General features: G+C 38.0%; 2 protein-coding genes, 1 non-coding gene and 2 pseudogenes across 15 annotated transcripts; 1 reads left to right on the forward strand and 4 right to left on the reverse strand.

Annotated features, from left to right (window-relative positions):
• Positions 1-48,458: 48,458 nt before the first annotated feature.
• On the reverse strand, positions 48,459-140,757 carry Rbbp8 (RB binding protein 8, endonuclease). Of its 11 annotated transcripts, none has more exons than XM_087194096.1 (20): positions 140,571-140,757; positions 119,646-119,852; positions 109,007-109,049; positions 105,339-105,434; positions 100,898-100,981; positions 96,753-96,865; positions 91,355-91,421; positions 81,210-81,385; positions 78,801-78,905; positions 74,896-74,993; positions 71,764-71,876; positions 69,898-70,774; positions 69,696-69,816; positions 67,775-67,863; positions 66,823-66,934; positions 62,629-62,772; positions 58,586-58,655; positions 56,204-56,300; positions 52,726-52,867; positions 48,459-48,847 (listed from the first exon to the last, which is right to left on the reverse strand). In XM_087194096.1, exons 2-20 carry the CDS (start codon positions 119,752-119,754, stop codon positions 48,750-48,752), a joined length of 2,754 nt encoding a protein of 917 aa, XP_087050222.1. In that variant the 5' UTR covers positions 119,755-119,852; positions 140,571-140,757; the 3' UTR covers positions 48,459-48,749. The 11 variants fall into 11 exon arrangements, with proteins under 11 accessions (XP_087050222.1, XP_087050226.1, XP_087050235.1 ...); XM_087194100.1 differs by lacking the exon at positions 140,571-140,757 and adding an exon at positions 122,556-122,722; XM_087194109.1 differs by lacking the exon at positions 140,571-140,757 and adding an exon at positions 122,520-122,706 and having other exon boundaries at positions 74,896-74,942.
• LOC147830147 (uncharacterized) lies at positions 121,142-471,413 on the forward strand. 3 transcript variants are annotated; one of them, XM_087194143.1, is made up of 4 exons: positions 121,142-123,056; positions 235,977-236,129; positions 238,966-239,003; positions 471,359-471,413. In XM_087194143.1, exon 1 carries the CDS (start codon positions 122,086-122,088, stop codon positions 122,560-122,562), a length of 477 nt encoding a protein of 158 aa, XP_087050269.1. In that variant the 5' UTR covers positions 121,142-122,085; the 3' UTR covers positions 122,563-123,056; positions 235,977-236,129; positions 238,966-239,003; positions 471,359-471,413. The 3 variants fall into 3 exon arrangements, with proteins under 3 accessions (XP_087050269.1, XP_087050270.1, XP_087050268.1); XM_087194144.1 differs by lacking the exon at positions 471,359-471,413 and adding an exon at positions 196,990-197,063 and having other exon boundaries at positions 238,966-239,043; XM_087194142.1 differs by lacking the exon at positions 471,359-471,413 and having other exon boundaries at positions 238,966-239,043.
• LOC110350829 (proteasome maturation protein pseudogene) lies at positions 179,610-180,137 on the reverse strand (annotated as a pseudogene).
• Positions 235,974-236,137, reverse strand: LOC147830148 (U1 spliceosomal RNA). Its single transcript, XR_015445010.1, has one exon. It is a non-coding gene; the product is annotated as a U1 spliceosomal RNA (small nuclear RNA).
• Positions 273,225-274,227, reverse strand: LOC101713961 (protein GOLM2 pseudogene; annotated as a pseudogene).
• Positions 471,414-534,459: the final 63,046 nt, after the last annotated feature.

Consider the following 534,459-nt stretch of genomic DNA (forward strand, 5'->3'; position numbering starts at 1 on the left):
CAAAACACTAGGGCCGGGGATTTAGCTCAGTGGTTCTGCTGCCTGCTTCGCAAGCACAAGGTCCCGAGTTCGATCCCCGGTACCAAAAGAAAATTCAAAACACTGACAATACCAAATGCTGGCAAGAACATAGAGCAATGGATCCCTCATTCATTGTTGGTGGGGATGCAAAAATGGCATAGTCGCTTGGAGGACAGTTTAGCAGTTTCTTAGAAAACTAAACATACCCTTGCCATAGGATCCAGAACTTGCACTCCTTGATACTTATCCAAGCAAACTGAAAACTTACATCTACGCAAAAACTTACACCAGGGTTTAGAGTTCAGCTCAGTGGTAGAGCCCTTGACTAGCATGCATGAGGCCAGACACTCAATTCCCAGCACCTGAACAACAACAACAACGTCAACAACAGCAGTAGCAACAGCAACAACCTGCACCCAGATGTTTACGGCAGTTTTATGCCTGGTTACACAACTCCAGAAGCAATCAAGTTGTCCTTCAGTAGGTAAATGGATACATAAACTGGCACATCCAGACAGTGGAATATCATACAGCACTAAAATAAATGAGTTTTCAAGCCATGAAAAACATGGAAGAAACAAATGTACAGTACATCAGGACATAAAAGAAGCTGATTTGAAAAGGCTATATATTGTATGATTCTCATTGCCTGTAGTTTTTTTTTTTTTTTTGGTACTGGGGATCGAACTCAGGACCTTGCGCTTACAAGGCAGATGCTGTGCCACTGAGCTAAATCCCTGGCCCCATTTCCTGCAGTTTTGATGCTCACATTTTCAGTTATCTGTGGTCAACTTTGAAAATATTAAATGGAAAATTTGATAAATAAGTAATTATAAGCTTTAAATTATGCATCATTCTGAGTTGTGTGATGAAATCTTGCTCTACCTGGCCCCAAACTCCTGGTACACAAATCATCCCTTTGACCAGTGTATCTACAATGTATGTTTCATGTTAGTCACTTAACAGCTATCTCAGTTATCAAATTGACTGTCACGGTATCACAGTGTTTATGTAACTCTTATTTTTCTTAATAATGGCTCCAAAATGCAAGAGAAATGACATAGGCAATTCAGATATACCAAAGAGAAACCTTAAAGTGATTCTTTAAGTGAAAAGATGAAAGTTCTCTACTAGATAAGGAAAGCAAAAAGAAATTCATAGTGAAATTGCTAAGATCCACTTGGGGAGCAAATATTCTTTTGGTAAAATTATAAAGAAAAGAAATTCACATTAGTACACTATCACACCTCAAACCATAAAATTATGGCCAGTTAATAGTTATGAGTGCTTTGTGAAGTTGGAAAAGACTTAAAAAGTATGTATGCATGTAATGGGAAAAATAGTTTTTATGGGCTTTTGAACTACGCACGGTTTCAGGTATCTGCTGGAAGCCTTGGAATATATCATCCACAGGAAAGGGGAGATTTGCTGTAGGTCACATTGTGGAAAAGGGAAAACCATGGAGACAGTAAAAAAATCAATGGCTCCAAGAGGTTAGGAGGGAGGGAAAGGTGAATAGGCAGAGCACAGATCTTGGGGGGCTATGGAAACTATTCTGTATGATACTATGGCAATGGAGACATATAATTACACATTTTTCAAGGCCCACAGGATTTATACTTTCAAGAGTGACTCCCCCTATGAACTATAGATGTCAGGTTAGAATATGGTGTTGATGTAGGCTCATGGAGTGTAACTATGCTCCACTTTGGTGAGGGATGTTGATAGAGGAGGATTTTGTGCATGTGTGAGGATATGAGTTATACAAATGTACTTGCAACTCCATTTTGCTGAGAAATGAATTCTTTCTAAAATATATAGTTTGTTAATTTTAAAAAGGCTACTAAATTACTTTTCTTTTTTTGGTACCGGGGATTGAACTTGGGTCCTTGTGCTTGCGCAGCAGGTGTCGAAACCACTGAGCTAAATCCCCGGCCCAACTAAATTACTTTTTTAAAAAAGACAGCCAGGGCTGGGGATTTAGCTCAGTGGTTTCACTGCCTGCCTCAGAAGCACAAGGTCCGAGTTCGATCCCCGGTACCCCCTCCAAAAAGACAACCAGATTGATACATAAGAGATGCATTGCCCTAATCAGTTAATGACTTACATATACTTTCGAAATTGTAAGAATTACAGTTATCTTTCTTTGCAGGATAGCCAAGAGGGGACAGCAACTAAAATATAAACCTTTATCACTTAGGTTTCTCTAGGTTTTCTGCTTGGTAAACAGCAATAAAATAACTAGGCAATAGTGAGAGAACCCAGTGAACTCACAAAGGAATTTAATCTGATACTATTAAGAGAAAAGCAGCCACTGTTATAAGTCTGAAAGTATTTAAAATGGCCAACAGGCAATCTTTCTCCACAAATAACCTTAGACTACGGACTTTGAGGTCATAAAAATGAGGAAACAGGAATGATTTGTAATGAATCAAGGCTTTTTTGAGGGTGGTCATGATGCTATCCCGTCTTTCTTCTTAAAGATGAACAGAGACATCATTTCACTTGGCAACAATACAGTTTCTCCTTCAAAAGAAATCAAAGTATGGGTAGAAATATTAACTGATAGCTTTGTAGGGGAGGAGCAGAAGGGGAAGGGAGTCTAAAAGGGGGAATGAGGTAACTGAAAGCTGCTAAAGATGATATAATTATTTGTTTGTTTGTTTTTTTGGTACCGGGGATCGAACTTGGGTCCTTGAGCTTGCGCAGCAGGCGGCGAAACCACTGAGCTAAATCCCTGGCCAAGATGTTATAATTATGTCCCCCGTTTTGGTGCTGGGGATTCAGCACCTGCTGTACCACTGAGTTACGCCCCAGCCCCTGTTTTTCTGAATCCCCAAGATGTCCACGCCTGTGTCAGTTCAGCAGATAAGTCATCTGTAAACTGCTCTGCTCTCAACCTAATATTTGCTGTATAAATTCTAGGCATTCTAGGGATTTGATGGTGCATATATGATGGCAGTGGTTCTGAGTGTGATCCTAGGGCTAGTTATATCTGTATTACCTGGAAACTTCCAAGAAATGCAAATTCCAAGGCCCTATGCCATGGCTACTGTGTTAGTTGCTTTCCATTACTCTAATGACATACCTGAGGTAATTAAATTGTAAAAAGAAAAGGTTTATTTTGCCTTGTAGTTCTGGAATTTCTGGTCCATGATCAATTGGCCCCATTATTTGGGGCCGGAAGTGAGGTGCACATCATGGCGCAAATGCGTGGCAGAGCAAAACCACTCACCTCCTGGCCAGGAAGCAAAAGACAGCAGAAGAGGGCCGAGGTCCCAGTCCCCTGTGGGAGTGCACTCTCAGGGACCTGAACACTTCCTACGAGGCCCCGCTCTGGAAAGTTTCCACTGCTTCTCAGTAGGGCTGACCCAGGGACCGAGGAAATACTCAAAATTCAAATTATAGCAGCAGGAGAATGGGCAACCTGGGGGCCTGGCCCAGCGATCTGGGTTTTAGTAAGTCTTCTAGGCGACTCAGGTGCACTAAGGCCCCCGAATTACTGTGTTGCAGGGTGATTTTCAATACAGTGCCTCCCCCATAACATCTCAACCAAGTATTAGATAAGTGATGAGTGACAAAACGAAAATTTAAGTTGCTGGTAGAGTTTGGGACAGGATGAAGTCTTAGCATAAGAACATGCTCCCTGTGCTCATGGATGGTTTGTTGGTTTCTTTCCTGGTTTTGTAAGCTTATTAATGATGGCTTACTGCCAATTATGGGAAGAATAAAATGAACAACAAAAGAACATTAATGGCAGAAGGCAAAATCAGAAGCAGCAGGAGATTCTGAGAATTGTAGTGACACCAATGTTGTTTCAACAGATGAACTGGGATACAAGTGAGCCCCGTTTGGCTGTATAGAGGCCTGCAGTTGAGAGAAGACAGGCCTCTCTCTTCTCCCTCTTTCTGGAAGGCTGAACTGGTTGGCAGAGCTTGACTCAGCTTTTTCAGTTAGAACTTGCTTGAGGACACAGGACTTCCTCCACAAAAGGGTTTTTTCATTGAAGGAAGCACTTGCATCTCTTCTAAGACCCAATTGGCCCTCCATAACCCCTCTCTTCCCCCATCTGACGAGCTCTGCGGGGGCCTTCTTGCCATTCAAAACCAGAGAACATTTTGCCCTGCCATGGAGGGAAATCAAAGCCAGTGAGAGGCTCTTGAAGCGGTTTCCACAGAGTCTCAGATGGACGCTCTGGAACGCCTACCCCTCTGTCCCTGAGGAGACTTAAGCTTCCTAAGAGATGAGGACACTGTGGTTGAGTAATGTGACTTTTGTCACAGTTGAGCACACTTCTCTCACTTCCTGTTTTAATTCTACTTGGACAGAAGAAAATCTGCTGAGATTTAGTTTCAAAACAGCTTCTTGAAGAAACCTTCTCTGTTGGCTAGAAAGGTGAATAAGAACAAAGCAGTCGGCATGCACGGGACAGCTGGGGCCATGCTGACTGTGGTCAGCCTTGTTTTGTCGAGACTGAGAGGGCTTCCTACTAGGGAGGACTGTGCATGAGGCCTCCAGAGGGGAGTCCTGTGGGGCAGCATGGGGAGCAGGGGGCTGGAGGGCAGAGGAAGTGGGGTGGAGGCGGCTGTGGAATAGCAAAGGATTCAAAGGCCTAGGAGATTGGGCTGTGAGGTCCCTTGGGCCAGGCTACAGAAATGCGGGCTTGACTCTCTGTGCTAGAAGGATGTGTGGAAGGTTTTTAACCAGAGAAAAAGGGCTGGGTTAATCTTCTTTCCAAAGATTCCTTTTTGTGAAAGAAGGAAGCCCCGGTTCCGGGGCCAATCAGAGATGCGATTAAGTGTGGGCTGAAACCTGGCCTCTGGTGACAGCAGCAGGCTAGGGGTGCAGGTGGGCCGGTACATGGGCTTGGGCGTGTTGCCCTCACTGCCTCCTGGCCGAATGGTCTTTCCCCTACACCAGAGCTGCCTCGGCAGAGCAGAGCACAGTTCCTGCTGAGCGGGAGGCCCTGCTGGAAAGGGAATATGGCATGGCATGACAGGGTTTTGAAGTATCATATTTTGTCTAAAAAAAAGTTCATACCATCGTCTAGATTCTGCTTCAAAAATTGGTGCTCCAGGAAGTGGACCAACTTTTGTCTTCTGGCCCCCAGTGCCCTCCCCTGCCAGGGGCACACATTGTCCTGGCTGGGAAGGAAGGAGCTTGCTCCCATCCAGTCTGTCTGTGGGTCTCCCCACCACTCTGTACAACAAGGGTGTGGGGTTCACTCTGGGGGCCAGGAAGCACCTTTGCCCAAATCATACCTTCCTTTGGGCTGGAGATAAAGGCTTCCTGTCTCTTAGTGAACAGATTTGCCGAATTGGACTTCTGAATGTCACTGTCATTGGTCCTAATACCTTTTCTTTCCCTCCCCTTTATCCTCAGATACAGATACATGGGTAGCTACTTGTGGGTATAGGATCCCAGTATCACTAATGGGAAGTCTCGATTTAAGTCCTTGGTGGAGTATTTTGTACACAGCACCCCCTTTTCCCACTGGGTATGGAGGTGCATGCCTATAATCCCAGCAGTCTGGGAGGCTGAGGCAGGAGAATTGCCAAGTTTGAGCAACACAGACACTTAGCAAGATAAATAAAAAGGAGCTGGGGATGTAGCTCAGTGTGAAGGTCCTGGTTTAATCCTCAGGACTGGAAAAAAGAGCCCCCTCCTTTATCTGCAGAAGATATCTTCCAAGACCACCAATGGATGCCTGAAACTCGAGACTACACCACATCTTATAAATACTATATGTTTTCCATTATGTACATAAACAAATCTAATGCCTTTTCCATCTTGACTAAGCAGTTACCACGCGTGGTGGGCATGACTTCTGCAGTTTGAGGCATGACAACAAAACCAGCATGAATTTCTTTTTTCCTTCTTTATCGTTTCACGAAGAGAAGATTCATTCTCACTGTAGATCTTAGCAACTTCAGCATATGATTAGTTTTTCTTTCCTTAAGTTGAGAACTTCTACCTTCTCATGTAAAGGAATCTCTTTACAGCATATCCAAATTGCCAGCATTGCTACATTTGCATTATGGGACAATTATTAAGTAAATAAAGGTTACTTGAATGTGAGCACTGTGACACTGAGCAGTCAGTCTGATAACCTAGACAGTGGTGGCTAATGGGTGGGTAATGGATACAGCATGGATGCGCAGCACAAAGGGACAATTCAAATCCCACATGGAGTGGGCCAGCGTGAGTTGATCACACTACACAGAACCGAGTGTGACTTAAAACTTATGAATTGTTTACTTCTGCAATTTTCCATGTAATATTTTTGGGCCACAGTTGACAACAGGTTCCTGAAAACATGAAAAGCACAGCCTTGGATAAGGGAGGAGAAATATACTTCAGACCTGACTTTTCTAGGATTAATGATAATAGCTAAGACTAGCCTAATACACTGTATTGAGACACATTATTTCATTTCCTATTTACACCAAGTCCAGGATAAATGCTATTATTACTGTTATTCCCACTTCATAGATGAGAAAACCGGGACTTGGAGATAGTTTATGTTTTTCCTACAGGCAGACGCGGAACAGCCAGGATATGATCTCAGCTGGTCAAACTCCAACTACAGGAGGGACACTGAAATTCTAGTGGACGGCTAGGCCAGTAGCACTTTAGATCTTTACATCGCAACGTCTGGGATTCTGTGAGTTCTTAAGGGAACAGATTAGTTCTGATGAAACAATGAAGAACTATGAAATATCACTCTGGAATCCTATTTTTTCTCCAGGTTCTCATCTTGAGACAAAGGGGAACCCACTGAGCATTTTCAGTTGGAATTGTGTTTTCCTAGTTCTCACCTGGCCCATGGGTAGAAGTTGTAGGGGTTAGTCTTTTTTGAAGAAGACGATTTTTTCACTGTTGTCTCTAACATTTACCCAGGCATCAAGCTCTCTCTACAATGGGGCCACTGCATGGCAACTGCACTCCATTATGAGCGCGCGCGCGCGCACACACACACACACACACACACACGAGTCAGTGCCTCCAGACTGCAGATGTCACCAGTGTCACCAGCCTTGCTTTAGCGATGAATACTCCGCAGCCCCTCTCTGCCACTCTCCGGCAGTGTTGTGCATATGTGTTTGCACAGCTGTATCTCTTGCAGCAGGTTTAAAAATGCAGTAGCCACTCGAAATCCCCCAATGAATCATACTTTTCTTTCTGGTGCATTTTGATGGTAATCATGGCTGTACCTGTTATGCTGGCAAAAGTCTACTTCATACACTCACACATGCCACACATGCACAAACTACAGAAGGGAAATCAGATGTCTGGAGAATTTTGTAGTTTTCAAATTCATCTCATTCACACGATTTCTTCTTTTGATCCCTGGTGAAGATCAAGACCAGTATTAGTACCCCATTTTACAGATGAGGAAGTTAAAACTCAGAGCCATTAACTCACTCCAGGAAGAGCCTGGAAATTCTGCCTGCAAAGGTCTTCTTCCTAAAATGTGCTAGTTCTGTCCTCCACCACCTGCTATTCATTTATGTCCCAATTTCAATGATTACCTATTGACTCTCATGGAAACATTCCTCCCTGGAATTAGATTTTGGATTATGGCAGCTTTGCCACAATCAAGGGCAAAGTTCTAGAAGATTCCACGGAGGGCTTGTCTCTCCTTGTACTAATGCCTCTGGGTGTCCTTAGTTTCAAGGTCGCTCCATAGAGACAGCACCAAGCTCATAGAGTATCTTGGGCTCTACTGGTGATTGGCATCGCCAGCCTGGGCTACAGAGGTGAAGGCACCTGAAGGGTGGGACCAGAGAAGGCGTGGGGACTCTGTGTGCCTCGTGCTGTGCTGTACATCTTCCCCACCTGACTGTCGTCTGTGGTGTCCTTTCTCACACAGGCAAGTCTAATAAGTGTTACTTTGAGCTCTGTGAGCCACTTTAGCAAATTTTAATCAAGCCCAAGGAGGGGGTCATGGGAACCCCCATTTAGCCAGTCAGTCAGAAGTACAGGTAACAACCTGCTGTTTTCAATTGGCACGGAAGTGAGGGGCAGTTCTGCGGGGCCTGTCTGCACTGTATGAACCAGAGGACACCTAGCTGGTGTCTACTGCTGCAGGGTTGCTTGCTTGCTTGGTGTGTGGGCAAAACCCCCATACATTGTACCCAGACGTTGTGAACGTGGAACCATGAGTAGAGCTAGGTTTTCTCTGATCTTCCCTTAGGCTGAGTAAAGTGTAACAGTGTTCAATTCATGGTGTGTCCATCAGTCTGTCTTGGACACCCACAGTTAAAAGAGGCAACGGTATTTTTCAGTTTCCTGTGGACTGGATCAGTCCTTCCTGACCACAGCAGCTAACACTTGCCCTGGTGCCAGAACAGGCAAACCAGGAGAACCCCCCTACTTCTTGGCTGGCCTATACACTTCACCCTGATGACTGATTACACTCTGCTGAGCTGACAATGATACTTCTTTGCATTGGGTTAGAGTCAGGACACTTGGTTTTCATCTGTGTTTTGAAACCAATTTACCCTGCAAATGGGGGTGAGGCACTTTTTTTTTGCAGGGATTTCTGGAGATTGAGCTATATCTTCAGCCCTTTTCTTCATTTTTCATTCTGAGACAGGGTCTAAATTGCTAAATTGCTCAGGCTGGGCTTGAACTTGTAATCCTGTTGCCTCAGCTTCACAGGATGCTCAAATAACAAGAATAAAAGTTTAGCTTCTGTTTCTCCATTTGAAAGTGAGGGGCTAAGCTTACAATATTCCAATGGGTCTCATTCACACCCAACAGTTGGGAGAGATGTCAGATCAAGACCTCTTACTGTGTTAGCTTTCTGTCATTGTGATTAAATACTTGAGATACTTAACTTTTATGGACAGAAGGTTTATTCTGGCTCATAGTTTCAGAGGTTTCGGTCCATGGTTGATTGGCTACTGTTGTGAGGCAGAACATTATGGCAGGGAGTAAGTGGTGGAATAAAGCTGCTTACCTCATGGCAGAGCGAGAGAGAGAGAGAGCGCTGGAGTCTCAATATCCCCTTCCAGGGCATGCCCCCCATGTCCCCAATGACCTAACTTCCTTTGACTAGGCCCCCTCCTAAAAGGTCCAAGGTGATAGCACCAAGGCTAGGGATGAAGCCTTCAATACATGGACTTTTGGGGGACATACAAGATCCAAACTACAAGCCAGGTGTGATGGCACACACCTGTAATCACAGGACTCTGGGAGGCTGAAATAAGAAGACCAAAAGTTTGAGCCCTGCCTGGCAATTTAGCAACTTAGTGAGACCTTGTCTCAAAAATAAAAACTAAAAAGGCTGGGGATGTAGCTTAGTGTGAAAGCCCTGGATTCGATTCCCAATACCACACACACATACAAATCCAAACTATAGCACTTAATAATTATGGTGTTTATCCTTACAATCTCCTAATGGAATAAATGGATTTTTAGTAAAAGTTATTCAACTTCAAAAATTCCTTTTGTGAGATACCATTAAATAATCTCAATCTCTCTGCTCTTTCTGCTTTCTTCCTGGTCCTTCCTTCCCGGGTGGAAGAACTAGAGAAAGAGGAATCGGTGTTAAGTTGGACACAGCTGTGTGTTTAAGAAACCATTAACAACATTACGTATTCAGTTTTAACAGGATTTCTGTTTTCTTCTCTACAAGAGCCAAGAATTTCCACTTGATATCTGTTCAGACACTCCCAAGACAATCCCACCGAATCACTGCAAATTGGTATTGAGAATAAACACCATTAGTTAGAAAGTAGCTATGATTCCCTGCTTTTATGATAAATGAATCAAACATAATTTAGGGATGAAACCATTAATTTCAGCTAGAAGAATACTAGGCAGGTTATAGACAACATCAAAAGTATAAACATAAAATTATCCATTTTGGAAATATGATTTTATAGCCCAAAGAGAACTTAGAAATAAAATAGTTCTACATTATCTTTTTATAGACATGGAAATTTAAGACTAAAAATAGGCAGACTCACCCAAGGTCACAATGATGTTATTTGGTCTTATTTTAGGGAACCATGAAAGTGACAAAAACGGAAGGCCAATTTCCTACAACAGAGTTCAGCAAACTTTCTTTTTTAAGGCCAGATAGTAAGTATTTTAGGTTTGTGGGCCACACAGTCTCTGCCATTGTAGTAAAAGTAGCCATAAACATGTAAACAAAGAGTATGGATATATTACAATAAAACTTTATATACAAAAACAGGCAATGACATTAGGATAGTTTTCAACATTTTTGAAATAAAAAATAATGTGTTGGCAAGGATGCAGAAATGTTGGAACTCTCATCCATTGCTGTAAAATGGCATAGTCACTGTGGAATGTAGCTTAGTACACCCTCAAAAAGTTACACATAGCATTGTCATATGATCCAGCAATTCTGCTCCTAGGTATATACTGAAAAGAAATGAAAAACGGAGACTCAAGCAAGTACACTATATGCATGTTCACAGCAGCACTAGTCACAATAGTTGAAAGGCAGAAATAGGGCAAATGTCCATCAATGGATGAAGGGGTAAACAAATTGTAGATACTTACCATAGAATATTATTTAGCCATCAAAGGGATGCAGTACTGACATGCTGTGGTGGTGATGAACATCTAAACCAGTATGCTAAGTGAAAGAGGCCAGGCACATAAGGCCATACTTTGCATAATTTCATATGAAATATTCAGAAGAGATAACTCCATAGAGACAGAAAACAGACTGGTTGTTGTCAGGTGGTGGGTGGAGGAAGAGATGGCAAGAAATGATTATGGAGAGAAACTTGACTTTGGAATGATGGAAAAGTCTCAGAACTAGGTAGAGGTGGTGGTTACACAATACTGTGAATGCATAAATGCGACTGAATTGTTCACTTTAAAACAATTTTATGCTATGTGAATCTTACCTCACTAAATTATTTTTTAAAAAAGTCACCAGGGCAAATATGGCTGTTACATTTTCTGGTTATAAAAGAGAATGGAATGCCTCAGTGGACCATACATTTTTATTGTCAGAGATGTTTACTGTTATTATAATAATTCATCTCATCAAGGAAAGGAAATGAAGCAATTTTCTAGGAAAAATATTAGGAGAGCCCAGAATATTAATGAGCATGAAGATTTTCAGATAAATCTCAGACTCAATTTGAATCCCTTGAATGTTTTGGTAAAGGCGAAATTCAGTGTTGAAGAATTTTTATTATTTTTAGAATCCATTGGAGATCTCCCATCCCAATTTTGGGAACTAAAATAAATGTTTGGGACTTTTGTCAACTTCCTGTTTCTAAGGAAGAAGAACCTATAAAAAGTCTCATGCAAAATGTTCCAGAAGCTTTTGGGACATCAAAGAATTCCAGAGAAACAGGGAATTAGTTCATTGTAAAGGAATTTGAAAGACCCTAGATAATTCTATTTAATAAACACTTTGAGGAATGACTCTTCCTCAAGACAATTCCAGGGATTTAATCAATTTGGGGTTCAATGACCTCAAAGCCATATCAAAGTCAAATATGAAAACAAACTGTGAAAAGACTGGATGCTTATGAAAAGATGAGGAATTCTCACGTGAAACTTGACATCTTGGCTTGATAGGCTCACTGCTATTTTAAATTAATTTGAATAGTTGGGGAACATGAGAAAAAGGGGCTAATTTCAGAGGAAAAGAAGAAGGTGTCAAAGAAACGATGTTTATAACTTGACTTTTATGTTCTAGGCCAGCAGGCCAGATTTGCTAGGAGACAGTTGCCATTTTTGTTTGTTTGTTTGTTTTTTGGTACCAGGACCTTCTGCTTGCAAGGCAGGCACCAGAACCACTGAGTTAAATCCCCGGCCCCAACAATTGCCATTTTACTGGACAATAAGAGCTTTAGATGGATTTCATTCAAAGAATAACCACATTTAAAGTTAGAATAAGGCTCATTCAGGATTTAAAAGAATCACTAACAAGAGGGGCTGCTTGACATTAGAAACACTTATTCCTGGGGTGGGACTGTTGGCCAGGGCTTGTTGCTTCCTAATCCAGATGCTGGAGCTCTGGGGTGCCCCTCCTTCTTGTAGGAGCCAGTTCTCTTGGGAAATACTGAACAGTCATTACAGGTTAGCATCCCAACTCGAAGTGCTCCAAAATCTGAAATGTTCCAAAATCTAATACTTTTTGAACACTGAAATGAACCACGAACAGAAATTTCCACACCTGATCTAACGAGTCACAGCTGAAGTGGGAGCCCACCAGTAGTGTACTCAGAACCCACAGGAGACAGAAAAGGCTCTCCCAGCCCCTCCTGTTTCAGTGCACAAATTATTGTCTTATGCACAGAATTTTTTTTTTTTTTAGTACCGGGGATCAAACTCGGGACCTTGCGCTTTCAAGGTAGGCGCCAGCACCACTGAGCTAAATCCCCAGCTAGAATTATTAAAAAATATTGTATATAATTACCTTCAGGCTATGTGTATATAGTATATATGAAACAAATGAACTTTGTGTTTAGATTTGGGTCCCATCCTCAAGATACCTGATTATGTATATGTGAATATTCCAGAATCTAGAAGCATCCTAAATCTGAAACACTTCAATTCTGAAGAATTTGGGATAGAAGGACATGACCTATATTTACCTTTTAGCATGAATGAGTTTAAGATAATGACAATTATATTCAGCTGAATTTAACAGTAAAAAAGCTGAGTATGGTGGCACACTCCCAGACCTCCGGGAGGCTGAGGCAAGAGGATTGCAAGTTCAAGCACAGGCTGGGCAACTTACCAAGACCTGTCACAAAATAAAAATATGCTGGGGATACAGCTCAGTGTGAAGGCCATGGGTTCAATACCCACTACCATAAAAACCCAAACTCCCAATTAAAATAAAACAAAACAGTGAACAAACAAGTACTGATCCTTGAGTTCTGGTTCTGGGGAGCAGATTGGCAGAGTCTTACTGAGCAGAAGTTTCCTTCTTGAATGTTCATTTTCCAGACCTACCGATTCTCCCCAGGACAAAGGTTGACCTAGGAAGTATAAATGTTGGCTTTGGAGTTGTGCATGAGAAGCCCTTTGGCTGGAGGACAGACACCAGAACACTTGAGGATGCTTGATTGTGGAAGATTCATTTAGTTTCATTTCTTAGGTTGGAAAAGTTGTTCACAACTGGGCTGGGAGGAGGGCTATTGGTGAGGAGGGTCATTTTTATGCTTTGCTGTATTTTCTGCAATAAGCTACATATTTTACTTAACAATCAGTAAAAAAAAATCTAAGGAATGTAAAATTAAAAAGAAAACGTTCTGCCTACAAGTTATTTTCATTGGTGCATCCAAATTTCCATTCAATTTGTCATCACTACCCTTCTGAAAATGCTTCTTAAAATAATTGCAGTAGGAAAATTCCAAGAATTACTCTGGCTGTAGCTTTATGGTCTGATTGATCAATGTTCTCTGTCAACACAGCACAGAGAGCTCAGAGGATTGGATGTTCTAATCACACTGGGGTGTGGACAGGTTGCCATGCTTGGTTTGATAGAAAGAGACAGACGGACTCATTCTTGGCACTGTTCAGTTCTGGAGACATAGTCTTAGAAAGAACTGTCCTTTGGTCCTATTTCCCACATCCTTCAGACGAAACACCACAAATACTGTGCTCACTGCTTACAGTCTTGTCTGCCCTACTTGACTGTAGAGGGATGGAGGAAGAGGGGATTTTACAAGGCTAGTGGTAAATGGGTGAATGAAGAGGGACCTCAGGATGTGGTATCAATATGGACTTCTGTAAGATCTTGATATGGAGGGGAAGCAGTGTATAAAGTACTATATACATATAAAATGCATAAACATATCACACAAATATACATACTCAAAAATATATTTTAAGCCAGGTGTCGTGATGGATGTCTGTAATACCAGCATTCTGGGAGGCCAAAGCAGGAGGATTGCAAATTTGAGCTCAGCCTGGGCAAAATAACAAGACTGTTGCCAACAAACAAACAAACAAACCAAAATGAGCCTGGAGATGTAGTTCAGTACAAAGGCCCTGTGTTTAGTTTCCAGTACTGCAAAAAAGAAAACACACACACGCACACAGAGTTTAAAAATACTCTTTAACTCCTGTCCATGCCTCACTGAAGTCCATGTTGATTCTGCATTCTGGGCTTCCTGTTCCTTCAGCCCTAGGTAAATATTCAGAGGCAGCCTCACTGTCATTAGCATGCCCAGGTTTAAAGTTGCGGTCCTCCTGCCTCAACCTCCCCACGTGCTGGGCTTACAGTTATGTGCCACCACTCCCAGCTTCCATTTTGTACTTTATTTCCTACAAATACAACTCTTAGATCAGTATTCCTGTCTGCAAGAAGGTAGGAATATTCTATTACCACACAGTTGCTGGTCTTGGCTGTACATTTGAGAGCTATCATAAAGGATCCAATTGCCAAACCAGACCCCCGTTAACCCACACTTTCATCTTCATGTGATAACAGTACCCTGGCCCCCTTGCTGTTCTGGATTATGGGCAGCAATGGATGGGAGTTCCACAAGCCCCAGGGCAGTCAGTTGTCAGGAGTCATGAGCTTAGGCCGAAATAAGGCTGGAAGCCGCACCGTATCAGAATAATTATAATTCTCTCCTTTTGGATATTCATAGGCAGTAATAAGGTTATTATTATGCCAATGCTTCAAATCTTTCATCTAGATGCCCATTTTGGGGAGTGGAAATTCCTATCCCTCCTGGGGCAGCTGGAATCCTTGCCACTGTGTTCTCCACCCCACAGCTGTTTGTCACCCTTCAAGTTGTCCATGTCACCTGCCGTTAGTGTGACACACTCTTGTTTCTGTGTACAAGTCCTTGAAGGTAGAGCCTATAGAGTGGGAGCTATTGGAGTTCTACAGAGCTGAGCCCATTTGAACGCTATCTCATGTCTCTGTTTGGATCCGAGTTCTGCCTATTTGCAGTTTTGCATCCTGCAAGGAAATCATGACTTTGATAAGCTGCCTGGTCACCCAAGGGCTGGAACAGATGAGCTCTGTTGCAATCAAGACCGTTTAGGAGAGTCCAGCCATCTGTTTCTGCCTAGCATCCTTGGGCTGGCTCTTTTGGTGGGGTCACGATTTTCCATGCACTTAGCTGTGCAAGGTCGGAAACTCAATACCATCAGATTCCCTAGAGAATCAGTCTTTGGGTGGCTGATTCCCAGGAGTCAGACTCACAAAAGGCTGACAGCCAGCCCCACCTCAAAATGTTCCTGTCAGGATTAAATGAGAGAGTGGACATAAAGCTTATTTATTGCTAGCCTGGTACATGAAGGAAGTGCTCTGTAGTGTTAGCTTTTATTTTATCCAGTGACCTGTCAAACATAGTTTTGCAGCAGAGGATAAACAGCAACAAATATTTACCACCCTGATCATTTCCACTGGATTCTAGGATCCATACAGAGGACCGTCCATCAGGCAGTCAGCCACGGTGTGATAAAATAGGCACTTTAACGAACCAGCCCAGTCCTGAGGATGCACTGGTCCATACCCTGGAGGGGCTCTGGTTGCTATATCAGCTCGAGAGGTGCTCCTGTCAGCTGACTGTGTTGGGACCATGCCTATGAGGCTGTCTGATGTGCTTGGCTCTGCAGACAGCTGAGCATAGCCATTTCACATTGGTTCTCATTAGCTCCCATTGTGATATTGACCGGGGATGCCCATTTTCCCCATGTGTGGTTTCAGCCACTGTGGAGGCAGAAGCACAGTGCCTGGCTGGACCCCGGGAGTCATCCCAGTGCTGGATTTGGTATGCAGTCAGGAGAGCTTGGTGGAATTTTCTCTCACACTCACACACAGCACAAAGTTAGGCCCATGGTCTGAAGAAAAGCTCTTGTGCACAGAGTGCAATGCACCCTCCTACTGCTACTGAGAAAACTAATCAAACCCTCAAGAAATAAAGAATTGACCCTGATCAGCTGAGATGTGAGGCTGGTTATGTTTCAGCAGGAATACTGGGAGCAGGGAAAACTGTTCTTTTTGCATGTCTTGGGAGACAATATGGAAGCTTTATGAACTGCCCATCTGTTATTTATTGAATAGTGATGTGGTTTCTAAGCTCTTGTCTCTCAGCTAGCCCCCACCCAAACACACACTGCCACAGAGCTGAGACTGGGAGTCTGAGGTCCTCCCCCAATCCAGGGTTTCATTTCTGTGGTTTCAGTTACCTGTGGTCAACCAGGGCCTGCAAGTACAGTACTGCAGTAAGATATTCTGAGAGACACAGAGAGAGATCATAGTCACATAATTTCTTATATTGTTATACTTTTTCTATTTCATTATTATTGTTATTTGTTGGTTCTCTGCCTAATTTATAGACTAAACTTTATCATATATATACATATATAAAATTATATAACATACAGGGCTTTGCACTGTCGCAGCATCCACAGGGGTGAAGGTGGGGGTCTTGTAACTGCAGTGAATAGGGGGTGGGGCCCATGGTATTTTCTCCTTTGTCACCCAGGTCTGTTAGCTTTGCAGGTAGGGGGCACTAGAGTGAGACTTGCTGGGTGGAAAGGAAGAAGGGCTTGCCTTTCCCAAGTGGTTGGCTCTTGCTCTTGTCACCATAGCAATGAGTCTTCACCTTGACAGCAGCAGTTGTTCCCAGCAGCTAGAACTTCCTGTTTTCAGTTTCTCCTACTCTGGCCTACCACAGAGACACCAGCCCCAGCTGGGCCCCTCCAGCCCCAGGTGCTAATAACCCCAGGCTCCTGCTGCTCCCTAGCCCCAGCCTGGTGACTGCTTCATCGGTTACATCCTTTTCAGGTTACTTCATCCTTTTTCTTCACCTTTTCAGTGTTCCAAAACTCTACTGTAAATGTGTAAATGATTTCTGTTAAAATAATTAGTACAAGGGACTCTTTCAAGAATTCAATCCACTAACATTCATGGAAGGCAGAGGCTATAGGCAGTTCCTAAACAAATGTGGTATCTGTCTGTCTCTATCTTTGAGGAAATCCACATGGAATAACAGAAAACATCTGTATAGAACTCTAGTTTGCAAATTATTCTGCACATACAATTTCACTTTATCTTTACATTGTCCTTATCATGTATTATCTCCACATATAAATTAGGGAGGGCCACTAAGAGATGCTAAGTAACTTTCACAAAATCACACAACTAATAAATAGAGAAGTTCCTGGGATCGACTATGGTTCTCAGATGTCAAAAGCAAACAGCAAGTACCGAGGTCACCAGTCACGTAGAAAACACCGAATCAGCCCGCTGCAGACAGGCAGGTCTTTGGACGTGGTCCCGAGGTCGCCAGTCAAGGTGAAAACACTGAATCAGCCCGTGCCCCGGCAACAATCCAATGGACCACCCCCCACGCTCCTTTGGCCTCTTCTCTGTACAGCCACCTGGTTCTACACTACAAAGACACAGAGGACACCAGACCACCAGACCACTGTATTGGAACTAATTAAGGTCTCAGCATTTAAAGAATTTCTGCCCAGAGGTAGGGGCTTCTGAGCCGCCGTCCCACTGTTCCTGGTCCAGAGCAAGGGGCTTTCAGGCCACCATCCCTACCGCTGCTCCCGGCCCCTGGCCCACCTCTCCCAGCTCAGAGGAGGTGAGCCACGTGGATACCAACAACACCCCCCCGCCACGCCCCCCCCAGCCGAAATGAGAAAACACGAAAATAAGTCTCAAAACCAGACTTCCAGATCACCTACAGCAACCCCAAAGAGAAATGAGATGGAACACTCTGATACTCAACCACCTGGACCCACTGAACTGGCAACAAAAGGGGATATGGAAAAAATGAAATCAGAAATAATTTCTCAGATAACAGGAGAAACTGTGCTCCTAGTGCAAGACATGATTAATAAATCTAGAGAGGAACTGAGGAACATGATGGAATCCCAACATAGGAAACAAATGGAATCCATAAAACAGATGCAAATAGATTTCCAGGAGATGAAAAACTCCATTGAAAGTCTACACAGCAGAATGAGCCAATGTAAGGACAGAATTTCAGATATAGAAGATAGGATTGCAATTAATGGCCAAGAAAAGAAAAATTGCTACAAAATTATAAGGGACCATGAGGAATCAATCCAGCAGCTGCTAGACGATGCAAAGAAGAATAACATAAGACTGATTGGAGTCAATGAGGAAAGAGGAGAGAGTGCAGATGACATAAAAAAACTCTTCACAGAAGTAATGGCAGAAAACTTCCCAAGCAGGGGAAAAGAACTTGACATACAGATAAGTGAGGCATATAGGACTCCAAATAACCTTGATCAAAAAAAGTCTACACACAGGCATATAATTGTTAAGATTCCAGAAACTCAACAGAAGAGCAAAGTTCTACAAGCAGTTAGAGAAAAGAAACAAATCACATACAAAGGAAAGCCCATCAGAATGACAGCAGACTTCTCAACACAAACCATCAAGGCAAGAAGAGCTTGGAGTGACATATTCCAAGCCCTAAAAGAAAACAGCCTCCAACCCAGATTGATGTACCCTGCAAAACCATCTTTCAAAATGGATGGAGAAATAAGATACTTTCATGACAAAGAGCACCTTAGGAACTTTGTGAATACCAAACCAGCACTCCAAAGAATTCTACACAATATCCTAGGAACAGACATTGAGGACCACAACCCCAGGAAGCAAAGCAGAATGAACCCATCTGGCATGACAAGAAATTAAATGTAAAGGGGGAGAACCCAACAAAAAGAAAAAGTCATGGCAATGACAAGTCAATAGGTTTCAGTTATAACCATCAATGTTAATGGTCTCAATTCACCAATCAAAAGAAATAGACTGGCAGAATGGGTCAAGAAGCAAAATCCAACAATATGCTGCCTACAAGAAACACACTTAATTCAAAAGGAAACTCATAGACTGAAAGTTAAAGGGTGGAAAACAATACTCCATGTGACAGGAACCTGAAAAAAGCCAGGAGTAGCTATCCTCTTGGCAGATCAAGTAGATTTCAAACTAACACTGATTAAGAGAGATGAAGAAGGACACTACATCCTTGTAAAGGGAACAATCCAAGAGGAAGAGATGACAATCATAAATATCTATGCACCAAACACTAGTGCACCCAACTATATAAAACAAACACTAACGGACATGAAAAGTCATATATGCACTAATACAATTGTAGTGGGGGACCTCAACACCCCACTGTCACAAATAGATAGATCAACTAGAAAAAAAAAAGTAATGAAATACTAGAACTCAATTGAACTCTAGAACAAATGAACTTAGCAGATGTTTACAGAGTCTTCCACCCCACAAAATCAGAATACACATTCTCCTCAGCTGCACATGGGTCATTCTCCACAAGAGATCACATACTCACACACAGAACATGTTTAAGTAAGTGCAAAGGGACTGAAGTTATCCCCTGTATATTATCAGACCATAGTGTGATGAAATTGGAGATCCATAGCAAAAGAAACTAGAAAAATTTTATAAACACGTGGAAATTAAACAACACACTTCTGAATAACCAATGGGTAATAGAGGAAATTAAAGAAGAAATCAGACAGTTCCTTCAATTAAATGACAAAGACAATACAACATATCGGAATCTATGGGACACAATGAAAGCAGTCTTATGAGGGAGACTCATAGCAGTGAATGTGCATATTAGGAAAACAGAATGAGCCCAATTAAACAACCCAATGCTGAACCTCAAGCTTCTAGAAGAAGAAGAGCAGGACAACCCCAAAGCTCATACAAGGGAGGAAATTATAAAGACCAGAGGAGAAATCAATGCAATGGAGACTAAGAGAACAATACAAAAAATCAATGAAGCCAAGAGTTGGTTCTTCAAAAGAATCAACAAAATTGACAAACCCTTAGCCAACCTTATCAGAAAAAGGAAAGAAAAGGCCCAAATCCATGCAATTAGGGATGAAAAGGGTGAAATGACAACAGACCCAGCAGAAATCCAGAGGATCATCAATACCTACTTCCAGAACCTATACACCAATAAGATGGAAAACACAGAATGGACAGATTCCTAGATACATATAAATTACCAAAGTTGAATGAAGAAGACCTAAAAATTCTAAACAACCCAATATCAACCAATGAAATTGAAAACGTAATTCAAAACTTACCAATTAAGAAAAGCCCGGGCCCTGATGGCTTCACTGCTGAATTCTACCAGACATTTAGAGAGGAACTGCTGCCACTACTGTTTAAGCTCTTCAATGAAATTGAAAGGGAAGCAACACTCCCAAATTCATTCCTGGAAGCAACCATCACCTTGATCCCCAAAGCAGAGAAAGACCCAACCGAAAAGGAGAACTACAGGCCAGTCTCACTAATGAACATAGATGCAAAAATCTTTAATAAGATACTGGCAAATAGAATGCAGACGATCATCAAGAAGATCATACACCCTGATCAAGTGGGATTCATCCCAGGGATGCAGGGATGGTTCGACATACGCAAATCAATCAATGTAATACACTATATCAATAGAGCCAAGGACAAAAACCATATGATTATCTCCATAGATGCAGAAAAAGCATTTGACAAAATCCAACATGCATTTATGATAAAAGCCCTACAAAAAATTGGAATAGATGGTCTCTACCTCAAATGATAAAAGCCATCTATGAAAAACCAACAGCCAATATCATACTAAATGGTCAAAAACTGAAATCCTTCACACTAAAATCAGGAACAAGACAGGGATGTCCACTATCACCACTCTTCAATATAGTTTTGGAAACATTAGCCATGGCCATTAGACAAGAGAAAGAAATAAAAGGAATAAAGATAGGAAATGAAGAAGTCAAATTGTCATTATTTGCAGATGACATGGTACTGTATATAGAAGACCCCAAGAACTCCACCAAAAGTCTTCTAGACTTAATAACCAAATTCAGTCAAGGAGCTGGTTACAAGGTCAACACACAAAAATCAATAGCTTTCCTCTACACGAATGACAGACTCACTGAGAGAGAAATAGGGCAAATAATTCCTTTCCCAAGAGCATCCAAAGAACTGAAATACCTAGGAATCAACCTAATGAAAGAAATCAAAGACCTCTTCTCTGAAAACTATAGCACTCTGAAAAGAGAGATTGAAGATGATATCAGAAAATGGACAGACATCCCCTGCTCCTGGATAGGAAGGATTAATATTGTGAAAATGGGCATACTTCCAAAACTGCTATATAGATTTAATGCAATTCCAATTGAGATCCCAGCAGCATACTTCACGGACCTTGAGAAAACAATCCAAAAATTCATTTGGAGCAAGAAGAGACCCAGAATAGCAAAAGCAATTCTAGGTAACACAGACGTGGCAGGGGGTATCACAATCCCCAACCTGCAACTCTACTACAAAGCTACTGTGATAAAAACAGCATGGTACTGGCAAAGAAACAGACTTGAGGACCCGTGGAACAGATTAGAAGATGCAGAAACAATGCCAGACACCCTCAGCCATCTCATCTTCGATAAAGGAGCCAAACACCCTCACTGGAGGAAAGATAGCCTCTTTAATAAATGGTGCTGGAAAACTTGGGCTTCAACTTGCCAAAGATTAAAACTAGACCTATATCTCTCAGCATGCACTAAACTAAAATCAAAATGGATTAAAGATCTAAATATTAAAATAGAAACTCTGAACCAGTTGGAACAGAGGTTAGGTAGAATCCTTGAAGACATCAGTGTAGGAAAAGATTTTATGAACAAAACCTCAGTTCCCCGCGAACTAGCAGAAACAATCAACAAGTGGGATCTCTTCTTATTAAAAAGCTTCTGCACAGCAAGAGAAACCACAGGCAGTGTGAAGAGACAACCCACAATGTGGGAAAAAATCTTCACCTGCTCTTCCTCAGACAAAGGTCTATTATCTCGAATCTATAAAGAACTTAAAAAGATCAGGCCTCCCAAATTTAAAGACCCAATCCAAAAATGGGCATCTGAAATGAACAGACATTTCTCAGACAAAGAAGTAGAAATAGCAAATAAATACATGAAAAAATGTTCAACATCACTGGTCATTCAAGAGATGCAAATGAAAACAACGCTGAGATTCCACCTCACTCCAGAAAGAATGGCTACTATCATGAAATCAACCAATCACAAATGCTGGCGGGGCTGTGGGGAAAGAGGAACCCTGCTCCACTGCTGGTGGGAGTGTAGACTGGGGCAACCACTGTGGAAATCAGTATGGAGAGACCTCAAAGAACTAGGACTGGAAGTCCCATTTGACCCTGCTATTCCACTGCTGGGGATCTTCCCCAAAGAATTAAAAGAATCATACCACAGTGATATATGTGTGCCCATGTTCATAGCAGCGCAGTTTGTGATAGCTGAAACTTGGAAACAGCCCAAATGCCCATCAACTGGAGACTGGATAAAGAAAATGTGGTTTTTTAATAAAATGGAGTACTACTCAGCCATAAAAAATGAGAAATTAGAGACATTTATAGCTAAATGGATGCACATTGAGGTGATACTCTTAAGTGAAATAAATAGGACACACATGTATAAATACCAAATAGTTTCTCTGGTGTGAGAAACTGAAAGTGTAAATAAGGACTAAAATGTATAATAGGTAATGTGAAATAGGAAGAAAAGGGGCAAAGGGGAAGGGGAAGTGGGAGAGGTAAGGGAAAGGAGAGAAGGGTATGGAATTAATATGAGAAAAATGGAAAAATAGGAACAAAATCTTTGTAAATAGGGAGGAATGGAGGGGTTGAAGGGAGGGCTGGGCAAGGGTGAAAAATAAGAACCAAGAGAGATTATGGAAAGGTGCAAATTTCCAACAATTAATGTCATTATATTGTATACCTAAAATGTACCAATGATTAGAATGAATAATTGATAATGCAAAATAGGAAGAAAATGTCCAAAGGGGTAGGGGTAGTGGGAGGGGGAGGGGAAAGGAAAGAAGGGAAAAGAAAAATGATGAGAAATGGAAAAAATGGAAATAAAGTCTTTGTAAATAGGGAAGGGTGGAGGGGGTGAAGGGAGGGCTAGGAATGGGGAAAAAATAAGAACCTAGATGCATCATGTAAGGGTACAATTCCCAATGAGAAATGTAATTGTGTTGTATACCTAAAATGTACCAATAAAAGAATTGAAAAAAAAAAAGCAAACAGCAGCTAGGTTATATTGGAATCTGATATCTGTCATTTTTCACTTTGAATTTATTCTTCTGTTTAAAGTGAAAGACACTTTGAGGTACTTCAGTCTACTGTCTGTGAGAGTAGGAGGAGAGAGGAAAGGAAGTAATTTGCAGATGATCACAGATGGTCCTGATGTTTAAGATTCTGTCACTTTCACGTTTCAGTTTGGGTTCCTGTGTATCTCAGATCCAGAATTCAAAGGACCAGCCCAACTGTACCCTGCCTTCTTACTGCTCAGGTCTCCCACCAGCTTGGAGGTGGCGGTTGGGTACAGAACTCCACCCCTACAATCTCAGGAAAGGCAGGAAGGAAGGTGAGGATGAGGATAAGGAGGGAACATTACAGACATCCACTCCCTCCTGTCTTCCCAGGAGCTGACATAGAAGAGAAAGGAAGGCCCCCCTCTTTAATACTCCAGATCCAGTCTTGTGGCATCTTCAAATGAGGTTAGGCGTTGCTATAGTTTGGCCCACATGTTAAAGGCTTGGCCACCAGTCTATGACACTAGTGGAGTGCGGCAGAACACTTAAGAGGTGAACCAAATTGGAGGGAAAGAGTATGGGGAGTGCCCTTGGAGGAGGTATTGGGGCCCCCACACTCCTTCCCGTCTCTGCTTCCTGACCACCATGAGCAGTTTCCTCACCAGGGACCCATAGCATCAGGACCAAGCAATAGTGGACTGACCCCTCAGTAGCTGGGAGCTAAAATGAACCTTTTCTCTTTGCAAGTTATCTCGGTGACTTTGCCATAAGGATGTGAAGTTCTGTTAAGTGAGGACATGTGCTGAAACCACTGATTCGTGAAATGTGAACAAAATCTGTCATGCTTTTGGTGACCCTGCTTTAGGAATTTCCTTTGTCCTCTTTCATTTTTTTTTTTTTTTTTTTTTTGGTACTGGGCATTGAACTCGGGTCCTTGTGCTTGGGAGGCAAGTGGTGGAACCACTGAGCTAAATCCCCGGCCCTCATTTTGTCTTTTGCATCCCAGCTCCCACCACAGATCTTCATAGCTGGCCTTTTCATTAAGTTCATATGAGTCTAACAGAGTCTCCTTAGTGGAGCTTTTACTGCAGTACAGTTGCTAAACTAAAAGAAATTTGTAAGTGAATGATGAATAATGTTTTGAGGTATTAACTGAGGTTTCTTTTTTTCTTCAAGCATTTTTGTACCCTATAACCTTCTGTCACCTTTGGGGATATAAGGGTAGTGGTTTAAGTGTACTGGCTGCAGAAGAGGGTTGGCAGAGACAAATTCTTGGCTCTGAGTTCTAAAATAGGGTCTTCTGAGGCACAACAGAGAAAAGTTGTGAAATCAAAGGCTGTCCATTGCAAGAGCTGGATTTTTGAGGGAGAGAAGGATTTTAAATTCTTAAATTGAACGTGGCTATCAATAACCAATGCCCCCAACATCCAGCCATGTGTCAGACCTGGCTGATCACAGATTCCTTCCAAATGCCATGTTTAGTGATATCGTGTTGGTAGTCTGAAATGAACTCCACTGAAAGGTTTACACCATGGAAGTTGGCAACCAATCAAGGCTTTTTTCTTCCTGGGCAGTCAAACATTTACTGATGTGTCACTGCTTTAGTCTATGAAACAATTGATTGAAAACAATGGATGGTGATATAAGAGCAATTTCCACCCAGAGAAAGATAGCCCAGGTTGAAGAAGGAGAGGGGATAGGAAAAAAGAACACAGGTGAGCCAGAGGAGTAGACACTTCTGGCCTGAAGCCAAGCAGACCAGTGAGATGAGGCACAGTAAAACCCACACATCAGGGTGGAGAGGAGAGGCCAGGGAGGATTGTGTGCCACTGTCCACCTGTAGCTCTGGGAGATGCAGCACTACCAGTGTGTTAAATGGGCAGAAAGAACAGTAGGGCAGGAGGAGGAGTAGAGGGCACACAGTGTATAGAGACTTCCTGATATTGCAGAGATTGGCTGAGAGGCACGGAATGCACAGTCTAGTGGGAAGGAAGGGCAAGCACTGCCTGGGGGCCGGGTACAGCAGAAATAATGCAGAGGAGCCAATGAACATGAACCAGGGCTCCTCGTCTGCAAGACACAAGTCCCATGTGACTTAGTCACCTTGCAGGACAGGAGCGAGGCAGAGGCTCACAAGTTGACTCTTTTCCCCAGGAGAGACTGGGTTTACTCTGAATTAGTAAGATGACATTTCCCATTGCTAAGCAGAAATGGCAGTTCAAAAGACAAAATCAGCTAAAGGAAAATAGTTAGCATTTTCCCCCAGGCAAGGTTTAAGGTTTAAAATTAAATACCAAAGACATTTATGAACTGTCTGGTAAATATGCCTTGGTTCCTTTCTCTTTGTTTTGTTTTCTTCTCCTCTGGCAAATATGGGAGGACACAGGAAATCCTTCCTTCTTTCTTTCCCCAATGTTTGTACAGCAGAGAAAAGCGGGTGGGTTTGGGGAGAACAGTGATGCCATAATTTGCCAGTTAGTGCTACCAATGAATAAAGGCAAGATTTATCTTTTATTGATTCATAAATTAATTTTTCAACAAACCATTTAACCCACCAATGGTAATTGGCTTTCAAGAACAACATCCATCACATTAAATTAATGTTGTTCATTAAAATGTTATTGATTTTTGTAGATTTTATATCTTAGTGCATTTGTTTTATGATTATATGAAGGTTATGAGCATACAGGCTTTGCGCTGAGTTTATGTTTATACTCTTTAAGTAACCTAATAAAAATTAAAACAACTAGTGTTCATGAGAATGATTTTTTACTAAAAGAGGTCTATAACAACTTCTTTCTTTAAAAGGGCTCATGAATCACTTAATATTTGATGACCAAAAATAATTAAGATTTTAAGAAAAGACATTTTCTTAGCCCTCTAGAAATCTGCACTGTTTTTAATTGCTCATTTCATCATAGGTCTTGTTAACTTTCCCACTACTTCCTTCTGAGCTATGCTTTCCTCATTAACGTAACCCGTACACTGGGCAGTCGCTCCAAGGGCCCAACTTCAGGTGCATCTTGTACAGCACTTGCTCAGCATACATGAGCCCAGGGGCTTGATTCCCAGCACTACAAAAAACAAAAGAAAACAAAAAAAGAAGCCCAGACACCTCCTATAGAATTTCTTTTGATTGTTAAGTTCATTAAATAAAATGTGGCACTGAACATTTGAAAATGAAAGAAAATGCCCGAGTGCCTGTGAGCCTGCTGTCGACTTCTTAGTCCTCTGGTACACATGGATAGATTCCTGTGGTCTCATTTGAAACTTACGCCCTTCTGAGCCAGAAAAAGAAGAGGGATGACTGGGAAAACCAGGTGAAATGGCAACTGAAATGTGTGTCCACTGATGTAAGAAGCAAAGTGAACAAGTGGAGAGAAAGCCAAGACTGGAATGGAAAAAAAAGAAACGAGAAGGAAACGCAAATGACAATAATACCAAAGAGGATCAGACAGGACACACAGAAGAGAAAGCAGAACATGAGGAACAGAGAATGCTGCACAAGACCCAGGGAGGCATGAAGAAAACAGAAAAAGGAGGCGAGAGCACTGCTCTGAATCCATGAGTGGGAACCTCCTGCTCTATCCTTCGTATGGGCTTGGTGCAGGGAGTTGCTCCATGACTCCGTCGTCCCCATGAGGTCGAGTCACAGTTTGGCATCCCTGGTGCACACAGCCTGGGCCAGCCAGTGGTTACATTTTCAGGAATTTTGTGAGCTAGCTATTCAATGTGGCTGTTTAGAGATTAAAATATATAAACTTACTAATGGAATAAATGATATTAAAAACATAATGCTGCAAGAATTGATATTCATAAAGCGCCTGGAAGAGCAGATGGCTTATCATAAGCCCCTATTATGGTAAGAAGTAAAAACTCATCACTGCCTATTTATCTCAGCATAGCTAAAAACTAACAGTAAACAACAGCAAAGCCTCACTTCCTAATTATTTCAGCCTGGCTTCTACCTATGGATCTGTGTCCGGAAGGTGACTCACATCGCTTGGGTGGAAACACTTGGTGACGAGGCATCACTGCATACCCCTCCTAACTGCTGTCAGGCGGGTTCACAAGGATCATAAGAATCAGCCACATAGGAGTAGTCACCCCATGGAAATCAGCAAATGCTATAAACCAGGGCTTAAAATATCATTGGGTTGTCTAAATGTTACAACACGGTGGAGAAATTATTAATAATTCAGATTAAACTTTGAAATGTTTTTTTCTTGGTGCTGGGGATTGAGCCCATGGGCTTGTGTTTGGTAGGCAAGTGCCCACCCTGAGCTACATTCCCAGCCCCTGCTTAAACATGAAAGTGTGTTGAGTATATAGCCGTTACACTGCGAATAACACAAGAAATTAGAGAAATGCTCTTGCAGTATTCAAAAAATATCCAATTCATAAAAAACTGCTTCCATCATTGAAGAAGAGTGACATTCCAGCATATGTCTTTGTTGTTTCACTTTTGTCTTACTCATTAAATGAAAATGTCAACCAACATTCATGTCAGAACTACACTTATTCATCAATTGCCAACCACTGCTGGCTACAGATGTGAAAATTTGGCAAGAGTCAATTAAATCATTCTCTAAAAATCAATTGGCTAAAAAAATTAAAAAGTGCCGTGGGCTGAAAATACTATTTTTAAAAAATTTAGAGTGCTGCATATCATAATATTCATGAATTATGTTACTCACTTCCTTTTAATTAGTAAAATTTATAACAAATTTATATACAAATATTTGCACATAGGTATTTTTTGTTCTTGTCAGAGAGCCAGTTGTTAAATATTTAGCAGGATATCACTGGGAAGTGTGTAAGTATTGCCTCCCTCACCAATGATGAAACCCAGAAGTTTTCCTTTAGAAAGAGCTGGGAAAGCACAAGCATAGTTTCTTTCTGTTAAAAAAGATTGTGGTAGGGCTGGGGATTTAGCTCAGTGGTTCCACCACCTGCCTTGAAAGCGCAAGGTCCCGAGTTTGATCCACCTCCCCCACCACAAAAAAGAAAAATGTGGTAAGATACACTTAACATAAAATTTACCATTTTAACCATTTTTAAGTGCACAGTTCAGTGACATTAAATACATTCTTTTTTTGGTGTAAAGATCATCACCACCCATCTCCAGAAGTGTTTCATCACCCCAAGCTCTGTGCCCATTAAACAATAACTCCCCACTCCCCTCTTCCCTTTGCCCCTAGTAACTGCTAGTCTATTTTGTCTCTGTCAATTACCTAATCTATGTATCTCATATTAGTAGAATCATACTGCATTTGTCTTTTTGTGACTGGCTTATTTCACTTAATGTGAGGTCTTCAAGGTATAACCATGTTGTAGCAGGTCAGACTTCTCTTTCTCTTTAATGCTGAATAGTATTCCATCGATTGGATATACCCACTTTTTGTTTATCCCATCATCCTTTGATGGCCATTTGGTTTGCTTTCACCTTTCAGCTATTGTGAATAATGTTGTATGAATAGGAGTGCAAATATCTTTTCTTTCCTCCCTATGTATACTTTTAAATCTGGATCTCTTATAGGACAAAGGGGAGAGATGGATGGGCCAAAATAGGGCCCTAAGGGCCAGGGATTTAGCTCAGTGGTTCTGCCACCTGCCTCGAAAGCACAAGGTCCCAAGTTTGATCCCTGATACCAAAAAAAAAAAAAAATAGGGCCCTAGGATTTCACACTTTTTTTTTTGGTACCAGGGATCGAACTCGGGACCTTGCGCTTGCGCGGCAGTTGCTGGAACCACTGAGCTAAATCTCAGGCCCTAGCCCTAGGATTTCAATCACTGCTCTCCCTAAATGCACAGTGTGTTTCTGCACCCTCTTCCCCAATAGGAAAGTCTGGGTGCGATGGAACTGCACCCGCAGAAGCCCAGTTCAGCAGATGACACATGATACCACTAACACTTTTGCCAGTGGCTGGGTGAAGTACATTACGAACTACTTTCATGGCACAAACCACAGTGGCCCCACGGGCAGGGTGATGTCTAGAGAGCAAAAGGATCTTGTGACAGAGTGACCTCAAGGGATCAGGAAACAGCCAGGCACTTAGCCCCTTTTAAGGGTCAGGAAATGTAAGCGACTCTGGGGAGCCAGAGTGATGTGAATCTAAATAAAATTTTTTTTTAAAAAAATGCTGGAAATAATTTATCCTGATTTATGTCTACTTGCTGAAAATACGATCAGACTTTCCCAGATGGAACAAATTATTTGCTATTAAAAATTCATTTAAAAATAACATGCCAATCTTCATGTTTCATTGTCAGCTTATCTTTCCTCAAAAAGTGCTGAAAATAAAATGGAACATGGAAAACGTTTCCTTTTTTTCTGGAGGAGAAAAATAGACATTTTGGGCTCCTCTTAGCAAATGGTAGAGCTGTGTTCAGTTGGGCAGTGTCAGTGTGACAAATGTTTTTAGGCGACATCAAAGCTTGGAATGGAATCAAAGACACTGAGATGAAGAGCGGTTTCAGATATATTTTAAAAACCTTTTGTCAGGCTTAGAAAAGCTTCCTAAGTTGTGGAGTGCTGGCCAACACTGATCGTTAGGAACCTGATGAGGTGGAGGTAGAGGACTGGAATGTGGGGATTGCTGGCTAAGGTGAACATTACACAGCAGCCACCTCCACCCTCTCTGCCCTTTCAATTTCTACCTCCTCAGACCTCCATGCAGAGGCATTTGCAGCTCTTGGCCATACCTCCTGGTCACGGGGCCTCTCTGGAAGATCCCAAATCTGAGTATGTTCTGGGCACAGTTACTACAGCGCAAGTCAGCAATAAACCCTCAGCAACCCTCTCGGCTATGCCCAAGTGATTTTCCTAGGTTGTCACTATGGAATAGGGACAGTTACTTTGTAGTGAAACTAGCCACCTTGAGGGAGCTCCTAGAGCCCCAAAGGAGGGGTAAAGCACAACATTTCTCTTCTCATAATACTTCTCACCAAATGTGTGGGTTTTCCAAACAAAACAGGTCTCTGCTGTTCTACAGTGTCATCCAATTCTCATACTGACGTAGCATAGGAAAAAAATAAAGATAGGTGGAAAGGAAGCAAAGCAAATTGTAATTTAAAAATTCTACTTTTAAGAAAAACTGCAACTTCAGGATACAAAAATTACTCAAGTCTTTTTCCCTACCAGGAGACCTACACCAAAAAAACTGCTAAGCCCCCCCCATCCCCCGGTACTGGGGATTGAACTCAGGACCTTGCCCTTGTGAGGCAGGTGCGGTACCACTGAGCTAAATCCCCGGTCCTGCTAAGGGTTTTAAGGACACAATAGGTGCATCCTCAAGGAAGCAGCACTATTAATGGGCAACATGTCTCTACTTCAAACACATGTACAGTGGAGCCTCATGTTACGACCAGTCTGACATAGGAACAACTTGGGTAATTAGGTTAATGGGAGATTGATCTGCCTCTTGTTATCTATTGCATGTACCCAGGTAAACATCCAGATCTCAGCTATATTGACTTATAACCAACTTGAATTACATCCAGCCCTTGGGAACTGATCGAGTTCGTAAATCAAGGGTCCACTGTAAATGGTTTGCATTACAACACAGCCCACCAGGTGGGCTGACAGTATAAATACACATTCTGAATCATCCATCTTGAAGACACCCCAGAAACTACATATACTCAGCTCCAAGTTATAAAGCGCACCCCCCCTCAAGGGCCTGCACTCTATTCTAAGTGCGTTCTTTAAAATTCTGCCTAATAAACCCCTTTATGGCTCTCTCTGATGTGTTTTGAAAATTATTTTTCCTGGGAAAGAAGTCAGTGTACCCATAACCCACCCCGTGGGTGGGGTGAATTGAGGTCCCAATCTCCTCTTTGAGGGACTTCCTTGAACCACAGCTGTTGACAAAACTAGCTTCCCAGAGTTAAGAGCAGATCTCACAGGTTAGGAGCTCGGTGCCACTGCATTGCTCCCCACTTTAGAGGCCAATCGCAATCCTCTGACCTGGCTAAATATCAGGGTTTATCATGATATCACATATGATGTCACAATATCACACAGAAAATCCTAAGAATCTATGAAATTGACTTGATTTATAACCATTTTTTTCTTGCCCTATTTTTAAAAACTAGCTCTTACTACATAGCTATAAACAACCCTTACCTCTTCTGAAATTCTGTGGGATGAAGGTGACTTCCATTCAACATAAAATTTATAAGAAATTCCTACTGAACAAAAGTGAGCACATTTCCACTTAAATATAAACCTATACTCAATGAATGGGAACTTTTAGAGGTTAGTTCCAGTGTAAAATCTAAAACCACAACCTCAAATTTTTTGGTGTTCCTTTTCATTAAAATCCATAGGTCTATCTTACAATTTGGCTCTGTACCTAGGCATGGTTATTCAATATCTTGTGTGGTCATCTGAAAAGTACTGGTTCACTGAGTTAGTTACATCTCCTAGATATCATCATATTTCATTATATAATAAAACATCACATTCATTAATACAATCACCATCTCATCAGAAAAGCCTTGAAGTGGGAAGCTGTGAAGCACATAGTAGCAGATACGAATTTTTGAAAGTTCCAATTTTCACTTAAAGACTCTGATTTGTTGGCAACAAATATTATAAGTTGTTTTCTTTGAAGTGATAGGCTTATTTCATTTGCTTTTGAAAAAATATCTGCCAAGTAAGCAAGTCTAAATCATAAGCCTATTAGTCCTTTCAAAAATGGCATTTTGGGCCAGGGATTTAGCTCAGTGGTTCTGCTGCCTGCCTTGCAAGTGCAAGGACCCGAGTTTGATCCCTGGTACCAAAAAAAAAAAAAAAAAAAAAAAAAAAGGCACTTCATCCAGATTGGCTAGTTTAGCTTGCTACTCAAGGCAACCATCCTTCTACAAAATATTAAAAAGAAACTGAAAGTTAACAAAAATCAACAAACTTTTACTGCTTCAGCAAGGTCATTCTCTTTTAACTTTTAAATTTATAATCATTTTATTTTATAAAAAAGTTTCAGAAATAACAATACTCCTATGCCTGGCACCCAGCATCTTCTAATGGTGACATACACTGTAGTACCTGTAGCAAAACCAGGATCTTGGCATTATAAAACACTATTAAAACTACAGACATTCAAGTTTCACCAGTTTTCTACTAATGTCTTTTGCCTGATCCAGGATCCACCCAAGATCCCACGTTGCATATAATTGTTATATCTCCTTAGCTTTTTCTAATCTATAACAATTTTAGCAAATACATTCTTAAAATTACATTTTCTCCCTTGTCAGCATACGGTAATGAAACATCTAATGACTTTTATTTGGATAAGACAGATTTTACCTACCATTGATTTTGTGCTATCAGTGAAAATGTCAATACAGTGGAAAAGGGAACAATGTCTTAGTATTATTACAAGATGATCTCATGGACCTTCTGAAAGAGTTCAGGGACTCCAATAGAGTTGGAGCATACCACAAAAACACTGTAGAGGTAGAGCTACTTAGATTTTGTTTTTCAACTTCCAACCTGCTAGGCTTTGTGTAGCAACCCTGGAATCTGGGCAGTTATTTGAAGTTCTCTTTAGATGAACAGTAAAACCAGGTGCTCACAGGAATAGCTGTGGGCCTTCCCAAGAACCTTCTCTCCAGTGCCTTCTTCTCAGCATGCTAGGTGCTCAGGGGTTCCCGATGTCCAAGGCTGCATAAGAGGGTACCCCAATGTGCAGAGGAGCTTTACAGAATTCAGAAGGGTAAGCCTGTCACCATAATGACTGTGCTGACCCAGGGGTACAACTATAGGAACCCAAAGAGAAAACCCTAGGGTGGCCTACAGCTCCACCCAGTGGCTGTCCTGGGCAATGACTCGGTCAATTAATACTAATGAAATTTTAAATGATGGTGGCCTAGGAATGACACCTGTTTTGCATCCCTCCTCTAGTCTGAATATTCAGAAAGCAGAGAGGAGCCAGGGCTTAGCAAGGGCATTGGTGCTGTGGAGTTCTCTTGTGCAACTGTAGAGATCCTTGTTGGCCACACATGTGTGGGACTGGCCTCCTGGACTCCCCTGCCCCAGCCAGTCCCGTGTCCTCACAGCCCCCCTTCCGGCCACGCCATCCCTCCTGTTCCACACGTCCAAGCTGTGCTCGCATGCCTGCTCTTGCCTGTGTGAAATCCCCTCTCCTACCTTGCTCCCTGGCTTCCCTTGGTCTTGTCTGCTCTTTAAGGCCCAGCTCCCATTCTGACTTCTCTGAGCATTCTTTCTGATGCATCACTGTCCTCTCTGCAGTACTGACAAGAATGACACCTAGTGATTGCTGAACCATTACTACGCACCAGGTGCTGCAGTAAGAGCCTGTGTCATCTCATCATCATAGTGTTACTTTCAGGGATAAAAAGCTCAGTGCATGAGCGCACTGTCCCAGACTGTAAGTGACAGAGACGGCCCTCCAGCCTGGTTTGCCTGGCTCTGAAGATCATGCTGTTAACCGCTCCAGCCTGCCCTCTTGAAAAGTGCTCATTATTTAAGAGTGGGAAGCTGATGACGCTAAATGAGACCTCAAAGATCCTATTATACCACCCTTTTTTTGCAGATGAGGAACATAAAGCTCCAAAGGGCAAAGGGGCTTGACCCAAGGGAACCTGGTGAAGTGTTGGCAGAGCCTAGACAAGTACTAGTTTTCCTGGCTGTCTGACTCATTAAACATTTATTCACTCAACAAATATACATTTAATATTTAAGGAGCTTTGTTGGGCTGCTGCATTTTCTGTGGGTGTTCCTTTTGCATGTCTGAAATACACCATGCAAACATTCAGATTAATTCAAATTTTATGGCAACTCAGAATAAAGTTTTCCCAACGATTTCTGGGTATGTATTAGAAGTTTATAAATGTGGAAGCAAGTGGAAGGGCTGTGCCTCTGCACAAGTATTTTTAAAAATTTGGCCTAGTTATGTCTTCTCACAGAAAATCACAAATTAATACTCAAGTACACTATATGTACTGAAATAGCAAGCAAGGCTCAATAGAATTTGCATCCGTCAGGATGATCCAAATGAAACTAATGCATAGTTTTGCAAAGTTCTGGCTACTTGTATGATGTCAGACATTGCAAATGATTCAACTTTGACTGAAACTGCTTTTCTCTTTGAGATTCTGGAATAGTTTAATAGGAGAATGTCTTGTGATACAAGATAGATGTTAAACATTTTCCACTGGCAACAATTTACCTGTGTGAATTAAAATAATTTGATGCTCAGCAACTAAAATACTGAAATAACTACTACTAAAATTGGCATAACACTCTATTTTTAATTCCAAATAACAAATTTTCCTGATCATCTGAACCTCCACCCTTAGATTATTTATAATGGGTAGCTGGACTAGATTATTTCTAGCACTAAATTTTAAATTTTTGATACCATGAATCTGCCAACCAGGACATTTTTGCACAGCCTGTTATATGTGATTTTCTTGAGCTTACTGATAATTTCCTATAAAATCTACTCAGTAAAATATCTGATAATAAATACATACATATTATGCACATACGCTTTCTAGTACACTTCTTTTTCTGTAATTTGCTGTTTTTGTTTGGAATCGCTTACTTTTAATTCTAAACATGGGACAGTATTTTCGAACAAGTATGCTGGTGATAAATTCTCTCAGCTTTTCTTTGAAAATATCTTTATTTTGATTTTGAGATACCTTGAGTATAGAATTCTAGGATACTAGTTCTTTTCCTCAACAACAAGATGTCATTCTATTGCTACCTGGATTCTTGTTAAAGAAATCAATCATCTTATTATTTGAAGGTAATGGGTGCTTTTTTTCTCTATGATTTTCAGCATCTATGTGCCCAGAAGTTGTTTTGTATTTCTGGTCGTGGGGTTTGAAGGGCTCCCTGAATTTGTGGGTTGTCTTTTGTATTTTGAAAAAGTCTCAAGATAGCTGTGAATATTGCTTCTGCCCATTCTCTCATCTGAGACTCCAATTACACGTTAGACCTTGTCAGGTTCTCATATACCCACCATGCCCTTTTCCATTTTGTAACTTCTTTGCTTTAGTTTTGGAGTTTTCTTTTGACTGCTATTCCACTTTACTAACCTAGTCTTCTGTGGTGTCTAGCCAATTGTGAAAGTTAACACTTAAGTTCAGGCCTTGTTTCACTTCTATACATTCCTTGGATTTCAGGTCTCTAGTCAAATTCTCCATCTTTTATCTACTTTCTTGAGTATCTTAAGTCCTTCTCTACTAACTCTAGTATCTAGTATTACTTGTATATCTACCTTCCCGTCCCATTTTTTGGTTACATACATGGTTTTCTGGCTTGTCTAACAATATTTTATTTATTTATTTATTTATTTATTTGGTACTGGGGATCGAACTCAGGTCCTTGCACTTATGCAGCAGGCGGTGAAAGCACTGAGCTAAATCCCTGGCCCTAGCAGTATTTTATTGAATGTTGACCATAGTGAGATTCCAGATGACTCGAACTTTCCCCTGTTAAGCAGAGTGAAGGCTGATTGCCTTACTCCAATCACGGGCTGAGGGGGACTTAGCTGAGGTTGGATTGCAGTGTTAGCAGGCATGGGTTGCCTCTATTTAGCCCCTGTTACTAAGTCACAGCCTTCCTGGTCTTTCAGCTAAGAAAATGGTATGTGGACATCCCATGGTAGGTCCTAAACTTTATTATTGTTCTTTTTAAGTTTTTTTGGCTGGTGGTACTGGGGATTGAACCCAGAGCACAGTGAGAATAGTTATTGCTTAAAAATATTTTAAAACTGTAACAAAATACACACAGAAGCTATCTTTTAATAATTTTCTTAAAAATGGGTCTTTACTCTATCTTGTTAGCCTCCCATTCTTCAAAATTTGACAAATATCATGAGGGAAAAATTGTGAATCAAGCTCTCTAATTTAGGTTTCTAATTTAGTCACTCCAGCCTGGACTCCCAATTGCATTGGATTTCCTGCTTCCCAAGTGTGATCCCCTGGCAAGTGAAGCTTGGATCTCTCAGCCTCCTGTTTCCAGGGAAAAACAGCAGAATTCAACCCCTTAGAAGTTTCTCCCGTCTCTGCTCTAGCTATAGTTGCTTTTTTTGGTAATTTATCTGGCTTCTCTAGTTGTTCTTAATGTAAGTACTAGTTTGCAACAACTTTTACCCTACCCAAATACCTGAATACCCTTCTCTAATTTACATGTAGAGGCTTTCACTAATTTGCCTACATTTCCATTTCCCCAAGAATTGTGGACTTAGGTCGTGAAAATACTTGCCAGGTTCACTGGAAATACATCTCTCACAAATTTTCAGTCCATGTTCCACTTTTTCCCCCTGTATCTTATCAAAATAGATTAGTGGTCTATGGCAGTCAAGAGTTTTGCTGGACATGGTGGCAGATGCCTGTAATCCCAGCACTCGGGTGGCTAAGGTAGGAGGATTGCTGAGAGTTTGAGCCCAGCCTGGACTACATAGTGAGTTTAAGGCCAGCCTGAACTACATAGCAAGACCCTGTCTCAAAAAACAAAAAGGTCATCAGAATTTCATGCTTCATTTGTTCCACTTATCTTTGGTGGAAATGTTAATAAACAACAAAAGGGCCCAGAGTCAGTAAACATGAATGGTTAGGATAAACTGGAACAATAACAAAAAAATATCCAAGTGGCTAACAGATACCTCTGAATTTCAGTGGAGAAAGCAACATGTTAAGCAAATATCTACTATGTAATTGTTCTTGAGTCCAAGGTTTTTAAAAAAAATTTCTCTTCAGAATTACGGATACATTCCTATTTTAAAAATTTTTACAATTATAATTAGCATATAGAACAAGAATCCCTCATTTCCAACGGGAGTCCCGGCCCAATGACTCTTACTTTGTAACGAACGTCACTTATTATCACTGAGTTGTTTATGGGCTTATTAAAACACTGTATCACATTGACTTTTGCATCCTCACCTGCCAGTTCTGGTATGCAACACAAGACCATGAAGTGGTTGCAATTTCATTTCATGGGCTCGTGTTTCTTCTTTTCCATTCCATTGCTATCATCTTGGCCTAGGTGCTCTTCACACTTGGAATATAATAGTTACTGAATTATTCTTTTGCATACCTGACCTACCCTTGCATCATTCCCCAAATATAGATCCCATCAATACATGGTTGTTTGAAGTTTTTAACGTTGTGTTAGCTTTCTCTGTTTTGGGGGGGGGTACTGGGGATTGAACTTGGGTCCTTGCACTAGCGAGGCAGGTGGCAGAACCACTGAGCTAAATCTCCGGCTCTTTTGTTAGCTTTTTCTGTTGTCAAGGCAATATAGTGGACCCTCAAGTTACGACTGGCCTGACATACAACTTGGATTAGGTTAATGGAAGATTCATCTGCCTCTTGTTATCTATAGTGTGCATCCAGGTAAACATCCAGGTCTCAGCTGTATTGACTTACAACCAACTTGAGTTACAACCAGCCCTTGGGAACTGATTGAGTTCATAAGTCAAGGGTCCACAATATTTCCCTCTTTTTTTTTGGTACCGGGTATCGAACTTTGGACCTTGTGGTTGCGAGGCAGATGCCGTAACCACTGAGCTAAATCCCTGGCACTGTATTTCTTAATTTGCCTCATACTTGATTTGGAAACTTGCTGAAAATATAAATGCTCAGACTATACCTGAATCAAAATTCCCAAGGGAGGAGGCTGGGCATCTTTTTAAGCACCTGGGTGATTTTTATGATTAGGTACTTGTGGCCCTTGTACCAGTAGCATTAGCATCATCTGGTAATGTGAGGAAAATGTAAATATTAGGGCCCATGGAATCAGAATACCACTGCACTGGGCTGGGAAATGACTGAGTATCCTCCACTTGGCTGCTCATTAGATCACCTAGGAACTTTAAAAAAATACTGGTGCCTGGACCTTACCCTCAAATATTCTGATTTAACTGGGCTGGGGTACAGCAAGCATTTCACTGGGATATTAAATAATGCCATCTGCCATCCATAACTCATTTCAAAATTATTTATCTAGCTTTACCAATTCAATTCTAAAAGGTGACAAATTTGAAGAACTGAAATAAATTTAGGCCATTAAAGTATAATTGTCAGCTGGGGATGCCAACACACCTGTAAATGTAGCACTATTTGAGGCTGAGACAAGAGGACAAACTTGTGCCCAGCCTAGGCAATTTAGAGAGACTCTAAAAAAGTATCATTATCTAATAAAGGTCTTTATAACATTTAACTTATTCTAATTTAGAATGAAAGGATCTGCTACCAATGGGTTTGGAAACCATAGGCCTAAAGACTGAAGTCTAAACTCTTTGTTTTACGTTCAAGACACAAGTTTCCTGTCTCTCTTAAAAATACCGTTGTGGCTCTGTAGACACTTTGGAAAAGAAATCCCCTCACAAAACAAAAGAAACAAAAATACCAAAACCAAACTGTAGGTCCCAGATGCACTACATTACAGCTACACCCGAGACCTTAGCAATCATATTTCTGGCTTCTGTTAACTCATTATGAAGGGGGAGGTGAGAACTAAATTATCACAGGGGTCTTTCCTGACTCTTGGCATTCCCACATTCACATCTCTTTTACATTGCCTTGTTTCTGCTTGTTTTCCTAAGTTAACTAGCTCATCCTTGGTTCTAGTCATCCTTAAGATTCCTTCTGCATGCTGTTTCATTCTTCAGCTTCTTAGGCAACTTTTTCTGTCTCTTATCCCATTAGGTAACAGAACCTCACAAATCTTGAATCGCAAAATGCCCAGCACATGGCAGGTGCACAATGTTTGTTGATTTTTAAAATCCTAAGACCATAAATTCTTGCTTTTTTGCATTTGTTTTATTCCAACAATAGTTATGCTGAAAGTTCTTTTGAGTCCAATGAACTTTCATCATTGTGCCAAAGGTACACAATTCATGTATTATTTATCCCAGAAAACTTTTCATTGTTTTTTTCCAGACTGAATCTCAGTATGTAACCCACACTGGCCTTGAACTTCTGATCCTCCTGCCTCCGCTTCCCAATTGCTGGGACTACAGGAGCATATCATCACAACTGGCCTAGGAATGTCCTTTCAGGGCTGCTCAATCCTGTGGTTTCCATTGATGATTTCCCTAAAAACAGCTCTCTTCTGGCCTCTGCTGGCATGACAGCAGACAACTTTTATTATTTCTTGAGTGCATGCTGAAGAACTCAAGTATAAGGACACTATTGTTTACTAAGGAACTGTTATTATAGCATTAATAAAGAGAAAAGATGTCTCTTAAACTGTTAAGTATGTTGAGAATAGATAACTCAATGGTAGAATTTGAGATATAATGCAAACATTTATTTCTGAAGTAGTATTTTTCAAAATTAAATTCATGTTTGTTGTGTTTAGATGTTAGAGAAAAGGCTGGAAGATCCTCAGGTATGTTTCTTTAAAAGCTTACTCCTCTGCAGAAAATGCTTCAAATTTTGCGTGGTCCAGATGCTGCACTTTAAAGATAAAGCACTTGATAAATATTTGTTACATAAACAAATGATCTGGTACTAGATTTATGTAACACTACTCTTTTTTGGTAAGTGAATTGTGAATTAAAGACAACCTTCTGAGGAATCTTTGTAGTCTTTCAAAGTTATTCGTTTTAGAGGGTCTAAGAATGCCTTGTATGCGTTTTAAAATGCATGTACCAGGTGCAGTTTAAAGTAAGTTACTAATACACTGTGCCTATTAGCAGCGACCTTTCCAGGTGCACTCTGAGAAAAATTTTCACTGCATGTAAAGTATTAGGCATATTCTTGCTTCATTTGGCTTTACTCTCATGTTTTCTACATACATTTGGATACTCACAATTCATTTTAAACTGCTGCCATTGAGAATCTTAGGTTTCAGATGGTTTAATCAGAGTATCTATCAAACGCAGGGAAGGTATTTATTTAAATGTTAAGTGCTGATATATAGGTTCTGTAGGTATTTGAAGTTTATTTTTTTTGTTAAATTCTTTTATTGGTACATTTTAGGTATACAATACAATTACATTTCTCATTGGGAATTGTACCTTTACATAATGCATCTTGGTTCTTATTTTTTCCCCATTCCTAGCCCTCCCTTCAACCCCTCCACCCTTCCCTATTTACAAAGGCTTTATTTCCATTTTTTTCATTTCTTAGCATTTTCCCTTTCCCTTCCCCTCCCACTACCCCTATCCCTTTGGACATTTTCTTCCTATTTTGCATTATCAGTTATTCATTCTAATCATTGGTACATTTTAGGTATACAATATAATGACATTCATCATTGGAAATGTGCACCTTTCCATAATCTCTCTTGGTTCTTATTTTTCACCCTTGCCCAGACCTCCCTTCAACCCCTCCATTCCTCCCTATTTACAAAGATTTTGTTCCTATTTTTCCATTTTCTCATATTAATCCCATTCCCTTCTCTCCTTTCCCCCACCCCTCCCACTCCCTTCCCCTTTGACCCTTTTCTTCCTATTTCACATTACCTATTATACATTTAGTCCTTATTTACACTTTCAGTTTCTCACACCAGAGAAACTATTTGGTATTTATACATGTGTATCCTTTTATTTCACTTAAGAGTATCACCTCAATGTGCATCCACTTAGGTATAAATGTTTCTAATTTCTCTTTTTTATGGCTGAGTAGTACTCCATTTTATTAAAAAACCACATTTTCTTTATCCAGTCTCCAGTTGATGGGCATTTGGGCTGTTTCCAAGTTTCAGCTATCACAAACTGTGCTGCTATGAACATGGGTGCACATATATCACTGTGGTATGAGTCTTTGAATTCTTTGGGGAAGATCCCCAGCAGTGGAATAGCAGGGTCAAATGGGACTTCCAGTCCTAGTTCTTTGAGGTCTCTCCATACTGATTTCCACAGTGGTTGCCCCAGTCTACACTCCCACCAGCAGTGGAGCAGGGTTCCTCTTTCCCCACAGCCCCGCCAGCATTTGTGATTGGTTGATTTCATGATAGTAGCCATTCTTTCTGGAGTGAGGTGGAATCTCAGCGTTGTTTTCATTTGCATCTCTTGAATGACCAGTGATGTTGAACATTTTTTCATGTATTTATTTGCTATTTCTACTTCTTTGTCTGAGAAATGTCTGTTCATTTCAGATGCCCATTTTCAGATTGGGTCTTTAAATTTGGGAGGTCTGATCTTTTTAAGTTCTTTATAGGTTTGAGATAGTAGATCTTTGTCTGAGGAAAAGCAGGTGAAGATTTTTTTCCCACATTGTGGGTTGTCTCTTCACACTGCTGGTGGTTTCTCTTGCTGTGCAGCTTTTTAAGAAGAGATCCCACTTGTTGATTGTTTGTGCTAGTTCGCGGGGAACTGAGGTTTTGTTCATAAAATCTTTTCCTACACTGATGTCTTCAAGAGTTCTACCTAACTTCTGTTGCAACTGGTTCAGAGTTTCTATTTTAATATTTAGATCTTTAATCCATTTTGATTTTAGTTTAGTGCATGGCAAGAGATACAGGTCTAGTTTTAATCTTTGGCAAGTTGAAACCCAATTTTTCCAGCACCATTTATTAAATAGGCTATCTTTCCTCCAGTGAGGGTGTTTGGCTCCTTTATCAAAGATGAGATGGCTGAATGTGTCTGGCATTGTTTCTGCATCTTCTAATCTGTTCCACTGGTCCTCAAGTCTGTTTATTTGCCAGTATCATGCTGTTTTTATCACAGTAGCTTTGTAGTAGAGTTGCAGGTTGGGGATTGTGATACCCCCTGCCATGTCTCTGTTACCTAGAATTGCTTTTGCTATTCTGGGTCTCTTCTTGCTCCAAATGAATTTGTGGATTGTTTTCTCAAGGTCCATGAAGTATGCTGCTGGGATCTCAACTGGAATTGCATTGAATCTATATAGCAGTTTTGGATGTATGGCCATTTTCACTGTATTAATCCTTCCTATCCAGGACCAGGGGATGTCTGTCCATTTTCTGATATCATCTTCAATCTCTCTTTTCAGAGTGCCATAGTTTTCAGAGAAGAGGTCTTTGTTTTCTTTCATTAGGTTGATTCCTAGGTATTTCAGTTCTTTGGATGCTCTTGGGAAAGGAATTATTTGCCCTATTTCTCTCTCAGTGAGTCTGTCATTCGTGTAGAGGAAAGCTATTGATTTTTGTGTGTTGACCTTGTAACCAGCTCCTTGACTGAATTTGGTTATTAAGTCTAGAAGACTTTTGGTGGAGTTCTTGGGGTCTTCTATATACAGTACCATGTCATCTGCAAATAATGACAATTTGACTTCTTCATTTCCTATCTTTATTCCTTTTATTTCTTTCTCTTGTCTAATGGCCATGGCTAATGTTTCCAAAACTATATTGAAGAGTGGTGATAGTGGACATCCCTGTCTTGTTCCTGATTTTAGTGTGAAGGATTTCAGTTTTTGACCATTTAGTATGATATTGGCTGTTGGTTTTTCATAGATGGCTTTTATCATTTGAGGTAGAGACCATCTATTCCAATTTTTTGTAGGGCTTTTATCATAAATGAATGTTGGATTTTGTCAAATGCTTTTTCTGCATCTATGGAGATAATCATATGGTTTTTGTCCTTGGCTCTATTGATATAGTGTATTACATTGATTGATTTGCGTATGTCGAACCATCCCTGCATCCCTGGGATGAATCCCACTTGATCAGGGTGTATGATCTTCTTGATGACCGTCTGCATTCTATTTGCCAGTATCTTATTAAGGATTTTTGCATCTATGTTCATTAGTGAGACTGGCCTGTAGTTCTCCTTTTCAGTTGGGTCTTTCTCTGCTTTGGGGATCAAGGTGATGGTTGCTTGCAGGAATGAATTTGGGAGTGTTGCTTCCCTTTCAATTTCATTGAAGAGCTTAAACAGTAGTGGCAGTAGTTCCTCTCTAAATGTCTTGTAGAATTCAGCAGTGAAGCCATCAGGGCCTGGGCTTTTCTTAATTGGTAAGTTTTGAATTATGTTTTCAATTTCATTGGTTGATATTGGGTTGTTTAGAATTTTTAGGTCTTCTTCATTCAACTTTGGTAATTCATATGTATCTAGGAATCTGTCCATTCTGTGTTTTCCATCTTATTGGTGTATAGGTTCTGGAAGTAGGTATTGATGATCCTCTGGATTTCTGCTGGGTCTGTTGTCATTTCACCCTTTTCATCCCTAATTGCATGGATTTGGGCCTTTTCTTTCCTTTTTCTGATAAGGTTGGCTAAGGGTTTGTCAATTTTGTTGATTCTTTTGAAGAACCAACTCTTGGCTTCATTGATTTTTTGTATTGTTCTCTTAGTCTCCATTGCATTGATTTCTCTTCTGGTCTTTATAATTTCCTCCCTTATATGAGCTCTGGGGTTGTCCTGCTCTTCTTTTTCTAGAAGCTTGAGGTTCAGCATCAGGTTGTTTAATTGGGCTCATTCTGTTTTCCTAATATGCGAATTCACTGCTATGAATGTCCCTCGTAAGACTTTCATTGTGACCCATAGATTCCAATATGTTGTATTGTCTTTGTCATTTAATTGAAGGAACTGTCTGATTTCTTTAATTTCCTCTATTACCCATTGGTTATTCAGAAGTGTGTTGTTTAATTTCCACGTGTTTATGAAATTTTTCTAGTTTCTTTTGTTATGGATCTCCAATTTCATCACACTATGGTCTGATAATATACAGGGGATAACTTCAATTCCTTTGCACTTACTTAAACATGTTCTATGTGTGAGTATGTGGTCTCTTTTGATGAATGACCGATGTACAGCTAAGAAGAATATGTATTCTGATACTGTGGGGTGGAAGACTCTGTAAACATCTGTTAACTTCATTTGTTCCAGAGTTCAATTGAGTTCTAGTATTTCATTACTTATTTTTTGTCTAGTTGATCTATTTGTGACAGTGGGGTGAAGTCCTCCACTACAATTGTATTAGTGCATATATGACTTTTCATGTCCGTTAGTATTTGTTTTATATAGTTGGGCACATTAGTGTTTGGTGCATAGATATTTATGATTGTTATCTCTTCCTCTTGGATTGTTCCCTTTACAAGGATGTACTGTCCTTCTCTGTCTCTCTTCATCAGTGTTGGTTTGAAATCTACTTGATCTGCAAAGAGGAAAGCTACTCCTGCTTTTTTGGGGGGTTCCTGTAACATGGAGTATTGTTTTCCATCCTTTAACTTTCAGTCTATGAGTTTCCTTTTGAATTAAATGTGTTTCTTGTATGCAGCATATTGTTGGATTTTGCTTCTTGACCCATTCTGCCAGTCTACTTCTTTTGATTGGTGAATTGAGACCATTAACATTGATGGTTATAACTGAAATATACTGATTTGTCATTGCCATGACTTTTTCTTTTTTTTTGGGTTCTCCCCCTTTACATTTAATTTCTTGTTATGCCAGATGGGTTCATTCTGCTTTGCTTCCTGGGGTTGTGATCCTCAATGTCTGTTCCTAGGATATTGTGTAAAACTCTTTGGAGGGCTGCTTTGGTATTCATGAAGTTCCTAAGGTGCTCTTTGTCATGAAAGTATCTTATTTCTCCATCAATTTTGAAAGATAGTTTTGCAGGGTACATCAATCTGGGTTGGAGGCTGTTTTCTTTTAGGGCTTGGAATATGTCACTCCAAGCTCTTCTTGCCTTGATGGTTTGTGTTGAGAAGTCTGCTGTCATTCTGATGGGCTTTCCGTTTTATGTGATTTGTTTCTTTTTCTCTAACTGCTTGTAGAGCTTTGCTCTTCTGTTGAGTTTCTGGAATCTTAACAATTATATGCCTGTGTGTAGACTTTTTTTGATCAAGGTTATTTGGAGTCCTATATGCCTCACTTATCTGTATGTCAAGTTCTTTTCCCCTGCTTGGGAAGTTTTCTGCCATTACTTCTGTGAAGAGTTTTTTTATGTCATCTGCACTCTCTCCTCTTTCCTCATTGACTCCAATCAGTCTTATGTTATTCTTCTTTGCATCGTCTAGCAGCTGCTGGATTGATTCCTCATGGTCCCTTATAATTTTGTAGCAATTTTTCTTTTCTTGGCCATTAATTGCAATCCTATCTTCTATATCTGAAATTCTGTCCTTACATTGGCTCATTCTGCTGTGTAGACTTTCAATGGAGTTTTTCATCTCCTGGAAATCTATTTGCATCTGTTTTATGGATTCCATTTGTTTCCTATGTTGGGATTCCATCATGTTCCTCAGTTCCTCTCTAGATTTATTAATCATGTCTTGCACTAGGAGCACAGTTTCTCCTGTTATCTGAGAAATTATTTCTGATTTCATTTTTTCCATATCCCCTTTTGTTGCCAGTTCAGTGGGTCCAGGTGGTTGAGTATCAGAGTGTTCCATCTCATTTCCCTTTGGGGTTGCTGTAGGTGATCTGGAAGTCTGGTTTTGAGACTTATTTTCGTGTTTTCTCATTTCGGCTGGGGGGGGCGGGGCGGGGGGGTGTTGTTGGCATCCACGTGGCTCACCTCCTCTGAGCTGGGAGAGGTGGGCCAGGGGCCGGGAGTGGCAGTAGGGATGGTGGCCCAAAAGCCCCTTCCTCTAGGCCGGGAGCAGCAGGATGGACAGCAGCCCAAAAGCCCTTTCCTCTGGGCTGGGAGAGGTGGGAGGGATGTTGGCCGGGATGCCCCTTCCTCTGGACCAGGAGCAGTGGGATGGTGGCTCAGAAGCCCCTTCCTTTGGGCCGGGAGTGGCGGGATGGATGGCGGCCAGGAAGCCCCTTCCTTTGGGCTGGGAGCGGCAGGATGGATGGCAGCCCCAAAGCCCTTTCCTCTGGGCTGGGAGTGGTGGGAGGGATGGTGGCCAGGATGCCCCTTCCTCTGGACCATGAGCAGTGGGACGGTGGCTCAGAAGCCCCTACCTCTGGGCCGGGAGCGGCGGGATCTGTATTTGAAGTTTAAATCAACGTTCAATTTAAAAACCTCGCAATCTGATGTACATAACTATATAAACTCAGTGACTGACACATGGTAGAGAATACTACCTACCATGTATATTATACAAATATTTTACAAATGTATAAAGCTCTTTTATTTTTTTTTTAAAGAAAAGTTTGAGTACACTGTCATCAACTGCCATTTACATTTAACATGTTCTTGGCAGCATGAATCACTGGTGGAAGGTGTTAGTTATGTGTGTACTCCTGGTGGTTCAAGCCACCTGGCAGTGAGACATATGAATTATAGCCCTGTCATGAACATGTCATAAAATGCACCCTTCTAACTCAAGTGGCTTTTTAAAAGACTGCCTATGTTGGCACTGGGGTACAGGTCAGTGGTACAGTACTTGCCTAGCATGAGTAAGGTCATGGGTATGATACCTGGCACTAGAAAAATAAAATCGTCGATTGTCTATCTCATTACTGTATTTAAAAGTAGAGCTGGTCAACAGCAGATAAAACTGTGGAGACCCCAGCTCACCCAACCTCATAGGTTGAGGATAAAAATGATAGTTACAAATGAATTAGATGGTTGACAAGCTTCTATCAGGTAGACGATCTACTCCCTCTCTGCTTAGGCTGCCCTTTAAAAGGCAAACTCTATTAAAGGTGTACAGATGGAACTGCACATTTTATTGTACCCCATTCAAATACAGGTATCTCTCAAGTTCCTGGCATGCAGAGGCACTGCAAAAGGGGATATGAGCTCTGATTCTGGAAAGTGACAATCATGTAATCTGACTTTATCTGTAGCAGTTATTAGCAGTAACCAAGTGACAATTCTGGCTACTAGAGGTAGGAAAGTGACTGCAGGGAGCATTATAGGGTAAGGCTTTCTAGGAAACTACTTTTTTGCAGTACTGGCAATTAGATTGAGGGCCTTCAAACTGAGCTACACTATCTAGCCCTTTAAAAATTTTTTTATTTTGAGACCAGATCTTGCCAAGTTGCCCAGGCTGGGCTCAAATTTGTAATCCTTCTGCTTCAGCCTCCCACAGTGCTGAGGTTACAGGTGTGTGCCATCCTTCCTGGCTTCTAGGAAACTTTTTTAAGGGCCTAAAACCAAACATTACTTTTTCTCTTTTCCTTTCTTCTTGCATAGAATGTGGGCATGATTCTAGAGGTGGCACAGCTATTTTTTAGCCATAAAGATGGAAGTCATATGCAAAGTATAGAAGAGCAGAAAGCTAGGAGAAACCTAGGTTCGAAAAGGCATCATGGAGCTGCATGAGGATTCGTGGACTGCTGTCTTACAGACTTTTAAGGTGAGAAAAGGTCATCTGTTGTTTAATCTGCTGTTCCATTTCTTGCAGCCTATCATTATTAAGTGATAAACAAGTTCACAGGATTATTTGAGGATTGAAAGAGAAAAATCTATGTGAAAAGTATAACATGTTGGCATATAATAGGTAACCAGTAATTTTCTTTTTTTTAAGATTAGCTGTCAGATGAGAACAAAAATCAAACATGGGATAAACAATTTGAGAGGGAAAGAAAAGTGCTGAGTAGAAGACATAATAGAGTTGTAAAAAGTTTAGAATCATATTGAAAGCCAAACAAGGTGAGTGGTATGACATCTAATAGATACTCAATATATGGAATTGCTACTCTCTTTCTGAGAACACAAACTGATGCCATTTACTCAGAGAACTTTGAGCAATAAGACTAGACTAATTAAGAAACTTTTAAGAACTGAGAAGAGTCTATGTATAAAATTACTTAGATTTAATGAGCCATTCCATTAGTGTTTTTTGTATTCTTGCTTATAAATACTGTCAGGATAAGGATTAAAGGAACAAGGAAAAAAAGCACTGGTAAGCAAAATGCCACTAAAAAGGTGACACACATGGTCAATTATTTGAATGAGTCAGTCACTAGGTCCTAGAGGAACAGAAAGTTGCTAAATCAACAAAGCTATGAATCAATCCAGAGAAATAAAACTGAACTTGAACACATGGGCAGAGAAGAATTCAGCAAATTCAGCTCGAAAATGGCATCAGAAAAAAAAAGGCCTGATGAAAAGAACATGAGAACAGCTGCAATATTATGATCAGATCAGGGGATGATGCTAATTTGCAGTTTTTCTGATACATGTGGTCACCTTAGTAAGTCACTTCAGTTCCATAAAAGAAGATGGACAGGGGAATGGGGAAAAAGTAAGAACCAAGATATATCATGTAAAGGTACAAATTTGCAATGATGAATGTCATTGTACTGTACACCTAAAATGTACCAATAAACTTAAGTAATAGAAAAAAGAAAGAAAGAAGCTCGAGAGTTAAGACTACTGAAATTTAGCATTTCTTTTTAAGACTTAAATATCAGATACTGGTATACCCTACTGAAGAGCAAATGATTAAGAGAATGAAAATCTGTAATGATTAACATGAAATCACTAACTGTAGCTGTCAAAGGAAGATGGAATAGAAATGAAATAATTGCAAAAAACAAATCAGACAACTACCATATTTTCAAAATTGTAATTACCAAAACAGTAAACAAACAACTCTAAAGTTAGAGTGCAAAATTAAAGCACCTTACTGTTTTAAAGATGCAATAGTAAGAAAGTATAAACACATCCACATTTTAAATAGTCATTGGTGTGGTAGGTAAATGCCATTTAAAAACATTTTTAATAGAAAAACTGATTTGTAAGTCAATTTACAGAAGATAAAAAAAATCAATGTTTAATACCAACTACCTATAAATAACTAAAAGGGAGAAAAGTCCCCTTCTGTCCTGTTTGTGCTTCAGTCTCTATATCTTCTGCTCCTTGCCTTTTGGAGAAAACATTGCATTGTAAGGCTGCCGTCTTTTTGGACGAGGACAAAGATCAAGATCCTCCTTAATGTAACCTTTAAAAAAATTAGAAATTTAGAAGACTATATTTGCAACATACATTTCTTTCAGCATATATCCAGTAAAATTTACCTTATTTAATGCCTTATAAATTTACATAGTTCTTCTGATTATTTGCTGTAATGCTGATGAATGATTTCACTACGTAGCGTCAGCTTCCTTTTTTGTGTGGATTGAAGACTGAGTCAAGCAAGGCCTTCTCACTGAGCTATACCCCCCACCCCACCCCATTTTTTACTTTGAAACAGGGTCTTGCTAAGTCAGTAGTTTTCCAGGTTGGGCTTGAACTTGGCATCCTCCCACCTCAGCCTCAAAGGGTGCTGAGATTACAGGCTTGTGCCACCACACCTGGCAGGCTTTGTCATTTATATTAACGGTAGAAACAGCAAATATTTATCAAATGCTTTGTGTACATCACCTCAGGTAACTCACACTTTTCACTGATGAGGTAATGGAGACCTAGAGAAGGTGAATAACTTGCCTAAGTTTACAAAGCTAGGAAGGAGAAGGGGTGGAACCTTGCCCAAGCTCTAATTCCAGACCTAGAGGTCTTAGGCATTTTCATATTCTGGCTCCCGGAGGCTGTACAAACTGCTGCAAATGAACTTTGCTACTAAGAGAAATTTCAGGTACTTATACAGGGTGGGGTGGTGGTGGTGGTGGTGGGGAGAAATGATGTTTTGGAGTAGCTATTTCCTTGGTTGACATGCCTGCCTCACACCTTCTAGATGGTCAGGACTCTTTCCCAAGGTGTCTCCACTCATAGAATTTTGAGGGGAGGATTGTGCCCTGGGCACACTATGGGGCCAACACAGAATCTACTGTCTGACTCTGTGAGACTGTCTGATTCTGTGAGGACTGTTCAGAGAGCTATTATGTCAAAAGGGATTTAATCTGACTTATTAATGGGTTAGTGGAAATATAATAATAGCTGCCAGAGACTTTGAATCTTTTAGAAAAGCTATCATAAAGTTAAATACCTGGAGCTTCTCTGGAAGTGATGAAGGTCCCCCCTTATTTCCCCCAAAATAAGTCTTACCAGGAAAATAAGCCCTAGCATAATTATTTAGGATGCTCAAAATATAAACCCTATCCCAAAATTAATGCAGTTAAGATCATGAGCCAGACAGATGCAGTTAGTACAGCTGTTGCAATACACGACAGATGTACTCATTTAAAAATACTGTATATAGGGCTGGGGATTTAGCTCAGTGGTTTCACCGCCTGCTGCGCAAGCGCAAGGACCCGAGTTCGATCCCTGGTACAAAAAAAAATATATATATATATATAATATATATATATATATATATACACATACACACACACAAAATTAAACATGAATATTATTGATGTTAATATTTAAGTGATAAATTATAATTATTTGTAAATACCTAAACGAGTGCCTTTGGAGAGGTAACCACCTACGTAAACAGATGACTTCGAGACTTATTGCTGAATGAGCAGAGCACAGACACAATGCACAAATAATGTGCACACTTGATAATGAATGGATGTGATTGTCCAATATGAATCTTCATAATTTAGTATGTTGTGTGTTGTGATGGACACACTTCATGCATTCATGTGAAATAAAATGTTTTTAAAATTTTGGTGCCTGAAATTTTTCATTGCTTTTGAATGGACCATCATCCTTAATTAATTATTTTTGGTGCCACTCCTGTGTCGTTAAGTCTTCAATTCACACTAGATTCGACGGAAACTCTGTGAAGCCCAACCTGGAAGAGGCTGTGACTCAGGTGAAGAATTCATGGGCTAAAATCGCTGACAGCGGGATTGCCAGGGCGCCAAGAGCAAGCCACATGGACAAGAAGTGCTCATTCAAGGAGAGGACCACTGGTGGGCAACAGACTGGGGCCAATGGGTCTACAGGAAATGAAGTGGCAAGAAATGCAGGCTGGGATTTGGGGTTTGGAGAGTTATGATGATGTTCCAGATGATGGCAGCACTGTCTCTGAATGAATGTAGATTTTTGTACATGAATAAATGAGTAAGTGTAGATTGTTGTACATGAAAAAATAAGACCTCTCCTGAAAATAAGCCCCACTGCATCTTTTGGAGTAAAATTTAATGTAAGACATGGTCTTATTTTGGGGGAAATATAGTAATCATACAGTTGGGCCATCAGAACTCTTAAATGAGAATAGCATAAAATGACAAATTTGAAAACTTCTAAATGGTAATCTTATTTGATATTTATTCAATGCTTGTGGGTAAACCTTTTGGATGTTTATGACTTAAAACTGTAGGCTTAAGATCCGTAGGCTAGTAATTAAATCTATCATAAACCTAAAAGTCAATTCATATACATATTATGAACATTGCATTTTCCAGTTACATCTCAGAAAACATATCACATTTTCATAAAACTCCGTATTTTATTTCATTTTTTTAACACAGTATTTTAAACCACAAGACAAGACTGGGTGGTCTACAGATCATGGTAAAACTAAGAAGTTCAGGTAAGTCCTTGCTTAGCTGATATATTTCATCTCTTCTCTCATGGCTTTTTTCTAGGCAGCTTCTTCATTGAAGTGTACCCATAAAATTTGATAAATTGCATACATTTAATGTGAATATTTATTCCTGTTTTAGGATGATTTAAAAAATTTCTCTAAAACATGAGTATATTCTGTTATTAAAGGGAATGCCCAACTGAGTATCTATACAAATACTTTTAATATGTGCAAATAATAAAAAGTTCTAAGAATGCAGTAATGTAGGGCGTAAAATTTTGAGCAATTGAGGCCCCATCATAAAAAATAGCTCTTGTGAATTCCCTTGGAATATGTTCATAACAAAAGAATGTGAAATGGATGCTGCTTAGCTGAATAGCTCTTTTAAGATTAAGAGCACTTAAGGCTTTAGAGCATTTCATTTAGTTTAAACTAATGGCTAAGTTTAGATCTTAATTACTATAAGTAATTATGTTGCCCAAATACAGTCATGCTTATGATTGGGGATGGCCTGGTAAATATTATTAAACAGTTTCCTTTACAGATACCACAGTATATATACACAAGTTAAGATGGCTACCATCTCTCTGGGAGATGGAATTCTACAGAATTACCATTGTATATGTGGCCCATTGTTGCCTGAAATATTATGTAGCATATGACTGTACAGACAATGTTCAGACTGACAATCCTAGCCTGAGCTGGGGCAGAATGGAGTATGCTGCCCCAAAGGTAGTTACCGTAACACGAGGACTTCAGAACACACCTAATAACTTTGGGAGAAAATGAATACAAAACTAGGTAAGTGTGTACTTATATTTTTTTAGCATTGTGTTGCTAGTTGAGTAATAGTGGCAGTAATACAGCGAGAACAAAATTCGCTAATCAAGATGTATTAACAGTTTTAAAGTCACACACATTCTTAAATTATATTAAACGTGTCATATTTACAAGTCAACAATCTAACAAACATCTTTTAAAAAATTCAAACAGGGTTTATAAACATCCAGCATTCTAGATGAGTGAGCTCTAAAAGTTCACAGCTCAAAGCAGTGGGTTTTTAAAAGATGCTCTCTTGTTAACAACGTAAGTTTGCCACTAACTTTTGTAGTTACTTAAGACTTTTTGTTAACAGGATGAAAGAGAAATTGCGTTTTGAAATTTGAATGATAAACCATAATACATATGTAAATGTATTAAAGTGATTAAAAACTGTTTGATTTCAATTAAACTAACAGGAGAGGTGAAGGTAAACCTTTTATCTTTAGGAATTTATTTTTATATAACAGAATTAGCACCTAATCCTCAGCAGAATCATGGAGAAAAGGTTAATGCTCAGACTAGGGTATATACAATATTTTAAAGAATTAACTCTAAAATGTTACAATCTATAGTCTTACCTCTTTCCATACAAGTCTGAGTGGAAGGAAAACCAACTTCCCAGAAATTCTCTGGTGTATTGGGTGGAATGTAGCGAAATCGGTGTCTTGAGCAGGAAGTCAACTTCTTTTCTCTTTCTTCGGCTGGCATGTCTGCATAATACTGATAGAGGGATAGTAAATGGAATGTGTACTGATTATAAACTAGGAGCTAAGCAAGTCACTTATGAAAACATTCTGTCTTCTATGGAAACTTAATACTGAGGATAATATTAGTAATTCATACTTAGATACTATTAATTACTAACAGTAATCAGTACTGGTACATGTAATATTTGTTCCATGAATGAGAAAAATCTAAATAAATTTACAATGTGAATTTACATTCATAATGTAAATAACCTGCCTCAGTGTACCCAGTGACACAGTTGATTCATACACTGGTACAAACTTCTCATTCTTGCAAGTCCAGTTACAAAAATTCAGAGGTCTGCAGTTTTTTCAGTTATTATTTGGATATAATGTGAGTGTTTCAAAGTAATTTTCTCATCTCGAGATCCATCCATCCATCCATCTGTACTGGGGACTGAACCCAGGGCCTTGTGTGTGCTAGGTAAGCTCTCTAGCACTGAGTTTCATCCTTGGAATCTTTGACAAATTTTTTTATTTTGAGACAGGATCTTGCTAAATAGCCCAAACTGGCCTGAAACTTGTGATCATCTTGCCTCAGTAGCTGGGATTATAGGAATGTGCTACCATGTTTCTAGAGTTTTTTAAAAGAAAAATTTAGACTTGAATGTTGTAGGATTTATGACTTCCCCTGTAAACTTCATTTTAAAATTAGGATCAAAGGCACACTTTTCTGAACTGTAATCATGACAACCTTGAACTTCATGCAAACACGGATAAAACTTGTACACAAAAACTACACATAAATAGGTCTTCAAGCTCAAGACCTCAAGAAAACAAAGTGGTAGTTCAGTTTAATGGAACACAGATGCCAGAGTTACATAATCCAGCAATTCCTTCATTTTACATTTGAGAAGATGAAAATCGAAGTGATAATTTGCCAAAGATATTGCCTTAGGTAACAGACTTAGGAGTAGAATTGTAAGTTTAAAGAAAAGGTTTTTGATATATTTAAATTTTACATGGGTTAAAGGCTTTCAGAGACTTTCTGAAACACCGGGGGTGGTGGTACATTTTAACCATTCTCACTGCCCAACTATAACCTTGTTACCTTAGTCTGAGCTTTGGAATGGAATAACGTTAGATAATCATGCCTTATTGGAAAAAACACTACCACCAAACTAAGACATCTGGACACAAGAGCAGGGTAGCCCAGCTGCAGCTACAGCACACAGAGCACATGGGAGTGCGGTAGAACACAGAGAGGAAGAAGGGTACCAGTTTGCTGTCTTTGGTAAAAACTTTGGATTCTACTTCTTCGTCAGCAGGGAAGACATGAAAGGTTTTGGGCAGAGAAGTGACACAATTTAACTTTTTATTTTAAAAAGATTATTAGGGGAAAAAGACCATTCACTGCTGTGTTGAAAGCACACTGTGAAGAGACAAGAATGAAACAATGTACTTTCTATTCAAGTGTGTTGTGAACCTAAAACTGCTCTAAAAAATAAAGTTTCTTAAAAAAAAAAAAAAAAGAACAAGAAAATCACTTAGAATCTACTTTTAATACTCCAGACAGAAAAAAATGGTGTCTTGGTCCAGGGCACTGGTGGCAGCAATAAATGGATAGGAATGGCGTGTTTTCAAGGAAGAATCAAAAAGATTTGCTTGACAGATTAGTTATTGACATGCTCAAGAACAGAGTAGTGAAAACCTATCAGATCTTTTATTTCAACAATCAAAAGAATGGACATACAGGAGGCTAAGCAGTAACATCTGGGAATCAGAGGTAGAAACTGTGAATTTGTTTTTGGAACTTGAGGTCACTATCACATATTCACATGTATGCTATACACTGCACATGTGGAACAGACAACGGGATACATTTAGGAACAGTAACTAGTATTTAAGTATATGAGGCCAGCACTTTCACTTATCATGATGGAGTAATGGAATAATTCACTATCGTATCTTTAACCACCAAAGAAAATAACCACATAAAATGTATGAAACCATGGTTTTCAGGGATTAGACAATTGCAAAGAACAGCACTGAGAAAAAAAGCAAATTTAAAAGTGTTTCTAGCACAAGAGCTATTTCTTAACTAGCAGGATTGGTTCCAGATCATAAAGAGTTATGGTTAGAAATAAAAACTGGAGATATACTTATGAAGGCCATATTTTTTAAGAAATCACATTCAAATTGTGTTATAAAACTCATTATACTGGTGACTTTTGCTTGTATTGCCAAACTGCTTTTCAAAACAGTGATCCTCATTTTTATTCCCACTGTGAATATGTATTTTCACCAAATGCCTACCTACATGACAATCTATTCATACTTTCTCATGTAATTTTTAAGGTGTTGGGTTAGCAAATTGTCTAGCCTGTTATGGTTTAGATCTTACACATTCCCCAGAAGCTCATGTGCTGAAGGCTTGGCGCCCAGGGGATGGCACTACTGGGAGGTGGCGGAACTTTTGGGAGGTGTCGCAGGAGGAAGTACATCACTGGGAGATGTCCTACACCCAGCCATCATGAAGGGAGCAGCTGTGCTCTGCTACATGCTCCTTGCTATGATGTTCTGCTTCACCACAGGCCCAAGAAGCCATGGGCTGACACCTCTGAAACCATGAGTCAAAATCAATCTTTCCTCCATGTAACTTGTTTATTCAGGTTTTTGTCACAGCCATGAAAAGCTAGTTGGCGTATAGCCTATAGTTGTTAAAAAAGGACCCTTAAAAGGCAAAGTAAGTTGCTAGAGGCAGGCATCAGAAAACTAATGGGCAAGAAAGGACAAAGAGCAGAATTTAAGCAAAGCCCAGGATGAGTTAGTAACAGCACAACTAAGCATTACACTAACTAGTTCAACATCTAAGACAGCCAGTGTATAAAAGGAAAAATATAAGTGTTCTAAGAATGAAGCAAAACTTACCACATTTTGTTTGGAGAGGAAAAATGGGGGAAAAATAAGAGCTTACCAATTATTATTTCTTAATTATGAGTATATCTAATTTCCTGTGTGTTTGTGAAAAAAAGATATGTAAAGTACCCTACTGAAATATCAAAGGTCTCCTGAAATTGTATGTGTGTATATATACACCTCTGCAAATACAGAAAAGAACAACGGCATGAACGTCTTACCTGATCATATGAATCAGGTAGGGTTTAAGCCTCAGATTTGCTTAATCTAAGAGAAACTGAGGGCTTTCACTTTCACCTCTTTATATCTCTCAGGTCATAGCCAGTATACCTTTTATTCCTTGTTATTTCCAGCTCAGTCAAGGTTTCTGGATACAAGTATGGTTTGTATCATTTTTATGATCTATAAAGCTATACTTTAAAACAAAAACAGCATTTCTATTAGTACTTACAATTTCACATTCCTTACACGTGTGCCCAAGCAATTTTCTTCTCTCTTCTTTTTTCCGAACAACCTCAATATGAGGAAAATTTCGTAAGCTAGTCTCTCTGGTGGGAAAATGAATTTTAAATTAACTTATTTGCTATTACAAAGATCAAGTGGTTTATGATTTGAATTAACAAAGCTGAGAGTTGAGAGGAGAAATAATCCTGAAACATTATTCATTTTATTTAAGATGCTTATTCAGTATATTAGAAAAATATTTCTTCAAATATTTATTAAATACCTACTGTATCCAAGCAAATTTTCATGTGTGTCTGTGTGCATGTGTAACATAACCAAGAAAAAATAATGCCTCAGTTTTCCTAGTACTAAGAACCCAGATTTCCTCTTCAGATGACAGATCGTCTGTTCATATGCTATTTGCCATTTTGTCTAAAAGAGACACTGCCTTTCACTGCCTCTAGCCATTCTGAGTTCTTCAAAGTGTGGGCACAATTATTATTTGTGCTTCTCTTTAAATGCATCAGATCTTACTCTAAACCACTGGAAACCTGGGAAGAGTCAAAGGCACTGGGATATAGGTTAAGGTGTTCTGGAGTAGTCTGAGAAGAAAAAACACACAGAAGTACAAAATTTTAAAAATTTAATATACTTGTACCTGGCTTTAAAAAGCCTCCATACACAAATTAAAGCTTACAAGATGTGTTAAATAAACAGTTACATATATATTCTGTTTATAAAACATTGCCAGTGAGCATCAGGGGTGGTGGGCACATCTGTAACCCCAGCACTCAGAAGGCTCAGGCAGGAGGATAGCCACTGAGTTTGAGGCCAGCTTGAGCTATATAATGAGTTCAAGGCCAACCTGAACTACATAGTGAGACCCTGCCTCATCCCTGCCAATCCCCCTAAAAAAAATTCCCAGGGATCTTAAACTGTCTGATTCACAAAATCTGACTTTTAAAATGACTTGTTTGTAGCACATCTACACCTTTGAGATATTTGGAACATGCTCCTCTACTGGCAAGCACTTTCTTTCACAAGAAGCTTCAAGTGCTCCACTTCCAAGTATATGAACTCATGTACCTATGTTTTCACCCAAGAATTCAACTCTGGAGCCATTTGTGAATTTAAAAAGGGAGACAATAAGAAAGGAGTGATAAAAATATACTGACAAACTGTATTTTCCCCCCAGATAGTTTACGGAATCTTAAGCTTATGCAGAATACATTTTGGCTATATCCTTTCCTCTGAATATTATCTATTCTGTTTCTGAAGTATACTGTAATTTAGTAGGGAATCCACTAGTGGATTGGCATCCACAGCAGACCTCCAAAAATGTGTCACCTAAAAGGTTATGAAGCTTCTTGTCCCTGTTACTAGAATTCTCAGTTTGGAAAAGCAACCAAGTTAACTCTCAGACCTCCACCATCCCTATACTTTTACCTACTTTCTATTTCTCTAGTAGTCTAATAACTTCAGAATAAATAAACTAGTACTTAAATTTTAAAAACAATCAGCATATCTCTAATATGAGACATCTGAGATGACAGTTCTTAATCTGCAATTCTACTTCTAGAAATCTCTCCCAAAGACATACAAGCAAAATTATAAAAAGAGAAAGTGCAGGCTGGTCACTGCAGCACTACATGTGCTGGCATAACTGTCTAGGGCTAGGAAATAAACCATGTTGTAATCACATAACAAAGTACTATGAAGATAAAAAAATGAGAAATATTGTATACAACAAGTGATTTTCAGTAATTTATCCAAAAATTTTTATGCTTTTTTTTGTGATACTGACAAATGAGTTACTCAATAAATTACGTGTCAGTCAATAACAGTCCTCTGTCCTCCTCCCCCATTGGACAAATGTTACATAAACCTTTCCTTATTTTGCTCTTTAACTCTACTGTACTATGCTTGAATTCAGTTAAACAAATAGCACATGATTGAAAGTAACAATTTGTGATGTTTGTATTAGAGGCAGGAAGTAGCACTATGATTTGAAATCAAGATGCTTAAAAGGTGTTTTTGTTGTTTTAAAGATTCAAATATCTTCATAAAATAATCCTGAAGTATGACAATTTCAGATTCAACACCTAATATAATTTAATTCCCAAAGTTCAAAATAAAATAGAATAAAAATACAGTATTTGCTATGATATAAGACAACAGAGAACTATTACCAGTATCTGAAAAGAGCGCTGCTGGTAAAATGTCCTTCTCTGGAAAATGTATCATCTTCATTCTTCAGTCCTTTTGGCTATGATCAGAGTCAGTTATTCTGTTCTTATCAAAGCAGCATTTAATAGCTTAGCGATACTGAGACAAAGACAGTGGTGCTGTAACTTCAGTTACACTGCTGGTATTAATCAAGACCACTTACCTCTCATTATCTTTAAAATATGGCTCCACAAATGCTTTCTGCTTGACTTTATCTTGTTTATCATCATGTGCTGTAAATAAAACAAGCATATCACAAACTAAGTATAGAACTTAATGAGAAATAATTAGCTTGTTTGGAAAAAATATGTAACATGCACCAAACCTTTTTAATGAGTTTCATAGTCTAGTCCCTTGGGCAACTCATTTAAATTTTCAATCACTACTTTTCGTCCTTTTTATTTGTATAATGAAGAGGATGCCTATCTTACCTCGGAGTTACCAAAAAGCCAAAAAGCATTATCTCAGAGAGAAGTTCAGACTTTAACATGTTCACAATGGGGCTATAATTTGTATGCCTCCCTGTTGGGCAGCTTGAAACACCAGTGGTACATGCATGACTGTCTCAATGGGTAGCTTTTTATTAATTTTATTGGTTAAAAAGACCAATAGAAGTGATTAGATCCATTTGTACTGCCAGTGGTACAAGCTATCTGATGGGACAGTCATGCATGTACCACCTGTGGTTCACGCTGGCAGGAATGTATAAAAAGAACCACTCAGATGTCCATTATTGTTTGGCAAAAACCAACACAAGTCAGCTTTTAGTATGTCTCATTTATTTGTTCCATTGATTTTTATGTGTCTTTCAGGAATATAATGACTAGAAAATAAGCAAATTAAAAAATTTTATCAGAATATTGGTGATAAAGCTTAAGAACTAGAGCTCAGAATCTGGGATGTGAATTGCATGATATCTAGACTCAAATAACCAAATGCCATTACAAGATGAAAATCTACTGAGAATTGTACTAAGTTCTGGACATACAATGTAGAACAGGAGAGGCCAGGTCCCTGTCCTCATGGAGCCTGCATTCCAGTGAAGAAAACAGACATTAAGCAAATGGACAGTTAAACATTAAGTAGGTAGAGTTAACACCTCTTTGAGAAAGAAGATGGGAAGATAGAAACTGATGAATGAAAAGCCAGTCATGAGACGAGGTGGAGTGGGGAATATTACAGGTAAGGGTATAGAGACAGAAAAAACTTTGGTATGTTATAGGAACTATGAGAATGCCACTGTGCATGAGATTTAACAAATAATGGAGAGCCAAGGGGAAGATGAAATTAGAGGTGGACAGGCACCAGATCACCATGGCCTTGGATCGATAAGGATATGAATGCTCTCTAGTGTTTCACTTCTGCTCTTTCCCCTCCCCCATAAACACTGATATGATTTCTTTTATGAAATAGCTTAGCTACGGCTGCTTTGGGACTACATAATTATATAGTATGCTTGCTCATTTTTGTCCCAACAAGCTGGACATTCACCCATGTTGCTGGGTCTAGCAGTTCCTTCCCTTTGTTGATGAGTAATACTCCATTAAATAAATGTGTCACAATTTATTTATCTGCCGATGGACATTTGTTCCCAGTTTTGAGTTGCTACTCTTAAATACTGTATGAACCTTCTTAAACATATCTTTTTGTGAGCATATTTTAATTTTTCTTGGGAGATACATACTGGTAACAGGATAGGTATATGTGTAATTTTATATGAAACTGACAAACTTCTATAAAGCTGTTTAGAAGGTAGCTGTTTTAAAAAATAACAGGTAACAATTTTATACTGCCATTTTCAATGTATGGGATTTCCAGCTGCACTTCACTATCTCCAAAGTTAGATACTATCAATCTCTTTAACCATCTCGGTGGATAGAAAGTGCTATTAATGCCTGGATGACTGATGATGCTGAACATCTTTTTGTGGACTCCTTGGCCACTCAAGCATCTTCTTACTGAAGAGTTTTTAAGCAAAAAGGTAACACAATCTAATTTGCATTTAAAATAAATCCCTCTTGATACCCTGTAGAGAAGAGACCAGACAAGAGAAATAATTGGTATAAAAAGACCAGGTGTAAGAGGCCTGCAGAAGAACAGGTGAGACAGCAGTGGTTTAGCAGTGCTAAGAGGGAGACAAGTGAAGTGACATGAAATATACTTGGAGAGAGTACTGCCAGAGGATTAGACTAGTCAGGAAAGTAAGGTGAAAAATGAAGTCATTCAAGAAGTGTTTAGAAGGCAGTTGGCATGTTTTTATTTTGGACAAGAAATCTAAAATAAAGAAATAATTTGGGGGCAGGAGGTAAACAGCAAGTAGATGGTTCTTAAAGGCGTGAAACCGGGTGGGATCACCAAGATGTTGGAAATGAAAGGGGAAGCATTTCAGGTTATAAACTCTGGGGCGCAGCAATTTTATGGCCTCAGAGAAACAAAGGAGAAACAGCAAAGGAAATGGAGAAGAAGCTTTGTCTTGTAATACAGGAGGGAAACAGAGTATGTGTTGTTCTGGAAGCCCAGTGAAAACATTTCTGTGTATTCATTAAACTCAGCTTAGTCCTATCTCTTCTGAATCCCAGATCTGATTCCATCTACCTGTTTAACATCTTATAAACATCTTTAACTTAATATAATTAAATTAGAAATCTACCTAAATTTTACCTTCTCTGACTTTTTGTCTCATTTAAACTCAGTATCTCTTTACCATGTTGCTACAGATGAAAATGTGGGTTCCTTGTCCAAATTCTAAACATATGCCAAGTGCCTTCTAAACACTTCTTGAAGGCCTGGTGAGAACGTGTCAGAACTGAGCTTTTGACACTGTCCTCCAAACTTGCTCTTTCCCATAAAGCAAGACCAGCAGGATTCTGTGAAATGGGGGCGGAGAAAATAAAATAAATGGACAACAAATTCTAAAATATATGTCTGAATGGGAAAAATAAAAATAAATGTAGTAAGAAAAAAATGGGACTTGTCGCAGACATGTTAAATTTAAGCTGAAGGGACACAAAAGTAATCTAGCAATTATTCAGAAATGCAGGAATGGAATTTACTAGAAAAGTAAACTTAGACCTGCAGATTTGGAATCATTTTCAGAGGTATTAATAAAAGTTGAGATAAAATATGTAAGAAAGACAGACTCTTGGAGCCGCCAGTAAATAAAACAGCACACATTTTTTTTTTTTGGTGCTGGGGATCGAACTCGTGACCTTGCGCTTGCGAGGCAGGCGCCAGAACCACTGAGCTAAATCCCTGGCCCCAGTAGCACACATTTTAATAAAAGCAAAACAACAGTGAATTTTGGGACATTGAGTGGCAAATGGGATTCTCAGTATTAAATGTAGCTGGAAAAAAAGGACAGAAATTAAAAAGTACATCTTTGTACGAGAATATCCATTTTCTTTGTTCTTCTTGGGGAGGAAAGTATATAGAACAGCTGTTAAGTTTTTATTACAAAAAATTTATTTGATGATATTTTTGCCATGGATAGAGCAAGCAAAAGCCTGTGATGGAAGAACAACGTAAACAAGACAGATTATGCCACAGCGGGAGGTGTGTTTATTTTGAACCAGCGTAAAACAATCTTTGCTCTACCTTAAAAATTCCAACTACTTACTAACACTAAGATGAGGATTTAGAATTTTAACTTTTAATCCAGATTATCTACTTAGAGTTGCAATTATATAAGCTCATTCTTTCTTGGTTGTTACCCCACATTATAAAATCACTGCTTCTAATGTAACAGATCTTAAGACTAATTATACTTATAACTACATTAGGTGAGTTACTCTGGAAGGATAAAGAAAGCATTCAGAGCAGAAAATGGGTGTAAATTTTCTGCAAGACTGTCCTTTATTGCAATTATTAACAGTCATTTCTCAAAACTTTAAAAAAATTTATGTATATATTATAAAGAAATTTGTAACAATGAACCAAGATTAATTTCTTTGTTTTCATAAATATTTTATGGTTATATAAGATGTTAACATAAAAGGAAGCTGAAGGAACGGTATAGAACACTCAGCACTACTTTTTAGAACTCTTAGTTTGAAATTACTTCAAAATAAGTAGTAATAAACAAATTTACACAAAACCCACAAAACTTTGTTAATAAGCCCTAGTGAACCTCTGTCAATTAGTTAATGTCTTAACTAAGCTGAATTCAGTATAATGGAGAAGCCATAATTAAAGAGAAAAAAGCCTTACCATTTGGTTTCCTTATGGCAGTGGATAATTCCTCCAATTCATTTACCACTTGGGGAAAATTGTCTGCAAAACAGGATTCGTATTCTTCATGTGTTGTCCGATCAAATAAATCTTCCAAGCTATCATTCATCTTTCTTTCTCTATCTGTATAAAAAAGCATGGGCACAGAACAAAAGCAAGATTTTTGTTTTCCTTGTAGACCAATATGAATCTGTAGTAACTGGCAGAGAACAACATAAAAAGGTCTTTTAAAACACTTAAAACATGAGTCTTACATATGGGTTGAAAGTTTTACTTTGAAGGGTGCTCTTTCAAGTGAATAAATGCATTAACATGTGTAAAAGATGATTCTATGAATATCAGTTGTAGCCAGACATAGTGGCACTCCCCTGCAACCTCAGCACTCTGGGAGGCTAAGGCAGGAGGTTCACAAGATCAAGCCCAGCCAGGTAACTCAGTAACTTGGTGAGACACTGGTTTAAAACCAAACCAAACCAAACCAAACCCAGCTGGAGAAAGAGTTCAATGTGAAGGCCCTAGGTTCAATTCTAGTACCACCACCAGAACCAAAAAAAAAAAGGTCAGTTGAAAGCTGTGTTGTTAGAGTATTAATTCAGAGAATATAAGAAGGTAAAAAAAACCCCTATAATATACGTAGTAAAGTGTTTAAAGAAATTCTTTGATTACAGATTTTAGGGTTGTGAAGAGTTTACTTTCGGTAAATACAAGTAGTGATGTGTTGTGGGCATGTTAAAAAAGATGATTCTAAGAAATATTAGTTGTCAGTATTAACTTGGTGACTCAGTAACAAACTAATGTATGTAATGAAGTGATAAAGACAATTCTTAAATCATGATTTTTTAAAAAAGGTTTAATTCTTACAACTGGTGCACGAGGCAAGAATGAACGCTGAAGTTCTGGTAGTTGCTTTATGTTAAGACTTTAACTGGCCTTTACTCATGACTCATGTGAACAGGAGGCTAATTTTTGTTACTGTCATACAACTAAACCCCTTAGAAACATTTTTCTCCTATCAGCTCATGTACAATTCATATAAACCAAAGAAGTCTTACCAAAGTATATGAGAAAAGAAAATACATCATAATAAACGATGACAAAACTAAATTTAAACAAAAAGTAGATTTAAAATGTCTAGAATTTTACTTGTTCTATTTTTTCTAATGAAGAAGCAGAAAGTTTTTCTTGCAGTATCATTAGCACCTGGTAGTTTAAAACTGAAAGACATAATGAATTTGATGCTCTATTTGAGTTAAATTTATCTTTGAAGCTCCAACTACATTTCCCATTACATAATCATGTTTTTAAAAATACCAGAGTTTGGTGGGGTGAGGTGGCACATGCCTGTAATCCCAATACTCTGGGAGCCTGAAGCAGGAGGACTGCAAATTTGAGCCCAGCCTGTACAACTTAGCAAGACTCTGTCTCAAAAACAAACAAACAAACAAACAACAACAACAACAACAAACCAGAGTTTAAGGAAAATCAGAAACAAGTTGAGCTGGCTAACAAACAGCATAGAACAGTGGCCAGAGAAGATTACTGTGTCAAATAACTGCCACCTCTCCCAATCCAGGGAAAATCACAATATTAAAATTGTACTTTTAAGAAAAACTGCAGCTTCAGAATACAAAGTTACCCAAGGTTATAATGTTTTCTTTTCCCTTCCAGGAAACTCACTACAAAAAATTCTCAAGGGTCTTAAAGATAAAATAAGCTCAATTTACAGGTGAAAAAAAAATCTAATTTTTCCATTTTTTATGGGTTTTTCTCATACTCTTGGTTGTGGCCAGGCCAACAAACCCAGAAACCCAGAGAGCTGAGGACTGGATCAAGGCTTCATGGAACCTTGGTAGGAAACACTGGGGTCTTTCACATGCTATGCAAGGGCTCTACAGATGATCTAAACCTTCAGCCCTTTTTAACTTTTTACTTATAGATAAGGTCTTGCTAAGTTGTCCAGGCTGGTCTCAAACTTAGGATTTTTCCCACCTCAGCCTCCCAAGTAGCTGGGAAGATGTTTATGCCACCATGCCTGGCTTCTAGAAAACATTTTCTGAATTAAAATATTAGCAGTAATTGAAAGTTTTCATTGGTGTATTTCATTTTAACCAATTCTAAGCATGAAAAAAGTTTTACTTTATGGGGCAGATTTTTTTAAAAAAATAAGGCCTCAACAATGTCTCCTATCCCACTTGCTGTTTTTACAATGTGATGTTGACAGCCATCTGCCCAATCATATCTAAAGGACAAAGATATAAGGCAAAGACTACTGAAATTTTCTCTGACTTGATCCAAAAGAAGCCAGGCAAGACCTGGCTGTTTGAGTTTTGGGACCTAGGTAGGTAGATTACAGAAAATTCAAGACAGGGAACGGATATCCAGCTGAGCATCCTCAGCTTCTAATAGATGACTGTTGAGAAATGAGAACTATAGGCCAATCTCAGTAATGAACAAAGATGCAAAAATCCTTAATAAGATACTGAGAAATGACTCTGCTTTTAGCACTGCTATCCGAGGGGCAAGCCCTAACCCTTCAATCTATTAGGGTGATAAACTCAACTGTTATCAGTCTAATTCTTAAGTCATGTGATATAGCTAGAAATGCTGTGAAGGCAGTGCTAACCGAAGTCCTTCTATTATTCCCACAATTTTAGGAAAATCAATCATGGTTTTAGGTGAAGAATTAAATTTCTCAGTACATAAGATGTGTTGTGTACATGTACCAACTCTCCACTATGAATGTAATCATTGCATACTAAAAACATGTACAAATAAAAAATAGAACTAAAAAAAGGGAAAGTGAGTATGCAGATGAATAACCATGTTATTTATGCTAAAAAAATACTTCTCACTACAAAGGGCTGTAGACCCTTGATCTGATGAAATCTCCTTTTCTGTAGAGGTGGAATATAGCAGATTAATTCCACATATACAGTATCATTTTCAGCACTATTTTGCAAATCTATACTAATACTTATTAGTAGAACTGCCTTCTTTCCTTATCAAATTGCTTTAAAAATCACAATTCTGACATGGTACCATGGTTTATATCAGATGTCCCCCCAAGAGTCTCATGAGCTCAGAGGTGCCACTTCTGAAGGGTGACTGGATCACCAGGACACTACATTTAAATTTAATGTTAGGAGGCGGAGGTTGGTTGGAGGAGGTGGTCACTGGGGGCATGACCTGGAAGGGTGCATCTGCCTCCCTGGCTCCTCCCTTTGCTCTCTGCTTCCTGGCTGCCATGAGGTGGGCAGCTTTTCCTCCACTATGCCCCTCTGCCACGCTGTCTTGGCTTGGAGCCAGTAGAATATGGACTGAAACATAAGCCAAAACAAACCTCTCTTTTAAATTGTGCATGTCGGGGGATTGTGTCCCTGTGAAGAGTAAATGACTAAGACACATGGAGTCTTCAGATCCTCTTTTCCTCTCTTTATGAAAATTGTCTAAATCTAGTGATTAGCAAGTTTTTCTTAAAAGGTCAAAAAGTAAAATGGGCTTGTGGAGCTATAAGGTTTCTGGATCAAAAACTCATTTCTATCCTTGTTTGGAGCAAGCAACCACAGGCAACACAAACAACAAATGAATGAGGCTGTTCACAATAAAACTGGTAGCTGACTGTAGCCTGCTGACCCTTGGAAACAATCTGAATTCTTTCTGAAATAAAATTATTCTGGCTAAAGATTCTTTTCTGAAACACTGAAAATAAATGTCCTTAAAAGGGATATAAAATTAACAGCAGGGAAAAAAATTCTACTTTATTATTGTCTTAGTTATTTTTCTAGTTGCTTAGACAAAATACCCGACACCCAAAGTTAAAGGAGGAAAAGTTGATTTGGCCCTGTCTGTAGGGGTTTCAGTCCATAGTTGGGTGCTCCAGGGCAGGGTGGCGTGGCTGAAGGGCATCACAGAGCAGAAGGCAAGCAATAGCAACAATAAGTGACGAGCCTCTTTCTGTTCCTTATTCCTAGCATCGCACTATGAATCAATCCATGTCACACACTCTAGATCCAGCCACCTATGAAAAGCCCCACCTATGACCACTTGAGGTTGTGGGGGGGCATCTACACATGAGACATAACAATGATAGAGTTCACTGTCAATCAGTACAATGGTGTAAATACAAACTTCATTCCATGTTTTTATTAAAATTTTTAAAAAAGCAAATCTTACTTGGACTTTTTTCACCTTTTTGCCCTTGTTTCTTCACCTTTAAAAGCAAGCTTTCACTGACCAGCGTACAGTCCATGTCTGTCTCTCCTCCTAATTTTGACTGGCTGCCATCCTAAAATCCAAAATTTAATAATTATTTCTTTTTGGCCTTATATTTGTATTTTTACCAAAATTTCTGGTAAATACACATAAATTTTTCTATCTTTAAGCATTAAACTATTATTTGCTTTCATTCTTTGTGAAAAGAGATTCAGGTTTTACGGATTGTAAAACATATCACTTTAATATGCCAGCATCGCAGCCTAGGAAAAAGGAGGACTCCTGTCCGTGGAAGAGGGACCCACACACCACAGACTGCCCTTGGCTCATCCTGCATCTTTCCCAATCTGCCTCACAGCAATGAACAAAAATGCACAACTAACCATAATGATTTCAGTAATCAAATTTGATTTCTTGATAGGCATAAATTACTTTAGCAACTGTTAAACTCTGTTATTAATATGCTACCAAGTGAAAGAGAACTTCTCAAACTATAGAACCTAAATATAAAGCAAAAAAGTATTTACACTATGACTTATTTTCAAAAAATGCAGTTCCTAAAAAATTAGTCAACTGGGAAAATAAATATTTTCTTGATGGGACATTACTCTAAAGCTAATCACAGCATATGGATTATTTTCATAAAAATAATTTAAAAACATATAACTAGAATTTTGCACTAATCAAAAAAATGGTACCAATGCTTTTTAAGTAAAGGCCTTTAAAGGCAGAAAGTATTATCTTTTCAAAAATACCATAAAGTTTGATAAACAAGTATCTTTCTTTCTTTGGTTTTTGAATAAAACATGTATTTAAGAAGTATGTGAATAAAGGTCACAGAATAAGTCAAGAGAGAAAGTTCACTAACTCACTAGAATAAGCAAATGGGCTTTGGTTTTATTTTTTAATTTACCTTTGTATCTATTACAGTAATATCCATTTTATACTCAGAAAGGTCTGCTCCTGGATCTATACTCCACTGGATATTTTCAAAGGATGCATCTTAGATAAGGAGAAAAATACACAATTAAAAATAGATTTTGAAAATTCTCATCACTTTAAAATGTTAGGAGACCCACAGAATGGAAGAAATTTTTTGCTAATCACAAGTCTACTACAAGACTTGTACCTGGGATATATAAAGAACTCACAATACAAAAACAGGTAAATTTTCCAAATTAAAAACAGGAAATGGCTCTGAATAGAGTTTAAATGACCAATAAGCATATAAAAAGATACTCAATATCATCAGCCCTCAGGAAAATGCAAAATCAAAATGAGATACTATGTCACATCTACAAAGATCAAAATGAAAGATAACAAGTGTTAGTGAAGATGCGGAGAAAGTGCAACCCACACACAATGGTGGTGGGAATGTGAAATGGTATACAGCTACTCTGCAAAACAGGCAGCCCCTCAAAAGTTTAAACACAGAGTTGGCAAAGGGTCTAGTAATTCCACTCCTAAGTATAAAGAAAAAATGAAAACATGCATCCACACAAAAACTTATACACAAATGTTCACAGCAGTATTATTCATAACAGCAAAAAGAAGGAACAATTAAATTTCTATTAATGGATGAAAAATCTGGTATACAATGTTACTCGGCAGTAAAAAGGAATGAAGAAATATCAGTACATGCTATAATATGGATGAAATGGAAGACATTATACCAAATGAAAGAGGTGAATCATGAAAGATTATACACTGAAGCATTCCATCTATATGAAACCTCTAGAATAGCTAAATTATGAACACAAAAGAATCAGTGGTGCCCAGAACTGGGGAAGAGGAAGATCAGCAGAGCGATGCTTGTTCTAAACTTAGGCTACCGTGATGGCTGGAAAATCTCTGTGAATTTACCCAAACCACTGAATCGTAAATTTTAATGGTGGATTTTTATGGTATGTAATTTACATTTTAATAAAAATATTTTTAAAAATGTTGACAATATAACATTGCCTGGAAGGGTTTTCAATGTACTGTATGTAAACATAAGACACAACAAATAAATGAAGTAGAGCTCCAGAACATGAAGTAGTATGCAGTAACTCTAGACTGACCGTGAAAAGCTAAACAGGCATATTATAGCCCTGAAGGCAGTCAAGAAGAAATTAACCAAAGGAAAAAAAAACTAAAAAAAATTAGGAGAATGAGAGTGAAAAAAATGTTTTCACGCTTGAAGAGTAAGAATATATTTCAGGAAAAAAGGAAAATAATCCCAGAATGAAAGAATAAACTGCCAATGAAGAAAAAAAAGAAAAATACTACATATGAATTAGAAAAATGTTTGGTGGCTGAAAAAACAAAATGACTCCTTTAAAATATATACAGTACATTATCAGAAGACTTATATGTATGCCATGGCAAACAAGGTTTACAAGTTTAAAAACTTATATGTATGCCATGGCAAACAAGGTTTACAAGTTTAAAAACTTATATAAATAATTTATACATTCATGCTTATACATAAAAATGCAAATGAAATAAAAAGGACAAATTACCTATAGAATGAGAAATAAGGTTTGGATGCTATTTTTTTAAAAAAAATTCTGTATAGTTTAAATTTTAAAAGCTTCTGTAAAGGAAAACTATAAAACATAAGTCTACAAAATCACCTTTAAAAGCAGATACCAAAATAACTCATTTTTCTACAAAGTACAAAAGCAGAAAAATCAGAGGTAAAATGAAAGCAATGAGAATCATCTTATGAGTACAAATACTCAGGGAGGAAATTTAAAAAATTTTCCATAACAACTGAATCTACTCAAAGTATGTAAATATCTAAATTCAAAGTCACTGAAGAGTAGAAATCCTATTTATACGGTGCATACCTTGGTTGTTAGACTTTGTTTTGGTAATTCTGCAGGGATTTAACTGAAGAACTGATGCAAGTTCACATCCTCCATGAACTGATCTGGTTTTTACTTTTATTGGCTCATTAGAACTAGCACCCTAAATAGAAATGATAATTAGCATCCAGATGAAATCACAGCAAGTGATTTTAATCAAAATCCTTAAACATTTAACACAAACCTTCGTATCATCAAAAAGATTCTCTGTCTCCAAACTTTCACGTGGACGTAGAGGGATCTTGAAGATGGAATTTTCTTCTTTTATAGGTAATGGTGTTTTACTGTCTGGAGGGGATTTACGTAAAGACTGGCGGACACACTCCTGTAGACAGGACTCCTCTGGGGAGTCCATGGAGCCCCCATCCAAGGCCTTATAGTTTGAGGATGAGCCTTTTGGGATGGGCTTAAAAGCTTCATAAAGAGTCACTTGCTTGAATTTGTTTTTGGAAGTCTCATTTCCTTGTCTTTTCTCTTGATGCTGAATAGCTGAAAACCGATCAGACAGATCCAGAGGTTTATCCAAAACATGGTCCCCATTCATGGAGAATTGACTATCCATTGGAAAAGGAAGAGAATTTTCTTTATCAAAAGAGGCTTGGGGGCAGCATACTTCATGTTCGTTTTCTTCCTCAGTTTTCTTCCTTTTGGATGTTCTGCCTCCCAATGATTTCAGGGACACTATATGTTTATCTATCACAGTATCTTTAGTGTGATCAGTAATATCCTGTTCATTTATGGATTCACTTATATTTTTAAGAATCTGCTTACTAGAAGATGACTGGCTAATGGCCTTGTTTAATTCAGACCCAAGACTATGATGAGTGAAAAGGGCACTATCCTCAGATTTTGATCTAGTTTTCTCTGATCTAGAAATAGAAGTGCTGCTGAAAGGGGCTGTTTTGAGATGGCTTTGTTTCCCAGTGTCTAAAAGAGAAGGGGACAAACTTGTATTCAAACCCAAACTACTTTTCACAGTAGACGTAGGTACAAATACAGGAGATGACACCCGAGGAGTCAATTCTTCTTGAGGAGGAGTCTTTGAAGTAGAGTCTGAAAATCTAAATAAAGAATAAGAAAACTTTTTTCATATGGTAAAAATCAAAAGACAAGCACAATGAGAAAAACCTTTGCTTAACACAGAATAGTGAGGTTTTCACTATCTATTAGAGAGGCAGATGATTAACCAAAATTTAAGATATAGTATAACTGGTTAGAGTCTTTTCATTTGGGAGACAAAGAGCTGAGGAAAACGGTTCAGGAAACATGTCTCAATACCCTAATATTCCTATGTAATTTTTCCCTAAGTAACTTAAATAACTTCATTATAAAAAAAATTAATGAACTCTAAGAACAAAATTCTGGGTTTTTTTTTTTCTTCAGTGTTTGAAATCAAGCCAAGGGCCTCCTGGTTACTAAATAAGCAGCCTACCACTGGACTACATCTCTAACCCCAAAACTCTTAAATTAGAAAATCAAACTCAGCTGTCTCTAGTAAAGGAGAAAGCTATAGAAAGAGCCCGAGGTTTAAGTGTGAAGACAGGGAATGGCTATGAGCTCTGGGTCTAGTACTTAACATCTAAGTGACTTTACTAAGACATGTAATCCTCTCAGGGGCTGCATTTTTATTTCAAAAGTACTAAAACCTATCTTAAAGGGTTATTATGACAACAGATGAAATTAGCAAAAAATGAGATGCAATACAATCTTAGAAACTCATCCAGCTTATAGATGTCCTTTGTATAACATACAGGATTTGGCAACAAACACAGAAAGGATGGCTGGGCCTTTAAAGGGGCAGAAGACTGGGAGCTCTTAAATAGTGTACTGACAGGTTGATGATGAGGATTTAAAAATAACACCTACTTCTCCATTGTAATGCAAAGGGCTCTCAATTGCTCATAAACTGAAGGGACATTTTTCACAATAAAAGTATAGCCAGCCAGAATAACAACTCTATCTGAGGAAGAGAAAGAATTTAATGAAATGGTTTAATTCTAATGGGAGCTCAACAGTAGTCACAAGTTTTCACCAAAGTGCCCCAAATTACCTTAAACTATCTTTAGCATTTCTCATGGACTCCTCAAAAGGCTGTTTCTTGTGATCTTCTTCCAGAGAGTGGTACAGCTCATCACCAAGAGGGCTCATGGGACCCTGAGATTCCTTTAATAGTAAAATGTGAAGCACATGCAAACAATGGAATATTACTCATCCTTGAAAAGGTGGTAGTTGCATAATATTATGAATATTCGAAATTGTACACTTTTATTTATTTTTTGCAGTACTTAGTTCATTCTAGAGGGCCTTCCTACTGGGCTACATCCTCAGCCTTTCAAATTAATTTTTTTTATTTTGAGACAGGGTCTTGCCAAGTTACTTAAATTGCCCAGCCTAGGCTCAAACTTGCAATCCTCCTGCCTCAGCCTCCCAGAGTGCTTGGCATTACAGGCTGGTGTCACCATGCCTGCCTTGAATGAACTGCACACTTTAAAATTATTTATTTTATATTATCTGAATTTCATCACAATAAAAATATGAACTATATTAAGTTCTAAGAGAGAAAACCATCAATATTTTACGTAAGTATATTCTATTACTGGTATATAAAACATCAATTCCAAAAACCATTATTAACATGAGGGAAAGAGAATACAAATAAATTTAAAGGATCCTTTAGAAAGCAGTGCTTCTAAAATGTTTTTTTTGGTACCGGGGATCGAACTCGGGTCCTTGAGCTTGTGGGGCAGGCGGCAGAACCACTGAGCTAAATCCCCGGCCCCTAAAACTTTAACATACATACAGCGGGAGATCTTGCTACACGGAAATTCAGTAGGTCTGGATTCTGCACCTCAAACAACTTCAAAAGTGATGCAGATGCTGTTGGCCTATGACTCGCACTACAAGCATCAAGTCTTTAGATTTCAGTTTCCTTAAAATATTTGATGTCTAAATTACTGACCTGATGTCTAAACTGCTAGGTTTCTAAGTAGGAGGGAATCAGAAATCAATAAAATACATTTAAAGTACAAAGATGAAAAAGTACGCATTACCATCTGAGGATGGCTTTTTGTGTGTGTGGTGCTGGGAATCAAACACATGAGAGCTCTACCACTGGGATACATCCTCAGCCTTTAATGTTTTTTTCTTTATTTTGAGACAGGGACTCCCTAAATTGCCTAGACTGCCTCAAAATTGCAATCACCCTGCCTCATCTTCTTGAATAGCTAGAAATACAGGCCTGTGTCACCACACCTGTGAAGATGGATTTAAAAAGGATAAAAACTCAAATAAAAAAGCCAATTTTCAGAAAATTCAACAGCAAGACAACTTTGTAAGAGTACATATACATTTACTAGCTAAAGTGAGGGAATTTTAAAATTTAAAATTTTGTCAAAACAGAAATTAAGATTGAAGAATTCACATTTTCTATTTTCTATGGACCAATCAAGGAAAAAAAAGTAAACATGCCCAATGTAAGTAAGTACTAAAATAATGAAAATATGATGAGGCCAATCTGACTCATTCCTAAGAAGCAGGTCTGTCATGGTTACATGGAGAATGTCCTCAGAGGCCTCGTGTCCTCACAAGCAGGGCTTTCAGAAGAAGACTGAACCATGGTGGGGCTGTGGCTAAACTGCTGTCAGGAGGTGGGGCCTGGTGGTGGCATCTGGAGGCAGATCACTGGGGATGTGACCTGGAAGGGTGTTGTCTCCAGCCTCTGCTCCTCCCCCTTCTCTGCTTTCTGGCTGCCATGATGTGAGCAGCATCCCCCAGGGAATTTTCCTCATCCCCTTTTGGGTTGAAACTGGCTGACCGTGGACTGTAACCACAAGTCAAAATAAACCCCTTCTCAACCTTAAATACCAAATGGTATCCCTCATTTGAGTAAGGCAAAGAACAAATAAAGAGCAAAAGAAAGGACTGATGGAAGGAAACAAGGAGACAGATCTTTTGCAAACTTGGAAGAGTCCAGGAGACCGAGGGTGAGGGGAGAGGGAAGAGGAAGGAATAGAAAGATTTTAAGTTGTGTCATGCACATGTACTAAATACCCACAATGAATGTAAACATTATATATCATAAACATGAACCAAAAATAATAACAGTATGAATAAAAATGGAGAAAGTGGATTTAGAGATGGAGGGAGGGTGGTGGGTGGGAAGGGGAAGGAGATTAAAAAGAATCAAGCTGTGTTATGTATATGCACACACTCCGTAAGATGAATGCACATTTCATGTACTGCAAACATGTACTAATAAAAAAAAAAGAAACCCCCAAAACCTCTCCTTTGAGTTGTAGTTGACAGGTATTTTGTCCCATCAACGTGGAAAGTAAGGCTGGGGGTTTAGCTGAGTGGCAGTGTGTGGCTAGCATGCAAAGGCCTCAGGTTCAATCCCCAGCACCAAAACATAAAATAAAATAAAATAAAACAATAAAGAAAGTATGGTGAGAAAGGATTTTATAAGGACAAAAACTAAATACAGTATAATTTTTAAAAACTCAAATTTCAGAAATTCAACAGCAAGACAACTTTATGGGGCACATACACACTTACTAACTTAAGCAAATGAATACTATTTTGAGATTGTGTCAAACCAGAACTTAAGAATGAAGAAGTTCTCTATTTTCTAGGGCTCAATCAAGAAAAAAACCCAATAAATGTACTGGTCATAAGTAAGGAAGTACTGTACTAAGAAGATGAAAATATGCTGGGGCTAGTCTCTGGCTCAGTCCCCAAGAATTAGGTCTAACTGGATCAGCAGTTCTTGGGAGTAGCAAGAATTCAGCCTGTTTTCCAAGTCAAATTTTCCTTTAATGTACGGCAAAAAGACCCACTACATTCTGAAATCAATCTCAGGGTTTAGGTCTTCTCTTAGCACGAGGCTAGACAGGAAGAAGATGGGGAAGGAAAGAGGACAGGCAGAATATATCCACTCTGCCATAATTCTTCCCCTGCAATTCTGGCTCAATCCTATCTATATCCCAAGAATTCTAAAGATGAGGTTACTGGGCCTGCTTTGGAGTAGACAATAGAAATGGGCCTTTCAAACATTAGTTTTGTTCTAGGTCTTTATTCAATGATCTCTGGATTAAATAATTTTTCTCTTGCTCAATTCTCTAAGGGCAGCTCTAACTGGACATATTGATTAATTCATATTATCATCAAAATAAGTATTACTTACAGATTCCTCTTGAATGCCAAGTCCAAGTGTTTCAGCAACAACTGTAGCTAAATTAAAAGATGACTTATCAGTGGGACAACTTCTTGTTCCATATATTTCTAAGAAAAAAATTATAAATTATGTGTATAAAATTACACTTATAAAAATTACATGTATACAAATTATATAAAAGGAAGCCAAAGGCTCAAAGAACCAATACAAAATGGCACTGGACAAATTTCTAAATTCTGTTAAAAAATCCAAAATATCTACTAAAAACAGCAATAAGCTGCAGGTATTTTACATACACACTTGCTAAACTTTTTCAGTTTTCTATTTTTCCTAAATGAATTGAATGCAATAGGTAATTTTTTATTGACACTGAATATGGATCAGAAAATGATTTATAGCAAACTAAGGTACAGGAGAAATATTAAACCATATTTATTGTATCTTTCATGAATATAAGGGAGAGGTTTTCAGAACTGCACAATTTTTAACTTTTAAGGTAACCTATTTAAACAGAAATCACATACATGAAGGTGTTTCATAAATTTTTGTGTATCAGAGTTTCTATAACTCTAATAACAAGTATGTATAGAGCACCTACTAGTTCCAGGCATTGTGCTATGCACTGTATGAAAAGAAGACATTCTTGTTCTTAAACAGCTATGGATTACAATTTAAGGGTAAAAACAACTGCAGTAGAGCATGATAACATATTAAAGGTAATATAAAGGGGTAATTTAAAGGTAGAAGAATCCCTAAGTTTGCATTGGGAAACCATGGCAAGCTACACAAAGTGATGCCTAAGCTGACACTTAAGAGTGTGAGGAGTAGGGCCGGGGATTTAGCTCAGTGGTTCCGGCACCTGCCTCGAAAGTACAAGGTCCCAAATTCAATCCCCGGTACCAAAAAAAAAAAAAAAAAAAAAAGAGTATGAGGAGTTTGGCAGGTTAACTAGATTGGGATCAGAAAGTAACAGTTTAGATATGTGTAAGGGTCTAGATATGTGAAACAAAATGCTTGTTTAGGGAGAACTACATGTGGTTTTGAATTTCTCCTGTGAACAATGAACGGAAATGCAAGAGGTTTAAATAGATGACAGTCATTCTTGGGTTAAAAAGGTAATTCTGGCTGTAACAGTCTCATAGGCTAGAAGCAATCACAAACATACCAAAGAAACTAATTACTAAAAGTCGTGATGTGAGAGGCTGACGGCCAAAAGTATATCCTTGAGGGTACAGAAGAATATGTAAAACAGACAACGAGAAAGTGGAATCAGAACCAGTGAGACTCAGAAGCTGTTTAGAAATAAGAGATGAGAAAGCAAGAGTCTAGGATGACTTAAAATGTCTTTTGAGTTAGGTAACTCAAAGAGGTACGTACAGTGTCATCCAGAGGTTGTAAATGTAAGGAAGGACAGTAGGTCTGACAGGAAAGCTTCCATTTTGGACATGATGAAGACAAATGATATGCTGGTAGAAATGCTTAACAGCAGGCAAACACCTGGCTTGGAGTCCAGGAGAAAAGTCCTGACACAGATTTTATTAGCATAGCAGGACAATAATTCTAGGTATAATAACTCCAAAAAGAGAGCAAATAAGACAGAAACAGGCCCATACATACTGGGGAACATCAATGCTGATGACTTTTGCTAGAAGTTCTAGTGCAACAAGTGGAAGAGAGGGAGTGCAGATATGCTTGCTTTCTGTCTTCGCTGTCCCTTTCTTCAGCCCCCTTCCCTTGTTCCCTTTATCTGTCTCTCATAAGGGGTGGGGTGGGGGAGTAGAATCTATACTACTAGTGGGTTGGAGGAAATGGAAGTTAGAAAGCAGAAATACTGATTATAGACCACATTTTCAACTTTGAAGAGAAGCTGTAACTAAGGGTAAAGGCAAACAAGAGGGGGATTATTTTTAGAAAACAAAGGAAAAAACATATATGAGTATATATTACCAGTAGAGAATCTGGAGATATAGGAAAATAGAAGAGGACTAATGATGGAGTAAAGTCCTAGCCGCAGAAGAGAATGGGCTCCAGAGCCCTGAGCAGCAAGAATCTGCCACATTCCGTATTCAGCCCTAGTACTCAGTGCTGGACTTAGGGGCTGCCTATACTACACATGCACACATACCGTACTTGCTCACACATACACCATATATGCATATTAATACAGGACGATCTGCAGTTTGCAGAATACCAGTCTTGCACTAATATAAACCAAGTAAGTAATTAACATTGGCCAATCTTCCAAATGGTCTCTGGATCCCATCTCTTTCACCTTTCCAAGGATTTAGCAATTTTTCTCTCTTCCTCTAGAATGACTAAATTTCCCCTTTACTTGATCGTCTCACCAGTATAAAAATGTTATACCTGCCATAATCTTCCTTTGACCCATCTTCCTTGCTAGCCACTGTCCTATTCTCTCCTTTATTGCAAAATACCCTGGAAGACTTTCTCATTCATATACATATATATATGTATATGTGTATGTATTTACGTATATACATGCTTTCTACTTTCTCTGTCTCTAGTTTCTCTTTTGATGGTCTCAGGTGATCACTCTTACACTTTTACAGTTTTTATGCTACTAGTTTAACAACCAATGATCTCCATGCAACCAAATACAGTCAATACTAAGATGTTTGCATCATATTTGACTTATTAGCACTTTTTAACACAGATAAATCATTTCCTCTTTCCTCAAATTTGGGGACATTCTACTCATTTTCAAGTCCTCCAATCTCAGTGGCAGCTCCTTCCCTGTCTACTCTGTCAGTTCTCTCATTTTTACAACCTCTAAATCACATTAACACCTGCAATACTGCCCCAAGGGAGAGAAAGATGGTTTTTATGGGGCAAAAATGTCTCTTTTTATGAATAAAGCATAAGTAATACAGACAGTATATAATCAGATATCCAGTATATCTGCAGTATTAAAATGGCAGTGGGGTGGGTTAGGATAGCTCAGTGTTAGAGCACTTGGCTAGCATAAAAGAGGCTCTGGGATCTATCCCTGGCACCACAAAAGAAAAAACAAATGCGTATGCTCTTCTCGCTGTAACTATAACTAGTATAAAAAAAAATTCCATAGAGAAAATAGGGAAAAATTTAAAAAGGCTTTGGGGGAGCTGGGAAACATAAATGAATTCCTCAGTACTGAACTTCACTCCCCCATTTACACTGCCTTGGTTGGTAATTTCATCCAGTTTCATGGTTTTGGATATTACGCTGACAAGTTCCATATGTATCTCCATCCTAAACTTCTCTAGACTTGAATTCACATCCACACACTCTTCTAACATCTTTACCTGAATATCCTGCTTCCAGTCTCTTCTGTCTCAGTAAACAGCAGCTCTATTCCTCCTATTCTCCAAAGCACTCTCCTCCTCGCTCACTCTGCTCCAGCCACATAGGCTTCCTTATGTCCCTGTCCCTCAAAAAACCAAGGCACACTCCCTCTGTTGTGATGCTGCTCTGCCCCATGTGCTTCCCCCAGTGTGTGCTCTAAGGTCACTTCATGACTGAGGCTTTCTAATACTTCTCTTATCCTGTTTCATTTCTCTTTAGAGCACCTGATTCTACCTGACATATTTCTTTTCTTTATTCCCTAACTAGAGTGTTAACTCCACAAGAGCAAGAGCTTTGTTTTGTTCATTGCCTGGTATATGATTATATGTTGAATGAATGAGTAAACTGCACAAAGCCTTCCTTATCTAAATCAATAGCAATTTGTATTAATATGGATATTAATGTCAATGAATACTAATATTACTTTCCAGTATGAAGACTTCTAAATACCTAGTAATATAAACACAATTATATGAAAAAAATCTCTAAAAGGCAGTCCAATTCTGCTAGTTGCTCTTGTTTATCAATAACCACACATTTTAAACTTATAAAAAGTAATTTTAGTATCTTACCAGCCACTGGAGTGTCACTTTGATCACAAGTGTCAGCAACTAGAATTTCCTTTTCATTAGGGCTATGTTGTGAAAGAGTTGAAGCCTTAGAAACTTTTCTTAATTCTAAGGGGAAAAAAGAGGAAAGATTATATGACAAACAAATAATAATGATAAAAATATTATCAAAATATTATTCGCAAACAACAGAAACCTGTCATTAAAGTATTTCAAAAACTATCTTATTGCCATAATTCTTGTATTTTAAGAAGTTCCTGGGCTGTGGATTTAGCTCAGTGGTTCAGCCACCTGCCCTGCAAGCTCAAGGACCCAAGTTCGATCCCCAGTCCAAAAAAAAAAAAAAAGTTTCTTTAGTTTCACTAAGCAACAAAGTTGCAAGTTAGGACAGCAAGTGACAGAGGACTAGAAAAGACAATTTTTTTCTGATCTAACATGCCTAAACAGTAACACTTTTATGTTATTTTGCCCTTGTGTATCCATTACAAATTAGGTTAATTTAATGTTTACTACTTCTTATATCGCCATAATCTTTATTTTAGGGTTTTTCTTTTCTTTCTTTTTTTTTTTTTTGGTACTGGGGATCGAACTTGGGACCTTGTGCTTGAGAGGCAGGCAGCGGAACCACTGAGCTAAATTCCCAGCTCGGGGAAGGGTTTTTATTTCTGTAAAGAAACCTTGAAACAAGTTTTATCAGAAATATTTCTACTGTTTAAAGATTTAATTCAAAGAAAACTAAAAGGCCAAAGTAAAGGAAAATAGAGTTTCACTTTATGACTTGAAAGTAATATTAAAAAATACTGTAAACTTTAAGATAAGCAAATGTGGTTAGAATAAAAACAAGAATTGGTTATTAAATCATTTAAAACTTTTTTTCAAATAATTTACATAGCCCAACACATATATCTTAAAATGAAAGTTTCAGATTCCAAATAAAAAGTGATGAGAACAATACTAAAATAACAAATCAATTAAGTCTTTAGGTTGGTATATACCGCTCTCATACAGTGAGGAAATAAAACTGAAGCATTTATGCTGGATACAAATGATGACTTTCCTAATGAAGAAAATTGTTGGGCTTTGTTTTTTGGATATTCATATTCATGGACTTAAACATGACCTAAATTATACAGATGATTATCTGTAATGATTCATATCCTATCTGATTATGTCCTGTTCTTTCAAGATCTAGGATCTTATATTTTAATTTAGCTCCTAATTGCATGCAGGATTTTTAACAGTTCTTTTGTTTACCACTAGATGGTGATGTAAACTCATATAAAATAGGGGAACTGTGCCAATTTTCCAAATACGAAAAATAAAGAATATTCTCACAATGTATTTGCATGACACAAGTATCTTTAGAACTTCACACATCCGTTTACCCCACATATTTTCTGTTACAAAACTTTAGTTTAAAAATTAGTCTTTACAAAAAAAATTTAGTCTTTACCATTTACTTTAGATTAATATTAAAAGAATAATGATTGTATCATGTTACATTATACATTTCAGGGCTATATAAAAGGTAGTTTCAAATCATTTAGCAGAAATGTTAAACTGGGCTGAAACTAGAAATAAATCACTGATAATCCAAAGAACACATATTATAAAGTCATTTCTAGATTACCACCAACTGCTACAAATTATAAAAATAAAAATAGCCAGTTAAAGACATCTCCAAATGACAGGAGTACCTGCAGGTAAAACCTTCAGTGTAAAAGTTTAGAGCCAGAAAGATTTATATCTAAATTCTGATTTACCTAAATCTAAATCTACCTACCTTGAGTTTTTAATCTCCTAAGCATTTATCTCCCAATCTCTAAAACAAAGCAACTAATAGCTACTTCATAAGCCTGTTGTAAGAATTGAAATATAATAATAATGTATGTAAATTACTCAGCATATTAATACCTGAAACATAGGAGGTGGAAATTAATGTGAAATTTGTTTCCTTCGATCCCACTCAGATACATACACAAGACTTGTTTCGTTTTGTTCTGAAATTGGAAATCAAATTCAAGGGCACTCTACTAGTGAGCTATATGTCCTACCCTTTTAAAATTTTGACATAGGGTCTTATTAAGTTGCTCATGCCAGCCACAAACTTGAGATCCTTCTGACTTAGCTTTGGAGTACTGGTATTAGAGACATGTACTGCCACTAAGAATATTTTTTAAAACAAAAAAGAAACTACTACATTTATAAAATGCGGAGTATTTATATGTTCATATAAGAAACACATATGTATATATAATACAGGCAGAAAATGACTTCTCACTTTGCTAACAGAAGTTAAACTTACAGGTTACCTGGCCAATGACTAACTTCCTTCTACTAGATCGAATAGCGTAAAAACAATGGATACTTTTTCAAAAAACCAGAAAACTGAAATACAACTCTGAATCTTACCATTTGTACACATAGAATGCTCCAATCTAGTATTTGTTTTTTCTACATATCGGACATGGAGATTCTCCTTTCTTCGTAGCCGGTTAATGCCAGAAAATGAAAAGGCTGTTATTGGTGAATCTGGAATAACATTTTCCTCACATTCAAGTTCAGCTGCTTGATGCTGTTTATCCTTCCTGGAGGAAAATGACAATTGAAATAAAATGAATTAAACAATATTTATTAAACCATCTACTATATAGCGTGAAACCAAATAGGAAGGTGTGAGAAATATAATCTCTACAATCTAGTAGTCCAAATTCAAGGATTAGAAAAGCATGCGAATGATTACAAAACTAAGAGGGGAATGTTACTGTGAAAAGTGAAGTAGAAGGTGCAGTTGGTGGCATGTGAGATAAAACTGAAAGTACTTCGAATGACAAAGAAGATCAGAGAAGCCACATAGTCTAAGTAAAAACATGCAGTACTGTGTGCTTTTGTGCAGAAGGACAGACTAGAATTACAGGAAGGGGAACCTTGAGTAAATGTGAACATATTGAGAAAGCAGGAAGAAAGGAACTGAGGCATAAAAGTAATGTGACAATTTAACAGCAGTGGACAAAGCTGGATGGGAAAGAAAGAAAGGAGGCAAGGCAATTAATTAGACACAGGCTGCAATAGTCTAGCCAAGAGCTTTTGTGCTTTGAACTAGAACACTGTTAAATACACATAGAAAGGAAGAGACCAATGTTAAACACTACAGTGGCATAATCAACATGACTTGGCAAACAACAAACCCTGGATTTAATAATACTGACACTGATAACTACACCAAACTTTGTTGTGTATTTTACATTGTTGGGAACTATTCAAAGTGCTGCCCGCATCACTTTATCTCACTGTGATGATGTAATTATCATTTTACAATTGAGGAAATGAAGACACAAAAGTGCCTTACTACGTTAATACAGAGCCAGGATTCAACTTCTGGCAGACTCTAGGGGCTCTGTCTTTAACCACTAAGTGTATTCTCCTATAGGTCATGTGTCTGATGAATGACACAGTAGGCTTCCAGCACTGGTTTTATCAAGACCTCTTCCAATCTTCTCTTAAGAGAACAGTCAGATACAAGAGGAGGCTTCCGGGCCACCATACCACCCCCGCCAGCCAGAGGAAGTGATCTGCTCCCAGCGCACAAGAGGAGGCTTCCGGGCTGCCGAACCACCCCCGCCAGCACAGAGGAGGTGAACCACTCCCAGCGCACAAGAGGAGGCTTTTGGGCTGCCATATCACCCCCACCAGCACAGAGGAGGTGAGCTGCGCGGGCGCCAGCAGCAAAACCTCCCCTCGTCAAAATGAGAAGACACGTAAACAAGTCTCAAAACCAGACTTCCAGATCACCTAAAGGGAAACCCAAAGGGAAACCCCAAAGGGAAATGAAGTGGAAAAATCTGATACTCAGCCACCTGGACTCCCTGAACTGGCAACAAAAGAGGATCTGGGAAAAATGAAATCAGAAATAATTTCTCAGATAACAGCAGAGATTGTGCTCATAGTACAAGACATGATTAATAAATCTAGAGAGGAGCTCAGGAAGATGATGGAATCCTAACACAGGAAACAAATGGAATCCATAAAACAGATGCAAACGGATTTCCAGGAGATTAAAAACTCCACTGAAAGTCTACGCAGCAGAATGAGCCAATGTGAGGACAGAATTTCTGATATAGAAGATAAGATTGCAATTAGTGACCAGGAAAAGAAAAACTGCTTTGAAATTGTAAAGGAATATGAGAAATCAATCCAGCAGCTGCTAGACAATGCAAAGAATAACATAAGACAGATTAGAGTCAATAAAGAAAAAGGAGAGAGTGCAGATGACATTAAAAAACTGTTCACAGAAGTGATGGCAGAAAACTTCCCAAGGAGGGGAAAAGAACTTGACATAAAGATAAGTGAGGCATATAGGACTCTAACTAGCCTTGATCAAAAAAAAAATCTACACATAGGCATATAATTGTTAAGATTCCGAAACACAACAGAAGAACAAAGTTCTACAAGCAGTGAGAGAAAAGAAACAAATCACATACAAAGGAAAGCCCATCAGAATCACAGCAGACTTCTCAATGCAAACCCTCAAGGCAAGAAGAGCTTGGAGTAATGTATTTCAAGCCCTAAAAGAAAACAGCCTCCAACCCAGATTGATGTACCCTGCAAAACTATCTTTCAAAATGGATGGAGAAATAAGATACTTTCATGACAAAGAGCACCTTAGGAACTTCATGAATACCAAACCAGCACTCCAAAAAATTTTAGACAATATCCTAGGAAAAGACAACGAGGATCACAACCCTAGGAAGCCCAGCAGAATGAATCTATCGGGTGTGACAAGAAATTAAACGTAAAGGGGGAGAATCCAATAAAGAGAAAAAGTCTTGACAATGATAAGTCAATATGTATGAGTTATCACCATCAATGTTAATGGTCTCAATTCACTAATCAAAAGAAATACACTGGCAGAATGGGTCAAGAAGCAAGATCCAACAATATGCTGCATACAAGAAACACATTTAATTCAAAAAGAAACTCATAGTCTGAAAGTTAAAGGGTGGAAAACAATACTCCATGTGACAGGAACCCCCCCCCCCCAAAAGCAGGAGTAGCTATTCTCTTTGCAGATCAAGTGGATTTCAAACGAAGATATGAAACACTCTGGTCCCAAGAATTTCAGATAAGGGATACTCAACTTGTATGTACAAATCTATTGTGAACATGTGTTTTCATTACTCTCAAGTAAAAACTTAAGAACAGGATTGTTGGTTCTTAACAGTAATATAAGAAATTTCTATATTGTTTTCCAAAATGGTTTTATCATTTTACATTCACATTAGCAGTATCAGAAAGTTCTAACTGGTTCACACCTACGCTGACATTTGTTCTTTTAAAACTTTTAACTTCATCTCCCTAATGAGAGTATAATTCCACCTTGTTATTGTAATGATTAGTATTTTTCTGAGTCTAGTGTTGCACTCCTTTCCTTGTGCTGTACTGGCTATTTATCATCTTCTTGTGTCTACTTTTTAATTGGGTTGTCTATTAATGAGCTGTAAGAGTTCTTTATATATTCTGGTCATAGGTTATATGCATTGTAAATATGGTCTGTTTAAGGACTACTTTTCATTTTCGTAATGATGTCATTTAAAGTTCTAAATTTTGATGGAATCTCATTTATCAATTTGTTTCTTTTATACATCATGTCTTTTATGTCCTAGGAAATTCTTGCCTATCCTACATTCATAAACATTTTCTCTTATAATTTCTTCTTAAAGTTTTATAGTTTTAGTCTTTCATACTTACGTTCATAGGTCCCTTCAATTTATTTATATGTATGGAAATAAAGGGCTGAGGTTAACTTTTTATATATGGATACCAGGTGTTCTAGTGTCATTTGCTGAAAACACTATCTTTTCCTTGGCTCTTGAATTGAGTTTATGTTCTATAAAATGTTAATGTTAAATAATCTTTTAAAACTCAGTGGACTATATATGTGTGGTTCTATTTCTAGCTCCTGTTTTATTCCAGTGATCTATATGTCTTTCTTTACACCAACTACCTTGATTACTGTAGCTTTAGAGGAAGTCTTAAAATTAGGTAGGTACTAAAGGTTTTCCAACACTTTTTTTTTTTAAACTTTTCTAGGTCGTTTGTTCTCCTACATAACTTTTAAATTTCAATATCCAATTCTTCATTTATAGGAAGTAGACATAGACCTGAATTTTTATATATACCTTGTGTTTTCTAATCCTGCTAAATTCAAGTACAAGTTCTAGGGGCTCCTAGAGATTTCTTAGTATTTTCTCTGTAGATGATCATTTCATCTACATATAAAGATTTTGCTTCTACCTTGCCAATCCTATCCTAATTGTGTCATTTATTGCCAGACTATTTTGGTTTGGGCCTATGTTTCAAAGTTTAATGGACAGATGAAGAGTAGGCATATCTGCCCTTGTTCCCCACCTTAGGGAGAAAGCATTGTATCTTCTTCATTCATGTAAGGTGTATTTGCTGGAAGTATGGAGTACAGTTCTTTGATCTGTTGAGAAGGTTCTGTTCTACTTCTAGTCTCCTGATAGCTTTCATCATGAACAGCTGTAGAATTTAGTCCAATACTTTTGCTCCAACTAGTGACAGGATCATATGGCTTTTTCCTTTCCTCTGTTTAAATGATGACTTTCGGGGATCTTCCAATGCTGAACTAACACTGCCATCCCTATAATAAAACCACTTTCTACATACTGCCAGATCTGACTTCTAATAGTTTGTTTTGTTAAACAAATTTCTATCTATGTTCATATTTTTTTCTTCTATTATCTTTACCCAGTTTTAGTATTAGCACAATGTTGATTTCCTAAAATGTGGGAAGAAGTGTTCCTTTTTTTCTGCTTTAAATGTTTGATATAATTTATCAGTTAAAATGTATATGAGACTGCTGTTGTCATATAGGTAGGTTTTCAAGCTAGGAATATACTTTCTTTAATAGGTGCTATTCAAATTTTATATTTCCTCCAGAGTTAGTTTCATTAATTTGTCTTCCAAGGTACTTCTTGGAAGTTGTCAAATTTATTTCAAAAAAGAGTTTTGTAATACGCTTTCTATATCCTTTTAAATTCTGTAAAATCTGTGGTAATGTCTTCTAGATCTTGATATTGTAATTTCAAAATGTATAACTGACATTGTGTAATAGGAAGAAAAGGTCTAAAGGAGTAGGGGAAGTGGGAGGGTAGGGAAAAGGAAAGAAGGGAAAAGAAAAAATATGAGAAAAGGAAAAAAATGGAAACAAAGTCTTTGTAAATAGGGAAGGGTGGAGGGGGTGAAGGGAGGGCAGGGGAAGGGGAAAAAAATAAGAACCAAGATACTCATGTAAAGGTGCAAGATCCCAATGATGAATGTAACTGTATTTTATACCTAAAATGTACCAATAAACTTAATGGGGGAAAATAAAAGAGAACAGTCACAACAGTCCTTGAGTCCTGTAACTCAAGTCAATTAAAAATCAATTAAGTTTGATCAAAACCCTGCTGTATGTATTTCATGGAGAAAGCAAGCCAATGTAAAAGACAATGAAGAAAAATCTCCATGATCTTACTGTCCCTCTCCCCTAAAACTCTACTCCTGTCATACTCTCTTCTGCATCCTCCTACTGTAGGTTCTTTGCTCCAGTTGTTCCATCTCCTCTTCCCCAGGTATCCACATGGCTAATTACCTTATATCCTCAACTCTGCTGGAATTTTATTGTTTAAAACTGCAATCCCCATCCCACACCACAGTTTCCTAATCCTTGTCATTCTGCTGTATTTATTTTACCCTAGAAAATGCTTTCCAGACAAGTATGCAATTTATTATGTCCACTGCTCTCCTGTTAGAATATAAGCTCTAAGGTGAGGACCTTCATTTTGCTGATGAATCACAACAGGTGTATAGTAGGCACTGCATAACAATTTGGTGAATGAATCAATGAGATATTCTCAGATCCCACTAAAGAAATACATAGACATATATTTTTACCCAAATCAATTCAGAACCCATGGCACCTAAAGACTGGGTTTGGACTAACTTTAATTACTGAGTAAAATTAAATTAATTGACTTTCCAATGTCAAGCCATTAGTGACCTTATTGGTCAACCAATTCTTATCAGTCTGTCCACCTTTATTCTTTACATGACCAAATTAATCTGTCCTAACCAGTATGTAATATTATTTCAAAGAACTACATAATGAGAATTTCATAAACTATACCAACAAAAATTTTAAAAAATCACTAGAGGACAAAGATTAACATTTCCTAATACAGATATGTACTCTAATTTCCTGATAATATCAGTATTACTGATAATCAAAATTCCTGATAATTTTCCTGATAATATCAATATTACTTCTTGTAGAATCCTATATTATTCCTTAGAATAATCTTTAGAGTTATTTTCTTATTTTTTAAAATTTTATTTTATGTCTGGGGGGCGTAAATTAGTGGTAGAGCACTTACATAGCATGTGTGAGGCCACAGGTTTGATTCCTAGCACTGCTTGGCCCAAATTATTTTAAATGAACAAATAATATCTGTATATATTTAAGAGATTTGAAGTAATGTTCTGATGTATGTTTATAGTGTGGGATGATTATATCAAGCAAATTAATTTATCACTTCATAAACTTATAGGGTAAAAACATTTAAAATCTTTTCTAGTAATTTTGAAATATACAAGGTATTATCTATTAAAGTTACCATTCTGTGCAATAGAGTTAATATCTAATTTTTAATCTCTTCCTGCAATTCTACCCTTATTCTGGAAAAACAGTATGCTGAAGTCATATGAGAAAGCCTTACGAATTAATGGAGTGTGAAATCTATCTGACCTTGCTTTAACTAACCATATCACAGCCTGCTTTCCTAGTAGTCATAAAAAATTCAACCTGAAACATAAATGAGTCATGAGAAAAAAGATTTCCTGGCAGTGTCAATCTAGAGGAAGCTGGGATCACAAAAGGGGAAACAAATCTCCAAAATATAAAACTAAAACTAGCTCTAACTAGAAGTGCCCAAACTATAGTATGTAAACAGGTGAAGGCTTTGTCATCCTCTGTCATAAAAGAAAACAGAAGCAAAAACAACTTTTCTTAACTAAGTTTATTCCTTAAAACATTACAACTCACCCTGATTTTCTGAGAAAAGTTAAGAGCTCATGTCCTAACTTTTGGTTATATTAATTATGCACATTTTTTATCCTTTGTTCACTTTTCAGGCTGATATAGCCTGAGAATAAAATTTTTTGGTAGTTTTATTTGTAAGCCTTCTCTTAAATTCCTGTCAAAAGTGTTTTAGTTGTCTATTCCTCCCAAACCTATAAGGATACAGGGTTTCTAGTCTAAGGAGTCAGCAAAAAAGTATTTTAACATTCAGTTCTCTACCTGAAGAATTTATATTTCTAGTTGAAATATAATTTAAACTTAATGAAGCAATATTATAACCATCAAGTTCACTGAAATGTTCTAATTTAAAAAAAAAAATGATGAATATTCCCTAAAGTACAAACCAGTGAGTCTGATACCCTAATCTCTTAGAACCAATGTAAATTTATTATATAAATAATTCAAGTAAGACTGATTTTTAAAAGCATGGCTATAAGGTCCATTGTTCTGTGGGATGCTTTACCATATACTGGCTCTTGGGAAGGCACCTGATATTTCCCTCAGCATCCTATACGTGTAGTTCTCTGCAATCTTCTGTGACTCTTGTGATCTTCACTGAGACATCACATCTGTTTCCCAGTACAGTCACAACCTCAATACTCAGTTTAATTATTTGCTTTGACTGCTAGAACTGACTCTCTTTTCACTTTAATTTTTAACCTGATAATGGCAATTTTGAAAAACTGAGTAATTTACTGTAGTGTCACTAAATAGTTATCCTACCCTACAAGGCATCTGTAACACAGAAGCCAGCCCCCTTGAGTTAGAATTACTGCACTTAACAAGCAGGAGGATAAGTCAGCATTTTTTCTAAAGTTAAGGGGAATTTCAGGCACTAATCACATAACATTATGGTGGTTTAGGTAGTCAGAGGAAATGAGGTTGCTTTTACAAGCTGATGCTTGCTATTTTAAAAAAAACCTGCCAACAAAAAGAAAATTTTTTTGAAGAGAGCCAAGTCACAAAAGAAGTTGGCTCCGGAGAATCACAACTATCTTAAATTTCAGGAAAGACCTGAAAGATACAATGGATTATTTCCTACACTGTTCTGACTAAGCATGCCCTAAAGAAAACATACATGCTCTGAGTTTGTCTATGTGATTAACCTTTACTTGAATTTTTACTTTTTTCCTGAAAAAATCAATGAGTTTCAATAGGAAAAATCTGAGAACCCTAAAAAGAAATTTTAAACTAGATAGAATTCAATTTTTTCCAAGAGACTATCTAGTTTCAAAATACTTTATCTTGGGTCCCGAAGCAATCATCTACTTAATTCTTTATTAATCTCTACACTTAACATATTATCTGTCTTTGGTATTCATAAATATCAAGGCTGATATATTCAAATTCCGTAAGTTTCATGTGCTAAATCACTTCATATAACATAAACTAATATAGGTCAACAGTCATTGATAGAAATCTTGGTCCTAGGTATAATTCAAATCAGAATTTAGATTTTTTTTAAAAAGTGAAAAGCAGTACAAAGCACATAAAGGTTATTACATAACATTTCCAATGATGTGTAAGGCATCATCCTATAGTCAAACATTTTCATATTAAAACATACAAATATTCATATGAAGTGAGATAAAGACTATAAATAACATCCTGGCAGTTGAGACAAGTTTAAGTTCTGAATAACATTAAAAAAAACAAAACCTTTTGGGTTCTAAAATCATATGTAAAAGACGATGAGCCTGTGTTCTAGCCTCTTTCCATTATAGAGCCTGAGTTTAGAGTGCTGACATTTTCACACAGCCCCAGTCTGATTTCATAATCTCCTTTGCTCATCTATTATCTCTCTTCAGAATTCCGTTTGGCTATCAGTATTCAGTGGCCTGACCAAATGGGAGAAATATCAGAATTCCACTGTAACATCTATTAACTAAAAGTATATTGCTAGAAGTGAAGAATGTTAATTCCACCAGTAAAACATGTTTATACAGATGATAACTATTTTAGGCCAAAATAATATGCTATATCTGCATAGGTTACCAAAGATTTTGTTGATGTCTACACAAATGCAACAGTATTTTCAAGAACCTGTAACACTATCAGGACTATCCAGAATGTTAAATTAAAAAAAAAATACTATAAGCCAGGGATGGTGTCACACTTCTGCAATCTCAGCTATTCTGGAAGCTGAGGCAGTAGGATACCAAGTTCAAGGTCAGCCTGGGCAATTTAAAAGGTGAGGAAAGGGCAAGGGATGTACTTTAGGGCTCCCAATCTCTCTCTCTCTCTCTTTCGTGTGCACGCGCGCGCTACACACACATACACACACACACAGGTACACGCCACCACTGCACCACAGCACACCTATAGCCAGCTACTTGAGAAGTTGAGGAGGAGAATCATTTGAGACAGGGAGTTTGAGGTTAGCCTAGGCAAAATAGTAAGATCCCACTTCAAAAAATATATGAAATACAATTTTAAAACTGCATAATCTTTATATAAATGAGAAGCTAGCCCTATCTCTACCCTTAATCAGACTATTGCAGAAGAGTATTCTTTTCCTTTTGAGACAATACTGCAAAATAGAAAGAACAGGGGCTTTTAAGTCAGAAGACAGGATTTGAGTGATGGTCTAGTTGTGGAATCACAGGCAAGTTACTTAACTATGACCTTTGATCACCCCTTTGTAAATTAAGAATAATAAAAATACTCTGCAGAATTACAGTGAGGGTGAGAAATAATATGAGCAACTGGCACTCAGGATAAAAGTTATTTTTATTCTTAAAGAAAAATGTGGTACTGGAGATGAGAACAGAGGAAGGAGGAAGTTCTGTAGGCCTATATAACTCATTCAATTTGCTTTATGAAGCTTCGGAGACAAGACTGGAAAAAATAACAAAACTCAAATATTTATTTGAAATCTAAGTGATTATAATTTCTATAGTATTTATAATAAATCATCATAAAAATTAAAACACTTTAATGAAGACATTATTTTCTCTGTATACTCAAACACTAACCTATGAGATGCACACATATTCTTCATGTATACCCTAAAACACAAAAATACAGTGATTTTCTTTCTCTTCCTTCCTTTTAAAAAAAAAAAATCTATCTACCTACCTATTTACTTTTGTAGTACTGGGGCTCAAAGCCAGGGATGCTCTGCCACTGGGCTATATTCTCAGCCTTTTTTATTTTGTAATTTTGAGACAGTATCTTGCTAAGATGCTCACACTGGTCTGGACCTTGTGATCCTCCTGCCTTACCCTCCCAAGTAGCTGACATTATAGGCATGTGCTACTATGCCTAGCATTCTTTGTGTTTTTTTTATTGTAGAGAACTTTATAATTTTTAAAAATGAAATCTGTAATTCTTAAGGTATTTTCACAGTATCTTGCATAGCTAAGTAAAATAAATAAAGTTGTAGGAAAATATTTTCTAATTTAGGAAAAATACTTACTCAAGTATCTTCTGCAGTTGTTCAGAAAGCTTTTTATTTCCTTCCTGAAGAGCATTCTTTTCATTCACTTAAAAACAATGCGAAAAAGAAGGCATATAATATCATTATATTAATAGTTACGTCAGGCTTTTTAAATAATGTCAACATTTATGAAGAAATTAGGATTTCTAATTCTAAGTCCTAATGTCATTCAGGGTTAATGCTACTGTGGAGAGATAATTTGTTACTAGGTAGTGATGACTGCAACTCATATTGTGCCAGATCCATGTAACTAATTAACTGATAGTTTTATGTAATGCTCATGGACAAAATACACATACTAGGGAGTACATTTACTTATTCTCTCTGAGGACTAGAAAGAATTCTATCCAGTTACTCAGTCTTCTAATTTCAAATACCATTTTATTGAGTCACTTATTGTAAAACAAATTTGAGGGCTAGGGATTTAGCTCAGCAGTTCCAGGGCCTGCCATGCAAGCGCAAGATCCCAAGTTTGATCCCCAGTACCAAAAAACAAGACAAACAAAATAAAATAAATTTGAACAAAAGTATAACAATATTAGTATCATTTTTACAACATAAGCACATTTATGGTCAATTTTTCTTTAGTTATACTGTTTCACAAATAATTATGGTGTAATTTATCCATTGAAGCAGCGACTATTTGTTTGAAATGATCACCACTAAAATCTATCTATCCTTATTTAATTTATAAGGCAGAAACTCAAATTTGGTCTAAGCCCTCATAAAACTCTTATCAATGCTTAGGATGTTATCGCTAGTTAAGTATGTGCTTCACAAGGAGGAGCACATGTAAGAAATCAATTCACAGCAACAGTTAACCTCTACCAGTGATTAACAAAATCTGTTAATCTGGCTGGGAATTTAGCTCAGTGGTTCTGGTGCCTGCCTCGAAAGTGCAAGGTCCTGAGTTCCATTCCCAGTACCAAAAAAACCAAAAAACAAAAAAACCCAAAACAACAAAATTTGTTAATCTGGTGGTTTAAAAATCTAAAACATACTTTTCCTCACTGAGTAAATAATTTTGGGCTATCTACAGTATATAAGGTTACTTGACTATCTATTGTTTTCTACAACTGAGAGACAAGGGCATTAGAGACAAAAAAAAAAAAATTAAAAAAAAAAAAGAAAAGGAAATTCTAAGGTGAGAAAGGTTACTTTGGGCGGAGATCATAAAAGGATAACTGAGTTGAACATAAAACTATTCCCTCACAGAATTAGTGGAATAAAGAAAAAAACACTGGCTATAGGGCCGGGTATTTAGCTCAGTGGTTTCATCGCCTGCTGCGCAAGCACAAGGACCCGAGTTTGATCTCCGGTACGGAAAAAAAAAACACTGGCTATAATAAATGGTACAAGTCTAAGAAATCAGGATTTAAAGATTACTAGGTAACATATTTTATAGATAAATAATGGGAAGCTAGCCAGATGTGGTGACGCAGAACTGCAATTCCAGCATTCTGGGAAGCTAAGGCAGAGGATCTCAAATATGAGCCCAACTTGGGCATCTTAGGAAAAGACTGTTTCAAAATAAACAAAATCCCGGGGATGTGGCTCAGTGGTGCCATGCCAGCCTGGCAAGGCAGGCTCAGATTAATGGTAAAGAAAAAAACAAAAACAACAACAAAAAGGGGCCTTAAAAAAAAGGCGAGTTTTCCCAGAAGATTCTCATATTAATCCCAGTATCAGAAGCAAAAAGGCCCAGAAATTATTGAATGGTTAAAGCAAGGATAGCCAACACTTACCCTTAAGCTAAAATCATGAAGACAGAGCTCTAGAAGTTTGACACAAAAGAGTACATTAATACCAAGACATGGAAATCAGAATAGTGCTCCCAAGTAACTTAACATCAAGAGAGAAGGCACCCTCACACCTAGAGGACAAATTATATAAAAAGCTCTCCGCGGCATTGGGGATTTAGCTCAGTGGTTCTGCTGCCTGCCTTGCAAGCACAAGGTCCTGAGTTCGATCCCCGGTACCAAAAAATAAAGCTCTCCGGCCAGGGGTCTTAGCCTCCAACTTTCAGTAGGGTGCTTATAAATCAGAGCTAGCTAGCCTGCTTGCTTTTCTTTTTCTTTCTTCCTATCTATCTATCTATCTATCTCTATCCTATCAGCAAGGTTGGGATTCTCTCTTGGGCTACAAAAATAAGACTGCATTTATCAAAACCAGTCAATTTAAGAGACATTTACAATTCTACATCAGAGTCAACACTTGAAATAAAAACTAATACTTGAAACTAGTCCAAAAGAATTCACTTGTATGAAAGTAGTTTTAATATAGGAAAGATATCTTTTATTAAGTAGAGCTGACATTAAAAATATTTTGAAAGCTGATGGATCTCAAAAAAAAACAAAACAGGTTACCATAAAGAGGAAACAAAGACTACAAAAACTTAAAACTTAATAAATGGGATAAAAATGTTACTGAAGACAGAATTATTCTCTCCTAAGTGATCCTTCCAGAATCCGGCACAAAAGAATAAATCTACAAAAAGTAAAAATGAGGCACCATGATGGACCCAATCCTCAGTAAGAGGCAGGGGAAGGGAGGCACTTAAAGATCTAATCCTAACAATAGCATCAAGCCTAGATTATGTGGACTACTTTTACATTATTTCAAATAGAAGATTATTAAAAAGATGAACAGCAACCCATTTAGTTCTCTTAATATAACCTCAAAAGCAGAAAAATCAGAAAACTAGCTATACAACTTAACAATATAAACACACCCAATTAAAACATTCACACATTAAATTTTTCCATTCTAGAAATGAAACACTGGTTCAACTTTAAAAAGCTATCAGAACTCACCACATGAACATATTGAAAAAGAAAAACCTTTTGATCACTTGATAGATACTAAAAAAAGACTGACAAGTTCATACAATCAAAATTCTAAGCATAAGAGAAATGGGAGAAAATATCCTTAATTTGATTTTATGTATTTACCTGGAGCCCACAACACACTTAAAAGTGAAATATTTCTTCTCTCTACTTTCAACTGCTACATATGGCAATATCCTAAAACTCCTAGTGAATGCAGTAAGAACCATCAAAAGAAACTAAAAATAAATGAAAAGACAAAATAAAATTCTTATTCTTTGTAGATGGTATTTTTTACCTAGATATTTACAGCAAGAATGGTAACTTGACATAGGCTTCAAATTCTTAGGCATCTTCCATTGAAGGGGTATGGTTGGGGAGTGGTTGCTGGCTAGTGAGATTTAAGTATAAATTACTGGGCCAGTGTTTCAAGAAAACTTTTTTTTTTTTAAGATTTTCTTGGTGCACCCATGTCAGCCCTTTGCTTCCCCCTTTTTCTTTATCTGATTGTAAACATGAAGCCCGAAAAAGTAGTGTGCTATCATGTGATCATGAGACAAGAAGCTTGAGAATAAATACCTACACACCCTAAAGATGGTAAATCTTCACTTCACACTCCATGTTAAAAATTCCAGATGGATTAAACATGTAAATTAAAAAATGTGTACATGTAGTACAAAAACTGTAGAATATTTTTATATTTCTGGGTAAAGCCTTTCTAAAAATGACAGTGTTATAAAATAAAGTTAACAAACAATGAACTGTGAGATAGAAAACATATGTCCTATATAAATGTATAACAAAAGTTTAATAATCCTCTAACATACAAAGAGCTCTTAATTAAAAAAATAAAGAGTAAGAAAACTTAAAGATAGCTGGCTTTAACAGTAATAGACAATGCCAATTTAAAAGTTTTTAAATGGTCTTATTCTTCACTCACCAGATCAGATATTATTATTTAATATATTTTTACCCAAATCTGAAGAAAATTTAGGAAAATAAAAATTCTCAACCTTTCAAATAAACAAACAAACAAGAGCTGTCCTTGGGCCAGGGATTTAGCTCAGTGGTTCTGTCGCCTGTCTAGAAAGCACAAGTTCCCGAGTTCGATCCCCCGTACCAAAAAATAAATAAATAAATAAAAGAGCTGTCCATTAATATGAGAATAGCTAAATAATGGACATCTACACTATGGAATACAGTTTGGCCATTAAATGAATATTTTCTTATTTCTTAAGGCCTAGACAAATCTTTTTGTTTTTCTGAAGTTTTGAGCTATTTTTTTCAGTTAAAGCTGGTGAAAATCGTATTAGATACATAGACATTACTGGACATTATTCCTAGTCCTATGACTAATATGACTGTAATCTCAACTATATTTGAGATGTAATAGTTTTTCTACTCATTGGTAATATTCTTTTACACACACACACACACACACACACACACACACACACACACACAGAATCTACAGGCCTAAATATATTAACATGTGAAGATTCCCAAGAACAGCTGACTATAAAATCAAAGAACATGTGTCAGAACAAGAAGCGCAGGCCAGGTGTAGTGGTGCACACCATAATCCCAGCACTAGGGAGGCTGAGGCAGGAGAGCTGCCACGAGTCCAAGACCAGCCTGAAATACATAGCTAGGCCCTGTTTCACAAAAACAACAACAAAGAAACAAAAACAAAAACAAAAACAAAAAAACTCAAGTGTAGCATGATCCTATTAACATTCAAAAGAGAAGTGAGGAGGAAGAGGGTAAAATGAGGGACAGAAAAATAAACCTGGACCTGGAAAGATACAAATCAGACCAGGAGTTTACTTTGGATATAGACTAATACTATGTTTTTTCTTATCTTTTTAAAACAACAAGCATGTATCTATATATTATTCCATGACTAACCAGAGGATAGCAATATAATTGACAGGAAAAAAAAAATCAAGTATGAAGATAGAACTGGTTTGGAAAAGCAGCTAACTGATGTGGATATGCTGATTTGGAGTTGCTTATGGGGAATCCAAATACTAGTCACTAGGAGACATAAACAGTTAAAAGACCAGAAAGTTAAGAGGGATATTAGGAGAGAAAACAAGAGTAGAAGGCTAATAATGTAAGAAAATCCTACATTGAGTATGTAAGAGGAAAAAGCTGAAAACAGTACACTCAGTATGGTATGTCATGAAAACCAATATACACACTTTTGTAAAACATTAAACCACTGGCTTTGTAGTTAGCTTTATTACACAAATTACATAAAAATAAAACCAAAGAAGCAAATATAGACACGCCCAGGAATTTGCTTCTTGTCTTAGATCTAGTAATAGTTTTAGGGCACTGTAAACAGTTATTTATACAACCTTTTTAGAATTTATTTCTTACTAAAATAAGCATGAGATTAAGTTTCAAAAAAGGGGGGGAAAAGATATATGACCTTTTACCTAAATAACAAAAAATACATGTAAACAATCTGATTACAATCAATTTACTAATAGGTTGTGAAAATAGTACATTTTACTTTAAATATCACATGAAGAAAGTAAACTCACTAAGCTCTGTAATAAGCTTAAGATTCTGCTGTCGGATATTTTCAAACTCTTGCTGCTTTTTCCGCATATGTTCTTCAGTTACTGCACAGCGATCACATAATCCTGCTCGTAATCTGTGAAACAAAAACAAAACATTTTTCATGTACTAAAAGATATTTCCTTATACAGGTTGAGTATTCCCTATTTGAAATCTTTCCTTCACAGGTGTTTTAGGTTGAGTGTCTTATATATTTATATAGATATTAGCAGATGCAGAGCACTAATCCCAAAATATAAAATTTGAAATGCCCATAAATTTGAAATTTTTGGAGTACTGACACGATGCTAAAAAAATTTGGGATTTCTAAGCATTTTAAGTTTTGAATTTTTTAACAAGGGACAATTATACTGTTTGTGCATTGCAAGATTTTTTTTTTTGGTACTGGGGATCGAACTTGGGTCCTTGTGCTTGCGCAGCAGGTGGTGAAACCACTGAGCTAAATCCCTGGCCCCATTTTAAGATTTTTATACTTTATGCAGAGCTAAAGAATTGATTTGGCAAATACAGTGAAAATCAACTAGTTTAATGATGTCTTAGACCCTTAACATAGTCATATATACATTTAAATCATGGCACAAAGCATTTTCTACAAACTGCAATTCTATAAAACTGCCAATCTAAAACTATCCAAAGAAAGTTTTTTTACTGAAGAAATTAACCTTGATTTTATGTATTACACACAAAATATAAATCCTATCCAGCACTAAGGGGTCAAATTATGTCTTAAGCAACTCTGCATCTTCTTTGCCATGTATACTGTATAAACATAGTGGATATTCAGTACTTTTTTTCTGAAAAATAGTGAAAGTCAAAGAAAACAGGAAAAAGTCACCTCAGATTTTCCTTTCAGCATACAAAACAACCAATATTAGTAAAAATCCACAACATATTATTATATCAAAAATGATTATGAAATAGCTTTGACTAATTATTTGAGAGTACTAACGAGGAAAATATGTGTATTTCAGAGGTGTCACAGGGATGTAGGGAAAAGATATTCTAAAATGTTAATAGTTATTTTGTAGATGACAGTATATTTTCTTCTTAGTGTTTTTTCCATATTTTTCAAAATTTCTCCAATTTCAGAAAACTATGGTTAAAAAGAAGACATGCATCTCACAATAGGAATTCAGGAAAAAAAAAATATATATATATATTTTTTTGGTACTGGGAATCGAACTTGGGACCTTGCACTTGCGAGGCAGGTGCCAGAACAACTGAGCTAAATCCCTGGCCCAGGAAATATATTTTAAAATAACTTCAACTCAATAACCTAAATCAACAGGATATTAAGTATTCCGGTGTCTATGGAAGTCACAGCATGGTAGTGCACGTCACAAATTTTAAGAGAATATGATACAACTAAAAGAAAGCCTAGACCTTTTCATATGAAGTAAAACTCCTATCAACAATACTGATATGGATGTAATAAACAAAAGATTAGAAGTTGGGTGTGGTGTCAATTGCCTATAATCTCAAATACTCAGGAGCCTAAGGCAGGAGGATCCCAAGCTGTAAGCTAGTCTGGGCAACTTAGCAAGATCCTGTCTCAAAATAAAATTTACAAAAGGGCCAGTACCAAGAGAGACTGATTTAAACCACGTTTTAAGAAATTAAAACAGCAACATACATTCTGAGCAGCTGGGAGACTGATTACCTCTTCAACATCCTGACAACAGAATGCAGGCTAGAGTTTAAGTGTCTGGTGTGGGCGACACGAGGAGGAGAGTAATGAATACATATGGAGCCAAAGTCTCAGACCTAGCCTAAGCCTCTATCATCTGCTTAATTCCTGGAACTCTGGTAGCCTGCCCTATTACAGCAGGAAGGAAAGACGAGGAATATTCTCTAGGAAATCTGACCAGCCCAAGAGACAGATGTAAAGATACTGATAACATCAGGGCATCATCAATCAAGCAGACCAGCAAACCTCTGTCATGAAGCTTGAAATTCACAACTCCATCCATGTACTCAGAGCCCCCAAATCAATTTTTATCTCCTTCTCTTTAAGTAAACAGGTGTCAACAAACATCTGAGAAGAGTTTAAGACAGTGAGAGACCAAAACAAACAAGTCACTAAGAAAGGAAAAAGAAAGAAATTTAGAAGATAAGCTAAGGGGGGAGGGAGGGTGGAACCTATAAATACTCTAGAGAATAAGAGATATCAAAACTATGAAATAGAAACATGATTGTTATAAAAGGAAATATTCTAGAACAGAAAAGATTTTAGAAATTAACAATATTAACAGTAAAAACAAAAAACTCTATACAGAGGGTGAGACCATAAAGTTGAGAACATGTCCACAAGAAGCAGTGTAAAAATACAAATACAGGAGAACTAGGGGATTATCTAAGAAGGCTGATCATACTAGATATAATAAGAGTTCCAGAAAAAGAGAATTGGCAAATAATGAAGAAATTCAACACAACTGCCTAGTTGAAAAAAATAAAAACAAAACCCAAGTCTTTGACACAATGGTTATTAACAGTTCCATACAAAAGAATTATCATCATGAAATTTCTAAGTGCTAGGAATAAAGATCTCAAAGCTTTCAGAAGAAAAATAAAATTTTAAAAATTTCATTGAATGGGTCAAAAATGATAATAGTGCAAGGCTGGGGATCTAGCTCAGTGGTTCCGCCACCTGCCTCCCAAGCATAAGGTCCAGAGTTTGATCCCCAGGTCCAAAAAAAAAAAAAAAAAAAAGAGAATAGTGCAGAATTTGAAGAGCAACTTGAAAGCTAAAAAAATGCAACTCAGGATTCTGAAAGAAAATTAATCTAAACTAACTTTAATATTCTCAAACTATCAATTCAGGAAAGAACTTTCAAACACACAAAAATCTCAAAATTTCTTTTTTTTTGGTACCGGGGATGGAACTCAGGACCTTGCGCTTGGGAGGCAGGTATGGTGCTGCTGAGCTAAATCCCTGGCCCCTCAAGATTTCTTAATTAAAAAAAAATATACATTATATACACATATCTGAATCTCAATGTTAGAGATGCATATTGAAATATTAAATGGAAGGATCTGATGAGCATGCACTTCAAAATTAAGAGATTGGTGAGAATATAGGTGAATCAAGATTGGCTGCATTGGCTGCTGAAGCTAGGTGATGGTTATATTGGAGTTAGTTATACTGCTGTATCTACTTTAATATAATAGAAAGTTTTTCTTTTTTTAAATTTTTTCATTTTCTACACTGGTTTGATGTCTCAGAAACCTGACAGAAGAGGTAATCCTCCAAAATACAGGAAACTATGAATAGTGATCTGATCAAAATTATTATAAACTAATTAGAAGAAAGAGGGAACTGGAAAAGGAGTCTGTATAGAGTATAAGAAAAAGACGGAGGAAAAAAAAACCCCACTTGAGCCAAGAAAAAATTATAAGTAGCAATTTTTTTATTAGTACATACTGTTTACATTCCTTGTGTGCAACTGGTATATGTATATAACACATCTTTAAAAAGATATCTTGACCTAGCTACTCAGGAGACTGGAGTTGAAATATACAAGTTTGAGTTCAGCCTAGGCAACATGGCTAAGAAAAAATAATTTAAAAAGCTCTTGAGGTAAAGAGTGAGATACTATACAAAGTACAAAGTGACTGCTTATGCAGAAAGGGGAACTGGTGAAGGGAACAATTGGTTTGTCCTTTCATCTTAACTTTGAAACTGTGAGCTTGTCCAACTTTAAATAAAAATGACTGAAGGCAACAAGGATAATAGAAAAGGTAACCAGGGTACTTGGTAACTTCAAATATCTAAAAAGTCAATCATGTGAAAGAAATTTATAGTATCAGGGCCAAAAATTTAGGTCAAAAAGCACCTGCCTTGCAAGCGCAAGTTCTTGAATTTGATCCTAGGTACCAAGAAACAAACAAACAAAACAAAACAAAACAATGTTTCAACTATTTAACAATGGAATGTTAAGTAAGTAGTCACTGGACATAACCATAAAATAAAAAAGATGATCACTGATAAACTGGAAGGTATTCAAACACATACTGAATAATCAGATCAACAGTCCCCAAACCTGGCTATTTTTCAAAGCCATCTGGGCAGCTTTAAAGGGAAGGGAGGGCCAGGCATAGTGGTACATACCTATGATCCCAGGACTTAGAAGGCTGAGACAGGAGGATCAGAGTTTGAGACCATCTTGGGCTACCTAGTGAGTTCAAGGTCAACCTGGTCTCAAAAAAGTCAAATTAAGTAATTACTTAATTAAAATGAAAGGAAAATTATTTGTAAGTCCCACTCACAACCAACTGAATTAGAATCTGCAGGGATGGAGCCTGAGTAATCTGCTCAGAAGTTCCTCTCCAGATACATCCAAGCTTTAGAACAAGGAACCTCACCACCTCCGTGCTATGTTCTTTCTACATTTTATTTGTAAGCAGTTGTTGTCAACAGTGAAAATCTGTTATGATGGATTATATTCCCCTCTTCTAGAATCTATTTAATGATGTCTTTAAATATTACAGAAAATTTCTGAGGATTGAAAACATTATCCACACGTGCCCAACCACTCACAACAGTGTATGCAAAGGCCTTGATTCTATGAAACTCTCCATGGCTTGTAATAAAACTTTCATCACAGCACTCACAACATGCTTATCTTCTATCTCCTCTGCACTGCCCACCCCCCTACCTCTGTCCTACCTGAACTTGGCTTTTAATTTTGACTTAAACTCACATCTAAGAAAAGCATTAACAATAAGGTTAACACAGGCATCTCTTATTGATGTTTTTCCTCTAGCTATACATTCAAGATTTTCCTTTTTTATTATTTCTTCTTTTTTGGTACCAGGGATTGAACTCGGGTCCTTGCGCTTGCAAGGCAGGTGGCAGAACCACTGAGCTAAATCCCCAGCCTCTTGTCATTTTTTCTTTTACTGGCTGATTATTACATATATAGTGCTTTTTTTAAAAAAAAAAAAAAAACCCTCTGTATGGAGGCACTAGGGATTGAACCCAGGGCCTGATCACTGAGCTATATCCCCAGTATTTTTTCCTTTTTTTTTGAGAGAAGGTCTTGCTAATTTACTAAGTGGCCCAGGACGGGCTCGGAGTTGGCCTCAGCCTCCCAGAGTGCTGGAATTATAGGCGTGAAACACCAGGTCTAGGATAAAGTTCTAAAGTACTAAACATGTGATTATCAAAATAATTTCAATAAGCTGGGGATAAAATAGAAGAAAATTTGCCACATGGAAGAAAAAACAAGATACAGAAAGTAACAGATAGTGATCTTCAAGTTAACAGAATATGTGTCCAGCACAATGAAGGAAACACAAACAAACGCATACACAGAGTACATTATGAAAGTTCAGAACAAGGACTGGAAGTTGTTAAACTACGAAATCAAATCGGACACACATGTTTAAATACCACATTGTTTCTCTGTTGTAAGAAACTGAAAATAGAAATCAGGACTGAAATGTATAACGGATGTTGGGAAATGGGAAGAAAGTGTTCAAATGGGAAGGGATACAAGGGAAGAGGGAGGAAGGAAGGGACAAGAAAAAAAGTGAAACTAGAAGGAAAAAATGGAAACAAAGCTTTTGTACATAGGGAGGGGAGGGGACTTGAAGGGGAGAAAGGGATAAAATAACATTTATCAAAAACCCCACAAAACTCCCAAAATCTATTACCTACAAAGGAAAGAACATTAGAAGGACATCAGACTGCTTATTTAGCATTGGAATGTTAACGATGAGAAAAAGTTTTGATGGAAAACTATTTTGAACCTAGGTATTTTTATCCAGTCAAAATATCAACTATATGTTACAGTAAAATAAACATTTCGGAAATGTAAGAACTCTGAAAATTTACTTCCTGTGCATTCTTTTTCAGTAGATACTTGAGGGTAAGTTTCAATAAAATGAGCTTACCAATAGAAAGCTCTGTTAACAGCTTAAAATGAAAATCAACACAAAGGAAAAACAGGCCTACATTTTTATTAACCATGTTCACTAGTATACCCCTAAGGTCTAAATTGGTGCCTGATACAAAGTAGTTATTCCATGAATATTTGTTGATTGTCTAAGATGAGATTAATGAAATAATGGAATTAATGCAGAGATCCAAAGAAGAGAAATCCAGCATTGCAGCTATACAGTAGCCTAGAAATGAATGATCTAGGAAGTTTTCTCAATACAAGAAGTTTTACCCTCAAGAAAAAACTACAAACTGGCACACTGTTGCACAACTGTGGTTCCAGCACTATGGAAGACTGAGGAAGGATAATCCCAAATTTGAGCCCAGCCTATGGTGACTGAGACACTGTATCAAAAAACAACCCCCCTCCCCAAATATATATATTGTTGTGAGAAACCGAATATGTGCTAGAAACGTAGTTCAGTGCAAAGGACCTAGGTTCAATCCTCAGTAACAATAAACAAATAAAATAAATAAAAAGAACTACAACAAAACAATGAGTAGAATAATAGACATTAAATATTAATGACATGGATAGGAAAACACAGTTCTTGTCTCAATCTGAGAAAAGGTAGCTAGAAATACTGAGAAAAATGAAAATTTACATATAAGTCACTGTTGTAATATAATTGTGGGCTGATTTGGAGGAGCTGACTGGGAATAGAGGAGAAAAAAAACTCATTTGACTTGGAAATTAAAAATACTCTCTTTGTGTGGCCAGAGGTGATGACAGCAGACAGGTAGAGAAGGAAATGTAATCCAAACTCTGTAGTGAATATTTATATAGCCAATAAATAATCAAATACAGTTTACTAGTTTCTAAATTCTATAATCAACTTATATAAACCAAGAACAAAAGACTAAAATCTGACAGAAGGATGTAACTATCAGCCTCAACAACACTTCTATTCTACAGGTTCTATTGTAAAGGGAGAGAGTAGGAAGTGAGGAAAAGTGATGCACAGAAAGAAGGGTTAAGGCAGGCACAACACCAACGTGTTCCTGTGATATAGTGGTAAGGGAAGGGAGGCGTTCCAGAGATGAAGGGATATAAAACACAGACCTGGCAGTGGAGGGAGTTGTGATGGGGAGGGAAAGGAAAAGTAACAAGGATTAAGATATGACATGTGGGCCGAGGATTTAGCTCAATGGTTCTGCTGTCTGCCTCGCAAGCCCAAGGTCCCGAGTTCGATCCCCGGTAGCAAAAACAACAACAAACACCGAAACAGAGCTGCCATCACTTCTTAGTCTTTTGGCTAAGATCAAGTTAAGATGTGACATGTGTGTGTACTATTCCCCAAGATGAATGTAACTATGTATTGCAAAAATATACTAATCAAAAAAAAGGAACTAAAAAGCAAATAAAACAATGATCTAAATATATGTATTAAGGTTCAAAGGTAAAATAGAACTAAAATGATAGCTTCAATTATTAGAGAGGGAGGTTTAAAATGCCATTGGTTACAATTATAAAATGAAGCAATAATATCTTGCTTATTTCTTTTAGTTTTTCTTGTCAACTGCCACTCTTAATAACATCTGTGAAAGAGTTCAACTCTTGATTGCTTGCTGATCCTGGCTTAATTTTAAATGGATGTATTAGAATTTATCAGACTAACAAGTATGTTCAATTTGTTTGCTAGTCTCCAAAAAGAAATCCTTAAATTTGTTTTTATTTGACAGACTTTCTACAAACACAATATACTCTTTATAAAATCTATTTTCTGGTCATTAATTTCATGTAAATACCATTATTCATAGTTGTTTCTCCTCCCAAATGTTCTCTTGCCTTTCTATTAAACTTTATATTCTTCAATGGGTGGGTATAAAATTCATGACATGGTATTAATTTGGTAGTAGGGAGTAGAGGTATATTTTTATACATATGCTTTTTCTCACATTTTGTTCAATACAAGTCCAAGATTTCCTTCTGGGGCCCTTGAAATTTATCCATTGTTTCATGAACCTTAATTTAATTAAATCCAAGGTCATAGTTCTTTTTAATGTGGGAGCTGATATTGGAAGTTCACTCTGTACCTAGGCCTCTAGCACTTAATTTTCATATAAACACTATATGGTAGGTGATAGAGCAATTTTTCATGTAAGGAAACTGAGCCGCCAAAGAATTGAGAATCAACCCAGGATCATAGTTAATAGACAATTAGATTAAATCTGATACCTTCATTAACCCACATGGTTTCTTGTTTCATGATATTTGTCTGTATGTTGTCTTAATTTTATAAATAGTGCTCTAGGTGTTCTCTTTTGTCTTGCTATCTCTTCTTAGGCATACATTTGAATTTTAACATAATATTTTTCAGGAGACCTTCTCTAACTTCTGAGACTAGGTTAAGTTGCTTTGTGCTTAGATAGTAACCTGCATCTACCGTCACAGTGCGAATCATATTTTGTTTTAATTACATTTTATTGCTTGTCTTTCTCTAGTACGTTATAAGTTCTTTAAAAGAAGTGACATTATGTTGATCACTTGAATTTATAGCACTGAGTATGTTAATCACTTTCAATCCAACTGATTACAAATTAAAACCAATGTTCTGTACTTTCTGTTAAGGGGTAAAATCCTCTCTTACTCAAGTATGAGACTCACCGATCTTCTAAAATTTTAATGGTTTCTTGAAGGACTTTCTGTTGCTCTCTCAGTTGTTGATTTTTGGTAAAGAACTCTTCCAGTCTTTGTGCATCTCTACAAGTCAAGAAAGAAATGTGTTTTCAAGGGAAAATACGCTACAAAAAATTTATTACAAATCCAAAGTTTGGTCTTACTACTTACACATTATCATGAACTTTTTATATAAAAACAAAACACCTTTAAAAGGTGAGGTTTGAAAATCTTGTTCATCAGAGTTAAAATCACACTAGAATTTGTTCTCCAGTATTTTTATGTGCTATAGGAATGTTTCCTGAAGTACCATTCACCAACCAATGCTGGAGCACAGAGGGAGGAGTGGAGTCTGACTTGGCCTGTCAAAATGACTATCAAAATACACTAACCAATTTCTATTTGTTAATACAGACATTTGTTAATATCAACAGATATCTCTACTCACATTATCTATGTTCCAATTATGTAGAATATTCTATTTCTGATAAGGAATTCAAAAGTATGAAAAGTCCTGCACAATTGCAGGATTTTTAAACATTTAAAAAAAATTCTTTAATTTAAAAAATACTTAAAAAGAAAATAAAGAATTATTTATAGGCGAGTAGTTTATTTCTCAGTAGCTAGAAAGGTAATTTTCTTAGAAAAATGCCTAATGGATGAATATGGTAGATGTCATTATTTCCTCAGTGAAAAATAACATGTTTTCAAAAAAAAAATAGCTAATAAATAACATTATCAGATTCACTAATTGATCATTAAGACAATCATTTCAGTTTGTAATAATGGACACAAGAAGGTAAACCCTAGTTCCTAGTTCCATGAGCAAAAACCTAACTTACTCTACAGAAGGTATAATAAAGCATACCTTTAATTCTGATTACTGAGGGATTTACCTACTCATCTGTGCTTCCAAAATGTGTAACCCCAACTACCTAAAGTACACAGGTATAGATTAATTATCATATACATTAAAAGTTAGCTAAGAAGATAAACTACACAATGATCTAAGGCACTATGATCAGCTATTGAATAACCAGTTGTGTTTCCATTCTCTGGTCTAGGATTGTACATTTCATTTCACTGTCACGTTTTCTCAAATCTAGACAGTTTCTTCATCCTTTTCTGCCTTTCACAACCTTGACACCTTTGACATCTATCTGGCCAATCCTTCGATTTGTTGACAATTCTTCAATTTGGGTTTGTCCGCTGTTTCTGCATTATAAGATTCAGGCTATGTATTTTCACTAAGAATATAATAGAAATGATGTGCCCTTCTTATTGCATTACATCAAAAGTACATGAGATAGATTTATCTCATTACTAGTGAAGTTAACTTTGACCATTTGATTGAGGTAGAGTCAGCCAGGTTTCTCAGTGGTAATGGTACAATTCTTCCCTTGGTAATTAATAAGTATCTGTGGAATATTATTTCTTACCACACTGTCATCTGCTTATTTTAGCCTCCATTGGTGATTCTTGTCAACAGTTACTGCTATCATGTTTGTCAAATGGTGCGTTTCTAGATCATTCTTTCTACATTTACTAAATGGAATTTCTCTAAAGAAGAGCTGTGCCTTTATTCTATAAGAAGTGTTAATTCATTACCATCATTATTTCTTGGCCTAGTTATTATAGATTTTGCCATTAGGAAATTTTTTCAATTTGCCTTCTACATGCTGCCTTTTGAACATGAGCTTGTTTTCTGGCACCTAAGATATTCCACCTCATCTTGTGTTCTCCACTCCTCCATAAGATTAGTTCTCTCTCCAAGAACAGATTCCTTTCACTGGAGAATACTGTTTAGAAATCAATATCTGAGGTTAAGGTGTGCTCACTACTACTGAGGTGTCATTGCTTCTAGGGCCTGTCAATGGGTCAAGCCTAGGAAATGCATATGTCCTCGCACACATTCACAAATACCTGTATCTATTTCTCTATCTCTATTTATATATTAAAAACCATGAGTGCACCCTGATAACTCCCAACTCCTATCAAGCAAGACAGGGTTTACACTTTTCCATGCTGTTAACTTCATTCTCCTGATAATAAGAATTCTAGCACTCATTATCAACAATATATTTACTTATTTACTTCATCCCAGAATATACAAAAATTACTCTCAAAGTCTATTAGTCTGAACCAAGCATACTAATTCAATTCCTTTCCAGTTACTGTTTAGGAATGACCACACAATTATGGTCAACAAGTTGGAGGAAGTCTGCTGGGGTCTGCTCTGGCAAATTTCTGTAACTAGTAAAAGGGACATAAAGATTTTCAACAAGTAGTGATTAGAATGATGATGGTCATTTTGCCATTTTGCCAAGATTAAGAGGGAAATTTTTCCAACATTAATAATGGTGGAGAAAAAAGAAATAACCTGAGGCTCCAATGATTTTGAGTCACTGGGTAAGCAGTGCTAGAATGTCTTTTTGAGACCTTCTAAGTTGGAGGATATAATTTCCTTACTGTAAAGTCAATTCTGCTTGTTTTTGCGAAAATAAAATATTGACCTAAGAAGATACGTACCCTAAATTTACTGAGGAAAGCCTTTTAATTTCCTTTGTAGGTAAAGAAATACCTCTCAGTTGTGAGAACTACACTGAGCTCTATCACAATAACTGTTAAGGAGGTTTAAAATGACATCTTTTAAATAGGAACATGTGCAATTTCAACAATGTAAAACATTCCAATGTTACTAAGATTACTAATTAAGAATAAACAGGGGCCGGGGATTTAGCTCAGTGGTTCCACCACCTACCTCGCAAGCACAAGGTTCCAAGTTGGATCCCCAGAACCAAAAAAAAAAGAATAAACAGTTCTTTTAAACAAAATTTATTAAAATTTTAAATTTTATATTTCTGAATCTGTGTCCACTTACAAATATGACTACAGTGTGAAAAAAATCCCATTTTTCATTCATATTATAATAAACAACTGGATATGTACTCATGATTAGTAACTCTAGCTTTCAGTTACAGCCTTGGAAGTGTTAAGAACATGAAGTAAGGGAGGTCTACAGGTATATAATATAAAGCAAATGTAAACTCATTTTATATGTACTGATTATGTACTGATAATATACTATCATCTGTTTCACATTCCTGAACATGGCGTTGCTAAAGAACCATGAGTAAAATCTGCTCCTAACTTAGAAAATCAGCTAATTCAGGATTTAATAGCCAAAACAATTCAGGAGTCCTTTGGAAGTTCCAAACTACTAATAAGGGGTCTCCAGGTATCTACTTAGCTTCCATTTCTTATATGAGTTTAGAAAGCCCAGAATGATTCTGTTCCCAATCTTGCAGCACTTTGAATTGCAGGTGTTAATACACCTGAAAAAAGAATGCTGCTGATAGATCAAAATGAGTATGTAGAACAGTTCTCATCTTAACAAATATTCTATGAAAAAAAGATGTTAAATTTACACATGCATATGTTAACTAGGGTTATACTTAAAATCATAAAGTTGTTCTTTTTACTTTAGAACTATAAAAAAAATCACTGTCAATTGTTTAAGCAAGCTAATTTCCTTTTAAATAAGGGGGTTAAGTAAGCTAATTTCTTTTCAAATAAGATACTGAGATCAAACAGAATAATGGTACCAATTACTTTATAAATACTACATCAGTGCTACATACTGTACTGATACTTACAAAATGCGTTCCTTTTTCAGTTTGGATATTTTTACTTGTAAACCTGAAAGGTAAAAAGAAAAATACCCAGAATGTTTTATTTACACATTTTACTATTTCTGAGGCAGTTATCTAAATTCCTTTATGAGTCATATGCTACACTATTAAGTCACTTCAGTCTGGCCTCTGAATAATGAACCAGGTCCCAATGAACCAGAGTATATTCCCCTTACTTTTACCCTGAGGTCACAAAAGTATACAAGCAACATTAATGCATTTAGTCTATATATGACAGGCAAGTAGAATGAAAATTTCCCCACCTAAGGTGAGTTATTTCCTTTCTAACAGCAAGGGCAAACATATAATTAAAAGTTCGCTATAAATGAAGAGCTATGTCCTGACACAGCCTACAAAATGCTACCAATAAGAGTGCTTATGTAAGCTCAAATGTTTCAGGATTAAACGTAGCAAGAAATCCTGGATTAGAAGCAAACTGCTTACAGGAAAGTACAGTGAACCCTTGAGTTACTACTGACCTCACATATCAACAACTTGGGTTACGACTGGAATTTTAGTTTTGATTTCCGACCAAAGTCTTGAGTTACAAGTTAAATGCCATTCTTTCCTGTGTGGAGCTGAGAAATCCTGGGCCAATGTCTCTCTAAGGACACTGAGATCTGCCTGGAAGAAAGTATGGCCTAAAATTTTAGAGGACAGAGACTTTCACGGCTGTGTAGAGAAGCCTGAGCCTTCAGTTGACCCTGTGGTTGATGACACTGTCACTATAGCAGAGTCCACAGGCTTGCAGGTAGACAGTGGTGATGTTGAGGAGGTGGAAGAGCACTCAGGAATTGCCTACACAGGAACTTCAGCAACTTCTGGCTGAGCAACAGAGAATGGCAGCTGAGGAGCTTTCTCAAGAGGAGGGGGAGTAATCAACAATCAGTGCGGCAAAGTTGCTCTTCTGAAATAAAGGAATTTCTGAAAAAATGGACAGAGCTACAAACATTTGTAGAGAAGATCCACCTAGACAGAGAAAAAGTCAATCGTTGCATTCACTTGCTTAATGACAATGTCATACTGTAGAATGGTGTTAAAGAAAAGACAGAAACAGACAACCTTAGACTAGTTTTTTGTTCTGAAAAGGTTGAGACCTAGTGAGCCAGAAGTAGGTCCTAGTGGGTTACATACTCTCCCAAGGAGAAGAAGGGACACCAGGGAGCCAGATTCCTGATGTTCTTATGGAAGGGGACTCTGCTTCCAAACAATAACCACCTTCCATTTCATTCTCTCTTCTTGCAAGCCAAAGATATCAATTTGAATGGTGAGTACAGTATGAAATTTTTGCTTCTGGTAACCTAGGCACATTTTATAACTTTTTGGTGACTACACTAGGAAAATTATTGGTGTTTCTAGTAAATTATGCACATTATACACTCTCTTTTTATTATGAAAAGGTTAGTTAAGGGGTGCTTTGGGAGATTCAGAATGCATTATGGGTATTTCCATTATTATGGGAAAAATAGTCTTGACTTACAACCAATTTGAGTTATAACCAGCCTTGTGAACAAATTGAGTTCATAAGTCAAGAGTTCATTGTAATTAACAAAGGGCAGTGTAGCATTTTTATCTCAAGACATTTGTTGCTTATTTTTTATTTTAATTAAGTCTAACAGAACAAAAGAGATGACCATTTCCTATGGGACTCAGGTAGTTACTGGAAAGAAAGCAGCCTGATGGGCACTGAAATGGATATGGGCACTGGATATGGATAAAGTAGTGTGGCATTTCTAATTTTCCTAGGAACAAAATAAGGAAAACAGTCAATAAACAAACACTAAAATACACCCATTTCAACCAGCAATTAAATTTAAATGCAAATCAAAACAATCACTTGAGGAATTGTAAAAATTATAATAACCAATATTCATAAAAGTATCATAAAGCTATACTTCTATACTGGATATATTTGAAATTGTACAATTCTTTGGAATGCAATTTAGCATTATGTCAAAAGTTGTTATCAGTATCTAATTTTATCTATTGAGCAACAGCAAACAGAAATATAAATGTATTATACAACCTGGACAATCTGATTAATACTTCAAAAACATATGCACTAACAAACTAAAAAGAATCACATCAAAAGTTGGCTACTAGTTGGATTTTTCAAATTGAATACATACATTTCTGTTCCTTATTTTCTGCAAGACGATTAAGATAAAAACAGTGTTTTACTTTTTAATTCTTAAACCAGTGCTTTTACTATTCTACAATTTCCCCAACTATAGATATTTTAACAACTTCTCAAAATAAGTTGCTTATAAAAATGTAAAGTTCTATATCTACTCAAGAATTTCTTTTATTTGGGCAGTATTAGTCCCCAACAAGTAGTTATTAGCTGAATAATTTCTGAAAAATCAGATTTATTATTTGCCTTTAATAGTTTATGGATCTAGTGAGTTATACATTTAGAAAAGCTTTCCATATCATATTTATAAATATTAATATATTTATCATTTCCAGTAACTAGATTTTTCATATTATCTATTTAATTTAGTACAATCTTTTGGATAACGTAATTTAGACAAATAAGAATTTTTTTTTTTTGTACCGGGGATTAAACTCAGGACCTTGCGCTTGCCAGGCAGGTGCAGTGCACAAAAAAGAATTTTAAAAAAAACCCCTACACATTTCCTCACAATTACTCAGATACTGCATGAAGAGGTCATCTCTGCATACTGCCCAAGGGATAATAATTCAATGCCAGGAAATCCAGATGCTGTAGAAAAACAAACGGCCCTGGGGCAATTTTCAAGCACTTTACACTTGTGCCTTATCTCTTGAATTTCATCTCTAGGAAATGTACAACTGGTATGACACATTTTATTCTCAACTCTATACCCTAAAATTTAAGTAAATAAGTGTTATTTGTGAGAGATTTGGAAAATAGTTAAAATATAATACATAACAACAAAGGGTAACTTATCTTTATAAAATGTTGAGTAAAAGCTAATGTGATCTATTTTAAAAATGTTTTTCATTTGACAAATTCCTAGACACTTCCTTCTTTTTTAGATAGTGATGTTAAACTCCTAAGACTTCCAAGGTACTCAGTAAAGCATAAAATCATTCCTGTAAAATTGAGAAAGGTATCAAAAAAGAATGAGGAGGACGAGGAAGAGAATTTGTGACCCTGCTAGGCTGAAAGGCCACAGTCAGCAGTTTGTCTCTCTTCTTCCTTTCCCAAAATGTGGAAAAATATACTTGTGGACAGATATTCTTGTTTTTAGTTTTGGCTGACTTCTAAAACTCAGGTCTGCCTTTCTAAGTGAAAAGTGTAGCCAAAGATGAAATGGAGTCCTGCCATGAATCATTTTAAGCAAAGAAACAATGAGATAGAAAATCCATATAAACTTCAAAAAGAAAATTCTTGGGAAATATGGAAAGACTCTTTTATCTTGTAAGTATTCAACACCTGTGAGGCATTTGTTCTGTCATGTAGATCAGCCCTGAAACAGGTTTATGTGTGTCAGTGCATGTGTGTGTCTCAATTTTAACATTTGCTATTCATCAAGTCAATTAGGCATCTACAATTAGAACCCCTATAAAGTGAGCTTTAATCCTGATCCACACCCATCGGAAGGAATGAGGCTATACAACAATGTAGCTCCTGTACGAACAAGTAGCCTGTTCAGCAAAGTATTCGGGATTGTAACACTAGCAACTTGAGATACCTATTGAGGGAACAGTAGACAAAAGACCACGGACTGTACAATTAACCCTACACCTACTCATATATGAATTCTGGAGAAAATAAGTCAAGGGCTGATATACGTAGCTGCAATACACCGAACAAGTTTAAGTCAGAATTGAGAAATGAGGAAAGAATTCAATTTGTTTTCCACAAATATCATGTTATTTTAGTTCTCTATAGAGAACCAACCAGATAAAATGCATGGACTGTCAGTTTAAGTTACTCATGGTTCTGAATTATAACATGTGTTGAACCCAGGGCCTTTGCATCTAAACAACAGCCCCAGCCCTTTGATTTTGAAACAGGGTGTTGCTAAGTCACAAAGTTGCTGAACCTACTAGGCTAGGGTCAGCCTACTCATCATCCTCCTGCCTCAGCCTCCCAGAGTGTTGAGATTATCAATGTGTGCCACCATCTGGGGCTCAATATCACCTTTCTCAACAAATAGTTATGCATAGTTCAAGTAGTTTAACTTCTACCAAAAAATACTACTACTACTACTTCTGTAACTACCTAATAAATTATTTCAATTCCAAAGTAAGAACTCTTATCTTTATGAAATCAGCATATTTAAAGTGTGCTTTGCTTGGAGATGAGGCTCAGTGGTGGACCACTTGCCTAGCACATGTGAGGTTCTGGCTTCAATCGCCAGCACCCAAAGGATGGGGAACAGTCTGTTAAGGTGTGCTTACTCTGCTTAATATTTTCCTCAAAATGAGTAAATTGCTTTTTGTGGGATTTATTAAATTTTCAGTTGTGAATGCAAATGAAAAAAATAACAGATGTGAATTACTAAGAATATTCTTAACAATGAACAGAATGTTGATGTCCTGGACCAAAATTATATACATGTGTGTTTTAACTGTTCTCATTTAAAAATTTTTGATTGAAACAACAGAGAAAATAAATGGGGTACTCCAAAATTGAATGAAGAACTATTTATCCAGGTTGGAGATATAGCTCAGTGGTAGGGTACTTGCCTAGTGAACCGAAGGCTCTGGGTTCTATTTGTAGCAGCACATACACATTATCATAGTACTGTCTACATCCTTTCACATTTCTTCAAAGGGGTTCCACTCTTGTCCCCAAAATCTGCCTTTCTATGAAACTATTACCGTATTTACCAGATACAGAAGCTGTAATAGTTGAGATAATGACAGAATCTGGCACAGACAAGAAATCATTTACTAAAATTGTGATGCTCTGAAAAATAAATATTCTAAATTCCATTATCTGTGCTTTTATAATATATCCCATCTGCAAGATTTAAAAAGGCAAAAAAAATTCCAATATAGTTGACTTAAAATTTAAAGAATTCTGAATTCAAAGCATAAAGACTGTATATTATTCAAAACAGTTTTGTCATAAGACAAACTTAAGACACTAGAATGAACAATCATGAAAAGAAACAATTATCCTAAAAATAAACGACAGAAAAATGGTCACAAATGTCCCCAGCATTTTTTCCCCAAAAATGATTTGGTTTCCATCCTGCTGTTCTTCAACAGAAGCTGGGAGATTTTGTTTATTCTTTCCTAGTTTTAAAAGAAACACATGTACCTTATTGCATTGCAATCAATGTGCATACTGTGCTATATATGGCATATCTGGTATCATTTTATTATGTTTTGGTCAAATCTCTCCAAAACTAATATAGCAGAGAATTCAGAAGAATGTAAGTTCATAAGTATAGATTTCATTAGTTAGCTAGTATCTCAAGTACTAGCATTCATAATATTTCTCCTTTTTACTAATATGAGGCTTTGAAAGTAATGAATCAATTTTGATTCCTATATATACTTCAAAACCTGCAATGTCCAGACAAGTCCATGTTTGATGTCTTGCAAATAGCCTATTACACTGGTTTTTCCAAATGGATTCCCTACCTTCTTAAAAAAAAAAAAGCAAAATCACTCTCAGGCATATTGATGTTATCACATAGTCAGAGGATCTAATTTTATGAGTCTTTTTTTTTTTTTTTTTTTTTGATACCAGGGATCAAACTCAGGTCTTTGTGCTTGTGAGGCAGGTGGTGGAACCACTGAGCTAAATCTCCAGCCCCAGGGGATCTATTTTTGAATGGAACTATGTGGAACACATTGACCGAAGACTAATATTTAAAAATCCCTGCATTCAGTAAATTTGCAGTGGTTCAAAACCAAATGTTTTAAAAATACATCAATGTTTTTTAAAAACAGTGCTTAATCATTTAATAGCTTCAGAATCTGTAAGCAATTTGGAATTTGCCAAAGTGGTTTGTACCCTCTCTTATCATTTTAAACATATATCCAATATTTACAATTCATAAAACACATAGACAGTAACCATATATACCAACAATATCTTCCACCTTCTACTTTTTTAGAGTACATTAACTTTCCTCAGAGCAGGATAACTATTGTAGTATAACCACAAGGAGGACACAATGTAAAAAAATTATCTACTATGTAATATTTGTCAGATTCTATATCTGATCAATATGGCATACCATTCTTATTAAAGAGTATACTGGCTAGGTTCCTCAGAGGCTAAGGCAACAGGACTATAAGTTCAACAGCACCTTGGACAATTAACAAGATCCTAACTGAAAACAAAATTTTTAAAAACAGGGTTGGAAGTGTGTGCCTGGGTTAAAGTTCAATGGCAGAACACTTGCGTTGGCTTCAGTCCCCTATTGCAAAACAACAAACAGGGCTAGGGATGCAGCTCAGAGATAGATCACTCTCCTAGCAGGCATGAGGCCCTGGGTTCAATCCATGGCATGGGGTAGAACAGAAGAGGGCAACAAAAAAACCCCAGTACATTATTTATTTTCTTGCCACTTCTTCATAAAATATAGAAGTTTTTTTAAGACTCTAACACTGAGGGGGCCAGGGATTTAGCTCAGTGGCCACCATGCCTGCCTCACAAGCGCAAGGTCATGAGTTTGATCCCTGGTAGGCCCCCACCCCCCACAAAAGACTAACACTGAGGAAGAAATCTGTCAAATATTTCAACTGTTACAAACTAAAAATTAGAATTTAACAAAGTACCTGAGACAATTAACTTGCAAGAAAAAGACTGATGCTGCCTCACAGTTTTGGAGGTTCTGGTACAAGATCAAATGGACTCATTGCTCTGGACCTGTGGTGGGCAAGCCAGCAACGGCAAGGAGTACATGGCAGAGCTAACTGCTTACCTCATGGCCAGGAAGCAAAAGAAAAAGAGGAAGGAGCTGAAGTCCCACAATCCACTTTGAGAGCAATCCCTCAATGACCTAAAGATCTTCAACTGCAGCCTACCGCCAAAGGTTCCACCACTTCCCAAGGGAAGCATCCCAAGGACTAAGCCCTTAATCTGTAGACTTTTAGGGGACAGTTAGTTATCCACAACCACAGCAACAGATATGTATAAAATTCTAAAGTGACAGTTACGTATAATATGAAAAAAATTAGCAGTTTAAATAATGAAGTAATAGCAAAATAAGTAAGATATAACTCAGTATGTACAATGACCACAATATAGCAACCTACATGCACTTCTTTTAACACTCAGGAAGTGGGAACTGGGAGTGTAGTTCAGTAATAGAATGCTTGCCTAGTATATGCAAGACCTTGGGTTCCATCCCTAGCAGGGAAAAACAAAAAAAGTCATTTTTTTGTAGAGCAGTGACTTAGCTTGCTTTTCCTAACTTTACAGAATATAATCCAAAAATTTTAAAATTACAGTATGTGTTTCAGGGTTTTGGGTACAAAATTTGATATTTTCATATATTATGAGTCTTTAGAAACTGAACTTCAAGAAAATGTTCTATGGATCCAGCTACAAACTGCGATTCTTTTAAATAGTGACTTTTGAACTATGTGCCAAGCACTTTTACCTAGAGATTTATAAAGATGTGTAAGATAGGGAATATGCATAACAAAGATCTTAAAACCAGTTAGTACAGAAAGTAATGATTTGAAGGATAAAGAATTTAACATTTTGCTTAAAGATGACAGAATGCTAATAGCCCTATATTAAATGTTTAATGAACACTGAAGTACATCTATCCTATTTAATTTTAATTTTATTTTATTTTTGGTATCGAGGATCAAACTCAGGACCTTGCACTTGCCAGGCAGGCAGCGGCACCACTGAGCTAAATCCCCAGCCCCTATCCTATTTAAATTATTGCAAACTATTGTATTTGTTTCATTTCTAGATCACAAAATATTTTTTATAGTAAGTAGAAGTAACTCTTTAATAATTTAAACTTGAAGCTGTTCTTTTTTAGTAAATCTAAATACTGGAATAACAGAGTTAAAATCAAAAGGAAGAAATTGCCACCCTTTAATAGAAGTTGGGAAACTGTTTTTTTCCAGTTCTAAAAAAGTACATGTAGCTTATCGCAGTTATCAAGGAACACTATCTTTATTTATTTTATTTATTTTTTTGGTACCAGGGATTGAACTCGGGTCCTTGCGCTTTATCTTTACTTTTTGTATGTATAAACTTTCCTTTTAAAAAAAAATTAAATGAAAAAGAAAATACTTTCATACTTCAGAAAACTCTGGAATAAACACTCAAAAATAATAAAAGGAGTAACTTGTTTGTGCTGAGGGGGTAATTTTCAGTTTACTTTTCACTTTATCAAATTGTTTATAATTTACTCCTTGCGGGCTGGAGATTTAGCTCAGTGGTTCCAGCACCTGCCATGCAAGCGCAAGGTCCCAAGTTCGATCCCCAGTACCAAAAAAAAAAAAGAACATAATTTACTCCTTCAATAAAATTAGGCTCTATCTCCAAATTTTTGCCTATGCTGTTCTCTTTATTCAGAAAATCCCTTCCTCCTCCCCATCTTTACTCCCTAGCTATTTAAATTCACCCAATTGTAAATGTGGTCTGACAGTCAATCACAGACACTCACACACTTCTGGTTCAAGTTCCCAGTTAATATGGTATTCTGCATTAAAATTCTAGATTAGAAATTCTCAGTGGGGTAAGGTGGTAAAATGCCTGTAATCCTAGCACTTGGGAGGTTGAGGCAGGAGGATCATGACCTGGAGGCCAGCCTGGGCTACAGAGCCTTAGTTTCTTTAAATAAACAAAAAACAAAATAAAAATAAAAAATAGCTCTTAAAACTAGGGTTTATATATGATTCATTTTTATTCTTTTTTTCTTTTTTTGGTACTGGGGATTGAACTCAGGACCTTGTACTTGTGAGGCAGGCACCAGAACCACTGAGCTAAATCCCCGGCCCTATGTGTTTCTTATTTACAAGGTCTGGCACATTTTAAGTGCCCAACATATATTTCTTGAACAAGTGTCTCCAAATACACTGGGATGTGCAAGATTCCTTTTGGGGTTCTTATTTCAGAATCCATTAATTAATGATGAAGATATTATAATAAAGTTCTGCCAGGAACTAAATTTATCATGATAAAATTCCAATGCATGTTGTAATGGTACCCCAGTGTAATGTTAAAGCTATACAGCATTTGTAGTATAAACCATGGGTGTGATCAACAGGTGATCAGGAAACAACTGTAAAATGAAGCATTTCCCATACACAGGAAAAGTATACTAAACATTAAAGTGTCAGAATTAAAGCATATTGAAACTTAGTATCAAACCTTGAGCTTAACTTTAATAGAAAGTTCCTATAAAGGAACAAAGTACATTTTAACACAAATAATACTTACATATTCATTCTAACCACAATTAATCCTCTGTGCACTCTACTTCTAAACCTTTTTAGTTCTCATTTCATTGTACTGTAATTATGTTTCCATAGCTGTCTCTACTAGACTGCAAGATCTTTGAAAGTAAACTGCCACTCACTTTTGCAACTCAGTGCTTAGCAGCAGATTCCCAAAGGTTTGACAAATGACATTTTTATATCTATGAATAATCTTGGAGAGAATTTTACAAATAGAAAATTAAGTTTTGAGATTATGTGACTTACCTGAGATCACACAGCAAGTATGCAAGTAAAATTAGCATTTGAATCCTGTCTTCAGTCAATAAATTCTACTTTTCACCACCCCTTTACGTTAAGTCCCTGACTTACGAACATTTGAGTTGTAAACTTTCACAGTTATGAATGGACAAACAGATCTCTCATTAGGAACTTTCAAAGATGTGAACAAATAGTGAAAGTGGCTAACATGTCTGCTGGACATTGTCAGTTGTGCTGCAGTGTGCTTACTGTACAGTGCAATAGTGTATAGTAGTACAGTACATTTGGGGACACAATGTATTTTTGTGTGTGTTTAGTTTGTTTTACATTGTATATTTGTGTCAAAGGTGTAGTAAGATTCACTTAGGGCCGGGGATTTAGCTCAGTGGTTTTGCCACCTGCTGTGCAAGCGCACGGACCCGAGTTCAATCCCCGGTACCAAAAAAAAAAAGATTCACTTTGTTGCACTTACAAATGAATCCGACTTAAGAATGTCCTCCCAGATTGGAATCAGTTTGTAATTTGGGGACTTATTGTACATGTTACCTCAAATAACTACAAGTTGTAAGAACTATGTCCTGTAATAGGTATGCACAGTTAGAAAGTAAAAATTCATCCATAAAAATTAATCACAAAAAGTTACAATAGTAAAAGTCCCTTTAAAATCAAATATTTATCTGGGTACAGTGGTACACATCTGCAATTACACTATTTGTAAGGATGGAAGATTAAGGGTTTGATGCCAGCCTGGGCAACTTTGAGACCCTATCTCAAAATTTAAAAAGAAAAGGAGTGGAAATGTAGCTTAACGGTGCCATCCCCAAAGTTCAATTTCCAGTAGCACCACAAAAAAATTTTTAAAAGGAAGGGGATATTTGAACCTAAAGATATTCCTTCCTTCTATAAATACATAAAAAATGTCAAAGTTAGTTATTGCTATTGTAGTCTAAACAAAACACTGCTTGCTTTAAGAAGTGTTTACCTTGTACTTCTTTATCATGATATTCTTTCAGTTTTGTCCAAAGTTCCTTAAAATCATTAGATATATCTGCAGAACTAGGGCTTCCACAACCACTTCCAGAGACGTTCATCTTGTTTAATACGCTCCAAACTTCTATTTGCTTAATGTTTTCAGAACTTTTCTGTTACATTATATAAATGTGAAGTTGTTTTTGGATGGCTGAAATACCTGAAATGACAGATTGCAATACAAATAAATTTGCAGTTATTTTTATGTAATTTAACGTGAGGCTGAAACATAGCCCAGCTGTTTCCAAGTTTGATTTACCCACAATCAATCATTTTGAGAATTTGGGAGGGGTTGGGGGAGTGAAGAAAGAGGAAAACAATGGTGAGAAAAGTTCTGATTTCAGTTATTTGGACATAAGGCAAAATTTTCTCTTATTCCATCTACAAAGAACTGTCTAAAATATGTTAAACTGACAGCAGTCTTATATTGAAAAGTCTGTAGTCATTCACAATCAATATTGATTTATCATCAAGAGGATGGGGCAATGAGGAGAGGGGGAGGGGAAATACACAAAAAGAATACATGTAATGTACATGTACCAACTCCCCATGATGAATGTAATCATCATGTACAAATAAAAAAGAATTCACTGCTTTTTTAGCTTTGAAGTAGAGTACAACACTACATTAAATCAGAAACTGAAAAACATTCTGAAATATTCCTTACTTAACAAGTATGCACACTCATCTACATATGTACAGACATTACAGAAGCGCACGACAGATGATTAACATATTACCACATGATGACCTGTGTATCTTTCTGAGAACAGAAAGCAAAAAGATACAAGACACAGCAAAGATCTATCAATACAAAAACATTTTAAAAATAGAAATACAAGTAAGTGATTCAAGTAAAGCTACTTTGTATCTCTTTCAGAATGAAGGTGAATAATTGTACTTATTACTTATATAATCCCTAAAAAGAAGCAACAAGCTATTAAGAAATTCAAGTGGCATGCCTATAATCCTAGAACTCTGGGAGGCTAAGACAGATCCTGTCTGAAAATAAAAAAAGGGCTTAGGATGTAGCCCATTGTGAAGGTGCTATATTCAATCTCCAGTACCACCCCCCAAAAGTAAATGGACCAATGTTTTAATATGTGTTCTTAAACTGAAACCATTAACTACCATTTAAAAAAAGTAAAATGACTAGCAAGTTTACTAAACTCACATCTAGCTCTTTAGCCAGTTCCATACCATTACTAACAAGTACCCAAACTGACTTGTGTCTCCTACTAACCATTTATTGAGGTATATGAAGGATCTAAAATAATAAAATTTCTAAAAGGAGCAACAGTACGTGTAAAATCACTTGGGAATCTGTAAGCTACTACAAAAATAAATATATATTTTATTACGTTTTTCAAAAACTGCATTTAAGACTTAAAAATAATCAGCAAAAACTGAACATCTACTGGACTGCAGATACTAGGGAGTTATCGTTAATTCTGGGTGGCACCTTTTCTTGTTAAGCCTTATGTAGGGCTGGGGATGTAGCTGGGTGGTAAGATGCTTGCCCAGCACACACCCAGGTCCTGGGCTCAAGCCTCAGCAACACCCCCTCCCTATGCACGCGCACGCGCAGAAGAAAAGGTCTTATGTGTTACAGGATCTATACCGAAGTATTTACTGGTAAACCAATATATCCTCTAGGATTGGCCTGAAAACACTCTAGCTGATACAAAAACAACTGGATGCCGCGGAGGGAGATGAAATGAGAACTGATGAACTCTTAACAATTGTTGAGCTGAATGCGAGATGGATATATGACAGGGTTCATAATTGTAAGGTCTCGTGTACAATGAATATCCCATATTAACCAGTAAAAGGGTAAGTAGGCGTACTACATTAATTCAGTTTCATTTCAAAAGAAACCTGTATTCTTTTTGTCTTTTTGGTACCGGGGATCGAACTCGGGACCTTGCGTTTTCGAGGCAGGCAGCAGAACCACTGAGCTAAATTCCTGGCCCCAGAAACCTGTATTCTTTTTAAGCATAAAAGATAAATTAATGACCCCACATCACTGTTAAATCATTTGAGTGTATAAGAGCATAAGAATTATGCTATTTTATATTACTTTACTCCTCAGAACTTTATAAAACAGCTACAATTATTAATTCAATCTTATTATTTTGAGTTGAGGAAACAGGTGTCACAGATTAAGTGACCAAGGTCACAGCCAGGATTTAAGTCGTGGGTCCAAAAAATTTTTCTCTGTAGCAAAAAGAGTAAGCTATTAAGTAAATAAGTTTTACATAGTAACTATTTCCGTGAAAAATTTAGAATGGCACAGCATATTGGTTTAAAACTAAGTAGAGTCCTCTAAGAAACTTCAAATAATTAAAATAAAGTGCTTTTAAAAAACACGTTATCAGTATCAAAACTTGGAAATGCTGGTTCACAAAACCCTTTCCACGTACCCTGCAGGCAGGCCCAGCATTCTGGTCACTGCTGACAAGGGACCGTTACTCACAGCCGACAGCGAGCCTTCATCCCTCAGCCTGCACTTCCTGCTTCTCCGCTGCACCTCGGCCTGCAAGGCTGAGGTGACCCACTGCTGCGCATCCCTCCGCCACAAAGAAGGACGCGAGGTCACCCCCGCACTATCGCGGAGGCAAGGGGAACTGCCCTTTCGCGAGCAGCGACCTCACTACGACCCTGTCTTTCAAGCTGCTAAGACGACCAGAGCGGGAAACGCACAGTACCGGGTGGGCGCATGCGCGAGGAGGCGCGTCCCCAGCCCGCGCGGGAGACCCAGAGGTAGGAACGCCAGCGCGGTGCGCTTCCGCTGGGGGTCTCCCATCCCCACAACCCCGAGCCGTACCCCTCAGCTGAGCGCGAAGCTCCACACCGGAAGTACCCGCTAGGTCCCGCGCTCCGGGCTCGGGAAAGGAGATCCTCTCACAGCTTCCAGGACTGCCTGAAATTCTAGAGCCCCAGCAGGGAAGCGCACACCCGCCGGGGCTGTGAAGGCATGGCAGCTCGCCGTTCTTCTCTTTTGCCCCTTTCCCTCAGCCAAACCTCTCCCGGGGCACCCTGCGCTTTCCGCGGGTGGAGGAAGGGCCGGAGGGCGGCCGGCCGGCGTGGAAGCCCTCGACGCCACGTGACGTCACGTCGGCGCTCCCCGAGCCACGCCCCTTCCGCGGAACCTGAGGGCGCGGAGGATGGAGCTGGGAGACTGGTCTGAGGGGCGCGACCTTGGGAACGTCGCCAGCTGCACGGAGAGCCTGGCGACCACCGCTGCGATTTTGAGGTGTCCTGAAGAAAACTAAAGCTGTTCTGCCCGAGAAGCCTCAAGTCCTTGGTGTTACGTCGGCGTTCACCGTGTCTGCATGAAGCACCCTTCAGGGCAACCGCGTGTGTGAGTGACCTATAAGTACCAAACGGAGTTAAGCAACAACAAGGCGGGCGTGGTAACGCACGCCTGTAAGCACTCAAGAGGCTGAGGTGGAAGGAAAGCGAGTATGAAGCCAGTATAGGCAATTTAGGGAGATTCTGTCAGGAGTTTTAAAAGGATGAGGATGTAGCTCAGTGGTAAAGCGCCCCTGGGTTGTGGCACGGGTCAATGCTTCCTCAAGAAATCAAGGTAAATAGGAAAATGTACCATCAATAGGAATTATCAAACAGTTGCAGGAAAGTTCGACTTAAAAAAAATTGCCCTGACAGCATGTTACCACAAGAAATAATGCTTGTTTCTGATTCCTTCTCATTTCCGGTTTGCCAGTACTTCCCTATTTAACTTGAGCAAAATGTTGAAATACAGTGTTAAAGCCGATCCTGTAAGATCACATCGCTAAACTGTAGATAATAGCTATGAGGCCAAAAGTTACATCAGACTAATCTGTGTCCATTCCCACACCAGCTCATATTTAATGTTCCATTTTTTTGTTTAAATTTTTTTGAGGCAGTGTCTTGCTATGTAGTTGAGGCTGGCCTCGAACTTGCACTGATCCTCCTGCCACAGAACAGTTTGTCAGTTACCCCTATATTAACAGAGTACTTGTGATCCAAAGAAAAACTCAGTAGAATGACATAACCTGTTCCTATGGCCTCTGCCAATGGCTGACCATCTAATCCATTTATTCAAATCAGAATCCAAAGAAACATCCTGGACACTTTCTTCTCCCTTAGCCCCTATATCCAATCCATCACCAAGCCCTATCAGTTTTACTTACCAAACATTCAAATCCATCCCCTTTCTCACCATCTGCATAATCCAAGATGGCATTGTCTTTACCTGATCTACTGCTAGTCTGTTTTCCATTTTTACTCAACCAACCAGCTGACCTACCTAAACCTCTCTCTAATTTGGCATTCAGGGAAATTTTTGAGCATCAATCCCCAAACTGTATATATATTTAATTTCAAATTGTATATGTGTATTGCTGTATATTTTAGTAAGATACGGGATCTGGAGCCGCACCTCCTGGATTTCACCCCTGCTCTAATACTTCTGAGTGACCTTGGACTGTTTATTTAATCTGATTCATTTTTCCTATCTGTAAAATGAGAATAGTAATACCAGTACTAATCTCACAGTATGAAGATTAAGTGAAATAATATATGTAAAGCCCATAATACAGTATTCAGATTATATAGTATATGCTTAATAAAATCTAGCTGTTATTAGTATTTCCAAGAAAATAGACTGAAGACATTTTTAAGATACTTTTTAAAGAATGAGAACAAATGGAACACAATAGTGTGCTTACTTTGAGGCTACTGCCTACAAATACTGTGATCTTCAAAAGTACATCTGACAGTATTACTGTGCTGCTTAAATCCTTCATTGACTAGCTGTCACTCTGAAGCAAACTCCTTTGGCTCTGCTACTTCCAGCTTCATTTTCATTTTCTCGTCTCAGGCCTCACTGGCCTTCAATATCTCTCAAGATGCCTGATATTGACTCTGCCTGGAAATCTCCACAAAACTTACTTCTACCCTTTGCTTATCTTTTTACTGATAATCTTTTTACTTTGTTTCAATAGACTTTTCTATTTTCATTGCACCAGGTCCCTTCCCATTTTATACTTTATTTTTTTTACAGTTTTATTTTGTTGTCTTTCCTCTAAACTGTTAAGTTTCTTTGGTCAACAACCATGTTGTATATACCTCTATCTCTAAAACTTAACCCATTGCTTGCAACAGAATCAGTATTCTTGATGAGTGAATTGGGCATCCTTGATGGATTTCTATTTTTTTATGCAAGTGGACACCTGTGAGTACATTCAAAAATCTTAGATTTACTTTTATGAGATTTTATAATAGACATTTTAACTGTGGAAGTGGTGGACATACTCATGGATAAAAATTTGCTCATAATAAGGAGCTTTAAGACCTACCATGATGGAATAAGTTATGAAGTCTCCACATTACCTACTGAGAAAACATCTTTATCAATGAAGCAGTTACTTTGAACTCTTCATTTGATTAGGATTTTCATATTTTATGACTTAAAACAGTATTTCCCAGACTTTTTCATTTTAATGTACTTAGAAAAATGAGTAGTATCCTCAATTTAGTATTCTTTGACTTTAGAATGTTGTGAAAGTGATAGGCATTCATTAGGAGCTGTACTTCAATTTTTTGGTAACAGGGCTCCAACTCGGGATCTTGCGCTTGCGAGGCAGGCGCCGGAACCACTGAGCTAAATCCCCAGCCCTGTACTTCAAATTTTGATCTTTTCCTGCATTAAGAATATGCAATGTAATCCTCTCGATACTGGGTGTTGGCCCTGAGCATGAGGGGAAGCAACCAACACTGTAGGGATGCTGTGTGGCTAAACTAGGATGCTAGGATGTTTGGTAGGGGAATTTTTTTTTTTTTTTTTTTGGTGTTACTGGGGACCTAACCCAACACCTTCACACTGAACTCTCAACTCTTTTTTTTTTTTGAGACACGTTCTCACTAACTCACAGAGTTTTGTCTAGGCTGGGCTCAGATTTGCCATCCTCCCTGCCTTAGCCTCCAAGAAGGGTGGGATTACCACAGTGCCATGTGTACGTACCACAGTGCCGGGGTTTAAATGCATTTTTATTGAGACGTAAGCTCAACATAAGTCAAGGAGCATCTGTACTTGTGTTACATATTGTGATGAAGGAATAAAGCTGCCTCCATCCAGAGATAACAGAAGTTGGGACATTTGCCACCCCAGGGCCAGTGCTACCATCTTCAGGCCTGGGAGTTTAATGTCTCAGTATTCCCAAAACCGAGTAGAGGCCCTGTTTGGATACCTGATTTAAAAATTGTATGGTGAAATGGTTAAAATAATAAACTCTATATTTTGTATATTTAATCACAGTATTTTTTAAAAAATTGTATAGTAGCAGCAAAACTCCAGGAGTCTCAAAATTAGAATTTTGTAACTCATAGATGCTAACATCATCTAACTGAAGTCATGTTACAAATGAAACTGTTGAATCTAGAGTCTGTGTTTCACTCCTACCACTTAGTAGCTGAGTGTTGTGAAGAGAAAAATCACGTACTGTGTCAGGTTAGGCTGATAAAACTAAAATTACTTTGGTGTTGGTTCCAGGGCTTTAGTTAATGCTGAAAAAAAGCCTTTGCTCAGCTCCTCTTTCCTTTGGTATCTTACAGATCTTTACTATTTTCTCAAGCCTTTCGGTATAGTATTTTCACTTTCAACCAAAAACCTAGTCTAGATTAAACCCAACAATTAATTAGCTGATGATATCCTCCTAAACTTCCTTTTTCCTTTCTCAACCCCATGAATTAGGCAATACTACATAACAGATAAAACTACAACCTGAGCCCAGTGTGGTGGCACACTCCTATAATTCCAGCACTTGGGAGCCTGAGGCAAGAGGATCTCCACTACATAGTGAGTTTAAAGCCAGCCTGAACTAAATAGCAAGATCCTGTCTCAAAAAACCAAAAACAAACCACCTGAATCCAATTGCTGCTCACCACCTCCTTTGCATCCACCTTGGTCTAAGCCACCAGCAACCTCTTCTACAGATAGAGCCCATACAGTCTCTGTTTCTTTAACATTTTAATCAGTTATCTTTTCCCCCCCGACTCTTTCCCCACTACATTATAGGCTTCAGGGGCAGTTAAAGTGGTCCTTTAAAATTTGCCAGAAACATTCCAGAGTCTTTCCTTCACCTTAGAATAGCAGCACAATTCATAACTAAATCTTGGAAGCAGCCCATATGTCCATCAACAGATGAATGAATAAAGAAAATGTGGTATTTATGCACAATGGAATACCACAATGCTATAAGGAAGGATAAATTTGAGTCATTTGTAGGAAAATGGATGTGCCTTGAGACCATAATGTTAAGTGAAATAAATCAGACACTCAATCTTAAATATCGCATGGTTTCACTTATGTGAGAAACCCAAAGTGTAAATAATTTAAATAGCAAAATAAAAAATAGACAATAGGATATGGGGAGATAGATCTTTTGTAAATGGGAAAGGGACCAAGACATGATGGGAGAGGAAGAAAGGGGAGAAGGGAAGTAAAAATAATCAATATGTATTCTGTACACATACCAGCTTCCCACATGAATGTAATCATCATGTCCTGCAATCATGTACTAATTCAAAAAAATTTAAAAAACCCATGGTGGTACATGTCTATAATCCCAACACTCTGGGAGGGTGAAGCAAGATGTTCCCCCCCCAGCAATTTAGCAAGACCCTACCTCAGAATTTTAAAAAAGTGTGAGAATATAGTTCAGTTTGAAGGGCCTGGGTTCAGTCCCCCTGGGAACCCCCCCGCCCCCAGCAGAGTCTACTCTGGACAAGACCATAGTCTACTGATGTTACTTTTTAAATATAATTTTGAATTGTACTTTCTACTCCCATTCTTATTGCCCTAGTTTGAGCCCTATTTGTTCCCTAATTGGCAGCCTTCCTTCTTCTAGTTTTGTTCACTTCTGCTGAGTCTCCTCACAGCTGCTGAGATCTAATCACTTTTTGCTTACCCCTTCAGTGACTGTTGCCTGAAGGTTAAAATTCTGTCCCTTTAAGACATCACAAAAGCCACTGTGCCCAGAATACTTTCCACTACATACTTTGCCCTTTCCCTTTGTCAACAGAAAAATCCTTTTATTCTTCTCTACTCCTCTTTACTAGTTCTTTGTTTTGGCTCATTCATGCCTTTTCCCATGTTTCTACTTCTTAAAGACTCAGTTCATGTAGTACCACTTCATCACTTGCAGTAGACTAACCTAATCTCTTCAGTACCCCTTGCTACCAGCTTCCACAAATGGCCCTCCTCTTCCATACACCTCAGTACATCTTTATCAATGCACTCAATGTCATTATGTTTGAATTATTTTCAGTTTTTCTCTTCTCCACCTGTGGGTTCCTTGATGTCAGAGACTGTACTTTCTATGTTATCAGTTTTCCTAATTCTTACCAGAGAGTCTCAGCATAGTGCTAAGCATAGTGCTATTCTATAAAGCTATACAATTTTAAATTTTCTAGTGACCATATTTTAAAAAGTTAAACTCTCCAGGTGACATTAATAATACATCTTATTCAATCCAACCTTTCTAAAATATTATTTTAGCATTCAATTAAAAGTTATTGAGACTTCTTACATTCTTTGCATACTAAGTCTTTGAAGTCCAAAGTGTATTTTTACCTTTATGGCACATTTCAAGTTGGATTAGCTGTATTTCGAATATTCAAGGCCATATGTGGTTAATAGCTATGTATTGGACAGTAGAGGCTTCAAATGAGTGTTGAGTGAACAAATGAAGGCATGTGGTTTACCTAAAGAACCAAGATGGAACTAGGAGTAGGATACGGTATCTGATTCTCAGACTAACATTTCTGGTATTTGTGTGAGGCATTTCCCATCTCTCTTCATTCCCTGTATCAGCTTCTTTCCTTCCCCAGCATTGAGTGCCTGTATCTCCAGGATCAAAACATAAAATAAGTTAAAAACCATTGTAACTATTTACATAATGTTTTCCAGTCCCTCTAACATGAAAACATAATACTGGTAAATTGAAGTGAGCTGTCATACCTGCAGTCAGAAATATTTTAAGAACACCACAAAAGCATGTTTGTGAGACGAGATAGAAGCTTTAAGGCAAAAGAAAATTATGTTAGCTGTCAATATTTTTGCCAACTTAAGTCAGTGCTTGATTTAATTTTTGAAAAATTGTTTGCAGTAATTAGTACATGGTATTTGTGGGTGGGAATATACAGTGATCTTATTCCAAGTGCCAAAATACTTGGTTTATGCTTTGTTAGTGCCAAGATTCCAGGTAGGTTGAGCAGTTTTACAATTATTTTAAAAGGTGTGGTTAGCATTCATGGAGGGTATGTGATGGTGTCTTAGGTGTTCATTTAAGTGGTTAGTATAAGATTATACATTGCTTTTCAACTAGAAAGAATAGCCTTGTGTAATCTGGCCAGTTTTCAATTTAGATTAAGAAGCTTTAATTATATTGATAAAATATATAGCTATAGCTACACTGGATTTAATTTTCTTCATTTCCCTTTACAAAGTATTAAAGTAGTTTCATTTTTATTAAACAGCTTTCAGTGAGCTACTTCATTTTACATCAGTAATGGGCAGAGGTTTACTGGATATATACTTTACTCAATTTAGGGACTATCTCTTATGTTTGATAAAGAAGGTTCGTATACACAGTTTAATTTGTAGTAGCTGCCAGGCATGGGGCATACCACACTCTGGGTGGGTGAGGCAGGAGGTGTCATAAGTCTGAGTCCAATCTGGTAATTTAGCAAGACCCTGTCTCAAAAGGGCTGAGAATGTAGCTCAATGTGAAGGCCCTGGGTTTAATCTCTCCTACCACAAAACAACTCAAAGTTGCCAAGGTTTAAGTGATAATGGACTAAGAATGTCACTATTCTGTTACTGGCAAAATGACTAGTCATTAATGGATAGGGACAGCTAGTTCTTCCAAGTCATCTATTTACAATGCAAAGCCCGTTTCAGCAGTATTTCATATCTGTGCATACTCTATAGGTTTATGATGGCCCAGGATTTTGTTAGGTAGTCAGTTCAACTTTAGGCCTTTTAACACTAGCACTTAAAAGAACTTTAGAACTTAACTGCCAAAGAGATGTTACAAGAACTTAAGAGTGGTCACTAGGACTATAGAGTGGAAAAGTTAATTTTATTTTGGGAATCTTGAAAAATGAGTCTTTGCCTTTTTATCCAGTAATTAAAGTATTATACTGCATTGTCCTGTGTGCATATGTATAATTCTACCATGATGGAAGCTGTGGAAATAATATTTATTTACAGTAGAGTAATGGCAAATATTATGAAGGGCTAATATTGTTCTGTAGGAACAAGTCACTGACAATAGGAATATAATATTAAAACATTGCTAGATAAGTTCACAAGAGCAACCACATTTGCTATTCATTCGTTTATTTTTTTTTGGTACTGGGGATCGAACTCGGGTCCTTGCGCTTGTGCAGCAGGTGGCGAAACCACTGAGCTAAATCGGCCTATTCATTGCTTTAACACTTAAAACAAAACATTGGTCCGTGGAGTGAGGATATGGCTCAGTGGTAGAGCACTTACCTAGCAAGCGTGAGGCCCTGGGGTCAACAATGGAAAAAAGGAAAAAAAAAATACAGTGATTCATGTCTTAAGAGTTAATTTTTCTGTCTAGGAATTGATGAATTTGTTCACTGCTTACAAATAGTGATCCTTAATATATTTATGTCTCACAAATTATAGGATCTTCAGACACACTCTTTGTTGTTTTTCAGTCTTTCCCTACTCTATGCTTGAGAAAAATAGACATTTTGAAAAATATTGGTTTTTTGCTTTTCCTAATCCATATGTTAGTGTAAGGGTAAGGAAACCCTAACAGTTATTTTTTCCAGTTGTAAATTCAAGAATTTACACCAAAAAACTAGAAGAAAGGAGTTTGAAGGTTCCCAGCATAAAGGACAAATGTTTAAGGAGATGGAAATGCTAATTACTCCAGTTTGATCACTGTAAATTGTATACATGTCTTAAAGCATCACACTGTACCCCATAAATATATACCATTTAAAAAGTAGCCTTAAAAATTTAGCTCGTAAAGGGCTGGGGATTTAGCTCAGTGGCACCGTGCCTGCCTTGCAAGTGCAAGGTCCTAAGTTTGATCCCCGGTACCAAAAAAAAAAAAAAAAAATTAACTCCTCTAAAAGAGACAGCATTTTAGCCAGTACATTTTCAATTTTATTTAAATTATCAGAAGTATCAAAAATTTATAGTGAAATTATGTTTTAATTTATTTCATAGCCTTGGTGAGTGTTTTTGTAGGTTATTTAGCATACTAAGGCTGAAGTAGATAGGTTTTCCACATCTAGAATGCTTCTTAATGTAAGTGACAGGAATCCTGGTTAATGCCTGTTGTTTTAGTTTAATTATTAATAGGGCTTCCCTTTACTCTCAAAAATGTCCTGGTTTAAGTGATGAATCATATGGTTGGAAGCTTTAAGGAATTTGAAATATAAACTAATATAAAAGGGAAGATTTAAATGCTTCTTTGTAGTCACGAGTTTTACTTATGTATATACGGACCTATCTAAATTCTCTTAGATTATTGCATATATGAACCCTAAAAGGGCCGGGGATTTAGCTTAGTGGTTTCGCAGCCTGCTGTGCAAGCGCAAGGACCCGAGTTCGATCTCTGGTACCAAAAAAATTAAAAAAAAAAAAATTACAAAACCCTAAAAGAATTACACTTTTTGATTTATTAATAGTATTCTGAAATTCCTGAGTTGAGAAGTTGTTTGCTTAATCTGATAGGAAATTAATTCAAGACCAGTTAACAATGATAAAATACAAAGTTTTTCCTATTATCTTCTGTTTTGAACCTAAAAACAATTGTCATAAAGGTAGAATGGGTACAGTTTTCAGCTTTTCACAGAAATTGAGAAAGTAGGTGGCTTGACTTCCATGTACTAAGTTTAAAGTTTAATAGATTGAAGGGTCTTGAATTATGGTGTAACTTCAGACTGAACTAGAACAGAACTTCAAGTGCTCCAAAAATTGTGATAATGCTCTATAATCAATGATGCCATATAGCTATATTCTCAGCCTTATGACACTGAGGAAAGGGTTGTAATCTGAGTTTAAATCCTGGCCCTATCTGATTATCTGCATGTTTCCTAGACAAGTCTTATTTCCCTTACTGAAAGATGACAGCATTAATACTTATTGTACACAAAGGATCATTGTAAGAATGAAATAATATATTTGAAATTTCTTAAAGAAGACTTCAAAGGAGTTTAAAGTGCTTGCCTCTTGAGAACAGACTGGCAGAAGGCTTTCCAATGTGAAGAGTTCTGCTGTGTGTGTGTTGGGGTGGATGGGTGAATCATTGTGAGTTCCAAAAACTGCAAATGTATAAAAATGTATTTTTATAGATTGATATAGGGAACAGCATCATCCCCACTTAAAGTTAATTCTGATTCTATTGAGCAAATATTATAACTTCTCTTTGGTTTGGTTGCTTATCAACAAAATGAAGATAATATATATGTTGGGTATTTCATAGAACTGTTGCTGGGAGTGAATGAAATGTATATATGTATCCAAACAGTATAAGAAACTCTTATTTAGTAGTTAGATTTAAGAGCTACAGCTAGTCTCTCTGCTTCCTGTTGGCATGAGGTGAGCAGCTTTCCTCTGCCTAGCCCCTGGCACCTTGCCTCTTCTGCCTGGAGCCAGCCAGCTGTGCAAAGACTGAAACTTCTAAAACCCTTACATTTTTATAAAAGACTGTGAAGGATTCTACCTATATAATGTGTAGACCATATGCCCATGAACTTGAAGTTTGTGCAAAATGTGGAAAGAAAGAAGACATTGTTACTCTGTTAATAAAGAAACAGAAAAGACAGAAAATATTGAAAATAATCTAAGATCCAATCATAGAAGAAGCTGCAGAAGAATTGATGATTTAGATTTTGATGCTGATTTAGGTGACACAGATGATAATCAAGTGGATTAATATAACTAAATTAAAATTCTTCTTGCACCTAGAGGTGGCCAGCCATATGAGGGAACTCTGCTGGGAGATTCTAGGAAAGATTTACCTCACTGACAAAAAGGAAGCACTTTTTCTACGAGTCTCTTCCTGCCTGAGTACGGTTATGAGGTGACATGATGTCTACAACTTGCATCCATGATGGGGAAATAAGTGAGCTGCAGAGACAGTGTTTCAGTGCACTTACAATGAAGTTGCTGGTCTAATAAATCCAGGGCCCACCTACGACTCCAATTCCTGCAAGATAAATGTCTGTTTTCATAAAAAAAAAAAGAGATACAGCTAATCATAGATAACTCTCTAGTCACTAAAGTTGTATAATAGTAGTGAAATTGTTGAATTGCTATGCAAATTGTGACTTAAATTTAATTTAAGTACTTTGATTTATATAATTGAATTTAGATGAGCGAGTAGTAGTACATGGTGGTGGTTAACAATTTCCATTATATTCTCAAGGATTTGAAAAATCTCCTAGCCCAACAGCAAAATTGTATTGAAAGAAGAAACTAATTTATGTATTTATTTCTGGAATTAGTGCTTATTAAAAATCCTTTACTTAATAGTGGTATATGATCTTTCCAGTGTCAAGTCTAAGAAAGTGAATATTGGTTCAGATGTTGGTATATTGTGATTTGACCTGAAGTAGTGAAAAAATGAGTATGTTTTATTCCTCCTTCTGAAAATAGTATTTTGTTGTTATGGGACTTTGTTCAGCAGTGTTTGTCCCTACTATTTCTTATTTACTGTATACTCTTTAGTTCAATTTCTGTATGTCATCCTTATTCAATTCATTGGGTGTTTTAACTACTTAAAAGAGACTTATTTAAAAAAACTCAAATATTTAATGATAATAGAATTCAAGTTAAATGGAAAGATGATATGCTTTGTAAGATTTTTTTTATTTTCACCTATTCACATTCTCTAAACTAAGTTTATGTATTATATAAACTTAATTACTTAATGTGAAATTTACTTAATTAAAGCACATGACTAGCTGTCCTGATTTTCCATTTTTAACCTGTTTGACTAGAACCTGCGTATAAGGTGTTCTTTACAGCTAAACTCCAGAATCACATTATAGGTTATAATGAATTACTTCTTGTAACCAGACCTATTTGGACACAGTCCAAGACAAACTTCTACTATTCAGAATTCTGTGTTTTGCTATAATGAGAAGTGTTCGTTGAGGGTCCAAAGTAGTCAATTTGTTTTACTATTATTTTACCAATGTAAATGTACATGGTAAAGTCTTTGGATCAATGCTGGACATAAAGTATATTTAGAATATATACTAATTATTCTTCTTGCTACTGTTCAGCCCTTTAAAAATTGGCAACCAAATACAGGAAATGAATTGTAATTTATTAGAAAATGCCTTTCTCACAAAAGATTAAGTTTCAGTGCTTCTCAGGTTTTGTGGGAATGGATCAAATACATCAGATGAAAATAGTCTAATCCTTGTTTCCCATTTGAAATTGCTGTACTTATTTTTCAGAAAATTCATTTTAATTGTATTCCATACTACAATTACGTTGGTAAATCTAAAGGAAAAGTAGTTTGACCATATTTGTCCTATAATATGATATATTGTAATTTCTTTGGCCCTGCTTGTCTCATCTGTTTTGGGGACAGGTGAAACCTGAAGCCCATCCCCTGAGTTTCTGACCTAGGGCCTTCTCCGAAGTTGGTGGAAACAAGTGCACAACTTGAAAGTATAGTGGACCCTCAAGTTACGACCGGCCTGACATATGAACAACTTGGGTTAATTAGGTTAATGGAAGATTCATTTGCCTCTTGTTATCTATAGCATGTACCCAGGTAAACATCCAGATCTCAGCTGCATTAACTTATAACCAGTCCTCCCTCAGGAACCAATTGAGTTGATAAGGGGCCACTGTATAAGAAATTAACAATCAGTGAGACAGCCGTTAACTAAGGGACTGATAGATAAATGCTTCTCTCTTGTGTCCTCTAGCAGGGAATTTTGAAGTTTTTTTCAAGGCTCTTAAGAACCTACTTAAGCTTGAACATTATTTGTTTGTAGTGAGCATTAACTCAAGAATGTGCTGGTGGGGTTGAGAGTGAGGCTCAGTGGTAGACTGCTTACCTAGCATATACAAGGCCCTGGATTCAATTCCCAGCACTGCAAAAAACAAAAATAAAAATGCACTCCTGGCGCCAGGGATTTAGCTCAGTGGTTCCACCGCCTGCCTTGAAAGCGCAAGGTCCCGAGTTTGATCCCTGTATTTGGTTTTCTTTCTTCCTTTTTCTCTCTTGTAATCAATTCCCCATTCCTGTTCCTGAGGTGACTTCCTAAATAAAAAGACTGTACATAAACCAAAAGACTCAGACTCTACTTTCCGTGGAGAACTTTGACTAAGAGATAAAGGGGAAACTTAAAATTTCCTCTCACTACTTTTGAGTTGGTAGAAAATTTGTAAGTTTTTGTGCACGGATAGGGCAGTCAGATTAATTGTATGTAGTTGTTTGCAAGGATGGTAATGCTGACCTGAGATTGGTTAGATATGTATTTGGGGTTGTTTCCCTGTTAGTATTAATGGGTTGGATTTGAAGGGACTCATTTGTCAATAGTAATAACTTTCCAGTTATAGTTTTCTGCTTAATTTTAAGTTTGTCTTTAAGACAGTATGTTATAATCTCTATTTCAGTTAGTTTTTGGTTTATAACAAGTTTAGTTTTTAGACCTGGATTATCCAAATTATTTACATAGAAACTTTCTTAAAGCATATGTAAAATTTCTGTTAGTCTTCTGTCTTGTAGTAATATCCACTCTAAATGTATGAAAATAAATGCAAATTAACCACTAATCTAAGACTAGTTATATAGGCTAAATTCCTTATGTGTCTAATAAAATAGCTTCAATAAGGTAGTAATTAATGGGGTATTTTGGTGAAGCGTACCTTTATCTTTGGGTATAATGTTTACATACAAGTTATAGAACTTAGAAAATAATTTACCATGGTTAATAAATTCAAATTTAAATTACAGCATCAACAAATAATTTTCAGAAAATTAAAGTTGATTAGAAGAACTCAGTAATATCAGTTTTATAAATCAATTTATTACTTGATCCTAATACTAACTCTTAACCTACTTCCTGTTTCATTCATTGGAAGATGTATCATTTGACCTTACTGTAGTTAGATAAGCTCTTACAATATTTGTCGCAGTATTGTAAAGTCCCATCTGACCAATATACATATTTCATAGTTTCTGTGTGATCTTTGCTCATTGGCTGTATCCCTAATCAGTTAATTAGTAGATACTAATATATTTAGAAACTATCAAATCTTATTCTTTTGCTTTTTTATACCCTAAACATTATGGATGCTCTCTTCCCATCATTTTTTTTTTTTGCTATCAAGAGAATGCAATAAATTTAATATTAACCTGTAATTTAATTCAGAAAGGAATCTTTCAGAGAGGAAAAACACATTCTAGCATCCTAAAGAAATAATTCAGTTGGTAGTAGAAGGAGCACAATTCTGAGTGTATAGAAATCTTTGGGCAACTTATTTGATGTTATATGAGATAACATATATAGACAGCCTTTGGAAAATTCAGATACTAGGCACACATAAGGTATTTGAATTATCTGTGTCACACTTCCTTCTATTGATATCATGACTGAAATTTGAATTTTATTTTTTAAATTTTATTTTAATTTTACCCCATTTCCCTCCCTCAAGCTCCCTTGAAATTTGAATTTTTTTTTTTTGGTTCCAGGGATCGGGTCCTTACGCTTGCGAGGCAGGCGGTGGAACCACTGAGCTAAATACCCGGCCAGAAATTTGAATTTTTAAAAAGGCCATTGAGGGCTGGGGATTTAGCTCAGTGGTTCCGCCACCTGCCTTGCAAGTGCAAGGACCCGAGTTCGATCCCTGGTACTAAAAAAAAAAGGCCATTGAAACCTTTTTTGGGGGTTAGTACTAGGTATTGAAGGCAAGGCCTTTGCACTGAGTTACATCCTCAGCTCTTTTTTATTTTTTATTTTGAGAAAGGGTCTTGCATGTGTCTAAATTGCCCAGGGTGGGTTAGAATTTGTGATCCTCCTGCCTTAGCCCCCTAGAGTGCACCACTCTGCTGGGCTATATTTAAACCTTTTAATCATCTTGGTATACTGCTCTCAAAATGCTTTTAACAAAGGCTTCTTTGTAGTGAATTTTTAATTGAATTGGATGGGTTTCTGATTTTTAAATTTGAAGGTTAAAATGTTATCCATTATTAAATCTTAATGCCGTCCAAGATTGCTAAGTTAATTTTAATTTCTGACAAAATAAAATGTGTATTTTATTTATTTTTGGTACTGGGGATTGAACTTGGGTCTTTGCGCTTGCACAGCAGGTGGTGAAACCACTGAGCTAAATCCCTGGCCAAAATGCATATTTTAAATTAAGTTTTGTCTTTTACTGAATGTGTTGTTGACATATATATATGTGTGTATATATATATATATATATTTTTTTTTTTTTTCCCCTCATACCACCCAGTACTGGGGATTAAACCTTAGGCCTTTGTACTGAGCTACATCCCCAACCCTTTTTATTTTTTTGTTTTGAAACAGGTCTCACTAAATAGCTAAATTGCTGGGGCTGTGCTCAAACTTGCCATCCTCCTGCCTCAGCCTCCCAGAGTTCTAGGATTGTAGGCATGTACCACCATGCCCAGCAAAATGTATTATATAAAGTGTTAGGTGTTGGGAAAGGAAAAGCATTTACTGAGTACCTACTGTGTTCTGGGATTCACACTGTTTTATGCAAACTAGATCATTTAACCCTACAACTCTGTCATTGTGCACCCCCCCCCCCCGTTTTTTTTCTTTTGTGATGTTGGGGATCTAACCTTGGGTTTGTACAGGTGACTCAAGCACTCTACCAAGGAACTACATCCCCAACCCTAATTTAACAACTCTTAATGAATGATTTTAGTTTCCTTAATTTAAAGATGGAGAAAAGAGAACTTAGAAAGTTAAATAATTCACAATTATAGTTTTTAGCAGAGTCAATATTCAAACACATGTCAGCTTGGCTCAGAAGCCCACATGTTTTTCAATGTACTCTCCTTTCTCTTCATTGTAAAAGTAAAACAATTACAAGTGATTATTTTTCAGAATCCACTTGGACTGGACTAAAATTACTAAATTTAGAAGCATCAGTCAGGTAGGATTTTACCTGTAAAAAGATAAGAGGATTAGGAAAATTAACATTTAGTAACTGGAATCAGAATTTACATTTTTGAACCTCTAGTTCTCAAACTGTTTGTTTATAGTCCCAGTTCCTAAGAATTCCTAAAGTTAAAAATGTTTGAGGAATTTGTTCAGCATCTGTGTGTACAAAGTTCTTTTTAAGAGATTACCCCTTAAATAACAAGTTTTATCACTTCTAAGATGAGTTTTGAATCCTACACTTCTGGTCTTCAATAACCATACTGAAATTTTCCTGTCAGCTCATGCCAAATTTCAGAGTTGTAAATTCTTAGGCAAATGACTATAGCAAAAAATAATACGCATCAGGAAAAAAGTTGAGCTGCTTAAAGCAGTATTGTTAGAAAACAATAGGAGATTCTCATTAGTTTGATCCAGAACTGTATGACCACATTAAGATGTTAAGTTTTGAGGTGGCAATCACCTTTATTACCAATGGCATAATTTAAATTACCTATAAATTCAGCCCCTATACCCAAAATGTTTGGTGGCAGTAATGATATAGATTAAAATATAAAAGTAAATAATTAGCTCACCAGTGATTCATTAATATAACTAAATAATAAAATTTTACCTGTTTTCAAATGCTCTAGAAAACATTGATTGCATGTAGTATTCAGGACAATCATTGTAGGGTAGTGAAAAAACTACTAGTCTGGGCTGGTATTGAAGAAACCTGGATGTTCTTATACCAGTGCTACCCTTGGATTATACAGTAGTGATTTAGTTACATGTTTGGGATTTTCATTCCTCATCTCAAAAATGAAATACTAAGTTTATTAGTTATTATGTAAGAGTCCTTCTACCTAAAAAATGTCATGATTCTCAGTGGTTTTCATAAGAAACACGAATGTAGGAAGGAAGGAAGGAAGTTGTTATGAAAGTTAACATTGTTGACAAAAGCAATTGTGTAAATTGGGTGTCTAGAAATAGTGAGAAGAAATGCATCCTAATTTGGTTAATAAATTCATATATCCTGAATTTTAATAAAAAATAATGTATCAATATTTTAAATGAATCTACTTAAAATGCATAAGAATCATTTAGTAGAACTTAATGTAATTTGAAAATGAAAATCCCATTAAGTGAAAACTGTAGAATCCCCTTCCAAAATGTGGAATACAGCTTGAAGTTTTACCCATAGGTTTAGATGAAATAGATGTTTAACTCCTCTAAGTTGTTTTCCCAAAACAATAAACATAAAAAACTCAATAAATTAAGCTTATCTTTAAACAATAAGCCCTGAAAAAAAAGCCCTATATTTTAAATACAGTATGGTTTAAAATTCAGTTATATATAATATATTCAAGAGAAACATAAACAATGTGCTCAATTAATAGATGTCTGTCTTATCTGAAAACTAATTAAAAAGAAAAATTCAACCTATTGAAAGTTTGATCCCTGTTAACAGAAACTTGTCAGAATACAATGTGTGCTGAATAAAATTAATTTTGGCTTGCCGAATCAGCACATTCCTTTTGCAGATACATAGTTTTACAAAAGTTAAGCTGATTTTCAGAAGTTTTATGCAAAACTGCCTAGAAGTAGGACTAAGAAGCATCCAAAGGTTTCCTCTGCAACAAATGAAATCTCATCTGAACATTTATTTCCATTTTTTCTTTTTACTTTATTAACTTCCTAAAGAAACTTATTACAGCCTTTGAGTTTGAACATAGTGACAAAGTGAGGACACTAGAGACAATGAAAAAGATGCATCATTCTTGCTCATTTCAAAGTAAAGTTCTATCAAGATGACCTACAGATAGCTCTTGACAGAAAACTATTCAGTATCAATCTGTTTAAAATTTTTTAAATTCCCAGATAAATTCATGTCAGCTGTTACATTAAATTAAATGTCCCAGAATGTGTACATTTAATTCATTATAATATTGATAAGTGACGGGGTAATTTGGTATGCCAAAGTAAACCTAAAGAGATTGGTAATTTTCATTTTAAATGACACAAACTGCTATAATAAATTAATTGGATCAATGAAAGGTAAAATAAATATTTAAAAATATAAGTGAAAGGAAGATCTAAGTGTTAAGTTTTTCAGTCCTAATAGGCATGACAAAACCTGTCTTCATTCCTTTCTATTCAGCTCAGCAAGTGCTTTTGAACTCTAATAGTTAATCAGTTACCAGATTCCAGTCTTTGTTTTTCACACTCCTTAATTCTTCCTGTGAATTGGTCCTCTAATGTACTTAGGATCACCAAGCAAGCCAATCCTTTTTTCTTTTGCCTTAAAAAGGCAATTATTCTTTTATCCACAATTAGATTGACCATATAAGATTGTTACAATATAGCAACAGCCTGTAAAATATAATAGTATATTATCAAAGAAATAGAAGGCTTAAGGTGAATCATTATGTGAAATATATTTAGCAAAATTATTCAGCGCAGCTTTTTAAATGACAGTACTCAACCAATTTACAAAAAAGTATAACAGAAGTGTGTTGTATACCAGATAGCTTTACCCAAGCAAATCAATAAACACATGCAATTTTTATAAAACAATTTCTAATCACCTTATAGGAAAGGTATAATGCAGGAATTGCCAGGTTAAAAATTGTTATCTTCTCAAGCATTGAATTAGCCTTCAAAAATGCATAGAAAATTTAGAAAGATATAAAATATATTAACTTACCCTTCAGTTTATTGAGGAAACCTCTGCTCTTGGTCAAAAGCAGATGGTGTTTCACGCCTCACTTTCCCTGAAGCTGTGAATATAAATGTTAAATCAGTGGATGCCACCTCGCTGGACCACACTAGAGTTTGCTAGACACTCCTGCTATGTGGAAGAGTTCTGTTGCATCTAAGCTATGTACTGTGTGCAATGGATAACCTAATATGCCTTTCATTTAACTGGCTGGGCAGGTTTCTACCGTCTGTGGAACATGGAATCAAACCAGAATATGTTGGCATAACAGGCCAGTCAGACCGGTTCTTCTGTGGATCCAGAACCCGTCCGACCAGTCTCCATCAAAGGCTACCCTAACATGCTGCAGCGGCTCAGCTCTGCTAAGTTTGTACTGGATGAGTTATCCTCACCTCCTGTAAACTCCCAACAAACTACTCAGAATGTTGTAGCCTCCAGCAAAATAATTCAGAATTCTAGTGGGAGGAGTAGATCTGTGTCAGGTTTAGTAGGAGTCCATTGTTGTAAGCCTCTCCTGGAAGATACATGTAACTAAGTGGTCTATTCTCAGAGGTAGGTAATCCTTTTTGAAATGTATTTTAGGGCTCTGTGTTGACTAAAGCCTCTAGAAATAGATTATCTACAATGAAGAAGAATCCCATAATGCTTGACCTTTTCCCCTAGTCCATTTGGTTTTGGTTGTTATAACTTAGCCTTAGAGATTAATATTCCCCACAAGGATAGTAGTCATGAGAGCTAGAAGGAAGCGCTTCTAGAGGGAGAGAAACAAGGTATAGGTTGACCAAACATCGCCTGAGTGTGCTATCTTCCTTGTTCTCAAATGATCCTCATACCATTCCAGTCTAACATTGGAAAAACTACTTCTGCATAGCTAGTGACAAATTAGAGATGTCACTAACTTGGACAGTCAACAGTTCAACACAAATTACCGATACCTACTATGTTCCAGGAATGGTACTAAGTTAGGGTTCACAAGGGTTTTGAAAAAGATGAATTTAGTAAGAGATGGGAGTGATATCAAAGTTTCCAGTTAAGCACATATACTAAGGTTTTGGAAGGAAGAAATGAGCAATACAAGATTACATTGGATGGAAATTGGTTTATATTAAGGGTGATCAAGTGAGATATGTTCTTACACTCTCATAATACCTGCACATTTAGAAACAACCTTTCCTGTCTGCATTAGTAGATAGGAAACTGCCTCTTAAGAATCATCTGAAGTGTGAATTAAGAAAACAGATTGTTGGGCCTCCCTTTTAGAGATTTTTTTTTTTTTTTTGGTACCGGAGATCGAACTCAGGTCATTGCGCTTGCGAGGCAGGCAGCAGAACCACTGAGCTAAATCCCTGGCCCCCTTTTAGACATTCTGATTCAGTAGTCCTGGGATGTTGCCCAAACACTTCTAGTTATTCTGATACACTTGCTGCAGAGATCACAGGCCCAGACTCCATGCTCAGTTTTTTTCTTTTTTCTCCTTTCTATTCTATCTATAGCTAAGCAATAGAGCACATGTGAACCAAAAGCTACTGTATTCGTTTTTGGATCTTCAGGATCAAGAATGCCTACTGACACTTAGAAAGTACTTAGTAAAATGTTTGTTCAGTAAATATCTACTTAGAGTCAGCACTTATTAGATCCCTGGGAAACCACAACTGATAACTATTATGTGAATTAAACTGCATTAAATACTATAATTATGAGGTAGAAGCCCAGAAAAGAAGCATGCATGACTATAATATGGGGGAAACTTCACAAAGACTTCTTTTTTGACTATGACCAAAGATTGCTATCTTTTTCTTTTTTTGCGGGGGAGACCAGGGATCAAACTCAGGTCCTTTCGCTTGCAGGCCAGGCAGCGGAACCACTGAGCTAAATCCCTGGCCCCAAAGATTGCTGTCTGTAGGATAACAAAAAGTTGGAAGTAAAGCAAAATGCATGTCTTTGATTTGGAATAGTAATAAAATGTTAAGTATCTGAGAACACCTTTATGGAAAACTTGATAGGTTATTTTCTGCAGTAAAGGTCAGCACATTTTCCTACTCATATTTTGCTATTTTAGAATTTGAGAGCCAGATTGTCTTTGTTTTAGCTATACAGTTATGTGAATTATAGCACAAAAGCAGACTTAAACAACAGTCAGTGAATGAGAGTGATCATGTTCCAATAAAACTTTATAAAATAAATGTAGGTCAGATTTGATAGTGGGCTACTATTTGTTGAACCATAACAAGATTGCTTAATTGATTATAAAAATGGGCTTTGGAGTGAAAAAGACAAGAGTTCTGTCTCAGTTCTGTTTCATATTAGCATTATCACCTGAATCAAGCATCAATTTTATTTATAAAACAGGGATCAAAACAGTTCTTATCCCTTAGAGTTATTATATGAGTCACACAACACAAGGATTACATAAAGGTTTATCTGAAAATGTAGTACACAGTAAGGGCTCTATAAAATGTCAGCTAAAAGTAAATATGGTTAAAAATGGTAGTCCAGCATTTTCATTATTCTTGAAATCCTAGTAAAATGACAGAAAAGAGCCAAAACAGCATAGATCTTAAGGATGAAAAGAATGATAGAGTTCATAAGAGATGTCTGTAAAGTTCTTTTGGATCAAACTCGGGACCTTGCGCTTGCAAGGCAGGTGGTGGAACCACTGAGCTAAATCCCTGGCCCCTATCTGTAAAGTTTTTGAAGAAAGAATGAGGATGAGCAGTGAGCAGTGAATAGAGAAAGAAGTGTAATTACAGTACTTGCCATAATAAAAACAAGTCAATCTCTGCTGAAAAATGTTGAAAAACTTCAGGAATCAGAAGACCATGTGACCTATAAATAGTCTTGGGGAGCGGGACAGGGTTGGAATAGGAGAGCTGGTTGGTTTCTTCGTTAAGGAAACATGGAGACTACCCCTTCAGTCTCAACAGAGGATAGGTAGGACTTGTTGATTCATGGCATAAGAGATTGTCCCAGACTGGTCCTGGATTTGGAAATACTGAGCAGAGCTGAGAGTGGATAGTAGTTTCACACTGAAATCAAGGAGACTATAATTTTCCTATGTCTTCTATAAGAATTTACTTCAAACTTAGTGGTTTAAGAAAACACAGATTTATCATTTTACAATTCTGGAGGTTAGAAGTCCAGAGTGGGTCCAATGGACTCTTAAATCAGGGCATCAGCAAGGCTGTGTGTTATAGTTAGATAACAAATGTCCCCCAAAGCCTCATGAATGCATAGATGGGCTTTTGGAAGGTGATTGGATTATGGGGCCCAATAGCTGCTTTGCTATTAGAAGGTGGGATCTGGTTAGAAGAAGTGGGTTACTGTGATGTGACCTGGGATGTGGCTCTTTCCCACTCCTCCCTTCATTCTTTTTCTGCTTCCCTGTGGCCATGCCATGAGCCATTACTCCTCTGCCATATTGTCCCTTGGAGCCAGCTGACGGTGGACTGAAATCTCTACAAACTGTGAGCCAAAATAACCTTTTTCTCTCTTAATTGACAGGTTTTGGATATTGTATTTCAGTGGTAAGAAAGTAACTAAGACACTGTGTTACTGTATGGAGGCTCTGGGGAGAAAATCCCTAGAGATCTTTTCTTTGTTTTTTCCCCCTTTTCCAGCTTCTAATAGGTGCCTGCATTTCTTGGTCCATAGTTCTCTTCTATCTTCACAACCAGCAATGGGTGGTTAAGTCTTTTCCACATTCCATTATTCTGGCTCTGTCTCTGTTGCATCTCTCATCCAACTGGATAATCCAAGATAATCTCTTTCTTTAAGGTCAATTTACTAACTTCCTGAATTCTGTCTACTACCTAAATTCTTCTTTGCTACATAACATTAGGAAATGTGGACATCTTTGAAAGGCTATTATGCTGCCTACCACAGGGACTAAGTCAAAGTTTGTCTCTGTTGGTGAGATACCCAGGTCCATGCCTCTGCTTGGCTTCCAAATACTAGTCACCAGGTTTGAATTTTTTACTCATCAATCAGGAAGATAAATTCTTTTCTTTTTTTGGTACTGGGGATCAAACTTGGGACCTTGCACTTGCGAGGCAGGTGGTGGAACCACTGAGCTAAATCTCCGGCCCTCAGAGATAAATTCTTAAGACCCTGAGCACCCTAACGCAATGATTTATGCACTAGGGCTAACTTTATACCTCCAGGGATGTTTGACAACATCTGCAGAAATTTTTGATTGTAACAACTGGGGAGGTGGGTAGAAGTATGCTACTGACTGGCATTTGTTGAACAGGGGCCAAGGATGCTACTAAATGTCTTACAAAATACGTACACAGGCAGCTCATCTCCACACTCCAACAAATAATTATCCAGTCCAAAATGTCCATAATGCTAAGATAAGGAAATCCTACCATTAAATCTATAAGTCATTATCACCCTAACATAAATCAATAAATCCTACCTAGACATACAGAGTTATAAATTAGCACTTAAAAACTGATTAGAGGTCATTTAGTATGAAAAAAATGAAGCCAACAAGTAAAAACTTAGAAAAAACAGGCAATGCGGGAAGTCAAGTAATATTTTATTTTTGTGTTACTACAAAATGGAGATTGAATATATGCTTGCTAGGCAAGTGCTTCCCCACTGAGCTACATTCTCAGCTCTTTTTATTTTATTTTGAGACAAGGTCTTGCTAAGTTGCCCAGGCAAACCTCAAACTTGCAGTCTTCCTGCCTCAGCCTCCAAACAGCTGAAATGACCAGCTGGAATGATAGGCCTGTGGCACTGAGCCCAGCTCAGCATAATTTAACTTCACTACATTACTGTCTTCAAAGAAATAAGAATAGTTTCTGATTACACAGAAGAACTGAAAATCTGTCTAAGAGTGGAACTTTTGGAGACTGAAGAAGAAATAATTGGAAAGTAAAAGTATGAAGACAGAAATAAAGTAGGGCTCAGAACTGTGGAGTAAAAGTATGAGAACAGAAATAAAGTCAAAAGGAATTGAATGATAAAGTTGAAGATATTTCAGGAAGTAAAACTGGAAAAGAAAGGAAGTAAACCAGGCATAAAGTCAGTTCCAGATACTATTGAAGCTGAGGCCGAAGGATCACTTAAATCCAGTAATTAGAGGCTAGTGTGGGCAACACAGCAAGACCTTGTCTTTAATAAAAAATAAAAAGGAAAATAGAGGATAAACATTTTTTAAAATAAGAGAATGAATCCAAGATATCCAACATTTGATTTAAAAAGTTCCAGGAGAGAAGAGATAAAATGGAAAATAATCAAATAGTTCTGAAGTTTTCCTCACAAGGAATCCAAGTTTCTGATTGAAAGGATGAAATAGGTATCTACCAAATAATGAAGAGAGGCTGTTAACAAGTTGCATTATTGTGGACTTTCAGAATACCAGGGATAAAGAAAAGATCTAAAAATTTCTGGAGAAAGGAGAAGCGCGTGCACACACATACACACACACACACAGAAAACTGGTTACTAGTGGTCACTAGAAGGGGTCAGGAATCAGAATTGCATGAGACTTATTAACATCAGTACAGGAAATTAGCAAGGGATTAGCCTTCAGACTTCTATAAGAATGTTATTTACAAACAAAAAATTCTATATTTATTCAACTTTGCAATGAAGTACGAGAGTAGAGGTAATATAGCATTGGACAGAAAGGCCCTGAAACTCTTATATCCTCATCTCTTCTTAAGAAACTACTGGAAGATGTGCTTTAAAATAAAAACTAAATAAATATAAATATAAATATATATATGTTACAAAGTAGCATTACAGTGGCCACCTGCCCACTGTGTCAGGGGTGGAAGAATGAAAGTAGTTGTCTGTGTGCTGGAAAGACAGAGAATTCAATCAAAAATTGAAAGCCTGGAGTTCCTCACTGCAGAGTCTGATGTGCAGTTCATATCAGAAAGCTTAAGAGTCTGTGCTGGAAGTCTGAAGGAACCAGAGACACATCCAAAGGCCGCGGTGAAGACTGGACCTCCCCTGAATAAGCACAAGGACAGATTTTCTTCTTTCCGTAGAATTCTATTCAGGCTACAAGTCTATTGCTTGGTGCAAGCCACATCTGGAGTGGGTCTTCTCTGTACAGTTACTGGCTTATAAGTTGATCATCTGTACATGCCCACAGCTGCGCTCCACTAATCTGCTAGGAGTTTTTCCATTCAAGTTGACACCACAATTAACTATCATACATAATACACTTGTCATAATGACATGAAAAAAATGTAGTCTGTTCTGAACCAGAATTTCTAGTTTATAAGTCAAACCAGAAAACATTAGTTATGCGGCTTTCTACAAGATAGTTAAGCTGAGCTACCCAAGATTTGGAAATCTCTTCTCATTGATGCAAAGTTAATAGAAAATAGAGTTAATGTTCATGGATCATAAAATGAGGGAGGCAAAGTGGTGTAAGTACAAACTTGCACCTAAAGGAAGTTAAATGCACAAACACTTATATCTGCCAATTTTTGTAAGTAAAGACTTGCAACACAGTGCCCAATAGCTAGTAAAACCTGGTCACTATAAAATTAAGAGTATGTTTAACCTGAATAAGCCCAAATCAAGAAACTTGATTCTGAGCTTGCCTCAGTTACTCTTAGGTTATATACACATGGATTAGTTATTTAACATGACGAGCCTCAGTTGCTTCCCTTATTAAATGAGGGGAATTTGATTAGGCATATTCTAAGTATCTGTTTAGTTTAAAATGTCTATTCTAAGGTTCTTTGCAGCAAATGAACAATTAAAAAATGTGGGAGGTAAAACAAAATAGATCAGTTAAGGAGATGTTCTACAGAAGAGTAATTTTAAAAATACAAACTAATTTTGGTTGAGTTTTCCAAAAGCTGATTCTGAAACGGATGCAGGTGCAAATGATTTATTAGAAATGTGCTCCCCTATGATCCTGTAGGACACTGGGGATAGCGGAGCCAGAGAGGAGAATAAGAAAAGTGAGTATATGATTTTGGCAACAGTTTGGTTGCAGGGAGCTCCATAGTATACATTATAATGAAATAATTTATTTTCTCTGGAGGTGAAGGAACTGGGCTTTCATACTTTTTAACCAATTACTGGCTAATTGGCTAATAAAGTGAAATGAAAACATTCAGGCACTTTTGGTTCTTGGCATCTATGCATGAAGTTGCTCCAGCAACCCATGACTAGTCCTTAGAAAAAGTTTGCAGGTGCTGTAATGTTAAGAGTAAAGTGCTCAGATTTCTGCTCCCAGCCAAGATGGAGTTATAAACATCAGACTTAATCTGCCACGTGAAACAAGGACAAAAATGTATAAAACAATTGTTTTTCAATTCACTGTACATTGGTCAGTAAAGAACAGTTATTCCTAAGAGAGAGCTAACTGTCTGGAGAAATTTCCAAACCATGGCAGGGAGAAGGGTAATGCAAGAAGAGTTCAGTGTTCTTGTAGTTATTGTCATTTGGGACAAAAATATAAGACCCAACTATATGCTGCCTTCAGTAAGCACATTTTTAGATATATAAAACCAAGTGGGTTAAAAATAAAAGAACCGACTGTTGGACATGGTGGCACATTCCTATAATCCCAGCACTTTGGGAGGCTGAGGCAGGAGTATTGCAAGTTTGAGCCCAGGAACACAGTGAGTCCCTGTCTCAAATTTAAAAATAAAAGGGGTTGGGGATATAGCTCAGTGCAAAGGCCCTGGGTTCAATCATAAGGGGAGGAAGGGAGGGAGAGAGAGAGAGAGGGAGATCAGAGTAGAAATCAAAGAATATAGAGGCAGAAAAACAATGCAGAAAAATCAATGCAACCAAAAATAGCTTTCTTGAACAAATTAATAAAACATAAAAATTTAGCCATAAATACTGTTCAAAAATAAAAGGACAGAACAGAGTTGGAGAAAACACAAATTATCAAATTATTGCACATGAGAACAGTGACATCCCTACAGATAGAACAAATAGAAAATTGTATAGTAAGGGACTATTATGAAGAATTTTAGCTTAATATAGTCAACTTCCTAGATGAAATAGACACAATCACTTGAAAGACACACACCAAACTATCAAAGCTCATTTTAGAAGAAATAGCCCTTTATTCATTTAAATTTTTTCATTTGTAGTTAAAACCAAGTTAAAAAAACCCTTCAGGCCAATCCATTCACTGGTGAATTCATAAAAACATTTCAGAAAGGAATAACATCAATTTTGTGCAAACTTTCCATAAAATCAAGGATTTCCCAACTCATTTTGTGAGGTCAGCATTATTCTGACACCAAAGCCAAATCAAGATGTTACAAGAAAAGAAAACAACAGATCATGAAATAGTTGCAAAATTTTAAGCAACATTTTGGCAAGTTGAACCCAACAACTTATAAGAAAGATACAATAATCAAGTGGAGTTTTATTCTAGGAATGTAAAGTTTATTTAACATTTAAAAATCAATCAATACAATTTACTATATTAACAAACTATAAAGAGCAAAAACCATTTCTGCATAGATGAAGAAAAATTTTGGACAAAATTATGCATCCATTCCTGATAAAAATTGTCATCCAGGAATGGAAGAAACTTTACTCATTATGATAAATGACATCTATGAAAAACCTATAGCTCACATCATAGTTAATGGTGAAAGACTGAAAGATTTCCTCCTAAGGTCAAAACAAGGCACAGGATACATGCTACAACCACTTGTAATCACTGTCCTACTAACTGGAGTTTCCACCTAATGCAGTGAGGCAAGAAAAATAATAAAGGCCATATAGATTGGAAAGGAAGAACTAAAACTGTCTTTGTTTGCAGACAATATGAGTGTCTGTGTAGAAAAGACTGTGGAATCTACGAAAATAATGTAGAACTAAGTGAATTCAGTAAAGTTTGTAGGATACGAGATCAATAAACAAAAAACGTAATCAACAAGCAATTATAATGAATAATCTAAAATTAAAAATTAGGAAAACAATAGTATTTATAATGGTATCACATATCAGACAGTATAAAAATAAATATTTTGTTATAAATCTTATAAAAATGTATGAGAACAATAAACTATAAAATAATGCTAATAGAAATTAAGGAATATCCAATTAAATACAGAGATATACAGAATTCATAGATTCAAAGACATTGTTCCTAAGATGTCATCTGTAGGTTTAATTCAGTCCCAATATATGTAACCATATTTTTCTGTAAATGATGCTAAAACTTATCTAGAATAGCTAAAACAGCTTTGAAAAACAAGAACAAAGCTAGAGAATTTCTATATTATTGTTGACTGATAAATGTTTAACAACCAGCTCTCTGGAAGTATTTTGTGGTGTGAATATACTACGACTAATGTAAAACTACTAATGTGGTATCGCTGATTACCAGATTAGTGCTGGGGAGTGATACACATGACCAGCTCTTAGGAATGAGTGCAAGTGAGCTTCAGCACACACTTACACACTTCATGATTTTAAGATTTATTATCAAGGTACCATAACCAAAATGGTGTGATAAGAGTACTGTATACAGACAGAAAAAATTCAGTGAGAATGAATAAAGGATCTAAATGTAGACCTACATGTATATGACCAATTTATTATTATTATTATTATTTTAATTTTTACTGGTTTTTTGAGACAGAGTCTTGCTGATAGCCTAGACTGCCCTTGAACTCACTATCCTCCTTCTTCAGCCTCTCAAATGTTGGAATCAGATGATTTTTAACAAAGGTTCAGAGATGATTCAATGGAGGAAGAAAAGTCTTTTTTTTAATGGCACAAGAAAAATTAGATATTTATATTTTAAAATTTTATTTATATTTTGCACTTTTTTAATTCAGGGCCTTTGCACTGAGCTGCACTCCAGCACTGTTCCAACTTTGAGACCAGGTCTTGTTAAGTCATCACCTTGCTCAGACTGGGCTTGAAGTTGCAGTCCTCCTGTCTCAGCCTCCCAGAGTACTGGCTGAGATCACAGATGTGAGCCGCCACACCTGACTAAAAGAAACCTTATAACTCATACAAATGGTAATTTAAGTTGATCATTGATCTAAATGAAAAAATAAAGCTCTAAAATTTCTAGGAGGATACATAGAAGAAAAACTTTGTGACCTGGAGTTATACAAAGTTTTCTTAGGTATAACACAATAAGTATGATCCAAAAGAAAAAAGTCAAATTTGACTTTATCAAAGCTAAGAACTTCTGATCTTCAAAGTGGAGAAAGCAAAAAGGTAAGCCATAGGCTAGAGTTATTATTTGCAAACTCCGTATCAGATGAAGGACTTGTATCAATAATATGTAAAGAACCTTTAAAACTTAATAAGAAAGCAGTCCAATAAAAATTGGCAAATTATTTGCACAAACACATCAGCAAAGACATATGATGGCAAGAAAGCACATGCAAAGATGCTTAAATTCATTGGGAAAATGCAATTAAAATCACAATGAGATACCGTTACTTGTCCATTAGAATGTATATCATTGAAAAGCCTGGCCACATCCTGTATTGGTGAGGAAATAGAGCAACTGGAATTCTCAGGCACTGTTGCTTGGCATATAAGATGGTATAGCCATTCTGGAAAAGAGTTTGGCAGTTTCTTAAAAATGTTGGATTGTATGACCCAGGCGTTTCACTGTAGCTGTTTACCCATGAGAAATAAAAATATGTTTGTTTTTCTGATTTATATAAATAATTGTCACAAAAATAAACCTAGGTAAAAACCATTAAAATAACACAGAAGCAACATTTAAAGTACTTTGGATCTTGGAAGTGTATATAATGAGTCTCTTTTGTCACTTTTGGTATTGTTACTTTATTTTGGTTTTGTTACTTTATTTTGGTATTGTTTTGGTATTGTTACTTTATTTTCAGTTTTCTCACAATGAGGGAGCTAAATTGTTTTATGAGGTCATGTTAGAGTTTGGATGATGAATGGCCCCCAAAGGCCTATGTCAAAGGATTGGTCCACAGGGTGAGGCCATTGGGTAGCAGTGGAACATTTAAGAGGTGGGGCCTAGTGGGAAGTCCTTTTGTCATTTAAGGTGTGGTCTCAAAGGGAATAGTGAGACCCTGGCCTCTTTTTCTCTCTTGCTTCCTAGCCACTAGGTAAATGTTTCATTCACTCCCACCATGATGGGCTGCCTTAGTGCAGGCAGAACAACAGGGCCAACTGGTCATGTACTGCAGCCTCCAAAATTGTAGCCAAAATAAACGTTTTCTCTTTATAGGTTGATTATCTCAGGTCTGGTACAGTGATAGAAAGTTAATACTCAGGTCATGTATAGCTATAAAAATACTATGTAAAATATGGACTCAAAAGACTAGAGGCTGATGTTATGCATTCACATATTTAAGCTTTAAATAACTTTCATAAAATCAGAATTGATGGACATTGTTTTATAGCTCAGTAATGTGGCTATGGGGAAGTAACAAAATTCTCATTCTCATGAATTGTAAACAAATGTAACACAGTAAACAAAACTTTCTAGTTTTAAACTCAATTTTTACAAAATCCTTTTTTGAGGGAGAATTTCTGATCACAATAATTTTCTTTCAAAATTTAAAAGTATCTAAAATATTCTACCAATTATTTTGTTTTACTTTAGTTATACAAAATGATGAAGAAAATAAAAGCCTAGTTGATTATTTTTCTGTATGTAATTACATCACGTTTTGAGATCTGGGAGTATTTGTTTTTGTTAACGTTAATTTACAATATCTCCAGGAGTAAAGGATTTTTGAGATAAACCTGGTAAGTGTTAATTACCAGTTTAAAAAATCATATGATAGTGGTCAGATGGTGCCTGAGACCAAGGTACAAATAATTACCTCAGTTAAGAAAAGGATCATCCACAGATAATTTGAATACTATTAGAGAATGTAGGCCTTGTTGAGACGAAGTGGAGATATGATAGCCATGCATATGTAACTGGCTCCCCCCCAGATACAATGTATCTCCCTAATAGCATGTAAATGGGACCCGGAAGGAAGCTCCCCCACCTCCATCCCAGGCTCCTAGGGAAGTGAAGCTCAGCTGGTCCCAGCACCCAGAAGGAAGCTCCCCCGCTGCCATCCCAAGCTCCTAGGGCAGAGAAGGTAAGCCTTGTGGGCACCAGAAGAGCCCCCCCCCCACCCCGTGGAAATGAGAAGACGCATAAGCCTCAAAAACAGACTTCCAGATCACCTACAGCAACCCCAAAGGGAAACGAGATGGAACACTGATACTCAACCACCTGGACTCTCTGAGCTGGCAACAAAAGAGGATCTGGGAAAAATGAAATCAGAAATAATTACTCAGATAACAGCAAAGATTTTGCTCATGGTGCAAGACATGATTAATAAATCTAGAGAGGACACAGATAAAAAAAATACAGGATCTGAGGAACATGGTGGAATCCCAACATAGGAAACAAATGGAATCCGTAAAACAGATGCAAACAGATTTCCAGGAGATTAAAAACTCCATCGAAGGTCTGTGCAGCAGAATGAACCAATGTGAGGATAGAATTTCACATATAGAAGATAAGATTGCAATTAGTGAGGAGGAAAAGAAAAATTGCTTTAAAATTGTAAGAGAACATGAGAAATCAATCCAGCAGCTGCTAGATGATGCAAAGAAGAATAACATAAGACTGATTGGAGTCAATGAAGAAAGAAGAGAGAGTGCAGATGACATAAAAAAACTCATCACAGAGGTGATGGCAGAAAACTTCCCAAGGAGGGGAAAAGAACTTGACATACAGATAAGTGAGGCATATAGGACTCCAGCTAGCCTTAATAAAAAAAAATCTACACATAGGCATATAATAGTTAGGATTCCAGAAATCCAACAGAAGAACAAAATTCTACAAGCAGTGAGAGAAAAGAAACAAATCACATACAAAGGAAAGTCCATCAGAATCACAGCAGACTTCTCAATGCAAACCCTTAAGGCAGGAAGAGCTTGGAGTGATGTATTTCAAGCCCTAAGGGAAAACAGCCTCCAACCCAGATTGATGTACCCTGCAAAACTATCTTTCAAAATGGATGGAGAAATAAGATACTTTCATGATAAAGAGCACCTCAGGAACTTCATGAATATCAAACCGACACTCCAAAAAATTTTAGACAATATCCTAGGAAAAGACAATGAGGATCACATCCCCAGGAAACCCAGCAGAATGAATCCACTGGGCATGACAAATTAAATGCAAAGGGGGAGAATCCAACTAAAAGAAAAAGTCATGACAAAGCTTTTAAAACTTTTGAATTCATCTCCCTAATGAGTGTATAGTTCAATCTTATTATTGTACTGATTAGTATTTTTCTGATTCTAGAGTTGCACACCATTCCTTGTGCTATACTGGCTATTTATCATCTTATGTCTACATTTTAATTGGGTTGTCTATTACTGAGCTCTAAGAATTCTTTATATATTCTGCTCATAGGTTATATGTATTGTAAATATGGTCTGTTTAAGGTCTACTTTTCATTTTAATGATGTCATTTAAAGTTCTAAATTTTGATGGACTCTCATTTATCAATTTTTTTCTTTTATACATCATGTTTTTTGTATCCTAGGTAGTTCTTGCCTACCATGAATTTATAAATATTTTCCCTTACAATTTCTTCTTAAAGTTTTATACTTTTAGGCTTTCTTATTTAGGTTCATAGATCCCTTCAAGTTATTTTCATGTATGGAAAAAAAGGGTTGAGGTTAATTTTTTTTTTTTTTGGTACCGGGGATCAAACTCGGGTCCTTGAGCTTGCGAGGCAGGCACTGGAACCACTGAGCTAAATCCCCAGCCCTGAGGTTAATTTTTTTATATGGGTACCAGGTGTTCTAGTGCCGTTTGCTGAAGACACTATCTCTTCCTTGGCTCTTGAATCGAGTTTATATTCTATAAAATGCTAATGTTAAATAATCTTTCAAAACTCAGTGGGCCATATATGTGTGGTTCTATTTCTAGATTCTCTGTTTTATGTCTTTCCTTACACCAACACTGCCTTGATTACTGTAGCTTTAGAAGAAGTCTTAAAATTGGGTGCTAAACGTCTTCCAACGCTGTTTTTGTTTTTGTTTTTGTTTTTGGTTTTTCTGGGTCGTTCGTACTCCTACATAACTTTTAAATTTCAATATCCAGTTCTTCATTTATAGCAAGTATACACAGACCTGAATTTTTATATATACCTTGTGTTTTCTAATCCTGCTAAATTCAAGTACAAGTTCTAGGGGCCCCTAGAGATTTCTTAGTATTTTCTCTGTAGATGATCATTTCATCTACATATAAAGATTTTGCTTCTGCCATGCCAATCCTATCCTAGTTGTGTCATTTTATTGCCAGACTATTTTGCTTTAGACCTATGTTTCAAAGTCTAATGGACAGATGAAGAATAGGCATATATGCCTTTGTTCCCCACTTTAGGGAGAAAGCATTGTATCGTCTCCATTCATAGAAGGAGTTTTGTTGGAAGTATGGAGTACATGTCTTTGATCTGTTGAGAAGGTTCTGTTCTACTTCTAGTCTCCTGATAGCTTTTACCATGAACAGCTGTAGAATTTAGTCCAATACTCTTTCTCCAACTAGTGACAGGATCATATACCTTTCTCCTTCCCTCTGTTAAAATGATTACTTTTGGGGGTGGATCTTCCAATGCTGAACCAACACTGCCATCCCTATAATAAAACCACTTCCTACATACTGCCAGATCTGACTTTCTAATAGTTTGTTTTGTTAAACAAATTTCTATCCATGTTCATACTTTTTTCTTCTATTATCTTTATCCAGTTTTAGGATTAGCACAATGTTGATTTCCTAAAATGAGGGGAGGTGTTCCTTCTTTTTTCTGCTTTAAATGTTTGATATAATCTATCAGTTAAAATGTTTATGAGCCTGCTGCTGTCATATAGGTAGGTTTTCAAGCTAGGAATATACTTTCTTTAATAGGTGCTATTCAAATTTTATATTTCCTCCAGAGTTAGTTTCATTAATTTGTCTTCTAAGTTACTTCTTAGAAGTTGTCAAATTTATTTCCAAAATGATTTTTGAAATATGCTTTCTATATCCTTTTAAATTCTGTAAAATCTGTGGTAATGTCTCCTAGATCTTAATATTATAATTTAAAAAATGTATAACTGATATTGTGTAACAGGAAGAAAAGGTCTAAAAGAGCAGGGGAAGTTGGAGGGGTAGGGGAAGGGGGAAAAAAGGGAAAGGAAAAAATATGAGAAGAGGAAAAAATGGAAACAAGGTCTTTGCAAATAGGGAAGGGTGGATGGGCTGAAGGGAGGGCAAGGGAAGGGGGAAAAAAATAAGAACCAAGAGACTCATGTAAAGGTACAAGATCCCAATGATGAATGTAACTGCATTTTATACCAAAAATGTGCCAATAAAGTTAATGGGGAAAATAAAAAATAAAAAAAAATAAAAAAAATAGCATGTAAATGGTATATGAATTGGAACTTAATAAAAATAATTACTTATTAAAAATGGAAATACTATAAAGCTATGACTACACTGTAGCTTTTGGTTTATTGACCAAATCTTTCAACAGGGTAGTGTAAAGTCCTCTGTCCCAGTTCTGTCAGTGACCTTAATGTTTTGACCGCCTGTAGTGTCACTTGCTGGTCCTCTTCTATGTCCCAAATCATTTCATTCTTGACTGGTCACTAAAAAAACTGACCTATTATATTAAATCTATAAAGTTTCAATCTCTTGAAAGTTGATAAAATTGTAGATTTTAGGCTAGCTTCATTATTATAATAATATATTTTCATGTTTGTCACTTTTGTGTGCTTTTTTATAGTAACATTTCTCATAAAAATTATGAAGTAGCTATTTTTTTAAAATGAAGAAATACTTACAGAGGGATCGGCACCCCAATTCTAGAACTCATGTGTATAATCATTACATTATATTGCCTTAGAAATGAACTAGATTTTGTCCTCAAATTGATATACTTATTATTTTAGCTACTTTTGTTTATACTTGTTATTGTTAGGGAAGCAATTACCTTTGAGTTCTCTTTAATAACATACTTTCTCAGGTCAGGGATTTAGCTCAGTGGTTTCACTGCCTGCTGCACAAGTGCAAGGACCTGAGTTCTATATCCAGTACCAAAAAACAACAACAACAACAAAAAACATATCTTCTCTTTTCTGCTACTCAGTGGAAAGAAAGGGTTTTATAGTCATCTTCCCTTAAAAAAAAAAGACTCTCTTACTGCTGAGAAGTCATTTATGCTGTGTTAATTTTCCCCAAATATATTCATTTTCTCACTTATTAACCTCTACTAGATGCAGTGTGAAGTATTCTGTGGGTTATCAGTTTGGAAAATGAGATGGTACTATAATTACTCCTTATATTGAGTAATACATTGAATTCGCATGGTTAAAACTTCCAATAACTATTTACTTAGTATTACTGTCTATTATATCATATCCCCCCCCCCCTTTTATTTTGTACCAGGGATCAAACTCAGGTCCTTGTGCTTGTGAGGCAGGTGGCAGAACCACTGAGCTAAATCCCCGGCCCTATCATGTCCCTTTTTAAATTTTAATTTTTATTGTTGCACATTTGCAGTACATAATCATTACAGTCCTTGTGGAGAGTTGGTACAACTATGTAACACATCTTAATTTTTGAGACAGGGTCTCACTATTCAGTTCAGGCTGGCCTCGAATTCACTGTGTAGCCCAGACTGGGCTTGAACTTGCAGCAATCCTCTTGCTTCAGCCTCCCAAGTATGGGATTACAGATGTGCACTACTACGCCTGGCTTACATCTTAAATTTTTTTCTTTTTTACCTTCTTTTCCTCCCTTCTCTCCATCCCTTAGTTCCCTTCCCTTTTGCAAAAGATCTATCTCTTTATTTTCTATTACCTAATTTTTATTTTATTCTTTATTCATGTTTTTGGTTTTTCACATAAAAGAAACCATGCAATATTTGTACCTTATATAAACCTTAGTTAAGATTTGAGATCAATTTTATTTATTCTTTCAAAAAACCAACTCTTTGATTCATTGATTTTTTTTGTATTGTTCTCTTAGTCTCCATTGCATTGATTTCTGCCCTGATCTTTATAATTTCCTCTCTTGTATGAGCTTTGGATTCATTATGCTCTTCTTTTTCTAGGAGCTTGAGGTTCTGCATTAGGTTATTTATCTGAGTTTTCTCTGTTTTCCTAATATGGGTATTCACTGCTATGAATTTCCCACATAAAACTGCTTTCATTGTGTCCCATAGATTCCTGTATGTTGTACTGGCATTTTCATTTACTTGTACAAACTGTTTAATTTCTTCTTTAATTACTTCTGTGACCCACTGGTTGTTCAAGAGGGTGTTATTCAGTTTCCATGTGTTTGTTGGGGTTTTGCTGTTTCTTATGTTATTGATCTCCAATTTTATTGCACTATGGTCTGATAATATACAAGGGGCAACTTCAATTCTTTTACATTTACTTAGACATGGCCTATGAGCTACCATGTGGTCTATTCTGGAGAATGACCCATGTGTAGCCGAAAAGAATGTGTATTCCAATTTTGTAGGGTAGAAGATGCAGAAACAACTCCAAACATGCTCAGCCACCTCATCTTTGACAAAGGAGCCAACCACCATCATTGGAGGAAAGATAGCCTCTTTAATAAGTGGTATTGGAAAAACTGGATTTCAACCTGCCAGAGATTAAAACTAGACCCATACCTATCACCATGCACTAAACTAAGATCAAAGTGGATTAAAGATCTAAATATTAAGACAGAAACACTAAACTTGCTGGAAGATAAGTTAGGCAGAACTCTTAAAGACATTGGCATAGGAAAAGACTTCATGAACAAAACCTCAGCAGCACGGGAACTAGCAGAAAGAATCAACAACTGGGATCTCATCTTATTAAAAAGATTCTGCACTGCAAAAGAAACCGCCAACAGAGCTAACAGACAACCTACAATATGGGAAAAAATTTTTAGCAGGTGTACCTCAGACAAAGGACTACTGTCTAGAATATATAAAGAATTGAAAAAAATCAGACCCCCCAAATTCAAAGACCCAATTCAAAAATGGGCAACTGAAATGAACAGACATTTCTCAGACAAAGAAGTAAAAGCAGCAAACAAATATATGAAAAAATGTTCAACATCACTCGTCATTCAAGAGATGCAGATGAAAACAACCCTGAGATTCCACCTCACCCCAGAAAGAATGGCTGCTATCAAGAAATCAATAAATAACAAATGCTGGTGGGGTTGTGAGGAGAAAGGAACCCTTCTCCATTGCTGGTGGGAGTGCAGACTGGTGCAACCACTGTGGAAGTCAGTATGGAGTTACCTCAAAGAACTAGGACTGGAAGTCCCATTTGACCCAGCTATTCCCCTGCTGTGTATCTTTCCAGAAGAATTAACAAGAATCATACCACAGTGATATATGTGCACTCATGTTCATAGCGGCACAGTTTGTAATAGCTAAAGCTTGGAAGCGCCCAAGTGCCCATCAACTGGAAACTGGATAAAGATGTGGATTTTTTTAATAAAATGGAGTACTAAGCCATAAAGAATGAAAAACTAGAGTCATTTATAGCTAAATGGATGCATATTGAGGCCATACTCTTAAGTGAAATAAATAGGTCACACGTGTAAAACACTGAATAGTTTCTCTAGTGTGAGAAACTGATAATGAGTGTAAACAAGGGTTAAAATGATTAAAATGAATAATTGATAATTTGAAATAGGAAAAAAGGTTCAAAGATGAAGGAGTGAAGGGAGGGGAAGGGGAAAGGAAAAGAGGAAAAGGAAAAACTATGAGAAAAGAAAAGAAAAAAAAATGGAATCTATGTAAATAGGGAAGGGTGGAGGGGGTGAAGGGTGCACAGGTAATGGGGAAAAAAATAAGAACCAAGATATATCATGTACAGGTACAAACACCCAATGATAAATGTAAACAAATTGTATACCTAAAATGTACCAATAAAAGAACTAAAAAAAAAAAAGATTTGAGATCAATAGTATATTATACAAGTAGTTTGGGTTATTTTCAACCCAGATTTATAGTACAGTATTCATAAACATTTATTGTGTACCTTGTATATGCCAGGACCTTTGCAGGTGCTGGGATTTCAATCCTTTGAGGAATATACAGTGTAGGACAGAAAATATTCTTCAGTTTGAGAAACCCCAAGGAAGGAAAGGCAGTGAGAACTTTGGCCCACATTGGTGCTTATTTGTTGTAATAAAACTGCATGAAGTATCATCCTGTTTGCTAAGTGACTGAGGAATTGAATCCTGTGTGCTGAGGAGTAGAGCTTCCCCCAGCAGAGCGTCCCCCAGCACAAAGGAGGTGAACCTTCTGGGCCAATGTACCACTGCCCCCAGTGCCAAGGAGCAGAGCTGCCTCCAGCACAGAGGAGGTGAACTTTCCAGGCCAACGTACCTCCGCTCCCAGTGCCAAGGAGGTGAGCCACGGGGTCGCTAGCAGCCCACTCCCCCACACCCGTTGGAATGAGAAGACACGTAAACAAGTCTCAAAACCAGACTTCCACATCACTTAATGCAACCCCAGAGGGAAATGAGATGGAATAATCTGATGTTCAACCACCTGGACTCCCTGAACTGGCAACAAAAGAGAATCTGGGAAAAATGAAATCAGAAATAATTTCTCAGATAACAGCAGAGATTGAGGCTATAGTGCAAGACATGATAAATAAATCTAGACAGGACACAGATTAAAAAATTAGAGGAGCTGAGGAACATGATGGAATCCCAACATAGGAAACAAACGGAATCCATAAAACAGATACAAACCGATTTCCAGGAGATTAAAAACTCCATTGAAAGTTTATGCAGCAGAATGAGCCAGTGTGAGGACAGAATTTCAGATATAGAAGATAAGATTGCAATTAGTGACCAGGAAAAGAAAAATTGCTTTAAAATAGTAAGAGACCATGAGAAATCAGTCCAGCAGCTGCAAGACAGTGCAAAGAAAAATAACATAAGACTGATCGGTGTCAATGAAGAAACAGGAGACAGTGCAGATGACAAAAAAACACTGTTCACAGAAGTGATGGCAGAAAACGTCCCAAGCAGGGGAAGAGAACTTGACATGCAGATAAGTGAGGCATATGGGACTCGAACTAGCCTTGATCAAAAAAAATCTACACATAGGCATATAATAGTTAGGATTCCAGGAATTCAACAGAAGAACAAAGTTCTATGAGCAGTTAGAGAAAAGAAGCAAATCACATAAAATGGAAAGCCCATCAGAATCACAGCAGACTTCTCAACACAAACCCACAAGGCAAGAGAAGTTTGGAACAATGTTATCTCAAGCCCTAAAGGAAAACAGCCTCCAACCCAGATTGATGTACCCTGCAAAACTATCTTTCAAAATTGATGGAGAGGGCCAGGGATTTAGCTCAGTCATTCCAGTGCCTGCCTTGCAAATGCCAGGTCCTAAGTTCGATCCCTGGTACCAAAAAAAAAATCGATGGAGAAATAAGATACTTTCATGACAAAGAGCACCATAGGAACTTCAGGAATACCAAACCAGCACTCCAAAACATTTTAGACAATATCCTAGGAAAAGACAATGAGAATCACAACCCCAGAAAGCCCAGCAGAATGAATCCATCAGGCATGACAAGAAATTAAACGCAAAGGGGGAGAATCCCAATGAACAGAAAAAGTCATGACAATGGTAAGTCAATATGTATCAGTTATAACCATCAGTGTTAATGGTCTCAATTCACCAATCAAAAGAAATAGATGAGCAGAATGGGTCAAGAAGCAAGATCCAACAATATGCTGCATACAAAAAACGCAATTCAAAAAGAAACTCGTAGACTGAAAGTTAAAGGGTGGAAAACAATACTCCATGTGACAGGAACCTGAAAAAAAGCAAGAGTAGCTATCATATTTGCAGATCAAGTGGATTTCAAACCAATACTGATTTAAGAGAGACAAAGAAGGACACTACATCTTTGTAAAAGGAACAATCCAAGAGGAACAGATGACAATCATAAACATGTATGCACCAAAAACTATCGTGCCCAACTGTATAAAACAAATACTAACAGACATGAAAAATCTAATAAGCACTAATACAATAGTAGTGGGGGACCTCCCTACCCCACTGTCACAAATAGATCAACGAGACAAAATATAACCAATGAAATACTAGAACTCAAACTCTTGAACAAATGAATTTAACAGATGTTTACAGAGTATTCTGCCCCACAAAATCAGAATACACATTCTTTTCAGCTGCACATGGGTCATTCTCCAAAATACACTACATACTTGCTCATAGAACATGTTTAAGTAACAGCAAAGGAATTGAAGTTCTCCCTGTATATTATCAGACCATAATGTCATGAAATTGGAGATCTATAGCAAAAGAAACCACAAGAATTTCATAAACACATGGAAATTGAAAAACACACCTCTGAATAACTAGTGGATCACAGAGGAAATTAAAGAAGAAATCAGACTAGGCCTGGGATTTAGCTCAGTGGTTCCACCACCTGCCTTGCAAGCTCAAAGACCAGAGTTCAATCCCCAGTACCAAAAAACAAACAAAAGAAATCAGACAGTTCCTACAATTAAATGTCAATGACAGTACAACATATCAGAATCTATGGGACACAATAAAAGCAGTCTTACTAGGGAAATTCATAGCAGTGAATACTCATATTAGGAAAACAGTGAGCCCAATTAAACAACCTGATGCAGAACCTCAAGCATCTAGAAAAAGAAGAGCAGGACAAACCCAAAGTTCATACAAGGGAAGAAAGTATAAAGATCAGAGCAGAAATCAATGCAATGGAGATGAAGAGAACAATACCAAAAAATCAATGAAGCCAAGAGTTGGTTCTTCAAAAGAATAAACAAAATTGACAAACCTTCAGGCAAACTTTTCAGAAAAAGGAAAGAAAAAGCCCAAATCCATGCAATTAGGAATGAAAAGGATGAAATTACAACAGACGCAACAGAAATCCAGAGGCTCATCAATACCTACTTTCAGCACCTATATGGCAATAAGGTGGAAAACACAGAAGAAAAGGACAGATTCCTAGATAAGTATGAATTACCAAAGTTGAATGAAGAAGACCTAAAAATTCTAAACAACCCAATATCAACCAATGAAGTTGAAAACGTAATTCAAAACTTAACAACTAAGAAAAGCCCAGGTCCTGATGGCTTCACTGCTGAATTCTACAAGACATTTAGAGAGGAACTACTGCCATTACTATTTAAACTCTTCAGTGAAATTGAAAGGGAAGCAATACTCCCAAATTCATTCCTGGAAGCAAGCATCACCTTGGTCCCCAAAGCAGAGAAATACTCAACCAAAAAGGAGAACTATAGGCCAGTCTCACTAATGAACATAGATGCAAAATTCCTTAATAAGATACTGGCAAATAGAATGCAGACGATCATCGAGAAGATCATACACCCTGATCAAGTGGGATTCATCCCAGGGATGCAGGGATGGTTCAACATATGCAAATCAGTCAGTGTAATACACTATATCAATAGAGCCAAGGACAAAAACCATATGATGATGTCAATAGATGCAGAAAAAGCATTTGAAAAAACCCAACATACATTTATGACAAAAACCCTACAAAAAATTGGAATAGATGGTCTCTACCTCAATCTGATAAAAGCCACCTATAAAAACCCAACAGCCAATATCAAACTAAATGGTCAAAAACTGAGGTCCTTCACACTAAAATCAGGAACAAGACAAGGATGTCCACTATCACCACTCCTGTTCAATATTGTCTTGGAAACATTAGCCATGGCCATTAGACAAGAGAAAGAAATAAAAGGAATAAAGATAGGAAAAGAAGAAGTCAAATTGTCATTATTTGCAGATGACATGATACTCTATACAGAAGACCCCAAGAACTCCACCAAAAGTCTTCCAGACTTAATAGCCAAATTCAGTAGCGTAGCTGGATATAAGGTCAACACACAAAAATCAATGGTTTTCCTCTACAGGAAATGCACAACAGACTCACTGAGAGAGAAATAGGGCAAACAGTTCCTTTCACAGTAGCATCTAAAAACTGAAATACCTAGGAATCAACCTAACAAAAGAAATCAAAGACCTCTTTTCTGAAAACTATAGCACTCTGAAAAGAGAGATTGAAGATGATATCAGAGAATGGAAAGACATCCCCTGGTCCTGGGTAGGAAGAATCAACATAGTGAAAATGGCCATACTTCCAAAACTGCTATATAGATTCAATGCAATCCCAATTGAAATCCCAGCAGCATACTTCACAGACCTTGAGAAAAAAAAATCCAAAAATTCATTTGGAACAAGAAGAGACCTAGAATAGCAAAAGCAATTCTAGTTAACAGAGACATGGCAGGGGGTATCATAAGTCCCATCTTGAAACTATACTACAAAGCTACTGTGATAAAAACAGCATGGTGGGCTGGGGATTTAGCTAATGGTTCTGCTGCCTGCCTCACAAGCACAAGGTCCAGAGTTCGATGCCTGGTACCAAAAAAAAAAAAGTAAAAAAACAACAACAAAAAAACCCCAGCATGTTACTGGCAATAAAACAGACCTGAGGACCAGTGGAACAGATTAGAAGATGCAGAAACAACTCCAGACACACTCAGCCATCTCATCTTTGACAAAGGAGCCAAACACCTTCACTGGAGGAAAGATAGCCTCTTTAATAAATAGTGCTGGAAAAATTGGGTTTCACCTTGCCAAAGATTAAAACTAGACCTGTATCTCTCACCATGCACTAAACTAAAATTGAAATGGATGAAGGATCTAAATATTAAAATAGAAACTCTGAAACGCCTGGAACAGAGGTTAGGTAGAACTCTTGAAGACATTGGTGTAGGAAAAGATTTTATGAACAAAACCTCAGTTGCCCCTGAAGTAGCACGAACAATCAACAAGTGGGATCTCTTCTTATTAAAAAGCTTCTAGAGGGCTGGGGATTTAACTCAGTAGCTCCGCTGCCTGCCTTGCAAGCACAAGGTTCCGAGTTCAATTCCTGGTACCAAAAAAAAAAAAAAAAAAAGCTTCTGCACAGCAAGAGACATCACCAACAGTGCGAAGAGACAACCCACAATGTGGGAAAAAAATCTTCACCTGCTGTTCCTCAGACAAAGGTCTACTATCTCGAATCTATAAAGAACTTAAAAAGATCAGACATCCCAAATTTAAAGACTCAATCCGAAAATGGGCATCTGAAATGAACAGATACTTCTCAAACAAAGAAGTAGAAATGGCAAATAAACATATGAAAAAATGTTCAGCATCACTGGTCATTGGAGAGATGCAAATGAAAACAACACTGAGATTCCACCTCACCCCAGAAAGAATGGCTGCCATCATGAAATCCACCAATAATAAATGCTGGTGGGCTGTGGGGAAAGAGGAACACTGCTTCACTGCTGGTGGGAGTGTAGACTGGTGCAACCACTGTGGAAATCAGTATGGAGATACCTCAAAGAACTAGGACTGAAAGTCCCATTTGACCCAGCTATTCCCCTGCTGGGTACCTTCCCCAAAGAATTAAAAAATCGTACCATAGTGATATATGTGTGCCCATGTTCATAGCAACACAGTTTGTAATAGCTAAAACTTGGAAGCAGCCCAGTTGCCCATCAACTGGAGACTGGATAAAGAAAATACGGTTTTTTTTATAAAATGGAGTACTACTCAGCCATCAAAAATGAGAAATTAGAGACATAGCTAAATGGATGCACATTGAAGCGATACTCTTAAGTGAAATAAATAGGACACACATGTAAATATGGAATAGTTTCTCTAGTATGAGAAACTGAAAGTGTAAATAAAGACTAAAAGTTATAATTTATAATGTGAAATGGGAAGAAAAGGGCACAGGGGAAGGGGAAGTGAGAGGGGTAGGGGAAAGGAAAGAAGGGAATGGAATTAATATGAGAAAATTAAAAAATAGGAACAAAGTCTTATAAATAGGGAGGGATGGAGGGGTTGAAGGGAGGGTAGGGGAAGGGGGAAAAATAAGAATCAAGAGAGATTATGTAATGGTGGAAATTTCCAATGATGAATGTCATTATATTATATACCTAAAATGTACCAATGAAATTAATTTTTTTTAAAAAACCTTAGGTAAAAATTTTTTAGTCACAAATGAAACTAACTGATCTATTTTAAACCAAAAAATTCAGGGACTTACTTTGAGATTATAAAGGAATACTAAGAAAAATATGGAGCTGAAAGTGTTTTTCAAAAGGAGAGACTGGCCAAATGAAAAATTTGAACCATGAAATAAAAAGCATCATTACTCACATTTTCTCTCTTTGGGGTACTAGTATTTCATTTCTGCATCTATCTGTAAGACTGCTTCATTTTTCTTTCTTTACAGATTCAATCACCACTAAAATAGTGCAGGCTTTTGAGGTTTAGATGGTAATGGCATGAGCCCATGGGCCTCTAGTGGCTTCTGAGAGATTTCTGAGTGAGGGAGCAGTGAGACCAGAGGGTGTGGGGACACCAGGCTGATGTTCTCATGGTCACTTCTGGCTCTAGGCGCCTGTTTTTGTACAGAGTAGACTTTATTAATGATTCGCGTTTATATCACAGCAATATAATCAATACTGATTATACTTAGAGATATTTTCAGAGACTCTTGAGAAATGTTTTTTGGTTTTTCATCCAAAAAAGTCCACTTCAAATTTTTTTACAGATATTTTTCTCCTCATGAAGGAAACCATTTTTTTTCTGGTGCCACAAAGAGTAGTTTTACCATCTCCTTTGTTCCTGTGTTTTATGATACCAGTGCCCTCAGGCTTTTACGTTGTATCCTAAGTGGCTCAATAGGAATGTGTCCCTTTATAAGTATATTAGTTTGCTAGGGCTGGTATAACAAAGTATCCCAGAAATAGAAATTTATCTTTTCACACTTCTGGCCTCCAGAAGTCTGAGATCAAAGTAGCAGTAGGATTGTCCTCTTTCAAGGACCACATTCCCTCCTCTCTCCTTTGCTGGTAGGTGGCTGTCTTCTCCTTGTGTCTGTATATCATCTTCCCTCTGTACATGTCTGTCCCAGGTTCCTTGTTGCCACGACACCAGTCATATTAGATTAGGACCCATCCTAATGACTTCATCTTTGAAGATTGTATCTCTAAATAGTTGTTTTGAGGCACTGAGGGTTAGGATTTCAACAGAAGAATTTTAGGGAGTGACACAATTCAGCCCATACTGCTGGTGTTTTTTGTTAAGGTTAATATAGTTTTTATCTCTGTTATTTTTGCTTCTCAGTGTTTATGATAGAATTAATAGGGAAATCCACCTTGTAGGAACTTAGTTTAAGCAAACAGTCTTAGCTGATTAAATACCTTGGAGCAGGGATCAGATTGGCAGGGGTTAGATTAAATATATTCAATCCAGAATACTCGATTTTGGCCAGGGGTTACGCTATTTAGCACAAAAAGGTTGGTGGGGCCCATATTATTCACTGGAGATAAGTTACCAGTAAAATGAGAACATTTAAGAGCTGTTTAGTCAACTTAAGCATGGTCTACTATTGAAAAACCAAAGTCAATGAACATTTATTTAGAACTGAACACAGCACTATGGTATATTTTTCTATTTAGTAGCTAAAACTACAATAGTAGAATATTACCCTTGAACATTTATTATTTAGAAAATTTTATGATTGATCAAGACTTAAAAGAGAAAGAATATTAAAAGGTTATTTTATATCAGTATTTAATGTTGAAGTAATTGGTGTATTTAAACTTCTAATATGAAGTCATAAAACTACAAAGCAAGATGACCTTATGGTTAAATATTGCCACTTGCTTTGTTTAAAATTACCCAAGTGCTCTATAGGTGCTAAGGAATTCAACTTGAGGAGACATGCAGTGAAAATTGCATCACTCTGGTGCTGCTATAAGCAGTGATTTTTTTTCTACCTGTAGTTTTTTTCCTTTAAATTGCTATCTTGTGCCATAATAACAGATAAGAATTTGCGAATGCCAGCAGTAATAACTAGACTCACAAAGGAAAAGTAAATTTATCCACCTATACAAAAGTTAATATTTCATAATTTTTTCTCTTCCTTAATACTTTGTCATTAAAACTTATTTTTTTCTGTGACACCATTGAGATTTCCTACCTCTGAGTGTGTCATGATCAGTATCTACCAGGGAAGTCATCATTAGCTGGAAACTTGCCTGGCAGTCCACTTCTCCCTCCACTCCACTCTGCTCTACTCTGCTCTTCCTTTCTCACTCTTTCCCTCTTCACCTTTCTTCCCCCCTTTCTTTATCTCTCTATCACTGGGGATTGAACCCAAGGCCTTCCTACTAAGCCACCTCCCTAGCTCTTTTTTTTTTTTTTTGGTACTGGGGATCAAACTTGGGTCCTTGCGCTTGCGAGGCAGACACTGGAACCACTGAGCTAAATCCCTGGCCCCACATCCCTAGCTTTTTAAAATTTATTTTTGTTTTGAGACAGGATCTCATTTAGTTGAACATGCTGAGCTCCAACTTGCAGTCTTTCTGACTCGGCCTCCCAGAGTCCTGGGATTACAGTGTGCACCATCATACCTGGATGGAGGTCCCATTTTCTAGGTAGCATTACTTCTGGCTTGGAAGGCAGTGGCAAGCTTTTACATCTCTCTCCCTGCCCCTCTGTTATGGTTTAGATAAAAAATGTCTCCCCAAACTCTGGTGGTCAGAAGTAGGGCTTGGGAAGGGTGATTGGATCATGGGGGCACCATACTCATCCACTGATCAGTTCATAGCTGAGTGTGCTGCTAGGAGGTGGGGCATGGACGTGTTGTGCCCAGCAGGGTCTCTGAATGTCCTTCCATCTCTTTCAGTCTTTACCCTCACTCTACTGAGGAATAAAGAAGTTGGGCTCTTAGCAGAAAATGAGGAGTCAAAACTGATACAGTGGGAAGCAAAAGTTTATCTAAAGTGTAGCAAATCAGAGGAAGCAGAAGAAAAGCTATCTTAGCAACAGAGTGGTGCTGCAAGATAGGAGGCATCTTGCTTGGGATGGCCCAGTTGAGTATGAGATGTGCTTCCTATTTATAGGGGTAACCTGGTTTCTAAAAATAACTGCTTCAATGATTGGTGGTCTAGGCCAATTGAGGTCTTAGCCTTTGTTTCTGGGAGGGAGACAAGATCAGTATAAGTCAATGTAACACTTTCATAAGGAAGGATGCAGTAGGGTACATTTCCTCAAGTACATGGTACATAGATAAACTTGTGATGTCTTACAATTGTCAGCCACAGGTAAGTGTGTGATGCTTTTACACTGTAGTCATCAGTATTTGGTCCTTGGCTTTTATGTCCTGATCTGCCCCTACTTTGAGAAGAGGTGGGTCACTGGGGGTGTGACCTGGAAGGGTGTATTCTTGACCCCCAGCCTCCTCCCACCTCCTGGCCACTGTGGGGTGAGCAGCTTTTCCTCCACCATGCCCTTTCCCCAAGCTGCTTCTCCTTGGGAGTCTGCTGACCATAGACTGAGTCCACTGAAAATGTAAACCCAAATAAATTTCCTTTAAGTTTTGTGTATTAGATATTTTGTCCCTGCAACAGGAAAGTGACTAATATAGGAAAATGTAGCTAAAATACCCTCTGATTTTTCCCCCTTAGTATTAGAATATGCCTGTTAAGGGTTGAGGTTTCAAAATGAGAATGGCCTGGGTTCTTACATAGTTCAACCTTATGCTGATTGTGAGGATAAGTACTAAGCTTCTGAGCCTTTGTAAAGAGGAATCATAATACTATTATAAGTAGCAAATAGGATAATACTTGCAGTGTGTTTAGGGAGCATTTGGCACATAGTGTTTAAAAAGTAGTAGCAATAATTAACAGTGTTACTAATTATTTTCAATGTAGTCTTTGGGAAACAAAGTTGCACCAGGGCAACTCATAGACCAGCAGAGAGAGTATCCTACTCAGAAAGTATCACTAGGGGGAAGGGAGTTTGGGAAGATGTTGGTCAAAGGAAACAAAATTTTAGCTAGAAGAGAGGAATAAGTTCAAGAAATAATTGTATATCATGATGATTATAATTAATAACATTATATACTTGAAATCGCTAAGAGAATAGATTTTATGTATTCTCAGAACAAAAAATAATGTGTGAGGTAATGCATATCTTAGTTTGATCTAGCCATTCCACAGTGTATACATATTTTCTACATGTCTTTTTGTACCTAATTTCTAATTTAATTACATTCATAATATTTTAAACTTCCGAGATTTATTGAAAATTTATTGCTTTGTGTATATTCTACCTTAGTGAATTTCTCATGTACACTTGAGTAGAATGAGCATTATGCAGTGGCTGGCTAAAGTGTGTTATATATATTAGGTCACGATGGCTCATCATCTCATTCTTTGCTGATTTTTCTATCTAGATGTCTTAATCAGTAACTGAAAGAGGATTATTACAACCTTCAATATTGTTTGTGGATTTCTATTTCTTCCTTTATTTCTGTCAGTTTTTGCATAATGAATTTTGAACCTCTTATTAGGCAAATGTGTAGTAGATTATAGATCTTTCAGATGAATTGTCCTTTTTGATTGTTATGACATTTCCTGCTTTATTGTTTATAATATTCTTCATCTTGTGTCATACTTTGTCTGATGGTAACATAGCCATACTAGCTTTCTTATGCCTTCTGTTTTCATGAGATGTATTTTCCCAATCTTTTACTTCTTCCAATACCTTTGCATCTTTATATATATTTCCTCAGTTCTTCACAGATGAACAATTTCTGCTGATCTGTTGTCACATTCTTTGACTCAATTGCCATCTCCAATGTGCAGTTCTGCTTATCTACTGAAATTGTCATTTCAGTTATTGTGTAGTTTTCAGTGTAAGATTTCCATTTAATTTTTTTGTTTGTTTTAAAAAGCATTTTATTTTTTTGAGACAGGGTCTCACAATGTAGCCCAGGCTAGCCTTGAACTCGCTATGTAGCCCAGGCTGGCCTCAAACTCAGTCTTCTGAGTGCAGAGTTTTTAAGCCTATACCACCATACCCAGTTCCATTTAGTTTATTTTTAAAAGTCAATAGCTTTATGGAAAAATTCGTATAATATAATTTGTCCTTTTAAAGTATATAATTTAATGGATTTTTAGTATCTAAACAAATATGTGCAAGCACTACCACATTCATCTTTAGGGTATTTTCAAAGAAACTGTGGGCTGAGAATGGGACTCAGTGGTAGAACATTTGCCTAGCAGGTGTGAGGCTCTAAGGTTTTATCCTTGGCACTAAATCAAAGAAACAAGAAACCAAAAAAGAAACAAAAGCCTTGTAGCCTTTAGTGATTATCCCCAATTTTCTTTCTCCCCACCCCAAACCCTAGAAATTTATTAATATACTCACCCCCCGCTTACTGGGGATTAAACTTGAGGTCTTTTACATGATAGACAAGTATTCTACTGGTCTACATCCTCAGACCAGTTTTTAAATTTTATTTTGAGGCAGGGTCTTGCTTCTGTGTACATTGATTCATGTATGATGTATCATCAAAATATAGCGTATGTTTAAAATTTAAAAATTATTATAATAAAAGACACATTAATCTCCCTCAAAATAACCCCGTTTCAAACACACTTATCACCTCATTCTTGCCACTTTCTGAAGCAGTTCTGGAGTCCTCCTTTGTGTCTTTATTAGGTGTGATCAAAATTACAGTGAATGCTTCTGTGAGTGCCATCCATCAGAAAGGCAGGCTTGTGAAAACATTATGATGTCCTCACTCACCTAGTTCACAGGACCTGGCACAGTGCAACTTGTGGCTCTTTCTCAAACTCAAAATGACCACAAAAGGGGCCGGGGATTTAGCTCAGTGGTGCCACCGCCTGCCTCGCAAGCACAAGGTCCCAAGTTTGATCCCCAGTACCAAAAAACAAACCAAAAATGACCATGAAAGGTAAACATTTTGAATTGATTCAGGACACTGAGGCAATAATGACCATGCAACCAAAGACACTCACAAAAGAGGACTTCGAAAACTGCTTCAGAAAGTGGCAAGGAGGATGGGATAAATGTGTTTGAAGTGAGTGGGTGTATTTTGAGGGGAATTAATGGCAGTGTGTCTTTTACTGTAGAAATTTTAAAAATTTAGACACACATTTTTTAAAAAATCATATCTCGTGTATATAGGCCACTTTTATATATTATTTGAAGTCTGTCTATTCAGGTCTTTTGCCCAATTTTAATTGAATTTTCTTTTTTAGTTACAAGAGTTTGCTATATATATTCATAACAGATAAATGATTTGCAAATCTATAATCTCCCATTCTGTAGATTATCTTTTTACTTTCTAAATAGTGTCCTATGAAGCATCAAATTTTGACTTTATGTTGTTTAATGTTTTTCTTTTGTTATTTTTCTTTAGTCTCATATCTAAGAATCCATTGTACAATCCACAGCAGTTGGTTTTATTTTTATAGTTTATGTTTCTCTGCTAAGATTTGCTGCCTATTCACTTTTTTTTTGGTACCGGGGATCGAACTTGGGACCTTGCACTTGCAAGGCAGGTGGAGGAACCACTGAGCTAAATCCCCAGCCCTGTCTATTCACTTTTTTAGACTGTATTTTCTTTCAACATATTTTCCCCTAGATCATAGAATATGTTTACAATAGCTTCTGCACATCTCTACTAAATTCAACATCTGGGCCATCTCAGAATTGATTCATGTTGACTAGTTTGTTCTTCCTTGACTCTAGGCCTCATTCTCTTGTTTGTTCCTCTACTCAGTGTCTTATGAGGTTACAAATCCAGCTATTGGCTAGGCTATGTTTCTAACTAGCCAGGTCCTCTTCTCAGTTCATGTGTTTGTGGCAGAATTTAGTTCCTTATAGTTGTGGGACTGAGATCCCCATGTTCTTGCTGCTTGTTAACCAAGGGTCACTCTTACCTCCCAGAGGGCACCTGCATTCTTTGCTGCACAGTGCTCTCCATTTTAAAACCAGTGATGGAGAACTTTTTATGCAATGAATCCCCATCATGCTTTGAATCGCTGGCTTTTTCTGTTCCTACCTCCAAAACCAGATTCCAATGGCCTCTGTGATTAAGTCAGTTTCACCTGGATAACCTCCTTTTCTGAGTCAGTTGATTTAAAATATCTATGGAATTTCTCTGCAGCAGCTCCTAGATTGGAGTTTGATTGAATAACTGGGCAAAATGTATGTACACTAGGACCTGGGGATCTTAGGATCATCTTCAATCTGCTTACCACAATTAGGATAGCTAGACCAGATTATAATTTTTGTTAAAATGGCCTAGTATATCTCTTTCTATGATATTATTTCCAGCACTTTTGTGCTCTCAGATTTTAAATGTCTTTTATAATATATAGCTGGACTTAAGAAAGTAATAATTTTGGAGTCTCTGTTTTACAGCTGATGAGTTTACCCCACTTAGTGAGTCTTGATGTATTTAGATTTATTTTTATCATCTTATTTTGTGCTTTCATTTATTTTATTTTATCTTTATACTTACCACTGCTCACATTCCTTTGATGGGTTTGGTTGATTTTGATCCTTTTTTTCTCTACTGGTTTGATAGTTAATTTCAGTGATTTTCTTAGAACTTATACATTTATTAACAAATATAAAGTTACTTAATATCTCTGTTCTTAAGAGAAAGAAGACAGAAACCTTTAAATTACTTCTATTCTAATTGTCTGCCTCCAATCTTAGAGAAAAAAATAGATTGCTTATATATGATGACAGTAATGACAGATTTCTCCTCAGCATCAACTGAATATAGTAACCACGTATCTTCTAAGAGCTAAGGTAAATTAACTGTTTCTTACAAGGTAGTTACTGCCCAAAATATAATTCAAGAGAAAAACTCACAGATGCTCCTAAAATATGACTAAATGATGTCCTCCCGTTAGAAGAAAACCAAATGATGCAGAAGAAAGAAAGGGGATGTAAGAAATAATATTGATCAAAGAGCCTGGTCAATACATTGGCAAATTTTTGTAAACATGGACTATAAAAAGTAATACTAAGAATAATCCAGTGGGATACTTCATTCTCCATTTTTATAGGTGGAGAAGCTGAATATCAAAGTTGCACAAGGTCACATGGTGAGGAGAATGTCCTCTTGTTCAGAAATGGCAGAGACTCAAAGAGCAACGCTAGCAATCTGTGTTCTTTCTTTGAACTACTCTGATCCAGAGAGTTCTTGTGTCCACGAGTTCTAGAATGTGTAAGAAAAGTTCACCCAGGTCCTCTGTTGAATTAAAGTAAATGTGGAGCGGGAAGTTTCTCTACAGTCACTTTTATGATTTCATGGATTTTGAGAAATATTAAACACTGATGTTGACCATGTTGAGAAACTGAAGGTCACAAGAGAGACCAAATTGAATTAACAAGATTGCGTTTAGTTAATAGCAAAGCATAGAGTTCTTCTGTATTTGGGGATAAATTCTAAACACACTGGATGTTTTCCCTTTTATTTTTTAAAAGATCACCTGATTTGTTCTTTAACCAGGCTTACAAGCAGCAATGTAATCTTTTAAAATTATAGGTAATTACAAAAAGGCACATTAAACCTCAGTTAATCGCAGTTGTTTCAAAAATATGTCCCTTTTCTTAACAATGCAGTAACCCAGCCAAAACTTGGATAAACTGGCATTTCCCTAGATCACATGTTTCATTCCTAAACACAATGCCCCTTGTGTTTCTTTCAGGTGTCCATACTTTCTCTGAAAAATAGATCTCCCCTTCCAAAGCTTGAGCATTATCTGTTCTTTGTTTGAAAATAAGTGCATTGTTCATGTGTAGACTAGTAGCGCAGGTGTTTTGCTTCTCTTTTCCCAGTCAGGTTGATCCTTAAGCCTTTCATGAAATCAGTTCAGTTTAGTTAAATCTCCAACATCCAAGTCTCATTGCTGTTTATGACCATAATATAAGCAAGCCCCCAATACAACCAGATCATCTTTCATTCCATTATATTTACATTTTTAATTAATATCTCCAGGATGCTCAACATTTACTTCATTTTCAGTTCATGAAGGCTAATTCCAGGGCAAGGCCAAAGTTTGGATCAAGCGTTAACAGTCCAAGTTGCTCTAATTTTTTCTGCACTCCAGCTGCTGCCTAAGGTCACCAGATTTGCTCCTGTCACTACAAGGCACTATCTGAAAGCTTTGCATGAAATTAAACTCCTTGCAGTGTAACCAAACTGAATAAAGCCACAGAAGCCTGTATTGAAGCCAGCCTTTTCCTGAGTGGGGCATGTGAAACACTGACATTCTTAACACAGCAAGGATTGGTATTGGGTGTCAGGTAACTGATTCTGCCTTCTACAATATAGAATTTCAACCCCTCATTTTATTTTCAAACAGGTACTTTCATATTATTCCCTAGAGAATAAGGAGGGTATGAGCCCAGATCATTGGGCAAGCTATAGCTGAGGAAGGAAAAGGGATAGCGGGGACAGAGTTACTTAAAGACTTCATTTTTCAGTGCAAAAGACTGTAATTGATATCACTTATCAAAGTATTTTTTTTCCTAGCTGTGGAACAGAAAATGTCAAGCTATTTATTATTGTCATTCATACTTCTAGGTTTTTTGCATACTCTTCTTTTTCTGTCATTTACTATATTGAAGTGTATTTTGGTAAAGTATAATGCATATTTTAGGTATTCATTATTCCAGTTGTTTCATAGCTGTTTTTATAATTTCATCTTCCTACTATAAATTTAGGAAGTCTATGTAATAGACAACAGTGACTAATTAGTAAAGAATCTAACTTCTTTTTCTTATTGCAGTTTTCCTCGACACAACAATGTGCTCAATGCTTTATTGGTTAAAAGGAGAATGTAATGTATAGTGTGTATTTTTGCGTCTTTGTCTAGTTTTCCAAACATAGTGAATATGAACTTAATTGTGAAATACTATAATTATTCCTGTATAATTTCATTTTAAAAACTGATGCACATTTCTTATTTTCTTTCTTTTTTGGGAGGATTGGGGAGTGGTACTAGGGATTGAACCCAGGCTGGCTGAACTACATCACCAGCTCTTTTAAAAAATTTTGTAATGAGGTCTCACTGTGCTGCCCAGGTGACCTTGAACTTGAGATCCTACTTCTTCAGCCTCCCAAGTAACTGGGATGTATAGGTGTACACCACCACATCCAGTGCAAATTTCTTTAATTGTTTGAAAAATGCAATGGTGCATGCTTGTAGTCTCAGCATTTGGGGGCTGAGGCAGCAGGATTGCAAGTTTGACTCCTGCATGAGCACTTTAGCAAGATGCCATCTCAAAACGAAGGGCTGGGAATGTAGCTCAGTGGTAGAGTGACCCTGGCTTTTGATCCTCAGTACCAAAATAAAGACAATTGTTGAAATAAGCAATTTCAAGACTTGATTTTACTTTATAATTTTATAGAAAATTTAAACTAGAACTTTGTATTCATATTCTACATACTGGTAATTCTCTACAACACTGTGGTACAGAGTTCATATGGATTATAAAAGGAAAGCAAGCACTATGTGAAGATATTAAGATGATTTCACTTACAAGGAGGTACCATGCCCCTGGCCTTAAGAAAAGTATTAATCAAGACATTTCAATGTTTAGAATTTTTGCTATTGATGGCTGAAATGCACATAATCATAATATGGAGCTTATATTCAAGCATAATCTCTCCTTTCTGTAATTGTGCTTTTGAGCATAGGTCGCCTATGTATGCCTGAGCCAGCTGATTTCAAAACGCCTATTCCATACCCCTTTGGGACATCTACAGAAAGATCTACTCACTACCGATATAGGAAGTAGCATTCAGAAACTCCTTTCTTGAATGGAGAAAGATAAAATATACTCTTTTTTTTACAGCATCTTGTAGTTAAAATTTGCAAACAAAATTGGTCTAAAATGTTTAGAGTTATACTTAAGCTAGGAGCACACTGCTAAAATGACTCAATTTTTTTTTCAACTTTATTGAAATATATGTATGTTTTTTCCAAAAAACATCACACACATTGTGTGGTGGTGGGATTGAACCCAAGGGTTTGTACATGCTAGCCAGCATCCCTAACGGAGGTATAATAAATGCATATCGAACCACATCTGTTTAAGGTGTACATACAATTCGATGAGTTTGGGTGAGTTTACACCTGTGAAACCAGAACCATGGAGTATGGAACATGTCCATTGCCCCTCCAAAATTCCATGTGCTCCTTTATAATTCCTCCCCCCTCTTATTCTATCTTCTACCCCCTCTATCCTTCATCCTCAGCTTCCACTGAGCTGCATTTCATTCGTTTTATAAAAATGAAATAATACTTAATATTTTATGTCTGTTTTTTATTCCATATAATGATTTTAAGACACCCATATGTTGTTGCATATGCCAATAGTTCTTCCCTTTATACTGGTGGTATTCATTGTATGAATCTACCACATTTTTTTTTCCTTTGATACCTGGGATTGAACTTGGAACCCTGCACTTGCGAGGCAGGTGGCAGAACCACTGAGCTAAATCCCCGGCATACCACATTTTGTTTATCCATTCATCTGTTAATGGACATTTGGGTCATTTCCAGTTTGGGGTTTATTCAACAAATACTAATTGAATACATATTACTGTCCAGGCAGTTACTGTTCTAAAAAATGGAAGACCACCATGAATAAAATAAACAAAATTCTGGCCCCCAAAGGAGCTTACTTAGGGAGATCAGAGTATCATATACACAAACACATAGTATGTCTAGTAAGAAAAATAAAGCAGGTTAAGAAAACAAGGGAGAGGGGGTATGCCTCATTTTTGAGCAAAGGTGCTATGATGGAAATATAGCTGTTAATTGAGAATAATAGGTCATTTTTGCAGGCCAGAGGATTCATGGGGATAAAAAGGTTTCATGGTTTCTTGGTGAGTTTACAAAGATATCCCTTGTATACAGACAGACCTCTGACCATGATGTCCATCCCCACTAGGGTCCTGACTTCGACACATTATATTATATTAGATTAGATTTTGCAAGATTGAGAATTATAATCAAATCCTGAGCCTAGTTAGTCCTCTGTCCCCTTGGCTATTTGCTGACAAGGAAGATCTCTGAGTTTTCCATTTTCTCCCCTTAGACTGATAATTTTCAGCCTTTGATTGTCTTTTTCCAGTTCACCAGTTGTACTCTACAACAGATATTTGATCCTTTACAACAGATATTTGATGACCTTACAATTAGCACTCCCACAAAAGCCTGAGGTATTACATATGCCAGTACATTTTCTTTCCATTGGTATCTCATCCTGTTCACCACATCTAAAAGCTCCAACAGTTACACTGCTATAGCATGGCAGGTACTATCAGTGTGCCACCTGCCACCAGTGATATATCCTTATGCTACAAGTTGGCTGATAATCCAGCTATAAAACCTTATTTTAGAGTCTGCTTCCTTGAACCATTCTAGCCAGCTGGATTTGGGGCACATGGAGGAAGTTATTGCTGAGAGCTTTCAGGATCAACAATTTTGAAGAAGGAAAAAGTAGGATTGGGCAGAGTTGAACTGCAGTGAAGTTGTACCAAAGGACTCAGCCAATCCCATGGAGAGCCTTGGAGGTAGATGACTCTGTAAAGTTGTTCTTCCTAGAGGTAAGGGGCCAGAGTTCTCATAGCCCAAGTGGAACAGTCATTGGATATGGATTGGAAGCAGTTCTTTTTAGTCAAAGGCAGTTTGTAGGGGGATTCTCAGTTGAGAGTCATCTGCCAAATTCATGAGAATAGGGTCACTTGTAGCCTCTGTCTTATAGAGGGCTTCTATAGCAGCCTCTATAATATTTTTGCGAGTTGTTTTGGAATAAATTCCTGAAAATGGAATTGATTTATTATGAAAAATATACATAATTTTGCTAGATATTACTAAATTCTTCTCCATAGTTGTATTATTTTGAATTACTGCCACCAATATACAAGAATCCGTTTCTTCCCTGCCTTTTAGCTTGACAATCTGAAAGGTGAAAAATGGTATTTCAGTATTATTTTAGTTGTAAGTTATTTTAAATAGGTAACACCTAGAAACAACTTGAATTCCATCAATAGGGGACTGGTTAATTAAATAATGGTAACTACCCTCTAGGTAATATATTCTCTAAGGTAGGTAGATATGTACCACTATAACAAAGTCTCTAAGATACAATGAGTGAAAAAACTTGTTACACACCAATAGAGTATGATCTCATTCATATATAAATAAAGGATATTTATACTTACACTTTAAAATTTTGTGTAGAAAATGCCTGAAAGAGTACAAAACTATGCTAGGAAATATGAATAGAAGCTGAAGAAGAGTAAGGATATTTATTTATTTATTTATTTATTTATTTATATTTTTAAGAATAAGGAAAAGTGAGTTTTATTTTGACAGTGTTGCCTGGTAATAAATTAAGTACATATTAAGTTTATGAAGTACAGCTGTTAAGTCTACATCTGCTGGTGGCTTTCTCATTTTAAAGATAAGATCAAAATCAAAACCTCTGAACTTTTCAACATGACAGGATCAAAGTAGAGCTATAATTGTAAATACAATCAATATAGCAAACATTATTCTAATAAGCTACACAAAAACATAGCAAACATCTACTATACTCAATTTTAAGTGCTGTCCCTGAAATCAATTACAGTGGTATCTTGGTTTATGCACTTAATTTGTTTTACGATTTTTGAAAAGATAGGTGCATTTGTGTTTCTGCAGGGCCATGGTTGTGTCTGTCATCAAATGCGGAGTTTGTGAACAGAAGTAAAATTCTGTTAAACACTTCTGCATTCATGAACCAAGGTATTACTGTATATATGTTTATTCTAATACTACTAGAAAGTGTGTAGGCTCAAATACAGATAATGGTTATTTAAAATTAAATTGATAGAATACCTAGAAAGTAGGTGAGTTGGAACCTCTGGACAATTTTCTGATATTCACTGGAAACAGTTTTTGAAAGATAGGGAAGGCTATTGTTTTACTACAAATTAGGAGCTTCGAAATCATCTACCTTTAGTGCTTTCAACTGTTGCAGAGCCACAATCCAAAGACTCAAATAATTTCAAATCATCACTAATATTATTAAGCAGAAATTCTCCTGTGTCAGTACTTTTAGTGTTGTGTACATCAAACTATAACAAAAGACAGCTATCACAAGATGCAGCCCCTCTGCTTCATGAACAGCACATGTATCACAGTAAACCAAGTTTATATTCCACCATCAAGTGTGGTTCCCCCATGAGTTCACTCTGATGGATCATTGAGAATATCTAAATCCAATAGTCTCATCATTACCCCTCAAAATATCCAATGAAAGGTTTGAGCTTGAAAGAAATGGAAGACGCTGAACCTGTTGTACTGCCTTGAATTCCATTTGTAATTTTAGAGGAGCAAAGAGACCCTGGATGTTCCTTAGTGTGGAAAAATTCATTTTATCTTGGTTGAGTTGGAAATTTTTTTCTGATAATTCAAGAGGATGACTTGGTAATAGTTCATTTTTCACACAAGAAAAACCTTTCTGCAGAAGATCATGACTTTCAAAAGACCCACTTGCTGAAAGTTCAATAACTGCAATACTGTCCTTTAGCTGAGATCCAAGTCCTCTGGTATTCATCTTCAGCCCACTCTGTGAACAGCCTCTCCGAGTAAGGATTTTTAAAATTTCCCTTTATGCTTTTTTCTACTGTTTGAAATTTTTATGGCAAGTGCTGATTTTATTTTACTTCTTAAAATGATATTGCTATCCAACATTTTTACCTAGAGGTTTTGCTGCAGTTCATGCTTTCTCCACTTGATTAGCCTATTGGAAAAAATATGGCCCAGAAGTAGCCCGCTTCTCTTGGACAGTGGGATTTAGGTCAATTAATAGTCTTAGAGCATCCATGTAGCCTCAGTTCTCTTTTGATTTCCTTTCTGCTGTGAAGACCTTGATTTGTCAAGGAGGTTATGGCCAAAATAATGGCTAAGTTCTTGCTGTTGTGGTACAATTATGTAGAGCAAAGCAGATGTGTTTGGAAGAATTGGCAAATGAAATTGTGCAATGAATGGCTTACAGTTGTGGATCTTTGGTTTGACTTAATTTATATTACTTGGCCAAATACAACTTAAAGTGTTCTTTAGTAAATACTGGTACCTTCATTCTTTTTCTGTTTTATACATGTTTTGATCATAATCTAACTTTTGGAGAACTATAAAATCTATAATCCAGTTTTATAGATGAACACTATGAACACTAAAAAAGCTAATAGAACTTAAACTTCTGGGTGGAATAATTCTTTTATTTGATTCTTTTTCAAAGAACAGGAGCTTGAGGATATTTTTCTATGTCACTCAGGCTGGCCTGAAGCGTGTGCTTCTCCTGCCTCTGCCTCCAAAGAAGCTGGGACTACATTTATGTGACGCTACACCTGGGATTGGTTTGATTCTTAAATTGGTTATTGGAATTAAAATCTTAAGGTGATTATAGCCTTAGAAATTTGTCTATAAATAAGTAAATACTAAATGGAGATTTTGTAGGTTTATATCTACATCTCCTTTCCTCCCAGTGATGTGGCAGCTAGGATTCAGATTTAAAGCCAACTATTTCTGACATCAGCTTTTCTCCCATTAAAGAAGAAAAAAGTGTACATCTTTCAAAACTTTAAATTAACAAAACAAAAAATAGTGTGTATATTAAGTGGACAGCTAAAAGCTAATGTTAAGCACCTAAGGAAATAAACAGTTATGAGTTTGGATCTTTCTTAAGACCTTTTCATTTTTCATGTAAGTTAGGTGTTCTGAGAACTGTGCCAGGAAATGAATACAACCTTTCTACTATCAAATGCAGATTCAATCCCTGTCTCCAATCTCAAGTAGATCATTCATTAATCTGACATGCTCAACCTTGTTTACATAAAGAAGGGTAAATTTTAGCTTTTAGTTTTACATTTATTTCTGCTTTGGTAGGAAGGATTCAATTATCTTTAGCATAATCTCATTGTTAGCCTTTGATGAAAACACAGTAAGAGCAAACGACATTATAACTGAGAGACTGTCCATTTCAGCCTTACCGGTTACTACCATCCTTGATTGATGATCCCACCCATCAAAAAGTTAATTTTTTTAAAAGTCAAGATATTTATAAACATCTGTCATAGATTTAGCATTGAAACTGTCAGTTTTCTAAATCTTCCTATATAGAAATCACTGTGGTCTCTTGAACATAGTGGTATAAGGAAAACCAAAGCTCTTTCCTGTTACTTCTGTCAGCACACTCTTTGCAGGCCCTGATTCTGGTTGGTAAGAGGCAGTGAGGCATTGTTGGAAGTTTGGAGGTTTTCAAGGAAGGTATGTTGAAAATACTTCAAGCGTCTCTCAACACTTGCTTCTCTCTGTTCTCACCAAGGCAACAAAATGAGCCTTTTCGCCTTCACAGAGGGAAAAAAAGAACAAACATAGGAACAACCGTCAGAGGCAGCTGTTTGATGATAAGTAAGTTCGATGTCCTCATACCACCTTCTATTGTTCCTATATTGGATGTCTTCCAGTGCACACTTCACCTTTCTCTACTCTGTCTTTTGCCAGAAAGGCTGACCTGTTTAGCTTCCAGTAGTGAATTTTCAAGTGTGGCCCCTGGACCTGCAGCATCAGCCACACCTGGGGACTTATGGGAAGTGCAGATTTTTAGGTTCTATCCTGAGGAGGCCCTCAACCTTATTCTAACAAACTCTGCTGTGATTCTGATGCACACCAACCTTTTAGAGTCATTGTGCTATGTAATTAAACTTCCTGTGGTCTCTTGTTGGGTTTGATCAGTGGGAAGCACCAGTAGGAATTCTGAAGGAGGAAGGAGGGTGTTTGAGTATTTGTTTTCCCAGATCTTCCCTTGGGAGGCCACCACTAGTGGGCTGTGTTCCTTTAATGGAGGCCACTTCTCCTATCAGTAAGTCTTCTCTATGCTGCTACTCTTTGCAGTTCATAGTAACTTTTTACAGCTCCTACTGTAGCTGGCTTCAAAGGGTCCTGCATCATTCCTTATTAGCTTCTCTAAAATCTGCTCACATTCTTATAGATAGTCTCTTTCATAAACTTTTTTCAGTTATCTACCTGAGTATGCCTGAATCATGACTGATGTAGTAGTTCCCAGTGCCATTTTGAGGGGGAGGGGCTGATGTCTATTCAATGTTCACTTTACTTTTGTGAATACCTTCTCTTCCCTTACTTACTTCCTATGGTTGGTAGGAGGACTAAGCAATTAATGTGTTTATTATAGTGCTTATAAATGCTTATAGGTATTTAGAATATGGTAGTTACTTGTAGAGTGTTACAGTCTTTGCTGTGTGAAGTTATGTGATATGAATATGTTAATGTCCTCAGTTCCACTGCCTTTTTTGAACTCTTTTACCTTTTACCTCTCTGCCCCTTGGCCTACCAGTATTAACAGTGATTGCCATATTGATTACCTGATTTCAGATGGAGGACTGCCAGAACAATAAGAGTTCAACAGCTGGGCAATCATTGGGAGTTAAACATTAAAATCTCTTCTAGATTGTTTGGGCCAAAGTATCATTAAACTCATAATTAAGTAATGATTATTATCTAATACTAAAACACAAAGAAAGGTTTGCATTTCCTTACAAACAGCCATTTTTCCTCTTCCTTAATGGCCCTGAAGTATCCTGACACTACTGTGAACTTCTCCTTGTTGGTAGGAAGACATAAAATGATAAGAATAAGTGAATAATTAAGAAGAAGCCCACAGGTGGGTCTTTTTTTTTTGGTCCCTGGAATTGAACTCAGGACCTTGTGTTTGCCAGACAAGTATGGTGCCCCTGAGCTACATTCCCAACCCACAAGTGGGTCTTAACAGTGACTTTTGTCTCAGTGTGTCTGCTTTGTCTACAGCCAGATTCATGGATGTGTAACCTGTGCAGTCATACAGGTCTCTGCACTTGAAAGGGCTCAGGCTTGGTTTAATGTTCCTTTTGGAATTTTTTTTTTTTTTTTGTACTGGGGATCGAACTCAGGACCTTGTGCTTGCTAGGCAGGCGGTGGCACCACTGAGCTAAATCCCCGGCCCTCCTATTGGAATTTTTAAACAATAGACTTCATATTTCATTTTGCACTGGGCTCTAAATTATGTTAGTTCTTGCTTTGCCATATTCATGTTTGTTTAAGACGACCAACTATGTATGATCACTATCAAAAATAAGGTCTGACTGTTAGTACTACTTATACCTATTAATAATTGCTTTATTAATATTGGTCTCTAGATGAAAGGTTCTATGGTCCAACTCTCACTGTTTTAAACAAATATGTTCCTCTTTAAAAACTGAAATACAATTTCACTTACACTGCTATTTCTAATCAAATGTAACAGATAAGGAAACAAATGAGTTCCCATACACAGTCTTAAGGTTTATTGAAAACACTGAGGCCAATTTTAGGTTCTAACAGGAATTGCTGTTTGATTTTATCAGACAACCAAACATAAAATCTCCGACTCAAAGCTATAGACACAAATGACACTTGTTTTTCTTTGATGAGTTTTTCTTTGAGAGTAAAACAATGAGCAGTAGATATTCTTGGTAGCTTGGCAGCAAGTAAATATCACCTATACAATAACAAAGCATCTGTGAATCTCTTCCCTGAGGAACCTAAAATTGTTGATGGAACCAGAAATATCTTGGGTGTGAGGAGAAACTTTTTCTATAAGGTTGAGACATGGCTATAAAAATGAAGGTAATTTCTGGTTAAAAAGTCATTTTCTGAAAGAATAAATAGCACCTGACTCAATGTCACTATTTCCATTTTTGGCATCCAATGCACAAATCTGCAAGAAAGTCACATGTGCTAGGTAATGACTTTTGCCTAACATGGTGAAGAAACAGTTCATTGAATTATGGTTGGCAGGCTCTGTTGCTAACCTTATCCTGACCAGTCCTTGTGGGACATAGGATGGTATACAATTGGGTCCATTCAACTAATTTACCCCACTGTATATTCATAATACGTGGAACCTTGCCATGGAAAATCAAGAAATCTCACTACTCAAAGCAGCTGTGGGCTAAAAGAATGTCAGGGCTTGCAGGGACAAATGTATTGGAGGCTAAAACGTGTGGGTAGAGGTGTGAAGGCTCTCAGGCTGGTGCCTGGATATAGCACCTAGAATTAAATGCTGGAGGCTTTTCCTTTCCTCTAGGTACTCATTGACTGGACTCTGGTAAAGGACATTTGTAACATTCAAACGTAGCATTCATTTCCTCATTGGGCAAACCACCAGAAAGTGTTTTGAAGGAAAAAAAAAAAAAGCGAAACAGTGATTGATGTAGCTTTCTTTTCTCATAAATTACAAAAGTGGACCCCTTGAGCACACACGGATTGATGAAATGGGCTTAGGGCATCTTCTAAATAGATTTCCTGCCACTTACTAGACTAAAAGGTCTTGCTGGAGATAGCTACCAATGTGTCTTACCAGAAATTCTTGTATATTACTTTATAAAGTTTATTAGCATTCAAATTCCATATTATTCTGGTATACTTTGAGAAGCTAAAGAAAATCACTAATGGCTAGGCATGGTGGCATATACCTGTGATCCCAGCACTCTGAGAGGTCAAGGCAGGAGGATTCTAAGTTTGAGCCCAGCCTGGGAAACAATGAGAACCAGTCTCAAAATGAAAATATTTAAAAGGCTGGGCATACAGCTCAGTGCAAAGGCTTTGGGTTCAATCCCCAGTACCACAAAGCAAACAAATAGACAAACAAACAAAAAATAGTGTGGGGAAGCAAGTATAACTTAGTGATGGAATGTGCTTAGCATGTGTGAAGTTCAGGGTTCAATTTCCAGCCCCAGGAAGAAAATAAGGGCTAATACCTATAATGATATCAAACAAAATAGATCTCAGAGCAAAGACAATTACTAGAATAACAAAGATCATTTCACAATGGTGAAGGGGTCAATTTATCAAGGGGACATACTATTCCTAAATGCTTATATGCCTAATAACACACCTCAAAAATATATAAAGCAGAAAAAAATGGAAATAGTTTTGCATATGTATTGAGATATTTGAATTTGTAGTTAAAAACTTCCCCAAAATGAAACTCTAGGCTCAGATGAACTAGGCCTTGGTGAATTTTATGAAACATTTAAGGAAGAAATAGTACCAATTGTATACAAACTCTTGCAGAAAATTAAAGTACAGGGAATGTTTTTCAATTAATTCTATTAAGACAGTATTATCCTGGTACCAGAACCAAAGACATTACAAGAAAATTACAGTCCAATATTCATCATAAAATCTACTCATCATAGATTCAAAAATTCTTAAAATTTTAAATTGGATCCAAAATATTAAAATTGACTGAATATCTCAGGAATGAAAATTGGATTAAAATGTGAGGTTAATGGAATTACTGTCCACTTTCCTGTATAACTCAGATATAGAACACACCAATTTTTCTGGATTTCCTCTGGAAGTACTGTGTCCTTCTAAAAATCTAATTAAATTTGAAAAATTATTCTTTCCACAGTAGAATATAAGTCTTTCTTTCTTTCTTTCTTTCTTTCTTTCTTTCTTTCTTTCTTTCTTTCTTCCTTTCTTTTCTTTCTCTTTCTTTTTTTTCCTTTCTTTCTTTCCTTCTTTCCTTCCTTCCTTCCTTCTTTCTCTTCCTTTTTCTTTTCATTCCTTTTCTTTTCTTTTCTCCCTTCCTTTCCTCCTCTTTTTTCTTTCTCTCTTTTTTTGGTACCCAGGATTGAACTCAGGACCTTGCACTTGCCAAGCAGGTGAGGTGCCACTGAGCTAAATCCCTGGCCCTTCTCTCTCCCCCCATCTCTCCCCTCTCTCCCCTCTCTCCCCTCTCTCCCCTCTCTCCCCCTCTCCCCTCTCTCCCCCTCTCCCCTCTCTCCCCTCTCTCCCCTCTATCCCCTCTCTCCCCTCTCTCCCCTCTCTCCCCTCTCTCCCCTCTCCCCTCTCTCCCCCTCTCCCCTCTCTCCCCTCTCTCCTCTCTCTCCCCCCTCTCCCCTCTCTCCCCTCTCTCCCCTCTCTCCCCTCTCTCCCCCTCTCCCCCTCTCCCCTCTCTCCCCTCTCTCCCCTCTCTCCCCTCTCTCCCCTCTCTCCCCTCTCTCCCCCTCTCCCCTCTCTCCCCTCTCTCCCCTCTCTCCCCTCTCTCCCCCTCTCCCCTCTCTCCCCTCTCTCCCCTCTCTCTTCTCTCTCCCCTCTCTCCCCCCTCCCCTCTCTCTCCCCTCTCTCCCCTCTCTCCCCTCTCTCCTCTCTCTCCCCTCTCTCCCCTCTCTCCCCCCATCTCTCCCCTCTCTCCCCCTCTCCCCCTCTCCCCTCTCTCCCCTCTCTCCCCTCTCTCCCCTCTCTCCTCTCTCTCCTCTCTCTCTGCCTGAGATCAGACTCAGAGCCTTGTGCATGCTACACCTCCAACCCTAGAAGTCCTTTCCAAAGACATTCAGATTTTAGTCATGTCAAATCTGTTTTTTGTTTAAACAAACAAAGACATAGCACTACTGCAGGATTCAACTGAACTCATATATTTAAATTTCTTCTGCTGTCTTTCTTTGTTTTTGTTTTGTAACAAACCACCACAAACTTATTGGCATAGACACACATTTATTAGCTCATGGTTTTTGTAGGTCAGTCTGGGAATGGCTTACCTAGGTCCTCAGGTTAGGATCTCACAAGCTGCAATCAAATTGTTGGCTGGGCTGTATTCTTATTTGGAGGCTTGGCTGGGGAATGATCTGCTTCCAAACTCACTCAAGTCCTTGGCTGAATGGATTTCTTTGTTCTTTGAGGACTGAAGGCTTTGGCTTCTTGTGGGGTGACAGTTGGAGGCCCACCTCAGCTCCTTGTGAGTGCCTGCAGCCCCTCAAGTGTGCCCACAGTTCCTTGCTATGTGGGCCTTCCCAACATGGTGGTTTAATCCATAAAGCTAGTAAGGAGAGTATCTGGAGTAAATTCACCAGCAAGACAGTGGTGTATAATATAACATAATCAGAGGAGTGACAGGACATCTCATTGTTTTTGTCATACTATTTGGCTAGAAGTCCACAATCAAGGGGAGGGAATTAAAGCATAAAACACAAGGAGGCAGAGCTCATAATGGGTGAATTCACAATCTCTGCAACATATAATTTTAGGCAGTAACACACTCTTAAATAAAATTGAATCCAAGGATGTAGAAAAAGAATTCTACAACATGAGCAAGTAGAATTTATACAGGTTTGAAAGACTGGTTCAACATTCAAAAATCATTTAATGTCATACATGACATCAATAACTAAAGAAGAAAATCATATGATAATATTAAAGAAGACATTTGACAAACTGCAACATCCATTCATGATAAAAGTGCTTAGCAAACTAGGAATAGAGGGAAACTTCCTTTTTTGGGAGGTAAAGAATATCTGGCAAAACCTATAGCTAACATCATACTTAATGGTGAGAAACCAGAAGCCTTTCCACCAAAAGCAGAAACAAGCTAAGATAGACCTTCTCACTGCAGCTTTTCAACACTATACTGAATGCTGTAGCTAAAGCAATAGACGAGGAAAGGGGGAAAAAGGCATACTGTTTGAAAAAGAAGAAATAAAACTCTCTTTGCTTACAGATGACATGAATGTCTGTGTAGAAAGAAAATCTGAAAGAATTCATAAAGACAGGGGGATTGCAAGTTTGAGCCCAGGCTGGACAACTCAATTACTTAGTGAGACCTTGTCTCAAAATAAAAATTAAAAAAGGGCTGGACATGTACTCAGTGCAAAGGCCCTGCGCAATCGCTAGTACTACCCAAACCCCCAAACAAAACCAAGCAAAACAAAACAAAACAAAAAAACCCAAATCCAAACCAAACAAGATACTCTCTCCCAAATCCCTTCTGAGATTCCATCTTACTCCAATCAGAAAGTCTATCATCAAGAACAACAACAAAAAACAACAAATGCTGGTAAGTATATGCAGAAAAAAAATGCTTCTACATTGTTAGTGGGAATGTAAACTAATGCAACCACTATGAAATTTAGTATGGAGATTCCTCAAGAAACTGACCTATTTGACCCAGTTATATGAGTACATTCCTGAAAGAGTTGCAGTCATCATCCTATAGTGATACATGCATACTCATAACAGTACAATTCATGATAGGTAATCTCTGGAAACAGCCTCAAGGCCTATCAAGATATGAGTGGATAAAGCAAATGAGATATATATACACACTAGAGTATTATTCAGCAATAGAAAGGGATGAATTGATGTCATTTTCAGGAAAATGGATGGATCTTGAGCTCATAATGTTAAATAAAATAAGCCAAATACAGAAAATTAAATACTGCATGCTTTCTCTTATATGAAAATCCAAAATATGAATAAATTAAAGAGTAAAATAAAGAAAAGATAGTAGTAGGACACAGAGAAGTCAACTTTAGGAGATGGGGAATGGGCTAAAGAGAAGGGAGGGATAGTATGGAGGTGAAAAGGGATTGAAAATGATCAAGATATACATATATGTATATCTGTTCCCCAAAATGAATGTAAACATTATGTATTGGAAACATATACCAATAAAAAGGAAAAAAGAATTAAAATGAACTTTTGGTTGGAACAGTCATGTATATAAATTTGTTGAATATACTAAGTTTTATTATGCTCTAATTATTTCCTATATAAATCTAATCTTTCAAATTTGTCTCTGAGTTCTTGAAGACAGTTACCATATCCTAACTTTCTGGTATGTACAATATAGCAATTTAGCATGTTAATAGGAGCATGTAGAAATTCTGTCAATAACATTCAAATGTTACACATTTAAAACCAAAAGTTCTAAAACCAAAACTTAAGTGCTTGTACTTCATGTATTTGTCAACAAAGCTTGTGGAGTTCAGCTCAACTTGAAGTTTAGAAAAATAATGTGATTTGCTTGATTTTTACAATTGATTTAATCAATTGTATAAGATATATGTTTAAAATTTTTTCAGGTATAAAATTTTTAAAAATTTCTTTATGAATTAGTGAAAGTTTGAGCTTATTGTTACAAAATGTCACTATTTATCTGTTATCTTGTATCTTTGCTTTTTTAAAGGAGAGAAAATTGTTTTATCAGAAGTTTCACTAGAGCTATGTGACATCTCACCTATCCCATAAACCATGGTGATAGTCATATTAATTTACTTTGTTAAAGTATTTTTATTATCATCATGTTTAATTTCAAACATGCAAAAGTGGAGGGAAATAGAATCCTCATGTACCCATCACTGAACTTCAGTAGTTATAAACACATGGCCAATCTGTTTTATCTACTTGCTGACATCTGCCTACCTCACCTCACTGTTGAAGCTAATACTCAGCATTATGTTATTTCATTTACAAATACTATAGTATCTATGTTTCTAAGATGGAAGTTTTTTATTAAACTTAACAATTATTTGAAATTCTTTAATATTGTCGAACATTCAATCTGTGTTCAGTTACTTAAATTCTTTCTTTCTCCCTCTCTCTCCTTCTCCTTCTCTAATAATTGTTTTGTTGTGGGCTGGGTGTGTAGTCCGGTGGTAGTATGCATGAGGACCTGGGTTCAATATCTAGCACCAAAACAAAACTAAACAAAACCACCAAACAAAAAAGTGCTTTTTAAAGTTAGATTTCAAACAAGGTGCACACGTACTTAGTTGGTATACCACTTAAATCCAAAGATCCATCTCTCCTATTTATTTGCTTTATTTTGTTTTATATCCTTTAATAGAATTCCTAACTTGAAGGCGGATAGAGACCTTGAAAAGTTACCTAATTTATTCTCTTTTATGTGAGATCACACCTAAATTATCTTGACAGAGAGGTGCTGAGAAAGTTTCCATTTTGATAAAATTTGTTCTCTTGTTTTCCCTTGTACACTGAAATACCTGAGGTTATGGAGACCTTTACAGAAAGGAGAGTTACAATGTGCACAACAGATTGTACTGCTGGAAACACCTCTTGCTCCAACTCCATTAATTAGGATTCATTTTATTACTTACCTGACAAAAAATTTCTTTGTTAGATATGAAAGTACAAATGGAAGATTTTGTCCATCAATGTTTTTGCCCTTTCTGTGGGTCTCTGAAATTCTTAATCAGAAATTCAGCTAAACAGTGTTTGTATGCTTTTAAATTATCAAAAGGTAATCGGTATTTACCTTAGAATCCTGGCCAAATTCCAGCACTGATTAATATATTCTTACATCCCTAAATTTCATCTGCATTTTCAAATGGATTCGATATCCTTACTTACCTGTCCCAACCCGTTGATTGATGTTAAAGTTGACTTGTTTGGCAACTGGTGCTTTGGGCTCCAGAGAGACCCAGGTAAATTTGGCAAACAAGTTTATGTGTATGAGGGGTAGGAATGACTTTTGAGGGTTCTACAGCTTAATCTTATTCTATAATGTGAAAAAATTTAAGGAGGGAATAGCCAATCATTCAGACTATGGAGTCTTTCATTGACTTAGTAAACTTTTAGTAAGAGGCTTGTATGTGTGAGGTATTGTTCTAGGTATTATGGGAGATTAAAAATGAAGTAAATAGTAGTTTTGGACATAGAAAAATATACAGTCTAGTAGGGTGGATGTCTTTATAATATGAGGAAATGCTAATAACTTAAGAAAGTCTTTCTTAGAGACTATCTTGTATCATGGTAACTCACTCTGAGCTGTAGGGTGTATTTTAATTTTTTCCTCACTTGGTGCAAGCTAGCTCTGCAGAGCCCATTTTTTTCCCTACCTTTCTGTTTTCTTCCTACCTTTAATAAATGTGAACTTTGCCCACATTTTAAAAAGTCTTCCTTATAATCAGTAAAAACTGAAGTAAGTTTCTAGCCTCTTTAATCTTAGGTTTTCTCATATGTAAAATGGAGACAAATATTTATCTCAGAGCTTTTGTAAACATTTTATGGTTTAAAGTACTTGAGATATTGCCTGGCACATAGTAAGTACACAATAACTCTTACTTATTTTGACTTGCATTACTGCCAGGAGAATATTGATACCATGTAAGGCTATATTGGGTTGAGGATACAGATTTAGATATATCTCTAAGTTATACAGTCATAGGTGGACAGCTAATTCACCCCATGAATACCAGAATTATTGGGGAATTCCATTTACTAGTGCCTCACAGGCTCTGAAACGTTCATTTGCTAGTTCTCTGGTAAAGATTATTAAATAAGGAGAAGGAATTGGTATCTTCCTGTTTTCACCCCAATATCTAATTTAAAATCCCGAGTGAAGTTAAAGGACTGAGATGTGGAAATTTGGGACTTCAAAACTGTTACAACAGGAGAAAATAAAAACTTTACTGTTTGACATTGGCACATATTCCAAAGTCCCTCCTTATTTAATGAGCATTAAGCTTTCATATGAGACATAAGGCACTTAAGGGAGAAAGTATTGCCACAAGGCTAATGATGACAACAGCTGCCAGCGCACCTTCCATCAAAAGCAAGTGAGGACTTGAAACAAACCTGAGCTCCTGGCTTGTGCTAGAAGCATCACCTTGACATGCCTGTGCCGGCAGAGGCCTAGGATGCATTCCTTAACACCAGGACTCCAGGACGTGCTGGGTGCCAGGAGCCCAGTGGTAATGAGAGAGCAATTGTTTAGCTTCATTCAGATGGCATTCTTTCCTTGTGGGTGGACTGGCTCTGAAAGTTTGTGCAGGGAGCCACAAGAACAAATGGGCCAATTCCTTTCCTTCACCAGGGGTTACATTCATTCATTCATTCATTCAGTGCTTCAGACATTTAAGGCATTCATTTTGGTGGTGATGAAAGCAAGGAAAACAGTATATGTAGGACTGACTGGAGATTGTAAACTTCATATTCTCTTCTTTGCATATTTTAGACAAATTCCACTGAGATACTTTCAAATGAATCAAATCACTAGTTGTAGCTGAGTGCAAAAAGCCAAGAACTTGATTCTCTTCTTTTGAGAATTTGCTATGTGCAGAACACCAGTCTAAGTAAGTACTGATGAAATCCTAAAAAGAAAATGGTTAGCCTCTAAAAACTAGGTTGATTTGTATGTTAGTCAGCTTTGAGTTATTATAATGAAATACTTGGGATAATTAGCTTACAAAGAGCAAAGGTTTATTTTGGCTCATGGTTTTGGAGCCTCCATAAATCTGGGCTTGTGGTGAGAGAGCACATCACAGTAGGAGTGTGTAGTGGAGCAAGTCACTCACCTCTCAGCCAGGAAACAAAAGAGAAGGAGAGAGGGCCTGGAATCCCACAGTCTCTTCAGGGCACACTTGCGACTGGCTTAAGAAGCTTCCCCAGCACCTCTCCTCCTAAGGGTCCCTAGTGCCTCCCAATAGCACTCCGTGAGGATGAAATCTTTAACAGATGGGCTTCTGGGGGGGACATTTAACATCCAAATTGTAGCAGTGTGCGAGCAGACTGATTTCATCAGCTTTATAAAGAGAACTCTGTGTACCTTTTTTTCTGGGGAACTTACTCTCTTATAAACACGTGGTTCCTTGACTAAATCTTAGCTTCCTACTTGAGTATCAGGGAGCTAGCTCATTCTCAAAACACAAAATTTGACAAATTGTGATCTCGACTCAGCTTTCCACATGCATTCTTACTGTTACTGTTTCCCTCCCTTCAGTTGGAGTGACCGATGGGAACCTCATCTTTCACACTTTTTAAGAATATAGTTCCAGGGCCGGGAATTTAGCTCAGTGGTTCCGGTGCCTGCCGCACAAGTGCAAGGTCCTGAGTTCGATCCCTGGTACCAAAAAAAAAAAAAAAAAAGAATATAGTTCCACAAATATCTCTTGGGATAAACTGTATATCATATTAAATCATATTTGCCTTTCACACATAGAACCAAAGGAAATCTTGGGGTTGTTTAGTACAAAACTACCAAAGTATGTTCTATCAAAATCTTATTGAATAAAAATGCTTTACCTAGTAAAAATGCACTCTATTTCTAACTAACTTGTTAGTAAAAGTCTATGAACAAACAAAGTATTATCATCAGATTGATGTACTAGGAATTATAAATTCTGTCCCCCTTGTTGTCTGAGAAGCCAGTTACATTTATTTGAAGGCCTCTCTTCTTTTAGCATTTTCTAAGATAATAGATAAATTTCATTCAATTCCTCCTCCCTACATCTAGCCAATTCTATAGTTCCTTGAGATACACAGCATCTATTCCTATCAACTTTTTCTACATGGTCTGCCTTTATGTGTGTTCTTTAATGTACAGGCTTGTTGTCCATACTCTTTTCTGTCTTTGGCATTTCCACTTGTCATATATATCCATATATTTTCTTATACCATATAGCAACAAAGCCATGATTTCTGCTCTCAAAAGTCAGTGCTCTATCGGGGTAGATGAAACACATGGCTTTGGAAGGAGTGGCTTCTGCCTGTACTTCTTCCATGGTATTTTTATGTTATAAAAGACCACGATGGGACTGGGGACATAGCTCAGTGATAGAACACTTGCCTAGGATGCACAAGGTCCTGGGTTCAATCCATAGCACTTGGGGGGTGGGGTTAGGGCACAAAAAATGAGAAAAGAAAATGAAATGAGAAGAAAAAGTCCATGGTGGGGAACAGTTTTTAAGATTTAATCAATGTAAATAGCACTGAAAAATTGGGTATATAAAAAAACTCTTAGATTTCAGCCTTGTGAGTGAATCAAATTATTAGAGAATGGCACAGACCTTTTCTAAAAGTAGTTTTTAAGGCAGGCACAGCGGCATGTGCATGTAGTCCCAGTTACTTGGGAAGCAGAGACAGGAAAGGTATGCATTCGTGAATATCTAATACTCATGTTTTTCGAGTGTCAGAATAAGATCAAATGAACATGAGGAACAAATATGTATTATTTTAATAAATAATGGATGAAAACTTTTGAAATTTGGTAAAAGACATAAATCTATGAATTCATGAAGTCCAGTGAATCCTAAATGGAACAAAACCAAAGAGATACATGTTGTAGTATGTCACAAAGACAGAAAATATTTAGAAAGTAGCAAGAAAAAAATTATGTACTATTCAAATGGCTACAGTTTTCTCACCAGAAACTGTTCAAGCAAGAAGATAATGACACAGAATTGTTAAATTCTGAAAGAAAAGAATTATCAACCCTGCATTATATGTCCAGTAAAAATCTTCTTTATGAATGAAGGTTAAATAAAGACACATTGCCAGGTATGGTGGGGTATGCCTGTAATCAAAGCACTCAGGAAGCTGAGGCAGGAGAATGGCCATAAGTTAGAGGCCAGCTTGGGCTACATAGTGAGTTCGAGACCAGCTTGAACTATATGGTGAGACCCTGTCTCAAAAAAGAAAAAAAAAAGACACAGATTCTCAAATAAAAAGTAATAGAATTTATTTCCAACAGTTCTGATCTAAAAGGATTACTTAATAAAATTCTACTACAAAAAGGCAATAATATCAGAAGATAATTTGGAGCATCAGGAATGAAGAAAGAATGATATAAGTGGGAAATACAGTGAACCCTTGACTTACGAAGTCAATTCATTTAAGAGGGCTGTTTGTAACACAAGTTGGTTGTAAGTCATGGCTATTTTTCCCAGAATAAATAATGGAAATTCCTATAATGCATTCCGAACCTCCCAAAGGACCCCTTAACTAACCTTTTCATAATAAAAAGGGATTGTAATTTACCAGAAACACCAATAATTTTCCTAGTGTAGTCATCAAAAAGTTATGAAATGTGCCTAGTTTACCAGAAACAAAAATTTCATACTGTACTCACCATTCATGTTGACATATTTGGCTTGCAGGGAGGGAGGATGAAATGGAAGGTGGTTACTGTTTGAAAGGAGAGTCCCCTTCCATAAGAACATCAGGAATCTGGCTCCCTGGTGTCCCTTCTCTCCTTGGGAGAATCTGTAGCCCATTAGGACCTGCTTCTGACTTACTAGGTCTCAACCTTTTCAGAACTAAAAACTATGGAGATGTGGGTTTTTAATAAAATGGAGTACTACTCAGCCATGAGGAATGAGAAACTGGAGTCATTTATAGCTAAATGGATGCATACTGAGGCCATACTCTTAAGTGAAATAAATAAGACACATGTGTAAATACCGAATAGTTTCTCTAGTGTGAGAAACTGAGAGTGTAAATAAGGATTAAGAGGATTAATAACTAACAATTGATACTTTGAAATGGGAAAGGGTCCAAAGGGGTAGGGGCAGTGGGAGGAGATGGGGAAAGGGAAGAATGGGAAGGAAAAATTATGAGAAAAGAAAAAAAAATGGAAACAAAGTACGTAAATAGGGAGGGGTGGAGGGGTGAAGGGTGCACAGGTAATGGGGAAAAAATAAGAACCAAGATATATCATGTACAGGTGCAAGCACCCAATGATAAATGTAAACATACTGTATACCTAAAATGTACCAATAAAAGAATTTAAGCAAAAAACAAAACTAAAAACTAGTCTGAGGTTGTCTGTTTCTGTCTTTTCTTTAACACTGTTCTGCAGTATAACATGACATTGTCATTAAGCAAGTGAATGCAATGATTGGCTTTTTCTCTGTCTGGGTGGGTCTTCTCTACAAATGTTTGTAGCTCTGTCCATTTTTTCAAAAAATCCTTTATTTCAGAAGAAGAATTTTGCTGCACTGATTGTTGATACTCCCCCTCCTCTTGAGAAAGCTCTTCAGCTGCCATTCTCTGTTGCTCAGGCAGAAGTTGCTAAAGTTCCTCTGTAGACAATTCCTGAGTGCTCCTCCACCAGTTCCTCAACATCACCACTGTCTACCTGCAAGCCTATGGACTCTGCTATAGTGACAGTGTCATCAACCACAGGGTCAGTTGAAGGCTCAGGCTCCTCTACACAGCCTTCAAAGTCTCTGTCCTCTAAAACTTTAGGCCATACTTTCGTCCAGGCAGATCTCAGTGTCCTTAGAGAGACATTGGCCCAGGATTTCTCAACTCCACATAGGAAAGGATGTTGTAATGTTCTTTCCAGAACTCTTTAAGGCTTACATTGTACCTGAGACCATCTGGAAGCAGTTCAGGTACAGTTTGTTGGTGTATAGCTTCTTAAAGTTATAATCTGCTAGTCCATAGGCTGCAGTAGAAGAGTTGTATTAGGTGGGAGGAACTCGACTGAGAGCCATGGGAATTCTTCAGCCAATTCTTTCCAAATCTTGTGGGTGAGCAGGAGCATTGTCCATGATGAGGAGAGCCTTGAGTGGTAAACTTTTGTCCCCTAGATATTTCTCAACAGTAGGACAAAAAGCCTCCTTCATCCACTCAAGAAAAAGTGCTCTTGCATTAGATTTCCATATGATCCCTACCCTATTTTTCATAACTTTATGTTTTCTGAACACTCTAGGGGTCTCAGAGTGATAAACCAAGAGATGCTTTATCTTGAGGTCACCATTCACATTGGCAAATAGCAATAAGATTAGCCTATCCTTCATAGGCTTATGGCCTGACATTTTCTTCTCTTCCTGGGTAATGTATATTTTCTTGGGGATTTTCTTCCAGAAAAGGCAAGTTTCATCACTGCTGAAGACTTGATGAGAGCAAAACCTGTTTCTCTATGTCATCGTTTTGAAGTGGTAATTTTCAGCAGCCCTTTTATCAGCACCGGCTGCTTCACCATGCCTACTTATGCTATGAACCCCAGTTCTTGCTTTAAAATTGTGAAACCACCACTTACTGACACGAAATGTTCACCATTGTCACTTGTTGATGGATTATCCTTTATAAGATCTACATTCATAGCCCTAGCTTTTTCACAAATTATAGACTCAGGCTATAACCTGCCATCTGCCTTTCATTTATCCATACTAATATGTAATAGCCTTTCTACTTCATCTAACATTGTTGATTGACCTACTAATTTGAGTAACACCTTTAGCAACACTGGCTTCCTTATACAAATCTTTTCTCTCTAAAATTGTCAAGATGGTGGATTTCAACATGCTGCACATATTAACAAGACCAGTCACGTGAGCGCCACTCTCATATTTCTCCACAATTTCCTTCTTCTTTTCAATTGTGATTGCTTTCTATATGTTCCCTTCTTTAGTTTCTTTTATAGCTTTTTTGGGGCCACTTTGATAGCAGTAATTGTAGTGATTATATAAATCAATGACTAATGTCATGTCCACAAACATGTGCATCTGGGCTCAGACTGATGCTTACGTATGCTTACATACATTTTTCTGGGATTGTGAGTCTTTGCTTATAACCACACAAGTGGCAAGGATTCAGGTCATAACTCAAGACTTTGGTTGTAAGTTAAAACTAAAATTCTGGTTGAAACCCAAATTGTTCACATATGAGGCTGGTCATAATTTGAGGGTCTACTGTATTTAGACAAATATGATAGATTTTTGTTCTTTTAAGTTTTTTAAAATATACATTATCTGATATAAGACAATTGCATGGAGGAAAAGGGATCTAGATAGAGGAAAAAACTCTGATTTTATTTGAAATGGAAAAGTATTGATTCTTAGTATACTGAGAAAATGTAAGTGTATGTACCTCCTTGCCTGTAAATAACAAAGAGAAATAATAAAAAGGTAGAATATGTAAATTAAAATGGGTTGCTACAAATGTTAAAATAACCCAATAAAAGAAGGAAAGGGTAAGAGAGGAAGGAAAAAAGGAGTAAAGAATAAACAAATAATAAATTGGTAAGCATAAATACATACATATAAGTAATAACATTAAATGTAAATGATATAAGCATGCCAATTATAAAACAGATAATCAGAATGGGTGAAAATTTGGCACTAAACTATATGCCACCTACAAGAAACCTACTTTAGTGCCATTATCTCTTGGTTTCTTCTTTGTCAGAGAATCTTTTTTGTCTCTGCGTAACAACTTTGAATATAATTATACACAGTGTATAATACTTATAAGCAAATGGATAAAGTTGAAGGAAAAACGACAAATTCACAATGTAAGTATGAAAATTTTACCTGAGTGTGGTGGCACACACCTGTAATCCCAGCACCTGGGAGGTTGAACCAGGAGGATAACTGGGAGTTTGGGACCAGCCTGGGCTACATAGTGAGTTCAAGATGAGCCTGAATTATACAGCAAGACCCTATCTAAAAAGAAAGTATGAATGTTCTAAAATTTATAAAGACAAAAATAACCACCTAATAGCCAAAAAACTTTTTTTCAAAAAAAAGGGTAAAGTCGGAGTTCTTGTGCCACATGACAAGGCTTACTACAATGTTACAATAGCAAATATAATATGGTGTTGATGAAGAGATAGATATGTTGATTAGTGTTATCTTAAAAAATTTTCTTTTTAAATTTTATTTTATTGGTACATTTTAGGTATATAATATAATAATATTCATCTTTGGAAATGTCCACCTTTACATAATCTTTCTTGGTTCTTATTTTTCCCCCGTCCCCTGCCCTCCCTTCAACCCCTCCATCCCTCCCTATTTACAAAGACCTTGTTTCCATTTTTTCATTTTCTCATGTTAATTCCATTCCCTTCTTTCCTTTCCCCTACCCATCTCACTTCCCCTTCTCCTTTGCCCCTTTTCTTCCTATTTCACATTATCTACAATACCATTTAGTCCTTATTTACATTTTCAATTTCTCACACTAGAGAAACTATTCGGTATTTATACATGTGTGTCCTATTAATTTCAATTAAGAGTATCGCCTCAATGTGCATCCATTTAGCTATAAATGTCTCTAATTTCTCATTTTTTATGGCTGAGCAGTATTCCATTTTATAAAAAAACCCAGATTTTCTTTATCCACTCTCCAGTTGATGGGCAATTGGGCTGCTTCCAAGTTTTAGCTATTACAACTTGTGCTGCTATGAACATGGGTGCACATATATTGCTGTGGTATAATTCTTTTAATTCCTTGGGGAAGATACCCAGCAGTGGAATAGCGGGGTCAAATGGGACTTCCAGTCCTAGTTCTTTGAGGTATCTCCATACTGATTTCCACAGTGGTTGCCCCAGTCTACACTCCCACCAGCAGTGGAGCAGGATTCCTCTTTCCCCACAGCCCCTCCAGCATTTGTTATTCGTTGATTTCATGATAGTAGCCATTCTTTGTGGGGTGAGGTGGAATCTCAGCTTTGTTTTCATTTGCATCAATTGAATGACCAGTGATGTTGAACATTTTTTTATATGTTTATTTGCCATTTCTACTTCTTTGTATGAGAAATGTCTGTTCATTTCAGATGCCCATTTTTGGATTGGGTCTATAAATTTGGGAGGTCTGATTTTTTTAAGTTCTCTATAGATTTGAGATAGTAGACCTTTGTCTGAGGAAAAGTAAGTAAAGGTTTTTTCCCCCATTGTGGGTTGTCTCTTCACACTGCTGGTGGTTTCTCTTGCTGTGCAGAAGCTTTTTAATAAGAAGAGATCCCACTTGTTGACTGTGCTAGTTCATGGGCAACTGAGGTTTTGTCCATAAAATCTTTTCCTACACCAATGTCTTCAAGAGTTCTACCTAACCTCTGTTCTAGGCATTTCAGTGTTTCTATTTTAATATTTAGATCCTTAATCCATTTCAATTTTAGTTTAGTGTATGGTGAGAGATATAGGTCTAGTTTTAATCTTTGGCAAGTTTAAACCCAATTTTTCTAGGCTCTCTTTCCTCCAGTGAGGGTGTTTGGCTCCTTTGTCGAAGATGAGGTGGCTGAGTGTGTCTGGAGTTGTTTCTGCATCTTCTAATCTATTTCACTGGTCCTCAGGTCTGTTTCTTTGCCAGTACAATGCTGTTTTTACCACAGTAGCTTTGTCATATAGTTGCAGGTTGGGGACTGTGATACCCCCTGCCATGTCTCTGTTACCTAGAATTGCTTTTGCTGTTCTAGGTCTCTTGTTCCAGGTGAATTTTTGGATTGTTTTCTCAAGGTCCATGAAGTATGCTGCTGGGATTTCAATTTGGATTGGATTGAATCTATATACCAGTTTTGGAAGTATGGCCATTTTCACTATGTTGATTCTTCCTACCCAGGACCAGGGGATGTCTTTCCATTTTCTGATATCATCTTCAATCTCTCTTTTCAGAGTGCTATAGTTTTCAGAGAAGAAGTCTTTGATTTCTTTTGGTAGGTTGATTCCTAGGTATTTCAGTTTTTTTAATGCTATTGTGAAAAGAATTGTTTGCTCTCTCTCTCTCTCTCAGTGAGTCTGTTGTTCATGTAGAGGAAAGCTATTGATTTTTGTGTGTTGACCTTGTATCCAGCTACTCTACTGAATTTGGTTATTAAGTCTAGAAGACTTTTTTTTGAGTTCTTGGGGTCTTCTGTATAGAGTATCATGTCATGTGCAAATAATGACAATTTGACTTCATTTCCTATCTTTATTCCTTTTATTTCTTTTTCTCCTTGAATTGCTGTGGCTAATTTTTGCAAAACTATATTGACCAGGAGTGGTGATAGTGGACATGCTTGTCTTGTTCCTGATTTTAGTGTGAAGGATTTCAGTTTTTGACCATTTAGTATGATATTGGCTGTTGGTTTTTCATAGATGGCTTTTATCAGATTGAGGTAGAGACTGTCTATTCCAGTTTTTTGTAGGGTTTTTATCATAATGGGTGTTGGATTTTGTCGAATGCTTTTTCTGCATCTATTCAGATGATTATATGGTTTTTGTCCTTGGCTCTATTGATATAGTGTATTACATTTACTGATTTGCATATGTTGAACCATCCCTGCATCCCTGGAATGAATCCCATTTGTTCAGGGTGTATGATCTTCATGATCTTCTGCATTCTATTTGCCAGTATCTTATTAAGGATTTTCGCATCTATGTTCATTAGTGAGATTGGCCTATAGTTCTCTTTCTCGGTTGGGTCTTTCTCTGCTTTGGGGTTCAAGGTGATGCTTGCTTGCAGGAATGAATTTGGGAGTATTGCTTCCCTTTCAATTTCATTGAAGAGTTTAAACAATAGTGGCAGTAGTTCCTCTCTAAATGTCTTGTAGAATTCAACAGTGAAGCCATCAGGACATGAGCTTTTCTTAGTTGGTAAGTTTTTAATTACATTTTCAATTTCATTGCTTGATAATGGGTTGTTTAGAATTTTTAGATCTTCTTCATTCAACTTTGGTAATTCATACATATGTAGGAATCTGTCTATTTCTTCTGTGTTTTCCATCTTATAGGCGTATGGATTCTGGAAGTAGATGTTGATGATCCTGTGAATTTCTGCTGGGTCTGTTGTCATTTCACCCTTTTCATTCCCAACTGCACAGATTTGGGCCTTTTCTTTCCTTTTTCTGATAAGGTTGGCTAAGGGTTTGTCAATTTTGTTGATTCTTTTCAAGAACCAATTCTTGGCTTCATTGATTTTTTTGTACTGTTCTCTTAGTCTCCATTGCATTGATTTCTGCCCTGATCTTTATAATTTCCTCCCTTGTATGAGCTTTGGGTTTTTCCTGCTCTTCTTTTTCTAGAAGCTTGAGGTTCCACATCAGGTTGTTTAATTGGGCTCATTCTGTTTTCCTAATATGAGTATTCATTGCTATGAATTTCCCTAGTAAGACTACTTTCATTGCATCCCATAGATTCTGATATGTTATATTGTCATTTAATTGAAGGAACTGTCTGATTTTTTCTTCAATTTCCTCTGTTACCCATTGGTTATTCAGAAGTGTGTTGTTCAATTTTCATATGTATATGAATTTTTGCAGTTTCTTTTGCTATTGATCTCCAATTTCGTAGTACTATGGTCCGATAATATACAGGGGATAACTTCAGTTCTTTTGCACTTACTTAAACATGTTGTATGATTGAGTATGTGATGTAGTTTGAAGAATGACCCATGTGCAGCTGAAAGAAATGTGTATTCTGATTTTGTGGGGTGGAACACTCTGTAAACATCTATTAAGTTCATTTGTTCAAGAGTGTGATTGAGTTCTAGTATTTCATTGCTCATTTTTTGTCTAGTTGATCTATCTGTGTGTGACAGTGGGGTATTGAGGTCCCCCACCATTATTGTATTAGTGCATATATGACTTTTCATGTCTGTTAGTATTTGTTTTATATAGTTGGGCAGAGTAGTGTTTGGTGCATAGATATTTATGATTGTTATCTCTTCCTCTTGGATTGTTCCCTTTATAAGGATGTAGTGTCCTTCATTGTCTCTCTTAATCAGTGTTGGTTTGAAATCCACTTGATCTGCAAATAGGATAGGTATTCCTTCTTTTTTTCGGGTTCCTGTCACATGCAGTATTGTTTTCCTCCCTTTAACTTTCAGTCTATGAGTTTCTTTTTGAATTAAGTATGTTTCTTGCATGCAACATATTGTTGGATCTTGCTTCTTGACCCATTCTGCCGGTCTGTTTCTTTTGATTGGTGAATTGAGAGCATTAACGTTGATGGTTAAAACTGATATGTATTGACTTATCATTGTCATGGCTTTTTCTTTTCGTTGGATTCTCCCCCTTTGCATTTAAGTTCTTGTCGCACCCAACAGATTCATTCTGCTGGGCTTTCTGGGATTGTGATCCACATTGTCTTTTGTAGGATGTTGTGTAAAATTTTTTGGAGTGCTGGGTTGGTATTCATGAGTTCCTAAGGTGCTCTCTGTCATGAAAGTATCTTATTTCTCCATCAATTTTGATAGATAGTTTTGCAGGGTACGTCAATCTGGGTTGGAGGCTGTTTTCCCTTAGGGCTTGAGACACATTGCTCCATGCTCTTCTTGCCTTGTAGTTTTGTGTTGAGAAGTCTGCTGTGATTCTGATGGGCTTTCCATTGTATGTGATTTGTTTCTTTTCTGTAACTGCTTGTAGAATTTTGTTCTTCTGTTGCATTTCTGGACTCTTATCAGTTATAAGCCTATGTGTAGAATTGTTTTGTTCAAGGCTAGTTGGAGTCCTGTATGCCTCACTTGTCTGTATGTCAAGTCCTTTTCCCCTGCTTGGGAAGTTTTCTGCCATCACTTCTGTGAGGAGCTTTTTTTATGTCATCTGCACTCTCTCCTCTTTCTTCATTGACTCCAATCAGTCTTATGTTATTCTTCTTTGCATCATCTAACAGCTGCTGGATTGATTTCTCATGGCCCCTTACAATTTTAAAGCAATTTTTCTTTTCCTGGTCACTAATTGCGATCTTATCATCTATATCTGAAATTCTGTCCTCATATTGGTTCTGCTGCATAGACTTTCAGTGGAGTTTTTAATCTCCTGGAAATCTGTTTGCATCTGTTTTATGGATTCCATTTGTTTCCTATGTTGGGATTCCATCATGTTCCTGAGCTCCTCTCTAGATTTATTAATATGTCTTGCACTATGAGCACAATGTCTGCTGTTATCTGAGAAATTATTTCTGATTTCATTTTTTATATATCCTCTTTTCTTGTCAGTTTAGGGAGTCCAGGTGGTTGAGTATCAGATTGTTCCATCTCATTTCCCTTTGGGGTTGCTGTAGGTGATCTGGAAGTCTACTTTTGAGACTTGTTTACATGTCTTCTCATTTCAACTGGGGTGGGAGGTTGGGACGGTTGTGGTGGTGTGTGGTGTGTGGTTGTGTGTGTGTTGCTGGTGCCCTCCCAGCTCACCTCCTCTGCACTGGGAGTCATGGTAGGGTGGCCCAGAGGCCTCCTCTGTTCTGGGAGCATTGGTATGGCCGACCAGAAGCCTCCTCTGTGCTGGGAGCAGTGCTAAGGGGGGCCAGAAGCCTCCTCTAAGCTGGGAGTGGTGGTATGGCAGCCCAGAAGCCTCTTCTGTGCTAGGATCGGTGGTAAGGTGGCCTGGAAGCCTCCTCTGCACTGGGAGTGGTGCCAAGGTGGCCCTGAAGCCTCCTCTGTGCTGGGAGAGGTGGTATGGCGGGCCAGAAGCCTCCTCTGTGCTGAGAGTGGTGGTACGGTGGGCCAGAAGTCTCCTCTGTGCTGGGAGTGGTGCCAAGGCAGCCCAGAACCCTCCTCTGTGCTGAGAGTGGTGGTACGGTGGCCTGAAAGCCTCCTCTACACTGGGAGCTTTGCCAAGGTGGCCCAGAAGCCTCCTCTGCACTGGGAGCGGTGCTACGGCAGGCCGGAAGTCTCCTCTGCACTGGGAGCAGTGCTAAGCTGGCCTGGAAGCCTCCTCTCCACTGGGAGCAGTGGTAGGGTGGGTCAGAAGCCTCCTCTGTCTAAAATTTTTAAAAAATAGGCTCTCACTATGTAGCCCAGACTGGTCTTGAACTCATAGCAATTCTCCTGTGTCAGCCTCCCAAGTGCTGGGCTTAAAGGCATGTACAACTACACCTGGCTAGATTACTGATTTCAGATAGAGAGTTCAGAAATTGGCCTGTTCATATATGGACAGTTGACTTTGAGTGAAATTGCATAATACAAAAGAAGTTCATATTTTCTGGCTGGTCTTGCAAACTTCAAAGTTAGTCCCAATGTAACTTACCAGTTTTATTTTCTTTAACATTTTTGTTGCATCCTGTAAACTCTATAGGTGTTTATCATTCTCTGAAATACAGTATTATTTCAGACCTTTACATTTTGCATATTCTGTTCAATTAGCCAGTTGTATTCATTGCTCCCATTTCCCCTCTTCCCCACTCATGATAAATTTCTTCTTATATCTTTTAATACCATGCAGATTTCTCTTTTTTTGTGAAATAAACCCCTTCCTGGTCACATTCTGTCATTATAGTACTTTTTGCATACTTAAGACAAGGTAATGCAAGTATTTGTTTACATATCTATTTAGTTCAATAGAATGTGAGTTCCTCGATGAGAGGAACTGTTTATTTCCATGTCTTGAACCTTAGCCCAGTGCCTGACATAATAACCACTCAGGCAATGTTTGTAGATTTATTGAACAATTTATTGAGTAAAAGAGTTAATGCACTGTAGTGGTTTATCATACATTGAGTGTCTATCCTGGGAGAATCTGGCACATTTATAAATTTCATAAATTTCCCTTTATAGTGAAATGAGTGCCTGAAAGAGATTGTGAAACTCTTGTGGCACAGTTTGTTCCCTCTTTATTCATAGACTCAGAGCAGAAGGCTTTGGATTGAGTTATGACTGTAGTTACTAAGCATTCCTCTTAGAATTCCTAAGCATGACCAAGTGTTGACATATGCAAAATTAAATTTGTCTGAAGACGCAAGGAATTCAAGCCCCAAAAATATTTTAGAATTTTTCTCTTCTTAAAGAGTCCGATAAATTCTAACATTTCCATATCATAAAAATATCTTTTTAGTAGGGCCTTGCCAAAAGGAGGTGCTCAATAAATACTTTTTAAATGAATTGAATTTTTTTCCTGTATCTAGGGAGATTATATTAGCAAATGGCACCCAAGCATATGCTCCCTTATGCATCTGTGTATGAACATCAACCTGAGAATTATGTACTATTGGGTCTCTGACCTTTGAGTTCATCTTGTTGAACATCCTAAAATTTTAGATGAAGAAATTGAAGCCTGGACGGATGAGACTTTCAGTTGGATTGTGTAAAATTGATGTTTTTATTGTTCAAAAATAGTCTATAATTGGCTATTTCATTGTTGCAACTAAAAAAGTCAAAATGTACATTGCCTGTCAAGATATAGGACACTCCCTGAGGCTGATGGAACAAATGAATTAATGTTTAAAGTAAAAATTATACACCAAATGGCTTAGCTTTGAAGTTGTCAGAGGATCATAGTTCTGTGGTTTACCAGTTACACTTCATCAGGGATACATTTGGATCATATGGTGAAACTTAATAATTTGCATCAAATGTCAGGAAGAGAAACTTATGAAGAATAACTGGTTGATTTTTTTAAAAAATCTGAGCTGTGAAGATTTTCTCACTAAATATTTTAAAAACATAATTTTAAACCAATGTGGTTTAAATTTTAAACCACATATATTTCAAAGGGCTGGAATTTCTCAATATATTCCTATTTCTTAAACATTCTAGATCCCACCTAAAATAAAGAAATGTAATTGAAAGTAAGGATTATTTTATTTGTTCTGCCCTGCATTTGCAGTAAGCTAGGCTTACTGTGGGGACTGCATTTCATTTTCAGAATGAGCTTTCAACAGGAAACAGTCTGCTCATGCAAGCGTGACAGGAGAGGAATGTGACCTGTGATGATATTTTTACCTAAGAAAGGGTTTTGGCTCAGGGATTTCTTTGGTAACTCTCTTTGTTATATTTTCCCCCATTGCCACATGCAGTCTAGTTGGAACGTTGCTTCATAAACACAGACAACTCAACCTAAAGCCACCCTGTGGATGTCTCCTCGTTCTCTGCTGTTTCTGTAGCCTTCCTAGCAGAAGAAATGTGACATTACATTTTTAGCCAGATATGTCATCGTGACCCTAGAGTTTTCAGGGGTTTCTAAACTTGGAAATCTGGGCCTGTGAAGATGAAATGGAACACAGATACAACTTCCTGGACAATCAGTTTATTTGTTTTTCATTTGATAATCGCTTTAGTGATTACCTTTGTCTGAAAACTTAACAAATATTTCACCTCACTGTTTTGCTTTATGTTTACTGAAAAAAATCAGCAATAAGCACTGTTTTAAAAATGTGTCTCATGTTTCTTGTTTTTAAATGAACATATTCAGATTCACTGAATAGCCTACCCAGTTAATTTTATGGACAGTTAAATGTTTTATGACTGCCTGCAAATATAGCCTATATTTACAAGTATAATCCATAAATTCCATGAGGGCACGAATTGTCAGTGTAGTTCACTCTCAGAATCCCAGCATCTGGTACCCTGCCTGGCACAGAGTAGGAGTTCAAGAAGTATGTGTTGCATAAACTAATGAAAATAGAAATATTGCCCTTGATCTCTGAAAGAGATAGTTATGCAGACTTATAAAAATTAACTTATGGGGCTGGGGATTTAGCTTTGTGGTTCTGCTGCCTGCCTCCCAAGTTCAAGGACCCAAGTTTGATCCCTGGTACCAAAAAAAAAAAATTAACTTAATTAAATATTCAATTATGGAGGATAAAGAAGACAAAAATTGTTATTCTGATATAAAACATAGTCTAGGAAGGCAAGTGCCTGTGAGAGGTTATTACCACAATTCTCTCGCTTCCACTCTTGAGCCTTAGAATCAGAAAGAAACATTAGAGATCATCAGGTCAAATTGCTTATTGACAAAAGTTCATCCAGCCTTCCATTGATTATAAAATAGTGACAAGGTTCTCACTAATTAATAGTCTGTTTTATGGGAAAATTCCTATAGGGTCAAACTTAACTTGTGTGTTATTTCCACACAATGTCACTAGTCCTGCTTGCTGTAAGTGTGACCAGGTTCCAATCCTGGCCTGAGTTCAGGTTCCATATGCTTTATATCATCACTAGTATAGATCTATTTTGGGATAAGGGCCGAACTAGATAATAAGCTTCTCCAATTCTTGGCACTAAGTCTGAATTACCATGCTTAGCACCCCCTAGTGTTCTTTTATTCCCCCCTAGTGTTCTTATCTCATACGCTGTTTATGGGAATGTAGATTGCTAAGGACTTCTTTCCAGAGCAATTTGGCCCCATGTGAAATTGTACCATTGCATCCAGAAATTCCATTTTTAGGAATTTGCCCTGAAAAAATACTTTCAAAGTTGTACAAAAATAGATAACCAAAGATGCTTATGGGTGATACAGGATACTCATTATTAAAATTTTAAACCCATCCCAGCTCCCGGAAGGAGGCTCCCCCACTGCCATTCCACGTTCCTAGGGCAGAGAAGGTGAGTCAGTCCCAGCACCCGGAAGAAGGCTCCCTAGCCGCCATTCCACACCTCTAGGGCAGAGAAGGTGAGCTGCACGGGTGCCACAAGCCCCCCACTCCCGTGGAAATGAGAAGACACATAAACAAGTCTCAAAAACAGACTTCCAGATCACCTACAGCAACCCCAAAGGGAAATGAGATGGAACAATCTGATAGTCAACCACCTGGACTCTCTGAACTGGCAACAAAAGAGGATCTGGGAAAAATGAAATCAGAAATAATTTCTCAGATAACAGCAAAGATTGTGCTCATAGTGCAAGACATGATTAATAAATCTAGAGAGGACACAGAAAAAAAATAGAGGATCTGAGGAACATGATAGAATCCCAACATAGGAAACGAATGGAATCCATAAAACAGATGCAAACAGATTTCCAGGAGATTAAAAACTCCATCGAAAGTCTATGCAACAGAATGAACCAATGTGAGGACAGAATTTCAGATGTAGAAAATAAGATTGCAATTAGCAACCAGGAAAAGAAAAATTGCTTTAAAATTGTAAAGAACCATGAGAAATCAATCCAGTAGCTGCTAGACGATGCAAAGAAGAATAACATAAGACTGATTGGAGTCAATGAAGAAAGAGGAGAGAGTGCAGATGACGTAAAAAAACTGTTCACAGAAGTGATGGCAGAAAACTTCCCAACGAGGGGAAAAGAACTTGACATACAGATAAGTGAGGCATATAGGACTCCAGCTAGCCTTGATCAAAAAAAATCTACACATAGGCATATAATAGTTAGGATTCCAGAAATCCAACAGAAGAACAAAATTCTACAAGCAGTGAGAGAAAAGAAACATCACATACAAAGGAAAGCCCATCAGAATCACAGAAGACTTCTCAATGCAAACCCTCAAGGCAAGAAGAGCTTGGAGTGATGTATTTCAAGCCCTAAGGGAAAACAGCCTCCAACCCAGATTGATGTACCCTGCAAAACTATCTTTCAGAATTGATGGAGAAATAAGATACTTTCATGATAAAGAGCACCTCAGGAACTTCATGAATACCAGCCCAGCACTCCCAAAAATTTTAGACAGTATCCTAGGAAAAGACAATGAGGACCACAACCCCAGGAACTCCAGCAGAATGAATCTATTGGGTGTGACAAATTAAACACAAAGGGGGAGAATCCAACAAAAAGAAAGAGTCATGACAAGGCTTCTAAAACTTTTAACTTCATCTCCCTAATGAGTGTATAATTCAATGTTGTTATTGTAGTGATTAGTATTTTTCTGATTCTAGAGTTGCACACCTTTCCTTGTGCTGTACTGGCTATTTATCATCTTCTTGTGTGTACTTTTTAATTGAGTTGTCTATTAATGAGCTGTAAGAGTGCTTTATATATTCTGGTCCTAGGTTATATGCATTGTAAATATGGTCTGTTTAAGGACTACTTTTCATTTTAATGATGTCATTTCAAGTTCTGAATTTTGATGGAATCTCATTTATCAATTTTTTTTCTTTTATACATCATGTTTTTTGTATCCTAGGTAGTTCTTGCCTACCCTAAATTCATAAACGTTTTCCCTTATAATTTCTTCTTCAAGTTTTATACTTTTAGTCTTTCATATTTAGGTTCATAGATCCTTTCAAGTTATTTTTATGTATGGAAATAAAGGGTTGAGGTTAAGTTTTTATATACGGATACCAGGTATTCTAGTGCCACTCGCTGAAAACAGTATCTTTTCCTTGGCTCTTGAATTGAGTTTGTATTCTATAAAATGTTAATGTTAAATAATCTTTCAAAACTCAGTGGACCATATATGTGTGGTTCTATTTCTAGATTCTCTGTTTTATTCAAATGATCTATATATGTCTTTCCTTACACCAACACTGCCTTGATTACTGTGGCTTTAGATGAAGTCTTAAAATTAGGTACTAAATGTCTTCCAGCACTGTTTTTTTTTCTTTTTACTTTTCTTGGTCCTTTGTACTCCTACATAATTTTTAAATTTCAATATCCAATTCTTCATTTATAGCAAGTATACATAGACCTGAATTTTTATATATACCTTGTGTTTTCTAATCCTAAATTCAAATACAAGTTCTAGGGGCTCCTAGAGATTTCTTAGTATTTTCTCTGTAGATGATCATTTCATCTACATATAAAGATTTTGCTTCTACTTTGCCAATCCTATCCTAATTGTGTCATTTTATTGCCAGACTATTTTGGTGGGGCCTAGGTTTCAAAGTTTAATGGACAGATAAAGAGTAAGCATATCTGCCCTTGTTCCCCACCTTAAGGAGAAAGCATTGTATCTTCTCCATTCATATAAGGCATTCTTGCTGGAATGGAGTACATGTCTTTAATCTGTTGAGCAGATTCTGTTCTACTTCTAGTCTCCTGATAGCTTTTACCATGAACAGCTGTAGAATTTAGTCTGATACTTTTTTACCAACTAGTGATATGATCATATGGCTTTTTCCTTTCCTCTGTTAAAATGATGACTTTTGGGGGTGGATCTTCCAATGCTGAACCAACACTGCCATCCTTGTAGTAAAACCACTTTCTACATATTGCCAGATCTGACTTCTAATAGTTTATTTTATTAAACAAATTTCTATCTATGTTCATACGTTTTTCTTCTATTATCTTTATCCAGTTTTAGGATTAGCACAACATTGATTTACTAAAATGAGGGTAGAAGTGTTCCTTCTTTTTTCTGCTTTAAATGTTTGATATAATTTATCAGTTAAATGTATATGAGCCTGCTGTTGTCATATAGGTAGGTTTTCAAGCTAGGAATATACTTTCTTTAATAGGTGCTATTCAAATTTTATTTTTCCTCCCTAGTTAGTTTCATTAATTTGCCTTCCAAGGTACTTCTTAGAAGTTGTCAAATTTATTTCAAAACAGATTTTTGTAATATGCTTTCTATATCCTTTAAAATTCTGTATAATCTGTGGTAATGTCTCCTAGATCTTGATATTTTAATTTTAAAAATGTATAATTGATATTGTGCAATAGGAAGTAAAGGTCTAAAGGAGCAGGGGAAGTGGGAGGGGTAGGGGAAAGGAAAGAAGGGCAAAAAATATATGAGAAAAGGAAAAAAATGGAAACAAAATCTTTGCAAATAGGGAAGGGTGGAGGGGGTGAAGGGAGGGCAGGGGAAGGGGGAAAAAAAAATAAGAACCAAGATACTCATGTAATGTTACAAGATCCCAGTGATGTATGTAAATGTATTTTATACCTAAAATGTACCAATAAACTTAATGGGGGAAAAAATAAAATTTTAAACCAACTTAAATGTTTATCAGTATGAGGTAGGTAAATAAGCTGGATGGATCTATTCAGTGCAACAGAGTTATGGCAAAGAATGAGATGGAGCTACATATATCTAATTGAAAGCTGATGATGGTATAATGTTAAATTTTAAAATATCATAAAACATGTATAACATGATAAAATTTTAATAACTGTGTAACAACACATCGTGTTACTATGTTATAAAAAAACTTTGAAAGATTACCAAGCTGCAAATGCTAATTTCTAAGGGATAGCATTATGATGGACTCTTAAGTTTTACTTAATATACTTCTATAGTCTTTGAATATTTTAACTGAGCAAGTATTACTTTTGTAATCAGAAAAAATTAGACATTTAAAAATGTCACTTAGAATTATAGACTATTAGGCCTGAAATAGACCTTGCATTGCGGGTCATTAGAATTAATATGATGTAACAAACTTATTTTTCAGATGAGAAAATTAAGTTCTACAAATGTGAAATGAGTTATCAAAAGTTAGTAGCATTAAATAAAACTTAAGACTTAGAAAAAAAAAGTTAGTAGCAGGGCCAGGGATTTAGCTCAGTGGTTCTGGCGCCTGCCTCGAAAGCACAAGGCCCTGAGTTCAATCGCCGGTACCAAAAAAAAAAATGTAGCAAAAGTAGTTAGTAGCAAATCCGTTCTTAGAACCTACATTTAGTACTCTGAATTATACCATAGTACCTGTAGAAAGCCACACATATTTATGGAAAAAATAATATGGAAAAGTATTATCAAATGGTGATACATCCAAAATTGATATGTAGATTTAATGCAATCTCAATCAAAATACCAATGGCATTCCTCACAAAGCTAAAAAAAAAATCCTAAAATTCATATGGACCAGAGAGACCCAGAATAGCAAAAGCAATCCTGAGCAACAGAGCAAAACAGAGGCATCACAATCCCAGATTTCAAGTTATATTACAAAGCTGCAGTGATAAAACCAGCATGGTACTGGCACATAAACAGATATGTGGGTCAGTGGAACAAAATAGAGGATGCAGAACTAACCCTAGGAACATTCAGCTATGTCTTAGTTACTTTTCTTGTTGCTTAGTTACAAAATACCTGATACCCAAAGTTAGAGGAAGAAAGGTTTATTCTTAGAGGAAGAAAAGTTACAGTTTGTAGAGGTTTTAGTCTCTAATAAACTGTCTCCAAGGCACGGCAGCATGACAGGGGCGCGTTGCAGAGCAGACAGGATGCAGCAGCAGCATCAAGCCTGCCTCCTTTCTGTCATTTCCATCCAGTCTACAAACCTATCAACTGGTGTCACCCATACCCAGGGTGGGACACCCTTGATCCCAGCATCACACCCTTAATACCAATATCACACCCTTAATCCACATTCACACACCCTAATCCAGCCACCTTCAAAACTCTCCACCTATGACTGCATGAGGCTTTGGGGGTTCATCTAGATACAAGCCATAATGAGTTATCTGGTCTTTGACAAGGGGGCCAAAAACACATGCTGGAGGAAAGATAGCCTCTTTAACAAATGGTACTGGAAAAATTGTCTATTCACATGCAGAAAACCGAATCTAGACACATTTCTTACCATGTACTAAACAAGAGTCAATATAACTCAAAGATCTCAATATTAGAATAGAAACACTTAATTTGCTGGAAGATAAAGTAGGTAAAATTCTGCATCTACTGATAAGATCATATGGTTTTTATTCTTGGCTCTGTTAATAAAGTATATTACATTTATTGATTTGCGTGTGTTGAACCATCCCTGCATTCCTGGGATGAATCCAACTTGGTCATGGTGTATAACCTTTTCAATGATTTGGTGAATTCTGTTTGCCAGTACCTTCTTGAGGAGTTTTGCATCTATGTTCATTAGAGAATTGGCTTGTAATTCTCTTTTTTTGGCTGGATCCTTCTCTGGTTTTGATAGGAGGGTAATAATGCTTGCTTCCAGGAATGAATCTGGGAGTATTACTTCCCTTTCAATTTCATTAAAGAGTATGAGAAGTAGAAGCATTAGATCTTTTCTAAATTTCTTGAAGAATTCAGAGTGAATCTGTCAAGGCCTGGGATTTTCTTTCTTAGTAGGTTTTTAATTACATCTTCAATTTCATTGACTGATACTGGGTTACTCAGAATTTTTATATCTTCTTGATTCAGTTTGGTGTAGGCAAAGACTTTATGAACTAAACCCTGATTGCACAGGAACTATCACAAAGAATCAATAACTTGGATCTCATCTTATGAAAAAGCTTTTGCACAGCAAGAGAAACCACCAACAGAGTGAAGAGACAGCCCATAATGTGGGAAAAAATTTTTGCCAGCTGTTCCTCAGAAGAAGAACTACTATGTAGAATATATAAAGAACTCAAAAAGTCAGACCTCCCCAAATGTAAAGACTCAATCCAAAAACAGGCATCTGAAATGAATAGATGCCTCAGATGAAGAAGTAGAAATGGAAAAAATAAATATATGAAAAAATGTTCAACATCACTGGTCATTTGAGTGATGCAAATCAAAACAATGCTGAGAATCCATCTCACTCCAGAGAGAATGGCTATTTTTTTTTAAGAATAGCTATTATTAAGAAATGAACCAGTGGGCCAGGGATTTAGCTCAGTGGTTCTGGCTCCTGCCTCACAAGCGCAAGTTCCCAAGTTCGATCCCCGGTACCAAAAAAAAGAAAAAAAAGAAAAGAAATGAACCAGTAACAAATGCTGGCAGGGCTGTGGGGGAAAAGCAACCCTTCTCCACTGTTGGTGGGAGTGTAGACTGGTGCAAGCACTGTGGAAATCAGTGTGGAGATACCTAAAAAAAACTAGGATTACAGGTCCCATTTGACCCAGCTATTCCCCTTCTTGGTATCTTCCCAAAAGAATTAAAAGTATCTCATACCATGGTGATATATGCACACCCATGGTTATAGCAGCACAATTTGTAATAGCTAAATCTTGAAAATAGCCCAAATGCTCATCAACCAATGAATGTGTAAAGATGTATTTTTTTATACAGTGGAGTACTACTCTGCCATAAAAAGGATGCACTTGAGACATTTATAGCTAAATGAATGCACCTTGAGACCATACTCTTAAGTGAAATAAATCGGACACACATGTTTAAATATCACATTGTTTCTCTAGTGTGAGAAACTAAAAGTGGAAATAAGGATTAAAATGTATAATAGTTAATTGGGAAATGGGAAGAAAGTGTTCAAATGAGAAGGAGAACAAGGGCAGGGTGGGAGGGAAAAGAAGGGACAAAAGAAAAAGAGAAAGAAAAAATAGCAACAACATTTTTGTGTATAAGAAGCAGAAGAGGGGTCAAAGTGAGGGGGGAATGGGAAAAAAGCAAGATATATCATATACAGGTACAAATTCCCTATGATGAATGTTATCATTATGTATATCTAAAATGTACCAAAAATGTCTTTTGGAATAGAAATAAAATAAATAGGATTTTGGAGAGAGGAAAAAATAGATAAAGTTCTTGAAGTCATAGGCATAGGCAAGGACTTTCTGAACAGTACCCCAATTGCACAAGAAATAACATCAAGAATCAACAAATGGGATTATATAAAATTTAAAAGTTTCTGCAAGCAAAGGAAATAACCAACAGAAGAAGAGACAACTTACAGAATGGGAAAAACTTTTGCTAGCTACACCTTGGACAGAGGACTAACATTTAAACTATATAAAGAACTCAAAAAATTAGAGCCATCCCCAAATTAAGGACCCAGTCAAAACTGAACAGCTAGGGCTAGGGATTTAGCTCAGTGGTTACACTGCCTGCCTTGCAAGCACAAGGACCTGGGTTCGATCCCCAGTACCAAAAAAAAAAAAAAAAAGAACAACTGAAATAAATAGACCCTTCTCAGAAAAAAGTACAAATGGCCAATAAATACATGAAAAAATATTCAACATCACTAGGTGTTAGAAAAATGCAAATTAAAACAACACTGAGATTCCATCTTGCTCCAAAAGGAATGACTATAATCAAGAAATCAAATAGTAACAAATGCTGAAGAGGTTGTAGGGAAAAGGAAACCTTCTACATTGTTGATGAGAATGTAAACTAGTACAACCACTATGGAAATCATTATGGTGAGTCCTCAAAAGACTAAAAATAGAAAATCCATTCAGCTGAGTATTCCCTTTCTAGATATCTCCCTGAACAAGTTAGAGACATCATGTTAGAGTGGTACACACATAACTATGTTTATAGCAGTACATCTCATAATAGCTAAATCTTAGAAGCAGTGTATATGTCCATCAACAGGTGAATGGATAAAAATGGGGTCTTTATACACAATGGAGTACTACTGTGTCATAAAGAAGGATACGTTTGAGTCATCTGTGGAAAATGGATGTACCTTGAGACCATAATATTAAGTGAAATAAATCAGACACACAGTTTAAATATCATATGGTTTCTCTTATATGAGAGATACAAAATATAAATGAATTAAAGAGCAAAATAAAAGATGGATAATAGGAACCAGGGAGATAGATCTTTTTGTAAATGGGAAGGAGCCCAAGAGATGGGAGGGAGTGTTGAAAGAGGAGAGGGAAGAGGGGTGAAAAAAGAATTAAGATGAGTTATGTACATGACCAACTCCCCATGGGGAATGTAATCATTATGTACTGCGAACATGTACTAATAAAAAAATTTGCTCAAAGAAAAGTCTATATTGTTTTTAAAAGTGTCTCATCCTTAGAGCAATATGAGAGTAACAATTCCACAAATTATATAGACTTTTTAAAAGCCTGACTGTTTCTTTGTAGTTGATTAGCTGCAATGTTCTCAATCTTAGCAGAGAGAATTAAATCCATGTGAAGGGTTGTATAATGCACTAGTAGCAGAGCTGGAACTCTAGTTCAAACCCTGGTCTCAGGAGTTTCAATCAATGACTCTGTTGACTTTGTCACGTTGCTTCCTACAAATCGATACACATTTATTAAAATGTCTGTCACTGTGCTAGATATTGCTGCCAAAAATATACTAGGCATAGCTCATATTCTTGAAAAATAGAATGTTCCAATTAAATGTGCATCGAGACTTTAACATAGATAAGATCAATTGAATTGAGAAAATCTAATGAATTAAATCTCAAGATTTGATTGATTCTTTGGCCTTAAATGCAAACTGATGTATAGGGGGAGTGTTTTCCCTTATCCTAATTAAACACTTCAAGGCATGGTTTCTCTTATATGAGAATTATACAAAACCTTACAACTGTCTCAAAGAGAAGGGTTATTATATTCATTAGGAAATGAAGACACAGACATGAAATGGTTTGTACATTAGTCATCAAGAACAGGAACAACTCTAGGATCCCTTAATTCAGGGTGATTCCCAGAAAACCACACCTCTCATGATTCTAAATTAACTTTGGGCCACTCCTACAATCCTGGACGTGTCTGAAAAGTGAATAGATGCGTGGCGCAGTGGTGAATGCCTGTAATCCCAGATACTTTGAGGTCAGCCTGGGCAACTTAGTGAGAAAATGAAAAAGAGCTGGAGATGTAACTCAGTGTGAGAGGAGCCTGGATTCAATCCCAAGTACCACACACACACACACACACACACACACACACATACTTTTAGGCTAAGTCAGCCACCAATATAGTTGAACCTGACTCATCTGAAGCAGAGTCCACCAATCTGTGGCTTCTAACCTAGGTGTTTGTTCCACTAGAACTAGGGAATCATTTATTAGTCTGTGGGTGAGGCTGCATGTATCAACAGCCAAGTCACTAGCAGATGAATGGAAACCACGAAATTAAAGGTGTTGCTGGCACCAAGACCCAAACTAAAAGTGCTGATACAGGAATGTCAATCTCTAAACATTTTCAGACAAGTTAGGAACACAAGCAAGACCAGCTCCGGGCAGATCCCATCTGTGTGACTGGCAGCAACACAGAAAAAACTGTCCTGGCTTTGCTCATTTACTCTCAGGCACTAAGGCTGCATCAGCCCCTTTGCGCCCTGGCTGTTTTATGCAAATTTTAAGATACAGCCATTTTTTATTCCAGGGGTATTTTCTTAATCATCTTCAGATTCTGCTTCCTTAGCAGGTTACTTTCACTGTAGTAAAAATAAAGAAATAATAAGTCTCTGATCCCCTGTGTAGTTTTAAAGCATTGAGCCACTCTTCCGGGACTCCTTAGACTTCTCTTTCTGAGGGAAGATTTAGAAGAGGGATAACAGTGTTTATGTCTGGCACAACACAGCCATGATGAGGGACATTGCTTGGTTGAGCTTGTGATCTTCTATAATCATTCTCCAGGATGGCTTTTTCTGGGCCCAGATTAGTGAACTAAATGAAGATATATTGGGAGTCAATATCTTTGCTTCCTTTAGATCTTTAAATATAGCACCCATCTCCATCGTTATCTCCAAGAAGCAATATTGTTTTTGACTTACCACGGTGGCTGTGAGGAAGGACAATTTCAAACGTCTACTTGCCATTCTCCACTATGATAGCTCTCACCAAATAGGCTAAGGGGCACTCTGGGGGGTGACTCCAGCTTCAAGTTGCTGCCGTTAGTGTCATAGGAATGATTACAGTATACTCTTTCTGTGGTGTTAGTCAGCTGGATTCTGGGTCTGAAAATCTGCTGAAGTCTGGAAACTGAGCAAAGGATCTTGACATTTTATGAGTGTGACTGCCCTTGGCCTGCCTCTTGCTCTTTCCTTCTAGTTCTACTTCTAGTTCTACTTCCAGTTTAGTTCTTGTTCTCCTGCTTTCTTCTTTAGCTTCAGCAGCACCTTTGCTGGCTGCCTTTCTATTTTTCTCCTAGGAAAACCATGTTTTATCAGCCATCTCCACAACTTCCCTCAGGTCAGCACCCCTGGCTGTGTGATCTTGCTGGTCATTATGTTAACTGCAGCCTCCTGACTTCTGGCAGTTAAGTGCAGTCATCTGGCTTCTACTGCTTTGGGGATTCGGTCATTATGAATATTCATGGACCAGTTCTGGGATGGCCTCTCCTACTATCAAGCTTGGCTTTCAGAAGAACCACGGCTGAACTTAGTGATGTAGCAGCTCCTCATGGTGGATTCTTGATGGTCTCGGTGGACAATATCTTCTTGGTCCTCTTTTGGAACATAACCCTCTCTTACGGCCTTACATAATACAGTATGTGCATTCTAGCATGCACTAGAGACAGTCTGGGTTCTTTTCCAAGTTTTAAGTCCTGTGTCCCATGAAAGTATCTTCAAGTCAATGATTTTTTTTTGTTTGCTTATCTCTGTCTTACATTCTGGCTCCTTTAATCAAATATCCTTAAAATCCAGTCGCAGTGTCTGTCCTGCTCCTGCTGGTACATGCACACTAACTCTTACTACTTCTTTGATGTAGAGTCTTTTATCAGCCCCAGTAGGTCTTCAGCTTGGTAACAGTGAGAGAGCGAAGTCCCTAAAGGCAACACGTTAGGCCTCTATAGCATTTTCCAGCACAAAGTGAGGTTCTTTCTCTTTCTAGGAGTTGGTAGACCACTTCTGCAAGCTCTGAGGGTTCACGGGGATCTCACAGCTCTTATCTTAAGGAGTCATCCATCAGATGATCCCATCTTATTTTTCTGCTTCTCTGTTTTTCCTAACTCCTCACTTTACCATACCAGACCTGTCTTCACTGATCATTCAAACATCCTAGAACCTTGCAACTCTAATTCTTAGATCTGCAGCCTGATGTTCCTCTATTTCTTCTTTTCCACTGCAAAAGATAAGAACCTCTTTGTTAAAGCAACTATTGAGTTCCTCTCAACTGCTTGCCAGTTGCCCCTTGTTTCTCATTACTCCTGTTCAGGGCATGAGCACAACTAAGCAGGAACCATCCTTCTTGGTAAGCTTGGCTGTCTTTGTAGTCACTTTGTTGCCTTTCAGATGTCTGAAAAACTGAGCCCGGATGGATGTTCCCTTCTACTGAGACAGGTCATCTCTGGTGAAATCTTTTAACAACTGAGCCCCCACCTCGACTAGGGACTCTACTTACCACGCAGGATGGTCCCCTCTTAATCTATTGTTTGGTGAGTGAGACAATCTCAAATCGTTATTTTCCTGCCTGTGTTCTCAGACCACTGTCTGTACCAGCTGTGTTAGTTTGGATCCATCCCAAGGAAATGTCAAGATGAGCTTAGACTTGAAAAAGGTTTACTAAGGGAGATAGCAGGAAGAGGTGAAGAAAATATTTAGATCAACAATGTGGAAGAGAAGGAAGGGAGGAGGACAAATTAGGAGGGGCCTCAGACTATAGTGCAGTGTCAAATCATTGTCACTGAGGAGTCCTGGTGATGGCAAAGTGGGCCTTCTTGGGTTTCTCTGCTGTGCCCCTTCATTGGGTGGGAGCAGCCCAGGATGGGAAGCCTGGCTTTGGGGCAAATGCAGTGCTGGGTCCAGAGGGACGGATCTGAGGGTGTCCATCAGTTTTGCTGTTCACAACAGGGGGCCTGAGAGGAGCATTTTCATGACTGTTCCACACAGCAACCCAGATTTATAATCTTCACTGAGTTAGACATGTATTTTATACTAGAAGGTAGATGAGAGCAGATGAGCTCAGTTGATACTTCTGAGATAGAGTATTTTAACCTCATGATAATCATGCTTTTAATTTTAAAGACAAATTCAGCAACCTAAATAAATGTTTACATCATACCTAAGTGGCACAAAAATCTGGCCCGGGTTAGATAATCCAAATCAAAAATTTCCTTTCTCTTTGGTTCCATAGTGGCTTTTTGGATCTTAAATATGTGGAGTATTCATTTTACAAATGGGTGTGCCTTGGTAAAGCAGTGTTTCAGCTCATGCTACCAATAGCGTGTAAAACTTTGAACCTACTGAGTGGTCTTCAGAGGCAAAGTCACACTGATCTGTAGTACAGTGCAGTGTGATTGCTTCATGACTCTTATACAGTGGTTTCCCCTCCACCCACCCAAAGTAGCTATTTGTCCTATTTCACCTTTTGCCCTGGTTTGCTTCTTTTTTTTTTGGACACTTCAGTGGTATTATAAATTCCCAAATACCATACAAAAAAGGCTGATAATTGCCAGTGAGATTGATCATAATGATGTGCTTTGACATTTGCCAATTTAGGAGATTTCCTTGGTTCACACTGGATATTTTCAACTGGTATCCTGTTAGGTAAAATTCTTATACTACAGTATGTGCTTTTCCCCATCATCTGTATTAATTATTGTTTTTCTAATGTCTTTCCAAGTTCATTTCTTCTGTTACCATCTCTCTTTTGTTTCTCTTTTAGTTTTTTGGGGAGTAGAATAAATGCTGGGTGGAAAAAATAAGGTTAGAGCATGATTTTGCCTATGTTCATTGCATTTTCAGGACTCTTTGGTCTTATTAGGAAGAGAAATTCCCCAGATACCAGTATAGCTAAGCTAAGTCAGATAACTTGGTACCTATCCATCTCCAAAGACACCTTGGATTTATAATGGAGATAAGGCAGAGAAATGAGAGATTACAAGTTAGTGACTCCTGTTAAGGGATGTAGGAGTTCCCTGAGTCTGATGAATAAATAGTATCTGATCTTAAGGTCAAAACAGAAAATATGAGCTGGGGTCAGCAGTTGGGATATGCAGGAGTCTATAGGCTGATAAGTACTATTAAGTTTGAATTTGCAAACTGTAATCAATTGGGCTATAGAATACATATAATTTTTGAAGCTTATTTGTCTTTTGTGACATACTTTAGATTTTCCTACCCTTCCTGTGATCTGACAGCATACCATAAACCATTTTTTTTTGGTACCAGGGTTCAAACTTGGGGCCTCGCACTTGCAGGGCGGGTGGTGGAACTACTGAGCTAAATCCTTCCACCTTAAACCATTTTTAATGCACTATCTTCTATGGTTATTGGTTAGATTGTGGCCCAGGGGTTGGGGAACCCTTGTTTTAAAGAACTAGCCATCTTATGCTGAGCATGGTGGCATTTGTTTGCAGTCCTGGCAACTCAGGAGGCCAAGGTAAGAGGATTATTTGAGCCCACAAATTCTTCAAGATCAGCCTGACCAATATAGTGAGACCCAGTCTCAAAGAAAAAGAAAAAATATCCCCCTTAGCTTTCTGGAAGGGTTCTAGCTCTTGAAAAGTTGTACCTCCCGAGCCTCTTTGTCTACAAATTCTTTTCCCTCCTTCCTCTCCCCCAAACAAATACAATTTAATTCAACAACAACAACAACAACAACAACAACAACAACAACAAAATCATCATCATCATCATCATCATCATCATCAAAAATAATTAAATTCCATGTGCAGGTCTTAATGCTGTTGAAAGGGGAAGAGCAACTATAACAGGTTTTTGGGTGTGCTTGTATTGTAGGGAAGAAATGTTAGTAGAGGTAAATGCTAGTAGAAAGAGGTCAGATGATCAGGAGCTAAAGAAGGGGATTAGAGCTGTAAAACTGCTGGGAAGAGACTTCGATTTAGAAACTATATTCAGAGAGTTATTTTGTACTTCATTGTTACAAATAAGCCCCTTTACAATTTTTGTCTCTACCTTCCTTCCTTTCTACCAATTTTTTAAATCTTAGCGACCTTGTTTAAGAAGCATTTCCTTTCCCTAGAAGGGGCCTCATTTCCTCCTAAATATCAACATTTGTAATAAAACATTCTTTATAAAACTATTCTAATCCAGAAGAAAGAAAGACATTTACATTTATTCCCTGAGGGAACATAAAGCATGAGCATATTCCAATATGTCAGAAGGGGCTAGTAATGAAACTTTTTTGAGATCTTATAGTGTATCATTACTTATAGAACTTCATTTAAATCTAACAGTAGAATATGAGGTAGATACAATATTACTAGTCTTCTTATGTACACATAAGGAAAGTGGGTCTGATAGAAGTTAAACAATTTTCCAAGATCACATAACTAGTATGGAAGTAGTGCAGCTAGGACTGCTCCAAAGTCCATGATTTTCCCATTCCACTTCTAAATATTGGGCTAAGTATAGACACACACACACACACACACACACACACACACACACGCACAGAATTAGAACCATGCATGACCCATTGTGATTTTTTTCTTAAGCATAAGCTTTTGTATCAAATAACACACCATCGCTTGAGGAGAAAACACCAGTTTTAGGAGTTTTAGAATATCCCAAACCAGACCTGGAAAAGAAAGACCTGGAGAGCCTTTAGAGTTTAGAGTTTATCCAAGAGGAAGAGATGACAATCTAAGAGGAAGATATGTGTTTTCCTGAAATTACGTTTTATCACTTGGCTTTCCTGATTTTCCTACCTCATCACATCAGCCACTATTTTCTGTACTTATCTGCACACTTCTTCCTGAGCTACTAATGTTGAAATGATCCAGAAGTCAGTTTTTGGACTTCCTTACCTATATACCTATATACTCTTTCTCTTTTTTTTTTAATGTATAACTTTATTATCATTCACTAAACACACACATATACAAAAATTAAAGTTATTCAAAGAAAAACAATGCAAGGTAAAAAAAAACCCTATAATAATATTCAAATATAATAGAACTCAACCAAAGCAAATCTAGTTTGAGTTGATACCAACCCAGCTTTAATACCACATGAAATCAACAGCTTGGTTATAATTATGTCTCGGTGTTAATCTTATCTTTTATGTGATGTTTATCCTACTTGGAGATTATTTAGCCTTATAGATGTATAGATTCTCATCTCTCATGAAAACTGGTAAGTTGTCAACCATTATTTCTTCAACTATCCTTTCTTTCCCTTTCTTTTGTAACAGCCCCTTGTTATTACATTGGGCTTTCCACGATAATCTAGTATAATCTCCCCATCTCAGGATCCTTAGTTGAATCAGACCGGCAAAGTGCCTTTTGCCACACAGCGGAACATACCAACAAGTTCTATGAAATAGGATAGGGACCTCTTTGGGAGGCTAGTGTTCTATCACCATATCATTGCGTAAAGCATTGTTGGATACAGTATACCCCCGCGAAGTCCCGGTTCAGAGTCTTGGATTTTTCCTTAGACCGAACCAATAATTGTTCTCAGAAACTCGCAATTTTGCGGAAACCTCAAATATCCTCCGCAATTTGGGGGGTGGGGTGGGGGCGGGAGGTTCGCAAGTAGCCAATCCGAGAGCGTTATTCAGTTCTCCTTGCTGCTGATTGGCAACTGCCCTGTAACCCAGGTGCACCAGCATTTCAGTATCATAACAGGCTGCTGTGTCCTCTGTAGGTATCTAGAATGTTCTCGGTTTTGTTCTTTTTAAAGCCCTAAGATCCCTAAGATGCTGCCAAAATGACTTGCACCTTCTAAGGCTTTATTAATACAGTATTTTATTAAATTAAATTACATAACTGAGGGAGATATAACATATTTAGGGTTTAAACTATAAAAATAGGCATTTATAGGGATTTTTCTGACCATATCTGAAATTCGCAGTTTTTCATAATTCACAAGTGCTCTAGGAACATAACCTCTGCAAATTTTGGGGTCCACTGTACTTTCATTCTTTCTTTTCTCCCATTAAATCATTCGTTAAGTAACTATATTCAAAAATTATTTTTAACAGAAAAGTTGTACATGGTCAAAAAAGGGGAAAGAGTTTAAGTGAAAAGTCAGAGTAGTAAAGAAAAAGAATCTTGAATTTGGATTCTAGTTCTACATTGTCAATAACTATTTATTATTGAAAAAATAATTTACCTCTCTGAATTTGTTTTCCTAAAGAGGAAACAAAGAAATTTCTTAGCTACTCTTGTCTCTACAATTTGATAAATCTGATGCATCCTGTAGTTTGATTAAGGCAGGATATAAAATGTGCTTATTGTTGAATAGACCCAGGCTTATGGTGCAGAGCTTGTGATGTAGATCTTCAAAGAGACACAGGTCTTTGGATAAAGGAGACCTCCCCTCTGCTTTTGTTAACAAAAATAAACTATACAAATCTAATTAATCTGAGGTAGTGTAATTCAAATGAAACACAACAAGCTATTGGGGAAAAGCCCAAGAGTCAAGGAACAAAGATGAGAAAAGAGACAAAGAGACAAAAGAAACATGCTCCGTGCTGAGGAGGGATACCTTCTAGCAGTGTTCCAAGGGATCCAACCAAGGTGCAGGAAAAAGCCCCATCATCAAACACTTGCAAAGGCCTTCTTTGAGGTTATGCAGTGGAAAAACAGACAGACAATGACTCAGAAGACAATGACTTAGCCATGTGTGGGAGCCACTGAAATAAACTGTCAAAGGGGAAAGGTAGATTGCAACTGCTTCCCCCAATACATGGTGGCAGTGTACAGATGAGGTGTAGGGTGGAGGCAGAAGTTACAGCCAACAGTACGGTCAGTGATCAAGAAAGTACCTGCAGGTTACTAATCAGCATGTAGGCCTATGTGCCTGAAAGGAGTGGGGAAGATCATCCCTCTACTAGCTAGGTCTTTGCTTGCTGTCCAGATGTCATACTGAGAAACAGGTTTTGTTGTGACAAGCGAAGTCTTCATTCTTTATCTGACCCATCATGTGAGAATTTTCACCATATCACTGGCTTAAAGCGGATAATAGGTATAGGTTACATGTTGAAAGAGACAGGGAGCATGTCAGCCACACTCCATAGTGAGGTTTTTTGTTTGTTTGTTTTTTGCAGCACCAGGGATCGAACTCGGGACCTTGTGCTTGCGAGGCAGGCAGCAGAACCGCTGAGCTAACTCCCTGGCCGTCATATAATGAGTTTAATGAACAAGTCAAACTCATTTTCCAGAGTTCTGTCAGACCTTGAGGAAACACAAATGGATAGCAATACAAAACAGCAGATTATCAGAAATGAGGCCAATTGTTTGTTGAATAATTTGAACAGCATTGCTGAGGAAAAAATGTCACCCAGAGTAAGTCTTGAGGAGATCCATTTTTCACTTGTGCTCCAGAATTTAATTTATATTACTGATATTATTCCTTCTCATACCCATGTTGAAGAAAGAAAAAGTTTTAGAGAAAGGTTTTAAACATTTAATTCTAGTGTAAGAATCCAGAAAATTCTCTTTGTAAGCTTTTTGGTGGGTATACGATATAGTATAGGTATAAGCCTGTGTACATTGGATTTGTAGGCTATATGGACTATAAATTCACCAAGGAATTAGTAAGGAAGTAGATGTTCAGGCAGTATTAAATTTAGAGCTCAAGGAGTGCCTTAAGGGTGTAGTTTCTCTATTTCCTGGTTCTAATTCCAGTAGTGTTTTCTTCTGTCTCACAATTAATGTGGTAGCAAGATGGTGGCAGTGACTCCAAATGTCCTCTCAACCTGTGTTTCTGTAGACAAGAGCATTTGTCTTGTCCTGTGGCTCAGACAGAGGCCCGCATCTCCAGTCTGACCCAGGGAATGCACACCTCTAATTAGTTAACCTGGGTCTCCTGTCACCCCTGGAGCCTAGATTCTTTCAAGAGTATCTTTTCTCTTTTTACTTGGATCATAGTTTCAACTTTCTGTTAACCATCTTTCCTGAGGACTATTAGACATCATGCATACATCTATTAGACATTTGAATAGGTAAAGGGGATTTAAAGTTGAATAAGATGTAGCCCCTCCTTTTTTTCCTGTACCAGGGATCGAACATAGGACCTTGCATCTGTGAGGCAGGCATGGCACCATTGAGCTAAATTCCCAGCCCTTGATGTAGTCCTTGTTTTATAAGAGCATAGATTCTAGTGGGTGAGCCATATAAGTGAATTAATATGGCTATAAATTTGACTTATTATTGAACTTCTATTGAATACTTGGCCCTATTCCAGTGGTGGGACTACAGCAGCAAACCTAATAAAGTACTTGTTCTGATAGAGCTTACATTATAAGGGAATAAGACAAAGAATAAGTCAACAAACAAAAAATACAGAAGTGATGTGTACCATGGTAAATGACCAGATAATGCTTCTCTGAAAGAGTGCTTGCAAAGTGGAGAAAGTGGGGAAGTGATCATGTGGGTAGCCCCAGGAAAGATCATTCTACGCCAAGGAAGCATCAGGTGTATCATGCTTAGCCAGTTCAGCTGGAGCAAAGTACTGTGAAGAGTTGGAGATTAGTTTAGAAAGGTAGTGGGGGTATAGGTTATGTAGGACCTTGTAAACCACTGTAATGCCTCTAATACGGTAATTATTTGAGGATTCTGGGCAGAGGAAAGACATGATACAACTTGTTTTCAAGGAATTGGGTAGTTTGGAAGGGTAGAAAAATGGAAGCTGAGAGACATTTGGAAAGACAATTATAATGTAGGTGAGAGAGGATAGGTTTGACCAGGGTGATTAAAAAGTAGTTGAATTGTGAATATATTTTGAAGTCATATTTTATAAGATTGATGGATTGAATGTGAGGATTGAGAGAGAGAGAGGAATCAAGTGTGACTAAGCATTTTGGATTAAGCAACTGTAAGAAAGAAGTTACCATTTATTGAAATGGGAAGTACTGCTGAAGGAGTTGAATAAGCTATTAGATTAGTAGGCAGTTGGGTGTTCTAGTCTAGAGTTCAAGTTAGATGTTTGGGCTAGGGCTACAGATTTGGGTATCATTATTCTTATAGGTAGTATTTAAAGCTATGGAATTGATGAGGTCACTTAGTGAGTAAATAGAGCACAGAACATTCCAGGTTTTAGGAGTCAGGTTGATAAAGACAACCAACAAAGGTGGTTTTATAGATAGATAGATAGATAGATAGATAGATAGATAGATAGTTTTGTGGGTTTTTTGTACTGGGGATCGAACTCAAGACATTGCGCTTGCTAGGCAGGTGGTGGCACCACTGTGCTAAATCCCCAGCTCAGTAATTGTGTATATTTATGGGGTACAGTGTACATTTCACTACATGTATACAAAGTGTAATGATCAGTTTAGAGCAATTGGCATATCTGTCATCCAGACAAATTTTATTTCTTTGTGTTAGGAGCATTCAAAAATACTCTCAACTATTTATTTTGAACTATTCAATTAATTGTCAGCCATAGTTATCCTGATGTGCTATAGAATATTAGAACATATTTCCCCTATTCAGCTGCTCCCCTGTACCTATTTAATCATCTCCTCCTTACCTGTACTTTTGGATCTAAAGATACTTCTTGAAATACTTTCAGTAATTTGAGAGTGAAGTGATGGAATTTGTGTTTTTCACAGAAAACCCTAGGATCAGTGTGGAAGATGAAGTGGGGATAGATTGACATCAGAGAGACAGGATCATTAACAAGAAGCCAGGTGGAAAGTGATGATGGACTGAATTTAGTGCTGAAATTAGATATGCAAGATGTGAAGACGGTGGGACCTACAAGACTCCCTGACTTTGGATGTGTAAGGAGAAATGTAGCAGTATTTTTACTTCTTCCTTTCAGTACTAAATGGATGGTAGAATGTTATAGCAGGATATTTTACAATATTATTCTAGTTTTGGATATGTTGAGTTTCAGGCATATCTGAGAGATTTTAAGTTGAGAAATGTATTAGACATTCTGAGTTTGGAATTCTAAAAGAAGGATTGGGCTGGAGATTCAGATTTGGGAATTATGAAACAAAAGTATTGCATAAGTCATGGAATTTGGAAGAAGTCACTCAAAGAAAGAGTGCAGAGGTTCAGCTGAAATAATGTAGCTGAGGAAAGCATCCAACTGGACTAACTTATTTCACTTTAAGTCTGTGACATATTTTAAATGCAACTTCCATACCAGCACAGCAATCTTATTTCTCCCACTTTTCCTTTTTTCAAACTTCTAACAACTTTCTTCTCTCACATTCAACTGATGGCTTAGCATTTAATTAACTGAGAAGACAGAAACAGTCAGGATTGTGTTTTCTGATTCCATTGAAACCAACTTTATGGTTGGTAATGATCTTTTCCTTGCTGAATTCAATAAACAACCCTAGATCTTCATCTCACTCATCCTGCATCATGTGACACAGTTGGTATTCCATTTTCTTGAAACATTAAAAAAAAATTATTGTTGACTTCTAGAGCCTTGTATTTTCCTGGCTTTCTTCTTGTCTTACCAGCCACCTCCTTTTCAGTCTCCTGCAATGGGTCTTTCTATTCTTACTGAAGTGGAAAGGGTAAAATACCCAAGAGATGAGTCCTCAGCTTTCCTTTCTCTATTTGCTCTCCTCTCTGGGTGATGTCATCCAGAAGCACAGCTTTAAGTAACATCTGGTCAAAATCACATCTCAGAGAGAAAGAACATTCTTCTCCATCTGTGTGTTACTCTGTTTTGGTTTTTCTTCATGGTAGTTATCGCAGTTTGAAGTCATATATAATTCTAATGTATTTGTTTGTCTTCCCCATGAGAACAGGGATCCTGTTTGTTTTGTTCTCTGGTATATCTTCAGCAGCTAGAACAGTGCCTGGCATATAATAGGCTCTGTAAAAATATTTAATAAATGGATGCTCTGAGGAGGGTTCCATGGCCTTCTTATCTTATTAATTCCCAGAAAGGAGAGCCATTACTTTCTAGGATAAAAAAGCCACAGAGCACCTGGGAATACAGACATTTAAGAGGTAAGCAAGAAAAGGGAGTCTTGAAGGGAGATCAAGAATCAATGGGGAGACCATGAAACCACATAAACAGAATTCAAACAAGAGTTAGGAAAAGGGCCAAATGTGGTTTCCTGTTATTATTTGGAGATACAGACAGAGAAACAAAGGACAGTAAAATCCCAGTGTAGCCAGTGGGGCTTGCCTGGAGAAGAAAGAAGGGTACTGGTACACCAAGATATAAGGAAGCAGCTTCGTAGTTGGGCAATGGGTAAAGACCAAAAGAGTTTTGAGGTACATGTTAAACATATGGAGGTGAGGGGGGGTCCTGGGGAGAGTTGGATGGAAAGCTTTAGTCCTCTTAGAGAGTACATAATAGTCATGAACAGAATGTGGTAGAAACATGAACATAAAAGGCCTCAGATGGAAATGAGGAACATATTGGAAATTGGAAAAAAGGTGATTCTTGTTATAACATGGCGAAGTACTCAGCCAAACACAACTGAATTGTACTTTGTGGACGGGAGAGCTTGCAAACAATGAAACTGAATACTTAGCTGAGGAGATTTCTAAGCAAAGTGTTGAAGTGAATTGGTTCCTCCTGCATACTGATGATAAATTGTGAGACAAGAGGAATGAATTGCAGAAGAAGCTGGTAAACATTCCAGAACCAGAACTTGAAGATTTGGAAAATTTTCAGCCCACCCACAATGCAAGAAAATGAGAAGCAAAAGTGTGTTACTTAAGCCATCTAGCCTATGGTATTTTGTGATAGCAGCCTCAGCAGATTAAGTTTAGTATCCAGCAGCATCCAGAGAAGTGTAACTCACAGCATGGCATACTGGCTGCTTTTCCCTCTCCGGATTCAGTTCAGGGTTTTGCTCCAAATCAAAATGGTCTTGGAACAGGTTCTTCAAAAGTTTAAGTCTTTCGTTTGGCCTTTGCTTAGTAATCCATTGTCAGGGTAGTTGAGCTGCATTTCCAAAGGGGAAGGCCTTCTAGCCTGAGTGAGAGAAAGGCTACTGGGCTTGGAAATGGTGGCTGACTCCATCTGACTCAGAAAGGAGAATGTGGTAGATCTTGCATTCCTGCCTCGAAGGGAGGTTTTTAACCATAAAAATGTGGAAATAGGTAAGTAATTCAAGGGCCTTGGGGTGAGGTAGAGGTGCCAAGGCTACCCAGAGGTGGGAGTTTATAAGAGGTAGAAAGACATCCTGAGGACAAGTTTATACAAGAACTGCTTGGGGAAAGACATAAAAGGAGGTGAGGCAAGAAGATTAACTTGGCATCTTACAAATCTTTTTGGGAAAATCCCCAACTGGGGCTGTCAAAAAGCCTTCCTGTGTTTTCCTTAGATGCTTGCACTTGCCCCAAGCCTGCTTCCTTGCTGGATGCAAAACATGAACCAGTCTTCAGGTGCTCAACCTTGGCAGCATTTGACGTAAATCATTTCTTGCTCAGCACTTCCTCCTGAGTAGAAGGGAGGATCTCAGAAGCAGGTGCTGACATGGTTAATGCAGAGTTCTGGCCCTTCCAGGTAATTTTTTTGAGAAGAAAAACAGAGTGATTTCCTTCCTTTATGCATTCTCTTCCTGCCTTCTCACACCCGCCCCCCTCACCCCCGCAACGTGCATAAGGTCCTGTTGATTAATTGGGTTAAATGTTCAATTTTGTATTTTACTTTTCTATTGTCAAGTAAAGCATCTAAAGGATGCATAAACCAGAGGCCAAGGCAGGAGGAGCACAAGGTCTTGAGGCCAGCCTGGATATAGTGAGAGCTGTCTCAAAAACAAAACAAAAGATACCTTTCAGAGAAAGGTGTGGGTTAGGAAGTCTATTAAGCTGTTTTTCTTTAATTACTTTTGAAGCTCCTCACTAGAGCAGCTATGAGTCTTATCTTTATTTAACATTTATTTAAGAAGCATATAGCTTCATGCTTCCCAGGCCTGCAAGAGGTTGAGCTTTTGCTAAAAGATGAGTAGACTTAGCCTTTATGAGGCTTCTGCAAAGTTCTTTAACAAGGAAAGTTATTCCCCACTGGCTAGACTCCAAAGATCAGGCTAGGCTCTAAAGATTAAGCTAGAAACTTTAAGAGCATCACTACAACTGTAGTTTTCACCAGTGTGTCAAACTTTTGTCAATATAGCTTGTTATTACCATTTGGAAGTATTCAGTACTAATGCATCTGCCATAATACCTTAGTTTGATGAAGAGCAACTATAGTTTGAAAATGTTTTCATTGAAAAATTTACTTAGTCTTATTATGTAGAAAACATCAAAACCTTGTGGAAGAAATCATGCCAGCAAAGCAAAGTAAAACTAGGAATTTTTGGATAATCTTGCAGCATCAAGAATGATAGGCTTAATATCATATGAAATGGTCGAAAACTGAAATCCTTCACACTAAAATCAGGAACAAGACAAGGATGTCCACTATCACCACTCCTGTTCAATGTAGTCGTGGAAACATTAGCCACAGCAATTAGACAAGAGAAAGAAATAAAAAAGAATAAAGATAGGAAATGAAGAAGTCAAATTGTCGTTATTTGCAGATGACATGGTACTCTATATAGAAGGCCCCAAGAACTCCACCAAAAGTCTTCTAGACTTAATAACCAAATTCAATAGAGTAGCTGGATACAAGGTTAACACACAAAAATCAATAGCTTTCCTCTGCACGAACAACAGACTCACTGAGAGAGAGAAAGAGAGAGATAGAGCAAACAATTCCTTTCACAATAGCATCCAAAAGCTGAAATACCTAGGAATCAACCTACCAAAAGAAATCAAAGACCTCCTCTTTGAAAACTATAGCACTCTGAAAAGAGAGATTGAAGATGATATCAGAAAATGGACAGACATCCCCTGCTCCTGGGTAGGAAGAATCAACATAGTGAAAATGGCCATACTTCCAAAACTGCTGTGTAGATTCAATGCAATCCAAATTGAAATCCCAGCAGCATACTTCATGGACCTTGAGAAAACAATCCAAAAATTCATTTGGAACAAGAAGAGACCTAGAATAGCAAAAGCAATTCTAGATAACAGAGACATGGCAGGGAGTATCACATCCCCCAACTTCAAATTATACTACAAAGCTACTGTGATAAAAACAGCATTGTACTGGCAAATAAATAGACCTGAGGACCAGTGGAACAGATTAGAAGATGCAGAAACAACTCCAGACCCACTCAGCCATCTCATCTTTGACAAAGGAGCCAAACATCCTCACTGGAGGAAAGAGAGCCTAGAAAAATTGGGTTTAAACTTGCCAAAGATTAAAACTAGACCTATATCTCTCACCATACACTAAACTAAAATTGAAATGGATTAAGCATCTAAATATTGAAATAGAAACACTGAAACACCTGGAACAGAGGTTAGGTAGAACTCTTGAAGACATTGGTGTAGGGAAAGATTTTATGAACAAAACATCAGTTGCCTGTGAACTAGCACAAACAATCAACAAGTGGGATCTCTTCTTATTAAAAAGCTCTGCACAGCAAGAGAAACCACCAGCAGTGTGAAGAGACAATCCACAGTGTGGGAAAAAACCTTTACCTGCTTTTCCTCAGACAAAGGTCTACTATCTCTCGAATCTATAAAGAATTTAAAAAGATCAGACCTCCCAAATTTAAAGACCCAATCCGAAAATGGGCATCTGAAATGAACAGACATTTCTCACACAAAGAAGTAGAAATGGTAAATAAACATATGAAAAAATGTTCGACATCAGTGGTCATTCGAGAGATGCAAATGAAAGCATTGAGATTCCACCTCACTCCAGAAAGAATGGCTGCTATCATGAAATCAACCAATAACAAATGCTGGTGTGACTGTGGGGAAAGAGGAATCCTGCTCCACTGCTGGTGGGGGTGTAGACTGGTGAAACCACTGTGGAAATGAGTATGGAGATACCTCAAAGAACTAGGACTGGAAGTCTCATTTGGCCCAGCTATTCCTCTGCTGGGGATCTTCCCCAAAGAATTAAAAGAATCATACCACAGTGATATATGTGCACCCATGTTCATAGCAGCACAAGTTGTAATAGCTAAAACTTGGAAGCAGCCCAATTGCCCATCAACTGGAGAGTGGATAAAGAAAATGTGTTTTTTTAAAAAAAATGGAGCACTACTCAGCCATAAAAAATGAGAAATTAGAGACATTTATAGGTAAGTGGATGCACATTGAGGCGATACTCTTAAGTGAAATATTCAGGACACACATGTGTAAATACCAAATAGTTTCTCTAGTGTGAGAAACTGAAAGTGTAAATAAGGGCTAAAAAGTATAATAGATAATGTGAAATAGGAAGAAAAGGGGAAAAGGGGAAGGAGAAGTGGGAGGGGTGGGGGAAAGGAAAGAAGGGAATGGAATTAATATGAGAAATTGGAAAAATGGAAACAAAGTCTTTGTAAGTAGGGATGGAGGGGTTGATGGGAGGTCAGGGGAAGGGGGAAAAATAAGAACCAAGATATATTACGTAAAGGTGCAAATTTCCAATGATGAATGTCATTATACTGTATACCTAAAATGTACCAATAAAATAAAATTTTAAAAAAAAGAATGATAAGCTTGCAGTTTCTTCTTGCTACCCAATTGACAGGTTCTACTTGAAGTAAAAAGACACTGTTGGATGCCACAACAGGATAACAGAGACAATGTAAATTCCAGAGAACTGATATGGTTATATTACTTGTGCAAGAAATCTATTGCTTGTAGGTATGACTTTTGCAGAAAGTAGATCATCAACAAAATACAAGACTGTTCTTACTAAGTAGTCTGGTTCTCTTCATTTGTAATTCTCAAAATGTGGACGGTCAGTCTGTGACCCAGCACCATCAGCTTTACCCAGAAACTCATTAGAAATGTAGATTCTTAGAACTTTACCAATAGCAACTCTAGTGCTGGGGCTCAACAATATATAAATGAAATCTGCATTTTAATTAGACCTGTAGGCAATTCTGATGCATACTGAATTTTGGGAGCTACTATCTTGAACTCAAACCAGTACTGAGGCTAATAGTATTCTTTTAGTTCTATAATTACTCAGAAGTTGTGCTCGCTTCAGCAGCACATATACTATGATTACTCAGAAGTAAGATAAGAAATTCTGGTTTATTTCTCCTTGAAAGTCTCAAACTCAGATGCTTTGAGGCTACTAACTAGACTGGTGGCATAACTACCTGAATAGGGCAGGTGTGGGAGACAGAGGAAGTGCTAGTACCTGGAAGCATAAGTGGCTCAACTTTCAACTGTCTCAGTCATATCTAATGCACGAAGATGTATACTTGACTCTTTTCTGAAAATTAGCTGATTAAAGGCTACAGAGGTAGGTTAAATATTAGTGGGCTGGCTCTAGCCTTTGACCTGTGGTATCAGGTTACTTGTCTTTATCAGTTCTGGTACTGTGTGAATGACCAAAATGGATTAAGTTTAACTGTATGAAATTGTCATTCTTGTAGGTTAAAACATGGTCAAATATTGGCTATGCCATGTGATTCAACCTAATATTTTCTGTCAAGAGTTAAAAAATAAGGCAGTTTTAAAAATTCTTTCCTTTGTGTTCTAAGGGAGAGATGTTTTTAGTTTATATGTTTGCTGCTCTTTCTCTGTAAGCTAAATTCTACTCCTGTGGTCTTGACTGAGTCATTCAAAATATGTTCAGTCATATAAAATATTTTTTTAAAAGGTTAGGAATATAATTGTGAGGAAGATACACCTCATACCTGCTCTCGTGGTGCTTATTGGCTGGCTTGTGGAGAGGTGAAAAAGCAATTTGTTATAGGAGAGTGTGTTAGGGTGGTTTAGGGTCCTGTGAGAGCGCTCAGGAGAAGGACAGGCAACTTGAGCTGGGGCGTTCAGGAAGGTTTCCTGCAAGGAGTTTGAAACTGAGAGCAGAAGAATGATTAAGAGTTAGGCCCAGGGGAGGAGCAAGAGTGATCGAAGTAGATGGAATAACATTTGTAAAACCTGAAAGGGAACCCGGCTATTTTTAGTGAATTGTAACTATTTCAGCTTGACTGGAGCATATAATGAGGGGCACTAGAAATAAGGAGAGCTCATAATCACAAAGTGACATTTACACTAGTAACAGTAAGGTGTTTGGGAGTCACTCCATGGCAATGGCTAATTATTCAAAGATTTTAAAGGGTGGGCTGTGGTATGGTCAGATTTGAATTTTAGTCAAACTACTTTGGAAAGTTGGAGACTTGCAGTAAAACTGAAAATACAGAATAATAACTTGAAATAGGCAATGGCAATGGTGATAGACAGTAGCTTAGAGAACTTTATTAGGAGTGAAAGGCCTAATAAAGGCCTACTGGTTAACTATGACAGAAAACAAAGCTAAGCAAAGCAAAGCAAAACAAAACACCAGTTAAAAATGACTCCCAGGTTTCCAACTTGAACAACTGGGTGATGCCATTTAATGAAATATAGAACTAAAGAGGAGGAGCAGACTCTGGAATGGAAGAGGTCACTTTTGAACCTGACAAGTTTGAGTTGGTTGTAGAAACTCCAAATTGAGGTGTTTAAAAAATGAGTAGATATGCTGGAGACAAATTTGTCAGTGGAGCTATACACTGAGAAGCCAACTATGTGTAAATGTAATTGAAGCCATAAGAGTGAGTAGATTGAAACACTAAGAGTTTGGCAAATGAGAAAAGATTCTAATACACTCTTTATAGAACAGAAAATTGAACTGATGGACAGAGGAAGAAAACTCCACAGAATTTACTGAGAAGGAGTAACCAGAGAGGTAGAAGAAAAACTAGAGGGCTGTGTTGTAATGGAAGCCAAAGAAGAGTGTTTAGAGAAAAGAGTGATTACCCACAGCAGCTGCGGAGAGCCCACGTAAGACTGAAAGTCATTGTATTTTAACAATAAAGAAGTCATTGGCGACCTGCTGGAGAGCAGTTTGTGCTGGAGCAATAGGGTCAGAAACAAATGAGAGTGACTGAGTAGTGAGTCAGAGTTGAACAAATGGGCATCTTTAAGAAGTCTGGCTTTGAAGGACAAAAAGAAATAAGATAGTGAGGGAGGTTATCATTTGTTTTTTTTTATTTATTTATTTATTTATTTATTTATTTAGAGGAGAGCTCGAACACAGTCCCCCACTACCACAAATTATGCAGTCGAGTTTCCCGCATTTGGGGAAATCGCAGAGGTCAGCTCATCCCGAGTGCAATGGATAAGCCTCACCCAGGGAAAATCACCTTCGTGATCATGGTATCTCCCCTGCCAGGTAAGTATCATCATTTGTTTTTAAACAATGGTTGGGGGGGGGGAGTTGAGCTGACTTCAAACCTGACAGGAAGGAATTAGTAGATATAGAGAGGAGTTTGAAGATATGTGAGAGAGAATAGGTGGCTGAAAGATTGAGGATCCCTAAGAAGTTGGATCCAGAAGTTAGTGGAAGATGCAGATTTATACAAGATAAAATAACCTTTTATATTGTAGGTAGAAGGAGGAATTTTGAAGTTTTGAGTTTTCTGATGGAAAGTTGAAGGCATCTGATAGATTTTATTTTCTCTCTGAAGTAGGATATAAGTGGTCATCTATTATAATAGTTTTAAAGTTGGAAGTTGGAGCCAACTAGAAGTTTATAATAGATATTTTCATACTGTAGCCCCCAAAATAAAAATAAAATAAGGCGACAAAACTGCCGATTAAATTGTAAGCTGCAGAACAGTTTTAGAAATACTGAAGTACATAAAATGGGCCTAAGGAATTTAGTATTTTTTGTTTTGTTTTGAGGTGGACTCTCTATGTAGTTCAGGCTGGCTTTGAATTCACAGCAACCCTTCTGCCTCAGCCTCCCAAGTGCTAGGATTAGAGGCATGCTCCACCAGACCCAGGTGGGCATCAATGAAGCCAGGCATGGTGCAGTACCCTTATAATCCCAGCACTCCGGAGGCTGAAGGAGGAAGATCACTGTGAGTTTGAAGCCAGCCTGGGATCCATAGTGAGTTCAAGGCCAAGGCCAGTCTGGACTACATAGAGAGATGCTGCCTCAAACAAACAAACAAACAAACAAAAAACAAAGCAACAACAACAAAATCTAATGAAATATATTTTGGATAAGATAAAAAGGACTAAAAAGAATTCATTCTCAGCACACACAGAAGATCTAGATGAGTTTTTCGTTTAAAAGAGACAATGTTTTGGTTAAGTAAGCATAATATAGTAAATAAAATAAATAATAAGAGATAGAAGATAACCAAACTGAAGGGCTTAGTCTGGAAAAAAATATACTCAAAAGAAAGAGAAAAATATTCTCTACCAATGTTTTGTATATATGAAGATTTAATATGAACTTAACATGCACATAACAAGCTGTCAAATAGATTGAAATGAAAAGGGAAATCACAGGGCTAGAGAGAGAGAGAGAGAAGACTAACAACAATATAGAATTAATTTACATTGAGTAATGAAGGCAGATTAGATATGGTTTAAACTGAATTATTGATGTGAAGAAAGGAATGAAAATATATATTACAATAATTAGATGAGAGAGGAGACAAAGCTGATATAGCAGAAAGACAATTAGTATCTCTAAAGTAGAAAAGTTAATAATAGCCAGGAAATATATTTGTATATGCAAATAGAATATATTAGAATATTATATATATTTTTGCATTGTGCATATTTTCTACAGTAAGATTGAATGTCAGAAGGCAGTAGACAGGAGACAACATAGCTTAGGAATGAGGCGTGGTGGCACACACTTTTCATCTTGGCACTCTGGAAGCCTGAGGCAGGAGGACTGCAAGTTTGAGCCCAACCAGGGCAATTAGTGACTTAGTGAGACCCTGTCTCAAAACAAAACAAAGGGCTGTTGACATAGCTTATTGTTGGCCTTCAGTTCAATTCCTGGTACTAGAAAGAAAAGCAATACTTATTCAAATTGCCATACATATAAAAAGATAACAAGAAGTTATCCCTAAGCATTCAAGGACTTAGTAAATACAATACATATGAAACCTTATTGGAGGGAAATCTATTTAATAAAACACTGATAACCAAAGAGTAAGTTAAAACTATAGAATTTAGGAGTGGAAAAGCCATGGTAAAAGAACAGGCAGTGATTATTAGGTTCATTTAGATACATATCTAAGATTAAGCCATTGTAGGAATTCTAGTTGTAGAAACAAATATGAATATTATAAAAAACAGTATAAAAATAATAACTAACCAAAATGAGGAAGGGGAGGAAGTGAAAGCTTGCTTAATATTCTTATCTTGCTTAGCAAGAATCAGTTGATATTGTCTATATTAAACATATAGTTTAATCATTATTTAAAGATCCTGTTGCTCATGTAAACTTGATTACACTCTTCTATTCTTTGTTTAAAAAATCACATAAAGGGGATAAATCAACAAAAGCTAATTGTTAATCGAGGAACAACTGTCAAGTGAGCATTATACTAGATTACTGTGGGGAATTACAGAGAAGTTGAGTACATAGTCCTTGCCTTTGAATGACTTCCAGTTTACTCTTTTCTCTTTAACAAGCACATTAAAGAATTATGCTTAACCTGATAATGCTTGACCTGACTGGGCTGAGGTCTACTTCATCCCGAGATGGAAAGTCCCTATTGGCTTCCACGGTGCACTGAAGGGCCTTGCTAATGTCAGCATTAGCATCTGTAGCATTTCAGAGTCCTGGGAAAGGGATCAGTTACCTTGCTGGCAAACAGACAAAGTAAGGAAGACAGGAGGTTATGAGCTTCCACATTTGTGATAAGTACTGAACAGGAAATGTAAATGAACTAGATCCTAAATTCACCGGAATGACCAATTCAGTAGACTTTTTTTTTGTGGTACTGGAGATCGAACTCGGGGCCTTGCCCTTGTGAGGCAGGCGCCAGAACCACTGAGCTAAATCCTCGGCCCCCAGTAGACTTTTTAACACGCAAGATGTGATCTTATGCACATCAAGTAAAGATGAACTAGGAAAATCTCACCATGAAAGGATCATATCAGATCCTGTATGAAAATCATGTACAGAGCCCATTCTAAAGGTAACAAATTCGGTCCAATGTTGTTTAATTTGTGTCTCCATTCTCTTCTCTTTACAGTGACAATGATGCATAAGGCAGTTCCAAGAAGACAATGGGTAAACGTTTGCTGAATAAATAGATAAATGTTCTGAATAATGAATCAAAGGCATTAAGTTGTATTTATAAAGCTACATTTACTAAAAGCACTAAGTCATGATCTTTAGTTTTAAGAGGACCTTTAACAGCAAAATTGATAGGGAAAAAATTTGCTTGTGAACCTTGAACAAAATTAGAAGGGGGTTCTGAGCTGTGTTTCCCTATAGGCTTTTAAAGTTTTACCCTTGGTCCCAAGTGTTTTCAAATGTGTTTCTAGGCTCTGGCGGTAGAGGGTCTCTTCCAGGGAGGGTGCCGTCTATCTGTCCTTTACCATCCTGAGCTCAGGCTGAGGTCCCTGACCTTTGCTTGCTTAGCTCCCTTGCTTAATGTGCTGTTTTGGAAGCTCCTGTCTGGGGAGCTGACAGTCTGCCAGAACATGTGCCTGATGTTTCTTCTGCTTCCACACACATCTTCGTCCCTCAGGAGGGTAGCACCTGTCCCCTTTCTCTGGCCCGAAACCATGTAAGATTATCAGTATGACTCTTCCTCACTCAGATTCCCACCAAGGTAGAAGAACCAGATACCCTTATCCATGATAGCATTCTGTTAGGATCCAGGACAGAGCTAAATGGTCAGCAGGGTGGATGGCAAGGCATAGGATCATACTGATGTGGAGTGAGTTATGCTATCTATGACTTATTCTGTTTATTTATTTGAGTGAAAAAATTAGATTAATCTTATTTTGTGGTTTATAAAGTACCGTTGTCATTGTTTCATGAATGGCTTTCTTTTATTAATTTTGTTTATTTATGCTTTTAGTAATGCAATGGACAGTGAATCTACTACTCAAGAACTAATATATTGTCAATAACTTAAATTGATCTATTTCCTTGATTTAAAAATTCTCCTTTCACTGATGACTGTTAGCCCTTTGCAGCTATGAGGTAAAGTGGATATCTTTACTTAAATACAGTCAAATTCCTGCACACAAACACACACACCCTCCTCTAGATGCCAAACTTCCAGGTGCAGTCATACATAAAGACAGCTTCATTGCATACCTAATGGAGAACTAGAGACGCGGTGTGAAAATTCTACCAGGCAGAGGTGTGACTAAGATTGGACAGTTATGACTTTGACCTTACTTTGTAGGGGATGCTGCCTGATGCACTGCTCTCATAAAAGACAAAGACAATAAAAAAACTGGTGCGTGCATTTAGTTTTATAAATCAAGAGTTATCAAAGGGCGAGAGATGCTTTTAATATTTACAAATCAGAGCTGTTTTTCTCCTACAATGCTATTCAGAGGAAGTATGATTCATCTGAATAGTCCTTTATATTTTATGTTGTCATGGAAAAGATGCTGGTTGTTGCACTTAGTTTGGGAACAATTAACTCAGCCCAGACTTTATTTTTACTCTGATTTAAATTTCTGACCATGTAAGACAAGTTCGTAAAGGAGGCCTTTAGTTTGGTGACTTAGTTGTTGATCTAGATCAGCAGAGGAATTGTTTTCCCCCTGCTGCTGGCTGTGGTCTTGTATTCTTGCCTGAGCACGCCTGCCTCTGGAAAGAAAAATTCTGCCTTTCTTTACAAAGCACTTCTCCATATTGTCACTTCTCCAGGACCGGCGACTTTTTAGTGTGGAAGATTTTACTCAGACTGCAGCTTTGCGTGAAGATGAAAATTATGTGAAAATTTTTACAGTTTAAAGCTCAACTGTGTCCTTGGCAAAGTAGCTCATTATAAATAATTTGAAAAGGAAAAGGGCTATGACCATTTATAATCTAAGCAATATTCTCTCTTCATATTTTTGAGACGCACACTTATTAACAATTGAGATTTACTCCTTTTATTTATTTACATGTATAAAAACATCTATTCCAAGTGAGGTTTTGTTAACCTTTTACTTCACCCACAGGTGTCCGTGTGCAGATCAGACCGCTAGCACCACCTAGCGGTGGTGCATCACGTACACAGAGACACAGCCCAGCTCCAGCTCGTTTTGTTTTGGAAAAAGTGTCCAAAAAATTCCTTTAGACTTTTGGAGGACGTTACAAGTCCAGCCATCTGGGACAGTCTTCTTTGTAATTTTTATTTTTGCAGCACCGATTCTACTTTTTATAAAGTTACAAACAGGGAAATAGGAAAATATGTAATAGGAAAGAGTAAGTGAACACCAAGACTATGTGGAAGGTGGTGTGCAGGGAGGGAACTGGGGAAGGAATCCGTGTTTGTTGAGACCTACCGTGTACCAGGCTGCACACTCTGCTTGCATTTTCTTAAAGGAGAGGAAGTGAAGATGGGTTTTTCCTATTGAATCTTTTTTTGGTGCAAATGAATGATATAATGCGCTGATGTTATTTTGTGGCTCCAGGTCATTTTTAGAACCTGCCAAGTGACTGTTGAGAGATGATTCACATGATTCTGTTGCATCCCCACTGAACGAAGGCACTGATGGCCCTTTTAATTTTCATAGCACATATTTGCAGTACGTAATGGTTATATTCATTGTGGGGAGTTGGTAATGTACACAAGGTCTCTCATCTTTTTCATCCCTCCCCTCTCCCTCTCTTCTCTCCCCCACTCTCTCCCTCTCTTGGTTCCCATCCTTTTTTTTTTTTTGCAAGAGATCACTCTCCCTGTTTCCTATTATCTGTCTTTTATTTTTATTTTCATTTATTTATATTTGGGTTCCTCATATTAAAGAATATATGTGATATTTAAGCTGGTGTGTCTGATTTATTTCACTTAACATTATGGTCTCAGGGTGCAACTATGTTCCTACAAATAACTCAAGTTATATTTTGAACTACCTTTTCAGGGATATTTTAGAGTGAAAAGTCTTGGAAATACTGTCTCCCTCCAAAGCGTAGTTTCCTTTTGTCCAGTGGTGCAAAGTTGGCAGGTTTGTTTGTATCACATTATAAGATTTGGGTTTCCTAAGTATGGTGTTGCTCAGCTGTGATGTAAGACCACAGTGTACTCATACTGCATCAGCTAGGGATCTCTACTTTGGTCCTGTGGGACCTGAAGCTGATGCAAACATGAAACTAGCTGTTTGTCTTGGAGTAATAGCATCCTTTATACCATCAAGGAATCTTGTAACTTCTAGAAGCATTCATAAAACTTTTGACAAGCTAACTTGTCAGCAAACCAGTAGGGCAAAATCTTGAGACCCTTACATTTCCTGACAGTCACCACCCCAAAAAGCCATCTGATTTCTAGATACCCAGGTGCCTGCTGCCTGGACTTTCCCACCTCCCAGAAAGGGAGTACCCCGCTTTTTTTTTGGTACCGGGGATCAAACTCATGACCTTGTGCTTACAAGGCAGGCAAGGTGCCACTGAGCTAAATCCCCAGCCCTCCCCTTGTGCTCTTTTAAGAATACTAGATATAAAGAATAATCCAAACATTGAAAACCGAGACCGGCAGAAAATTAGCCACACAACAGGTAATATTTGCATTGTATCTTATCACAGCACACACATGTAATTACATAACACTGGAATTTCAGGGACTGAGTTTTCATCAGTTTAATATAGTTTTAGTTAACTATAGCTTGATGAATTTTCAAGGCTTACTAGAAGTATTTTTTTTTGGTACTGGGGATCGAACTCCAGTCCTTGTGCTTGCGCAGCTGGTGGCAAAACCACTGAGCTAAATCCCCGGCCCAAGAAGTGTTTTTTATGTTTAGCATTAAAAAAAAAACCCAGGAGGTTGAAAATGTTCTTCTGAGCCAGGTTTTTACAAAGATATCATCTTTTATTTTTTATTCCTGGAAAACTGAAAATTTTTCTCAAACTTTAGAATTTACAGTTTAGGAATGGTGTGTGTGTGCCTGTGTGCGCTTATTAAAATGTAAATTATTCACCCTTAACTCAGATATTCTAATTCACGAAGTCTAGGCTGGATCTAGGATTCTGTTTGCAACATGAAACTACGTAATTCTGATTCCAATGTCTCAAGAAGCACATTCTGAGAAGTATGTCTTAAGACATAAATGACTTCTCAGAAAAATGGGTGACTTAAGATGCAATGGATGCAAGTGATTTGTGCTACTGTAGTTTCTCTGATAATAAGAATGTGTTATTTTATGAGGTTGCTGATGACCTTTGTTGTAAGAATAAATGAGTGGCACTCTAGTAGAAGGCTATTTGTGATTTCGCAGGATAGTAAATGGTGGCAGAATCAGTTCTACTTTGTTCTTGTTCACTTGAGAAATAATTATTGACTACTCACTATGGGTAGCACTATACCTATTGCTTAAGATAATTTTGTATTTATATCTTTTGCCTTGCCCTATTGTGTCATTTCCAATTCTTGTAAGTGGACTTTTAGAATAGGAATTGCAATTCCAGAGGATCTATTCTTTCTTTATCTAATTCTAAAATATTTCTTTGGGTACTCAAAAAAAAAAACCAAACAAACAAACCATGAAATAGGTTAAAAAAAACTCCAAAGCAAACCTCATTTTACAGTTGCGAAAACTACTGGGCAGAGGGTAAGTGGCCTGCCAAGATCATGCAAATAGAAACTATAGAACTGGAGCTTGAGTCATGGCTTTCTGACTCCCACTTGCCATTCTTTCTAGCACACTTCCTCCCAGGTGATTTTCCTAGGGGTCATAGAAATAGCAAGCTCCCTTGTTGCATTGTGGATATAATTTGATTTTGATGAAATGTGATTTACACGTACATTTTCAGAACAAAGGGTCGCCTGTTGTTTAAGCATGGTACACCTGTGCAGCAGAGAGAAATGCTGACATCCATATGGCATAAAAAAGTGCCCCAGAGGAAAAGGCAGAGTTCTGTTTTCAAAATTTAGTGGTATCTGCAGCGAACAGAGCCAAGCCTAATTACAGAACAGCGTACTCTGTCCCCCAAGGTATGCACGCTGAATTATCTTACCAGTCTTCAACCCCACATGAGAAGGGAGAATGGAACAAGGCAGTGCAGAATAGGCTCGGTAATGCGGATTCAGCACTAAGTTAATTCTGAAAGAGACTTGGGAACCACACCTTTGGTTTTTTGCTCTCAAGTACGATGCCAACCATTGCTTTGGGTTTCCTGCCTTTCCCAGATACGTTGCTACATTTTGTATTTTTCAGGGCACCCAGACCCTGTCTGGCTTTCAATAAATGTTTGGTAACAACAATAACACAGAAGTGAATGTTTATTCAGATGGAAACGAACATGGATGAGATAACATTCTAGATTGCTGTTTCCCACCCCTAGGATTGTGGATTTAAGCAACAACGGAGAGGACAGATCTAATACACATTTCTGTTATGGACAGAGATTTGTAGCACTCACCTTGGGTGGGTTCTTCACTGTCTATAAATGCTCTCATGCATATTAGCTGCCTTAATTAAACAAAACACCTACAAAGTGAGCAGGACACATAATTATTTCATTTTACAAATGAGATGCAAAGATTAATCAATTTGCCTTATGTTGTAGTACTTAAGCTTGTTTGAATTTCAACCTGGCTCAAATCCGTTTTTTAAAATTTTGTGACAAGGTCTTGCTGTGTAGCCCATACTGACCTCAAACTTGCAGTGATCCTCCTGTCTCAGCCTCCCAAGTGCTGGGATTACAGGTCATTTCTTTTTTAAATTCACTTAACATATAGTGTGGATATTCTCCTTTAGGAAGTAGGCATTCCTTTAGAATCCCATAATGGCCCAGCTTGGTTTACTGGATTGGCAGCACAGGGTACAACACTGGCTCCATGCAAACCACGTGCCTTGGGTGGGGCAGAATTTTTTATTTTTTAAAGATGAAGATTTTTACAAAAGAAGAAAAAGTTTTTAGGCACATGGGGTCAATAGATATGCATTATGGGATTTAATCCATAAAATATGAATGATAAGATCAAGTTTTCTAGGGCTGGGGATTTAGCTCAGTGGTACCGCGCCTGCCTGCCAAGTGCAAGGTCCTGAGTTCGATCCCCGGTACCAAAGGAAAAAAAAAAAAGATCAGCCTTTCTAGGTATTTTTGGTGAAGATTACCAAAAATATACTGAAAAATACCAAGTCAATATCATTGATATCTGCTAGCTTACTGCAGTTCCGGGTTTCTATTACATGTAATTGCCTGTTGGCAGTTAGTGGTGTAATGGAGAATTTTATCTGTCAGTTTGACTTGGTTGCCCACATAGCCCGCAAAACTTTACTTCTGGGTGTGTCTGTAAGGTGTTTCTGGAAGGGATTAGCATTTGAATCAGTGGACTGAGTAAAGAAGATTGGCTCTCACCATACAAAAAGGCAGAGGGAGGGCAAATTCACTTTCTTCTTGAGTTGGAAACTCCATTTTTCTCCTACCTTTGGATATTGGAGTTTCTGGTTCTTGGGCCTTGGTTTCCAGACTCTGAGACTTAGACCAGTAGCCACTGCCCTCTCCCCAGTCTTCAGGCCTTTGGACTCAGACAGAATCACACCACTGGCTTTCTTGGATCTCTGGCTTGTGGATGCCATATCTTAAGACTTCTCAGCTTCCACAATTCCACGAGCCAATTCTCACAATAAATCCTCTCTTATAGCTGTGTATCCTATTGGTTCTGTTCTTATGGAAAACTCCATTACAGCTTAGTATTTTCTCAGCATCTTAAATTCAATGGACAAAACCCAAGTTATCATTTTCTCCCTTGAACTTGCTTTTCTCATCCCAGTCAGTGCCCTCTCCTTCCATCTGACCATCCAGACCAGATGGGCATCACCCTCAGCTTCTTGCTCTGTATCTCCAGCCCAGTCTCATTCAGATAGCTACGAGAGCTGTTCTGCCTTTATCATCTCGGTCTCCCCAGTTGTGGGATTATAGGTGTGTGCCACCATGTCCAGCTTCATCTCTCTTTTAGATTAGAACCATGACTTTATGCTAATGCCAGAGAAGTTTTTCTACACTGCAAATTTCTTCCTCAAGTAAAACTCTTCAGTGACTTCTTTTACTTATTTATAAAAGATGAATGTCAAAAATCCTTTTGGAGGGCTGGGGATTTAGTTCAGTGGTTCTGGCGCCTGCCTCGAAAGCACAAAGTCCTGAGTCCCATCCCCGGTACTAAAAAAAAAAAAATCCTTTTGGACCTCCATATTTTGATTTTTTTTTTTTAAGAGTAGGAAAACTTTATTGAGAGAAAGAAAGCTTCTGTCTAAGAGAGACAGAAGAAGGACCGGAAAATGGGTTGCCTGCTCACCCAACTTCTCAAAGTGTTTTATGGAACAAAGACATGAGGTGAGGTTAGGTGATTTCAAGGTGGGACAAAACTGTAGTCAACTAGTAAGATTACAAGCACAGTCGCTTAGGTAATATCAATTCAATGGGGAAACAAGGCACGTAGCAAGTGTAGAAGGAATGAGCAAGGATTTTCGGTGGTAAGGGGTGGGTCAGGGATCTTTCCTGGAAGATCTTGGTCCCCCACCCAGGTGATTGATACCTATTTAGAATATCAATTACTGCTATTTATCCTATCTGGGTGTGGCAGTTTCTCTCCTTTTACAATGCTGGCCTTCAGTGAATGTGTCTTCATTGTCCTCCACGTTGGCTCCTCGTGGGCTGGCCCTGTCTAACTGCCTATAAAATATCTAACTTACGTATCTGCTATATTCCCCCCTCTGAAGAAGTACCCCTTATGGCTGTGAGGGAGCAAAGGGCGAAGACAGTTCTGGCTACTTCCAGCTGAAGCGGGTCGTAGTTGTGATCAGTAGTCAGAGTTACTCTACAGAGGGTCTATCTAAAAGCCTTCGATAGGCACCAGGCATTGTCAGCTGGCATTGTCATCTTGGTAGCCGTATAGCTTTGAATCTGGAGGAGACAAAGCCAAAGAAGCAGTTAAGAACACCCGGGCCAAATTATAAGGTTTAGCAGGATTGCTATGAATCATGTTCTGATTTTGAACTATATAGAATCCCCCCCCCAAAGCATGCTCTCTTCTTATATTTTAATTTAAAATGTGCTTAGCACGTAGTAGTTCTCTTGATTTTATATATATAATTAATTTATAATAATGTGTGGCCCATGGCAAGTGCTTACTATTGAGAGAACCTGTTATTATTATCCATTTTGCTGGTAAATTATCAATCCTATTATTATATTGATCTTGGTTCAATCAAAGGCTAGAATCCTTTTGTGCTGAAATATTTATTCTCAAAGGTAGAAGTCACCCTGATGGGCATGGTATAGTTACTCCTGGAAAAAAGGCATCCAGTTCTCTGGTCAGTGGTTATAGCTGTCAGGGGTGCAGACAATGGGAAGCATCACCCGGAGAACCTCAGTGCTGGTCTGAGAGCACCACTGTTGTAACCTCTTCTTTGTCTCCAGAGACAGTGGATATGTCACCTCCACGGGGGGACAGCTTCTCTGGTCCTTTTCTTCGGACTAGATAGATGAATGTGTGGTGCAAGTTTACTGTTACCGTGGTAGGCAGAGAATATTTAGTTCTACGTCGCTGGGAAAGAGATGTGTCTCGCTGATTAAGAGGTGAGAATTTTGTCAACATGGCCTTGTAGAGGGAAAGATGATGGAGGGAGCCTAGGAGGGAAAGAGGGGCTGCAACACAGAAGCCAGAGGCCTGACACTGAGATGAGGACGTGGGACGCACGCTCAGCAGGCAGGGGCAGTGCGGGCAGAGCGGGAGCACCGTGAGGACCATAAAAGCACCGGGGTAGGCGGCGTGCATTCTAGGCTGGGATCTGCCACGATCGGTTCCTGGCTGTGTACTGTACTTTTGGCTAAAACTCATGTTTCTCAGGGCTTTGTCCACGGTACATCGGGGGAAATGACTATTAAATCAGATTAGCTGTGCTTGAGCACATTGTAATTTGTAAAGCTGTGACACACAACTGTGTAGTTAATACTTATAAATTGTAATTATAAAAGTTTGTAGAATTTATTCTTGTGGGATTTTAAAACTGCTATTAGGAAACACACATATTAAGCACTGAGATAAATTTATTTTGTTATTTAAACAGTCAGTACGAAATTGATTGTGGAGAAATTTGATCATTGTATTATGCCTAGTTTCTGTTCTTCGCATGGACATTGAGTAAGCTTTACCTTTTTATTATGTTTTAAAAGTCTTTCTAGAACTGGGACTATAGCTCAGTGGTAGAGCACTTGCTTAGTATGCATGAGGTCCTGAGTTTGATCCCCAGTATGGCCAAAAAATAAAAAGTTTTCTAAAAGAAGTTTAAATATTTGAAAAAGAATTTTAAAGACCCAAGTATAATTTTTTTTTGGGGGGTGTTTCAAGGGTACTTGAACTTTTGGGGGGGGGGCGGGTACCAGGGATTGCACTCCGGTCCTTGGGCTTGCACAGTAGGTGGCGCAACCACTGAGCTGAATCCCTGGCCCCAAGGCTAAACTATTTTTAAAAGGCAATACTTAGAAAGACTCTTCTTTCTCTCTTGTTCTGGGGATCGAACCAAGGACCTTCATGCTGAATTACATCCCCAGCCTTTTAAAATTTTTAGACAGAGGTTTGTAAAGTTGCTGAATTGCCTAGACTGGGCTTGAACTTGGCAATTCTCCTGCTTTAGCCTCTGAGAGAGCTGGGATTAGAGGCGTTCGCCACTATGAAATTTTTCTAAAAAGATAACATTAAAATTTAAGGCTCGTTGCTTATTATTTCCTACTAGATCAGATTAACTTAATAAAGAAAGGAAGGCAACTATGATGAACTGAGCACATGTTTTCTTTGAAAGAAAAGAGTCACAGGACCTATTCCTGTAAAATGGAGGGCTCCATTTTCACGTCTAAATCTATTTTGTGTTTCTGATTGGCAAAGGACTGAGCAAACCCCACAAGATCCGATTACAGCAAGTTCTTGGACAAATGCTTATCTCTAATTAATAGTGTTTTCATCCACGCTAGTTTTGTGGTTGTATGACTTAGCTTTGCAAATTGTATCATACCCTGGTAAAACTGAACTGATTTAATACAATGATTTCCCCAGTGAATTTGGGGATAGTCCCAAGGATGAAATCCAGAGAGTCAGCTGATGTTATTTGGGAAAATGGTTTTTACGGTCAATCCAGGAACATGTCATCAGATTCTTTGCACAGATTTGTTTCTGGGAGATGGAAACCGATCTCTTACTGTGATTAACCTTTGGCTCTAAAAGTTCTTGAAATTCTGTGTCTGTTTATGGACAGAAGGAAAGGTGAGGTGTCAGAGTTTCTGCAGTGATTCCAGTCACCTCCTCTCCTCTAGGACCAAAACAGATGCAACTCAGTTTACATTTTATACTGGTTCATTTTTCCTGTTTAGGTTTCTGTTTTATTGTGTAACCAGCAGAAACAGGTCATTTTACGTCCTCCACAACCAAAGATGAATTCCCATTTGTTCCCACAACTCCCGCAGACACCATGGACCCCTGTCCACTGAACTCTCCAGTGTCCATGACAGTCCCACGGCTGCCCAGCTGGCCCAGGCCTTGCAGAAGGAGCAGCAGCAGCAGTCCTAGGTGCTGGGGAGAATATTTTGCTTCAGAAAGCACGGGTGAAAGATCTCTCATTTAAAACTACTCTGTGTGTCATTTTTCATGGATTCCTTCAGCTGACTAGAGCCTGAGGAAAAGAAAGCAGAGACCCTGGGCTCTTTCCCACTGAAGACCTGTGAACTTATGCTCTTAACCAGTGAGTTAATTCTGTGAGCTATAAGCCTTCACCATGCACTGCTTCCCATACCATCACCCCACTTAACGAGTACTAAGGGAAAAGCACTTTACTATCACCTTACTTTTACCTCACCCCTCTGTCTCCCAGATCCTCAATATTAAAGTGCGGTTTAAAGTCTTTTTTTTTGTTTTTAGTTTGTAGCCAAGTCATGTAGAGATGTTTGTTCCCTAGTGGGTGGTAAGCTGACGTCTAATTTTATTTTCATTTTTAAGATCTGGTTTTCAGTGTTTAATATGTGAAATTAGGTTTTCCTGAATAAAAAGTAATTGTACAACCACATACATTATGTCTGATTTATCTGGAAAAAATTATGAATAGAAAAATTTGGATAGTGCCTTGCTGTTGTTTTGTTACGTTACTTAATATTTACTTGTCAAAAACATCTTTTCTAGTTTTGAATATATCTATGTCCATAGTAGGTGATATATAAAGGTTTTCTAGAATCTTAAATGTAAATTAAACTAATAATATGTTCTTTTCAGAAATCTGCTTTAGAATAGGCTTTGCATATTTTTAATGATGAGCTCATCTCTTTGTTAGAATTTTCTTATAATTAGAGACTGTTTTTTTGGTAATGGTGTTGCTGGAGATTGCACCCAGGGGCACACACATGTTAAGCACACACTGTACCACTGAGCTAGATCTCCAGCCCCTAGACACACCTTTTAAAAAGTGAAAAAGTATCTGCTTCTTTGTTGAGTGAATCAGCAAATGAAGATTTCGAAGGAAGATGACATCCATCCTCCATCAAATTCCATAATATGGCCTGGACCAGATTGCTTTTGGCCCTACCAGAGGATTTATAATCCCTAGAGGGATTTGAATTTGGCAAGTTCCTCCTATGAGTGAAATGACATTCTTATGGCATTGAGAAGGTGGGAGTATTCCAATACAATTTACTCAGTTTGGACATTGTCAGGAATCCTAAGGGCTTTGCTCTGAAACCAAATAAATCACTCAGCTTTGCAAACCCCAGAGGATCAGAAAGAGAAAGTCACTCCAAGCCCCAAAGGAAAAACAGGGACATTTAAGGAGGACAGAACCACCCCTTCCCTCTGTCTTTTTATGTCATTCCAACGCCATAAATCTTTTTCCACTTGGATGGCTTCACTGTATCAAATGTGGTAGGGATTTTGGCTAAAGAATTCTGATTCAACCTGAAGAAGCCCCAAGGGGCAAATACAGTCTTGAGTCTCCCTCTGGTGGATAGTTATGGTAATCCCACAGCTCTTTGGTAAATGAAGGGATGAGTTTTAGAAATAAATTGTCAAAGAATATATACAAGGGCATATCAGTTCTGGAAGTCCTCTTTTGGGAGTGTCTATGACATGTGATAAAAAAAAAAAATTGGTAAGGGCCGGGATTTAGCTCAGTGGTTCTGCCGCCTGACTTGAAAGCACAAGGTCCCGAGTTCAATCCCTGGTACAAAAAAAAAAAAAAAAAAAAAAATTCGGTAAATGCTGTTGCCAAGTGCCATCAAATGGAAAGGTAGGCTCATAAAAAAAATTACAGTGTGTCCTCATCCATCTTATTCACCAGATCTGGCACTTTCTTAAAGTTTCTTCCCTAAAATCAAAATGATCATGAAAGGGAAATGTTTTGATTTGATTCAGGATATTGAGCAAGCCATGGCAGTGCAATTAAACACATGAAAAATGACTTCCATAACTGCTTCAGAAAGTGTTAAGAGGAAGGGATGAGTGTAGAAGTGAGAGAGAATATTCTGAGGGGAAGTAATGGCAATGTGTCTTTTACTGGAATAAATTTTTAAACACTCACTGTATTTTTCAGTCACTCTTATAGAATGTGATCCATATTATCCATTCACTCCCCTAGTATGTATCATAAAATAGTGGCAATACCATCATTGTTCATTAGTATTTTCTATACACTAATTAAAATTCTTATTGCATGTGCATCTCTATAATCTTCTGTATTATTTCAAAGAATTTACCTTCACTTTGAAAGTCTAAATAAATAGTTCCTTGATGAAAAGCAGCCTACAGAATCCCCTACCCCATTCTCACAACAAATGAAAGAAGGAAACTCTCTGTCTTTCTCTATTTCCATTCTAACAGAGAAGACCAAAGCACAGACTCTTTAAATTTTGTCATTTTTAATGACCTGTTGGGCATGATTTTACTGGAAATTCTCCCCTACTCTGTAATCATAATCTAGAAGTAACTTAGTAACTGTAACTTTAGCTTTAATAACTGTGGCAGTTCTTGTCAGGGCAGTTTCCAGGGAGCACATCAGCCAGTGGCTTCCTTTGGGGCATTATTTCCTAGGTAGCACCAAGCTCTTGGAGACCTTCTGTGCTAAGAGACCCAGTGGTCACCCTCCTGAATTGCTCCCTTCAAAAGTGGAACAGAGCAGAAATGCCTCTGCTTTCTGAAGCTCTGATTTCTGTACCTAGGGCACTACACCAGTTGACCCATCTGATGTGTTGTGAGACTGGGCTTGGAGCAGGACCTCACACTCTTCTGCCTGTGAGTCTTCTTCCCAGGAGTGGAAGTACAGCTTTGTGTTAACTTGTCATCCATGTAGCTTGCTCTATGGACATTTGTAAAGTTAAATATCATTCCATTACTTTAAATTATTTTCATTCCCTTAAGTAGACTAGCTCTGTAACCTACTTATAACTAGTCATGATCTGACTTATCATAGAATTAGGTTTTAATAAATGTCCTTTTTGGATACTTAGCTCTGTGAATAGAATCTGGTGCCATTTTTGTTAATTTTAAAAATTAACATACAGTCAAATTGACTTTTTTTTGGAAGAGCTTCAGATCTACAGGTTTTAACACATATAATAAATTCTTGTAATAAGCATCCCGGTTAGGATCCAGGACAATGCTACCAAATGCTACCTCATGCTAGCTCTTTATTGTCATACCCTCTCCCATTCTAACCATTGGCAACCACTGATCTGTTCTCAGTCCCTTTAGTTTTGCCTTTTCCATAATATCATATATAAATGGAAGCATATAGTATGCAACATTTTGAGACTGGCTTTTTTCACTCAACAGGATGTCTTTGATATTTATGCACATGGTTATGTGTATCTGTTATGGACTAGATGTTTGTATCCAGCCTCAAATTTATATATTGAAATCTTAACCCCCCATATGATAATCTTAGGAGGTAGAGGCTTTGGGAAGTAATTAGGTTTGGATCAAGTCATGAGGTGATGGCATTGGTGCCCTTATCAGAAGAGGAAGAGACACCAGAGCTCTATTTCTCCTTGTAAGCATAGTGAGAAGGCAGCTCTCTACAAGCCAGGAGGAGGGCCTTCACCAAGAACTCAATCTGTGGGCAACTGGAGCTTGGACTTCCCATCCTTTGGAACTTTGAGGAATAAATATCTGTCATCCAAGTCAGCTTATTGCTGGTATTTTGTTACAGCAACCTGGGCTGCCTAAGACAATTATCAGCAGTTGTGTCCTTCTTGTTGCTGGGGAGTGTTCCACTGGATGAACACACCATAGTTTATCCTTTTACCCAGTGAAGTACGTTAGATTTGTTTCCAGACTTGGTAATTATAAAGAGTTACTATAAACATTTTGGTACAAGTTTTAATTTTCATTTCTCTAGGGTGCATAACCAGGAGTGACATTATTCAGTCATATTTTTCTTTCTCATTGCTAAACTTTGATAATTCTTTATATATTTAAGTTCTTGAACAGAACATGATCTGCAAATATTTTTCCCTCTCTGTACTTTATACTTGAGATCTCTTAGTTTTTTGGGGTTTTTTTTGGTACCGAGGATTGAACTCAGGTCCTTGGGCTTGTGAGACAGGCAGTGGAACCACTGAGCTAAATCCATGGCCTCTTAGTGTTTTTTATAAAGAAAATGTTTTTCTTCCTATTCTTTTTAAATATTGTGGATAAAAGAATTTTACTATTTTAATCATTTTAAGCGCACATTTTAGTGGCTTTACTTACAGTTTTGGGAAACTCTCATCACTATCTATTTCTAAAACCCTTTCATTACCCCAAACAGAGGTTCTATACTCATTAAACAACAAATCCTTATCCCACTTTATCCCCAAATTGCATTAATCTTTATTCTACCTTCTACCTATGCATTTGCCTATTCTAGATACCTCATATAAATGGAGTCATGCAGTGTTTGTGTCTGGCTTATTTCATTAAGCATAATGTTTTCAAGGTCCATTCATGTATCAGAATTTCACTTTTGAGGATAAGTAATATCACATTATATGTACATACCTGCTTTTATTTGTCCATTCATTTGTTAATGGCCACTTGGGCTGTTTCAGTCTTTTTTTTTTTTTTTTTTTTTGGTTCTGGGGATCGGACTCGGGTCCTTGCGCTTGCGCAGCAGGTGGCGAAACCACTGAGCTAAATCACCGGCCCTGTTTCAGTCTTTTTACATCTGTGAATAATCCCACATTGAACATTTGTGTACAAATATTTGAGTTCTTACTTTCCAGTTCTTGGCTAAATACTTAGAGGTAGTCTTTGTGGGCAGTATGGCATTCAATGTTTAGATTTTTGAGGAGCTTGGGAGGAAAGGTTTTCAATGTTGGTGTTCAGTTGATTAATTTTACAAAATGAATTTTGTTTTCATGTTTAGAAACTCTGCCTAATCTCAGATCACAAAGATTTTCTTCTAGAAGTTTATAGTTTTGCTGTAAAACAGCATGTAGATTTATGACCCATTTTGATTTAGTTTTTGCATAAGTGTAAGGTTGTGGTTAATTTTTTGCATATTGATGTTTGTGTCTTCTACCACCATTTACAAAGGAGACTGTTCTTTCCCCTTTGAAGTCTTTGTACAGTTTTCAAAATCAATCAGTCATTTTGTGTGAATCTTTATTTTATTACATTGTTTTTGACTGTATCCCATCATTGATCATATACTCTTGATTACCATGTATTTTTTAGTAATTTTAAAACAACCAGTATGAATTCTCCAACTGTGTTCTTTTTCAAAATTATTTTGGCTATCATAATTCCTTTGTCTCTCATGCAAATTATGGAATCAGTTTATTTTTACCTACACCATATTTTTTTTTTGTACTGGAATTATGTTAAGTCTATAGGTCAGTGTGAGAGAATCAACATTTTTAATATATTGAGTTCTAATTTGTGAACACAGTATGAATTTCCTTTTATGGCTTTTCACATACAAAAACTGTCCATTTTTGGTAGATTTATACCTCAGTATTTAATTTTTTTGATATTCTAAGTGATATTGGTTTAAACATTTTGCTTTTATTTGCTCATTCCTAGGGTTTAGAAATGTGATTAGTTTTTGATGTGTTGACTTTATATCCTGAAACTGGATAATTCATATATATATTGGCAGTACCCTAGTTGAGAGGACTGCCTGTCAGGCACTGGGGCACTGGTGCCTGGAAGCTGCAGGACGGACCAGTGCTTGAGTATGAGAGAGGGAATGTCTGGGAATGGTGTTGTGAAGAGAAACTCACATGTGGACCTGAAAGAGCCTGTGTTTAGATGTCACGTTAGCCAGAGATACAGTGAGAAAACTATCACTGTGACCAGTGTAATAAAGACATGCCTGCCCCTTTCCTCCTTCTTCCCCTCAGTCCTAACACAATGAGGCCCCGCAGCCTTGAATAGAAAGGGACTTACATTCAGAGGATGAGATTAGACTTTGGCATTGGTTTGTTCGGAGTCTCAAAAACCAAATAGAAGTAGAAAGTTATTGTCAGGAGAGATTAATCATAACTTTGGAGAAAAGATTAAAAAAAAATACTTTTTTGTCCTGTGCAAAAACTGGCAACACTGACTCAGAGCCACTCATGTGTCAGAACTTTCATCCTCTTGACTAGATTAGGTTTCCTTCTGTTAACCTTTCATCGTCCTGCATTTAACCCTATTTTACCAAATATAACAAAGCATTCAACTACTGATGTATTCTGTATATTGCTGAGCTGCAGGTGCTTTGAGGAAGGGACTGTGTTTTGTCTACCTGTGTGTACATGTATGCATAGTGCCAGTGTGTTGTCTGTCTCCTACTAGACACTGAGCTTTACAGTAAATTAAACATAGGCAGAGAAATTGTGTCCTTACTGTAAACTGTTCCATCATTCTGTAAAGTTTTCCATAAATGTAAAGCTTTCCAATTGAAATAGTTTGAAATGGAGAAATCATTTTTTATTTGATGAAAAAGTATTTTTGTTTTGTTGGAGCTGACCAAAGATGAAATGGACTGTCTAGGGAGGTAATGAGTCCCGGTGGTGGTGCCGAGGGGGACAGGGTGTGGGGTGGACAGTGTTCATGTCTACACTGAACGGTGACTTGATCTAGACCTTTGTAGCAATTCAGGTTAATGGTAGGACTAGGTCATCTTTAAAGTTCAACGCTGAGCTTTTAATTAATGTTTATTTTGCTTTTAAATAAATAATAGAACTGAGGACAATATTCAACTCTTGAGTTATTTCTGAGGCTCTCTAAGTCTCATTTTAGATATTCCCAAAGCAGAATCATAGCAAGCCAGAAGCATCCATTCATAGAAATGTATTAAAGTAATTGGCCCATTTATAATAATCCAGATAATGTATTTTATAAGTTTCAATGTTTTTATTTCTTGTGAGTGATTATTTATCATTGCAGTAGAGATGTGGGTCTGAATTAATCTGATGGGGAAAATGAAGAGTCAAAGTTTCGGAGATCAACATTAGGGAAACCAACTGGGAAAATATTAATATGCTGTGTATGAACTGAGATAGTGTTAAAATGTGGACTCTGTTTCCGTGGGTCCCAGATGGGGGTGAGATTCTGCACATCTCACCAGCTTCCTCATGATGCCATGCTGCTGTCCATAAACCTCACTTTGAGTAGAAAATCCCTGAGAGAGTGTTTCCTAGACTTTTCTATCCACGTATAGCTCATGGAGGGACTACGAATGCTAGGCCCTTGTCCCACAGCTACTAAAACAGAATCTCCGGGGGAGGGGCCTGGGAATGTGGATATTTGGTAAGTGCTCTGAGTGCTTCTACACCAGGCCATTTGGGAATCACTGTCCTGAGAATGACCAGGTTTACCTGTGTTCTCTCAGCCTCTGCAGAGGAGAGTAGAGCTGGAGGCGCTGGTCTCAAAGAGCAGCAGAGAAAGCTAAGGGGAAAAAGAGGGAGGCAACAGAGCAGCGAACTCAACTTTGGCTGCACTTTAGAACCACCTGAGAGATTTTTGAAAATCTTCAGAACCCTTAGGATGGGGCCTGGGCCCAATCATTTTTGAAGCTCTCTGGACAGAGAACCACGGCAGGAGAGGAGAGGGAGATGGCAACCAAGGCAGACACTGGTAGCTGCTGAGGTGAGGATTGTTGAATAGATGAATAAATACATGATTTATGTAGATTTTAATATACTCTTTTGATTTAAAATGTACTGCTGTTTCCCCCATTTTTATTAGTGTATATTTCTCATACATAATAAATACATTCATCATGGGAAATTGGTACTTTTATATATACATATTGATCCTTTTTTACTGCCCCTCCTCTCCTCCTGTCTCCTCCCATCCCCAGGCCCCCTTCCTATCCCTACATAGTCTATCTACCCGTTTCCTAGCATATATCATTTATTTTGCCCTTTAAAATATTTATACTTTGGGTTTCTCATATAATAGAAACCATGTGATATTTAACTTTCTGTGTCTGATTTATTTCACTCAGTGTTGGTTCTTCATGTGTCTAGTGACTTCTTTTAATATTGGCTTTCTATAGAGGTGATTTGAAAATAACTTGAACTTTAAGGTACTCTTCCCTTCTTTTTTTTTGTGATTGAAGAAATAGCTACCCCCTTCTTCCCAACACATCATTATTCACAGACACTGGTGGGAGAATGCAAGGTTAATCTATGGAAATAAAGAAGGAAGAGACTTCAGGAGATCGTGGGAAGAGAGATTTTTGGCAGTGAGGGTTCTTGGCTGGCAAAAACTTTCCTGATTGCTAATCATCTGGCTTTCTGGAGCCATCAAGCTGGGCATTTAGGACAGCTGGCTCCACTTGGAGTTTCTAGAAAGGTGTGGACATCAACACAGGAAAGGATTGAATGATTTTTTAATTTTCATTTCCCCAAACCACAAAGCACAGAGAACCTGTATCATCACATCTGATCGGCATACCAAACTGCATCCAAATTCAAACAAGCACACCCTGGTGAGATTTACACTTTTTTTCCCCTTTAATAATTTACTGCTTCCTTCTCCTGAAAATCTAGTAAACCAAATAACAATAGAGTTGGGGGAGAAAAGAAATTGTTCTCATCTTTAAAATAAGAAACACCATGCTTTGGCATAAAACACTGCTAACTTGCTACTGTAAACATCAGCAATCCTGTCACAGACAGCTGTGCGCGGATGGTGCCCCCACCCCGGGGAATGTGTGCACAGTTCAGACACATACACTGGACCCAGGCAGCAACAATGGAGAATAGAACCTGGAGGCCTTTTCCCAGGTTTTATCTTTACCAGGCATCAATGTCTAATGTAGTAAGTCAGCTACTAAGTTCTCCCAGAAAGAGTCTGGCTTCCTCTGTTTGTATGAAATTTCCTCCAAGTGTGCGGCTGGAGAGACCCAAGTCCACAGAGAACAACAGTAGGGAACAGCATTCATGTCACCTGTCTCTCCTTGTCTGCTTGCTTCTGGGGACTAACAAACTTCAAGCAAAACAAAACAACTCCACAGAACTTGGGAGCAACAGCTTTAAATTCCCAAAGATATTTTTCATTAAAAATATATTTACATAATATTTTAAAATGACAGGACAGAGATACCTTCCTCAAAGTTAACTTGAATACTCCACCATGAAGAACTCATTTTGGCAGTGAGTATGAGCATGATCTTAAGATGAGCAAATGTCATCATTGTTTGTGGAGACTGATTACAGATATTTGAGTTTTTGGAACTGATAAAAGTGAGAAAATAGTTGAGTTTCAGAAACGTTTCTTTTAAAATAGTATGTTGGTTTTGTGAAAATATGATTAATAAAAATGTGAAAGAATAGATTATTGAAGATTGACAAAGCCAGAGGTATGTTCGAGATCATCTACTTGAGTGGTTCTCAAAACTTAGGGTGCATCAGGATCCTCCTGTGAAAACACAGATCCTTGGGCATCACCTCTAAAATCTCTAATTTGGTAGGTCTTCGATGGGGACTAAGAATTTACATTTTTTTTTTTTTGGTACCAGGGATTGAACTCGGGTCCTTGCGCTTGTGAGGCAGGCGGTGGAACCACTGAGCTAAATCCCTGGCCCAAGAATTTACATTTTTAACAAATTCTCGGGTGATGCTCATGCTGCTCATCCAAGGACTACACTTTAAGAACTGCTGATGTTGTCCTGTCTGCTTTTACAGTTCAGGCAACTGACTCCTGAAAAAGTCAAGTGCCCAGTCCTTCTGCTAGGCCCTGGTCCTTCTAGGGTGCCTTCCTTCCCTTGAGCACAAAGTATTACATGGACATTGTGTTTTTGTTCTCTCCTGGACATTGTGGTTTTTTTTGTTGTTTTTGAGGTGCTGGGGATCCAACCTGGAATCCATACATGCCAGGCAAGCTTTCTACCACTGAATTACACTCTCAGGCAATGTCCCAAGGACATTGTTTTAATACTCCTTGTTTCTTCGGGCATCAGCATCTCCTCATACTAACTCTCTGGTTAATTGTGTTAGTCAGTATACAGATGTGCTATGAGAGCACCATATTAAGAAGTGGAACAGCTTCACATCCAATTCCAGATATGACCTACCAAAAAATCTTAGAGGTCTGAGATTCATTCATTCTTCCTCTCCTCTTTTTCCACTCTTCTGAAGTGATTTTCATCAGGCTCTCATCCTCATCATTTTACTGAAACACTTCTTGTCAAGGCCACCAAGGTCTCCAGTGACCTGCATATTGCCAAACACTATGGTCAGTTCGGTCAGTTTGGTCAGTTCTTAGTTCTGTCTCACATATCTTACCAGCACCGGAGTTGATTGCTGTCTCCAGGGAACTTCCTCTTCTCTTGGTTTTGGGATACTACTCTCTGGAGTCTCCTGCTGCCTCACTAGATGCTCCTTTTCAGTCTTTGAGATTCTTCTTCCTTTCCTTTACCTTTAAACTCTGGCGTTCCCAGGGCTTCACCCTTGGACTGCATCTTTATCTGCATGCACTGTCTACATGGTCTCCCCCAGGAATACTGTACATATAGTGATAATTTGCAGATTTATTTCTACCGCCTGGATCTCTTCTAAAGTCCAAATTCACATCGGACATTTCTTGTGAAAAAGACTGTGTGATTTGAAACTGTACAGAGTGTTCTTAGTAATCAATGAAAAAAATTATGTTTGTTCTGGAACTTTTAAAATTTTGTCAAAATGTTGAACACTTTTACTGTTGGTATAAATGTACAGGAAAATGAAAATTAATATTTATTTAGTTTAGTACCCTAGTTTAAAACATTAGAAACACTAAGAGTGAAAGTGTTTTCTTTTTTTGTAAATCACTCATCAAGAGTAGTTTGAGCTTGACTTCTTCTTGTTGTATCATAATATGGAGCAAGCATTTTTTTCTATGCTTTGCCAAATTATTATATCCATTTCTAAGCTTGAATTAGCTCCTGGTATTTTAGCCTTTACACTTTCAGCACTGTGAAATATCCTTGGGAGTGCCTTTATTGTAAGTATTCTGCCTCGATCACAATCACTTTCTCCAAGACATCTTTATCTTTTTCCTTACAGCCACTTTTCTTTTTTAGGTTAATAAACTCACCATCACCAAGTGCCTGTGGCTACATATCTGATATCTGTCAAACAGTGGTGATGTCACCATCCCCAAGTCAGTGATTTCTTCTGTAGCTCCATTTATACTTGATTTGAGTTTCAATTCCAGTGTTACCACTTTTTTCTTTGCTACTCTTTCATCTTTGCTAGACAATTTCCTCTTTTGATTATCCATTATTGTGGAATGTCATGTGGGTTTATTACTGGAGACAGGAGAAAGCACAATGACATACTTTGCTGTATGAGTGTGAACTGAAGAACAGATGTGCACCTACCAATCAGAGTCAGGCATACCCTGAAAGCAGTGATGTGATTGGTCACTAATGCTATGCATCAGTTATTTACAGAGTGATTTGTGAACTGAGAAAGCAGTGATGTTGTATTTTAGTGCAATTACTCAGAGTTAGTGTACTGTGACAATTGGAATTTGAACCACATTGGTACAGACTGATGTTATTTAACTAAATCCCAGTAACTGGAATTTGGGCATGTTGGAATCCTGCAAAGTGGGGGCTGCTTGCATCCAGTTGCCTAATTGTCATCACAATTTGAATCATTTAATAAATATCTCACATTTAACATGCCCTAAACTGAACTTCTAATTTTAAACTTAAACCTACAATTCTCCTGTCTTATTAGATGACAGTCTTTTCTTCTAATTGTTTAAGTAAAAAAAACTTGGAGTCATTTTTGGCTTCTCACTTTCTCTTATATTGCATACCCAATCTGTCAGCTAATCTTGTCAGTCCTACGTTCAAAATATAGTTAGAATCCTGCCATTTCTCACTGTATCCTTCCTCATCTGACCCATCATCATCTCAGCTAGCTTCCTGACTGGGCTCCTCATTTCTAGCCTAGGGCCACTATGTCTCTTCTCCAGAGCTATCAGAATGACCATTCAAAGACGTGGGTTGATCATGTGCCTCCTTTGCTCCGAACCCTTTCATGGCACCCGTTAATCCTCTAATGGGCTCCAAGGCACTATGGGATCCTGCCTGGGCTAATTCCTGAGTTCCTCTTCTTCACATCCGCTCTGGGATCACCCTGGCTTCCTAGCTGGAGAAGTCAAGCATAGTTTGCCCCGGGCCTTAATAATTTTTTATCCTTTCTCAGGTGTGTTTCTGTCCTATATATTCACATGGCTCATTCCCACATTTATTTCATGCCTCTGTTCAAATGTCAAATTTTATGTATAAAATAGCAGTACCTGCCCTTCTATATGTCATCTAGAGGCTCCTTATTTCTTTTTTTTTTTGGTACCAGGGATCAAACTTGGGTCCTTGCGCTTGCGTAGCAGGCGACGAAACCACTGAGCTAAATCCCTGGCCCAAGAGGCTCCTTATTTCTTATACTGTTTTGTTTTTTGCCCATGGCTCCTGTCATTATTTAACATCGTATGTATCTATTTGTATATATACCCTGCCACTAGCTTGTAGGTTTCATGAGGGCAGAGACTTGGTATGTTTTGCTCAAAGCTTTACCCCCAGAGCTTAGAATGCTACCTGGATCATTGTAGGTCCTAAACAAATATTTGTTGAATGAACAGATGAGGAGCATTGCTGGTTTGTGGAAGTTTTGAAGAATCATGTTTCCAAGTCTGGCTTCTACCAAAGAAGACCTGGTAACTACAGTGATGTACAGGGCAATGACTTTAGTGTTTTCCTTTGTTCTAATTGGAGATATAGAGTTGTCCTAGAAGTATGAACATCTGCAGTTAGTTTTTGACTACAGAACGTATATATCCTGTCTGAGAACTTCCTCTGCTGGTCATCTTACCATAAAATGTATCTTATTAAACTAATATAAAAAGGTTTTCTTTATATAAATAAATTAAAGCAAAAACATTATGACTTCACTATTTTGAGCTCTGTTTTCCTTTATTTGTTTTGGAATGATAGGGGGAAATGGAAGGAGGAAAAAGAATAGTGCTAAGGTCTGGAGGTGACCGCATGTGCAAGGACATAAGTGCAGAGGACTGATGGAAAAAGAGTCAAACAGGAACCTGGAAGTACGGGATCGGGTTGGGCTACCTTCCTGCAGAAATTATACAGCTGTCTTCTTGGAGGACTCCTCATTTTACTCCAGCCATTGCTGAGTTCACCAGCTATGTACACATGTACCTTCAGAACCCTGTACCTTAACTGCACTGTTTGTATTTTACTTTCTGCCCCAAAATGCTTCTCTGCATTCGCTAGGTAAATTCCATGTAGGCATTTTCGAACATGTCCAAATGTATAGATATGAGGGCAGCCTATAGAGGCAGGGAATAGGACTGGTAGATAATTCCTCTTTAATATCTTGGGTGAAAAATTCTGGGATGCATTCTTCAAGGTTTGCTTAGAGGACCCAAGGAGGATCAAGTCTCAGTTGCCAACAATGGTAAGGGCCTTGATTGGACTGCATTTCTGTCTTTCCCCTTGTACTTTTCCTAGTTTCCCTATCTAGCTCCTTGGGAATTGCACCTCAAAACAAAGTCCCTGTATGCCACTAAGTCAGGCAGGGGTCAAACTTAAAGCCTGTTTGAAAATCTCTGTGCTAACTGCTGAGAGGATTGCAGCTTTTTATAAATATAGTTGTACCTAGATTTAGGGACTTAATTCTAAGCACAATTCTAGTTGCAAATTGAACTGGATGAGAACCAAACAAATTTCCCCATAAGATCAACATTGAACCTAACCACTGAATTTGATTTGGTTCTTGTCCAACTCAGTTTGCGACCGGAATCATGGAAAGAATCAAGTTCATGAACAGAGGCACACTTATCTCCAAGATGCTGCTTCCTTGCTGAAAGACCTCAGCTAGCTTTCTACAGTCTGTAAAATAAAGACCTAGATCCTTCATTATAGAAATCAAAGCAGAGCACTTTACACTCTGATTCTACTTATTTCTTTAACAACTCTAAATCAGTCTTCTTTCCCCCAAATATGCCATCCATATTTTTGCCTCTCTCTTCTGTGTGTGTGTGTGTGTGTGTGTTTTCTCCTGAGAATTCACTCATGTTTTATATTCTCCTAGAGCATTCTTTAAACACTTAGCTTACAACAATCCTGCCTTCTATGTACCCTTGCTGGACTTCATATCTGGACTACTCATTTAGTAGTTATGCCATGCTGCCGTAAATTATTATTTATCTCTTTATTTATATGTTCTGACTCAACTTTGTTATAATCATCTGTGGGAATAGATCATATCTTACAATTCAATATCTCCAGCAGTACTTCACACAATGCCCCAAACAACAAATACTACTGATGCCGAGACCAACACTGTGACATGACCTAAGCCATGTTTATCAAAGTGTATTCATGGGGGAATTAATAGGCATTATAAGAACAACACTGTTCTATATTCGATTAACTTGGGAAACCCTGGAGGACTTCTCTGAGCCTTAAACCAACCTGAATTGCAAATCTCTAAGAGGAAACCACAATGTACAAAACTTACTTGGCCATAGAAAAATTTTCATGAAAGATTTCTGTAGGCTTGCCTCCTGAAAATGCATACATAAATTGCTTCTAAATACATGATTTTCTATGCTACATAGAAATTTCTGGGATCTGGGGCAGAGTAAGGGTGGAGACGATGAATGAAGATGGCAGAGAAAAATACTATATGGTATGAGAAGCTTTACATCAGGAGACAAAATATTCACATTCTAAAAATCACTAATGACGTGTCATGAATATCTGTTCTAATATCTCAAATATTTTGGCATGTATTTAGCATAATCAGATATTTTACTCTTTAATTTTTAAGTTAATAAATTAGACTAATACATTTTTAGAATTGAGAAATCCTGCTTTATGAAATAAACCTTACTTAGTTGTAGAATAAGCTGTGCCAACACATTGCTAGAATGGTCTTGTTCATTTCTGGTTTTGGATTTTAATTTTATTCATTTTAAATGTTTGCATTTCCTTCATTGGGATGTTTTTGTCAGGTTTTGGGATTAACATTATGAGAGACCTGTAGTGTTCTTTAAACCTAGAGACAACTCATTGGCAAACCTCCTGAATGCCGTGCCATTTTTAACAGCAGAGCTTTAGAATATATATTTTCAAATTCTATCATGGTGGGGATGTTTAAGTGTTCCACCTATCATTCAGTCATATTTTGGAATTTGTATTTTATTAGAACATCATCTGTTTCCTTTAGATTTTAAAGGTTGTCAGCCTAAGAAGAGTGGTAGATAGTGTCAGTGATTTGTGAACATAGAAGACATTTTATCAGTAGAAAACATTTCTGTATAGAAACCAGAATGATGATTAAAAATATAAATTAGATCATTTCACTAATTGCTGGGTTTTCATCACTATACATAATATAAAATCCAACTTCTAGCCATAGGCCACACAGCCTGTGGAGCTGAGTCCTCTGCCTGCTGCTCTGCCTTCCTCTCATGTCGCTCTGCCCCCTGCTCCAGTCACAAGGATCTCCCTTCTCTTCTAATCCCCAGTGTGGCCCTCACACTTGCTGTCCCTTTTCCTTGCATCATCAGGAATAAATAGAAGATCATAACGAAAGTGGGGGTCATAATTTAGATAGGATCTGTTCAGGAGATGACGTTTAAGTTGTCATCTATAAGATGGGGAGAAACCAGGCACATAAAGGTCAGAGGAAAAAGCAATGCTTGCTTTCTAAATTAAGAGTTCCTGTTGTTACTCTGACAAAACACACTATTAATTCCTTTACAGCACAGGTCACAGAATATAATTACTTATTCACACAATTATTTGTCTTCTCACTAAGCTGTAAGTGGTAAGCTCCATGGCTGTAGGAGCCCAGTCAGATTCACAATTCCATGAATTAAACATTGCTTTTTCCCTCTAAGTGGAATGAAATGATGAATAATAGCAGTAAAGGGAGAAAGCTATATAAATGCTTAATAATCTCTCTCTCTCATATATATATTAATATATCCACATATAAATACATTTTTAAAGTCTCACATACTAAAACTCTGCACTTCTGTTTTGTGAAATTATTTAATTTTTCATTTTGTTTCCCAGTTAGGCTGTGAGTTTCTCAAATGTAGAGATTCTCTTTTCCCCCTCCCCTCCCCTTTGTATTCTTCTTCCTCCTCCTCCCCTCCCCCTTTCCTTCCCCCTTCCCCTCCTCCCTCCCCTCCCTCCTTCTCCTTCTCCTTTTCCTTCCTCCTTCTTCTTTGCCTTCTTCATAGTGCTTAGCACCAAGTCAGGTAGAAAGGACACAATATTTGAAGCCAGGTAACTAGCATTAAAAGGCAGCTCCTCTTATTAGCTATGCAATTTTGGTCAGATTGGACCTTTGGGCTTCAACTTCTTGTCTATCAAATAGGGCTAATACTTATTCTACTAGGTTTCCATGAAACATAAAAATGAGGTAATATTTATGAACTATTTTGGTAAAAAATAAAATATGCAAATGATAGCTGCCATTAATATGCCCATCACGAACAATTATTGATACTTGTTGGTTTCTTTTAAACATTGTACAATGAAAGCACATTGTATAGTATAGTGCAAATTATATTTTTTAAACCACCGGGCTAAAATTTTACTTTCAGATGAAAAAATCCTGAGGCCAGTTACAAAAGGCCATTCTTCAGCACCTTACTCAATGGGAGAAAACCCTGGGCTTCTGTGGGGTCAATGAGAATAAAACATCTTAGCTACTTGGGACACAAGTATGACCTGGGCTTTGCAGCTCTTATGAGCTCCCTGGCAGGTAGGTGGGGTTCACATCTCAGTACTGTTTGTATGTATGCTGTTTCTGAACCCAGTCATTACAACAGCCAGTTCAACATTTCTGAAAATTACAATTGTGCAAGGTTTAATGCATTCACGAGGCCTCTATCCAAAGAGGGATCCAAGAATAACATTTTGTCTTGATGTAATAAAGAAAAACTTTATCCTTTCCAAGTTAAGCTTGAGAGTAGAAATGAGGAGTCCATGAAGAGATAAGAAGACATATAAAGAAAAGATCATTTGGGACAAAATGTATAGGAACTACATTTTTATAGTACTTACTATGTGCCAGGCATTCATCTATGTGCTTTATAAATGTTAATTCATTTAATCTGTATAATAATCTTGTGAAATTATTACTTTTATTTTGTAAGTGAGGAAATTGAGGCACAGAGAAGCCAGTATGCAGTTGCTGAGGCAAGGAAAATTCAAACCCTGACAGTGTGGTTTAAACTCCATGCTTTTAACTCCTATTCAGTAGAGAGGAAACCCCCCAAATCAAAACTGTTTGTAGATGAGAGAACACACAGATGCTGTAGCTCTATAAATCCCATAGCTACAGATTGATTTTTATGTATGAATACTTATTTTATTTCAAAGAAATGCAAAAAATTAAATTAATTGGCCAGATTGGGTACATGTCTGAAATTTTTTTTTTTTTGGTATTGGGGATCGAACTCAGGTCCTTGCGTTTGCAGGGCAGGCGGTGGAACCACTGAGCTAAATCCCTGGCCCCTGAAAATTGTTTTCATCCTTATCAGTTCCCTGGTCCTTTGTATGTAGAGAAAACATTCACATAGAACCGGTTACATATTAACTTGAAAAGGTGTGAGTTGTAACTTCTAGAGTGTCTGATGGTTTCTTGTGAAGTTAGCTTGAGACTGTTTTCAGCATTGCAACAATTCTGACAGAGCAGCCCTAGACTGTGCGACAGTCTAGAGTAAAGGGGCAGCTCCTGTGGAACCTTCCCAATCCTATCCCACATCTCCAGGATGGCACATCTGTCAGTTTGCTGCTAGCACCCTGCTTTCGGCTGGACTCATGAGGAAGCTGAGAAGGTAATGGATTGTGTGTCACAAATTGACACTCACTGCTCCTGGGCAATGTCAGTAGTGTGATGCCAAGGGTACCCCTGGAAGTGGAGTGGGGAGGCTAGGCTGGATCACTTCTGCTAACTGTGGTTTTGGATGATGCTTTTAAGGACTCTGGTTGCAAGTAACATAAACCCAACTGGAAAACTTTTTTTTAAAAAAAGGAATTACTGAAAGCATATTGTGAAAGGTTAATGGAAAGATCAGAGTCAAACCAAGTCTGGCTCCTGATTTCCCCTTCCCTAGCCCATCTAGACATTGTGAGCTGAATCTCCATTCAGCTCCCATAGGGAAGATGGTCAGCGGACCTTGGTGTTGAGGGTGAAGGACAAGCATGGACAGGTCACAGAAGGAGGATGAGGGGACCCACAGCAGAAACATTTCCTAACTTAAAGCTCTTTGTCATGAATTTTTACGCAAGTTGTGAGGTTAGGTCAAGGTGCTTGTTTTTTGCCTGATGAATATTCAGTTGCCACAGCACCATTTGTTGAAATGTCTATCTTTTCTCCCTTGAATTACTTTTGCATCTTTATAAAAAATCAGTGTGAGTGGGTGTCTGAGTTCTCTGCTCTGTGTCACTGATGCTTGGCTTTATCCTCCTGTTGGTTTTACACTGTCTTGATTACTGTAGCTGTATAGTAATTCTTAACATTGGGAAGATTAATTCTTCCTCATTTTATTCTTTTTTCCAAATTGTTTTTACTACTCTGGATCTTTTGCCTTGCTCTGTGAATTTTAGGATAAGCCTGTGAATGTCTACTGAAAAACCTTGCTAGTGTTTTGAGAGGAATTGTATTAAGCTTGTACATTAACTTGGGGAGAAATGACATCTTTTTTCATGTTCTAATCTGTGAACATGGCAAGTCATGATCTTGGCCTTCTTTGATTTCTTTCATTACATTTTGTAATTAAAGCACACATATCCTGTATGTTTGCGACATTTATACTTAAGTATTTCTTTTTCTTTAAGCAATTATAAATAGCACTGTGTTTTTAATTGTGGTTGCATCCTTGTATAAAGAAATTCAATTGATTTTGCATGTTGATTTGGTAACATACAACCTGGCTGAACTTAGTTTTAGGAAGTTTGTTTTGTAAGTAGATGTCCTGGGTATTTTTTTTTTCATAGAAACACCTGTCATCTGCCAAAAGCTACATTTTATGCAATTTTTAAATATACCAAAAATTTAAATGTTAAATGAACACCTGGATACACACAGTTGTTAGTATATGTGGAGTATGTGTGTGTATACCCACATATGTGTACACAAGGTGTGATCAAAATACACAGTGAATGTTTAAATGTTTAAAAATTTCTTACAATAAAAGACACATTGCCATTAATTTCTCTCAAAATACTCCATCTTGCTTTGGACACACTTATCCATTTCTTTTTGCCATTTTCTGAAGCAGTTCTGGAAGTCCTCTTTTGTGTTTTTCTGAGGTGTGATAAAAAATACGGTGAGTTCTGCTGCCGAGTGCCATCCAATGGAACAGCAGGCCCATAGGAAGATGAGTGTGTCTTTCTTCACCTGTCTGGCACCATGCAACTTCTGGCTCTTCCCTGAAGTCAAAATGACCATGAAAGATAATACGTTTTGAATTGATTCAGGACGTCAAGTCAGCCACGACAGCACAATTAAAGTCGCTTGTGAAAGACTTCCAGAACTGCTTCAGAAAGCAGCAATAACAATGAGATAAGTGTCTTTGAAATGAGGGAAAGTATTTTGAGGGATATTAATGGTAATGTGTCCTTTACTGTAAAAACTAAAAAATTTAAACATTTTGATCACATTTAATCTATGTACATGATACATGTGTGATATGGATACTTCATCACATATATCAAATATGGGCATATTTGACTATGTAATTCTAGTTCTGTCATGCTTCAGGAAATTGACAATTTCCTAATATCACCTAATATCTAATCCACACTGAAATTTTCTCAGTTTTCCTTCATGATGTCTTATACTTTCTTTCAGATGAAGTCCTCATAAAGTTTCAGGCATTTTCTTTGGATATTTAAAATAATTTTTTTAAAAAAAATTTTTGGTACTGGGGATCAAACTCAGGACCTTGTGCTTGCTAGGCAGACTCAGTGCCACTGAACTAAATCCCTGGCCCCTTCATTTGGTAATTATGTCCCGTTTGTCTCTAATTTTAGAAACCCAGCAACTTTTCCTACTCTCTGAAATTGGCTTTTTGCAGACCAATTGTTTTATAGGACATTGTACATTTTAGATTTTTCCTTCATGTGTTCTCATTTTTATTTGTTCGTTTTAGCCTCATCTCTTTATATTTGTATTTCCTGTAAAGTGGAAATTAGGTTTAAAGGTTTGATAAGATTCAGGTTAAACATGTTTGGCAGGAGTAAGTAATAAGTGATGCTTTGTATTCTGCATCACATCACATCAGGAGGAACATAACATCAGATTACACTATTAGTCATGCTTAGTTGGACTACTTGGTATAAGTATTGGATCTTGCCATTGTAAAGATGTGTCTTTCCTTTGAAATGAGATGTATCTTTCCTTTGAAATATAGGAATGCTGCATAAATGTTTTGAGATGGTCTGATGAAGTGAATTGGTTCCTTCCAGAGGAAGATGTTCTTTGTATGCAATAGAATTCTGTAAGAGAGTTTATGAAGCTGAATCTCCACTGGGGGTGGAAATATATGACATGTGCAAGAAGATTACTAACCTTTAAGAATAGAAAATGTGTCTCTGGTATACTGGAAGAAAATATTTAATGAATATTTTATATAAGGCTGGCTCTATAATTTAATTCAACAGCATTAGTTAAGGAATATTCTGAGGAATGCTTTGAGAGAATAGAGAATGGGAAAAGTGTGAGATTTAAGATTTAGTCTGTAGAGTAGAAATTGTCTTTAATTTTGCAATGTTGATAGCAAAGAGTCACATAACTAATCATGGCAAAGACTTAGTGAGACAGGCATCAGTTTGGAGGTTGCTTATTAAGAAAGCATGATTTTATTCAAGGTTTTGTTGTTTTTTTTAAAGAGAATTTAAAAAGCATGATGTTGGTTTGAATGTGAAGAAAGCCATCCTCTTTTCTATTTCAAGTGTCAGAGAGCCTCATCTCTAGGCATTAGTTTGGGACTGTGACCAGCATTGTGACAACTCTTGGGAGCAGCCTGGTGTGGTCCTCTGGAGAGAAGGGGGGTTGCTGGGGCTTTCTTTTTTTTTTAAATTTAATTTTTAATTTATTAGAACCAGTAAGTGATGATTTTAAAAGCAGAGTTCCGATCAAATTAACATGTAATTCAGGGCAAAAATACATATAAAAAAACCCTAAATCTTAAGGCAGAAGTAAAACATTATAAAAATAGCATGTCTATTACAGACTGTAGAATGTCAGATTTTTAAGAGATTCACATAGTATTTTATAGCACAACAATGTGTTAATAAAGTCAAAAATATTATCCATTGGTCCAAGATTTTTTGCCTATAAAATCCCTCAGCTGCTCATTGAAGAAATTTTGCTGTTAAGTAACAGCTGTCACATAACCAAGTGACCACTTTTTATGTCAAAGGAACTAAGGCCAGTGATGTTATGGTTTTCATTTGTAAAGATTTTAGAATATTAAATATGAAGTATTACTAGAAATATTTTTACATTTATCTCCCCATGCTAATTCCCAAAGTATATCACTTCCCTTTAACTCAATTTAAAAATTCTGTGAACTGTTAATATCTATTCATTGTAGGCCTATCCTCTGATAATGAAGGCATAAATTGTTTACTTTGATATGGTAGAAAAACTGTAGTCAATTACTGCATCTTTTTCTGGTTACTAACTTCAAACTGAAGTCAAAGAAATTTTGCACCTCAACAAGTGAACTTGTACAAGTTTCAATTATGACTGGAACCTGGGCATGGAAGGCAGGGGGAGTTCATGTTTGTTTTCCTGTTTTGTGGTGCTGGGGACCAAGCAGGCAAGTGCTCTATCTCTCAGAGATACTTTCACCCCAATATTTCTTTTTTTTTCCCATTAAGTTTATTGGTACATTTTAGGGTATAAAATACAGTTACATTCATCAATGGGATCTTGTACCATTACATGAGTATCTTGGTTCTTATTTTTTTTCCACTTCCCCTGCCCTCCCTTCACCTCCTCCACCCTTCCCTATTTGCAAAGACTTTGTTTCCATTTTTTTCCTTTTTTCTTATTTTTTCTTTTCCCTTTTTTCCTTTCCCCTACCCCTCCCACTTCCCCTGCTCCTTTAGACCTTTTCTTCCTGTTACACAATATCAATTATACATTTTTTGTTTGTTTGTTTTTTTGTACCGGGGATCAAACTTGGGTCCTTGTGCTTGCGCAGCAGACGGCGAAACCACTGAGCTAAATCCCCAGCCCAATTATACATTTTTTCAATTACAATATCAAGATCTAGGAGACATTACCACAGATTTTACAGAATTTAAAAGGGTATAGAAAGCATATTTCAAAAATCTGTTTTGAAATAAATTTGACAACTTCTAAGAAGTACCTTGGGAGACAAATTAATGAAACTAACTCTGGAGGAAATATAAAATTTGAATAGCACCTATTAAAGAAAGTATATTCCTAGCTTGAAAACCTACCTATATGACAACAGCAGGCTCATAAACATTTTAACTGATAAATTATATCAAACAATTAAAAAAGAAAAAAGAAGGAACACTTCTCACCTCATTTTAGGAACTCAACATTGTGCTAATCCTAAAACTGGATAAAGATAATGGAAGAAAAAAGTATGAACATAGATAGAAATTTGTTTAACAAAACAAACTCTTAGAAGTCAGATCTGGCAGTATGTAGAAAGTGGTTTTGTTATAGGGATGAGCCCAATATTTCATATATAGAGAGATTTAACAGTAGTCCTTCTGAAAAACAGAGTTAAAAACCTTAAATTTCCTTCATGATCAACATCTTTTGTTTGGGGGGCATGGGATAAGATGTAAAAGTCCTTTAATCAGAAAACAAGGGTTAACTAGCTTACACATTCTATTGAATACTGTCAAAAAAGACAAAATGTATTTAAAATAATTTTGTAAGTCTAGCAAATATGAGGTTGATGGTATTTTAATATAGTAAGTAATTACAAAGTTTCCTTTATATTACAAACTTTAAGCTATTTTTATAAAACAGCTATACTTCACTGTACTTCTATCCTTATTTTTGCATTAATAAAAACTTGTTAAAATTTCTTGTGTAGTATTTCTGAGAAATACATAGTCAAAGAGAATCACTAAAACTTTCCTGAAAATCCTGATTGTGGATTCATTTCAAAGTAGATTTAGCCCTTTTCAGGATCTGGCATTTAAATCATGAATATCTTCTCCAGTGCAACTGTGAAAATAAAACTTCAGTCAGTGCTGGCTATATCTAAACAATACTGATATTATGGGGGAAAAAATGAAAATGCATTCAATAATTTCACACTAAGTAAAAATAACATAAATATTTACGTCTTTGAAGGTTATCTCAACTTTCTTGAGTCTTCAACTGAAAGCTAATCTGCCCAGACACATCAGCACTTATGTAAAATAGAAAGAGTAGGAAGGTAATTTTGTATACATGTTGCACATGTTTGGCACCCAGTTTCCCTTCATTTATGTCACTATTCTAGGCATAACTCCTGGAAGAGCATGAAATGAAGGGCAGCCAGAACAGAACACCTGTTTGGCTCACAAGAATACATTAGTGTATAAAACCTTTTCAGCTGAGTAACTGCTCTTACTGTGGTTATGCTATGTGCAACATATAATCTGTACAACCATGTTCTCTTGCTATTTGTGGAAAAATTAAGCTTAATAAAATGTGAAATATACATTAGTTTGCTTTAAATGCAAAGATTAACCATTTTTGGCTCAATTGTATCATAACCAAAAAAGTCTCTGCTTTGATAATACAATATGAAAAAGTTCACATATGTACATGGGTACATTCCTTCATTATAGGTTTTCCTTCAGTCTACCTCAATGTATCTTTACAACTGGTACAACGGATCATTACAACAAAAGTGAAAATGACAAAGTAGAAATGATTTCATTTTACAGCACTTTAGGTTTTGTGAAATTTTCCTTTAGGATTTAAAGGACATCATTGAAACGCTGCTTTTCATAGTCTGCAGGATCCATCTGAAGCTCTAGCTCTTCATCATCTTGGACATCTTCCTCTCCATCATCACCATCTTCTTCCTCATTGTAAGCCAGCTCAGCCTGCTTGTCTGCTTCATACTCACTTACATTACCATCATCCTCATTATAATCCGCCAGTTTAGAGCCCTGGTGTGGATCAACAGGGGATTCATTTTCATCAGAGAACCGGCTTTGCTTCAATTTGTGGAAATCACCAACTCTACCCTTGGTGGCTCGCTTTAGTATATCCATTGGAATTCTGGGTTCACTCTCCAAGTTTGAGCCAGGGTTTAAATGCTGAAGAGGATCAGAAGGGTTCTGTTTTGAAGTACCTGGGTTGCCATTGTGGTTTACATGTGAATCTAGACCCATATTTGGGGAGAGAAGTTGTCCAGTTGGTAGATGGGAGATTGTCTGATGATTTTCATGTTGAGAAACTAAAACAGGGGGCTTCCTTAGAGAGGTGGGAAGATCATCCACTTTAGCTAGGTCTTCTACTCCAGGCATCCCTGCATCACCATCTCATTTGATTTGCTCTTTTCCACGTGGAATATGATTACTTGAGGGTTCTTCATTCTTATCTGCAGCATTCTCATCTACTTTTGGAATATTTTTAGGTACTACATGATCGCTTATACCCAATTCTTTTCCATCAGATTGAACCTTGGGGGCCTCTTGCTTTTGTTTTTGCAAAAACTGATCTGCTGTCCACACTGAAAACTTTCATATTCTAACCTCTTCACAAGGTAAGTGTTGTTCTTTCTATAGTCCTGAAGCTGATCTTGTGGAAGACACTCCTGGCGAAGCTCAGCAAGTTGCTCTTTTAAATGATGTGTGTCTGCCATCTGACATGCTATGTTGTTCTGAGTTTAACCTTGTCACTCGCACCTCTTTTCCAGGCCCTCCCTGGCCTGCAGCCGGCTACTGAGGCGGTCATAGTCAGCCTCCTTCTGGTCCATCTGTTTCTTGTGCGTGTCCACCAGAAGCAGGAGATCCGAGCTGTGCTTCTCCAGACGCCCGTGGGTCACCTCGGTGCGCTGAACCTGGGCCTGCAGCTCCGCCACCTCCTCCTGGAGCTGGACATGGAGGAAAGAGATGCTCCAGTAGTTGAAGGCGAGGATTACCATCACCATGAGGAGCAGCACCATGAGGCCAAGCTGGCTGCGCCCTGGGTCCCCGCCTACGACACCTGCGAACCTGTGAGCAGGAGCTCCGGGCTTGGGCTGGCTGCCCAGGTGCGCTGGGACGCGGCCCCAGGGGCGGCAGAGGGGTGCAGGGGGATGGGGGACGGGGCTTTTTGATCTCCACCCCCAGCTTCAGGGTCCTATTAGAGAGTTGAACCAGGCCTATCAATGTCCTGCCCATGGCCAGTTTTTTGAGTAAGCAGAGTACAGGAATTCAGTAGGACAGAGGAGTTCCTTTGTTCTGTATGCCACTCCCTTGACAACCACCTGAATTTGAAGGAGAACAGATCTGGTTTTATTGCTTACTAATGATATGATCCTGGGAAAATTAATATTGTTGTTGTTTCATTGTTTATTTTGGACCAGTTATTGTTTTATCTGATCTTTACACCAACTGCAGAAGATAGTTACTATTAAGATCCTCCTTTTACAGATGAGGACATGGAGACATTGAGAACCACATGTGTGTGTTCTATGGATCAGGTGTGGGTCAGGCCAGAAGAAGCTGGTTGGGAAGCCCACGTAGAGAGTTTCTGATACAGGCAGGTGATCTCACGGAAAGGAGCGTGGGAGTGTAGAAACAGATGGGGAGGGGGCTGAGACGCTAAGCCAGAGGAGAGAAATTGACCTGTCCAGTGGAACTACAACCTAGTAGCTATTCTGATGGAGGAGAGAGGTCACCAGGGAAATATCAAAAGTGCCCCATGAAGAAATGAAACCATCTTACACACATTCCAGAACCAGAGAGCATGAGCAGGAGGTGATTCTAGTTCCTGTATGATACAACCAAGTTCTCTCTTTACCAAACAGCATCTCCTACAGCACCTCCAGGTCTGAAGAGGGCAGAAACCACAGTTAGTGAGCTGAGGGGGAGGATGAGAAGAAAGAAAGGCACCCAGAAAAGGTGACCATGTCTCTGTTTCCCATGTAGGCTTCCAGCCGGAAACAGCCCATGTTGAGGAGGGGAAGGCACATTCACTCCAAAAGAAATTTGGGGTTTTGATTTTTGACTGGAACTGGATATTTAAATTATTAATGTCAGTTGGCTTTTGGGATAAGAGTTAGGGAAAATGTTTTGTGTGGAATCTTTGTATTCCTGTTATCTGAGAGGGATTAGAAAAAAAGCCAACACACCTGCTCTGGATTCATCTAAAGGGTAGAAGAAAATGGGCCCATGGAACAGACTCAAAAGAGCACTGGGGAAAATGATGGTATTGTTTTTGTTCTGTATTTTTTGAAATACTCTCTTGTAGCATCATAGAGATTCTTACGGGAGGAGTAACAAGTTACACTGGTGGGCTTTGAAACCAACATATTGGAGGAATCTCTTTTTAAAAGTAAATTTTACTCAGAATGGTAAATATTCAAAGCAAATAATAGCAGGTTTTTTGCTCTTTACTTGTCTAAACCTACTACCACCCATTCAGCTGAAGCATCCCTACCTGTGTATATTTTATGTCTTCAGCATTGAAGAGCAAAAGTATTGACTGTGATAAGGATATCTTGGCAAAGTCATTTGGCTGGGATCTCACAGTGGCTCTGGGGCCCAAGCATATCTCTAGGGAGTTAGGGACCAAGGTAGGTGCCAGGTTTCTTTGCTGTTGACTTTAGTCCCTTTCTTTCAATGGTGAATAGATTCATAAGGTCGAGTGCTCCAAGGCAAATCATATTATTCTTGGGCATGGCTGACTATAAAAAAATTCTTCCTTGGGGCAGGGGGTGTAGCTCAGTGGCACCACACATGCCTGGCAAGTGCAAGGTCCTGAGTTCGATTCCTGGTACCAAAAAAAAAACAACAAAGAAAGTTCTTCCTTAAGCTAAAAAAGTAATAATACCTCCTTCCCACCCACTTGTAATAGAAACTATGGGTTTTTAGAGTACTGTGACTTTATGCTTTTTCTTTTCTTCTAGTTGTTCTCCTTGTGACTTGAGGGAGATAGTTTTTCATCCTTCTGGGAATTGGTTCTGCAGCTCTAAGAGTGGTTATGGTGTCAGATATTGTCAGGGACAACATTGGAGGGGGGGGAGGGAGAGATGGGGGAGGGGGGAGAAGGGAGAGAGAGAGAGAGATTTCACAAAGTTAGAAAAAATACCCTCAAACAAAATCTGAAGAAATAAGGACTCTAGGATTTGTAATGCTGTCCCTATCTTACCCCATATTAGAAGATATAATATAAAATGAAGCATGGCATTATAATGTTATTTTTCTTGAATGCATCAAGATGGAAAGCATTAGAGATCCATGATCTGAACACTTTTAGGTAAATAAATTCCCAATTCAATTTAATCTCTTGAGGCTTCTGTCTTTACAGGTCTTTGTACTTTTTGCTCTGACTAAAAAGCCCTTAGATTTCTGTTTAGGACTCTCAAGTTGGGTTTGTTCTCAGCACATCATTTTTCTGAAAGGCCCAAGTATGGCATGACTTCACCCTACCGTCCCCACAAGGTCTGGGCAATGTTCTTGGAAATACAAGGATGATCTCACACAGTTGGAGGAAGGGCCTCATAATAAAATAATGGTCCTTTTCCCTCTTAGGCACTGCACACTGGTAAAATATTTTGCTTCTTGACCGTCTGGCCAAGATCCCATATAGAACAACTAAAATATTAGCATCCTGTCAACTTTACCACATTTGGGCCTATAATTTTTGAAAGCTATAAGAGGTCTTATGCTTTGTGGGGTCCAGATGAGCTATCTTTGTGGAGGCCTTTATGTGATGGCAGAGTTTGTCCAGAAAGTCTGGATCATAGACTGTCCAATCTAGTAATCTACATAATGCTTGAATCAACACTGCAATGTTTACTTGATTTTCCCTTGGTAGGGGTTGTCCAGCTTGGGCTAGAATATCACTAGCGAGGGGAAGGAGACTCAAAGCAGCCCATTTCACGTTTGCCTTAGATTTGTCTGGAAACAAAGACATTCTTTCTCCTTGAGCTGAAATGAGCCTTCCTGAAACTTTTACTCATTAATCCTAGTTCTCCCCCTATAAATTTAGGCATAGTTGAATTTCTTTTTAATCATTTGAAGGTAGCTACTTTTTGTTTACCAAGTATTTTAGTTAGGGTTCTCTGGAAGAGCAGAATCAAGAGAAAAATATATGTGTAATTGTGCAAGGGGATTTATTAGGTTACAGGATCAGAGGCAGGAGAGTCCACAATAGTCATCTGCATGCTGGAGAGATGGAAGTTGCAATATCTGCTAAACCAGGAAGATAGAACAAGAGGATCAAGGATGCAGCACTAGTCCAAGGTTGAAAGACTGGAAGCTCACTGGAAGCTCACTGGTGCAAGTCTGCACTGCAAGGCTGAAGAAATCGGAGCCCTAGAGACCCATGTCCAAAGGTGATGGCAACAAAAGATGGACCTGCTTAGGCAGATTGGAGGTCATTTCCTTCTTTTTTCCCTTTTTATTCCCTCCAGGCTACAAGCCTATTGGTTGGTGCGTTCGACAAAGGGTGGATCTCCCCCGCTCAGTTTGCTGGTCTACATGTCAGTCATGCACAGACACACCCAGAACTGTACTTTGTTAATAAAATAGGTGTTTCTTAATCCATTCAAGTTGACACCTATGATTAAAGGTCACACCAGATTAAGTAATCTAATTCTTGGAATAAATTATTTTGGAATTTAGATTCAAGTTCAGACTCAAGTTTTTTTACTAACACATCCCAAACATACTATAATAAATGTACCCTATAATTAATGTACCCAGCGATAAATTTGGTACTGAATTATCTACCTTACCATTCCTAATAGTATGTATTTAGTAGAGCACCATGAAATGACATTGGATTTCTTTTTGGAATCATATTAAACTATTGACACATATTGGATTTATTAATTAAATTCCTAAGTCTCTCACATATTGCATTAAACTTGTATGGTTGATTTTTGAATACATGTATAGGACCTTGTACTTACTGATTTTAAAATTTGTTTGCTTTGGTCCATTGTTCCAACCTTTTATAGCACTTTTTGAAGCTTGATCCTTTGATCAGCAATATTTGTCATTACTCTTAGGTGTTCGTCATCTATGATAAGCATACTTTTCATATTTTCATTTTAGCCATTGATATTATAAGGGCAGAGCTAATGACAGCAGGGAAAGTAAAAATGGAAGTTATAGTTCAGCAGTGAAATAACCTTACTATTTATATTATTATATCAAATTTTATTTATACTATTACAATAATGAGCTATAACTCTAACCAGTAGAACAAGCCCTGTGCAGTGAACTTGGTATAGTGGGAGAAATTAATAATGTTTTAGTAAACTTTATTTTTTACATTATGGTTTCTTAGTTTAAAAAAGAAATAATAAGTCAATGTCAGTATTTAAGTCAAAAGTAAGAAAACACCTGCTAGTTTATAAAAATTTTTTAAAGATGACCAAAGTTTTATTGGAGGCTTAATTTGAGGCTTGGGTCACTTCCCCAAACCTCAGTTGTTCTTTTATTTTAAAAACCAAAACCTTAGTGTGAAAGTGAAGTAAAATTTTCAAAGGTTAGATGTTAGATCACCTGGCTTATTTAACTGGGGGCTAAAGATGTGGTTTTGCTTAAATAACTTCATATGTAGATCTTTAATCACCCCCCCTTTGAATTAATTGCCACAATTCTTAACATTGACAGAAACACATATATCAGAAAAGGAAAGGAATTCAATTTTGGTTGGTACCTTCTGACTGAATAAAGAGAGGTGGGCTTTAGGAGATAGACTTGAAGGGTGGATTGAATTTTCCTGTCAGAAAAGGATCTAGCATGACTTTCCATGGTAAAGATTTCCAGGTAAGTTCAGGAGGGGAAAAAAGAAAACTGAAGCTGAATTTCATAAGGAAGTAATAATTCTGTTCTGATTAATAACTGTCTATAGACACCATTGCCAGGAAGACAAATTGCAGCGTTACGTTCCAATGCTTAAAAATCTTCTTTCATCATTTGGACACTTAAACCTATTTTAAATTATTCTCTTAGTGAGATGTATGCCAGTACACAGAATCACTGATGGAACTGTTGTTCTTTGTTTTCCTTTTGTTTATGCAGCGTCATAGTTACATTTTTGGCCATGTTTTATAATATCATGACCCGAACTACAAACAGATTCCTAGTTAAACTGCTATGGGTTCTTTGTAAAATAATTTTGGAGTGCTGCCTGTTTTAACTTTTGGTCTTCCTGTACTACATATATATGCACTCACATTCACATACACTATCAATCTCTCTCAAATAGTCAGAGAATATATTTTTTAGCCCTGTCTAGCACAAATAAATTGTAATTATCATTCATTGTCCACTAAATATTGTTTTTGCGAGCCATATCCTTGGAAATTTTTTACTTTTAATGGTCATATGATAAATAAGTGATTTATAAACAAAAGTGATATTTTGCTAGGGCTTTCAAACTTAACAGATTTTCTAGCCTCATGGGATACTTTTGAACCTATAGCATTGTCTTGACCTTGTATTCTCTGCCTTGTAATTTTCTGTTATTACTATATCTACTTGTAAATCTTTTTTTTTCTGCTATGTTTTATGTTGGAAAGAGAGATCTATCTTGGAGTCATTTTACTATTTAGAAAATTTTCCTAGCCATGAAGTCCTGTAACTGTTTAGATAATATGTTCAGTACTTTTTTACCCCTATTCTTCAAAGCACTTCTGGTACTTCAGTGGTTTTTACTGATCCAACAGCTAAAGAAGCTGTGCTACAAACCAGCTAAATGGAAGATACATTCATTCTTCTCCCTCTGACTGCTTTGATCGTCATTTGTAGCATCTCATAATTGTTATTTTTTTAAACTTTGCATTGGGGCCTTTCAGGTCCATTTGGTAGGGCCAAAATAAGCGTTCTGGAAGTTCCATGATAGCCAGCTTTTCTGGAGAACTTGTTTTTAAATCCAAAGACTTGAACCACATTCCCTGCACATGAACATGTTTGCTTTTTTGGAGAGGAGAGGGTTCTCTCATTGTCTTCTTCCCTATTGTAGGTATTGACACCTGAATTTTTAGAAGAATTTTACCCATTTACATTTTTGTTTTTCTAGTTTTGTTGTTGTTGTTGTTGTTTTAGAACTGCTGACATAACTGTGGATGTAGTAAAACCTGAAAAATGTAGTGTTGAAGGAATCACGTATATCTTGTCCTTTAATACTTGGTGGCAGGATTGTACTATAAGCAAATGAGTCAAACAGCTCTATAAATCACAAAAACTAAAACTAAACCAAAGTGAAAAGAGTAAGTTCCAGACAGTACCTCTCTATTGTAACCCATTATGTAAGGGATACTAGAGTTTTCTAAATAGGATGTAAAATTTGTTCCAAATTACTCTTCCTTAGTCCTGCCTGCCAAAAACTCAAAAGTAACTGTGATATAGCAACCCTTCCCAGGTATATTAGCAGGTGAATGTGTGTTACACAGGTGACAGATATGATAGGACAACTGATAATGGTGGATTCATTTACATTGTTTACACTTCTATGACCAGGCCTTAAAGGGAGGTCATTTTTTTAAAAAACCAAGTAGTGTCTTCCTACCTGTCTCCAGATACATGTTAAAAAAGAAGGGTGTTTATGCTTCAGCTTTGTTTTGCTTGGTAATAACAGTCATGCAAGAGTTTGTTTCTAAGTGAAAGCTGTGTTAGCATTTTTTGTTTATTTCAAATAAAATATATTTGTATTATTTGTCATTCATACTATCCATCCATCATACCGTACTATCTTCTGTATCAGGTAGTCCAGTAGAAATATACCTGTTTTGTTCTAAAAAAAAAAAAAGAGTTGACAGTCAGAATGGATTTCTTATAGCCTTCCAAATGTGGAACAATACAACCTCCTCAAAGCTTTGCATGTACTCTTTCCTTTGAGTGGAATGTCTCCTTCCTCCAGCTCAGTAATTCTTAATTACATATCAAAATGAGGCATTTGACATTCTTCCCAGGAAGTTTTCCTTGATTTCTTACCCCTTTTCAAATATCCTTATGTTTACACCTATATCACGTATCACACTGTGCTATAAATGGGAATTTAGTTCTACCTCTTTTATTTAAGATCGTGTATTTACATATTACATCATTTATAATAGGTGTTATTAGTATCTAAGACTTAGTAGGTACTTAACAAATGTAATAAAGGTTTTCTTAAAGCAGGGTCCTTTCTAAAAATTGTCCAGACTAGAATAGCTGCTTGTACTGTGTATTTTTATAAAACATGCTTCTTCTTTGTAAGCATTGATCAGATTTGTAATTATATATTTATTCATGCAATTGTTTGATCTATTCCTCCCCTAGATTATAAGCTCTAAGAGGGTAAGAACCCTGTGTTTTTTTCATTGTCCTCTTCCATTCCTGGTGCAGAGCCCAGCACAGGGTGAATGGCTCAGTAATTATTTGTTGAATCAATGACCAATTGAATGAGTAGATCTCCAAGATAGATGTTGATGAAAGAGGTGGTTTTAATTTAATGGAAGGGCTGCAAAGAGGGAGTGTTATGGAAAAAGAGTAATAAAGAAAGAGTTTCTTGAAAACTGAGCCAGAATACTAAAGAATATAGTGGGAAGAGAGCAACAAGGGTGAGGACGGAGCAGGAAAGGATGAAGCCCTGAAAAAGGGAGAGTAGAATGGGCGAGTAGAATAGTGACTGGCATTTAACCTAACCTTGGGGTTTCAAATAGGACTTTGGCTTAAAGATTCTTCTGTGAACTCAATAGCAGCCTTCCAAAGGTGAAATGGCACTGTCGCAGGGGCTTTGACTTTGATGTCAGACACATCTGGTTCCAAAATGCAGCTCTAGTAGAACATTCGACATCCCAGAATCTCAGATTCATCCTAAAGAGTTGTGTGCAGTTAAATGTTCATGATGCATCTAGCTCAGTGTCTGGCTTGGGGCAATCACTGAACAAATGGTAGCAGTTATTAATATTAAACAGATTTAACCTTTATGGAGCTTTTGAATGGTTCTATTCTTCGCCTAAATTCTTTTAGTGTTTAAAATCAAAAGTTTGAACCATTTTTATCAAATTTGAAGATGACACAAAAATTCAAAGAAATAGTCTGTTGGCTGTCAGGCTAAGGAGCCATAAAAACCTGAACAATGAAGGATAGGCTGACACCATCATGATAAAATTGGTAGGGATAAATTTAGGCTCTTTCTTTTGTGTTTAAAGAAATCAGCTGAAACCAGAACAAGGGAGACCTTGCTTAATAGTTTACAAGAGAAAGACAAAAGCTCAGAAGTGTTAGCTGACTGTCAGCATAACACAAGCCAACTGAGTTAAGTCTGCCAAAAAGCACATAGGATTCGAGGTCATGTGATGGAAATAGAGTATCCAAAAGAAACAACACAATCATCCAAGAGTCCCACACTGGTCAGACAACATCAAGGGAGTTGTGCTCAATTCTTGGCCTGGATTTTCAGAGAGATAGAGCTAGACTAAGGTTAACAAGAGGGTCAAAGTTCTGGAAATCGTGTCATTTGAGCAATGGTCCAAGACACCGAAGATGTTTAGTCTGGAAAACAGAGGTGGTGCACACTGGGAGTGAAAAGCTGGTAGTATGGAACGTGCTACTGCTTTCAAAGATTTAGGACTCAGTGTTTCAAAGGATGGAAGGAAGATTGTGATTGGAAATTTTAGAGAAGGAAAATTTTGGCCAATGTAGATTAAAATATACTCATTATGATTGTATGTAGTAGCATTTATAAACTCTCAGTATGCAAGGCTCTCTGTTAAGCTTTTCTTAGGCATTACTTATTTAGTGCTTGCATCAGTTCTGCAAGGCGAGATAAGGAAACTGAGGCTTAGATTGAAAAGTTGATTGGTTTAAATTTGCATAGCAGGTTAAGTCGTGAAGTTCAGGTCCGGTGTGACAAGGCGGCCTCTGATTATTAGCACTATGGCAGATTTCACATAGGGTCTCCTAGGACACAGGATTTCCAGTGCTAAATCCAGAACAGGCCCTAGCAAACCAGAAGGGTTGTTCAGCCTAATTTCATAGTGTAAACCTTTGCTGTCTAGAAAGCTAAGATTAGAGCTCAATTTCTGGCTTTGTCTCGGATTTCTAAGGCACTTTCCAGAAAATTTTAACTGTTCAAATATGCAAATGGTTTGCCTTAAGTGGCAATCAGGACCCATTCTTGGATGTAATTTTTAAAAATCTGGTTGTCCTCTCTCAGAGTGGTTGAAGATGAGAATTCTCTATTGGGCTCATTGTTAGTGAAATCCATTTCTACAATCTCTTCTGTCTCTGTCATTCTGTGATTTGGAGAGAATATCTTTTCCTGAACTCTGAGGTAATTCTCAAGGCTCTTGATACAGAAATGGGAGCACAGTTAGGGAACTGGTTTGCGATGATGATGTTTCACAAAACCTGCAACATGGACCCCTATCTCCCATGCTGGGGTCATTGACCTCTGCTAAAGGTAGGCAAAAGCATGTGTACAATATTCGGAAGCTCTGCCTTCACAGTATATGTGCTTTGAAGTTTCAACACAAGTCTCTTCCAAGAAAGATTCAGATACCAACTCACTTTATACATGTGTATATGTGATAAATATGTTTATTCATTTAAAAATCACTTTAAAGAGATGAGAAAAAACAGATCTCAGCTTGCCCTTTGAAATGCACTCATTAGTGAAATTTCATTTTATTGATGGTCTTTAAAGGCCTCATGACTGAGTATTTGGGAACCTTTATTATTTTGATAAAAATTTTTTTTGAGATAAGGCCTCACTGTGTACTCAGGCTGGCCTTGAACTGACTGTGTAGCTCAAGTTGGCCTTGAACTCATGGCAATCCTCCTGTCTTAGCCTCCTGAGTGCTGGGATTATAGATGTGTGTCATCACATCGGGTTCAATATCTTGATAAAGATTTTAAAACTTTCCTTAAAATGTTTCCTGTATCTGTATAGTGTTGTCTTGTAAAAGTCTTTTTTCTTATAACATACACAGGAGTAAAACATACATAGAATAAGTAAAGTGTTCATCATAGTACATTTGGCCTGTTTAAGTTGGGACACTATTAATTTGCCACTATCTTAGTTGGCGAATTCCCCAGAGGCAGTGAGGCTGAAACTATATCTCTCATAGGGTGGCTTTTGTCACTTTGGAGTCTCTCTTGTCAGTTGAAGCAAATGACCAACACAGAAAATAATCAACTGGGAAAACTGAAACAGAATAAAAATTTTCATAGAAAATATGGTAATCTACAGAAGTCCACATTTTATGCCATCTATGTCCTTTTCCATGAGGCCCAATCAATAGTCATTTTTCATTAATGTTTAACCTGCCACTATCTATTTTATTATATAGTTCTGCTGTTTCTATTCTCTTCGCTAACAGCTGCCATTAATGACCTTTATTGTTTCTCTCTTTTTGTTCACTTTGGGGTTAGTTTGTTCTTTTTTATCTAATTTCTTAAGGTGATAATATTAGGTTGCTTATTTGAGATGGCTTCTTTTTTGATGTTACTATTTATTGCTCTAAATTTCCCCCTTGGAACTGCTTTCCTATGTCCCATAAGTTTATGTGCATTTCCATTTTCATTTGTCTCAAGTATCTTTAAATGTTCTTTTTAATTTCTTTAACCTATGGATTGTTCAGAGGTATGTTGTTATATTTGCATGTATTTGTGAATTTTCTGAAAATTTTCTAATTATACATCATTTTTGTTAGAAAAGATACTTGATATGATTTCAATTTTCTTAAATTTGTTTGTGGCCTAATATATATACTTTATCTGTGTATGCTTGAAAAGAATATGTGTTCTGCTGCTGTTGGTTGGAATGTTTTGTATATATCTGTTTGGTCCATTTGGTCTAAAGTATAGTTTAAATTCCATGTTTCCTAATTGACATTCTATCTAGATGACCTGAACATTGGTGAAAGGGGGGATTGGCTTATCTTATTTTATTATAGAGCAATCTGTCTCTCTCTTTAGATCTATTAATATTTGGTTTATATATAGGTGCTCTGATATTGGATGCATATATGTTTACAATTCTTGATGAATTGACCACTTTATCATTATATAATGACTTTCTTTTTCTCATTTTACAGTTTTTGACTTAAAGTTTCTTTTATTTGGTAAAAGTCTAGCTGATCCTGCTCTTCCAGTTTCCATTTGCATGGAATTATTTTTCCATTTGGTATGGTTTAGATATGGCTTGAGTCTGTCTCCTAAAGGTTCATGTGTTAGAAGATTGGTCTTCAGTATGGCAGTGTGTGAAGGCAGGGTCTTTAAGAGGTGGGGCTGAGTGGGAGGTCCTTGGGTCTTTCTCCCAATATGTTCTTGTCACTGCCATGTGCTGTGCCTTGACATAGCAAAAGAGGCATCTCACCAGAGCATGTGCCAACCTGTTAGGACTTTGAGGCTCCAAAATTCTAAGCTAAATAAACCTCTTTTATTTATAAAGTTAGCCTGTTTCAGTTATTTCTTTATATTAATGATGAATGAGCCAATACCTCAACCTTTTATTTTGAATTTATGTTTGTCTTTACAAGTTTGGTGACTCTCTTGTAGGCAGCATCTAGTTGGGTCTTTAAAAAAATCCATTCAGTCACTCTAAATATTTGATTGGTGAAATTTGAACTAAATTCTATCAAAATCTGTTTTATTTCCATTATATTAGTCTGCTTTAATGTGATCTGAATTTTCTCTTCTCCCCAAAGCATAAATGAAATATGACATAGTATTTTTGAAGACTTCTACCCTCTAATGCTTGTGGATCACTATTCTTTGAAATATCTTTTCTACAACTTGTTTTTCCTGAGATATTCTAATTGTTAAGCCTCAGTGAAGCTTAACTTCAGATCAGAACCTGAATCCTTAATGTCTGAAGGCTTTTGTTGGTCATTTTGAACTGCTCCTTATGAATTGTCTTCTAATTAGAAGCACTGCCTGGGTTCTTTCAAGGAAAAATCTTCACTGGCTTAAGTTCAATGAATATTCTCACCCCTTGCCATAAATATAGTATTATTTAATATAAGGAATATATGTCAACATTGTAGCCCAGTATTGATATACTTTTATTGTCATATTTCATTTCCAAGCTTCTAGAAAGCAAACTCTCTTTAATCTCTTTAAGCAAAATCTCAGCTATGCTGTACAGGGAAGTGAGAGGTAAGCAGGGATGTGAACTCTCTGCTTTCCTCATGCTTCTATGAAAGAGGACCTTTTTCTAAGACATCTGCATTTTTGGGGAGGAAGAGTCTGCCCTCTTCCAACAATTCTTCCCTTCTTTGGTTTATAGGAGTCACATTTTTGGCTTTGTCTCATGTGTAAGCCAATGGGGTTACTTTGTCACAAAGAGCTAAGCAGTCATTTACTTTTCTGAGTACATATTCTGTTTTCCTTGTTTCTTCCTCAGGTTGGGTAGTAGTGTTTGTGAGTTTCTCATAAATTGAGGTCATATAAACTTGCTCCAATAATTATTTTGGACCTTGAAAGGAGAGCACTGTCCAGGAAGTCAGCCTTCTACTCTTTCTGGTGAGGAAGGCTCAGGGATGCCTCTGAAAAACTAGAATCATTAATGATCCACATAACTACTGGGGTCTAAAGTGTTGCTTCTAGGATTCTTTCTGTCATCACAAAATCCACACGTCCCATTCCTCGACGACTAACTTCATCTTTTCTCCAATCATCTTTTCAAACTAAACCTTTTACCTGCAGTGGTGAGGAATGAGAAAGAGGAGGAATAAGAATGGATAGTTTTCTTAAAAAATAAAATTTACAAGGACCCACTTTATCCTCCTTTCTTATTCTATATGGGCCACTGTGTAGTGTACTAAACCAAGAGGTTGTCCTATGTTGTACTTTTTTGATCTAAGACTGTATGAGTCCCCAAAAGAATCCAGGAGGCTTAATTAGGATGAAGTTTAAGTAAATTCTCTGGGCCCCCTTTCAGTGAGGCTACCACCTACAGGATATACTAAACCCTAGGTTGGTCTAGGGTTTTGCTCTTAGAAGAAGTAAAAAAGCATCATGTCCAAGATGATCAGGGGAAAACTCAACTTTCAAAATAAACCTGTGTAATACATCTATTCCTTTTTTCTTGACCATTGACCCAGTGGCAGGTGAAAGGAGATAATCTCTTTTGGGGGATGGCTACCTTTAGTGTCCAAAAGTGGGAGGGAAGGATGCAGAGTCAAAATTATTTTGAGTTTATTTTGTAGAATTCATTTCCATTTCACTTCTCAATGAAGTAAAAGAATGTTAATGTTCATTAGATACTTTGACTATCAGCCCATTGTTGGGTGTCTTTATGACAAAAGGTATCTTACTGTCAGACTATAAATGATCTGGAGAGTTAAAAAATGACTTAATTTGGTGATAAGGACCACAATGTGTCACTTAGTCAACTAAACCGTAACATTGCAACCCAAATAAGTGCCAGCAATCTTCAGACTCCGTCACTAGCCCAAGATGGATCAAAAGGTCTGATATAGTCAATTTGCCAGAATTGAGTGGGGCAATACTTACCTCATACATTACGGCCTCATTCATCAGTAGACAAATGGACTACTTTTTGGCATGAGTCACAAGACAATGATACTTTCTGTATCAGAATCTTTATTTCAGGTTGGCCTGTGACTCAGTGGTAGATTGCTTGTTTAGTATGTGCAAGGCCCAGGGTTTGATCTCCAGTATGTAGGGGCTGGAGAAGCTTCATTTGTACACAGTTTATGATGGTGGATGTATTGGCATGCCATATGCAATGATTGATCCACGTGGCAATGCTATTAAATTAGAGTGGTGCGGGATTGATTCTAGTTCATCTTATCAGAGAATGGTCCCATATCATGGAGAATAATATAAGTCACCCAGACTTCTAGACTGATAGTTACAATTTTTTTTTTTGTAATACACAGTGCTGAAGAATGTTAACTTTAATTTGTGGTCTTTCCTCCAAGGAAGGGGCAAATTGGTTAGGCCATTGGAATTAATCTGAGAGTTAGGAAAAACATAACATATCTGGCCCTTACGAGTTTTGTTTATGGTAAGGATTAGGACTTTTCATTCTGTCCACTGTGATAATTAGGCCTTGTTACTTATTCTTCTGGACTAGTCATTGTGACCAGAAAGCTACTGCTGCCCAGTAGATACATCAGATTTCAAATTAGCTGGATCGTTAGTCTCAGACATTTAGGGGAACCTCTGTGAGGTGAGGGCCCTTATTGAGCCAACTACTTTGTTTTAGGTGGCAATGTGGTTCAAATTTCCCCAAAGGGACAGTAGCTACACTTTGCATAAGGCTGAAATGTTGCTAGGGCCAGACTGTCTATGCTCTTTCTGTACCATTTCCATTTGGCTAGTGAGGCATGTTGAACCTTGCCTGCGTTATTGGCCCTCAATTCCTAGTTCACTCATCTCAATACAAAGCTGTCAGGTTATTGAGTTACAAGGCTCCATGGATCAGGTATTGAGTTTTGACAAGAGCTCAGTAGTAGGCTAATAGCAGCTTTTCAAAGGAATGGCCATTCTGGAGTGATGATGGGTCTGAAAATCCCAAGGAGTGCCTCTGGGAGGAATCTGCCTAATTTCTCTAGGTGCTGTATTTGCCAAAATTATCAGTTACAGAGAGTTGTGGTTCAAAGAGGTCATTAAGGTTGTAGGGTCCAATATGTATGAAATTTGCAATTGCTTGCTACATAGATTTCAGTGCAATTAGGTTTATATCTTTAAAGATCAATGCTGAGTTGCAAACTAATATACATAAAGGACCAGTGAGAATGCCCAAGTGGGGCACATATCAACTCCAATAGCAAAGTATGGTTTGGGCTTTTGTTTGTTATTGGGAAAATTTTAGGTCCCTTGGGATCAGGAAGACTCCAGTTCTGTCCTTAATCATCTTTCACTTTAACGCATCAAGATCAGGAAGGAGGGAAGGAGGGAGCAGTATGTACTATGCAGCAAGGAACAGCAGCTCTGCATCTGGTAAGACCTTGCATTCACTTTTGGTTTCAGAGCTTGTTGCTTAAACAAACTTCTATTTTTAATTTACCAAAGACCTATTTGGTGAGGCAAGGTCATCACTGTTGGCACAGTTTATTTCAGGCTTGGTCTGGGAACTCCTTAGTTAAGAGTCATAGATTCATTGTCTTTCGCTGGAGCCACAGATTTGTTGCTGCATTTTCATGACCCCATCTGGAGGAGTGTTAAGTAGTAACTAAGGCCCTGTTAGATGGCCTGTTTGTAATTCTACTTTTTGCTTCTCAGCTTTTAAATATTCTTGTTTTTTTCATTAACATGTATTAGTTAATAAATGTCAATGGTAGTCAATGTGACATTTCAACACATGCATACAATGTGAACTGATCAAATTAGGGTAATTAGCATTTGACTCTCCTTATCATTTCTTTATGTTTGGAGCCTTCAAGCTCCTGTGTTCTAGACCGTCATAAAATATACAGTAGGTTATTGTAAACTACAGTTATCCCGCTGTGCTGCTGAACTCTAGAACTTACTTCTGTGTTTTGTTTTTTTTTGGTACTGGGGATCGAATTCGGGTCTTTGCGCTTGAGCAGCAGGCTGCAAAACCACTCAGCTAAATTCCTGGCCCTTATAACTGTGTTTTAATGCCCGTTATCCAACTTCTCTACCCCCTCCATTTCTAGAAATAACTATTTTACATTCGGGTTGAAATTTTTTGACTTCCAAGTTTGAGAAATAACATTAGTATTAGTCTTTCTTTTTATTTAAATTAATTTTATTGTTATATTTTAGATCTACATAATGATCACATTCATCACAGGGAATTTGTACCTGTACATAACGTATCTTGATTCTTCTTTTTTCCCCAACCCCCTTCCTCCCCGTCAACTCCTCTTCCCCTCCTTATTTACAAAAGCTTTTGTTTCCATTTTTTTTCTTCCATTCTCCTTTTTCTTTTCCCTTCCTTCCTTTCCCCCTCACTCTTCTCTTGTTCCCCCTTCCATTTGAAAAATTTCTTCCTATTTTTCAATATCTACTATACATTTTGGTCCTTATTTTTACCCTTTTGGTTTCTCACACTGGAGAAACAATGTGATATTTAAACATGTATGCACAATTTATTTCATTTAAGAGTATGGTCTCAAGTTCATCCATTTACTTAGAAATGCCTCAAGCTTATCCTTCTTTATGGTAGATATCTATATCTGTCTCTATACACAGATATACACACATTTTTATATAGAGAGACTGATATAGATATAGATTTATCACATCTTCTTTATCCATTCATCAGTTGATGGGCATTTGGGCTGTTTCCAAGATTTAGCTATTACAAATTACGGTGCTATAACCATGGGTGTTATATCATACCATATATTGTCATGGTATGATAATTTTAATTCTTTGGGATAATACCAAGAAGTGGAATAGTTGGGTCAAATGGGATCTGTAATCCTAGTTTTTTGAAGAATCTCCACACTTATTTCCACAGTGGTTGTACCAGTCTACACTCCCACCAACAATGGAAAAGTATTCCTTTTCCTCCACAACCCTGCCAGCATTTGTTATTGGTTGACTTTTCTTTTCCTTCCTTCCTTCCTTCCTTCCTTCCTTCCTTTTCTTCCTTTCTTCCCTTTCCCTTTTCCTTCCTTTCTTTTCTAGTACCAGTGATCAAACTCAGGATCTTGCACTTTTGAGGCAGGTGCAGTGCCACTGAGCTAAATCCCTGGCCAGGTTGATTTCTTGACAATAGCCATTCTTTCTGGAGTGAGACAGAATCTCAGTGTAGTTTTAATTTGCATCTCTCGAATGACCAGTGATGTTGAACATTTTTTCATATATTTATTTGCTGTTTGCTCTTCATCTGAGAAGTGTCTGTTCATTTCAGATGTCCATTTTTAAATTGGGGGTTGTGGTCTGGTTTTTTAGAGTTCCATATATATTCTAGATATTAGTCCTTTGTTTGAGGAACAACTGGAAAAATTGTTTTCCCATTCTGTGGGTTGTCTTTTCACTCTGTTGGTGGTTTCTTTTTCTGTGCAAAAGCTCTTTAATATGATGAGATCCCAGTTGTTGATTATTTGTAATATTGTCTATGTGATTGGGGTTTTGTTCATAAAGTTTTTGCTTACACCTGTGCTTTTAAGAATCCTGCCTATTCTAGAAACAGCAAAGAAACATATGAAAAAAATGTTCAACATCGCTAGTCATTCGAGAGATGCAAATGAAAACAACACTGAGATTCCACCTCACTCCAGAAAGAATGGCTGCTATCAAGAAATCAACCAACAACAAATGCTGGAGGGGCTGTGGAGGAAAAGGAACCCTTCTCCACTGTTGGTGGAGTAAGTAGACTGGTGCAACCACAGTGGAAATCAGTATGGAGATACCTCAAAGAACTAGGACTGGAAGTCCCATTTGACCCAGCTATTCCCCTGCTGGGTATCTTCCCCAAAGAATTAAAAGAATCATACCACAGTGATATATGTGCAACCATGTTCATAGTGGCACAATTTGTAATAGCTAAAACTTGGAAACAGTCCAATTGCGCATCAACTGGAGACTGGATAAAGAAAATGTGTGTTTTTTAAAATATAAAATGGAGTACTACTCCTGGCCTAGAGGAAAGGGCTTTTGGGCAGCCATCTATGCCACTGCTCCCTGCCCAGAGGAAGGGGCTTCTGGGCCACCATCTGTCCCGCTGCTCCCAGCTGAGAGGTAGGGGCTTCTGAGCTGCTGTCCCACTGCTCCCAGCCCACAGAAAAGGGCTTTTGGGTCACCATCCCTACCGCTGCTCCCGGCCCCTGTCCCACCTCACCCAGCTCAGAGGAGGTAATCCATGCAGGCGCTAACAGCCCCCTGAACCAGTCAAAATGAGAAAACACGTAAATAAGTCTCAAAACCAGACTTCCAGATCACCTACAGCAACCCCAAAGGGAAATGAGATGGAACGCTCTGATACTCAACCACCTGGACCCACTGAACTGGCAACAAAAGGGGATCTGGAAAAAAGGAAATCAAAAATAATTTCTCAGATAACTAACAGGAGAAATTGTGCTCCTAGTGCAAGACATGATTAATAAATCTAGAGAGGAACTGAGGAACATGATGGAATCCCAACATAGGAAACAAATGGAATCCATAAAACAGATGCAAATAGATTTCCAGGAGATGAAAAAGTCCACTGAAAGTCTACACAGCAGAATGAGCCAATGTAAGGACAGAATTTCAGATATAGAAGATAAGATTGCAATTAATGACCAGGAAAAGAAAAATTGCTTCAAAATTATAAGGGACCATGAGAAATCAATCCAGCAGCTGCTAGACAATGCAAAGAAGAATAATATAAAACTGATTGGAGTCAATGAAGAAAGAGGAGAGAGTGCAGATGACATAAAAAAATCTGTTCACAGAAGTGATGGTAGAAAATTTCCCAAGCAGGGGAAAAGAGCTTGACATACAGATAAGTGAGGCATATAGGACACCAAATAGCCTTGATCAAAAAAAATCTACACATAGGCATATAATAGTTAAGATTCCAGAAACTCAACAGAAGAGCAAAGTTCTACAAGCAGTTAGAGAAAAGAGACAAATCACATACAAAGGAAAGCCCATCAGAATGACAGCAGACTTCTCAACACAAACCATCAAGGCAAGAAGAGCTTGGAGTGACACATTCCAAGCCCTAAAAGAAAACAGCCTCCAACCCAGATTGATGTACCCTGCAAAACTATCTTTCAAAATGGATGGAGAAATAAGATACTTTCATGACAAAGAGCACCTTAGGAACTTCATGAATACCAAAGCAGCCCTCCAAAGAATTTTACACAATATCCTAGGAACAGACATTGAGGATCACAACCCCAGGAAGCAAAGCAGAATGAACCCATCTGGCATGACAAGAAGTTAAATATAAAGGGGGAGAATGCAACAAAAAGAAAAAGTCATGGCAATGACAAGTCAATACGTTTCAGTTATAACCATCAATGTTAATGGTCTCAATTCACCAATCAAAAGAAGTAGACTGGCAGCATGGGTCAAGAAGCAAAATCCAACCATATGCTGCATACAAGAAACACACTTAATTCAAAAGGAAACTCATAGACTGAAAGTTAAAGGGTGGAAAACAATACTCCATGCGATGGGAACCCCCAAAAAAGCAGGAGTAGCTATCGTCTTTGCAGATCAAGTAGATTTCAAACCAACACTGATTAAGAGAGACGAAGAAAGACACTACATCCTTGTAAAGGGAAGAATCCAAGAGGAAAAGATGACAATCATAAATATCCATGCACCAAACACTAGTGCACCCAACTATATAAAACAAATGCTAACAGACATGAAAAGTCATATATGCACTAATACAATTGTAGTGGGGGACCTCAACACCCCACTGTCACAAATAGATAGATCAAATAGTCAAAAAATAAGTAATGAAATACTAGAACTCAATTGAACTCTTGAACAAATGAACTTAACAGATGTTTACAGAGTCTTCCACCCCACAAAATCAGAATACACATTCTTCTCAGCTGCACATGGGTCCTTCTCCAAAATAGACCACATACTCACACATAGAACATGTTTAAGTAAGTGCAAAGGAATTGAAGTTATCCCCTGTACATTATCAGACCATAGTGCAATGAAATTGGCGATCCATTGCAAAAGAAACTGGAAAAATTTTATAAACACGTGGAAATTGAATAACACACTTCTGAATAACCAATGGGTTCCAGAGGAAATTAAAGAAGAAATCAGACAGTTCCTTCAATTAAATGACAGTGACAATACAACATATTGGAATCTATGGGACACAATGAAAGCAGCCTTACGAGGGAAATTCATAGCAGTGAATACGCATATTAGGAAAACAGAATGAGCCCAATTAAACAACCTGATGCTGAACCTCAAGCTTCTAGAAAAAGAAGAGCAGGACAACCCCAGAGCTCAGACAAGGGAGGAAATTATAAAGACCAGAGGAGAAATCAATGCAATGGAGACTAAGAGAATGATACAAAAAAATCAATGAAGCCAAGAGTTGGTTCTTTGAAAGAATCAACAAAATTGACAAACCCTTAGCCAACCTTATCAGAAAAAGGAAAGAAAAGGCCCAAATCCATGCAATTAGGAATGAAAAGGGTGAAATGACAACAGACCCAGCAGAAATCCAGATGATCATCAATACCTACTTCCAGAACTTATACGCCAATAAGATGGACAACACAGAAGAAATGGACAGATTCCTAGATACATATGAATTACCAAAGTTGAATGAAGAAGACCTAAAAATTCTAAACAACCCAATATCAACCAATGAAATTGAAAACGTAATTCAAAACTTAACAACTAAGAAAATCCCGGGCCCTGATGGCTTCACTGCTGAATTCTACAAGACATTTAGAGAGGAACTGCTGCCACTACTGTTTAAATTCTTCAATGAAATTGAAAGGGAAGCAATATTCCCAAATTCATTCCTGGAAGCAACCATCAACTTGATCCCCAAAGCAGAGAAAGACCCAACTGAAAAGGAGAACTATAGGCCAATCTCACTAATGAACATAGATGCAAAAATTCTTAATAAGATACTGGCAAATAGAATGCAGAAGATCATCAAGAAGATCATACACCCTGATCAAGTGGGATTCATCCCAGGGATGCAGGGATGGTTCAACATATACAAATCAATCAATGTAATACACCATATCAATAGAGCCAAGGACAAAAACCATATGATTATCTCCATAGATGCAGAAAAAGCATTTGACAAAATCCAACATGCATTTATGATAAAAACCCTACAAAGAATTGGAATTGATGGTCTCTACCTCAAACTGATAGAAGCCATCTATGAAAAACCAACAGCCAATATCATACTAAATGGTCAAAAACTGAAATCCTTCACACTAAAATCAGGAACAAGACAAGGATGTCCACTATCACCACTCTTGTTCAATATAGTGCTGGAAACATTAGCCACGGCAATTAGCCAAGAGAAAGAAATAAAAGGAATAAAGATAGGAAATGAAGAAGTCAAATTGTCATTATTTGCAGATGACATGATACTCTATATAGAAGACCCCAAGAACTCCACCAAAACTCTTCTAGACTTAATAACCAAATTCAGTCAAGTAGCTGGTTACAAGGTCAACACACAAAAATCAATAGCTTTCCTCTACACCAATGACAGACTCACTGAGAGAGAAATAGGGTAAATAATTCCTTTCACAATAGCATCCAAAAAATTCAAAAACCTAGGAATCAACCTAATGAAAGAAAACAAAGACCTCTTCTCTGAAAACTATAGCACTCTGAAAAGAGAGATTGAAGATAATATCAGAAAATGGACAGACATCGCCTGCTCCTGGGTAGGAAGGATTAATATAGTGAAAATGGCTATACTTCCAAAACTTCTACATAGATTCAATGCAATTCCAGTTGAGATCCCAGCAGCATACTTCATGAACCTTGAGAAAACAATCCAAAAATTCATTTGGAGCAAGAAGAGACCCAGAATAGCAAAAGCAATTCTAGGTAACAGAGACATGGCAGGGGGTATCACAGTCCCCAACCTGCAACTATACTACAAAGCTACTGTGATAAAAACAGCATGGTACTGGCAAAGAAACAGACCTGAGGACCAGTGGAACAAATTAGAAGATGCAGAAACAATTCCAGACACACTCAGCCATCTCATCTTTGATAAAGGAGCCAAACACCCTCACTGGAGGAAAGATAGCCTCTTTAATAAATAGTGTTGGAAAAATTGGGCTTCAACTTGCCAAAGATTAAAACTAGACCTGTATCTCTTGCCATGCACTAAACTAAAATTGAAATGGATTAAAGATCTAAATGTTAAAATAGAAACTCTGAACCAGTTGGAACAGAGGTTAGGTAGAACTCCTGAAGGCATCAGTGTAGGAAAAGATTTTACGAACAAAACCTCAGTTGCCCGTGAACTAGCACAAACAATCAACAAGTGGGACCTCTTCTTAAAAAGCTGCACAGCAAGAGAAACCACCAGCATTGTGAAGAGACAACCCACAATGTGGGAAAAAATCTTCACCTGCTTTTCCTCAGACAAAGGTCTACTATCTTGAATCTATAAAGTACTTAAAAAGATCAGACCTCCCAAATTTAAAGACCCAGTCCAAAAATGGGCATCTGAAATGAACAGACATTTCTCAGACAAAGAAGTAGAAATAGCAAATAAATACATGAAAAAATGTTCAACATCACTGGTCACTCAAGAGATGCAAATGAAAACAATACTGAGATTCCACCTCACTCCAGAAAGAATGGCCGCTATCATGAAATCAACCAATAACAAATGCTGGTGGGGCTGTGGGGAAAGAGGATCCCTGCTCCACTGCTGGTGGGAGTGTAGACTGGTGAAAGCACTGTGGAAATCAGTATGGAGATACCTCAAAGAACTAGGACTGGAAGTCCCATTTGACCCAGCTATTCCACTGCTGAGGATCTTCCCCAAAGACTTAAAAGAATCATACCACAGTGATATGTGTGCGCCCATGTTCATAGCAGCACATTTTGTAATAGCTAAAACTTGGAAACAGCCCAAATGCCCATCAACTGGAGACTGGATAAAGAAAATGTGGTTTTTAAAAAATAAAATGGTGTACTACTCAGACATAAAGAATGAGAAATTAGAGACATTTATAGCTAAATGGATGTACATTGAGGCAACACTCTTAAGTGAAGTAAATAGGATACACATGTATAAATATTGAATAGTTTCTCTGGTGTGAGAAACTGAAAGTGTAAATAAGGACTAAAATTTATAATAGGTAATGTGAAATAGGAAGAAAAGGGGCAAAGAAGAAGGAAGTGGGAGGGGTAGGGGAAAGGAAAGAAGGGTATGGAATTAATATGAGAAAATGGAAAAATAGGAACAAAATCTTTGTAAATAGGGAGGGATGGAGGGGTTGAAGGGAGGGCTGGGCAAGGGTGAAAAATAAGAACCAAGAGAGATTATGTAAAAGTGCAAATTTCCAATGATGAATGTCATTATATTGTATACTTAAAATGTACCAATGGTTAGAATGAATAATTGATAATGTAAAATAGGAAGAAAAGATCCAAAGGGGTAGGGGTAGTGGGAGGGGCAGGGGAAAGGAAAGAAGGGAAAGGAAAAATGCTGAGAAATGGAAAAAATGGAAATGAAGTCTTTGTAAGTAGGGAAGAGTGGAGGGGGTGAAGGGAGGGCTAGGAATGGGGAAAAAATAAGAACCAAGATGCATCATCTAAAGGTAAAATTCCCAATGAGAAATGTAATTGTGCTGTATACCTAAAATGTACCAACAGAAGAATTTAACAAAAAAATAAATTAATAAAATAAAATAGAGCACTACTCAGCCATAAAGAATGAGAAACTAGAGACATTTGTAGCTAAATGGATGCACATTGAGACCATATTCTTAACTGAAATAAGTAGGGCACACATGTGTAAATACCAAATAGTTTCTCTGGTGTGAAAAACTAAAAGTGTAAATAAGGATCAAAATGTGTAATAGAGGACTGGGGATTTAGCTCAGTGGTTTCGCTGCCTGCTGCACAAGCGCAAGGACCCAAGTTCGATTTCCAGCACCAAAAAAAAAATGTGTAATAGATAATGTGAAATAGGAAGAAAAGGTCCGAAGGGGAAGGGGAATTGGGAGGGGTAGGGGAAAGGAAAGAAGGGAAAGGAATAAATATTAGAAAATGAAAATATGGAAACAAAGTCTTTGTAAATAGGGAGGGGTGGAAGGATTGAACGAAGGGCAGAGGAATGGGGGAGAAAATAACCAAGATATATTATGTAAACATACAAATTCCCGATAATGAATGTCAGCATATTGCATATCTAAAATGTACCAATAAAATTAATGAAAAAAAGAGTTCTACCTATTCTATCTTACAGCAGATTTAGTATTTCTGTTTTAATATTTAGTTCTTTGATTCATTTTGATTTTAGTTTAGTGCATGGTGAGAGACATGGGTCTAGTTTTAGTCTTCAGCATGTGGAAAGCCAGTTTTTCCAGCACCATTTATTAAAGAGGCTATCTTTCTTCCAGTGAAGGTGTTTGGCCCCTTTGTCAAAGATAATGACTCCGTATATTTGGAGTTGTTTCTGCATCTTCTAATCTCTTCCACTGATCCTTTGGTCCATTTTTTGCCAATACCATGCTGTTTTTAACCATAGTAGCTTTGTAGTATAATTTCAAGTCAAGGATTGTGATGCTGCCTGCCTTGCCTTTGTTCCCCAGAAATGCTTTTACTATTCTAGGTCTCTTCTGCTTCCAAATGAATTTTAGGATTGTTTTCCTCTAATTCTGTGAGGTATGCAATTGGTATTTTGATTGGGATTGAATTAACTCTTTATTACAATTTTGGAAGTATGCTCATTTTCACTATATTGGTTCTTTCTACCCAAGAATAAGGGATATCTTTCCATTTTCTGACATCCTCTTCAATCTCCTTTTTCAGAGTACTGTAGTTTTCAACGTAAATATCTTTTACTACCTTGGTTTTATTGATTCCTAAGTATTTCATTTTTATGAAAATTTTCAGGACCTATTATGAAAGGTGTAGGTTCCTTAATTTCTCTCTCAGTGAGTTTGTTATTTGTGTACAGGAATGCTATTTATTTTTGACTTTGTATCCAGATACACTACTGAATTTGGTTATTAAATTCAGAAGTCTTTTGGTGAAATTTTTGGGGTATTCTATGTAGAGTACTGTATCATGTGCAAATAAAGATACTTTAACTTCTTTTTTTCCTATCCACATTCCTTTTATTTCTTTCTCTTGTCTATTTGCTCTGGCTAATGTTTCCAGAACTATATTGAATAGGAGTGGTGAGAGTAGATATCCTTGTCTTGTTTTTGATTTTAGAGTGAAAGCCTTCAGTTTTCCACCATTTAGTATGATGGATTTAGTTGGTTTGTCATAGATAGCTTTTATCAGATTGAGATAAAGACCACCTATTCCAATTTTCTGTGGGTTTTTTTTTAAAATCATGAATGGGTGTTGGGATTTGTCAAATGCTTTTTCTGGATCTATTGAAATGATCATGTAGTGTTTGTCCTCAGTTCTATTAATATGGTTTACTACATTTATTGATTTGCATATGTTGAACCATCCCTGCATCCCTGGGATGAATCCTACTTGGTCATGGAGTATAATCTTCTTGATGATTTTTCTGCATTCTGTTTGCCAGTATCTTAGTAAGGATTTTTGTGTCTATATTCATTAGGGAGATTGGCCTATAGTTCTCTTTTTTGTTGGATTTTTCTCTGGTTTTAGTATTAGGTCTTGCTTCCAGGAATGAATTTGGGAGTATTGCTTCCCTTTCAATTTCATTCAAGAATTTGAGGAGTAGTGGTATTAGATCTTCTCTAAATTTTTTGGTAGAATTCAGCAGTGAATCCATCAGGACCTGGGCTTTTCTTTGTTGGTAGGTTTTTTGTTTGTTTGTTTGGTACCAGGGATTGAACTCAGGACCTAGCACTTGCGAAGCAGGTGCCGGAACCACTGAGCTAAACCCCGGGCCCTGGTAGGTTTTTAATTACATCAATTTCATTGACTGATATTGGGTTATTTAGAATTTTTATATCTTCTTGATTCAGCTATGGTAATTCATATGTATCTAGGAATATGTCCATTTCTTCTGTGTTTTACATCTTATTAGAATACAGATTCTCAAAAATAGGTATTGATGATCTTCTGCATTTCTGCAGGATTTGTTGTGATTTCACCCTTTTCATTCCTAATTGCATGGATTTGAGTCTTTTCTTTCCTTTTTGTGATAAGTTTTCCCAAGGGGTTTTCAATTTTATTTAATCATTTGAAGAACCAACTCTTCAATTCATTGATTCATTGTTTTCTTAGTCTCAATTAAATAAATTTCTGCTCTGATGATTATAATTTCCTCCCTCATACAAGCTTTGGGCTTGACTCGCTCTTCTTTTTCTAGAAGCTTGAGGTTTAATATTAGGTTGCCTATTTGAGCTTGCTCTGTTTTTCTGATGTGGAAATTCACTGCTATAAATTTCCCTTGTAGGACTGTTTCGTTGTGTCCCGTGAGTTCCAGTATATTGTATTGGCATTATCATTTAATTGTAGAAACTGTCTAATTTCTTCTTTAATTTCATCTGTGACACGTTAGATGTTCAAGAAGGTGTTATTTAATTTCCATGTGTTTATGCCATTTTTGTGGTTTCTTTTGTCATTGATTTACAATTTCATTGCACTATGGTCTGATAATATCCATGGGATGATTTCAATTCCTTTGCATTTACTTAAACATGTTTAATGAGCTAGTATGTTGTCTATTTTGAAGAATGTCCCATGTGCAGCTGAGAAGAATGGGTATTCTGATGTTGTGGGGCGGAATACTTCGTAGACATCTACTAAGTCCATTTTTTCAAAGGTTTGGTTCAGTTCTGATATTTATTTGTTGATTTTTTGTTTAATTGGTCTGTCTATTTGTGACAGTGGGGTATTGAAGTCCCCCATTACAATTGTATTAGTGTGTATTTGATTTTTCATGTCCATTAATATTTGTTTTATGTAGTTGATTGTGCTGGTATTTGGTGCATAGATATTTATGATTATTATTTCTTCCTTTTGGATTATTCCTGTAACAAGTATGTAGTGACGTTGTTTGTCTCACTTAATCAGTCTTGGTTTGAAATCCACTTTGTCTGCAAATAGAATAGTTATCCCTGCTTTTTTCCAGGTTCCTGTCACATGGAACATTGTTTTCCATCCTTTGACTTTCAGCACATGAATTTCTTTTTGAGTTAAATGTGTTTCTTTTATACAGTATATTGTTGGATCTTGTTTCTTGATCCATTCTACCAGTGTGTTTCTTTTGATTGGTGAATTGAGACCTTTACATTAATGGTTATAACTAATTTGTCTTAGCTTATCCTTGGCATATTATTTTCCTGTTGTTGGTTCCTGCTCTTTCCCCTTTGTTTAATTGCTTTCCTTGCCTGGTGGATTCATTCTATTAGGGTTCATGGAATTGTAGACTTCATTATCTCCTTCTAGAATATCCTTCAGAATGTATTGGAGTCCTAGTTTAGTAGTCATGAATTTCTTCAGGTGTTCTTTGTCATGGAAGTATCTTATTTTTCCATCCATTTTGAAATATAGTTTTTTGGGGTACATCAATCTAGGTTGGAGGTTATTTTCTTTTAGGTCATGAAATACTTCACTCCAAGCTCTCCTTGACTTAAGGGTGTGTGTTGAGAAGTTTGGTATGATTCTAATGGGCTTTCCTTTATAAGTGATTTGTTTCTTTTCTACAACACCTTTTAATATTCTGTGTTTGTGTTGAATTTCTGGCATCTTGACTATTATACGCCTTGATGTAGGTTTTTTTGATCATTGCTATGTTTCACTTACTTGTATGTCAAATTCTTTTTCCATGCTTGGAAAGTTTTCTGTAAACAAGTTTTTTTTTAATGTTGTTTGTGCTGTCTCCTACTTTTTCATTGACTCTGATCAATCTTATGTTACTCATCTTTGCATCATCTAACAGCTATTGGATTGATTTTTTGTGGTCCTGTGGTTCCCTTACTATTTTAAAGAAATCTTTCTTTTCATGATCGCTAACCTTAAGCTTGTCTTCTGATAGTCTCTCCTCACATTAGTTGATTCTGCTGTGTATACTTTCAATAGAGTTTTTAATCTCCTGGATATGTGTTTGAATCTGCTTCATGGATTCCATTTCTTTCTTATGTTGGGCATTCTTGGTCTCCATCATTTTTCTAAGCTACTCTTTTTTTTTTAATCTGTATTTATTCTGTATTCACTGAGCATATCCTTCATTGTGGTCATCATCTCTTAGTTGTCTGGGAAATTATTTCTAATTTGACTTTTTCTAGAGCCTCATTCATCTGCTTTGTTATTTGCACAATTACCATTTCAGAGAGTTCAGGTGGGTAGCTTTTGAATTTTCATCTTAATGTTCCCTGGGGCTGCCTTGGGTGAGCTGGAAGTCTGGGGTTCATCTTACTTCCATGTCTTCTTATTTTCTTTTTTAGTTTAGTTCCTGCAATGATGCTTGTAAATTGCTTGTGATAGGTAGCTTTATTTCTAATATTGAAATCTCCTTAGGAAATGACTACTTTTCAGAGATGTCTTCTAGGTGTAGCTGGCTTTTGGCTTTTGAATGTAATGCAAGATCCTACCTCTTCAATTTATTGGGGATGAGAAGTTGCTACCTATTTGGGTTAGCCCCATGTTCTTTGGTACTGGCCTATAGTATTATTTATGACCCTCAGGCAATCTCAGTCTTGGCATACAAGAACAATTGATCAGAACAATTATGTCACCTTGGCTAAAGTTGTACAATCAGTAATAACAATAGCATCAAGCACAGAAAATGACAAACCGTGATAACTATTAATTTGGCACCTTCAACCATATGAACAAGATTTGTGGCTACATAACAAAATCTAAATATCCATAAATATCCCCTCAATAGAGCAATTTTATACCATAAATATTCCCTCAATAGAGCAATTTTACCCTCAGGGGAGAAAATTTAAAAGGGATAGGAGGAAAAATATTAGAGAACTAGAAGAAGAGAAAGAGATTAGAAGGGTGAAGGATGAAAGAAGATTATGCAAGCTTTGGGACACTGGTGAAAAAGATAGAAGGGGAAGAAAGAAGGAAGAATCAGAAACAAGAATGAAACAAGACAACAAAAAACAATGTCCACACTCATATAAAAACAAGAACAATCAATCAAGAAAACAAAGCAAAAAACAAAGGAAGGAAAAAAAAATGTCCACTTCAGGGCACATCTCTGCTGTCACTGGTAGACAAAGGAGACAGACAGAACCCAGATCCATGTTGGTTGATCCCAACAAGCCTGCAGTAGTATTATGTTGGGGTGGTGGATAATTCCAGTAAGCTTGCACTTTCAACTGCACTGAAGTTCAGGCTGATCCTGGCTTCTGGCTTTGAGGCTGGAACCCAATATGCTCAGCCTACAAGACTTCAAGCTTCTTCTTGCCAGCTTGAACTCAGCTCCCTGACCCTTGGTGTCTCCCATGGCTGCCCCTCACCTTGACACTGGGAGCCCTGAGATGGAGTCAACTCATGGCTGCTCTGAGTTCCCAGGTTCAGCTGGCCTCTTTCCAAACTGATGACCAGCCAGTTGCCTTCTCTTGGGGACATGTGAACCAGAATCACTCACCAGCCACTGCAGCTTGCAGCATCCACTGCTCTGTTCCACTACTGTGTTTCTCCATGGAGGCCTTTGGAGTCACCTGTAGTCTCTGCACCTCTATAGGTTCAAGCTGCCTCTCTCATGCCACAAGCTGGGATTCAAGGAGAAAGTGCCACCTGTCACTTCCCTCTTCTGTCTCCATTGAGGTCCCTCTCTTCACTCTCCCTGTGGGCTTCAGTTCTCCCTTCAGGCCCTTCCTGGGTCCCAGGGACCCAGTTCTGTCCTTCTCTTCCCCATGTTGCTATATTTCAGTGTTTGGACTCCAAATCTCAGAGAGAATGATTTGCTGCTGCTCACTATTCTGCTGTCTTCCTGGAAGTTGGTATTTGTCTTTCTGTGTTTGGCTTACTTCACTTAACATAATGTCCTTCCATTCCATCTGGTTAGTTGCAAGTGACAGGATTTCATTTTTCTTTATGGCTGCATAATATTTCATTGTATATATGTGTGCCACATTTTCTTTATATATTCATGTTGATGGGTATCTAGGTTGATTCCATATCTTTATTTGATAGGTCCAGATGGATTCTATATACATAGTGAGTTTGTGTTGCAGCCAATGAAAAAGGTACCCAGGACCCAGTACTTTCTGAGTAAGCAGAAAAAAATATTCCCCTTCTGCACAGGGAATGAGACTTTACAAGGTAGTCAGACCATAGTCACTGTGACCTTCTTAAATGCTCATATAAATAGCTACAGAAACTTCTCAGCATCAGAAAATGCATAAACCTTGAAGTTTGGGACATTTAGCAAAAATATGGGGGGACACTCAAGGCTCATGATACACTGCCTCTCCCAGTAATGATAAGGTGGCTATATGGAAGGCACTTTCAGATTGTGCTTATATAAAGTTGATTTGAGTCCTCATATAGTTGGTCCCTATAGCAGCAGTGGGGCAAAACTAATAGTTTAGGGTCTATACACAAGAGAGGCTCAGGGTTGTGCATGTGAGCTTTCTGACACTGTTCTACACAAATATAAGCCAATGTTTTCTTTCTTATTACCTTTACTGTGACTCCTCCAGGACTATTTGTGGCTCCTTTTCTTTTCTTTTCATTTTTTTTGGTACTGGGGATTGAACTCGGGTCCTTGCGCTTGCGCAGCAGGCGGCGAAACCACTGAGCTAAATCCCTGGCCCTGTGGCTCCTTTTCTACATAGTAGAATCCCAAATGCTTTGAGGCAAGGGCTCTGAATTCCAGTTGGCTATTCGCTGTGTAATTCTGCTTGCCTTATTGTTATTCTTTCCTAAATGGACTATCATCTATTTAATCATAAAAAGCATGAAGCTTAAAATAGAATAAACTGATTTCTACTGGAGGGAAAACTGAATATTAAAAACAGCATCAGATGACTATTATATAATTGCATATTAGTGGGTATGAAGTATGTATGTAAAAATGCCATTGTTTGTATATGGTTTCAAAATAACTCAAAATACTCTCTGTGGAACACTTATTAGTAGAATGAGTGCCAATAAATATTATTTCCAGGGTTGAAATTCTGAGCACTCAAGGTCAGACACCTAAACCATAGTATTGTAGTTCTTCGGGTAGCAGGGTAGGTCTTCACAGGGTTAGCTGATCCAATGAGTATGTGAGGGAGGTGTTTCTCTCCACCAAATAACTCCCAACCACTTGTCTTGGTGCCTAAATGGTCAATATTTGTGGTTTGCCCTTTTGAATAATCCCTTATTAAAATATGAATGTCTCTAAAATGAAAATAGGTGAAGCATTTTGTAGCCAACCAACCTCTTCCTGAAAAAAACTCCTTCAGGATTATGGTCTGATGGAGGAAAACAGAATCAGCGATAATGGAAGAAAATAGATCAGTGAAGTTTTTGAAATGGAAATGTTTTCAACTCTGTTGAAAAAGTTCCAATGCAATGTTTTGCATCATATGATAAGAATACATTTAATTTTGTAAGAAACCACCAAACTATCATTTAAAGTATCTAAACCATTTTTCATTCCCACTAGCAATGAGTGAGAGTTGTTTTTGCTCCACATCCTTACCAGCATTTGGTGATGTCAGTGCACTGGATTCTGGCTGTTTAAATGGATTTGTAGTGGTATTTCATTATTGTTTTAATTTTAATTTCCTTGAGGATTATAATGTAGAACATCTCTTCATGTTTATTTGCCGTCTGTATATTTTCCTCAGTGAGATGTTAGTTTAGGTCTTTAGCCCACTTGTTAATTGAGTTTTTTGTGTTATTGTTGAGTTTTGAAAGTTCTTCATGCATTTTGAATAACAGTCCTTTTTCACACATATTGTTTGCAAATTTTTTCCCCCAGTCTGTGGCTTGCCTTTTCATTTTATTGACTGCCTTTTGCAGAGCAGAAATTTTTCATTTTAATGGAGTCCAGCTTGTCAACTGTTTATATCATTGATTATGCTTTTGGTATCATATCTAAAAAGCCATTGCCAAAACCCAAGGTCACCTAAATGTTATCTTCCAGGATTTTTGTAGTTTTTGGATTTTGTACTTAGGTCTGTGATCCATTTGTAGTTAATTTTTTGCGGGGGGGGTACCAGGGATCAAACTCGGGTCCTTCCGCTTGTAAGGCAGGCGGCAGAACCACTGAGCTAAATCCCCAGCCCTAGTAGTTAATTTTTTTGTGAAAAGTATAATGTCTGTGTCAAGATTTACAGTTTTAGGGCTAGAGATTTAGCTCAGTGGTTCCGCTGCCTGCCTCGCAAGTGCAAGGACCCGAGTTAAAGCACAAGGACCTGAGTTCAATCTCTGGTACCAAAAAAAAAAAAGATTTACGTTTTAATTTTTGGTGTTGGGGATCAAACCCAGGGCTTCTTACTTGCTAGTCAAGTGCTCTACCACTGAGTTAAATCCTCAACCCCAACATTTATCTATTTTTGCACGTAGATGTCTAGTTATTCCAGAACCATTTGTTGAAAGCAAAGACTATCTTTGATCCACTGTATTGCTCTTCCTTCTTTGTCAAGGATCACTTGACTATTTATGTGGGTCTACTTCTGGAATCTGTAGTCTATTGCTTTATCTGTTTGTCTGTTCTTTCATCAGTACCACACACTGTCACTGTCTTGATTACTGTAGCTTTATAAAATGTCTTGAAGTCAATTGGTTTCAGTCCTCCAAGTTTTTCTTCTTTTTCAGTATTGTCTTTTGCTGTTCTATATAAACTTTAAAATTAGTTTGTTGACATCCATAAATTAACTTTCTGGAAGATCTGACATTTGATAAGAATGAGTCCTCTATCCATGGACATGGAGTATCTCTCTATTTAGTTTTTTGATTCTTTCAACAGAATTTTGAAGCTTTCCCCTTGTAGGTCTTGTACATATTTTGATAGATTTATACTTGAGTATTTTATTTTTAGACGTGCTAATATGAATTTTATTGTTTTTAATTTTAAATTCCATTGCTGATATGCTTTTTTTCTTACAAATTTTAATTTTTATTAGTACATTTGAAGTACACAATGATTATAATCATTGTGGGGAGTTGGTACATGTGCATAACACATCTTCTTTTCATTAACCTTGCATTTTACAATCCTTCTGTAATTGCTTATAGTTTCAGAAATATTTTTGTCATCTGGCAGTAGTGAGTTTCATTTTTTCCTTCCCAATATGTTATACACTTTGTTTCCTTTCCTTGTCTCATTGCATTAGATAGAACTTCCAGAACAGTGTTGAAATCAGTGGTAAGGGGGTGGGGAGATCGTGCATTGTTCTTCATCTTAGTTTAAAAGATGAATTTCTTATCATTAAATATGATGTTAGCTGTAGTTTTCTTGGTAGATAGTCATTATCAAGTTGAAGAAGTTGCCCTCTATCCTAGGTTGAATGTTATTGTCATAAATGGGTGCTGCTTTTTTGCCAAAGCCTTTTTCCATATGACTTGATATGATCATGTGAGTTTTCTTCTTTAGTGTATTCATGGATGACATTGATTTATTTTCAAATGTTGAACCAACTTTGCCTACCTGGGATAAATCCCACCTGATTGTGTTATATGTTTTTTATACATTATTGTATTACATTTTCTAATATTTTGTTCAGGATTTTTACATCTCTTCATGAGATCAGTCTATAACTTTGTTCTTTGTCTGGTTTTGGTTTTCAGATAACATTGACCTCATAGAATGAGTTAGGATATTCCTTTTGCTTCTGTCTTCTAGAAGAGATTGTAGATGATTGATACAATTTCTTCCTTAAATGTTTGGTAGAATTCACCAGTGAATCCATCTGGGCCTTATGGCTTCTGTTTGGAAGGTTATTTATTGGTGATTCAAATTCTTTAATAGATATGGGCTTATTATATGGTCTCTTTCTTCTTGTGTGAGTTTTGGTATATTGTGTTTTTCAAAGAATTGGTCCATTTTTTATCTAGGCATTCAAATTTGTGGGCATAGAGTTATACATAGGATTCTTTCTTTATTTTTTTTACATTATTTATTTTTTGTAGTTCTGGGTACTGAACCTAGGTCCTCATTCGTGCTAGAAAAGCACCCTACCACTAAGCTATACTCCCAGACCTACTGTTCTTTAAATTCCATGGGATCTGGGGCTGGGGATTTAGCTCAGTGGTTCCGCTGCCTGCCTCGCAAGTGCAAGGGCCTGAGTTTGATCCCCGGTACCAAAAAAAAAAAAAAAAATTCCAGGGGAGCTGTTCTGATGTCCTCTCATTAATTTCTCATATTAGTAATTTGTGTACTTTCTTTTTTCTTAGTTACTTGTATAAAGTTTATCAATTTTATTGACTTTTTCAAAGAACTTTGCAAAAGCTTTTTGTTTTATTGATTTTCTTTATTGCTTTACTATTTTTAATTTAATTGATATCTGGTCCACTTTCTGTTATTTCTTTTCTTCTGCTTATTTTGGATTTGATTTGCTCTTCTGTTTCCAGTTTCCTGAGTTAGAAGCTGGGGTGACTGATTTTAGATTTTTCTTCTTTTCTAATACATGTAGTGAATACTCTACATTTCACCGCATCTCATTAATAAGGTGTTACAGTGTTATGGTGTTCTTTCTTAGCTTACTTTGCCCATCTGTTCCTGCATGCTATCTACTTTATCCATTAGCAGACTTGGCATCTTCATCAGAGTTGTTTTAAATTCCTGGTCTGGTAACTCCAACCTCTGCCATAAGTCTGATTTTGGTGCTTGCTGTCTATTCAGAGCTGTTTTTTTCCTTTTTAGTAGTTCTTGTAAATTCTTCTTATTTGCCAGATGTGATGTATTAAGTAACAGGAACATCTGTGAATAGGCCTTTAGTAATGTGGTGGCAAGATCTGGGGAGAGTGGAAGAGTTTGATAGTGCTATGAGATTTCAGTTTTTTTGGTGGCTTGAAACCTATGGGCTGTGAGCTGTTTCTCATCCACCTCTCCTCCCCTGCAGAGTGAGGATTGAGTGATGGATAAAGTGGACTGGAGCTGGTATTCCCCTTCTTCTACATGGAAGGAAAGAGAAGGGTGGAGTTGGATCTCTCCCTCCCCCACCCAGGTCAGTTAGGCTCTGATAAAACCCAGCAGTCTCAGCTCTACTTAAATAGATTCTCCTGAGGGCAGATCTTCTATTAAGAACAGAGTGCTCTGGAGTATTCAAAAATGTTTCATTTTTCTCTGCCCTTGCTGAAAGCATGGGGGAATTGCTCTCCAGTAGACACTGTGAGAATCTGGTTGAACTCCTGAGGTAAAATTCACACAAGTGTGTGGATCTTGATGGCTGAGTCTCCCTGGCATTCCTAATCTCCTGGACTTGTCTGCACAGAGGCTCCAGTGATTCATTGACTGTGGTTCAGGTTTCCCTACCGTGGCACCACTTCTTGTGGTTTGTGCTGGTGGCTTTTCTGCTCGCCCTGCCAGTCTCTCCAGTTTTGGAAGTAGTGGTTTGCCCTGTGACCTCACTTTTCTGATAAGTCTAAAGAAAGTTGATTTTTCAATTTGGTTAAGTTTTTACTTGTTAGGACAAAATTATGACTTCCAGCTTTTTTTTTTGCAGGACTGAAAATTGGAAATCCCCTAATAATTCATTTTAAAAAATTTATAGTCTTGGACTGCAACCTTCATCATAATCTAAAGAGTCATAGTTTTTTATGAACTTCAAGGAAGTTACCTTTGGAATAATTTGTAAGTTCATATTGCATAAATGCATGCAGAATATTTGATCGTCTTTGACCTTCCCCTAATATTCTTTCTCATATTGTTAATGATACCATGCTGAGCTCCCCCAATGTAGTATCTCTTGGGTTGATGCTTTCCTTTTCCTGTTCATTTTGCCTGCTTTATTCATGTTCTATTCTAAAAGTATTGTGATATATTAATAGGTCTTCCTGCTTTTAGTCTCCTCACTCCTAACATATTGCAAGCAGATTAAACTTAAAACTACACTTTTATCATATTACTTTCTACAAAAGCTTTATATATTTCCCTTTTTATTATAGAAGGTGGTCAAAATTTCTGCTTCCAATATTCTAGGTTATCTGTGTCAGGCCCTGTGGCATTTAATAAACTGTTGTCTCTCAGTTCAGCCCCGCTCTGGAGTCCACCCAGTGAGGCTGGCTGCAGGCTACATTTCTGCTTTGCCACCTGGATCCCTGTTGGGTTGGCCAGTGGGGTGCCAGAGAGAGACTGGAGCTCTGGAGGTGGGGAAGGGACTTGCTCCTGTTTCCTTTGCTTCCTTTTTGCTGTTCCTATTCCTGTCAGTGTAGCTCCAGCCTCTTTGTTGTTGTTGTTTGTTTTTTTCATCATGGCAGCCTCAATTCCTTCCCACAGCAGGAGCTGAATCCAGTTTGCCATTGTTCCCAGACTTGCAGACCCAGTGTCATTGAATTCCTTCAGAGACTCCAGTCCCACCCCCTCCTCTGAGGTTTAGGACCCAAGCACTTGAGTTGTTCCTTTAAGCTGTTAAATCTCAATAATTCCTCTTCCATTTGTCTTCCAACCCTATGGATGATAGTTGTTTCCTGCAGTGCCATGATATCTTAGCATTCTTTTTTTACTGTTTCACATACTTAGTTTATACTTAGTTAATACTTCTCTGTATTGAATTCTCTGTGTTGAAATAATTACTTTCTGTCCCTTGATTTGGTCCTCACTGATATAGGCACTGTCTTACTTTTCTTGTTGCTGAGACAAAATACCTAACACCCCCAAGTTAAGGGAGGAAAGATTTGTTTAGCTTGAAGTTTGTAGAGGTTTCAGTCTATAATGCGCTGGCTCCAAGGCAGGGTGGCATGGCAGAGGGCCATCACAGAGGAGAAACAGTTCATGACAGGTAGAAGGCAGCAAAAGCAAGCAGTCAGGGCCGGGGATTTAGCGCAAGGACCTGAGTTTGATCCCCGGTACCAAAAAAAAAAAAGCAAGCAAGCAACAAATGACAATAGCAGCTTCTTTCTACCCCTTTTATATTCCGTCTAGACTACCTGATTTAGGGTGGGTGCCAAACCAATCAGTGGACTAATTTAGTAATCAAACACCCTTAATCCCAGCCTCCTTAATCCTAGCATTGCACCATGAATCAATCCCAGTATCACACACTCTGATCCAGCCACCTCTGAAAAAGCCCTACCTATGACTGCATGAGGGTTTGGGGGAACATCTAGACACAAGTCATAACAGGCACAGAAGTATGGCCACAGCTATTTAAATTCTGTTTGCTAAAGCAGACCCTATGTTTTGATAAGAAAAGGGCCCCTAATTGAATTTTTCCCTAACCTTGTTTATACCACACTCTACCTGTAAAAGCTATCCAACTCTGCCATTCTGAATCTTGTTTTCCATAGCTCAAGTGAAACCCATCCCTAGTCTTTTCTGAAGTAATCTCTTCCCATAATTATCTCTCCCTGGCCTAGACAATTCATTTGACACTTGGTCCCATAGAGGTAGCCTCCTCCATGCCCATCTGTTCATTATCTTACAGATATGCTGTATTCCATTGGTTTGCTTGTAAGTCAGCTTTTTTATTAGAATGTGGTACATTTTCTTGTAGGAATAATGTTATACACGGTGATACATGTTTATACGTGCTAAAATTGCACAGTGATTTTTATGCTACTTCATATGAGCCCATTTAACTCAAAGTAGAACTGAATTGTAAAGATTCAGGACTGGAACCTGACAGTAACATGTAATAATTTTGGGGGGGAAAGTTTGATGCAAAGTATTGTACTAGTATGGCATTCTCTCCATGAGAATAGGGCACCCTTGGTTCTAGTAATGATTCAGCTGTGGTAGCTCCTACTAGTTTGCTTTGGGAAGAGAGTTGAAAGCTCTGGTGGCAGGGAGGCTTGGGTGCTCATTTGTTTTAATTTTGGGGTCTTTAGGTCAGGGACAGGACCACCTATAGGTTGGTACCTTTCTATGTGATTCTTCCTCCCAAGCCTTCTGGAAGGACAACACTGTATCTTATATTTCAGTTCTCACACAGTGCTAAGCACAACACTTCAGGAATAATCAGCCTGGTTTTTCCAAACATGTCTCCTAAATTTAGGCTATTTCTGAAAAATAGGATCCATTACCCCGGTAAGAATATTCTGCTTACTGAAAATGCAGCTAAACTTATTTTCTAAACATGAAGCATCATTAACATTAGGGTTTAAATTTATACTTAATCCCCAAAAACTTCCCCAAAGGGTAAAGGGGAAAAGGAGGAGTTGCCTTCAGCCAGAACATTCTTCTGAGAATCTGAAACATATTGGTCAACTTTATGGTATAATAGATGCATAATGGCCTAGGAGTCAACTGATCAAATTGCATTCAAAATCCAGTTACATTATTTTCCATTATGTAAGTTACAAGAAGGCAATTATTTGAATTTCAGTTCCTCATTTATAATATGGTGTTAATGTTAATTCATGGAATTTTTTGAGGCGTACAAATCTTTGGAGGTGCCTTGTATAGAATCTGGCCTCTAGTAGGTATTTATACATGTAATAAATGTTAATTCCTTTTCCTTTCCTTTTAGAAATTAACTTGTTTCAAGTTCATATACCCTGACATATCCCCTGGTAGGGTTAACTGGAGTCAAGACCTGAAAAGTACAAAAAGTTACATAAACAGGAGGCTTTGAGGATACACATACTATGTTCTTGCTGTTCTTTGTTCCTGTACTCACTTTTTGTGTGTTTATTCAGAATTTAAGACTTCAATAATAATTTCTAAGGAGGCTACAATTGATGTAAAAAGGAAAGAAAAGCCATAATGCTAATTTTACATAGATATACTAACTATATATTTTAGATAATCTCAAAATAATTCTTATCAGAAATACTATTTATCAAATAACATGAACACAACAATTCCTGAACAAAAACAAAAATGGTCTTTTCCCTTCTTTCCTAAGTAGAGCGTTTATTTAAATATATTTAACTAAAGCTGGGGATCTAGCTCAGTGGCTCTGGCACCTGCCTTGGAAGCACAAGATCCTGAGTTTGAGCCCCGGTACCAATAAATAAATAAATAAATAAATAAATAAATAAATAAATAAAAATAAAAAATATATTTAACTAAAACTTTTACTTAAATATATATATTTTTTAGTACCAGGGATCGAACTCGGGTCCTTGCGCTTGTGCAGCAGGCAGTGAAACCACTGAGCTAAATCCCTGGCCTTACTTAAATATTTTTTAAAAATTAAAACTAATGTTCTCTTATAAAAGAGCTTTAACCTAAATATATTGTCTTATCTTATAGAAAATAATATTTATAAAACCACTTTAATTTGATGTATATGTATGTATTTATTTTGACCCCTTTCTGGTTTTCCCTAAATTAGACAAGTCCTTAGAAGTTCTTTTATTTTAAAATTTAATTGTGGGCCAGAGATTTAGCTCAGAGGTTTCACAGCCTGCTGTGCAAATGCAAGGACCCGAGTTCGATCCCCGGTACCAAAAAAAAAAAAAATTAATTGTTATTTTTAAAAATTGATAAGTTAAAATGATATATATTTATGAGTACAACATAATGTTTGATATATGTATACATCATGGAATGACTAATTCAAGCTATTTAACTTTGAGTTACCTCATATATGAGCTGTGAGCAAAACATATGATGAATGTTTAAATTTAAAAATTTATTACAGTAAAAGACACACTGCCATCAATTCCGCTCAAGATACTTCCTTTAACTATGAACACACTTTCCCCATTGTTCTCGCCATTTTCTGAAGCAGTTCTGGAAATCCTCTTTAGGTGAGTGTCTTTATTTGTGCTGTTGTGGTTTCCTTGATGTCATGAGTCAGTTCAAAACATTTGCCTTTCATGGTCATATTGACTTTAGGGCCAGAATTCCTGCAGTGCCAGATCCAGTGAATAAAGTGGACAAGGACACAGCATAATGCTTTTATGAGCCTGATTTTCCATTAGATGGCACATGGTAGCAGCATTCACTGTTTGTTTTTTTTTTAATCACATCTGGAAAAGACACTTATGAAAGAGGACTTCCAGAACTGCTTTGGAAGTGGCAAGAATGAATGGGTGTGTGTTGAAAAGAGAGGAATTAACAGCAATATGTTTTTTACTGTAATAAAATTTAAAAATTTAAACACCATATATTCTGATCACCTCTTTGTATTTATCATTTTCTTTGTGTTAAGTTGAATTTACTGTCCTAGAGTATACAATATATTGCTCCTAACTACAGTCATCACAATGTACAATAGATATCTTGACCTTATTCCGTCTATATAACTGAAATTTTGTGTCTTTTGATTAACGTTTATCCATTTCTTTCACCCCAAACCTTTGGTAACTACCATTTTATTCTCTGTTTCTATAAGTTTGACTTTTGACTTTTTCACACTCCACATATAGGTGAAATCATGAGGTATTTGACCTCATGTGCCCGGCTTATTTCACTTAACATAATGTCCCCTAGGTTCATCTATGTTGTGGGAAAAGACAGGAATTTTCTAAAATGAGCCTCAATGGCATATATAGTCTTTACTTATGCATTGGTAGTCACTTAGGTTGATTCTATGGCTTGGCTATTGTCAATAATGCTGCAGTGAACATGGGAATGCAAATGTCCCTTCCATATATTGATTTCCCATCCTTTGGACATATAACTAGTAGTGGGACTGCTGGTCAATATGGCAGTTCAACTTTTAATTTTTTGAGGAACTTCCATACTGCTTTTCAAACTGTTTATACTAATTTACATTGCCACCAACATTTTGCAGGAATTACCTTTTTCCTGTATCCTTGCCAACACTTATCTTTCTTAAGGCTTCTAATCTAACAAAATTTTAGGTGATTTGTACACTCATTATTAATGCTAATAAAAATTGACAAGATTTCCAGAATACTTTCAAGAAGAAAGTAAAATAATTAAAATAACTAGAAAGGCCATTGTTTTCATCTTCCTTCTGTTTATTTAAAGGAAGTAATAAACTGCTTTTAGTCCTGTTTCTAGCCCTACTGCTGGTTCATATTTACAGTCCATCATAGCTTATTTAAAATAATGAGCAAATGTCTCTTGAAAAATTGACCATCACAAATATAAAACAAACTCTTCGCAAACTACACTGACAAGTCTTTATCTCTAGCATCATCCTAAAAATTTAAAAATATTAGTAATTATTAAACTGACATATTTATTCTTTAATAACTTAATCCATCCAATAGAAGTAGACGCTGAGGAAAACAAACTTATGTAATCATTTACCCATGTCTTGCCTGTTTTTAAATTACTTTTGTTATTGAAAAAGGCAGCAAAATTTTTGATTGCAAAAGATTTTTTTGATTTTTCTAACTATCCTTGAAGTTATTAAGAGAAATGTATAGAAATATACAGTTCAGTAAAACAACCTAGTCCCGATTTAACATTGCTTTTTATAATTAAGGCTTACTATCATACAGCAATTTCTTTTGGATGCATCCTTTATAACTCACATTCCCAAGGTATTCAAGATTTTATTTACAAATTTCCTTGCTATCAGAAAGCATCTCTCCAAGAATATTTCTGTTCTTCCCAATCCTTTTCTTCTTCTTCCTCCTCCTCCTCTTTTTTCTCTCTCAAAACAACAAGAACAACAACAAAATAACAGCAACAACAGAACACAAAACAAAACAAGACCCCTGACGCTGCTTATGGGTGAGTATGGTGCACTATGAAGGCAACTTCTAATATTTTTCACATTCGCAAACACATTTCCTCTTCTGAAAATCTGAGAGTTACCCTTGCAAATGTAGGGAGGAAATGTATTCATTAAAACATTTTTTTTTCCAAATAGCCATGTGCTGGAAATGACACATGTCCATCTATAGAGGATTTACTATATACATTGGGATAAATCTGAAAATGGAATATCTAACAACTATAGAAGACTAGGATAAACAGTACTGGACAGGGACTGTGAAGCGAGCAAGTCTTCTCAGTGCATTTTGTATTTTAGATGTGGCCAAGCACTATGAGCTACATCAGGCTCTAGTGCATGTGGTGCCCTCTGAAAGGCCTCCTAATAGGCAGCAGCCTCTTTGTTCCTATTGCCCTGGGGCTTGCTAGCCCCTGCTGCGAGGTCTGGCCCTGCATGGAACTGCCTGGGCTGACTGTGGAGTACCTAGGCATCCATCTTGTTCTGATGGATGTTGCACTGATAAGAAGCATGCAAACATTTTTCTAAATGATTGCAGTATTAGTACAATAATTCATTTCTGACCATTTCTTTAGAGTGTGTTCCAAATGACCTTTTAAAAAATATATGAATAAATGTCAAGTTTATAACTCCTGAGAAGGGAGAAGCATGATGAAACCTCAAAAGAAATCTTGAAATCTGTGAAGACTTAGTCTTCAGGAGCTAGGATTATTTTGGATTCAACATTTTTACCTAAGTGACATGCCAAAATCTTAATCCTTCTTTCAAGGGAGGAGGCTGGGAAAACATTCAGTGATGCAATAGGCTATGGAGTTGCCTGAATTATGGGAAATATGTAATATGTTAAAATAGCTAAGACCCTAGGGATGGTGATGCACTGGACCAGCTGTGGACCTAGATTTACTCAAGTCTCCTAACTCTGGGACATTAAGTTTCTCAATATAAACAAAGTGGAAAATGGAAATTTTCTGCAAGCTCGTTTTCCAAACCTGCTGTATTTGTACATACTATTTGAGACTTCTTATTATTTCATTTGTTTCAAATGTGTTCATAATTGCTCTTCATAGCATTTTTATAACAACTGGTTTAAAATTCTTATCAGATAATTCCAACATCTGTGACATCTCAGTGTTGGCCTGTGTTGATTGTCTTTTCTCATTCAAGTTGAGATTTCCCTTGTTCTTGGTATGATGAGTGATTTTCATTTGTATACTAGACATTTTAGGTATTCTGTTATGCGATTCTGGATCTCATCTAAATCTTCTGTTTTACCACACCTCTGATTCCACACTAGCGAGGGAAGGGGCTCTACCTTGTTACAGTCAAGTGGAGGTAAAAGTCCAGTTCCCACTTAGCCTCCTTTTAAGTTGGGGGGCTGCTTTGTTGCTGCTAGGGTGTTGAGGATTAGACTCCCCACTAGCACTCTGCTGACACCAGCTTGGTGGGCAAGTAGAGAGGCATCTCCGTGCTAATGTTAAGAAAGAGAAAGAGCTCACTGCGCTTAGGAGGTGGTAAAAGTCCAGGCTTCTCACTCATCTTTGATTTCATCCTAGCAGGGGGAAGTAGGGTTCTCGGACCACTGTGGTGATAGCATACTGCCATAATAGAACCAGTTCTCATCTTTTCCCTTTAAAAAGTTTTCACATGTACACATAGAGAGAAACATATAATAAACTCCTTATACCTATTAGCCAACTTCAACAATTATATTTTGCCAATTGAGTTTCATCTGTCTCCCCCAGACTTTCTTTTTCTTGCTCAAATGTTTTCTAGAGAATCCTAGATACATTTTAGTAATACATACTTCATATGGAACTTTAAAACTCCACAACCTCAAACTCATTATTATTCTAAGAAAAATTGATAATCATTCCTCAATACTATTTTATACCAATCAGCATTCAATAATGCTCATGATTCTGTCCCAAAAAAGCCTTTTTTTCCCCAGCTGGTTTAAAAAATTACAGCTCTGTTTTAAAGATAACCTAAAAAATGCACCCCGCTTGGTAGTTGTTGCCCATTTTTCTCTCTCCTTTATGATCAGATTCCATAAAGGAGATATCTAAAATCATTGCCACCTTTCCTCACCTTTCATTTTCTCTTTTTTTTTTTGGTACTGGGGATCGAACTCAGAACCTTGCATTTGGCAGGCAGGTGCGGTGCCACCGAGCTAAGTCCCCAGCCCACCTTTCATTTTCTTTTAATCCACTTTGATTGGGATTTCATTCCCAGAAGTCCACTGGAACTGCTCAGTATCACCTATGGCCTCAGTGTTTTCAAGTCCAGTGGTACCTTAAATATTTATTCATCTTCCAAGCAGTTGAGAAAGTTGATGATTTTCCTCCTTTTGGGACACTTTCCTCACTTGGTTTCTGGGACATGATATTCTCTTTATTTTCCTACTGCACTTGCTACCCCTTCCCTTCTTGATTTCTAATTTTTAGAATACTCTAGGAAATACTTGGTCTTCTCTTCAGTATGTGCATGTCTTTCTTGGGTGATAAATAGAATTTTATGTTCATTTCAACATTATCCCTACTCAGGACACATTTGTTTCCTTGATGGACCCCAAATATGTCAATCATACTCTTATTTCATGGCCACACATGTTTCTTCTGGTTGGGACATTCTTTCCCCAGATCATCACCTGGTTGGCTTCTTCTCCTTCTAGTTTCTGCTTGTGTCTCCCCTTCCCAACAGCCTTCTCTGACAACCTTCCTTTAGAGTGCCAACCTTTACTCATTGTTCTCCTTCCTTTTACTATAATCTTTCTTTATAAAACCCTTATCACCGTAGGAAATTTATTTATTAGTTTACTTCTTTAGTGTCTATCTTATTTTGTAGAGTGTAAGGTCCCTGAGGCATCCATTTATGTATCTTGAGCAAAATAATATTGTTGAATAAATAGATGCATTAATCTAGCAGCAGAACTTTCTTGCTTTACAGGTGCAGACAATGAGAACTGGAGAGGAGTTGCCTGTTAAATTAGTGGCAGATCTGGGACTTCACTACAGTCCCCTAGAGTTCAGTCCAGGTCAAATTTTGCTACATGTCACAAGGTCCCCAAAATTGCTATTAACCCCATTCTATGCCCATTTTAAGGGTAAAGCTTGTTGTGCATTTCTATTTCTCATCTTTCACAATAATGCAAGCTGGCTGGCCCTTTCCAGGATTTCCCAAAGGAGAGAGGAGGAGCAGAACACCTCTGCTGCTTTCTCCTTTGAAATGGAGACTTTGCAAAGACAGCTGCCGTGCCATTGTTGGACAACAATATGTGTCTCCGAGGGTGGGAAAAGTTCCCACACTCAAAGCTTACCAGACGCCTGGCTTGTAAGCCCTGGTCTCCCCATTACTCTGCGTTCCTTGTTTCTTTTTCCTCTTTCTTTGTTATGTCGTCTATTCATGACTGGGGCAAGATGCCATGCTATTCTTTCTCAACTCTGGATCAGTCTGTTATTAGCTATTCTCCTTGGGTGCCCTATTCATGAAAACCTAACCACCCCCAATTGCAGTAGGTGAACTACGTGGAAAAGTTCAAGGCACATTTTTCCTGCTTAGTTTGTGTATTTCCTGTGATTCAGCAATCTTTAGAAGGAGCTGTTCATCATATTAACCATCATGGCCCGTGTCTGTGGGTCCAAGGAGGCTAAGTCTGGCCCAAATTTCCTGGATGTTCTCAAGGAATGGTAAAGCTAAGTCATAGCAAAATGAGTCTGTTACAGCAAAGGGAGTCAATGTTGTGGATTTGACCAATCTCTCATTTTAAGAGCTTTAAAAATGGAAATGCAGTCCTCGCTTCTGGAGCACATATACTAAAAATGGAAATGCTTACATAGTAAGAACAAGTTGGCAGAGAAGGTTCAATGCATGATGCTCAGATAACTTCAGTTAAACTTTAATTTTTTTCCAGGTGTCCTCCTTTTTCCTCACTTCACTAACCTGCTTCCTGGACATCAGTTTGCCTACTCAATAAGAGGATCTCAGAGTAGCAACCAGCTTGATAAAAGTCTGGGGCTTTGTGTGGTGCTTTTAGCTATTTTTAGAAGGGAGCTGAGTCCAAGGGAGGCATCCTTTTATCTGTGGAGCTTAAGTGCAGGATGTTGGGAAGCAGGACTCCATTTAACATGTGCTTTTTTTATTTTGCCTGTGAAGTTATATTCCCCCCCCCGGTTCAGAAGTTGTATATGGATAGTTGTAATGGTTTAACTTAATGATTTTCAACTTTACCGTGGTATAAAACCAATATGTATGCAGTAGAAACCATACTTCTAATTTTAAATTTGAATTTTTTCTGGCACTAGTGATATGCCACTTGATCATGAAAGCAAGTAACTGATACTTGCTTTCATGATAACTGATAAGTGAAACTGTGTTGCTAAGTTATGATGTGGCATAGGTTAAATATATTAAATACATTTTGAACTTGTGATATTTTCAATTTATCATTGATTTACTGGGACAAAACCCCATCACATGTTGAGGAGCCTCTATCTGCATATAAATATAAATATACATATATATATATATGTATAGTGTGTGTGTTAATAAAAGAATTGAAATGGTTCCTGAAATGCCTTTTGAATATTAAATTATCAAATAAAATGGATCCAATGAAATATTATATCTTAATCCTACAGATTAAGTATCTATTTTAAAATTTTTTAACTGATGCATAAAAATTATACATATTTGCAGGGTACCATGTGATGTTTCAAAACATGTGTACATTGTGTAATGTTCAAATCAGGGTCAATTTAATTATCTCCTCAGTAACATTTCTTTATCATGAAATCATTCAAAACTCTTTCTTTTGGCTTTAAAAAAATACACAGTACATTAGATTAAGTCTCTTTATCTGCATGTGTTATATGTTAAATTTACAGTATTTTATAGTATAGTATCTTAAACTTAAGGGTTACAGTTGTAGAATGAGTGCTTTGGAGCTAAAGACATGAATCCAGACTTTTGCTACACATCTTCCATGCCTTTTGATTTGGAAGAAGCTTCTTTCTCTTTCTGGGCCTTGAATATCCTTATGTAAATTGGAACCACTAATAATATCAACCCCAAAGGGTAAGCATGAAGCTTATATAATATTTATGTATATAATATGTATAAAATGGTTAGTCTGGTCTTGATATATGTTGTGTTCAGTAACTATTGATGTGATGCACAATACCACACAATTAGAGATAAAATAAAATTTGATGTTTCTAATATCTACTTTTTTTTAGAATTTCATTAGTGTTCCCTATCTGCCTAATTTCATACTTTTCCCAAAACAAACCTCCCTAAATGCAATATATTCATGGTGACCCTGTGAAAGAAATCTCTTTGTTGCTTGATGGTCTTTTGGGAGACCTCAGGTACTCTGCCTAGAGGATCTTAGGTACTGTTTTTATATTTTCCCACTTAGTTCAAGCTGTTTCTGAGGCTACAGGAATGGGTTGCGTTACTGTGTGGAATTTATTTTCCTCATTCAAATTAGTAATATCAACCTAACAGGCACATAAATGGGCATTGGGGAGAAAAAAGCATGGAAGAGGGTGGAAAAGAAAAGGAACATGGAAATGGTGATTTACTAGTTAGGACTGTAACATGTAACTTGTAACAAGTCCAAATAACAGCTCTCATGGAGAAAAAGCTCCAAGGAAGGTGGCCTAGGGTTAGTGTGGAGCTCTCTGGCCTTCTATGACTGGATTCTCTCATATTTTTTTCTATCATCCTTACTGTGAAGCTTTTGGCAATAAGTTGTCTTTCTGTTGTTTGGTTGAGCTTCAGTCTTCACAATCACATCCCAGAGATGTGACAAAATAGACAAAATGGGGCTGGGGATTTAGCTCAGTGGTTCCACTGCCTGCCTCGCAAGCTCAAGGTCCCGAGTTCGATCCCCAGTAACATTCGATCCCCAGTAACACCCCCCCCCGACAAAATACAGGATGTCCACTTAAATTTGAATTTTAGATAACAACTGATTTTTTAGTATTAGTATGTTCCAAACTGCATAGGATGTGCTACGCTAAGAAATTATTTTTGGTATTTGTCTGAAATTCAACTTTAATTAGGCCACCTGTATTCTTATTTGCTAAATCTAGCAACATGACACATTCTAGGCAGAAAGAAGGATGAAAGAGGGATGGCAGTAGGTCCCAGAGATGTCCTGCCCTTTTGGGTGAGGCCCTTTTATACACTCATTCTTTCACTTACATCTCATTGGTTACTTCTGGATGCAAGGGAGAATGAGTGAATGTCTAAAAGATAACTGACATTCTGTTAGGAAGGAAGGAGAGGATAGATCCTGGGTAGACAAGCAGAAGTTTCTGTCACAGGCAGAAGTTTGTTTCAGCGTTTTTGTCAGTTGGATGAACGGACCAGAATCTCAGAGCAGTTTAAAAATGTGCTCAGCTGGAGACATCTTAGACTCCTCCCTTTAACCCTACTTCTTTCTCAGTGTTTGAAGCTACAAAGTAAGAGCCTCGAGCACATTGTGCATTTTTCTGGAAGACTCTTCAGATGCTTGGTCTGTAGGGTAAAATATAAATTAATTTAAAAATTAAACTATATTAAGGCTTGATTTTGAAATCTCCCTAACTCTGGGGAATATTGAGGAGATATTTTGGTCACATGGTTTTGGGCTCTCCGCTTAATATTGATCCATTCTATATAATTGACCCAGCATCTACTGAGATAAATGTAAAATACAAACAACTTCAGAATAATTTAATATAAACCAGCAAAGTGGGGGAAAATTGAGCTTTCTAATCTACCATCTTTCACGTTCTCTTGACTCTTGGAGATAAGTCAATTTATGCTAAAAGATTTTCTGATAATAAGAACTAACTCATTAACAAGTGAAGTATTTTAACGTACAAGAAGGAGGTATTCAATATAGTAAATGGCAACCTTAGTCAGCAAACAAGAAAACAAATTTATAAAAAGGGTATATTTGAGCCCTTGGAAAGCGTATGTCTACAAATGACCAGCTTTGTTAAAGAATACTGGTAATGCATATAGGACTGATATATGACAGTTGTCTGGCAGTAAGAAACTGGTGTGATAGCTTTGATCTTGGAATATATCATACACTGGCTACAGGACTAGGCAGCAGTGATAGCATAAGGCTAACCCAGTAGCACATTTCCTTGAAGAGTGTTGGTCCAGCAACCAAGCCACACAAATTGGCCTGGCAAGAGAAGTATGCTGCTGGGAAGCCTGGAAGGTGGTGTGTGTGGTGAAGCCAAGAAGAGTGTCCACCTAAGCAGGGTGCCAAGAGGGCTAGCCAAAGAAATAAACCCAGGTGCTTGCCGAGGCTCCTAGGCACGCAGTTTGGAAGGAGAGTAGAAGGTGAAACTTCCCACAGATTTGCTCAAGATGCAGCGTGACAGTGATGAAGTCTCTTCATAGCGTTCATTCTGGCTTTGCTGTGGGTGGCAAGATGTGGTTAAGGCCGCAGTGCTGGCGTGGACAGGGCCTAAGGAGAGGCAGTATGGTGAGAAGAAGAAAGGTGATCCCTGCCTGTCTGGGACTCGGTCCTGAAACATGAGACTTTCAGTGAAATCCTGGAAAATTCTAATCGCCCTTTGACAAAAAAGGTAGGGGCCCACCACTTTGAGGTCAAAGGTGGACTTTGGGCCTACCAGTCCTCCGCTTTGAAGAATCATCAGTGATCAGACCTGAATAAGACTGCAGAGGCTGGTGTATCTGGGCAGAATTTTTAACTCTCCTTAGATATTATAGGCTACCCTCAACTGGGATGGCCTGAACATTTTTAGGTGATTTAGCTATTTTAGCTATTATCATGCTACTGGATAATTTTTTAAAGGGAAAATTACAAGAAAGCCCTTCTCTTTTCTTTAGTTTTTAAGAACAAAAGAAACTTGCATACATTTCAGTCTCTAAATAACTGAGCAACTCCTCATATTATAACTACTTAAATATCAATGTTATCACACACAGAGGTGTTCTGGCAAGATGACAGGTTTTATAGCCAGAAGATCTGGGTTTGAGTCCTGGCTCCATCATGTATGAGTCCTTTGACCTTGCCAGATTAGGAGGCTCAGAGAGATGAGGTGACCTGAAAAATATAGCAGAGCATTGCAATGACCTAGATTCTGTGGCCCGGAAAACTAAGCCCATATTCTGAGCTCCTCAGACTGTTTTGCTTTATAAACTGCAACTCTCTGGAGGTGTTAGCTAACATAGTGCTAATGTTAAAACAGAAATCTGGGGCTCCTACTGAGTCTTCAGGCTATCATGACACCAAAGAATTTAAAGAAGTTCATATCTTGATGACATATCATTTTAGCAAAACTAAATGTGCATATTATTACAGTGCATCTGCAGCACAGCCTGTAACTTCTCAGCTCACTCTAACTGCAGTCCCACGACTGACACAGATGTTATTGCTCCCCAATTACAGTGTTTTCTGCTTGGAGGCGTCTTGTCCTCTGTAATATATCATAGGCCAGAGCCCCAGTGCTAAACATTAGCTAGTAATTTATGATCATACCTTCTGAGGCAGAGAGGGCAGCCATAGCTCACTTTGGACTTCGAAAAGCACTCCAGGTTTTCCCTCAGCTCTTTTTTCCTCTTTTCTCTTTCTGTATTTGCTCATTACTATATCTTTTCAATTTAAGGATGGCCTGGATCCTGCCATGTAAATCAAAGAAGAGAGGGTCTGACTCAGCCGCCTAGCCTGGGTCACCTGGAACCCATTATGATACAGAATCATAAACACCTCCATTTTCCCTTCAGAGAGAGACCAGAACCACTGAAGTTAAGCTACCTGCATAAGAGTTGAGTGCGATCAGCTGTACTTAATCTTTAAATGTCCAACCCGCTGATAACCTTTGGTTTGCTTTGATAACTATGAAATAAATTCTCACTGCATTGGTTACTGGCATTCTGGTTTCTATTCATGGCTGGGGTGCAGATGTCATGGAATCTTGGACTGGACAGCAGTCCTTGGAGATCTCTGGGGCCAGTTACTGGCTTTCAGGTACTTAATTTCTAAGCCTCCCTCTGCTGACCCTAAATTTCTTTAGGGAATGATATGGCGTTTGTGCATTATCAAGCTTCAGGTATTCTGTGGAGAGAAAACCATTTGGAGGTGAGGGAAACAGGAGAAAAAGCTTTCAAAATTAAAGCTTTGCAACATAGAGAAGGAACATAGACTAAGTTAGTTTTGAGCATCTTGCATTTGACCATGACTTTTCTATTTTCTCACCCCTTCCCCCGCAGCAGTGAGATTTTAAGAAGAGGATATTAACTCTTTTGGATATGGTTTTCCTCCTCTGTAAAATGAGGGAGAATCAGTCAACACTTCTCAAACTTTAATGTATATAGGAATCACTGGGGATTTTGTTAAAATAGAGATTCTGAATCAATAGGACCAGAGTGGGACCTCACATTGTACATTTCTAGAAAGTTCTGAAGGGATACCAATTTTGTGGGTCCAAGGACACCACTTTGAGTACTAGTAAGGACTAAACCAGCCTAAATCAGTGGTTCTGGTTAAATTGCACAAGAAGCAACTAAAAACAGTGATGGCCTCACTTAAAATCAATTAACTCAGGATACCTGGTGGTTTGAAACAGGCATTACATTTCAAAAACACCCTGAGTGATTCTAATACACAGCCATGGCAAAGAGCCATATGCCTAGGTCAATGGTTCTTTAACGCCAGTGTGCACCGGGATCATGGAGAAGCTTGTGGAAACAGGTTGCTGCTGATCTGGGGACCACACTTTGGAAAACACTGGCCTAGATGCTCTCTAAGGTCCCCTTCAGCTCTAAATATAGCTTATGCCATCGAAATATTCTTCTCTTCCCATAGCACTTACTTGAATTGGGCAGATCATTTGTGACTATTGTGGGGAATTTTAAAGACCATTACTCAGTTGAACCAAGGCTTGTGTCCAAAACATGAAATTATTTTCATGACTTTTGTAATACTTCTTTTCTGTCTTGGTTGTAAATATAAAAAATGACCATTATAAAACTATGGAAAAGAGAGAGAAATGCAATGAAGATGTTTACAGTTTGCCATACAATTATATCTCCTTCCATTATTTTCTTTCTATACTAAACATATATATTTATGTAGTTGTACAAATAGTCCCTTTACAGGTTTTTCTCTCATATAAATTGTTAAGTGTGGCATGTACAATGTTATATCTGGGATTTTTTACCCTGACTCACTTAACAAGTTTGGGGATTTGGGGAAGTCCCTACCTTTTTGCGCTGAAACTTTCTCATCTATAAAATGAAAATGGTAATACTGTTTACCTTGTAGATTTCTTGTGAGGATTAAATTAGTTAACACATATAAAGCTATTAGAAAAAATTTCTTGCTCATAACTCTATATTCACTTTATTATTATTTAACATAAGAATTTTCTCACATCATTTAAAAGACTTCATAAATATAAACTTATCTAGACTTTGAAATAGTTTTTAGTATGACTATATCCACCATAATTTATTTACCCATTTTTTTTGTACTGTTCTGAAAAATCTTTGTGTGTGCTTTTACTTTTTCTCATTTAAACAGATTTTGTACAAGTAATAAGAAGTGAATCAATAGGTTTCACTAAGGTCCAAATTACAAGTCATTTGTACTGACCACATTAACAAAATGAAGAATCAAGGTTCCCATGCATATGTGCAGCCCTTTGGTGACATATTTCTGGAATTACATTATAAAGGCTATGATTTATTGACATTAGCTGCCTTCTACCTACTTCCTTATGTGATGGAAATGAAAGTGAATAGTCGAGCTTGTTTATATTGTCTCCTTGTCTCTAGTCATTCATTCAAAAAGAGTCAAAGAGCACAGTAAAGAGAAGGGATAATCTTACTCTTATATTTTTCAATTGGAGAGGCCAGAGTAAAATAAAGCTGGCTAGGCTTGGATATTGGTCATTGTTGGTGAAAATAGGACATACATTTTATGAAGATCATGGCTCCACTATTTATATCTAGCAAAAGATCAAAGAATATTTTATATACCTCCCTGGTAGGCACCTCTATCATAGTCAGACTTGTGAATTGATTAATACTAAATATATTCATGAACTATTGTGAGACCTAATATTTTATTTAAGTAAACTTGTTTATTTTTATCATAATGATTTAACACATTCTACTCTAAATGCATATCATCTTATGGAATAGTAATAGTTCAAGGATTTTGAAAAGTCATACAGATCTGGATTCAAAACACTACATATGGTGATGTAATATAATGTACAGTTTAGTGGAGGGAAATATACAATCAATAAAGTGTACAGAATGTCAAATATCAATAAATATTATCATATAAATACAAAGAAATCAGGAAAAGAGGATATTAATGTTTGGTTAGTGGTAGGTTGGAATTTTATATAGGGCTGTGAGGGAGAAAGAAGTCTTATCAAAGACTAGTCTTCAAGGGGTGCTTATATCTAGGAAAAACATACAGGGGAAAAGCAAGTGCAGAGGTCTCTGCATTAGGAACATGCCTGGTCAGCGTGTCTAGAGTGGGGTTTGTCAGGGATAGAGTAGTCGGAGACAAAGTCTGGGGGGTAAAGGATGGAGACCGATTATGGAAAACCTTTTAAGTATTATAATTCCTTAGGTTTTTACTTAGAGTAGGAGAGACAGACATTGAAGGGTTTTGTGCAGAAAAATAGGGCTAAAAATATCCCTGACCAAGTTTAACTTTGGACATACTGCTGAGATTCATGACACCTCAGATGGGGTTACTGAAAGATAATTGAACACGTGGGCCTGGAGCTCAGAAGGAGTTCTGCAGAGAGAGACATCTGTGGGTCTTCAGTCTTTCAGTGTTAATTAATGTATCAAGCCATGGAGATCAATGAGACCGCCCAGGAGAGTGTACAAATGTAAGGAACTGGGATGGTGTGGTGGAGAACCCAGAAGGTAGGAGGGACCTTCAGGAGACAGAGGTGTCAGGAAGCCCAGGGAGAGCAGCTTCAGTGAACTGGTGACGGAGCTGATGGGAAAAGCACATAAAGAAATTGGTGGAGTGAACGTGGATAACCCAAGTTCAGCTGTGAATGGGGAGCAAAGATAGGGTAACAGCTGAAGGAATGGGTTTTATAAAATGGAAATGACTCCAGTATGAATTACATGTTGGTAAAAAGAAGGCACTACTGGAGAGAAGGAAGTTTAATTTCCAGGAAGGGAGCAAGATGAAGTAAAATTCCCAAGAAGGTCCATCAGAGGGAATGAGATCTAGGGCAGAGTGGAAGGATTAGATTTAGAGAGACAGACACTCAGGGGACCAGCACAGGGCTAGAGTGGTGCTGACAGAATGAAAGCCCTTTGTCACGTTTTAGCCATGTGCATAATTATCTCTGGTACACATGGTGACCTGGCGCAGGGAATGGGTGGTGACCCTTGAAGCTGCTGACCATGACACGAGACAACTATCAACTGCCTGAAAGTTCCAGAGCCTGAGAGGACAGACCTACTCTCCAGTGTGCCTTGTTTTGGCTTTTGTAAAATATCAAGTGACCCTTAGACAGGATGGAGCCAATATGGAACGAGAAATCAATTATTTCTATCCCATCAGTTTAAAATGATTATTATTTCAATTGAACATAAATTTTGCAATAGTGCTTACGTTAGGATTTATGTTACATGCTGTATATTAAACTCAACTTTTATAGAACTTTTACATTAACTTTTAAAATTTATGACTAACGTGCTAGCTATACCTGTTATTCAATCAAAGGGAATTTTCTCAATTCTTTTTTTTCATTAAGTTTATTGGTATACTTTAGATGTACAATATGATGGCATTCATCATTGGGAATTTGTACCTTTACATATTCTCTCTTGGTTTTTATTTTTTTCCCCATTCCCCTTCCCTCCCTCCGACCCCTCCACTCCTCCCTATTTACAAAGACTTTGTTTCCATTTTTTCTTTTTCTCATATTTATTCCTTTCCCCTACTCTTCCCACTTCTTTTTAAAACTCACTTAGAAAATTAGCTTAGCAAAGCACAATAAGGGCCGGTGATTTAGCTTAGTGGTTCTGGCACCTGCCTCACATGCACAAGGTCCCGAGTTCAATCCCTGGTACCAAAACAAAGCAAAGCAAAGCAAAGCACAATATATTGCTTTGCTTTGCTTTGCTTTTTTCTTTCTATTTTTTTTTTTTGGTACTGGGGATTGAACTCAGGAACTTGCACTTGCAAGGTAGGCATGGAGCCACTGAACTAAATCCCTGGCCCTCTTTTTTTTTTTAACTTTGGAGAACCTACTTCAACAGGTACATATAAAAAATCTAAATTTCAACAGGTTTAAGAAATCTAAACAAATATTAATGTGTCTCCAGGTAATTCAGTGTTACCAACTATTTTAATTACTTGATCAGCATTTTTAATCTTCGGTAGTGTCCCCTTTGATGAATTTACTAAGATCACAGCATACTTTGCCACTTATTCCCCATGAGAGAATTACAAAGAATTCCCTCCCCCACATAGGTAAAAGCATGATATTTATGAAATTCAACAACTTTTTAAGATTCAACTCTAAGCTTAATTTCAATAAAACCACTTTAAGCATCCAAGAGAGCTGTTCATGCTGATGAATTGATTTTGCCAAAGAATCTGTAGCCTTGAATCAAATAATAGAAGCCCTTTACCATGGAGGGAGGGGTAACGATGAAAATCATATTAAAAGTGTGCCTTCTCTTCCCACCCCTGCAACCTGCACCTGGCCCTTTGCAGTACTGGGCATTGAAACAGGGCATTCGCTACATTCTTAGCCCTTTTCTTGTGTTTTATTTTGAGATGGGTCCTTGCTAAATCACTAAGTTGTCCAGGCTGGCCTTGAACTTGTGATCCTCCTGCCTCCACTTCCCAGAGTGAGGGGATTACAGGTGTGTACCACCATGGCTTGTTCCCCTTTTCTTCAAAGAGCTGTCTGTTATTTCCTTTCTGCTACTTGGTACAAACTAATTAAATCACGTTGAGATAGACTGATATTTTTTACTATGCTTGGCTTTATGGTTTGATAAAAGGAAACAGAAAATGGTCAAAGACAGACCTATCTTTCTCTTAAAGAAGTTCATAACCAAACTTTAGCCTTTTCTGTTTGTTTGTTTCTTAGAACTTTTTTTGTTTCATAGAAACTATGCATGCTCAGCTCTTTCATCTAACGGACTGTGATAATTTGTGAGGAGTTCTAAAGTCCTGGTGATGTCATCTTTAAAAGATGTGTTGAGTTATAACTGCCTTCAGAGAGAAAGAAACAGAAGGAAGTTAACTGTTGACCTGCTTGTCTAAGCAAGGTGTGAGGAGACTCAGTCACTCTGAGAGAGTTATGTTTGCATCAACAAAGTGTTATTCACAAGGAAGAGAATGAAGAATCCAAACATGCTTGTCCCTTGAAGTTAAATCATTGCCTTTTTTTTTTAGTACTGGGGATCAAACTTAGGATCTTGTACTTGTGAGGCAGGCATGAAGCCGCTGAGCTAAATCTCCAGCCCAAGTCATTGCCTTTTAAAGCCTGAAGTCACAGATACATAATTGTATCAATTAGTGTCTGGGGAAGCCTTTATTTAACATTTTAAAAAGTTAGAAGTTCTTATATTTCTGTTTATGAAATTTCAAAACTCTTCCAAGCTGGAAATCTGAAAAAGTTGTATTATGAATTACGCAGAATTTTCTCTTTGTGGAATTAAGCAACATGTCAAACATTCCATATATCTTATGACTCAGGCACCTACTTAAAGCTTTCTCTTTTGTGTTTGGTTATAAAAAGAGCCTAAGACAGTGAAGATGTTTGCTCATCTTCCCTGAACCTTTAATCATTTGGCATCCCTCAGGTGCTTTTATTTTCCTGGCCTCGAAATCTTCTGGATGGGATATGGGAGAAATATTCTCAAATGTCCTCTTAGTTAGCAAGTAAATCTTTGCCTTTTTTATTCTTTCTCTCTCTCCCTTCCCCTGTGCCTTAGCCTGCCATCCTCCCTTTTCCCTTCAGTTCCTTTTCAACACACACTCACACAATACTGTACCTTGTACCTTGTTCTCTTGTTCCTTTTCTTCCCTCAAGAGTGGAGAAAAGCTCTCAGAATGGGCTGATTTGCAGCCCTCATCCATGCCGTGGATGAGGACATAACCCAAATGTCCTTGGGTTTCTTGCCCAGGAGTATGGGTGAGGTGCTCATACCGCACTCATACCTGGATTCTGCTGCCCATAACTGTTTACACTTGGTCATGCTGGGCCACAGTGCCCCGCAGTTTCCCTCACATTCCTGGCAGCTTCCAGGCTGTCTTGCACTTTATCAGATTGTGTCAGTGCCAGCTGTGACAGGCTCCTGGAGGACCCTATCATGGTCCACTTACTTGGGCACTTGCTATAAGCCACGGGGCACCCTCCAATGCTGTGCTGTTCTTCAGCATTCTGTCCTGCTCCGGATGACCCTGTTCCCACCCAGAGGCTGCCTCTCAATTTTCTTTTGGCTTTTCTGACTAATTCCATCTCTTCAGAGCAGATCAAAAGCTCAGTTAACAAGGTTGGGTGGAAAACCAGATGTCTCCAATTCCCTGCTTCTGTGTAGGTCACAAGAACCTTCTCTTTCTCCTTAATCTAATGTAAATGGGCTCAGGCAGGCCTTTTGGGCATGCAGAAGAGCAGAATCCCACACTTGGTTTACACCTTGATGCAGCAATTTTTAGCATGCTAGGGTACAATTTGACCTGGAGTATAACAAACAGTTCTGAAGCTTCCATTTTGTATTCTGCATTGTGTTGGGTGCTTACTTTTGTTATTTCATTTGATTATTAAAACCCTTTGGATTACACTGTTTATTATTGCCATTGTTCCCCTTCTAGAGATGAGAAAACTGACCCAGAGAAGGGCTGAGGAACACACATACCAAGGGTCACAGAACTGATTAGGGCCAAGTTAAGGTCTGATTCCAGGGTCTATGCTTACCCTCTTGGACACCACCTCCCACTCTGGAGAACAAGGTACTTTCATCTTAGCAAAACACACTATAGCTTTTAAGAAGAAAAATTGCTCTAACAGAGACATAAATAACTCAGTTTTGTTGTAAACCTAAAACTGCTAAAAAATTAAGCTCTATCAATTAAAGAAAGGACATAAGCACTTTTAGCTAAAGCAGGTTAAGAGGTGTGTTTATACATCACGATCATCACTCTTTTAGATATTCACAAAAATAGTTAAGTGACACAATTCATGTGGAAATGGCTCTAAGGCACCATGTTATTTTGTGCAGATTACAACACAAGAATGAGCAAAGAACTACCTTTTTACATGGAATTTGCATTATCTTATTCACTGGAAACAGACCTGTACATTGGTGGGATATTTGTATAGTATTGTGAATCTTTACCTGCTGGATGAATGAACATAAACTCAGACTTTGTGGCTGCTGATCTGACACTTTTTTTTTACCAATGCTAAATCATTTTAAAAGATTCTTTCCAAGGAACTTAATATTTTGTAGAAGATCTTTTATTCTTGTTCCAGAAGCCAAAACTCTTGAGTTGCTGTTCTGTGGAATGAAATATAATACAAGAGAGTTAATCTTGCAATAATTCCTGTAACTATGACTTGGGGAAAGGAAGGGAGTGGGGCTTCACAGACAGCTCACAACCACAGGGAATGGGGGCGTGGGGGCCGGAGGCGAGTGCCTGCGTGGAAACTGAGGTAGCAGTGAGGACACAGGAAGGCCATCTCGGTCCAGAAAGCGCTACTTTCTCCCCAATATTGATAATTTGCTTTCATTACTGATAAGCTATTAGAGAGGATGTTGTTTCACCTTTCTATGCAAAATATTCTATTTTTTTTTAATCCAACCTCCTTTGGAATGAGAAGAGATGAGGGATGTCTTTATATTTTAGCACTTCCAAAGGGGTTGTTAGTCATACTTTTTATTTATTTATTTTTAAGCAGATGGACCATGTGGTTTTTGAAAGAGTGTATGACTCGGAGCTGCAGGGAGAACATAGGAATCTCTAGGCTGAATCTTTCCCTCCTGAGACTCAGAACTCTTTCTCCAATTTGGGAGTACTTCTTCTCCTCCCTACAATCTTGGCTTCAGTGGTTGCCAAAGCACCACATTAAATGCAATTGTAGGAAAGTATTAATATTTTTCAGAAGTCACTTAAAAGTGATGGCTAAAAAAGGGAAAACCAAAATGCACTAAAAACTGGCACATATTTCCCAATGTCTTGATCTTCTATCATTATTTTCCTCATCTGTCATTTCAAAAAAGTCACTTTGAAGACATTCTTTCATGGTTTTGCCCCATAGTTCTGGTGCTAACTGCTGTCATATCATTCATATCAGTATGAATAATATGTGCATTCAGTTTGGCTATCACTAACTCAATACTAGACACTCACAATTTAAAAGAGAAGAGGCTTAATTTGGCTCACTGTTTCAGGGAAGTAAGTCCATGATTAGCTGGCTCTAGGGCAGATACATTTTGGAGTAAAGTTGCTTAGTTCATGACAGGCAGGAGGCAGACCAAGGGAAGAGGGTTAGAGAAGAAGGGGCCAATGGCCAGATATAGACTCTTAGGCCATGCATCCATGATCCACCCAAACACACTCAGAAGTGTGCTTTTACTAATTCCCTGGCCAGCTCCCAAGCCAATCAAGCTAACAATTAAAATTAACCACAGTACTACATCATGCTTTTTCATTGCTTCTATGTCAGGATGGACATAAATAGTATTGGAACAAATACAAATGTTTTGGGAATTCCCTAATTTAAGGAAGAGTATCTGATAAATACCTTATGAAGATTAGAATTAATGCCACATCTACAGCCTTCCTTTATACATAGAAAACCTGTTTTGATCAATAGGTCTAGCACACCTGCAAAGATGGTGAAAATAAAATTACTTCATTGTCATTTGGTAGTTTTTCCCTCACGGGCATAATAAAAGTAATGTTGAATGCCCAACTTAGTAGCAATTCAAATGAGTCCCACAAGAACAGGAAACCAAGTGAAAATTCAAATATAAGCTATGCCCTACAGTTGCCATCAATAATCCCTGAAATGAAAACAATGAAATTAGAATGTTGTTTGGGTTGCCCTCCCACCTGATAAGTGAACAAGGGATCAGCCTATTTTCATCATTTTTAGATCAAGAGCTAATTAGGTGGAAAAAGTCCAACAGAAACTGGGCAGTGACGTTTGCTCCTTTGTCAATGACAAAATCATGTAGCAATTTCCTGGCCTGTAAAAACATCCCAATAAATCTCCTCTGTATACCATTAGGAAGTTTTGTGGAACTGGGTGGACTTCAGAAGGCTGCTAACCTTGAGAAGCTCTGCTGTTATCCTGCTCTTATTGCTCAATGGAAAGTTCAGTGGAATCACCAAGTAACAGGAGACTAGGTTCACGGCCATAAATCTCCAGGAGATGCTCACTGACATCCACAGTGCTCTGTGGAGTGAGTTTAATAAGGTCATTCTTGCTGAGCTTCCTTTGAGTTGGAAGCTACAGCTTACTGTCAGGCCCAGAGCCAGGCTGTTAATCATGGAGAAAACCAGAGGGTGAGAGGTGGGGAGACCATGAAAGGTAACTTTTAGGCTTGGTCCCAGCGTCAAGTGGAGCCTGGTTGGAAACCCGAATGGCAGCCCCTCGGGGACCTCTGCACTATAGCTGAGATCCTTCTCTGCACCTGCTGCTTTAGCCTTGTTTCTTAGGCCGTCATTCATGGGCTCAGATGTGAACTTCTGGACATTGTCTTCAAAGTCTTCTCATTCAGCTTCAAACATCTGAGCATATCTTTTTTCCACTCTTGAATCTAGCCACACTAATCTTTTGATATCTTCATCTGGCTTTTTCTCTCTTGTAAATCTTTGTGACCCATCAATGGAATGAGTTTATTTAATTCCCTTGAATTTGTTGTGAATTTGCTGACAGAAATTTTAAAAAAGCCAACCAACCAAAGAAACAAACAAACACCAAGGAGATTAAGACAGAGCTAGAGGCATTTTGGAAGTGTGCTTGTAGCAGCAGGGAGGGAGTAAAGAAATCCAACCAAGGTAAGGAATCCAGTCAGTAGGAAGTCTGGATCAGCTCTACCTGGGAGGGTAGGATGGTGTCTTGGAGCTGCTGTGGAGTTGCAGTGGGAAGATTAGGGTCTCTGAGGGCACTTGAAGGCTACACTTATAGTTTTTTCACCCCTCCCCCAAAAGACATGGGTCGGTACAGCAACCATAAAAAGGAGGTACAAACACAAGAGTCAAATGTCTCCCGCACTGACACTTACAAAAACTGGGAAATTGTACATGGGGTTTCCAAACAGGACCTGCAGCAGTTACTAACAAACATGCTTATGGATACAGTATGTACAGACAGCCCACTCTGGAACTAATCTACAGGGATCCCCCCTTTACTTAGATGCGATTTCATTTGCTCCTTAGTACAGTGTCCTGAAGCAGACAATGCAAGTATTATTATTGCCCATTTTGAGGCGATACAACTGAAACTTTGAGAGATTGCATGACCTCAGCCAGTAAGTTTGAACCTAAATGTTGTGATCAATTACATAGATCCTGTGTTGAGATGGTCAGCAGTTTTGTTGTGTAAAGACCCAGGTTATAAATAATGTAGGCTTTGTGGGCCACATGGTGTCTGTCACAGACACTCAACTCTGCATTGTAGCCTGAAAACATCCACAGACAATACATAAATAAATGGGCTATATTCCAATAAATCTATTTTTAAAAATAGGTGATGGGTTCTATTTGGCTTGTGGCCTGTGCCATAAAGCTGCAATTGGCCTGTTGTCAAGAGTAAGGATTCATAGGCCATTACTTACTCTTGTACATTTGAATTTTCAAAATATAGATATTAATAGACTGTGAAGGAACACAGCCTAACCTAATGTGATTCATATAGCAAGGAAAGAACTCAGGGAAGTAAGTCAATGTGGAGGTTACTTAACAGAGAGACACCAGGGGCTCGGGAGACACCATGGATGAGGGAGGTGAATGAGTGATGTGAGCAGTGGTTTTCTAAGTGCCTCTGTAGTATGACTGCCCTGAAACCCATGTGGCTCTTTTCTCAGCTCCCTACCTTCCTAATCATGTTTCCTAGACGCTGTCATCTCTCTTCTGATATGACAAGTATCCTGGTCCCTACTTCCTGACAAGAAGATGCAGGCTCTGCCCCGAGGTCAGGACAGGAAAACTGGCAGGAAAAGAGGAGCTGGGAGACTAGATAGGAACAGGGCTTTGGTTCCTCTACCCACTTCTGGCTATAGCCCAATGACCTTGTTATTTGGTGACACACTTCCACTCACCTGGGTGGTTAGTCCTGCCACTAAAGCTGGGAAAAAAATGAGAAAACTGAAGGTCAGAATTCACTCTTTGAACATTGTAAATTTCTATTTATACTCAGAGAAATGGACTTCTTTTTAGGTCCAAGGAATCTCAAATTCTTTCTCATGGTAATCAATGTATATTTCCAGTTGTGTCTCATCCTATTGTTCTCTGATATTCCCATCATCTAAGATGTTTTCTCATCACTCCTTTTCCTACTTCTCGCTCATCTTTAGGCCCAACTTTCTTCTGGGAGCTTTCTCTCATCAGTTCTATCCTGCCTATACCATTCTGTTAGCATTTTATTTTATACTGCATTACGATCTCCCATGTTAATTAACTTTTCATGTGTGACCTATTCTGCAATGACAATTCAGCTACTGATGTAATTTCCTGGGTTTTAAGTTGTTTGTATCTTTTTGCATAGTGATAGACTCATACTATGAACACCTGGTATGTGGGCTGTACCCATAATTATGACCTTTCAATGAGCCACTAACTTGGAAGTTTTTTCTCTCAGTTTCTTAGCATTTCCCTTTAAAATTCTCTTATTTGGCTAGCTCCTTTGGGTTTCTGTGCCTTTTAAATTGTTTTCTGTTGATTAAATAATCATTTTCTATTGATTCCCCAGGCATTGTATTTGTTCAAGCCCAATGGGTCATGTCTAATTGATGTTCTGTAAAATCCAGGAGAGACCATATCTGGTTTTGCTCCAAACTGTATTTCCTCCATTTAGCAAGTGCAAGACACATAGTGGATATGTAACAATTTTTGGTTGAGTGAAAGAATGAGGGGATGAATACTTCCTTGACCCAGACCTGGGTGAATGAATCTCTTGTCCTGTGGAAAGGGAGTTGATGTCAAGAAGCAGGGACATGGCTTTAATTGTCCCTCCTAGCCAGATGATCTTAGCCCCATGGCATTCTTCTGTCCTTTGTGGTCAGTAAGACTTCATGTAATTTTATCATCCACTCCAATGTACCAAATTAGGGTCCAGATTAGTAATGTTTTCCCAACAAGTGATGAACAGAGACTCAACAAATAAAGTCACTTTCTAAGATATCTTCTGATCTGACTCAGCAGAGCCTGTTTGATGCTTGCTTTTCAGTTTACTAAGGTATATTTCTTGTTTTGATCCACTGAGTTTTGAAATTCCTCTACACAATGGGTCACACATAGTTGAGTATTCAGTGTGTATTTGCTGTTTTGACTATTAAGGAAAAACTTGATTTTCCATGTGGTAAAATAGTTAATTTTTCTAAGTAATGTTTTAATAAAAGTATTTTTCCTTTTTGGGGCATTCTGTAATAACATACTGAAGATAATGACCAACTTCAGAGTTTAATTGGCTCGCGCATATTTACCACAAGGTGGCAGTATAACAGCCTCTTGCTTATTAGGGATATAGATAGCTCTTGAGACTTTTTCTTCCTCAAGTTTCAAAACTCTAAAATCATGTTCATATATCCTGATTTGTAGTTATGTAGGTTTTTAAAGTTAGACACATAATCTCATAAGTTCAAATTCTCTTACACTCACAAAAACTCGCATATACAACATATTCTTTAGAAGAGGATGAATATTCTATATAGCACGTAGTATGTGTGTGAATATTATGTAGTAAAAATTAAGCACTCTTTTGTGAAATAGACAAAATTAAATTTAAAATTTATTAATACAACTTTTAAGTCAGTATACAAAGAATACCTTATCGGGAGTGTGGGGGTAATATTACTGCCCACAAAATTCCTTAGTACTTTTGGGCTGGTTTAGGAAAAGACTCTAATAGAAGGGTCTATATGAAACTGGAGGGGAGAGATCCACAGGGAAGCTATCAGCTATCACCTTTGACTACAAACATTTACTGAATTGTCCCTTGTTTTATTTTCTAAAAGCCTAATCTTTGCCTTTTAAGAGTCTATGATCCCCAGATAGCAGAGCTGAATCATGAGCTCAGGTGCCTAAAAGGACAGAGGGATTTCTCAAGCCAACCTCCTTTTGATGGAATCCACATTGTCAACCATTTAATAGGAGATGATGAATCATTCCATTCCTCTGATGAAGAGTTTACAGATAATTCCTCAAGGAAAGTGGCACTGGTTTTCCTTTGCACAGAAGATCTGTCCCAATGTCTTTGGACCCCACTGTGGCAGATGGTAGTGAGAGTGAAACAGAAGACAGTGTGCTGCAGACCAGAGAGAGCAATCAAGTGGTTTCAAAGGAGCAGACCCCACAGAGAGAGTCTTATTCAACCACTGTCTGACCATCACTGTGACCTAGACTGTGGATTTCTTTAAGGGATCGGTTATCATATGATTAGGGATTTTTGGAACATACCTGGTTCATATGTACATATATTATGTTTTACAATCTTATCTGCCTTTTATCTTTGCCAAATCTTCACCACTGATTTTCTATTGCCAGAAAGTAGACTGTAATATTGTTAATGAGTAAAATAAGGTTCTAACAGTATTACTGAATATTGTTTCTTGTTTATAAAATGCAACTGTATCTAAACGTGGGAGCTGTTTTGAAGTTCAAAACTATGGAAAATATAATTTTCTCCAGACAAAAGAGTCTATGATCCAAACCTATAGAAAACAGAGAACCGCCCCCGCCCAGGAAACGTGAAAAGTCAGGTGCCCTTACCGTTATGAGAGGACGGAGAGAAATAAAGAAGGAAAAAACACTTCCTTTCTATGTGTTTTTCTAAGAGATGAGAGAAGATGGTAGAGCAGGCAGATGGAAGGTTCAGAATATCACGAGAATAGTAAGTAGAACTTGGTTCTTGTTGCAGCTTTGCCCTTCTCCATTCTAGGTCACCTCCTTATGTGCAGAAGGAAGCCTGTGGACAAAGTTCTTGCTCTTAGAAGAATTAACAGAAGTAAGTTCTACCAAAAGTTGATGTTAACAATGTTCTCTTAAAAAATATTTGTGTTGAAATAAGTGAGGAAAGCAGATTATTATTGGATAGCCTCATCTTTTCCCCACCTTCTCAGAGAGGCACAGTGTATGTTAGCATATAGAGGCTCTGAATACTCTGGAGTAAACTAACTTGAACTTAATGTGTCAACGTTGATTTTACCAGGATTACAGTTCCTCCCTCCACCCCAGCCCCCTAAAGACTCATTAACATCGGTCTTTGGTAGATAAGTTAGGAACCATTGAGTCAAGAGGTCCTTAAAGTTTGCTGCAGCTCTAGGAAGTTGGATCAGAAGCTCCAGGGGGGTAGTGAACCACATCTGACTTCTTTACTTTATTCCCAGTGGTTGGCAAAGGGATAGCATATTTGTAGAATCAGTGGGTGAACTATAGTGTACAGATTTGCCTCCTTCTGGCTCCTTCTAGGAAATATGGACTTTTTCTATTCTCCTTCTGAAGTTAGGTACATATCATATTAAAGTCCAGCTAGAGAAAGGAGACACAGACTTTTCTTTTTGGTCTAAAAATGCATAGGAATTATCCTAAAAATCTTGCTGATATAAAAGTGTAATCATTTTGAAGACATTTGACCCAAACAAGACTGCTTTTCCATTTCCTCCTCTATTTTTATGAGTTCAAGTCTTTTTTTTTATATAAAAATAATATGAGCATTTCATTAACATTTTTTAAAACTAGAAAGAAAATCGTATCACTCATTAGATTAGCATCCCGGTGCATGGCTATATACAAGTATGTGATTTCCCCAGCATATTACTAAGCTAAATATACAATTTTATATCTTATTCCTCCAACCAACATTTTTTTTTCCTAGCACTCCCTTCATGCCCTCCACCCTTCCCTATTTACAAAGACTTTATTTCCATTTTTTCCAATTCTCATCATTTTTTCCTTTCCCTTCTTTCTTTTCCCCTGCCCCTTCCACTACCCCTACCCCTTTGGACCTTTTCTTCCTATTTTACATTATCAATTATTCATTCTAGTAATTGGTACATTTCAGGTATGCAATATAATGACATTCATCATTGGAAATTTGCACGTTTGCATAGTCTCTCTCAGTTCTTATTTTTCACCCTTTGCCCAGCCCTCCCTTCAACCCCTCCAGTCCTCCCTATTTACAAAGATTTTGTTCCTATTTTTCCATTTTCTCATATTAATCCCATTCCCTTCTATCCTTTCCACTAGCCCTCCCACTTCCTTCCCCTTTGCCCCTTTTCTTCCTATTTCACATTACCTATTATACATTTTAGTCCTTATTTACACTTTCAGTTTCTCACACCAGAGAAACTATTCGGTATTTACACATGTGTGTCCTATTTATTTCACTTAAGAGTATCGCCTCAATGTGCATCCACTTAGCTATAAATGTCTCTAATTTCTCATTTTTTATGGCTGAGTAGTACTCCATTTTATTTTTTAAAAACCACATTTTCTTTATCCAGTCTCCAGTTGATGGGCATTTGGGCTGTTTCCAAGTTTTAGCTATTACAAACTGCACTGCTATGAACATGGGTGCACATATATCACTGTGGTATGATTCTTTGAATTCTTTGGGGAAGATCCCCAGCAGTGGAATAGCAGGGTCAAATGGGACTTCCAGTCCTAGTTCCTTGAGGTATCTCCATACTGATTTCCACAGTGCTTGCACTAGTCAACACTCCCACCAGCAGTGGAGCAGGGTTCCTCTTTCCCCACAGCCCCACCAGCATTTGTTATTGGTGGATTTCATGATAGCAGCCATTCTTTCTGGAGTGAAGTGGAATCTCAGCGTTGTTTTCATTTCCATCTCTCAAATGACCAGTGATGTTGAACATTTTTTCATGTATTTATTTGCTATTTCTACTTCTTTGTCTGAGAAATGTCTGTTCATTTCAGATGCCCATTTGCAGATTGGGTCTTTAAATTTGGGAGGTCTGATCTTTTTAAGTACTTTATAGATTCAAGATAGTAGACCTTTGTCTGAAGAACCACTGGTGAAAATTTTTTCCCACATTGTGGGTTGTCTCTTCACAATGCTAGTGGTTTCTCTTGCTGTGCAGAAGCTTTTTAATAAGAAGAGATCCCACTTGTTGATTGTTTCTGCTAGTTCACGGGCAACAGGTTTTGTCCATAAAATCTTTTTCTACACTGATGTCTTCAAGGGTTCTACCTAACCTCTGTTCCAACTGGTTCAGAGTTTCTATTTTGATATTTAGATCTTTAATCCATTTGGATTTTAGTTTAGTGCATGGTGAGAGATATAGGTCTAGTTTTAATCTTTGGCAAGTTGAAGCCCAATTTTTCCAGCACCATTTATTAAAGAGGCTATCTTTCCTCCAGTGAGGGTGTTTGGCTCCTTTATTGAAGATGAGATGGCTGAGTGTGTCTGGAGTTGTTTCTGCATCTTCTAATCTGTTCCACTGGTCCTCAAGTCTGTTTCTTTGCGAGTACCATGCTGTTTTTATCATAGTAGCTTTGTAGTATAGTTGCAGGTTGGGGATTGTGATACCCCCTGCCATGTCTGTGTTACCTAGAATTGCTTTTGCTATTCTGGGTCTCTTGTTGCTCCAAATGAATTTTTGGATTGTTTTCTCAAGGTCTATGAAGTATGCTGCTGGGATCTCAATTGGAATTGCATTAAATCTATATAGCAGTTTTGGAAGTATGGCCATTTTCACTATATTAATCCTTCCTACCCAGGAGCAGGCGATGTCTGTCCATTTTCTGATATCATCTTCAATCTCTGTTTTCAGAGTGCCATAGTTTTCAGAGAAGAGGTCTTTGCTTTCTTTCATTAGGATGATTCCTAGGTAGTTCAGTTTTTTGGATGCTATTGTGAAAGGAATTATTTGCCCTATTTCTCTCTCAGTGAGTCTGTCATTGGTGTAGAGGAAAGCTATTGATTTTTGTGTGTTGACCTTGTAACCAGCTACTTGACTGAATTTGGTTATTAAGTCTAGAAGAGTTTTGGTGGAGTTCTTGGGGTCTTCTATATAGAGTATCATGTCATCTGCAAATAATGACAATTTGACTTCTTCATTACCTATCCTTATTCCTTTTATTTCTTTCTCTTGTCTAATTGCCATGGCTAATGTTTCCAGAACTATATTGAACAAGAGTGGTGATAGTGGACATCCTTGTCTTGTTCCTGATTTTAGTGTGAAGGATTTCAGTTTTTGACCATTTAGTATGATATTGGCTGTTGGTTTTTCATAGATGGCTTCTATCAGTTTGAGGTAGAGACCATCTATTCCAATTTTTTGTAGGGTTTTTTATCATAAATGCATGTTGGATTTTGTCAAATGCTTTTTCTGCAGCTATGGAGATAATCATATGGTTTTTGTCCTTGACTCTATTGATATAGTGTATTACATTAATTGATTTCCATATATTAAACCATCCCTGCATCCCTGGGATGAATCCCACTTGATCAGGGTGTATGATCTTCTTGATGATCTTCTGCATTCTGTTTGCCATTATCTTATTAAGGATTTTTACATCTATGTTCATTAGTGAGATTGTCCTATAGTTCTCTTTTTCAGTTGGGTCTTTCTCTGCTTTGAGGATCAAGGTGATGGTTGCTTCCAGGAGTGAATTTGGGAGTATTGCTTCCCTTTCAATTTCATTGAAGAGTTTAAACAGTAGTGGCAGCAGTTCCTCTCTAAATGTCTTGTAGAATTCAGCAGTGAAGCCATCAGGGCCCGGGCTTTTCTTAGTTGATAAGTTTTTAATTATGTTTTCAATTTCATTGCTTGATATTGGGTTGTTTGGAATTTTTAGGTCTTCTTCATTCAACTTTGGTAATTCATATGTATCTAGGAATCTGTCCATTTCTTCTGTGTTTTCCATGTTATTGGCATATAGGTTCTGGAAGTAGGTATTGATGATCCTCTGGATTTCTGCTGGGTCTGTTGTCATTTCACCCTTTTCATTCCTAATTGCATGGATTTGGGCCTTTTCTTTCCTTTCTCTGACAAGGTTGGCTAAAGGTTTGTCAATTTTGTTGATTCTTTCGAAGAACCAACTCTTGGCTTCATTGATTTTTTGTATTGTTCTCTTAGTCTCCATTGCATTGATTTCTCCTCTGATCTTTATAATTTCCTCCCTTGTATGAGCTTTGGGGTTGTCCTGCTCTTCTTTTTCTAGAAGCTTGAGGTTCAGTATCAGGTTGTTTAATTGGGCTCATTCTGTTTTCCTAATACATGTATTCACTGCTATGAATTTCCCTCGTAAGACTGCTTTCATTGTGTCCCATAGATTCCGACATGTTGTATTGTCATTGTCATTTAATTGAAGGAACTGTCTGATTTCTTCTTTAATTTCCTCTGGCACCCATTTGTTATTCAGAAGTGTGTTGTTCAATTTCCATGTGTTTATGAAATTTTTCCAGTTTCTTTTGCTATGGATCTCCAATTTCATCACACTATGGTCTGATAATACACAGGGGATAACTTCAATTCCTTTGCACTTACTTAAACATGTTCTATTTGTGAGTATGTGGTCTGTTTTGGAGAATGACCCATGTGCAGCTGAGAAGAATGTGTATTGATTTTGTGGGGTGGAAGACTCTGTAAAGATCTGTTAAGTTCATTTGTTCAAGAGTTCGATTGAGTTCTAGTATTTCATTACTTATTTTTAGTCTAGTTGATCTATCTATTTGTGACAGTGGGGTGTTGAGGTCCCCCATTACAATTGTTTTAGTGCATATATGACTTTTCATGTCCGTTAGTATTTGTTTTATGTAGTTGGGTGCACTAGTGTTTGGTGTATAGATATTTATGATTGTCATCTCTTCCTCTTGGATTCTTCCCTTTACAAGGATGTAGTGTCCTTCTTTGTCTCTCTTAATCAGTATTGGTTTGAAATCTACTTGATCTGCCAAGAGGATAGCTACTCCTGCTTTTTTTCAGGTTCCTGGTGCATGGAGTATTGTTTTCCACCCTTTAACTTTCAGTCTATGAGTTTCCTTTTGAATTAAGTGTGTTTCTTGTATGAAGCATATTGTTGGATTTTGCTTCTTGACCCATTCTGCCAGTCTATTTCTTTTGATTGGTGAATTGAGACCATTAATGTTGATGATTATAACTGAAATACATTGACTTGTCATTGCCATGATTTTTTCTTTTTTTTGGGTTCTCCCCCTTTACATTTAATTTCTTTTCATGCCAGATGGGTTCATTGTGCTTTGCTTCCTGAGGTTGTGATCCTCAGTGTCTGTTCCTAGGATATTGTGTAAAATTCTTTGGAGTGCTGGTTTGGCATTCACGAAGTTCCTAAGGTGCTCTTTGTCATGAAAGTATCTTATTTCTCCATCCATTTTGAAAGATAGTTTTGCAGGGTACATCAATCTGGGTTGGAGGCTGTTTTCTTTTAGGGCTTGGAATATGTCACTCCAAGCTCTTCTTGCCTTGATGGTTTGTGTTGAGAAGTCTGCTGTGATTCTGATGGGCTTTCCTTTGTATGTGATTTGTCTCTTTTCTCTGACTGCTTGGAGAACTTTGTTCTTCTGTTGTGTTTCTGGAATCTTAACAATTATATGCCTATGTGTAGATTTTTTTTGATCAAGGCTATTTGGTGTCCTATATGCCTCACTTATCTGTATGTCAAGCTCTTTTCCCCTGTTTGGGAAGTTTTCTGCCATTATTTCTGTGAAGAGATTTTTTATGTCATCTGCACTCTCTCCTGTTTCTTCATTGAGCCCAATCAGTCTTATGTTATTCTTTTTTGCATCATCTAGCAGCTGCTGGATTGATTTCTCATGTTCCCTTATAATTTTGAAGCAATTTTTCTTTTCCTGGTCACTAATTGCAATCTTATCTTCTATATCTGAAATTCTGTCCTCACATTGGCTCATTCTGCTCTGTAGACTTTCAATGGAGTTTTTCATGTCCTGGAAATCTATTTGCATCTGTTTTATGGATTCCATTTGTTTCCTATGTTGGGATTCCATCATGTTCCTGAGCTCCTCTCTAGATTTATTAATCATGTCTTGCACTAGCGGCACAATTTCTCCTGTTATCTGAGAAATTATTTCTGATTTCCTTTTTTCCAGATCCCCTTTTGTTGCCAGTTCAGTGGGTCCAGGTGGTTGAGTATCAGAGCGTTCCATCTCATTTCCCTTTGGGGTTGCTGTAGGTGATCTGGAAGTCTGGTTTTGAGACTTATTTACGTGTTTTCTCATTTTGACTGGTTCAGGGGGCTGTTAGCGCCTGCATGGATTACCTCCTCTGAGCTGGGTGAGGTGGGACAGGGGCCGGGAGCAGCGGTAGGGATGGTGACCCAAAAGCCCTTTTCTGTGGGCTGGGAGCAGCCGGAGGGATGGTGGCCAGGAAACCCCTTCCTCTGGACCGGGAGCAGTGGGATGATGGCTCAGAAGCCCCTACCTCTGGGTCGGGAACAGTGGGACTCAGTACCTTGGTCTCGTGGCCTGGTGTCCTCTGCATCTTTGTAGTGTGGAATCAGGTGGCTGCCTGTCTGTAGTGGGGTGATTTGGTGTCTTCCACGCGACTCAGGACCTTGGTAGGGCATGCACAGACCTGCCTGTCTGCAGCGGGCTGATTCGGCATGTGTTCCACGTGACTGGGGACCTCGGTAGGGTGTGGGCAGACCTGCCTGTCTGCAGCGGGGTGATTCAGCGTTTTCCACATGAATGAGTTCAAGTCTTATCCAGATCCGTTTAGGGAAAACAATAACAATAAGCAAGAACAAAAGCATAAACAAACATAAAAATATCAGTTGGAAGAAATGACCACAGACAGGTCTGTTCTAAAGATCAAAGAAGAAAAGTGGGGGAAGAATTAGAGGTTTTGAAAAGACCAAGAGGTTCATGGAAGTGCAGGTGAAGAGATTCTACAGAAGTGGGAAGCTCCTTAAAAGATGGGGAGACGGTGACCAAGTGGCTGGCCTGCAGATTTAGAAGTTTAAAAAGGTAGTATGATGAATTTAATAAAGTAGAGAAACCACAACCTGTGCTAAGTAGAATCTGTATGGGCTACAGTAGGTACTTTGAGTCAGAAGTAAAGAACTCAGAGGTGTGGTCTACTGGATGATATATGTGTGAGAATTCAATGAAAGGGAAATGTTTCTCAGGGCCTGGATGGTACTACTCTACTGTTAAAGACATAAGAAGGGAAAGGAGAAAGTTTGAACATGCTGCCCTACTCATAAGTCTAGCATTATAGGATGCAGTATCTGTTGCCTATGATGCACTCTTTTGCCTAAGACAAGTTCTGGAAGATGCCTGCCAAAATGCAATGTGACCAGAGAATTAACACACCAACACAATAGTGATAGTCATATTCACACTGCAGAAAGCAGGATCCTAGGGAAAAGAGCAGGAAAATTTTGATGGAGAAAAAAAAACTAAGGACGGGGTAGTGCTGGAACACACTGAGAAGTCCCTGGCAATTAGGAGTGGGTGGAAAGGGCTGGAAGCACTGAAGATATATTCAAGATATAGGGCATGGGAGACACTATAGGTGTATTGTTTTCTTCTCTCTGATTATGTTCATAGCAGATATGAAAAGAGACAATGTCAGGTCAAAAACAAAAGACCTTGAAAGGCAGCCTGGGCCTCCCCGTTTCTGCCTTATATCAACTGTCCTGATCTTATTGAGTTATGGGTATATTATAATAAACTATCAATATTTGTACATGTACCTGTATAATATTTATATTAAATATTGCACAATGATATATCTGTAATTATTACAAAAGTAAATAAAATTAAGCTCAAAGTTTAAGGTTATTCTAATAATTCTTCTGTCTTGTTCACTTGCATTTTAACATCATATCTTTGCGTGTGTGTGTGTGTGTGTGTGGTACTGGGGATCAAAAACCAGAGCCTCTATCACTGAGCCACACTTCTATTCCCTAACATTATTTCTTAATATGGCAAAAAAGGAATGAGGTTGCAGTTGGAACCATGGAATTGCATATATTGTGGAGCCTATAATATTTCCATCAAAAGCTGAGGTAGAGTTAATACAGTAGCCATTCCATATTACTGCTTGACTTCCCTTAAATACGTACACATTATTTTCATCTTTACCCTACCGTGTATGTCCAAAAACACATGGGAAACACACACCTCTAAGAGGTGTCATGTGTGTGAGTGTCACCTGGAAAGTGAATCATGTTCAAAGAAGATTGCTAACTGGGACCTGGGCCTATCTCTCCAGCATACAGATGGAACTTTAGCCATGCGAATGCTAATTATAAAGCCACACAAAATTTTAAGAGTATTATATTGAAATTTTTCATTCATTATGATACAATTCAGCTATATGTCCTTGTTCTTATATGGTTAGTGTTAATTTTCCTAAGTTACTACAAAAAATTTAAAATGAAATACTATAACATTTGGTATGTGGTTATTCCCATTACAGAGAGATAAATTAGTAAGGTTTCAAAGAATAAACATATTATTAACAAATATATATATTGTTTTATACATATTTCAAAACATCACATTATACATGATGAATATATTTTAACACAACAAGAAGTTTGTATTCTTGTCAAGGTAAGGTATTCAGTTTTGGCCAACAGGATAAGACTCTACTCAAAAAATTTACTTCATCTGCTTGTTACAGTTTGCTTTCAGGCAAAAACTATTAATTTGGGTAAAAGAGCATGATTTATACCGCTGTCCTTGGTTGTGATTTAAATGTTACGTCAACCTTTCAACATTAAAAGTAGAAGGAACTTAAAGATTAAAATTAACTTTCATGAAGGAGAATTAATAGCTTCTTCAGGTCCCAGTACCACCATCCATCCCTTAGCCAAATGACAAAAGGGAAAAGAGTGCCCACATTTTAGCTTCTTAAAAGGCTAAAACGATGTATTTGGTATTTCAGGTGATAGGTGTGTACCATTTTGTGCAAAGAAATGTTCTGTTTAGGTTCCAGTAGAAGTCCCCATGGGATTATATGTGATTTTGTTTTGGACAGATAAGAATTTGGTATAAGCCATGGGTAGGACACAAGAGGGGAGATGTAGGACCTACTACATCCGTGTGGTAGACAGAATAATTCACACCCCTAAGGACGTCCATGCTCTAATTCCCAGACCTATGAATGTGTTACCTTACATGAACAAGACCTTTGCAAATGAGAGCAGTATAAGGATCTTGAGGCAGGGAGTTTATCCTGGATTATCCTGGGTGGGTTCAGTGTAATCACAAATATTCTTATAATTGGGAGGCAAAAGGGTCAAAGTCAGAAAAAGGAAGTGTGATAACAAAAGTGGAGGTTGAGATGATGCATTTTGAAAATGGAGGAAGGACAGATATGAGGGTAGAAGTCCCTAGAAGCCAGAAGAGGCAGCAGGAAATAGATTATCACCTGGATCCTCCATAAGGAAAAACTTTGCTTTTAGTCCACTGGGATCCATTTTAGAATTCTGACCTCTAGAACTGTAAGATGGCGAACTTATGTTGCTTTCAGCTCTAAATTTGTGGTGATTTCTTTTTTTTATAGCAGCAATAGGAAACAATGAGTCCTAAAGTTCCCTTTTTCTCAGAGGAGACTGCTGAGAGTCTTGAAGTCTGATGAAGTAGAAAGAGAAGCTGGAAGGAAACAGGTCATTATTCAAATCCTCATTTTGCCATTTCGGATCTTTATGACCTTGAGTAACTTATTTAATTCCTTTGACCCTAAGTTTCTTCATTAGGGAAAGGACTTGTGAGAGCTAAATATGATAAGATATGCAAAATGCTCAGTATCATGCTCAGATGATTACCTTCAAGCCAGGCCTCTGGGAAATGTTAAACCTACAGCGCAGGAGTGAGATTTACTGTGAAAATGGTCCACTTGGTAGTTTCTCCTTGGGCTAGGAGCTCCTAGAGCCTTCTGGGAAGAGGTCCATCCTAGCTTTACAGTGGGAGTCAAGGCAAAAAGGCTGAGTGGGAGAGGTCGTCCCTACCTGCAAGCTAAGAAGAGGCTGGACTATGTCCCTTGGGGTTCGGTGGGCCTGCCTCATGAACTTCTGACCTTTTCTGTCTTCCCTTGTCTGTCTGTGACCTGGAAACAGCTCTATCTCAGCCCCAATGGCATTGTCTTGATTCACCAAGTGGATAGAAAGCCTGTGTTCACAGATGCGGCACAGTAATCCTCAGCACCAGCTGCCTGGGTCTTGAATATTAAATCCAGGCTTGTAGGCTCCATGACTAAGGCAGTGCAGGCCAGCTGCCTGGTGCGTTCAGTGGTAAATTAAGGGTCTATGTTGCCAAGTATGGGCTCAGGTGACTGGGAAAACATGAACAACTTCATGAAGCCATTTTCACTGGAGAATATGGAGCGATCCCAGAAGAAAAACCATTCTGAAAGGATTATACAAGAAACGAAGATGATTTCTTTCCTTAAACTCTCATAATCCAGGGTCAGGCAAAGAAGGACAAATCTTTTTCTCCTTTAGAAATTTCTTCAGGAAATCTATTAATTTTGTCCCTTTTTGATATGAAGATTTTGAAGAAAATTGGCCTTTGCTATATGTTTTTCTTTTTTAAATTTTTTTTTAAAAGAGTCATTGTTGGTAGGGTTAACAGAATTTAGTGCTGTAATCAATTACAGATGTCCTGAATCTAAGCCTTACTTCTAGCACATTTTACTTACAAGAAGTTAATTTGACCTGAATTTAATAATCTGCATAATTAAAGTTGTTCCAGATGGTAATTAGGCATAAATGGTAAGTGGTATCTCTAAGTTCCTGTAGTTGTTATTACTTGTATATGACCAAGGCATATTTTAATGACTTTTTGCTTATAATTCCTTATCTCAGAGTGGTCTCTAAAGTATCATCGTTGCAATTTAGATAAGTTTCATCAAACACACCATGTAAATTCTGATCTTCTAAGAAGCAGATGCCAAAAATGGGATTAGATGTGCAAGATATTTACTGGGGGAGGTACCTGGAATGGATAAAAAGGATGGGGCCAGGACATGCCCGGAGACCAGTACATAGACCAAGAAAGCAGATCAGGTACAAAGAATGAGGAATTTTCTGAGAAACTTTGGCCAGGCTGTTGTGGTGTCCATGAGCCCAGACACCTGTTAGAGGAGCCTGGTTCTCACAGGACCAGGCCTGCACTAGTTCCCTGCTGCACTTGGTCACAAGTGGAAGCACTTTGCTGGAAGCATGGCCTAGGCCCAAATATGGGTCCACCAGGGCAATGGCTGGGGCTATCAATCAGTCAACTATGCCCCTGGTAGTAGCAGAAGAGCCGAGTGGAACATTTTCATGCCCACCCTACCTCTTGCTCATCCTGACACATTGCCACATTGTAAAAAGCAGGAATCTGTTATGTTGACATCACAGCCAGTACCTGGAACCCCTATTCTCTATCCCCCCAAGCTTGTAAACACTCTTGGTTACCCTTCGAAGTATTCCGATGAGAATTGCTCCTGGGCTGTATATTCTGCTTTTTAAAAAAATTTTCTGTTTCCAGTGGAAAAAATGGGGCTCCAATGTAAATTCTGTAAAGATATCTGGGCCAAGGACATGGTTTGCCTGTGTGAGGAAAGGGGGGAGGAGCTGAAGGAGCACACTGGATTCCAGACTCTGGGAGTCTTGTGCCAGAGAGAGGGACTCAGCAGGGCTAATGTCTGTGCTGGGAATGAAGGCTGAGGATGGAAGAGGCAGATGGAACTTTGTCAGAACCAGACCAGCACTGGCCATAGGAGGTGGCTTGTCATCTCAGGAAGACTATGGGAACAACGGGAAGGAGGGGTCGACCCATTTCCCCTGACCTCTGTCCAGGCACCCTTCTGCTGCCATGGCAGGCTCCTCCTCTCAAGGCAGCCCATGCGTCCACCCCAGTGTCACCAAATAACCTCCCAGCTGCCAGCTGGTGTCTAAAACTCTTTCAACCAATATAAAGTGTTCCATTTCATAACTTTAAAAGTTTTAGAATAGTCTAGTTCACTCCACTCTGGTATTTGCCTGGTAGCTAGGTACATCTGTCCCTTCTCTAGACTGGCAGTTCTTTTGGTGCAAAGATTGTGTTTTTCCTTTTATAATTTCTAGCACCTAACCAAATGCTTGGTACAAAGTTGATTCTCCACTAATTTTCATTGATTGAATGGAATTGAAAGATGCAGATACATTGGGAAAAGTAGAATAGGAACTAAGGTACAATTATATGGAAATGGATGTGTACTGTACCTCAGAGTGCAAAACTGTACATCCAGATATCTCAACTCCAAATCTCAACTCCTGCACATTCTGCCTAGGAGGCTATAGATGAATGCTTTAGCCTTTCTGCATTTTAATTTCCTTCTTATAAAATGAAGCCAAAGTACCTGCCTTGATAACCTCCCGACTCCTGGGAGTATTAAATGATAAGAAAAGAACTTTGAAGGTGTAAGAGTGATGGATATGTACTCCAGTGCCTGGAGTCAAGAGAGAGTATGGCAAAACAGGTTTGGGGGATACCCTAGTTCACTTCATGGAGGTATTTTAGGCCATGAAGCATTATAATTGCTATTTTGAGAAATTCCATTTTTAAAAAGAAACTATCTTCATTTACAAAGCATGAGGTAATTTATGGCTTACATATAACTAGGCAGTTTTTCAGGTAGCTCTTAGGCCTTCTATAAACAAGAAAAAATATTTTTCACTCAATATATTTGCTTTAGTAGTAAAATCCTATTACAGCATAGCCAACCTATTATACTAGCTAGTGGTGATTAACTCTTTTCTTAGCACTTTGTAGTTTATTAAATGTTTTAATGCACACTACCTTTTTTTTTTTTTTGCGGTACCAGGGATTGAACTCAGGACCTTGCACTTGCAAGGTAGGCAACAGCACTGCTGAGCTAAATCCCCAGCCCCTGCACACTATCATTTTGATTTAACAAAATTACTCTGAAAAAGGAAAAGAATAAGGAGTTTTTATGAGACCTTACCACTTACTAATTCAGAACCCTTAAAGAAATTCTACGACAAAAATGTAGGTGGTGATTAAAAGTCTGGAGTAAGACAGAACTGGTTTAATAGTGGATTTTGCACATGCTAATTGTGACCTTGGAAATATTGATAATGTATGTCAGACCCACTGTTACTCAAGTATTTTCTACGTAAATACAATAGCTCTGCATTCAGTTTCCAAGAAGGAAAAGGATCTTGAGTGGAGAGAAGCCTCACAGCATTTGCTAAGCAGTATTCGAATTCAGAGTAGCTGAAGTGAGGCGTGGAAAATTCTCAGCACACAGTCTGTCACATGCTGAGCAATCAATGAATATCAGTGTTTGGTTTACAGATTTGTTCTTTACAAAGTATTTTCACGTATTTCATTCAGTCTTCCCAAGAACTCCACAAAGCTTTTCCTTACAGGTAAGGAAGGCAAAGAAATTAGAGAAAACAAATCCTAATAATTTAATATTTTGAGTAACATTTAAGTTTATTTTCCTTACAGAAGTAATACTACATTGTAAAATTTGAAGAATGATATAGGACCTATAATATTGGTGATGATATTATTTCCTGAATACAGTCTTTATTATCATCTCAAAGCATTTGAAATCTCCCTTCTTTTTTTAATCTGTGTGTGATTTTGCCATGGTTATCACCCAGTTTTACCTCTCATGAAGGTGTTTTTCTGTACAACAGTGACAGGGAAGATTATCTTTGTTGGTTTGGGAAGAGTTTGAGGTTCATGTTAACAAACTGATATGTGCAAATATATGGGACAAGTTAATGCAGGTGTGGAAGGCCTTGTACTACAATCAGAAAACTTAACAGCAGCAGGCTCTCATGAGGGTAAGAATAGTGGACAGGGATTTCTCTTTTTTGTGGAATTCAGAAGAAGATGAGAAACAATAAGTCAAGGAAAGCCATAGAATATATTCAGGTAGGACTTAGAGTGATGGAGGAATGGATGTCATGTATTCACTTATTCATTGATTCACTTCCCCAGAAAGAATTCTGAATATTTAGGTGCCATGCTTTATGTGTAGATGGCTCCCAAGAGGCTCATGGACTCATCATAGTCAGAGCTTTTGAAAGGTGATTGGATAATGGGGCCTTAGATCTGACTTGCTATTAGGAGGTGGAGTTTGGTTCAAAAAGGGGAGTCACTGGGGTGTGGCCTGGAAGGGTTTTCTCCCTCCCCAGCTCCTCCCTTGATCTCTCTGCTTCCTGTCCACTATACCATAAGCAGATTTTCCTTTGCCCTGCCCCTGTGTCATGCCAACCTCCCTTGGAGCCAGCCGACTATGGACTGAAAGCACTACAAACTGTGAGCCAAAATAAACCTATCCTCCTTTAAGTTGTGGGGACTGGATATTATGTCCCAGAGACAAGGAAAGTGACTAAGACATAAGTATACTCACCATGACCCCATAGGGAGAAAATGATGGCACAGTCCCCAACTGTAGGGGAGGCATCTAGTTGAAGAGGTGATTCAGGCCACTTCAGAGTTTGGAGAGTGCTTAGACAGGAACCCATGGATAAATTCAGAAAGACCTACTGTCCTCTGTGCTGAGAAGCCTTACAAAGAAAGAAATGACAGGACAGAGTAAGTTATGCTCATAATTTATGCCACAGCTGGCTGTTTGTATCATTGAAAGCTCTAAAAGTTTTGCCATCACTGGTTTAAGGTATCAGTATGTGAAATTCACATAAACCAAATGCTCAGCAAACTTCTAACTATCAATGACTTTGGGAAAGTAGTCTCCACTAGAGTTTGCTCTTTCCCAGACTTGGTGACTTGTGACCAAATGAGTCCTTGCATGTAGACAGTTCTGGCAAACCTAGCTTCACTACATGAAGCGTCCCTATTGCTTGCTCAAAAAGCCTGCTAGTTGTAGCTTAATGAACACACTGCCAGCAGGAGGCTAGGTATCTTTAAGATGCTTTGGACAGGAAACTAGGAGCTCAGAATGTGGAGGGACATGGGAGTACCTGTGTCTGACTTCAGTAGCACAGATGGTTGCATGCGCTTCCTTTGTAAGACACTTTGTCAGCATTAGGTTTGGTGTTGAGAAGAACCAATAAGCTTAACCACATGCATTGTTCAGGCCAATAAACACCTATGGGGCTGAAATGTGGCAGAAGAGAAGAGCATCCAAGTGACTTTTCCTTTCCAAGTGGCTTTTTTTTTGTCCCTAGTAACTGAAATTCACTTGAGTTGACCTCATGCTAAGGTTTAATTGTTGGTCATATGTTTCCTAGATAAATGACGCTAGTTCCCCTTTTGGATTTCAAAGAGATAAAAGGAATTTGAATTAGGGATGGGGCCTTGAGGATCTTCTGAAGCCCTGCTGACAAATCTCCAGACGGTTTAAGGGTAGTCTTGATGTTAGGCACTGAGTCTAGCCCCCAAGTGTGCACACAGACTATCAAATCATACGAGACCACTTGGTAACAATATATTTTGCTATATTTTAACCTGTCTTCTTAAGTGGCCAGAATGTGACTCATTAGTTAGAGGCTGGAATTGGGTAACAAAAACTTCAGGACTTTCATATAAAAGTAGAAGTTGAAGTTAGATTGAAATCTATTTCCCCTCATCTAATTTTCTCTCCCTGTCATCTAGCTACATATGCTCACTAGTTTCCGTCTTGTCATAAAGGCCAGTGGGATTTGAAGTGCTGTGCCTATCTGTGTTATGTATTTTAGCATGAATGGTTCCAGGAGCTTTATATTATTTATATTTATATTATTTAATTTAATAATATTTATATTATTTAGCTTTATATTCCCTTACAATTAAGGTCAGCTCTATCTGGGTCTGTCATGCTCTTTTAGGGATCTTGAGGGGAAAAAAGGACCAGTTCTCACATGAAGATCACCTACACTCATTTACACCTATTTGTACAACCCTGTCCACTAAGCTAATGATCTGCAAATGAGCTATGAAGAAAATTGCCCTGTCAGAGGCTTTAAACTATATATAAGGATATTTTGCAAGAGCAGCAGAACAGAAACAAGTTCAAAAGGACAGAGAAAAAAAAAAGTCCAAATCTGGGGCGAACAGGATTTCACTGAAATTTACAGGATTCCTTGGATATGTCTTTGATTCATGCACTGATTTCTCAACACTTTGAATCTATTTCAAGTGGTATTAAAATAAATGAAAACTTTTCTCTGAAATGAAAAATTTAAAATGTCCACTTTTATAGACAAACTGAAAAATGACTGTTGCTTAAGTTTGTTTTCTTAAACTGAGGGCTTTTTTTTCTTAATTGGGAGGATGGTTATAAGAGACTACACTTTGTCTTCCTCTCTCTCTCTCTCTCTATTTTAACTGCAAATGAAAAACACTTTGTGATTTAGCCAAAGGAAGTTAAGGATGAGTCTTTGGGGAGAGGAAGTAGTGCAACTGGTTATCATGTTAATCTTCCACTGTAAGAGTCGGGCTCAGGGCCAGATTTGCTGCTTATAACAAATGAGCAGAACTTGAATAGTTAAAAAAGCACCCCTACCCCCACCCTGTCTTCAGATCTGGTCCGTGTAAGCCAACTTGACATGTTTTGCAGTGTCCTTCTCTTTCACACGTACTAAATACCTAAAGTGACGAGAGATGAAAGTCAGGTTATTAGATGTGAAGCGCCTCCCCATTTATTGTCCTTCAGTGAATGTCTGTGTAACCATGACCATAAGCCACCTCAACATTGCCCTATCAGTTATTTTCTGGAAAGTTCTTCCTCTTGGTCTCTGCCTCAGTTTTCCTCTCTGTTCATGGGAACAATACCTGCCAAGCTGAAGGGGGCATTGAGAACACAATGTGGTTTCAGTGTGGCAAGGAAGGAGGCGTGTGGGTTAGTGGTGAGAAAAGTGCTTCCCACTTTCTATTGGATTTTAGGAGTAGTTATTGGTTTAAGTGTCTTTGAAATTCTCCCTTTAATCAGGTCTTGGTTTCTTTGAGTTGAGATCAGTAATTTAGCTTAGTAATGATAGTGTAAGTATACATTATGGGATGGTTGAGTTAGTCTAAGATGAAAAAAAAGATTTTTTTTAAATAAGAAGATAAATTAAGGGACCCTTGGAGAAAGTGTGGCATGTTGGCAGAGCAGTAGTCTGGGAGTCTAGCATTCTCATCCATCTCGACCAGAAACCTGCAGTGAATCGTTCAGCATGTTCTTCAGTCGCCCCATATTGGTTTTCTCAAAACAACATCATAAAGTTGTAATAAATGACCTCTAAATTCCTGAAAAATATAGTTGAATTGACATTCTGCCTTCTTGCTTTTGATTCATCATTTTTTACTTACAAAGTTGTGAAGACACATTTTAGTAATATGTGTAAACTCTGGCACAATTGGGACATACAAATTTTCCTTCTTTCCTTTTTATTTTAATTTATTCCAAAAATATTTAGTAAATGTCTCTTATGTGCAAGGCCTGTACTAGTATAAGAGGATTCTAAAGTGACCCAAAATGAACCAGTTCCTCTTATGGAGCTTACATCCAGTGTGGGTTGACAATCAGTGTAGAAACACGGGTACAGATTGCCTCAACTGACGGTGGTTCAACTTACTGTCTTTTGATTTTACAATGAATGATAGGAATTCAGCACAAGTCACATTTTGAACTTTGCACTTTGATCTTTTCCTAGACTAGCAATGTTTGGTCAAGTCCTCTCTTGAGATGCTGGGCAGCAGCATTGAGCCAAACTCCCAGCCAGCCCCAGGGTCACGGGGGTGAAAGCACTGCACTCACAGTGTGCTGTGCTGCTGAACTAGAATGCTCCATAGCTTAGGTGGATTAATGCATTTTTGACCTACAGTGTTTTTTATTTATGATGGATTTATTGGGATATAACTCCATTGTAAGTCAAGGAGCATCTGAGTCTGTCATGCTAAGAGATGTAATGAGGAAAAAAGAGCATTATATGAGAATAAGAGGCTGGTAATGGTAGGGGTGGCAGAGCTCTCTTACACAGGGTAGTCAGGAAGGATTGTTTTTCTAAGGTGACATTTGGAGAGGTCTTTAAGAAAGCAAAGGAGTAGGGCCTACAGATATCAGAGGAGAGAACAATCTGGGTGGAAAGTATAGTATAGTTAAGTGAAAATAAATCAGACACACAAGCTTAAATATCTCATGGTTTCTCTTATGTGAGAAACACAAAGTATAAACAAGTTAAAGAGTGAAATAAAAGATAGATAATAGGAAATTAGGAGAGATCTTTTGAAAAAGGGAGGGGACTGAGAGTTGGATGGAGGAGGGAAGGAAGGGAAGAGAAGGGGACATAAAAATAATTAAGATGTGTTATGTGCATGTACCAACTCCCGGCGAGTAATGTAATCATTATGTACTATAAACATATACTGATGAAAAATTTTTTTAAAAAATGAAAAAAGAATAGCCAAGTATAAAAATTTCTAGGGTGGGAATATGATTTAATTGTTCAAGGTTTAGCAAAGATATCAGTGGCTGTATCAGAGTTAAAAGGGAAGAGAGACAGAAGATGAATTTGGAGAAACACAAGGGGCCAGGACAGAGCAGAACAGTCATTGAAAGTCTTCTAGCTTTTTCTTTGAGGGAGCTGGGAAGCCATTGGAGGGTTTTGAGCAGAGGGGGGATAACTTTATACACTTTCTTTTTTTAGTCCTGGAGATTGAACACAGAGCCTGGCATGATGTACTTTTTAAAAGCACCCTTTGAAGATGGGCATGATGGTGTATGCCCATAATTCCAGGACTCTGGGAGACTGAGGGAGGAGGATCACAACATTGAAGTCCCACCTGGGCAACTTGGTGACTTAGTGAAACTCTATTTCAGAATTTAAAAAAAAGTACTCAGGATGTAGTTTAGTGAGAAGACCGTAGGCTCAATCCCCATTACCACCAAAAATAAATCAGTAAATGCGTGTTTGCCTCACTTGGCTGGTATATTGAGAACAGATTATAGTACAGCAAGGACTAAAGCAGTGAGAATAGTTACGAGGCTCCTTCAGTAATTCAGAGCAGGGATGATGGTATCTTGGGTCAGGGTGGTAGTGATGGAGATGCTAAGTAGTCGGATTCTGGGTACATTTTGAAAGCAGAGTCAACAGGACTTACTGAGGAATTGAAATAGAGCGTGAGACAAACCAAGGTGCCTGGGATGAATGCAATGTTTTGTGTTGGGAAACTGGAAAATTGGTTTTGTTATTTTTTGAAAGGCAGAAAACTGAAGGAATGGATTTTGGATGAAGGAAAATCAAGAATTTGGTTTTAGGAATGTTGAAGTTGAGATACCTAATAAACATCCACTTGAAGAGGTGAAGCTGTTACAGCTTCAAATCTGGACTTCAAGAGAAAAGTTAAGGCTGGAGAAATATATATATATATATATATTTTTAAAGAATTTAATTTTTTATTATCTTATTAGTACACTGTGTAGTCATAATGTTTGGATTCATTGTGAGGAGTTGGTACTTGCTCATAACACATCCCTCCTACACCAATTAAGGTGCAACTCTGGAGATGGGTCACAGGCACTCTTCAAGTCAATCTCATATAAACCAGGGTTGAAAATCATGACCTACAGAATGAGTGTTGATGGAGAAAGGAAGAGTCCTGCTTCCTGTTCCCCTCCGGTGTTTAGAGATCAGGAAGTTGGGAGGAACCAGCAAAGGAGACTGAGGAGGAGCCAACAGTCAGGGAGCAGGAGAGTGTTGTGTCTGACACTCAAATGAAGAACTATTTCTGGGAAGAAGTGAGTGATTCTCTGTGTAAGATGTTGCTCATACCGAAAGCCATCACTGCTTAGGATAATGTAGAGGTCACTGGTGGCTTCGGTGAGAGCAGTTTTGATGCTGTGGGAGCCAAGCCTGATTCTGTTGTTTTAGAAAGGCCAGCAAAGGTGGAATTGGGAAGGGTGCTGTCTGAAGCTGGAGGGAGACTGAAAGGCCGAGAGAGTATTTTGAGTTGAGAGACATTATGACACTTTTGAATGGTCGTGATAGGGAGGAAAAAAACGATGATGCAGGAGAGAAAGTAAGTGAAAGAGTAGAGTCCTTGAGAAGTTCTGAGGGAGTGGGCATCGGGGCACACAGTAAGGGGACTGGTCTTAGACCAGCTCATCCTTTTTGTCAGCAAAGAACACAGAATATGTGGATGCAAATGTTGTCAAACCAGTGGGTTTGGTAGGAGGAGTGTGAGGAAGTTCATGTTATTCTCAGCGGTGAAACTTTTGTACTTGGAGGGCTGGAACATGGAAAATTAGTAAGTTATGGAAAAGTTTGAGAATATGGATGCTTGTAGTTTTTAGAGGCAGAGATAGTCAGCAATGTCCAAGAAGGACAGAAAGCATAAAGGTGTTACATTAATTTAAGTATCATATAAATACTTAAATCTTCATTTGAAGATTCTCATTTTTAGAAGAATCTTCTCTAAATGAAAATTGTTTATCATGTTGTTAAATGATAAAAGTATGCTTTCAACGTATTATTAGTGTCCTCCAATTTAAAAGTACTTATATGTATTTATGTGTAGAAAAATTAGCAAAATCTCTTTTCCATCTGATTGGTGGAACAATAGGTAATTTTAATTCTCTTTTTGTACCTTTAAATAGTATATTATTGACTTTACGTAATAGTACATTTAGAAAAGACAAATTATATAGAGTAGAATGTATTCAAGACAAAAATACAAAAATAAAATTATTTTTTCTCTTTCAGTCTTGTTCACAGTCAAAATTTAAAATTACAGAATCTGACTGTGGATTAGACCAAAATTGACAATGAATTCATGCCTCAAATGAAATCTACCCATAGGTTCTTCTTTATCTTATTCTTGGAAAATATTTGATGACTATTGTAATACCCAGCTCAGTTATCTTTCATCTCAGAAAGAAATTACAACCAACATTTTCATAAACCAAACTCTGGATTATACATAATTAGAGATTGATTTTTTGTTTTTGTGTTGATATAAAATGTTTGTGTACTTATTACTTTTGCCAACCATGAATGTTCTTTTTCCTACTATGGTTCTGAGATTTTTCTGAGATTCTTTATCTTCATTTTAGCCCTGACTACAGCACTGCTTCTGAACTAATTAGGTCTCCACAAATATCAATTTTTTAATCTATTTCCAGGTTATGTTATAAAACAAAGAGTAGATGTGTCAACCAGCTGGCTGATTGTGTCACCAATCTTTGGTGGTCTAATTCTTGTGAGTAATGAACAGTAGTTCTCTCCAGGATAGGATCTAATTGATTCTACAATAAAATTCAAATGATTTATAAGAAAGTACCAAAGAGATGAGAAGGGTAGGAGTAACATCAGGACAGAAAGACCTTTGGAGAGCTGACCGGGAAGAAGTACAGTTCTTACTGGGGATAAAATATCCCTGACTGTTTCACTGCACAGTATAAAGACGGACAGGAGGAAGAATAATGGTGACCTGCAGTAAAATGACTTATGTGTTTCCTTGTCCCTTCTATAGAGTCAGAAAGGGTTACACCTGGAATCACAAATTTAAAAGTTTTAAGTAAGCAGTCAGCCATTATGGCATGGTGCCATCGATCCTTCAAAGATGGCACCTGTAATAAGTCATGGACCATGGGCTGGCAACTGACTAGAGCCATCAGAGAGGCAGTCTTTTTTTTTTTGGTACCAGGGATTGAACTCAGGACCTTCCGCTTGCGAGGTAGGCGGTGGAACCACTGAGCTCAGCCTTTTATGGATGACATCAAACAGGATCATGGGGTGACGTCAAAGCCTGAATCTAGAATCAGCACACTCCCCCAATAAAAAGTATAAGTTCAATTCTGGATTTTTCTCATGGGAGTAACTTGGAAAATCAATGTAATTTTAATTAGAATCATCGGTACTATAGGATATATTGTTTTATGTATGTATATGTCATATAATATATTCTTACCAAATGTGTTCTGTGACTTTAGAGGGCTGAGCAAAGGGAAGAGAGTCTCAGAGATGTTATCCCAGGATAAATATTCCTTGGTGAATTAGGGGCTCTGCAGCAATGAGCTCTTTCTGTCCTTAGTGCAGTCATCAAAGCTGAATGTGGAGCACAGCCGCCAGCAGCCTCTTACACCAGCAGGTGCCAGGCACGGAGAGCACCGCCCTCAGACATTGACCCGGTGTTAGGGAATACACTGACGCATCCTGTTTACTTCAGGAATGAACAGGGAGGCTAATGCCCCACTCCTCAAGGAACAGCCCACGTACCATAAAGGTTTTATAGCTGTTCAAGATAGACTTCAGGTTCATTCTTTCCAGATTCATTCACAGGGAGGGAGCAGGAAAGGGAGGGGATGGTAACAGAAGAGCAATGTTTAACTCAACAGATTCCAGTGTCTCAGTGGTGAAGATGATCAAACCCCCTACCTCCCTAGCCTGTTGGCTCCACAAACAGAAAACGTCAAGAGTGGGCAACCTGCCAGATGTTCCAGCCAGCAGCTGAACTGAAACAGACCTACCCTGGGAAGGGAAGGAGAGAAACATAGCCAAGGAAACCTAAGAAGGAAAAAATGGCAAACTACCCCAATAACAGCGATGCTGCCCCATCTGAGTGTTTGTTAAGGTGTGAGTTAGAATACAGTTGAAATGTTATCATGATTACAATTGCTGTAGTTCTATTAATTAAAATTTATTATGTGTCAGGCACCAGGTTAAGCGTTTGAATGCACTTTCTTATCTGCTCCCCTTCACTCCATGAGCTGGGTTCTATTATTATCTCTATTTTGTAGAAGAGGAAACTGAGCTAGAATAGTAAGCGTTTAGAGGAGGAGTCAACGTTTGAAGGCAGATCTGTCAGATGTAATTAAGACTTGAGGCATGTGTAATGAGAGATCAAGGACAAGGTGCTCATTGAAGTTGTTTTAAGTTGCAAGTTCACAAGCTAGAAAGAAGCCAATCTTTTGGTTATCATGCACTTTATAAAAATTATTTTATATTTTCCCATAGAGTAGATATTAATATTCTTGTTTTATGGTAGATTAGGAATTAAAACTGGGTTTCTGATCCCAAAGCCTCTTGGTTTCCATGGGACCTTGAAAAAAGAAAGTGGAAACAAACTTCCATTTCCAGTGAAGATAATGGCATCATGCACGCTACTGAGAGTCAAATTCAGAGTTCAAATCTCATTTTAAGCAGTAGTTTTGACTCCCACTCATGATTACTTATGAGAAATACTACTTTATTGGAAGTTAATTTTTTTTGAATCTGCTAATCAACAGTAAAAATCTTAAGAGGCATAGGAAAGAAAAAAATTCATAGCCTAGTTTGAATTTGTAATTTGTTTTACAGTTTGTAAAGCACCTTCTTAAGCTTGTAATGGTTCTTCCCGTGCAGTTTTATGACCTTTTTAGTCTCAGTTTTTTATAATGTGGAAAGTCAATGCCGATCCATAAATATTTATTACATTGTGATTATAGAAGCCACTACCATTTGCGTAGGAGGGTCTTTAATGGGTATTATCTTGTTGGCCCTGCACAGCAACACCATAGAGTAGACAGCCTTTTTGACCAGAGAGGAAATTGAGCTTCAGAGTGTTTTCATGGCTTGCCAAGGGCAAAATGCTAGTAAGGAAAGAAGCCAGGACTTATCAAGCTTGAGCAGTGTTCCTTCCTCTGCATTATACCAATTTTCCTCTTGAGGGTCAAAGCAACAAAGTTGGATAATCAGACCCTCGATAATTGAGAGTTAGGGATATCTAAAGATAGTGGTGCTCTCTTTAACGTCCTTACATATATTAAAACGAAGGAAGAGAGCAAATGACTTATCTACATTCATTCTTTCAACAAATTCTGACTTGAATATTGACCTCCCCCACTGACTTCTGATTGCTGAGAAGTTGACCAGTTTCCTTGCAGAGATGCTTTGGTAATAAAAGGTGAGGACAATGTGGTAAACTGGAAAAGAGAGGGACCAAAAAAAGGAGAGAAGAAAAAGGACAGGAAAGCAAATTAAGCAACTGAATCAACAGAAAAGAGCCTAGAGAGGAGATTATCATTTATACTTTGCACAAGTTAAAAACCCAGTCACAGAAAGATGAAAGAATTTACCACTTGAATGAAAGACAGGTGAGAATTCTCCTGGGTGCTTTCCCTCTTCAATTGCCTTACATCCAGCTTCAAAACAAGATCCCAAAGTTCCATCCATTTAAATGTGTACTTGAAAATAAAATTCATAAATCACAATTAATTTTTGTTGTCTTTGTCATTCTCTAAAGACACACATTTTTAAGGACCTGTCAGCCTTCTCATTCTTGAAGTTCCCGCTCCTCATTGCCTATAGATGAAAATACTCAATCCCTTTGTGTGGACTCAGTACCATCCTGGATACTTAAACCAATTCAAATTTTGATAAAAGCAAATAAATGTACTCCTTGATTCATGGGCTCATAATATCTTGTGGCTAGGTCTTCTAGCATTTGTTGGCATTTCAGGTCATTAAATGAAGCCCTTCCCTTGTTCCTCAGTTCCTTAGATCTCCTAACTGATCTTTTTGTACTGCCTTTTCTTAAACGTCTGCTTCTCTAAAATAACATCAAAACAAAGCTGGGCTTATTCTTGTTAAAGTAAGAGAGAACATTGCTTTGACAGAGTCTTAGAGTTTCAGAATGGGGAGGGCAAAGTTGGAATCTTGATGAGGTTTTGCAGTCTGGTGTAAGATAGGTCTTTCAATCTTGAGCCTTGATTGGGAGAGGATAGGGATATGATATAATAGTCTAGGAATGGAGAAGAGGAAAGCAAGGATTGTGAGGCTGAGGATTCAAAGAGTCTTGGTAATGAACTATCATTTGTTTCTATCTATTGAAAAGTTAAAGTATTTAAGTTCATTTAGATTTTTTTTCAGAAAGTTCCTAAAATAAACAGTAAAGTTACCTGCAATTTTTATCTTCATAGGCAAGAGTTTTTGAAATGCTAACATCATGTTAGTGAATATTGGGGACTAGTACAGTTGTACTGATGTTGCTAGTAAGCTATGTGGATACAGATGGTTTTGTTTCTGTGTCTCACCTGTGGCCGTTGTTCAGCCTGCACTAAAAAACAGACCCTCAACATCTGGACATTTGATCAATTTGGGCATAGTATTTCAGTTTCCATAAGTTTCATGTTTTCTGTCCTTTTGGAGGGATCCTTTGATGGACATAACTAGTTAGACACATGGCTAGATCATTTGTTATATAGCAGTTTTAAGATTCTGAAAGTTGGGCTGGGGATTTAGCTTAGTGGTTCCACCACCTGCCTTGCAAGCGCAAGGATCCAAGTTTGATCCCTGGAACCCCCCCCCCCCAAAGAAAAGATTCTGAAAGTCACACCTCCAAAAACTGAGATCAGAGTTCATTTCCCACGTTTGAGCTCAGAGCCAGTTAAACTAATAGATTCTATGCCCAACCTGAAGAGTCTACTGAACCACAAATATGGGTAATTGTCTAGATTATCTAAATTTGTTCTTCTTTATTTGCCTTCTACTTATTTATTTTAAAATTTCTTTATTATTAAATATTATCAATACAGAATAATGGGACTCACTTCAGTATATTGGTACATGTATATAACATTATTTTCACCCCCATTACTCCCTTCTCCTTTTCCTTCTCCTCCCTCAAACCTCCTCCCTATCTCTAAAGTCTATCTTCTAGTTTCTTGTCACATCTCCTTTAATTAACTAATTGTGGGGAGATTTAAATGGCAGACTAAAGATAGCAAAATACAGCTTGTCTGGGATCTGAAATCAAGACACCTGAAAAACAACAACTTAGTGAAGAAAAAAAATGAAGTACATCTCCAGGAATCAAGAAAGAGCTGACAGGAAAGCTAGAGACTACAGAGAAGCTGAAAACAATGCAGAGAAAAGAAAGAAACAGTCTGGAATGCTATCCCTGGCTTCCAGGGAGTAAGGCCTCTCTTCATCAACACAAAGTACCGTAAGCCCAGGCAAGGTCTATAGCTCCAGAGAGAAACAATGGACTGGGCTGGCAGCTCTAGCTCCAAGAAAAGCTCATGGTTATTGTAAACTTCAAAAACAGTGTGACATTTTATCCTGTATGTAATTCTGTATAGCAGGGTTGAGTTGGAGAAGAAATCCAGTGCAGTGCCTTCCATATTTGAGAGTATTTAATTAGGAGCCAATTTGAGAAGGGGTTAAATGTTTAAGATTGAGCAACAGAACAACTACACTTCAGGGTTTCTGGGGACACCCTACCACAGTGATTGAATGGGAGACAGCCACAAGGCACAGTTGCAGAGAGAGTGCATTACATTCTACAGGCATGCATTAAAAGAATAAAAATAATTAATTTTAAAATTTTATATTGCTCATATAATAAAATATGCAATATTTAATAATCTGAGACTGGCTTATTTTGCTTAACATAGTGGTCACCAGTTACATCCATTTTCCTCCAAATGATAATTTTTCATTCTTCTTAATGGCTGAATAATACTCCATTGTGTATATATTCCACATTTTCTTCATCTATTCATCTGTTGAGGGGCATCTAGGCTGTTTCCACAGCTACTGTTTCTTAGCTACTATGAATTGTGCTGCTATAGACATGGGCATGTATGTAGCACCATAGTATGCTGTTTTTAATTCTTTTGGGAATATACTAAGGAGTGGCATGGCTAGAACAAATGATATTTCCATTTGTCTGTTTTTGAGCACTCTTTGTACTAGTTTCTATAGTGATTGTACTAGTTTACATTCCCACCAACAGTGTAGGAGTGTTTCTTTTTTCTTGACTCCTCACCAGCATTTTGCTTTGTATTTTTGATGGTAGCTATTCTAAGTTGGGTGAGGTGCAATCTCAATTTAGTTTTTTATTTGCATTTCTCTAGTGGCTAAAGAGATTGAACATTGATCATATACTTTTTGCTATTTGTACTCCTTCTTTTAAAAATACCTATTCAACTCATATGCTCATTTATTGATTGGGTTATTTGGTTTTTTGAAGTTAATTTTTTTAGTTCATTTTATATTCTAGACATTAATTCTCTATCAGCATAGTAACCAGCAGAAATTTTCTCCTATTTTGTATGTTGTCTCTTCACTCTTGTTTCCTTTGCTGTGCAGAAGCTTTTTAATCTGATGTAGTTCCATTTGTTGATTCTTGATTATTTCCTGTGTTACTGGAGTCCTGTTTAGGAAGTCTGCCTGTGCTTATGACTTCAAGTGTTTCCCCTATGCTATCTTTCAGCAGCTTCAAAGGTTCCGGTCTTATAGCTAGGTCTTTGATCCACTTAGCTTTGATTTTAGTACTGAGTTGGGGGTAGGAATCTAGTTTCAATATTCTACATATGGCTATCCAGTATTTCCAGCACCATTTGTTAAAGAGGCTGTTTTTTTCTCCAATGTATGTTCTCTCTAGCTATTTTTAATAATATTAAAGATCACTGAGAAGTCCATAAGAGTACAGGCACATGATTCTTCCCCTAAAAATAATACACACTTCCTCTCAAGAAGCCAATGTTATATCTAAATTGACTCTATTCTGATTTATTACCTGTCTAATTCATGTTCCTTCCAAGCAAGGAGTTCTATGGCCATACTGACACTGTACAACTCTTCTGAATTAATGAATTAATGTTAATGAAGCACTTAAGCTGCTGGAAGATAAAATAGGTCCAACACTTGAAGACATAGGCATAGGCAAGGACTTTCTGAATAAAACCCCAATGGCACAAGAAATAATACTGGAAATCAACAAATGGTATCATATCAAATTAAAAGTATTGTGCACAGCAAAGGAAACAACCAACAGAGTGAAGAGACAACCTACAGAATGAGAAAAAAAATTTGCCAGCTATTCCTCAGACAGGAAGAACATGAAAAAGTTAGACCCCTAAAAATAAAAGACCCAATCAAAAAATGAGCAACTGAAATGAATAAACACTTCGCAGAAGAAGAAATACAAATGGCCAATAAGTACATGAAAGGTGCTTGTCATTGTTGGCCATCAGAGAAGTGCAAATTAAAAGTACACTGGGGGTTGGGGATTTAGCTCAGTGGTTTCGCTGCCTGCTGTGCAAGCTCAAGGTCCTGAGTTCAATCTCCAGTACCCACCCCCCGAAAAAAAGTATATTGAGAGTACATCTTACCCCCAAAAGAATGGCTATCATCAAAAAAAATCTAATAATAAAACATGCTAGAGAGGCTACAGGGAAAAAGGGACTCTTCTGTATTGTTGGTGGGAATATACACTATTACAACCACTATGAAAATCAGTATGGAGATTCCTAAAAAAACTAAAAATAGAAATTAAATTTGACCTAGCTATCTACCTTCTAGGTACCTTCCATAAAAAGTTAAAGTTACCAATACAGTGATACATGCATACCCATGTTTATAGCAACATAATTTATAATAGCTAGCTTTTGGAAACAGTGTTCATGTCCATCAACAGATGAATGGATAAGGAAAATGTGGTGTTTATATGCAATGGAGCACTACTCTGCCATAAAGAAAGAAAAACTTAAGGCATTCATAGGTAAATGAATACAACTTGAGAACATAATGTTAAGTGAAATAAGGTAGCTACATAGGCTTAAATATCATATGCTTTGTCTTATATGAGATAATATATATGTATATATACAAATAAAGAGCAAAATAGAAGACAGATAAATAGGAAGTAGAATAATTCCCTAAACTACCTACTCTGCTGCTTCAAAAGAATTTTAATATATATGCTAATTTGTTTCACTTATACTACTAGTTTTGTCTTACTTCAATGAAAAGAAAGTTTTGTACTATTATCTGTTTGGTTTTTTTTTTGTAAGAGAGAATCTTTTATGTCTATGTCTTATTCTCTGAGGAACTACTTTGAAGATAATGATATACAGTGTATTAACTAGCATTATTCTATTGATATTTTGTTGTGAAATTTTGTTTTATTTTTACATAAAAAGTGAGGAATAGTAAGAGAATTGATAGCTCCAAAGCAAAAATGAAGTAATGTCTTACTTGTGACATCAATAAAAGTGACTGAGACTCCAAAGATATTGCATCTCTTTCTTATTACTCTTCCAGATTCTATTTATGTGGAAGTCGATTTATAAAAGCTCCATGATTTAGGTCATAAAAGGGTTGTTTAGGATGATGTCCAGGAAAGGCTGCTAATACCTATTGATGATAATACTAAGTGTACTGTGTGAGTCTGCAATATTTGGTTGTGTCTATTTGTAATAATGTACGGTCTAGAATCAGAAATGATAATCCTAGATGTTGTGTCTGGCCAGTTAAAATTTATACACGAATTGATAAATCCCAGAAGGAATTGATTTCATTGACATCAAAGCTCATGCCAATACTTGAAGTCATGAATGACTAATAATCTCCGGAAATTTCACTAATTCAAGCTCTAGAGTTCTATTTGTTCTATGTGTTCTACACCTTTCCTGATGATTGGGCCTGATATTGACAGTAAAGAGTCTGCATAAGAAGCAGAACTTTGCAAAGCTTTTACATAATAGTTCTCTATTACTGTGTAACAGGTTACCAACAATGTAAAGACTTCTTGCTAATTGTTGGCTGGAGTTGCCTGCAGCCCCTGGAGGCTGCTGGTTCCTTGCCATAAGGGCTTTCCTAATATGGCTACTTACTTCATGATGCTGGGAAGGAGAATCTTTGAACAAGTCTGCTAGCAAGATAAGTCATATATGATATAATCACAAAAATAGCATCCCATCATCTTTTTGTATTGGTTAGAAGCAAGTCACCGGTCCTGACCACAGTCAGTGGGAGAATATTACATAGTGGCATAAACATCAAGACATGGAGATCAGAGGGGACCAGACTAGAGTAAAATGGTAACTCTTGTCACAAGAGCAATAGCTTGGGATTCTCTAAACTGGCATCACAACATCAAAAGTTCTCTTTTGCAATTGTTACAGCCACAGTTCTCCAGTGAGGAATGGTTAGATAAATCCCAAGAATGAGCAAACAATAAATAGGATATATTTACAAACTCATTGCAAGAATAGATACATAACATCCATTTGGAGATATTTAAAGGGGTTCTCAGCATTCAGCTCTTGTCTGTGTCTCACCTTCACAGTTTTACCAGTATCATGCTAGTGACAGGTGATATAAACACCAGAGACACCCTGAAAAAAAATTAGTAGCTTCCTCAACAATGAGTTTAGTAGCTAGCTTGTCCTTGACAATTTGTCTTTGCAGTGGTGGGTAATTTCATGTAAAATTTTTTTCAAGGTTTCATTTGAGATTTTCTAGCACTCCTAAATGCTTAGAGCATCAGAGATTATTCTCATGCACTTTCCATCTGAATTTCTGCCAGTACCACTTTTCTTGCTTGGGATCCCATCACTAGTGTGCTACAAAAGCCTCCTTGAACCTCCCCAGTAACAATCTCTTGCACTATCATTAGGACTAGCATCTTAGTGAGCGCTGCCTGTCTGGCATACAGGGCTGCAGGAATTTGCTCTGTTCTCTTTATCATCACCATTTGCATGAGATCCTACCTTTGTCATAGACCTCTCCTTGGGGAAGTACAGAACATGCAAAAATTCCTTCATTTTGCTGATCACTGAAACTGGAGTTCCTCTTGGTGTCATGACCCTTTTGTTTACAAAACATTCCAAAGTTATGGACTACTTTGTAGAAAGATTATATGTCTCCTGTCAGTGAAAATTATCCTTTCATTCCTAGATAACTGAGAAGATCTAGTACATGCAATACATTATTCCATCTGGACATATTTTGCTTATGATAATAGGCAATATCCTTACCTGATTTGTTGCTATGTCAGTCTTAAGATATGATCCATCTACAAACAAGATCGAGTCTAGATTTTCTAAACGTATTTCTAATAAATCTGTTCAGGGCATAGAGAATTTGTGACTGGTTATGAATGTCTTATGTTTCAGGTAATAGAAAAGCATCAAGATTTTAAAGTACTACAATGACGAATGGCAGTATGTGAGGGGAAAGTAGGATTTCATCCAAGATAAGCTTTCTCACTGAGAAGTAGTACATATTTTCAGTAAGTAGCAAGGACTGTACAGTAGGAGGAACTATCAAATTCAAAGGAAAACCTAGAACAAGTTGACAGATGCCTCCACTGGCTTAGCTGCTGTGGCTATTGACAAAGAAGGTAGGCTGTTGCCAAAATACCAGGGGCTTATTCCAACCTCTCAGTCACAAAGAGTAGAAATTGTATAAGGTTTTTGGAGAGCTAATTATTCACCAAAGATGTGTTTATATTTAGTGTTCCAGGGAAAAGGCTTGGTTACTGAAGACTTCATTAAGTCATATGGAAAAGTTGAGAACCCTTTGTACTTGGGAGCTGAGACTGAAGAATCCTCTTAATTGTCTCTGACCTAGTAAATTTTGGATGAACCATAATTAGTTAGGAGTAAGGCACTTACTCCCTTGAGATAAGTCATATCCCAGATCAAGGCATGGTTTTTACTTTTTCTGTAAAAGACCAGTGATGAGTATTTTAGACTTTGTGGAACATAAGCTTTCTGTCACAACTATTCAACTTAGTGCTGTAGTGTTAAAGTAACCACAGACAATAAGTAAATGAATGAGTATGAAATAAATGATCCAAATGAAATTTTAGTCACAAACATAGGCAGCAGGCTGGTTTGGGTTGGTGGCTATAGTTTGCCAATGTCTGTTCTAGGTACCGAAGTTACTTTTACATTTTGACTTCTCTTGGTAAGTACTTCTTGGTAAGTACTTCTCTTTGACTTCTTCTCTCCTTTACTGAGCGGAAACAGTAAATGGACGGAGTCAGTCTTTGAGCTTACCTCGATTTAGAACATAGCCAAAGGTCAGCCATCTATTATCTAGGAATAGAAGCATGGGACAATCTAACCTCCTGTGGTGCTCACTGAAGATTTCTAAAAAAGCAGGAGTCCAGGCTGTTGATTTTCCTTGGAGAGGGCAAACAAGAATTGACTATTTTGATTTAAAAGAACACAGAAGAATACAAAACACAGATATGTCACTGTGTAATACGTAGTTTTAGAAGTCATTTAACATAAACTGCTATTGGAGTTTGGTACTACAGTGAAGCCCTGAGGGGCTATTTATAGGCATGAGGTCCTGAGGAATCTGTATTGCTTATTGTGGTTTTTAACTGGGAGGAAAGGGATACTACAGAGATCATGATAAATTATGATCAGTTCTTTGTTAGGCTTTCTCTAATCAATTTTTGCCTTTCTTCAGCTTCAAATTTATAAGTTTTGTGCAGATTTTAGGAGAAATGGGATAAGGTGAGTAATAAAACAGGTTAAGTGGACTATAGTAGCGAGAAGGTTTAGATTAGATTCTGTTATCAGGACTTCCACTGTTGTCAGGTGCTAGATCCCTGAAAATATCAACAAGACAACTTGTTAATAAGATAGCCCAGTTTTTCTTTAACACAGTATGAGAGAGCACTTCCTTGCCAAAATGTTAGCAGTGTCTCAGAGGGTGGGAAGGCAAAGTTGGAATATTTGTGAGTACTGGGAAACTGGTTTAAAGTGGATCTTGCACTGTGAAGCTTTGATTAGGACTAGATATCATGATGTAATAGAATGGGACTATAATTTAGGTTAGGAATTATAAGAAGCAGGTTTACTGTGCACTGTTTTCCAACTTTCCTGAGTCTGGTGAGACAGAACACCCACATGTAACAAGTTACACGGAGCTCATTTATGACTTACGTGGAGGCATCAAGGGACAACAGAGGCCTAGGACTCCTCTAAAGCCAATACCCCCAAAGCTTAGGAGAGCTTTCTGGGGCAGGCAGAGATGTAACTGGGTATGCCACACTAGCATGACAGCTAAGGGAACTAGAAAAGTAGCTCACTCTGAATTTGTACCTGGGGAACCATTAGTTACTGGGCTAAAACATTCAATAACACCCTTTTCTAGTGGGGAATTGCAACAGAACTTGGCCTATTTTGGCCAGTCCCTCCCCATCTCAGGATGCTTCGTTCTCAGCACGTCTACATCTGTTCTCGAGGACAAGTCAGACAGTAGGCAAAAGTGGGTCAGCCCAAGCCCACTCAGAGTATTGGCCTGCAGTCATTTGAATGTTTATCATCCTGGACAAGAGTTTCCTGGAATAATAAGGTCACTTTGATGAAGACAGTGGGATAGAAATGCAATGTTAGCATAATCAGTAGGCTGTGTGGGTGTAGGTGGTTTCTGTTCTCACTTTTCATGCTTGAATTCCTGGCTTGATTTTGTTTGCTATCATTATTCCTTTTTTTTTTTTTTTTTTTTTGGTACAGGGGATCGAACTTGGGTCCTTGCGCTTATGAGGCAGGCAGTGGAACCACTGAGCTAAACCCCTGGCCCACTATCATTATTCTTAAAGGACTTGGGTACTGCCAGCCTGCTGGGACTATATCCTATGTGGGTTTTTTTTTGGTACTGGGGATCGAACTCTGGACCTTGTGCTTGCGAGGCAGGCAGCGGAACCACTGAGGTAAATCCCCGGCCCTACTATATCCTATCTTTTACTCTTTTTTTTTTTTTTTTTTGACCTGAAAAAACGTCCGCTTAATTTATCAGAAATGAAATCAAGTTTAAAACCAGAGCGACATAAATAGGTTTGTTTTTAGCCTTTGCTCCCCTCTGGTTATAAATTTTTTCAGTTGGCATACGTCATAACTGGCAGAGTGAATAACCTGCTCCTGTCCCTGTAATTAGCTTTGTTATCTGACATGTGCTGTGTGTGTGTGTATGTGGGGAGGAACGAAGGGTTTAAAATGACTCCAAATAAAGATAAAAGGTTAATTCATATCTGAAGACTTAATTGACTACTAATAATCAAGTGGTAGCTTGAATCAATGAAAAAATCTGCTCTATGAAGAAACTGAGGACTGGATGGGCAGACAGTGCATCTGGGGGCCCAAGTCAAATATAAGAGAAGACCTGCTTCTCATTCATTGGTCTAGGACTCTGCATGGCCCTGAACTTCAGGGATAAATAGGGCACTCTTAGGATGGGTGTGGAGTTTTTAGACCTCAGGCTCTATCTCCTCTGAGCTCTCACTGTTTCTGCTAAGCCCCCCGCCACATTCTGTGCTTGTTAACAACTGTGGAAGGCATTTCCACAAGAGTTCAATCAGCCTGCTAAATTCATCAGGCTGGCAGCTTCCTTCTCCCCACATCTCATTTAATGTTACAACCATGTGATCCTACAACGCACCCATAACAAGAACCAGGGAGAGTTCAAGCCCTCAGTTTTCAATGGCTTCGCACTCCGAGGGCACACAGTCTTCATGAACCTTCATGTGGGAGTCGAGGGCTTCCTGATTGGGGAAGACTTTCCCACAGATGCCTATCTTTTACTCTTTGTAGCTGACTCTCCATAGTTTTCCACAGGATCACGCTCCCTACGTTCCACTTGACCCCATTTATATCCAATTATTTGCTGGTAACTTTGTCTATTCTTCCTGGCTTCATTTCTTTGTCTTTGACGACCTGACTACAAATCTTCTGCCAAACTTTGCTTGTAACCTTCTTGCAGATTCTCCAGCATGGTATAATTGATTTGAGTCTTGGCTATATTATTTACCAGCTGCAATACACTTCTCCCTGGCCTCATTTTTCCTTTTTTTGGTCCAGGGTGGGACCTTCCATGAGTTGATTTTATGACTCACTCCAATAGGTCTGTCTGGTTTCTGACTCAGGGGCATTTCACACTTGGTCAGATTTTTCCCCCAAAGAGCTTTTGTACAAAAACCAAATGTTCTGAGCAAACTTTAAGCTATAGAAAAGCCAGTGTTAGTTCTTAAACTTACTAAATCCCGGGCTTCTTAAATCTGCTTACTTTAGATTTGTTGGTTTTTCCATTGAAAATCCTGTCTTCTCTTTCTGTGTAAGCTAAAACTCCCCTGTGATATTTTGTAGTTGGAGATGAAAACATTATGTCTTCACTAGGGTGCATCTTTCTAAGAACCTCATAAGTACTGGACTAAAAAATCTCAGAAATGTTTCAAAAGGGAAATTGCACACTTGCTTTCTATTATATGCATTTTTTTTCTACTTTTCCCATATGGGCTTCAGCAAACATGAAAACATTTTATTCTGTCCCCAGTGTTTCTATATTGACAAACAAAGGCATCAGCTTGCCAAATGTTTGCCTTTTCTTACATTGGTGGTTGGAGGAGAGCAAACACAGTGACTAGGTAAGAGTCACTCTGTTAATTGTATAATTATGAGGTAGGGCCTTCACTGTGTCCTTAAGCACCTTCCTGGTGCATTATGCCCTCCAGTTGCTTCTATTAGAATCTACTTTTGGGAAATATCTTAAACTCATCTATACCTGGGTGTTCATGGAGGATATTAAATGATAGCATATTGTTTCCACATTTTCACCACTGTCTTCTTCACTGATAATGCCTTACCAATAGTCCTTATTTATTACAGGGGGAAATCTGACATGCACATGTCAACTCTCAGAAATTCACATTAGCCCTATCCTGGCATGATGTGAAACTTGCTGTCTCTCACAAGAGATCTTGAGTTGAACTGGTATTTTGGGTCTAGCTGCAAGTTCCTAAATAACATATGATGATCACTGAGATCAGGAAAACTGACAAGAAATAAACACGTGACTAAACAAATCATGGCAAATACTTTTTCAGAATGTCATAGCAGGTTTTCCTTCACTCACAGGAGAAAATTATAGGTCCCATTTATGTACTTTGATGTGAAATATATGAGAATCAGTGCTGTTTTCGAAATCCAAGCCTCCTGATTCTCAGATCTTAGTTTCCTATCTGCCACTAATTATCTGTGTGACTTTGAACCTATCACTGTTTCCTTGATCATTCTCACCTAATTCCTCAGGTTTAAGTTTTTAATTACAATTTTGACTGAGAGGTGGTGTTACTACATTCCAGGGGAGAGATGTTGATTGAGATGGACTGGGACTGTGGCAGGGAGCTGGAGACAAACCCTAGGAGTCAGCATTTTCGACAAGTTTCCCAAGCAGTTTTTGAGCTTGCTGAAGTTTGACATCTTTTATATATTTTAAAGCTGTGTTTTTAAATATTCACACATTCAGACTTCCACATTTTCTCGTACAGGGATTCTTTTATCTGTATATGTAGTCTTCTTTCCATATTTAATGCTATTTGCTTTAAATTTCATTAGGGTGATACTTTTATAAGTTTTCTCTTGGCTAATGAAATATTCTTATGTTTTACATCTTTTTTTTTCAATTTTTCTAGTTTTTTTTCTGTGAACTTTAGTCTCCCCTCATCCATGATTTTGTTTTCTGTTGTTTCATTTACCTCTGGTCAACTACAGATAGTCTGAAAATATTAAATGGAAAATTCCAGAAATAAACAATTCATAAGTTTTAAATTGCATGTCATTCTCAGTAGTTCATGAAATCTTTTGCTGAACCACTTCATCCCACCTGGGACACGAATCATCCATTTTTGTCCAGTGTATTCACACTGTATATACTACTCAACCATGATCCACTCAGTGGTCATTTTGGTTATAAGATCGACTGTCACAGTATCACAATGATTGTATTCAAACAACCTTTATTTTACTTATTAATGGCCCCAGGTCACAGGAGTAGTAATGCTGGAAGTTTGGGTAGTAAAACACTTTCTTTTAAGCGAAAGGGTGACAGTACAATAAAATATTTTGAAAGAGAGGGAGAGAGGCCACATTCGCATAACTTTTATTACAGTATATTGTTATCATTGCTCTACATTATTATTGTTAACTTCTTATTGTGCCTAGTTTATAAATTAAACTTTATCATATATGTAGAGGGAAAAAATAGTGTGTATAGGTTCCGTATTATTTGTAGTTTCAGGGCTCTATTGGAGATCTTGGATTGTACTCCTTGCAGAAAAGGGGGGGACTACCATATAAATGTGTATGAAGTATAGCTGAATTTTATTTTCCAACAATCATATTGAGAAATTCAACATACTCATATTTCTTGTGATTAATATATAACTGGACTTGTTCCTAACATCTTACTTTATTGTTCCATCTTCCATGCCATCCTTATTTTATTCATTCTCCTCTCCCTTCCTGTTTTCTCTTGTCCTTCCTTTTTCCTCTTTTTTATTCCTTTCTCTCTTTTTTGTCACATTGATCACATTTTCTTTATTTTCTTTGATCTAGCAGTCTGGAAGCTGAACATTCTATACCTATTCTTCTAGTAATTTCACTTAAATTTATAGCACATAACTAAATTTATCTTATTATCTAGATATCTGAAATTATTCAGTATTTATATCAACCTCTGGCCCTACCTTTCCTGCACTGAGACAAGAAATTTACCTGCTGCCAATCTGCCTATCACCTTTCATGTTGATGTTAGGATTTTATGTGCCATCTTGACTGGACTGGGGACATCCAGATAACTGGTAAAACTATACCTGGGCCTGTGTTTCTGGAAGAGATTAGTGCTGGATTGAGTAGACTGAGTAAAGAAGATAGCAAGGGGATGCCCAGCAGTGCAGGTGGGTATCCTCCAACCTGTTGAGAGCCTGAACAGGGAAGAAAGGTGAAGGAAGAACACATTTGCTTCCTGTCTAAGCTGGGACATCCTTCTTCTCCTGCCCTCAGACACCAGCATTCCTGGTTCTCAGGCCTTTGGACTTGGCCTCGGACTTACATCGTCAATGCCACTAATTCTTAAGCCTTTGAACTTGGACTGAATTACACCACTGGCTTTCCTGGTTCTGCAGCTTGAAAGGGCAGATTGTAAGAATTTTCATTCTCCATAATTGTGTGAAAAAGTTCCTATAATGAACCTCTTCATATATGTATTTGTCCTGTCCCTCTGCAAAACCCTAAGTAATATAGATATTTCCCAAAAGTTTTAGCTGCAGACTATTATTAATTTTGTCTATCAATAATTATTTAGATAACTATAAAATATACTTACTCACTTTCTCACCACTTTTCAATTTGTATTTTTGCCTTTTTGGGAATCATTTTTCAATTTTTATGGAGTATATAATTAATTCATTTACATAATTATGTGGAAAATTTTTTTAGTATTTGTATCCCTGTGCATTTTTTATTTTGCACTCTCACTTCAATGTTAACTTGATTGGGTATAAAATTCTAGTGTCAAATTTCCTTTAAAATTTTTGAAAATAACAGCTTTATATTATCTGTTCTCCAATGATAATTTGAAAATAAATGAATCATTAAAATATGATAAAATTGCTTGGAATTTATGAACTATTATAATTAATCCTTGGGTCAAAGAAGTAATAAAAACTGAAATTCTGAACTAAGACGTAATATAAAGGACAACACTTCATACTAAAACCTACATTATACAGATAAATCGAAACTCAGAAGAAATCTATAGCCTTACGTATTTTAATTGTTAGTGAAATAAGACTAAAAACAGAGGAAGCATTTGTGAGCCAAGTTGGATTTGGGAAGGGAAGGGAACAGAAATGCATTTAAGTCTCAGTTTTCATGGCTGGTAGCACTTTTATTGTTAATTTTAATAGATAAAACTTTGGATCATTTGGGATTTTTTTTTTTTTTTTTTTTGTACCAGGGATTGAACTCAGGACCTTGCGCTTTCAAGGCAGGTGGCAGCACCACTGAGCTAAATCCCAGGCCATTTGGAATTTATTTTGTTTGAAGGTACCAGGAGGGATCTAACTTCATTTAGAAAATAGATAATATTTTGAAAATATTCAAATGTCTAACCAGTTGTCTCAATAACATTTATTGCATAATCTATACTTTCCCTTCTAATATAAAATTCCATTTTAATCATATAAGATATTCTTAAATGAACTTTGGTCTATTTTTACAATATCCTGCTCTGATCTAATCATATGGATGTACATTTAGTATATGTCCTGGCTGTTTCAATTACTATAGCTTTTGACATGAGGGAATCATTCTTTTAAAACTATTTTATTTTCTCTTTGTCACATCTTTAATCTTTTAAGAGATTTATGTTTTTTTCAAATTACAGAGAAGAGCCAATGGAGAATTTGATTGGACTATTCAATTAAAGATAATTAAGATGTAAAATAGAAAGAAAAGGACCAATGGGGAAGGGGAAGCAGAGGGGGGAGGTGGGAGAAGGGAAAGAAAAAAATATGAGAAAAGAAAAGAAGGAAAAAAGGGAAACAAAATTTTTCTAAGTAGGGAGGGGTGGAAGAGTGGAAGGGAAGGAAGGAGAATGGGAAAAAAACAAGAGCCAAGATATATCATGCGCAGGTACAAATTCCCAATGTTGAATGTGATCATAATGTACACCTAAAATGTACCAATAAACTTTAATGGGAAAAAAAAGAACAAGGCATTCATTGTCTTTTTTAAAAAATTTAAACTTCTGGTTTTTATTGTAATACACAGAGTATGAACATTATCACTCCTACCTTCAGTACTTGAAAAACACCTGAACAAACTAAAAATCAAACACATCTTAGATCTATCAGAGAATTAAGCTCACAGGGCAAACCAATGCCAGGAAACTAAAGAGAAAAGAAAATGCAAAGGAATACTTGTGGAACACAAGCTGTTAGAGTCAATAATTTAAACTATAATAATTAACTACTGGGAGCCCAGAATACACTAGCTTGAGAGTAAAAAGCTGCTCCGAGTGCACAGAAATTTTCATGAGTGTCATCTCTGGAAGCTGTGCCAGATTCTCTTGCACAGTGGGTGTGCAAGTCTCTCTGCTGGAGACCTGAAAGTCTGGGGGATCGGACAGAGGCCCTTCCGAATCCCTTTCTCTGTGTTCCTGATACGATCCAGAAGATAGACTGGGTTTGAATGTTTAAACTCGTCTGTTGGGTTGGTTGTTTAAAAAAGGCATTGTCCACTTTCCATAACAGGAGTGGTTCTGAGAGACAGAGCCCTCAAACAGCACAGAAATGGGTGGGAACCAAGTGTGGAGAACCCTGTGTTTAAAGATGATCCAGGGATGTGCATTTGTAAGGAAGCCCCGAGGAGGATTGGAAGGAAACACATAAAGGTTGGATATAAAATCAAAAGTAGGCTGCTAAAGAGCCCCCATAGATGATGATGAACATACACAACTGCAGAGTGGGCCAAACGAACAAGGTAGAACTGTGGTCTACATAATAACACCAAAATCAAACAGAATTACTGATAGATAAAAAATTTACATTGTATTTAGTATAATGCTTTATGTGATAATAAATGCTCCTAAAAAACTTAGAGACCCAACTCTCAGGTAAGTATATCTGTGAGGATTTTATTTAACTATAAGAACCAGAAACCCTTACCTTAGTGAATTAGAAAAAGTGGAATTAATTTTCCTTTTTGCAAGAGGGTTGCAGATGGATAAATTATTGACTGTGGCTCAGTAACTTGATGCCATCAGGACTGGGTCTTGTCAATTCTCCTGGTCTTTCTGCACTGTTAGAAAATGCCTCCAGCCATCATGTCCCTTGCTAAGATAGGAACAGGGGAAAAGGACTGCCAAACTTGTTTACCAGAGAAAGAAAAAGTCTTAAGGGAGATTGTTTTAGCAGATTTACTTAGAAAATAGAGACTTTTGGCAAGGTTTAAGTGTTATTGCTTTATTGAGAGCTACTATCCAGCTGCCAAGAGTGAGATAAAAGAGAAGCGAAAATGGAAACAAATGAAACTTGGTACATTTCCCACCAGTCATTGCTTCTCCACACCGGGTGTTAAGAAACACACCTATTGTGTGAACAAGCCTACCTTTTGGCCCCATGAGATGTTGCCAGATAAGTTACATGGACAAACTGCCTTAGAACAGTCCAACAGCTGGTTCTCTGTCAGTTTCTATCTCTCATTGTTTTGAGTTCTCCCCCCTGGAAGTTAACTTTCTTATGCTTGTGGGCTGTCTTATCTAGAACCTTTATCAGCTATGTGGGAAGTCAGTTTCCATGTTCTGAAATGTGGTACTTCCTCTGAGTTTGGGAATAATGGAGGAATCAAAGACTCTGGATGTTGGATTCAGGCAGTAGAACTTCACACAGCACAGAGTTCACCATAGAAACAGTTGAAATGGAGCAAGTGTCTGAGTGTGTAGGGGCCAGGTGGTGTGGACAGAATATGAGGAAACTTCAAGATATATCTAATACAGCATACTACAGCATACTAGTCAGGTCTGTGTCACATGGCTACCCTTAGCTGAATGGGAGGAGGGAATGTGAATAGCTTGCTTGGAACTAAGCACATGGTTGACCCTTCAGAAATTTGGATTTGGTTGGCAAGGATGGTAGAGGAATTGATACTTGATGAGCAAAAGTAGGTCTCAGAAAGTGATTTTTATTATCTACAACACTAACCAGCTTTCCTAAATTAAGAGGGAAAAGAAAGAAATTTGTTGAAAGGATATCAGTAAGTTTTCAGGGAGGCTTAACAGAAAGGCTGAAGAGTCAGGTTCTTGCTTATTTGGAAAAAAATGAAAGCTATAGAAATCTAGGTAGCCAGGACCAGAACCAAAGCCAATGCTATATTCAAGGCAAAATTGTGGTGTTGTTGCTACCGTCCTGGGACACTGGATATTGACATTGACGCTGCTACCATTGGACAATGGAGGCTGCCATCTTTATCAGTGGAGTTAATTGCTTATTTGCAGATAGTTCTTTAGATTTAAATTTCTGAGCAAAAACGTATAATTAGAAGTGCAAGGTGCTCAGCCTTCACTGGAAGGATGTTAGGGCAAATTATCTGGCACTTTCGGTTTCCATTCAGGTGGAAAAGATCCTGGCTCCCACCAAGACACACAATTGCTAATTCTGTGCACTTATTAAGAGATTCAGTTGTTGGACAGCAAAGAGAAATTAGAAAATTACTATCTCATGGTCCCCTACTTTAGTTACCCAACATTGACTAACATGGTAGCACAAACTCATATTCTTCTCCTCCAAAATGTTCTTAGTATATGTAATGTAACTATCTAGCAACAAAAACCATATTGAATATGTCCTTATATTGAAGCTTCTCAAAGTCTGCCAGTTACTGAATTCATCTACAGTACAGGGTCCTGAATGAGGAATGGACCTTGTCCAAGTCTGACATTACACTGTCTTAATAGCCTATGACAAATGGGCTATATCATAAATTTACCTACCACCAACACACCTTGTATATGAGATGCCTCTTTTGAGTCTCTTTATGTCCTCCCAATTTCACCTGTCCCAGGTACTGTAGGTCATTTTCTTGTCTTAACTGATGCCACTCTTGGTGGGAAACTATGAATGGGATTGTCGCTGCTTCTCATGAGTGTAACCATGAGGGATTAATGGCCTGTAGTATAGATCTACTAAGTTCCTAAGAAGTGGTGAATGGCTTGGATTATTGATCAGAGGCCTGTAAGGAATAAGAATAGAAAATCTGGGTCAAATAAAGAGAGTGTGTAGACCCATGAGAGTGGTCATAAAGCACATGGATGTTTATGTCCCATGTTAAAACCTCCAAGAAACACCTGCTACAAAAGAGATTCTCAATCTTGAAGTTACGGTAATTCTTTTTTTCTGACATCCTGCTTCCAATCCATTTGGAAATCTGAATGTCTCTACCTTTAAATTGTATTTAGAGTCCACTCACTTTTCATATCTCAATGTTCATATCTCACTTTTCATATCCTGGCCTATGCAAACAATTTCTCTATTGAAATAGCCTCACAAATGGTTTTTAGTGATTCCAAATTTGCTACTTCTCATCACTGTATTCTTTAACACAATGACTAGATTGAGCCTTATTATAAAATCCAAATCAGATCTTGCTATTCTTCTGTTCAAGATCCCCCAGTGGTTTCCTGTTTCTTTCAAAGTAAAAGCCAACAGTTTCCCAAAACCCCTACAAGGCTCTACATGCTTGGTTCCCTGTAACCCTCTACCTCATCCACTGAATTCGCTCTACTCTGGCCACATTAGCCATTTTGCTGCTCTTCCAACATACCAGCTGCATTTCCATGCCAGGGTCTCCATGGTGCTTTTCTACTGCTTTTCTTCCAAAGATGTCCTTCTATCTTACTCTCTCACCTCCTTCAAAATCTTAGTCAAATGTCACCTTTGCAGTGAAGGCAAGCCTGAAATTACTATGGAAAATTTCAATCACTGTCAATACACTAACAATCCGGATGCTTTCAACTTTCTCCATTTTTTCCATAGTTGTTGATAATTTTTATATGATTTACTTATTTATAATGTTTTTGTTCATCTCTCAATATGTCCTCCCATCAGAGGAGAAACTTCTTGTTTTGGCATTGCTGCATCCTTGGCATTTAGTCCCCACTACAGAGCAGATGTTCAAAAATATTTGTTGACTGGATGAGTGTACTTGAGTGGGGCTGTAAGCTCTGGCATTCTATTTCTTGCTAATCCCAGCATATTGCATGGACCCCTTATAAACCAAACTTAGCTGGTCACGGGGAAGTCATTGGCGGGCACAGCCTGGTTTGTGGCCTGAGACAGAGAGGTGTGCTGCTACTTTCTCGACTTTACTTGAAACTTAATGAAACATAACTGTAGAATCAGGAGAGTAGACAGTAAGTGAGGAAACTGAGACCCCAGGGAATTGGGAGAAATGCCAAGGTCACATTGCAGATTTGTAGCAGAATACAGTGTACTTTCCCTAAACACAGCAATGATACTCTTCCTTTTGTTAAAGAAAATTAAAAACAAAAATGATTTTTAAAATACATAGAGGCCCGATGTGTGGGTGTACATTTTAAAATTTCCCTAATGCATAGTATTCTTGACTGTCTAGATTCAGGTTATGCATTTCTGTCATTTGAGTGTTATGACACCATCAGGATGGCTGTGGCAGCTAAGAAAACACAGAAAACATGTAGCACAGAAAAAGACTCAGTCACAACAAAGGCTGGCTTTCCTTATCAGTGTGAACCCAAAAAACCAGTGAGCACCCCCCAAATATACATCCATGATGACACCGTGAGTCACCGCATGACTCACAGCTCACAGACCACTAGAAAACAGAAACATGAGGAATAATTTACTGCCTAGGCCAAAAGGACTTGAAAGAACTTTCCCACCCACCACATGAGTGATATATCAAATTAGGGATAAGGCGCCATCTCTTTCTTCTTTTTGGAGTGGATTAGTTCTCCCTCTCTGTGAGTCTCCCCCAGAGACGCAAGGCCAGATAAGCCTCTGGTTTTCCTAATAATCTTCTCCCAGAGAACTGTTCTATTCCTGTACCTGCCTACTTGGGCTCGTTCTGCAAACAAATCTAGTCCGAAAGAGTGCCTCAGCCCACAAAAATGTACTTCATCACTGCTCAGAGCAAGATGGCTTCTTGGATCAATGTTTTATTCCTGCCCTCCCTTGACCATGACACTGAACAGACTCATAATAAACTGTCTCTGACTGAACAAGCAAGAAATTATTCTCAGGCCAAGACATTTTGTTCTTCAAAACTGTTTCTCTCTCTTACTTGTAAGAATCAAGGACCCAGAGACCACATTTAAGGGCATAAAGATTAGTGGAAATGTTCGTGTTTCCAGAGGAATAAAGCATTTTATTTTCAAACACCTCAGTAGAGCTGCTGTTTTACTCACGTGATCTGTGTGCATGGATTGGTGTTTTTATTTCTGTTCTTCCCAGGGCGATCTTGAGAAGGCTGGAAGACCCTGCGGGAGATCACGGGTGGGCAAGGCCTTTCCAGGAGCTGGAAGTACCCACTCTGAAGTCCCTCTCCCCCTGGCTGTGCTAACACCTGCCCAGGCCATTGCTGGTTTAACCACACCCCATGGTGAGGCTGGGTCTTCTGGTGCAGCTGCTGCCTGGCATCTGGATTTTTCTCTCATTCACTAGGCAGCACTATTTAAAACAAGCTCTACATCCACCAGTTGTTCTCTCTTTGGGAGCAATAGCTGCTCTGTAAGGACACACCTCAGGGGATAGTGCTCTGCTCTTGTCTGTTTTGCTGCCCTTGTGCCTCTAGAGTGTTCTTAATGGGGCCCAGAAGGCATTCTCTATCTGTGTTCCCCAGTGCTGCTCAGAGATCACCTCAGTGGAAATGAAGGATGGTGCGTTGAGGTTCTCGGTTGTGCTTGATGTTGGGGCTGCCCCAGCATGTTTGCACACCTGAGATCTTTGAATGAGCTTGTGAATGAGAAGTAATTGAGTCAGTATTTTCCTGAGGAGAAATGTAGACACTAAAAATTGAAAGGAAAGCTGCTGCCTCGGGGAGGGGATGCATGGCACAGAGGGCCTGTATTTCTCCCTTCATTGAGAATTTTATGCTGTTCTCATCACTTAAATAAGCATCAGTTTAATTTCCCACTTTGTGTTGTAATTGAGCTAGTCTTGGAGATACAGAGATAGATACTGCCTGAAATAAAATAAGAACCAAAGAGGCTGAGGCCAGTCTACATCTGTTTAGAGTATGGAACATAAAAAACAAAACAAAGCAGAACAGACAAAACGACAATGACAACAAAAGCTTACTGAAACAAAGCTCAAGTCCTAAGGGTAGAAGGAAAAGCAAGAGTCAAGAACCTGGACACTGGTAGACACCTGTTGGGGTTGGAGCTCAGGTTCCTGAGGTTTATAGATCTTGGATTTGCCCAGTAGCGACATTTTCCTTTTGAGAGAGCAAATTGTACTTCATTATGAAACTAGTCCCAAGCATATCTCAGCCAGCAGAGAAATTTGAAAATAACCAAACTCAGTTATGGCATGATTTGCATATTTGACACATTTGTAACTATTTTAAGCCTTGATGTCCATGTTAGATGGTAATTCTTTAGTTGCAATTATGCCTTGAGGACTTCAGAAGAAAAAATGTGTTGATCTAGAAAAATGTCCTAATCACTAATAAAATTTAAAATTTATTCCACCTTGCTCTATCTGTAGACAAAATAAATTTAAAGTATGTAAATGTGATCATTGTTTTACATATTAGACATTCAGTGTTTGCTTTTAGAAAACAATGAAGCCAGAAAACATGACATATGGGTGTGTGTATGTGACAGAAAGAGAAGGGGGCGGGGAGGAAGATAAAAATGTAAAATGAAACTTTAAGGAGGCTCCCCATAGCATTAATAATTAGAGAGACATGGGCTGGGGATTTAGCTCAGTGGTGCTGCCGCCTGCCTCACAAGCGCAGGGTCCTAAGTTTGATCCCTAGTACCAAAATAATAATAATAAATAATAGTAATTAGAGAGACATTGAAGTATGACTTGGAGCACATTTTAGGCACGTAGTCTACCTAGGATTAGTTTTTCAACCAGTTATATCAAATCAGCCAAGAAAAGCATGAAAATGGTTAGCAGTCACTCATAAAAATATTCACAAACAGATAGCAAAGAGTTCTAGATTTGCCGAAAGACCGCTTCAGGTAGAACAATTAATTATGGGTTGTACTGCCTACTTTGTTTATTGAGACAGGGTCTCACTATTGTAGTTGAAACTGGCCTTGAAATCACTATGTTGCCCAGGCTGGGCTTGAACTTGCAGTAATCCTCCTCCCTCAGCCTCCCAAGTGCTAGGATTACACATGTGAATTTGGCTTCTGAGAAAGGATGAAGATTAAGCATACTTGTTCCTTCCGTAAATCCCATCAGGTGACAATAAGGATTTTCTTTTAAAAGAATTTTTTTTAACCCAAAAGAAGGATGAGATTGGAGGAGGAGAAAAAAATGCAATTTTGGAAATGGGAAAGCAAACGGGGATAAGTGGCAGTCTTAGAAGATCTGGGAGAGGGAAACCTATACTAGCAGTGAGCAAAGCAGAAATAGACCTGGTTTACCCAGAAAAATTTCCAGAAGACTCAGGGATTGGTAGTGCTAGATTCTTTTGGAATTGGAACTCAGAGTAGAGATTGAATAAGGGTTGTTTAAAAGTCTAAGGTCTATCCAGATCTCAGATTACCTCCCACATTCTGATGAGCCACTTGACAAAGAATATTCTCTAAAATATTGGAAAAGGAATATTCTGTAAAAGAGTTAAGTAAAAGAAACCTAACACTCAGTGAGGATGAGTCACTGGACAGAAAAGGGAGAAATTTACTAAATTTTTACTAATGTTCTGACCCAGTTCTCTTCCTAAGAGGAGTTTGAGACATTTTTTCTCTAGGAAATTTGACTGACTGAAGAGGAAATACCTAAAGATATTTTTGGAATTTCTACATTTAAACAACCCAAGCAGACCACAATAAAGTAAAGCTTAGCATAAACAAACCTTCCCATACATGTGGAAGTTTTTAAGTGCTCACATCTTAAATATGAATATGCAACCAATGACCAGGAGATAGAGAAAACTATCTACAAAGACCAAAAGAAGCAGGGGAAAAGCAACATGGAGAAAAATAGTGTAGAGATTTAAAAAATGAGTTTGCCAAGTCTTTGATGTTCTTTTCACATCCAAAGGTGAAGTTTATTTCCTCTCTCCCTGAATATGGACTGCCTTAGTGACTTGCTTCTAAGGAACATAATGGAATGAAGCAAAGCTATGTGATTTTTGAAGGCAGGTGAGCAGCTCTCACATGGTTTTCTCTCATAGTCTCTTGGTCTGTCTTTCTGTCCCCATGTCTTTGGTGTTTCTCTACCTGTTTGTTTTTTTCTACCTTCAACCCAGGGATGAAGCCTGCTTGATTATGATGTATGATCTATTTAATAATTTGTTGTAATCTGTTTGCCAGTATCTTGTTGAGCATTTTTGCATCACAATTTATTAAAGAGATTGGCCTGTAGTTTTTTGTTTGTTTGTTTTTGTTAACTTCTTGTTTGGCTTTGGTATCATGGTAATGCTAGTTTTGTGAAATGAGTTTGGCACTACTTCTTCCCTTTCAGTTTCATTGAAGAGTTTGATATCCTTATTTACAGATGACATGCTCCTTTGCATAGAAGACCAAAAAATCCATCTGGACTCATAGAACTAATACACAAATTTAGCAAAGTAGTAGGATATAAAATAAATACATGAAAATCAATAGTGTTCTTGTACACCAACAATGAACCCACTGAGAAGAAATTAGGAAAACAGTTCCATCCACAATAACTTCTAAAACATTAAATACTTAGGAATTAACCTTAAAAAGGAAGCAAGAGACTTCTTTTTTGTAATCTTTTTTTAATTAATTATGTTGGTACATTTAAGGTATACAATATAATGACATTCATCATTGGAAGTTTGCACTTTTACATAATCTCTCTTGGTTCTTATTTTTTCCCCATTCCCCTGCCCTTCCTTCAACCCCTCCACTTTTCCCTATCTGCAAAGACTTTGTTTCCATTTTTTCTTTTTCTCATATTAATTCCATTCCCTTCTTTCTTTCCCCCTACCCCTTCACCTTTGCCTCTTTTCTTCCTATTTCACATTATCTATCATACCTTTTAGTCCTTATTTACACTTTCAGTTTCTCACACTAGAGAAACTATTTGGTATTTACACGTGTGTCCTATTTATTTCACTTAAAAGTGTAGCCTCAATGTCCATCCATTTAGCTGAAATGTCTCTATTTTCTCATTCTTTATGGCTGAGTAATACTCCATTTTATAAAAAATATCCCCACATTTTCTTTATCCAGTTTCCAGTTGATGGGCAAGTGGGTTGTTTCCAAGTTTTAGTTATCACAAATTGTGCTACTATGAACATGGGTGCACATATATCATTGTGGTATGATTCCTTTAGTTCTTTGGGGAAGATACCCAGCAGGGGAATAGCTGGGTCAAATGGGACCTGTGGACCTAGTTCTTTTAGGTATCTCCATACTGATTTCCACAGTGGTTGCACCAGTCTACACTCCCTTCAGCAGTGGAGCAGGGTTCCTATTTCCCCACATCGCTGCCAGCATTTGCTGTTGGTTGATTTCATGATAGCAGCCATTCTTTCTGGGGTGAGGTGGAATCTCAGCATTGTTTTCATTTGCATCTCTTGAATGACCAGTGATGTTGAACATTTTTTTCATATGTTTCTTTGCTATTTCTACTTCCTTGTCTGAGAAATGTCTATTAATTTCAGATGCCCATTTTTGGATTGGGTCTAAAAATGTGTGAGGTCTGATTTTTTTTAAGTTCTTTATAGATTCTAGATAGTAGACCTTTGTCTGAGGGACCACTTTCCCACATTGTAGGTTGTCTCTTCACACTGTTGGTGGTTTCTCTTGCTGTGCAGAAGCTTTTTAGTAAGAAGAGATCCCACTTGTTGATTATTTGTGCTAGTTCACAGGCAACTGAGGTTTTGTTTATAAAATCTTTTTCCACACTAATGTCTTCAAGAGTTCTTCCTGACTGCTCCCAGCCCAAAGGAGGTGAGCCAGGCAGGTGCCAGCAGCCCACACTAACACACCTCCACCTCACCCCATCCACTGCCAAAATGAGAAGACATGAAAACAAGTTTCAAAACCAGACTTCCAGATCACCTACAGCAGCCCCAAAGGGAAACAAGATAGAACACTCTGATACTCAATCACCTGGACTCCCCGAATTGGCAACAAAGAGGATCTGGAAAAAATGAAATCAGAAATAATTTCTCAGATAACAGCAGACATTGTGCTCATAGTGCAAGACATGATTAATAAATCTAGAGAGGAGCTCAGGAATATGATGGAATCCCAACATAGGAAACAAATGGAATCCATAAAACATATGTAAACAGATTTCCAGGAGATTAAAAACTCCATTGAAAGTCTACACAGTAGAATGAGCCAATGCAAGGAGAGAATTTCAGATATAGAAAATAAGACTGCAATTAGTGACCAGGAAAAGAAAAATTGCTTTAAAATTGTAAGGTAACATGAGAAATCAATCCAGCAGCTGCTGGATGATGCAAAGAAGAAAAAATAAGACTGATTGGAGTCAATGAAGAAACAGGAGAGAAAGTAGATGACATAAAAAAAACTGCTCATAGAAGTGATGGCAGAAAACTTCCCAAGCAAGGGAAAACAACTTGACATACAGATAAGTGAGGCATATAGGACTCGAACTAGCCTTGATAAAAAAAAAATCTACTCATAGGCATATAATAATTAAGATTCCAGAATCCCAACAGAAGAACAAAGTTCTATGAGCAGTCAGAGAAAAGAAACAAATCACATACAAAGGAAAGCCCATCAGAATCACAGCAGACTTCTCAATGCAAACCCTCAAGGCAAGAAGACCTTGGAGTGATGTATTCCAAGCCTTAAAGGAAAACAGCTGCCAACCCAGACTGATGTACCCTGAAAAACTATCTTTCAAAATTGATGGAGAAATAAGATACTCGCATGACAAACAGCACCTTAGGAACTTCATGAATACCAAACCAGCACTCCAAAAAATTTTAGACAACATCCTAGGAAAAGAGAACAAGGATCACAACCCCAGGAAACACAGCAGAATGAATCCATTGGGCACGACAAGAAATTAGATGTGAAGGGGGAGAATCCAACAAAAAGAAAAAGTCATGACAAGGATAGGTCAATAGGTATCAGCTATAACCATCAATATTAAGGTCTCAATTCACCAATCAAAAGAAAGAGACTGGAAGAATGAGTCAAGAAGCAAGATCCAACAATATGCTGCATACAAGATACATACTTAAAAAAAGAAACTCATAGATTGAAAGTTAAAGGGTGGAAAACAATACTCCATGTGACAGGAACCCCCCAAAAAGCAGAAGTAGCTATCCTCTTTGGAGATCAAGTGGATTTTAAACCAACACTGATTAAGAGAGACAAAGAAGGACACTACATCCTTGTAAAGGGAACAATCCAAGAGGAAGAGATGGCAGTCATAGATATATATGCACCAAACACTAGTGTGCCCAACTATATAAAATAAATATTAATGGACATGAAAAGTCATATATGCACTATTACAATTGTAGTGGGGGACCTAAATACCCCACTGTCACACATAGATAGATCAACTAGACAAAAAATAAGTAATGAAATACTAGAACTCAATCAAACTCTTGAACAGATGAACTTAACAGATGTTTACAGAGTGTTCCACCCCACAAAATCAGAATACATATTCTTTTCATCTGCACATAGGTCATTCTGCAAAATGGACCACATACTCATTCATAGAACATGATTAAGTAAGTGCAAAGGAATTGAAGTTATCCTTGTATATTATCACACTATAGTGCAATGAAATTGGAGATCAATAGAAAAAGAAACCGCAGGAATTTCATAAACACATGGAAATTGAACAAAACACTTCTGAATAACAAATGGGTCCCAGAGGAAATTAAAGAAGAAATCAGACAGTTCCTTCAATTAAATGACAATGACAATACAGCGTATCAGCATTGGTTGGACACAATGAAAGCAGTCTCATGAGGGAAATTCATAGCAGTGAATACTCATATTAGGAAAACAGAATGAGCCCAATTAGACAACCTGATGCAGAACCTCAAGATTCTAGAAAAAGAAGAGCAGGACATCCCAAAGCTCATATAAGGGAGGAAATTATAAAGATCAGAGGAGAAATCAATGCAATGGAGACTAAGAGAACAATACAAAAAAATCAATGAAGCCAAGAGTTGGTTCTTCGAAAGAATAAACAAAATTGACAAACTCTTAGCCAACCTTATCAGAAAAAGGAAAGAAAAGGCCCAAATCCATGCAATTGGGAATGAGAAGGGTGAAATTGCAACAGACCAAGCAGAAATCCAGAGGATCATTAATACCTATTTCAAGAACCTATATGCCAATAAGATGAAAAACACGGAAGAAATGGACAGATTCCTAGATACATATGAATTACCAAAGTTGAATGAAGAAGACCTAAAAATTCTAAACAACCCAATATCAACCAATGAAATTGAACACATAATTAAAAACTTAACAACTAAGAAAAGCCCGGGTCCTGATGGCTTCACTGCTGAATTCTACAAGACAGTTTGAGAGGAACTACTACCTCTACTGTTTAAACTCTTCAATGAAATTGAAAGGGAAGCAATACTCCCAAATTCATTCCTGGAAGCAAGCATCACCTTGATCCCCAAAGCAGAGAAAGACCCAACCGAAAAAGAGAACTATAGGTCAATCTCACTAATGAACATAGATGCGAAAATCCTTAATAAGATACTGGCAAATAGAATGCAGAAGATCATCAAGAAGATCATACACCCTGATCAAGTGGGATTCATCCCAGGGATGCAGGGATGGTTCAACATACACAAACTGATAAATGTAATACACTATATCAGTAGAGCCAAGGACAAAAAACAAACGATCGTCTCAATAGATGCAGAAAAAGCATTCGACAAAATCCAACATGCATTTATGATAAAAACCCTACAAAAAATCAGAATAGACGGTCTCTACCTCAATGTGATAAAAGCCATCTATGAAAACCCAATAGCCAGTATCATACTAAATGGTCAAAAACTGAAATCCTTCACACTAAAATCAGGAACAAGACAAGGATGTCCACTCTCACCACTCCTGTTCAATATAGTCTTGGAAACATTAGCCACGGCAATTTGACAGGAGAAAGAAATAAAAGGAATAAAGACAGGAAATGAAGAAGTTAAATTGTCATTATTTACACATGACATGAATACTCTATATAGAAGACCCAAAGAACTCCTTCAAAAGTCTTCTAGACTTCATAATCAAATTCACTAAAGTAGCTGGATACAAGGTCAACACACAAGAATCAATAGCTTTCCTCTACACAAACAACAGACTCACTGAGAGATAGGGCAAGCAATTCCTTTCACAATAGCATCCAAAAACCTGAAATACCTAAGAATCAACCTAATAAAAGAAATCAGAGACCCCTTTTCTGAAAACTGTAGCACTCTGAAAAGAGAGATGGAAGACGATATCAGAAAAAGGAAAGACATCCCCTGGTCCTGGGTAGGAAGACTCAACATAGTGAAATTGGCCATACTTCCAAAACTGCTACATAGATTCAATGCAATCCAAATTGAAATCCCAGCAGCATACTTCACGGACCTTGAGAAAACAATCCAAAAATTCATTTGGAACAAGAAGAGACCCAGAATAGCAAAAGCATTTTTAGGCAACACAGACATGGCAGGGGGTGTCACAACCCTTAACCTGAAACTATACTACAAACCTTCTGTGATAAAACCAGCATGGTACTGGCAAAGAAACAGACCTGAGGACCAATGGAACAGATTAGAAGATGCAGAAACAACTCCAGACACACTCAGTCACCTTATCTTCCATAAAGGAGCCAAACACCCTCACTGGAGGAAAGATTGCCCCTTTAGTAAATGGTGCTGGAAAAACTGGGTTTCAACTTGCCAAAAATTAAAACTAGACCTATATTTCTCACCTTGCACTAAACTGAAATCAAAATGGATTAAAGATGCAAATATTAAAATAGAAACGCTTAACCAGTTGGAACAGAGGTTAGGAAGAACTCTTTTTTTTTAACTTTTAAAAAAAATTTTATTTATTGGTACGTTTTAGGTGTACAGTATAATGATATTCGTTTTTCTTTTCCTGGTCACTAATTGCAATTCTGTCTTCTATATCTGAAATTCTGTCCTCCCATTGGTTCATTCTGCTGCATAAACATTCATTGGAGTTTTTAATCTCCTGGAAATCTTTGGGCATCTGTTTTATGGATTCCATTTGTTTCCTATGTTGGGATTCCATCATATTCCTCAGCTCCTCTATTTTTTTTTATCTGTGTCCACTCTAGATTCATTAATCATGTATTGTACTATGGGCACAATCTTTGCTGTTATCTGATAAATTGTCTCTGACTTCATTTTTTTCTAGGCCCCCTTTCGTTGCCAGTTCAGGGGGTTCAGGTGGTTGAGTATCAGATTGTTCCATCTCGTTGCCCTTTGGGGTTCCCTCAGGTGATCTGGTAGACTGGTTTTGGGACTTATTTATGTGTCTTCTCATTTTAACAGATGCATCTTGCTGTGTCTTTGTTGAGGTGACCTTTTGCTCATCCAGTGGTCTTGAATTCTCAGCCTTTACTCTGCTGCTCACTAGTACACCAATTCTTCCGTTCAGCGAGGTGGCCTTCTGGATGCCTGAGCTGACCTGTTGTCTGGGAGGGCTTCGGGCTGTGCACACTGGGGATGGTATCTAGGTGTGCCTCTAGCTGGGGCCCCTGTGTAGCTGTTGTCTGGGAGGGCCTTTGGTTGGGGGCTGTGCACTCTAGTTCCTGTTTTCTGCACAGGCTTTGGCTAGGGTCTCCTTGCACTTATCAATGGTATCAGGGCGAACCTCTGGGTATTGCTTGTGTGCCTGTACAGCTCTTCTCCAGGCGGGTCCCTGGCTGTGGCCAATGGTATGGCGAGCCTCTGGCTGAATCCTGTGTGCCCATGCAGCCCCTCTTTGGGTGGGCCTTTGGTTTGGGTGGGTGTGCCTGAGCCTCTGGTGTTGTGTGTGTATGAGGGGGGAATCCCCGGCTGGGATCTGGCTGCAGCCTCGCCGGCCTGGACCACACAGCTGCTCCCTGGGATCTGCACGGGGATGGAATGGGCAGAAGCCCACGTGCCCATGCAGCTCCTCTCTGGGCAGACCAAGACTTCTATAACTAAAACTATAGAAACCTGAAAAAACAGACTGATGTCTTCACATCAGAAGATGGAAAGACATTCTCTGTTCCTGGATAGGTAGAACAAATACTGTCAAAATAGTCACACTTTTAAAGCTGATTTATAGATTTAATGCAATCCCAGTCAAAATACCAACAGCATTCCTCACAAAACTAGGGAAAAAATCCTAAAATTCATATGGACACAGAAGAGATATAGAATAGCAAAGATAATGCAGGGCAACAAAACCAAAGTGAGTGGCATCACAAAAAGCTACAGTGATAAAACAGCATGGTAGTGGCACAAAAACAGACAAGGGGATCTATAGAACAGAATCAAGGATGCAGAAATAACCCCAGGCTCATTCAGCCATCTGATGTTTGACAAAGAAACCAAAAACACATGCTGGAGAAAAGATCACCTCTTTACCAAATGGTGCTGGGAAAACTGGTTATTCACTTGCAGAAGAATGAGTATCTCTCACCCTGTACTAAAATAAAATCAAAATGGATCAGGACATAGATATTAAAATGGAAAAATCTGTTGAAGGACAAAATGGCTAAAACTTTTGAAGACATAAATATAGGCAAGAACTTTCTGAACTCTAGCTGCCCAAGAAATAATACCAAGATTCAATAAATAAAATTAAATAAAATTTAAATGCACCTGCACAGCAAATGAAGCAACCAAGAGAGTGAAAAGACAACCTACAGAATGGGAAAAAATTATTGCCAGGTACTTCTTAGACAGAGTACTAATATCTCAAATATATAAAGAACTCAAAAAATTAGACCTGCAAAATAAAAAACTCAATCAAAACATGGACAAGTGAAATGAAGAGACACATCTTGAAAGAAGAAGCATAAATGGCAAATGAGTAAATAAAAAAAGTTCAGGATTTTTGGCCATTAGAGAAATGTAAACCTAAACAACACTGAGATCCCATGTTACTCCAGAAAGAATAGCTATTATCATGAACTCATAAAACAACAAATACTGGTAAGGTTGTAGGGATAAAGGAACCCTTCTACATTGTTGGTGGGAATGTAAACTAACATAACCACTATGGAAATCAATATGGAGATTTCTCGAAAAATAAAAGTAGAAATTCCATTTGACCCAGCTATATCTCTTTTGCGTATCTTCCCAAATAGTCAGACATTTTCTCACAGTGATATGTGGATACCCATGTTTATAGCAGCACAACTCACAAGAGCTAAATCTTGGGAGTGGCCTATATGTCTATCAGCTAAAGAAAATGTAGTATATATACACAATGGAGTACTACTTTGCAATAAAGGAAGATAAATGTGTGTCATTTGTAGGAAAATGGATCATCTTGAGGCCATAATGTTAAATTAAATAAGCAGATACACAAGTTTAAATATCACATAGTTTCTCTTATATGAGAAACCCCAAATATAAATACTTTAAAGAGAAAATAAGCGATAGATGATAGACAATAGGGAGGTAGACCTTTTGCAGATAGAAAGGGAATCTACGAATGGAGAGAGAGGAGAGGGAGGGGAAGTAAAAAGGACAAAGATGCTACATGTACATATACCAACTCCCCATAATGAATGCATTCGTTATGTATCACAAACATGTACTGCTGAAAAAAAAGACCCAAACCAAAATTGTGGTGTGTCTTCGTCTGCCTTATTCAGGGGATCTGGCATTGTATGGCTTCTGGCTCTTCCCCAAAGTCAAAATGACCATGAAAAGTAAACATTTTGAATAAAGTCAGGACATCAAGGCAGCCATGACAGCATTAATGAAGACAATCACAAAAGTGGACTTCCAGAACTGCTCTAGAAAGTGGCAACAATGATGGGATAAGTGTATTTGAAGTAAGGGGGAGTATCTTGAAGGGATTCATGGCAATGTGTCTTTTATTGTAATACACTTTTTAAATTAAAAAAATTCTCCACATTTTTATCACACTTTGTAAAGAATCTTTTTTTTCTGTTTTAATCATTTTAATCCTTGTTTACACTTTCAGTTTCTCACACTAGAGAAACTATTCGGTATTTACACATGTGGGTCCTATTTATTTCACTTAAGAGCATGGCCTCAACATGCAACCATTTAGCTATAAATGTCTCTAGTTTCTTGTTCTTTATGGTTGAGTAGTACTCCATTTTATTAAAAATAAAAACCCACATCTTCTTTATCCAGTTTCCAGTTGATGGGCACTTGGGCTGTTTCCAAGCTTTAGCTATTACAAACTGTGTTGCTATAAACATGGATGTGCATATATCGCTGTGGTATGATTCTTTTAATTCTTTGGGGAAGATACCCACCAGGGGAATAGCTGGGTCAAATGGGACCTCTGGCCCTAGTTCTTTGAGGTATCTCCATACTGATTTCCACAGTGGTTGCACCAGTCTGCATTTCCACCAACAATGGAGAAGGGTTCCTTTCTACCCACACCCCCGCCAGCATTTGTTATTGGTTGATTTCTTGAGAGCGGCCATTCTTTCTGGGGTGAGGTGGAATCTCAGTGTTGTTTTCATCTGCATCTCTTGAATGACCAGTGATGTTGAACATTTTTTCATATATTTATTTTCTGCTTTTACTTCTTTGTCTGAGAAATGTCTGTTCATTTTAGGTGCCCATTTTTGAATTGAATCTTTGAATTTGGGGGGGGTCTGATTTTTTTCAATTCTTTATATATTCTAGGTAGCAGACCTTTGTCTGAGGTACAGCTGCTAAAAGTTTTTTCACACATTGTAGGTTGTCTCTCTTTTTTTTTTTTTTGGTACCGGGGATCGAACTTGGGTCTTTGCGCTTGCGCAGCAGGCGGTGAAACCACTGAGCTAAATCCCCAGCCCTGTAGGTTGTCTCTTAGCTCTGTTCGTGGTTTCTCTTGCTGTGCAGAAGCTTTTTAATAAGATGAGATCTCAGTTGTTGATTCTTTGTGCTAGTTCCTGTGCTACTGAGGTTTTGTTCATAAAGTCTTTTCCTATGCCAATGTCTTCAAGAGTTCTACCTAACTTATCTTCCAGCAAGTTTAGTGTTTCTGTCTTAATATTTAGGTCTTTAATCCACTTCTATCTTACTTTAGTGCATGGTGATAGGTATGGGTCTAATTTTAATCTTTGTCAGGTTGAAATCCAGTTTTTCCAACACCATTTATTAGAGAGGCTATCTTTCCTCCAATGAGGGTGGTTTGATCCTTTGTCAAAGATGAAGTGGCTGAGTATGTCTGAAGTTGTTTCTGCATCTTCTAATCTATTCCACTGATCCTCGGGTCTGTTTCTTTGCCAGTACCATGCTGTTTTTATCACAGTACTTTTGTAGTATAGTTTCAAGTTGGGGATTGTGATACCTCTAGCCATGTCTCTGTTGCCTAGAATTGCTCTTGCTATTCTAGGTCTCTTCTGGTTCCAAATGAATTTTTGGATTGTTTTCTCTAGTTCTGTGAAGTATATTGTTGGAATTTCAATCAGCATTGCATTAAATCTATATAGTAGTTTTGGAAGTATGGCCATTTCACTATATTGGTTCTTCTTACCTAGGAACAAGGTATGTCTTTCCATTTTCTTATTTCCTCCTTATTTCCTTATATCGATCTCCTTTTTCAGAGTGCTGAAGTTTTCAGTGTAGAGGTCTTTTGCTTCCTTTGTTAGGTTGATTCCTAGATATTTCACTTTTTTGGATGCTATTGTAAAAGGAATTGTTTCCTGAATTTCTCTCTCAGTGAGTCTGCTATTTGTGTATAAGAAGGCTATTGTTCTTTGAGTGTTGACCTTATATCCAGCTACTCTACTGAATCTGTCAATTAGGTCTAGAAGTCTTTGGCAGAGTTTTTTGGGTCTTCTATGTAAAGCATCATATCATCTGCAAATAATGACAGTTTAACTTCTTTCTTTCCTATCTTTATTCCTTTTATTTCTTTCTCTTTTCTAATTGCTATGGTTAATGTTTCCAGAACTATATTGAGCAGGAGCGGTGATAGTGGCCATCCTTGTCTTGTTCCTGATTTTAGCCTGAAAGTTTTCAGTTTTTGACCATTTAGTTCATTTGTAAAGAATCTTAACAAATAGAAAATTTTAAGAAATATTTAGAGCCTCATATTACTATTGCCCATTTACTTAATGGTCCCCTATTTTTGACTTTGACTGAATTTTCACTTTGAATTTCAACCTCTTCTGGATGACTGAGAAAGAATAGACATCTATAATCACCAGAAAAGAGAAATTCATATCAAAATGTGAGGAAGTATAACTAACTTTACTTGTTTAAAGAGGGAGCAAGGGGGAGTAGAGCTTCGGGTTGGGCCAATGTCAAGAATGCAGTGTAAGAACACAGTGAACAAAATACCAAGATACTTAATCTTAGAGCACAGTGTCTACCTATAGTTTATATGTTTTTATGCTTTTTATTGAACAAAGACATATATTTTCTCTTAAATTACTTGTGATCATTTTTAGAGTTATTTCAATTCAGAGTATTTTAATTCTATTACAATGTGTTAATTCTACAAATAGAAAAGTTATGACATGTTCTTCTGATGAGTTTCTAATCATAATCCAGAAACGTCAATATAGTATGTAAACAATAAATGTATACTCTGTTGTATTTAATTCTGTTTTGCAGGTCTCTCAGTGGAGAGATTTGAGCTGGTCCTTGGAAGGCATGCATTTTACTCTATAGTTGAGTTATGGATTACATTCAGCTGGAGCACCTAGTGACAAATCCATTTTCTGTTTTTGTGTTGTCATTCTCCTAGGTTTTCTCAAGTACAAAAATTATTCTCATTTTTAATGATTCTGTAGAAGCTTGACTTTGGGATAGATTAAAATTTCCCCAGATCTCAACTGTGATAATTAGTATTCTTCTAGTAAAGATCCTTGTATACATCTCTGAGGCAGGAAGTAGACAACTTTCTAGTCAACTTTCACAGTCTAATTTCATGGAATCTGGATGTTCAGGTCAGATGGAACCTGACTGCTTCCAGGGCTGTCTGGTTCAGTGCCGTCATCACGTATATTAAGACACTGAGGCTCAGGGAACTGATGGAATGTGTTTCAGGCAAATGGATTAGTGGCTATGATCGGACTAGAAACTAGGATTTTTTTTTTTTGTCTTCATTCCCAATCCTTTTGGTCTTTTCTTTTCTGAAAGCTTAAAATGAACTAGATGACCTTTCAAGATTCTTTCCAACATTGAGATTCTATGAAGTAGATTATGGTTGAGGAATTTTTATAAACTTGGCCTTGTTTCATTTGTGATAAATTTCTGAAAGAATGCAATTGTTTTCTTTGAAGTTTATAAAATACCAGAGAAATTATTCCACAATTAGCAACTTATTCTCGTCAATGATCTGGCATATGCCACTGAATACATGGGGTCCTATTTGTGAAAAGATAGAGAACTAATAACTATGTTTCTTTTTGGAGAGACTAACTCACAGAAAACAAAGAACATCACTATTATTCAAGAAATTAGGAAAGTAATGGCAGACTTCTAGATCCTGCCTACTTTATAGAGCATGAATGGATAATTCAATATGTATAGGTCCAGGTTCAGAGAAATAGTGTAGCTGATTAGGGAGACAACATTGCCAATGACATTGCAGTATGGCTTGCATTAATGATAGTTACCTAATTAGTTATATGTTAACTGATATAATAGCCCTGGTTATATTGGGAGGAACATACTTGCATGTTCTAATACCTCCACTGCTGATTGGGTCCCTTCTTGAACATAGATGTTGATTTTTAAGAGATAAATTTAGTCTGTAACTAAATAGTGATCAAACTGTGGATTAGAGTACTGGTGATAGGGAAACACTTTGAGCCCCGGAAGTAAAGTTTTATACTTGGATAAGGTGCCACAGATCGATGCTAATTTTTATTATTGATTTTTATCATTGGAGGCAGAGACTTCTGAGAAGGAGGAGGATTGCTTTGCTCAGAAGGTGGTGTTGGTATCAAGCAAGACCGAGCGCCTCTTTGGTTGCTGTGTTAGTTGCACTCCTGTAACTCCTGAGAGAGACAATGCAAGAAGATCTGCAAAACCAAAAATGTGCAGCACTGTGCTCAGAAGTTATTTGACATTTTTGCATCTTCATATGTATTTCCCTGGTGGTATTTTAAGCCCTTGTTCACCAGAAACCACAGAGGAAGAGGAGGTGTGCACAGGCACAAATCCTAAAGAGATAAATTGCTTCTTGAATAATAAATCCATCCACCTGGGTCTCCATGAGCATTCTGTGGAGCATGTGTAGGTTGTTTTCCAGTGGGGATAAAGGGATTCACTCTGCTTTCCGGTTGCACTGGTCCTTTATAAGACTAGTTTATTAAAAATAGCTCTCCCCTTTGCACGAGGTTATCCTTAAGTAACAGAATTTTCCTTCATCTAAGGATCTGCAGCTCTTTCGATACTTCGGAGAACTCTCTTCTGCCTGACTCCTCCACTTGTTGTTTGGGAAAGGAAAAGCAGCTTCCTTCCTTGGGGAACCCTAATCTTTATTTATATTTCTATTTTGAAGCTGAACTTAGCAAGTTCTGTGATGTTGTCATTCACTGTAACAAAGACAGAGGGATCCTATGGTCTTGAAGAGAAGAAGAATGTGGTCAAAGGAAATTAGCTGGGTGGCATAGGCTGGAAGCACAAAAGCCATCTCAGTGCAGTGGTTGCCAATCCCTGTCTTCATTCCTTTAGATGATCAGGTGTTTCCTTTCCATGTTGCATCCTGAGGTTTCTGCATTTGAGGACACTCTCCATGATTGTCTCAAGTTCCCGTTGGTTCTTTGGTAAGGGCATTTACCCCAATCATGAGAAGCTGATGAGTTGGCTTCATCTACAGAATGGAAAGGGGACTGTTGCCTGAGGAAGTGTGAATGTTGAAGCCAAGGGCAGAGCTGGCTTATGGAATATTTTATCTGTTCTCTGAGTTTCTCGTCCCAGTATGTCAACAAATTTGTTTTTGCTTAAAGACTTTCCCACACAAGTGTCTGCCAAGTTCAGATGACTGCATTTTTAGATTGATCTTGGTTTTCTTGGAACAAGAGCTGAGATTATATAATAAGCTCATTTGGTCTCAGTGAGAAAAAGTTGGGAGAGTCTATTTCCATATACATTAGACAGGTCTGGGCATAGAAGAAAGACCTAAAAACTGGTGCTCAAGGGTGGAAAGAAAGAAATACTGCAATAAGTTTTCACTTGTGTCTACTTTCCTCACTTATCTGTAGGACTCTCTGGGTCATTTGGAAGTCAGGCTCTGGGGCTACTGTGCCCCACCCAGGTTGAAATCAACTCTGCCATATTCTCTTTTGACTTAAATTAGGGTCGTTTATTAGAAAAGGGCCTTTAGGTTTCTAGTTTCTAGGTTGGTAGAGACACTGTCAATATCCAGAGCAGCCCCAAAGTGTACATTTATGAACTAGAAGACCCTTCGCCTCAGAGGCATGAAAAGCACTGCATTGTGATAATCCTACTTGCTAGGGAATATTTAAAGGGAAAAGCCTACAGAATGGAAGTCTTTGCCTCCCTGAAGAGAAACATTGGCCAGTCACTGTGAGACACCATGATTTCCTGGAGACTGGTTTGTGGTTTTAGATCACAGAACAGTAGAATAAGGGGAATCTGGAAGTTTACCTGAAGCAGAACTTTCTGTGGACACCTGTGGCCATCGTTAGTGCTCACTGCGGCACAAGCTCTCAGGAAGAAATGGATGCCCACCATACCCACATTCAGAGAGCACTATTGGCTTAGGATTCTAGCAATGTCTGCCAATGCCAGTCAAATGCCCTGCACAAGTAGCAGTTGGAGGGACCGAGTAAAGATTCCTTCCCTGGCTGATTTTATGATGTAAAGCAAAGAGTAAGTCTGGTGGAGACTGAGATACCAGCTAATAGAAGCTTAGATATGCACCCAAAGCAGGCATCATAATAATGAGATTTATTACTCGAAATTAGACTGACCATCCTGCCTGGGCGGTGCTGCTCCTCTGCAGACTGCTGTCTGTGAAAACTTGCTCTGGAAAACTTCGAGCATGAAAGAAGTTTTACATGGCTTGCATGCAAGAGGAAAGTGATCAGAAAATGTGGGGCTGTGCTTGTCCCACTTGTCCTTCAGGTAAGTCACTCTGTCTTCGTGGTGAAAAGTAAAGAGCAGGTCAGGAATCCAGAATGCTTAGGGAAAATCATTCCTCAGAGACAGCAGAAGAGTGGAATAGACATGTTTCTTCCTTATAACAAGATTTTGTTTTTGCATAGACACTAGAATTTTCATAATCAACACCATCAACAGTGAGAATATTGTGGCATTTCCAGGCAGCTTTGAGAGATAGCAGCATAACAATAGGGAAGATAAACACTTAAAGGACACTGGTTTTCTCCTTGTTGTCAATGTTTTTTACCCCAAACACCAGGATTTGTTCTGATAACACTATCCCACAAAAGTAATGCTTGATAGTAGTGATGTATGAGAAGAAAAGGGAGGTTGGGAGACAGAGAATAAAATTATGAAGAATAAGAGAAATTCATATATGGTCACATATAAAAGAATGGAGGTTGGTCAGTTGGAGAAAATTCTCCAATACTCACATTTTATAAAGAATGTATAACCTAATAGAGAAGACAAAGGCAACCAATGAAAGAGAAATAGATAGTTGCAAATATAAAATTTTATTGTAGTGAAAGTGATTTTGCTGGTGAGCAGGATTAAAGGGAAAATTTACGAAGACAGTGAATCTTGATCTGCAGTGACGACGAGATGGGGCGTGTGCGAACAGTGGCCTTGAGGTGCGGGTCATATGGTGAAAACTCACAGAAAGATGCTGGAAAGTCTCTCTGATGTCATCCAAGGTTGAACATGAAATATTATGATGTTGCTGCTGCTGCTGTTGATGGAAGGAAGATAAATGTTGTGACAGACGCCCACAAAGTTTTTGGCAAGAAATAAGATTCCATTTAGTATGATGCATTTCAAGGGAGTGACCTTTAGCATCATACAGATGTGGCATATTTTTGGCTCATTCCTGAACTATGGAGTTTGGGATCTACACAAATGTGGAAGGCATCAGGTTGAAATGCAATATAATATGCCTTGGCCAAAGTGAAAATGGCAACGGTTCCCTACATACATGTTTGAAATATCAGAAATAACACCCCAAAACACTAGGAAATGCTTTCTCCCCAAAACAGAAAAAGAAAATTAAACTTATGATAAAGTTTATTTTTATTGCTGCTTCTCATTCTAGCTTGAAATCAAATGCATACTTTCTTTGATGTGATAAGAGAATGACTTGTGTCATTCATGAAAGCCAGAGGGACAAGGAGGAGCTCAGGCAGGGACTGTACTCACTCTAGTGAAGGCCTTGGTATATGTGCCTTTTTTTTTTTTTAATTGTAGCTTCTTTTCCTCTCAATTTATCCAACTTAAGCCTCCTGAGAAATATTTATATAATAATTATTCTTTTTATAAATTATGAATCTAAATTTTAAAAGGATTCCCCATTTGTTACAAGATAAATTAAAATTAGTTAACCAATATTCAAAGTGATAAATAAAAGGAATTTTTTATTTTATTTTATTTTATTTTTTGGTACCGGGGATCGAACTTGGGATCTTGCGCTTGTGAGGCAGGCGATAGAACCACTGAGCTAAATCCCTGGCCCTAAAAAGGAACTTTTAAAACATTAATTCTCCCATTTCATTACACATGTTTTTTTAGTAGGCCACACTAATTTACTTATTTCTTCTCCAGAGCCTTCTTTAATTTTTCATCCACTAAGTTTTTGCTCATTCTACTCTCTCTTATTCCTCCCCTTCCTCTATCTAAATCAATTCCATAAGTATAAAAATCAGCAAAAATTCACATCCTGTATGAAATTCCACCTGAACACTGCAGTCAGGGTTTTTTCAAAATTATCTATACCACTTGTGTGTCATTTATGACATTTCAAGTGTATTGGTAATTTTATATTCATGCTTGTACATTTTACCCCTCCAAAAAGAGTTTTGAGGACAGAAACATGTTTGTGTCCTTTCTGTATCTAGCAGAATTCTTTCACACATTATATTTCAGTGAATAAGAAAACATTTTCAGGGTAGGAGAAAAATGAGGAAATGTGCTGCAGAGGTGAGCACATCCAGTTTCTGAGGCAATAAAGCACTTTTGAATTAAACGTGATGAAAACACAATCTCAGATATTCAGAGTTGTAGTTAAAGTTCACTTGTAACTGTGGTCCCTAACTTTTTTGGCACCAGGGGCCTTTTCCTGGAAGATAGTTTTTCCACAGACTGTGGAGTGGGGAATGATTTGGGAATTACATTTATTATGTACTTTATTTCTATTATTATTATTATATGATAATATATAATGAAATAATTATACAACTCATCACAGTGCTGAATTAATTACTGGGAGTCCTGAGCTTGTTTTCCTCCAACTAGACTCGCTCATCTGGTGGTGATGTGAGACAGTGACACCCAAAATATGTTGCTTATATCCAGGGTACTCTACTCTTTTGGTTGGTGTCACTGCAGAAAACCTGTTTCACAAAGATAAGATGATGCATTTCAAGGGAAATAGAAGCAAGCTTTTCAGTGCTATTGTGCCAATCTGAGGATATTCTGCCTTAACTTTAATCCAGAACATATGGACATTTGAAATGTTCTCAAACATACTTTTAAGGCCATTGTCATTTGCAGCCTCTTCTCTTCTAGCATGGACACAGTTGATGGGTTACTCACAAATGGGTTGCAGATCTATTCATTCCCAGTTTGGGAGTTCTTTGTGGTTGGGAAGTAATGTGGTAACTCTTTTGAAAGCTCAGCTAGGTGATCATGCATTAGCTGGAGGAAAGAAAGCCCTGGATCAGTCTCTTTCAAAATCTCTGCTCATATTTGAAACATGTTAAAAATCCCAGTGTTCACTTGTTGCCCCATAATTCCAATTTAGCTTTGAATGCAGCCATTTTATCTGCCAACTTGAGCACATATGTCATTCTCTCCTGAGATGACAGATTCAGTTCATTGAGCAGGTTGAGTAAGTCACACAAATAAGCAAATAAGTTTTGCAATCCATTCTATGTCACTAAAATGTGCTGTCAGTGATGATTGTTTTTCTAAAAAGTCTCTGAAGTGGCTCTTGTAACTCAAAAACTCTGGCCAGTGATCTACCTTTAGAAAATCATCTCACTTCTATGTATAAAAGACATGTGTGCTCTGCACTCATCTCTAAACAAAACTGCATAAACAGACATCAACTAAAGACCCATAATGTAATGTGGCTGATAATTTTAATCACATCCTACAAAAAATTGTTATGCTCAGACTACACTTTTTGGCTAGCCAGTATTTCTATATGGTTAATACAGGGCACAGATTCACATTTACAAATGACCTCCTTGATCTGAGCAGTGAGACCAGAAAGCTACCCGATCATGGCAATGGTTTCATCTATGAATATACTAACATAAAATGTCCAATTCAGATTCCTTGATATGTAATCATTCAAAGACTTGAATAGTTCTCCAACTGTGGTTTTGTGTGCACATGACATATCCTCATGTACATCCTCCTAAAAAATACTGCACAAAAGTAAGCATTATTGCCTTTTGTGAACATCAGTAAACTGGTCAGCCTGGGTTGTGTACCACAGTGGCTCATTAATCATGTGTAAAAACTGTGCCTCCATATCCTCTACTATTTAATCAATTTGTCTAGGTATGGTGCTAGCCAAAAGAGAAACACATGCCACTCTTTGAACAGCAGCCTCTCCCAAATGTTTATGACAAATATCTGTAGGAGCAGGTAGGATCAGTTCTTCACCAATACTAAAGGGCTTCTTAGCATTAGCAATGTGGTTAGCCACTAAGAATGATGCTGTTAGTTCAATTGCACTTGATGAAATGGTGGCCTTCAGTAATTGGTTCTGCTCTTCATGTTCACAATTCTTTTTCTTCTGAAAAACTCCAAAAGCTTGTCTTTTGATGCAGGGTGCTTTTTCTCAAGGTAGTAAAGAAGTTTTAAAAGTTTCATAGCTTTATTGGATACCTTGTCACCACATATTGTACCAAGCAGGCTTAGAGAGTGTGAACTACCTGTTGCAGTAAACCCATAATTTAAATAGAACTCTTGGTATTTTCTTTTAAATGCAGCTTTCTTTTTGTTGAAAGTCTTAGCCTCTTCTACTATCTCACCATTGGCTCTTTTCCCTTTTGCAAAGAAATTCTCCAGTGACATTTCCTTTTTACTCATTTTGGCCAGGGTTATCTTGTGGACTTATTAAAACTGTGACTGAGACAAGTGTGCAATGAAGGAAAGAGGCACAGGTAGAAGTGGTGAATAAAATAATTGGTAGGCCATGTACAGACTAAAGTAAGTGCTGGATTTAGCTCTACAGTTGAAGTCCATCAACTCACTGGCCATTCTAAAGTCTGCCACCAGATGCAGTTTGTCACTTGGCACCCACTGATAGGGTTAAAAAAAATTTTATTAGTACACATTTGCCATACATAATGATGACATTCACTGTGGCAAGTTGGTGCATGTACATAACACATAGGGTTTTGATAGGAGTCTGCAAACAATTGATTTCATCATCATATCTGTGGTCTCTGTGCAGTTGAACCTCTCTGCTAATGTTAATCTGTATTTGCAGATCATCAGACATAGATTCTCATGAGAGCCTATGTTAGCACTGTGTCTAGCATATAACAAACACACAAAAGTTTGTTTTCATTATTATTCTAAATATCTTATTGGATCATATGAAATATTTTCTATATGAGAATATATGAATATGATGATGCATAATGCTAAGAATCTCTATCTTTGGATATTTACCATGTCTCAGGCTCTGTTATAAGCAATGTTTTCATCTATCTACTCACTGAAGCTTCATAAGAATCCTGTGAGATAGATTCTGTCATTACCTGGATCATGTAGTTAAAAAAATTGAGTCTCAAGAGTTAAATAACCGCCACCAAAGTCACACATCTTCTAAGTGGTAGGACTAAGGAATCAAATTGAGAACCCAGCTGCTTAGGTAATAGCTAACTTTGAGCATGTAGGCATGTCTTCATATAAACAATGTACACTAGTCAGAGTTGTTTTGGTTGGGATTTAGAGAAACCTAACTCTATCAATTAGCTTAACAAGGGCTGGGGATTTAGCTCAGTGGTTTTGCCGCCTGCCTCACAAGCATAAGGACCCGAGTTCGATCCCCGGTACAAAAAAAAAAAATAGCTTAAGCTAAATGGGTAAACTAGTGAAAGATTATTGGGAGATTTCACATAACTGGGAGGACATTCAAAGATGCAGTTAGGAGCACAATCCACTGGAATCAAGATGTCAAAGCCCCAAGCCCCTCTGTCTCATATATCTTGTTTCTGCATGTCTGTGTGTCTTGCCTACTCCAAGTAAGCTTTCTCCATGTAACAGGAACCAAAGTAAGCAGCCACCAGCTCCTGGGTCTTCCAATTTGTGTTTCCAATCTATGAGACAGGCTGCCTCTCTTCCCTCCTAAAACAAATGTTTTGAGTAAGAATTAACTAGTCTATGTTGTATCCTCTTCAATGTATGTTTATGGCTAGAAGAGCAGAATTTATTAATGCACATAATCTATGTATTGGACCATTCTCAGAGAAGGGGGAAGCCATCATGAGTTATGTAGCCCCCAAGACTGGTGTTTACCATAGATTATATGGAAAATAAAAGAAAATGGTAAGATGAATGAGTTGCCCTGGTATAAAGCCTACATTTCATGGAAAATGTCATTACTTATCTTTGTTCCAAGACTTTAATTTTAATGATCATACTTCCTGGTAGACAAAGATATGAGGATCAATGGGATAAAAAGTGAAAGACAGACTGTAGATGTATTACTTTGGCTGAATCATATTCTAATACAGGATATCTAATAAGCAAAGGAAGACAATAGACACCAAGGAGTCAACAATCATTTTGCAAAATAGATTTTGTAAACAAATATGCCCATACGCTGCACAAAGTGTCCCTTTTTAATTACCCATATGCAATGCATCTCTGAAAATTAAGGCAAGTAGGATAACAACCTGTAACTATTCTTGGATGCTTTGCCAAATGATTTTGCAAAACTGTTTATGGAACTTAGAAAAATTAATCTTTAGATTGAAGGCCTTTTTGGGTGGTTAAAATAACAATTTCTTGAAATTTTAAATTCTAACTTGAAAAGAATGTAGTTTGGATTGTGGGTCAAGTTCATTGTATCTGCTGAAAGAAGAGAGAATGATGTCACAGTGAAGCATACTTAATTCAGGAAAAAAGTTGCCTCATTTCCCAGAATATTTGCTAGGGAAAGGTGAAAAGAAAAGGGAAACTACCCACACAAAAATCCTGCTGACTTACACTTGATATTCTATCATCACACCTAAAAGATGATTTATACCAAAATATTTAATGTCAAATTTATTTATAGTCAAATTTTGATAGTCAAGTCAAAAGAGAAATATGTAACTTGATAGTGTTTATATTTGGCTTTGGAAACTGTCTGTAACAACATAAATGTTACCTGCTATATATGCTATTCTGCAATTTTAGAAGTTAAAATTTATTTAGGTGATCCATTTACCAGAATATGGAACGTTACATTGTTTTTTTGATGGGCAAAGTGCATTTCAGAGTATTTTAATATATGGATTCTCATAGTCAATCTGAGACCTATTAGTGGACATTTTTTCTGTTTGTACTCTTTTGCTATCACAAACAATTCAGAATGAATATCCCTGTACAATTCTATTTTGTCTATATGTATTTGGCAGCATAAATTATGAAAATAGGATTGTTCTATCAAAGTGTATATACTTTTACAATTTTAGTTGGTACTGTTTATTACTCTCAATGGAGGTGTTAATAAATTAATATCTACTCCAGTATTATATGCTCATATCCTGATGAACATAGTTTGTTATCAAATAGTTTTATCATTGTCATCTGCTAGGTAATAATAGATGGTGCCTCAGGATGGCTTTTCATTTCTCTGCTTGTGAGGTTGAACATAATTTCACGTTTAAGAGTTATTTCAACTTCTTTGCTACAAACAGTTTATACTCAACTTCTGTCCATTTTTCTGTTGGGTTCTTTTATCTTGACTTGTAGGAGCTTTTTATATATTAATACTTACCTTATGCCATGAAAGGAACTGAAACTTCAGAAAATATAGCTCATGATTTGTGTCTTGATTTTATTAATGTATTAATTTTAATATTTTAAGAATTTTATACCATTTAATTTATTAATATCTTTTAAATAATTCCTCAACCAGAGATTAAAAACCATCTCTCTATAGTTTATATTAGTTGTTTTTTCCCTCCTGGGAAGCTTTTGGAGATTTTAGTGTGGTTTTTTAAAAATGAATTTTATTGGAACATTTTAGGTATACAATATAATGACATTCATCATTGGAAATTTGCACCTTTACATAATCTCTCTTGGTTCTTCTTTTCCCCCCACTCCACTGCCCTCCCTTCAACTTCTCCATCCTTCCCTATATACAAAGAATTTGTTTCCATTTTTCCATTTTCTCATATTAATTGCCTTCTTTCCTTTCCCCCACCCCTCCCACTTCCCCTTCCCTTTGTGCCCTTTCTTCCTATTTCACATTATCTATTATACCTTTTAGTCATTATTTACACTTTCAGTTTCTCACACTAGAGAAACTATTTGGTACTTACACATGTATGTCCTATTTATTTCATTTAAGAGTTATCACCTCAATGTGCATCCATTTAGCTATAAATGTCTCTAATTTCTCATTTTTTATGGCTGAGTAGTACTCCATTTTATTAAAAAAAAAAACCCCACATTTTCTTTATCCAGTCTCCAGTTGATGGGCAAGTGGGTTGTTTCCAAGTTTTAGCTATCACAAATTGTGCTGCTATGAACGTGGGTGCACATATATCACTGTGGTATGATTCCTTTAATTCTTTGGGGAAGATAGCCAGCAGGGGAACAGCTGGGTCAAAGGGACATCCAATCCTAGTTCTTTTAGGTATCTCCATACTGAGTTCCACAGTGGTTGCACCAGTCTACACTCCCACCAGCAGTGGAGCAGAGTTCCTATTTCCCCAGAGCCCCGACAGCATTTGTTATTGGTAGATTTCATGATAGCAGCCATTCTTTCTGGAGTGAGGTGGAATCTCAGCATTGTTTTCATTTGCATATCTCCAATGACCAGTAATGTTGAACATTTTTTCATATGTTTATTTGCTATTTCTACTTCTTAGTCTCAGAAATGTCTGTTCATTTCAGATGCCCATTTTTTCTTTAAATGTGGGAGGTCTGATCTTTATAGATTCGAGATAGTAGACCTTTGAGGGGCCACTGGTGAAAATTTTTTTCCCACATTGTAGGTTGTCTCTTCTCACTGTTGGTGGTTTCTCTTGCTGTGCAGAAGCTTTTCAGTAAGAAGAGATCCCACTTGTTGATTGTTTGTGCTAGTTCACGGGCAACTGACGTTTTGTTCATAAAATTTTTTCCTATACCAATGTCTTCAAGAGTTCTACCTAACCTCTCTTCCAGCTGGCTCAGAGTTTCTGTTTTAATATTTAGATCTTTAATCCATTTCAATTTTAGTTTAGTGCACAGTGAGAGATATAGGTCTAGTTTCAATCTTTGCCAAGTTGAAGCCCAATTTTTCCAGCACCATTTATCAAAGAGGCTATTTTTCCTCCAAGGAGGATGGTTGGCTCCTATGTTGAAGATGAGGTGGCTGAGTGTGTCTGGAGTTGTATCTGCATCTTCTAATCTATTCTACTGGTCCTCGGGTCTGTTTCTTTGCCAGTACCATGCTGTTTTTATCACAGAAGCTTTGTAGTACAGTTTCAAGTTCAGGGTTGTGATACCCCCGTCACGTCTGTGTTGCCTAGAATTGCTTTTGCTGTTCTAGGTCTCTTCTTGTTCCAAATGAATTTTTGGATTGTTTTCTCAAGGTCTGTGAAGTATGCTGCTGGGATTTCAATTTGGATTGCATTGAATCTATGTAGCAGTTTTGGAAGTATGGCCATTTTCACTATGTTGAGTCTTCCTACCCAGGACCAGGGGATGTCTTTCCTTTTTCTGATATCGTCTTCCATCTCTCTTTTCAGAGTGCTACAGTTTTCAGAAAAGGGGTCTCTGATTTCTTTTGTTAGGTTGATTCCTAGGTATTTCAGGTTTTTGGATGCTATTGTGAAAGGAATTGCTTGCCCTATCTCTCAGTGAGTCTGTTGTTTGTGTAGAGGAAAGCTATTGATTCTTGTGTGTTGACCTTGTATCCAGCTACTTTAGTGAATTTGATTATTAAGTCTGGAAGACTTTTGGAGGAGTTCTTTGGGTCTTCTATATAGAGTATTCATGTCATGTGTAAATAATGACAATTTAACTTCTTCATTTCCTGTCTTTATTCCTTTTATTTCTTTCTCCTGTCAAATTGCCGTGGCTAATGTTTCCAAGACTATATTGAACAGGAGTGGTGAGAGTGGACATCCTTGTCTTGTTCCTGATTTTAGTGTGAAGGATTTCAGTTTTTGACCATTTAGTATGATATTGGCTGTTGGGTTTTCATAGATGGCTTTAATCAGATTGAGGTAGAGACCGTCTATTCTGATTTTTTGTAGGGTTTTTATCATAAATGCATGTTGGATTTTGTCGAATGCTTTTTCTGCATCTATTGAGATGATCGTTTGTTTTTTGTCCTTCGCTCTACTGATACAGTGTATTACATTTATCAGTTTGTGTATATTGAACCACCCCTGCATCCCTGGGATGAATCCCTCTTGGTCAGGGTGTATGATCTTCTTGATGATCTTCTGCATTCTATTTGCCAGTATCTTATTAAGGATTTTCACATCTATGTTCATTAGTGAGATTGACCTATAGTTCTCTTTTTCAGTTGGGTCTTTCTCTGCTTTGGGGATCAAGGTGATGCTTGCTTCCAGGAATGAATTTGGGAGTATTGCTTCCCTTTCAATTTCATTGAAGAGTTTAAACAGTAGTGGCAGCAGTCCCTCTCTAAATATCTTGTAGAATTCAGCAGTGAAGCCATCAGAGCCTGGGCTTTTCTTAGTTGATAAGTTTTTAATTATGTTTTCAATTTCATTGGTTGATATTGGGTTGTTTGGAATTTTTAGGTCTTCTTCATTCAACTTTGGTAATTCATATGTATCTAGGAATCTGTCCATTTCTTCTGTGTTTTCCATGTTATTGGCATATAGGTTCTGGAAGTAGGTATTGATGAGCCTCTGGATTTCTGCTGGGTCTGTTGTCATTTCACCCTTTTCATTCCTAATTGCATGGATTTGGGCCTTTTCTTTCCTTATTCTGAAAAATTTGCCTGAAGGTTTGTCAATTTTGTTTATTCTTTCAAAGAACCAACTCTTGGCTTCATTGATTTTTTTGTATTGTTTTCTTAGTCTCCATTGCATTTATTTCTGCTCTGATCTTTATAATTTCCTCCTTCATATGAGCTTTGGGGTTTTCCTGCTCTTCTTTTTCTAGAATCTTGAGGTTCAGCACCAGGTTGTTTAATTGGGCTCACTCTGTTTTCCTAATGTGAGTTTTCACTGCTATGAATCTCCCTCATAAGACTGCTTTCATTGTGTCCCATAGATTCTGTTATGTTCTATTGGCATTGTCATTTATTTGTAGGAACTGTCTGGTTTCTTCTTTAATTTCCTCTATGACCCATTGGTTATTTGGAAGTGTGTTGTGCAGTTTCCATGTGTTTATGAAATTCTTGTGGTTTCTTTTGCTATTGATTTCCAATTTCATCTCACTATGATCTGATAGTATACAGGGGATAACTTCAATTCCTTTGCACTTACTTAAACACGTTCTATGTGTGAGTATGTGGTCTATTTTGCAGAATGACCCATGTGCACCTGAAAAGAATGTGTATTCTGATTTTGTGGGGTTGAACACTCTGTAAACATCTGTTAAGTTCATTTGTTCAAGAGTTTGATTGCATTCTAGTATTTCATTGCTTATTTTTAGTCTAGTTGATCTATCTATGTGTGACAGTGGGGTATTTAGGTCCCCCACTATTATTGTATTAGTGTTTATTTGATTTTTCATGTCTGTTAGTATTTGTTTTATATAGTAGGGCACACTAGTGTTTGGTGCATATATATCTACGACTGCCATCTCTTCCTCTTGGATTGTTCCCTTTACAAGGATGTAGTGTCCTTCTTTGTCTCTCTTAATCAGTGTGGGTTTGAAATCCAGTTGATCTGCAAAGAGGATAGCTACTCCTGTTTTTTTTCGGGTTCCTGTTGCATGGAGTTTTGTTTTCTACCCTTTAACTTTCAGTCTATGAGTTTCTTTTTGAATTAAGTATGTTTCTTGTATGAAACATATTGTTGGATCTTGCTTCTTGACCAATTCTGCTAGTCTATTTTTTTGATTGGTGAATTGAGACCATTAACATTGATGGTCATAACTGATAGGTATTGACTTATCATTGTCATGACTTTTTCTTTTTGTTGGGTTCTCCCCCTTTGCATTTAACTTCTTGTTGTGGCCAATGGATTCATTCTGCTGTGTTTCCTGGGGTTCTGAACCTCATTGTCTTTTCCTAGGATACTGTTTAAAATTTTTTGGAGTTTTGGTTTGGTATTCATGAAGTTCCTGAGGTGCTCTTTGTCATGCAAGGATCTTATTTCTCCATCAATTTTGAAAGATAGTTTTTCAAGGTACATCAGTCTCGGTTGGAGACTGTTTTCCATTAGGGCTTGAAATATGTCATTCCAAGCTCTTCTTGCCTTGAGGGTTTGCATTGAGAAGTCTGTTGTGATTCTGATGGGCTTTCCTTTGTATGTGATTTATTTCTTTTCTCTCAGTGCTTGTAGAATTTTGTTCTTCTGTTGGATTTCTGGAATCCTAACTATTATATGCCTATGTGTAGATTTTTTGTTTGATCAATGCTAGTTGGAATCCTATATGCCTCACTTATCTGTATGTCAAGTTCTTTTCCCCTCCTTGGGAAGTTTTCTGGCATCACTTCTGTGAACAGTTTTTTTATGTTGTCCTATTTCTTCCTTGACTCTGGTCAGTCTCATGTTATTCTTCTTTGCATAGTCTAGCAGCTGCTGGATCGACTTCTTGTGGTCCCTTACTATTTTTAAGAAATTTTTTTTCCTGTTCACTAATTGCAATTCTATGTTTTACATCTGAAATTCTGTTCTCACATTGGCTCATTCTGCTGCCTAAACCTTCAATGGAGTTTTTCATCTCCTGGAAATCTGTTAACATCTGTTTTATGGATTCCATTTGTTTCCTATGCTGGGATTCCATGTTCCTCAACTTTACTCTTTTTTTATCTGTGTCTTCTCTAGATTTATTAATCATGTCTTGCACTATGGGCACAATGTCTGCTGTTATCTGAGAAATTATTTCTGCTTTCATTTTTTACAGATCCTCTTTTGTTGCCCGTTCATGGAGTCCTGGTGGTTGAGTATCAGATCGTTCCATTTTGTTTCCCTTTGGGTTGTTTTAGGTGATCTGGAAGTCTGGTTTTGAGACTTGTTTACATGTCTTCTCATTTCAACATGGAGTGGTGGCGGAGGGATGTGTGCTGCTGGCACTTGCGTGGTCACCTTCTCGGTGCTGGGGGTGGTGGTATGGCAGCTGGGAAGGCTCGTCTTCAGTGCTGTGGAGCCTGTCAGTTTATATTAGTTTTGATACATATTTTTTTAACATGTAAAGCTTTGATCCATCTGGAATTGATTTTTTTGTAGTGTATGAGGTTGTTATCTAATTTAATTTGCAATTGTAGTCTGATTATATCAATAGGTTTTGATTAATCTTTTCTCACTCATAGGAAATTACATTTATAATAAATTAATACATATTTATCATAGTCTGTTACTGGAGTTTCTAAAATATTTTATTATATGTTCTATCCTATTTCATTGCTTTGTCTATACATGAACTACAGTCAACCTATGCTAGGCAGAATAATGCTTCCTTACCAACCAAGATGTCCACATCCAAATCTCTGGCACCTATAAATATGCTACCTTGCAGAGCAAAAAGAGTTTTGCAGATGTGATTGAACCTTGTGATGGGGAAATGTCCTAAGATTACCCAGGTGGACAAAATCTAATCACATGGGCCCTTAAAGTCAGAGGAACTTTTCTGTATCTAGAGCATGAGAGATATGTGACTATAGAAAAATTTCAGAGAAACACAACATTGCTGCTTTTGAAGATGGAAGCAGGGCCTATGAGCCATGGAAAGCCATGTCCTCTAGGAGGTGGAAGAAATGAGGAAAGAGATTCTCTCCTGGCATTTGTGCTTTTTAGTTCAGTAAAATCCACTTCAGATTTCTGACCTCTGGAACTAAAAGATGATAAACTTGTTTGAGTTTGTGGAGGACCCATAGGAAGCTAATAAATGTGTTCTATTTTGATAATGTCATAGTATCAAGTGGAACTAGTCCATTCCTGCCCCATAACTTTTTTCCTTTATATTGTCCTGGCTATTCTTTTTATTTTTTTGATACAATTTTTATTTACATTCTTGGTGCTGGGAATTGAAGGTGGGGCCAATGCAAGCTAAGCATGAGCTCTACCACTGAGTTATACCCCCAGACTAAAAAATAGAATCTATTTTTCTAGACTCCATCTCCTTCCTCTTCTTCCCCTCCAAAATCCAAAATGTTGGCATTTTGAAATTGAGATTTTAACTCTTTATAGTTTTCATCATTTAGTTCAAAAACATGGTATGCCTTTTCTTTTGTTCAAATCTTTGCTTTCTGCCACAATAGTGGTTTTTTTTCCCATTAAGTTCATTGGTACATTTTAGGTATAAAATACAGTTACATTCATCATTGGGATCTTGTACCATTACATGAGCATCTTGGTTCTTTTTTTCCCCCCTTCCCTTGCCCTCCCTTCACCCCCTCCAGCCTTCCCTATTTGCAAAGAATTTGTTTCCATTTTTTTCCTTTTCTCATATTTTTTCTTTTCCCTTTTTTCCTTTCCCCTACTCCTCCAACTTCCCCTGCACATTTAGACCTTTTCTTCCTGTTACACAATATCAATTATACATTTTTTAATTACAATATCAAGATCTAGGAGACATTACCACAGATTTTGCAGAATTTAAAAGGATATAGAAAGCATATTTCAAAAATCTGTTTTGAAATAAATTTGACAACTTCTAAAAAGTACCTTGGAAGACAAATTAATGAAACTAACTCTGGAGGAAATATAAAATTTGAATAGCACCTATTAAAGAAAGTATATTCCTCACTTGAAAACCTACCTATATGACAACAGCAGGCTCATATACATTTTAACTGATAAATTATATCAAACAATTAAAGCAGAACAAAGAAGGAACACTTCTCCCCTCATTTTAGGAACTCAACATTGTGCTAATCCTAAAACTGGATAAAGATAATGGAAGAAAAAAGTATGAACATAGATAGAAATTTGTTTAACAAAACAAACTATTAGAAGTCAAGGGCTGGGGATTTAGCTCAGTGGTTTCGCCGCCTGCTGCGCAAGCGCAAGGACCCGAGTTCGATCCCCGGTACCAAAAAAAATGTCAGAACTGGCAGTGTGTATAAAGTGGTTTTGTTATAGGGATGGCAGTGTTGGTTCAGCATTGGAAGATCCACCCCCAAAAGTCATCATTTAAACAGAGGAAAGGAAAAAGCCATATGATCCTGTCACTAGTCGGAGAAAAAGTATCGGACTAAATTCTACAGCTGTTCACGGCAAAAGCTATCAGGAGACTAGAAGTAGAACAGAACCTTCTCAACAGACTAAAGACATGTACTCCATACTTCGAGCGAGAATGCCTTATATAAATGGAGAAGATACAATGCTTTCTCCTTAAGGTGGGGAACAAGGGCAGATATGCTTACTCTTCATCTCTCCATTAAACCTGGAAACCTAGGCCCCACCAAAATAGTCTGGCAATAAAATGACATAATTAGGATAGGATTGGCAAGGTAGAAGCAAAATCTTTATATGTAGATGAAATGATCATCTACAGAGAAAATACTAAGAAATCTCTAGGAGCCCCTAGAACTTGTACTTGAATTTAGCAGGATTAGAAAACACAAGTTATATATAAAAATTCAGGCCTGTGTATACTTGCTATAAATGAAGAATTGGATATTGAAATTTAAAAGTTATGTAGGAGCACAAAGGACCCAGAAAATTTAAAAAAAAAAGTGTTGGAAGATGTTTACTACCTAATTTTAAGACTTCTTCTAAAGCTACAGTAATCAAGACAGTGTTGGTGTAAGGAAAGACATATAGATCATTGCAATAAAACAGAGAAGCTAGAAATAGAACCACACATATATGGTCCACTGAGTTTTGAATGATTATTTAACATTAGAATTTTATAGAATATAAACTCAATTCAAGAGCCGAGGAAGAGATAGTGTTTTCAGCAAACAGCACTAGAACACCTGGTATCCGTATATAAAAAATTAACCTCAACTCTTTATTTCCATGCATGAAAATAACTTGAAGGGATCTATGAACCTAAATATGAAAGACTAAAAGTATAAAACTTTAAGAAGAAATTATAAGGGAAAATGTTTATGAATTCAGGGTAGGCAAGAACTACCTAGGATACAAAAGACATGATGTATAAAAGAAACAAATTGATAAATGAGATTCCATCAAAATTTAGAACTTGAAATGACATCATTAAAATGAAAAGTAGTCCTTAAACAGACCATATTTACAATGCATATAACCTAGGACCAGAATATATAAAACACTCTTACAGCTCATTAATAGACAACTCAATTAAAAAGTACACACAAGAAGATGATAAATAGCCAGTACAGCACAAGGAAAGGTGTGCAACTCTAGAATCAGAAAAATACTAATCACTACAATAACAAGATTGAATTATACACTCATTAGGGAGATGAAGTTAAAAGTTTTAGAAGCCTTGTCATGACTTTTTCTTTTTGTTGGATTCTCCCCCTTTGTGTTTAATTTGTCACACCCAATAGATTCATTCTGCTGAGTTTCCTGGGGTTGTGATCCTCATTGTCTTTTCCTAGGGTATTGTCTGAAATTTTTTGGAGTGCCGGTTTGATATTCATGAAGTTCCTGAGGTGCTCTTTATCATGAAAATATCTTATTTCTCCATCAATTTTGAAAGATAGTTTTGCAGGGTACATCAATCTGGGTTGGAGGCTGTTTTCCCTTAGGGCTTGAAATACATCACTCCAAGCTCTTCTTGCCTTGAGGGTTTGCATTGAGAAGTCTGTTGTGATTCTGATGGGCTTTCCTTTGTATGTGATTTGTTTCTTTTCTCTCAGTGCTTGTAGAATTTTGTTCTTCTGTTGGATTTCTGGAATCCTAACTATTATATGCCTATGTGTAGATTTTTTTTGATCAAGGCTAGCTGGAGTCCTATATGCCTCACTTATCTGTATGTCAAGTTCTTTTCCCCTCGTTGGGAAGTTTTCTGCCATCACTTCTGTGAACAGTTTTTTTATGTCATCTGCACTCTCTCTTTCTTCATTGACTCTAGTCAGTCTTATGTTATTCTTCTTTGCATCGTCTAGCAGCTGCTGGATTGATTTCTCATGGTCCTTTACAATTTTAAAGCAATTTTTCTTTTCCTGGTCACTAATTTCAATCTTTTCTTCTATATCTGAAATTCTATCCTCACATTGGTTCATTCTGCTGTGCAGACTTTCGATGGAGTTTTTAATCTCCTGGAAATCTGTTTGGATCTGTTTTATGGATTCCATTTGTTTCCTATGTTGGGATTCCATCATGTTCCTCAGATCCTCTATTTTTTTATCTGTGTCCTCTCTAGATTTATTAATCATGTCTTGCACCATGAGCAAAATCTTTGCTGTTTTCTGAGTAATTATTTCTGATTTCATTTTTCCCAGATCCTCTTTTGTTGCCAGTTCAGAGAGTCCAGGTAGTTGAGTATCAGATTGTTCCATCTTGTTTCCCTTTGGGGTTACTGTAGGTGATCCAGAAGTCTGTTTTTGAGGCTTGTTTACATGTCTTCTCATTTCCATGGGGTGGGAGGCATGCTTCTGGAGCCTGTGCAGCTCACCTTTTCTGCCCTAGGAGCTTGGGATGGTGGTGGGGAAGCTTCTTTCCAGGTTCTGGGACCCACTCAGCCTCTCTGCCCCAGGAGCTTGGGATGGTGGTGGGGGAGCTTCCTTCCAGGTGCTGGGACCAGCTCAATTTCTCTGCCCTAGGAGCTTGGGATGGAGGTTTTGGGAGCTTCCCTCCAGGTGCTTGGACTGGCTCACCTTCTCTGCCCTAGGAGCTTGGGATGGCAGCGGGGCAGCTTCCTTCCAGGTGCTGGGACCGGCTCAGCTTCTCTGCCCTAGGAGCTTGGGATGGCAGCCCACAATAGTGTTTTTAAAAAATCTTATTTTATGGGGCCGGGAATTTAACTCAGTGGTTCTGCCGCCTGCCTTGCAAGTGCAAGGACCCGAGTTCAATTCTCGGTACCAAAAAAAAAAAAAATCTTATTTTATGGACATAACTACTTTTCTTGTAAAAATTATTTCCAGATATTTTCTTATTTGCTGTTAATAGTGCTTTTTTTTCTTCAAATATCCCTTTGATTTTTGTTTGTACATATAAAGACTAATGATTTTTATGTTAATTTTGTATGTGCATCTACCTTATTTTTTCCAATATGCATTTATTAGTGCATATGAATTTTACAAACATCAGGTTTTATTGTTACCTTGTGAGTTATTCTTTGAAGTGTCTTTTTGGTTGATTCTCCCCTTTTTCTTCAGGTAACTAATCATAACTCCTAAAAATAAGATAATTTTGCCTGTTCTTTTCTGAATTTTATAGTTCTGATAGGATAGATTTCTTTTAACTGGTTCCTCCAAACTCTGAGGGGAAAAAGCAATGAAAACAGACCCTATTTTCTTTTTCCTAAATTAAACTGGGGATACTTCTTGTGATTTTCAAATACAATGCCAGCTTCTGGGTGGGCATAGATATATTTTATTACACAAAGAAAACAGACTATTCTGAAGGAGGTGACTGTGGTGTAGCCAAACATGCATCTCTTTTGCCCTGAGAGCAGCAGTCCACTGTACATTCAAGCCTCATCTGCAGTGGCCATGATGCTGCATTCTATCCATGGACTATAAGCAAAAGTGATGCACAGCTAACTCTGCCCATTGTGCACTCCCATCCACTTCCCATATTACTATGAATCAAATCCCTGATATCATATTTCATTCATATTTCAGTATGTATCCCTCAAGCATCAGAATTTAAAAAGAAACTATAGACATTATCACTACTAAAAATAACATTAATATTATCAAACATGTAGTATTTAAATTTCTGATTATCATAAAAGTTATATATTTTTGTCATTTCCATTTCTGATAAATTCAAGAGTATTGTATAAATGGAATTATATAGTGTATAGACTTTTGGGATTGGGTTTCTCAACTCAGTGTAATTCCTGAGAGATTCATCAAAGTTGTGTATATTTGTTTCTTCATTTCCTGAATGGTCTTCCATGGTATGGGTGTACCTCAGTGTTAAACCACGTACCCATTGAAGGTCAGCCAGTGTGTTTTCAGTTTGGGGCTGTCACAAATAAACATGAACATTATTCAGTGGCTTTTGTATGAATATAAGTTTTCATTTCAGTGGGATAAATTCAAGAGTGGAATTGCTGAATCCTAAAAATGCATTCTTAATTATATCCAATCTTTACCTTTTAATTGGTATATCTTTATTATTTACATTTAAGGTAATTACTGATATGTTAAGACTAAGTCTGCCATTTGTTACCTGTTTTCTGTTTGTTTCTTTGTCTCTTATTTCTCTGCTTCTCTTTTCTTCCCTTTCTATTGGTTACTTGCATGTTTTTCTAGAATTTTGATTCATTTATAATGTTTTTAATATATTTCTTTGTTTAGTTTTCTTAGTGATTGCTCTGGATGTTGTAATCGTGTGTGATATCACATTCTACCACTTTGGGCAAAGTATGTAAATCTTATTTTTATTTTGATTCCTTTACCTTCTTCATTTGGAAATACCATGTCATGGTATTATAATGCTTGTTTGCAAAGTCAAGTATGATTTCTAAAACTCATGAGAAGGATTATTGCTTGTATTTGTCCATATTTCTGCTCTTCCCATTGTTCTTTCTTCCTTTATGATGCTGCAACTTTTCTTCTTTTATCATCCCCTTCCCAATTGGAGAATATTCTTCAGAATATTAGGTCTGCCAATAACAAATTTCATTAGTTTGTCTTCATTTAAAAGTTATTTCTGTGTTACTTTTGTCCTCATCCGAGAATGTCTTTATTTTCTGCTTCACTTCTTTCTGGCTTCTATGGTTTAGTTGATAAACCTATTGTCATGCAAATGTTTCCACCCTGTAGGTACGATGTAGTTTCTTTTTGAATGGTTTTAAGATTGTTTCTTTTGACTTTGTTTTTAAAAATTTAGTTATGATATATACAGACAAGGACTTCTTTTGGTTTATTTGACTTGCAGGTTCTTTAGCTTCTTGAGTCTATAGGTCTATGATTTTAATCAAATTATAAAGCTTCCAGAAATCAAATGATTTTCAGTAAATTTAGGGTTCTGCAACCCTTACCATAATCTAATGATACAACATTTGTATCATCCCCGAAAATATCCCTTGTGCCCATTTGCAACCACCCCCTCATTTGTATCTCAAGAAGGCCATGAATCTAATTTCTGTCTCTATAGATTTTCCTTTTCTGAATATTTTATATAAATGCCACCAAATAATATGTACCCTATTGCATGTGGTTGCATTTACCTGACATGTTTCTAAGGTTCATTTGTGTTTCTTCCATGTTGTAACATGTGTCAGTATTTCATTCTATTTTTATGGCTGAATAATCTTTCATTCTCTGGATAGACCACCTTTATTTACCCATTCATTGCTTGATGAGCATTTGAATTATTACCATTTTTGGCTATTATGAATTATGCTACTATGAACATTTGTATACAAGACTTTGTATGAACTTATTTTTTTTTTATCTTAGGTAGATATCTGGGTGTGAAATTACTGGGTCATATATCAATTTTTGTGTAATTGTGTAAGAAATGGTCAAATTGTTTTCCACAGTAACTGAATCATATTACATTCTCACTAGCAGTGTGTGCCAACACTTGTTGTTGTCTCCTTTTTTAATTGCAGTCATTATAGTAAGTGGATAATGGGATCCTTCGCTGTTATATATTTGAGGAGTCTTGGTGTCAGGGTAATACTAGCTTCTTAGAATAGATTGGGAAATATTTCTCTATTTTCTGGAAAAGTTTGTGAAGTATTGGTATTAATTCTTTCTTAAAGGCTTGATGGAATCCACCAGTGATGACATCTGGTCTTTGGATTTTCTTTGTGTAAATTTTTAGTTACTATTTCATTTTCTTTACTTTCTATAAATTGAATTAGCTTTTCTATTTTTTCCCAAAACAGCTTGTTAAGTCAGCTCTCTGTCGCTATGACAAAATACCTGAGCTAAGCAACTTGAAGAGAGAAAATGTTCATTTGGCTCACAGTTTTGGAGGTTCCAGTCCCTAGTAAGTTGGTCTCTTGCTTTTGGGCCTGTAGTGAGGCAGAGCATCATGGTGAGAACATGTGATAGAGGATGTTGCTCACCTCCTGACTGCTATTAAGCAAAAGAGTAAGACAGGAAGAGGCCAGGGAACTTCTATCCCCCTCAAGGCCATGTTTCCAAGACCTAATATCCTCCCACTAGATCCTGGTTCCCAAAAGTTCCACCTCTTCCCAAGAGTCCCACAGGCTAATGAACATGCTTTTAGTATATGGGCCTTTGGGGGATACATATTCCACCATAGCAAAGTTTTAGCAAATTTTATCTTTTTAAGAATTTCTCTACCTAAGTTGCTAATTTATTAGCATAAAGTTGGTCACAGTATTATAATTCTTTTAAAGATACTAGTAATGTTCCCTTTTCTTCACTGATTTTTGTCTATTTGTGTTCTGCTTTTTCTTTCATTGTAGCTAAAAGCTTGCCATTTTGTTGACATTTTAACAAAATTTGTGTGGTAGGCCACCAGGAATATATGAAAGCTTATCAAACTTTGCTGTAGCTCTCCTCTTTCCAGAATCTCTCTGTTAATTTCTGGCTTGCCTCCTTCTCTGTCATTTACCCCAGCCACTATTGTGAACTCAGGTCAGGTGCCCTGGGGACCTTCCCTGGATGTTCGCCTCAAAAATAACTGTTGTTGTCATCAATGCCCTGGGCATAGAGGGGAGGAGAATAAGAGAAGCATCAGGTTCTTAGCTTGGTTCACTAGTTTTTCTTGAGTAAACTCTTCTTAATTTGTTTTATGCCCTTGGACAGTTTCCAAAGTCTTATACAGATCTTTTGTTTTTGAGAGAATGTTTGCCAAGCTCTTCACTTAGCCTTTCTAAAAGTCAAGGTATAACATTTATGGGCTTTATGATCTAGTGTAAAAGATATAGACTGAGTTTGTATTCCATTTGTCCTTATTCCTTCTTTGGAAATGGCAACTGAATGTAGTTTGGATCTCTACTTACTGCTCTATATTATTTTATCTCATGTAATTTTCTTCTCTTTGTCATTTGCTTTTTGTTCTGAGAAAATTTCCTTTAAAAATATCACATTACAGATTTGATTTCTAGTTTTTAGTTTCTCCAAGGATGACTTTAATTCTGTTGGTTCTTTTTAAAAAATTTTCCTTGATATTATTTTTTCTCCTTTATTTTACTTTCTTTTCATGTTGTTGCCCATTCAACCTTTGCTTCCTTCTCTATTCAGCTCTTCTCTCTCTATTACTTTCTGATCATGGTTTATGGCAGTATTTATTCTTACTCTCTGTTAAGCATACCAAACAGTTTTGAACAGTTATTTTTGTTAAGTTACACACGTAATTTTCAAATGAATCTTTAGCCTTAGAACCTTCATGGAGCTACTTACATGCTGTTGCTCTTAATACTTGCTACTTGGTTTTGCTGTGTATTCATCCCTTACTCCGAGGAGATTATAAAAGCTTCATTTTTGAGGAATAAAATATGTGGATTTTCCTATCTTCAACTTCTTTGTATTATCTTCGTGCCCCTTTATCTGATCCATAGCTTAGAGGCCAGCTTTTAAGAAGACATCTGATCAAATTTCCAGTTTAAAATGGCATTTTGTGACAATTTTCCTTTATCTTTTTCTAGCCCATTTTTCCTACTTTTCCTACTCTTTAGCTGTTCCTTGATGCTCAGAACTGATAGAGTATATGAAAACTCATAGTCTTCACAGTAAAAAGCTACAGAAACTTTCCTATTTTTGCCCTTGGTTGGAAACATAGAAGTACTAACATTAATTTTTCATCTACTTATTGTATAATTATTTTCCTGAAAGTTGTGTTATCTGAATGAATATAAAAAGATGAGCAGCTCAAAGAGATGTAGACTATTTCTCTGGCTACCTCAGGAATCTGAATCTATGTAGTAAAGAAATAACCGTAGAATTTTTTGAGTTCATTCTGAATCAAGACCCTGAATCCACTAGGGGCTCTCATCTCCCACATTAAGGACAAGATTTCTAGAAAAACTGGGCCATGTTTTCTTTGTTCTCCATTATATAATTGTGGCAAGCTGTGTTCCTATGCTGACCTATGTTATATTCCTTTATAATGTGCCCAAAACAGAAAAAACCCCAATCAGTGTCTCTCTTTGATCTTGCTCATTTTCTTCTTGATTTCATTCTTTGTCAAGTTCCTAATTTGGGGTATGGTTGGCACATTTAACCTTTATATTTTTGCCCTACACAAGGGACTCCTGAGACACTGAACTTAATTTAGACTGAGAGGAATCCATGAGGTGCTATCTGGCCAGATTTAAGTGGATTCTTTTTCCTTGGTTATCCTTTTCCCAAGGACCTCTTATGTTGTTCCTCTTCTAGATCAGTTCTCTTTCGATTTGGGTATGTTGCAGTTTGTTGAGAAGGAGGTTGGAGTGAAGTTCCAAGAGTGAAATTGCAGAGTGTTAGAGCGTGGGGGGAAAGTTAGTCTTATTTTTCCCTACATGGAATATAACACTGTGAAATTCAATCTTCAACTGAAGGCCCTTCAGTTCTCCTAAAACATAGTTCTTTGTTTCTTTCTTTAACAAAGTTTAAGCTAGCATTAATAAATTAAAGAGAAATTGCTTGTTTGTCTACTTCAGTTTTGTTTTATGCCCATTTCATATTGTTGTCTGTGTTGTAATACATATTTTTTATACCATTTCTTATATGTAAAATTGGTTGTCTTGTAAATATCTTGTAAAGTGTTCAATTGTAAATAAACTATTGTGGCTTGGGGGAAAAAAAGACCCTGAATCATGGGATAGAGAGTGGAAGACTCATGGCATGTAATCTTATTTCTTTTTGAGTTGTTCTTTATTTCATGAGCTATCTGTTTATGTTTTCCCTTAATAAGTGATGGGGTGTGGGCTTGTGCCCTGATTCCCAAGTCAGTCTTTGTCTTTCCCTTATGCTGCCTTCATGATCAAGGTGCCCACCCTTTTTATCACCAAGAATTTATGTTTTTTCTTTTTTTAGATGTCATATTGTGAAATATTTTCTCTCCTAACCATCTACAGTTTTAAGGAATAAATAATTTCCTCTACTAATTAAGTCATCAAAATCATGCGTGATGTCAGCCAAAGCTTCAGATATGCATGAGATAACCAGAGTTATTCAAGGAGTTGATAAAATTCAAAACCAAAGAAGGCAGACTGTTACCCATCACAGCTTTGGTAGCAAATGTAAAATTCCCTTAAGGTTTTTGAAACATTGATACTTTATCCAAACACCCATTTTAAAATCTGTGAAGGTCTAAGGGTCTGGGGGCTTCACAGTTAGGAACTGCTGCATTCTCAAGGATCTTAAGTGGCAGAAACTGAGAAGAGGCTGGGTTGCTCAGCATGGAGAGAGAGCAGGTTCCCACTGTGGCGTTCTATCTTAAAGCTTCAAACTAGATCAATGGCGCACAGGGCATTCCAGTTTGACAGATTGTTAGCCGTCTATGGAAAGTAGCATCACGACTTTGTTTTTAGTTCACCACTTATCTATATTTTTATGTATATATTCTCTAGTATATGTGTGTATGTGTTTATATACATGTATGTGCATGCAAATGAACACATGTACACACAGGGTCTCTAAATTATTTTCAATAAAGCCTGTATTGATGCAGAGGTACTCATGAATGCCTTCCATAAAAAAGTCACTGTGTGTTATGCGATAACACTGAACAGACTCCAGACAGCCTCTTATCTTAGATATACAATAACGTAGCATAACTCAAGCCTAGAGGAGAAGTTAAAGCATTAGGTAACAGTAGCAACAGTAGCATGTTAGTGGAGTAATAACTCTCCTGGAGGATAACCCAGGATAGGTTTTATTGAATTCAGTTTACTTAGCTAGGATAAACCCAGATAGGCATCACATTTACAAGAAGGTGCTAGCAAAAGGGCACGTTATTACAAGCACATTTAGAAGATAAGCAACAGAAAATTGAATAAAATCAGAGTTCAGGAAGCGGGCATAAGTGGTTCCTGCTTGTGCTTCTTGCCTTGGATAGGTCTATATCTATTCTGACTAAGAAAAATAATAGTTGTCTTCTCAGACATCTGCAGGGAGAAACAGTATGGAAGCTCTCTTAGGAACTTTCTGTGTAATCCCTACGGACAAGCTTTCTATATGTCTACCTGAAGTTCCTCTTTTTGCAATTTAAGTGAAATTTCTTTGTTTCTAAGATCCTTGGAGAATCAGAGTAAGTATCCAGTGCCACTTCATAACAATTTGTTTAAAAATGTTACAGTTGTGTTCATCTCTTTTAGAACTATGTTTTGTTTGTTGATAAATATTGGTCAACAGAGGATATGACCTTCCATGCAGATAATATCTTGTGACAATATGCTATTCTCATAGTTTGCTGAGTGACTTCTACTACCACTGAGCTCTGAGACCATCACTACCACCCCCACACCTTGCAGCTGCCTCCTTACCAGAGTCATGGACGTACAGTGCTTCTCAGTGTTTACCCATTGCTTTCAACTTGTACACATGGTTTCTGATGCATCCTAAATCAGTGTGTGTGTGTGTACGTGCGCGCGTGCACAGAGAGGTAGTGATAGAAATTATGATCATTTGCAAAAATGGAGGGAAATTTTTTTGATAATAAACAGATAAAATTTTGTTTCTGGCATTTTGACTTCAAATTTCTTCTCTTCCTTCTCTCAAATGACTCAGCATCTCTTTTCTAACAATCTCTCTCATTCATAGAACTTGGTTTGGAAGTTCATTTCTAGAAAAACTAAGTCTATTTGCATAGTTTCTGACTCATTTGGATAAATCTTTTCTCTCGTCCCATTTAAGCTTTTCCCTTTCGTAAAGATCATGTCTTTATATTAGAAAATATTATTGGATGCCTATCTGAAGGGTACTGTGTTTTTTGCCATGTGGGAAGATAGAAAATAAATATGCAAGGTATTGTGTCTTCAAAGTCCTTAAAAGAGAGAGACAGACACATACATAAATAACTCCAACATGGGGCATGTGAAGTACTTACGTTAAAAGAAAAAAGTGTTATTAGTTGGATTAGGAATAGATCTGTCCTAGGGAGTTTAAGGGAGTAAGTCATATATTTTACTCTTTCAAAATCTTCTCTTTCCTTTAGATTTTACAAAATCAAGCTGGTGACTTGCTTCTACTAGATTGTCCATTTGTTTTTTATTTTAAAACTTTAATTATGGAAAATTCCCAATACATATAAAATGAACAGAACAGTATAATGAACTCCTGTGTATCCAACCCCCAGTTTCAAATATTATCAATATTCTGTTAGGGCTTGTTTGATCTGTACACACACACACCCACACATGAACATGCACCCACACCCGCATATGCACATGCAAACGCACACAGAATGGGGGATGAATAAGAGGAAAAGTGAGGGAACTTTCTGGTGAGATGTCCATGCACTTTTGTACATTCAGCTAACTCATTCTCTCTCTCTCTCAAGGAAAAGAACACTATAGAAAAGTATATACTTCAAACATATCCCAGAATCTCACCTCAGTACCTGCCCAGCTATTATTTGTTAAAGGAGAAGCTGATCAATACTTGTAGGTACTATCAGCACATGGGATTGTCTGCATGTTATATGGTGTTGGGGAGCAGGTTGGGAGGGGTGTGGAAAATTCTCATCCATCTTTTGTTTTTGTTATGGAGGTTAAAATAAATCTCTAATGGGACATTTACTTCTTAAATAGAGAAATTAAGAGTGACTCCTGGGAATAAAACATAAACTAACCTCTGGAAGCCACCAGAACATAACTATCACATAAAGGCCTCTGCCAAGTCTGTTACCTTTTGGTGCCAGCTGTGTCTGCTGTGGCTGTGTCCCAGCGCAGTGGTATGTGGTATGCACTCAAGACATTAAGGTGTTAGAGACATTTCCTTCTTTCATCATGAGCCAGGGTGGACCCAACGTCTCTGAAAGGTAAATACAAACCTCTCTCTCTCTCCTTCGCAAGAGAGTTCTGGACTGTTTGCAGTACGTCGCCTTTGTCTGCACCGCACATACTTCACATTTTCTTAAAGGTAATGGGCTGCCTGCCAGTGACATTTCACAGCCCCAAGCTGCCCAGTTCTTCAAGAATATAATTCCTCATCTGCTCCACCCTTTCCCTTTAAATTTTACATTTCATCCTTGCTCTGTGCAGTGGACCAATCAACATAAATGTAGGCAACTCCTCATTTGTCCTTCCTTTGATGACCTTGAAGCTCTTCATCTACCAGCCCAGCACCACCCAGAGGAATGAGGGGCACAGGACGCGCTTCCATGCTGGTGCTGGGAAGCTGGGCTAGGCTAGGCACTGTATTCCTTTCTATTTTTCTCCCTCCTACTTACAACATTCCTTTTGCTGTTCCTTTTCCACTTAAAAAAAAAAAATCCCAGGATGTGAATAGCTTAAAATTAACTAACCTGGTTATTGTCATTACAGGAAAACTGTTCAGAATACAGGCAAACATCTGCTCACATACACTACAGTCTCTTACACAGTAACTGATTTTTCATTGCTCTTCTCTGCTTGGGAAATGGCATACCTACTTTCTTGTTCCCACCCTGTTATGCACTCATAGAAAGAAGCCATGAGAGCTTCCTTCTTTTGTTTTGGTTTTGGTTTTGTTTCATTTGTTGGCTTAGTCTGGGTCTCAGCGCAGAGCCAGCAGCTGGAGGGCACTTTTGCTGGTGTAACTGCTAGAGGTTACTGCTGTAGAGGGAGCTCTAATGTTTTGAATGTAGACCTCATCACTTTCCCCTGCGTCTTGCTGACAGAGGATTCTGTAAAAAGCAAGGCAGATTTCTTCTGAGGCACAGACATGGTAAGGTTGACTCTGTCAAAGTTTAAGGAAGTATTAGATTGGTAGGTGTCTTTTCATTAAAGATATATGAACCACAAAAAAAAGCAGCTGCTAGAACCCTACCGTGGACATCACGTGACCCAAGTTTTGGATGCAGCCCCTCACCTGCACCTGGGAAAAGCTGAAGGAGCTGCATAGCTTTTCCGTGCATCACTTCTCTTATTTGTAGAGATAATTACACATTTTCCTATTTCCCTATACCTTCTACTTCAGAAATGCTTCTGGCATTCTCAAATCAAAGCTTTGTTAAAAATGCAACTAAATTGGGTCCAGTGGTACATCACTTAATCCCAGCACATCTCAATCTATTGGCTGAAACAGGAAGATGGAAGATCATCAGGAGTTCGAGGCCAGCCTGGGCTACATAGTGACTTCAAGGTCAGCCTGGACTATATAGTCAGATCCTGTCTCAAAAAAAACCCCTAAATAAATAAAATAAAAAAATGTTAAAGTGCCACTAAGTTATTAAAAGGAAAAAGATTTTAGAAACACAAAGACAAACATTTGGCCTGGATATTTTGAATTTGCAAAATGAAGCCACTGCTTTGCAATGCAGGCTTTTCTTGGGCAAACCTGAAGTTGCTGAAAAACTCCAAATGAGATCCCTCATTCAAGAGGGAAGTAGAAAAAGTGGAGCATTTTACAGTATTTTAATAGATTTTTTAATATTTCTTATCTGTCCTTAACTTGAGATAGACTTTATATATTCTGGGTTAGGCCTTGCTAGCTTTAATTGTGAGTAAAATCTCAATAGTCTTGCTCCCAAAAAGAATTTAGAAACATTTAGCAAAAGCTAAATTGTCGGCTGAATGATGACATTTACGTCCTCAGGTCATGTCAGCCCAGCTTTTCTTAGGTCCCGGCTGCAAGCAATGCATGGAGGTGGGTGTGATGGGGATATAAGAACCAGTGAGAAACAAGGGCTTTTCTCCAGGAGCTAGAAGACTATGGGGAATCCAAGCTAGGAAGACAGCATTTTAATCCAAGACATTACAAAGGTACAAATAAAGCATGAGAGCTTTGTTTATGGTAACCTAGGAAACATAAAAACATAAATACTGACTTGGAAATTAGCATTTCTCCCAGATCAAGGTTCAGTCCTCTTTCTGTGTCAGTCAGAGGCAGCAAGCTTTTCTCTCCTGGTCCCTCACCCATAGCAGGCACTTGAGTTACTTTATTAGGATTAATAGCAGTTCTCGAGAGCCAGGCAGAAGGACTGTAGTTTACTTAGTCTTTCTTAGCATCAGTGAAAAGTCCATGTGGAGGTTTGACTGTAGAAAAGCACTTTTTAGACATTTTTGTGGTTTGAGTTTGAATCTTTTCTGCAAGACTGTTTCAGAGTTAAATGCTTTGATGAAAGGCTATAGATCTTAAGAAATAAAAGAACTATAAGCCCATTGATCCATTTCGAAAACATTTTCAAATAGGTAAAGTGTTTTTCTTCTCCTTTTTATTTAGAGGTTAAATGGGTCACATCAAGTTCTATGTGCTATAAGCCTAGGAAGATTAGATTCCTCATGATCCTTTGCTTCCCACAAGAGCCATGAGAAAATTAAATCACAAAATCCTGTGAGTTGGTGGAAAACTCTCATATTTGGAGGGGGTTCTTAATCTAAACTTCTACCTGTAAAATAATAACTATTCTTGGAAACTTTAATGTTCTCTATTATCATTATTTATTAAGATGTATATCACATCTACTCAAAAATTTTAAAAATATATTGCAAGCTGACACACACTACAAAATAAACATTTTAAAACAACAGAGCTTTCCCCCAAATCCAAGGAATAAGTTAGGAGATGTCTAGAACGAAGCACTTTTTATTCCAGAGGATGGAATGTTATTTTTGGTTTCTTAACAGATGAAATAAAATTATAGGCATGAAGGACTATGTTACTTCCATCATCTTCCCTGTTGGTTTTAAATTGAGTTCCCAAATTTAGTAGAACACACAAAAAAGGGAGAAACAAATCTTTTCTAATATATCTTTCAGATTGGCCTTCATGTTTATTTGTATAAGTTATTAAAAATATACAAGAACAATTACTCCTCAGTACTCATGTTCGATGACTTGGAAGGGTAATGGTAGAGAGGATACTTCTGAACCTGCAGCATGCATTGGAAAGTGCTTCTTTTTGGTGGAAGGGGTCTTTTTGTACTTATTTTTAGAATACCTACTGTTTTGTCCTAGCAAGAACATCAGGGCTAGCAGTCTTTGGGCACAAAATTGTAGGAAATGGGACTAAATATTAATAATAAGAACTTGGAAAATTGTGAGGAATCAGTCAAAATACATCCTGGTTATGAAGGTGCATTGTGGATGCTATGGAAGTGTAAGAGATTATTACTATACCAGTTCTTGACTCCTTCCTCTATTTATCTAAGGGTTACATAGGTTTTGTTTACTATCTCAACATCACAATCCTTTCGCTTGAAGCACAAAGCATCCTTCAGACACCTAAGATGAAATACTAATCCTTGCAGCAGGCCAAAATCTTCAACTTCCCTTCTGCCTCTCCCTGTTCAGGTTCTGTTCTGGAAATGGGCCAGAGGTGATGTCTAGGGGCTCAGCCTTTCGTTTTTGTGCTTGGACTGGAAGCCTTGGTCACTGATCAGGTTCATTCTTTGGAGATGAGCATCTTATATTTCTTTGTGATTGAGTGACAAAAATTCGACCTGCATCTACCAAAATGAATGGCCCAGAAAACTTGTTATGGTTTCAGGATGTTTCTTAAAAAGAAAAACCTTCCAGTTACCTGGAGTTCTGAACATTCTTGGTTGGCTCCCAGAAATACAATAAAAGGAAACCAGAAGTATTTTAATCCATGGTTGTTTATGAGCACAGCGAACTTTCTTTTTTAGACTCTGAAGGTCACAGAATCAAATCAAGTGGAGCCACAGAAAGGAATTTCCCCCCTTTCCATCAGTTCTCCTGCCCACCCTGTCTCCCCAGTTTTGTTAAGAGTAGGGTTTTGCTAGCTGTACATAGAAAGTAGAACATTGCTCAAAATTTCCAGGGGTTCCTAATCAAAGCAGGTCACAAAGAAAGCAGCTTTGGAAATTATGGAAAGGGAATTAAGAATGAAAAGGTCTACGAATACCTTCAGTGCACTCCAGTACTGCTTTTCTGCTCATTCTCAGTCTGGCCTCGGGGAGAAGGCAAGAAAGAAAAGCCTGCACTCATTTCTCAAGTAAGCCAGGGCCCTTCACATCTGGGCTGGGACTTTGGGCATGGAACTGGATTTGCCTAGGAAGTGAATAATTAAGCCTGAGTCCTTGACACACAGAGGAAGGTGAGAGAAGAACAAATGACATCTGTTGTTCTAGAGTTCTAATCTAGAGAGTCTCTGTGTCCTTGTCATAAGATGACCTTCGAGAACATAGCAAAAATTCTGTCCTGTTTCTGAGCACATTAATAAATAGGCCCCTGAATAAAGTAAAGTCTCTGCCTCTTTTTCCTTTTCTGCACATCCAATAGAATAATTTTCATTTTTAATGTGCAGGTTATTTGATAATATCTATTGTTTCATAATGTAAATATACTTCATTCTTCTTATATTTCTTTCTTTAGGACTTAATGAATAGCAAGGAAATGTTTTCTAATTGATAAGCTTGTTATGTAATTTTAGAAAATTGTACACTCCGGCGCAAGATTAAAAATAAGAGCTAAGATGTATCAAGCACCAACTCTGTGGAAGGCATTGTACTAGGTGCTTTGTATCAGTTATTCTATTTAATCTTCAAAACAATCCTAAGAAGCAAAAAGAGTCTTTCCATCTCTCTGTAAGAAGGCAGCCTCAGAGGGATCTTTCCATCAGTGTCACAGAAAGCAAGTGTCAAATAGAGTTCACTGTAACCCCAAAGTATGTGTTCATTTCACCTTGCCACAATGCCCAGGGTGTCCTGAAGTCTCCAAAGCTACAGCAAGAGATCTTCTCACTGCCTCACTCAACTTGGTTTCCTTAGGAGCATCTGAAGAAGATCCATCCTACTAGCTGTGGACAGGGTCTTTATCCAGACAGGGTCTCTTTATCCTGAGATAACACAGATCTTGGGTGAAGAGTTAGGATAATTTTTTTCCCACCTGCCCTCTGGACAACTCTTTGCTCCCTGGATTTTTTGAGGGATGGAGGAGGGTCCTGGTAATAGAAGTCAAGCTGGGTTTCAAAACAGATCTTAATGTTCCCAGGGTTGTCCAAAGATCAAAATGGGGAGGACAGGGAAGGCAGTGGATGTCAGATTACAGGGGAGACTATCCTTAAGAGAGAATGCAATCTAAAGAAAGGTGTCAGGAATAGTCAAACTGACTCAGCAGTAAGACAGAGGATCCAGTTAAAAATCTAAATATTAAAATAGAAAAGTAAACCTGCTAGAAGATAAGTTAGGTAGAACTCTTGAAGACATTGGTGTAAGAAAAGATGTTATGCACTTGATCTTAGCCAAAAGGCTGAGAAGTGATGGAAAAGACTTTATGAACAAAACCTCAGTTGTATGTGAACTAGCACAAAGAATCAATAACTGAGATCTCATCTTATTAGAAAGCTTCTGCACAGCAAGAAAAACCACCAACAGAGTGAAAAGACAACCCACAATGTGGGGGAAAACATTTACCAGCTGTTCATCAGACAAAGGACTACTATCTAGAACAAATAAAGAACTTAAGAAAAATCAGAGCCCCAATTTAAAGACCCAGTCCAAAAATGGGCATCTGAAATAAACAGACATTTCTCAGATGAAGAAGTAGAAGCAATGAATAAACATGTGAAAAACTGTTCAACATTACTGCTCATTACGCTGTGATTCCATCTCGCCTCAGAAAGAATGGCTGCTATCAAGAAATCAACCAATAACAAATGCTGGAGGGGCTGTGGGGAAAAAGGAACACTGGTCCACTGCTGGTGGGAGTGTGGACTGGTGCAACCACTGTGGAAATCAGTGTAGATTTTCCACAAAAAACTAGGATTAGCAGTCCCATTTGACCCAGCTATTCCACTTCTTGGTATCTTCCCAAAGAAATTAAAAACATCATACCACAGTGATATATGCACACCCATGTTTATAGCGGCACAATTTGTAATAACTAAATCTAAGAAACAGCCCAAATGCCCATCAACTGACAAATGGATAAAGAAGATTTTTTAAAAATATAAAATGGAGCACTACTCAGCCATAGGGAAAGACAAACTAGAGACATTTATAACTAAATGGATGCACATTGAAGCCATACTCTTAAGTGAAATAAACAGGACACACATGTAAATACCGAATAGTTTCTCTGGTGTGAGAAACTGAAAGTGTAAATGAGGACCAAAATGTGTGATAGATATTTTGAAGTAAGAAGAAAATGTTCAAAGGGAAGGGGAACTAAGAAGGGGGTTGGGGGAAAGGAAAGAGGGGAAAGAAAAAAATGAGAAAACAGAAATAAAGCTTATGTAAATAGGGAGGGTGGAGGGGTGGGAGGGAAAGGGAATGGGGACAAAACAAGAACCAAGATGTATCATGTACAGGTACAAATTCCCAAAGATGAATACAGTCATAATGTACACCTAAAATATACCAATAAACTTAATGAATAATAATAATAATAATAAAAAAGACAGAGGATCCACGAGAAAATGCAATCCCAAGTACATCTACCTTAGTTTTTCTCAAACCTGCCGGAGCCCCTGGAGTAGGAAGGGGTTGAGTTTCTTGTATGTAGGTAGGGCCACCAGCCCGTGGGAACTGGCCATCAGTGTTACTATGACTGCACAGAGAGGAGAAGCCTGGAGTGAAGTTACCTAGAATAGTAGGGCTAATACAGAGTAAATAGGTATTAGTTTCTTGTAGACTTGCACCTCTTACCCAGATAGGCTGCACAAAAATTCCCGACAGCCATGTATACCTCCTAATACCAACAACATAAATCCCTCCTCATTTTGACCTATCCCTCAAATGGAGTGGCACAGATGCCTGCCGGTCAGCTGCCAGGTCATATAGAATATGATGCACAGTTACCACTTAGATGTGCTGAAAACTTTATATGGAGAAGCTATTCCTGACCTACTCTCCAATAATAGCCAGATCACTAGAGGCAGAGGCTTGAAGGGTAAATGGAGGAGCTGTGCAGCCATGAAGCAGCCTATGGAGGACCCGCTTCCTGAGGGAGGCCTGGCGAGGAAGAACACTCTGGGCATGCAGAGTTTGGAAGAGACAGTCCTGGGGGAGTGTGAAGGTGAAGGGCAGAATCAGCTTGGAGAGCAGCCCTCGGTCGTGCTCAGAAAGGGTTTCCACGTCTCCCCAGTTCCTCACCTCAGCTTACTGCTATTCACAGTCTGCCTGCCCAGAGTGAAGTCCCAGTGGGTAGTGGGAGGACCAGGTCAGGCTCTTGTACCCCACCCCAGCACTCTGGACTCCTGCACAAGGATGTCTGGGACTTTTGGACTTTTCTTTTTTTGTTCTAGGGATCTTTTTGGCAGTGTGGTGAAGCCTATAGATTCCCTAACAGAATAATGCTTTTAAATGCATAAAATAACGTACCTACAGTTTTGAAGGAAGCCACTTATATGGCAAGATGACTCCCAACATCCCCAGGAACTTCAGGAAATAATTAGGATGGGGTCAAGAAAAGGACTTTGGAAGAGGGGTGGTCTCTTCCTGGGCAAGTGGGGCATCCATTATCAAAACTGTCAGGAAATACATGTATGATGTGAAACTATATATGCTTCTGTAGTAATGAAACAAATAACAAGATCTAGCAGCAGAGCTAATGCCATAATTCCACAAATCCCAATATTATAATTCCACGTAATGATGAGCATAAATGGCATTTCAATGGTATTTGCTGCAACTAAAATGCGATCTGAGGGGCCGGGGATTTAGCTCAGTGGTTTCACCACCTGCTGCACAAGGGCAAGGACCTGAGTTTGATCCCCGGTACCAAAAGTAATAATAATAATAATAAATAAAATAAAATAAAATACAATGTGATCTTGTTACGGAAATCTCGGAAAGAAATACACAGAGACACAGAATTCGGATAAAATAATAAAATTTCTTCTTACGAGCGGACGGGAACGCCAGAAACCAGTCTGGTCAATATCCGCGCCCCCTTTGTTCAGCATTTTCCTTTTTATATCCATTTTAGCCATTATCTCATCCCTAGTGGTCTTTGATATGTAAATACAATTCCAGTTCCTATTTACAAGTCACAGACACAAGATAGGCCATATACATTGTAAATTCACCCTGGCCTGGTAACTTTGTTAGGTTAATGGAGTTACTGGTTCGAGTCAGATAATCCTCACCTTAAACAAGGAGTTACAGGAAAAGCAAATCTTAAAAGAGCACATTACTTATTTTGCTTCTACAACTACCTTAATATTCAATCTATTAAGTTATCTAAAACTTTTCCTTATCAATCTGAAAACAATTTGTAATTGTTTTCTGTTAGTGGAAAAATCACAGTCATACTGAAACACTGTTGTGCCAGGTCAACTAAATTCATAACTGAAGAACATGCTAATTTCAATGAAAGGTTAATGAAAATAAAGATATGATTTTTCCTCATCTTGTTTGGAGACACCCCCTAAATCCTGTCTGTGGATCCCAAATCAAGAATTTACACATTCTGTACTGTTGGAAAATGACTTTAGAAAATGATGCTTTTCTTGCTCAACACCAGTACCACCTAGCTGCTAACCTGCTGGGTTAAGTAAAATGACCAAGCGATGCCCATGTGAAGACCCAGCTACAGTCATGCCGAGTTTGTTATCTCAAAGGGATTGGAGGGGTGAGCAGGCACACCTTGGCCAGGCACAAACTCTGCCATTTTTGTGGGGACAAAGGCAAGTTCCAGCAGCTCCATGAGGTGAAGCAATCCTGCAAACTAGTTAGCTTTATAAGAATTGGTTTCAGAGTAATTTCTAAAAAGAACAGGGCAAGAACAGAAGCTAGTGTCTGAGCACACAGTAGAGTGCCTGCAGTAGTGTGTGGGATCTAGATTTGAGTCTGGGTTCTACCCTCAACCCTTGAGTGACCTGGAATAAGTAAAAATTCTCTTCTTAATTTGTTGGTCCATTGGTAAAATGAGACATCTCTCACAAAGTTTTTTGATGGACACGTGATCATCCGTATGGAACAGTGCTGTGAGAATTGTGAAGCCACGTGCACACATTTTGTTATTACGAGCCTTTGCAAACAGCCCCGTGTTTACTCCAAATGGATCACTGGGTAGCAGTCTCAACACAGCACTCCGGCTGCAGTTGGCAAGTCGAGGCAAGTCACTCGTGGTTTCTGTCACTTTTTCCTCTGGGGACATTGCCATGACTGGCAACTCTGCCAAAAGGACAGACTTGATCATCCAAAAGGTCAGCGCAGATGACCTTCAGTTCTCCTTGGAGCCTCGAGCCCCTGTTTTTCTGAGGAAACTCCCTTGGCCTCTGATTCCCCTGGCTTGCCTTTCTCCTCGCGTCCCTTCCCTCTTCTGGTCTGGCCTCTGTCCAGGTGAGAAGCGGGAGACGCAGGCCCCTGGGCGCCCACAGAAGGCAAGGAGGAGTGGGGATTCTCGGCCGGCCCGAGGATGCCTCCCCAAATTCTGCGGGGTGTGGTTTCCACCGAGAGCCAGCAGCAAGAAAACACGGAATCAAGTAGACTGAAGTCATTGAGCTCTGAAAACTTCCTGTACCCTCTGAAGCAGCCCATGACATCATTGTGTTGGGCAGCTGGGAACAATAGGTGGGGGTGGGATGAAATGAATCAAACCTACCGAGTGACAAGAACAGTCATGAGGTGAATCAGAAAGCCCCGGTCTAAGTGAACTTTCAGGCACCAACTGGGAAAGAACTGGCCCCCTGGCTCCCCACAGTGACCCGGAGGACAGCGCCCCCCGCGCGCCCGGCCCCTTCCGCCCACGCTGAGCTCTGCTTCTTGTTTTCCCACTCTGCGGTGACCTCGGTGTTGGGGGAACAACGGCGGCAGACACACGTGACTTCCAAACGGTTCATCCATCCAAGTTCAATAAATTAGCAGCCAAAAATTTTAATCAGATATTTAATCTTTCCTCCCTGGAAGGGAGATGGGGTGTTTATTGTGGCTCTAGGCCAGGTTAATCTCAGAGAAGAAAGATTGCTGCTCCATCCTCGGTGCTGGGAAGCCCAAGAGAAGTTGCTTTTGCCTACTGAACTTTCCTCCACTGTAGGTGGAGCTGGATTCTTCTCTCTGTTACTTCTGCTCCGTCCAGCCGAAGCAAGCCTCTTCCCTTGTAGCTTTCTGCAGTTTGCGTCAGGATTTAAGAGTGACTAGGGGAGGGATTTCCACATTTTGTAAACACTCAGATAGGGAACCACCAGAAGAAGGCCTGCAAAAACCAACTCACAGTCTTATCACGGAGCCTGCACCCTCCGGTCTACAACCTCCTGCCTCCTGAAGCCCAGGCGCCTCCCGGACAGAAGAGCTTGAGGGAGTCCTGCCAGGGAGCTCCAAGTCTCGTGAGGGCACTTAGGCTGCTGACCATGTTTGATATGCATTATTTCATAAATCAGAGAACAAAAAGAGACAAAGCTCTCCCCTTACATAACAAATGCTCTCACATGGGAGACAACTACATAAAAATAAACACAGTAAGCATTAATATAAAGTTAGAGGGTGACGAATAAGGCAGTTAGGTACACATGTGTAGGGATATTAATTTATAAAATAATTCACTCCAACATTAGTGTGGTCCCCATTGAAACTGCCCTGTGAAACCCACTTTGTTGGGCTGTTAAAAGGTGCCATGAAGATACAGGGAACAAATCAGTGAGTCATGGAAGAGGCGATGGGCAGAGACATTTTGGAGGCTCCTGCAGTAGCTGTGGACTCCCATGAAGCCCGGAAGCAGCTGTGGGGAGATATGGAATTGAAAAGCCACACAAGAGAGATATGGAAGGAGAGGAGAGGGAAGAGCCCAGCTCTGGCTGGACAGGGCAGAAGCAGCAGAGGGTGGAATCAAGATCTAGGTGTCTGGAGATTTCCACATGCCTAGTTTTGAGCCGGGGTAATTATGAATGTGAATGGACTTTTAACCCAAATGTGGGAGTCAAGAGAGGCAGATTTAGGGAGCTTGATTTAAATGCCAAGTGTTCAGGTACAAATACAAGAGGCAGATTTGTAGTGGTGATGGGATAAAACCATCCAAATGATGGCAAAACAGCAAGGGGAAGATACAAAGGAGGATCAAGAGGTAGGAGAAGATGCAGGAGATTGTTGTCCCTCAGGAATGTGGCAAGCTCTGGGTTTAAAGCAGTGCTTCTCAAACTTTGCTCCTACTAGAATCATCTGGGGAGATATAAACATTCCAATTCCCAGACTGTACCTCATACCAATTACATCAGAATCTCTAGGAGTGGGACCCAAGAATCAGCAGGTTTTTAAGTTCTCAAAGTGATGACAATTTGCAGTCGTGGCAGAGAACTAGTGTTTTAAAGCAGGAAGAATGGATAACAGCTATCGAGAGATTAAGACAGATGAGAAGTGAAAAAATATGCTCAAATGTAAGAATAGGCGACCATTAATGGCTCTTTCTGGAGTGATTTACGAGTGCAGTGTTGCCATTTCACAGGTGAAGACATTTAGACCACAAGAGATAAATTTAGTAATTTTCCCAAGGTCACAAAAATGGTAAACATTAGAACTGAGAGTTGGTCTTTCTGGTACCAGCACCTATATTTATTTTACTCCATCACGTTGGGGTAGAGATTGGGAAAATGAGGCGTTTTCCCTTGGTGATTTCTTTATTCTTGGTTAACTGTATGTTGAAATGATAACTCATGCCTTGAAGAGTCAGATAAAGTAAGGTGGGATAAGGAGTGAGGTTTCCTTTTGTAGATTATAGTCAGATCTTTGTCATTAAGTGAGTGACATAGTATCTAGGGCTTCTTTCCATTTCCTTATTTACAAAGTGAAAGGATTTGGAGTTGTTGGTCCCAGGGTTCCCGGTATTTACAAAAATTCCAGGAGTGCAACAGAGCAGCAGTTGGTAGAGCTTGGTTTGCCGTGGATCAGGTCCTTAGTTTTGCTACTTGCTTTTGTGGACCAAGTGAAGAGCTTGAGTGAAGATGTTCACTGGAGAGGGGTGCTGCCCAGTGAAATGTCCAAGAGGACTTTGAGGGTCTGAGGCTGGCCCAGACCTGGAGAGTTGGAATGGCAGAAGAAGTAGATCAGGAGCCGAGGTCTAGTTCACAGTTAGAGCAGTGCTCCCAGTACCTGCTGCTCAGTCCAGGCTGTGGATGGAGGAACTGAAACAGGAAGGGCTGATGGAAGGGGAAAAGAGAGAAGCTTTAACAAGCCAGAGGTCAGTGAGGTCAAACAGAGGGAGACATAATATGCAAGGAAGCAGAGAATGCTGTTGAAAAACCACTTTGTGATTCTAAAATGGGAGTTTGGACCCAATAACCTCTACAAACATTTGACGTTTTCATGATCTGATATCTTTATGATGCCAGCTGGATCTTTAGTGAATAAATGACTTCCTTGCCACCAAAAGAAAGTTTCATTAAGGGAATCTTAATTTTAGTTTGAAAATATCTTTTATTGGGTATTCTAAAAATGACACTAACGCATGCCACTTTAAGGGGAAATTTCTGTTATTTTTTTGGTAAAGTGATAGATGGTAAAGGCTGAATCCCGTAAATAAGCAGGTCATGTCTGTGTTTTAGGTACTAGAACCACAATTCTTGAATTAAAATGTTATGACTTTTTCATACTTTCTTTGTATGTAAATAGCATGAAATCTCTTAATCGTTCTAAATATTGTTTTTCTCATCTTTGATTGCCACAACCTGACTTTGTTTGTTCACACTACTTGATTAGTTTGATGTATATCACAACAGGTCTGTGAACATTCTTTTACTGTGACACTAAAACAACAGTGGTGACAAAGAACAGGTTAAGGCAAATGGATCTCCCTCTTTCATGGAATTACCTAAGACAGAGGAATAAAGTCACCCAGTGCTGCACTCAGTTATTGTGACACTTTGTTCATCACGATGACCTCTGAAAACTCCACTATGGAAAAGCATTTACTCTGAGTACTCTTGGTTAACAGGGGAAAAGGTATCAAATGCACCATTCTTACCTTAGTGCCTCTATCAACACAGGCAAAACAGTGAGGAGCTAAGTGACATCTGGAAAGTTCGACCCGTGGAGTGAACACAGTGAAAAATTGCTGTCCTTGAAATCCTTCTGTTTTTGAATATTTGGGTTTGTTGATTTGATTTGCTTTTTCCCTTCCTCTCCCTCTCCCTATCCCCCATCAGTTCTGGTTAACTACTTTATATTTTCATTAGTTTATAGACAAATATGTGTTGAACTTTCTTCTGCACAGGATTTGCAAGGCACTGGAGATTCAGAAGATTTAGTGAGAGAGATGTTGAACCTACATTCGGATTTAAGTACAACATAGAAGACAGATATTAAACAAGTAATTTTAATGAAATGATGAGAGCTATTTTAAGGCAAATACTGGTATCATGAGAGTGTTGAACAGATATGAGACCAACTCTAGGTTTCGTTAGTGACCTGTAGGAGGAAGGAGCGTGTAAATTAGTTGTGAAGAATAAGTACATATTAATGAAGAATATTGGCTCTTTAGGGTGCAGGCCAAATATCTCAAGCACAGAAGAATATTTGCAATGGTCCAGATGTGAGAGAGAACATGACATAGTTGAAGAACCCTGAAAGAAACTTAGTAATGCTGAAGTATAAAGTAGAAATTGGGAAGTGGTGAAAACTGGTGCTGCAGAGGTAGATAGGGAGGAAACTATGTAGGGCCTACAATTTGGGGCTAATATGATTAGACTGTATTGAGAGAATCACTTTGGATTCTTCAGAGAACGTTCTGGAATATGCAACAGCAGATGTCAGAAAGGGAGAAAAAAAGACTCATGTTTCCTGCCATGAGCAATAACTAGGATCAGTAATTATTATTTGGCTGTAGACAATGAGAAAACTGTGTAAAATATAGGAAACAGCTATTTTGAGATATTTATTTATAATAATTATTTTAATCTTCTTGTTTGCTAATTCCATTATTTTTGTTGTTTCTGCTTCTATTCCTATTTATTGTTTTCCTGGCTATGTATCATACTTTTCTGCTTCTTTGTGGGTCTAGTAATTGATTATTGGCTGCTGTACATTTGAATTATATGTTGTTTACTGGGTTACATATAGTTTTTAAGAATGATGTACTTTTTATGGCAGAGAGTTATTTATAGATTGTTTTGATCTTTTGAGGTCTATTTTTAAGTTACTTTAGGGTAAGTATAAAGTAGCTTTTACTCTGAATTAACTAAGGCCCATTTCTAAGGCATCCCTCTGCAGAAGAGATAGAAGACTCCCTCTTCCGCCTTCTTATTCCATCCAAGCCCCTGGCCAGATGGATGGTGCCTGCCCACACTGAGGGAGGATTTTCCCTGCTTTGTCCACTCACCTACATGTCAGTCTGTTCTGAAAATACCCTCGCAGACACACCAGAAATGATGCTTCACCAGGTATCTGGGGCTCAGTCCAGCCCAGATGACACCAAAAAGTAACCATCACAGGGTGTGAGGGGGATTTTAAAAATGTTCCCCATCTCTATAGTGGTGGTGCATGGACTGAGGTAAATTTGTCAAAACTCATTAAAATACAAAATTAGATAGGTGGATTCCACTTCATATATAACCAATACCCTAATAGTTTTTAATGGATGGAAAGAACCACTTAGTGGCCTTGAGGTTGGAGTTGACACTGGCCTGGATTGGAAGGGTAATGGTCAGACTGGAAAGATGTGGTGAGAAACAGGTATATCTGCAAGATGTTTGAAAGCGAAAGAATCTTGTACTCTATTTCCCTTTCTTCCACACAAACATCTGATATTTTAAAAAGTGGAGAGAAATTGGGATGGAAAGAAGATTTCTGGAATATTTGAAGAGGATGACAGACACTTTATTCACAAATAAGGAGTGATCTTTACTGAAATTACATTGGGCTCTGAAGGGGCCAGTGATGAAATTTCAGAGGCCTATATTGCCATGAAATTGCTAACAAATGTCAAACGATACCATCTTAAATGAAAATGCATAATTATCTCTGTCTCTACTAAACAATGGCATGTAGATATTTATGCGATTGAGTTACTTTTCTCCATATCCTGGGACCAGGAATTTGTGATTATCTTGTTCTATCCAAAGATATCATTTAGAATCTCTTTATGCACTCTTCAAATTCCATATATAAAAATGAATAAAAATGACTATGAATGTTAGAAAATATAGATGGAAACATTTTATAATAATTATTCAGGTGTGGTGGCCCATACAGAAGGTTGAAGCAGGATTACTTTGAGTTCAAGGCCAGCCTGAACTACATAGTAAGACCCTGCCTCAAAAAACCAACATAAATAAATAAATAAATAAATAAATAAATAAATATTGAGGACCAGAAATTCATTTTTATTTTGTAAGGAGGAGATTTTAAAAGTAAATATTGTTCTCAGAGTTTTTAAATGTGTGATTTATATTTATTAAAATTATATATTCACTAAAGAAAAACTTTTAAATACAGAAAAACAAAGAGAAAAAATCAAATTACTCATAATTTCATAACCCAAACAATTTATGTTAACATTTTATTTTGTTGCCTTCTTACATTTTCTTTCTTTAATGCCTAATATTGCAAAATCACTTTAGTGATAGTGGTCACACAACTTTATACCCTACTTTTCCATCATCATTTTAACCTAGCATATTGATTCATTTATTTGTTCATTCATATAATCATTCATTCAATAAAGGTTTATTAAAAGTTTGCTATGTATCCATTATTGGATTAAAAAAATAAAAGGTACAGTTTCTGCCCTCATGTGCTTTCAGTCTAATAGAAAGATATTAAACAATAAACAAATTAATAAACAACAACATAAATATATACTTACAAATTGTTTCCAGAAAGGAAACAAATGGAACAATGAGAGATTAACAGGGAAAAATTCATTAGATTGGGAAGCCAGGAGAGGCGAGCTGGAGGGAGGTAATGCAAATGGAAAGATGCAGCTGGTAGGGTCACGGGTTGATAGTGGGAGTGACATTGGGCAGAGGTCCGGTGTGAGAGCTGATGTGGGAGAGAAAGAACTCAGACAGACCAGAGCCAGAGTGTGGAGGGAGAGTGACCTCGGGGGAGACTGCCAGTCTTTGTTGATAAAAATTCTAAAACCTGGGCTGGGGATTTAGCTCAGTGCTTCTGCCGCCTCCCTTGCAAGCACAAGGTCCCAAGTTCGATCCCTGGTACCAAAAAACAAAACAAAACAAAAAAAAAACCCACAAAAAAACCCTAAAACCTTCCTGTCTGTTTAATAAGATAGGTTTCCAGAGGTAGGGATGATGAATCAAAAGGCCTGAGCATTTTAAAGGCTATATTATGAAACTACTTTAGGAAACAGCAGTTCCCATGAGTTCTTAGACTAGCAAAGTAGGAAACTGCAAGTTGAACCATACGCTTTCATAACATTGGTTACTCTCATTAAAAACAATCTTAGCTAATTCCTTTGTCAATAAATATCATTTATAATTCCCTTTCTAATAAAAGTAGAATGACAATATCATACTGAATGGGGAAAAACTGAAATCATTGTAAAGTCAAGAATGAGACAAGGACGTCCACTCTCACCATTCCTGTTCAATAGAGTGTGTGAAACTTTGGTCAGGCAATAAGGCAAGAGAAAGAAATAAAAGGGATATGAATAGGAACAGATGAAATCAAATTATCCCTATTTATAGACGATACGATCCTTCATACAGAAGACCCAGAAAACTCCACCAGAATATTCTTAGATCTGATAAACAACTTCAGCTAAGTGGCAAGATAACAAAATCACACAAATATTAATAACATTCCTGTACGTCAATACTGAACTAACCAAGAAAGAAATTAGGAAAACCATTCCATTCATAATAGCTTACAAAAATTAAATCCCTAGGAATCAACCTAACCAAGGAGGTGAAAGATTTTAACTACAGAGCTCTGAAGAAATTGAAGAGGACATTAGAATATGGAAAGACATCTCTTGTTCTTGCATTGGAAGAATTAAATATTGTTAAAATAGCCATATTGCCAAAAGTTATCTATAGACTTAATGCAATCCCTATTAATATACCAACAATATTCTTCACAATCTCAAAATTCACATGAAACCAAAAGAGACCCAGAATAGCTAGAGCAATCCTGAGCAAAAAGAGCAAAGTGGAAGGCATCGTTATACCAGATTTCAGTTTATACTATAAAGCTATCGTAAAAAGAACAGCACAGTACTGGCATAAAAATAAACCTATAGCCCAATGGAATAGAACAGAAGACAGAGAAACAACCCCATGTACCTTCAGCCATCTAGTTTTTGATAAAGGGCCCCAAAACATACGTTGGAGAAACGATAGGCTCTTTAACAAAGGGTTCTGGGAAAACTGGGTATCCACGTGCAGAAGATTGAAAGTAGATCCATATCTCTCACACAGCACTAAAATCAAGTCAAAGTGAATCAAAGACCCAGATATGAAAACTTTGAAGCTGCTGGAAGATAACATAGGGGAAACACTTGAAGCCATCGGCACAGGAAAAGACTTCCTGAACAGAACTCCAACAGCACAGGAAGTAATACCAAGAACCAACAAATGGGCTTTATCAAGTTAAAGACTTCTGCACAGCAAAGGAAACAATCAACAAAGTGAAAAGACAACCTATGCCAACCGACAGAATGGGAAAAAAATTTTGCCGGCTACTCTTCTGATAAAGGACTAATACTTAGAATATATAAAGAATTTAAAAAATTAACCCTCTCAAAAGAAAGGACCCAGTGAAAAAGTGGGCAAACTGAATAGACACTTCTTAAAAGAAGAAGGTACAAATGGCCAATAAGTAAATGAAAAAAATGATCATTATCTTTAGACATTAGGGGTATCCAAATCAAAACAATCCTGAGATTCCCGTCAGAATGGCTGTTATCAAGAAACAAAAAAATGTTTTTAATCCAAAAATTTAAAAAGTGCTGATGAGGGAAAGTGTGGGGAAAAACGAACCCTGTACACTGCTGATGGGAAAGTAAACTAGTACAACCACTGTGGAAATCAGTATGGAGATTCCTCAAAAAGGAAAAATAGAAATTTCACTTGACCCAGCTCTACATCTCCTGGGTGTATTCCTGTAAGAATTAAAGGCATCATACTGTAATGATAGAGGCATACTCAGGTCACAATAGCTAATCTCTGAAAACAGTCTAGATACCCATCAACAGATGAATGGATAAAGAAAATTATGGCATATATACACAATGAAATATTATTCAGCCATAAAAAGGAACAAAATCATGTCATTTACAGGCAAATGGATGGAACTTGAAACCAAAATGCTAAGTGAAATAAGCCAGACACAGAAAATTAAATATCCCATGATTTTTCTTCTATGAGACACCTAAAATATAAATAAATGAGTAAAATAAAGATGAAATGGTAGGAAACAAGAAGGCAAACTTTTTGGAGATGTGGAGGGGAATCAGGGAAAATGAAGGGATCAGGGTGATAAGGTGTCTTTGTACAATGTGCCAATTCCCCAGAGTAACGGTAACTATTGTGTATTACAAACACTCATAACATTTTTAAAGTACCATAATAATAAGATGGAATGACTGAGCATTTTCTTATTAGAATATTTATAAATAGCTAACCAAAAGAACATGGGTTCCAAAATTTAAAACATTCTTTTTGGTACCATCTCAAAAAAATGCTTCAAAATATCTTCTTTTTTTTTGTATATACTTTTATTGGTACATTTTAGGTGTACAATATGATGACATTCATTCATCATCAGAGATATGCACCTTTACATACTCTCTTGGTTCTTATTTTTCCTCCTTCCCCTGTCCTCCCTTCAACCCCTCCATCCCTCCCTATTTATAAAGACTTTGCTTCCATTTTCTCATATTATTTCCATTCTCCTCTTCCTTTCGCCTACCCCTCCCACTTCCCCCTCCACTTTGCCCCTTTTCTTCCGATTTCACAATATCTATTATACCTTTTAGTCCTTATTTACACTTTCAGTTTCTCACACTAGAGAAACTATTCAGTATTTACACATGTGTGTCCTGTTTATTTCACTTAAGAGCATCATCTCAATGTATATCCATTTAGCAATAAATGTTTAGTTTCTCATTTTTGATGGCTGAGTAGTACTCCATTTTATAAAAGAACCACATTTTCTTGATCCAGTCTCCAGTTGATGGGCATTTGGGCTGTTTCCAAGTTTTAGCTATTACAAACTGTGCTGCTATGAACATGGGTGCACATATATCACTGTGGTATGATTCTTTCAATTCTTTGGGGAAGATACCCAGCAGGGGAATAGCTGGGTCAAATGGGACTTCCAGTCCTAGTTCTTTGAGGTATCTCCATACTGATTTCCACAGTGCTTGCACCATCCTACACTTCCACCAGCAGTGGAGCAGTGTTGCTCTTTCCCCACAGCCCCGCCAGCATTTGTTATTTGTTGATTTCATGATAGCAGCCATTCTTTCTGGAGTGAGGTGGAATCTCAGTGTTGTTTTCATTTGCATCTCTCGAATGACCAGTGATGTTGAACATTTTTTCATATGTTCATTTGTTATGTCTACCTCTTTATGTGAGAAATGTCTGTTCATTTCAGATGTCCATTTTTGGATTGGGTCTTTAAATTTGGGAGGTCTGATTTTTAAAAAGTCTTTATAGATTCGAGATAGTAGACCTTTGTCTGAAGAACCACTGGTGAAAATTTTTTCCCACATTGTGGGTTGTCTCTTCACACTGCTGGTGGTTTCTCTTGCTGGGCAGAAGCTTTTTAGTAAAAAGAGATCCCACTTGTTGATTGTTTGTGCTAGTTCACAGGCAACTGAGGTTTTGTTCATAAAGTCTTTTCCTACCCCAATGTCTTGAAGAGTTCTACCTAACCTCTGTTCCAGCCAGTTCAGCATTTCTGTTTTTATATTTAGATCTTTAATCCATTTTGATTTTAGATTAGTGCATGGTGAGAGATATAGGTCTAGTTTTAGTCATTGGCAAGTTGAAACCCAATTTCTCCAGCACCATTTATTAAAGAGACTATCTTTCCTCCAGTGAGGGTGTTTGGCTCCTTTGTCAAAGATGAAGTGGCTGAGTGTGTCTGGAGTTGTTTCTGCATCTTCTAATCTGTTCCACTGGTCTTCAGGTCTGTTTCTTTGCCAGTACCATGCTGTTTTTATCACAGTAGCTTTGTAGTATAGTTTCAAATTGGGGGTTGTAATACTCCCTGCCATGTCTCTGTTACCTAGAATTGGTTTTGCTATTCTGAGTCTCTTCTTGTTCCAAATGAACTTTTGGATTGTTTTCTCAAGGTCTGTGAAGTATGCTGCTGGGATTTGAATTGGGATTGCATTGAATCTATATAGCAATTTTGGAAGTATAGCCATTTTCACTATGTTGATCCTTCTTACCAAGGAGCAAGCGATGTTGTTCCATTTTCTGATATCCCCTTCAATATCTTTTTTCAAAGTGCTATAATTTTCAGAGAAGAGGTCTTTGATTTCTTTTGTTAGGTTGATTCCTAGGTATTTCAGATTTTTAGATACTATTGTGAGAGGAATTGTTTGCCCTATTCCTCTCTCAGTGAGTCTGTTGTTTGTATAGAGGAAAGCTATTGATTTTTGTGTGTTGACCTTGTAATCAGCTACTTGACTGAATTTGGTTATTAAGTCTAAAAGACTTTTGGTGGAGTTCTTGGGGTCTTCTATATAGAGTGTCATGTCATCTGCAAACAATGACAGTTTGACTTCTTCGCTTCCTATGCTTATTCCTTTTATTTCTTTCTCTTGTCTAATTGCTGTGGCTAATGTTTCCAAGACTATATTGAACAGGAGTGGTGAGAGTGGACATCCTTGTCTTGTTCGTGATTTTAGTGTGAAGGATTTCAGTTTTTGACCATTTAGTATGATATTGGCTATTGGGTTTTCATAGATGGCTTTTATCAGATTGAGGTAGAGACCATCTATTCCAATTTTTTGTAGGGTTTTTATCATAAAGCATGTTGGATTTTGTCAAATGCTTTTTCTGCATCTATTGAGATGATCGTTTGTTTTTTGTCCTTGGCTCTACTGATATAGTGTATTACATTTATCAGTTTGTGTATGTTGAACCATCCCTGCATCCCTGGGATGAATCCCTCTTGGTCAGGGTGTGTGATCTTCTTGATGATCTTCTGCATTCTATTTGCCAGTATCTTACTGAGGATTTTTGCATCTATGTTCATTAGTGAGATTGGCCTATAGTTCTCCTTCTCGGTTGGGTCTTTCTCTGCTTTGGGGATCAAGGTGAAGTTTGCTTCTGGGAATGAATTTGGGAGTATTGCTTCCCTTTCAATTTCATTGAAGAGTTTAAACAGTAGTGGCAGTAGTTCCTCTCTAAATGTCTTGTAGAATTCAGCAGTGAAGCCATCAGGATCGGGCTTTTCTTAGTTGGTAAGTTTTTAATTACATTTTCAATTTCATTTGTTGATATTGGGTTGTTTAGAATTTTTAGGTCTTCTTCATTCAACTTTGATACTTCATATGTATCTAGGAATCTGTCCATTTCTTCTGTGTTGTCCATCTTGTTGGTGTATAGGTTCTGGAAGTAGTTATTGATGATTCTCTGGATTTCTGTTGGGTCTGTTGTAATTTGACCCTTTTCATTCCTAATTACATGGATTTGGGCCTTTTCTTTCCTTTTTCTTATAAGATTGGCTAAGCGTTTGTCAATTTTGTTTATTCTTTTGAAGAACCAACTCTTGGCTTCATTGATTTTTTGTACTGTTTTCTTAGTCTCCATTGCATTGATTTCTGCCCTGGTCTTTATAATTTCCTCCCTTGTATGAGCTTTTGGTTTGTCTTGCTCTTCTTTTTCTAGAATCTTGAGGTTCAGCATCAGGTTGTTTAATTGGGCACGCTCTGTTTTCCTAATATGCGTATTCACTGCTATGAATTTCCCTCGTAAGACTGCTTTCATTGTGTCCCATAGATTCTTATATGTTGTATTGTCATTGTCATTTAATTGAAGAAACTGTCTGATTTCTTCTTTAATTTCCTCTGGGACCCATTGGTTATTCAGAAGTGTGTTATTCAATTTCCATGTGTTTATGAAGTTTTTGCAGTTTCTTTTGCTATGGATCTCCAATTTCATCGTACTATGGTCTGATAATATACAGGGGATAACTTCAATTCCTTTGCACTTGCCTAAATAAGTTCTATGAATGAGTATGTGGCCTATTTTGGAGAATGACCAGTGTGCAGCTGAAAACAATGTGTATTCTGATTTTGTGGGGTGGAACACTCTGTAAACATCTGTTAGGTTCATATCTTTAATAGTTTGATTGAGTTCTAGTATTTCATTGCTTGTTTTTTGTCTAGTTAATCTGTCTATTTGTGACAATGGGGTATTGAGGTCCCCCACTACTATTGTATTAGTGCTTATATGGTTTTTCATGTCTATTAGTATTTGTTTTATATAGTTGCATGCACTAGTGTTTGGTGCATAGATATTTATGATTGTCATCTCTTCCTCTTAGATTGTTCCCTTTACAAGGATGTAGTGTCCTTCTTTGTCTCTCTTAATCAGTGTTGGTTTGAAATCCACTTGGTCTGCAAAGAGGATAGCTACTCCTGTTTTTTTCAGGTTCCTTTTGCATGGAGTTTTGTTTTCCACCCTTTAACTTTCAGTCTATGAGTTTCTTTTTGAATTAAGTGTGTTTCTTTTATGCAACATATTGTTGGATCTTGCTTCTTAACCCATTATGCCAGTCTATTTCTTTTGATTGGTGAGTTGAAACCATTAACATTGATGGTTATAACTAACATGTATTGAGTTAAGATTGTCATGACTTTTTCTTTTTGTTTGATCCTCCCCCTTTGCTTTTAATTTCTTGTCGTGCCTGGCAGATTCATTCTGCTGGGCCTCCTGGGGTTGTGATTCCTAGGATTTTGTCTAACATTTTTTGCAGTGCTGGTTTGGTATTCATGAAGTTCCTAAGGTGCTCTTTGTCATGAAAGTATCTTATTTCACCATCAATTTTGAAAGATAGTTTTGCAGGGTACATCAATCTGTGTTGGAGGTTGTTTTCCTTTAGGGCTTGAAACACACCACTCCAAGCTCTTCTTGTCTTGAGGGTTTGCACTGAGAATCTGCTGTGATTCTGATGGGCTTTCCTTTGTATGTGATTTGTTTCTTTTCTCTCAGTGCTTGTAGAATTTTGTTCTTCTGTTGGGTTTCTGGAATCTTAACAATTATATGACTATGTGTAGATTTTTTTTTGATCAAGGCTAGTTGGAGTCCTGTATGCCTCGCTTATCTGCATGTCAAATTCTTCTCCCCTGTTTGGGAAGTTTTCTGCCATCACTTCTGTAAACAGTTTTTTTTATGTCATTTGCACCTCTCCTGTTTCTTCATTGACCCCAGTCAATCTTATGTTATTTTTCTTTGCATTGTCTAGCAGCTGCTGGATTGATTTCTCATGGTCCCTTAAAATTTTAAAGAATTTTTTCCTTTCCTGGTCACTAATTGCACTCTTATCTCCTATATCTGAAATTCTGTCTTCCCAGTGGCTTTTCTGCTGCATAGACTTTCAATGGAGTTTTTAATCTCCTGGAAATCTGTTTGAATCTGTTTTATGGATTCAATTTGTTTCCTATGTTGGCATTCCATCATGTTCCTCAGCTCCTCTATTTTTTCAGTCTGTGTCCTCTCTACATTTATTAATCATGTCTTGCACTATGGACATAATCTTTGCTGTTATGTGAGAAATTATTTCTGATTTCATTTTTTCCAGATCCTCTTTCATGGCTAATTCAGGGAGTCCAGGTTGTTGAGTATCAGAGTGTTCCATCTTGTATCCCTTTAGGGTTTCTGTAGGTGATCTGGCAGTCTGGTTCTGTGGCTTGCTTACCTGTCCTCTCATTTTGATGCGCTGATGGACAGGGGTGGGGGGCTGTGTTCCTGCTGCCTGCGTGGCTCACCTCCTGTGGGCCCGAAGCCATGGCACACCTATCTGGAAGCCTTCTGCTACCTCCAAAATATCTTCTGAGGAGACAGTTTCTTTTCCTTATCCTCGCCCCACTGCTGTTGAATTAGAATTAAATACAGATAATTTCCACTGTCTTTATTTTCTAGCATAGGGGATAGTTCATAAAACTATATAAACCAAATAAAATCCCTGGTTCTAAAACTAACTTTATTCACATCATTTAAGAATTAAGATCACAGTTTTTTATTCATGAAAAATTCAATGCCAAATTTACAAGATGATGCAAAGACTTCACATCAGGGTCCACAGCTTCTCTTTGTCTTCACAACTCGATAATGTTTCATTTGCCTTCTAACTAATCTCAAGATGTTCGTTTCTCTTTTGGAACAAAGAAATAAGGCACTTTCACTGGACAGCCATTCTCTCTTTAATCCTTAAACTTTTGTTTTATTTAATTTTACAAATTTAATGAAATAATAAGAAACAATTATTAATTCCTTAGTTTTATTTTTTATAAGGAGGGACCTGTCCTCTGAATTTGTGGTGTTCTGAGGTACACTTCTTCCATGTTAAGAAAAGAGTAAGCACTTTTCCAGGAGGGCTGTGGAAATGTTTTCCATAGTACAATATATCTCAGCCTCCCTCCCCAGCTTCCGGTAGTTCAAGATAGAATTTTACATTGGGTCAGATAATAATGAATGTTTCTCTGCCTGCTTCAAATTATGTGGAAGTTTAGATGCTCTGGCATGACGCTTCTGTTTAGACCATGCATGTGCTCTTATTTTATACTAGCTTGTAATGTTATTTGATTAACTACCTTTTGCTAACTTACATGTTCTTCACAACCAAGGGCTTATCTTATTCTTCTTTCTAATTTTTTAAACATGAGTGCTGGGGCCAGGATAGGCACTTTAATAAAACACATCTTAATGTGCAGATGAGGGTGAAAATATCAGCATTCTTTCCCATGAAAATTGTTTTGCTTAGAACTATTTGCACTTCAGTCCTGCAAGATCTAATTCCAGATATTTATAATAGAGAATTATTAAAATTGTTAAGATACATTATTATAATCAGAGTTTCAAACACCTAACTCTCCTCAGCTTGGGGTTTCCTTAACATCCTAGTGCTGTTGACTATTGTCCCAATCAATAAATGTGCTCTCTCTGCATTCCCTACAAGTTGTTCTGGTAGATAAAGCAAGTTTTCTGAGGCAGAGCTAGAACTGGGATGCAACTTATCAGGCTTTGATGTTTACATCATTCTTTGGTATATTGCCCAAAAAAATACAGTTTGCTTCAAAGAACTGACACAACTTCCAGAACAGCAAAGGGGCACACGCTGAGAAACTTCTGGTGGCTTCTGACAACTTGACCAGACATGCCCTTTCTTTGCAGAGGCTGTGTTATGTTAAGCTGATGGTCTTTGTTTTGTATGGATACTTTCTATGTTAAGAAGGCACAAACATGTAAATCATGTGCCCTTCCACCAAAAGGGAAGAGATAGCTGGCACTCCCACTACCTAAGGCTCTATTCTTTATACATGCTTCATTTCTTTGACTTCTAAACTGCCCACTTTTATTACAGCCTCCTTAGAAAGAATAAGAAAGCAACCTCCGTCTTCACTTTGAGTTCCTTAGTGTCATGTTTTCTTATTTTTTCCTTACCTCCTCTTTCTCCTGTAAAGGGACTCGGAATCTGAACCATTGTGATATCATACCACACTAAATTCTCATTAAATGTCTAGTCACTTAAGAAAAACAACAAATCCTTTTATCTAGGTAACAGCCTCCATTTGAAATCTGTCCTTCCTTTCTAGATATATTAATGCATGAGTGCATTTAAGTCTGTCTTATTTATAGTCATGGAGCTATAAGTGTAAAATGTTCATTATTCAAGCCCACCAGTATTTTGTTGAATGCATGAGCCTTTCTGCCATTCAGTTTTTTACTAGGTATGCCTATAAGTGAAAAGACAGATTCAGTGTCATGGTTTGCAGTTCACTATTCCCTTAATGGGAAGTACTGTATAATGAAGAATTGGACAAACAGAAATTCCAAACTATTCTTGCATGAAATAATGGAACAACCTTTGCCTTCTTACTTCTGAGTGATTGACCTTTTGTCAGTGGAGGTAATAACTGGGTTGTCGTAGGATTGTTCAAGGACAAAGGGAGTCTGCCTGGCAAGTGCAAGGTCCTGAGTTTGATCCCCAGTACCGGAAAAATAAAAAAAGAACAAAGGGAGTAGTACATGTCATATACCTAGCACAGTGCTCTTGACTTTCAGGAAATTATTAGATCCTTTCTCCTTCTTTTTATCCCCTATTTTTGTTTCTTCTCCATCATTTGTGAAACATCTCAAATCTGAATAAACTTGGAATATTTCTCTCTCCCTATAGTCCATGTATGTATGTATGTATGTATGTATGTATCTATCTATCTATCTATCTATCTATCGATCGATCGATCGATCGATCGATATTCTCATCACTGAGATGCAATACCCAACACATCCACAATTTAAAGGAGGAAAGATTTATAGATTTATTTTGACTTGGTAGATATTTCATTTCTTAGTTGGTTGGCTCTAAAGCAGGGTGGCATGGCAGGGTGGCATGGCAGAGGAGTCTTGCTCATGACATGGCAGTCAGGAAGTAGAGGGAGACCAAGGGAGGAGGAGGGAGCTAGACCCTTCCAGGCCATGCCCCCAGTGATCCATCTCTTCCCACCAGGCTTCACTCCCAACATCATATTTAGCTATAAAGTCATCAGTGGACTTCCGGGCATGGTGACACACGCCTGTAATCCCAGCACTCAGAAGGCTGAGGCAGGGAGATCCCTGAGGGTTCGAGGCCAGCCTGGGCTACATAGTGAATTCAGGGCCAGCCTGAACTTCAAAGGGAAACCCTGGCACAAAAAACCAACAAAAAAAAGCATCAGTGGATTAATCTATGATGAGTATCATGTCCCCATGATCCAGTCACCTCCCTAAAACCCTATCTATGAGTTCATAAGCTTTTGGGGACATCTAGTTATAAACCAACCATATCAATATATATTTAAATATATATATTAAATATAGCATATTTATATCTTTATATATGAGGAAGATTGGATAATAAAAATTTGACTTTAGATAAAGCATTGTTTGGCAACCATCACTCCCTGGCTCAATGTGCTTTATACTCCAATGTGATTTCCAAATATCCCGGTGAGGGGGAAACCCCAGATTGGTCTTCAAACCCTTTCATTAGCTAGGCTCACATTACATATCCAATGCCGCCTTTTCTTTTCACTGGATCCTCCCAACAAGGCAGACAGTCTCTTCACTATAGCATGCATTAGACCATTCCAGGACCAGCTCATATATTTGCAGACCTGAAGTTTTTCACTGCTCTTCTCTGTCCTCCCAATTCCTTCTTCCAGATCAAATCCAAATCTTACCTTGAGGACATCGTTGCTGAACGATTTTATCTAGCATCTATTTTATACTTGGAGCATGTTTCACTCTGGACTAGCCACATTTTGTGTGGCTATTGGCTACCATATTGGACAGCACATTCAAAACAAAACAAAAAATCAAACCATATTGGACACCACAGATCTAGCTCTCTGATCTTACTCATGTCTATAATTCTGTGCCATTCCGACCGTTACACAACATATTTTGAATTTTATCCCTATAACGTCACACTTTACATTTTTGAAAACTTTTTTATTTTGCAGAGGACTTTCATAGAGCTGGAAATAAATGGAAAAATGCATGGTATTGATGGATTGTAATTGTCCTTGTAGTAAAATAATAATTCTCCTCAAACTAATCAATGGAGTCATTAAAATATCAATTTTCCAGCAAGGTAGTGTGTGAGTGTGTGTGTGTGTGTGTGCGCGCGTGCAGGCAAATGATATACAATTTATATGAAAGTGTAAAGTTCCAAAAATATTCAGGACAATCTCACAGAAGGATGAAATTGAAGGTCTTACATGACCAGATATCAAGAATTAATATAAAGCTATAGTAATTAAGACAGTGTGAAAAGATCAATACTGTTTAAAGCCCTGGAAAGAGTTGGTTGAAGCCACCCTAGAGAGAATGCTTGACATGCAGCATATAAAAATCAGATGGCTGTTCTTTTTTGGCAGAGTAGTGGTCATTGTGTGTAAATACCACACTTTCTTCATCCATTCAACTGTTGATGGACATACAGGCCACTTCCAAGATTCAGCTATGACGAATTGTGCTGCTATAAACTTGAGTCATTTGTAGGAAAATGGATGCACCTTGAAACCATAATGTTAGATGAAATAAATCAGACAGGCTTAAATATCACATTGTCTCTCTTATGTGAGAAACCCAAAATATAAATAAAGAACAAAATAAAAGAGAACAGGGAAAAGGAGATAAATCTTTTACAAAAGGGAAGGGCATCAAGAGATGGAGTGGGAAGAAAGGGAGGGAAGAGAGGGGATGAAAAAGGAATTAAGATGCATTACGTGCATGCACCAACTCCCCACGAGGAGTGTAGTCATTACATACTGCAGACACGTACTTACAAATTGTAAAAACTGAAGAGAAACACAGATCTTTAGATAATTCAACATAGGACATATAAAATAATGATTAATTTTTTAAAATATCAGATATTTTATCCTGTGTGCAAAAAAAAAAAAAAAAAGAAAGATTAGGGTTATTGCTTCCAGTTTGGAAAACTGAAAGATCTAAACAGTAGTTCTGTATTTTCATATGGTATAACAGGTGTACCAGTATCTGCTGTGTAGCCTCCTTTAGAAGGTGCAGTCTCCTTTACCAAGCTCTGTTGTCTTATGCTGCTCTGTTCCATTTGTTCCTATCACCCATGTAACCCCTTCAGGTATAGGTTATCCTATAGCAGTGTTACACTTACCAAACAGCATCATATTTAATGGTGTAATATATTAGAGGCTATTCTCATTTCCTATTGGAACAAATTAAAGATTCCATACATCACATTTACTGGATAACTTTCTGAAAGCTGTGGCTAATGGAAGAAACAAGGAGGGGAAAGGATATTACTATTGGAAAAAGCCAAAGTATATTTTCAGGTGGTATATACCAACCACACACACACCAGCTAACTATAAATTTGTTGCAAATAGTTTAATAAATTTACTGATTAGAATATAAATATTCTATGGCTTGTCACTATGTCATACATCCAGCAATCTCTGATTAAAAAACACAGAGACAAGACGATTGTATTCACAATAGTAACAAAAACTTTAAAATACAGGGAATGTATGAGAATTATATGAAAAAAACACCGAAATTTATTGAGAGCTATAAAATAATATTTGGATAAATGCACACATATCGAATTTCTGAAAATTGTAAAAATGTCAATTCTTTCTATTTGAATTTATGGTTTTATTGTACTCCCAATAAAAATTCTAAATAATATTTTTTAGAATAAGGAAATTTTAAATAAAGTGTGTCTGGGAATGTAAACAAGTAGGAGTAGAAACATTTGAAGAACTGAGTTTTTTTGCTTTTTTTTTTTTTGTACCGGGGATCGAACTCGGGTCCTTGTGCTTGCTCAGCAGGCGGAGAAACCACTGAGCTAAATCCCCAGCGAAGAACTGTTTTAAATAGGAGAATTTTTTTTGTATATCTTTTTATTGGTACATTTTAGGTGTACAATATAATGACATTCATTCATCATCAGAGATATGCACCTTTACACACTCTCTTGGTTCTTATTTTCCCCCCTTCCCCTGTCCTCCCTTCAACCCCTCCATCCCTCCCTATTTACAAAGACTTTGTTTCCATTTTTTCATTTTCTCATATTATTTCCATTCTCCTTTTCCTTTCCCCTACCCCTCCCACTTCCCCCTCCACTTTGCCCCTTTTCTTCCGATTTCACAATATCTATTATACCTTTTAGTCCTTATTTACACTTTCAGTTTCTCACACTAGAGAAACTATTCGGTATTTACACATGTGTGTCCTGTTTATTTCACTTAAGAGCATCATCTCAATGTATATCCATTTAGCAATAAATGTCTAGTTTCTCATTTTTGATGGCTGAGTAGTACTCCATTTTATAAAAGAACCACATTTTCTTGATCCAGTCTCCAGTTGATGGGCATTTGGGCTGTTTCCAAATTTTAGCTATTACAAACCGCGCTACTATGAACATGGGTGCACATATATCACTGTGGTATGATTCTTTCAATTCTTTGGGGAAGATACCCAGCAGGGGAATAGCTGGGTCAAATGGGACTTCCAGTCCTAGTTCTTTGAGGTATCTCCATACTGATTTCCACAGTGGTTGCACCAGTCTACACTTCCACCAGCAGTGGAGCAGGGTTCCTCTTTCCCCACAGCCCCACCAGCATTTGTTATTTGTTGATTTCATGATAGCAGCCGTTCTTTCTGGAGTGAGGTGGAATCTCAGTGTTGTTTTCATTTGCATCTCTCGAATGACCAGTGATGTTGAACATTTTTTCATATGTTTATTTGCCATGTCTACTTCATTATGTGAGAAATGCCTGTTCATTTCAGATGCCCATTTTTGGATTGGGTCTTTAAATTTGGGAGGTCTGATTTTTAAAAAGTCTTTATAGATTCGAGATAGTAGACCTTTGTCTGAAGAACCACTGGTGAAAATTTTTTCCCACATTGTGGGTTGTCTCTTCACACTGCTGGTGGTTTCTCTTGCTGTGCAGAAGCTTTTTAGTAAAAAGAGATCCCACTTGTTGATTGTTTGTGCTAGTTCACAGGCAACTGAGGTTTTGTTCATAAAGTCTTTTCCTACCCCAATGTCTTGAAGAGTTCTACCTAACCTCTGTTCCAGCCAGTTCAGCATTTCTGTTTTTATATTTAGATCTTTAATCCATTTTGATTTTAGATTAGTGCATGGTGAGAGATATAGGTCTAGTTTTAGTCATTGGCAAGTTGAAACCCAATTTCTCCAGCACCATTTATTAAAGAGTCTATCTTTCCTCCAGTGAGGGTGTTTGGCTCCTTTGTCAAAGATGAAGTGGCTGAGTGTGTCTGGAGTTGTTTCTGCATCTTCTAATCTGTTCCACTGGTCTTCAGGTCTGTTTCTTTGCCAGTACCATGCTGTTTTTATCACAGTAGCTTTGTAGTATAGTTTCAAATTGGGGGTTGTAATACTCCCTGCCATGTCTCTGTTACCTAGAATTGGTTTTGCTATTCTGAGTCTCTTCTTATTCCAAATGAATTTTTGGATTGTTTTCTCAAGGTCTGTGAAACATGCTGCTGGGATTTGAATTGGGATTGCATTGAATCTATATAGCAATTTTGGAATTATAACCATTTTCACTATGTTGATCCTTCCTACCCAGGAGCAAGGGATGTCTTTCCATTTTCTGATATCCCCTTCAATATCTTTTTTCAAAGTGCTATACTTTTCAGAGAAGAGGTCTTTGTTAAATGGGAGAATCTTAAAATTGTCCATAACCTTTTCTCTAATAATTTAATATCTAGGAATGTGTTACAATGAAATTATAAGAAATATGAATGAAGATTTATTTATAAGATGCTCATGATTCATAATATTGACAAATTAGGTTCATTAGAAACATCTTCCCACAACATGGAAATGGTTAATATCATGTTTGTGAAGCATTTTTAACAACATGAAATAAAGCTAGTGATGTAATGCTCACTGAAAAAAGGAAAATATAAAACTATGTTTAGCAAGATTGCATTCTAAAAATTCTCTTGTGACCTAAACATTATAGATGCCTTTTATTTTCTAAATTTTATGTATTTCTAAATTTCATAAAATGAGAATGTATTTCATAATTAGAAGAGATCAAAACAAATTTTGTCTTTTCAAGAGAAAAATAGATCTTAACCAAAAAATACCATTAGTAACGGAGCGATGTTTTTGTAGAAAGGCATGCACAAATTGCACTTCAGTGATGACTGCCTATATTTGTTTTTCCCTCTCCTTGTGATCTTTCTTATTAATAGGTAATTTCTGTATGAACTATTTAAGGAACACCAGCATTGTCTAATATTAATTCTCACCAGAAAGAGTCTTTTCTTTGTCCAGTGAGAAAGTAGTGTTTCTATATAATGTAAATCTTCTCAGTACAGCTCTGTACTCTAGTATGCTAGCTCCAACTTTTTTATTTTTAACAATATCTTATCTCCCTCATAGGCCAGCAACTGCTATCATTAAGAGACCATCCTGTAGTGTTTATGACACCACAGTTGGTTACCATGAAAAAAACTGAACTGTCCCCAACCTCATAGCAAATATGGGTTTAAATAGTTGATTTGGTCAAATTCAGAGCCTTTGTGAATCTTGGGAATTCTGAGTTTCCAATTGTATTGAGCTGCTGGAAATTTGTTTATGGTTAGCAACATAAAACTCTGTTTTGCTTCATTTTTCTTTCCTTTTTTATAAAAGACTCAAAATTCTGCTTTTATACAATGCTGTTCTATCACAATATGTTTTGAGTGTGTTTTAAAACTATATATATAATTTTTCTAATATATGTGTACATATATTGCCCTATAAAAATGATACCTTGATTCATAAACTTAATACTTTCCATGATTCTGGTTGCAAACTGAATTGGATGAGAACCGAACCAAATTCATTGGTTAGGTTCAATGTTACCTTTTGGGGAAGTTTGAATTGGCTCTCATCCAATTCAGTTTGTGACCAGAACATGGAAAGAATTAAGTTCGTGAACTGAGATACCACTGTATTTTTACATAAAATTTTATAAAATTGTGTATATATGTACATGTACCCACACATACACACCTTTCTGCATAAAATTAAAATAGGAAAACATAAACATATTTTCTCTAGATTTATGTCTAGAATCCACTGGGAATGACAGTAAAGTGCTTTATTCCAATAATTTCATGAAAGTGGAAAGGATCATTTATGTAGGATGAACACATGATTCTTGTTCAGACTTGGGCATTGCTGAGGATGGAAGGCACTATTAATAATCAAGCAGGGATAATACATAAACTAAGATTTTTCCAAACAATGTGAGAGTTTTGTTCATGCTAATTGAAAGATATTAAATATAGTATGTGTTACGGGTTGAATTTTGTCCTCCAGAAAATTGGGCTGAAGTCTCAACCCCTGTACTTCTGCTGTAACCTTACTTAGAAATCGGAGAAGTTGCAGGTGCGGTTGCTTTAAAATGAGGTCATAGTGCTGTAGGGTGGACTCCTAATCCAATAGGACTGGTTTCCTTATGAGAAAGGGAATCAGGCATAATCATGTGATGATGACAAAAGCATGCAGCACAAGCCAGAGGAGCAGCAAACCACCAGAAGCCAAGAGAAAGATCAGGGACAGAGTGTCTCTCACAGCCCTCAGAAGGATCCACCCCACAGATACCTTGATTTCAGACTTCTGGCCTCCAGAACTGGGGGACAGACAGCATGTGTCTATGGCTTAAGGCATTCGGTTTGTGGTGCCCTGTTAGGGCAGCTCTAACAAAGATGAGAAAGGGAGGAGTGCAAACAAAAGTGTCCACAGAGGGCCACACTTAGTAGACGAGGTGACTCACTCTACAGGATCGAGGAGAGGCTGGGAGTAGAGCAGTAGGTTCTGCCAAAGATTGGGGGAGGGCTGCTAAAGGAAGGGGTTCCTTTAAAGTCCACATGAGTTAGTATAGACCCCAGATTGCCTCCTAACAGTTGATGCAGCCAGTTCACCCCCACACCTACTCCCTGCCACCCCCAACAGGAGGCAAGAAGGTCAGGTCCTGAAGAGATTGAGTCAGAAAGGCTCTGCATTTGAGGCCAGTTGCCACAGAGCAGGTAGACCTGGGCTGAAGAGAGGGAAAACTAGAGTTGAAATGAGAATCCACCCATCAATCCTCTTTCCCTTCCACGCTCGGAATGCAGCCAGGCATTAACTTACAGTTAGGACACTGGGATACCCTTCTGCAAGTACACTGAGTAATCTGAAGACACAGAGGCATGGGAGCTCCTGACAAAGGTGCAGGACATGCAGTCACTCCACGGCAAGGAGTTGCTTCCCATAGAGCTCCTAATAGATGCTCAGTGGATCATGCTTGAACAGAACTGGACAGCTAGCCACAGCTGGCATTGCAGGTGAGCCTGCACCATGAAAGGCAGTTCACAATAAACAGGAAAGCAGATGAACTTGGAGGAAATAGAGACATTGCAAGAAGAGAAGAAAACTTCTGAAAAGCAAACTATAATTAGTATTCTCAGAGATATTGCATCCAAGAAACAGGCTAGGATGATATAAAAAGAATAACAGCCCACATCAATTCAATATGACAGAAGAAATAAAAGTATTTGGTTAAAAGGTCTAGAGACAAAATGAAAGAACTCTTATAGAAAGTAGAAACAAAACACAGAGATGGAAAATAAATGAGAAAATTAAAGACTCAATGCAGGGTCGTGTATTTAGCTCAGTGGCACTGTGCCTGCCTTGCAAGAGCAAGGCTCTGAGTTTGATCCCTGGCCCCACAGGAAAAAAAAAGACTCAATCCATATCGTCCTAGTAAGTATTATAGATAAGAAGCTTAGGTACAAATGATCTCCATACACCATTGTTTTCTATAACTGAACAAGAGTGTTCCAAGTATCAAGAAGGTGAATTACAGAAGTCATGCTGTGGTACCTTGTTGGGTAAATGTGAGTTATGTGTAGGAAAACGAATGTGCCTTGAGACCACAGTGTTAAGTGAAGTAAATCAGACACACAAGCTTAAATATTGCATAGTTCCTTTCATCTGAGAAACCTGAAGTATAAATAAAGAGCAAAATAAAAGGTAGATAATAGGATACAGGGAGATAGATCTTTTGCAAAAGGGAAGGAGACCAAGGATAAAGGAGGTGAGGAGGAGAGGGGAAAGGAATGAAAAAAGAATTGAGATGTGTTAGGTACATGTACCAACTCCCTGAATGTAATCATTATGCAGCCATATACTCAGAAAAATAAAAGTTTAAGAAAAGAATACAGGGGGTAAAAGTGATAGTCTAAAAGTTTCCAAAGATAAGGACCATTTACAAAAATTCAGGAGTAAGAATGGCAAAGAACTTTTCAGTTTCACCCCTGGAAGTTGGATGACTATGAGCAATGACTTTGTGTTCAGCAAAAATAGCATCTTTGATACCCAGGGAAAAGTATGACTCTGGTCTGAAGGTTGACTAACAGTATTTTCACACATGTAAAATTGGTCTCGGAAAATGTCACCTGTCCCATAGGCTTTGTCGGGAAGCTCTTGAAGAGTGCTATGCCAAAATGAGAGTGTGTTTCAAGAAGGAGGAAGATGTGGGTTTCAGGAAAGAAGGGATCAACAGTGTGGCAGTGCAGAGGGAACTGCGGGGACAGGAGCTGTGTGCTGTGCAGAGACCCTGAGAGCAGCCAGGCAGACTGCAGCAGGTAGAGGGGAGGGGAGGTGTCTGCAGGAAAAGTGGAGACCAACAGAGCAACTTCTAGCTTGGACTATGTGGAAAATTTTGCTAAGACATATTTCAAAACGCTGTTGAAGTGTGTGGGGAGATTTGGCCAGAGCATCAAAGAAAAACTAAGTAAATGGAAGTATGAAGCAACTATTAACTCCAAGAAAACTTTTATAAGAAAGAAAATTAAATCAAAGAACTTCTTTGCCAGAAGATCCAGCAATGTAATAAATAGTATTTTCATAGTCACAATAACGAAAACACTGATTGTGGAACTAACCAAAACCTGGGAGAGTAGAAAAGGAATGGAAAAAGAGTATGCAAAGGAGCTAAAATTTTTGTCTACGTATCAGATAATGTCTAAATAGATATATCCAGAAATTTAAGTGCATTGCTTATAAATACGGAAGTGATACCAAAATATGCAACTGAAAAGTTGGAAGTGATTGACTTTAGGATATGAGGAGTGTGAGTGAGTGTGTGTGTGGGTGTGTGTGTACACATGATGGGGAAGTGAGAATGGAGTAGCTATTTTTGTTTAAAAAACTTTTAAACACGATTTGATTTTTAAAACAATGTATGAGTTATATTGATAAAAAAATTTAAACTAATACAAAATTACATTTGAGAGACAATAAATCTAGAAACAGCATGTGTCAGTATATAAACTGCCCTGACCTAAGATGAATGACTATCAGCTATGAGCACTTTCACTCTTTTTCCTTTTGGGGACTGTCACTTCCAGGTACCAAATTTATGTGTTTTGTTTTCACTCATGAATCGAACAGTAATAAATATGTTTTATCAAACTTAAACTCCATAACCATTCTGTTTTATGGGTGGGACAAGATATTACTAAATCCTAAAGATTCCTCACATTTTTATGTGAGGGTAAATAGTTGTTTTAAACTATAGATATTGTAGCATATTGTGATTTTTTTTGTTATTGTTAAAAAGGAATTTCAAGCAAAAGATCCTTTTGCCCCAATCCCTGGATATCTCATTCCCCATTTCTGAGAGCATTGTGTTTCAAGCCATAGCCCAATCATAATTTTGTGTGCAGTAAATGTTTTAACATTCTCTTTGAAATTATGAGCACAGAGAAAAAAGACCTCCTTTTATGAGCAATAAATGAACTCATATATAATCATAATCCATAAGAGTCTTTTCCTATTTCACTTCTTTCATAAGGGAAATTATAAAGTTGGTAACATAAACTTTTTCCAGGAGCATCATAAATCCTAAACTTGAGAATGTAGGGACTGGACTGTAATCAGCATGTGCCATGTGGTCTGTGACTATGAGTTTAATCTGGGTCATGTGCAGACCATCAGGGTTATGATACCAATTATTCCATTTGCGAGCTGGGTGGGATTGAGTAGGTCATTCTGTGCTTTTCAGTGTATAAATTTAAGGGATGAGAATACCAGGTATGGTGGCAGTTTCTTAACATATGCCAGTGCTAAGAGAATGATAGAAGCTATCCAGAGCTCTGAGTGTTTTTTAAAAAAAAATTAAACTGACAAATAATAATTGTTTATTTATGGCATACATTGTGATGTCTCCATACCTGTATACCTTGTGGAGTGATCCAATCAGGGTAATTAGCATACTTATCACCTTAAATATTTATAATTTCTTTGTGACTAGAACATTTATAAATCTCATCTTTTGGTCATTTTGAAATATACGATAGATTATCATTAACTATAGTTACTTTACTGTGCAACAGAACACCGGATTTGATTCTTCCTATCTAACTGGAAACTCTGTACCCACTCATGATCTCATCTTCCCTTCCTCCTTCCATCTCTCCCCCAAGCTTCTCATAACTGACACTCTATTCTACTTCTGTGAGCTCCAGATTTCTAAGAATTACAAGACTATATGTCTGATCTCACTTAGAAATTTCTGAGATTGATTATTTATGTCTGTCTTGGATGGAAACTAGAAAAGTACCTGTCCTTAAATGCATGTAATTGTCAACTCTAGATTAGATAGTCTAAGAGATTTATTTCAGGCTAAACATCATTCTATTCCAGCCTATAATTTTATTTTATACTTTGGATTACTTGGTAAAACAATCCATGCTTTCTTTTTTCCATATTCCATTTATTAAATTATACCTCTTTTTAAAAGTAAAATTTATATAGTGCACTTAAAGGAAAAAAAATTTATGAACCAAATCAATTTATTTTATAGAACATTATACAGAAACACATGATCTGTAGTTAAAAACAGTTTTCCTCCATCAAATTTAGTATATCTAATGAATTTTTTTCATAGACATAGATCATATGTAGTTGAAAAATCCAAAGACTAAATACTAAGGAAAAGTTGTACGTACCATTCAGCAGATAGATTTCTTTGATTTGATATGTGGGCTTCATCATAAATAGAATTTCCGGATACTTTTTTAAATATAGATTTTCATTGAAGATGGTTTTATTTTTTTAAAAACACATAACTTGTGATACTTAGAAACTGGCTAATTTGAAATCATTTTGAGGGGAAAAACAATTTTAAAATGATGCTAGGTCCTTCTTATTCTGATATCGTACTCCAAGATATCAGACCACCTTCCTATTTGCCATCTCCAATAGTTCGGGTCAAGCAACTCCAGCCATTTGTACATTTCCTTTGAGGTACATCTGTTTTGCCTAGTAGTGTATAGTTGCTAATTACTGATATATAAGAACAGAAATAAAGACATTAACCTCTGGTCTATATCTTCTGCTTTCCCAATGTGAATATACTTTAAAAATAAAAATGTATACATTACTTAACTTTCACTGCTAAAATGCAGAAAGAAGAAAGTATATAAGAATTAATGGCAGAACAATTATTCAAATATCTAAGTACAAGCCATGGCTCCTTTCTTGAACATTTCAGCTGCTATCAGTTGTTCATCGAGTTCCGGGTTTCCTAATCAAGCAGGCTGAGTCTATTTTAGAGGAAGCACTTCCCCGTGCTTTGTGAGTTTATAGTGGCAGGACAGGGTGAACCAAGCACTTGCAATTCACTGCTTTTCTCCTGTCAGACACTAATGGTGTTTCAAGAAATTGGATTAAGAAGAACCTAGCCTCATCTGAAAACTAGTTTCGTCTGAAGTTGCTTATCCTAACTAAAAATTTCATCCATTCCTCTGCTTTATCATTCTTAGGGAGAACATAGTTCCTTCACCTTTGGTCGTGGATACCTAGTACCTTTGAACACCCTTTCTATCAGGGAGGCATCCTCTTCCTCACTGTGCCACCTCCCTCAGGTAGAAAACACAGAACCTACTTCCCAAACATCTTGTGGTGAGACATGGGCATGTGACCCATGGCCCACCAATCACTCTGCTTCCCTGAGACTTGCATTGCAGTTGGAGCGGGGCGCAGTGTGGAATCTGTTTTGCTGTTGCGGTTTGCTCCAGGCATCTCGCTTTGAAGGACAGCGAGCATTGCAAAATTTGGATCTTGGGCAGAAATGGCAAGACAGGGGTTGGATGCAGTTAAGTCCCAGCAGGTGTGCAAACAGAGCATAACTGCTTGGCACCAGCCTAACCTTTGGAGGTGTTCTCCTCACGTCAGTTTTGGACATGGTTTGGCCATTGTTTCTGGGAGCCTCAAGTCTGGTTCTCAGACATCCTGCAATTACTGCATGAGCTATACATGTTGTGTGTTTTTTTTTCAATAAACTCCTTTTGGGCTTAATCATTAGGGTTGGTTTCAGTTGCTTTAAACTAGGAACCTTGGCTGTTACATTGTTCTTCCATTAGAATATGCTCTTTACAAGATTTTTTTGGAGGGGTAGGGGACAGGGACCTGTTTATCCTCCTTTGGAAATATCAACGGAAAGAATAAGAAAAACCGTGGCATGACCTTACTTACCTATGGAGTCTAAAAAAGTCCAACCTATAGAAGCAGAGAGTAGAAAGGTGGTTTTAACGGGTGAAAGTGGGATGAGAAAATGGGGAGATACTGGTTAAAGGACACAAGATTTTGCTTATGTAGGATATATAAGTACTGGAGATCTACATCTGTATAGTGACTCCATTTAGTACTATATTGAATATTTACATATTGCTAAGAGAATAAATCTTAAATGTCCCACATATACACATAAATGTTAAGTAGAAGAGATGGATATATTAAGCAGCTTGACTATAGTAATCTGCTCATCTGTATTAAGTAGAATTAATTTTAGAAAGAAAAGGGAAAATTCATGACAAGGTAGACTGCATTTAATTATCCCCATGCCTGACTTGGAATCCGGTGTACGTTTTTTGATAACCTATCACAGGTAACCCTATGCTGATGTGGGGTTAACATGGGAGGTGGTGGTAGAAAATATGAAGATAATTGAAATAAATTCTATAGATTTAACATAATTCTACATGTAATTGTCATTCTTTAATTAGTCTAGCAATTCCCAGTAGTTTTCTTAAAAATACAGCTTCAATCTCCTTACAGACATGCATTTAGTTCCTAAAAGATTTATATTTTTTGGTATGCACCAGAAAAATGTTTTCCCCACTGTCCATCTATAGATGAATTGACAAACAAAACAAAATGGAATACACACACACACACGTGCACGTGCACTGCGATATAATGCATCTTTTAAAAGGGAAAAAAATTCTTCAACATGGATAAATCTTAAGGACATTATGTTAAGTGGAGAAACCCAAACACAAAAGGACAAATATTATCAAATTCCACTTATATGAGATAAAGAAGTCAAATTCATAGAGGCAAGAAGTAGGGTTGTGATTTACAGAAGTTAGCAGGAGGGGAAATGAGGAATTGTTTCGTTGACGTAGAGTTGGGGAAGATAAAAAAACGTTTTGCAAATGGATTGTGGGGAAAGTTGTATAACACCATGAATATACTTAATACCAGAGAGCTGTACACTTACAATGGCTAAAATGGTAACTGTGTTAGGTATATTCTTACCACAATAAAAAAATGCTGGTTAACCAAACAGAAATATACTTCTAAGAGTAGGACCAGGAAACTAATTTCTTCATATCACTAAGAAAATTCCATCTGAGCGATGAGAGCAGCGTGACCGAAAGAAAGGGGTCTCTTGTTTGGTGCCAGCTCTGTGGTCGGCTACAGAGGTGAACTCTGCTTGACTTTGCCAGACCTTAGTGTCTCCATCTATCAGGTGGATACGATGCGGAGGGGACTCCAGTTGCACATGCTTAACTCCTATGCAACCTCAGACTTAGAACCAAGGGCATCCCTGACTTCAGACGTGGAACTCCTCTACTGATGAATAAACACATCTTCAGGAAATTACACTTGTCTTCCAGAGAAATGGTTTCTTCTAAGTTCTCACAGCAAATGCGAGCAGCAACAATGTAGGCTTTTGAGAATGTGGAGTATTTCCTGAACTCATAATCCTTCCCTCCTAGAAACTCTCTAAGATGTAGAAATTCAGTTCTCATCTGGATTTATAAATATAAATCTTCAGCGACCTGATAAAATGGAAGGTTAAAATTATGTTATTATATTTTGAATCTTGTAGTACTAATGAACTCAAATCCAGACTTCATTTTTACAAAGTTATTTTAGAAAGTTAATTTTCCAACATAATACAGTATAGTGCTTGAGTCTTAAAGCCTTATGATAATGCGTACACAAACACTATTATTTCTACCTCTAAAAATTCTAATCACAGTGTTTCTAAGGATACATTTAGGCTTCTTACACAATAGTGAATATTGAGACAATGTTTATTAGTCCACAACTTTCCGAGGCAGATTGAAGGGGTCACCACAAGACTGGCACTCAACTGGCAAGCTCTATGTTACCAGCTAAGCAGTGGGGAGCACCCAGTATGCCTGCAGATAGAGGACATTTTGAAGGTCATGCGGATCCAAGCAATCTCTGAGAATCAATTGCCAAGGAGTATCTCAATTGTAGGAGAAGTTGGACTTAAGGAAATACGTATTGTTCTTGAAAATGACACCATTAGGAAACATAAACACAGGCTCAAAAGGAGGGAACCACAGGCTGAATAAACAGCTCAAGAATACCCACTTTCCTAGGAAGTATGTGTCCAAGCCTGAAGAGCTCGGGGCCAGTTTTCTCTGTCATCTACCTCTTTAAGATAGGTCAGTCTTAGGGTGACTATTAGCCCTTGCACCCCACAGGAGGCTGCCAACTGTTATCATAGACCATCCACTAGAGGGTGACAGCCACACAGGCTTCAGGGTAGACGGCCGTTCCCTAGACAGTGGTACCCTCTCCTGAGTACTGCGGGAAGTTTCTTGAAGCTCATCAACCTAAGTGATTGGATTTCATTTCTGAAGTCTCCCATATGGAGGAAAGAGGAGAGGCTATGAAATATTTCCACACTTACGGGTTGAACTGTGCCTCCTTTTCATTTTAGCTAAGAAAGAAAGAAAAAAATGTATACATATATATGTGAAGGAACGCCTCTGGCCAGTTTACTCTTAGCATTTTAGATGGTTTGTAGGGGTGGAGGGAGGATTTAACAGTTGGAAGAAGAACTTACTGAGATTTTTTTCTTCATGTTGTTATGGATTTTTATGACAATTTCAATAAGTCGCTTCAGAGGTGAGTTGGCTTTTTCAATCATAAAATGTGGGCTATTGTATTAGAAACTTTACTGCAGAATTCTTATAGTAAGACTGAGACAGGAAGATTGCAAGTTGAAGCCCAGCCTGGGCAACTTAGTGACTTAGTGAGAACTTGTCTCAAAATAAAAAAGAAGAAGAAGAAAAAAAGACCCTGTAGCACAAAAACAAAACGACAACAATAACAAAACAAACAAAAAACCACAACAAAACAAAACAAGAAATTCTTATAGTAAAATAGGGGAACATGAAACCTTTAATTGGAAGGTTTTGTGCTTTTCAAGGATAATTAGTACTGGTAGGACCTTAATATATTAAGGAAATTAAGATGCACGAGGTAAGTTGGAGTCTGAGTCTTGGGTGGGATGTGGGACTGGAACCTTGGACTGCTGACACGAGGGAGGCATAGTAACTCTTTAATGAACACACAGCTGTAGCTCAGGCCCAAGCACTCAGTGCAGCAGCTTTCAGACGTTCTGGAGTATTCTTGCTTGTGTTCTTCCCCAGATGCGTTTGTGGGGAGCAGTCATCTAGGCAGCCCTTCAGGGAGCTCTGGGTCTTTTCCTTAACATGTCACAGAATGAAAATATTTCAGCCTTACAAAGAGATCTCAGTTTATACAGACATATTGAGTAGTGTACTCATTTTTTTAAAAAGTGACAATGGCTTTTATGGCAGGTGCAAATGTAAGCTCCTATGTTGGGTGCTTTCGGCGGCTCATTCAGAGCTGTGTACACAGTGAATCCTCTGCATTTGTGGGATGGATAATCCACACTTGTACAATTATCATAGTTTTAAACAAGAAAGTCCATTGTTGGAGTGATGTGTTTATGATGCTTCCTGATTCTTCTTTCAGTTTCTATATAGAAATTGGACTCCGTACTTTGATTTCCTCTGTAGGTGCCTTTGGCTAATTATCTCTGCACGTCTGTTGATGTTGCCCATGCTGCATGTTTAGCCTCCATGCACACAATGTTTACAACAGACTAAAATGCTGGGAGCCAGACAGTCCTGGGTTCATTGGGTTTACATTGCTGGGTTTTATAAGGATTAGAAACAAATATATGCACAGTGCCTGGTACAAAGTAGATAAACAAAATTGTGTTTATTTAATAATTATTGTTACTAGCTCTATTATTATTAATAATGAAAATAATATTGGAAAGCTAGAGGATGCAGTAAGGGCATGGTATGTGGTTCACATTTGATCTAGACCAATCTGCTTATTTACAAGTTCTCTCAGATATCAGGTTAGCATCTTCCATCTGCAGGATTGTTCTAGGCACTCAGGCCAAGCAGAAAACCACAGTAGATCCCTGTCCTTAAGGGATGTTACTTTTCAGCCCACATTGTCATGGTGATAGGAACAGTGTACTTGGCAAGAAAATATTTTAATACCACTTTTTTCTTAGGTCATTTTCTTTGGTAATAGCTTTATTTTGGTATAATCCGTACACCATACAATTCTCTGATTTAATGCATATAAGTCAGTCACCCTGCTCTCTTTGTCCTCTGTTCAAGGTGACCCCGGATCTACTTCCTGTCTGTATAGATTTGCCTATGCTGGCCACTTCATGTAAGTGAAATCAAATAATATGTACTTTTTTGGAACTGGCTTCTATCACTTAGCTTAATGTTTTCAAAGTTTATTAATGTTTTAGCATATATTGGCATTTCATTCCTTTTATGGCTGAAAAATGTTTTACAAAGTCTTGCTGCATTTTAAATACTTAGATGTCGACTGATTTATTAATTCTTTTCTAGTTGTCTGTGGGGCTCTTTGGGCTTCATCGCTTTTTCTCCTACCCCGGCTTGGAGAGGTTTTTTTCTTTTCTTTTGAAAGCAACAACATCCCTGCTGTACCACACACTCCATCTTTAACTCTGACGTCCACTGAGATTTGGAGCACGTGGCACCTTCTCTCGGCAGTGATGTATCTTGTTTCTGTCCTTCATTTCTTTCCAGTTCTTTCATTTTGCCTCTGTGTCCCTCCAAAGTTCTTTAAAGAACTTTATACAATTGGCCTTAGAATGGAAGCTTCAAATGCTATCTAAAGAACACACGCAACAGCCCACAGAGAAGGTGGAGGGAATAAAAAAAAAAATCAAGAATGATAGCCAGAGAATTTTCACCGAATTGAAACAGACGCTGGATATTCCTTATTCTTATGCCTGATGCGTTGAACGTTTCCCACCAATGCTCGATATAGTCTAAGACCCAAAGGTATACTAGACATTTCCTAGAGAACTCCAGACTCTCTCTTATTCTCATTTCCCCTTTCTTCTGGGTTTGGCCCGTGCAGAGCCCACCGATAAGTTAAAAATGACTTATCAAGCATTAGCGTTTAGAGAGTAGACGGCTCCATAAATACCTACTTGGCCTCATTAAAAAGCTACAGTGATTAAAGAGAATGATTAGTGTGGTGCCAGAGGGGGAAGAAGCAAATCCAACATGTGGCTCGAAAACGGCCAGACCTCTTCTCCAGGAAGACCGCTGGTGTCACAGAAGAGGGTCTGGCCCGGGCCTGAAACAGAACATCGGGCCTCGGCGTCTGCGGGGCCAGCGCCCTGGCTGTCACCGGAAGAATTATGAAAAGTGCACGCGTTCTCAGGGACGATTACCCTCTTGCCCTCCACGCCTCCTTCCCAGCCTCCCCTTCCACTCCCTGCTACCCCCTGGAACCCAGAGCATGATTAAAACAGGCAAACCTATAACCGTATGAAACGACCCTCCGACGACTGCTTAATTACCGCGAAATGAAAGCTGAGGGGCTACAAATAACCAGCAACTGTCCCGGCTGTCACTGAAGAGGAGCCTGCCCATGAGTCATGAGTCATGAATTAGCCGCAAAGTGTCTCGCCTCCCAGCCCCAGCCGCTACCCTTCCCGAGCTGCCCCTCCGGCCCCACACCCAGGCCCGCGGAGCCCCCGCCCGGGCCGGGTCGGAACCCAGGTCTGTTGTGATTCCCAGGCCGCTCCCCCTGCTCCCCCTCGGTGGGTCTCCCAGGCTGCACCGGAGACAGGCTGGCTGAAGCGGCGCAGCCAGCGCGGCTGCAGATAAGTTAATGTACACAGAGAGGATGTAAATTACCACGACCCTCAGCAGCAGGACATTGGCCAGGGCCCTGTCGGGGACACGACAAGCGTCGGCGGCTGTGCGCTCCTCTCCTGACATCCAGCCCGACGCAGCCGCCGGCCGGCCGGGAGGACCTCTTGGAGCCAGGCTTGCCTTGAAAACAGCTGCGTGTCCCTGACACCTCCAAACTAATGCATTTTTAATCAGGGGAATTAGCTCGAGGCGTCCTATACTTTTCCAAACTCCCCCTCTCTTGCAGCCACGTCCCCCCACCCCATCCCATTCTGTTTCTTTATCTGGGCTGCCATGTCCCCTCGCTGATGCCCCCCACTCACTCCACCTTTTAAAATCTCCTTCCCTCCCCCCATCCTCCTGCCACCCCCCCCCCAGCTTCCCCCTCTGCCCCCCCCCCCGCCTCGTTCCCTCCAATGCTACTTTCACCCCCACCCTTCCCTCTGTTTATACAGTGACATCAGCGCCTGGCTCTTCAAGGCGCAGGGAAAACAGAGTTCAAAAAGGCAAACAGGAAAGCCCTCTTGTCGTGTGGGCATCGGGAGAGTCAGTCCCCTCTAGGGGTGAGGGCGCAGAGGCACATGTGGAGCGTGGGGCGCCCCAAAGGTGAAGCGAGTCCCCCCCCCCAAAAGGGCTGCCTGGGTGATAGTGCCAGCCACTTTTGGAATTGAACATTTTCCCATTAAAAAAAGAAAGATAAAATAGGTGAAATTAATTTAATATTTTATTTAACGTGATATATGCAAAATCTGATTTCAGCACATCATCAGTATAAACAATTATTGAGCTATTTTATATTATCTCCCCACACACAGTGTCTCCAAAATCCAATATGCATTTTACACTACAGCACATCTCAATTCAGGTACTTATTTTTCAGCGGAAATGCTTGATGTATATTTAGTTTCCACACAGCTTAGAGTTGAAAAAGTTGATTCCCATACTCACATCATTCCACACATATTTAAATGTTTTCCACTAGTGGAACCAGTGCTAGTTCTTAAATATGAGTTAATATTAATAAAAATTAAATTAAATTAAAAGTTGATTCCCTCAATTGCACATTTCCAGACCTCAATGGCCACCTACCACTAATGGCTACCATATTGGACAGCACAGATAGAGAGTTACATAGTTTCTCCAAGTTTCAGCTTTTATTATGCAAAGTGAGTGTAATAGTTATCTACCTGCGGTAGGGTTATTGTAAAAACTGGATGACATAAGTGATGAATATAAAGCACTCAGAACAGGGCCTGGCATACAGTAAGTGCAGTGATGAAGATACTTAGGATTATTTCCCTACTTTGCTAATTCCCCCTCCTGTCTTTAGTGTGGTATCCTGCCTTCCCCCAGGGTTTGCTTTTGGAGAATGATTTTTAATGAATTTATACTAAGCTGCCAAGAATGAGCAGAGCATTCAAACAAGCAGTGTCCTTCTGTCTCTTCTAAGCAGAGAGCCTGTTACCCTCCATACCCAGCTTTCTTTACTGCCTATGTGTTGGTGTCATATATATTCTTGTAAAAATCTGCACTGAGATTTTCCCAGAGATATTTTCAACTCAGCCCACCCAAACCTGAAGTGATTAGTGTCACTTGTGTGCATCTCCTTCATTGACTCATGTCACCATTCAGATGCCTCTGCCAGAATGTGGCAGTCATTCTGTGTTCTCTGTCCATCACTGTCCCTTAACCCCATCCCATTAGCCACCAAGGCCTATCAATTCTACCTCCTAAATAACTCTCAAATGCATAGGTGGAGATGTCTTTCAAGCTCACAGTCACCACCCACATCTAGACCACTGTCATCCTTCTCTTGGATATGGCAGCTGATCTTTCTGCCCTTTCAGTCCATTCTCTGTGGTTCAGCAAGAGTCATTTTTCTAAAGTGTTAATCCAGTATGCAGCAAACTGCAAAATCTTAAACACTTAAGTGACTTTCAACTCTTCAATGGAGCCTCTGGGCCATTCATGAACTTTCTCCTTGCTTATCTTTTTTCTTTGTTTCACAGCTTCCTTTACCACCTCACCCACTGCATCTGCCTATCCCCAACACTGCGGCCACTCTGAACCTCTTTGGGTTCTTCTGACACACCTCATGTTCCCTAATGGAGGAGATCCTACACAGCCATGCTGGCCATGGCTGGTTGCATCGTATTTATATACTGTGTATCCTAAAGTCACAACTCCACTCAGAGAGGGAGAGGGAACAGCTGTGCTTCTTCCCATTTTGCCACATGTCTGCTACATTTTGACTATATCTGTTTAAGGTGATCCTTCGGCTCTGAGTTCCCGGTTAGAAAATGCCATCTCTCTCTTGAAAATCTGTACTTGTCACCTCGCTTAATTCTTTGAGATGCTAAGCTTTTAAGTCATTAAATGTGCATACTGACTGTTACTCATTGTGTCTGGTTCCAGTCCACCACACCGATTTTTATAATGTTTCCTTTCTTTGTTTCACTTTGACTATAGAAACAGGCTAAGATGCATTGGCACTAGCACTATCTAGTGCTTGTAAAAGTTTTCTCCAAAGGAGTGTTGATGTTGGAACTGTGAGAAAAACAAAGAACCTAGTTTGCAGGATTAGGGAAAGAATGGAATGTGAAAAGTTAACTTTAAAATGGTAGGGGTCTGGGTGCCAGGCAGGAATGGCCGCGGAACATTTCAGAAACCAGTCCGAGCTTAACGAGGCCTGCCAGGGCTCAGAAAGACATTACCGCTGGCTCTCAGCCATCCTGCCTGCCCTCCCAGACACGGGCACTGCCAGGAGTCAGCGCTGTGCTGATGTTAAAGGGGAATGGCAACGAAAGACTGGCAGATGAGTGCAGTGATGGCTAGGCATTTTCCCAGAGGCCTGCAGAGTGGGATTTGTATGTCTGGTTTCTGCCTCTGACACCTCCAGGACTAGGGATCTTCCCAGTGATCTCTTTCCTTCAAAGGGCTTGATCAGGAAAGGGGAGTGAAGATGAAGCTTCAGCTCTTTGTCTGCTTTTGGGTTAATGCTATGTGAAACTGTCAAAGCAAATATCACGTTTCCCTGGAAAACCATAAATTCCTTTGGCTTTGGGTCCGGGAGGTTTGTCATGTGGTTTGAGGAAAGATGAGTCTGTAGATCACAGGTCATTAGCTGTACAGTTCTGTAGCTCAGAGCCCAGGTCCATAGTGCAAGCTGCTTTAAAAGCAAGTATAATGCTGGCTTCAAGTTATGCCTCATAGACGCTCTGTAGTGACTGCCCCAGATGAAGACAGCGAAGTAACCTGGTGTTTGTTATGTACTTGGCAACTGATACACATGTCAGCAGACTCAATAGAGGTGTTGATAAGCTTTGTCAAGGGGCCTATAAATAAAAAAAATAGAATAGTTATAAATACTGTCCTAATGGCAAATGCTTGAAACTCTTTGGAAGGAAATGGGGAATTAGAAAAGATAAATTTATTTATTTATTTGTTGGTTGGTCGTTGGTCCACTGGTTGATTTTTGCCAGGTCCTTTCTATGTTGAAGTAGCATAGTATTACATTCTTGCTACAAAATTGGATGGAAAGTTAGAAATTACCTTCAGTTAAAACTCTTCTTTTACAGTTTTGTAAGCCAGGGCCATAAAAGTTTTCCCAAAGCTCTATGTTTCATTATCGTGCATTGATCAGAAGGAGAGAAAATATTCAAGAAAAACAATTTGGATCACTTACCCTGACACAGGGAGGGGTTGAGAGCCCCGACTAGCCCGTCATGCTCAAATAGTTTTCTTGGGAGTAGTCTGCTAATATGTAAAAAAAAAAAAGGGGGGGGGGTCTTAAATATTTTCTTATCTTTTAGGAAATGTAAATATTCAGAAGTAACCAGGAAAGGTGAAAGAAGTTAATGCACTAAGATATTCATCTTAGCATGATTTGTAACAGGAAAAAAGAAAGAAAAAGAAGAAACAACTTGTGTGTCTAGTTAAGGGACTGGCTGTGGCTATGTCTACATTAGAATATATGTATGCAGCACTAGAAAATATCTTACAGTAATTCAAAATTGGTGAGATGATTGTTCTGGAAAAACAGATATAAGCAAACATTACATGAATTGGTTTAAGAAAAATCAGCGAAAAGTCATGTTGGAAACAATTACAAAATTTGAATACAAATTAACATCAGGGAATAATCGCTGATATTCTTTGGTGATAATGATAGTGTGATTATGAGAAAAGGCTGTCCGTATTTTAGGAGATACATATTGAAATATTTACAGTTAAAATCTTATGATGAATTCAACTTACTTTCAAATGTTTTAGAATATTTTCCTGCATATAGACACCTGTATTTAGTGGTTAGAAGTAGTGCAAGGAGAGCCAGGTGTGGTGGCACATGCCAGTATCCCAGCATTCTGAGAGACTGAGGCAGGACGATCGAGAGTTCAAGCCTATCTTGGGCAACTTAGTGACTTCGCAAGACCCTGTCTCAAAATAAAGAATAAGAAAGCGCTGAGGATGTAGCTCAAGGTGAAAGCCCTGGGTTCAAACACTAGAAATGAAAAACAAAAGTAATAGTGGTACCAAAGAAGAAACAATGCAAGTAGTGTATAAGGATAGAGAGCAGCCTGGAGATTAGCAGAAAAATCTATACACACATGCACAAATACACAGAGAATTAAGCAAATTTGACAAATTTGACATATAATTTTTGACTCTAGGAGGAAAGTATATGTGTATGCATTGGATTTATCTTTTAACTTTTGTATATTTGAAATTCCTCTTAACAAGGAAATGCATTATGTGAATTTACCTAGAAAAACAGAAAATATGCTATAATGGTCCGGTGATTATATTGGGATAGATTGATGGGCAATTAGTATTTTCTTCTTTATACTTGAATATGTTTTCTACAATCAACATGTATTATTTTAATTATTAGTAATTAAGGCCATATCCTATTGAGCACTTATTACACTCTCTGCTTGGCATAAAGTATTCTATTTAATTTTTTTCCACAGCCTTAAAGGGCTGGTGCTGCTTCTCACTGTTTAGAATCAAAGAGAATGACATTTATGGAGATCACATGTTTGCTTACTGATGCAGGGTGATGTCAGGATTTGAGCAAATTATGCTTTCACAATTCAGTAGTAATTTTTTAAATGTTTATGAACTAAAAATAAATTATGTGTATATCAGTGAAGTGCAGAGATGTCAGCTTGGAAGTTGAAATCATGATTTCAGTGCTGGCTCTGCAGTGTGGCCCTGTGTGATCCCTAAGATGCCACCACAGAGTTGGTGTGTGTGTGCGTGTGTGTGTGTGTGTGTGTCCCCGTTTGTGTGGCCTGCCCCATCCTCCTCCCACATAATGCATCAAGAGTGAGGAATTGTCCTACAACACAGGTTGCTGTCATTGCCTTTCTCCTTTGAGAGCTTAGCTGACCACCTAGGAAAGTCTCTGGGGAACGGTCTTGTCAAGGACATGGGACAAAAGAGGACTGTGTGTGTCCAGGGACTACTAGGCAGATCTAGACAGAGTGGCTTTCATGTCCCACTTTACAACTATGAACACCGTACTCTTCATTCCCAATGTTTACATCTAGGCTCAGGAAAAATGGTAGAAACTTGAATGAACTATAGCTGGATGGAGAAATGGGTGTTAGGAGACTTGTTTTGTGTGAGTGTTCTGTCACTGAGCATGGAACAGCCGAGAATTGCCACTGTTGTGAAACGTTCAGCTCAGTGATTCAGAGGTACAGGAAATTGGTACAAAAACATTACTTCTCCATTTAGATGTGATCCCTGAACCTTCAGAGGTTCACCATCATTGTTGTAAAACTCTAAAGATCAAGTTTATTTTGGAAGTTCTGCTGCAACCTCAAGTATCATGTTACTAACTGCATGGCAGCAGGAAAACGGAAAAGAGCAACATGCTATTTCCAAATACACATCTCTATTGTTTTAAAGCTCACAATGTTTGTTTTACTAATGCAGAGAGAAGAGAAGATCACAAATTATTTCTTAGGTTAGTGTTTACTTTTCCAAATCTTATTATCAATGCCATTACTGAAATCCACAGATATAATAAACCCAGTCTTGAATATGAATAAACTACATGAGCTGAATAATCTTGGACTAGAATTGACCATCCTTAAACCTCTCAAACCTCTGTGTGTGTCTTTTGTTTCTTATATAAGCAATGATATAAACTTACCCTGTTTTGGTAAGAAAAAGGAAGCTAGCCTGTGGTGGGGCATATGGAATCAGATTGTGTGGGGAAGACTGCAGTCACATCGACTTGTTAGCTCACCCCAAAGTATATGTAACCAAGAACACAACTGGCCTCTCCTGCAAGAAAGTATCTCACAAAAGTCACGGAAGGCTCTTGGAAGGATAAGGTCGTGTCTGGCAACAGTAAATAGAGGTTTATGATTAGTAGTGGAAGGTTTCTGATAAAGGCACTGGATACCCAATTATCAGAGGAATGTTGACTGCAATTTATTTAATCCTGCAAGCCATCATAATCTGATCTTTGTTGGCGGATTTGGGTTGTTTCTTATACATCTTTGTTTTGATTTAAATTAAATTTCTTTTATTCACTTAACTTGAATTAACCATTCAATTTCAAAAAATTACTGATTCAATAAGCAGGTAGTAAATAATAGCTTCTACTGAATCAAATGTGATAAGAAATATAAAGAAATAAATGTCATGATATAATCCTCAAGGAACTTAGGTTGATACTTTCAGAGAAACAAGAAACAGTGATAAGTGTGTGGTTAGATTAGTCAGGGAATTACTGAAAGACAGCTAATGAATCCTTTTCATTGATTCATTTTACTTATTCACTCATTGTAAAACATGTCCTGAATTCCAATGGTGGCCAATGATTGTGCTAATGTGGAATGTCCATTCTCATCACAACCTTACTGATTTAACTGAGCCTCAATAAGTATGTGAGAGTTGCCTAATCCACTCTTGGCATTTGGATGGACAGCTTTTTTCCCCTCTATTTTAAAATATTCCATTTCCATACACTTAGAGATAGTCATGGAATGCAGCTTTCCTTTTCAGAAAATCCAACCAGCATTGTTCTCTCAGATCAACATTTCCCAGACTTTAAAAACAATGTTTCAGTTGAGTGGTGATCATTACATTTATTTTTATAGTGGGAAAATGTAAGTCACTTTGGGCCCTGGTTCAAGGTCACATGGTGAAGAGGTCAACCTGAACTCACTCGCAGACTTGAACCATCACTCACAAGCTGTGGTTCAGTCAGAAGAGGAGACGGGTCCCATGTCATACCACCATGGTTCAGACAACTCACCAAATAGCTGTCACACTTCTGACAATGACCCCATTTCCTTATTTCTTGACCTGGAATTATATGCAATTTATTTTTCTTTTCTTGCTTAAAGTGTTACACTGCATGATAAAGGATGCTGGAATTGTCAGGGTGACTGTGTTCCCTATTGCTAAATCCATAGGTCAGTCATTCGCCTCATCTCAGTTGAGTTATCTGAGCAATTGACATGGTTGATCAATCCCTCCACTTTTGAGCACTTTCTTTACTTGACCTCTGGGGGACCGTACTGTCCTCATTTTTCTCCTGCCTCCCTGCTTGCTCCTTTTATTTTCCTTTCCTGGTTCTTTCTCATCTCTTAAACTTTTATATTGGAAGCCAAACTAAGCTGAAACCAAGATACAAAACTTAAAATCTCTGATTGCAAACAAAATTAAGGCTGTAGGTGAAATCTAAAGTCTCTGACGCCTACAGCTGCAGGAAACATTAAACATAACACAACCGCCACAAGCTGAACGTTAAACTTCACACCTTTACCTAACTCATCATGTGAGCCTCTTAATAAAAAGTTACAAGGCAAGAGAAAACACAGTCCCAGACTGATAATGCACAGATTGGAATTATTAGAATATATAATAACTGTGACTGATATATTACGGGCTCTAACAGAAAAAAAAGGAGGCAACATGAAAGAACAGATATTACTGTAGTTAGATTAAAAACCCTGGGAAAGAATAAAATAAATGCTAGGAATCAAAACACTATAATAGAAATAAAGAATGCTTTCAGTTGGATCATTAGTGCACTGGATATTACCAAGGAAGAAGTCAGTTTACTCAAATATATGACCATATATGACTTCTAGAACTGAAATACAAAGGGGAATAATATTAGTAATAATAACAAAATAACAGAACATCCAATAACTGTTTGACAATTTCAAAAGTTGAAACATACATAATTGAAACACCAGGAGGAAAAGAAAGGAAAGGGGTAAGAGAGCAGGGGAAATATTTAAAGCAATGATGGCCAAGGACAGATACAAAGCCACAGATCCAGCAAGCCTAAAGATTGCCAAGTAGGAGCTACATAAAAAAGTGTACACCTTGCATCTCACATTCAAATTGCAAAAAACTGAAAACACAAGAAAATATTGAAATAAGCTTGAAAAATAAAGCACCTTATCTGTAGTAGAATGAACATTAAAATTTTTATTAGATTTCTACCTAGAAAACAGGCAAGCAGTGAGAGTGATGGAAACATTTAAAATGTTGAAAGAAAAAAACCTACCACGCTAAAGTTCCATACCCTGTAAAACTAATCCTTCAAAAGTGAAGGAAATTAAGAGAATGAAAAGACAAGCCCTAGATTAAGAGAAAATATTTGCAAAACACTTATCTGGTAAAGGACTTGCACTTAATATGTACAAATAACTCTTAAAGCTCAACAATGAGAAAACAAACAACCCAATTAAAAGCAGGCAAAATAGACACTCACCAAAGAAGATATACAGATGACAAATAATTTGGTAATTTCTTACAAAACTAATGGAGTCTACCATACAATCCAACGATCATGAGCCTATGTCATCCAAATGAGTCAAAACTTTATATCCACACAAATACCTGCACATAAATGTTTACAGCACCTTTATTCACAATTGTCAGCAATTGGAAGCAACCAGTAGGTGACTGGATAAACAAACTGTGGTACAACATACAATGGAGTATTATTCTGTACTACAAAGAAATGAGCTACCAGACCATGAAAAGATGGGGAGGAACTTTAAATGACTGTTGCCAAGTAAAGAAGCCAATCTGAACAGGCTACATAATATATGGTTCCAACTCTATGAGATATTGGAAAAAAAATTACAGAGCCGGTAAAAAGATCCATGGTTGCAAGATGTTTGAGAGGGAGGGAGAGGAGAAAGGAGAAAGATTAATAAATGGAGCACAGGAGATTTTTAGTGTGGTAAAACTATTCTGTGTGTTACTGTTACTACAGATATATGCCATTATGCATTTGTCAAAATCTCCAAATCTGAACGACACAAAGAGTGAACCCCACTGCAAATTATGGACTTTGGTTAATAATAACATACCAATATTGGTGTGGCAATTACATCAAATGTATTGCACAATGCAAGAAATTAACAACAGGAGACACTGTGTGAGGGAGGGGTGGTATATGGAAATTGCACTTTTTGCTCAGTTTTGCTATAAATCTAAAATTGTTCTAACAAATGAAATCTATAAATTTTTAAATGAAGAGAAATAAAGACCTTCTCAGATAAATCAATATGGAAGGAATTTACCTCCAATAGATCAGTTTTAAGAAATGTTGAAAGAATTTCTTCAAGGACAAGAAAAATGATACAGGCCAGAAATTTGAACCTTCATAAAGAAAAGAAGAACACTCTGGGAGACTGAGGCAGCAGGACTGCAAGGTTGAGCCCAGCTTGGGCAACTTCATGACTTAGTGAGATCCTGTCTCAGAATAAAAAATAATAAAAGGACTAGAGACATAGCTCAGTGAAGGCACTGGGTCCAAGCCCCAGTACCACCAAAACAAACAGACAAAAGAAGTCAGGGAGAGAATAATGAAGGTAAAATTTTCATAATCCCTATGTTCACAACTTGGATAAAGTCTCTCTGCTATCTACTTTTTATTATTGTTTTCAGTCTTCTCTACACCTAGAATATACCCTAAGTTACATGGGAATTTTTCTAGTGCCTTCTCAGCAGAGGTATTATCTAACTAAAGCACATATTTAGTATTTCTGTGGGTGGAGAAGGGAAAGAGAAGTTAAAATATATCACTGTACCAAGTCCCCAAGATAAATGTAATTATTATGTATCCCAAACATATACCAATAAAAAAGAAAACTAAAAAACGGTATTTCTATGGGGTAACTTGTTGCATTTTTAACCCAGAATACAGAATATTAGTGCAGGGAATCTTTCTGTCATAAAATTGGTATATTTTAAAAAGTGGACATTAGGAAATTATTTAGCAAATATGAACAATGTAGAGACTAAAGCTAGAAAAAAATTCGCTCTAACATCCAATGTAGAAGTAAATGGGAGAAGGGGATCAAAACATTTCAGTGTTGGAGCCCTTCCAATTTAAATCCCATGGGAGTGGAAATCTCTATTATTTCATTAGAATACATCCAGGTATTGGAAATCGAGTTAAGCTTAAAACTGACTAATAAATACTCTGTTAATCAGTTTTCTGTTATTATAACAAATACCTAGACTATCAATTTATAAAGAGAATGTTTATTTTGGCTCATGGTTTTAGAGGTTCCAATCCATGGTTAGGTGGGTTTGTTGCTTTTAGGCCTCTAGAAGGAGTTGTGCACCATGGCAGGAAAAGATGGTAAAGCAAAACTGCTTCCCCTGGGGCCAGGAAACAATAAAAAAAGAGGAAGTAGCTGGGGTTCCACAGTCTCCTTCAATAGCCTGCCCTCAGTGACCTGAAGCCCTCCCACTAGGCTTCCCCTCCTATAGTTTCCATGAATTCCCTCCCAACAGCCCCAAGCTGGGACATTTCAGATCCAAATGATAGGATAGCACCCCACCCCCGGCTTGGAGTCCAGTAGTTGCCTAACTACTCTAGAATAATCTGTTAACATTTTTCTCCTCATCTACTGTGTTTTATCATTACATGCTAAACCTTTTAATCCTTTTTTTCTTTAGTGTGATTTTGCTGTGTCTCCTATTTTATTTTACTTTTGAGGTATAGTGATTTATCACGTAATACTTTCTCTTAATGACTCAACTGAAATTCACTGTGAGAAGGAACAGTACTTGGCTGTTACTTCTTCCCACAGACTCTGTTATTAGAAGCTTTCTGTATTTTGAGATCCCAACATAGGAGTGAAAACACTTTGCCAAATTGGCTTTAAAATGTTCTCTTCTGGCATTTCTGTTACTCTAACTAGAAAAGGAAGAAGTTTGAAAGAGAGGAGAAAAGTAGGGTGATACATCACACCAAAAAATATACTGAATGTAGCTCCTGATTCTTGTCCCCAAAGAATTTACAATTCACATAGGAGACTGGCAGATCACAGGCAAACCTAGCATGACAAGGCCCATGTGCCTAGGTTAGGGAGATGACACAGTATTGTGGCAGCACATAGCTGGGACACATATCTAGTCTTAGGAAGTCTTGGTGGGGGTGATATGTAAGTTGGGACCTGAAGGATGAGTAACACTGATTAGGTGGTAGGGGGTGGGGACAGAGGGCAGTAAGCTGATTCCAGGCAGAGAGAGAGACCAACTTTTGTGAGAAACTGGACTTAAGAGAAAGTCAACAAAGTTCAACATGGCCTGAGAGAACTTCAGTATGTGGAGACAAAGATTACAAGTCAGGTTTCAAGAAAGAACCAGATAAAGAACTTATCTAAAACTTATCCAGATAAAGCCAGGAAAAGAAATATCCCCAGGGAAATGAGAAGCCCTTTGAGGTGGGGAATGAATCCACCCGATTTGCTCTTACTAAAGACCTCTCTGGACACAGTATGGAGAATGAATTGGGAATCGGGAGCCAATATTAGAGACAAGGAGACTCTTGCAATGATCTAGACAGGAGACCGTGCCCAGCCTAGGCTGGAAATAGCTAAAAAGCTGCAGATTAACTGATGTGAGAGTAGTGATGGAGAAGTTGAGGCAACATGTACATTTAATGGTGATACAGGATGGCAGCTTGGCTAAATAGAGATCTGTGAGCAAAGATGTGAGCAAAGATGATGACTTCAGTTTGTGATGTTCGTTCCATGGCCTTCGTGTGAGTGTCTGGACCTCAAAGAAAAATTGGGGGCCAGAGAGAAAAGCCAAAAAGTCCTTGGCATAAAGGAAATGATGAAAGTGTAAGATTTATTTTCACAACTTAAAGCAGATACTACTATCCTTGTTTTCCAAGAAGGAAACAGGTTTGGAGAGCACAAATAACTTCACCAAAATCAGTCCAGGAAGGAGAAGTCGGGAGTTTTCACCTGGGCATTTCCACTCTTCAATATAATTTCTGAATCTGACCCTCTTTCTCCTACAGAAGTTATTCCTGCCATGAAGAATTCTAAAAAAACAAAACGAAACAAGCAAACAAACAAAAAACACCCCTATTCTTTCACAGGGACTTGTTTGGAGAAATTTCGCTTTTTATGGCTCAGAAGTTCCTTTTTGGAAGCTGAGACAGAACACATCAAACTTTTTATCTGGACCGAATGGCCCTGAAAGCAGCCTGACTGTCCTTCCAAGGGAGACCTGCAGTGGGCAGCAAACCTGTTAACACTGACAACCTATGACCTCATGGCCCACTCATGTCAGACCTGGCTCCTAAGTGTGAGCAAAAACAGATAACCCATTTCATTCACTAACACCGGCTCCAGGGCTCCCAGCTTCCTGTTCAGCCACCCCTCCCTCTGGGACACCCACTGATGTCACTTGCCTCCTCCTCATGGGGATCCCCATACTTCACCCCACCTGACCCACAAATTCCACCCTTTCTTAGTCCAGAGAGCTCCATAGCTGAAGCTTTTTCTAATTTCCCACTTGGAGGGAAGCTGGATGTTCATAGGGGTGACCTCATCCCTCTTGGCGGCTCCCTTCCACTCTCCACCCGCCCCCAGGCACTGTCATTTTCACTTGCATGGCCTCAGGGTCTTCCACTGTGGAGGGACCTGCTCCAGAGCTGACACCAAGGCTCAAGCTCTAACCTCTCACACTTTCTCATATATCAGCTCATCTGCTTGCTGAATACATTTGTTTGTGATTACAGGCTACACACAATACCACTGCACAGGGCCCATGTGATGGCCTGCAGCCATGAGAAAACACATTAGTAATTTTTTATGACCCAAGCACAACCATGCAGGATTTACCTAAAACAGAAAACATGAAGGGATTTTATTGTCTTGCTCTATTAGACACCCCTTACGGCTAACGCATGGATATTAGAACTAGCAGAACCCAGAGCTTTCCAGGCATTTTAGGTAGAGAGGTTTCTGACTCTAGTTAGTGAACACCCTTGTTTGTCTACTCTGGGGGACCTAAAACATACAAGGAAATTGCAAACAAAAGATATCAAAGTCTTGAATGTTTCTTTTGGTGTAACTCACTTCTGCGGTCCAATGAGAAACTCTTAGAAAGCCACTTCTGAGAGTAATTGTGACATGATAGACATTGGAAGGGACTGGTGAATTCTTGGAAATTCTCATGGATTCTTTTGAAAAATTTCCCATTAGACCAGAACAAACTCCTGCTCTCCTATGGGTTCTCTCACCATCCAATGAAGATGTTGAAAGAGAAAATAGTAGACTACCACTGAGTCTATTTAATTGGCCTTAAGAACAACTACATACAATTCCTAGGAGAAACCATCTTATTTTGGACACTGTTGCTGTGTGACTCCAGAGCTTTGGATGTACCAGCAAGAGCGAACCAAATGGGCCCAACTCTCTCAGAGGGGTCACCTTGGAACACTGTGCTGAACCTGGGTGCTCCTGGAAGCCACCTCACCCCTCTGGAGTGTGCTTCTTGTGTCCAGAGAATTTAGATAACTCAGCCAAGAGACTGAGAAAACAGCAGACACCTGTAAAAGTCACTTGGGAAAAATAACGTTGCCTTTTGAATATAGAGTATGAGTTGGCATGATTTTACTATTTTAACTCCTTATAAATACATTCACTACCTTTCCAAACTATAAATCAACCTTCACGAATATGCATTCCACTATGTGACAAAGGGTGAGAACCTGACTGAGCATTTTTATTTTAAGGACTATGGGAAAAACACAGTAGACAATGCAGAATAATAAAGGACCATAACATTTGGGTTTCACACATCACTGTGTTAGGGCCACAGCAACAAATTCGGCAAGGCACAGACATTTGTAACTTCACTTAAAAATGAATATGTTTGGAGAGACCCTCGGGAGAATAGTTGTTCGTGCCATCTGTTATATAGTGTGGATGTTAAATGTCCCTCAAAGACCCATGTATTAAAGACGTAGTCTCCACCTGGGCACTCTTGGGAGCTTATAGAAACGTTAAGAGGTGGCAGTGGGAGATTTTCCAGTCATTGAGGTCACGCCCTTGAAAGAGACAGTGGGCCCTAGACCCTTCCTTCTCCTGTGTTTCCCATCCTAGCCATGGGTTGGGTGGTTTTGTTTTGCTGTGTCAGTCTGCCATGATGTGCTGCCCCTCCACAGGTTCAAAGCAATAGGACCAAGCCATCATGGACTGGAACCTCTGAAACTGGGAACCCAAATAAACCTTTTCCCTGCATGTCATTATCTCAGGTGTTTGTTACAGTAACAGAAAGCTCACTAACACAGCATCTCACTGCTCACAAAATGGAACAAACTGGTTTATTTTCCATCCCTCTACCTGTAGCCTTCCCTGAGGTGAGATGTTATTATCTATTGCACACAGATCCCAGGGAGTATAGAATGGGCTCACCCTCAAGTGCAAAATGATATTGATATGAAATGCTGATTATACCTATGAAGTATGAAACTGATTTGTTTCCTTTTTATTATTTGGACTCCTGTATATCGCTGCTTATAGTCACTAGTTACACTCGAAGCCATATTCTGAGTGCTAATATTTAGTAAGTTTTAAAGGGTTTTAGGGTGTTCATTTTGTTTTTAGTGGCATTGGAGCCAGGGCTTTTGCATTGAACTCCATTTCTAGCCCCTTCTGTTGTTTTTCACTTTGTGATAGAGTCTCAGTGAGTAAGTTTTACAAGCTGGGCTTGAAGTTCTGATTCTCCTCCAAAAGTTCCAGGTTTACAGGTGATTACCACCATGGCTGGCTAAAAGGCATTTTTTAATTCAAATGACCACACACTGGAAAGGAGCTTCCATTCAGCCAGCCCTCCCATCATAGGGAGATGCTGCCAGAAGCAGGAATGGGGGTGATCTTAGGAGATAACCAGAGGCTAGACTTTAGGACTTTCAGGAATTTGTATCTCTTTTTTCTTGGAGAAAGGATCTTTCCTTTCTGATGTATGAAGTGGGTCTCTAAGCCCCAAGGGGACACCCAGAGGCTATAGAAAAGCCCTCTGTCAAGGAGAGAGGTACATTTAGGACTCTGGTGGATTCCATTCTGTGGCATCCGTAGGTGCAATTCATGAATAGGAAGAAGTTGTGACAGCATAATTTTGACCATGTTATTATGAGTAAAATGTGTTCAGCGCCTGCTTGGCTAGGTGACACTTCTGAGAAGGGTCCCCGTGAACTTATGACTAGAAGTACATTTTCAGCACGCTTGGTTCCTGTACTCAGTTTTAGTCATGTGATCCATGGAGGTCATCATTGATTGGCTCATTTTACCAAGTTCATTTATAGTTTATGAGATGTGAAAGAAAGAAGCTCTCCTCCCAAACACAGATTCAGGAGACTTTGCCCAACTTGCAAATATTCCCTCCCTAGTTGGCTTTCCTAGCTCCGAAGCGCCTCATGTTTGGCTATTCTTAGAACAGAAATTAAATCACTTCAATCTCAGGTTTCCCTTCCCCTAGGGAGGGTAGATTTAGAGTGTTCATAAGAAAGTTGACTCCTCCTAATCAGCGGGTCCAGGGAGCCCCACAGCGCTCCCCCATGCTTTGACAATGCTTCCAACAAAGCTTCTTCACTGTTTTCATCTCTACGTGGAGAGCCCGCTCCAAGAGTTCAACAGTGAGCGTGGTTTGTGCATTCGATATTAAGATCGAATCACTGTCTCTTGAGGGCTGAAAAATGAAAACACTGGAAAAGAGCCCACCTCCTGGCTTCGTGCTTGTCAAGAACAGGATCTATTAGTTTTTTAAAAGAAATACTGATAATAAAAAGCAGACAAAGAGAGCTATGTGAATTGGCATCTAATCAATAATTTTCTGAGCCATTTTCCCCCTTGCATTACTCAGAGGCATGTGAGAAAATAAGATTTTACTGCCCCAAGCCCTATTGCCTTCTACAGATTTCAGACAATATATGAGCCTTTGCATTATTATGAGCCCCTTCTCCCCTGATATTTTTATTAGTAGCATCAGAGAGGTCGTATTTCCTCTCACTGAAAGGTGTGCAAGTGAGACTTCTCCACTCTCCACTCTCTATGCTTCAATTATGGCAGCATGCGTGGGCTTTCCTCCCTTGTCCTCTGCGGGGACAGGATATCAGGGTGCGAGGACCCACTGCTGGGATACCCAACACCACCGTCCAGGCTGAGGCATTCTTTTCCCACATTAGTTCCTCATCTTACTTGACCTAGAAATTTTGGATATGGGCTGCACTGCATACTTGGAACACTACTTTTTTCTCATTAAACCTTTGCCCTATAGTCGATTTATTTTTCCTGGGCTAAAATTTGACTCATCCTGAACATCCGGCTTTCACATGGAAGAAACCCCAACATTTGAAGGGCCTCCTCTTCACACTGCTTTCGTGCAGTGTTCTGCTTTGTTCTCACCTTACTTCTGCCTGCATCTCCCCACCCCACCTTCTCCCCTGCTCTCTACTCACACATGCATCTTCTTTGATTTCTACCACATATGCCACTGAAAGAAGACACACATCTATGATTTTTTTCTTGACTGTGGGCCAATCCTTTATTTGGCTGTAGGTGTGTCTGGTTCCCTAAAGTGCTTACCAGGCAGCTGAAGAGCAATGCTGGTTTTGGTCTGTCATCATCGTCCCCACCCAGGGCTGTTTTGAAAGGCTGACAATCCAAGATCATCTTGGTTAACCCTTTAGAGGAGCACTGTCATGCCATAAGAAACCACATAACATGAGGAAGATGCAACTGGAGGGTAAGTGGTAGCTTAAAAGGACTTGCATTTTATTAGCAGAAAAAAACCCACCTATTTCCAAACTTGGGCTTCACGTAGGTGTGGTCGGGCTGTGAGGATCAAGGGTGCTGTTACTAGTTATTGTCTATCTTGTTATAAGCTGGAATTGAGCTTGGGAGTATGATTAATGCTAGTTCAGTTTTCCTTTCCTTCAAGCCAACCACTCAAATCACTGAAGCTTGTCACAGAATAAACATGTCTGCTGGGTTGTTCCCAGGAGTTCTCCTGTAGTTCCCATGGGGTGTATTAATCTGCCCCTTTCATGGTCCTTCTCCTGGCCCACTGGCATTTAACCCCTTCCCCTTTTGCCTGTTAGAAGTCATGGTCCTCCTAGGAGTCTATTCACTTGTCATGGTTTGGATCTAAAATGTTCTCCCAAAGACTCGTATGTCAGAGGTGGGGCTCTGGAAGCTAGTCAGATCAATGAATTATCCAGTTGATGAGTTCATAGCTGAATGAGCTATTAGGAGGCAGGGCAAAGTTGGAGAAAGTATAGCATGGGGGCTGGACTTTAGGGACTATATCTGTCCTTGGCCCCTTCCTTTCGGGCCCTTCCCTTGTTCTCTGCTTCTCAGATACCATAAGTTGAACAGCTTTCCTCTGCTTCCACCATGATATTTCTGCAGTGGAACCAACTGACCATGGATTGAAACCTCTGGAGCCTTGATCCAAATTAAATCTTTCCTCCTTTAAGCTGTGGGTGTCAAGTATTTTGTCCCAGCAATGAAAAGCTGACCAATACATCTCATATGTCAAAACTCAGGCAAGGTCCCTCTAAACCAGAATGGAAACTTACAGATGAGAAAACTGAGACTTAGAGTCATTAAGTGATTTGTCCAACAGTATAGTCTGACTGACTTTTCCCTCTGTCCATCCCTGCCGTTGTTGTCTCTGTTATGCCCATGACCATTAGCACTGCCATCCAGCTAGTACCATAAACAGGATTGCCTGACAGTGTCTCATTGCTTTAGAGATGCATGGTGCTATTTATGGAGGGAATGTGGGTGATTGACCAGTGTGCTTTTGCCTCTTGGCCTTTGGAACGTAGTCTACAGAGTTTGCTCCAGAAAACCTCACACAGATTTGTGTTTGTAGAAAGGGGTCCAAAGACTTAATTATTTTTTGGGAGCTTTAGTATTTGTCCTTTCTGTCTTTCAGACAGAAAAAAATGTGAATCACCAACACTGCTGCTCAATGGAATTGACGGGCAGCCAGAAACTCAAGGAGCTGCCTGGAGGCCTGAGCATATCCAGAGAGTGAGCTGCCAGAGAATAACCCCCTGTTTGTACCCCAACATGTAGCTCTCTCCCTGGAGCTGTTGTCCAACCCTGGACGAGTTACCAAAAGCAATGCCCACTTGACCCTTCTTGACAGGTGGTTGCTCTGAGCTGACAAGGAAAAGTTAGCCTGTCTCTTTAGACAGAAATCAGCAAAGCAGCATCCAACAGGCATCATGCTGGCCGAAAGGGTTCCTTGACATCCAATATCTAAAAATGTGGGTTTTGATCACTACCAGTGGCAGCAGCCACATCTGTCTTCCCTGGGAAGCACATGTAGAAGTAAGTGTCAGTAAGTGAAAACTTTGGAATTTCAACATTTGGTCTTTGTGTTTTTCAAATAATTGTTTTATAGATATGTTCACATAACTAAGATTCTTGCTCAGAACCCCCCAGCACTTGAGAGTAAATTAAAAAGGGCCAAGCAGTGGTTCCTCCCATCGTTAGCAGTGTGTTTTTGGCAGTCTTGTTCCACACAGGGGCACAGACAATGTGCAATCTACCAGTGCATCAGAGCTATAGCCATGCTGAACTCTCAGGCACACAGAGTCTTCCAGGGAGACAGGGACTTCCAAGTGAGCTGTCTGGGTCAGTTGCTACCTACCAGGGAATCTCCACGCTTCAAAACATGCTCTAATTCTGAAAATGGGTTCCATGTTCTTTAATCTACCAGGTATCATTTATTTGTCCCTAAATGTCAGCAAAACTACATTTGGAGCGACAGTAATCATGTGGGATGTCGAGTCCTCTCATGAAATCAACCCCAGTTTTATCTTTCTTTCATGTTAGGAATTCCCAACATGGTTTTTTAAAAAAAAAATCTTAGGGGTGGGGCTGTAGTTCCGTGGTAGACCTCTTGCCCAGCATGAGTGAGGCCCAGGGTTCAATCCCCAGGACTGCAAATAAATACATAAATAAATAATTTTTAACATCATCATCCTGTTTTTAAAGACCATACACAGCAACCTGTTTGCAGAGTTGCTATGATGGGTCAAGTGGGAGCATGCATTTGAAGGGCGTTCCTGTGTGTTCTCAGTGTACAGCAGCTACCATCCTCCCTCTATCACATCACCGTGGCTGTCTTCATTGTAGCAGATGATTGTTCTTTATATTCTTTGCTTGCCTTTGACCACAAGTAAAATCAGTGAGATCTAACAGAAAAAACTCCTCTTGTACTTAGACACATACTTTGGGGGTTATAAGGTGAAGACTGGTTTGCCTCCACTTTTAAACTGATAACCTTCATGTGAACAATAATGGACACCCCATTTTGATGGGAGTATTCTGCAATTTGGTAGCTTAGTCAAAGAAGCTGAAAAATCACTCTCAAAAAGCCTGTATACATGCTCCATATCTTCTTGGCAGCAGACACTGGAAATGGGAAAGGAAAAGTAACCAGCTTAAAACTCTACTATGTTGTAGGCATTTCACAGGTTACAGGCAGAATTGTGCCTCCCCCATTCCATTCATATATTGACATTTTAACCCAGTACCTTAGATTGTGATTGTGTTTGGAGATAAGACTTGTAAAGAGGTGACTGAGTGAGCCAGTATGTTTCCCTTCTGTTTTGCATGAAGTACATGATGGACGTGCATACTTTTAATCATCTTGGTGCATGCTCATTTGAATTTTGTATTATATTCTTGAAGACAGTAGCAATAATGAGGTCATATGAGTGAGTCCCCATCCAGTGTGTCTGATTTCCTGATAAGAAGAGGTGATTAAAAGAAGACACGCCTGGGGGAGGACTGTGTGAAGACACAGAGAGAAGCCCGCCATCTACAAGCCAAGGAGAGAGGCCTTTGAAGAAAGCAACCTGGCCAATACCTTGGTCTTGGATTCTAGACTCTAGGACCATGAGAGAATAAAATTTTGCTTTTTAACCCAACCAGTCTGTTGCACTTTGTTATTGAAACCCTAGCAAACCAATGCAACATATATTATCTCACTGAGTAATGTGCACAAATCAATATGTTACTATCACTCATTTATAGATGAGAAAATTGATGATTTGAGGAATAAATAATGTGTCCATGGTCTCACAAGTGGTCAAGTAGCTGGTTAGGGCTCAAACCCAGTTCTGCTTTAGAATACCAGACACATGGCAATATTTTAATAAATATTAATATTCATTGTTTACCATTAAATGTGTGCAGATCCATGTAGACATTTCACATAAAACATATTGGCTTACTCCAAAAAACTGAAAGCTCAAGTTCCATAAATATTGTTTGAACTCAACTTAAAGTTAATCTGCACTTCTAAGCTATAGTTTGTTATGAAAGAATTTTTTAAAATACAGTTCTAGATGTCAAATGCACATTGATTATAGCAGAAATAGAGGCATTTTGTGGAAATTTGTTGTATAAGGCTAATGTTAGAATGCGTTTAAACTCCCTCCAACACCAGAAGAGCTTTTCCAAATAACATCTTAAAATCCATTGCCCTACTTAGTCTAAGATAGCCTTTAATCATAGCCAGAGATTACAGTTTGTGTTCACAGTTGTTTTAAAGCAAGATATTATTCTCTGGCCTTTCAATCATATTTTTATTCCTTTTGTGCATCTCATCAAAGCATTTCAATTAGAACAAGTCATTGAGAAAGCAGAAGCCAAAATAAATACTTGAGTCAAAATTACTACAGTGATGGGATCGCAGTTTCAGTCAGGCCCAAGTTTGGAGACTTTTAGTGATTCTATGCAGTTCTAGTACTAATGGAATTAGTTTATATGTTGATTTTTTTCTTCCTGACTTATTTCTGATTTCCAGTGTCATCCATGATTTTCAGTCCTAGTCAGCCTTGTCAAACATTTTCTTCTGGACTTCTCAGAGGTTTTAGCTAGTAGGTGGTTTCCTTTTCCTAGGAGCTCATGAACTCCTGTCCCTTGGCCCAAGCCTGTGCCCAGCAGCCTAGCCATGTCACCCACGTTGGCTATGTGAGAACCAGAGACGCTTGCCAGCTCTGCTGCTTCCAAGTCTGCTTCTGGAATGGACTGAGAGAGGCTGCTGATAAATGGAAACAGAGCTGGAGTACAAAGCCACTTGCTCATGATTTTCTGGGCTGGTCAGGAGATACTATGGAGTCACACATTTTAGAGGGAGACAGAGTTGGTTCAAATGCCAACTTCCATCAGTAAGTCATGTGACTTTGTGGGCCTCGGTATCCACACTTATTAGGTGGAGAGATAACACCTGCCTGGCCAGCTTGTTGTAAAGAGGAAATAAAATACATAGACAAAATATGCTGGGTGGCCTGTAGTGCATGGCAGATGCCTAAGAAATAAAAACCCTAAACAGAAATCTTATGACTTCACCCACTATAACTTCCATGCTTTTTTGGTGGTTGGGATTTCATTTTCTACAGGACAAAGGCCGCCTGGGGAGGAGAAATACCATGGCAGCTCAATGTGCCTTGGGAACAAGACCCAAGAATCCCTGTGGAGGGCATTCGCCATGTGTTTCAGACTTGGTGCCTCATCCACCAAGGATGTTCCCTCTGGAAAAGCAGGAGACCGCCCAAGGTTTGGATAAGTTCAGGGAAGCATCTGAACTTCTTGGGAGCTGTCCCATCAAAACTGGAGTTGTCTGGGCTTTGACCACTGGGGCCAATATTCTCTTCTGTCTGGGCTTTTTAAAAAGATCAGAACATTGGATTGGTATTCTCAGTTGTTTATGTCATTAGAAGCTCTTCAGCATGAAAATCCCACAAACTTCAAGCAGAATTTTGTGGATAAGAGATGAGTAACATGAGAAAATTAATGAGGAGATTGGCACTCACTGGAGGAAGTCAAGGGCTCCAGGGAGAAAAATCAAAGCTATCTTCACCGGAAGGGGATTTTATAATACATGATTCGTCCCAGCACTCTGTTTTGACTCTCCTCTTCATGACATAAACCAGAGTCAGAAAGATTTGGGTTTGAGTTCTATTCCTAACATTTATCAGATTGGGTAACTGATGACCCAACCTCCAAAAGCCTCGATTTCTTCACCAGTAAAATGGAAATGTTAGTGAGCACTGTGTAAGACTGTTCATTTGCTTGTTTGTTTCTTCTTTCATTCACCAATACTTGTAAAGCACTTGATCTGGCACACAGCAACCATTCCAAACTTTCTGTGGAATCCTCAAAATTCATGGTCCTAGATTTCAAGAATTTCACATTTATGCCCCAATATTTTACATTTTGTTCAAGAATAGGTGTCACCTTCTACACATGCATCAGTTTCTTCCAGTGCCATGAAAGTGAGCAGTGTATGTAACTGTTTTTGCTTTCACAGAAACTATGACTTTTTGCAGGGATTTGAATACTTTCCCCTAAATGGTATTATCTGTCTCATAACCTTAAACAAGTTTTTTTATTTGAGTAGCATCTTTTTGTTTCTCTCCCATTTTGATTCTTTAGTCCCCTTTTCTTTCAGAGTCCTGGGTACCCTCCTGACTTATCCCTGACTGAATCTTGCACTACTCTGAAAAATCCATGATTTGAGTAAACACTACACATTGTTTTCATTAATATGTCATATTAAATTTAAAATCTCAAATCCAAATCAAAAGTTGGATCTCTTAACACTATTCATTCTTTAGGAAATCTGAAGGCTATGAGTAATTTTTCTCATGGACACATATACAACACACACACACACACACACGCTGCAGATTTAAAAAGTTCCCAACATTTTGTAACCACTCCATTGTCACAAATGCAACATATTTTCATCAGCGGCATTGCTTTTCAAGACCAGTGCTACTGGGTGGGTAGGACATGTGTAGTTTGATAAAGGTCCACCTCCCACCATGCAGTATTGAATATCAGGTTTACAATTGCACCAAGAGAATGAGATTTCTTCTGCCTGCTCTGATAGCTTTATTGATAAAAGCTTGACCAGGATTGTCTTGCTTTGAAAGGAACAAATGCCTTAAATTCTTTTGGAGATAAGGAACCTATCTTAGTCTGGATTGTGTTACTATAACAAAATACCTGAAGTTGTGAAATGTATAAAGAAAAAGGGTTTATTTAGCTCACAGTTTTAGAGGCTAAAAGACAGCCCATCTTTCATCCTCTAGTCAGGGCCTCAGTCTGCCATATAACATAGTGGATGGTGTCATGGCAGGAGTGTGCATGGGAGGAGGTACACGTGTAGGACAGGAAGTAAGAGAGCAGGGAGGAGCCAGGTTCCCTCTTTTCTAACAACTTGGTCCTGCAGGGACAAATCCACTCCTGTGAATCCTGACCAACTCCCGAGACCCAGCATGAGACCATGCATGAGGGTGGAGCCCTGTGACTGAATCACTTCTACTGGTCCCTACCTCTGATGGTTTCTGCCACCTCAACACTGCCACACCGGGGACCAGGGCTCTAGCACATGAACCTTTGGGGGAACAAACCATGTTCAAACCATGGCAGGATTCTCCTGGAAGTCCTTCTTGAGGGCTTGCCCACATAGTCGCCCTCTGAGTCCTGCTGCACTCATCTTTCTGCAGCCATCAGGAGCCCAGCACAGGGACTCATTGCTAGGTCATCCGTGTCTCCTGGTGGGTTCAGGAAGCCTTTTTCCCAGTCCATTCTTGTACAGGAGTGGAGAGAAGTTGGCTGGACAAAAGTTTGGGTTTTCCTCATGAAAATACAATGACCTGCTAGGAGAGTTTAGAGCAAGCCAAAATAAAAACAAACAAATAAGAGAAAGCAAAGCAAACAAGAAATTTTCCCCCATATTCATATTCACAGTTCAAATTTCCCAAAATCATAGTAAGTCAAGGATACTTGTGGTGGAAAACAAAATAAAGCAAAGCTCCTTGGAAACAATTCTGAGAATGTCTCACTTCCTAGACTGGCGTGAACTGTAACCTACAGAATGCATGAAATGAAGACACCATCGTGGCTTCTTCACTCCCCTCTCTTCTTTTCCAGCAAGAGAACACATATGACATTAAGAGGAAGAGGGAAGATCGGCACCATTTGCCTAGTCAGAAAAGAGTGTAAAAGAGCAGGCCAAAAAAGGAGGGAAGAGGTTAAGTGACAAACCACACAGGGGCCTAAGTGGAAATCCATTGTCCTGGAGGGAAGGACTCTGGCTGATCTGTGTGTGGGATGTGGGCCTCCAAGAGGCAGGGTTGTGGGGTTGGCCACAGTTTTGCAAAACCTGCCTTTGAGTCAGTGATGCTTCCTGCCAATGGACTTGATTAAGCTAATTATGTTCATTTGTTTTTAAGTTAGAGCCAAGGGGAGAGTTCTGCAAAGAAGATGGTTTTTGACTGTGTAGACCTGCTCTCCTCTGTTCTGAGCACTTCCAGTTTCTGGGAGCTGTTTCCTCGCAGCGTGAAGTTACAGGCACAATTGCACACAAGAGACATAGACAATTATGATAATAAAATCACACACTATAGAATTATGGACTGTGGCCAGTGCCACGCCATTTTCTGTGAGCAAATGTCATTAACAGGATGGCGAAAGACCAGCACCATCAAAATACTGAATTGATTTTTAGCCTTCACAGGTAGGAATAGTTGCCACTGACCTAGTTTCTTACAACAGCTAAATCCATTTTCATGGCAATAAGTTTGTAATGATGGTTAAAATTCCACAGCAGAAATTTGTGGTCAGTCCTCAGAATATCTGCAAGAGCTTGGAAGAAGTTCAAGGATGTTTAAATTTCTACCAGGGAATAGCCTCTTTTTCCAGAGCAAAAAGAAATCTCCACCTGTCATAGAGTAGAAGTGGAGATAGGCAGAGTAGGAATAGAATCAGAAAGGGAGAGTTTAGTAACTTTTGTAGCGTAGATTTGGTGATATTGCTAATCTGAAACTTGTCTACTGTTCGGTGAAACTGTGTGTGTACTTAAATAAGAGATAATTTGCGACAGGTAACAGGATTCAGAAGAGTCATCCCAGTGGCAGGAGTTGGGTCAATCTGAAACAGGTGGATGGCCTTTTGTTAAAATAATGTTCTGTTAAGTGTGATGTCAGTGTATCATGTTTCTCCAAGAGCAGGCTGTGTCTTGCAGGCTTCATCTAGCTAATTCTTATGGCCTCCCTGGAAAGCAGGCCATGAATGGAAAACTGCTCCACTCATACATGTCTAGCAAAGTTCACGAATTCTTAATAGGAAACTATAAATGTCATTTAAAAACATCCTATACTGCAGAGGTAGGGAAAATTTAAGAGACATTAGCAGACATTAGAAAGAAGTGTGGTAATTAACAATGACGTGAAATTCAAATTTGAAGAAAAGGAATTTGGGGAGAAGCTAACAAAAGGCCTTATTCTAGGTGAAGCAGAAATGGTAGGTGCTTCAATGTTGAGAGAAAGAGACAGAGAGACAAACAGCAAGGGCAATGCCTCTATGTGATGATTCTTATACAATTAGATATTATTCACATAGAAAATTTACTGTCTTTTAGATTGGTTGAATACTCATCTAATTCCTGTTTTTAACAGAAACATCTTACTAATTATTAATAACAACAGGTACGACCTCATAAATGGGTGTTTATGGAGTGCCAGAAAGATCTACAGTGGACCCTTGACTTATGAACTCAGTTCTTTGAGAGGGCTGGTTGTAACTCAAGTTGGTCAGTGAAGGCTCAGGCTCCTCTACACAGCCTTCAAAATCTCCTGTACACAGGCAGATAGATCTCAGTGTCCTTAGAGAGGCACTGACCCAGGATTTGTCAATTAACCCCACACAGGAAAGGAAGTTGTATTGTTCCTTCCAGAACTCTTTAAGGGTTAAATCTTTATCTGAGACCATCTGAAGCACAAGTGGCCAGCATTCAGGTTGTAACTCAAGACTTTGGTCGTAAGTTAAAAACTAAAATTCCAGTCATAACCCAAGTTGTTTGTATATCAGCCTGGTTGTAACTCAAGAGTCCACTCTACTGATCACATGGTCCTTTCAAAATTTGTGATGCCTACATTCTCTCGTTCTTGTCTAACTATGAGGTCCTCAGCACTGAATGACTTTCAAAAGTCACAGGATGGGGAAAGCTAGGGCAGGTGCAAGCCCCACTGCTGTCTGCTGGGAAAGCCCTGCTCCTACCCACTGTATTATCTGCCTCTTCTCAGGGAAGAGAGGGTCATAGCAAGAGGGAAACTGTGGTTACATTTATAGGGGCTGAAGAATGAAAATCCTTAAACCTAGTCTAGATTCTAAACCCTTGAATTAAACACAGGCATTGCTGGGGGCAAAGGAAGAAGACAAAGAAGAGAGTAAAAAAAAAAATCATGTGCAATCATAATAATCTTGTGTAACTCATTTTCCTCTTTTACCCAGAAAAGACATGCAGTAACCGTGTTCTGATGGCCACATGTCACTGGAGGCCCTGTGTGCTCCCTGCCCCAGTATTGTCTTCCCACAGTTTTCTTGTGGTTTCTCCTCTCCATGCATAGGTGGCACTCGCCTGGCCACTAGCATGGTGCTGATATTTGTTTCAGTCAACTGTCAGGCTTCCTCTTCTGAGAGACTTGGTCCAAGCTGCCCAACGCACTCACTTGGAAGGCACCTGGAGTGTGACCACCCAGTGTGGTGTCCACAGGTGCCCTTCCTGCTGATGTCCTGCTCAGGTGTCTCCCATCAGGAGGAGTTCTTCTCCTGCGAGCTTCTCTGCCAGGAGCTGGCCAGACTGTCCCCAACCTGAGTCCAGTCTCTCCAATTGGGACCCATGCTGATTCTCCCTTCATTGGCTGTGCACATTCTTTAGGTCTTAATGGAAGCTGAAGCCTCTTGCTCCCCTTCCTTGTGGGCTTTAATTTCAGGCATGAATCCTTATGCTCACACTTCATAGCTACAAGCTTCAGGAGAAGTCAAATTAAAAACAAATAAGTGACTTTCTAAGTCTTGACTTCTTTGTCTCTTTTTGAAGAAACACACAGGTAACTAAAAAGCAACTTGATCGGAAAGCTTCATGTTTTTGCAGCAGCCTGCGTGTAAGACAGAGATAAATAAGAAGTCAACCTCAGCTTGGAGCGGGGGTGGGGGGGGCTCTTTTATAACCTGTTAGAAAACACCTGTCCCACCTCTACCTGTTCACCTGATCACTTCCTCTCCTTATCATCACAGCGCTTTAGGCTAATGGAAATGCTTTCACAGAGGATATTTGTAATCTTCCCATGAGCCTGTAAAGTGGGTAGGTTTCCATCTTATCCCCACTTTACAGAGATGGAAATTAATGCTTAGAGAACTTTTTGTAAGTGACTTGCCTCAAATCTCCAGCCCATAAGTAGAGCCAGTTCTGAAACCCACAGATTCTGGCTCAAATCCTCAGTCCTTGTCCCAGGGCCCACAGCACTGAGGTCACTGATGACCCAAACGATAATCTAAATGATGGTTCTGAGGCTGGACAAGATTCTTAATCTTCAAAGAGTGATTCTATTTTATCTTTCCATTGCATTGGCAACGGGGGTTGGAAATCTGTAGGATCGCCCCCACCCCCCAAACACCCTAGCAGTCATAAATAAAACAACACTGGTTACACAATGTTTCATTTCCTAAACATTCCCATTGTAAGGCTGTGCCCCACTCATTCATATGGCTGTACAGAAATTTGCCATTTGGAGGAAGGAATAGAAGAGCTGTCACAGAAACTTAAAACAGCATAGAGCAGGAAATGAGCAAAACCATCGTATATTGTAATCCTGTTTCTGTCTCCAAGGAGCAAACTCAGAAACAGACCCCTATGGCTTTAAGAGAAAGAGTCATATTGGGAGAGTGTTACAGGTGCAAAGGAGAAGTATGTTTTCCATGCTTTGGTTTAGGGATGATCCCCAGGCCTGGGTCTGCTTCCAGTGACCTTCGTGGTGTGTGATATCTGGTAGTATTATTTTGTAGGAATAATTCAGGCAGGAAAGCATAGGCCCCTACCAGGGAGCCTTTGCACCCTATAAAACAACCATCACTGCCTCTTGGTTGCAGGGACAGGGAGGGGGTGGACTCAGGGTCATTGCAAAGGACCTGCTCTGCCCTCTTTCTTCCTCAGTCCCCCTTTTCTCCCTCTCTGGCATGTTTATTTGCTCCTAGTTACTTCTTTTCTTCTTCCTGCTCCTGAAGCAGGGACCGGGCTTGGGGGGCACCAGGTACGACAACTCTGGCTTCTTCTAAGTCAGGAACCATCACTGTGAACTCTCCTTTTGTCCATCTGAGGCAAGAGATGGATTAATAGAGGGTGTGGTCACCCCTCCTTGGTCCTGCGAAATCTAGTGGTGAGAACAGAGTCCCAAGGTGAACAAGCTGAGTCAGCTCCCCAGGGAGCCTCCGCTTTGCAGCATTTTCTATGCATTCTCAATCTGGCGCAACCCTACCTAAGACATTGGCTGCTTATCCAGAGGCAGGGGCCTCGGGAGGCCTTCTTACACTGCCATTTTCAGTGTGGCCACTGTGTGGGCTAGTTTTCTTCAGTTATGCTTATTACTACCGTGTTCTCTTCAAAATCAGCAATGTATGTCAAGTGCCAAACCCATTTCCTCCGTCTGTTTTTCACCTTCCTTGACATCTTGCGGTAGATGATCCTATTGGGAGCACCCTGTCTTGATTACCCTCCTTCCTCTTGGTGGGAGTCTTCAACTTCCTCTTCCTTCTTTCCTCTGACCTTGGTTGTGACCCTAAATTTTACTCCTGGTCCTCTTGTTGCCTCTCTCCTCACATTATCCTTTGATAAATTCACCAACCACTGCTTAAATATCACCGCCCCATGAATGCCTTGTCAATCTGAGTCTCAGTGCTGTGGTTTTTCATGACAACCAGCTATGAGCCCACAGTGTACCATAAGAAAATGTGAGAGCTGCTCAAAGATACTAGATTCACAAATGAAATGGACCAGCTGAGACCTGTAAACATGCCTGAGGTTGCAGCATTTCACTGTGGTGGAGAGCTTAGCAATTTGCACTAACCCACCTTCCCTTCCTTCTCTTGCATCTCTTCACATGTTCAGGAGTCAAACTGGGTTGCTATAAGCTCTCTCTCCTCCTGACCCTGTGTCCAAGTTTACTTGCCCTGTCTCCCAAGCCCCATCTCCCCCTGCTTTTGAATATCAAACCCTACCCTTAATACAGCATATGTGAAATACTGGTGTCTCTCCATTTCTTTAAAACCAAAGGAAACACCAATAATCAAAGTGATGCGGGGATGAACAAGGGAGCGGGGCCTCCTGTGGCCCAGGACCCTAGAGGTACTCTGTAGGACCTGTTCGTGGACTTAAGGGGACAAAAGCAACATGCTTATCCTTTCTTTCTGCTACCCACCTCTCCTTGGCCAATATTTAGTAAAACCCAAAATATCTTTAGCTGACCACATGTCAAAAACTTGAAAGTATTCTGTAGGAAAAAATTTAATGAAAACTTTAAACCATTTTTTAAAAATCCCACTGCAGAACAAGTCCGAAGTACCCGCTGGTAATTTAAGAGTCATAACAGTGTTGCCCCTGTTAAAATTCCTTGGACAATGACTTCTTTTAGGCTTTATTGAAAACTTTTGGTTTAAAGGAGCACTATTTTTATTACCAAAATGAATCATCCATCCTCTCATACCATTTATTCTCTCTGCCCCCCTCTTTCTACTGTGCCCAGCATAAGGTTAGAATATTCTCAGGATTCCACAAATTCTCTTTTGTTCTGGTTAAATTTTAGCTAGAATTTAATGTCAAATGTAACTATACTAGAAATATTTTTTATACTTTTATATTTTTCCTGTTATCAAGATATCCTGAAGAAAAATAAAATGGGAACCTGGGAACTTGTGTGGGTAAATAACATTGCATGCATTCTAATAACCAGTCTACAAATGAATATCTCCTTTTAATTTACTATTAATCATCAAGAATCCTGGAAAAAGATGCTAGTGGCACATGATGTTCTATTTTTAGGCCTCTTAAAACTGAAAATTTGCTTAGTCTACCAGGCTGCTTTTATGAGTTGCAAGGGAAATCCATATTTAGTGGGAATTTGAATACAGATCATCCCCAATTTATGATGGTTGGACTTATAAAATTTTTTTTTTTTTACTTTATGGTAGGGCATAGATGACATACGTGCAGTAGAAATCCTACTTTGTTGTCGTTTTTTGTTTTTTGTACTGGAGATTGAACTCGGGTCCTTGCGCTTGAGCAGCAGATGGCAAAACCACTGAGCTAAATCCCCGGCCCAGAAATCCTACTTTGAATCCCAGAGTTTGCTCTTCACCTGGCCTGGTGATAAGCAGTATGCGACTCCTTTGTGGTACAAGTCACACAAGCTAGAGGAGAAATGGCCCATCCTCAGCCACATGCAGTGCTGGGGAGCTAGGATGTGTGGAAGGTTTGGGATCTTAAATGCACTTTAAACTTCCATTTCTTCAATCTTTTGATGGGTTTATCAAGGCATGGCCCCATTGTAAGTTAAGGAGCTTCTGTACTTGCATTTAATGTTGCACACAGTGGCTTATAAAACTCGAGTTGCAGTGCTGCAGTATCTGGCCAGGATCGGGGGCAGGGAGCCAGGACTCCTGGGCCATGACTCTGGGCTCCGTGACGCCATGCTTCCTGGTGACCCCTGGTCATAATCCTAGCTGGCAGACCTGTAAGAGCCCAGACTTGTTCTTGTTACTAGTGCAACAATCCCACAATTGTGTGATGTGGTACCACATGTTGCATGTAAATAACGGATGATTACAACAATTTGATAAGGCATTAACAAACCATCCCAGGTCTCATTCTTGTCTTGGAATTGAAGTATGCTCTGTATCCAAACTCCAAATAGGGGTCCCTCTCCTAACACTCTAATTTATGGGTCATTAACCTTTTGAATGTAGGTGTCAAGTGTCCCTATTTTAAATGAGATAAATTATGGGAAGTGCCTGGTCACTAGAAAATCATTGGTACCCACAAATGATGACACTTTATTATTAATCCTGAGGGTTCCTATTTATTCCTCTGAGGATCTAAAGATAGGTGTTGTGTGGGGCTTTCTTTTTTGGGTAGGGAGGACTGCAAATTGAACACAGGGCCTCTGCACTAAGCTACACCCCCAGCCCTTTTGATATTTTTAAATTTTGAGATAGGGTCTCCTTATGTCCCTAAATTGGCTTGAGCTTGCAATCCTCTGGCCTCAGCCTCCCAGAGTGCTGGAATTACAGACCTGTGCCACCACATTGCCTTGTACGAGGCTTTTTGCCACTGACAATTGACCAACCCATCTTCCTTTGCACTTTGCCTTGTCACAATTTTTCTGATTCTTGGGAAATCCTGGTGGCAGCACAGTGGGAAATCACAGCTTGAACCTACTCCTACTAAACCTACTCGTACTCCTACTAAAGCTACTTCCTTTGCTAAACTCTAAGCTCCATGCAGGGCAGGGGCCCTGTTGGCCTTGTTCCCTTTTTGTTCCCTAGGACTGGACCCAGGACAGTCCCAGCACATAGTAGGTACTCAGCATTAGCACACGTCCCTCTGGCTCCTGCCCCAGCCCTGTCTTCTCAGTCCTTAGATTTCAGCTCCTAACCACACTGTTCTCTTAGATTCTGCACTGTTTGGCCCATCCTCTCCCAGGTCACATAAGACACTTCCCTGTGGGACTGTGACTTGGCTAAGACTGAGTCTCCCTCCCACACAGTACCTCCTGGGAGACCCTGGAGGGCCTTCTCTATTTGTCCTCAGAAAACACATGCTGCTTAGGTGGTCTTAGAATTTTCTGGAATGAAGAAGTTCTGCAAATGACCGTCCACTTCCTAGAGTTCAGTAAACATCCTGCGAGCACTAAGAACTACTCATTAATGTCTTCAAATGCATGGCTTTGGAAGTTATGTTCACTGTTTTATTTTAAAGTGATGAGTTTCTAGGATAATTTTAACTGACTTTTCTATTTTTTATCTGTACCTAACCACAGACAAAATGAAGCCCACAGTTCCTCTATGAACTTTTGGTTGCCAAATACTGTTGAGTCTTTTTGATTATGTGGTGCATGCCCATTGTTAATTATACTGATTGCCATCCATGCTGGAGTAACAAGTGATAAGTCAGACCTGGTTGTGAAGCTTGGGAAATCCCCATTTGAGGACAGAGAGGAAATCAGCCTGGGCTTTGACTGACCTTGAGTTTCTCCTCACCTTCCGGTCCCCTCCCTCGCCTCCCTTCCCCCACACCCAATTGGCCTCAAACTCTACTCAGGCGTAAGTGACATGAGAGCCACAGTGAAAGTGGGCACCTGTTTTCCCCACGGTCATGTAGGAATCATAGGAGTTGAAGGGAGAAACGATGCAGAGTTATATTATTTCACCTAATTCATTTATTTGTCCAAGTAAGGAAAGTCTAGGCCAGAGTGGTTCAGGGATGAGTCAGGACTAGGACAGAGTCCTGAAGGACAGGAGTCCTCCAGATGTTGCCTGTACATGGATCCCAGTGCAGCTCTGAACTCTGCTGCACAGCCTGGCACTCAGGTGGGGTAGGACTCATGGTGGGGAAGAGTGAATGGTACTTCTGGTGCTTTGACCTGAGCTTCCTGACTCGGATCGAAAGTTATAAAAGTTAGATGCCCTACTGAGGTCCTGAGTCACATGGAACACACCGAATCAGCCCACTGCAGACAGGCACATCTGTGCATGCCTTACTGAGGACCTGAGTCCCGCGAAACATGCCGAATCACCCTGCTGCAGACAGGCAGGTCTGCACATGCCCTACCGAGGTCCCGAGACCCGGGGAACAAGCCGAATCAGCCCACGCCCTGGCAAGAATCCACTGGACCCCCCCCCCTCCCCCTACCCCGCTCCTCTGTATAGCCACCTGGTTCTACACTACAAAGACGCAGAGGACACCGGACCACCAGACCACGGTACTGAGTCCCGTTGCTCCCAGCCCAGAGGTAGGGGCTTCTGAGCCGCTGTCCCACTGCTCCTGGTCCAGAGGAAGGGGCTTCCTGGCCACCATCCCTCCTGCTGCTCCCAGCCCAGAGGAAAGGGCTTTTGGGCCACCTTCTGTCCTGCCACTCCTGGCCCAGAGGAAGGGGCTTCTGGGCCACCATCCCTCCCACCGCTCCCGGCCCAGAGGTAGGGGCTTCTGAGCCGCCATCCCACTGCTCCTGGACCAGAGGAAGGGGCTTCCCAGCCACTATCCCTCCCACTGCTCCCAGCCCACAAGAAAGGGCTTTTGGGCCACTATCCCTACTGCTGCTCCTGGCCCCTGTCCCACCTCTCCCAGCTCAAAGGAGGTAATCCGTGCAGGCACCAACAGCACCCCCCTAGTCGAAATGAGAAAACACATAAATAAGTCTCAAACCCAGACTTCCAGATCACCTACAGCAACTCCAAAGGGAAATGAGATGGAACACTCTGATACTCAACCACCTGGACCCACTGAACTGGCAACAACAGGGGATCTGGAAAAAATGAAATCAGAAATAATTTCTCAGATAACAGGAGAAATTGTGCCCCTAGTACAAGACATGATTAAGAAATCTAGAGAGGAGCTCAGGAACATGATGGAATCCCAACATAGGAAACAAATGGAATCCATAAAACAGATGTAAATAGATGTCCAGGACATGAAAAACTCCATTGAAAGTCTACACAGCAGAATGAGCCAATGTGAGGACAGAATTTCAGATATAGAAGATAAGATTCCAATTAGTGGCCAGGAAAAGAAAAATTGCTTCAAAATTATAAGGGAACATGAGAAATCAATCCAGCAGCTGCTAGATGATGCAAAGAAGAATAACACAAGACTGGTTGGAGTCAATGAAGAAACAGGAGAGAGTGCAGATGACATAAAAAATCTCTTCACAGAAATAATGGCAGAAAACTTCCCAAGCAGGGGAAAAGAGCTTGACATACAGATAAGTGAGGCATATAGGACTCCAAATAACCTTGATCAAAAAAAATCTACACATAGGCATATAATTGTTAAGGTTCCAGAAACTCAACAGAAGAACAAAGTTCTACAAGCAGTTAGAGAAAAGAAACAAATCACATATGAAGGAAAGCCCATCAGAATCACAGCAGACTTCTCAACACAAACCATCAGGGCAAGAAGAGCTTGGAATGATGTGTTTCAAGCCCTAAAAGAAAACAGCCTCCAACCCAGATTGATGTACCCTGCAAAACTATCTTTCAAAATGGATGGAGAAATAAGATACTTTCATGACAAAGAGCACCTTAGGAACTTCATGAATACCAAACCAGCACTCCAAAGAATTTTACACAATATCCTAGGAACAGACATTGAGGATCACAGCCCCAGGAAGCAAAGCAGAATGAACCCATCTGACATGACAAGAAATTAAATGTAAAGGGGGAGAACCCCCAAAAAAGAAAAAGTCATGGCAATGACAAGTCAATGCATTTCAGTTATAACCATCAACGTTAATGGTCTCAATTCACCAATCAAAGGAAATAGACTGGCAGCAAGGGTCAAGAAGCAAAATCCAACAATATGCTGCATATAAGAAACACACTTAATTCAAAAGGAAACTCATAGACTGAAAGTAAAAGGGTGGAAAACAATACTCCATGCAACAGGAACCCAAAAAGAAGCAGAAGTAGCTACCCTCTTTGCAGATCAAGTAGATTTCAAACCAATACTGATTAAGAGAGACAAAGAAGGACACTACATCCTTGCAAAGGGAAGAATCCAAGAGGAAGAGATGACAATCATAAATATCTATGCACCAAACACTAGTGCACCCAACTATGTAAAACAAATACTAACGGACATGAAAAGTCATATATGCACTAAAACAATTGTAGTGGGGGACCTCAACACCCCATTGTCACAAATAGATAGATCAACTAGACTAAAAATAAGTAATGAAATGCTAGAACTCAATTGAACTCTTGAAGAAATGAACTTAACAGATGTTTACAGAGTCTTCCACCCCACAAAATCAGAATACACATTCTTCTCAGCTCCACATGGGTCATTCTCCAAAATAGACCACATACTCACACATAGAACATGTTTAAGTAAGTGCAAAGGAATTGAAGTTATCCCCTGTATATTATCAGACCATAATGTGATGAAATTGGAGATCCATAGCAAAAGAAACTCAAAAAATTTCATAAACAGGTGGAAATTGAACAACACACTTCTAAATAACCAATGGGTCACAGAGGAAATTAAAGAAGAAATCAGACAGTTCCTTCAATTAAATGACAGTGACAATACAACATATCGGAATCTATGGGACACAATGAAAGCAGTCTTACGAGGGAAATTCATAGCAGTGAATATGCATATTAGGAAAACAGAATGAGCCCAATTAAACAACCTGATGCTGAACCTTAAGCTTCTAGAAAAAGAAGAGCAGGACAACCCCAGAGCTCATATAAAGGAGGAAATGATAAAGATCAGAGGAGAAATCAATGCAGTGGAGACTAAGAGAATGATACAAAAAAAATCAATGAAGCCAAGAGTTGGTTCTCCGAAAGAATCAGCAAAATTGACAAACGCTTAGCCAATCTTATCAGAAAAAGGAAAGAAAAGGCCCAAATCCATGCAATTAGGAATGAAAAGGGTGAAATGACAACAGACCCAGCAGAAATCCAGAGGATCATCAATACCTACTTCCAGAACCTATACACCAGTAAGATGGACAACACAGAAGAAATGGACAGATTCCTAGATACATATGAATTACCAAAGTTGAACGAAGAACACCTAAAAATTCTGAACAACCCAATATCAACAAATGAAATTGAAAATGTAATTAAAAACTTATCAACTAAGAAAAGCCTGGGCCCTGATGGCTTCACTGCTGAATTCTACAAGACATTTAGAGAGGAACTGCTGCCACTACTGTTTAAACTCTTCAATGAAATTGAAAGGAAAGCAATACACCCAAATTCATTCCTGGAAGCAGGCATCACCTTGATCCCCAAAGCAGAGAAAGACCCAACTGAAAAAGAGAACTATAGGCCAATCTCACTAATGAACATAGATGCGAAAATCCTTAATAAGATACTGGCAAATAGAATGCAGAAGATCATCAAGAAGATCATACACCCTGACCAAGAGGGATTCATCCCAGGGATGCAGGGATGGTTCAATATACACAAATCGATAAATGTAATACACTATATCAGTAGAGCCAAGGACAAAAACCATATGATTATCTCCATAGATGCAGAAAAAGCATTTGACAAAATCCAATATGCATTTATGATAAAAACCCTACAAAAAATTGGAATAGATGGTCTCTACCTCAAACTGATAGAAGCCATCTATGAAAACCCAACAGCCAATATCATACTAAATGGTTAAAACCAGAAATCCTTCACACTAAAATCAGGAACAAGACAAGGATGTCCACTATCACCACTCTTGTTCAATATAGTTCTGAAAACATTAGCCACTACAATTAGACAAGAGAAAGAAATAAAAGGAATAAGCATAGGAAGCGAAGAAGTCAAACTGTCATTATTTGCAGATGACATGATACTCTATATAGAAAACCCCAAGAACTCCACCAAAAGTCTTCTAGACTCAATAACCAAATTCAATCAAGTAGCTGGTTACAAGGTCAACACACAAAAATCAATAGCTTTCCTCTACACCAATGACAGACTCACTGAGAGAGAAATAGGGCAAATAATTCCTTTCACAATAGCATCCAAAAAACTGAAATACCTAGGAATCAACCTAACAAAAGAAACAAAGACCTCTTCTCTGAAAACTATGGCACTCCGAAAAGAGAGATTGAAGATGATATCAGAAAATGGACAGACATCCCCTGCTCCTGGGTAGGAAGGATTAATACAGTGAAAATGGGCATACTTCCAAAACTGCTATATAGATTTAATGCAATTCCAATTGAGATCCCAGCAGCATACTTCATGGACCTGGAGAAAACAATCCAAAAATTCATTTGGAACAAGAAGAGACCCAGAATAGCAAAAGCAATTCTAGGTAACAGAGACATGGCAGGGGGTATCACAATCCCCAACCTGCAACTATACTACAAAGCTACTGTGATAAAAACAGCATGGTACTGGCAAAGAAACAGACCTGAGGACCAGTGGAACAGATTAGAAGATGCAGAAACAATGCCAGACACACTCAGCCATCTCATCTTCGATAAAGGAGCCAAACACCCTCACTGGAGGAAAGATAGCCTCTTTAATAAATGGTGCTGGAAAAATTGGGTTTCAACTTGCCAAAGATTAAAACTAGACCTATATCTCTCACCATGCACTAAAATAAAATCAAAATGGATTAAAGATCTAAATATTAAAATAGAAACTCTGAACCAGTTGGAACAGAGGTTAGGTAGAACCCTTGAAGACATCGGTGTAGGAAAAGATTTTATGAACAAAACCTCAGTTGCCCGTGAACTAGCACAAACAATCAACAGATGGGAACTCTTCTTATTAAAAGGCTTCTGCCCAGCAAGAGAAACCACCAGCAGTGTGAAGAGACAACCCACAATGTGGGAAAAAATCTTCACCTGCTCTTCCTCGGACAAAGGTCTACTATCTCGAATCTATAAAGAACTTAAAAAGATCAGTCCTCCCAAATTTAAAGACCCAATCCAAAAATGGGCATCTGAAATGAACAGACATTTCTCAGACAAGGAAGTAGAAATAGCAAATAAATACATGAAAAAATGTTCAACATCACTGGTCATTCAAGAGATGCAAATGAAAACAACGCTGAGATTCCACTTCACTCCAGAAAGAATGGCTGCTATCATGAAATCCACCAATAACTAATGCTGATGGGGCTGTGGGGAAAGAGGAACCCTGCTCCACTGCTGGTGGGAGTGTAGACTGGTGCAAGCACTGTGGAAATCAGTATGGAGATACCTCAAAGAACTAGGACTGGAAGTCCCATTGGGCCCGCTATTCCACTGCTGGGGATCTTCCCCAAAGAATTCAAAGAATCATACCACAGTGATATATGTGCACCCATGTTCATAGCAGCACAGTTTGTAATAGCTAAAACTTGGAAACAGCCCCAATGCCCATCAACTGGAGACTGGATAAAGAAAATGTGGATTTTTTTTATAAAATGGAGTACTACTCAGCCATAAAAAATGAGAAATTAGAGACATTTATAGCTAAGTGGATGCACATTGAGGTGATACTCTTAAGTGAAATAAATAGGACACACATGTTTAAGTACCAAATAGTTTCTCTGGTGTGAGAAACTGAAAGTGTAAATAAGGACTAAATGTATAATAGGTAATGAGAAATAGGAAGAAAAGGGGCAAAGGGGAAGGAAGTGGGAGGGCTAGGGGAAAGGATAGAAGGGAATGGGATTAATATGAGAAAATGGAAAAATAGGAACAAAATCTTTGTAAATAGGGAGGACTGGAGGGGTTGAAGGGAGGGCTGGGCAAGGGTGAAAAATAAGAACCAAGAGAAACTATGTAAAGGTGCAAATTTCCAAAGATGTATGTCATTATATTGTATACCTAAAATGTACCAATGATTAGAATGAATAATCGATAATGCAAAATAGGAAGAAAAGGTCCAAAGGGGTAGGGGTAGTGGGAGGGGCAGGGGAAAGGAAAGAAGGGAAAGGAAAAATGATGAGAAATGGAAAAAATGGAAATAAAGTCTTGGTAGATAGGGAAGGGTGGAGGGCATGAAGGGAGGGCTAGGAATGGGGAAAACATAAGAACCAAGATGCATTATGTAAAGGTACAATTCCCAATGAGAAATGTAATTGTGTTGTATACCTACAATGCACCAATAAAAGAATTTAATATAAAAAAAAGAAAGTTATAAAAGTTAATCACCACCAGCGATTAGAAAAATGCAAATTAAAACAACACTGAGATGTCACTTTGCCCCAGAAAGAATGCCCATCATCAAGTAATCAAATAATAACAAATGCTGGCGAGGCTGTGGTGAAAAGGAACCCTTCCTTCTACGCTGCTGGTAGAAGTGTAAAGTAGTATAGCCATTATGGAAATCAGTATGGAGATTCCTCAAAGAACTAAAAGTAGAAATTCTTGGGCCGGGGATTTAGCTCAGTGGTTCTACCACCTGCCTTGAAAGTGCAAGGTCCTGGGTTCGATCCCTGGTAGCAAAAAAATAAAAAATAAAAATAAATAAAAGTAGGAATTCTATTTGATGCAGTTATTCCCCTACTAGGTATCTTCCTGAAAGAGTTAAAGACACCATATTACAGTGATCCATGCATACCCTGTTGATATGATCAAATCAGGGAGGGTAATGAGCATATCCATCACCTCAAATATTTATCATCTCTTTGTGTGGGAAACATTCAAAATCCTTTCTTCAATTCCAAAATATGTAATGAGCTATTGTTAACTACATCCTACTGTGGTACAGAAGGCTAGAACTTAATCCCACCAACTGTATTATTATCGTAGCCAACTTTTGCTCCTCGATGATGCCACAGACAACATGTTCATTGTATGAAACAACTTTGTAGATCAATGTAGATCTTAAAACCAGTGGAAGCATCTCCAGTACATGCCATGGCAATTAAACTTCAAAATAATTTCAAAATTTAAATACAATTACTCGGCTAAGGTATATATACCTTACCCAAATTTTTACTATAGTTTATAGTCATAAAAATTAAAAGTTTTTTTCTTTTGAAAAATACCAACCTACAAAGGAGTTTTAGAAATTTGATCAACTCCATAAGGCTTTTGGAGGTCATCAAAAGAAGCAATATACTAGTATTTTAGGTGACTAAATGGACATTCATGTATAAAATTTCAAATAATCTTGATGTTGTGACTTCTAAATTCTTAGGGTAACATTTTATATTGTTCCTTTTCATTAAACTTTACTGCAGTTTTATTATAATAATTATCAGAATATCTCACAACTATACTTAGATCTTACATGTATAATCAAGTAAAAAACTGTGAAGGAATCACTTTTTCTCCAGTGGGAGCAGCTATGAAGAAAAAATTTTAGCAAATGCTAAAAACAAACACATCTTCAGACCTTTTCTGTACCAAAAAAAAAAATCCTTGAGTAATGGTCAAAAAAGGAGAGAACGTCTAGACACATTGTGGTTTAAAGATTCTATAAGACTATCATAAATTTGTCATTTCTGTAGCACTTAAGTTTTGCCTTCAAAGGGATCAAGCAGATCTGTTACAGAGAGCTATGCAGCAATGCGTGGATCTTTGAGCATGTGCACTTAATGGAGACCGTGGTGGACCCTTCATGGGTGGACAAGGATGCTCTGCAGTAAATCAGTGGATTTTACAGAGTAGGCACAGACCCCTTCTGGTCTCAGCCTGTGAAGGTTGGGGGCTCCACTGCAATCCTGCCGAGAACCTGATACACCAAGAGAGTTTTGCACAGCTTGCTTCAATGTGGCTGCCTGCTTTCCCTGGAACCCTCCACCAGCTGGGTCACAGGCCGTGTATACATAATCGGCCTCTGGGCCAGCTGAGGGGCGTGAATGCAGGGCTGCACAAGGCCTGCTGGTATCCTGGCCTCTCTTGAGAAAGAAGGAAGGATGTTAGTCGACCTGTTGAGAAATCACTTGGAGATTTGAAGAACAAGGAGAGATTTTTCTATGGGATGGAGTATATATCCATTACCGAATATAACAGGACTGAATCTTAGTCCTCCAAACCTGCTGGTCAATTTTCCACTCCCTACTCTTAAAAAAGACAAAAAAGGAATGGAAACGTGAGAGGAAGGCTAACTCTAAAACTGCCCAAAAAATGTAAAGAAACTCGCAAATCTCAGTATAGTTTCTTTAGAAAATAGTAAGCATATGACACTGTGTTACGGCTCACACTCAAAGGCTCTGCTATCTCACTGTTCCTTCTGTTTGCAACAGGAGAAACTCAAGTATTGAGAGGCAAACACATTCAAGGCCGTGCGGTCCTGGATGTGTGGTGCAAGGTGCTGGCATGGTATTTTAGTGATGGCAACGTGTCTGGTTATCTGTGTGATAGAGAACTGGGTTCTTCAGGCTCCAGTAGCTTGGGGGGTAAATGGAGTCACAGATAAGGCACAAGCCATCCAGGTAGATGTAAATTTGGTGTCAACAAAAGTAGCTTTTAAATACAAGAATGTCCTGTGCAGTATTTGGAAGATCCTTATGCTAAAGCATGATTCAGTGTTTATCTGAAGTCCAAATCCGACTTCATGGCCTGCATTTTTATCAGCAAAGTCTGCTAATGCTCCCTGGCCAATGTTATCATTTGTTATTGAAGAACCCCTAATGTCTCTTACATTTTTTTTTTCCAGCTCACGTGTGTCACCCATATCCACATAAGCATAGCATTCTCGGCTACAATGTGGCACTTCCAATTTCCTCTCCCTTGCTTTGGGCTCTGCTTCTGGAGGCCATGAACTGGTGACTCTTTGGATACCTGGAGGCCTCATGCATGCACTTCTATAGTGCATCTCCACCCACATAATTTTCCTCAGAAGCTGCTCAAGTTGCACATGGCAACACTCATGGCTTTGGATTATGAAGGGCCCCTTTTAAATTGGCAGGAAGAGCTTTGGTGTCAGAGAAGAAAGACCTTTACCAGGTGTGCTCTCATGGTAGAGCCAGTTTTGGAGAGCTAGCTTTCTCTTTTACTTTCTGCCCCTAAGCTTCCACCAGGGACTTCTTTTCTCTACTTCCTGCCTCATTTCCTCCTTTTGTTACAGTGATGGAAGCCTGACGAACACAAGAATGTTCAAAGAACTAAAAGAAATCATTTTTAAAGCATAAAAGGAAAATTTGAAAAACAGAGAAAACTTGAAAAAAAGGATAGATTCTCAAAGATTTGTGAGAAAAACATTCATATTTTAACTGTAGCAACATATGCGTACCATGAGTTATAGAAGGAGAGAGAAAAAAAGAAAGAATATTTGAAAAGTACTGGCTGAAAGCTCACTAAATTTGATGACAAACATTTATCCAAACATATGGCTTAACAAGCTCCAAGTGGATAAACTCAGAGATAAACTCAAAGATATCCATATCTATACACATCATAGTCAAATTGCTAAAAACCAAAGACAAGAAAAGAATTCCTGAGAGCAGGAAGAGGAAAATACAACTCATCAATTACAAGAGATTCTCGCCGAGATAAATAGTTGATTTGTCATCAGAAGCCACGGAAGTTAGAGGAAGAAGGACAGCATATTAAATGTGCTGAGGATGGGCAGGTGGAATCCACTGTTGGTCAAGAATTCCATCTACCACAAGTATCCTTCAAAAGTGGGAGAAACATGGGCTGGGATTTAGCTCAGTGGTTCCGCTGCCTGCCTTGCAAGTGCAAGGTCCTGAGTTCAATCCCTGGTACCAAAAGCAAAAAAAAAAAAAAAAGTGGGGAAAACATTAGGGCATTCCACATAAGCAAAACCAGAATTTGCTACTACAAACATGCTCTATGAGGAATACTAAAAATATCCTTAAGACTGAATTGAAAAGATACCAGATGCTAACTGAATCGACATGAAGTAATAAAGAGCATTAGTAAAGAAAAAAAGAGCACTAGTAAAGATAGCTACATAGTAAATATAAAATATATTAGAAATATATTTTGAGGAAGCTCTTTTGCTGTCAACAAAGCAGACATTCCACAGGAAATAGATAAATTTCTAGAAAGATATAAACTGCCCAAAGTGACTCAAGGAACATAAAATCTGAATAGACCTATAACAAAAAAAGAGATTGAATTAACAATCTCAAAATCACTAACAAAGAAAGCCGGCTCACTTGCAGTGGTTCTTTCCTATTCTTGCAAGCTTCTTCACAGAGATGCACAGGTTAGAGCTCAACAGGAGACTCAAGGGCCACCATCTGCAGTTCTGAGTCTCCCTCTCCCTCTGCCTCTCTGTCTCTCTGTCTCTCTCTCTCCAGCAACCTCCGCGATCCTCCATGCACTACTCCAGCCTCTGAAACTCTACACCATGTGGGGGTCCCTCTCCCTGAACTGTGACCTTGGCAGCCAAGGAGCTCCCTGTGTTTTTACCTTTCCTCAGAGACTATTCTCCTGTGCTGTCCAAAATGTAAAACTGTTATTTCATTTATTTTGTCCAGTTTTGTAGTTATTTAAGATGGGAGGAAAAATTTGGTTCCTATTAGTCTGTAATATTGGAAATGGAAGTATTTAGTAATATTGTTTTATTATAAAATGAGAAAATACATTTTAAAATTTGCAAATTATTTAAGCGTAAGGAAATTAAAGCAAAATGCCAGTTAATCATTTATAAAACACGTGAAATGTGGGTGTATTTCCTCCCTATCTTTTTCTTTATCTTTCTCTCTTCCTTTCTTTTTTTTTTTTAAACCAAGCACTAAACTCAAGACCTTCATACTGAGGTACATCCCCGGCCATTTATATTTTTTATTTTGAGATAAAGAAATCTCACTAAGTCACTGAGTAGCCCTGGCTGGGGTCACACTTGTGGTCTTCCTACCTCAGCTTCCCATACTGCTGAAATTACAGGCAACATAAATGAAATAAATAAATATGGTATTTAAAATAACTTTTTCTATAACATTATTTTGTAATTTCTGTCCTATGGTCTTCCTTAGCATCATTTATTAGCCTAGACAGTATCCCAGCTTGTAGACATATATACCATAGATTACTCAACCTTCCTTTTCCAGATAGACATTTAATCAATTCCCAGTTTCTGCTAGTATGGATAAGGAATATTTTTAATACAGATATTTTTATTTAAATTTGAATCTACTTAGCTGGCATTAGAATTACTGGACATAAGTATTTTAAGGTATTCAACTCATTTTTCCAAATTGATTTCTAAATGGTTGAATCAATTTTAAATCTCTTTTTTTCCTGTTTTTTTGAGACACAGTCTCACTTTGTAGTTCAGGCTGGCTTTGAACTTACAGTGATCCTCCTGCCTCAACTTTCCAAGTGCTGGGATTATAGGTGTGCACCACCATACCTAGCTTCAATTTAAAATGTTTTCCTTGCCATTTCATACATATTTATAAAGTTCTCTGCCACTCATTATCCCAGATTCTGATAATGTACCACAAACAACACACTAACTGTAAGTTCTAGGCGCTGGTAGCTTTCTGCTAGTGGAGGCAAGTGCATAAAAAGATAAGTGCCACAGAGCATTATAAGGGTGGTAGACCTGTGGACAGGATGCAGTGGGTTCCCCAGGGCAGCATGAGTCTGATGCACAATGGTCATTCATCAGTAGTTGTTGGAAGAAACAGGGAGAACAGTTAAAGGAATGGCTCTTCAATCCACTTAATGACTTATTCAAGGAAAGTTTCTTAGGAGAATCTGTGATTAGTACGTCATTTATTCCTCCATACATTTATTTAATGACCATTTTTTGGCGGTTTTCCAGGGACTATGTTACGTGCTAAGAAAACAGTTGCTACTGTTCCTGGGGAATTTGCTGCCTAGCAAGGAAGACAGATAATAAACAACAATTAAAATAATGGAGGGCACAGGACACCGTAAGAGCGTACAGTAGGGGTGAGTCACTTAGTGTAGGGGTCAATGGGGACTTTCCATAGCGAGTGGCAGCTAAGGCATGACTTGAAAGATAAATAAAAGTTTGTTTAAGAGAAGGGGAAAGTGAAAAATTATTCCAGGCAGAGGCAATCGTACCGTTCATCTGTATGCAAATGGTGCTTGTCTAACGTTTGAGATGGTTTTAACTTAAAGATGGTTTATTTGCTTAGCTCTGTCCTGTACTCCCACTCCACCATGGGCCTTATGACTCCTGGCTTTCTAAACCTTTTCCTTATGAACAGCACAAAGGTAAGCCTCACCGTAAGTACAATCCATATTCAAGTAGAACAGAGTTCTAGTCCACAGGGTTTAATTACACTGCTTTGATAAGCATTGCCTTGCGATTTCTATAGTGGAGGAGATGGCATCATCCGCTGTGATGTTGTAGACCTTGAGGCCAACCCAGGTTGGGGCCCAGGCGCTGCCCCTTTCTGGTGAAGGACCTGAGGAAAACTGTTTCACATCCATGGGCTGCCATCCTGCATTTGAAAAATGGTATTTTAGCTCCTCCCAGGATGACATACATGAGGTGATAGATGTGAAGTCTACTACAGAGTAGCACTTTGCAATTCTGAGATCTTTTCCTTGTCCTGAAGTTTTCGTATCCTATGCCTGAGAGCATCGACTTTAACAGACTGAGACCAAGTGGCTTTTCTGGGCCTTCTCTACCTGTTAGTTGCACTTTTTTTTTTCTTGTCCTTTGGATTAAACTCCAGGCCTTTCCACTGAGCTACACTCCCAGCCCTTTTTATTTTTTGCTTCAAGACAAGGTCTCACTAAATCACCAAGGTGCCCAGGTTGAGCTTGAACTTGCACTCCACCTGCCTCAGCCTCCCAGAGTGTTGGGATTACAGGCCTGCACCACCATACCTAGCTAGTGGCACCTTTTTGATGATGTGATCATTCAACTGTTCAGCAAAATGCATTGAGCATCTACTATGTGCTAGGCAATGTCACTAACCTGTGCCTAGCCAGTTCCAGTGTACCCTGAGAACCAACTACTTCGAATGCCCTGGGCTCTGAAGTCAGAGCACTAAATGTGCTGTAGGCAAAGTAAGAGTAAGCATCTTTGAGTGAGGACCAGGAGGCCTGCCCTATCATGGAGACAACTTGGCTTTGTGATTGTCCTCTGGGAGCACTGTCCCCGGGCTGCTGGTCCCCACTTAGCATCTGCTCCTGGCCCAGATATGGGGCCATGCTGAGAGTGCTCCTAAATATAGCAGAGGACACTGGCTCACCCTGCCCCAGAGGAGAGACCTGCAACGGCGGGCACTGGGAACCAGTTTGTCAGCCAAGGAGCTATGGAATCCACTTCTCATGTCCTAGGCCGAGCGACATTCCCCCAGGCTGGCTTACACACTGGAGCCACTCATCACGTCCAGGGTGATGGCTCCCCCACTGCCCGGCTGGTCCCCTGTGAGTCATGCTGGCTTCCGCCTCTGGGGGGAGATTGTAGCTCACATCTCTACAACATGACATCATCTCCTGAAGGCAAGGGCTGATAGTGAGCTTTTGCTGGCTTAGTCCTCCAGGCAGGACGTGGTGTTCTTGATATAGAACATCTGTCTTGGGAGGCACCATTGGGAAAGAATGAAGGATTTTTCTGGGAGCCCGACTGGCTCACTGAGCAAGGGCCAGGAGGCATTTGGGGAAGTAGTGGGAAGGATGCGATGCATAAACGAGATAAGAGATATGAGCGTGCCCCTCAGGAGTGGCTGCTCTCTCTGGCAATGAACTACAGGCCTTTCTCCTCAGGCACAGGAGGGAGACAAGCCCTGGCAATGTCATGTTTATTTGTTTGACTCCAAGGGTAGGCAGATAGATGCAAATGGAGACATACAATCACACTTTGATTGCACTGTACATAGATATTATGTTCTTTACAAATTGAAGGCTTGTGTCTACCCTGCATTGAGCAGGGCTGTTGGTGGCATTTTCCCAAGAGCATGCATTAGTTTGTGTCTCTGTATCCATTTTGGTAATTCTCACAATGGTTCAAATTTTTGGTTATGATATTTTTTATGGTGATCTATGATCGGTGATCTTTGGTGTTGCTGTTGTAATTTGGGGGCATGCATCACAAACTGTGCCAATAGATGACAGACTAGGGAGGAAGAGCAAGGGAAGGGGACATGAAAAGAATTAAGATGTGTTATGAACCTGTACCAGCTCCCCATGATGGATGTCATTGTATCACAAACATGACTAATAAAAATTAAAATGTGAAAGAAAAAATAAAATGATAAGCTTAATTGATAAATGTATGTGTTCTGACTTCTCCATCAACCAGCTATTCCCCAACCTCTCTCCCTCTCTTGAACTTCCTGTTCCCTGAGACACAACAGCATAGAAATCAGGTCCGTTCTTAGCACTACAAAGGCCTCAAAGTGTACAAGTGAAAGAAAGAACCACACACTTCTTGCTTTAAAGCAAAAGCTAGAAATGATTAGGCTGGGTGAGGAAGGCATGTTGAAAGCCAAGATAGGACCAAAGCCGAACCTTTTGTACCAGTTAGCCAAGTTGTGAATTCAAAAGAAGAGTTCTTGAAGGAAATGAAAAATGCTACTCCAGGAAATGCACAGATGATAAGAAATGATAAGAAAAAATCTTATTAGTAATGTGGGGAGTTTTTGAGGTCTTGAAACAAAATCAAACCAGACAGAACATCCCCTTAGACCAAAGTCTAATCCAAAGTGAGGCTCTCATTCTCAATTTTATGAAGGCCAAGAGCAATGCAGACTCTTCAGAAGGAAAATCTGAGGCTCGGTTCATGAGGTTTGAAGCAAGAAGCTGTCTCCAAAACAAAAATCCAAGGAGAAGCAGCAAGTGCTGGTATAGAAGCTGCAACAAGTTATCCAGAAGACCTAGGTAAAAGCAGGTAAAGGCAGCCACACTGAACAACAGATTTCCACTGGGGATGAAGCAGCCTTGTACTGGAAGAAGATGCCATTCAGGACTTTCAAGCTGGAGAGAATCCAATGCCTAGCTTCAAAGAACAGGCTGACTCTCTTGATAGGGGATAACGCAGCTGGTGACTTGAATTTGGAGCCAGTGCACCTCTACCTACCATTGCAATAATCCTCAGACCCTTAGACTAAATCTACTCTGCTGGTGCTCTATAAATGGCAAGGATGGGTTAGATGATAGCGTGACTGTTTGTAACGTGGTTTACTGAAATATTAAAGCCCACTGTTGATACCTACTGCTCAGAAAGAAAGATTCCTTTCATAATGTTATTGCTCATTGACAGTGTACTTAGCTACCCAAGAGGTCTGGTGGAGTGGTACAATGAGAGTAATATTGCTTTCACACTCGCGCACACAAGATCTATTCTGTAGCCTGAGGATTGAGGAGTAATGTCAACTTTTAAGTCTTATTACCTAAGGAATAGATTTGGTAAGGCCACAGCTGATATAGGTAATGAGTCCTCTGATAGATCAAGTTAAGGACATTTATGATTCATGGGAGGAGATCAAGATATTAATAGTAACAGGCATTTGGAAGAAGTTGCTTCCAATGACTCTGAGGAGCTCAAGACTTCAGTGGAGGAATAACTGCAATGTGGTGGAAATAACAAGAGGACTAGAATTAGACATGGAGGCCCAAGATGTGCCTGAATTACTGCAATCTCGTGATCCAACTTGAACGATGAGAAGTTGCTTACAGGGATGAACAAGTAAAGCAGCTTCTTGAAATGGAATCGACTCCTGCAGAAGATGTTATGAACATTGTTGAAACAGCAACAAAGGATTTAGAATTCTAGAAGCACTCAGTTGATAAAGCAGCTGCACCACTTGAGAGGACTGACTCCAATTTTGAAAGAAGTTTCACTGTAGAAAAAAATGCTACCAAAAAGCATTACATACTAGAGAAATCTTTTATGAAAAAGAATGGTCAACCAACATGGAAAACCTCATTGTCTTATTTTAAGAAGTTGACACAGCCACCCCAGCCTTCAGAGACCACCACCCTAACACTCACAGCCTCTCCTCGGGGCAAGACCTCCCACCAGCGAAAAGACCGAGACTGCTGAAGGCTTAGATGATTGTTGGTGTATTTTGGCAATAAACTGGTTTTTTGTTTGTTTGTTTCAGTTTTTTTGTTTTGTTTTGTTTTTTTGGTACTGGGGATCAAACTCGGGACCTTGCGCTTGCGAGGCAGGAGGCGGAACCACTGAGCTAAATCCCCAGCCCCTACAATAAAGTGTTTTTAAAATTAAGGTATACATGTTTTTAAAATATAATGCTATTGCATACTTACAGACTACAGTGAAGTATAAATAAAACTTTTATGTACTGAGAAACCAAAAAATTCATGCAACTCACTTCATTGCGATATTTGCTTTGCTTCAGTGGTCCAGAAACAACCTGAACAATCTCCAAGCTATGCCTATGTAAGTATACTGACATCTATCTATCTATCTATGTATCATCTATCATCTATCATCTTGCTCTAGGGAATAAATGAATATCCTTAGATATCTTTTTCCTTTACAAATTACTACTTGTACAGAACCCTCTTTGTATAGATAACTTCCTCCCACCAAATGCCCATTGTCCTGACATCAGTTTATCTGTGGCATATTTTCTTAAAATGCTAATAGCACAAAGAGCAAAAGCCCTCTTTTGCATTTCTATATTTCTATAGAGATAGAGGAATTATATAATCAACTTATATTCACTAAAAGAAAAAGAGGAAACAGGGGAGTAGTGATCCAGCTCACTTGACTGGTAAGTTTAATAGGACCCTGTAGGAAATAAGTCACAGGGTAAGAGAACTGTAAGAGGAGACAGTTACTAGAGAATTTAAATAATTGTTTAGTAGGAATTCTGTCTTGACCCCATGAGCTCTAGAAGATCTATGGCTTTTTGTGCTCACCCTCTGGAAAGGAAAGAACAATATGAGGAAACAGCATAGGTCTTTCATGCCTCCCTGGAGCTCCTGAGATAAGGAATAGAAATGCAGGTGGATTTTCTCCCTGAAGTTTTTGATTATTCTGTTTTGGTATCAATCTAAGATGACAGGTAGGAAAAGAATCTTTGAAAGGTCAACTGCAAGGCAGGTATGACTACCTTAAGACTTTAAAGAAAAATATCTGCTGCCTGGAATACACAAAAATGTGTGTGTGTGTGTGTGTGTGAGTGTGTGGAGAGAGAGAGAGCAAGAGGGGTGGGAGAGAGAATGCCACTCTAGTTGTCTCAGGACAACCACACATCTAACCAGTCATGCTTCAGAACGGCTTCAAATGCAGATCCTTTCTTCTTCCCTGAGACCTTTCTCAACCCCTCTCCCTGATCCTCACACTAGGTGTGATTTCCCTCTTTGTATCCCCACTTCATATAGTTGCACAACTTTTATCCTACTAGAACTCTGACTATATCCCCCTCTCACCCCCCAGTTGTTGCCAGGAATTGTGTCTAAGTCTTTTTCTAACCAAGCATCTAACACTGTTCCTGGTACATAACACAGGGTGCAAAGTGAATAAATTAATTTATCTACATGCTACTTAGTTTTTTCCATTTTGATTCATATGCAAATAAAACAATTATTTTGTATTTAGAGATGTTAGGGTATGCATGTGAGAGATGCTTGTGCCTTGAAAATCAATTCAAGAAGAAATTATAATTCTCTTAGTCTGGAGTAAGTATTGGGCTTTGGTTTTGGGTTTATACTCCAGGTGATCTGAATATGCTACTGTAAGAGTCAAAGTTATCCATTTTTCCTTTTATGGTTAGTGATGTTTGTGTCTCAAAATATCTGCTTGCACCAAACTCCTATTTTCCCTTAGAAGTTTAATACTTTGTCATGTACATTTGGGCCTACGATCCATTTCAGATGAAGTTTCTGTTTGACATGAGGTAGGGGCCCAGAATCATTTATAATACCATGATTTTAAATAGTTAAATGGATCCATTTGAAGTGTACAGTTCAACATAAAATCTGTGCACTAAAGTCATCACCACAATCAAAATATACAACATTTTTTATTACCCCAAAAAGTTTCCTTATTTCCCTTTATCATCAACCTCCCCACCCCTGACTTCGGCAATAATTTGATCTGGTTTTTGTCATTCTGGGTTTAACTTGTCTAGATGGAATCCAAGCAATATGTAATTTGTGTGTAGCTTCTTTCTTGCTGTAATGTTTAGATTCATCCCTAGTATGCATCTATCAGCAACTGTTTTATTTTCATTGCTAACTAGTATTCCATTCCACACATACAGCATGATTTGATTTATTCATTGACCTTTTTGTTGGACCTTGAGGTTATTTCCAGTTTATAGCTATTATGAATTAGCTGTCTTGAACATTCATGTATAAGTACTCGTATGGATATGTTTTAATTTCTCTTGAGTAAGTATTTTGGGTTAGGTTGCTAAGTCACAGGATAAGTGCATAGTAAACTCTAAAAGAAATAATCATACTGTTTTCCAAAGTAGTTATGACATTTATGTGCTGACTAGCAATTTGTAAAAACTCCAGTTCCTCCGTGTCAACACTTGAAATTGTCTGAGTATTGTTTTTGAAGTGTGGAGAATTGAACTCAGGGCCTCACACATACTAAACAAAAGCTCTACCAATGAATTACACCCCAACTCGGGTTTGTTTTTAATTTTCACTATTCTAGTGATTATGCAGAAAATCGGAATAGAAGGTTTTTATCTCAATCTGATAAAAGCCATCTATGACAAATCAATGGCCATCTTCATACTAAATAGTCAAACACTGAAAGCTTACACTCTGAAATCAGAAACAAGACAAGGATGTCCCCTATCACCACTCCTGTTCAGTGTCGCTCTGGAAACATTAGTCATAGCAATTAGCCATGTTATCATGGCTTTAATTTGTGTATCTCTGATGATTAATGATATTGGGTATCACTTCGCTGCTCATTGGCATTTTGGGGGGGGGGGCGGTACCAGGATCGAACTTGGGTCCTTGCGCTTGTGAGGCAGGCAGTGGAACCACTGAGCTAAATCCCCAGCCCCTCTCATTGGCTTTTCATATAACTTCTTTTGGAAAGTATTTGAAACTTTTGTTTCTATTTAAAAAAGGATTGTGAATCTTTTTATGAAGTTATGAGTTTTTTATGTATTCTGGATACATATCTTTGCCAAGTACATGCATTGAAAATGTTTTTCCTTAGTATATGGCTTACCTTTTCATTTTCTTAATAGCATCTTTTGAAGAGAAATTACTTTTGAAATCAAGTGTATCATTATTTTTTGATGGCTTGTGGTTTTTGTGTCCTAAGAAATCTTAGCCTAATCCACAGTTGCTATGGGGTTTTACTATGTTTTCTTGTAGAAGTTTTCTAATTTTAGCATTATGTTCAGATTTATAAGCCATTTTGAGGTCATTTCTGTATATTATATGAAGTGAAAACTGGAATTTCTTTCCCATTATTTGATATTGAGTTGTTTAAAATTCTCTCTCTACTCGTTGAATTTGGTAAGTACATTTGTACTTCTTCATCTGAAAAGTGTCCATTCATTTCAGATGCCCATGTTTGGACTGGGTCTTTAAATTGGGGGGAGGGTCTGTCTTTTTACATTCTTTATGTATTCTAGATATTTGTCCTTTGCTGCAGAGTGGCTAGTAAAATATTTTTTCCCACACCGTGGGTTGTCTCTTTACTCTGTTGGTGGTTTCTATTGCTGTGCAAAAGCTTTTTAATATGATGAGATACAAATTGTTGATTCTTTGTAATATTTCCTGTGCAGTCGGGGTTTTGTTCATAGTCTTTGCCTACACCTATGTCTTCAAGAGTTTTGCCTATTCTCTCTTCCAGCAGATTGTGTTTCTGTTCTAATATTTAGATCTTTGATCCATTTCAATTTAAGTTTAGTGCATGGTGAGAAACATGGGTCTAGGTTTAATTTTTAGCATGTAGAAAGCCAGTTTTCCCAGCACCATTTATTAAAGAGGCAATCTTCTTTCCAGTGAAGGTGTTTCGCCCCTTTGTCAAAGATAAGGCAGCTGAGTGTGCTTGAAGTTGTCTCTGCATCTTCTATTCTATTCCATTGATCCTCAAGTTTGTTTTTTTGTTTTGTTTTATTTGGGGGGGGTTGTTTGTTTTTTGTTTTTGTTTTGTTTTGTTTATCATGGTAGCTTAGCCGTATAACTTCAAATCAGGGCTTGTGATGCCCCCTGCCTTGCCCTAGCTGCCCAGAATTACTTTTGCTATTCTAGGTCTCCTCTGTTTCCATATGAATTTTAGGGTTGTTTTCACATGTTCTGTAAGGTATGCTATTGGTATTTTGATCAAGATTGCATTAAATCTGTATAACAATTTGGGAACTATGGACATTTTCATTTTCTGCCTATCCAAGAACAGGATATCTTTCCATTTTCTGATATCCTCTTTTTTCAGTGTACTGTAGTTTTCAATGTAAAGATCTTTCACTTCCTTTATTAGATTGAATCCTAAGTATTTCTTTCTCTTTTTTTTTTTTTTGATGGTGTTGTGAAAGGATTCCCTAATTTCTCTCTGTGAGTTTGTTGTTCGTGTATAAGAATGCTATTGTGTTTTGAGTGTTGACTTTGTATCCTGCTATGCTACTGATTATTAATTCTAGGAGTATTTCAGTGGAGTTTTTGGGATGTTCTAAATAGAGTATCATGTCATCAGAAAATAATAATAATTTAACTTCTTCCTTCCCTATCCATATTTCTTTTATTTCTTTCTCTTGTCTAATTGCTTGGGCTTATGTTTTCAGAACTATATTGAACAGGAGTGGTGATAGAAGCCATCCTTGTCTTGTTCCTGATTTTAGAGTGAAAGCTTTCAGTTTTTGACTATTTAGTATAATGATGGCTATTAGTTTATCATAGATAGCTTTTATCAGATTGAGATAAAGACTTTCTATTCCAATTTTCTATAGGGTTTTATCATGAATGACCGTTGGACTTTGTCAAATGCTCTTTCTGCATCTATTGAAATGATCATGTGGTTTTTGTCATTGGTTCTGTTATTGTGGTGCATTACATTTATTGATTTGTGTATGTTGAACCATCCCTGCATCCATGGAATGAATCCTACTTGGTCATGGTACATAATGTTTTTGATGATTTGCTGCATTTTGTTTGCCAGTATCTTATTGAGGATTTTTGCATCTATGTTCATTAAAGAGATCGGCCTGTAGTTCTCTTTTTTCGGTTGGGTCCTTGTCTGGTTTTGGTATCCGAGTGCTTGCTTCTAGGAATGAATTTGGGAGTACTGCCTCCTTTTCAATTTCATTAAAGAGTCTGAGTAGTGGCAATAGATCTTCTCTAAAGTTCTTGTAGAATTCCCCAGAGAATCTGTCTGTACTTTTCATTATTGAGAAGCTTCCATGGTATGGATGTAACGTAGTTTGTTTAATCATTCATCCATGAGAGAACATGAGTTGTATCCAGGTTTTGGTTATTATAAATAAAGTCACTTAAACATCCACATACAGATTTTTGTGTGGATGTAAGTCTTTATTTTTCTGGAGTAAATGCTCAGAAGTACAATTGCTGGGTTGCATATTTAATTTTTCAAACTTTTTTCCAGAGTGGCTGTACCACTTTATATTCCCAATAGCAATGCTTGAGTGACCCCATTCTTTGCCTTTGCACCAGCATTGAATGTTTCACTATTTTTTAAATCCCAACTACTGTATTCAGATGGGTAGATAGTGATATCTCATTGTGGTTTCAATTTCCCCTTACTGAGTAGCTAATGATATTGAACTTACTAATGATGTTGAGCATTTTTCATGTGATTATTTGCCATCTGCAAGTCCTCTTTGGGGAAATGTATTTTCAGATATTTTGTTCATTTTCTAATTGGATCTTTTAATTTCTTTCTTCTTTTTTTTTTTTTTTTTTGTACCAGGAATCGAACTCGGGACCTTGCATTTGTGTGGCAGCCAGCAGAACCACTGAACTAAATCCCCAGCCCTGGATCTTTTAATTTCTAAGTACTGTTTGAGAATTATTTATATTTTTTAGATGTTTGTCCTTGTCAGATATGTGCATTGCAAATATTTTATGCAAGTCCATAGTGTGTATCTTCATCCTCTAACAGGGTCTTTACAGAGCAAAAGTTTACTTTTGATGAGACCTAACTTAGAAATTTTTTTTCCTGTGTGAATTATGTTTTAATTTCAAATCTAAGAATTCTTTGCCTCTAGGTTTTCGTCTATGTATTTTCTGAGTTTTATAGTTTATGTTTTGACTTAAGTCTGTGGTCTATTTTGTGTTCATTTCTGTATAAGTTAGGGCTTTATTTATATGTTACCCATAGATATCATATTTCTCCATTTATTAAAAAATTTTTCCTCTATTAAATTGCTTTTTCTCTTTTGTCAAAAATCAGTTGAGCACATTTATAGGAGGCTACTTTGAGGTTCTCTATTTTATTCCATTGATCTATGTGTATGTCCCTCCACCAATACTAAACAGTTTTGGTTGCTCTACTTACATAATGTCTTGAAATAGAATATACTGAATCTTCCCACTTTATGCTTCCTTTTTAAAAATTGGGTTAGCTTTTTCAATTCCTTTGCCATTCCACACAAATTTTCAAGCGCTCTTGTCTATATTTATAAAAACTTTCTTGTGTTTTGAGAGGAGATGCATTGATCAATTTAGGAGAACTGTTATCTTTATTATGCTCAATCTTCTAATTCATAAAGAAAGCCTTTCCATTTATTTCTTTTATCAGCATTGTGTGATTATTAGCATATAAGGCCTTTACGTGTTTTGTTGGATTCACATCTAAGTATATTATTTTGGGAGCAATCATAAATTACATTGTATTTTTAATTTTATCTGTGTGGTCATGTTCATTGACAGTATATCAAGATACAATTGATTGTTGTATATTTATTATGTATCTTGTGACTTTGTTAAGTATACTCATTAGGTTCAAGAGATCTTTTTGTCAATTCCTTAGGATTTTTTACTAGATGACCATGTCATTGCAAACAGGAATAATGTTGCTTATTTATATCCACTGTATATGCATTATATTTCTTCTTGTTTTATGGCACTGGCTACAATTTCCAAAAATATGTAGAATAATTGTGGTGAGAGTGAATATACTTGCTTTGTTCCTAATCTTAGGAGACAAGTACTCAGTCTTTCACCATACACTTAGGGGAGCTCTTTATCAGATTAAAGAAATGTCTCTATTCTTGCTATGAGAATTTTTTGATAAATGGATGTTGAATTTTGTCAAGTGCTTTATCTACACAGATTGATATGATTATGCTATTTATCCTGTTAATGTGTAATCAATACACTTGTAAACTTACTCTGATAGATACTGACTTTCTAATGCTGAATCATTCGTGCATCTCTGGCACAAGCCCCACTTAGTTATGGCTATAAGTTATATCTGTATGTATGTAACGCTTTATAGATCACTTAATTATACTTAAAGATTTTTGCATCTATGTTCATGAGGGCTGTTGGTCTATAGTTTTCTTTTTCTTCTTGTTTCCATTTTTTATGTTGTCTTTCTTTTCTTTTTTAATAACCAGGTAAATAGTAACTTTATAGAATGGAGAGTCTTTCCTTTACATGTGTTTTTTAGAGAAAGATCATGTAGAATTGGTATTCATTTTATTTTAAATGTTTAGTAAAATTTTACCATGAAATCATCTGGGTCTCAAGATACCTATTGGGAGCTTATAAATTGTGAATTCAATTGCTTAGTAGTTTTAGTTCTATTCAAATTGTGCATTTTGTAATAGGTGAGTGTGGTGGTTTGTGCTTTTTGGAAAGTAGTCCATTTCATCCAAGTTATCAGATTTGTATGTGTGTGTGGAATTGTTTGTATTATTCCTTTATTATCCTTTTGCCATCTAGAGAGTCTGTAGTAATGTCTTCTGTTTCATATGTGATATTGGTAACTCTTTTGAGATGGGAGCTTAGATTATTTATATGAGATCTTTCCTCTTTTCTAATGTATGTGTCTGGTTCCATAAAGTTAATTCATCACTGCTTTCACTATATCCCACAAATTTGGTGATACTGAATTTTCATTTTCCTTCAGTTTAATGTGTGTGTGTTTGTGTTTTTGACACTTCCTCTTTAACTCATGAGTTATTTAGGAGTGTGTTGTTTAATTACCAAGTGTTGAAGATTTCTCTATTACATTTCTGTTACTGATTTCCAGCTTGATTCTATTGTGGTCAGAGAACATGCTCTTACTCATTAAAACTCTTTTATATTTATTGAGTTTTGCTTTATGCCCCAAATATAGTTTGTCTTGATGTCATTATGTAGGGCCTTGAAAAAATTGTGTATTCTGGAGTTCATTCTGTCAATTAGACCTTATTGGTTGATGGTGTTTTAAAAAAATATCTTTGCTGTTTAATGGACATATAAAGAGTAAGCATATCTGCCCTTGTTCCCCACCTTAAGGAGAAAGCATTATATCTTCTCCATTCATATAAGGTATTCTTGCTGGAAGTATAGAGTACATGTCTTTAATCTGTTGAGAAGGTTCTGTTCTACTTCTAGTCTCCTGATAGCTTTTACCATGAACAGCTGTGGAATTTAGTCCAATACTTTTTCTCCAACTAGTGACAGGATCATATGGCTTTTTCCTTTTCTCTGTTAAAATGACTTTTGGGGGTGGATCTTTCAATGCTGAACCCACACTGCTGTCCCTATAATAAAACCACTTTCTACATACTGCCAGATCTGACTTCTAATTGTTTTGTTAAACAAATTTCTATTTATATTCATACTTTTTTTTTAATTATCTTTATCCAGTTTTAGGATTAGCACAATGTTGATTTCCTAGGAGAAGTGTTTCTTTTTTTTTTTCTGCTTTAAATGTTTGATATAATTTATCAGTTAAAATGTATACGAGCCTGTTGTTGTCATATAGGTAGGTTTTCAAGTGAGGAATATACTTTCTTTAATAGGTGCTATTCAAATGTTATATTTCCTCCAGAGTTAGTTCATTAATTTGTCTTCCAAGGTACTTCTTAAAAGTTGTCAAATTTATTTCAGAACAGATTTTTGAAATATGCTTTCTATATCCTTTTAAATTCTGTAAAATCTGTGGTAATGTCTCCTAGGTCTTGATATTTTAATTTTAAAAATGTATAATTGATATTGTGTAATAGGAAGTAAAGGTCTAAAGGAGCAGGGTAAGAGTGGGAGAAGTAGGAGAAAGGAAAGAAGGAAAAAAATATGAGAAAAGGAAAAAAATGGAAACAAAATCTTTGCAAATAGGGAAGGGTGGAGGGGGTGAAGGGAGGGCAGGGGAAGGGGAAAAAAAAAGAACCAAGATACTCATGCAATGGTACAAGATCCCAATGATGTATGTAAATGTATTTTATACCTAAAATGTACCAAGAAACTTAATGGGGAAAAAAAATATCTTTGCTGACTTTCTATCTAGTTCTATTAATTGTTGAGAAAAGTATTGAACTCTCCATCTGTAATTGTGAATTTTCTTATTTCTCCTTTCTATTCTATTGAGTTTTGTTTCACATTTTTTTGCAACTTTGCTGCTTGGTGAATACAGATGTAAGATCTGTGTGTCTTCTTGGTGGATTGTTCCTTTTATCATTACATAATGACCCATTTTATCTCTGATCATTTTCTTTGTTCTGAAGTCTACTTTATCTGATATTAATGTTGACATTGCTTTCCTTTAGTTTCTATTTGTATGATATATTTCATCCCATTGTTTTACTTTCAGCCTACCTATATAATTTTTGAGTCAGTGTCTTGTAGACAGCATAAAGGTGGGTCACGTATTAAAATTTGTTACACAGCAATAGATACAGTTGACAATATACCACTGTCTCTACTTTCTAACCCAGCACAGAGCTAAGTGACTGCAGAGCAAGTAGGTGACTGTGGAGTATATTTTCAGGGCATTAACTTCACTACAGCACATCTACCAGACCTTCTGGATTCCTCTCTTGATAAGAGATGCCTTTCCAGTGCTATTCTTGGGACCACTTAAAACATCTTAGGTCTAACCTATTCATCATAACTGTGATGGCTGTTCCAACCAGACACAGACACAGACTTTAAGGAAATTTTCAATGTTATACTTTGGAGTGCTATAGTGAAGGGTTAAAAGGTGAATGCAGTCCCTCAGTCTAGCTCATTATTCTTCTTGCCTTATGTATAGATGTGTGGTCTAACTGCCTTTAAGGGTGTCTTCATATATATATTGTCCTTGGCTGATAAAAAGTGTTCCATGTGGATTTCCTCCCTTTCTTCTTAATGCTTTCTTTGCTATCTTCCTTCTAGCAGCCCCTGCGTCTTCTCTCACTCCCAAAGTCCTCTTTTACTTTTTATCCCTGGACTCTAGGCCCTCCCACATCTTCTTCTTGTCTTGAAAATCTTCAAGATTTCAGCTTTCAATATGAGTCACAGCTATTTTTCTCCCACCCTGTTTTAGGATATAAAGACTTAACAGTCCTGAGGGTGAAGAAATATAAAAGGACACGAGTCATTTTTATTATGGATGAAAGCATATTGTTACTTTTCTGATCTTCCTTTCCAAATTTCCCTTCTCTCTCTCTCTCTCTCTCTCTCTCTCTCTCTCTCTCTCTCTCTCTCTAATGTTTGTGCATATGTATGCATCTATATATAGAATACACACACACACATTGTATGAAGAGAATTAGAAACTATTTCTTTAAATATGCCCGTCTCCTTCCTGAATTTTGATTCCACCACTCAACTCTTTTCTACAGATTTAGACTTGGGAGAGGCCACGACCATCCTAACATTGACTCTTTCCAATTTCTGTTTTGTTTCTTTTAATGCATAAGGTAGAGACAATAGCAATTCAGGTTCACTTCACTGTCTGTGTTTGGTACTTTTTCTTATTGTGTGTTCTTTGGTAAGTTTTGTTAAACCATGCTAGTCTTACATTGGTATGTGACATAAATGTACACAGTGGTCAAGTTTCAATTCAATTTCTGATATCCTACAAAAATATTCTAATTATCAAGAGGGGGATGAGGCATGAGACATAGGGCATGATCAAACTGCTCCACTTGGAATCACTGCAATAGAGAGGATAACTTTAAGATCCCTGATGTGAGCCCTGAAAGAGACCTCCGCTAGATACAATGCTTGAATTTGTAGCTTAGAGTTTGAAATCATACCCTGCCCTGAAAATGTTTTATTTCATTCATTCTACCACTGTAAGCTCCAAATTACTGGACAAATTCTTAAAATTCCAACCCTATTGAAGCTGCTTCCTGAAATGGAATTATCCAGAGACCACAGAGTAGGAGAGGCAGGGATAGCATCTGAGCAGAGCTGGGAGAAACTCTACCCAAAACAACATTTAGCTTCTTGGCTCTGCTGCTTTGGCCTCAGTCTCTTTTCCTGAATTTTAAACCACAGGGCTTTAGGCCTTTCCTTCTCTTGACCTCTGGTCTCCTGTGATTTGGATCCCCTGGACTTCCCCCAGATGTGGGTCCCTCCTTGGCATGAACTTGACAAACTGTACTGAACCCATTTCAATTACTGGTACACCAACCACTTCCTCTAAGAAGAAGGGTCCTGAACTTACATCTGACACCTCCTAGGGATAGGAGATACTATAAGGGTAAAATGTGCTAAAGGGATTACTTTAGTGGTAGAGGTAGTTAGTGATTGTTAAAATAGTGGTTACTAGGAAGGAGTAAACAATACTCTTCTACCTACTTTGAAAGAAAGCCTTGGGCAGAGGTAGAAATTATATTTCCTGACTCACAATGGAGGAGACTAAAGGTCCCAGGAAATCCAGCTCTAAGAGCACCACAGACCTGTCTCTATAACTCCCTAGCAGTTATTCAAAATTTTTATGCTTACTCAGCAGCAAGGTACATTTCCTGGGGATTAGGAGAAGTTGTAAAACACTGCACTCTATTCAAACTCTTCTTCAGATAAACTCTCTAAACCTTTGAAGTACCCACTTGCTAAAGATTTTCATTATCCCTTTTCCCCTGGCAAAGTGCCTGTGTGTGTACATATGTGTATGCATGCTATTTATTTTTAGGGTCTTGGAAGAGCTGGATATTTACTCATACCACAGAGATGCATAGGAAATATTTTTTATTTGGGGATCCATTGATACAGAATATTCAGTCATTCCATTTATATTTCATCATTTTTCAAAAGCGTGATGTGGTAGGAAGGACAGAGGACTCGGATTCAGAGACCCAACTTCTAATGGTGGCTTTGTCACCAGCTAGTATATCACCATGGGCAAACCACTCCCCTGCCCAGGTCTTACATGTTCGTGTTAAAGTTAAGGGGAAGAGGGTCTTCCTTAGGTGCTAGTTGGCTTGGTTTTCACCTGAGGACTTGATCAAATGCAGTACTTACCCAGTTCCCAGTGGGACCTGGGGCCACCTTTGGAGAACAGCAGAGCATTCAAGAGGACACCTGGCTTCTTTTTCCTACATGATCCATGGACCTTGAGCCAGTCTTTCTTTTTGCACTGTGGAGAGTGCTGTGTGTTTGTGTATACTTGAGCTTGCTAGTCTATGGAAAAACCTTTGCCTTCAAACACTGTCAGTAGGAGAACCATTTTTCAGTGAAATTTTGTACACATTATGAACACACATAAAAGACAAAAGTAGATCCTTAGCTAAGGAAATCCAGAGCCCCATCTGCTTCTTTGTCTCCCTCTCTATCTGCCTCCCACCTGGATCTCTAAGGCTCACCACAGAACCCAGACTTTTTGATGCTGGTAGGATTACTCACAGAGGAGTGAACTGAGACTCATGGAGTCAGGTACTTATTTAGTATCATACTCTAACTGTGG

Source organism: Heterocephalus glaber, unplaced genomic scaffold (assembly GCF_053883595.1).
Source record: "Heterocephalus glaber isolate CG9 unplaced genomic scaffold, H.glaber_assembly_v1.0 deba00000331, whole genome shotgun sequence".
NCBI classification, from domain to species: domain Eukaryota; kingdom Metazoa; phylum Chordata; class Mammalia; order Rodentia; family Bathyergidae; genus Heterocephalus; species Heterocephalus glaber.

Bases quoted from the DNA above. Each gene is read 5' to 3' on its own strand.
- Rbbp8 (XM_087194096.1), bottom strand. From the start codon at position 119,754: ATGAACGTCTCTGGAAGTGGTTGTGGAAGCCCTAGTTCTGCAGATATA. The intron at 109,050-119,645 runs GTAAACACTTCT...TTTACCTTTCAG, and splicing joins TCATGATAAAGAAGTACAAG to GTTTACAAGTAAAAATATCC. The intron at 105,435-109,006 runs GTAAGTATCAGT...CTTGACTTGTAG, and splicing joins CTGAAAAAGGAACGCATTTT to AGATGCACAAAGACTGGAAG.
- LOC147830147 (XM_087194143.1), top strand. From the start codon at position 122,086: ATGCTGGTTCACAAAACCCTTTCCACGTACCCTGCAGGCAGGCCCAGC.